Source organism: Podarcis tiliguerta (assembly GCF_965153285.1).
Source record: "Podarcis tiliguerta genome assembly, chromosome: 14".
NCBI classification, from domain to species: domain Eukaryota; kingdom Metazoa; phylum Chordata; class Lepidosauria; order Squamata; family Lacertidae; genus Podarcis; species Podarcis tiliguerta.
Window position 1 is genome coordinate 20218745 of NC_139547.1, and position 525362 is coordinate 20744106.

At 44.7% G+C, this 525362-nt stretch overlaps 2 protein-coding genes across 4 annotated transcripts; one reads left to right on the plus strand and one right to left on the minus strand.

The window, feature by feature from the left end:
* Window positions 1–14973: 14973 nt before the first annotated feature.
* AGBL1 (AGBL carboxypeptidase 1) lies at window positions 14974–403328 on the minus strand. 2 transcript variants are annotated; one of them, XM_083411906.1, is made up of 23 exons: window positions 402904–403328; window positions 379893–379956; window positions 379068–379214; window positions 378084–378215; window positions 373222–373315; window positions 346712–346749; window positions 336203–336411; window positions 327392–327551; window positions 326094–326167; window positions 325371–325487; window positions 324677–325272; window positions 323735–323818; window positions 321561–321647; window positions 317992–318140; window positions 310072–310159; window positions 294294–294444; window positions 290916–291069; window positions 258155–258335; window positions 213285–213414; window positions 200650–200781; window positions 191411–191587; window positions 136860–137023; window positions 14974–16345 (listed from the first exon to the last, which is right to left on the minus strand). In XM_083411906.1, exons 1-23 carry the CDS (start codon window positions 402952–402954, stop codon window positions 16219–16221), a joined length of 3306 nt encoding a protein of 1101 aa, XP_083268032.1. In that variant the 5' UTR covers window positions 402955–403328; the 3' UTR covers window positions 14974–16218. The 2 variants fall into 2 exon arrangements, with proteins under 2 accessions (XP_083268032.1, XP_083268033.1); XM_083411907.1 differs by having other exon boundaries at window positions 14974–16342; window positions 402904–403289.
* Window positions 403329–490723: 87395 nt separating this feature from the next.
* Window positions 490724–521841, plus strand: KLHL25 (kelch like family member 25). Of its 2 annotated transcripts, none has more exons than XR_014504572.1 (3): window positions 490724–490910; window positions 512407–514351; window positions 521316–521841. XR_014504572.1 is itself a non-coding variant. In XM_083412043.1 (3 exons), the coding sequence occupies exon 2, from the start codon at window positions 512424–512426 to the stop codon at window positions 514191–514193; it is 1770 nt and encodes a 589-aa protein (XP_083268169.1). In that variant the 5' UTR covers window positions 490724–490910; window positions 512407–512423; the 3' UTR covers window positions 514194–514233; window positions 521316–521841. The 2 variants fall into 2 exon arrangements, 1 of the variants encoding a protein (XP_083268169.1); XM_083412043.1 differs by having other exon boundaries at window positions 512407–514233.
* Window positions 521842–525362: the final 3521 nt, after the last annotated feature.

Consider the following 525362-nt stretch of genomic DNA (forward strand, 5'->3'; position numbering starts at 1 on the left):
GGAACAACTTGCTCTCACAAAGATTGAAAGCAGACTGATATTGCATCTGCACTATCCATTTATAGCAGTATCGCATCACTTAAAACATTCATGGCTTCCCCCAAAGAATCCTGGTAAGTGCAGTTTGTTAAGGGTTTTAGAAGACCTCCTACTCCCCTTAAAGGTCAAGGTAAAGGGGACCCCTGACCATTAGGTCCAGTCGTGGCCAACTCTGGGGGCGCTTTATTGGCCAAGGGAGCTGGCATACAGCTTCCGGGTCATGTGGCCAGCATGACTAAGCCGCTTCTGGCGAACCAGAGCAGTGCACAGAAACACCATTTACCTTCCCGCCAGAGTGGCACCTATTTATCTACTTGTACTGACATGCTTTTGAACTGCTAGGTTGGCAGGAGCAGGGACTGAGCAATGGGAGCTCACCCCGTCGTGGGGATTCGAACCACCGACCTTCTGATCAGCAAGTCCTAGGCTCTGTGGTTTAACCCACAGCGCCACCTGCGTCCCTCCTACTCCCCTTACAGAGCTACAATCTATAATTTCCAGAGGATATTCACAATCAATCCCTCTTCCCAGGGAACTCGGGAATTGTTGCTTTGGATGGGGAATAATGGTCTCTTAAAAGCTCTCAGCATTCTTAAGGAAATAGACGTCCCAGGATTCTTTGCGGGTAGTCGTGTGTCTTTAATACACCATAATAAAGCAATAAATGGATAGCACAGAAGGGGTCTAAGTTCCTGCTCTCAGACTACCTCATGTAGGCTCCACCCCTTTGTCACCAACACTGGATTCTTAAAGGATGAGCCCTCCTGACCTGAAGGTGTCCTCTGTTGTCCTCTGTTCTCTAGTCTCCTGCCTGGTGAAATCCTTCTACTGATGGATTGGTGAGCTCTTGGTGGGGCATTTGGTTACCCATGGGAAGGTGCCCATGAGGACTAAGTCTCTGGTCTTACAGATACAAGTGGTTCTTCTGGGGCTCATGTTCCCCAACTCAGTTGTTTCCTATTCTCCAGCATGAGGGGCGGGAAAAGTGTGGGTGCAGAAATATGCAGATTCCCAAGCAGGCACCCAGACAACATCTATTGGCGTTCCACACTGGGATTTGTCTTCTCCATATTCCCAACCTGTCTCTAGCTTCAATCACATTCTGTTTGGCATTTGGTTGTTTTCACAACCCTATTGACGACTGCCTCAACTGCCACTCCAAGTCACTGAACACTGATCCATCATTCCAGCCATAATCGCGTCCTCCTTAGAGACAAGACGCAAGATAGTCAAACATCAGGAGCCTTGATGTGTTCTCCAAAGTCCTGGAGATGTAAAAGAGGAAGCCCAGCTCCCTTAAAGTTTTTCTACTTTTTTATTTATTTTAGCACAGAGGAGTTCATTGCTCAGAACTGAAGGGAACTGTAACCAGGACAAGGGCAGCCTTACTGCTGAGAGAGGTGATGCCTTTTATCTTTCCTCCTTTCTGAGATGTGCTGCCTATTTTCAGCTCTTTGTACAATGGTGTGAGGTTGCTAAGCAACAGTTCTAGTGGTCCTCCAGTGGGTGGCCAGTTAACTGCTTCACAACAGTGGGGAGGATGGAGACAAGTGTTGACTGAGAGGCAGCAAAACAATGTGGTTTGGGTATCCTGTTTCCTCAAACAAGGAAAGTCTTTAAAACAACAGCACATCATATTAAATCCCAATCACTAGTTACTCATAGCAGAAGAACAGACTGTTCTTCTCATAGCAATGACCACAAAATTTCCCTAAATATGGTATGTTGTCTTTTCTGTTCCTTGGGATGGAAGTATGTGATTAATTAGGCTTCCACTAGAGACTGACTGGAATTTGACTCTGGAAGAGTCCTCTTTTGTGCAATGCTCCACAGGTTGGGAAGCTCTTTATCCAACCCTTGAAACTCTCCATGGACCATGCCCTCCTTCCCAGGCCACACCGATCATGAGCACGCAGATACGATTGGCTGGTGGGGATGTGTACTTGATCATGACAATGCCACTTGCTGAGATGGATGGAGGACAGAAAGATGTATGGAGGAGTAGAAATCTTTGTGTGGCTGGGATGTAGCTTAGTGTACAAAGGTAAGAGTCTCATATATGACTCCACCCACTTTTTGACACTGGTCCCACCCACCCCTAGGATTCACACCACAGAAGGTTGCCCATGAGGTAATAATGCAGCCCTGAGGCTGAAAGGGGTTCCCTGTCTCTGCTATACTCCATTTCTCTCTTCTCTTGATGCCCACCACATAGTTCAATGGTAGAGCATGTGAAAGACTGGCTTCTACCACATGCACACCATCAGCACTCCACAACTCTCCATCCCAGAAAATATGACGTAGGATCGCAAGTCCAGAATGTATTCCCACCAGGCAAAAACACTAGGAGAAAGTGCAGAAAGGGGTCGATGAGGGACATGGCCTGGGCCAGATAGAAAACCCATTTGGCTGCATTTGACCCACAGGCTGGAGGTTCTCCACCTCTGCATTAGAAGATGCAACCAGAGATCTCTGAAACATGACGCAAGGCAGGAGGCAATTAAAGGAATCCAACCAACCACAGAACATGAATACATGTGGCGCCATTATGCCTCTGTTATATGATTCATTCAGCTTTATGAAGAAGGAACCCTTTTTTCTCCCTTGTTGAGCCAAGAGACTTACCATTTAAATTGGTTGGGGCTCTGCCATTCCTTGGCGACTTATGGCTCAGATCTGCAGCATGCCACTGCCCATGGTCCAGCCAGGCTAGAAGGCTCCAATAGTTCAAAATGTTCTCTTCATGTCAGCGGAAGTAGAAAGTACAAAGCTGCTCTCGCGACAAAAGGCCGGGCAAGGGAGCCAGCTGGCACCAAGTGCAGCGGTTTCCTCGTATCTCCTGGAGACTGTGGGCTCTGTCTCTTGGCTCCAGCCCTATTTCTCAACCTTTACGCTCTTAAGTGAAGGTCAAAAACCTTCCACGAGAGGGCAAAAAGCCTGGGATAAAATGGAATTATACACAGAAGGAGCCAAGGAAAATAATGCCTGAGGATCTCAATTATATTTCTTTGTCTTCTTTTTATAAAACGAGTTCATTTTCTAGCTCCCAACCAAAATGATCAAGGGGATAGAGTAACTCCCCTTTGAGGAAAGGTTGTTTTGGATTTTTTAGTTTAGAGAAAAGGCAAAAAAGAGGTGACATAATACAAGTGCATAAAATTATGTCTGGGATGGTGAGAGTGGACAGAGAAATGCTTTTCTCCCTCTCTTGTAATACTGGAAATCGTGGATCTCAAATGAAGCTGAATGTTGGAAGATCCAGGACATATATAAGAAAGTACTTCTTCATGCAATGCATCGTCATATTTCATTGTTTATATGCCACACATCAGACAGGGTTGCCCCAGCCAGTCTGGGAGGCCCACATCAAAAAATTAAAAACACGATAAAACATCAACCATTAAAAACTTCCCTGAAGAGGGCTGCCTTCAGATGTCTTCTAAAAGTCAAATAGTTGTTTATCTGTTTGACATCTAAAAGCCAAATACAGTGGTACCGCAAGTTACAGACGCTTCAGGTTACAGCCTCCGCTAACCCAGAAATAGTACCTCGGGTTAAGAACTTTGCTTCAGGATGAGAACAGAAATCGTGCTCTGGCAGTGTGGTGGCAGCAGGAGGCCCCATTAGCTAAAGCGGTACCTCAGGTGCCACACCTGCCTTATTATAAGAAGATTCCATTGGTTCATCAGAGTCAGTATTGTCTACAGCGAAGTGGGGGTACAATCCCAGCCCCACCTGTAGACAGTCATGGTTCAGTTGCATTTTAATACTAACCTACCTCTTTTGCACTTTCTGACCCAATAAGCAAACGGAAACGCAACTACCCTATGAAATGTGTACAAAATTGCATACATTAGGAGAAAGTGTGCATAAAAATGCATATATTCTGGAAACTGGCATACAAAAAAATGTATCATGTTAGATAGCTGAATCACATGATTTGGAGAAGCTTGGATTTTGAATTGTGTACCTGCTTTCTGCTTCACATATTATTTTAGAAAGAGTGAATTGGGTTAGGTTCACCCACCCAGTTTCTCCATCAGCTTTCTTGAAGGTAGGGTGGTTTATTTAAAAATAAATGCTTCAAAAGATGCTTTGTCAACCACAATTAGCAGCTGAGACTCCCTGGCTGCTGATCCTGGTTGGTGAAGTTGCAAAAAAGAAAAGAAAAAAGAGTCTTCAAGGGAATGACCACCTGAAAATGGAGAGGGGGATTTATCTACTACTAGGGGACATTCAAGGCTTATCAGTGAGCACATGCAACACATCAGGCCTCTGTGCTGCCTTTCCATTGCATTCTGGCCCCCACCCCCATCTTCCTTTTCTGATTTTGCAAAGCTACAATAAGAAAAGGGCAGGGCAGGGGGAAGGGAAGGGGAATCAGCAGCATCCATAGAAATAATCGATGGATCTTTCAGATTTTATCTGGGAATGTGAGCCAAGGGTAACCTTAAGCCCTCAGATGATCATTGATATAGACTTAATAGCACAAGAGGTATTGAAATTTGCACTAATAATAACACAAAAGCAGAGTGTGAAGGGGTGGGAGGAATCCAGCTCTATTTCTCTAGATTTGAGAAATAAGCAAATTTTGCTTATTTAAAATATGTCTATGCCCTTATTAATTGAAGATCCATAGATGTTCAAAACATGTAGCAGTGAGTGTAAAATGCAGCACTACAACGCTCAAAATGGAACAGGGCAGAGCAGAGGTGAATTCCCAAATGTCTGCTGAAACAGAGAAGTTTTTTTCTTGTCTGTAGAAAGCAGAGAGGAGGCTGTTAGAATTTCCCAAAGGAGGAAGTTCCATTCATATTAGGGCTCCCATAGAAAAGGTTGTGTTCCTGACAGAAACTAAGAGCACCCCTACTTCTTTCTTTCGTTCTTTCATTTGTTCTTTCACCCTGTCTGTCTGTCTGTCTGTCTGTCTGTCTGGTTTATATCCCAGCTTTTCCCCAAGGAGTTCAATATGCTGTACAGTGATACCTCGGGTTAAGTACTTAATTAGTTCCGGAAGTCCGTTCTTAACCTGAAACTGTTCTTAACCTGAAGCACCACTTTAGCTAATGGGGCCTCCTGCTGCTGCCACGCCACCAGAGCACGATTTCTGTTCTCGTCCTGAAGCAAAGTTCTTAAGAGGTAATATTTCTGGGTTAGCAGAGTCTGTAACCTGAAGCGTATGTAACCTGAAGCGTATGTAACCTGAGGTACCACTGTACATGGTTCTCCCCCCACCCACAACAACCCTGTGGGTAGGTTAGGCTGAGAGGCAGTGACCATTCCCAGGTCATGCATTGAGCTTCATGGCCAAGTGGAGATTTGAACCCTAGTCTTCCAGATTCTAGTCCGGCACTCTAATCACTACAACACACCAGATGGCTGGACTCTGGAACCTGATCAGTAAACCCTCAGCGTCACACTGAGTATGGAGGTACGAATGGTTGTCTCAGCCTCAACTGCTGCACTATGGATTATATCTAAGTTCTACTCAACGTATTGAAATTAATGGACCTAAGTTAGTCACGTCCAATAATTTCAATGGGTATGCTCTAACTAACATTGTTTTCTAGCTTTGTGAAAGTCCTTGTGATAGTTCCCACAATGGGATTGGGAGGGCATGTCAATCAGCTTCCTGTTTGATTTCTCCTCCCTCCTCCTCCTCCCATATCTCTCTTAAGGAAGCCAAATGCCTTGGCATCTAATTAGTGACATGCATAAATGGATGAATGAGATTCTAGATGACCCTTGGGATCCCTTCAAATTCTAGAAATCTTTGAGTCTATTATTCTATACTTTCGTTATTTTATGTCCATTAAACAACAATTGGAAGGCAGGGGGACTTTTCAAGAGCTGAAGTGTTGCATCAAAGAAGAGCACATTACAGGACCTCTTCCCGCACCCCCAACAGATTAAACAGGGTTGCCATATTCTGGGGATCAAAAACCCAGACACCTTCCCACCATCGCAGCACCCCCCATCCTGCATCTCCTTCACTTGCCCCCTCCCTGCCAATAATCCCTTCCTTGCCTGCCTGTTCCCCCCTTCTTCCCTCCCCTCTCTTACCTTGGCTTTCTTCAGCCTTCTGCTCATGATGGGAGGCTGAGTGGCTCCAGGAAGGTCACACAAAGCCAGGGTGACCACCAGGACCGACGCGGGGCCTAGCACAGCCCCATGAAGGCCACACAAGGCCTGGCACCAACCAGGAACAACACTAGCCCTAGTGCAACCTTCAGCAGGCTGCCGCAGGCCACCCAATGTCTGCTTCCTGTTCCGGGGCACAGTGCCTTCTGAGCACTGTGGCCCAAAAACGCAAAACCTAAAAATAAAAAACCCAAACCTAGACATTTAATCAAAAATCCTCCCTGATAGGGTGCTGCCCCCTAAACTGGATGTGTCCAGGAAATCCCAGACTTATGGCAACCCTAGATTAAATCCCCATAAACTCAGGGTGAGCACATATGGCTCAGTTTATGCTTTGCATGTGAAATGACCCAAGTTCAGGAGCACTGAATCAGGTTGGTCTACTAAAAAAAGCATACTGAACCAATTCCTCTTCCATTCCTAACTCCTACCAAACTGCGAGCAACCCCATTGCTTCACATCAAACACCCTGGGAGAGAGAGAGTTCTGTTTACCCAGGAGGAATCTTCTAACTCTCAGTCTCATCATGCCCATCATGGTTTATTCAAACATGGTTGGGGAACCAGTTTTTGCTGGGAAGGCAAAGTATGGCAGGTAATCAGCCCTACCCATGATTCCATCTTCTGATATCACAAGGACTCCATGTGACCCATTTTTGCCCATCAGCTGATCAGCAGTGCCTGCAAACTCGTTCTGGTCCAACCACATCTTTACCTGTAAGGAAGATGTGAGTGGCTTGTTGGAAACTGCATCATGGCGCAAAATGGAGACTTCTGGCAGGCCTAATTAGACTTGCTGCCTGGAGGTTCCCCACCTGCCTTAATCCTCTGTTTCTTCACATGCACACTGCAGCATCACTGAGGTGGTTGGAGGAGATGATGTCAGCTTCCCCAAGCTCTGATAGGTTTCCCATTCCAAACTGTGTCAAGAAGCTCTCTTCCAGTAATTAGCTATCACAAAGAGACATTCTTCTATCTAATAATTTATATCATCAGACATTTAAAGTTCAGAGGTTTCTACACAGGCACACTTTCATCTCCCAGTCTGGCAAACAAAGGCATTATCACACTTCAGTGGCACATTCTAGCTAGCCAAAGGCACTTGGCAGGACTAATGAGTTTTGTGGTCTGGGGGGAGCCTTGGGGACCAGATAGTAAGTCGAGGGGGGGCTGGAGCTGAGTTTTCTCCACACATGGATACCCACACACCAGGTCGCTTATGCCACCCATGAAGGGTGGTGGTCCACTGGTCAACAACTTCCATTTCCCCTTCGCTTTCACTACATTGCCTGCCAAAGTAGAGACCTTTCCCCGTGTATTTATTATTTTTTTAAAAAAAAACTCAGCTTGATAAGAGATTGGCAAGGGGAAGCTGACTTTAAAAAAATTATACTTCGCTATTAAGCCAAAGCACAAAAACCATCTTATGGACAGTTAACATAGTCAATATACACCGTTAAATTGATGAGCGACCTATATATATTTTAAAAATGGAACGGCTCGGCAGCCCTTTTGCACATCAGAGTAATTTACCCCTTCTCCTGCCCCTTTCATCTGAAATGCTGAAAGCATCAATTTGCACCCGTGAAATGAGGAATAGCCTTGTGCGCCAGGTGGGGAGAACTGAGCAGCGAAGGAAAGAGAGGAGCCTGGCTTGGGGACACATATACTTCCCGAACAACTCTTGTGTCGGCAGTTTTTGGCAGCCAGGTGCTGGGAAGAGGTGATGGCAGCAGTTCCTTCATTGTCATTTCTAATTAGTCTATGGCTTGTGTGCTCTCTCTCGCTCTCTCTCTTGCACATGCACACACACACACCCCTAAGCACATGTACTAGGAAAATATATTCCACTAAAATGAATGGGATCTACAGCCAAAATGATATTTTAATATTGGAGCATCAAATGTCTGTTTTCAATTCATGTGGGGTAGCACCTGTTACAGACAGCTGTCAGCATTGCTGGGACAGCAGTGACAGGAAGAGACTGGAGCCCAGGTGCAAAGGACTCAGGATCTGACCCTTACTCCCAGATATTAGGCAGGTCAAAGGTTTACAATGGGGAAGAAAGTCTTCAAAAGTTCGGCTTTTTCATTTGGAAACTATGAATGTAGGAGGCTGCCTTATACAGAGTCAGCCCATTGATTCATCTAGCTCGGTACTGTCTACATCTATTTAAACTTGTGTTCCCAGATGTTGCATGACTACAACCCCCATCCTCAGCCAGCTTAGCTAATAGTCAGGGGTGATGGATGTTTTCATCCAGCAACATCTGGGAAGAAAAGGTTAAGTAACACCAATGTAGACAGTACTAAGTTAGAAGGATCAATGGCACTGTCTACAACTGTGTTATTTAGCCTTGTGTTCCCAGATGTTGTTGGACTAAAATGTCCATCATTGCTGACTATTGGCTAAGTTGGCTGGGGACAATGGGAGTTATAAATCCAGCAACATCTGGGGACCTAAAGTTGAAGATCATTGGTCTACACTGACTGGTAGTGGCTGTCAAGATTTTCAGGCAGGTGCCCTACTTGAAGATGCTGGTTGGAGGCAGTAATGCTTTTGAATAACAGTTGCAGGAAACCACAGGAAGGGAGAGTGCTCTAGTGCTTGGGTTCTCCTTGGGGGTTTCCTGCAGTCATCTAGATGGTCATAGGATGGTGAACTAGATGGGCCAATGGGCTGAAGAGGGCTTCAGCAGGCTCTTCTTATGTCTGTTCTTTGCCTGGCAAGTCTGTGCCATGGTCCCAGGACACTGTTTTCAAATCCTCTCCGTCTCTGTCTCTCTGTCTCTCTCTCTTAGGGAGGGCTGTTGCTTTCATACCCCATTTCTGGACATCCAGGAAGCATCTGATTGGCTACTGTGAGAAACAGGATGTTGGACTAGATTAGGGTGTTAGTCTGATCTAGCATGGCTCTCCTTATACTATCTGAATTGGGCTAATTTATCAAGCTGCCTCCTGGAACTAAATGAAGCTGATTTCTTTTTTCATCAAGACCCAATAGGGCCAGACCTCCACATAACTGATTTCAATGTCTTTTAATCTTATTCTCTCCCTCTCTCTTTCTTATTGTTAATTATTTGTTTTGAGCTCCAACCTCAGAGAGCTTTTTCTAAAGACAATTTCACCCAAAGCTTAGGAGGGCATCAAAGGAAACGGCTTCAAGCTGTGGAAAGGTCACTGGCTGGCACCTAATTAGACTGCCGCAATTTTGCTAATATCTGCAAGAAGGGCGAGGAGAAAATTCAGGATGAAGCAGATTGGAGAGGATGCTGTACATCTTGGGTTTTTGCTGTGGCATATGGGCATGATAGAATCAGGCTGACACAGGACCACTTTCAGTAACTGGGAAGGCAGGCAAGAAAGCATCGCCTTGAGCAGAGGGTGTTGTAGTGAGAATCACCTTAGATGTTATCTGACATAGTTAGGAGTATCTCACTGTAGGTTAGGAAGGGCTATAGCTCAGTTGCAGAGCATCTGGCTTTCAGGCAGAAGTCCCTGGTTCAATTCCAGACTCCAGGTAGGATTAAAAGAGGCTGCTGCCTGAAATTCTGGAGAGCTGCTGCCAGCAGACAATACTGAGCTAGATACTTGCTGAAGAGGCTTGCTGACCTCCAGGAAAAACACAAATTCCATCTTCTCCTTTTAGGTAAAGATCATAAGACGACCCGGACGGCCGCCAGATTCTGTCTACGGATCTGTAGGTGCAGACCATCCCCCAATACAAATTAGTCCGTCAAGAAAATCCCCATACTCAGATCCACGGGTGACTCTGGGCCAATTTTCTATGGTAGTTTTCCCCAAAGATTTTATGTGTTTATGTATTTAGCACATTTTTTAACATGTAAACCATTGCTGTACATTGTTTTAAATGTCTGCTTTGCTTTTGGGAGCACACTCCCATTATGTGTTTTACAAGCTGGTCTCCGACCGTAATAATAAATTATTATTACAGTGGTACCTCGCAAGACGAATGCCTCGCAAGATGAAAAACTCGCAAGACGAAAGAGTTTTTTGTTTTTTGAGTTGCTTCGCAAGACGAATTTCCCCATGGGCTTGCTTTGCAAGACAAAAACGTCTTTCGCCTTTTTCTTAAAACTGTCAATTCATTCCTATGGGAATCCGTCAATGCATTTCCTATGGGAAACCGTGCTTCGCAAGACGAAAAAACTCGCAGAACGAAAAAACTCGCAGAACGAATTTATTTCGTCTTGCGAGGCACCACTGTATACTGAGCTAGATGGGCCAATGGTCTGACTCAATATAAGGCAGATTCCTATCTATTGAAGGTGACACTTCTTCTGAGGATGAGAGTGGGGGAGAATGAAATACAGCCAGTCTCAAGAATGAGGACTCTGCCTCTAATACCCTTCTCACTAAGAGTGAATGGATGGTAGCTGTCCTACTGCCAACTCTCCTATTGGGGAGAACAAGGAGCCTGCCTTACATGGCAGGTGCTTGCAGGTGGGTAATGTAGCATCAAGGTGTTGTAGGACAAAGCTGTGTGTGCCACACACTCCATTTTCCACCTTCTAATCTAGCCTGCCCCCTTGGGTATGATGGAAGATGCTGGCCCTTCTGGGAAGGGGGTATTCCATCAGCAACATGACTTGTGGGTGGGTGTGCTGATCGGCCAGTCCTGTACACAGCAGGGCTACTAGTGGAGATAATGCAGACAATTAAAAGGTCCATGCAGGATGCATGCAGCACAATGTGGACTGCCATGACTCCAGAAGGATGGCATCTCATGGTCAGTGTTCCAGGCTGAGGACTTAGGGTGCTCTCTGCGTAACTTGATGAGAACTTTTGCTCCTTATACTACTCCCTTGTCCACCCATGAACTACCAAGTAGGGATAGACCACAGCCCATGTCTATTTTGCATATGGGTTCATTGTAAGCAGATGGGTTTACTGGATCCTGAGTGGAATGGGACCAATTTGGGTTCACCCAGGATTCAGTTCGATTGGGTTGAAGCTGCCCCAAATCACCCTGAGTTGAAACCAGGGTGTCCCAAGGTACCAGATTGGACCCCAATTTAGAGGAGATGGGCTATTCACAGCCCCATTCATAGGTCCATTCCATTCTGTTTCTGCATCAATCTTAAAAAAAAATTTAAAAAAATATGTGCATGAAAATTTGTATTCTTTTTCTCTCACACACAAAAAGAATCATATACTAGGTTCCTGCAGCTACTGCCACCTTACCTATCACATCAGGGGTGAGATCCAGAGGTACTGATGGCTGTTGTTGCCTCACTTAGTGTTTCAGTTCAGTCTGGGGTGGTATTGGACCAGTAGAGGAGGAGGAGGGAACTTTTTTTCCAGCCTGAGGGCCACATTTCCTTATAGGCAATCTCCCAGGGGCCATATGCCAGAGGTGAATGTGGCCAGAAGCAAAAGTAGGTGGAACCACTGCTATTCCCCCCCCCAAAAAAAAAGAGGTGCCAGAACTCACCATGAACGCCTCCCTCATTCTCTTCAGATTGCAATGGTGTCCACCTGAGAGGTGCTGGAACTCACTTGAGAGGTGCCAGAACTGAGTTCCACTGAGTTCCAGCTGGAAAAAGCCCTGGGTGGAGCAATCAATGTTCCTTTGAACCGTCATACATCCTTCTACAGTCATACCTCATGTTACGTCCGCTTCATGTTACGTTCTTTCAGGTTATGTCCCGTGGTGACCCGGAAGTACCGGAAAGGGTTACTTCAGGGTTTCGCCACTCGCGCATGCGCAGAAGCACAAAATGATGTCACATGCATGAGCAGAAGCAGCAAATCGCAACCCGCGCATGCGCAGATGTGCCGCTGCAGGTTGCACTCTTTTCATGTTGCAAATGGGCCTCCTGAACGGATCCTGTTCGCAATCAGAGGTACCACTGGGCTGTATTCCCTCCAGCCCAGCAAACTGCCTTATTGACATTCAAGGGCACATTCCAGCCATGCAAAAGCATACAAGGGGGGTGCAGAGCAGGACCATCAAAGGGTTTGGCCTGGGGAGAGTTCCAAGGGCTGAGAAAGGTAGGGAACAACTGTGCCTTGTGCAGAGAGGAGACCATCCTAAGATGCTGCTGCTGCTGCCAGCACTGTGGGAATGAAGCTGTTTCTGCCAGAATTCCCACCTTCCTCAGATGATGGGAGGAACCAAAGCTCTCTGTCCTGCAGGAAGGGTGGCACCCTGGTTGCTGTGGTGAAAGCTCCTATTCTGGGGGCCAGGAGGGGTGTAGACACCCTCTCAGAATCACAAATGCGAATGGATAAACAAGCTGGGAGTTAATCTCAAATTGTTTTACACTCTGTCTCATTTCAGTCAATGCATTTCCGTTCCTCCGCGCAGAGCCTAGTTCTGCTTAATTACCATGACTCAGGGAGAATGCTAATTGCCGGAGAACCCTGGCAGGAGCCACAACAGAGGTCCTCTCCTGACCTCTAGGGGCCAGATGGGTGATGGAGACGCAGATTACATTCCAAACCAAAGGATGGTGCTTGTATGCCAGTGAGAGAGAGATCCGCTTTTTCTAAGATCCTTTTGGGATGTCATCTCCTGTTAATTCCTCACTTTTAGAGTTACCAGATGCAACAGAAGACCCCTCGACCTGGGCCAGCAGCTTGATATGGATGACAGTGTTCCATGGCAGGGCAGGAGCAGGAGCAATAATTCTTTCCTCAGCTGATCTGCATGGATCAGTTTAGAAAAGGGGTTTGTGTGTCCTTACATGTGTGAGTAAGTGGGTAAAGTAATGAAAGCGTAGACTGGCCACATCCACTGTTGGTCAGACACACACCATTGGTACTTGGCCCCTGGAGGGCTGGCAAAGGGGAATGTGGCTCTCAGGTCAAATGAATTTGCCCATCAGCTGTTTCAAAAAAGCCTTTGACTGGGCTGTGATAAATGTGAGGCCGGTGTAAATGAAACAGGAAAATATGGTTTTCAGACAGTACTGAAAAAATGCCCTCCCCACAAAAAATGAATGGCCAGACAAAGGGTAGATGGTTTCAGCTCAATTCTGCTTTTCATACAGGCTGCATTCACACAGCACTTTATTCAATTTCCTCAACCTTCCCCTAACAGTTACTTTCTGCATTATTATTGAGCTTTCACATAACACAAAGGCCAACTCAGGGCATTCTTTAGCATATGCAGTGCCGGGGTGCAAAAAACTGCCCAGTGCCCCTTTTTTGGGGGAGGGCAGGCCAAAGTTCTTGAGCTTTTTGGGGGGGAGCACGCAACTCTCTCCCATGCCACTGCAGGTGGAAGTAGGAGAGCAATCCCCATAGAGGCTTGGGAGGGAAGTCTCATGTGAGCAGCTTCCCAGCTGGCAGCCTCTGCACCCGCAGCAGAAAAACTTGCGTCGTTCCGACGGACTCTGGTCTGCTTAGCAGCACCTGTTGGCTAGCCTGGCTCTTCAATCCCCGGACTCCAAATCTCAGCCCCCGACTCTCAGCCTGGCATCCTGAGAGCCTGGTGCCCAGATGCCCCACACTCCTAGCACCTATGGGTAAGATGGCCCTGGGCCAACTTCAGAAAACTATTTAGTGCTCATTTCCATGTCATTTGATTCCAGCAAGGGTGTGTGTGTGTGTGTTACAATTTCGGCCCCCTTTGTCCAGAAAATTGTGGGAGAAAAGTGACTAAGTTTGGGGCAGTGTACTGGCATATTGTTCTTTCTTGGAAATCATGGGGGGGGGGGAGTGTGCGGGTGCAGAAAGGGCGGGGTAAGTATTGATGTTGCCCAATGATCTTTGTTGTTGTATCATAGCACACCCACAGGTGTGAATGGAATTTAGTGTGGCATGCAGGTATATTGGTCAAAAAGCCACAGTTCCATAACACAAAATGTACTGCGGTGTGAAAGGAACATTAGAAAACAGGGCAGAAGCACTAGCATTATAATCAGGAAAACTAACACAACACTCTCCGCATCTGAATGTACCCGTAGCCTTGCTAAGCGTTATCCTTTAGTCCACCACAATTTTGAGTGCCTCAGCCTAAATGTAGCCAGGGGAAGAGCTGCATAGAAATGCACAGCACCCTCCACTGCTTAGCATCTGCCCCACTTCCTTGCTGCTCAAGGAAGCTGTCTGACAGTAAAGATAATATAATAAATGACATTTTTACATCCCATTCTATACACCGAGCAGGGCTCGGAGCACTGACTTTGACCCGGGAAACATTAGAAAGGCCAAGAACAGCACAGCCATTGCCTGTGGTACTCTTGTACTGCCACACAATCCCCCCCTCTCTTTATTATTATTTTATTACATTTTAAACATTTTCATGACACAGAGGGGGGAATAAGTCAATCCCATTTACAGCTAACCCCGGAGGAAAAGGAGGAACCGTCCTCCATGAATTCTAATGTACCAGTGAGCAGGCTGAGAGGCGCTAAGCAACTGATGTTCTCGGGTTGATGTTTTCCTTAGTGCCTTCCTAGTAGGAGGAAGGCTCTCAAATGGTGGAGGTTCAGAACAAGGACTGATGGAACCAGGAGGAGCTGGCACATGCAGAGATAAGGACGTCACCAGGTGGTTCGCTCCTCAAATGGCATTTCCTAGGAATTTTGGGAAGTTGTCTGTCTGGTTTTTGTGCGCTCAGGCACCTCTTGAGAAATCATCGCCAAATTTGGCATGTTCTGGAGCCCCGGTGGAGTGGGGGTGTGCCAAAGCAAATGAGTAATGATGAATAAACAAGTAATGATAAATACCGCAGCTTAGCTCCAGCTTCCAGCTCTGCTGGCCCTTTGCCTGACCTCACAGCACCTCTTACATATATCGTCAAAAAAGAGGATGAAACGGACAACTGAATTGCAAACACTCTTTTATACATATAGCTGCAAATCTATAAATAACTGCTATAATTTAAATAGAGCAAAAAAATACATCTCATCCTAGTGGGGAAGATTGTGACTCCAGGTGGTCCATGTACCTGCCTGATCAGTCTCAACGTCGAGGGCAATTTTAATGGTCTTCCTGATCTCCAGTCTTGATATTTAAACTGAACTTGGATGAGTCAGTCCTTCAAACAATTAACATCTTCCAGTGGAGGGCTGTCTCCTGAAAGCGTTTAAAAGAGAGGACTGCTCTCTGTTTAGATGGACTTATGATCACCCTAGCCTGAGAAATAAATGCCAAAGCTAACTTAAACAGAAATGTATCTCACCATAGTGGGGGAGAGGATGGACAGGTGAACTGCCTGCTCAGTCTGTTTTCCGGATGCTCCTAAATGTTGATGGGCAATGTCAAGGCCCCTGTTGCTCTCCCTTCTCAGGGTTATTTATGTTTAAGCCAAATGTGGACTAGGCAGCCCTTCAAGAAGAGGACTCCTTCCAAAAGGGGACTCTGCTCTGTAAAGGTAGGACATGTAGCTCCCTTATACTTAGCTCTGGTCCACCTGGCTGGACTCCCAGTGGAATTAGAACTGGGTCTGATACTGTTGCCTTTGTGCACTGGGATAAGAAAAGGTCAGTTGAAAATCTTTACCCTTATGCTCAAGAAGAGTTCCTCCACCAGCTCAGTCAATAAAACTGTATGAGTGTGTGTGAGAGAGAGAAGACAGAAAAACAAACTATTGAGCAGAAAACACTGCAAAAGAAAAGCGCCATCCGTCATGCATCCTCCACTTTTGGCTAACTGGTGCTCACACATTGCTATAGAGATATATCAGTACATTACAAGGAATCTCTCCCTCTTTCTATGGAATCTAGATAATAGTTTCAATAGCAAAATGAAGAACAGAGAGGTCTATTTTGGAAGTGCAAACAGGGCAAGACATCTGGGATTGGAACTGTCACCACATAAGAAGCAGATGCAAGCTGTGAGCTGCCGGCTCATTGCTTGAGGACTGATGGCTTGGGCCTGCTCTCCAGTCCGCTGAAGACCCCAAGCATTGTTGACAGCAATGGGAGAAGCTGGCTGCTTGGGCTGACTCAAGATGTAGAAAGTCCTCCATATGAAGTGTGTGTGTGTGTGTGTGTGTCAGTGTCATACATCTTTCCTCTATTGGCTTCTGATTCTTCTTTGACTCCTTCAGCCCTGGAGCAATACTCCTAGATCTCTTTGTCCAGTTCCGAAAAGTCTCCTTCCTGGTCAGAGCAGCTGTCTGTGTTATAATCCACTTCATCCCCAAAGGGAAGTTCATCGTCTGTCTCCAGGTTGCCATTGCTGCTGCTGCTTCTGCCACAGAATTGCAAAGAGAGAGATAAAGAGAATTGAATGCAGGCAGCAAGACACTTGATAAGGCATCACAGCACATGTTTGTATGTGGGAGGGGACTGATAGAATGTCCAGAAATTGACACATCTGTCAGTTTTGAATTCTCATTTTTCTAATCAGTTCTCCACATTTCTGCATGATTCAATTCTATGATTCTATGATCTTGTTTTAGAAGAAATCTGGTAGCTGCTTTGGCCAAGCATCAGTGTGTTACTGTGGCCTGAACTTCTGGAGAAAGCCCCAATACAGTAGTTCAAGCTGAACATCCTCTCTGTTTTGGATTCAGGTTTCCAATACAAAATTGGGAAAGCTGAGATTGCTCTGTGTGTGTGTGTGTGTGTGTGTGTGTGTGTGTAGCTAGGGAGCCCTTGCTCAGCAGGAAAATGAAATAAAACCACATTCAAGCAATGCACACAGATACATAGGAATTTATTGCCCCGCTGCACATTTAACGCCTACTGTCCCATAACCCCCATCTAGTGAGGTCTATGGGAGCCTCAGCAGCAATTTGCAACTTTATGATGTGATAAATAGAAATCCTTTGTTTTGATTTTTAATTTGCATATTTATTGAGAGATGACTTGATCTTAATTAGTTCTGCTTTGTATGTATGTGTGTGCGCATATTTGTTTGTTTGCTTGTGTTCTTGAAAGGCTGCTTTGTATGAGTAGGAGCCCCGCGTTCCTGCTGACATAACCAAAAACAAGAGAAAAGACAGACCCATTGGGGCTGTTATTTATTCCTAAGTCAAACACCCCCTCCCCCATCTCTCTCACTCTTCTAGAAAAGGCTCTTTTATGTTAAATGCTGGCATAAACATTCAGTTCATGCTATGTACGCTAAGCTCTCAAGCTTCGATGCTCTTCTGAATTTGTGCATCAGAATATCTTGCTCAGCATTGTCTACACGGACCGGTAGTGGCTCTCCATAGTTTTCCTTCCTGCACTACCTAGAGACTCCAGGGATTGAACCTGTGCAAGGCCGATGCTCTACCATTGAGCTACAGATAGCACTCCCTCTTCTTCTTCTGATGAAGAACTACGTACTTCAGGATGAGCTGCAGTCCCCAGAAACTCAGGAACAGCCCAGAACAACAGCCATGGAGGAGTCTCGATAAGGTTTCCCTCAGCCAAATCAACGTTTCAATTCCCTCACAATCTGCATTGTTTCCTAGTGATATATTATATTGCTGGCAGCTTTCTACAAGTAAGTTGTAATGTTTGTGAACATTCTTTTTTATTCTTTCTTTTTTATTTCAGACAAAACATTAAAATAAGCAAACCAATATAAAACAAGCCAAACATTTCAATGATCACACTGAGAGAAAGAAATACATAAATGAACCTTGTGTGTCCTCATTACACACTTTGTAAAGAATATATCTATAAATGCCAAACGTACAGCAGACTTACAAAGTTAACAACAATGTCCTTTAAATCTTCGCAATAGTCAGTGACATGATGTCTAATTAAAGAAAATGTGGAATATTGAGAAAAGTTCAGGATAGCATATGCCCCCCAAAAGGGGGGTATTCTCGGTTCTTCTGGTGAGAAATTAATGAAAGGAAGGAAAGGTAACTGGTTATCATAAAATTTATCTTGTTGAATATCACCTCTGTCTACTCTGCAATGTTGTTTTAGTTTGTCTACAAGTGCCATCTTGCAAACCCTATAGTAGTAAAGGTAAAGGACCCCTGGATGATTAAGTCCAATGAAAGGCGACTATGGTGTGTGGCGATCGTCTTGCTTTTCAGGCTAAGGGAACCGGTGTTTGTCCACAGACAGCTTTCTGGGTCATGTGACCAACATGACTAAACCACTTCTGACATGACAGGACACCATGACACGTACCAGAGCACACGGAAATGCCGTTTACCTTCACGCCACAGCAGTACCTACTTACACTGCTAGGCTGGCAGAAGCTGGGACAGAGCAACAGGAGCTCAGCCCGTCACATGGATTTGAACCGCTGACCTTCCAATCAGCAAGCACAAAAGGCTCAGTAGTTTAGACCACAGTGCTACCCGCATCCCAAAAACCCTACTGTACCAGCTCTGTGTAGTTAACAAATGTTCTCTTCTCCATAAGAATGCAATCTCCAACCAGACAGGAAATGGATTATTAATGGCTTGAAAATACGTATCTTTACTTGCTCCTCAGAATAATGATAGCAAGACCAAACTGTGGCCTTTAACCACTGTAATATTCAGAATTTTAATAACTCAGTATAAAACATCATCCCAAAATTTGCTTATGGCTTGAAACTCCCATCAAAAGTGAATATAAGGTCCATTAGTAGAACACCTCCACCAACCAAGAGAAGAAACCAATCAACAAATATGACATAAATGCACTGGAGTCTGATTAATTTAAGTGATTGCTTCTTAACAAGTGTAGAGATCAATTTAAAAGAGGGTGGCCACCATGCAGGCTTTCAGTCCCTTTCAGATATTTCCCCTGTATCTGCTTCCTATATCCAACACAAGTCCCCCTTATCAATGAATAAGTTTATGAACATCCCATGACATCATAGCACCTCATCCAATGATTGCTCCTCTCTGCAAAGCATTCATCATCATCAGCCCATGTGTATAGATTCCTGGTTCAGAGCTGTGGCAAACAACCTATAAATAAACACCGTTTATTACAGTGAAACCATTAATAGTTGTCTCCAAGATTCTGTTTGTGATGACTATTTCCCTGATAAGCTTCCTTTTTCTGAGTTCACATTTCCTTCTCTTTCTCCATAAAAGTCTAAAGGAAAGGTATAACTTGTTAGGACTTGTACTAATTAGTTTTTCAGGAGTTCCCAAGGTAATTGCAGCTTGCAAGGTTTGTAATTGATTTCGCCAGATTAAAAAAAAAAAAGATGCCTGATCGAGGCCTGTAGAAATTTATCATGTCAAAGCAAGGGGAAAACAGCTTGTCAGGCTAAATGGAAGGTTCATAAGACTAGAGAACCAAAGGGGCTGACTTCTGGACCACAATATATCAATTTCTTTAAAGTATGTTTGACCCACCTCACCTTTTGACTATAAGATCCTTTCATCAGTGGAGGCTGGTGCTCATTGGGACTGGTAGAGCAGAAAGCAGGGAGGCCAACAGCAGATGGCGCTACAGCCAATGACTGGTAGGGCCAGAACTGATGATACACAGAGCCAACTAATTCTGGTTTTGCTCCCATTCTCTTTCCAGCTAAGTTCTATGAAGGGAACATAAAGACTAAGGAGGAGAAGGCTGAGAACTAGTGGCATCTGCCCCCAAGACTACTTATAAGTAAAGAGTTGGGGTTTGGCTAAGGGCACACTGAGCTTGGTGGGACAATGCCCCATTCACACAAATTGACCCACCTCCACTGCCTGTCACTGCTTCAATAAATAAAGAAGAAAATAAGAAAAAAATATAAGTGAATGATATATTGTACATGCAGTAAATTTGTTAAAAGCTTTGAAAAATCTAATAAAAATTAAGATTATAAAAATAAAACCAGCAGGCTTTGGGGAACTGACTGATTTTAATGAAAGAGCTGGTTGTGTGTTGTTTTTATTGTAGTTATTTGCATGGCTTTATTAGATTTTATATATGCATAAAGGTAACTTGCAACTTGGCCACATTTAACTTGTGTGTGGTCAGCTTTATGTGATTGGCAAATTTCCCCAAATATTTTTTTTAAAGAGAGCAGGTGCCCAGGAAAAAGGACTTTGGCAATCCCACCGACCATTGAACCCAATGTGTTTTGGCTACAGGCAATTTGGATTTACACGCAGTCCCTGGAATGTAACCCTACTGTAAGTTGAGATTTGCCTGTATAGTTGAAATTCTGTCAATGCTTTTTTAAAAAATGGAATAATAATAAAAAAAAATTCCTTTCTCTGTTGTTAGCAGTTCTTGTTTTTATCTGTAAGCCGCTTTGAATCCCAACAGTGAAAAAGGCAGGGAATGAATGAATGAATGAGCCTGTAGATTACAAATCTTATTCAAAAATAATGTTAGCATAAAATGATAAAACCATAAAAAAGAACACAGTTGAACACAGCAAATAGTAAATAATAATATTAATGCCAATACTACTATTAGTAATAATAAATAGGAGGAGAAGCAACAGCCACATAACACAAAGCAAGTTGACCAGATGCAATAGTCTGGGATCATGTTATTCGCAGCAGTATGATGCCACTTTAAACAGTCATGGCTTCTCTCAAAGTATTCTGGGAAGTGTAGTGCTGAGACTTGTTAGCAGAATCCTATTCCGCCTCACAGAACTACAATTCTCAGAGTCAGGGGCGCCAACTCCTGGGGGTCCAATCCTTTTTGGCACTGAGCATTGAGCCAAGCGCAGTGTGGCTTCAATGGCCAGCTCCTTCTTCTCCTCTTCCTCCTGTTGAACCCATAAGTTCCTTAGAATCAGCATCAGAGGCATTGCTCATTGGCCCACCTTTAAGATCAGTTAGATCAATTTCCCCTCCCTTAGTGGAGACATTCCATGGCAGAACCATGGAAAAGAACAGCTGGATCGAGCTGTTATGGGGTTCAGTGACAGAAGATATCACTTTGTGTAGACTAAAGAAGGAAAGGGCAGAGCAACCTTTGGGGTGGAGAAATAGGAGGGGGCAGCTGAGAGATTAAGGTGCATCTGTTCACTGGGGGTACAGAGTAGATTTGTTATCCCAGTGTGTGTGTGTGTGTGTGTGTGTGTGTGTGTTAGTTAAAACATAATGCAGAGCTAAAAATTGCAACCAAAAAAGGTTGCTTTCCCCCTGGTAACCATAGCAATGCCACCCTCCTGCATTAATAAAAATGAAAAAGTGGCCCTTGGAGTAATTTAAGTTGTGAACCCCTTTGTAGCAGAGCTACAATCTGGGAGAAGCACATCACTGCATCAGTAAACTAAATAATACTTTCCCTCTAGATGCTTTCATGCATTTGAGCCGAAATTTAATTGAAGCATTTTTTTTTCTAAGGGGAAGAACGAGCAGAAATAAAAAAAAACAAAAACAAAGAAGCTTTGGGGATCAGTACAGAGACTTGCCTCCCCCTGTTTTGTGACTGCCTTGCATCTGTTCAAGTCAGTTTGTTTTATTAATGCTCGCTTGGCCTAAAGCGATCGGAGGGATGTTAAAAGATGCAGTGTTAGCACAGTACTGACACAGGGATTTCCACCCCCCGCACCCCCCATAAGAAAGAAAATTAACGATTGCACATAAGATTGAACCCGGCCTTTTTCCAGCTCTCCAATCTTCCACATTTTGGGGGTTAACCCCCCCCCCCAAACAAACCTAGCACAGCGAAAGGAGAATAAAGTACATAGATGTATCGCTCCATTATATTAGGATGCCTGCAAGAGGGTTCAGAGCGCCAATATTGAAGGAGAGCAAATGATCTGCAGAGACCTTCAAGTTCAGGTCTAAGAAATGTATAAGATTGCCACTCTCCCCCCCCCCCCAGCCCCTGCTCTTCTGAATTTTTCGGTAGCAAACATTAGAAAACAAGAATTCTGATCTCCTTGCCAAGACAATAACTTGGGGGTAGAGCAGCTGTTTTGTACGCCACGGGTTGCTGGTTCAATTCCCAGTCTCCCCTGTCAAAAAGAATTCAACTAGCAGGTGATTGGGAAGATCTTCTGCTTGATATCTGGGAGAGTTGCTGCTGGTCAGTGCGGACAATGCTGGCTAAACCTTAGATGACTAAACCTGAAAGATCAGGATTCAATAAACCACACAGGCCAATTGCCGTCTCCCAGTTCAACCCACCTCACAAGCTTGTTGTGATAACGAAATCTCGAGGAGAGGACCATGGATGGTACCTTGAACTCCTTGGAGGAACGGTGGCATGCAAATGCAATCAGTAAATGAAATATCTGGTGCTATTTATTAGTGGCAAAAATAGACACTTTGAAGCCACAATCCTACGCACATTTATCTGAGAGCAAGTCCTCAGCAAGTCCTGAGCTCTGTGGGAGTTAAAAAGGAAAAGGGACCCCTGACCATTAGGTCCAGTCGTGGCCGACTCTGGGGTTGCGTCGCTCATCTCGCTTTATTGGCCAAGGGAGCTGGCATACAGCTTCCGGGTCATGTGGCCTGCATGACTAAGCCGCTTCTGGTGAACCAGAGCAGCGCACAGAAACACCGTTTACTTTCCCGCCAGAGCGGTACCTATTTATCTACTTGCAGTTTGACGTGCTTTCAAACTGCTAGGTTGGCAGGAGCAGGGACTGAGCAACGGGAGCTCACCCCGTCGTGGGGATTCGAACCGCCGACCTTCTGATCAGCAAGTCCTAGGCTCTGTGGTTTAACCCACAGCACCACCCATGTCCCTTCTGTGGGAGTTACTTTTGAGTAAACATTTATATGATTGTGCTTAGGCACGTGAGCAACCTCCATCCCATCCTGTGTTCATCCCAATCACTGCTGCTTCCGTTCTGCTACAGTTCGGCTTCTGCTAAAATCTATGTTTTCCATCTCACTATCCACTAAGACTGAAACGAACATCATTAATCATGTGATTGATTTCAATGCTTTTTGGTGGAAGGGAAGCATTGAAAACACCAAAAATAACATAGTTGTTCGTATGCTATTTGCAGACTAAAAGAACAAGGGCGGTGAATATCGTTCATATTCCCTTGTGTGATTTCCATCCCTGACCTCAGATGAATATGCCAATTCTGTCAATTTTGGTTCCCATTTCTGTTTCCAACTCTCCAGCCTCCCTAATTGTGCTGCAAGCATTACACCTTTATGAGTACACCATCCCAGTGTAAATAATCTAGGTTCTGGCCATTTTTATATAGGGTAGCTGGAAAACTGATGGGAGAGATCTTCATCTTACACAGCACCAAAAAATAGGAAGCGCATCACATACACACCCCACACACAAAAGACAACTAAAGTAGATACAGATTTGCATGAAAGTTCTGTATGCTAATTTATATGTATTGGTGCACACTTAGACATGATTAATTGCTAAAATTCAGTCAAAAATGCCTCTTGCTGGACAGAAGGAAGACTGGCCAATGGAACGTGTGCCTGTTTAATCTGCAGATCAGATACTGATGGGCAAGAAGAAGTTCTCTGTGTCTCCTGTTCTCCCTTCTTATGATTTCTCTCTTTGAAGCAGACATTCACACTATGCATTTAAAGCACTATGGCCCTACTTTAAATGGTCTTGGCTTCCCCCAAAGAATTCTGGGAGCTGTAGTTTGTTAAGGATATGGAGAGTTGTTAGGAGACCCCTATTCCTCTCACAGAACTACAATTCTCAGAGTGCTTTAACAATCAATCTGTCTTCACATGTTCAAACAGTTTGTATCATTTGGATGCCTGAGAAAGGCAGTGTCAGCTCCCAAGAAAATCAGTCAGCCAGTGAGCATGATCTAGACCCCATCCTCTCCATACATTCATTCATGTGTATCGGGGAGTATTGTGATTTTTATTATTATTATTATTATTATTATTTGTTACCATGTTATGTATTATTGTGTTTTTATATTGTAAACCATCCTGTGATCCTTGGATGAGTAGTAGTAGTAGTAGTAGTAGTAGTAGTAGTAGTAGTAGTATCTTTCCCTGAACTTGGTGTGTTGTGTGAAATATGGCTAAAATCTGAACTCATAGAAACAACAACTCTTGAGTACTGTGGAAGCTGTATTACTATTAGAGTAAACATATACAGTCTTCAGAGACGAAACAATTTAACATATGTATGAATAGTTCGAATTCAACATGGACATGCTCCTTAGATCTGCAACTTGACAATGGAAGTTTACAGAGAAAATTGATTTAATTGCTTTGCAAATCTATAACTCTCTGTAGGTTATTCATGTATTCATCTTCCATTATGTTTGAGTTTGAGATTATGTAAATGTGTTTACATAAACCATGGTTGGCAGGTTCATCTGTGTCCCCTGATGCACAGCTTCAGCTATGTGGGGGGAAGGGTTTGGGGCTTGGATCTGGGTCCAACTCCTTGAAGGTTTGAAGAAACAATATTAGTTTGGCAGGGGTGAGGGGTTTGTGTGTGTGTTACTGACAGCTTAAAAACCAGAAATTTAAATGGGAGCGGCAACAATTTGCTGCTTGTAACTGTGATATTTTGAGCTAACGTCTTGTTAATGAACCTGTGTTTGAAAGCTTTGATCACACACCTTATGTCATTTTTTTGTTTCTACCATAATGGGAAGGGGGAATAATGTTTCGTTCCCACAGAAATGTGCTGGGTAATTAGTTGCCATTTACTTCATCATATGCTGCTCAGACCCGGCTCTGATCTGCAGTTAGTGTCATGAGTCCCGTGGAGATCCCTTGGAGTGGGGATCTTGGCAGATGGAAGAAGAGATTGTGGAGTTGGAGCTAGACAGCGCAGAGGAGGGCCCGAGCAGGATGGGGTTGACAAGACTGGTGCCTCAAAAAATGTCTGAGTTAGAAGACGTGGCGAGTGATCAGACTCAGGAGCTGGATCCTGGGGAAGGTTCAAGCAGGTTGTCAGAGAGGTATCCTGCCCCTATGATACCTCTAGCCAGGTACCTCTAAAGGGTCACAGTTGGCAGCCCCTCCTGTTACTCCTTTTACTAAGCAGCCTCCTCCAGGAGAGGTTCAGGAGAGTGAGTTGGATACAGAGCTGGCACCTCCAGCACCAAGGACACAGAGATGCCAGTGTTGCCATGTACAAACCTCACAAGCCCAGCCCACTTGCAGAAGCACCCATTTGCTAGCCTGGAGTAGAGGTGGCTGCTGTTTGCCACGCTAATGCTTCTGCCCGCCGCCCCCCCCCCTTTAAAAGGAAGAGGCAGAGGGTGTGAAGCTTGTTGGGTCAACTCAGGTCTCAACTCAGGTCACTATTTTAAATCAAACTGTAGGCTAAACATATGACAATGGGCTGTAGCCAACTAAGTCAACGTAAAGGTAAAGGGACCCCTGACCATTAGGTCCAGTCATGGCCGACTTTGGGGTTGCAGTGCTGATCTCACTTTATTGGCCGAGGGAGCCGGCGTACAGCTTCCGGGTCATGTGGCCAGCATGACTAAGCTGCTTCTGGCGAACCAGAGCAGAGCATGGAAACAGAGTTTACCTTCCCGCCAGAGTGGTACCTATTTATCTACTTGCACTTTGACGTGCTTTCGAACTGCTAGGTTGGCAGGAGCAGGGACCGATCAACAGGAGCTCACCCTGTCGCAGGGATTCGAACCGCCAACCTTCTGATCAGCAAGTCCTAGGCTCTGTGGTTTAACCCACAGATCTATTTAAATCATTGGCCTTAAGTTAATACTTTGATTGTGGTGGGTCTACTCTGAGTATGGCATAAGTTGGCTTCCACACAATACCTCATGGAGGGAATGTTTAAACTGGCCATTATTTAGGGGGAAAGCCAGACATAACCGTGAAGCTTGCAGTTCCGAGGTTCATATTATGGGCAATGGAAACTCATCATGATCCCCTCAAGTATGAGGGCAGCATTATATCTCCCTGATTCCTTTAATCCAAGCCAAAGAATAGCTTTCCTCTTCCTTCCTCTCAACCTGATCAGCAAACATCTCTTCCTTCCTCAGCTCTCTCTTCACAAGTGCTCTTCTCTTTCTTTCCATGGCGTTCCTTCCAAGGTAAGTGGCCTGATGGGTTTGGGGAATCACAGGTCTGAAGGAACGGGACTGAGGGACTCATGGGACAGTGGAAGGATCAGAGTCCATTATACCTCTGACTGGGTGTATAATAGATTCACATTCTTTGAGGAACTGGTTTGTATTATTTTAAGCCAGGGGTTACCAACATGTGACTGCCAATGTGTTTGGCAATACCTCTTACAGTGCCCATGAAAAGTCTCATTAAACATCCCCTCAGCCCATGGAAGGTCTCATTAAACATCCCCTCACAATAGACTGTTGGCTGTCCCTGCTCAGTTCCTGTTTGCATAAGTGCTCAGCTTCCCTTACATTGCTCCCTTAAACATGCCCCCCTTGGATGCCAGAATTGGACGCCTATCCTCCTAACCATTCCGAGCAGAAGAGGGCTTCATTTTGTAAGGGGGGTGGTGATTGGTGTACATGCTTTTAATCCCCGCTGATGGTGTGGCCAATGGGGACAGGGAGGTTGCCCACACCATTTTGTGGTCCTTCCTCTTTTGGATGTGGCAGCCATTTTGTTATGCCACACAGAGCTTTCTCATAATTCCAAAGGTGTCCTCTGCCCCTTAAAGCTCAGCAACTGCTTTTAATTAGGTGAACTGGGGAGGCGGGTGGGAGTAAGTTGCGCTTCACTAGAATCTTATGGCATCTGATTTGCAAAACAGAACTTCGTTGGTTAAAAACTGGAGAGCTCAGCCAGAAAAAGACCCTACAAATCCAGTTGGCAATTATTAAAAGGGGGGGAGCACACCCATGTGTGTTTTCTGAAATTAATTTCCACCAGCTTTGCTCATAGGTCATGCTTTTCTTTGCTTCTGTTGTCTGCCTCACAAGGGATCTGTGAGTTCTGATTAGTGCAGAAGACAAATGTGGAAAAGTTGTGTGCGTGTGTGTGCTTTTGTGTTACCAAAGGGGTTTTTTTCCATTTGCTACTTCCGTGTGTGCCTTAGTGAATGGGTTTAAAAGAGGATTGGACAAATGCATGGAGGAGAATAAGGCTTCTAAGTGGCTGCTAGCCACAATGGCTATCCTCCAACTCCACAGTTGGAGATAGTGATGGTTCTGAATACCAGTTTCTGGAAATCACAGGAGGGGATCATGTTCTTATGCTCTGGTCCTGCTGGTAGGTTTCCAAGGGGCATTTGATTGACAATTGTGAGAGCAGGATGCTGAACTGGTCCAGCAACCTATTTTCATGCTCTTACTGCAGAAGTAGGGAACCATATGCTTAGAGGCCAAGTGTGGCCAATGGACTTTTCTATATGGCCCTCAGTCCTCTTCCCAGACCACATCCTTCATTGGCTCTACTTCACACCCTCCTTGAGTATTTCAAACCCTCCAACATTTCTCCGATGAAAATAGGGACGTCCTATTCCATAATAATAAAGATAATTTTATTATCTATACCCTAACCGTCTGACTGGGTTGCTCCAGGCACTCTGGGTGGTTTCCAACATACATAAACCATAAAAAACTATACAGAGCTGCCTTCAGATGTCTTCAAAAGGTTGTATAGTTAGCTATCGCCTTGGCTTGGGGGTCACATAACTCCATACCCTCTGATGAAAATAGGGACGTCCTACCATACCCACCAACATTTCTCCAATGAAAATAGGGGCATCCCAAGGAAAAGTGGGATATTCTGGGATCAAATCAGAAACCGAGACAGCTTCTGTAAATCTGGGACTGTCCCTGGAAAATAGGGATACTTGGAAGGTCTTGTATATCTGCCTAGCTGGAATGCTTGTTGTTTGTGTGGATAGAGGTGTGTGTGTGTGGAAACTAGGCTGCTGTAGTAAAGTAACTATTTGCATCTATTCAGTGCTATTTTTCTAGAAAAAGAGGTACCAGAACTCACCATGAATACCTCCCTTGTTCTCTTAGAATGCCCATGGCGGCCACCTGAGAGGTGCCAGAACTGAGTTCCATTGAGTTCCAGCTGGAAAAGCATCTATTGTTCTGCAGTCTTTTGTCTATGGCCCCACCCACCACTCATAAGTGGGCTTAAAAAGGTGGCCCACTAAGGAAGGCGGCCTTCAAGCTAAAAAAAAAAGTCACATCCCTGTCGTAGCATAATTCAGACACATGCAATAGCTGGCCTAATGTAGCTCACCTTCCATATATTGTGGCTGTCCAGATGTTAGACATCTCCCCTGTTTTTGGAGCCATAAGCAGGCAGTAAGAGCTGAGTTTGTTAATCCCCAGGTGGGTCATAAGAATAATATTTAGCATTAATACAGTGCTTTCGAGTACTCAAATCAAGATTACTTATCTCAGTAATCTCAGCCTTCTGCATAGCATTACACAGGAGACATCTTGTCTCTTGTCCCTATTCATGAACGTTTTTCACTTGAAAGCCGGTCCCATTAATGTCACTAGAATTGACTTCCTGAATGGCAGTGCTTAGAATTGGCAATATCAGCAACGTTCCTTAATTATCTGGTTCAGAATATGAATTTGTCCAGCTCTTCATGCTCTGCTGCATTAGGAATTAAGCTTCATTGCCTCCCAAATGTACCTCTCTGGCTAGGAAAGTAAAATAAAATTAAGAAGAGAAGAAGGACCCTGCTGGATCAGGCCAGATGTTCATCTAGTCCAGCAGCCTATTCTTACAGGGGCCAACCAGATGCCTATAGCAGGGGTGGGAAACTTCTAGCCCACAGGCCAATCATGGCCTGTCAGAGATCTTAATTAGGCTCCCAAGGCCATTTCCCCGATACCACACCCACCCCACACCTGGCATCAAATATGACTATATTTAAGGGCTGTATCCAACTGTTTCTGTCCACTAGTGAAAGGGTTCTTTCACTAGTGAGCTTTAATTTGCAAAAGAGAGGAATGCAGTGCAACAGTTGTGCTAGTGGAAAATAGTTGTGCAACCAAGCTACCAGCAACTTGCTTATTCATTCTTTTGCGCAACAATGTTCTGCTGGCACGAAAGCCTTTCACTCGTGGAGCAAGGCTAAGTGACTTTAACTGTGAGCTACATTGGATATAACACAAAGTTGGCGGGAGGGATGGAGAAAAAGAGAAACCAAAATTGACAGAGTCATCCATCCCTTATCTAGATCTGGGCTTCATAGATTGGAGGAATAGAGAAAGTCCAAAGTTCTTCAGTCAGGTAGCAGCCTTTTTTCTTTCTTTCCCTGCCTGGTCACTCCACAGATTCACTGTGTCAGATTTAATGGTGCTCAGCTACAGTTGGTTCAGTTATCAAGGAGCAGAAAACATCTCTCAGGCAAGATGGGTTATCAGCTTATCTCGCAAAGCAGCCTATCAAGCAACACTGGCGGGGTGATTTGAGAAATCTATATTTTAGATGTTACCTTAAGCCTGAAACTTTGTTTGAAAACTTCATACATCTCTCCAAGCAGGAGGTAGCAAAACCCACTAAGATCAGATATCTGTCCAGATGAAAAAGTAATACACTGGAAGTATATGAACTGCTGCTTTCAGACGGCAGGGGGGTTGGGGTGGGATGGAGATGACACCGAGAGAATGAATGCTATAACCACCCTGCCTTCTCCAATACTGCCAGGTAACTTTTCTTAGGCCTTCAACATTCAATTACCTTCTCGCCAGCAGAATCTCACTTTTGGATTCACAGAACAATTTGTGTGGGGCTTGAACTGACAGCTAGAAAGATTGCAGGCAGATATTCAGTCTGCACATGACCACCCATCTCTAGGCATAAGATAAAACTGCAGGGAGACAGGACACATTAGCTAAAGAAACTTCCCTTGCCCAGATAGGCCAGAGCAGATCATGTGATAGCTTTTCATCCCTCAAAGGTTTTTGGGTCTGAGCATCTAGGATGGGTGGGGAGAACCTCAAGCTCATGGTCATTTTGGTCCACCAACCTTCTCTATTATTTAGCCCTCAGGGCTCTCCTCGGGTCATGACACATCCTGCACCAGCCTTGTCACATGCCCTCCTTAAGTGCTTCTGCCTGGGTGGAACGTGTCCTTGAACCATGGTGATGCTTCTTTCTTGTCTGGCTGGAGGATGGAAAGATCTGCACATGTGTAGGAAACTCTGGTTTACATGTGGCTAGAATGTAGACTACTGTACAAAGGTAAAGGTTATAACCATTGCTCCACCTACTTTTGCCTTATACTGAGTCGGACCATTGGATTGAATTCAAGTTGCTGGAATCACAGGTGGGCAGAGTGCTCCTGTGCTCCTGTCCTGCTTTGGGGCTTCCCATAGGCATCTGGTTGTCTGTTGTGAGAAGAGGATGCTGGAATAGATGGGTCATTAACCCAATCAATCAGGCTTTTTCATTTTCTTATGTCCATCTAGGTTAATGTTGTCTATACTCACTGTCAGTGGCTCTCCAAAGTTTCTAGCAAGGGACATTGTGAGCTCTACCAGGATATCTTGAGGATTGAACCTGGGACCTTCTACTTGCAAAGCGGCTGCTCTACCGTGCTTTAAAAGAGGGTTAGACAAATTCATGGAGGATAATGCTAACAGTGGCTGCCAGCCATAATGGCTATGTACTTCCTCCTATCTCCAGCAGTATGCCCAGCCTAAGGACAGCTCAGTTAGTTAGAGCATGGTGCTGATAGCACCAAGGCTGCAGGTTCGATCCCCACATGGGACAGCTGCATATTCAGGTTTGACCTGATGATTCTCAGGGTCCCTTCCAACTCTTTGATTCTATGACCCTCTAGGACCAGTGGCTGAGAAGCAGTAGAAGCAATGTTATGAGTAGAAGCAGTGTTGTTGCACTGAAGTCCTGCAAGTGGTCTTCGCATAGGCATATGGTTGGCCACTGTGAAAACAGGATGCTGCAGAAGATGGACCTTTGGTCTGACTGAGTAGGGTTCTTCTTATGTTCTTCACCATCCATCAGTGGAATAGAAACAGCTCGATACAACCCAATATGCTTGAACCTTCTTGATAAAACATCAGATGGTTTTAAAACAACAATACTATTTGAAGATGGGTTTTCATTAAAATTGGAGTTCATTTAATCACTTTCTTGGCAGGTGGTCCTTAGATATGCCTTAGAGGCTAGCTTCCAGCCTTCTTCAGTGTCATCAGTTGGCACTGACTAGGACACCTTCACTTTAATAGTGCAGTGGAGCAAATGGAAAAAAGTTTGATGCTGGTTTTGTATTTAATTTGGTTTGGGAAGCAATTAAATAGATGCCTGCATATTTCCTTCTGAACTGTTCCGAATCGGGGCACCCTGGAGACGGCTGGACAGGGGGCTAGGATATCAGGGTGTGCAAAGCTGTTAACATTTTGTCCAGATGGAATGATTTATTAAACATATACTTTAAGATAATGCCTCTCTAAGGAAGGAGGGAAATGGAAGGCCTCATGACTCCAGACTCCTTTGAAAGTTAAATTATGCTAAGAGTGGTTGCCATAGGAGAAGCACCAAGGTTAATGTGTCATTCCTTTCATCTTCTGAAATTCCATTATGCATGTGATGTGCAGGTCATAAATGGAATGAACTGGAGAGGCCCAGCCCTTAGTCTGCCAATTGGTCTTTGATGCTCCTCTCAGATTTTCTTTCTTTCTGTGGAGTGGTTCCTCACTCCAGGAAAGACACAGCTCTGCACCATTACAACTGTTGGAGTGTTTATTGCATTCACGTAGGATTAAGGTATGCAGCTAACCATAGACCTATTTCATTCTAAATAGGGCTTAACTCAACACCATGAGGAGGGAATGGTGTGCATGAGTGTGCTACTCCCCACCCCTGTTGCTGACACCTTTCACATGTTCAAGGGCAGCTGTCTGCAGCTTGGAAACGTCCTCCATTATGGTGTTCTATGGCTGCTAGCCATTATGGCTATGCACTACCTCCATGGCCAGAGGCAGTATGTGAATGAATACCAGTTGCTGGGAGTCACATGTGGGGAGAGTGATCTTGTGCTCAGGTTCTGCTTGTGGGCTTCTCATAGGGCCACTGTGAAAACAGGGTGCTGAACTAGATGGGCCATTGGCCTGATCCAGCAGGCTCTTCTTATTGTCTTATGAAAAGGGAAGACTCCAGGGTTTCAGTTGCTCTTGAACACAGAAGGGGATGGTGATTGGAGGCAGAGCTTAGCATGCTCATGGACGCTCTTCCCTCCTTGCATGTTTAGTTAAACACCCTATACAGAACACATCAATAAGGTTATTAGGATGGTTTCTGAGATATCTCTCTCCTGTTAAGTGGACCCAAACCAGGTAGATGCATACTGGACAATGAAATGATCACTAAAGGATAGGCATAGAGAAATCTGTCAATTTCAGTTTCTCTCTTTCTTATTTTTCTAGTCTTAAATTCAGCTCTCCACAATAGCCATCTTCAAATAACTCAGCACTCATTGGGATGTTTTAGATCTCCAAGCCCAAGCCAGCAACATCTCAATTGTACAGATGGATAGCACTGTTTTGGCTGCTTAAGTAATACTGTTCTCCTCTGAATGTTGGAAAGAGAAGAAGTTAGGTTTATTACTGGGGGAAAGAGGGAATATATGAGGCAGGATGTTAAGCAAACATATTGGGTGGTTTCCAACAGTCTCTGCATTGGTGGATGGCAGAGTTTAAAGCTTGCATGATAAGGGAATTCCATGCAAAGGATGTGCCGTTGGAAGCATGTTATGCAACCACTGATCCTTGTTGCGCAATCCATTGCACAACCATCTTTGGTAATGTACTTGTGTTTTTCCTTGCACAACTGTTGGTTCTTGTTGTGTGACATCTGGTCCTCATTGCACAATCTGCCTCACAACAAACTTTCGTAAGGTACTTCTGTTTTCACTTGTGCAACAATGTTCCACTGGCACCTTCCACTAGCACTATAACATTAACTGAGTTTAACATAGTGCTGCACTGGGTACACCCCACTGCATGCCCTGATAAGTCCACGCTAATGCCACTTCCCTGTTGCCACTCCTGTCACCCTCCAGCTCCTTGAAGGCAAACATCTGGGCTTGTGGATTTCCTCTATTCTTGGAGGCCCCCAATGCATTTCAGAATCTTGATTCCCCACCTTTTTAATGCCTGGGGAACAGTTCTGTTGCAAGTCCAGTTATGCTTCTATTTGAGCAACTTGCTACAGACTCTCTCTCTTCCTTGAGAAGTAATGTATGTCATTTCTTGCTGTGCCATCAGTGAGGCATCCATCAGGCCTGGAGAGCTTGGAACCCGCTGATAAATGGTTGTTTTCCCTGCTCCAGCTAACATCTCTTAAATGTTTAACAGCACGATTAAACACATGCCTATTGGCTGCTTGGTTACTTTTTATTTTGGATGAGGCGCTGTGCTGTTCATTGGAAACGAGTGTGTGTGTGTGTGTGTGTGTGCAAGCGTGTGTCAAATATTCATAAATGGCAGAAGAATCTGAAGAATCTATCTTCAGTATTTATTTGTAGCATTTATCTATCAAGAGTATCTATCTTTGCATTGCTAGCTGCTGTGTAAGCTGGTGCCTTATCCATTTTCTCTGAGCATCTATCTGTCTAGCAAGACCCTTCTCCTCAGAGCATCCATTTGTAGCATTTGCCTGTCTACGGAATCATTTTAGGTTTCCTCGCCATATCCATCTCTTTAATGCCATCTATATATCCCCACTATCTAACTCGTACATCTATCCAAAAGTGTTTACTGTATCTTTCGATGGTAACTCTTTATCTTGCCTCACCATCTCTCAGTCACATTCCAGCTCAGCTTGTATTGCTGGGGATTCTAAGACTCCGAGGTCTTCTGTTTGGTCCTCAAGCTGTGATGGCTGCCTCCGCAAAAGTACCAATTAATTTATCTACTTTGCAAGAAAGGTTAGGCGTGAGGAAATGAACTCTGAAAGGGCACAAATACCACTGGGTTCACGTCTGTTTTCCAGACTTGAATGCTTTCTCTCACTATCACATTGGAGGCGGACGTAACTAATAGGAAGAAGAGTGGGTAACAACACACTAATTGATGGAGCAAATGACCCCAAAAGGTGATGAAAGGGCAAAGGGCAAAGAAATATAAGTTATTGCAGCCAGCTGGGAGTTTTACAGATTGGGAGGGAGGCTACCGGTTATGGAGAGATCTGATATCCCTGTACTGATCACCCGGCATTAAAAATTAGCAGATTTTTCAAATTCTTAAAAGAAGATATGCTGTATCCCGAAATATCTTTCAGGGAAGCGGCAAATCCAAACAGAACCTCCTTGGATTAGAGGTGGGGAAGCAGTGCCCCTCCATGTGTTATTGGACTCCAACTCCCATCAGGCCTGTCTGCTGACCATGTTGGCTGGGGCTGATGGGAGCTGGAGTCCAACAACATCTGGATGCCCACTTATTCCCCAGCCTTGCAGTGGGTGGTGTGTTTATTTTGCCTATGGAGGTGTAAATGGGTAAAGGCACAGCTTAGGTTTTAAGTTGCTTTTCTGTTAAAGTGGGGGTCGGTTATGTCTGACAGAGCCTCTCCTCCTCCCGGAGGGGAGGGATTGTGATCGGGAGCCTTTCCTGCACTTTGCAGGAGGCGTGCCAGCCCCCCGCCTGCTCCCCGGTCAGTCTTCCAATCGGTAGGAAGCTCGGGGGCGAGGTTTAGCCACCTAAATGCGGCCGCGGCAGCTCTTCCCCTCATTGTGCAGCCGTTTCCATCAGGTCACCCACCCACCCTCCCTTTAGTTCATCCTTTCTGAATGACCTTGCTATGGACCTTCGGTTGGCCGCCTTGGTTGTCCAAGGGGCCTGGTAGGAGTTTTTTCCCAAATGGCAAATTGACACCGGCCTCTTGGTTTTTTTGCCTACCTCGTGGCAACTCATCACAACTTTCTGGTATTGGCGGTTAGGCATTGGAATCTGTGGTTGGTGTATGGAAGGGCAGGGTGTGGCCATCGCCTACCCCTTCCTTATGGGTATTCCGTTAAAGGAATCCAGCGGTCGTGGATCCTGTCCGATGCCCTGCTGTGGCTGGGGGCCATGGCACGACCCCAGTGACATCAGGGGAGAGCTTACAGTTGTATTTGCATCAACAGGCTCCCCCTACTGGTGGTTAACCCCTTTTAGACTCGCCCCTCCCTGAGGGGCGGAGTCAAACTTTGAGGTTTCTCCAATGCCTAAGCCAATACCTCTCACATGCTGTAATCAATAAAGTTGTGGCCTTTTCTAGCCCATTAACCCTAAATACTGTGTCCGTGAGTCTTTCTTATCCCCAAGCGTGGGGGGAGGGTCCTCGAATCACAATTTCATGTCTGAAGTTCCATGTACCATTCAAAACAAGTCCTGCAACCCTCAGGAGCAAATATTAAGGGCTGAAAGGAGACTGCAAAGGAGGAGAGAGGAAAGCCCCATTCTTTGAAGAAGGACTGTAAGCTTGGTGGTAGTAATCAGGACTTTTTTTCCAGCCCAAACTCGCCAGAACTCAGTTCCAGCACCTCTCAGGTGGACACCATTGTCATTAAAAGACAACAAGAGACGTGTTTATGATGAATTCTGACACCTCTTTTTCAAGAAATATAGCACTGGTAGTAACTGTTTTGCATGCAACATTGGGGATGTAAGAATCAGTATATTATTGGTTCATGCTAATTGGGCATGTGCTTATTCTTAAGCACCTTTCTGATCAGGGTCACAAAATAGCGCAGGCATGACTACCTGCTCCTCACTGAGAAAATAGCAACTAAATCAACCTCTTCCACACCCAGAGAGTGAAGCTTTTTGCACCTCTCCTCTCTTCAGAACAGAAATAGGGGCTGAGTGTCCAATCCTAACATCTAGTGAAGTGTGGGCATATTGACAGGGCCATGGTCAGTGTAGGAAAATCTGATCCAGTGCAAGCGGGAATTGAGAAGGGAGAGCAAACAGCCTGCCATGCATTCTAGATTTTTAAGGGATATATTGCATAATGATAGCTTTTGTGGATGCCAGATGATGTACTGCCAGGAACACTGGCATCTGTAGGCATTACATTGGCAACCTTTGTTTTAGAGACTGCAACAAAGAGAAAGGTTAGAGAATAAGTTTGGTTTGGTTTCTGTTTTCAAGGAAAAGATTTGAGCGGTGAAGCAAGAGCTTCAGGAAACTCAAGTGCTTTTTAACATGGAGTGGCTTCCCCCCCTCCTTTTTTGCATCATTTCTAAACGTAGATGGATAAAGAGGATAAATTTGCATGGGGAGGAAAGGGCGATGGCAGAGGAAACTGAGAGAATCAGTGGTAACCATGTTTGATAAGGCTGTGATTAAATCAAGGTCTCACTCTAATTACGCTGCATTTAAAAAAAACTTAGTCTAGTAAGTAATTGTAATTAAACTACAATTAAACATGTATTTATATCACTCTTTCCTCCTCCTTGCAGCTGTTTGGATGCACCTCCTGTTGTTGCTGTTTACCTTCCAAAACCTCTCCAGTCTGGCACAGGGGAGCCCATTAGATGGGAAGAGGATCTTCCCCAAGCCCCAGGAGGTGGGGGAGATAACACAGCAGAAGTTTCCTAGGGTCTGAACTAGAGGCACATATTTGCAGACCTGCCTCTAGGAGAAGGAGGGTTGATTTTTAATATATAAAATATTTTTGGAGCTCCAAGCAATGGTCCTGAAACTAGTAGGAAAGAAGGAGAAGCTTGATGAAATATGCATTTAAAGCTGAATCAATTTTGCACTTGCCAAAACAATCTGCAAACCAAAGTACAGCTTTGCAGTTCTCCAAACCATCTTTGGTGGGGGGGTGGAAATAGGGGTAAATGTTATTGGGAATAAAGTGTGTGAGCTTCCCTTGGGTGCCTAGTTGGCCACTGCAAAAGCAGAATTGTTTACTAAATGGACCGTTGGCCTGATCCAGCAGGACTTTTCTTATGTTCTTAGAAGACATATCAGCAACCACTTCCTGCCAGGAGCTGCTGGATCTAGAACGGAGAACCAGTGGTGTTGCATCCTTTGCTGGCACCTGGGGCATGCATGTGTGCACCAAGTAGGACTAGGGACTGGATGCAGAGGGTAAACAAAACCCACCATGCTAACTTAACCCTTGCCAGGCAGGTGCCAGGCATGGATGGTTCATGGGGCACGCTGTGCCACCTGCCTGCCTGCCTGCCCATGCAAGGGGAGTCTGGCTGGCTGACATTACCCATGATGGGCGCAGAATTGTATAATAAATGGGATGCCTGGCTTATGTCCCATCAAAATCATGTGCCTAGGCTATGGCCTCCTTGGCCCTCCCCACGCTATGCCCCTGCTGAGAACCTACAATGGGTCATAGCTCAGTAGTAGAGCATCAGTTTTGCATATAGAAGGTCCTGGGTTCAAATCCCAGCATCTCCAGACTGGGCTGGTAAGGAGTGCTGCTCGAAACCCCATAAAGCCAGTTCTAGTCAATGTTAGCAACACTGAGCTAGATGGACTAATGACTTGAGTTGATATAATGTGATATAATGAAATGGGGCGAAAGTACTCTGTTCTGTTCATTGCTTGCTTCCACTGTTCAGGGAAGTTTTTAATATTTAACGCTGTACTGTTTTTAACACTTGATTGGGAGCTGCCCAGAGTGGCTGGGGAAACTCAGCCACATGGGCGGGGTATAAATAATAAATTATTATTATTATTATTATTATTATTATTATTATTATTATTATTATTTTAATACTCATGCAGGTTTGCTATATCAGTGGTCTTCGTCAACCTTCAGTCCCTGATGTTGTTAGACCACGATTCCCAGCATCACTCACCAATGGCTAAGCTGTCTAGGGAATGATGGGAGTTCTAGTCCAACAACATCTGGAGTCTCAATGCTGAAGAACATTGTGCTATTTTATGCTGTTTAGTACATATATTTTAAAATTGGATTTTATTGCATGTTGTTTTGAGTGCTCTATAAGGGGACTGCAGTCCATGAGAATTCATGCCTTTATAAACTGGTTAGCATTTAAGGTGCCACGAGGCTCTTTGTTGTTATATACACATAAGCATTGTATAAATCATCTTGATGTTTACGAGGATGTCAGAATTTTGCTTGGGTGGAAATGTGGTAGCACCTCTTCTTGACTGAATCTTCTACATGCGCTTAACTATGCTAAATTTAGTAGCAAGGCAGCCTTGTCTTGTGCAGAGGAGTTTGCTAGCAAAATACAACCTTCCAAACAGCCTCAGGCTTCCAGGGCTCTATCTGAGCACGAGGGCAGGTTTGTTTTCTGACCTGTCACAAATGCTAGTCTCTCCTGGCTGCACCTCTGCAGGTGGGGGACATCAAAGTGAACTTGTCACGGCTTCTGCTCTCTGGTGCTCTGCGAGCAGTCTGTTGCCCTCAGGCTGCAATTTGGCTGTGCTGTAAGGAAGCATGTGTTATTTCCCTGAGTCCCAAGTAAAAGGAGAAATATTGCTGTGCAGAATTTTGGTTCACCCCAGAACCCTTGGCAGCTTTGCCTGCAAGTCATATGGGTTACCCAGGGTCAACCACTTTTGATTTCATGCCTTAAGGCAAGAGATGGGGGACCTTTTCCAGCCCATGGGCCTAATTCTCTTCTGGACAATATTCAAGCAGTGGGCACCCCCAGGGGCAAAAGTGGATGGAGCAAAGAAAATGTCCCCCCCCCCCTTTGTACAGCAGATTAGTTTCTATACGCACACTTGTCTATACTCCAGCCAAGCAAGCAAGAATTGCTATTAGAGTTCAGGGATCAGGGCCGGATTTAGGTTTATGGGGTCCTAAGCTATTGAAGGGACGCGGGTGGCGCTGTGGGTTAAAGCCTCAGCGCCTAGGACTTGCCGATCGAAAGGTCGGCGGTTCGAATCCCCGCGGCGGGGTGCGCTCCCGTTGTTCGGTCCCAGCGCCTGCCAACCTAGCAGTTCAAAAGCACCCCTGGGTGCAAGTAGATAAATAGGGACCGCTTACTAGCGGGAAGGTAAACAGCGTTTCCGTGTGCGTCTCTGGCTCGCCAGAGCAGCGATGTCACACTGGCCACGTGACCCGGAAGTGTCTTCGGACAGCGCTGGCCCCCGGCCTCTTTGAGTGAGATGGGCGCACAACCCTAGAGTCTGTCAAGACTGGCCCGTACGGGCAGGGGTACCTTTACCTTTACCTTTAAGCTATTGAAGGTAATGGGGCCCTTTATATGTTCAGCTGTCCTTTGTCAACAACAAATTGTCGCTGTTTTGTGTGTTGAATATATGCTATATGGTAATTTATGGACCTAATAGGTATCTAAAGCCATTTTCACACAACAAAATATGTATTTTATCAAAGTAATTGTTGAACTGATAAATTGGGGGAGGGGGAGAGAGAGAGTGGGGCCCTAAGCTATAGCTTGTTTAGCTTATACATAAATCTGGCACTGTCAGGGAGACATTCCACCCAAGCAACAACACTGAAAGCAAGGCAGATGAGGACATAGGGTTTGGGAGAGAGGGTGTGACTCAGGAGGAGGTGTGGTCTGCGGAAAGTCTCAAGGGCCAGATACAGATACTTGGAGGGCTGCATTTCATAGAATCATAGAATTGTAGAATTGGAAGAGTCATCTACTCCAACTCCCTGCAATTCAGGAATCCTGCACATAACCATTCCTGGGTAGGCTTGAACCACCAACCTTTTGGTTAACAGAGATATTGATTGTGCCACTGGAGGCCCTTGGCACTTTGGTTTGAGGTTATCCACCCCTGGTGTAGGATAATAATTTTCAACTACAACAAAACAGGATCCCAAAGAGCTGCAAGAAATCCACTCCTATGTTTATATATTATCTTCTCTCCAGCGATGGAGGGATCGGTCCCTCTCAATTTCACTTCAGTTGGCCCGTAAGTTGCCGCTTTCCTCTTAGCAGGATGGTGGGAAACTTTGTGACCATAAGCCAGGACATAAGGCCATATTAAATGAATTTACATAACCAGATCTATAGAGGTGGCAATCTATGTAGGAAGTGAAAGCCCCATGCCACTGCTGTTCAGAGAGGGGTACAGCAGTGTGATGCCATGTTGCTAAACCTTTGGAGGTGCTAGATAAGGCTGGTGGGAGTTGTAGTTCAACAGCATGCAGAGGACAGAGCTATCCATACTCTACCACTTCCTTTAAGCCCCACCGTGCCTGCCCAAATGTGGACAGATTGATCTGACTATCACCACTAGGTAATTCCAGCCCAGAACCAGCACAGGGTAGACACAGTGCAGACTCAGTGTCATTGGTTGGAAAACACTGGGTGAGAATTATCATCATCATCATCACCATCGCTTGTTGCTTAAAAGGACACCAGGTAACTTACATTAAAAAATATACATAAATAAATTAGCTCATGGGGGGTATGTAAAACATTAACATTCCCTACAACATATAAAATGCCCACTCACACAAGACCAGCTATAGGAAGATTTGGCAGCACGCTAGCAATAAAACAAATTCAACTCAGTGTATCAAAACGAAGAGGCGTAGCACTGTTTGCCAGTGCCCGGGGTGTGTGTGTGCATACGCGCACCAGGTGGGTGCAGAGCGCATTTGCCCAACCCTTACCGCTGACGCCACAGAGCGGGTGCTCATACACTGGTGAGGGTGGGGCGTGGAGGGTGTTCTTCATCCTCCACTTGCCCAGCCCTCACCCCTGACTTGTGTGTGCTCATGTGCCACCAAGGGGAGGGCACAGAGGATGCTTTTGACCCTCTACACTCACTCAGCGCTCACTGCCATGCAATAGGGATTTCTGCAGTGGGTGCCTGGTTCCTGCTCCCCATTGTGTACCTGGGGCAATGGGCCCTCTGCCACCCCCCATGCAATGCCACTGTCAAATTGCGAGTCTTTACTGAAAAGATGCCCACAAAGGCTATCCTCGCTGGGGAGTTCCTTCCACAGGTGGGGAGCCACAACTAAAAAGACCTTGTCATTACTCTCTGAGCTTCCCTCAGAGAAGTGGTCAAGAGAAGAGGCTTGGATGGTGATGGAAAGGAATTCTTCTCTGGCTCAGATTAAAATCCAAGGTGGAAAATAATCCAAAGAGTCTTTATTCTTGGGGGTGGGTTGGGAAGGGGAGCAGCATCATGAGATCTCAGGCTCCAGACTTATACATTCAGAAATAGGAGATCTGCAGCACAGCTGTGTGGGGCCTGGCACAATGTGGAGCTTACTGGCCTCTCCAGTACGAATCCCAGCTCCCTGACAGAACATCAGCACAGTGAAATACTGGCTAGGATTTCATCAAATGTTGACTTCTATTACTCCGCTCCTCCACATGCAGCTGCTGGGTGACCTTGGGCCAGTCACACTTCTTTGAAGTCTCTCAGCCCCACTCACCTCACAGAGTGTTTGTTGTGGGGGAGGAAGGGAAAGGAGAATGTTAGCCGCTTTGAGACTCCTTAAAGGGAGTGAAAGGCGGGATATCAAATCCAAACTCTTCTTCTTCTTCTTCTTCTTCTTCTTCTTCTTCTTCTTCTTCTTCTTCTTCTTCTTCTTCTCTACTCAGTATCCATGTGTTTTGAGGGCCTGATAGGCTGCAGGGAAATGAATGCTGGAATATTTGTCCCCAACAAATACCCACAAATAATTCTTGGTCGGCCATTTCATGTTTCTTGATGCAGAAGGTAACACTTGCAAGTTTAAGAAAAGGCTGGAAGAAATTGAGAGCCTCAAGCTCAAGATCTATATTCACTGACAAGACTGATTGGGCCAGTTCAGGTTGATGGCTATCATATCACAAGAATGAGATTAATGGGGCCACTGTGTTATCTTGAGCTAATACCTGGCAGCGGCCAGGCTTGAGACAAGCTATTTGTGAGGAAAAGAGCAAGAGGAGGTGAAGGGGCAAGAAAATTAATGGGCATTTCACACAGCCCTGATGCTATCACTGGACCTTAGGAAGGGATTTCTGACGACTTGGCTTCAGACAAAGCAGGCTAGACTTTGCAGCAAAATAATAAATAAATAAATAAATAAATAAATAAATAAATAAATAAATAAAAATAATAATATCTACACATTACGCAGCAGAATGCATGACAATTAGTACATTCTCAAAACTCCAGATGTGCCAACTGGCCCAAAAAGGTTGGCAACTGTGGGTCAACACTGACAGGATTTCAAGCAGGGGACATTCCCAGTTCTTCCCAGAAATACTGGAAATTTAATCTCTGACTATCTGCATGCTCTACCACTGAGCTATGACCCATCCTCACCCCCACTACTCACTTATCATGGGTGTCTAGGAAACAGAGGCACTGGCTGTGGTGATCACACAGGGTCCCTGGACGTTTCACCATCTATTGATCCCTGTGCCACCACTTTATTTCTCACTGCCATCACCCAGGCCCTACCTGGTACAATACTGAGTCCAGTCAGGGTTAAATTGGAACATAAACTTCTGTTTATTTGTTGCAGTTTAACAAGCGTGTGGTTTCATAAACAGTATTGGTCCATTACAATCATCGGCTGCCTTTCCAGACGTATAACTTCCGCTATCTGCTCTCACTCACTAAACCACCTCTCAGATATTTACTTGTCTTCCTAGTTCCTAACTGTTCCTGACTCAACTTATTTCGCTACACTAATTCAACCTACCCACAGACTCTATCCCAATTCACTCCCACTCCAACCAACCAACCACCCAACTCCCAACGAATTCCTCCTTCGCCCCTCCCAGAGCTGGTTTTATAGTCCCTCTGACTCCACCCCCTGGGTTCTGATTGGGTAACCTGTTTAACTATTTCACCTCCAGCACTCTCATATGTTAACGTCACACCGGCCTGCGAGGGTGATGGGGGGGACAACAATGTTGTGTGCACGATGCCTTGACATCCCAATGTAGCACACATGATGTCCTGAAGTCAGAAGGAGCAGGGGCTGGAGCCGAATGCAGCAGCTGTGTTTGCAATGGCTGGCGGCTTCTCCTCTGCCTCCTCTTGGCAGCAGCACTGGCAAGAGGCTGCTTTGACTCTTCTTACCCTCCAGGGCAGGAGAAGGGGAAAAAGGAGTCGGCCACTGGAGCCACATTGCAGTCAGCTCCATGCTTCGCCTCCACACTTTTTGTTGGGGCCAAAGGGCTCAGCCCCCAGGAACTGCCACTCCCGGTAGTGAATAGACAAATATGGTTTGTGCGGCACAATTGCATGTGTATGCTCTTGATAGAAGCATGTGGGTCACTTGATAGTTAACCCAGGAGAGGGGCCTCCAGATGTTGCCTAGACTACAATTCCCATCATCCCTTTGGCCATGCTGGGTGGCATTGACAAACGTTGGAGTCCAGCAACATCTGGAAGATACCACATTGCCTAACCTGGCTTAAAATCTGAACAGCACCAGCGGGCTGTGTGGGATAGACTGTCGCAGTGGTACCTTGGGTTACATACGCTTCAGGTTACATACGCTTCAGGTTACAGACTCCGCTAACCCAGAAATAGTACCTCAGGTAAAGAACTTTGCTTCAGGATGAGAACAGAAATCGTGCTCCGGCGGCGCGGCAGCAGCAGGAGGCCCCATTAGCTAAAGTGGTGCTTCAGGTTAAGAACAGTTTCAGGTTAAGAACGGACCTCCGGAATGAATTAAGTACTTAACCCGAGGTACCACTGTATTACGAAAATATAATCTTAACCCTTCCTCCCCCAAAGGGGAAAAATAGGGATGATGTTTTACAAGGAGCAAGTACCAGCAGATCATTGGAGGGTTTTAAAAATGAAATGAAATAAAATAAAATAAAAACAAAGTGCTTGTAGTGAGAGCTACACTGTTCATATGTGCCTATAATGACTTGCTGTCAGGGAGATGCATGCTCACTCTTTCAGCAATGGAACACAAAGAGGTTGACTCTGGAATTTTCCCAATCCCTTAATTAGGGCTTTGCTAGGAGAAGAAGGCAGGTGTAGAAGCTTTTCATCTTTGTTGACAGCAAGAGGAAAGTTCACCTGAATTCAACCATACAGCTCAGGGATCTGTCCTCACCTCCTTTGTTATATTTCCTTTTCAGGTGATGCACTTCTGCCTCTTTGCTGTATTGCCTCATTTGCCCTAATTCAAACCGGAAGAAAACATAGGAAAATTAAAGCTGCCTTATACTGAGTCAGAGCCTTAGTCCATCTAGTTCAGTATTGTCTGAAGCAGGCGTGAGGAATCTTTTTGGCCCAGCGAGGCAGATCTTCATCTCTTCCCAACTGCATGGGTCCACTTTGGCAGGTGGGTGAGACCACCCTGCGGTGAATCATGGGGTGCTTTCAAGTGGTTGACAAGTGAATGGTCCAGCCCAACTGTCAGTTGGTCCATGGGGTGGGGGAAAATAGTGACCAAGGCTATCAGCTGAGGAGTGAGGAGTTCAACTCTCCTGGTTGTGCAAGCTAGTTTTCCGCAGGGAACTATCTCATGTACCCAAATGAAGCAGCCACATCGGTGGAGTATATAATAATAATAATAATTCATGATCTAATAATAATAATAGTTATTATCATTACCTGGCGCCTAAAGAAATATAATGAAGGCACCAGGTGAGTCTTCCAGGGGAGAGCATTCCACAAGCAGGGAGCCACAGCAGAAAAGGCCTGTTCTTGTGTTGCTGCCCTCCAGGCCTCTCATAGAGGGAGCACATGAAGAAGGGCCTCACGTGGTGATTCCAGGGTCTGGGTCAGTTCATATGGGGAGAGGCGGTCCATTTTGATGTCAAAAATGAATTATCAATCAATCAATTTCCTTTATTCGACCGATAGTCAGAAATAAAACATTACACAATAAATATAATCTATAACATCATGGGGGTACATAAATAAAGTAGGGCCACAATACTAGACCTCTCACAGATAACCCACATCAAGGCATTCAATTATACGCTTCCGACACTTGAGTGCCAGGAAAAGGAATTTAGCCACTGACAAAGTTGTTTTCCCAGAAGACTTATTTAGCAGGAAAAGTGAATTATTGATGTATCCTATCAGTTTTGTGCTGCAACTTTTTTAATGTGAACTGATTATAGCTAGGGCTTTTTTCTTGGCTGGAGCTCCCTGGAACTCAGTTCTGACACCTGTCAGGTGGGCACCATCACCATTCTAAGAGAGGGAGAGAGGTGTTCATGGTGAGTTCCAGCACCTATTTTCATAGAAAAATAGCACTGATTAGAGCATGGGTAGGCAGGGGCTGGATCCGGCCCAATCGCCTTTTAAATCCAGCTCACGGACGGTCCGGGAATCAGTGTGTTTTTACATGAGTAGAATGTGTCCTTTTATTTAAAATGCATCTCTGGGTTATTTGTGAGGCATAGGAATTCGCTCTTCTTTTTTTCAAAATATACTCCAGCCCCCCACAAGGTCTGAGGGACAGTGGACCAGCCCCCTGGTGAAAAAGTTTGCTGACCCCTGGATTAGAGCACTGGTATTTGTGGAAGTGGTGGGATAGAAACAGGCACTATTCCAATTGGGATTCAGTTGCCTAGCTTCAAAAGCCAGGTTGCACAATTATCATTGATTGGGAGGCCTTGTGAAACAAAAAAGATTGGATTTTTTTGTGATAAGAAAAATGATGGGGAAATGCCCTGGAAAATGTTGGCCGACATGTCCTTGATGCAGCAGCATCTAAGCTCCCTGCAAACAAATCAGGATGAATGCTTCATAAGCAGGTCACCATACCCTGAAAGCACTATGATACCACTTTAAACACCCATGGCTTCCCCCAAAGGATTCTGGGAGGTATAGTATGTTAAGTGTGTTGAGAGTTAAACCAGAGTGGTTTAAGAGCTCTTCATAGAGACCTCTGGGAATTAGAGCTTGGCAAGGGGAACAGGGGGTCTCCTAACCATTCTCAGCACCCTTAACAAACTACACTTCCCAAAATCCTTTGGGGAAGCCATGATTGTTTAAAGTAGTATCCTAGTGCTTTAAATGTGTGATGTGATTGTGGTCTATGGAAGGCAAACAGAGGTTTCAGGGTTGGGTTTATCAGCTATCATTGGGTAGTTCATAGTTTCGAAGTGTTTTCATCCCCAGGCTTTCAAAATTCCCCTTGTTCCTCCCCTCCCCTGCCTATAGTGTTGGCTTTGCAGCCTGACCCCTCTGTGCTTGCAAATCATGCTAAGTGGGAGAGAGCAGAGCTTTAGGTGGTTGCGTTTGATGCATTTTGTTTAAGTTGCTCATGCTGTTCCAACATCTGTCATTCCCTCTGCAGCCGTGCAATCAAACTGTCAGGGCTGAGTGAAGTTTTGCTGATCCAATCTGCTCCTGCTGCAGTTCCTTGTCAAAAACATCAGGATGTGGTGGATACAGTTGCATGCTCTTTAAACAACACAGCTTTATTTTCCCCCATTAGGGGTACTGTGGATGTTTTGGTCGGCTCTTTCGCAAGCCCCAGAGAACTCTCCTTCATTTGCAAAACATGTGTGGCTTGGGTTGCGATCACAGTAACACACAACAACACCCTCATTCCAGCAGTGTCAGAAAGTATCTCATTCTTCCCTCTTCCTGTGCTTGTGCTACCCAGACAGAAGACAACTACAGTGGTGCCTCGCAAGACGAAAAGAATTCGTTCCGCGAGTCTCTTCGTCTTGCGTTTTTTTTCGTCTTGCGAAGCAAGCCCATTAGCGGATTAGCGGATTAGCGCTATTAGCGGCTTAGCGGGCTTAGCGGATCAGCTGATAAGCGGCTTAGCGGATCAGCTGTTAAGCGGCTTAGCAGCTTGGGAAAAAGGGGGGGGAGGGGGAAAAAACCCCGCAGGAACTCGCAAGACATTTTCGTCTTGTGAAGCAAGCCCATAGCAAATTCGTTTTGCGAAGCACCTCCAAAACGGAAAGCCCTTTCGTCTAGCGGGTTTTCCGTCTTGCGAGGCATTCGTCTTGCAGGGCACCACTGTATATCTCTCCATCTTGATTGTGAAAACACATCCTAGGAACGGATTTCTTGGCCCCCCATTTGTTTCAGAACAATTCCAAGTGTTGAGTTTGACTGTTAGATCACAGGTAGAGAACTTGGGCCCTGAAGAAGTATTTCCCTCCACATTTGTCTGTTGATACACCATGATGCAGCAGCCAAGATGGCGGCCTCCAAATTTGGTTGGATTAACAGCTCCCATCTTCCTTCACCACGGACAGAGGTTGATGGAAGTTGCAGCCCAACAACTGCTAGAGGGCACCGCTAGGCAGGGGCGCCAACTTGGCCCCCACAATATGGGTGCCCAGAGAGCACAGTGGATGTGTGGAAGGAACCTACTGCAGTTCGCCTTGTCAAGCACACCTGGGGTGCACATGACACAGCCTCTCTGTCTCCAGGTCAAGCCTGACTCGGGGATGGAACTGCTGCACCCGGGTGGTGGGATGGGTGTGGAAGGTACATTCTGCTGCATGTTGTCCCGACTTGATAAATAATCAGGTTACTGTGCTAAAGCCCAGGAGGCTACACACACAACACACAGCAGGCTAAAGGCATGGATCTGGCATCTTGAACTACACAGACCTCCTCTTATGCTCTCTAACTTGCTTGGCATCTTTATTTAAAATAATAATAATAATAATAATAATAATAATAATAATAATAATAATAACTTGCTTGCCATCTTTCCCTCCTTCTGCTTTTTAAACAAATAACTGAGCACCACGCAGGCGACCAGATTGGAGCACCTTGGGTACATTCCCGCCCAACTCTGTACACTTTTTATTACACATTGGCCAAGAGGTCAAAAGTCCTCCAGAAAATTCACAAGAATTTCAGTGCAAATTTCTCGTAATATCCATATTTCTGCATGCACTTTTGTCTAACAGACACATGATGTAAAGCATTTTTATATGCTATTTTCATTAATATATGCAATTTTATGCACACTTTATCCTGATATATGGGGTTTGGGACATATCCATTGGCTTGAGAACTGCATTGCAAAATTCGGAGACCCTCAAATTTGGAGCACGGCTGTTTTGGTTCACACATTCATTCAGACTGCCCAAATTAGCAGTGTTGACCTTTACAAAGAAATGGACTAAAAGTCCCCGCTCCCACCACTGCATTCATTCCTATGCACCTTGTTAGCTACCCTTGCACTAAGATCTTCAGCAGAAGCACTTCTTAGGGTTCCCCCACAATCTGATGTGTGTCCGATGACTTCCAGGGAAGAGCATTCTTAAGAGTGCCTCCCCAAGTGGAAAGTGCTCTCCCTGTAGGGACTTGAATGGTTCCTACTGTGATATCATTTTGTAAATAGGGGAACTAAATTTTATTTCCCCCAGGCTCTTAAGCCCAACCTTTATTATCTCTGCATGATTGCTTTTATGCTGTGATGATGTTGTTTTTAATCTACAGGTGGTTTTTATGCTGCTCTTTAAAACTGTGCTGCCTTTAATGCTTTTGTTTCAAATTGGTTCCGTTGTAATATTAACTCTTTGCAAAGCACCCTAGGAACTCTGATGAAGGGCTGTAGCAGGGGAAGGGTCATAGCTCAGTGGTACAGCATCTTCTTTGCATGCAAAAGTCCCATGGTTCAACCCCTGGGATCTCCAGGTAGGGCTGAGAGCAGAGGCAGAGCTAGACTTCCTGATCTATGATTGCTGTCATAGGATTGTTGTCTTTCACATAACGGTATAGGTTTTGACTCCACAGAGTGGGAAGTGACGGAGACAGGATGTTTGTGTTACTGTGTTCCGTGAAGTGGGACTATTGTCCTTTGTCCTTTTTCTCTTTGCTGTCTGATGCTAGAGAGAGAGGGAACCATGTTGCAGTGCTCTCTGTGTGTTCATATGTAAATAAAATAGATTAGCCAAAATGCTGAGTTGCTGAGGTCTGTTACGCAACTGCGCAAACTCTGCGGATCCCTAAGTGTGCCAGTGTCAGTTGGCATCGGTCGCTGTGATGTTCGGGCTGAAGAAAGCTTATGAAGCTCCTGAACGATCAACCAGGAGGGAGGGAACATGCCAGTCGGCATGTGTCTCTGCCAGAGTCCTACTCGAGTGTAGGCTGAACTCCTGACAAGCCAGATGCTCTGGCACCCAGAGCTGTGCACCCCCGGGATGCTGCCTGCGAGCATCCTGGGGGGAGCAGGGGGCGATGTCATCCCCCTCAGGGATAGCACCTGGAGCGGACCGCACCCACCACCCACCCCTTCCTCCACCAGTGGCTGAGAGCAGCTGCCAATCAGTGTACACAATACTGAGAGAGATAGAGCAATAGCCTGCCTCAATATAAAGTAGCTTCTTATGTTATCAATAGAAGGAAGGTATGGATCTCTAATATTGTATGGTATAATATTTATTCATTCATAGGCAATGCTGGCTAGTTGCCATTGAGACAGAGCCAATGGGACAAAAGTTAGCAAGACAAAATCCTCTTCCGTCCCCGGAGGCTTAGCCTGTTTCCTGCAGAGCCTTATCAACGGCCGCACCCTGAGCCTTTTTTGTATGTCTCACACACCTCAATAAGGAAGTCACTTTTCAGAATTCTCTCTGAATATTCTCCACCAATTGTGCATCCCAGGGTCTAAGGGAGCGGCCAGTTTCTCCCTCAGAATGCCACCATGTTCAGGGACACTACAGGGTGTATGTGCAAAATGCAGCTATCTGCTAAGACCATTGTTGCTATTGCCACTTTCAGCAATAACCACAGCAACCAAAAAGAAATCCCCCAAACCTGCTGGTGGGGAAATTTGGTGATGTAGTCATCAAATAGTGTGCAGAATTTTGAATTTGCACACACCTCTACTGCAGGGTGCTGAATGGCCAGGTTGTGACCTGCACACACCGCTTCCCTTTTTTGAAGTGCCACAAACCAAATGAAAAAACACCCTTACCATTTGTCAGGGGCGACTTAAACCACATTTAATTGAAAGCCTTGCTGGATGCATGCTGGTTTTTTTTTAATAAAAAAAAAGAGCAACGTCCTTTAAAGACATTAGTAAAAAAGAAAGAAAAAGCCACATCGGAACAAAATCAAAGTCAGACACTGATAAAGAAGACCTAAACTGGAGCAACTGATTATGAGAACATGCTCATCATTAGTGATAAAAAGAAATTGGCTATGATTTTTAAAAAGGGGAAAAGTGGGAGGGGGGTTAAGAGAACCCACTAACTACCACCAGGACTAAATGGAGGTGAACAGCAGTTACTTTTTAAAGGCGCAATCTCTCCAACATTGCCTACATCTTAATAGTTGAAAGTATTAAGAGAGGAAACGGTTCTGATTATGCTCTGTTAACAGCCACATGCATTTTTAATCCGTTTTGCTGGCGTGTCGCACCTTATTCCTCCTCCTCATCCCCACTGGTGCTGTTATGTACATGGTCCTTAATAGAATCTTTATATGCCTTTCTTTTAATAGGACTCTGAACTTGGAGTTGGGGGGAGCTGCCTGTGGGTGCCCTCACTCCTACAGCAACTGCACGGCTTCTGCATCTCACCCTCATCAAGGGGAAATTGCCTTCCAAATTGTGCTCCAGCCTATATTGAACCTGGACCCCAAATGTGCCTGTGCCCTTTTCCTCAGCCAAAGAGAAATTCCTGCAGAGATTTCAAAACAAAACCAAGCTTACAAATGCTGCCATACGTTCAAAAGGGTGGAAATGGCAGGAGGAAAACCAGTAAGAAGCTCTGCTACATTTTCTTTCTTTCTTTCTTTCTTTCTTTCTTTCTTTCTTTCTTTCTTTCTTTCTTTCTTGAAAGATATGGATATTATCCATATCTATAGCTTAGCCCCGGGAGAACCTTATGCACCCAAACCAAAGTTTAGTAATCTGACACCGTCTTTTTCTCCACCAAGTGCCCCAACTGACCTCTGGGATGACACATTCAAGGAGCAAAGCAAATCCCAGTTATAATATGAACCCTAAAGTTCATCATCTTCTCTCTCTTTTTCCCCCTTTGTGTGTGTGTTTCATCTAGACAAACCCAAGAATCACTGAATCCCGGTTAAAGAATTCATTTTCCCATGCAGAGAAAGAAGGTGGAAAATGTCAACTGCCACTCTCCCATTTATACTGCTGATGAAATAAAAGTTCAGGCAAAGAGGTAGAATGGTTCTGCAGAAAACTAGAAATTTTGATGATAGAGAGACGGGGGGCTTTCCTGCCTGATTTTATTGCTTGTGCTTTAGCTTTTCCAAGTGATATATAAAAACATGCATCTGTTACCCGCAGCCAAATACAATGGATACCTAAAGAAGAAGGGGGAAGCTATTGGTACAGTATTGAGGAGTTGATTTCTCCTGTTCTGCTTCATTATTATTCCACAATTCTGATGCCATTTGTATTCCACTTAGGTTGTCTTCCAGCAAAAGAGAGGAGAGGTGGTGTGGTTAGAGTGCTAGACTAGAATCCAAACAAATTGATGGGTCCAGATAGCATCTACCCAAGGGTCCTCCAAGAAATCAAATGTGAAATTGCTGACCTTCCAACAAAAAATATGCAACTTGCTCCGTAGGCCAGTATGAAGGCCTGTAAAGTGGGCAATGTAACCAGTGGCGTAGCGTGGGTTGTCAGCACCCGGGGCAAGGCAAGTAATTTGTGCCCCCTAACCCGTGGATTTGCGCCCCCTAACCCGTGGATTTGCGCCCCCTAACCTGTGGATTTGCGCCCCCTAACCCTAACCCCCAGATGTTGCGCCCGGTGCGGCCGGCCCCCCCTGCACCCCCCACGCTACGCCACTGAATGTAACACCAATTTTTAGGGAAGGATCCATGGCAGGCCAGTTGCATAATGTCTGTCGCAGGAAAACTGGTGGAAAGCCAGTTGTTAAATAACCCAGCGTATAGAAGAACAAGCCTTGTTGCAGTAGAACCAGCATTGCTTCCGCTAGGGGATGTCCTGTCTCCTGAACCTATTAGAGTTTTTGATAGTGTCAGCAAGGGTAAAGATAGAGATGATCCGGCTGACATAGCGCACTTGACATTTCAAAGTTTCTAACAAAGTACTTCACCAAATAGTAAGCTTAGCAGTTATGAAATAAAAAGTGAGACCCTTTCTGGATCAAGAACTGGTTAAGTTTTTGAGATGCTCTTTAAAACCGGCCAAGTTAGCCAAAATCTACAAGAGTAGATCGGAGTTGTCTTGGAGATGCAAAAAGGGGATTAGAACATACTTGCATATGTGGTGGGAGTGCAAAAAGATTAAAGAATTCTGGGACATCATTTATAATGAGTTAAAAAAGATGTTCAAGCTCCCATTCACTAAAAGACCAGAGGCTTTCTTATTAGGAATCATGACAACAGAAATCAAGAAGAAGGTTATACCACTATCCATGTATGCCACAACTGCTGCCAGGATTCTAATTGCAAAAAAATGGAAAAGTGAAACCTTCCCCTCAAAAATTGAATGGCAGACCAAATTGGTAGAATACCTACAGTTAGTAAGGATAACCGGGTTAATGAGAGGAAACTCGATACAAGATGTTAATAAAGAATGGATAGTAATCAAATAATATTTCAAAGGTTACTGTGATAACAAAAGCTTTATGGCAGTTATTGAATGAGTCTTGTAACATAAGGTAATATCGGCGGAAACTATAATCAAAAAGGAAAAAAATATTTTCAGGAAACTGTAAAAAACAATCTAAAATAGTACAAGTATAGTTGGAAAGTTCTTTTTTATTGTAAATAAAATCATATTCTATCTCTTTTTCTATTTCTTTTTTCTTTTTCTTCTTTTATATTCTTCTGTATATTTATAATTTGTAATGTCTGAAATGTAATGTTTTATATTGTATGTATTTTAATATTTATGTATAATAAAGGTTGATTTAAATAAAAATGTTTGTGTGTGTATATAAAATAGTTTGTGGGATGCTCTTCCCAGGAGGCTCACCTGGTGTCTTGTATATCTTTAGATGCCAGGAGAAAATCTGATTAAACAATCTATGGCCTTTAAAACTGAGGGGAGCTATTGTTTTGTTTTATTTTATTTTATTAACATATAAAACACATACATTTACATTTACACAATACATATGCACAACACACTACCTTATTTTCATAGCATAAAACATACCTACATTACTCTATATAATACCTACCTATACTATACATATCAACATACCTACACCACACGGACACCCACCAAGTGACTTTACTTCCTGCTGTTCTTGTTACGCTACTTTACTCTCCTTTCACTCTAATCATTTTCTGGATTCACTCAATATCTGCCAAAAATTCTACTTTTTCCACATAGATTTTGCTGTATTCCTTAAAGATAGCCCACTCCTTATTGAACTTCTTGTACCATATCTCCTCTTATATAAGAGGAGATAAGAGGGGGGCTATTGTTTTCTTTGTAAATTGTGTTATGTGTTTTTCTGTTTTTATACGATAAACCGTTCTGTGATTCTTGCAGGGAGGGTGGTAATTATATATATATATATATATATATAAAATTATAACAGGAAGCAGAGAGGCTATGCAGAACGTAAAGTCCCTCCCTTCGAGGATATCCATTTAGAACTCGAAAAGATGTTAAGAATCTCCTTTAATTTCAAACCAGAGGCATACTTATTAGGTATTATTGATGCCGATTTTCCTATTAAATTTAAGGATATTTTTCTCAGTTCAACGGTGGCAGCAAGGGTTGTTATAGCCACAATGTGGAAAAGTGGAAAAAGCTCCCTCAAGACAAGAGTGGGTCCAAAAAATGATTGACTATGCTGAATTAGACACCCTATCTGAAAAATTAAAGAACAAACCAAGGAAATAATTTATTTCAAAATGGGAAGCATTTAAAATATATTTGAAAATTAATAATACTGACTTAAAATCCGTTGCGGCATTTGAACAATACCAGCAATATCGTACATTAGGTATATGATATAATACATTTTGAACTGATGTGAGATGATAGCAATAACAGGTATTGGCAGCAAAGAATGGTAATTAGATTTATGGAGTAGATGGGAAGTCGGATTTAAAAGGAAGAGACCATTACAGTTTATGGATTATGGAATTTATATTAATTCTTTATGTAATGAGCGACTGATGATATTCTTATTATGGTGTAATATGTCTTTTTGTTGTTATGTGTTGAGCAAATAATATATATATATATTTTTAAAAGTCCCTCCCTTCAGGGATCAATATTGGGACCTGTGCTTTTAAATGTGATCCTAAAGTACGCAGTGTTAATGGTAAGCAGTGAGGTGGCCAAGTTAGCTGAAGATGCTGAATTGTTTGGGGTTGTGAAGACGAAAAGGATTGCAAGGAGCTCCAAAAGGCCCTCTCCAAATTGAGTGAATGTGCAGTAAAACGGCAAATGCCATTCAATGTTAAGTTCAATATAAGGACAAACAAACAAACAAATTCAAGAATATGCTCAAGAGGTCTGAACTGGCAGTGAATAACTAGGAATGCAACCTTGGGATTGTAGTGTGTGGCAGCTGTGGAAAAGGCAGGTTCCACGCTAGAGATCTTTAGAAAAGGAATTGAAAATGAAACTGCTTACACCACAATCCATTATACAAATGTATGGTGGGACGGCATTTGGAATACTGTTCACAGTTCCGGTCACTTCATCTCAGGAAGAATATTGTGGAGTTGGAAAAGGGGGGAAGAAAAGATCAAGGGGATGGGATGACTCCTCTAGGAGGAAAGGCTACAACAATTGGGGCTTTTTAGTTTAGAGGAGAAGATAGTTAGAGGTGATAGAAGCATATATGGGGTTTGACTGGATGATCCTTGAGTCCCGTGCATGGTATGGAGAAAATGGACATAACCTCTTTCATAACACCTGTGGACATTCAATGAAGCTTAATTTTGGAAGATTCAGGACTGGAGAAAGTACTTCTTCACACATAGCAAACAGTTAAACTATGGAACTCACTCCCACAGGAGGCACTGAAAGCCATCAACCTGGATGGATCTTAAAGGTAAAGGGACCCCTGACCATCAGGTCCAGTCATAACCGACACTGGGGTTGCGGCGCTCATCTCATTTATTGGCCAAGGGAGCCTATTGGCTGAGGGAGCCGTCGTACAGCTTCCAGGTCATGTGGCTAGCAGGACTAAGCTGCTTCTGGAGAACCAGAGCAGCACACGGAAACGCCGTTTACCTTCCCGCCGGAGCGGTACCTATTTATCTACTTGCACTTCACTTTTATGTGCTTTCGAACTGCTAGGTTGGCAGGAGCAGGGTCCGAGCAATGGGAGCTCATCCCGTCGTGGGGATTCGAACCGCCGACCTTCTGGTCGGCAAGTCCTAGGCTCTGTGGTTTAACCCACAGCGCCACCAGGCAAATTAGGGAAGGATGATTAGTAGCTACGAGCCATGACAGCTATGCTCTCACAGTTGGAGGTAGTGATGCTTCTGTATACCAGTTGCTGAAACCTGCAGGAAGGAAGAGCGTTTGTGGGTACTGCTTGTGGGTTTCCCAAAGGCATCTGGTTCACCACTGTGAGAACAGGATGCTGGGATAGATGGGCCACTGTCTCCGTTCAGGAGGGCTGCTATTGTGTTCTTATACTTCCCTTGCTATGTTTGAGTAGACATGGTTAGAACTACACCATGGATAGGCAAACTAAGGCCCGGGGGCCGGATGAGGCCCAATCGCCTTCTAAATCCAGCCCGCAGATGGTCCAGGAATCAGCGTGTTTTTACATGAGCAGAATGTGTCCTTTTATTTAAAATGCATCTCTGGGTTATTTGTGGGGCCTGCCTGGTGTTTTTACATGAGTAGAATGTCTGCTTTTATTTAAAATGCATCTCTGGGTTATTTGTGGGGCATAGCAATTCGTTCATTATTATTTCTTTCCAAAATATACTCCTGCCCCCCCACAAGGTCTGAGGGACAGTGGACCGGCCCCCTGCTGAAAAACTTTGCTGACCCCTGAACTACAGCGTAACTAAGGATGGGGGAACCTGTCCATGTTGGTTCCTCTCAGGTCCTCATTTTTCCAATGTTCTCCACATTTCCATGTCGGTTTGTGATATTGTTTATTTATTTATTTAAAATCCCCCTGAAAATTTATCAGCACTGGGGGTGGGGTGGGGCAGTACATAAATACTGCTAGGAATGAATGTTCAAAGGACTGCCTGATCTAGAAACCACACGAAGGGAGAGTGGTCTTGTGTTCGAATCCTGATTGCAAGTTTCCCACAGGCATCTGGTTGGCCACTGTGATAACAGGATGTTGGACAAGATGGGCCATTGGCCTCATCTGGCAGGCTTTTCTTATGTTCCTATGAAGAGAGATTGATGGTTAAACCACTCTGGAAAATGTAGCTCTGCGAGCTGTTGCTCATTGCAGGGAATAGGGGTACCCTAACAATTCACAGCACTCTTAACAAGCTCCAGCTCCCAGAGTTCTTTGCGGGAAGCCACGACTGTTTAAAGTGTTACCATGGTGCTTTAAAAATGTATAGTGTGAAAGTGGTCATGGTGTTAGGACGCCTCATGGGCTTAATTGTAACTTCATCTTCTGAACTTGCCTCATAGCTGAAAATTAAAGGGAAAACAATCCTGTTTCTGAATGTCTTGGTTCCATAGGTGGCCCCATCATTGCTGGACCCCCATCGTTCCTGAATGGAAATACATTTTTTCATATATCCAGACTGCTTTTCTTTATTATCTTCGATCAATATGTATATAAAGAGTAGCTCCCCATGGGCTCATTTCCATCTGCTGGTGATAGAATTGGAGTGGGGAAGAGAAATTTGAAGCTGGAAATATCCATTAGGGTCCCTAATTAGACTCCCTTCCAAGCCATTGCTGTTCAGCTCGTGCTTGCAGACTCCCCCATTCTCTATCAAAACCAATGGGGCTTTTATGTCAGGGAAAATACGTTTAGGATGGGAATATTAATATGAAAGTTATGGCTCTTTCAAAAATCAAGCACATGAAATGAAATTCCCTCACACCAAATGCACATTGACATCATGTGCCTTCACTTTGCGCACAACTGATATTTCTTTCTGATGCCATCTCAGCTTGGCCTGACTGAGTACTGAGATGTTGCACAGAGCAACTAGCACCTTTTCAGAGAAAATATGGGTTCCTCATGAAAGTAGCTGAGTGCTTCCTTACGCCTGGCAAAAGAACAGCAGCTACGGCAGAAGTGCAGAAACCTTATGCCCATGGCCCCATTGCAGGCCCCAAAGTCTCTCTAAATGGCCCTCATGACCTCCCCAGCCACACATCCTCTTGCCAGTACAAGTCCTTCACTATCCCTGCTTCACACCTTCCTGGGTTGTTTTTATTTATTCCATTAAATTCTAAAAATATCATATAGTACCTAGTCCACCCTCACCCAGAAGATGGTGTTTAGGCAATGCATGCAAAATAGGTAAAAGGTAAAGGATCCCTGGAAAGCTAAGTGCAGTCAAAGGCAACTATGGGGTTGAGGCACTCATCTCACTTTCAGGCCGAGGGAGCCTGCATTTGTTCACAGACAGCTTTCTGGGTCATGTGGCCAGGATGACTAAACCGCTTCTGGTGCAAAGGAACACAATGACAGAAACCAGAGCGCATGGAAATTCCGTTTACCTTCCTGCCACAGCAGTACCTATTTATCTACTTGCACTGGGGTGCATTTGAACTGCTAGGTTGGCAGGAGCTGGGACAGAGCAATGGAAGCTCACTCCGTTGCTGGGATTTGAACCACCAACCTTCTGATCAGCAGACCCAAGAGGCTCAGTGGTTTAGACCACAGCACCTTTAGACCACAGCACCACCCATGTCTAAATAACACAGCAAGTTCTTATCTCAAGCTACCATTTGTATAAAAGGTGATAAACTGTTTATGTCAGGGCTCAGCTAGCTTTTTCAGCAGTGGTCCGGTCCACTGTCCCTCAGACCTTGTGGGGGGGCAGACTATATTTTTTGGGGGGATGATGCAAGAGCAGCACGAGCCCTGGTGGCTGCTTACCTGTGTCTTGTGATCGGCAGGGGCTGGCGGCGGCAGGGTGGCGGAGGGACAATGAGCAGTGTGCAAAAGGGCTCCAGAGAGGGGCTGCTTAAAATGGCAGCCACTCGAGTGCTGCTGCTGCAGGCACCAACAAAGCCCAGCCTCCTTCCTCCTCTAGGCAGGGTGGGGAAAAGCCAGGAGGAGGGAAGGAGAAGGCACCACCACCGCCATGTGAGAGGGAAAGAACGAATGTGCTGGCGATCCATGCAGCGATTCCTGGACTGTCCACGGGCCAGATCCAGGAGCCAATTGGGCCTGATCCGGCTCACAGACCTTAGTTTACCGACCCATAGTTCATGTCAACTGAAAGGTTTTATAATATGAGGGGGATCCTCTTTGTTTTCAGCCACGTTCATAATAAAGCTGTGCCAATCAGTTGCAAAAATTTGTGCTTCCAGCCTTGTGCCAATTTTGTTCTATAATGCCAGGCTCACATGCTTCTGTGTCTGATCTTTGGGATTCTGTTCAGGGCACACCCCTCCCTAGTCTTGCTTTGCACCCTTCTTGAGGGGTTGTGCCTGTCTGGAATGTGTCCATGAACTCTGTTAATGCTTCTTGATTGACTGGATGAAGAGGAGCAAGAAAGCAAACAATGGATGCAGGTGAAATGGTGGGGCTCTGCAGACAGAATCAGAACCGGTTCGAAAGTTCTTTCAATAAGCAGGGTGAAGTCTGGAACATCGTCAGTGGTGACGACTTCCTGTGAAAACAGGGATCACCAGGGACAGGCTTTTTACCTCCCCACCTGACATCTCAGTTGCATCCCCTAGAACACCTTTTGCAACCTTTTATTTCAATTCATGGCTGCCTGTCACTTCAATTAAGGGAAAATCAAGCACCACGTCTTGTGACAACTTTGTGAACATTTCCCCTGGCAGGGGAGATACCATGATCACTGACTCTACAGCTTTCAGAGACAGGGACTTTAGGGATGCGTCCATTGTGATTTCCAGCCCCTCCTCCATGTGCATGTGAACGTCATGATGATGCATATAGTTACTAGTTAACAATAATATCCCTAATGCTAAAAGTGAGTATGTATGGACAAATGTCAGAATGACAGGCTAAGACTGCAATTCCCACTGGACACAGTGGGATGCAGTTTCTGAGTAAACATGCACAGATTTGTGCTGCCAATGCATAACTAAGTCAATGGGGTGCATAGGAAGAAGATTCAGAGCCAATGTGACGTGTAAGTCCCAGTTTCCTTGGTTTGCCAACTAACAAATTTGCTGGGAAATATGTTTGAAGAAGAGGATGGGAAACAGGAGCTTTGGGGGTGAGGAGCTGGGCAAAGAGAATATGTACATTGCTTCCTTTCTCCAGGGTGATGGAAAAAGAATACTGGAGGCAAGGCAATTAGATCTGAGTTGGCCAATTGCCCCCTCCCCCCAAATCCACAATGACTGGACGAGATCCTTTAAAAACAAAAAATAGGAATGCCTTGAGGTGAAGCCAATTCAATTAGTTTCCACGGTATAACTGTCAAGAGCCAAATACTAGGTGGAATAATGAACTGATTAAATCCTGTAATTGCAATTCAATGGAGGAAACCATTCATCACGGAGATGGCAACAGTCCCCATTTTCCAGACTGCACTGGGCTGCCAGTGGAAAGATGGCATGAACACGAATCCTTAATGGAAACTTAGTTTCACTAAGCAATTATGCATGGATGAATTTGGGCTGCAATGGGCGGGGTGGGGGGAAGGCTCTAACTACACAGCTTAAAGGGCGAGGGAAATAGGTTTCTTTACTGAACCTCCCTCTCTCACGCACACGGTTGTTAGCTGCTCAGAAGCAAACGCATGAAGACCTGGCTAGATCATTCCCAGCCAAAGTCAGATCTCCTAGCTCTTCTAAATCTTATATGTGATACATGAACTGAGATTGGCTGTATTAAAGAAAGTTGGATCATTAGGAAAGGGAATGAAAATAAAACTGGCACTCATCACAATGCAGTTACACAAATCTGTGTTGTGACTAGTCTTGGAATACTCTGTCCCGTTCCAGTTGCCTCATCTCAAAAAGAATATTGCATAGCTGAAAAGGGTTCAGAGAAGGGAAGGCAAAAAGATGAAGATTTGGAGCAACTCTTCTACAAGGAATGGGTACAATACGACATTTTAGTTTAGAGAAAACGTGAAGAAGCAATGATGCGCTAGAATGATGCATAGTCTGAAGAAAGTGGATAGAGAGTTGTTTTTCCCCCTCTCTCATAATACTACAACCTGAGGCTACCTAATGAAGCTGAATGTTGGAAGATTTAGGACAGACAAATGAAAGTGCTTTTTCACTCAGCACATAATTAAACAATTCATTCTCATGAGAAATAGTGATGGCCTCCAATTTGGGCGGCTTTAAAAGAGGATCAGACATATATGCATATTGTGCCCCAATATATGCATTTTCATGCACTTTCTGGGTGGGAAAACTGTGTTACAAAATATGGAGAACCATAAAATTTTGATGGGTGGGTGCATTTCAATCCAGGTATTGTTTCAGGAAGTGCAAATTAGGTAGGTTTGCATCAGAATGTGAACCATACCCAATTTATCCTCCTTCCCAAAGTTGATCCCGTTCCAAAGTTGTTGACTTGTCGATGGTAGTTGAGGGTGTGGTTGGACTCAAGTTAAATGACCCCTAATTGTTTGAGATGTGCTCTGCTCCCTAATTGTTTGAGATTTGCTCAAGTGTCATTTCAGTTTGGGTGCCGTTTTGAACAACTGTTCTCTTCCCAAAAGAACTGTAAGTCACTTACAATGCAGCTTAATGCCAACACTGCAGAGCTCCTTATCCGTTTTGAGTGGAAATCTTTTTGGCCTTCACCTATTACCAGCTGTGATTGATTCAGGGTCAAGCCAAGCAATTCAGGTTCAGTTCAAACACAGATGATTTACAGGTGCTAATGAGATACCAACTTTTGCAACATGGAGTCAATTCACACATTCCTTCAAGTCCAATTATGTGGCATATATCAATGTGTAAACCAGTCCCAGTTTTCTAAGTATTGATTTTTATTTTATTTTTTGCAAAGGTCTGCCTGTAACTGTGCAAAGGAAGGAGGTTGTGTTGTGAAGAGAAAAGGGGAGGGTAGCAATAATTCTTCTCAACAAATGAACAGCCATTTTGTAAATTTTACATCTGGGGCTCCTGAAGGGAACAAAAGCTTTAGGAGACAAATATGATTTCCTTTTTGCCACTGGCTGACTTCACTTTTGTTGATGCTTCAGTAACAAGGGGAAATGGTTCTACTTCTGGAGGTGGGGGAAATTAATGGGGGGATTGTCTCCACAACACATGGTTTTTAGATGTGCAGGAACTGTGAACCATTGCTACAGGTGGCTAGCAGTTTGTACACTCAGCCTACCAAAATTGAATACAAACTTATTACAGGGGTTAGAGCTTCTGGTTTATTCCCCTCCCCCTTAAACACATAAGAACTTGCTAGATTAGGTCAGTGGCCCATCTAGTCTAGCATCTTGCTCTCACAGAGGGCAACTAGATGTCTGTGACTTCCAGCAACTGGTATTCAGACGCACTACTGTCTCCAACTGTGGAGGCAGAGCATAGTCATGACAAGTAGCTACTGATAGAGTTATCTTCCATGGAAGCCTTATCCTTCTACAGAACTAGAGTTCTGAACTCTTATGGATCCAAATTGAGCTCTACTCCAAAACTCTATTCTAAAATGGATCAAGTCCAAAACTTATTGTGATTCTTCAAAGCGTTTCCTTGCCTTCCCATTCCTCCTTTTCTTTCCCTTTCCTATTTCTGCAGTCCATTTCTGGTTTCAAATCTCGGTTGAAGCACAATGCTCTGCCAACATCAGAGCTCCAACATTGGTAGGATTGTCAGGGGGTGGTTTATGGTTTGTGTCAATGCAAACCAGGAGAAGGCATGCCCCCAAATAGGGAGAGAGTCATGCTAGCTGTGGATGTCAGAGAATTGTGATAAAAACACAAATGGGGGCAGAAACGGCTCATATCCACTAATTTGTCCAATGTCTGGAATGGAAATCAATCTAGCAGCTAATAATAATAATAATAATAATAATAATAATAATAATAATAATAATTTATTTCTACCCCACCCTTCCTGGTTCAAGAACCGGGCTCAGGGCAGCTAACAACAAATTATAAAAGCAGCATAAAATACAGTATAAAAACATGAATAACAATAAATTCAAAAATCAATTAGATAATTCCCAGGGCAAGCTGGCTGAAGTGGCCCTACTTGCACCAGCAAGGAGGTCAGGGGAGAATTAGCTGTGGGGTCTCAGAGTGGGTGATCTTCATAAAAGGGGAGGGGGAGGGAAGAGAAGAGAAGGGAAGGGAAATAAAAGATCAGGCTGAATTCAAATTAAAGGCCAGGTGGAATAGCTCTGTTTTACAGGCCCAACGGAAGGCGGTTAAATCCTGAAGGGCCCTAGTCTCATGGGACTGAGCATTCCACCAGGTCGGAGCCATCACTGAAAAGACCCTGGCCCTGGTGGAGGATAGTCTGACTTCCTTAGGGCCCAGGACCTCTAAACTATGGATATTCATGGACCTTAAGGTCCTCTGTGGGGCATACCAGTAGAGGTGGTCCTGTAGATTATGTAACTATCTCCCCTCCCACATTTGAGTTATGTTTCCTTTGCACTGAATTGAACATGGTGGAATAACATAATGACAATGCAACTTAGGTAATTTACAAAATTACTTATGAAAGTTATGTCATTTTTGCCAAAGTGGGCAGCAAGACTAATAATGTAGTTTGTTAGCAGAAGGTGAATTGCAGTGGAATGGAAACAGTCCTGCAGCCAACAAATACAGGGCAGAAGTGAAAGCGAAGCCTTCTGACACCCCTAATGCCAACTCAGGAACTGCTATTAAGATATGCTGTTAAATTTCCACCCCATTGTTTTCTGCTTGCTTGTCTTCTGCTCAAGAACTGTAGCACAAACATAAGGCTGGGTGAATCTGTCGATTTTGGTTAAGCATAGTTCTTCCTTTTCCCAGTCCTACATTGAGTTTGTTCACTTCTGCAGCAGTTTGCAAATTTATTTATAAAAATTCTTTACATTTCTCCTAATGTACACACTTTTGTATGCACTTTTGCCTAATGTATGCATGACTGCAAGCAGCTTTCTCCAATACAGAGTTTTTTTCTATGCTAGTTTCACTAGCATTTGTTCGCATCCTTTTCCTCTCATATATGTGTTTTTGCATGAATCTTTTGCCAGGAGACCTGCCTTGAAAAAATGTGGAGAGGTGCATATTTTGAAGAATAACTGGGTTTCAGTTAATGTGTACGTGGATAGCTTATGGAACTACAACTCCCATCATCCCTGAATATTCACCTTGCTGGCTGCAGTCCAAGACACTATTTTGGCTACCCCTGTTGCACTGATTCAGTGTAATAGCTCACATCAAAATGAAAACTGAACAAATTCCCCCACCTCAACTCTAAGTATGACCCAAAAGAGCTTTGGAAAGAATTTCACACACACACACATCTCTGTGGGTCACTAAAAGCTCTGCCTCTAAGGAAGCAATTGTATACACAAGAATCCAAACCTCTGCTCAGGAGTGGGGCTACTTCTGGGTGAGCCAACCTAAGCCTGGCAGAGAGAAAAAGAAAATGTGCTTGGGTAATCACACCCCTTTTAATGGCTGGTGTTAGGTTACCAAGTCATGTGATGAAGCTGAACAGGTTTAGGAACCAGCCTAAGTACCCCCCACCCCAGCCCCACCCCCACCATTTCCCTTTCCAGGGCTTATGCCAACTTAAGATCCACCAGGCTTGACTCAGCCAGCTTCCTGGGCTAGGATGGGGAAATACACCAGCATATATCTGGTTAAGCCAAAGATGTAAAGTTATGCATAGCCCAGCTGTGCTGGCAACCTCCAAGCTCAGCCAGAAATCCACTGGATCTTAACCCTGCTCATCCTGACAGATCTTGCTATAGGATTGCTTCCTTAGGAAACTTTCTCCCCCAAATTACTTTCCCTTGACTTTTTCATTCTCTGCTTCAAGCTACTACTCTTTGTCTTACCTAATTCTGAGGCCATAAACAACTCTATTCTTTATTTATACCGCTCCCTTGAAGATGTTTATAGACATTGATCACATTGCACTGAGTCTTCTCTTTCCTTTCAGTACATAAATTTTGGTCCCTTGGTTTGTTGCTAGTCATATCATTGCTGTTGTCTTCCCTTATCCCCCAGGGGCACCACTTCGTTTATTTGTTTCTGCATCTCATCGAACTGGCGAGGACCAGAACATAAAAATATGTGTTATTAATAAATACGATAGAGTGTTGTGACATCAACAAAGTTTTGGCAATTGACATGGGCTTCAGATCTGTCCCAAATTATGTGATCCCATTGTGCCAATAATCTAGAAGGATATATAATATAAATCTCATATTTTTGTTCATTTGGTTTGGGCGGGGGGGGCTATCAAACCGACTAAATTTATCCTCCCAACTAAAATATATGTATGGCAAGAGACAAAGACCTAGGAGGAATGACTGAATGAAATAGGTATATAGCAGTTTTGGTAGTAACCCAAATTATTATCATATATGTTGGAATGGTTTTGCTTGTTGTTTTTAAAAGTTGCAATTGTTTCATTAATGTTTATGTTTTATAGATAGATGATAGATAGATAGATAGATAGATAGATAGATAGATAGATGATAGATAGATAGATAGATGATAGATAGATAGATAGATAGATAGATAGATAGATAGATAGATAGATATAGATAGATTTTACAACAATTTTTAGCATAATCAAAAATTTAAATTACATTTTACATTTTCAGTTAACCCCCCGACTTCCCCCAATTTCCCTTTCTGGTTTATAGCATACTTATTTCTTCTGCATATAATTTTATATGCCTTATGTACTAAAATTAAAGTTGTACCTTGTCAGTCTGTTCTTAACATTTTAACCTCATTTTTCTATTTATATTTGTCCGTTGTAAGTGCATTACTCGAATCCGGGACTAGTAATATGTTCTATTATTTTAACCCACCCTGGGAGTTTATGGTGAAGGGTGGGTAAGAAATCTTTTGTATCTTATATATCAATACATATAATGTATGGAAGATGCAAAATCAGGGCCAGCCCAAGCCATTTTGCCACCTGGGGTGGGGCAGGATCCACAACCGTCCTGCCATGGTGATTACCCCAGGCACAAAATTTTTAAGGGGCACAAAAATTCAACACTTGGTGCTGCCTCAAATACAGCTGCGTGCTTCCGTCCAGTGGCGTAGCGTGGGTTGTTAGCACCTGGGGCAAGGCAAGTAATTTGCGCCCCCTAACCCGGGGCAAGGCAAGTAATTTGCGCCCCCCCCCACTGCACTGTCCCTCCCCCAGATCGTCCCTCTCTCTCTCTCCGCACCGCACCGCACGCCTGGCACCCTCCCCTCCACAGTGGGCGGCGACCCGGCGGCTCGGATTGGATTCGCACAGCCAGCACTGCAGTGAGAGAGAGTGAGTGAGCCAGGTAGGGGCAGAGAGCTGCGAGTGCAAGCGCCCCCCCCCCAGATGTTGCGCCTGGTGCGGCCGGCCCCCCCTGCACCCCCCACGCTATGCCACTGCTTCCGTCGCTGGGCTCTGTTGAAAATGGCTTCTCCAAGCGAAGCAGGAAGTGATCTCTCCAGACAACGGAAAGACTCTTCTTTTCTTATCTGTGCAGCTGTGATCTCTGGGTAACACAGACACCATTAGGCAGTTGAATGTGCATGCGTACTCAATCCATTTCCCTCCCTCGCATGCCCCTCTGTGTGGCTCCAGGCTCTGGCAACCCACGTTATGCCACTGCTTCCCCCAAAAGACAAAGGGAGGAACTCTCCAGTTTTTCAGTGGTTTGTAAAGTTGGGTGGGCTAAAATTAAAAACAGCTTGCCCCCTCCCCCCCCCCCACTTTTTAAAAACCTAGCTTTAATGTGTCCTTGAAATCTGATCATGCTTCCTGCTTGCCTGGAAGGAGAATGGAGCGGGGGAAAGAAATGAGTGTGTGTAGATCCTAGCCTACTGTACTGTGGTACCTCGGGTTAAGTACTTAATTCATTCCGGAGGTCCGTTCTTAACCTGAAACTGTTCTTAACCTGAAGCACCACTTTAGCTAATGGGGCCTCCTGCTGCTGCTGCTGCGCCACGGAGCCCGATTTCTGTTCTTATCCTGAAGCAAACTTCTTAACCTGAAGCACTATTTCTGGGTCAGGGGAGTGTGTAACCTGAAGCGTATGTAACCTGAAACGTATGTAACCCGAGGTACCACTGTACAAGGCAAATTTTTCATTCATTGCTCCAGCCACATTAAGCTCTGACCCCACCCACTGCTTGCATGTGGACCTCAGAATGTAGTCCAGAAAGGAATGTGGCCCCTGCGCTTAAGAAGAGTCTCTGCCCCTTTTGAGAGTGACTGGCCCAGTTCCAGCAGACTGTACACAGTAGCTTTGCTCTTAGGTGCATTTAGTTTCTTCTCTCATAAAAGGCATTCAGAGAAGTTAAATCCCTCACTATCATTTGAAATGTTTACAGGATTTATTTCTACAGGCTAGAGAACTATTTAATCTCCAAAGAAGATAAAGTTTAATTCTTCCTCAAGTTTAATAATATCCACAAGCTGTTGACAGGCAGTGTGAGTACCCCCCCCCCCTTTTTTTTTTCAATTTTCTTTTTGAGTTATACATCTTCAGCATAAACCAAGATTCAAGCTCTCCTCTCAACAACGCTGTTTCGTACATTATCCAAGCTGGTTTGTAGTCTCATTAAGGATGTCCTCAGTTCCTGTGGCTTTGGCACAGGAGATAAGCCGAGCTACTCCCGCCAACGAATCAGAAGTGGCTTGACTTATTCTCTGAGCCAATTAGGCTTCAGAAGTCATCCATGCCCCAACCCTCCTCTCTTGCACCCCATCTTCCTTACTTCCCTCCAACCTTCTCCATTTTAGGCAGTACTAAGGACCCGTGTGCACTATACATTGAAAGCTATATTATGTCACTTTAAACAGCCATGGTTTCTCAAAAAATAAATAAATCATGGGAATTGTAATTTGTTAAAGGTCCTGAGAGTTGTTAGGGGACTTCTGCTTGCCCTGCAGAGCTAGAATTCCCAGAATACGCTAACAATCAATCCCTCTTACCATTGATGTATGATCAATTTAGGATCAATATACAGTGGTGCACCGCAAGACGAATGCCTCACAAGATGGAAAACCCGCTAGACGAAAGGGTTTTCGTTTTGGAGGTGCTTCGCAGGACGAATTTGCTATGGGCTTGATTCGCAAGACGAAAATGTCTTGCGATTCCTGGGGGGGGGGTTCGCTCCCCACCCCCTTTTTCTAAGGCACTAAGCTGCTAATAGCCTTTTAGCAGCTAATCTGCTAATCCCTTAAGCCTTTAATAGCAGCTAATAGCCGCTAAACCGCTAATAGCGCTAATCCGCTAATAGGGTTGCTTCGCAAGACGAAAAAACCGCTAGACGAAGAGACTCACGGAACGGATTCTTTTTGTCTTGCGAGGCACCACTGTACCACCCTGTCACACTGAATTTAGTTCATACCAGTGGGTATAGAATGACCAAACAGTGGGCATCATTGGACATGTCACTACCCTTTATGTACATGTTTCCTCCTGATAAACCCGGGGGGGGGGGGAATGGTATGTAAGAATACTGCCCCAAATTTCATCACTTGACCCTGATCCAGGGTAACTACAGAAAATGATAGCACAAAACTCTCACGATTTTCTGGGTAAAGAGTTTTTCTGTTGTTTTTTCCTGAAAGCAATTAACATGGAAACGAGCACAAAACTTCTGCTAGATTTCAAGAAGTGGCTTTTACATTGTGTGAAAGATCACTTAAAATTCAGAAATTATCACCTAAAGAAATGTTGGGGGAATGGGATAAAGTACTGTTTGAATGCAGCCTATGTATCATCATCATCATCATCATCATCAAAACCATGCCTTCCCTGTCTGTTTGGTACAAATATGTTTATAGGTTGCAATATTATATTTTTGCTTTTTATCTTCATGGCCTTTTCATATATATTTAACTTGCAGGTTACTTTAGCAGCCAGACTGAAAATAACTAGAGTAATGAAAAAGTCCACCCCATGCCTTTAATGTAGTTCCATTGCTTAGTTCTAAAGCTTTTCTCCTTGTTCTAGTGCAATCTTGATCCAGAAAGAAACTTAAAAGTTCTGCCATGACCTTTCCTGGAAGAAAAAGTGAGCTTTGAAGCAGGGAAATGGTGGGTTCATGGGTCATTTTGAGAAGATGCAAAGACTTGTCAAACCCAAAAATATATTTCCTTCTCTAGTGATACAGAGAATGGAGCCTCTTGTGACCAGGGGCAGAGTAATCTGTCTATTTTGGTTCCGTTTCTCATTTTCAATTCACCCCATTACCACATGCGTTTGCAGACTTTTTTATTAGACTACACAAAAATTGTGACACATTCTCATATGCACTTCTCCTGATAGATGCATTTTGGATAAACATTTCCTAATATAAGCATTTTTGCAAATGGTTTTTCCCCAACTGCACCTCAGATTTCAGCAAAGTTTTGACTTTGAAAGACAGTATATTTGTTCAGAAATTGTGAATGATTTTATTTATGGGTGTATAAACAACTTCCGACAAGTATTTCCAATATATACGTTGGTGAAACACACACACACAGTGTTGCAAAATGTTTCGACTTCCACCTTCCTTATCTGCTCTGATAAAAATTAAATGATGCTGTTTCAAAGATGGCAGTTGTAGAGCTTTGACGAGGGATGCTCAAAAGGGCTTCATTCACTGAAGCTAAGCAACATTGGTACTGTCCTACAGGTTGAGGCCATGTGATATTAATGTGCCCATCATGTACATCCAGAAATTCTCCATTTTTCCTACCATAGGTGGACGTGTGGTATCTCTATTGCAACTGCTGGTAAGTCTGGCAGGCAGTGGTTCTCAGAATTAAAATGTTTAGCAACAGATTCGTTTGCTTTATTTTGTCAAAATTGCCAATTTGTGGTTTCTAAAATGTGTGCATACATTACTTGTAGTTTTAACTGCATACTGGATATGACATCCTGTTTTTTTGTTTTGCAAGGACCTGTAGGTGATGTTTGTTTGATGTAATATGGTCTACCTGTCCTGTTGCTTTTGAAGAGATCTTTCTCCACAAGATACACACAGGTGATACAGTGTTTGGAATTACAAGGATGAGATCAAGGATTGCTCAGAGATGGGTTATAAATGCATCTTTCACTAATTTGAGTCAGGGCCAGATTAGAACCTTTAAAGGCCCCAAGCACTTAAAAGATTTTGGTGCCCCTGTATATATCGAATCCAAAATATAAACAATAATAAACCATAAAATAAATTACTGCTTTTGAAATGGAACAAAACCTACAGTAAGATGGAAAACAATGTTTATTCTTTTCTATATTTGTATAAACAATGTTTATTTTTGTTCAGCTACACCATATGGTCCATGGTAAATCCAGCAATGGTCAATTTCTCTGGTGCCTCCCCTTCCCTTGATGTTTTAAGCATGTGCTTCTTTTGCTTAATGGTTAATCCAGCCCTGATTTGAGTAGACTTGGAGATCAGCAAAATGCTGCAACAGGGGACTTGTTGAGAGCTATAGCAAGATATTTTGAGTTTGCTAACAATAGGTAGCCTTCTCTGATTGCCAGGTGATAGTTAGAAGATGCAGGATCGAAATCTACCACAAATGGGATACATGGTTCTTTGTTAGTTGACACCTCACTATGAGGAAGAAGGTTTTTCTCTCCACAGGATGGAAGCCTAGTGCCCGTTGCAATCAATTTCATGTGGAGAATATCATCTTTGCAGAAGGTGCTCTTTAGGTTCACTGATCTTTCTTTAGTATTTTTCTTCATTGTTGCAAATGCACTTGATCCTGAAAGCCAAGATGTAGACAGTGTTTTTCTTTATGTTTTGGATGGCAGAATTTCCAGCATAGGGAGATGTGGGCATCAGTGGGTTCCTTGTAGAGATCATTGCTATTTTGTTCTCAGTGGTGAGGAGTATATCAAGGGAAAGGGATTTGTGGGTTATCTGTGGTGTTGCTGAATTAAAACTTGATAAACCCTTGGATGGATAGGGATGGTGGAATTTATAGATTGTTCAAAGTTCTCCTCGTCATTTGTCCAAAGAAAGGGTGGTTGTTGTTTAGTCGTTTAGTCGTGTCCGACTCTTCGTGACCCCATGGACTAGAGCACGCCAGGCACTCCTGTCTTCCACTGCCTCCGACAGTTTGGTCAAACTCATGCTGGTAGCTTCGAGGACACTGTCCAACCATCTCATCCTCCGTCGTCCCCTTCTCCTTGTGCCCTCCATCTTCCCCAACATCAGGGTCTTTTCCAGGGAGTCTTCTCTTCTCACGAGGTGGCCAAAGTATTAACCAGGGGGTGAATTTTGTCTATTCCCACAACTGCCACCTTCCCTTCCCCAAGTTAAATTCTGCTGCTTGCCCTGATCCTGTTTGTAACCAACACTCAGGAGTCACCTAACAAGAAGCAGGGAAAAAACGACAGCTCTTGGTGGGTTCTGAAAAGGCCAGATCCTGCTCACAGCAACAGGTGCACATCCTGGACTCTACTTGCCCCCAAATGGTTGCATGGCAAAGTCCAAATGCTCCATCAGTTCCCAGCATTGCTGCCAATACCAGCGAGTGATCCAATTTACTTTTTGGCCCAAAGAATAATCAGATTAGTGGTGGGGGATTACATTTCGGCGGCGGCAGGGGGGAGCCTTAATCTGGTACTTGAACAAGGCATTAATTTGCATATAGGGCCAGTCAGCCAGCATATCAGAAGAGGATAATAACTTGGGTAGCTTCTTCTTCTTTATCTTCTTTTATACCAAAGCTTTATCATTCTTCATATCTCAGACAGCAGACGTATTTTCCATAGTGCTGCACATCCAAATATATCAAAGTACTTTTCAGATATTAATTATAATTAATTACTGGCTGTGGTATGTTAATAATTCACAAGCTGCAAAAAGCTGAGAAGTTTTTCCTGTCTTCCTGTCTCCCTTCTCAGTTCCTCTCATGCACCTCCTTGTGTTCTCCTCTTGCTATGCCATCCTTTCATGACCTTTTGACTAGGAGTAGGAGATCAGTCCAGTTTTGTTTGCATTTTATTTATTTAGGAAAATACTTTTAAGAATGTAAGAAGTGCCTTGCTAAATCAGGCCAATGGCGCATCCATCATCTTGTTTTCACTGCGGCTATCCAAAACATTTCTGGATTTTTCCTGTCTTTCCTCATATGTTTGACCTGATGTCTGACACACACACATACACCTAAATTCACTTTGAAATTTGTTGCGGGTAATATGTTTGCTATAACTTATCTCCCGATTGCCACCTGCCATCTAGGATTGATTCTTCAGCTTTCCTTAATAGGCATTTTCTCAATGAAGATCTGAAATTCAGAGTGAATCATCCTTGACAAACTTTTGGCACTTGCCCGTTATTTGGGTGTGGGGGGGGAGGAGTTGGCTGGAAATCTGATCACAGCGACCTCTGGGAATATTTTTACAGAGCTTTTTCTTCCTCTATCCAGTTTCTGCCCTGATCAGATGGAAGCATCAGCTTGCAATCAGAGACGCAACGGCCAAATGGAAAGATCAATTGGGAGCTATCAGCAATTAGTACCGTTGTTATTGGCTGCTGCATTTGTAAGTGGAGGGGGGAGAGAGAAACGAAGTGGGCAAGTCAACATGTGCCTGAGGAACAAGAGGCCCTTGTCACACAGAGACCTAGGAATGGCAGGAGACGAGAGAGTGGTGGCGGCGTTGATTTTTCAAAATTGCCTTTCATTTCCCATTCCGTCGTCACAGCTTGTAGCCATCTGGCCCTGTGTGCATTCTGTCTCCCAAGACCATTATCGAACCATCTGGTTCACAGAAAGAGCCAGGTGGCATCCGTACCCTTTTGCCTACAGAATTGCGAAGCAAGCATGTGAGATGGAGAAACCTGGTGGGAGTAACAGAATCCCAAGTGCAGGGGGTGAGGGAGTCTTGATTGGCCTAAGGCAACATGCACAGAGGCAGTAGCTTGAATCTTGCTCTTTCCAGACCTTGAGGAAAGCCACCAACATCAATCTGCCCATGGTAATCTTTTATTATATGTGTCATATATGGGCAACCTGTGGCCCATGGAATGGATGTGGTCCCCAACCACATTTTATCAAGCCCCCCAACACCTGCTGGAACTCTCTTGCATCTCTGCACCATCAAAACTCTTTCCTTCCTGCTTCCTTCCTTTTTATTTTCCCTGTTCTTTAAAAGGTGAAGAACCATAGGTCAATGATAGAGAAGCTGCCTTGCATGTAGCAAGTTCCTGGTTCAATCTCTGGCACCTCCAGGTCAGGCTGGAAACTCTCCTGCCTGAAATTCTGGATGGCCACTGTCACTCAGAACAGACAACGCTGAGTCAGGTGGGTCAATGGTCTGAATCCATAACAAGTTTGTTTTGGGAACTGCCCATCACTGACTCTGGCCACCACCAACATGAATTCTCTAACAGATTACCAATGAAAGAATGCAGACCTCACCAAATAAAAGGTTGTCCCCAGCTACCTCTCCTTCTATATCCAAGGACAACTAGAGCCAATCTGGGCCAACTGGAAGAAGTGGCACTCAACATCGCGTTTTCTCTTGCTGATTCAGAATGATTAGGCAAATGGGAAGCCGCTAGGATGAATTCATTCCTTAAAATATTTTTATCCCACCGCTCCATCTAAAGACTTCCAAGGCATCTAAGAACATCACATTAACACCATGGAATCATTAAGAACACAATTAGAGATGAGTGGGCTTCTGATGGCTCATGTCAGATCAACTTGGAAATAAACTAAGATACATCAACAACTGGGAAATAGCTCCGCTTATTTCTGAGCCAATTCAATATTGGCAACCTAAGAACTCACCCAACCACCCTCGCAGTTGTCATTTGCAGCTGATGCTTGTGGAACATGCAGTAGTCAATGTGGTGCCCTGTATATATCGTTGGGCTACAGCTCTCACCATTCCTGGCCACTGGCCATGCCTGGCTGGGTCTGATGAGAGTTGGAGTCCAACAACATCTGGAGGATCAAAGATTCCCCTCCCTGTATTAGATTTCCCTCTTGCCAGCAAGGCCAGGGACCTGGACTGTATCAGGCTGGCAAAAGTCGTTCTGAAATACGAGTGCCTGGGGCTCTGAAGGACTTGTATCTCATTAAAAACACAAACATATGGAAGCAGCAATCAGGAAAGGATTATGTTGTTGTTTCTTTTCAAGGAGACATGCCTTTATTTTTCCTATTGGCATGGCCTTTTACACTAGATGAGATGCGCATGTACTTTGCACCTGTGTATGTGTAAATTTATTCAGGGTGTGGGGAAAGTGGACAGAGATAACTTTTCCTCCCTATCATCCAATACTAGAATTTGGGGACATGCAGTTAAACTGAATGTCTGAAGATTCAGGACAGAAGAGAGGGGAAAACACAGCACATAGTTAAAACTATAAAATCTACTCCCACAAGAAGCAGTGGTGGTCATCAACTGAGATGGCTTTACAAGAAGATTAGACAAAGCCATAGAGCCATAGAGGATAAGGCTATCAATGATTATTAGCCATGATGGCTATGTTCTACATCCACTGTCAGAGAGGCATTATGCCTCTGAATACAAATGATTGGGAATTGCAATTGGGAAGAGTGTCCTGTTGCACAAGCATCTGTTTGGCGACTGTGGGAGAAGGATGCTCAACCAGATAGGCTTTAAGCCTGATCCAGCAGTACTCATAAGATTATGGACCACAAATCCTTCCATGGGGATGGCTGATTTAGGACATAGGAAACTGCCTTTTGTTGAGTCAGACCATTGGTCTGTATAACTCGGAATTGCCCCTGAGCGGGTGGCGCTGTGGGTTAAACCACAGAGCCTAGGACTTGCCGATCGGAAGGTTGGCAGTTCGAATCCCCACAACGGAGTGAGCTCCCATTGCTCGGTCCCTGCTCCTGCCAACCTAGCAGTTCGAAAGCACGTCAAAGTGCAAATAGATAAATAAGTACCGCTCCGGCGGGAAGGTAAACGGCGTTTCCGTGTGCTGCTCTGGTTCTCCAGAAGCAGCTTAATCATGCTGGCCACATGACCCGGAAGCTGTACGCCGGCTCCCTCGGCCAATAAAGCGAGATGAGCACCGCAACCCCAGAGTCGGCCACAACTGGACCTAATGGTCAGGGGTCCCTTTACCTTTACCTTTTTACCAGTTGCTAGGCATCATGAGCAGGGAGGTTGTAATCATGATTGGTGAGGGAGGGGAGTTGTGATTGTGCCTTCTATGTGCATTTCCCACGGGCACTTTGATTGGCCACGGTGAGAAAAGGATCCTGCGCTAGATGGGCTTTTGGCCTGATCCAGCAGGCTCACCTTATATTATGTTAATATCCAGATTCCAAAAATCATGAAATTAAAAGCAGGGCTCTGTGAAGGAGCCAACTGTTCAAATAGCTGAAAGTAGAAGCGGTCAAAACAAAGGTGAAAATTGTGTTCTTTTTTTCTTTTTTTGTGTGTGTGTATTGCAAGTTCCCACTACCACCATCCCCGGGCTGGTGATATGTTATTCTCCTTTCACCTTCAAAAGCAACATAATTTGAACATCAAAATAAAATAAAAACCACTTGATACACCTAAACATTTCATTTTTTCCCCCTTCGGAAAAGAAAGAAAGAAAAAACCCCAAGAGTCTTGTAATAAGAACTGACTTTTAAAATATGGCTTTAGCTGTAAGCTCTATCCCAGATGCTTTGGCGCTGTTGGTATTATCTGTTACCTTGAGGCAAGATTGCTTTGAGTTTTGGAATGCATTAGAGTTCATTTGAGACTTTGGGATCATCCTCCAGGAGAGAGGGAAGATGAATCCTAAAAAGGAGAAGAAAAACTACTTTATGCCAAAGACTACTTTCCTTAGGCCACAATCCTATACACTTATCAAAGAGTAAGCCCAGTAAACTCAGCCAGGCTTCCTTCCGGGAAGATGTCTAGGATTGCATTGAGGCACATAGTAACACTGGGAGTTGCCTTATTCCAAGCCAGGCCCTCAGTCCATGTAGGTCAGTATTGGGAACCCTGACTGGCAAAGGTTTCTCCAGGGTTGTCAGGCTGGAACATTTTCCAGCCCTACCTGGAGATACCAGGGATTGAACCTCGGACTGTCAACATGAAAGACAGATGCTCTTCTACTGAGCTATGATCTCTCCCCCGCCCCCTCCACACTTATGTACAAATCCCCACTTTTCAAGTCACATCACCCACATGGGTTATTGCCTGTGAATACATGTATGTCATTTTCATGACTGAAGAAAGGAGATAGATAGATGATAGATGATAGATGATAGATAGATAGATAGATGATAGATAGATAGATGGTAGATGATAGATAGATAGATGGATAGATGATAGATAGATAGATGATAGATAGATGAGAGAGAGAGAGAGAGATGATTGATCAGTAAGCAGTGCTCTTTTTCTAGAAAATGAATTCACCATGAACACCACCTTTGTTCACTTAAAATGGCAATGGTGCTCACCTAAGAGGTGCCAGAACTGAGTTCTTGTGAGTTCTGGCTGAAAAGAAGCCCTGGTAGTAAGTAAATAAATTCCCCCCTTGTAGCTGCTAGAAGAGAATTTCTCTGTTCTTCCCTGGCACCTATAACAGCTTCAGGCTCCCCTTTCTTCCCTGTTTTCCCCTTAGCGCCAACTGCACCTGGGGCTCAGGTCTCCAAGAAAGCATCACAAACAGAGATTTGTATTCTGCTGTCAGGGGAAAAATGGCTTCCCCTTTCAAAGTGTTGCTCTGAGGCCTTGAGTCTAGATGCCTAGGGTGACCTAGGGAAGTTGAAATGCAGAGGAACAGAGAGAGAGGCAGCCTGCATGTCTCTGCTTAACTCAGCTGGAGATATTTGGCTTTGCAGCCCATGGATGATTTAACCTAAGTTCAGAGAAGTTCAGCTGGAGGCCTCCCTGTCCAGATAATGGCACCAGAGGGGACCATTTAGAATAGCTTCATTAGTGAAGCTGCATAACCTCCGAGTCCTTTGGCCAATTTCAGCTTGGTGTCCTTTTTCCAGCAGAACGTTTATTGCAAGCCTGCCTTACAGGAACAGCTTCAGGCCACCTTGGCCAAATCAGCTCACTCTGTTCCCTGCCCCCTTTCCCCCTCCACCTTGATTACATCTAGAGATTGAGCAGTGCAAGTCAATGATAATTGACACTTTGGCATGAAGTTTTACAGCCCTAGCGAGCCTCAGCTTGGCTGAACTTGACAATGCTAGGCATTGTCAGAGGGTTTGCACAGAAGTTAAGCCTTCCACGTGGCAGTGCATTTCCAGTAATCACAGGGAGAAGAGCCAGGACTGAAGGGAGCAGAGGAAATGAGTCAGGGATTCCTTTATAAGGCTGATCCACCTTATCCCTTGAAACCACTTCCACCTCCTTGAGTGGTTTGTGGCAGTTCTCTCCTCTCCCCCCCCCCCACCTCGTCCCATGAGGAAGGGAATACTAGGAACTGCCTTGCATTAATTCTTGCGGATGATGTCTCCACTTCTTCCTTCTAATGCCAAACTTGAGTGCCAGGGTACCAATCAGTTTGACAGGTCAAGGGGCCACTCGAAATTAAGGTAAAGGGTTTGTGTATTCTCAGATTCTCCAACTTTGTGGAAGTATATTAATAGGTTAACAGAAAGAAAGAAAGAAAGAAAGAAAGAAAGAAAGAAAGAAAGAAAGAAAGAAAGAATAACAGCCAGCCTCACAACGATCCACACTCTGAAATGGTGTCAATTATAGAGGGTGGAGAAATAAAAAATGGGAGAGGGTGAAATTGGTACCCCTTCCTGCATTGTACAGAACGGTGTCAGGATGGGAAAAGGACACATTTACCTCCTAGAATCATAGAAATATAGAGCTGAAAGGGACCCTGAGAGTCATCTACCTCTTCCAGTTTGGTGACATCTGTAACTTAGATGAGCATCCCCTCAATTCGTTCATCCAAGTCATTTATAAAGACGTTGAACAATAACAGGCCCAGGACAGAACCCTGAAGCACCCCACTTGTCATTTTTTCCCAGGATGACAAAGAACAATTAGTGAGCGGTCTTTGGATTTGGTCAGTCAACCAGCTACAAATCTGCCTAACAGCTACCTTACCCAGCCCAAATTTTACCAGCTTCTCTACAAGGATATAATGGGGAACCTTTTTCAAAAGCCTTATTGAAATCAAGATACACTATGTCCACAGCATTCCCCTGATCCGCCAAGCTTGTAAGAATACCAGCAAAATAAATAAGATTTGTCTAGCATGACTTGTTTTTTGAGAAATCCATGGTGGTTCTCAGCAATCATAGCATCCTTTTCTAAGTGCTCACAGACTGACTGTTTAATTATCTGTTCGAGGACCTCTCCTGGTATTGATGTCAAGCTCACTGGTTCGTAGTTACCAGTGTCTTCTTTCCCACCCTTTTTGAAAATGGGGGCAACATTTGTCCACCTCCAGTCTACAAGGACCTCACCTGTTCCCCAAGAATTTTCAAAGATTAAAGGAAGAGGAGATTACATCTACAAGTTCCTTTGTTACCCTTGGGTGCAGCTCATCAGGTCCTGGAGATCTGAATTCATTTAAAGTAGCTAGGTGTTCTCTTACTACCTATTTTCCTATCTTGGGCTGCAGCTCTATCCTTGCATTGTTTATTCTGTTATCACCAGCTTGGGCACTGCTTTCCTTTTGGGTGAAGACAGAGGCAAAGCAGGTATTGAGCAGTTCCATCTTCTCTCTGTCACCCAATAGCATTTCTCCATCTTATCCATGCAGAGGACCTACTACTTGCTTATTCTTCTTCTTGCTTCAAACATAGCCAAAGAAACCTTTTAAAGTTATTTTTAACCTCTCTTGCAAGCCTGAACTTATTCTGAACCCTCCTTCACATTCTCCAGAAACCTCCCATTCCTTTGGACCTTGTCAGGTTGACTGGATCCCTGGATAAGATCAGGTCAGGGTTAGGTACCTGTGGCCCTCTAGATATTGTCAGACTACTACTCCATGCTGTCCGAGGCTGATTGAAGTTGGAAGTCCAATAATATCTGGATGGCCATAAGTTCCCAACCCCTGTGCTAAGAGTTGGGGATATACTGCTGTCTAGAAATATCAGGGATGTATTATTATTATTATTATTATTATTCACCACCTTATGACTGGGTTGCCCCAGCCACTCTGGAATCAGTTAACAGCTGAATGCAAGATCGTTTGGTCCAAAATTCACTGTTCGTTTTGCAAATTTCTTATCACCACGACTCTGCCTGTTCCCAGTATTCAATGCCTCCATGGTTGAGCTTTTAAATTCCTGCAAGCCCCAGAAGGTTTGCAACCCTCTCCCATAAGGTGTTTTGAAGTGCAAATGAATGGAATCTAGGTAGAAGCTGCAGATTCAAAGGCAATGAATGATCAGCTATCAAGAACAATTATGAACAGGTACATATTTTAGTGGGGCAGAGAAGGGGAAATGCTGAATGATAGAAAATTCTGCAACACCTGGCTGCAAACTCCCTAGCATGCATATATCAAAATATATATTCTGTGCAGCTGCTGACAATAATAAACATGCTTAAGATTCCTTCTGAATCCCAGGCCTTCCGTCTATTCAGTGCAACAACCACCTGGTTATTACGCTGTAAAATCTTAATCCTCCTACACTTGTAAACAGCACTTTATTAATCAGATATTAGGGTCAATCAAAGCCTAATTTAGTTATGATTAAAAATGAGATTTATTTGACAATGACTACAATTCCATGCAAAAAATAATGATGATGGCATTTAGAACATTGATTACAGTACAGGAGTACTTTAACTCCAGTTGTTAAATATGTTTTCTGGAGCCTGAATTGTCTCCTTCTTGTCCAGCTTGGATGTATACCAGATTGTGAAATTTAGGTCTGAGAAACAAATATGACCCCATGTTCTCTGGCCTAATGATTTGTCTCCTCTCAGGAAGCGCCATCTTTCTAATTCTGAGAATGCCTCATTGGCTCATACGATGCGAGCTGGTCCATGGATATATTCTGAAGTTGTTATCTGCATCAATTTTGCATTGGCAAAATCCTTGATCTTTTCAGATGTTCACATGCTTTAAAATTATAATTCTGCCGTATGGGGTTTAATGAAAGGACAAAAAAAGTAGACTTCGTGAGCCCTTATGGTTGCTATGAGACTTCTACTATGAGACTGGAAGGATAAATACCTACCATCTTTTACACAATATCTGCAGCCTTGGCACCATGCTCTAACCAACTGAACTATCCAGCTTAAGGATACCTATTTGGACATCTGGAGGGCTTATATTATACACTTCAGATGCATGATCTGATGGTTACCATATCTTTAATGTGAAATGATGGTGATTTTTTGTTAGTATTATTACTATATTATTTTCTTTTTAAAATAATATTTTTGTTAGTATTATTACTTTGCAGAAAAATACATTATTATTATTATTATTATTATTATTATTATTATTATTATTATTATTTTATTATTTTAAGGAAATGCCCCCTCCCTCCCATGCCACACACCCTTATCACCCTAATCAATGTGCCCTTGAACTGTGCCAAAACCTCTTGTTCAGGATAAACCAGAGGAAGTACTTCTTCACACATGCACTATGGAAGTTGTTCCCACAAGAGGCAATGGAGGCCAGCAAATTGGATGACTTTAAAAGAAGACTGGGCAAATTCATGAAGGATTAGGCCATCGGTGGCTACTAGCCACTAGCTCTACCTCCATGGTCAGAGGCAGTAATGCTTCTGAATAGCAATTGCTGAAAGCCACAGAAGGAGAGAGTGCTCTTGTGATCAGGTCCTGTTTGCAGGTTTCCAAAAAGCATCTGGTAGGTCCAGGATGCTGGAATAGATGGGCCATTGGCTTGTTCTATCAGGCTCTTCTTGTGTTCTTGTTTGCTTGGGTGGAGGTTGATTGTGCTTTGATGCCTGTCTAGAAACCTCTGGCTTTTGTGTGTACCCTACTGTACAAAATTATGAGTTTTGACTGTTCTTCCATCCACTTATGCCAAACGGCAGAGGAAGCTGCTCGGGCACCTGGGGCAGTGCACCCAGGGGTGGGGTGGGGCAAAGGCAGGGGGAGCTGCCATAGGGGTGGGGCACACCCAGGGGCCTCTGGAGTCTGCCTACCTCCTCTCACTCAGCTGCCCTACAGCTGGGGAGGAGGCAGAGGGTGGACCGTTTGGGCAGCATGGAGCCTGCATGCACCCAAGCCACCATGCCTCTCCCAGGAGGGACACGTGGCTTGGGCGAGCTGTGGGCCCCGCAGTAAGTGCTGCCTGGCATTTTGTCACCCCCCTCAGTGGTGACAGCTGGGGTGGCCCGCATCCACCGCACCCCCTGTTGAGGTTGTGAGAAACTGCAGCTTTGAAGTGGACAATTAGTGAGTTGTCAAGAAGCCAAGTTAAGAAAGAGTACGTGAGAAAGTCTGCTGGGAGGTAGGGAAGCCTAGCAACAGGTGATGATTGGCTAAACGTTTTCCCTTATAAGCAGCATTACACAGTAGTCTGGTATTGGAGTTCAGAGGTTGGTGTGTAGAGTGTGAATCGAGTCTGTGTATATAGTAACTTGTACAAAGCTGTGCTATACTCTGTATATAATATAAGCAATTACAAATCAAGTTACTGTTCAGCAAGTTATGTTCCTGAGTTGTCATCCTGGACTACATGGACTAAGCAGCCGGTAGCAGAGAGTTTTGGTTGAGATCCATCAACACCCCCTTCCTCCGCCCCTGCTTATGCCTCTGGTCCCACTATGGAGGGTGTGTGTGTGTGGAGTCAATTCACATTTGAAAGTGAACCTGCCGAATTCGCAGTTTCCAATACAATATGTGAAATGAAACACAGCCACCCTTTGAACGTCATACATTTCTGAATTTTGCAGCACAGTTCGCCAGCTAAGTAACGTGTCCCAAAATGCACGTGTTGTGGTAAAGTACAGTATGCATAAAAATCTGGTGGGGGGGGTGAATGCAGGGGGAGTCACTATATGCGGGGAAATGGTTTTGCAAGAAATGTTTATGTTAGGCAAAATGGCATGCAACAAATGTGTGCTTTAGGAGAAATCTGCACTGAAATGCTGATGAATTTTCATGAGGACTTAAAAAATAAAGAAAAAAAATGTAACCCAAAACCAGTTTCAAAAAAGAGAAAGAAAATAAAACTGGCGGATTTACCCATCTTTAGGCCACACCTAACACTGGCCTGCAACCCTCAGAAAGCTGTTTCTGAGAGATCTCTGTTGTTGGGTGGCGAAGGTTCCCCACCCCTGTGCTAGAAAAGGATTTCAATCCAGCACCATTGCACTAGCATATACTGGAACAATAATTAACTTGTCATACAAGAGAGTGCTTCTGTTAAGAAAGGATACAGGGGCTGTGTGTGTGTGGAGAGAGAGAGAGAGAGAGATGGATGGATTTATATTAGCCAGAAAATATTTTTGTTTACCTGGCTCTTTCTTTTTCTTTTCTTTTCTTTTCTTTTCTTTATGGATTGTGGGAAATCACAAAAACAGGCACAGCAGCCATTAAGGTTGACTATGGTCTGATTGCAGGGTTCTCTCTCTCTCTCTCTTTGCTTTCTGGGTTTTTCTTTTTTAATTGCATAGAATAGGGGTATTTTGGAAGATGTGTAATTTAAAGGCTCGTTGATTGCCTCCAACTTGGAATTACACTTTCGGGAGTGGGCGGGTGGAAGGGGATGCTAGAGTCCCTTCCATTGGCAATTGGCTGCTTGCATTCCACACTACCAAACAGCTGAGAAAATCTCATATATATATATATATATATATTCCCCAGCAATGAAACGCTCATTGTCCTCAGAGAATTGCAATTAAAGCAGCCAGGGCCAGAGGCTGGTCATATTCAAGGTGGGATCGATGGGAGGTGTGCAAGGAAAGGACTCTGTGTAACTGACAATCCACCTGCCCCACCAACTTCCCACCCTTGCAGAAATCAACAGGTTGTTGTTGTTGTTTTACTCTTGCATTTCTGGGGAGAACTTCTCTAACTTCTAAATGTGTGCTTCACTCATTTGCCTCCTGCAGCGATTCCAGTGGCATTGTGAATATGTTCGAAAGCAGGATCTCAATATAAATCAAGGTCTGGTTAGAGGTAGAAGTGTGGAGCAGAAACAGTTTGCATTTCCCCCGGAAAGCCTCTTTGTCTCTGGTCCTATGCTATTACTTAGCAACCCACTCAGCTGCTGCTGCCCCCACTAGAGTACAGGGGTCTCTCCCCCCACCACCACCTTAAGCTAGCCATTGGTTTTATTTAGACACAGTTGGGGAGTCTGGATGCTGATTTTGGCTTTATGAGTCTTCACATGCCTAGGCCAGTAGGAAGGCAGATCTTTATTTTAGCAAATTGTTTGGAGGCAGAGATGGGGGAGAAACTATGATGGTTCCCCACTAGGAACTCTGTTGGTGGGCATATATTCTGCTCCACTTTGATACAGAGCTATATAATACTGCTGTGGATTCATGGCTGTTCTTCCATGACACAGTCAGAAAGAAAGCATTATGGACCTAGATTAAACTAGCTATGTAGCTATCCCCTACCCCAGGTGACCAATGTGTTGATTGTTTGCCTGCCTCACTGGGATTCAAACATTTCCAGGGCCAGTCCTACCATTAGACAGAGTCGGGCAATTTCCTAAGGCGGCAGATGCTGTGAGCATAGAATGAATGCATGAAGATGCAGGCAGGGTGGTTAGGGATAATTTATATCAGCCCAAATCCCAACCTTCACATTTTCATTCAACCTTTTGTTCTGGAACTTGAATGCAGCTTGAATGCACATAGGAGCTGCAAATCAAGGGACCACACCCTATGCACAGATAACTTATCCAGAAGATCAGATGAGCATGTAGAGCAGTGTTTCCCAAACTTGGGTCTCCAGCTGTTTTGGCTCCTTCATCACTAGCTAGCAAGACCAGTGGTTACGGATGATAGGAACTGTGGTTCAAAAATAGCTGGAGACCCAAGTTTGGGAAACTTATAGAGGATGGTATGAGGCCAGAGGGTGTCATTCAAAGGCTTCCCACCTCAATGCCTTCACCCTGAATGCCATCTGCGCCTGGCTAGTGAATTTATACAATGAAAAGCTCTTGGTGCTAAGGGCCTGTTGGCTCAGAATTTGGCAGCCCCAGCTGGACCAGGGGGAGGAGGGAGAAAATGGGCAGCTGGACTATTTTTTGCCTGTCAGGTAAAGGGACCCCTGACCGTTAGGTCCAGTCGCAGACGACTCTGGGGTTGCAGCGCTCATCTTGCTTTATTGGCCAAGGGAGCCGGTGTACAGCTTCCGGGTCATGTGGCCAGCATGACTAAGCCGCTTCTGGCGAACCAAAGCAGCACACAGAAACGTCGTTTACCTTCCCGCCGGAGCGGTACCTATTTATCTACTGGCATGCTTTCGACCTATTTATCTACCTATTTCGACCTATTTATCTACCTATTTATCTACTGGCATGCTTTCAAACTGCTAGGTTGGCAGGAACAGGGACTGAGCAACGGGAGCTCACCCCACTGCGGGGATTCGAACCGCCGACCTTCTGATCGGCAAGCCCTAGGCTCTGTGGTTTAGACCACAGCGCCACCTGCGTCCTGGCTGGAAAGTGTCCTAAAACTCCTAAAACTCTGAGAATGCATCTTGCTTGCCTAGACGGAGAATAGAGGTGTGTGAAAACATGTGTAGAAATTAGCCCACTGTACAAAGGTAAAATTTGCATTCACTGCTTCCCTCACCACCGGCATGTGTCCCTTAGAGGCTTGCCCAGAGAAGAATGAGGCCCTCGGGCTGGAAATGTTTCATCCTCTCCTGAATTACACACTGGAGTTTTGACAGCCCAGGAAGGTGCAATACACTAGAATAGGGTCAGTTAGGAAAAAAATGCCACTCACAGTGCACATATTTCAAATGAATATATTGACACTTGTAGTTTTCAAAGCTGTCAATCAACCCCCTTGCACAAAAGTTGAACTCACCAACAGGAGGGGGTTGGAGAGAAGAGGAGAGAAAGGGGGGGATCTTTCTCCACATCCTCCTCCCTCCTCTTCTGTAACCCAATTTGATATCTTTTTTGTTGTTGGAGTCTTGGAGCTCTTGAATTTTTTTAATTTTTTTTGGTAACATGTGACTGGCTTCAACACTGCAGAGGATGTCTAGGATGTATTTTTTTAAAAAAAGATATATATCTAAAAATGTACATGGAAACTTGGATCACAGGAGTCCTGTGGAGGTGGAACTGAGGAGAGATCTAAAGAGATTACTTAAAGGGATGGACACCTCACAAGGGGTAGGGGAATAAAAGCAATTTCAGATGGAGGGCATGGAAGTGGGGAGGGGGAAATGAATGGGGGAAACTTTCTCCTTCTGAAACAATCTGCAAAACTAGGAGCTGCAGGAGAACCAGGCGATGTCATAGCAATTCCTGTGGGAGATGGGAGATTGCTGTTTTCCCCGAGCCTCCCAATTAATTATGCATGACATTGAAGAGATGTAACCCAGTTTCAAAAAATAAAACAATGATTTAAAACACACACACATACGAATGAAGAAGAAAGGAGTGAAAAGACAAAACAGTTTTGTTAATCCATGTTAGAGCTAATTTTGCTTTCATCCTAACCTGACAGGGAAATGGTATGCCACAGCTCCTGTCATGTGAAGCAAAGATATCTCCACTGCCTGTAATGGGCAAAAACATTTTGCCATTGACCTTCAGAGGGAGGAGAATGTTCCTGGGCATGGTTTCAAGAGAGGCTAATATTTTCTGCCATCAGCTCTATAGTTCGCTGGTCATTGAACTCGCAGCTTGAGTAAATGAGATGTGTATCGGAGGGTTAGCATCTTCAAAACATCTGCTTAAGGATGGTGTCGGAATGGCCACACTCTGTGCATGCCAAACACCTTATTGAGAAAGCTTTTTAGTTCTCTTGGAACACCTTGGGTTCCTTTGATGTCCAGCCCACACAGGAATCACTGAATCACACACACACAAAAAAACCCCCCCAGAAGTAGTGGTGTCAAGTTAGAGTGCAACTCTGTCGTGTGAGATACTGAAACTGAGTTGGGCCTTGCAAGTGGTGTTATTCTCCACCTACAGAGAAAAGGCTGTGTTGGTGAAATGAGATGCTGGATCCAAGAACACCCCACCACCTCCATAGAAGCAAAGTTGGCAAAATAGGTTTAGCTGCCAGAGGCAAAGGACAAAATTCTCCCCCTTCCCCAAAGTATAGAACTGTCCAGACTGGTAGGTGAAAACAGTATCCTCCACCACAACAAGTGAGTTTAGGGTGGAGACCAGACTGTATGGCGGTCCTCCAGCAGAGGGGAATGGGTGGGGTGTGTGTGTGTGTGTGTGTGTGTGTGTGTTCAGGACAGTGGAGGCTGGTCCATTAGGATGAATGGGGCACTTTTCAATCTACCCTCAGTTATTGCCTACCTGCCTGCCTGCCTGCCTTTTTCTTACTGCCAGTCATAGCTGTCAGCTTCTTCCTCCTTAGTCCTAGTTTTGCTCTTGTACTACTCAGAATGGAGAAGGAAAGGGAGAAAATTAAAATTAGCTGGTTCTGCCTATCATTGGCTCTGGTTCCACCTACTGTTGGCTTCTCAGCTTCTGCCCTACCAGTTCCAATGGGCATCAGGCACCAATGGCCTGAATTATGTCATCCTGAATTATGTCCATGGGTCCCTTCCAGACCTGTAATCCTGTATCAGTGAGGTTAGAATATATCCGAGCAATCCTGTCAAACCAGTTCCTTTATTAAGGTAATGGGCTTAGCTGCTCAGCTAAATGCCCATCATCAGAAGCTTAAAAAGCAAGCTCTGTTGTCATAGAGACAAATGACTGGTTCTTTCCCCACCTCACCTGGCTGGATACCAGGTCATCCTAGAAAGGATAAAAGTTGGCCAAGGCTGTATCTTGGTGAGTTTAGGCTGATACTAGAAGCTGAAGATGCAAGAGACTTGTCTTGTTCTGTGCTGGACCCAAAGCTACAGCGTGGTGATCTCTATGAGAACCTAATGGGGAGGCAAGGTCCATGGAAAGTTAATGCTGTGAGCCCCTTCACCCTATGCTATGGTGTGTGTGTGTGTGTATGCAAATATGTAGCCGGTTGATTTTTGTGTGGCTCCTACAGGCCCCCCAACATTTCACAAACAAAACTAGGGGCATGACTACAAAACCCAAGTTCTCTTACAAAAGGTGTAAGTCCTTCTCCTTCCTTGTCACCCCACAGATGCTGCTAAAGTCTCCAAAGTGTCTTCTGTATGCTGTTATTGTTTTCATCTGCAATTGCCAGTCTTCCTCGGATCTAAAAGCCAGGAGGGTGCTTGTTCTTTTGGTGAGAGACACTCTAGAAAAACCTATTTGTCCTACAATGGGTTATCAACAGTTTGTACTCTGCAGCTGCATTGTTCAAAATGGCAGGCTGTGCTGTGCATTTAGTGTCGTGTAGGCTGTGTGTTGCCATAACACTCATGCCTATGTGTTGATGCTTGACATGTTGCATGGTCCACCCTCCACGTCTTGGGACCCAGAGGAGGGAGCTGAACCCTGAAGAATCACAACTCAAGTGACTCACCGTGACAAACCATGAACAAAGTCTCACAAATAGATATGCTTGTGACTCAGGGACTATGCAGTGGATGTCTCAGAGGCAGGGACATGCTGGCTCCAGGATTGCCAAGACCCTTCTTCAGAGGAGGAGTCCCCATGACTCCCTAGCCCCGCAGGAACCAAACACAGAAAAAATGAGGCAACACACCTTTAATAGACAGACAACTCCCCCGGGAAAGTGGGTCTTACTATGTTAGATCCAGTTAACATATATAGGGGTTGAATTATATCTAGGTTCTTGCTGGTATAATAACTTGCACAGTTGCTGCAGCAGAATTTTGGGAGCTCTCCAAGGTTCTGCAGGTGCTTTGGATTCCTGCCTTAAGACTATTGACTTGGCCTCTTGATGGAACACTGCTGGACTTCTGCAGCAAGCCTCAAGCACTCACAGAACAGGACAGTGATGTAGCACAAACTGATTTAGTAGGGATGGATGCGAGAAAATCTGTGAGCAGTCCATGATAAATAGGGGCAGCCATGCTCCCACTTATTTTCAACCACTGCCCTCTTTATTTAAGGGGTTACACCAGGAATAGAAACTTTTTTTCAGAATGAGAGCTGCATTCCCTTGTGGACAAACTGCTGGGTGCCACAATCCATTGATGAGTAAGGAAAGGGAGAGTAGGGGGACGGAGCAATGGATACAACTCTTACCTTTACACATTAGGTTCCATTTCAAATAGGGGTTGCTGGGTTCTACATGCACTAACATATCTCCTTCAATGTCCACCAACCAGGCAAGCAAGAGGCATGATCAAAGTTCAAGGATACAATGCAATGAAGCAGAAGCACCCAAGGAAAGTGTGGAGAAGGACTGGGGGCATGGACTGGGGTAGTCTTGAAGGCCAGATAGAAAGGTCTAGAGGGCCACATTCATTTCACAAGCCTAAGGTTCCCCACCCCTGGGTTACACAGCTTAAACCTCCTCCATATTCAAGTGGTGGTAATATCTCACCCATCTTCCTAGTCCACAGAAGCTATTGAGGCTAGCGTAACCTTCTCCCATGGTATCCTGGCACCGATCACAAGACCAAAACAAGGGAGATCCCTTGTCCCATGTGAACCAGACATGCTGTAGATCAGAGAACCATTTAGCTCTGCTTGATAAAAGCATGGTCTGCAAGCTCGAAACATCCCTTTTGCTTTGTGGACCTTCTCAGTTCACTGAAGCACAAAAGCATCAGGGACACAGCCTGCAGACACAATCCCTCCATCATTCTCTCACTGTCTTGACAAGTGAGACACAGCATCTTAAAGTGGATTTTCCATTTGTTGGCCCTGTAACATGCTGCATGGCAGCTCTTGTTTTACAAACACAGCCCACTCTGCAAGCAGTGGCGAATGGTGGGAGGCAAGGGAAATCCTCAGCAAGAAAACAAGGGTGGGGAGAGGTGACATTTCCTAGAAGCATGTCAGGTTTCCTCCTCTTTAAAAAATACTGTTGTTTTCTGTACAGGAGCAACCATAATTCATTCATTCAACCAATTAAAAAAAAATGCACTCCTGCCTCCAGCTGTTACAGATGGAAAAAAATCTAGCTTTCTTAAGTATATAGATGCTAGAGGCATAAATGGAATTTAGGAAGCTGCCTTATAATGAATCAGATCAATGGTTCATCCATCTAGTTCAGTGTTGTCTACACAGCGGTGGAGCATATGCCTGTGCTGCCCAGGGCGGGTGAGCTCCCGAGGTGGGCGTGGCATGGAGGGTGCCCTCCCAGACATGGGCTAGATGCTTGGGTGCCCGGAGCAGCGTGCACGCCCTGCAGCCGGGGGCGGAGGAAGCCACCCATGGTGAACATTCAGTGCACCACCTGTCCGTGACTCCCAAACCTTCCCCAAGCTGTCAAAACGAAGGAGGAAGGGGGGGATTGCCACTGGTAAAGCGGTGCAGCTCCCCCCTTACCCCAATGGCTTGGGGTAGGCTTGGGAGCTGAGGGCTGGTGGAGCACCAAATGTCACCCCCTCAGTGAGGGCACCCAGGGTGGTCTGTCCCCACCGCCCCCTTCCTATGCCCCTGTGTCTACAGTGGCACTCAGCAGCTCTGCAGGGTTCAGACACTGGATATTCCAACTTCCCTTGGAGATGTTGGGGCATAGCTATCAACTTTTCCCTTTTCTTGCGAGGAATCCTATTCAGAATAAGGGAATTTCTCTTTTAAAAAAGGAAACGTTGACAGCTATGTGTTGGGGACTGAACCTGGAACCTCTTGCATGCAAAGCATGCTCTCTACCACTATGCTATGATGCTTAATATTTGGAAAGAGTTCTTTCTGTAGCCATGGCTGGATTATGGAAGTTCCTAGTGGAAGGTGCAGCTGGCCCCATCTCCTCTAGGAAACTGAGTTAAGAAGACCTTTTTATCTGAGCTGTCAGACTGAAGGACTTTATTGGACCAGTCATTTGTTTTTAAGCTGCTTGATCTGCTGTTTATTTTTGTTTTACCATTTTAATGTGTGGCCTGTAGGATGCCTGGAGCATTGTGTTGGATCCAGTGCTGGATAGAATAGACCTATTGAAGTTAATGTACATGGCTACCTTAGGTTCATTAACTTCAATAGGTCTATTCTATCCAGCACTGGATCCAACACAATGCTCCAGGCATCAATTTCATTGAGTCTACTCTGAATAGAACTATCATTGGAAGGGTCAGATATTCAATCAAAAAAGGACCTGTGGAAAACATAGTTGAATACCATGCATTTATTTATATATTTGCTACATCTTATCTACTTTCTGTGGCCTCCTGCCTGAAGTGTTCCCTGTGCTGTGGGGCAGGGGCAGTAGGATGGGAGGTATTTGCTAGAACTACTCTATTCTGTAGTGATGTATGGAAGTGAGAGCTGGACCATAAAGAAGGCTGATCGCTGAAGAATTGATGCTTTTGAATGATGGTGCTGGAGGAGACTCTTGAGAGTCCCATGGACTGCAAGAAGATCAAACCTCTCCATTCTTAAGAAAATCAGCCCTGAGTGCTCACTAGAAGGACAAGTCCTGAAGCTAAGACTCCAAAAATTTGGCCACCTCATGAGAAGAGAAGACTCCCTGGAAAAGACCCTGATGTTGGGAAAGATTGAGGGCACAAGGAGAAGGGGATGACATAGGATGAGATGGCTGGATAGTGTTCTCGAAGCTACCAGCATGAGTTTGACCAAACTGTGGGAGGCAGTGGAAGACAGAAGTGCCTGGCGTGCTCTGGTCCATGGGGTCACAAAGAGTTGGACACGGCTAAATGACTAAAAAACAACAACAACAACTCTATTCTGAACTTAAAAATGGAAAGCGTAATGCTGGTGATCAACAAAATAGAGTTAAAGACTCTCTAAAGGCAAATCTAAGAAAATAGAGTATAAATATCAACAACTGGGAAACACTGGCCTGCAAGTGCTCCAATTGGAGAAGAGCCTTTACCAAAGGTGTCATGGGCTTTGAAGATGCTCGAACTCAGGACACAAGGGAGAAACATGCTAAGAGGAAGGCACGTTTGGCAAACCCTTACCATGATCAACTCCCACCCGGAAAGCTATGCCCCCACTGTGGAAGGACATGTGGATCCAGAATTGGCCTCCACAGTCACTTACGGACTCACTGTTAAAACCATGTTTATGGAAGACAATCTTACTCAGCTACGAGTGATCGCCAAGGAAGAAGAAGAAGATTTGCTAGGCTTAGGAGAAGAACTGTGTTAGGGTCCTAGCTTGAGAGTCCCCCAGGAAGAGGGGGCTGATTCTTAAACTACTCTGGAAATAGCAGCTCTGTGAGGCAATAGGGGACTCGTGGCACCCTTAACAAACTACAGTTTCCATACTTTTGTGGAGGAAGCCATGACTGTTAAAGTAGAATCAGAGCACTTTAAATGCATGGTGCAGATGTGGTACTGGACTAGGACAGCTCATCCTCCTTTGATGCTGAGCCCAAGACTAGGGCCATGGCATCAGGTGACAAGAAAAAAGAGGGCTTTCTTGTCTGTGATGCCCTCATTTTGGAATTCTTCTCCCTCCATGGAGGCCAGCCTGACCTCCACTTTATTTTGGGTGTCAGGTGAATAGAATTTATTATTTTCTCTTGGGCATTTAATGCTTCGGAATTTAAATATCAGAGGGATGCTGCTATTTTCAACATGAACAATTTACTCTGCTCTTTTAATTGAGATTTAATTGTGCTGCTTGATTTGAATTCAGCTGCTTTATATTTGATTGTTGCTGTTTTGTTTTTAACTGCATCATAAACCGTCTTGAAGTAGATATTAGGGTGGTATATAAAAGTCTCAAATACATACTTAAATAAGCAAACATTAAATAGACAAAATAAATGTTGCTCCTCATTACCACCTGATAACATGGGAAGTAATGATAGTGCCAAGTGTTTCTGGTAGTAAGGAACCAGGGACTTAAAGGGAGAAGTTTTGTGACAGTTGGAAAATAAGCCCACAAAAATTCCACAAAATCTATCAAAATGAATTCCTCCCAGCACACCCAAAAATGACACGTATGACACTATACTGGATTCCATTTGCAAAAATTTGTCAACATCCCCAATATGTCAAAAGATCTCTGCAATAATTATACGTGTGTGTGTGACTACATTTGCGGGGCTGAATAACCTCTAGAGCCTCAATCTGAGAAATTTTTTATGGTACGGTTCCAATTACCTGAATGCAGAAAATCCAAATTGCCTGAACTTTTGTTGTCAGGAAACCTTAAACTTGCAATGCATCCCTGGGTCAGCTATGCCCACTATGTAAACAGAACTCATTTTGATCAAAATAACCCGTTTAAATGAAAATATAAACACTCTCTGCCAATCACAGATTGGACTCCCCAACACACACACCGTTGGTGGAGACTGCAATATAGTTTTGTAGGTAAAGATTAACAGTTTCACACATATTGGTCCTGAAAATAGCCTTGAGTAACTAGATTAACTTCCTGAACATCCTCCAGATATGCCAGGCATCAGGCACTGCAGGCATCAAAGAGCCCAGCCTGGATTTATTTTGGATTTGAACCAGGGTCCCCAGTGCCTTGGAATCCACCCTAATATAGAGCCATCAAAAATGGAATCCCCAAATGCAGGTTGCAGAGCTAAGCCTTGCCATGCAAATCTCCCAGAGCTGCAGCTGGCAGAGTGGAATAACAATCAATCCCTCTTCCCAGGAGACTCTGGGAATTGTAGCTCTGTGAGGGATGTAGGGTCTGCCAGCAACTCTTATCACCCTTAACAAACTACAGCTCCCAGAATGCTTTGGGGAAAGCCATAACTGTTCAAAGTGGCATCATAGCACTTCAAATGTATGGTGTGAATGTGGCCATATTGATGCAGAAATAAGATGAACTGAATTTACAAGTGAAGACATGAAAAAGTGGCCTGGGTTGGTGACAGACCGATCCCACTCTTTCATTAAAAGGAAACTAATAACTCCTTCGCAAACCTGTATATGCCAAGATTAGGTTATGGTGGATAAAATCTAAAGGAAGGGGTGGCAGTTTATAAAACAGTCTGACTGAGGAGGAACTGCAGAGGAGGTTATATCAGGCATAGGCAAACTCGGCCCTCCAGATGTTTTGGGACTACAACTCCCATCATCCCTAGCTAACAGGACCAGTGGTCAGGGATGATGGGAGTTGTAGTCCTAAAACATCTGGAGGGCCGAGTTTGCCTATGTCTGCCTTACATTGATTCCTATGCATCCTTTCTGCGGTCCACTTTGGAATTTTAAGTACATTTCCACCACAGACGTGAAAAACCTTTCCTATTTACCAACCCTCTGTGCTGAAATTCAGTGACAACAGCAGATTGCACTCAGAGGGTGGTATGGGATTTATGGAGCAATCTCTGAAGTCTTTGGGCTATTAATTTTGAAATAATAGCAATAATATATGAGTATTTGGCTCTGAGGGGTAATGACTTTCTGGATTGTTGGTCAAATTTCTACCCTCTAACCTAAATCGGTTTTTGTTGCAGAAAGAAAGTAAGAACAGTACAGAGTCTGTATGTTTTCCACATTATGCAGTAGAGTTTCAACAATTCTAGCTCATCATTCCCCAATCTGGTGCCCTCCATATGTTTTGGGTCACAACTCCCACCGGCCCAAGCCAGCACAACCCAATGTATATGTGTGATTCCCAAGTGGTCACCCATCCAAACACTGACCACACCTAGTCCTGCTTAGCTTCAGCAAGGCAGTGGCCTCCTGTCCCTTTGGGCCATACCTATTCTTTCTTTCTTTTTAAATTGTACTTTATTGCTTTTCTTCTCTTACGGAAGTTGTTCTAACACAATGAAGAGAAATTTTTTAAAAATGTAAAGCAGTAAACAAAATAAATCTCCCCACCTCCTTTCTTGCTGCAGTATAATGTTGGTAAAAGTAAAGGAGAAAGCTTTAGTCCATGATGCTGCTGAGGCTCCAATACTTTGGCCACCTCATGAAAAGAGAAGACTCCCTGGAAAAGACCCTGATGTCGGGAAAGACGGAGGGCACAAGGAGAAGGGGATGACGGAGGACGAGGTGGTTGGACAGCACTCTCGAAGCTACAAACATGAGTCTGACCAAACTGCGGGAGGCAGTGGAAGACAGGAGTGTCTGGCATGCTCTGGTCCATGGGGTCATGAAGAGTCAGACACGACTAAACAACAAAAACTGCTCTAAAGGCATGCCCGTGTCGAAGGGAGGCAATATCCATGCTCCTTTTTCCTTAAGAAATAAAATGTCCAAATAGCATGGAACTTGTCTGTTGTCTGGTTTTTTCTTCTTAGCTCATAACTCTAAAGGTAGTTTGTCCATTCGTGGACAAAGTTCAGGTGTCCACTCCAAAAAGAAACCGTAACTTATGGATGCCTATTCTATAATAAGAACCCCCAGTTGGCTATGTTCTCATTGTTGGAGGTAGTATGCCTCTGAACACCAGTTGCTGGGAATCAGAAATGAGCTGAGTGCTGTTGCACTAACATCTTGCTTTCAGGCTTCTCACATGCATCTGTCCCCCCCCTCCCCCCCAGTGTGCATAGCAGAAAGGCAAGTTAAAAAAAATACATAAGATACAAAACCAAAGTCACTATTCATTCCGATTATTATGTCTCTCTTCAAAGGTCCCATAAAAGGTAAAGGGACCCCTGACCATTAGGTCTAGTCATGGCCGACTCTGGGGTTGTGGCACTCATCTCGCTTTATTGGCCGAGGGAGCCGGCATACAGCTTCCAGGTCATGTGGCCAGCATGACAAAGCCACTTCTGGTGAACCAGAGCAGCGCACGGAAACACCGTTTACCTTCCTGCCGAAGCGGTACCTATTTATCTACTTGCACTTTTGACGTGCTTTCGAACTGCTAGGTTGGCAGGAGGAGGGACTGAGGAACGGGGGCTCGCCCCATCGAGGGGATTTGAATTGCCAACCTTCTGGTCGGCAAGTCCTAGGCTCTGTGGTTTATCCCACAGTGCCACCCGTGTCTCAAAGGTCCCATAGTGTACGGCAAAGAGTTCCAAAGAGACTCATCACTGATCTCTGATCTCATCTTTTTGCCCTTATGAGTTCTGTAAACTCACATACGCTTTTCAAAGCATGCAAGGGGAAACATCGATACAGCCCTCAAACCACTTTTTAAGTGTCTTTTTAATGTAAAAAACTAAACAAAACCCCAAAATACTACACCTTAAAAAAAGAGAAGGTGATCTGCATGAATTTGTCCAAAAAATCAGCATACCACCAGAACAGGAAAGACTTTACTGCAGTCTTTTGTGAAACTGGGACGAGCTGGAATTTAATCCTGAGATGATCCCTAGGGAAAGGATACTGGCTTTTAAATAAACAATTTGAAAAAATAAAAAAAGGATCTGATCTAAACTAAGTTTGTTTCATTTAGTTCTCCAAGTGCAGTTAACTTAGTCTGAATACGGCTTGTTGGGTGCACAGTCCCGGTTTGAGTTGCAATCACACACACACACCCGTCCCCTGCAAACTATGATTGCTGGATGCCCAGCTTGCTCCAGCAGCATCCATCGTCGTCCTTGTTTTTACTGCAATCACAAGGTGAGAAAGAAAAGGGGGGAAACAGAGAGTGACTGTTTGCATGCCCCACCAGTGTCATGACCATTTATATCACACACACACACACACACACACACACACACACACACACACTGCCCCCTTCCACCTTTCTTCCTACATTTAGAAGTCACTGAAAAAATGTTAATGGTCTGCTGGCGAAACCTGCGATTGGGAATGACGAATGAGCTGGCTGCTGAATGAGGGTGTGTAGCTAATGATTTTCTACAAGTGCTGATTAAAACATCTTCTTTCCATCTCCTGCCATCTAATTCTCCCCACTGCTGATTTATGGGGGAGGGGAACCCCAGTACACCATGGCTGCAGATTTATTAGCTGACAACAGTTTAGCAGACCGACAGATTTTTCTCCCTTTGTCTCATTTTCTTCTAATGAAGGGGGAAAGAAGAGGAAAGGAAATATTTAATAGTCTTTTCTTCCCCATGCCTCCTAAAATAATTGTTGCTGTTTTAGGATTTTAAAAATGGGGTTACGTTTTGAACATCTAGGAGAGGGAACAAAAAGCTATCGGTTGGTATCCTGCATATCAGCTGGGATCTTGAATGATGATGTGCTCATTACGACATCAAAAGAGATTATAATTTTGCAAGCTATTCCATTCTTCTCCTGCTCACGAAGGCTGTCTGGTGATATTTCTCTGGGCTTCAACATAGCTCTGTGCAATGTAGTATCCCTTTGATCAGACATACAGTGGTACCTCTGGTTATGTACTTAATCCATTTCCCTCCCTCGCACACCCCTCTGTGTGGCTCCGGGCTCTGGCAACCCACGTTATGCCACTGCTTCCCCCAAAAGACAAAGGGAGGAACTCTCCAGTTTTTCAGTGGTTTGTAATGTTGGGTGGGCTAAAATTAAAAGCAGCTTGTCCCCTCCCCCCACACTTTAAAAAAATCTAGCTTTAATGTGTCCTTGAAGTCTGATCATGCTTCCTGCTTGCGGAGTGGGGGGCAGAAGTGAGTGTGTGTAGATCCTAGCCTACTGTACTGTGGTACCTCGGGTTAAGTACTTAATTCGTTCCGGAGGTCCGTTCTTAACCTGAAACTGTTCTTAACCTGAAGCACCACTTTAGCTAATGGGGCCTCCTGCTGCTGCCATGCCACCAGTGCATGATTTCTGTTCTCATCCTGAAGCAAAGTTCTTAACCCGAGGTACTATTTCTGGGTTAGTGGAGTCTGTAAGCTGAAGCATATGTAACCCGAGGTACCACTGTACTTGCTTCTGCCCTCTCCAAGAAAAATCCAAACATGGTTCCAAGGTTGAACAAGGACAGCAGAGGCAGCTCAGGGAGGGTCCACCTGCCGTTCCTACAACTCCGACCATCCTTTGACATTGGTGATGTTGGCTTGGACTGATGGGAGTTGTGCTCCAGGAATATCTGGAGGGCACCATCAATGGTGGCTCGGGCCCATTGGAAGAGGTTGGATGCAGGGAACCCCAACAGTAGGTGGAGCCAGAGCCTATGAAAGTTCTGTCTTTCTCCCCCTCCTCCTTGCTGCTGAGTCATACAAGGGCAACACTGTGACTGAGTAGGAGGAAATGGACAGGAATTGCCACCCGCTGGACTGGAGGCAGGTAGGTAGGGGCCAGCTGGGGGCAGACTGAGATTGGTGGAGCAGTGCCCCATTCACCCAAACAGACTAGTCTCCATTTGGGCACCATGTTGGCTATGCGTGAAGTACAGCATCCCTTGTCACTGCCAGGAGGCTGTACTAACAGGCCCTGCCAAAAGACCTTTTCTAGAAAGAAGAGTTTCTGATAACCTTGTGTTCCAAGCAAAAAAATATATATTTATGTTTACATAATATCCTATTCAAGTTGTAAATCACATTTGATGGGAAGTTGTTGCTATATGAACAGTCACAGCTATTGACCCTGAAGGAGGAACTCAGATAAAATAAAATAAAAATCTTATTTGTACAGCTTATTGAGGCTGCAGTCCTTTATCGGGATCCTGCAATTGTGCGTGAGTGTGAGTGTGTGCAGGTGTAGGTTGGTGGAAGTACACGTGTTAGCAGATGTGGGTCTGAGTGAGTAGAAGTGTAATGAACGAGTGGAATTCCATGTTATGGAGCTTGACATTTTATATATTGTATTATTTATAGATTTTGATTTTTGCACACAGTATTTGATTTTGGTTTTGCATGTTTTGCCTTTTCTTTCTAAACTGTTTGCAGTCTTTTTCAGATGAAGAGAAGTATAAATATTTGAAATTAATTCTTTAAGATGTATTTTATTTTACAGAATCAAATGCAATTTCCTCTGAGTTTTAAAATCAGAATGACTGGAATTTATCTTTTTTCAGAAGAAAATTTACTGAGCCCATCTCTGTAGGAACAACACCCTTCCATCAGCACATCACCTGCCTCCATCGCCTTCATTTCCCCCTGTTCAATTCACCTCACTGTCCACTCATCCCTTCAACCCAGCAGATGCCAAGAAGAGCGACTTCAATTGCTTTTGGAGTAACAATTTACTTGCCTGTCCTCAGAAAGGCAAATATACCAATGATGCAATTCCCCTGCTGTAACTTGTGACACGGAGCACTTTCAAAACAACTCGCAAAGCCTGGCCTTTCCCCCCCAATTCTCTCCAGCTCCGAGTGAAAAGAAGTCTCAGAGAAATGGAAGAAAGGTGAGGAGTTATTTGAACAATAACCCCCTTCCTTAGGTAGTGCACAATTCGCACCCACTCCACCCCTGCACTAGGGCCTGCACAGATATACTAAACCCATTAGCAGCTCTGATACTAGAAGGTCATCTTGAAATAAATGACCGTAAAGTATTCTTCCAATTATAATGTTGTCTCTGGAAAGTGTAGGAGACCTTGGCTGCTCAGATGTGCTAATGGTGTGTTAATTGGAGAATGCTCAGGTAGCTCTTTGTCTACCTCTTGAGAGGTCTCCAATTCACATCACAGGGAGTCACTAGCGGACAGATGTGGACATGGATTCTTCCCCAACAGTTGTACCTGCCTGAGCCTTTAGTATTGCTCTCCCAGAAAGGAAGCTTACCTTATAGGAGGAAAAGTAAATTGTTATTGTTATTGTTATTGTTACCCCACCCATCTTTCTGGGTTCCCCCAGCCACTCTGGACGACTCCCAACAGAATCATAGCTGTCAACTTTCAGATTTGAAAATAAGGGATCAGCAGCCTCACCTGTCCCAGGGACAGTCTACAGGATATCTAACAATCTGGGATAGCAGCAGGAAGCAGTGGGAAACGGCGCTGGAATAAGGGAATTTCTCGCAAAGAAGGGAAGGTTGACAGCTATGAACAGAATATTAAAAACACAATGAACCATCAAACATTAAAAACTTCCCTAAACAGGGCTGCCTTCAGATGTCTTCTAAAAGTCAGATCGTTGTTTATTTCCTTGACTACCAAGAAGGCCCTCTGCCTTGTTCCCTATAAAGACACTCCCACCCTGTTGAATGCAGTGGCGTAGCGTGGGGGGGGTGCAGGGGGGCCCGGCCGCACCGGGCGCAACATCTGGGGGTTAGGGTTAGGGGGGGCAAATCCACGGGTTAGGGGGCGCAAATTACTTGCCTTGCCCCGGGTGCTGACAACCCACGCTACGCCACTGGTTGAATGTCAGTCAATTGACAAAGAGTTTTTGAATTTATGTCAGCAGTCATTTTAAGTAAGGTGCCTTATGCCTATTTCTCAAACTTGAGAAACTTGTTAGTTTTAAACATTGTTTTAAGAAGTAAAACAATAAAGAAATAAATATAGGCCTGGCATTAGTACTGGGCAGTCTTTGGCTCCAGTTCTGGTTTTCTGTGGACCCAACATGCAGATAACTGAGCTACCCTTGCCAGTGTTCCTCAAATGGCTTTGTGCCCCCCTCCCTGCCTGCCTAGAGAGGAATTTGAGGAATTCTGGGTGGTCCAGCAGGGTTGCTGAGCAGAATATTGGGGCCTTGTGCAAAGGTTCACTGGCTCCACAATTTCTAATTATGATGGACCCGAATATATGGGGGGAGGGAGCAAGGACCCAGTGAAACAGTGATGGCAGTGCTGGGGGCATTGTTTTGCTTAGTGTCATCACCACAGGTGGGTCAGGATCCTGCCTACCAACTGGTGTGCCACCACCAGCTGCCTCGTAAATGCAGGACGCACAGGAGGTGAGCACCAAGATAAACTTGCTCAGGTGTTCCCAGAACATGGAGGTGAGGGTTGTTTGAAGAAATGCTAAGCCTATATAAAACACAATGAATAAAAAACCAAATCCACAGAGGAAAATACAGACTGGGTAAAATAAATAATGAAAGCCTCATAGAATCAGGGCATCACCATGACAATTTGTAGAGACATGATTGAGGCATCAAATGGAAAGCACAAAATGTTCAATTTCACAGGGGGGGCAGAGAAGAGTGGTTCTGACAATTTGCCACTTGAGTAAGAGAAGCTGAAGAGAAGAAAAGGAAACAGTGGTTCACTCCATGGAGGAAAGCCAGTATGGTGTAGTGGTTAGGGTGTCGGACTAGGATCTGGGAGACCAGGGTTCAAATCCCTACTTGGCCATGAAGCTCCCTGAGTGACCTTGGGCAAGTCACTGCCTCTCAGCCTTTTGTGGACATTACTGAGGTGTGGGGAGAATCATGTACACCACCTTGAGGTCCTTGAAGAAAAAAGTGGGATATAAATGCAGTAAAGGGGATTAAGAGTAAATAATAATAAAAAGTAAACTAAATAAATAACTAGGAGATGCTCCAGGGAGGGATGCTGGAGAATTCTTGCAAAACCATTGCTGGAAAGGAATCCAGTGGTTGCAATTGGTATTCACTGTTGTTGCTTTCGGACCATAAATGATATGCAGTTGATTACATTTCCCACATTGTGTGGCTTTTCCTTTGGTTTCGGCATTGTGTATGTGTGTGTGTGTGTGCTTAAACCTAAGTTGCTTTGAGTCTTTTAATAATAAATAATATATAATAATTATAATTGTGGTAAATTTTTGAGAGGACAACTATGGGTGCATTCAAATGTGGGTTTTCCCGGTTAGTTTTCCTGATTACAATGCTAGTGCTTCTCTCCTGTTTTCTGCAGCATCTGTTACGCTATGTTACATTTTGGAACTATGGCTTTTTGACTGATATACCAGCATGCTGTGCTAAATTTCATTCACACTAGTGGGCGTGGAGTGGCACAAAAACAAACTTCATTGTACATCACTACTACGCCACCCTTTCTGCACATGCATGCTTCTGTTCCCTCTTGAAAGTGGCAAGAAGAACTATATGCTTGTATACCACCCCAAAATTCCATCACCTTTTTCCTGTGATTTTCTGGATTAACAGGGATGCAAGCAGGGATTTTGTTTAATGGCATCTTAATACAGAAAGGGCAAAACTGTCCTAATGAAGGCAACAGGGAAAGATTCAGACATCCCTACTCTGAGCCAGTACAAGTATGCGCCTAAGACTAAAAAATCCACATTTTTCCTTCTCCAAGGGAGCATTTCTAAAATGCTTTAACTTGAGCTCTTGAGCCAAAACCCAGCTGTATAAACAAGTGCTCAAAGCTCTCTCCTTTATCAGTCCATGACACCTAAAGAATGGCCTTGTCCATTCCAAAGTGGAGCAGGGATGACGCATCTGGGTCTTATCTTACACTGAGGCACAGACCTTGTCAGCCACCTGGGAACGGAGCCAGGAGTTGGTTACCTCTTGCTCCAAGATAAGAGTATAGGTACAGGAACAGGAACACCCTTTTATGGTCAAGAGTACAGGAAGAGGAATACCCTTTTATGGTTAAGAGTACCAGAGCAGGAACATCTGTGATGTCAGCCTGCGTGTATGAGCTGACGTGGTTGGATACCTGGGGAAGGGGGGAGAGGGTGCCTAGAGGATATATATACTGCATGAAATCTCTCATTTCTTTGGACTTGCTGTGAAATAACCACGCAAGTGCCTTCTGCTATCCGGAGAGCAGAATAAACTCTTTCTCTGAATCAACCTCGGTGTCATTTGACTTCCTTCCTCCCTCCCGGGAGCAACGCAGACCCCACCAGTCAGTAGAGTCTAATAAGGCTACAATTCCAGATGCTGGAATCCCTGGAATGAGGCAGAGGCTGGTGTATCTTTATGATATATGGTTTATTTGCACATATATATAACCCGAGCCTGCAATGGAGGGGTTCCCAGCGCTAACATCCCCAAAGAGTTTTGTTTCCCCCCATAGCCGCAGCCTTGGATTCAAACGGACACCAAACATGGCTCTGTCTGTCTGCCTTCTCCTAGCTTGCTGCTTTACTCTTGGCCTACATCCCTGCCAACACTCAGCTCTTGCCTTAGTCTAACTACCAGACAACCCCTCCCATTTTCCATCTCACATAAATCCATTTCTTTTGTTCCCTTAATGGCCCATCACCCAGGCTATCACCTCAACAGGAAGCTAGCCTGTCTTATATTTTAACACTTGCTGGATTTAGGGGTTAGAAGGGTCTCTGCAAACAGCCTTCTTCCCCCCACCCCAGACTCATTATGATATTTATAGATGTTTCAATTATGTTCCTGCATGCTACTTTGTGGTTGCAGAAGGACTTCAAGGTTGGGATGCTGCCAGGAGACGGGGGCATTTGGCAGGCTGCCCAGCTGGCGCCAGCCACCTGCTGGCAGCCAGGCGATCTCCACTCCTCAGAACAGCATCAAACAGCAACACTAGCCTCAAAGACCTTTATAGACATGGCACGCTCTAATCAGCAGAGTGAATAACTTCTCACAACGGAAGTGGCGGACAGAGACATGTGTAAGCATTATTTACAGGCGTTTATTCAGCATAGTTCAGGAACAAAGGAAAAAACATGTCTGCTTCCCTTCGTGTCCAAGCACACAGCAGTATAGCAAAAGCAATATACAAACGGAAGTTTCCGGCAGACTGTGCTGGAAGTAAATAGGCATGTGACACACAACAGTCATGCCTGTTCCTTTTAAGGTGGAACAGAACTATATCCTAACAGGATAAACGCCTACCATCCATTACTCAAAGGTCTGGAGACCTTACTGCCCTTCGCCACATTTGAATGTCTATCTTACAGTCATCAGTGTTGTTTGGATATCTATTTAAGCTTAGGTACAGCTTAAATTAACGTACATTTAAATTAGGATAGGATGAATGAATTATAATTATTATTATTAATGTCAGCTGACAGTCCTTTTTTCTTTTAGTAATGTTTTTATCTCATAAAATGTGTATACTGTTCGATTGTTTTTTAAAAAATGAAACAAAACCTCAAAGTTATTTCCAAAAAAGAAAACAATAAAATTATCAATAAGAAGCACAAAATCGTAGAATCATAGAGGTGGAAGGAACATCAGGAGTGATCTTGTCCAACCCCCTGCAATGAAGGAATCTCAACTAAAGCATCCATAACAGAACAAGAATCTAAAACTTTCCCCCCAAGATAAAATCAACCTTAGACTAAAAATATATTAAAACATGCATCAATTTTCTAAATATCCGAGTGGGCTAGTCTAAACAAACATGTTTTTAGCAGGCACCAAAAAGAGAACAGGGAAGGTGCCTGCCTTATATCAATCGGAAGGGAGTTCCAAAGTGCAGGTGCTACCACACTAAAAGATTGATGTAGAATGGCATTTTGTGGCATCTGTAACAGTGCTAGTTCCAGCAACTGAAGCAGTCGAGTGGGTGCAAATGAGGTATACATAAGTAAACTGGCCCCAAGTTGTGAAGGACTTAATATACTCATAGTAACACCTTGGACTGGTCCCAGTAGCAAATCTGCAACTATTGCAGATCTCAGGTGAGCACAGGGGTTATATGCTGCGAGGCCACACTCCTTAGTTCTGGGAGGATGACACTCCAGCAAATATGAGCCAAGAATTTGCTTCATCCTGGAACCGTGCAGGGAGTCAGGTGTCTGAGTTCCTGGTGTGATTCCCTCAGAACCTGCCATCCCTACAACCTTAAATACACGTCTGTGTTATCGTGCCCAGTGGAGGAGAGGAGCTGAGCCTGAAAAAGAGAGTTTTTCAAGGCCAGAAGAGGCAAATTCTGGACCATGGGTCCTGCTGCTGCTCTGCAGCTCCATCTTTCAGCTGCTGTGCTATGCTGTCTCTCCCACCCCCAAAAGCTCAGCACGCACAGTTCCTCTGGCTGAAAAATGACACTGATCTTACATTTCAAACAAGTGTCTTATTAGGACTCATTTCAAAGGCACGCAGGCCTTGCTCTGTCAGTCCTTTATGCAGCACACGGACTGTCAACGCCAGTCCTAGTGCGACTGTCGGAATGTAAAAGAGACAACCCAGAGAGGCAGAGATTACAAACATTGATTGAAATGAAATCAAATACCATAGGCCCTGTGTAAACCACGGACTAGATTTATCGTTACAGTAACTGCATCATTACACCTAAGCATCGAGGACACCACGTGCGCGGCTGTTGGCTCAATAAGAAATATTGATCGACAACTTTGCCAACACCTGTGATCTCAATAAATACCAGACAGCGCCGTATTTCAGATCTAGCATCTGCCCATGTTTGCAATCTGCCGTGCTTGTGCGTTGGAAGGAAATTCATACGATGAAGACGTGGACTGTAGGCTCGTGTCTTCACCTCACCTTTGAGCTAGGATGGCAGGGCTGTTTCTTGCATGGCTAGCATCGCTGCCAGGAAAAGCAGCTGTAGCTCAGTGGTCAATCACCTGCTTTGCATGCAGAAGGTGCCAGGTTCAAGCCTTGGCATTTCCAAGCAGGACAGGGAGACCCTCCTGTCTGGAGCCATGGACAGCTCCTGCCATTCAGTGTAGACCAAGGGTCGGCAACCTAAGGCTCATGGGCCACAAGCGGCCCACAGGGGTCATTTATCCAGCCCACGACCCACCCCCAAACCGAGCCACTCACTCGGCGAGTGAAAATTGGCGAGTGAAAATTGGCATGGGTAGGGTGCTTCAGTTCAGGGGGGCTGCATGAGGAGAGAAATGGTGGGACACAGCTGTCTTTCGAGTTCTCCCTGGGTTTCCCCAAGTCTTTCCCCTCCAAACAGGAAAAAATTTGAAGGTCATCAAGGGGAGGGTCTCTCTGTGAGAGGAGCAGCGGATTAAGATATGAGCTCAGATACCAAAGTTAGGGAGGCAACATTTTGGAACCATTGGTCCTTCTAGCTAGGAATGATGGGAGTTGTAGTCCAATAACAGCTGGAGATCCAATAATGGGAAACCCTGGTGTAGAGAATACTGCTCTAGGTGGATCAATGGTTTGATTCAGTACAAGGCAGCCTCCTGTGTTTGTATTACTGTATTCATGGCCTGATTTTGAACTACCTAGAAACATGGGGTAAGATTTTCTTTTTGTTTTGACACAGAATGCTGGACTTCATGGACCTTTGGTCAGATCAGGCAAGGACCTTCTGATCCAGCAAGATTCTAATGTTCCTTGTATCTTGTTTTTATTCCCCATATCTTGTTTATTTGTGCTGATAAATCACAACTGTGTCACTGAAGAGATTTCTCATTTCTTTCAAAGAGGAACAGAAAAGATGCAGCCTTGACCCTTCTTTTTCTACTTTATTCACATTAAGCCAGAGAGTCTTTGATCATGAAGCTTTTGCAAAACTTACTGCTTAAAGTTTCAGGTCAGATTTGGAGAGGTGGGGAAATGGCTGCTCAGAAAGTAGCTCAGATGGAGACTGCCCTCAGCTGGCTACTTATAGGAAGGAGAGAAGAATGCCTGTGATTGAAAACACCAATGGTGGTAGGGTGATACAATGAGCAACAAACCTAGAGGGGTGTATGTCAGTTTTACTCTTGCCTTTGCTACTGTGTTTTCTATTTAGAACCTGGGATAGAGCTGTGGGTAAAATGGCTATCTCAGAATTAGCACAGCATGCCAATATAATGCAGGTATTACACTGGTGGTTATGATCCCCATATATTTTCTACTGATGCAAGGACTGGAGCATTTAAGGATCAGAATTCTTTCTTTCTTTTCTTTTTTTTTTTTCTTTCTTTCGGGTGGAAACCTTTCCAAATCCATGAGTCAGAGCCTTATTAGGATTTACATCATGGACCAATTTGACAGGTGAGTGAGGCCACCTACCTGTCAATCACCTAATGTCACAAATGACATAAGAAGGGGATTTGTTGCTTTGAAGTCCCACGGTTGGGGTTTCAAAGCACTAGCAGGCACCAAGGCAGTGCTGAAAGTATGCATTTTCCCATCTTCATTTCAGCAGTTTCTTCACTGAAAGACACTTTGAAGTGAAACATCTGTTGAAATGAAAGCGGGGAGATACCTGGACCAAGCAGGACCACCTTCCCTTCATGTCAGCTGATGGAGGGGTGATCCTGCTTAACACTGGTTTGGGGTGAGTGAGAGAGCTCCTTGCAGAGCTCTTGCACACACTTGGACTGACAAGGATCTGCCTTCTCTAGCTTCATTCAATGAAGAGAAGAGAAATCAAGCACTGAGATCCTGATTTCTGCAGAATTTCAAAGGCTCCCAACAACCAGCTCCTTGTTGAGTGCTTTGGAAGCTGCTGAAACACTGGCCATGTTGGCTGGGGTTGACAGGATCTGTAGTTTAGCAACATCCAGTGAGCCAAAGCTTCCCCCCATCTGATGCAATGCCTCAGGAGTGGGGAGACTTTGTCTTTTCAAGAGCCGCTTTGTATTCTGGGCAACTTTTCAAGGGAAACATGCTGGTGCTAGGTGGGCCAGAGGTTAAGCAGATAAATCAGTGGAACTTTTTTCTGTGAACCACCCTGAGACCCCCGGGTGTAGGGTGGTATATAAATTCAATAAAATTAAAATAAAATAACTTACTCCCAGGTAATAAGGTTAGGATTTCAGCCTTCACTGACCACAACTAAGACCCACACAATCAGTTGGCTGGTGTGTCTTTAGTGAAACAGCATTTGTAAAGCCAAATACAGTTGCCACTCAGTTGTTCTGGAAATTTTTTTTATGTGAATTTAGAATTTCAAGGAAGGCAAAAAAGTGTTTTGATAAGGCTAGCAACATTTATCAGGCTGAAGGGATTCCGATAATCTTGGCTGCTGCCAAATCCATCATAAGGCCATAACTCTAAAAGAAAAGGGGGTGGGGGTCTATTCATCTGCTTCTTGAGAGTATCTAGCAAACCCAATCCAAAATGAAATCTGAAGTGGATCCCCTCCCCCCAGCTTTAGGTTGCTTTTCAGGTGAAATGCCTGATAAATTTCTAGTGAAGTTAAAAAGCTTGCAACATGTCTCCAAAAGGTTTGCACATCCTTCATTTTAAGTCAACCCCCGCCCTCGTGAAACCTGTTGGCTCTCACCTTGATCTAATCTTACCTCGATCTATAGGCTGAACAAGAGCTGCCTCTGTCTTTGAAGATTGATGCCCTTGTACTCCACAATTACTTTATGACCTAGACTCCCTAACAAAAGTCCCTTGATTTATCTATGCTGCGGTGATGATCCTCACCCTGTGCCATAACCACGAAGGTCATAAGAAGGGAGATATTTCTGCCAGCTCATACAGCGCATCAGCTGCCAACACCTCTTAATTTGCTGCACTGTCAGAATACAAGGAGTGGGGTCAGGAGAGTCCATGGTATGATATATATGGACCCTCCTGGAACTTCTGGAAAGAAGTAAGCTCTTGACAGGAGGCAAAGATTAACAGGAGAAGGCCCCAGTGGCAAAAATCACCAATACAACTACCCAGGGAGTAGGAATGGGAACCCCCTGGCCTCCAGACATTGTTAGACTCCTATCATCTCCAGCCAGCATGGCCCAATGATCTGGGGTGGTGGGAGTTGGAGTCCAACAACATCTGGAAGGCCACTGTTTTCCTTGCCTGGGGGGAGGGGGGTTATGTTTTGTATAGAAAATAAGCCCACCTAACATCCAAAATATTGAGGTTGCTCCAAAGGCGGGTTGGGATTTTGGAGAGCCACCACACGATTTGAAGTAGATGCTAAGTTGGGACCAGCCCTAGCTGGAAAAATGCAGTAGTCAGGCTGCTCACAGGAGCAGATTACTATATGCATGTTACTCCACTGCTGAGAGAGCTACACCGGTTGCCAATTTGTTTCTGGGCCAGGTTCAAGGTTCTTGTGCTAATTCTCAAAGCCCAAAACAATTTGGGCCCAAAGTAATTTTAAGGATTGCCTGATTCGTTGTGCTCCACCATAATCACTAAGATCCTCCGATGGAGCACTTCTGGTGGTTCCCTATGCCCCTGAGGTTGGCCTTCACGAGGGACCAACCTTAGTGTGACAGGCCCTGCTCTATGGAACTCCTTACCTATAGAGTTTCAGCAGGAAATGTCCCTGCCGTTTTCCAGATCTCTCTTGACATGCATGTGTTCCTTCTGTGCCAGGAAGAATGGCCTGAGGCCCAAGGCCACCCCTTTCTCAAGTAGTCCCTGGTCTTTATATCAGCTTTTGGTTATAACACTGAGGTCCAAATTTATTAAGGGGAGATAAATTCTGACTATGGTATAAAAAGGCTCTATAGCTACAACCCAGTGTATTTTATTCTTCTCTTTTTCTGATTAAAAGAAGGGGGGCATTGTCTTTCTGACTAACATGACACAGCTGATACGTCCCTCCCCAGAAGCACTGCATTCCAGCAGCAAGCAAGCCACCTCTTTGTGCCGCCGTGAATGAAGCCCTCGGGACCCGTTGGGATGAAAGGAGCTATATAAATCTCAGTTATGGCTATTATTACTTTCTCCCACATTTATCCACAGAGTAAATGGCTAGGTAAGTTGATTTTTTTTTTCTAGGCGGCTTTTCATTATTTGTCGAACAAAGCTACCTGCGAGCACCTGGCTATTACTTACCCCAAAATTTAATTTGGCGGCTAATGCATCCTGGCATCCTGTGAAGTTGAGACAGTATAATCAACCCAAGGAGACACATATTTACTAAGTAGGAGCCAAGGGGCATATTCACATCCTCATGGGAGTTGTGAAAGTTTTAAGCTCAGGGGATGTTTCAAGATCATTGCAGCTCATCCATATCACTGCTCTCCAGCTGATGGGTTGGGGCCCAGTATTGGACTTCAGCCTAACCTAAGGTGGCGTGCAGCAGCAGTAATGTCACCATACAAATGCATCTTTGGTCTGAAGATAGGTCCCAGATGTTGGAAGCATAGGTGCAACTCAGTTTGCATAAAAGGGTTTGCATGAGGTTAAAACAGACAGAGAAAGGACCTCCAGATTCCCAGACTATCCCTGCACCATTGACCTCTATGCTGAACTGTCTATCCTTTGAAGTTTAGACTGATAGGTTGCATCCCCTCTACAACTTCCATCTCCTTCTCAAACGTCTCTCTTCGACCTCAAGATGATTGGAGCTATCGTTTGAGAACAAAGGAACAAGTGTGATTACCTTTGCCTTCTCTAGACTGTTCAACAGTGGAATAGAAGGTGGTGGACTCTCCTTCATTGGAGGTTTTTAAGCAGAGGTTGGATGGCCATATGTCGTGGATGCTTTAGTAGAGATTACTGCATTGCAGGCTGTTGGATTAAATGACCTTCTGAGGGGGTCCAGTCCACTGTCAAACAGCTCTTACCATCCAAAAGTTCTTCCTGATGTTTAGATGGAATTTCCTTTCTTGTCACTTGAATCCACTGCTTTCTGGTCTGACCCTCCAGAGCACGGCTGCCAACTTGAATAAAATATGGGGGGCAGGTAAGCTCTGACCCTCATAATTGATCACAAGATGTAGCACACATACACCATTTGAATTGCAATGCCCATCAACTTGGGAGGGCGGCTCCCTCAAATATTTTATGGGGGGGAAGGGAACCCTAGGTGTTGGCTTCTATGCTTGAGAGCAGGAGAACACAAGCTTGCTCCATCTTCCATGTGACAGCCCTTTAGATATTTGAAGGTGTCTACCATATCTCCTCTCACTCTCCTATTATCCAGGCTAAACATACCCAGTTCCCTCAACCGTTCTTCATAGAGCTTGGTTTGCAGAACCTTTGTCATCTTTAGCTCTCCCAGAAATGAATTTCGCAATCTGCTTATGTATCCATTGTATGAAAATGTCCTTCCCTTTGTCTTTTCCAGACCCTCTGCTGGACCCCACCTGTGGAGGGATGCTAGTGCCACTCCACCAGCACAGAGCTTCCCCTTCCACCTGCTGAACAGATGAATGGAAGTGCAACTGGTGGATTCCCAACAAGAGACAGTCAATGGTAAAATCCCAAAGCAAGGTGTTTCTTTAGGGGTGAGGAGGAATGCAAGAGGCTGTGCCAGGCTGGGATCCACTTCTGTCCTGCCAAATCACTTCACCAGTTCCAGTCTAAACCTTCCACCCAGCTGGTGTGCTTAGTAGGGCTGTAGATGCAGTAGTAGCTTCACCGCTCTAATAAATCTTGCCAAGAAGCTACGAGAGTCAGGATTGCACCCTACATTATCAGCTGCACATTAGCCCAGTAGGTGCAAATCAACTTCGATTCAGTGCTCCTTTAAAGTCAAAAGTCACGCTTTCTAAAACAATACACAAACCGAAACACAGCTAAGCTTTGTAATTTGCACATATCTGAATTTTGTGATGCAGTTCTCCAGCAATGCTTACAAACGTATTATGTATTTGTCTTACATGCACATATTAGGAGAAACTGCTTGCAAAACTGTGTACATTAGTCAAAATGGTGTATAAAAACTGTGTGTGCTTGGAGAAATTCACATTAAAATTCTGGCGAATTTTCATAAGGATTCTTCTTAAAGTCACAGATTGCTGCAAAATGTGGATAAGTGAATTTAATATTGGAAAAAATGGGAAACTGAGAGAACAGAAATTGATGGATCTTTCCATCCCTTACCTAATTGGAACAGATCAGATTCCCCAGGCACCCTTATGTCAGGCACAGCTTTTAAATCCTCACAGATGTGACTGTCCAAACATCAACCTTGGACACTGTTAAGAAAAAGACATGTGAAAAGAAATAGCAGTGTGTGTGCAGGGGAGGCGGAGATGTGGCTTTTCCTTAGCCAAGTTCCAATCAAGAACTGGTGGAATTCCCTAATGGGATCAGATTACCAGGTAGTCAACAGCTGACTTCTGCCAGACCGTGGTTAGTCATCCTTTCCCAATAGTCATGTATGTGATTACAAAAAACATGTGTACCTTGCACCAACTGAGAACCAAGCATGTCTGTTTAAACTGCTGCTCTTAAATTTCCAAAAGCTGTTTGTTCCGCAGCATGAAGGCCTATTGTTTGAGCATCATCAGATCAGGCCTGTGCAGAATCAATCACTTTGGTTGTCTAGATCATGGCCTGCATTTTCTGTCCAGGTCCCAATGTTCTTTCCTTCATTTTATAATAAAATTGGTTCTAAGTACATGAATGGTGAACGGTTGCTCTGGTTCTTAGGTATAAAAATTACTCACATCGTTTTACAGGTTTCACAGGTCTTTTCTATGAAATGGCCAAGGTTGATGATGCAAAGGTGTTTTGGAAAAATGCCTGCCCTTTCTGAACTTTTTTTTTTTACACCTTTGAAAAAGTACTTATTCATTTAAATTGATTTCAGTCACACTTAGTGATATTGCCATGCAGTCATATCTGTTTGACTACATAGTGTTTTCTGCTGTGCTGAGAAGCACAGTGTCTGTATAGGTCATCTCATTCCCTACAGGATCCCTGATTGGTTGGGATCACCCATGCAAGAGATCCAGGAAGGAGGAAGCAGAAGCAAACAGGGGAAAGGGGATTGAAAATAAAATTGAAAATTAGCACAGTATATGCATCCTTCAGGGGGGAGAAATAGCAACCCTGCTGAAATAGCTAGTTTCAAGCTGAAAATGTAAAGTGAAGAATTGGTCACAGTCCTAAATTTAAAGCTAAAAATACCTCCAAGATGTATATAGCCCCGATTGAGGTTATATACAACCATTTCCTGAATGTTGGTACAGTTATTTTTCATGGCTCCCTTGCTAGGGTCATCAACCTTCCCAAACTGTCCTGTGTGCTCTCCAGAAATTAAAGATTAATCACCCGGATACTACTGCTGGTGGCAACTTGGGAGAATAATTGTAGGAAGTTCTCTGAATGAATTCTGAATGCTAAAGCAGATTTATCTTGTTATTAGTCTCTCATTAGTTTCATGCATTCCTAGAGACCCCATAAGCCTGTAATTATAGTTTATAATCTCAAGTGCACACTGGTGCTTTCCCCCCCCTTTTCACTTGGGGCACTGTCTGGGAAATTGCTCATTCCACAGAAAGCACCAAGTAAGGTTCACAGTCTTGGAAAGTACTGCTGAACCAGTATTTTCACTTCTTCTTTTTTAGTTGGGGGGGGGAGGCATTCTCAGAGGAGAGGCAAAGAGAAACCATGCCTGGAAACTGGCAAGAAGGGAAATGTTTGTGAAATTGTGGGGGCTGAAATGAGTAGCACACCTAGTTTAATAACTGGAGGGGGTGCCTGACAGTTGTCACTATTTCCTTCCTTTCAAGAGACTAAAAAAGGGGGGGGGGTTAAATAAATTTAGCACCACTCTTAGGCATCTTCTCCAGCTTCCTGGCTGCCTAAAAAGTAAAGGTAAAGCGACCCATGACCATTAGGTCCAGTCGTGGCCGACTCTGGGGTTGCGGCGCTCATCTTGCTTTATTGGCCGAGGGAGCCGGCATACAACTTCCTGGTCATGTGGCCAGCATGACTAAGCTGCTTCTGGCAAACCAGAGCAGCACATGGAAAGGCTGTTCACCTTCCCGCCGGAGCGGTACCTATATATTTATCTACTTGCACTTTGACGTGCTTTCGAACTGCTAGGTTGACAGGAGCAGGGACTGAGCAACGGGAGCTCACCCCTTTGAGGGGATTCAAACTGCCAACCTTCTGATCGGCAAGTCCTAGGCTCTGTGGTTTAACCCACAGTGCCACCCATGTCCTCCTGACTGGCTGCACACCCTCAAATGCCAGGGTGGGGAAAGTTTTATTTTATTTTTTCAGCCCAGGGGCCACATTCCCTTTGAGGCCACCATTTGGGGGCCACGTGCCAGTGGTTGGCAGGACAAGAGGTAAAACTGGGTACAGCAATGAATGTACGTAAAGTTTGCCATTGTACAGTAGGCTGGTTTCTCTACACACACACACACACACACACACACACACACACACACCTCTTCCATCCAGGCAAGCAGGAAGCATGACAAGAGTTTAATGGCACATTCCATCCAGGCATAAACAGTCAAGGAGAGTGCAGAGCAGGGCTAGTTGTTGGTGTGGCTGAGGAGGGGTACGTGGCCTGTGGAGAATCTTAAGGGCCAGATAGGGAACACATTCAGGCACCCGCTCTGCATGCAGAAGATCCCAAGCTCAATCTCTGGCATCTCCAAGGAGGGCTGGAAATGTCCCTCATCTGCAACCTTGGAGACCTGCTGTGGTCAGCAACTGACCCTAGGTCACCCATTGAGCATTTATAGACCACATGGGGATTTGAACCATGGTCTCCTAGGTCCTCTTCTGACCAGGGCCATCTTACCCATAGGTGCTAGGGGTGCAGGACACCCGGGCGCCAGGCTCTCAGAGGCGCCAGGCCAAGAGTCCGGGGCCTGAGAGTTGAGTCTGGGGAAGAGCCCGCCCATCAGTCGGAGTGCTGCGGCGGGCACTTCTGCTGCGGGCAGCTCTGTGCCGTGGGTTTAGGGGCAACTGAGCCAGCGAGACACTGAGGCGGCCAGCTGGCTCCGCCCTCCTGCACACCTGGGACTGGGTAACCTGGGGGGGGCAGGGGGATCTTTGCACCCCAGCACCACATATGCTTTAGACAGCCCTGGTTCTGACACTCTAACCACAACAGCATGCTGGTTTTCAATTGCATTCCCAAATTGATCAGGGATCTAAGATATTGTTCCATCCTGAGACAATCTGGGCTTGGGGATCTTCCCCACCAGCACTGTATAAAGTGTGTCTATTTCAGTTTCTGTATGTTCATTTAGCCAATGAATTTGATAATTATCCCCTACCTCTTTTAAAACATTCACTTTCCCCTCTCTGCAATAGATCTCTCCACCAAGTCAGCAGGAGCTCGGCTCTATCAAGCATCCCAGGGAGAAGGGGTTGTTTAAGAGCCTTATCTGGGCCAACCAGCTGGGGGAACATGGATGGTATCACAAGCCAGTAAACCATCCCTTTAACTGCAGCACTAAATTCTGTGCGCCTCCAACCCCTCTTTGTCATAGAGGTGACTGGAAACCTTTGAGCAACAAAATGTCAAAGAGATATATATCATTCCACTTTATGGGGCCGGATCGGAGAGGCTCTGGGAAACTTGTTTGAACTTTTCCTCCCTGCACATACCTGCCACATTGGGAAAGCCAAAAGAGTTCAATTTACACCAGATGCATGTAAAAACTAATCAGTACTTCTTTTTCCGGCTATGCTCGGAAATGCCTTCTTCTTTGCGATGTCGTTAGTGTTGTTGCTGCTATTTTGCACTCTAGCGGAAAATATTCACTTATCAATTTACATTGCTCACACTTGTTCATAATCTCAGGGCCAAAACTGGCGTGACGTTATATGCCTCTTTGTATTTATGTGCAGGGTTTTGTCTTTTTCCTTTTAAAAGCAAACTGCACCAGCTTTGGGATGGGGACTAAGCTAATGGGAAATTTTTCCCCAGTTCAAATATCTGCTTCACATAAAAGATGTTACTCTGGACCACTGCAGGGGAGAAAAGGTGAGCTTTCTACCTGCTTCAGTTCTGACAGTTATCATCCCCTCCCCTTGCTTTTTTAAAAAATTGCATTTTTAGAAGCCTACACATTAAATCAGGGTTGGGGGACCCTTTTCAGCCTGTCAACCCCATTCCCCTGTGATAAACCTTCTGGGGGACAATATGTCAGTGGTGGATGAGGCCAGAGGCAAAAGTGGATGGAGCAGTGAATGTAAATTTTACCTCTGTACCATTGGCTGCCTTCCAGCCGTGTGTATGTCAGGGGTTTCTACACACCCATCTCTCGGTCCTCTACCCAGCCAAGCAAGAGGCATTATCCCCATTCAAGGACACATTCCAGTCAGGAATGTGGAGGGGATGAAATGGTTGAGGGATGTGGCCTGAGGAGAGGCCTGAGGAACAGAGAGGCCTAGAGGGCTGCATTCAATCATTGGGCCTGACGTTCTTGACTTCTGTGTTAAATGCAAAGACACGATTAACTCCAGGTCTGGCTTGGTCCTTTCCTGCCCTCAGTGATGTCATCACTAAGCAGAATCTGATTGTCTACCATTCTGATGTCATCCTGTTCATAGTTGGATGCCAGATTGGGTGGGATCACATATGTGACGAACCCAGAAGAAAGAAGAAGAAGAAGCAAATGGCAAACACAACAGAACCAATCAGAATCACAGTGATGAACATTTGTGCAACCTACATGCACACTTTTCCTTCCCCAGAATAAATTTCCACCCCACCAAGATCACTAGTTTCTACCCAAAAACTGAAACCGGGGAATATTCAGTACAAGTCTTATTTACTCTCCTTCCACTGATTTAGTGTTCCCAACCCAACAGTCACTTATGATTCCTTAAATTGTGCTGAAAATGAAGCCAATAAAACAAGGTGAGGTGTATTTGCCGTTAGTTAGAGCTATGGTGACCAGATGCGATAAATGACAGGAATCCTATACCTGTAATAGCTACAAGGCAGGCAGGCAGAGCATACCATTTTACAGCACTACTGTGGAGAGATAAACTATAGCTGCCAAAAATCACAGTTCTCCACAATTATTAAAATATTTGAGGTTTTCATCTTTTGCTCTTGATACCCCTAATTAGGCCACTTTCTTTAATTAAAAAAACAATGAAAGCAAACCATTCCGGTTCTTCATCTAAGGCCCTCTCTGTACTATCCATTTAAAGCTGTTTCATGCCACTTTAAACAGTCATGTCTTTCCCCCAAAGAATCCTGGGAACAGTAGCTTAAGGGCGCCAAGAGTCATTAGGAGACCCCTATTCCCCCCACAGAGCTTTATTTTCCAGAGTGATTTAACTTTCAATCCCTTTTCCCAGGGTTCTCCCAACAACTCTCAGCAATCTGTAAAAATTGCAGTCCCCACTGTTCTTTGGGGGAAGCCATGACTGTTTAAAGTGGCAAGAAACTGGAGACAACCATGTACTGTGGTACCTCGGGTTAAGTACTTAATTTGTTCCGGAGGTCCGTTCTTAACCTGAAACTGTTCTTAACCTGAAGCACCACTTTAGCTAATGGGGCCTCCCACTGCTGCTGCACCACCAGAGCACAATTTCTGTTCTCATACTGAAGCAAAGTTCTTAACCCAAGGTAAAATTTCTGGGTTAGCGGAGTCTGTAACCTGAAGCGTATGTAACCTGAAGCATATGTAACCCGAGGTACCACTGTATATCTGATTAGGCTCCTTGGGGGGAGGGGGGCTGGAAATAAATAAAAGACTGACATACTGACAAGAAGCACTAAATGTTAACAATATCCAGCTGAGTTTCCTCAACTGTCTGGAGGGGGAAAATATGTGCTTTATTGTCATTCCTAAGACAATGGACAGGGGGCAGATCTTTGTGGTTTTCAGAGAGGGATTCCAGCTAGGGAAGCAGAAATGTGCCTCTAACAGATGAAAAAGATTTGTATGATAAGGCTTCTTCTATCGCTTCATTGTCATGCAAAGTATTAAAAAGCCTGTCTACAAATTAGCATGCACTGCAAAAGTTCTTCACTTTATCACGTGCCTCTTTCCTTTAATGAGCGGCATATCTTCACAAGAACTCAGGTGGCTGCCTTGACTGAGAGAGTGCATTACACCGCAATGCCCCTCAGAGCAGCAGTCAGTTCCTGTTTGCACTGGTGCTCAGCCTCTCCTACATCAAATACAAACACCCCTCAAACATTGACAAAAGCAAATGTAGGGTTGCCGTATTTCCAAAAGTGAAAATCCGGACACAAATGTTGTTGAGTTGCTTTGGAGGGGCAGGGGCAAAGTTGTTGAGGGTTTTTTTTTTTTTTTTTTGCACAATCTCCAAAAAAAATGAAGTTTTTTACCTATTTCTTTAGTAAAAATTGCCAAAAAAAATCAACACTTTCGATATGGGTTGCCATACACCCGGGTTTTCCAGGACATTTTGGCTGCTTTTTGAAAATTCCACCTAGACACCATTTTTGACGGATGAATCCCAGCTATGTCTAGGAAATTCCAGGCATATGGCAGCCCTAATGTAGGTGCCTTTTCCCATTGGGTGGGGCATGTCTGCACCATTCTGCATTCTGGTTTCTTGTGGACCACCTTTTTGTGACCCTTGCGGCCGACATTTTGTGCTATGACATGCCCCACAGCACCCATTTTGTGTTATGCTCTGCCCGCATTGCATTTTCTCAAAATTCCAAATGGCCCCACTGGCTCTAAAGGGCTAGCAAACCCTGGCTTAGGGAGTGCTCTGTGTGGAAGGTCAGTGACTATAGCAGGCTTCCTCATCCTCGGCCCTCCAGATGTTTTTTGGCCTACAACTCCCATGATCCCTAGCTAGCAGGACCAGTGGTCAGGGATGATGGGGATTGTAGTCTCAGAACATCTGGAGGGCCGAGGTTGAGGAAGCCTGGACTGTAGAGCGGCCACCATCTATGGAGGCACAGAAAGGAATCTAAGTATGTGTTAATTCATCACTCTCTTTGTTTTGCTGCCTGCAACACTGCCACATAAACCACACTAACCAAAGAAGATTCTGGTACCTATTGCAAGCTCATAGCCACAGATAAAAGATGCAAGCTACCTCCCATTGAAGTAAATGACAAAATTCCCATTGATTTAAATGCATCATTGCATTTCCCCCCACCTCACTTTTATAAGGCTGCAAAACCACAGGACTGAAATTTTCCACCTCCACTGACCTCCCTTACATACAACTTTCTATTTGTAAAATATGTCTCTTTCAGAAGGAGAACAGAAAATGAATGATTCCCTCTCGCTTTTCCTGTTTATGAGTTGCTCACCAGCCAACTATGGCTTTCTGAAATATGTTCTGGGGCCAGGGAAATTTAATTATGTTGCTTTATGAAGAAAAAAAGAGGAAAGTTGAACAACATAATTGAGATTTCTGCATCAGTGCTACAAAACCCTGTTGCTCATTTCCATCATTTCCAAAAGCCAAACTTTCAGCTTTCATTTGTTTGTTCCTGATGGTTCTTTCTGATCATAAAACCATAGAATCATAGTGTTGGAAGGGACCCAGAAGGTCATCTACTCCAACCCCCTGCTTCACAGGAATCTCAACTAAAGCGAGACAATATTGAACTAGATGGACAATCTGACTTGCCATGAAGCTGTTCCTTATGTTTTGAAAGAGATTAGTTGGCTAGAATAACAAGCCTGTTGATTGTTTTAAACAAAGAAGCTGAATATGGGACTCGGCTGATACCCAGCTACAAAACTGTTTACTATCTCCTTCTGATGTTAGCTATTGCTTTAGCAGATCTGCTCAAAGTCAAGCAGAACTCCGTGTAATAACCAGGAGCTTATGAAGTTCAGCACTCCTTGAGCTTGCCTTTATCAGAGGATGTCTGGCACTATCACTTATATTATTGTCTGTCCTAATCTTACTTCCTTTGTGTGCATTATTTGAGGAGAAAGGGGGAAATCCTTAGCGTTCTTGGATTTAAACAGAGCAGAGACAGGGAAAGCCAATCAGTTACCACTTTCCTATTGTAACAAGTCCAGAAGGGACCATGAAAAGTAACCCATGCAGGAAGATATTCTGGAGAGTTAAGGAGCAGTTTCTTTAAAATTTGCTACCACATGAAATGTTAAGCTATATTTGGAGAACAGAGGAGCCTGCAGCATCGGGCCAAAGCTCTGTCTAGTCCACTCGCAGTGGCCAAACAGATGCTCATGGAAAGCTTGCACAAAGAACCTGAGCACAACAGTGCTTTCTCAATTTGCAATTTCTAGCAACTGGTATTCAGAGGCATGCTGACTAGTTGCTGTTTATCCTCCATAAATTCAGGTTCCGGGTGAGAATTTCAAAAGCTAATAAGGTTCATTGGGGGCGGGGATTACATCCATTATAGCATTAACAATTGGTGCCTTTGTGCACAATGAGTGCATAATCTATGTACAGATAGCACTGAGCTCCACACACTGGTACAGTTATTCACATGTACAGTCATATCTCGGGTTGAATGTGCTTCGGGATGAGCGCGTTCGAGTTGCGCTCCGCGGCAACCCAGAAGTAGTAACGGAGAGTGTTACTTCCAGGTTACGCCGCATGCACATGCATGATTCCAGGTTATCTGTGCATGCACAGACACTCAAAATGATGTCATGCATATGTGCAGAAGTGCCGAAACGTGACCCGCGCAGGCACAGATGAGCGGACATGTGTTACGTTTGCTTCTAGATGCGAACAGGGCTCCGGAACGGATCCCGTTTGCATCTATAGGTACCACTGTAATAGTCAGTGAGTGTACAGTCTGTGTACCTTTGTACACAGAAAAAAAGTGTATACTCTTTTGTGCAAATAGTTGCACGTGTGTAGGGGTAGCTTGTACCTGGGTTTAGTGCATAGAAATGCAGTTCATTTTGGATCTCAATATGCACCTACTTAATTTGCACCTTCCAAAACAATGTATGAACTGAAACACAGCTATCCTTTGAAAGACTAACTCCCATGAATTGTGTGGTGCAATTCTCCAGCTAGTTAATGTGTACAGAAGTGTGCATATCAGAAGGCATATACCAGTTAAAATGGCATGTAAAAGATATCATGTTGTTTTGCAAGATGCTTGCAAAGATGTGTACATTAGGAGAAAATTGTTCAAAAATGCTCATGAATTTTCACAAGGACTTTTTTTTAAAAAAAACCACAAATAATTGTGAACTGATAAGAAATGCAGTGAATTGACTTTAAGATTGGGGAAATGAGAAACTGAGGGAAACTGCAACTGCAACTAAGAGATGTGTCCCTCCTTAGTTTGGTGTAAAAAAGTAAAGGGACCCCTGCCCATTAGATCCAGTCGTGACCGACTCTGGGGTTGTGGCACACATCTTGCTTTATTGGCCGAGGGAGCCGGCATGATTAAGCCGCTTCTGGCGAACCAGAGCAGTGCACGGAAACGCCGTTTACCTTCCCTTTGAGGTGCTTTCAAACTGCTAGGTTGGCAGGAGCTGGGACCGAGCAAGAGGAGCTCACCCCGTTGCATGGATTCAAACTGCCGACCTTTTGATCAGCAAGTCCTAGCCTCTGTGTAGTGGGTAATAAAAACTACTGAAGTCCACCCAAAGTGAAAATCAAGGTGGAGCTAGACGTTCTTGCTCAGTTAAAACCCCAAAAGGGTTTCACCTACCGGTAATTAATTACAGCATGAAATAGGAGCTCTGGGAGATGTATGCCATTCTCCCTCTTCCTGTTTTATCCACGCAACAACCCTGTGAAGTAGTCTAGACTGAGATCTATAGCGACTGGCCTACAGTCACAGTGAGCTTCATGGTTGAGCAACGATCTGAACCCGGGTTTTCCCAACTAACCATTGCACCACACTGACTCTCACTTCCCACCTGGACGTAAGCTAAAAGATTTATAGGGCCCACCTCAGCCAAAATACCTCAGGGATTTGGAGAAAACAAAAGTAATATTTCCCCATCCCCTGTCACCTCCAGGGTAGGTTTGAACATTGCTAAAGTGCTTTGCAAGATCACTTTCAAGGCCAGTGGGGAACTGACAAAGAGAAATCAACACTCAAACTTTTAATTTTAAATCAAATTCCTGCATCCCAGATACAAATACAACCCCCCCCCCAAAAAAATGTCTGACTTCCAACTATGTTCTCTTTCTTGGAGTTATTTGTGTTCGCAATGCAATGAGCTTAAAATTATGCTGGCAACTTCCCCGAAGGTCTGTGGAACGAGATCCCAGGGAAATTATTTGTCTTTTCTTCCCACTTATCTCCTCCTCCCCCTTGGCGTACAAGCTAAAAAGGCTGCGGTGCATCGCCAACATTATTATTCTCTAAATTGCAGCCAGGACTTCAGAGCTTGCTTCACCCCAAGAAAGATACAAAACATGATTAGATACAAAAGTGTGATGAGGAGGAGTAGAGAACACCTTGAAATATGAAGGGGAGATGAAGAAAAAGGATTGAAATCTGCTTTCAGGATAACCATCTTTTCATCTGTCGCATTGCCTGGGCTCTGATGCAGAGCCCCATTGAAGTAAATGAAAATCTTCCCATTGGTTTCAACAGGCTAATAAATAATTCTTCCTAATGTTTGCACACAGGCCTGTGTTTCAACCTCCAGTACCTCGTCATTTTTGAATAGCATTTTGGTGCTTAGCACCCCTTAGAGGTGGAATATTTGCACTCTTCCAGACTAGTAAATGAGAGAAAATTTAGCAGCCAAATGAAAGCTTGTATTCATGGAGGATAAGGCTATTATTGGCTACTAGTCATGATGGCTATGCTTCTGAGGACCAGTTACTGGAAGCCACAAAGGGGAAAGTTGGTTCTGTTTGCGGGTTTGCCACAGGCATCTAGTTAACCTCAAGATGCTGGACCAGGTGGGCCACTGGCCTGATCCAAAAAGATGTTCTTATATTTCAGTCCCACCAACTTTATAACATTTTTATATCAGTAATTTATGGATTAATAATTTTTTAAAGTTTTTTTATGTAAGCCCAACAGGGTTCACCCACTTAGGAAAGGACCCTCCAAAATAGGGGTGGACTATCATACATCATTTATAGAGGATATCCCTCAAATCTGGAGCTGGTCCTGTTAACAGCAGGTACAATATTTGGGTCGCATCCACACTATCCACTTAAATCACCCTTATACCACTTTAAAAGTCATAGGCTCCCCCAATGAATCTGGTGAACTACAGCTCATTATGTGGGCTGAGAGTTATTTTTATTTAATTTTTTATTAGATTTTCATAACTTTAACTTCAATTAAATTCAAGCTTCAACTTTGTTATATTTTTCTCTTAGAATTTGACTTCCCACATTCCCTTCCACGCTGTTTTTACATTCATCTCTTTTAGATCCTGCAAAATATCACACTTTTCACCTAATACATTTTTCTCTGTTACATCACATATTTCATCTAAAATATGTATTCCCCTGTTTCATATATTATCATTTCTTCCTGTTGCTCAGGATGCTGCCCATGATTTCATTTGGTTGTTATATATATATTTTCAAATAATCCCAAAAAGGCTGCCAATGGCTGAGAGTTATTAGGAGACCCCTCACAGAGCTACAGTTCCAGCACCCAAACAAGCTATAGTTCCCAAGATTCAATATGGGGAAAGCCATGCACTTTAAAGGTGCATTAAATATGCTCTAAATGTATGATGCACATGCAACCTTTCTCAGTCCTTTCTGCTTCAGATTCTGCCTTTGTGATTCCAGTTCAGGTCACCTTCCGGGCTTCAAATGAGATTAGCCTTTGCTTTTTGTGCCACAGAAAATTGCACACAGTGGTTTCCACCCAACGGGATACTTTTCCTGCAGACTATAAAGCAAAATGAGCTGGACATTGTTGTGAGTAGGGTTGCTGAACAGCCTGGAAAGCAAGTCTTAAATTGAGTCTTCAAGTAATAAATATTGTGGGTAATAATAAATAATAAGAAAAACCTTGATAAAACTTACAGAGTAGATTATGCCCTACACTAGCTATGAAGTTAGGGTTGCAGTCCAAGGAAAGTGCTTGACAAATCATTGCAGCAGGAACTCCGCTGTATTGAACTCTGTTTGGCTTTAGAATTCAAGGTCTCCTGTCTTTGGGCTCCAGAGGCTTGCTAAAGATAGGGATGGAAGAACATGTCATTTTCATTTTCTCCCCCTTTCTCATTTTTTTCAATCTTAGGTCACATTCACACCCTACAGGTTGTTGTTGTTGTTTAGTCGTTTAGTCGTGACCCCATGGACCAGAGCACGCCAGGCACTCCTGTCTTGTGTCTCCCACAGTTTGGTCAAACTCATGCTGGTAGCTTCACGAACACTATCCAACCATCTCGTCCTCTGTCGTCCCCTTCTCCTTGTGCCCTCCATCTTTCCCAACATCAGGGTCTTTTCCAGGGAGTCTTCTCTTCTCATGAGGTGGCCAAAGTATTGGAGCCTCAGCTTCACAATCTGTCCTTCCAGTGACCACTCAGGGCTGATTTCCTTAAGAATGGAGAGGTTTGATCTTCTTGCAGTCCATGGGACTCTCAAGAGTCTCCTCCAGCACCATAATTCAAAAGCATCAATTCTTCGGTGATCAGCTTTCTTTATGGTCCAGCTTTCACTTCCATACATCACTACTGGGAAAACCATAGCTTTTAACCATACGGACCTTTGTTGGCAAAGTGATGTCTCTACTTTTTAAGATGCTGTCTAGGTTTGTCATTGCTTTTCTCCCAAGAAGCAGGTGTCTTTTAATTTTGTGGCTGCTGTCACCATCGGCAGTGATCATGGAGCCCAAGAAAGTACAATCTCCCACTGCCTCCATTTCTTCCCCTTCTATTTGCCAGGAGGTGATGGGACCAGTGGCCATGATCTTCTTTTTTTGATGTTGAGCTTCAGACCATACATATAAACTACTATTCCCCCTCACAGAGCTACAGTTCCCAGAGTGGTTTAACAAACAATCCCTATTCCTAGAGAACTCTGGGAATTTAAGCTCTGAGAGGGGGATATAGGGGTCTCTCAGCACCCTTAACACAAACTACACTTCCCAGGATTCTTTGGGATAAGCCATGACTGTTAAAAGTGGTATAATAGTGCTTTATTGGATGTGACCTTAGTATTCCCCCCCCCCAAACACACTGCATTGGGACATTTGGGAAATGGGAAAGCTGGGAATAGCTCTGTTCCAATCTGCACAATAGCCAGGGAGGTGCAGTTCAGGTCAGCCTGTACTAAAATTTGCAAAGATCGAATTCATCAGGCAGCCTGACCCATTAGTGACCTTCCCCCTGGAGGAATCCTTGTTGTTCCTTTGAAAACCACCAGCTTAGATCCTTAAACACAAGCAGAACAGAAAAGACCTTGTCAACAGGTTTGGTTTCCGATACGCTGAAAGATTTCTTTGAACCTTTGTTTCTTTCTAGTCTACAAAAGACGCTCTCTCTCCCTCTTTCCATGCATTAGCCTTTGTATCCACAAGGATAGGCATAGTGAGGATAGATGGGACCCCAAGGCTTTGGAAACTTCAGAAGGTTAATCAGCCTGAAGACTGTGGAGGTCAGTAGGTTCTGAAGGATGAGGGGAAGCAGCCTAGCAAGCACTTGACTTTGTGCCAGCAACCCAGGAAATCCAATACCACACATTGTCCTAAGTGGCTGAGGGCACAGCTCAAAACATTTTCGGCACGGAGCTTGATTGCCTTCATGCTGGGATCTATTGAAAAGCAAGGGGAGGGGGCCTCACTCTCATCCATATGATCTCGTTTCCAGGAGCATTCATCAAGGGTCCTGCTCATTCATTAACAAGACATCACTTCTACTTTTTTAAAAAAGCCTATGCAACAAGAAGCAATCCAGCATGCCTTTTGGGTCTCTCCATGAGCAGCTTGATAGAGTTCATAATCTGCTACACTTCAGCGGTTTGCATGGGGATGGAGGAGCAATTTCCTCCATTCACATTTTAATGTCAGCCAAATTCACACTTGGACCTGAAACATGGACCGAAACACAGTTGTCCTTCAAAACCCATCCTTTTCTGCTTTGAGAGTAAATGGGTGGATGACACTATGTACACTGTCCTGAAGGAATGGCAGGAGCAGTCTATCAGATCATCTGGAATTTCAGCAAATGCCCTTAAAATCGCCCTCACCTATTGATACCTCTTCTATCAGGGAGATGTCATCCTTTACTCACTAGGGCCTACCCCAACTCTTGTTCCCAGACCCACCTAGAGGTAGTGGTTATTCTTGAAATTACAAGGTGCCAACCTGGTAGTTGCTGCTTTGGGGGGAAAAAACCTTCTGAACTTTGGTACTGGCCTAATTTACGAGTTAAAAACACTGTCTCCTTTTCTATACTTTTGAGTCCATTTCATGATTAATTTAGTTCCACTGAATTTCCTTTACTAACTGCGGAGCAGAAAAACGCATTTCCTAGCCTATTAATCTCCACTCTGGACCCATTTACAGAGGGCTAAATGAGGGAGAATCCATTTGCGCACTTTGTTCTCAAACCAGGACACTTCGGGAATAGTAAAGCATTCTGTGCCCTGGAAAGGGCAATACAAAATCATTAAGTAGAAAGCAGGAAGGATGGCTATCCACAGATAGTTCCAAGTTTCTTTCTAGCACCAGAGGCCAACAGCAACAAGTGGACAGCTCAGTGAATTAGAGCATGGTGCTGATGATGCCAAGGTTGCAGGTTTGATCCATATGGGACAGCTGCATATTCTTGCATTCCAGGAACTTGGACTAGATGATCCTCAGGGTCTCTTCCAACTCAACAATTGTATGATTTTATAATTATACGAATGAAACAACAACATCAAGCATTTCCAATGCATTATACAAAAGCAATGGGAGAATCTAGGCTCGTCACTAGGTCCTATCTGGAGATGCCAGGGATTGAACCTATGGCCGTCTGCATGCAAGTCAGATACTCTTTGCTATGGAGCTTGCTGCCAGATCACAACATTCAAATTCCCCCGTCTTTAGTTAAATGGTCAGGGGACATGTAATGGGAAATATTTCTACTAGAAAAGCACTGCAAGGCAGTGCTGACGATACCAGGCTAGATGGATCCAGGAAAAGACAGCCTCATCTATGACACTGGGTTTCAGTTCTAACACCTACACTGCTGATACTCAGTGTACATACCCCCACCCCAATTAAAACAGGAAGGACAGTTTACTCTTAGACTAGGAATGATATTTGCTCTTGATCAGCTCCTAGCACAATGGGAAGGTATCCATCTCAGTGCTATTTTTCTAGAAAGAGAGGTGCTGGAACTCACCATGAATGTCTCCCTTGTTTTCTTTATAATGGCAGTGGCATCCACCTGAGAGGTACAGTGGTCCAGCTGAAAAAATGCCCTTCTCCTTCTAACATTCCAGTTCTACAGCCCAATTGACAGTATCCCATTCACCAGGGCTCAGGGAGGCAGCAATTCTCCATTCCATTCTTTTGTTGTTCCACCCTTCACTGTCTTGACCCCAGACCCGGAATCAGCAAAGTCCTCAGGCACCAGCCCTGAGAAGAAGATAGATCCACTCCCTGGCCCACCGCATGTGGAACCAGAGGTACAACAGCACACATCTCTTCGCCAAACTCCTCAGGTGACACCTCCGCCACCAGGCTCCAATGACCAGCCCATACTTTCCTCAGGAGATCAGGAGAGCCAGAAGGAGATATCTCAAGGCCTAGAATAAGTCATGCAGTGGTGGGGAGAGAGACTTGGCAAAGTGCCCTCCTGGGGGGGGGGGGACACCGTCACATAAATTAAAAGCTGTCCAGGGTCCAAAGTGCTTGAGACTGCATATGACATAAAATTAAAATGACAAAGAAGCAAACACAGCAGCTCAGGAATGACAGGTACTCTATGCAGGTGTCTGGATTTTTTTTACAGTTTACAGTTGCTATCTTCTTCTTTTTGAAATAATAAAAAAGTAATTGTTTTGATTTGGACTATGGAACCCTACATAAATATAGCCCACAAATCTTTTCCCTCTTGGTATGTTTCATTATCGATGCAGTAAATTGCATAGCTGTATCTTATATTTCCTTATTGGCAATTGTGACAACACAGAGAGATATAGTTCATTTCTTTTTTCTGCAACCTGTGTGTTATAAAATTCATTACAAATAATTAGGGGGGAAATGAATGTGGGCGGAGGATACACATGCAAGAACATGAAGGCCCTGGAAAAAAGCTACAGAAAATTGGCCAGGTGTGCAGTATCAAATTTGGGGACGGGAAAGAAACCAGGCAGGGGGCAAATAGACAGAAATGGAACAATGCAGTTCTCCTAACATTTCAGTTCCCCCTTTCAGCAACAGGAGCAGGACATTCAAAACTCCAAAATATGGGGGAAATTTCAGATGGGCAAAAAAAAATCTGCATGAAAATTTGTACCCATTTTCATGAGCATTTCTCCTAATAGGACACATTTTTGTACACAATTTTGACTAGCACGTGAGTCTTTGCATACAACATCCCCCTGATAGGATGCATCCTTGTATATTATTTTCATCAACACACACATTTTTGTTATGCACTGGTTCAATAGGTGTGAATTCAGGAGGTCTGGTGAATGAGTTTCTCCCCTCATCCCTGTCAAGCTGCAAATGGTGACCAACCTCACATACTCTCTTATTCACAACCTTCTCCTCTAAGCTATGTATTTGACAGTATTCGGCTCCACTAAACCTGGCAATTTGTTTTCCTGCCCGCAGTTTCCAATATGTACATCTCTTGGGACCAAGGTAGACAGGACAACTTACATCTCCTTGTTTGCTTCAGGCATTGGTCTCCACCTACTCTGGGGAGAGCAAGCGTAATAATACATAAATAAAAACTCCCGCCGCCGCCACCCCCATCCTGCGAATTACAAGCTCTTTTGATGTAATGGTGACCATAGAAGGCAGTTGCTCGAGATCAGCATCTCAAAACCTGATGCTGATGGTACCGCCAAGGACATTTTTAATGATGGATCAAGGACATTGGCTGGCTGTTTATGAGAAGAGTTGTTTAAACAGGCTGAGGGACAGTCTTAGCATGCAAAAGCAGCTTCTCACACACAAAAGAATCTAGGAATGCGAGCATGAGAGTCTAAGGAAGAAACTATGTCTTAGTTTTCCATCTTTTCTGATCCACAAGCCATCTTTAACTTTAGTCTTTTCATTTTATGAATGTACATATTCCTGCTTTTCTCTATACAATAAGGGTGCGGATCCTGTGACCTTTCAGACGTGGTTGAATTCCAGCTCTCAACAGCCTCAGCCAGCATGGCCAATGGGTAGGGATGATGGGAGTTGCAGTCCAACAATATTTCAAGGGCCAAAGGTTCTCCATCCCTGGTCTAGGATGATCAGATGCCATTGTGTTGAAGAGGGTGCCTTTGTTGATGCAGCTTTTCATGCAGAGATGAGAAAAGCTACACAGAGGGATGGGAAAATCTGTCAATTTTGAGTTCCCTCGGTTTCTCATTTTTCCCGAACCTTTCAATTTCTGAATTATTATTATTTTGTTAAAAAAAAAATCATGGTAAAAATTCATCAACATTTTAGTGCAAACTTCTTCTAATAGACACAAGTTTGTATACCACTTTAACCAGTGCTTTTCTTCTAGACAAAAAGGTGCCCGTACTGCGTAGCCTTAAGTACCGCCGGGGGGGGGGGGGTGAGCACTGTTTCCCTTACGATAATGCATTTTTCTATGTTTAATGAATTTTATGGACACTTTACCTGAGTATATGCAATTTGGTTTACATTATTTGGCTGGAGAACTGAAGAGCAAAATTTGCAGAAGTGCAATATTTGAAGGATGGCTGCGTTCTGGTGCTTGTATTGTTTTGGAAATTGAGAAATAGGCAGGGTCACTTTTAAATGCTAACTGAATCAATTTTCTGCCCCTTCCCAAGCTACATGTGCCAGAATCTCTTCGTCTCCTATCTGATAAAAATATAGAAGGCCTCCTGCCTCCACAACTAGTGAGTCTTTCACCTGTTTTTGCTTTCCCATAAAGCAAGAAAGGAGATTCCTACTAAACATCAGGAAGAACTTTCTTACGGTAAGAGCTTTTTGACAGTGGAACAGACCCCCACGAGATGTGGTGGACTCACCTTCCTTGGACATTTTTAAGCAGAGGTTGGTTGGCCACCTGTCATGTATGATCAAGTTCATAGACTCATAGAATCATAGAGTTGGAAAAGACCACAAGGGCCATCGAGTCCAACCCCCTGCCAAGCAGGAAACACCATCAGAGCACTCCTGACATATGGTTGTCAAGCCTCTGCTTAAAGACCTCCAAAGAAGGAGACTCCACCACACTCCTTGGCAGCAAATTCCACTGTCGAACAGCTCTTACTGTCAGGAAGTTCTTCCTAATGTTTAGGTGGAATCTTCTTTCTTGTAGTTTGGATCCATTGCTCCGTGTCCGCTTCTCTGGAGCAGCAGAAAACAACCTTTCTCCCTCCTCTGTGTGACATCCTTTTATATATGTGACATCCTTTTATATAGTTGAGATTCGTGTGATGCAAAGGGGTTGGACTAGATGACCCACAGGGTCCCTTCCAACTCAACAATTCTATGATCCTATGAAAAGAGAATGGTGGTGATTGGAGATGTACTGCAATGGGGGTGGAGGGAACAGGGCTGTTCCATCTGTTCTGCTGAGAAACCAACTGCCTCTGGTTCTCCTTCATCACCTGGTGGCAGCTGAGAGACCAGCAGAGACCATCTGTCTTTGCCATGGGTAGGCAAACTAAGGCCCAGGGGACGGATCCGGCCCATCGCCTTCTAAATCTGGCCCGCGGACAGCCCAGGAGTCAGCGTGTTTTTACATGAGTAGAATGTGTGCTTTTATTTAAAATGCATCTCTGCGTTATTTGTGGGGCATAGGAATTCATTCATTCCCCCCCCCCAAAAAAAAGTATAGTCCGGCCCCCCACAAGGTCTGAGGAACAGTGAAATGGCCCCCAGCTGAAAAAGTTTGCTGACCCCTGGTCTTTGCCTTCCTTTCCCCCTCTTGTGTGACCTAACAGTGGCCACTCCATCAGTCTACCTGCACTGCTTCTATCCTAGCTGGTTGCTATGAAAGCCATGCTGTGTAAATGTTGCACTCCAGCTCCCATCATCCCTGATTTTTGACCATGCTGGCTTAGGCTGATGGGAGCTGTAGTGCAATGAAATCTGGAAGAGACCATGCTGCTTAGCTCTGGACTAGATTTTCCACCTTCTCTATATTAGACAGTGTCAAAGCTTGAAGGGGAACTGACAAGTCTTTGTTTGGTATTTGATAATGATTTCAGAGCAGAGCCAGGTTTAGGTTTGATGAGGCCCTAAGCTGCTGAAGGTAATGGGGCCCTTTATATGTCCAGCTGTCCTTTGTCAACAACAAATTGCCACTGTTTTTTGTGTTGAATATATGCTATATGGTAATTTATGAACCTAATAGGTATCTAAAGCCATTTGCACATAAAAAAATATGTATTACTTTCTATGGGAAGGTGTGGTTTTGGAATGCCTTGGTTTTGGAACAGACTTCTGGAATAGATTAAGTTTGAGAACCAAGGTGCTACTGTATATAGAAATGAGCAAACCAGTGATATTTTAGGGAGCAGGCTAGCAGGCGGGGCCCATTACTTACATCATAAGAGCCTATACAACACAAAACACTTGCTTTATGTAGGTTTTATTTTATTTGTTTTTTATCTTATATTTTGGAAATTTACACCCAGTTTTTTTTCCTTTAAATTTTCTGGGAGCCCCCAAGAGAGTGCGGCTCTAAGCTAAAGCTTGTTTAGCTTATACGTAAATCTGGCACTGTCTCACAGGACATACAGCCCCTGGGCTATTTCATGATAGGGAGGAAAAGGAGAAGTAACAGTTGTTGATTGGATAATATGCATCTGATGGAGACATGGGGCCTGGTTATTTGCAGCCCTGTGCTCTTGGGTAATTTGAATAACCTCCATGAATCGCATTAACAAGCATCACAATTGTAGGAGTTTGAAGTTTCCAGCTTTGATGTCTTCAGTTTCAGTTTCCAAACCAGCACCCCACGCCCGCCCTGTCCTCAGATTTAGTAGATGCTATTTGATAAATTAATTACCTTGGCAGTGGTGTGCACAATTTGAGCCCCGCCTGGCACTCAAGTCTTGGTCGGGTGTTTGATAACAATCTCAGGGGCCGTGCAGCTCCTAGGCTATTTCATAATCAAAAAATGTCAATCGGATAATACGAAAATGAGCAAACAGAGGAAGGCACAGACAGCTCGGGAAAAAGCATTAATGAAAAGTCGCTGAATTAGAATGGCCCACCTGTGGATGCCTACGTGGAGTCCATCTGAATACCAAACATATTCATTACCGCCAGCTCTGCATGACTGAGTCTCTGAAGAAGGCATTGGGACTGAGCTGGCATAATAGGAAGAAAGGGATGGAACAGTTTGCAAGGATAACAAAGCACTCTTCAGGTCAAAGCCCCTGAGTGGTTGTTGCACTCAGGTCCTGCTCATGAACATCCCACAGGCACCCTGTTGGCTACTGTTGAAAGCAAGACAGGGGTGTAGCGGAACAGGGCGATGGCTGCAGGCACATTTTTCTGGGAGGTGCTGTGCATTTGGCTCCACACTCTGCCCTGCCAGCCCTGAGCCTCTTTGTGATGCTGGGATCATTCCAGCCTTGTAAAGTTGTAGAGGGCTGGCAGAGCAGCATGAGGAGGATGCAACAACCACACGCCCTCCAATCCCAGGATCACCCTTGCTTTGTGAGGCTGGGTTTGAAAGGTGCATGGCTGTTGCATCCTTTTCACCCTGCCATACATGAGCCACTTTGCAAGGCTGGGATGATCCAAGGGCTGTGTTGGCCGACCGGGCTCCCTCCCCCATGAACAGGCAGGCAGGCAGCGCAGCATGGCCCCAGGATCGCTCTGGCAGCGTCAGTGGTGAGGCTTGGGCTGGGCTGCCACAGTCGGCTCCATTCACTCTCTGTGCCCCACCAACCCTGGTACCTGCAAACCATGCTACACCACTGGAACAAGATGCTGGACTAGATGGGCCTTTGTCCTGATCCAGGAAGGTTCTTCTTATGTTTATAAGGCTTCTCCATGTGAGTAGAAGAATAGGGAAGATCCAGGACATACCCCCTATCCTCACCCCCTTTGTATAGCAGAAAACTCTTTCTATTTGTGTAGGCTGCTCACATGATTTAGAACTCTAAGGGTCAAATTACAAATTCTCTTCAAAAACTGCTTTGAAGGAGGTTATCCCCCCCAAAATCAGGCAATGTCTAAAGTTTATGAAATAATTAAAACCAGCCCAATCTGTCAATGCTTCTCTTAGTTTTCCAATCTTAAGATCAGTTCTACACATTTCCGCATCACTGTGATTCTATACACAAACACACACATATGAATAAAAAGGTCCTCGTGGAAATCTACTGGCCTTTCAGTGTGAAGTTTTTCCTAACATACACATTTTTGTATGTCATTTTTCATTAATACAATGCATTTTTGTATGTTATTTTCACCAACGTGTACATTTTAGTGCACATTTGATGCCTTTAGGTACATATCTGCCCATGTTACTTGACATTGTGAAATTTGGAAAAGCACAGTTCCAAAGGATGGCTGCTTCTCAGTTCATATGTTGCTTCGGAATGTGAAAATTGATTAAATGTGAACTGAATTTAATTTATTCCCCACCCCTACCCCAAAGCTGTCACTGAGTTGGAGCAAGAAAGGAGGCCTACTACATCTACTGGAACTGCTTCCAAGTCCACTTGGGTCCAGGATTATTTGCTACTGAATATGCCACTAATATGCCACCTCAAATGACTATTGGGGGCAACCCTCATTCAGCACAGAAGCATTCTCTTGGAAACAAATGGGCTTTATAATTCCTGAAATGCACACAAGAGATTTCCAAGCCTAAGTTCATGGGAGGAATAATAGAAAAAGCAGGAGGGAGTAAAAAGCCGGGCTAGGAAAGGGAGCTGGATGCCTATCCTAATAGAGCTTTTGTTTCTCTCCAGAAGAGGAAGCAATCACAATTGCCGTCTCCTCATTGGCCATGACAAATGCGAAGGAACTCAGAGAGTGTTGACTAGAACCTAATCGCTTTTCTGGCAAATGAGCCATGAAAGCTATTGTCAAAAAACATGATGTCCAAAGTGTTTGCCAGCACTTCATCTTCCTAGCTGAGAGAACTCCTGGAGGTTTGAGGTGATAGGGAGAGGTTCTGTGAATGCAACAGCCGTGACACTTTCAGGTATGTTCCTAGAGCATTCTGAGGAAGCCATCATATAGCTGAAATACCTTCTTCCAATTTTGCCACCCGTTTGAAAGCAAAAAAACAACCTCTAGGCACGCACACAATTAAAAAAAAAAGATTTTTCTTTTCTCTTTTATTCTTTATGGTTTTGTTTCTCTGCAAACACCTATGAAGTATCTAGCCTTCCTATTGGTGGCAACAACCATGCACCTACTGGCTGCCCCTGTTATAGGTGCAAAATATAAGACTCAAGGCAGGAACCATTGCCCTCACTCTAATCTGGCTTGAGTTGGCACCATGTAGCTCTGTGTATAGCCAATTAAGAACGAGGGCGTGGAATATTGCCCTTCCTCTTATTTGGCTTCAAAATGATTTCAAATAAATCATGAGATTTGGCTATATGATGACAGCTATATAAATTCCAGAGTGAGGATAATGCTTTCTGCCTTCATTTTAACATCACATTGGTGAAAAAGAAAGAAAATGTTGACCAGCAGGAGTGATATGCACAGTTTCTTCCATTGCCTGAACCATGGCTATATGGCACAAAAAGGGAACAATTGGGTGGCCTTTGACGCTTACTATGAATGCTTTGTATTATTTTTTTAACATGCACACATTATACATAAATTGCCTTGCATATCCATTGACATATGATTGTTGCAGTCCAAACAGGAGCTTTATTGCTTTACTTTTTTCCTAAAGCTTTGTTTGTTGACTTCATTAAAGTTGTTCATTGTTAGAGGGATGAAGGCTGCAATTCTAACCATGTCTACTCAGAAGCAAGTTCCACTGATTTCAATATTAGGAGAAATTAATAAAATTCTTTAAAAAAAATCATGAGCATCTGGGTGCAAATTTCTCCTAATCAACACAATTTTGTATGCAGTTTTGACTAATGTATACATTTTGGCAAGCAATTATCCACATTATAACACATTGCTTCATGTTATTTTCACTATTATTTTTTATGCAGACTTTCCGCTAATAAATGCATTTTTGTCAACAATGGTTGTTGGAGAACAGCATCGCAAAATTATGGATAATTGCTAATTTTTGCTGATGGGTGTATTTCCATTCTCACATTGTTTTGGAATGTGTGAATTTGATAAATTCACCTTTCTATGCAGACTAAATTGAATTTCTCTCCCAATCCCTAGTCTTACCCACACATCTTGTTATAGAGTCAACCCTATCACAAAGCTAGGGGATATGTTGGCAACAGTAGCACTGCTCTCATCATGCTACCAACGGGAAATGCTTCCAGCTCCACTTTTGTTCTAAAAGATCACTTAATGTCAGCTACAGAAGTGGTCATATTGTACCGTTTCTGAGCCAACATGACAAATAACACAAAGCCTAACTTTCCAACCAAGTGTTCCACACTGGCAATGCCCTTTGCAAATGTCTCTGATCAGGTGAGTTCAGAAAGGAGGAAGGTGTGCTGTCAGTTCCATTCTGGAAAAGACGTGGAGCTGAAACAGCTGAGAAAGGTGCATTAAAGGGCATCTATACAGATAAGACCTGACAGGTAGAATCAGTTGCTGTCGCAAGACAATGCTCACCTGGAGAGTGACACTGCCAGCTATATCAGGTGCTGGAGCAAAGGGAAACTTGTATAGGAGACAAAGAATAGAGATTTGTAAGAGAAGGGGGATCAGTAAAGATGAAGAGACAATTGATCGGCAGCAGAGTGTATGCTTTGCATACAGAAGGTCCCGGGTTTGATATCTGGCATCTGTAGTTAATTTATATGACTCTCTTGGTCTTCTCTAGGTAACAGGCTATGGACAAGGCCTCTGGGTTGTGTTTGTCTTGTTGGGCCAAAGGTTGTGCAAAGTTGTAGTGTAAATGAACCTCTCATTTCACATTCAGGGAGAGGTCAAGGATTAGAGGTCAACTGCAATACCTTGGCATGCAGAAGGTAGCAGGCTTGATCCTAAAACTCTCTCCATGCAAGAGTGGGAACCCTTTTTCACCTGTCAAGTGCCATGATCATTTGGGGATAATCTGTCGGGGGCTGCATGGCCAAAAGTGAATGGGCACCCTTTCTTGCCCTGAACTCACTTTCTTCTATGCTCTTCCGTTCCCCCTTTTTTCCCCTGCCACACACATGAGAACAGGCCGAGGGCTGCATTAAATTGGGCCAAGGCTTTCATGCTACCATTAGGCTGTATGTTGCCCACCTCTGTCTTAAGGGATCTCAGGTAGCAAGGAAAGTCCTCAATCTACCCGGGACCTCCAAGAATTGCAGTCAGTGAAGACTAGATTATACTGTGTTAAGCAGACCAGGTAGACCAGGATAAGGCGGATACATAGGGTAATATTTGGTAGTGTGTTCTTTCAGGATCCTTTTGTAGCGATCAATGTAGTGATCAGTTTTCTTTATGTATATCCGTATGCAAACTTTGCTCATATTTATTCTGAGTCTAAAGCGGTAGGCTTACAATGATTTTAAAGCCATAACACAGTTTAAAGCCACCAAGGAAGCTGTCATTAAGTTAACAGCAATTCAATTAAATGCTGTCGCAAAGGATCGCAATACCAAACACAGCCATAAAACGTTTCAACCAGCCCCAAAACGTGAGTCTTGCATTGCTTCTGAAAAGTTAGAGAAGAGATACAATTCACAACCATGTATCCACCACATACTTTCACTGTTCCTTTATGGCTTTATAAGCCACCCATCATTTTGCAGTGTATAATAGGATAAAACCATTACAAAACATAGTCACAATTCTGAAAGCAGCAGAATAATAAAAACAGATGTTGGCAGTAGAAACAGCAACACACACACACCAAAGGATCAACTTAAGCCCGCTAGAATGATTATTGATCTTCAGCTGGTGGGTTGGGATCCACTACTGACTTGTATCCTGAGCTAAGGTGGGTCACAAGAACAGCAGCACCTCCAGACAAATGCATGGTTAAAATAAGCCAAGAAATTGGTTTGGTGGACTTTCCTTCAGCCGCCAGGGAGCAAAACTCCACCCAGCACCCTCAAATTTAGTTGAGCTGCCCCAAGTTGTTGAGCTTTTTTGTGGGGGGGGGGAGATAACTCACCTGTAACAACACAGCAGAAATAATTGCTTTTGTTTCCTGACTCTTTGGGACTATTTGACGCTGCAGAGTAACAGAGCGATGGAGGAGGTTAGAGGGGACTTTTGCTCCATTGCTTTTCACTGCCGCCGATCGAGAGGGACTGGTATACAGTAGGTAAAGACGGCCCTGCTCTCCTTCATTGGAGGCTTTTAAAGAGAGATTGGATGGCCATCTCCCAAGGGATTCTTTAGCTGTGATTCCTGCATTGCTGAAGGTTGGACTAGATGACCCTCATGGTCCCTTTCCAACTCTACAATTCTATGAGTCTATGATCTTCAAATGCATGTTTGAGTTAAAGTTGAGTCCTGTATCTGAAACGGTGGAAGACTACTGAGCTAGATGACATGTCAGAAAACCTGGCAATGAATTAAAAGTCTTCCCCTGGTCTCATGAAGACATCAGGCTTGGTGCATATCAAGAAAAGCAACGGGTCACATTAAGAAAGAGATACAGAGCTTTGGACCAAGGCTTCACTTCCACCGAAGGGGACTGCCGATAAATCCTGCTCATCCCAGCAACCTCACCCTCCGTGCTGCTTTGGCTACTGGATGCCTCAGGATACACCTATCATAGACGCTGGCTTAGTCTCAGAATAATATGGAAACACGGCTGCGCAATGTCACTTTTTTGAGCACCACCACCATTTCCCATCTGGTCAAAAGAACCTGCACTCAAATGAATTTTCTCACGGTTATTTCAGCACATCTTGTTCTCAGGATCTCTCACTCTCTACCCCACAAGGCTGGGATACAAGAGAGGGATGAAATAAAGTCAAATCACCAAAAGGGAGAAGAAGAGAACAAAAAGCATGCTTTGCGTCCAGGTCAAGATGAAAGCCAGTGATGCTGATGGACTTCGTTCTGCCCTCAATTTTTGCTGGTGCCCTTCTGCCTCTGAGCTGACTTGACCCTCAACACCACCACCTGCCTTCCTGCAACAACTATCTGCCTTTTAAAGAAATTTCTTGGCTTTGCCAGGTGTTTGGAATGTTCCTTCCCTATCTCCAAGTTATTTTAACTCAAAAGGCTTCCGCAGCTCTCCTGCTCTGAAGTCAGGTTTGATTTATGCCTGGAATCCATCCGTCTGGCCAGGCTTGAATAGCTCCCTTTAATGACACGCGGATTGCTTGTCAGGCGGCTGTCCGTGGCACGGCTGGTGTTTGGAACACACAGTAATTGCTTCATTTATACGCTCACATGTACAAGCGAGCATGACTAATCTAAAGAAATGTCTCTATTTTTAAGGCTATTTGCCCCCTTCTCTCTCTCTCTCTTTTTCTCTCTCTCCTTCCATAAACATTAAAAATGATGAACAAGACTGTAAATATGGTCTCCAGCAACACGAACAGGTGGTGCTAATGGCTGTTAAAGCATCCCTGAAGGGAGAGGATGGGAACCCACCATAAATTACGGGGTATATCTGCAACAATGAGAGGGGGGATACCATTGCTTTCTGGGGGAAATGGAAGGCGGGATCAGTTCAATGGGAGACCCATTATGTGAGCTGCAACTCTCTGCAAATTGTGCTTTCTTTCTATGCTGTTCTTGGAAAGGTGTTAGGTTGGCATGTAGCCATGTGTCCAGGAAGTAATCATATATTGGATCTGGCCAATTTACTTGGATCCACAAACTCTGTAAGGCCAGTTGCATGAGACAATCATTCTCTTTGTAGTCTTGTTGTTGCACACACTTTTAAGGAAATATTATTGCCCCAACTTGGACGTACAATCTATCCCCATCTCCAGCAAACCTCCATTACAGCTCTCAGAAATAGACTTGGGAAACACAGAGAGGCTTAGGCAATAGTAAAAGCACCTACTCTTCAAGTAGCATTAAGACTTTAAATACGAAAAACCTACCTGGGGGAGGGGGGGAATCAGCCCATGCACTTAAAAGAATTTATTTTGCTGGTTCCTTTCTGTGCCTCAGATCACAATATTGAATTTACTAGCAAACTTGCTATCTGGCTGGCAACATAGCATCAGATAAGTATCACACCACACAATAAAAAAAAATCCCATTGCCTGATGCCATGAGGATCAAGAACAGTCACTAATCTGAATTGGGTGGCCATGTGTCCTATTTTACAGTGGATAGTCCTCTATTTGAAAGAATCCTCTATTTGGAGGGCTCTCTGATCCATGTCCAGTTTGGCAAATCATAAGACAAGAGAACTGTAAGGGCCTTGAAGCTGCTAACACCTAGATGCTGTTCACATGTACTACTGACAAGCCAGGTGTCTCCCATCTTATATTTGTGCAGCTAGTTATGAAAATTTATGCAAATGTGTGTGTTGTTTAGGTAGCCACCCTAGTGCTTCCATTGAGGCTAGATACAGATATTGGGAACAAAATCAGGTGCAAATTGTGCTTCTATTCTGACCTTTGGGCTCGGAGGTCTGTGATTTCCTCTTCCACGTCCAGCAGAGCTGTTGCTTGTGCCATCACCTTCTTGCTGCAAGGCAGGGATTTCAGCTGCAGGATGAGGAGCCCAAGGCAAAACTTGGCTCCCATCTCCTCCAGTTCCCAAGTCCCTATTTGTAGACCCTGGGGACACATAAATGGAAACCATCAGAGCTCCAAACGAAGTCACCAAATTAGCACTGAGAGTGTGTTGGAGTTTGGCAAATATATTGCAGTGGTATACAGAAAGAAACAGGCTGACAAGATTACTGCATGAAAGAGATAAAGACAATTTAAAGTTTATTAGTCACAGAAAACAAAGCAAATTCTGGGTTCAGGTTTTAGCAGAGGCCGAAACAGAGGCACTAGTACATGCTAACTCATACTGAGTGGCTTGAAAGGACTAACTTGGAGAAGAAGCAAGAAGGGCGTAAAAACTGGAAAGGAAGTAACCAACTTTATGAACAAGCAGAAGGCAGGATCAGGACAGGTGAAAGAGAAGGAACAGGTGAGGCGGAAGAACAGATAGGCAGAAAGACAATCACCCCTACTGGTTCATGTAACTAATTGCAAGCATTGTTGCTTTACACCCAACAGTGAGATCACCATTTTGGTACATGTTCCTGCTGAGGAAGAGGGCAGAAGTAAATGACAATCCCAACCAATGTAGGGCCAATAGGATGGTCCATTGGCAGATAGATAGTAATGCTGAGCCTTCATGAGAGCTGCCCATTTGAGCTGTATGATTCCTTTGATTGCACCAGTGAACCATTCAGATCCCTTCTTTTTGGGGGGAAAGAGTTGCATCCTCCTTGGGAGAACCAAGAAGGCAAACCCACTCAGGTCACATACACACTATTTAAAGCACATGACCTCCCCCAAAGAATCATGGGGAACTGTAGTTTGTTAAGGGTACTGGGAAATGTAGTTCCATGGGGAGTAACCTAAAGTTCCCATGATTCTTTGAGGGAAGCCATGGCTGTTAAAGTGTTATGAATATGCTTTCCATAAATGGTGTGGATGTGACTGCCATCATTAACAGGGGCAGAAATAAAAAGGAAGAAGGGTAAAGGGAACATAAGCAAAGGATCATCTGTTGAAGAACAAGCAAACAACAGGAAGCCAATTACAAGAAACACACCTAAGAATCACAGATGTAGGGTTGGAAGGGAAGCCAAAAGTCATCTAATCCAACCCCCTGCAATGCAGTGAGAAGGCTTAATATCACATCTACTGGGAAAGGCTTAAGGACTCCAATCTGTGTGAAGCCGGTTTGGGAAACAACACATTGAACAGTAATATTTTATAACAATGTCAAGGTTACATGTGCATTTTTGGATGAAAAACCCAGCACTGGAAACTCAGCAAGTACACAGTAAAGGGGAGTGTGAACACAGGCTAGTTTTAATTCCAATCATATTGTAAGGAAAGTTCCTCAGCCCACGCCGAATCCACCCACCTCCTTTCCATTAAAATTTTTTTTATTATTATTTTTTATTTTAAAAAAACAGCATGTGAAACTGTATCCAGCTCCTTCAAACCGCCACAACTCAGCTTCAGCAAGCAAAGCAATGCTAACTCCAGCCCGGACAACTGCAAAACCTTTTATGTCTCCCCATCCTGCTGAATGCTGACTGCTGAAAAAGCGCCGAGGATGAAATGAAATAGTCACAGGGTCCTCATTTGCTCCCTGCGGGACACAAAGCCATTCTCAATTATTTCCAATGGGAGCCTCTCTATCCTGGGGCGGTGGGAATTGGACCCTGGTGCATGCAGGGAAGTGAGAAAGTGCCTGTGAACTCCCCTCTGCTTTGGCCCTCCTTGACCCTTACTAAATGCATACATCGAAGCTCTCGCACAGAGGGCAGGCTCAATTGCCGCGCTGCCCAGCTCCTTTGCGATCAAGCCAGCCTGACCCTGCCGCACCAACCCCTCCCTGCCAAAGCTCATTGACATGGGCTCCCATTGCCATTACTACCAAAGAAGGTTTCCTTAGTAACAGCAACGAGCTGCTTCCCAAGGTGTGAGCTACGTTCCAGCATGGCTGTGTTTCCTTTCTATGCTTGTGACTCAGATTAGGGGCTATTATTAACTAGCAAAAAAATGTGCATTGTGATTGCTGGCTGGGGCAGAGGAAAGGTGTGTACGCAAGTTGCAGAGAGGCATTCGGGAGCCAGGCTCCCTGTTTCGTTTGCCTCCCCCTTGCCACAGGGCCATGGATTGCAGCCAGATTGCTTTGTGCCCAGGGCTTTGAAGCAAAACGACTGCCACTTCTCAGTCAGGGGATTCCTCATCAGAGGAAGGCATGGAGGCCCCAGCATTACACCAAGTCCTGGATCAGGCTCAACCTGGACGCAAGGAGCCAGAATCCTTGGAGGAGGTGAAGGCTTGGTGAGTATGGCCTCTGATGTCAAGACCAAGCAAGTCCTAGGTCTGAGGGAGAGATGGTGGCTCAAACAGAAACTTGTCATATCAGGAGGACCATCCAACTCCTAAGGATTTGGACATGATCCTCAAGGAGACCTCTAGATCAGTGGTTCCCAGTTAGCTAACTCCTATGGACCCCCAATAAATGGGACGCGGGTGGCGCTGTGGGTTAAAGCCTCAGCGCCTAGGGCTTGCCGATTGAAAGGTCGGCAGTTCGAATCCCCGCAGCGGGGTGCGCTCCCGCTGTTCGGTCCCAGTGCCTGCCAACCTAGCAGTTCAAAAGCACTCTCGGGTGCAAGTAGATAAATAGGTACCGCTTACTAGCGGGAAGGTAAACGGCGTTTCCGTGTGCGGCTCTGGCTCACCAGAGCAGCAATGTCACGCTGGCCACGTGACCCGGAAGTGTCTTCGGACAGCGCTGGCCCCCAGCCTCTTTGAGTGAGATGGACGCACAACCCTAGAGTCTGTCAAGACTGGCCCGTACGGGCAGGGGTACCTTTACCTTTACCTTTTATGGACCCCCAATGGCCAAGCCATTGTTATAAGGATTCTAAGGTTTCAAATATAAATTAAACGTTCATAAATGCACAAGGCAAAAACATACATAAGTATATAAACCACGTGTCTGAAATAGTACAGGAGAGCAATCCCGAAGCCATTTTAACTCTCCCAGTGAACTCAAATATTCCTCTGCAGTAAGAGAGGGAAATGGGGAAAGCCTCCCCATTGTCATTTTGCTTGCATATCCTGTCTTAAGGGCATATTTGTGTATGACTAGGGTGAGCCTGTGACCTGGATTCAGGAACTAAACGATTAACCATCACAAAAGAATGGCCAGGCTGCCCAGGTAAAGCAATCAAGTGACCATTATCAGGTATCCTGGCAAAGAGGATTTCTCCTTTAGACTGCCTCCTGTGATGTATTTCTGCTGTAGACCGCCTCCTTCTGTGATGTATGCATGATTTTTCAGAGGGGGGGCCTTGGGCTACACGGTGGTCAACTTCTATATAAGGGCTTGCACACCATTGTTCTGGGTTCTCTCCTCCCTCCTGCGTGTGGTGAGTGAGGACCCTGTTGCAGCAGTTAATAAAGATCAGGCTTACTAGCTACTTTGCTTCTCAATATACTCTTGTTGGTGTCTGTTACTGTATTTTCTCCTACCAATAGGGAACCCACTTAAGGACTCTATACAGGCTCTTGGATACCCCATAAGACAGGCATGTCCAAAGTCCATTTCGGGGGCCTGTGGCAGTTTACTTCCTGGGGTAAAATCCTTTAAAAAACCATCAGCAAATTCAGTCCAAAAAGAAGCTCAATAACTCGAACCCCAACTTCAATCCTAAAAAAAGGCCAACAACTTTGGTCTCCCTTTGGACGGCCCCCATGGCCCTTCACTTCATCAAATCTGGCCCTCTTTGAAAAAAGTTTGGATAACACTGCATAAGGGGAAAGGAGCAGGGTTTTTTTTCCCTTATAACACCATGGAACCCCTAATTTTGGGGGGGGGAATGATATCTCTACAGTGGTACCTCTGGTTGCGAATGGGATCCATTCCGGAGGCCCAGTCACAACATGAGCAGAATGCAACCCTCATCTGCGAGTGCGTGGGTCGCGATTCACCACTTCTGCGCATGCGTGTGACGTCATTTTGCGTGTCTGCGCATGCGCGAATGGCGAAACCCAGAAGTAACCCTTTCCAGTACTTCCGGGTCGCCGCAGAACGCAACCTGAAAATGTTCAACCCGAAGCAAAAGTAACATGAGGAATGACTGTATGGTAGTTTTCATTATGTGAAAGGTGACGCAGATCCCCTGGGTGTGTTATGTGGAACCCCTGGTGCCCAAGGACCCCCAGTTGGGAACCACTGCTCTAGACGGAGGCAATGGATAGGAGGGTACATTTGCAGTGAAGGCATGATAGCAGGGAGGCCTGGCTGGGCAAACGGAAAGACTGCAGACATCCAGAGGACTCTGAATGTTCAAGTTTGCTTCCATGTTTGCTCTCCAGCATGCTAAGGATGGCTCCTATTAGTATGCTGCCCGAGAGCTCGCTGATGGAATTAGCGAGGAAGAAGACTGTCAATTTATTTATACCCAGCCTCAGGGTATTACAACTGTGTGTGTAAAGCTATTGTGATGCAGAGAGCATTCAGCGTGGTGCATACATGTATAGCCTGGCTAGGAACAAGGCGGATAATGCAAAGCCGCTGTCCCCAGAGAGAACACCTGGATTATTCTGCTGCCAACCAGAGGTCAATTTTTCAAACTTGGAAGGATTTCGTCTCTAAAAGAAGAAGAAAATCCTCAGTTCATCAATGTGTTTTTGGACTCTGCTTTCCTGATCCTTTGCATGGATCTCTAACACACTTGCCCTCCCTATTTTTAGATGAACTTTGCTCGATAATGCTTCTGCCGGCCACAGCAATATCCAAAGGTCTAATAATTAATGTATTTCTGTCTAGTTTTGTGGCTCCTCCAGAGGGCAGTTTGCTGAATAATGGAAAGGGATTGTTTGTGAGCACGTTGAAACTAAATATTAGACCTTTCTTTGTAATTATTTGTGTAGTTCTGATAGCCTGTTTAAGTAATGACTTTCTGCTTGCTCTGAATTTCTTGCCAGAGTTTCTCCTGCATATGTTCCAAGATTATTTTTTCATCTTCCACCTTTAATTCTTTTTTCCCCTTAGAGGACACATTTTTTCACTGCAAAAATATTTATTTCTCGTACGTTATATTTGGTTTTGTGGCGTGAGCTGCTGCTGCTGCTGCTGCTGCTGCTGCTGCTGCTAATAATAATAATAATAATAATAATAATAATAATAATAATAATAATAATTTATTATTTATACCCCGCCCATCTGGCTGGCTGGGTTTCAATGCTTACAAGCTTCTGGACATAAAGTGGGTTTCAGGCAGTGCTCTGGGGAAGATGCTCCAGCAAGAAAAAGATGGCGGGAAAGCCCTTATTTGGTATCAGTAGCAGGTGCTGCCTCATTGTTAGTCCCACTTGTACTGCAAGGTCTTGCTTCACTCAAAGGGGCCTAACTTTCTCCAGTAATCTCCTGCAGTGATGCAGTAGGGGAGCCCCAGCTCTTCCTGGGCCTTTTGCAGTAGATTTCTCTGTGTTAGAGGCCAGCAGCAGAGCCAGCTCACCCATGAGGTAGGGTGAAGCAGCTGCCTCAGGTGGCAGAAGCCCTTGAAGTGGTGCCCCCAGCAGGTGCCCCACCTGCCTAGCCACCTCTACCGCTGCTGTAGCAGTGCCCCTACCCAGTGCCGATTTCCGGTGAGATCTCATGAGATCGTGCCAAAATCTTGAGACATCTCATGAGAACTTGATGAGATCTCATGGGATTTTGCCAGAAATTGGAGCCACTCACAGTGCTGCTTCTCCACCAGTGGCAGTGGCAATATAGCGGGTGATGTAGCAGCAGCCCTGGCAGTGGAGGTGGTGGGGTGGGTAGAGGAGATGAGCAGGTGGTCAGTGTGGGGTGGCATTCCTGTTTTGCTTCATGTGGTATAAATGGGATGTGCTACCCCTGGACGGGATGCTGGTGGCGCTGTGGGTAAAAGCCTCAGTGCCTAGGGCTTGCCGATCGAAAGGTCGGCGGTTCGAATCCCCACGGCGGGGTGCGTTCCCGTCATTCGGTCCCAGCGCCTGCCAACCTAGCAGTTCGAAAGCACTCCGGGGTGCAAGTAGATAAATAGGGACCGCTTACTAGCGGGAAGGTAAACGGCGTTCCGTGTGCTGCGCTGGCTCGCCAGATGCAGCTTGTCACGCTGGCCACGTGACCCAGAAGCGTCTCCGGACAGCGCTGGCCCCCGGCCTCTTAAGTGAGATGGGCGCACAACCCTAGAGTCTGTCAAGACTGGCCCATACGGGCAGGGGTACCTTTACCTTTACCTTTACCCCTGGACAGCAAGGTCATATCTTTGGGCTGGGGGAGCGGCAGCAACACCACTCAACAAAGAGGCATCTGGCTCCTGGTTCCTGACACCCACTTCCTCACAGAGTGGACTTTAGTGATAAGGTAAATACTGTGGAGATGCACTGGAAAGTATGGAGTAATGTTTCCTTTGGCATAGCATCATCTGATCACCACCAAAACAAATGCATGGTCCCTTCCAACTGTACAATTCTCTGATTCTGTGAAATCAGAAATGAATGCTTATCAAATAATCAATGTCATGAAATTTCCCTGCAATCTTAGCAAGGTGCATGTTCAATGAACAGGCTATCTAGAGGTGCCCTAACATGCTCTCCTTCCTCTCTCACCAGCCTGAAATTCAAAATGTAAGGTCCTTGGGGCACATACAGTATGTCACCCTTTGCCAGTGTGCACTGATTCTGCCAAATAACACCTGTTGTTTTTCAACAACTCAGGGAAGAGCAAGGATGGGTAAATCTGTGGATTCTGGTTTCTCTTGTCTCATTTTCCCAGTCTGAATTTCTGGAATAGACGAGGGGGGAACCATGTTCTCAGGAGAGCTGGAGGAAATGTCCTCCCTTTGCCCCTCTACAAGGAACAAAAAAAAGGAGCTCAGCCTGTCAACTCTGATTAAACCTCAGCACCTCAGCGTCTAGAGAGAGAAATCTGGCACTCAGGGATCAGGAGGATCCCTGTTTCCACACTAAGACACAACAATACTTTACCCGAGTACAGTGGTACCTTCGGTTACAAACCTAATTTGCTCCAGAGGTCCCTTCTCAACACGAACCCGCTGGTAACATGAGGTGCACTTTCGCTAATGGCACCTCCCACTGCCGCCGCGTGACTTCAAAGGTTGCAACTGGGAGCATCTACTTCCCGGTTAGCAGAGCTCATAACCCACAGCGTTCACAAGGGGACGGTACGTAACACGAGGTTCCACTGTATGTGCACTGGCTGGAGAAATGTACTGCAAAATTTGGAGAGGTGCAAATTTCAAAGAGAATGGCTGTGTTTTGGTCCATGTATCGTTTTGGAAAGCACAAATTACAGTAGGTGGGTTCACATTTAAATGCAAACTAAATTGAATTCCTCCACACACAAACAACCTGCGCACCGGGAAGAGGTAGCAAATCACAAAGTAGGAGCACGCTGATGATCTCACTGAGTTGAAAAGTAAAACTCAGTCTCTGTTTGAAGTGAACAGTGTGTGTTAACAGGTAATCCTCCCTCCAAGGGTCTCCAGCTGTTACACTTGAGCTATCAGGTTTATCAAAGCAATGTGGGGCCCCAATAGAATCGCTAACCAGAGCAAGGACAATTACAATTTGGTGCTTCCCAGGTATATTATGGTTTTTATTATTATTACGTTTCTGCTCAGAGGTTGTGGGTATTTTTTAAAAGTTTCTTCATATCACCAAATAATGCCCCCGGGAATCATAAAACCACAGGAAACATTTCAGCACTGTGGCTGCCTTGAGTTTTACAGACTGATTAGTATTTTGAAGGGAGAGGTTGCCATGGTATAACGGATCCAGAAGTCCCTCCCCCCCCCTTTCTGTGCTGTTGTAGAGGGCACAGATATTGTTTCCTGCTCATAAGAACAAAATAGGGGCATAGTAAGCTTCCCTATATGTAATTTGTCTACCGACTTGGGAAGGGATGAAGAAATCCAGACCAGCCCCCATGGAACATATGGTTCTCAATACAGGTTTCCTAAGAAGGATGAAAGACACTTTGAGAAGAACATGCCATACTGAGCCAAGACTGCACATTCCATGAGACACAGACACAGAAAAGTGCCATACATGAAGTCATATCCATCTAGTTCCAACATTGACAGTAGATATCCAGGGTTTCAGGCAGGGCCCATTTCCACCCCTACTCTGGGATGTCCATGATTGAACCTGGCACTTTCTGAATGCAAAGCATATGCTCTACCACTAGGGATGTTGGAGAATTCCAATGGAAATGGGAGCAAAAATTGGCCACGTTCAGTTATTTGTCCCATGTCCAGAACAGAAATCAGTCCAGCAAATATTATTGATATTCACTGTTGTTGCTTTCCAACTGCAAATGATACATAATTGATTACATGCTCCTGATTTGCGTTGCATTTCATTTGCACTGAAATGAATAGGGTGGGAAAATGTTAACGAGGGTGATATTATGTAACTTACATGGATGGCAAAATGAATAACAGTTTTTGGAGAAAGACAAACGGCAGCAGAATGGAAACAGTGTTGCATGCAACCAATGCAGGGCGACACAGAAAGCTATGCCTTCGTACATCCCTACTCACAACTGAGCAACTTCCCTTTCCCATTCTCTCCCTGCTGAATAATTCCCAGTTTAGCACTGCTGTACCATTGATCTAGTGGTGTGGCAGAGTCTATTCTCCAGTTGCTTAAATGTTTTCTTCCCCTCTGCAAAAGCAGCTTCCATTTTTTGGCCATTCTTGGGGCACTTCAGGATTTCTTTGGGATTTCAGTGGCTGTGGGGATTTGCCTTTCCCTTATTGTTGTGAAGTAGCCGAGGGTGGTACATTGGTCTTCTTCCTTTCCATTAAACATTTCTCCAGCACTTTGCAGCCTCCCTGGCTGTCCACACTTCCTGATCTGAAAAAGTCCCAGTTATCCTGTGACACCTTACTCTGGGCTTTGATAGAAGCATTGGCATTCAGGAAGGCTGAAGAGTGTAGACCACTGGGGAGATTATTTGTGTGGAATGAAAGGGCAGGCATAGCCCCCCCCCCTAAAAAGTAAGTGCATCAAAAACCCTGCACTCCACCCATGAGAATGTCACTGAAGTTTTCTCTCCCCTTAGATAGGTCCCAAATTAAATTTATCTTCTCATTCACTGATGGGAAATTATTGGAAAAAATGCAGATGAATTGTGAAGAGGCGAGGCGCACCACTATTCTGACACAGTACAGGCATCCTCCCACTTCCATGGGGTTATGTTCTGCCTCCCTGCATGCATAAGTGAAAATCATGTAAGTGGTGAACACACTCTAAAGAGCCTCTAAACGCCCCCCCCCCCCTGCTGTCTAACTTTCTCTCCTGCTCTCTCTCCACACAACTCTCTCTTCAGCTTGAAACTCTGGAGCTGAGTGGAGGTTGGAGGACATGTGGAAAAGTGGCTGCTGCTGCTGCTGCTGCTGTACGACCACACATGTCAGCTGCTAGGCAAGGAGGCTGGGCAGCCTAAATAAAGTCCTACTGTGCCTCCGGTCTGTTTGGGCTCAGTGAAGTCCTCTTTGGACTCTGGGGAAGGTCTCCTTGTGAGCCACAAGGACTCTCCAGCTCTCTCCTGCTATTTCCTGATTTAAATGTATTTATTTATTTCCTGGTGCTGCATGTATACACAGTCGCATGCAAGCCGATTGCACAGGGGAGACACCTGTAGAGCACAGCACAGCTCAATTTAGAGGCAGGCGTCTAACTAGGAACAGGTGAATCCATTTATTCCCTGTCTGTGTCACTTCTGTATGTGTTGACTCATAAAGCCATCTGTTTGGTCTTTAGTAGTAATCCTATAATTGCTTGTCACACAATGATGTTAAAGCATCATTTTATATTGCCGAGGTCATAATTATTGTGTTTTAGACACTTCAGTCATATGTATGTCGGGGGGTGTTATACTGTCTTCTCCTTCACCTGAGGCAGCAAAATGTCTTGAGACAGCCTTATCTACCATTGAGCTATGTACCCTGCACCATAGACTCCATCGTCCTCACTCAGAACATGGGACTAAGCCAAACTACTCCAATGTAGTCTACATCGTAGGAGTGAAAAATAAGGAGCTTTATGGCCTCCACAATCTAAAGCCGCCTAAAGGAGGCAGAGATCCAATTTTTGTACTTAATGCAAATCTCTAATCCTTTCAATGAATCCTGACTGTGTTACTTCCTTTAATAATATCCACAGGTTAATTATGGGCCACGTTTGAGTAGGGTTTATGATTCCTCCCCTTTCATTTCTACAAGGGGTCCTCTTGAGCTCAGAGCACTAGGACAGCCTTCTATATGCCATGCAATATCCAAGGTAACAATTTCACGGCTTGAGCTTGAGCAGAGATGGATTCACCTTGGCCTAGTGACATGGCTGTTATATTATGAACTGACAGAGCCAACATGCCGTGTGGATGAAGGCCCCACCCAGGAGCCAAACTGCACATGGTGCTGCAAGAGGTATCCTGCATTTTGCTTTCTTAATATGTAAAAGAACCAGAAGTGTGGTGAAGTGGTTAGAGTATTAAGCTAGGATCTAGGAGGCCAGGGCTCAAATCCTCACTCTGTCACGAAGCTTGTTGGATGACCTTGGGCCAGTTGCTGACTCTCAGCCTAACCTACTTCACAGAGCTATTATTGTAAAGATAAAATGGAGAATGGGAGAAGAACAATGTCCACCACTATGAGTTCCTTGGCGAACAGGTGTGATATAATGTAATAATAATGATCCCCAGCATCTCCAGGTAGGAGTGGGGGAGACTCTTGGCTGAAACCCAGTCTGTGTGGATAATACTGAGCTAGATGGACCAATGATCTGCCTCAATATAAAGCAGCTTCCTGTGTTCCCAATTTCCTTATGTGTTTCATTTGCTAGATGATTCCCTCCACCTCTGCCACAAAGCTCTTTCATAGGATGGAAAACATTACCCTGAAATCAGCCCTGAATTTCAAGCTCAGTATCTTATGCAACATTAAGCTACAAAGACAAAAGGCTTTGGAATGACAGACCACTAACATCTTGTTCACATAGGACTGGTTGGCCGCACCTAATAAACTGGAGAAACCAACCGGCAGATGAGATGGTTGACCGATTCTCTTTGGCACCTTCCTGGTTCTGATACCCTGTGAGTTTCCCACCAAAAACCTTGGCAACTGCATTGTTTGGGGTTCCCTGTGAACAGAGATGTTTTCCAACACCAGGGGCTGAGCCAAGAGGGTGCCACAAGGGGCACCCCAACAATGACTTAGAATGGAAGGCGAGAGGCAGGAGGTGTCAAATTCTGCTGCTGCTCAGGGTGCCACTGAAATCTGAAAGCCCAAAGTCTACCATCCAGACAAGCAAGAGTCATTTTCCGTATTCAAAGACACATTCCAAACAGGCAAAAAAATTTGGGATACATAATAGGGACGGTGAGATGTCCGGCCTGGGAAGCAATGGTGAGAACTGAGGAGTGTTCTGAGGACCAGACAGGGAATCCTGGAGGGCCGCATTTAGCCCCTGGGTCTGGTGTTCCTCATCTCCAGAATAATGGCCGGAACCAGGCTGGGTTTCTCCTTGCTGGGGGGACGATACAACCCTCCCTCTCTCATTACTGTGTCGTTGCCCAATTGATCCTTGCTTCTGTGGTGCAAAGGCAACTGGGATGGGCACAATTTATTTCAAGCAGGGGACCCAAATGGATTTAGGAGGATCCTTTATTAATGCACATAAATGGAGCAGGAGAGAAACACGGAGCATCAATGCTGCCTGCGACATGCAGCGGTTTTCCTCTCTGCTGCATTAAGAAGCGTCAGCTGCTCTTTGAGTTGAGCACAACCCCCGTTTCCCACAGAGATTTGTACAGAACTGTCTGCAAAACCATCAGCAGGCACATTTTGTCCCCTACTGCCTTTCTTCTCTTTCTCTTATTGTTAAAATAGTGACAGTTTCAAATGAAATATCACAGGCATATGCAACGCCACTCGCATGTAGAGTCTTCTTTTAAGGGACCAATCCACTGAGGGTGAGCAGAAGCCAGAAGTGTCGTGTGCCGTTTTTGAATGTCAAATGTTTTAAACCATCGCCTCTGGCACCTGCTCTGAATTCCACAGAACAAACAGTTGTGGCGGGAGGAGGGGGGACCTTCTTCTTGCTTGTTTTTGCATCCTCCCCTTTTTCTCTCTCTTTCTTGATCTTTTCCTTTCTTTCTTTCTTTTGCACAATAAATGTAATGCAGCCCAGCTCCCCCCGAAGAGCAATTTGCGTGGGATTACCCACAAGGTCTTGCGCCGGGGTAAGACGCTCCAACTCCTGGTGCAGATTAGACTTGACGGTGCGAAAGAATGTGTCAAAGGAAGGGAGGGGAAATAAATGATAACGGCAAAAAGATAGTTACGATTTACATCACCCACTTCTGTAATCTGCCAAAATACACTCTGAAATAGGCGAGGGGGGGGGGAACCCTGTTCTCAGGAGAGCTGGAGGAAATGTTCTCAACCCGGGCAGAAAACAAAAGAGAAAAAGGAAAGGAAAGGAAATAGATCCCTGAAAATTGCTACAGAGTAGAACTATAGCTGGTGAGAAAATGCAAGGTACATCTCGCTCACCCCTGCCCACGCATATAAGCCTGCTCTTAGATTTGCACTCATGCAGTGACCTAAAAAGGAATCTGGCTGAACCACAGCAATGGGGTTCTTCTCCCCCTTTCCTCTCCCTCCCACACATCCTTGTATTCCAGCCCTGGCAGATTTACACAGAACATTGTGGAGCAGAGACTCCGGTTCGGAAAATGAGTTTGGGAGTCCTCCAAAGCAGCGAGCCACTGGGGAAAGAAAACAGCGCACATCAATTCTCCACTAGGCAGGTGTCAAAAAACACAGCTGAGACAAGATTTTTGAGGACCAACTGTGGGGTGAGACATATGCATTCTCGTTCCTTTATGCACATACATATTAGGTTTCCTAAGTGAGACTTATGGAGGTCCACCAAAGTCTGAAACCATTCCTAGTCAGAGCCGGCAATGCTTGGCCATTCGATAGCCCCTGGTACTGGATTATTCAAAGGGGGCAAACTGGGGGAACTCTTGTAATTTGGGAAGACTTATTGGGAAGGAAGCCACTTTTTATTTTTCCCAAAGGGAGTTTTGTCACTGGTCAGCAACCTGGCAGCCACAATTCCACACACCTGCTTACATGTACACACACACACACACACAGAGAGAGAGAGAGAGAGAGAGAGAGAGAGAGAGAGCTTCCTCTGAAATTACATTATAATGAAGTGCCATTGCGGAGGTATTGTTGAGGAAGAGAGAGTGGCTCCTGTAGTCTTCTGCAGGGCCGGCCCATCCATGAGACAGACTGAGGAAGCCAAATCCAAGCAGCACCTCTGTGGACACCACCTCTGTCACCGGAGAAGCAAGAAGGGCCTGCCGTGGCTTCCAGGTTCCAGTGAGATCTCACAAGAGGCCTGTGTCAGCCTTCGGGGACTCAACTTCCTCCCCCACTTTGGCCATAGATAAGCAGGACAAAGCGAAAAGAGTTGCTTACCATTTAAAGAGTCTTTAATGATCACAGCAAAAGAACAAAGCAGCCATTCGAGATACTGGGCTAGATGAGTTTGTGGCCTGTTCCAACGAGGCTCTTCAGATGTTCATGCTTCTAGTCATAGCTCAGAGCCCATCCATGCATTCTTTGAGTGCTGTCATTCTGCTCATTTAAAATAAAATAAAAAAAAGCTTCCTGCCCGCCTGCTACAGGACTGACAGGTTCCTGGAAAGCTTTAAGCCCTGCTCCTGCTGTGATGGACAGAATGAAAGCCATTACAGTTTCACGGACTCTGATAAGCTGGAGAAGGAATTGCAAAGATGTTGGTGGCAAAGTGTGGATGGAAGGCAGAAGAAAAGAAATAGAATTCAATCAAGTGCCATGATTCTTCTTGATACAAGAGCAAGCAATGTGTTGATGCATTTGCTAGGACGGAACGGCCCACCTGCCATGGAGAGTAACATGACAAGCTAAGGGCTCCTGCAGACATTTTCAAAGGAAGCAGCAGAGAGAAAGCATGGCCAATGCTAGTGCTGCTGCTGCTGCTGCTTCCCAAATGTCTGGATCAGAGGATGTATGCCATGTTCCCCAAATGAGGAAACATGGATTCATCCACAGAGGAAATGCTCAGAATCCCATACATCCAGTGGTGAAGACCAGCCCTACCATTAGACAAAGTGAGGAAGATTATTTTGTATGTCCAATAAGATTACATTGTTGTTGTTGTTAGGACTGTGTGCTTTTTATCTCAGTCTCTTCATGCTGGTCTTTAGCAATCATAATAAATATTTGATTTGAATTGATATTATTATTACTCCAGGGAGGAGAAGCACTTGAAATGTTGTGCCAGACCCTTTAAACCAAGCTGTTCAGTTCCAGTGATACTTATTCCTGGGGAGATAATTCTCAGGCATACAATGGTCAAGAGAGGATAATCAGAGCAAAGCTTATAAAGACCACTGATTTCACATAAACATTGGGTCAAGTGTTAGTAAACCTAATGAGGCAACTTAAATCCCCAAGCCAATCAAAAGACAAGTGGCTTTCTGCAAAGTTCCCAAGACAATGGTGTTTATCATGAACACAGATCACCTTCAGCATGATTTTAAATCCTATGATTTTAAAGCACTCTTACACCACTGTAAGAATCATTTCTTCCCTCAAAGGCTCCTGGGAAGTGTACTAGGTTAAGGGTGCTGAGAATTATTAGTAAAGGTAAAGGTACCCTTGCCCATACGGGCCAGTCTTGCCAGACTCTAGGGTTGTGCGCTCATCTCACTCTATAGGCCGGGAGCCAGCGCTGTCTGCAGACACTTCCGGGTCACGTGGCCAGCGTGACAAGCTGCATCTGGTGAGCCAGCGCAGCACACGGAATGCCGTTTACCTTCCCGCTGGTAAGCGGTCCCTATTTATCTACTTGCACCCGGAGGTGCTTTCAAACTGCTAGGTTGGCAGGCGCTGGGACCGAATGACGGGAGCGCACCCCGCTGCAGGGATTCGAACTGCCGACCATGCGATCGGCAAGTCCTAAGCGCTGAGGTTTTACCCACAGCGCCACCCGCGTCCCGCTGAGAATTATTAGGAGACCCCTAAACCACAGAGCCCAGGGCTTGCTCATCAGAAGGTCAACGGTGTTTCCATGAGCTGCTCCGGTTCGTCAGAAGCGGCTTAGTCATGCTGGCCACATGACCCGGAAGCTGTATGCTGGCTCCCTCGGCCAGGAAAGCGAGATGAGCGCCACAACCCCAGAGTCGTCCGCAACTGGACCGAACGGTCAGGGGTACCTTTACCTTTATTCCCCTTAGAGAAGTACAATTCCCAGAGTGGTTTAACAATCAATCCCTCTTCTCAAGGGACTCTGGGAATTGTAGTGCTGTGTGGGGAATGTGTGTGTGCAGGTGTCTCCTAACAATTCACAGAAGCCTTAACAAGCTATGTTCCCCTGGATTCTTTGAGGAGAGCCATAACTTAAAGTGGTATAATAGAGCTTTAAATCATAAGGTAAAATCAAAACCTCAAAAATCCTGGGAACTGTAGTTTGCTAAGAGTGCTAAATGTTATAAGCTCACAGAGTTACAATTTTCAGAGCGGTTTACAAATCAATCTCTCTTCTTGGGGAACCTTGGGAGTTGCAGCTCTGTGAACTCACCACCCTTAACAAGCTACAGTTCCCAGAATGGTTGAGGTTTTGAGAATACCTATCATTACAGTGGGTGAAGTTGGTGCATGTATTTTCCTTGCCAGTAGAATGTTTCTCCAATGCTCTACAGTCTCCCTGGCTGCCCAAGGTTCCTGTTAGGGAAAAGACTTCTTCTGGGTTTGGATTGAAGCGTGAGAACCTGGAGAGGCTGCAGAGTGCAGACCACTGGGGAAATGATTTGCATATAATGAATGAAAGGGCACAAACAAACACCCTTCGGCAACCTCAAAAGTAAGGCAAGTGCCTCAAAAACCCTGCGCTCCATCCATTAAAATGTAACTGTAATTTTCTCTTCCCTTTGATAAATTTTGCCCGCAATTCCTTTTCTCATTAATTGATGGGGAACGGGGAAACACTGGCAACATTTTCAACGCAGCCGTAGTTTTGACACTGCCAAAAACGTTCACACAAAAAACAGCCACCACACGCATTTCGGTTCATCCCTAATTAGAAGGATTCTGAAATGAAATTGTACGTTAAAAAGACAAAGAGGTTCTAGGACACAAAATGGTGCAAATGTGGGAGTGTTAACATAGCCTAAATAGATGACAAATGGAGACACAGCTAGACTGCCCATGTTTGGATGCAAAATTCCTGACTGTGCTTAGCGCACTTGCATTTATTAGCCCAACACAAATTACGGCTGCTAATTAGAGATACAACAGAAGGGGAAGATATTCCTGCCTAATGCTAATCTCTCCCCTTTTGGAAGTGAATTTGATTATGCCCAGTCACAAGCAAACGTCATGTTTGCCAACCCCTAATAAATCCTAAAGTGATGGCACAACAAGATGCTGATGTCCCCCCAATTCCTAGCATTTGCTTCAGTGTTAACATGGATTTATTCAGCAAAGCATAGGGAAATCAGAGCAATAAAAAACCAAGACTTAAGCAGAGAGAGAAATCAAGCTCTTGGACACACAATTGGATTGGAACCTCTCTTGCCCAGCCTTTCCCAGAACAAAAGGAAAACACTGCTTTCCCCACCCCATCCCTCCTCTTTGTGACTGTGTTTATTTGGCAGGAGTAGGGAACTTTGGGATTTGGGGTGGAGCTGTGGGTTAAACCACAGAGCCTAGGACTTGCCGACCAGAAGGTCAGCGGTTCGAATCCCTGCGACGGGGTGAGCTCTCGTTGCTCGGTCCCTGCTCCTGCCAACCTAGCAGTTTGAAAGCACATCAAAGTGCAAGTAGATGAATAGGTGGGAAGGTAAACGGCGTTTCCGTGCGCTGCTCTGGTTTGCCAGAAGCGGCTTAGTCATGCTGGCCATATGACCCGGAAGCTGTACGCTGGCTCACTTGGCCAATAAACCAAGATGAGTGCCGCAACCCCAGAGTCGGTCATAACTGGACCTAATCGTCAGGGGTCCCTTTACCTTTTAAGGAGGAATAGAATTCTCCTAAAAGGTCCTGGCCCAACAACAGGTGCAGATCCTCTAAGTCCCCACCCGCTGGCCTGGTCAAGAGGTTTTCTGGTAAAGGAGATGGTGCTTTCATGGACAATAGCAAAACAAAACAAAACATAAGCCAGCACTCAACCCCCAGTCTAGCCTGGTGCTGTACCAAGTGTCCAGGCAGGCACAACTGAGTAAAGTCAGGCCCACCCAGCTCATTCGCCCAAGTCACCCAATGCAACCACGATCAAGTTGTGGGTGGTCTAATAATAATAATAATAATAAATAATTTTATTATTTATACCCACCCATCTTGCTGGATTATGGAGGGCATAACAAGGCATATGGGGGTCGCATAACTCCATACCCTCCAACACTTCTCTAATGAAAATAGGGATGTCCAAAGGAAAAGTAAGACATTCCAGAATCAAATCAGAAACCGGGATGGCTTTTGGAGATCCAGGATTTTTCCTGGAAAATAGGGACACTTGGAAGGTCTGCACCCACACTTTGGAACTCATTGCCTATTGACATCAGGCAGGATCCTACATGGCATTCCTTTAGGTAATCTGGTTTGTAGCTTATTTTTTATTGTTTAGTGTGTGTGTGTGTGCGCGCGCACACACACACACACACACACATGAATGATTTGTTTTGAACTGTTTCCTTCTGATAATTTCAATGTTTTCTTCTTTTTGTAAACCACTTTGAGGGGTTTTATTTAACTACCAAGCAGTAAATGATTGTTAATAAACAGAATAGATAAAACCAACTCCCAGCACGCTTAATGAACTACAGTTCTTAGAATTCCTAGTATGATACCACTTGAAATGTACAGTGCAGATGAGATCTAAGCACTGGCGGAGGAAGAGGGGTGCGGGGGGAAGACACCGCCCCCAGCAGTGTATTCCTGGTGGGGTGTCATCGCACCCGACCCCCAATCTGTGCTGGTGCCACGCCCCCGCAGGCGGTGCGCCATGCCCCCAGAACATGCACCACACCCCCCGGAAGCACGCCAGAATGAAGCTCCACCACAGGGCCTAAGGTATGGTCCCTCTTTAGCAGAAAGCAACAGAGAATCCTGACTCTGTGATTGTTGCACTTTGTTGATGCATGTGTTTGCAGAAAACGCATCTGCCGTGTGCACTTTATTACATTTTTAGGCACATACTGTGTTGCTGTTGGGTTTTCTTTAAAGAAATCTGTCTAAGAAAATGTTGTTTATTTATTTTAGTAAAATATTGATATCCTGCCGTTCCATCCTTAATGGAACCCTCTCGATGCAGCTCCCGGCCATTATTTAAAACATTAGCAACCAAATAAAACAGCATAAGGAAAGAATAAAAGCACACATACCAGAAGACAGCAGCAATATTTCATCAGCAACTAACAAATATGCACGACAGAACCATCTCAGATTACTGCCCATCTAAAAAAGGACTGCTAAAAAACTTGTTGCCTAAAGACAGAATGAGGATGTCAGCTGAGAGTCCTGGGATAGAAAATATATTAAGTGGCCCTAAGATAAGATGTGGGGAAACTCAAGCCTAGGGTGCAAATGCAGAGTCTTTATCTGGGACTCAGGACTCCCCCTGGCCCAAACACTCTCTTCAGCCAAATACCTCACTGGTCCAAGTTCACACCCTCCTGGGGTGTTTTTGGCTGGTTGGAATGTACCGTATTTTTTGCTCTATAGGACGCACCGGAACCATAAGACACACCTAGTTTTAGAGGGGGAGAACAAGAAAAAAAAAATCTCTCCCTCTCTGCGCAGCGCCCCTTCAGCAAAGAGGCAGGAGAAACAGAGCCCCTTCCATTTCTCCTCCCGCTTCGCTGAAGGGGCGCTGCGCAGAGAGGCAAAGCTGTGCAGTGCCTCTGCAGCGAAGCAAAGCCAGGAGAGCAAGAGGGATCGGTGTGCACTGATCCCTCTTGCTCTCCTGGCTTTGCGTTGCTTTCGCTGAAGCCATGGAGCCTGCATTTCCTCCATAAGACGCACACACATTTCCCCTCAATTTTTGGAGGGGGAAAGTGCGTCTTATGGGGTGAAAAATATGGTATTCTTGAACTCTAGAAATGTCTCTTGCTTGTCTGAATGGAGAATAGAGAGTCCTGTGTGTAGAAAGCAACCACCAGCACAAAGCTAAAATTGACTTCATCCACTTTTTGCATATGACCCCCAGAAAGTTCCCCAGGATGGAATGGGGCCCTCAAGCTGAGGGAGATTTATCAGCAAAAGATTAGCCTTATGATCATCATACTACTGCACTCTCTTGAAGAATCACACATGGCAACAGTTCCATGACGCACCTTCAGCCCTCTTAAATGCCATCGCCCGTCTCCAGCCCTACATGGAAAATAAGGCCAGGTGCAAGACCGGTGTGGCATTTCCTCCATTTATTTTTGCATGCAAGCACACAGGCACCTCAAAGCACATGTGATCAAGGTGAGGCACATGAGGACGCCTGTACCCATTTTGTGGAAGTCTTGTGTTGCGCTACAGCAAAGATCGGGACAGTAGAGTCAGTAGCTCATCTCTAATTACTTGCAAATGAAAAAGCACCAAAAAGGACAGATTTCCCCGCTAGCTCTGTATTTACTAAAAGGTCACGGTGGATGTGTGATTTTTCTCTCTCTCCCCCTACTGAAAAGCGATATCAGGGACTAATCAGATCTGAACTTCATCATTAACTGCATCACCTTCCTACGCTATTTTCACTTAAGCGTTCTCTCTCTCTCTCTATCTCCCTCTCTCATCCTTCCACACTCAGAAGCAAAGACTTCCTGAACACACACAGCTCCCCCAAAACACTGCAGATATCAGCTCTTGAGTTTCTTAGCCTCCTTCCCAGGGCCTGGAGGGCAATATTGATCCTCAGGTTGAGGACTTCACAGCCAAGTGGGAAAGCCATTTTCCATATCGCTTTTCCTCCTTTCTGACAGCGACCCATCTCCCTTTGCCATCATTGATCTTCTCACTTTTACACTTGAGATGCAATTCTATACTCTCTTTACCTGGAAGGAAGCTCAACTGAACTTCTGAGTGGACATGTATTGGACTGCACAATCACTGGAGAATTGCACAGCTAGTCAGGTAGCTATTTGTCCTACTTTACAGAGGACAACCCTCTATTTAAATGGAGTCCTTTATCTGAAGGCCTGGCCCAAGACTGGTTTAAAGAGAGAGAATCATAAGAAGGAAAAAGAGGCATCTTGATATTGCCCGCCAGCAGTTAATAGCTGGCATAGGAGTCAACTTCTAGGGGCCGAGGCCTCTTCACCCCCCCAATCAAATATTTGAAGCGGCCACCCGCCCCAAGTTGATGAGCATTGCCACTCAAATGGTGTGTATGTGCTGTGTCATGTGATCAATTTTGTGGGATGGGGCTTACTTGGCGCCCCAATATTTTATTCAAGTTGGCACCCCTGATAGCTGGAGAGAAGACTGAGCAGGGACAAAGCTCACCTGGTGTCAGGGACTGGGCAGAGAAGGAGTGGAGGAGACTGCTTCCCCAGCCCAGCCCTTCCAGAGAAGAGGAAGACAGTTCAGAATTACAACAGGGGCTTGAGGGAGGTCACAGCTCAGAGGAAGATGAGGGGGATAGTTGGGAAATAATGGGAGAGGAGGAGGAGGAGGAGGAGGAGGCACTAGGGGAGCGACAGCTAATGGACTCAGTGTCTTCAGAAAGCATTCCAGACCCCACCCCCTCTCCCAGAACCCGGCAAGCCTTGAAAGTAGGAGAGCAAAGAGCTCAAAAGCAGAAGGCACTGACTCTTGAGGAAGTGGGAGAGACAGAGGGGGTAGAGATTCATTCGGGGCAATGCCATTATTCTGAGAGGCTGCACTCCCAAGCCTCTCTCTGTGAATATTGAGTAAAAGAGTTGGTAAGGACTTTTCCTTGTCTTGTCTGCCCTTTGCAGCCTGCTGTGGGGTTTGGTTCCTCTGCCATCTGGCACCCGGCCACAGTTTTCCCCATGGTGGTGAAATGCATTATATTTCTATTTCCAGTACAGTCATACCTCAGGTTAAAGTTGCTTCAGGTTGAGCGTTTTTGGGTTGTGCTCCGCGGCGACCCAGAAGTAATGGAATGCGTTACTTCTGGGTTTCACCGCTCACACATGCGCAGACACTCAAAATGATGTCACACACATGTGCAGAAGCGGCGGATCGCGACCTGCACACATGCGGGTTGTGTTCGCTTCAGGATGCGAACAGGGCTCCGGAACAGATCCCGTTCGCATCCAGAGGTACCACTGTATAGCTTTAAATTTGATGGCTGTAAAAGGGGTGAAGACAAATTCATGGAGGTTAGAGCTATCAGTGGGCACTAGTCCCAGCAGCTGTGCTTTACCTCCACTGCTGGAGAACAGTGTGTGTCTGAATACCAGTTGCTTTTACACTCAGGTCCTGCTGGTGGGCTTCCCAGAGGCATCCGGTTTACAAGGATGGTGGAATAGATGAGCTAGCAGCTTTCTTCTCACGTTCTTACAACCATTATATCTAATTATAAATCAGTGCAGTGCTGACCCAGCACGATTTGTCAGCTCCCAAAATGCCTGCCCACTCCCTGCCAGGGAAGAAGAACAAAGGAATAAAGGGAGAAGAAAGATTGACATTGGGATCTGCTGCCCTGGTGAATCCTACAACCTGAGGCACTTGCCTCCTCTTGCCTCATGGGTGGGCTGGCTCTAAATCTGTGTCCTCTTCATTGGTGAACATCTTCCACCCAAACGGCAGTTGAGCAGAGAATGGGACCGGAGAATGAAGGCTCTGTGTTAGTCTTTTCGCTCTCCTCCTTTATGTCTACAAACAGCACTCCTCTCAACTGCAGGATTGGTTCGTGCTGCCCCCTGCTGGCATATATATATAAAATTCTGGGTCAAAACCTCAGCTTTGACTGGCAGCTAACATTGTTTGGATATAAACTAATTAATTAATTAAAAAATTGTCCAGTGGCACCTTAGAGACGAACTAAGTCTGTTCTGGGTATAAGCTTTAGTGTGCATGCACACTTCTTCAGATACACTGAAACAGAAGTCACGAGACTGTTATATAATTTATAGTGGGAGGGTGGGGTGGGGTATTTCTCAGAAGGGTAGTAGGAGATGGGTGATTGACTCAATGGTTGTGGTAAACCTGCTGACGACTGTTAACGACTGCTTGGGTATGACTTATTAGTCTTTCTTTGCTGCATTTATCCTCCCTTCCCTTCGTCTATTTTTTGTCCCATCTTTGCTAACTTCCTCCCTCGGTCTTAAAATTCTGGCTTTAGTAAAGCAAATGAAACTTTAACACATGGCACGACGAAAGTCTGTATATTTTTTTCAGGACAAGTTATTTGTCATAACAATTGTTTTCTCACAAGTTATCTTCTGTACCATTGAAAATAAATAAAACCTTATTAAAAAAAAAACACAACCCCTGGCTTTGACCTTGATCAAAAGGTACACGGGCTTGTTGAATTCATAAAACCTCTCATTGGAGAGCTGCTAGATTTCATGCTTTCAGGATGCAGGGAGATTGGGTATGGATTCTGATGTGCATTTTGGGGAAGTATTACCAAGTGAGAAGATCATAACCACTGAGCACTGGCACTTTTGAGTAAGCCTTCACCTGCCCCCCCCCCTTTGCAACCCACTGCTCCCACTCCAGGAATGCGAGGCATTTTAGATCAATAGCCCCCTAAGAGCCTTTCAATCCAACTCTGTCAACGCCATCCTCTTGCATTTGCAATGACCAGCATGCTGACTACAGAAGCGAAAGCATCAGTATTCAGGGGAGGTTAGGTAGACACCAGAGTAGTTTAGCATATAAGCCAGGTAGCTGCTGCAGAACCTTGAAAAAACATCCCGAGTTTTTAGGTCATGTATATTTTTTGTGAGTTGCACACAACCCAGGATTTTCACTGAGTGTGATTCTTTTACTGTCACAGACAAACTATGACTGGTGCATTCGTCTTCACAATTATATTTGCATGCAATTTCTGCAACAAGAATCATGCTCAAACCACCTTTCAAGAAAGCAGGACTTCATCTCAAAATTAAGCATTGCGAGAGCAATTTCATAATGATATAATAATGCAGCAGCATAATAGCAGATCTAACAATGTACACAAAAGTACAACATTTCAGTATTGTGAAAATAGCAAGATTGCATCGAGAACATTACACCTCCTGGCAACAGCACAAATCACAAGGGGGCTTGACAGGTTCACCTTGGTACCTAGAAACCCATCTCAGGGTCCCTCTCCTGCAGCAACTTGCAAAGCTTCCAGAGGCATTAGCAAAGGTAGAGTAGCTGTAAACACTCCTCCCATGATGTTTCTCTCCTTTGCACACCACTTTAAGGCAGAGGACACCTCTCAAAGTCTGGATCTGATAAATCCTATGCACAATTAGGGATGGGTGGGGGTTATTTGTTTCATGTTTTAATTCAAGCTTTGGCACTTCCCAAAACAATCTGCAAAGCAAAACAGAGCTTTCAGTTGGAATTTTCACTTCTCGGAATTTGTTGATGCTGTTTTCCAACCAATGAATATGCACCAGAATGCCTATATTAGTGCAGGGGTGGGCAGCCTGTCGAACCTTCGTAAGCTTTGAACTCCAACTCCTATGAGACCTGGCCAGCATGGCCAAAAATCAGGGATTATGGGAGCTGCAGTCCTGCAACATCTGGCGGGCCACAGCTCTTGTATTGAAGGAAAGCGCACTGCAAATATATATATATATAGAGAGAGAGAGAGAGAAACAATACACAAAAAAATGCATCCTATGATGTGAAAGCTGCTTGCAAAAATGTATATACAGCGGTACCTCAGTTTAAGAACAGATTAGTTTATGAACAACTTGGATTAAGAACACTGCAAACCTGGAAGTAGGTGTTTTGGTTTGTGAACTTTGCCTTGAAAGCAGAACATGTTCCGCTTCCTGTTGAGTGTGTTCTATTTGTAAATCGAGTCCCCTGCTGCTATGGGAAGGCATGCCTTGGTTTAAGAACGCTTTGGTTTAAGAACAGACTTCTGGAACAGATTAAGTTCATAAACCAAGGTACCACTGTACTAGGCAAAATTGTGCACACCAATCTCTATAGAAGAATGCACATGAAAAGGTATACATATTGTCATGCCACAGCTGCCTATATCAAGATGCCGATCTTCCATGGAACTACATATACTCATATTCATTTCCTCTTCTGGAGCAGTATTGAGGGTCTCAATACTCCTTTTAAATGGAAACAGCAATGTAAATTTGAGACTTCTCCACTGCTGCTAATGCATATCAATCCTTCCCTGAAGCACATTTGGCTTTTCTATTATTGACACTGATGCTCAGCTCCGAAGCTACACTTCAGTGCCCCCCGGGCTCATAAGGCCACAAGCCTCCCCACTTCTGAGTACCTTTTCAACACGCTCCATGCCAGTCCGCTTGTGTTGGGTTCTATCTTCAGTCCATTATCCAAGGCCCCATCTGTACTATACATTTAATGCAGCATCATATCCCTTTCAACAGTCATGACCCCCCCCCCCCCACTAGACTGAGAGAGGATGATTGGGCCCAAGGTGGATATCAGCCTTTGCCAACCTGGTACCCTCCAAATGCTTTTGACTACAACTCTCATCAGGCCTGGTCCACATGACAAAAGCTGGCCTACAAAGCTCCTTTGCCATGTTCCCTAAATGTCTTCACAATCTCCATCCATCATGGCTTGGTCGAAGAAGCGACCTTTCTGTTTAGCTCTTGAAGCCATCCCATGTCCTGATGTTAAGTTCTGTGCATTTTATTTCTGCCCCTTGGGGCCAGAGAAAATGACCATTTTTAAAAGGTCATTGGGAAATCAGTGTCCAGCTGTCAGCTCAGGAGACATCCATATGGCTGTCAAGCTGCAGGGAACATCAGCTGCGGAATTCAACCACCGGGAGCAATTTAGCTGCCCGTGCCAGAGAGGGACACTGAAGGTACTGCACAGAACCATGTTATCAGTGCAAGAATGCTTATTTCAGAATGCAAAGAGCACTGCTGGATTGCACCAAATATTTTGCTAACCTAGCATTCTGTTTCCAAGGGTGGCAGGAGCCTCTTGGAACCACACAAGCCGGGCATGGAGACCACAGTCCACTTCTGTCTCCAGCCTCTTCGGTTGTAGCCAATGTTGCGCTAATTAAATCAATTTGCAATATATACCAGCAAAATGTTGTTCCACAAGACCACACATATCCAGGGATGCTGGAGATTTTGTTGCACAAAATCCTTCACTAGTGCAACTGTTGCATTGGATTCCTCCATTGTGCACAATTAAACTCAACCATGCTTGCTCTAGCAGATAGAGAACTATGGATAAGGCCCCTTGAGTTCAGAGGTATACTGTGTCCAAATTTAAGGTTTCAAATTTCAGTGGCACCTTGTGCAACAACAAAATTTGGCAACCTCTCATCTTCCATTCTGCATCATAGTTATGGTGCCACCTGCAACATCTCTGAGGCTTCACGTCCAGTGCAGCTGAACTGGTTGCACTCCCTAAATATGCCTTTGCTGCATCTGAACATGCAGGGACCATTTACATTCAGCTACTAAGAACAATGGGACGCGGGTGGCGCTGTGGGTTAAAGCCTCAGCACCTAGGGCTTGCCGATCGAAAGGTCGGCGGTTCGAATCCCCGCGGCGGGGTGCGCTCCCGTTGTTCGGTCCCAGCGCCTGCCAACCTAGCAGTTCGAAAGCACTCTCGGGTGCAAGTAGATAAATAGGGGCCGCTTACTAGCGGGAAGGTAAACAGCGTTTCCGTGTGCGGCTCTGGCTCGCCAGAGCAGCAATGTCACGCTGGCCACGTGACCCGGAAGTGTCTTCGGACAGCGCTGGCCCCCGGCCTCTTTGAGTGAGATGGGCGCACAACCCTAGAGTCTGTCAAGACTGGCCCGTACGGGCAGGGGTACCTTTACCTTTACCTTACTAAGAACAATGGAAGAGCCCAGATAAATCAGGTCAAGGGTCCATCTAGTCTAGCTTCCCATTCTCACAGTGGGCAGCCAGATGCCTATGAGAAGTCTCCAGGCCTTTAAATAAGGTTAAAGAGACCTCCTTGTCTCAGCTGGCAGATTGGGAGGGTAATGGATCAGTACCCTGTTTGGCCTATCCACCACTGCCTCTAACATTGCCCACCTATAGAACTGTCCACCACCGCTTTTCTGCCTGCCTGGCTGCTGCCAGACACTCAGTCAAGCGTCGACTGGATGGCTACTTTCTGGCTCATCTCATAGCCTCAATGTGAAGAAGGGCCCTTCCTCAGAGTGAGGCATTGTGGTCATTAGTGGCCCAGGATAGAACCTATTTCAAATTTCACTGTTGACTACTTTGAAATGTCAAAAGAGTATATGCAGCCACAAAATGGCAGCAGCATAGATACCTTCCAGCGCTACCTCACCCACAATGCTTCACTCTGCAACAATACCCTATGTTCCTCCATTATGGGTTTTGTAGTTGTATAGCTGCATAAACTGTGGGTGTTCCTCCCCCCCCCCCTCAAACTCACAGTGCATCATTGGTTTTCTTTTTAGTCTTACAGGTACATGGACAACAGAGCTGTTTTGGAATGAATACTTAGGACAGGCATAGGCAAACTTGGCCCTCCTGATGTTTTGGGACTACAATTCCTACACCATCCCTGACCACTGGTCCTGTTAGCTAGGGATGATGGGAGTTGTATTCCCAAAACATCTGGAGGGCTGAGTTTCCCTATGCCTGACTTAGAAGATCTTGTGAAAGCACTCGCACGCACACACACCACATTTCTAAGCACAATTTTGATTTGGTGGAACCCTAAAACGGCACCCAAATTTCATTTTGGGCCACGTTCAGTGGCAATACTGTATGATTCTCAGGGGCTAAAATTAAACCAAGGTCTGATACAGGAATGAATGCACAATTAGACCATGTTGTTCAAGCAGAGAATGTGATTAAATGTGAAACAACAGCAATTAAGAGGAAATGAGTAATCACAGGAACAACACACAGTGTGGCTTATTGTACAAACAGAGTTCCAGATGCCCCCTTTCCCCTTTCTTCTCTCTCTGCCTTTAAAAAAAAACAACAAAAACCCACTTATTTTCTTTCTGCTGTTGCCTTTGCATGGGACTAGCATTTCAAAACAAGCACTCATCTTTTCTCAGGTCTCAATTATTGTGGAAGATGAAATCATTTTATAATGTGCTTGCTTCCCCGTCCAAATGAGTTGAAGCCTTGTTGGCTAAAGAAGAAAGAAAGAAAGAAAGAAAGAAAGAAAGAAAGAAAGAAAGAAAGAAAGAAAGAAAGAAAAGGGAGAGAGAAGTACACTTTCTACTGAAATGTAAATTGGCTTTCTGATTAGATTGGTTAAAAAAAGATTATAGAGGCCAGGCAGAAAATGTTCCCTCCAATCAGACTGAGTTCCGTAGGAAATGCACCCCCTGCAGTGCATGAGAGGATCAGTCTCTGAGTCACCGGCAGTGTGTCTGTCACCTCCAAAACCCCTCTCCCCCGCCCTCAGCTTTCTTTCTTTTTTCTACAATTCCATATTTCCGCTTTCATTCTATGAGAGGCAGCATGGATTATGGCAAGACTGCTGGACGGAGACTCTGAAGAAGAGCTGGCTTTCCGTTTGTGACTCTGTCGCTGCATATTTTTAGCAGCTCTCTGAAAACTCCACGGTCGCTCTCTGCCCCAGTTTCCACACTTCTCAAACTGGGACAATGTTCATGAAATTCCTCATCCCGGGGGAAACGGGGGGGGGGGGGGAATTCTACAGTAGGAAAGTGGGCAGTAGATTTCTGCCCTTAATCAACTGCCCTTCAATCAAAGGCGGTAATCCAATGTCCACTTTCCCACTGCAGATTTTTTCCCAGAGCCAGAAAGTTGGCACAAGAATGACCAAAATGGCTTCCTGAAGTCTCTACACTCACCTGTGTACCTGATAAAATCATATTCAGAGACTTTGGGAGCAATTCAAACTCCCCTTCCCAGCCTGGCAGGGCTTTAGAGAGAGGAGGGGAATGTGCCACATCCACACCCCCACAGCCAGAGGGGAAGAAAGGATCAACACAGTTGTTGTTGCTGCTATGAGCTGCGGCAGAAAGAAAAGACTCTCTTAAGAGAAAAGACAGAAGCTATGTCTCGCTGCTGAGAGACTCTTGGGGGTATTTCTCAACCCCCCACCCCATCCCACCCCGCTTGGAGTAATCAGATGAATTTTTCCCTAAAATTTATCTGTTCACAAATAGGGTGGAGAGTTTAAAGGACTTTGTGTGTGAGCAGCTTTAAAACGGACCCAATGAACTTCTTGTTGAAGTGCACGGTGTTGCAACCACTGAATTAAAGTTTAGAAAGTGTGTTCTCCTTCATGGAGAGCACGTGTTGCGGTGGGGTCTGCTGAGCCACCCCTCTGTTACCAGGCAGGGTCTCTAAAGATGGCCTGGGGCAGTGATTGGTTCACTGGGTTGCTGGGGTAAAAGTTATGTTGCAATTTTGGTGGGAGGGGTAAAATGTTTAAATACTCTGCACACAGCCTGGAGCTTTCTCTTTGCTGCGTGCAACGGATCACCCGCCCACCCGCCCTTGAGTAAGGGGTTGTTGCATTGACCTTGCTATGCCTGCCATGGGGTCGTCTGCCGTTGGGGCAGGGGCCTGGTAGGAATTTTGTCCATCTGGCTGATTGGCTGGGCCATTTGGTTTTCGCCTACTGCGTAGCAAATCGTCACAACTTGTAAGGTTGCAGTTAGGCATTGGTTATAAATTGGTGGAGGAGGGGTTAGGATAGGCTGTGCCTGCCCCTCCATGGTTGCTGCGGAAAGGGAATTCCGTTAAAGGAATCCTGGGGCTTGCCATCTTTTCGTCCAATCCCTGGAATGGGACTAGGGCCGGCAAGCCTTCGGGGAGCATGCGGGTGAGAATTGAGGGTCTGTGACTCAGCTGCATTTCTCCCCGACTTGCTTTCCCCCGCACTGTCTTTCGGTGGTGCCCGGAAGTCAGTTCTGTCCCCAGGCGGGGGGACAGATAGTCTTAACCAATGCCTAAAGAACCACTCACGGTTTTGTATTTAAATAAAGTTGTGGCCAAAATTATGCCAAAAACCTTAAACAAAAATTAAGTGTGGGTTGTGAGTTATTTGGGGGGTGGCTTGGGGACCTCGACACGCAAAGTCTCCTACTTAAGACTGGCATTCAGGAGAAGAAACTGAGGGTGGGATGAGCCTATAGAACAGCCTTCCCCAAGCTGGTGCCCTCCAGCTGAGGCTGATGGGAGTGGTGGTTCAAAACATCTGGAGAGCACTGGGCAGTGGAAGCCAGATCATTAATCCAAAAGGGCACAGCCATATCAATCTTAGTCAGCCACCATCTGTCTAACTTTTGACTTACACCCAGTCCAGGGGATGCCACTGACTGTCACCTTCCTCCTCTTTGGTCTCAGTATCACCCCTGTGGCACTCAAGAAGGTAGAGGATAGGGACAAAACCAGAATCAACTAACTCTGGCTCCACCTACTGTTGGTCTCCCTGCCTTCTGCCCTACCAGTCTTAACTGGGAACCGCCAGCACCAGGTTGGGGGATGCTGTCGTAGAACAGAGTGAGGAAGGGGGATCCACTTATGACTAAGTCTTAGTAGTCTATAACAGTGACAAATCAGACTGGATATATAGATTTCCAGTCTGATACACACACATACCTCTAAGGCTCCCTCCTTTCTTTTCCTGAGATCCATTTTGGCAATAGACAATCAAACGTTTCACAGAGAAACCACAGGACAGAACACCTGGCTTTTGGCACTAGTGGGGTGGGAGGGTCAATGATCCAAACTAAACTGAGGTTTGTTGGTTTGTTTTCCTATTGAGCATAGCTTTGTGAGTCCGTCCATAAACATATAAAGCAACTTAGATGCATAACTGGGAAGATGCAAGTAGACCTGCTCCAATACATGTTTCTGCTCCTAATAATGCAGCGGAAGTACCCCTAGGGGTACCTAAAACGGTTCTCGGAAAGTGTTACGGTCCAAGGGCCTGTGAAATCCCCACATTTCTGCCCTGTATGGGTTTGCAATCTGGTTTCAACTTCATATCACTTTAATCTGTTGCTTGCTATGCATTATCGTTTTGACCTGTGGCTGCAAGAAATAAAACTAAGCGGAGCTAAAAGAGTTGAATGATCATATGATAAGGATGTGGGTTGTTGCTTTTCTTTTCTTTTTCCTGGAAGGGACCATGGAAAGGATAATTGATGACATTTCCCAAGGTTTCGTTTGCCAGATCACACCTCAGGCATGAGATTTCTTAACCCCAAGAAAAGAAGCCTTCAGATGTTCCTCCAGGATTTTGTACGGGCTCCATCCACCAGGGCAACTTGATCTGGTTCGGGGAAATGGTTCCCAGCACTGCAGTGGGATTAATTTCCTAGATAGCCAGACATTAGCATCACAGGAATACCCCATAGTCAGATACCATGGTCAGCATCCAATGCGAGAAAGCCTAGAGCTGCAATCCTGATGCTTCCTTGGAGATGAGGCCCACTGTACTTAATCCTAAGCAAGCGTATATAGGCACAAGCTATGTGTGCACTTCAGTATGCCAGAGAGGACTTTTTTCAATGTTGCCTCCCTGCACCAGCCCTTCAAGGTTGCTGTTTCTTTATTGTTTAAACAAGTTATATACCACTTAACTACAGTGGTACCTAGGGTTACAGATGCTTCAGGTTACAGACTCCTCTAACCCAGAAATAGTACCTTGGGTTAAGAACTTTGCTTCAGGAGAACAGAAATTGTGCTCTGGCAGCGCGGCAGCAGCGGGAGGCCCCATTAACTAAAGAGGTGCTTCAGGTTAAGAACAGTTTCAGGTTAAGAACAGACCTCCAGAACAAATTAAGTTCTCAGCCCGAGGTACCACTGTACAATAGTCTCTGAGTGGTATACAAAAGTGCAACACAAAGACTAAAAATCTATTAAAATTGCAAAATTGGACTTCAATTAAAATTACTGCTGGAATAATAGTAGTAGTAGTAGTAATAATAATAATAATAATGATGATGATGATGATGATGATGATGAAGTCTTTGGTACGTGCTGGAAGTTCAGGGGGCGGGGCTTGCCTGACCTCAATGGGAAAGCAGGTGCTTTGAAATGGTTCAGGTGCACCTCAAACATGCCTCCTGAACAGAAGCACAAGCTGCTGTTCTTTTAGCCCCAATGTTCACTGCCTCCCCATCCTTATTTCCTATGCCTGAGGATTCATGATTAGACTATGAGCTTCATCAAAGGGCAATTTTCAGCTGCCAAATAGATTTGTACAATAAATCCACACGGGGCCAGATTAACGAGCGAGAGAGACATCCGAAATCAAAAAAGCGAGCTGCTGTAATTCCACAGTAAACTTGAAAGGATGATGTAGGAATGATGTTTAGGCGGTTTAAAGAGACGCCATCAACATAACGCTCTTCGTATCATCCTCTCTCTCCTCCTCCCCCCTTCTCTCTCTCTCCCCCGGCATCGCTCCCACTCTGGTGCTCTCTTTTTCCAGTTACCATTGTAGTTTTTTAGCTGGATCCCAGCTGCATAAAGCTGGCAACCAAATATTCAAAGCTATTTAGAAATTAAACAAGATATATTATCCTCTGTATCGACTCCCACAGCCTTGGGTCCCCAGGTGATTTTGCACTCCAAACCCCATCATATCTACCCACTGGGGGAGTATGGAAGCTATAATACATCTGGGGTCCCAAATTGGGATGGGCTGAACAGCTAATCCCCCCCCCCCGGCTCATTCTTGCCAGCATTCAGTCTGTTCCATCTCATTTCATGTCATTACATCCTATTGTATACATTTTCCCATACTTTTTCCATAAAACGCACACCTTTCCCATAAAATGCATGCTTGTGAGTTAATGTGTCCATAAAGTATACATTTTGTATGCACCTAGGCTCCCCATGTGAATTGCCTGGAAGCCTCCGCAATGTGTCAGGGACTGGACTAAGGAGGAATGGTGGAGAGTATAGATTTACGACAGTGGTTTGCAGAAGGCCACAGCTCTGAGAGAGAAGAGGGGCAAAGCTGGGAGATAATGGGAGAAGAGGTGGGGGGAGAAGAAGAGCCGGAGCAGCTGGCTGACACGTTATCATTAGAGAGCATTCCAGATCCCCCTTCTCCCAGAACCCGGCGGGCAGTGAAAGTAGGAGAGCAGAGAGCTAAGAGGCAAATGGCCTTAAGCAGCCACCGTAAGGGGGTGGGGCTGTTGACGATTGAGAAGGAAAGGGGGTGGAGCTTACTCGAAGCAACACCATTACTCCTAGAGGCAGCATTTCTAAGCCTTTCTCTGTGAATATTGAATAAAAGACTTGGTAAGAGCTTCTTGTCTATTACTGGCAGCCTGCTATGGGGGGAGGATTGGATTCCCTGAAGCCTGACACAATGGGAGTTGCAGCTCACTGGGACAGCTTGTGGGCATCTGGCAGGCTCTCCATCCCCTTCAGATGTCCCCTCCATACAATCTGTGGACAGGATCAGGAGAGGCTGGTGAGGAGGAGTGTGATGGAGGGGCAAGTACACACAGCCATGCCATCTATCTCCATGCAGTCTCAGCTGAGTGGAGAGAAATGCCTGAACAGAATGAGTGCTCCCCAAGTAAGAGACACAGCAGAATCAGAGATAGCTGCCTGTCACACCTCTGCATGCTCCATGGGCCTTCCTCCTTGTGTTCCAAGACTAGTGCACAAAAAGCAGGGAGGAGGGTTATTCTGAGGGTGGGTAAGAGTAAGATTTATACCTGTACAGTGGTACCTCGGGTTAAGAACTTAATTCGTTCCCAAGGTCCATTCTTAACCTGCAACTGTTCTTAACCTGAAGCACCACTTTAGCTAATGGGGCCTCCCACTGCTGCCGCGCTGCCGAAGCATGATTTCGGTTCTCATCCTGAAGCAAAGTTCTTAACCCGGGGTACTATTTCTGGGTTAGCGGAGTCTGTAACCTGAAGCGTATGTAACCTGAAGCGTATGTAACCCTGAGGTACCACTGTACACAGTAGGTGGGTGGGTGAGGGAACATCTCAGAAGTAAATCTCAGCTATCAGAGATTTTGTAGAATAGTACAGAGTACAGAGAATAGCACAGCACTTTTCAAAGCACTTCATTCCCATTCTCTAGTCGTAATCCTTACATATCGTCTTCTCTTTGTAGCAACTAACCCAATCTGATACTCCTGAACTTCCTTGCGATTGGAATGCAAATCCCAGATAGAATTCGCACTTCTCTGGATTTTGCAATGCACTTTGGATGCACAGAAAGTGCACGTAAACATACATATTACATAACGTTTAATTCAAAATGCATATTTCGCTGGACAATGAATTGGAAACTGTGTGTTTTGAGGGTGTGTTTCACATTGAAAATGAGCTCAAAAATAACACAGTGGGATTCAACAGGATGGAAAGACTTTTAACTGAATGCCAGCAAGACTGAAAGCAGATGCAATCAGCTGCTTAGCCTATCCCTACCCTTGCAAAGTAATCCAATGTTATTTATTCCCCATGTTGCGGAGAAGGGAGACAAGGATACCTAGTGAGTTCAGGGCAGAGGTGAGAGTTGAACCAGGAACTTCCTGATCTTGTAGCCCACTATGCTACACCATCCTCAACATTTTTCCACAGCATTGCCATTGGTGGCCCCATCTGAGGTCATTCAAAACTCTCCGCAAACCAAAAGTCTTATGCATCTCAGTGAAAAGCCTGACCTCAAACTCACCCCAGCAGTATAACCCAAGAGCTCAGATTCCCCAGTAGCCTTCATGTCAGATCTGTTTTCTCATCTGCTCCTACCAGATTGGATGCTGCGAATGAAGAGCCTCCCCCCTCATATACACATGAGCATGCAAAGTTCCCTTGCCAGCAGTCACGATAGCATGGCAACGGACTAATGTGCTGTCAGATAGTGTTGTGTCAAAATCTGGGTGATGAGTACATTTATACCAGCACCACGGTAGTAGCACCTAGAGGTGCAGGAATGTTGATAGAGAGCCAGTCTTTGCCACTGATGGCAGATGAGCCTGGTCTAGCCCAGATTCCTTTTCATCCCAAAGCAGAATTGCTGGCTATTTCTGTGCACACAAATTTCAGTTCCTTTTTTGCTCTCCTCATTTGGACAAGGCATCCATTTTCTGAAGGAATCCACCTTGATTCTAAGAGCTTCCTTGAGCTCTGAATGCTAACCATGTTAGGCTCCTCTTGGATTTGGTGGTAACTTTTGTGATCTGCAATGTACACTCTCTTGGTTTTCAATAACTTCCAAGCTTTCTGGAAGGATATTACTTCCTTAACCACTGTTGAGAAGCCTGTGGTACTCCGGATATTGCTAGACTACCAGTTCTTAATGTCCCTGACCATTAGCTTTTCTGCCTGGGGCCGGTGGGAGCTGGAGTTCAGCAATTTATGGAAGGCCACAAATCACAGATTCCTCCTCTTCACTTTCCTCTTCCATTTTACAGGCCTACTCATTTTTTTGTCATTTGGGGTATCTATAACTTTTGTGTGGGAAGCGGGTGGCACTGTGGGTTAAACCACAGAGCCTAGGACTTGCCAATCAGAAGGTCGGCGGTTCGAATCAAAGTTCTTAACCTGAAGCACTATCTCTGGGTTAGGGGAGTCTGAAACCTGAAACGTATGTAACCTGAAGCGTATGTAACCTGCAGCGTATGTAACCCGAGGTACCACTGTATTTTTGTCCCATTTTTGTTGTGCTATAGCGCCTTCAGATAGCAATAATGTGGCTGAATTAGGGAAGCATCACAGAACAACTAATAAAGCCAAATAAAACCACCACCAAAGGATTATTATTCTGTCACAAACATGTTGCAGAACACACCCACAATAACACACCAGTCTGTGGGGGACCATCTTCTAATCCCTTCCCTCCCACTGTGGAGACCACCTTCCAGACCAACTCCAACCTGATTTTTCTGAAACTTACAGATTTTTTTGAAATCCACGGGGAGAAAAGCAAGACAGTGATCACATTAGGGTGAAAAAGGATCCTGAAGGAACAAGCCCTGAGATCACTGGAAGGTCACTGGTGCTTTTTCAGAAACACTCTGTATTCCTGGAGGAAACGGATAGAAAACCTTTCCAATCCCAAGGAGACCCTTGTGCTTCAATGCATTTTATTTTTATTTTTTTGTGGTCTGCTTTGTTTGCAAAATAGAACATCATTATTCCTTAATGAGTAAATGGGAGTAAGTGTTTGTAGGAGGCACACCAGAAATAAGGTATTTAGATGCTGTTCCCCAGTACACATACAAAAAACTAATAGCAGATCTGTGAAAATTGTTTCAACATAGCAGACAGCAGGGTAGTTTCAATTTGCTCAACCCCAGCCAAGAATGATGGACCTGAAAAGCACTGGATGACTCCCACCTCCACAGATTCAGATCTATTCTATTCTGATCTCATCCTTGTCATTGTAGGGCTTGTATGCTGTAATTTAACCATATGGTGTAGGGCTTATTCTCCAGTTACAGGCTGGGTAATGCCCAAAAACCTGTCAGCAGTGAAGAGGAAATAACTGATTTAAGATGTGCCATTCCTACTAAAGGGGGAGCCAGGCCTTTTGCTAATGGAGCAAGAGAAACAGAGGTCCTAAGATTCCACATGGAGAGGACTTTGATGTTGCTTCCAAAACCCAAGCTGTCTTTACAATCTGTGGTCCAAAGCCATTTCTCCCCTTGTTGTAACATTTGTATGTTACATAAGACAGGCCGAGATGATGCATCATCCACTTGTCTTCTAGGCTCCGATTCAAAATTCAATTTGCAAGCCTAGTCGTTCAGAAAGGGCAAGGAAAGGTCAAGTGTTGACGCAAGATGGAAAATGAAAAGAACAGTTTGTCTCGGATTCCATAGCTCTCTATGGCCTTACCCCATCCAATTTCTCAGTCCTAATATTCTCCGTGACCTTTGGTCTCCCAACTGTACCATCCTCAGATGCCCAAAGACCTTGAAAGCTTTTAAACAATATGCTTTATCCTTGGATGCTCCTCATGCTTTTAGGACAGCAATAAGATGCCTCTCTGTCTCATCCATTCTCCAAACTCACCTCTTCCTAAAGCCTTTTGTTTTTATTCTTATTCTTAATTAAATTTGTATACTGCCCTATACCTGTAGGTCTTTGGCTTCTATGGTAACATAGGAAGCTGCCACATAACGTCAGATCATTGGTCCATCTAGCTCAGTATCAAAAATATTGATTGGCTCATCAGAGTTTCAGGCAGGCGTCTCCCCCAGTCCTACCTGGAAAGGCCAGGGATTTAATTTGGTACTTTCTGCAGGTGCTGTACCACTGAGCTACGGCATAACACTGTCACCCTCCTCCTCAGTTGAAATGAATCCTAAGTAGCTGAAAGCGTCTTTGCTCATCTTCGTACCTTGTTTCTCTGGCCAGTGGCGGAGGAAGAGGAGTGTAGGGGGAGCGGACCGTCCCCAGCAGTGCAATCCTGGTGGGGTGCCATCGTGGCTGCTCCCCCACCTGTGCTGGGTACCACGCCCCCGCAGGCGGCATGCCACGCCCCCAGGGCACATGCCAGCCCCGCCCCCACCTGCTCTCCGCCCCCCAGAGCATGAAGCTCCACCACTGTCTCTGGCCATACCCCCTCCCTCTCTTCTTGGTTGTCCTTGCATAGACTTCTTTTCACGGTGAGGAAACCTGGAGGCCCAAGCACTATTTCGGACAGACCTTGTTCAACCTTCTTGCCCATGCAGAGATCATTGTAAGATGGAAAGCTTCCTGTAATTTTCTCCCAAGTCACAGCTCTAAATTCACTCCTAATGCAATTTTGAATAAAACTAGATATTAAATTTTAGTCCCAGGATCCCAGAGGAAATAAACAAAGCAAGGCAAAATAAACCAAGGTGGGTTCTCTCCTGTAACAACAGTAGTTTCAAATAAATCTCTCCAACCTTGATTAAATCGGCCCCAGCAGTTTCTCTTTGTTTACATATATTCTAGAAATTTTAAGCATGCTATTTTGTTACTGAGACTGATATAAAAGGCCTTCTGCCTCATATTCAAAGCCATTATAAAATGGACATGCCTGATTCTAAACTTATTTTCATGGAAGTAAGCGCCTTCGCTTTGGATGAAATCCATTAAAAGTTGTGATCCTTTACACACCTCCTCCATAATATGTTCAATTGGGACTTACATCTGAGTAAGCATCCATAAGATTCATTATAAGCATGCTTACAGTTTCAAGATAAAAAAATTGCTCACATATTTGAAAAGGTTGGATTATAAAGCTCTATGCAGCAGGGACTTCTCCGCTCCCCATTCCCCCTTCTCTTTTTGATTATGAAATTTGTAAAAAAGAAAGAAAGAAATTTTAGTGATGATGGCAGAGTAGACCCAGTTAAACAAATAGAATTGAGTTACTGAGGTAATTTAATTCCAATGGGTATGCTCTGAATAGGATTAATGCTGGATAATGCCAATTATCACCACCTTAAAAAGTAAATAAATTTTGCATTGGAAAATGTTCAAATTATACCTTTTGAAGTTACATTTTGACATACTTTTTGAAAACAAACATCTAGTCCCTTGATTACACAGGCTGACTTGCTAAATCCAGTGGTCACAATCCGGCTAAAGTTGGTTGTGAATCATGACCTGCTGGAAACGTAAGAGGCTGCTCCCATTGATTTTGATAGGCTTTGGTCATGATGGTGTTCACTAGATGGAGACAAATAATTCCACACCTGATGTTGTCTTTAAAAACCCAACCAAATCCAACTACAAAATTAGCTAAAAGATTCTTATCCCTTGCCATTGTGCTTCAGTTCTATGTAGGATTACAGCCTATGGCCATTTTTGTTCGAAGGGATGAAGGAAGTATCTATTTTAAATAGATTTATACATGGAATTTGGCCATTTCAACTGAACTGATCTTTACCAGACTTCTGCATCTAGCACTGAGTTGTCATAACACTGCAGCCTCGCCTCTCAGATGTCATTGATCAGATTTGCTGTTTACTGTTGTTGCTGGTAAGGAGTCCCAGGGCAAGGGATGGCCTATCATGTTCCCAGTTGTCCTGCCAGCCAGGATGCCATTGCTGATTCCAGAGCAAGAGAAGAGTGGAGACTACTGCAGCTAACTCTCTTGTCTTCTTGTCCACAGATTAGATAATAGGGATGCTGCTTGTGGGCAACCCTGATGGCGTGACCCCAAAGGGAGTTGTCTCTGGGTTTTCTAAAAGCATGAGGATTTGTGATTCAGCAGAAGACAGTGAGTAATGTATTATTGGATGGGAATTGAAACTGTGTGTTTGCTGCCCAGAGTGAGAGTCTCAATTGCAATGCTTTTTAGCACGTTGCAAAGTTGCAGATACCACTCAATGCGAAAGACTGAACCAGTACAGAGTAAGGCCCTACCTGAGTGAAAGGCAGGCAAGGAGGGTTTATCTTGCTGTTAGTACGATGCTGTATTGCCCTAGATGGAGGTGAGTAAATCAGCTACTTGTAAGGTATGCTTAATGCTGCCAAGAATTATTATTTTTTAACTAGGCATTCATTTTGTGACAAATTTGGGAGATGTTACTGTGGAGGGGAAATAGTAATAATAATTATTATTATTTTCAAATATAAAGTGGTATGGGGAACAGTTTATGCACAAACATACACACACATATATAATTAATCATCTGCAAAATAATATGCAATCAGATGTATAAAAGCTGTATATTTTTATAGTTATATGGATTGTTGCATTATCTGTTTATGTGTTTTTCATGTTAGGAAACCTGGAGTGTAGAAGTGTTCAATAAGTATACACTATTATAACATAATAAGGTGTATATAATACAGAAAACAATGAACCAAAATATGTTGATGATGTATTTTTAGCAGAACAACTAAAAAAAAAGTGAGATCAAGGAGCAAGATGGGAATTAGAAGAAAGAAAACCTGTGGCAATAAGCTCAATGTCAAGATTTTCAGAAAATCCCAATTCCATTTGTTCCTAAGTGCATTGAGGCTACATCAAGCTTGGCATGGTGGTAGAAGGACTAAATGGGCCATTTTATTCCTTTAAAGTCTCTACTACACCACTTCCACTAGCATTATAAGTCTGAGCACAACAGTGTATTCCTCCAGCGCCTAATGCCAGAATCCATCAACATGGGAGCTGGGAGCAGATGGGATGAGTGACAGCTGAAATCCACCTGAGTATGTGCCAGGGGAATCCTTTCTCCAAAGACGGCACCATGGGGTACCTTAGCAGATGGACCACCACTTGGCAGTTGACAAGCAGCCAGCTCCTGTGCTTACCTCCTGAAAAGAGACAAGAAGCCTGTCCTGTTTAAGGAATGTGGCCTTCCATTCCAAACTAGCCCTATTCTATTAAGCTCTTTGCTGCCGCCTTCTGGGTTTCTTGGTGTGAAATAATAATGACGAAGAAGAAGATGAAGAAGAAGAAGAAGAAGGAAAGAAGGAAAGAAGAAGGCATTGCTTATAGAGACAGGGGGACTCTGTGACTGTCACTCCATTAACCTGCATAAAATTATACCTACATTGATGGACTTTTAGGCTCTCAAGAGAAATGCTTCACATGGGAAAAACCAGTCAACGTGGATGAACTATGTGGGGAAACCTTTTCAGCTGTTTCCAGAATATGCAATTGGTAGTCAGATCTTTGCTTGGGTGCAAGCTTAAGGACCATGCTACTGGTTTTTCCCATGAAATAAAACAAAGCATGAGCCTCTAATTATTCCAGGGCCTTTAATTATTTCAGGGCTCTTTTGCTTTCAACTCAACACTGCCACAACTTGTTTTGTGTATTCAAGTCAGAAATGACTGACAATTAAGGAGCAGTTGTCTAAAGGCAGCTGGTGGTGTCCTTGAGTCCTGAGAGAGCACCTGTTCAAGCCTAACCTTCTCTTTGCTTCACTCACTTGTGAGGAGTGAACTGTCTAACTAACACTATTCATATGGAAAGCCTTTGTGATAGAAATGTCAGCTGCTTGGAATGTCACTACCAGATGCTTTCAAGTTGTCCTTAAAATTTCAGAGGACTACCAGTGATGTCTCAGATGAAACCTGATAGCTATCATGCTCCCCCTATGTTGCCATCACTGGCACCAATTGTTTCTAAGATCTATCTATCTCCATGTCTCAATCCAAGCTGAAGAGAAAATCAGATCTGTTTAGCTTCCCCCAGTTAGAAAAAATTACAGTGGGCAAAGGAAACTCTCTCCTTTCCATTCTCCCAAAGGCTCTCTTTAAAGAGAAATCCATATCACAAGTAAAATCCACTTCAAAAGAGGCCAGAGTAGTATCTGTAATCATTTTTAAACTCATTTTTGTTGTTCCCTGTTGCTGGGAGTAAGCCGTTCATAGCTTGATCTGAAACGTGCTTTGTTGTCAATCACTTTCTTCAAGGCCTGGAGACTCTGGGCAAAATTCCATCCCAACATCCTAAAAGGTTGCTTAATACAAGGGTACACTCAATGATCCACAGGGCAATTTGACAGTGGAAGGGGACATTGGACAATGGAATGGTCTGGAATTGGCTGGCAATATGGATATGAGTATTGGGTACTTGAGAAGCGAGGGAAGAATGTACTCTAGAAACTCTCCCCTTGGTTGGAAATGATATATGATGAAGGTACAATTCATCTCCTCTGCAGAATCTGACCAAAGACCCATATTTCTTAGCTCAGTGGCAGAGAACATGTTTTGCATGCAAAAGGTCCCAAGTTCAATCGGGACCAGCTAAACAAATGCTGCTAAGTGGATGATTTGATTAACATCTCCGTGATCAAAGAGCAGGTGACTTAATGGATCTCTATCTGAGACCTTCGAAAGTGGATGCCAAAGAGCTAGATGGGGAGAAATTGAGCTGGTGTAAGGCAGTCTTGGGATGGTGACAGATCTGGATAACAGCTGGATTTTATATTTTCGAAAACATGGGAAAAACCATTGTGCATTTCTTCTCCCCAGAAACAAGCCTTCTGCACAAAGCCTTCTGCATATTTTCAAATATTGCTCCATTTGCTTTTGCCTCTGGCCACCTCTGCCACTTCAGAGAGAGAGCCAGCCTGGTGTAGTGGTTCAGAGCAGTGGACTCGTAATCTGGTGAACCGGGTTTGATTCCTCCACATGCAGCTCCTGGGTGACCTTGGGCCAGTCACGCTTCTCTGAAGTCTCTCAGCCCCACTCACCTCACAGAGTGTTTGTTGTGGGGGAGGAAGGGAAAGGAGAATGTTAGCCGCTTTGAGACTCCTTAGGGTAGTGATAAAGTGGGATATCAAATCCAAACTCTTCTTCTTCTTCACACTCCAGGAAGAACTTCTGCCCTTATGGGCCATGAACCAAGACAGAGGTGGCTTATAAAAATACCAAAAACCGATCACAAGAGGCTGTGGTTCTGACATCACAACCCAAGTGTCTCCTGCTGCAAACAGTTCCAGGTAGCAAAAGTGAAGACAGAAGACAAGAGACTTCAGAGATTTGTTGCCCTAATAATTCAGTAAGGAAGACCAGGTGTTGCCTTGGGTAACAACCTCATCATGCCGTCAGCCTTTGGGCAGATTGGGACAGGGGGACCATTTCCCTGCCCTTGCAAACAGGTTCCTTTCTGATTGTTTTTGCCACTTTCAAGCCGAGGGAGTAAGGGCATTCTAGCCTCTGCCCTCAGCACCTCTTTCAGCAGAGAAACACTTGGCTGTATGACTCAATCAGAGGTGAACAGCAAACAGAGTGTGTGGGGGAGAGAGTTTTCTTCCTTTTCCTTCAGTAGAATAAAACCTTGCATGAGATCAATAGTTTCTTTGGTTTTCTGTTCCTGCTCCTTAAGGGCAGCTGGCTTATTGCATTTCCATTGATCAGATACACAGGCAGGGCAGCTCGGCAGAGATCAACCGAGTGTTGCGATTTAATTTTCAGCAATTTGGAGCAAAATGACTTTAAAATGAGCCAGGGAGGGGCGTGGGGGGGGTCACTCTTTGTTCTTATTAGAATATCACCAACATCAAACTGTGTCGTTTTCACACTTTTGACATAATCTTTATCCTCCCCACCCACCCCCCAAAAAAATTTAAAAAATGGGATTCTAATTTTTGAATTCTAAATTGACAACTTTCCCTTCACTTGGAACCGAAAGTCAAACTATACACAAGCGACAGGAGTCACCACATGATGAATTTGGTCTAGGAAGGGGAAATGAAAGGTTCAGGTGCATTTTTAAGAGGGAAGGAGAAGAAAGTGAAGGGGGAACATCTGGTATGAATGCAAATAACTAGGTATGGCGGAATAGACTATCAAGGACAACCAGGGGCTAGGCTATTGGAGAGAAAGTAGGCTAGAACCTATGAAGCACAATCCTTATAAGTTCAAGGGGGCATATTTCCTTTGTGTATAAGAGTGCACAGGATTTGTAAACCCACAGCTTGACCCTATGCTTGGTCATTCAGAAATACGCCCTGCTTATCGCAACGGGACTTGCACAGAGCAATCCTATCCACAACTGCTAAAAAGTACATCACATTGAATTGAGTGTGGCTTACTCCCGGGTAAGTGGGGCTCAGATTGCAGAATTTACTCCCTCACAGGGATGACTGATCACCTTCTCGTTCTCTCTAAAGCTGGTCACAGCTTTTTGGATATTCCATGCAAGCACTTGAAAAGCCTTGAGGGGTTTCGTCCCCCCCCCCCCCCGGTGCTGGCTTTGAACACCTGAAATATTCCCTTCAGGTATCCACTGCTGCCATCTCCTGCTCCTTCCCCAAAGGCAAAAAAAAAGGCATATTGTGGAGGGAAATGACAGCAAAGGCAGCAGCAGTCACTCCCACATGTTTTTCCTCCTGGGGATATAGGCTGAGAATGCAAATCCCAATATCCTTGGTGAGGAAGAAGTCACTTTTGTGTTATTTCCCACTGCAGAGGAAGCTATTGGGAGAAGCTGTTTTGAACTGCATAAGAAGTGCTCTTCAGGCTGAAGTGTTCTCAGGATTGCTCGGTCCATTACTCTCTAGTAAGTCCCACTGTCTTACTCCTTACTGCTTAGGATTACCATCTAGGATTCACTGACACCCAAAGACGATCACAAATGATGCAAAAATACAACAACAGTCCTTTCCTTGGGGGCAAAACATAGCTAGAGTTGTCTGCCTTGCTCCAACAAAGATGCCACATTACCTCTTGGTGGTTCTTATTTCCTGGGATGAACATAAAAACCATTGTCTACACAAGTGATGGAGAACCCGTGGCCTTCCAGATGTTGAACTTCCTTCATCCCTGACTATTGGCCCTTCTGTCTGCAGCTGCAGGGAGTTGAAATCCAGCAACATCTGGAGGTCCACAGGTTCTCCAGTCATACATGGCACTGTTTGCTTGTCTATTGGCTTGCTGCCTGGCAGGTGAGCAGCTGGAAGGATTCTTATATTTGCCTGTAGGGAGATACCCAAACCTATGTCACACCAAAGCCATATTTCGGTCTGCCATCTTGATTCAAAATGGTGGCCAACATGCAAACACTGCCAAAGAGCACTGCCCCCAATTTGGGAACTCTTCTGCCAAGTTTGGCGACAATAGCTCGACTTGTCAGAACTTATAGAGAACAAACAAACAAATCACTTTCCAAAATATATAGTAGATTTGTTTAATTTAATATACTTATATCCCACCTTTCTCCCAAGTTGGGATTCATTATTCTTACTAGTAGTAACACATTTGCTTTCCAAATACTGTATTTTTCCGTGTATAAAATGATACTTTTTGCTAAAAAGAGAGAGAGGCAAAAATTGGATGTTGTCTTATACACAGATAGTGAATGCAGAGGGGGGGATGTGCGATTAATGGCAGCAGCAAACAGGAGATTGGCAGCAGCAATTGGGCGGGTGATTGGCAAGTGGGCAGGTGGGCTGTTGGTGGTGGTGAGTGGGCAGACAATTGGTGGCTGCGGCGAGGTGTTCGATCTGCAGTTGCTGTGGCAAGCAATCGGCAGTGGCAGGCAGGCGGTTGAGCGATTGGCGGAAGTGACCTCCCCCACCCCCAAAAAGGCTAAACAACTTAATTTCTTAATTTTGGGTAAAAAAAAAATAGGGGTCGTCTTATAATTGGGGGTGTCTTATACACAGAAAATTATGGTAATCCTTTCTGGAAGTGCATGGGTAGCAGCCCTTTGCCTTTCCAGGACAGGCATGAAAAGCAACCCAGGAACATATGTATTTCACATATGTTCCCATGTTGCTTTTTACACATCACTTCCCTGAGTAGCAATCAGGACAAAGCGCACACACACACACATTTTGCTCTCAAGTATTTACAGTCAGGGGTCCCTTTATCTTTATATACATACAATTTCCTACCACTGTAACCTGGTGCCAGGTCTCTGCAGTGTTTTCAACTTTCTTTTTTCTTTTTAACTGCAAAGCTCTGCTGGATCAAGCCCACCATCAATAAATAGATTGAAGCTTTCAGGGTCAATGCTGGTCCCATAGTGGTTTATTTTCAGCAGATGCAGCAATATTTGCAAGCTGGTCAATTTCTTCGTAAAGCCAGTGTTTGGGTTTTGAGAATTAAAGCTGGCATTTTGCCGTTTTACCAAGGTGAAATGGCATTACAAACAAACTGAGTAACGAAGCAGGGGAGGATTAATATCCTCATGCACATTCACCAGATGCTAACTATTGGATAACCAACCTCATAAAACCAACATGCTTATGTCTGATTAATGCTTGAAGGGGTTAACACCATAGAGTGAGCTGTCCTGCCAGGGTTAGTGAGGTGACTCCTCCTCACCTATATCAGTCATATAGTTGTACCTTAGTCTACCAGAAAAGCTCAATATGTGAGTAGGTCTGTTCCAGTTGTTCCAGTTCTGACCACATGGCTCTAACAAGCCTCCCTTGAGTTCCTATACCAATACTTTAGGAACTTTTACCACTGTAAGTAAGCCAAGTTTTACTGCCTGTGCAACTTTTTCTGAATGCTGTATGGGAAAGCACATGAACTAGACCTTGAAGTGTTTGTAAGTAAACCAATTTTAACATACCAAACATCTGGTCTTTTTCTATGCTAGGAGAAGAGGGAAATTTTGGAACTCACAAGGGCATATTTTAAAAGCCTAACAGCCTATATTTCCACACTCGGCTTTGCTGCATATTTTGTGGTTTTAAATCTCTGCTGGGGTTCTCTGGGGTATTTGCCCCAAACCTGGATCTTGGCATCCAGGGAATTCTCCTTTCTATATACCTATTTTATTTTTTCCTTGAACTAACAACAGAGAAGTTTTATACAACAATGTCCCACACCTCTGAGCAAGAAGAACATAAATAGTAGGGCTGTGCATCAGACTGAGCTGAACCAGAAACTGAATTGGTCCAAATGCAAAGTGGAAAGTGTCTCTTCCACCTGCATCCACCTCAAAGCTATATGTTTAATTGGGGCTTTTAAAAAACTAGGGAAAGGATTTGCTGAATAAATAAATTGAATTGGAATACAAAGAGGGGAGGTGTGGGGAGGTCCGGGAAACAAGCAAATGCAAGATATGTTATGAAAAATTGAATTGTTTTTAATTGTTTTTCTTTATTATTTTTGTATTTTTCTTTTTTCTTTCTGTAACGTTATGGAAAATCTTAATAAAATATTTTTTAAAAAAACTTAATTAAGCATGTAGTTAGGAGGCAGGGTGGGGAGGAGAAACAGCATCTCCTTCCCCAACAGAATGCAAACTGCTTTGAGGTTTCGTTTTTAACAATCAAGCAGCATACAAATTGTATTAAATAAATTAATTAATAAATAAATGCTCTTGTGTGAATGTCCTGCTTCCAGACTTCCCAAAGGCATCTGGATGGCGACTGTGGGAACAGACTGTGGATTAGATGAATCTCAGCTCTGGTCCAGCCTGGTTCTTCTGTTTGAAGGACCTGGTCTCCAAGCTTTAGAGTCTGACCACTGTCTGCTCCTGAACTGCATAGTCAGTGCTGGTGTTGAGAAGGAATTGTCAGAGAGATGGATGAGAGGAGATAATATATTATGTTTTGGAGAACCAGCAGCCTTTCATTTCTGGAGGGGATCCAGAGCCTCTTGACTGTCCCTTCTCCTGAGAAAAGCATAGGCGAATTGCACTAATTTCTAGTATTTATAACAGCTAGTGCTCCAATCCCCATTCTCACATCTGGTTGCATAGCTAGCTAACTTCTTTGAAATAAGCAAAGGAACAATACCCATCATACCAAGCAGCACCAGGAGCAAAAGGATGAATGTGGGCATTCAGCACAGAGCAACAACCAGCACAGCACTGGGGGGAAATATTTGAGTTAAATGACGGGATTCAGTCTACAACAGGCAGTGGTGACCACCAACTTGGATGACTCTAAAAGAGTATTAGACAAATTCATGGAGGAGAAGGCTCTCAGTAGCTACTTATCCTACTAATATTCAGGGCTGTCTTGACCCAGGGGTGCAAGGGGTGTGGGGCACCCAGGTGCCAAATTCTGGGGGGCGCCAGGTGCCCACCGCTGAAGCTGCCTAAGCTCTTAACTATCTACCGGTTATGAAATAATAAATAATTTTGATCAAGCTAGAAAAAACAAAATGCATACAGTGGTACCTCGGGTTAAGAACTTAATTTGTTCTGGAGGTTCTTAACCTGAAACTATTCTTAACCTGAAGCACCACTTTAGCTAATGGGGCCTCCTGCTGCCGCTGCGCCGCTCCTGCACCATTTCTGTTCTCATCATGAAGCAAAGTTCTTAACCCAAGGTAATATTTCTGGGTTAGCGGAGTCTGTAACCTGAAGCATCTGTAACCCGAGGAACCACTGTATATACCTAGGTATTACCGAAATATATACCTACTGTTTCACTAAAGGACTTTCGACTTTGTGCGCTTGTCATTCACAACGGCAGCACTTGTCAGACTCAATGGCGCCGTGTACGTGAAATTAATTCTTACATCATAATAAAAGTTAATTTGGGGGCTAAACTAAATTTGAGGGCACTGGGCAGATCTTTGCACCCCAGCGGTGCATATGCTAAAGACCACACCGGATATGTTCTGTCTCCACTGTTGGAGGGCACATGCCTCTAAATACCAGTCGCTGGGAGGGAAGAGGTGCTGCTGCACTCAGGTCCTGCTTGTGGACTTCTCACAGGCATCTGGTTGGCCTGATCCAGCAGTCTCCTCTTGTGTCCTTTTTCTTCTTATGAATTCTTAGGAGAAAATGGAGGACATGGAGTAGCAGATGCAGAAGTGGGGGTTCCAAGGGATTGAGAGTGGGGAGAACAGGATCCCAGGGAAAGGGTTCTGGGAAATAGAGGTTTGGACAAGCATATCTCCCGGCTCCTTTGTTACAACCCATCTTTACAGTGACACTTCCATACATATTTCCACCATTTGGAGGGCATTTTACTAGTAAGTTATAAGGCATTAAAATATCAATTATTGGAAGGTAATAGCTTTATGTTCTCTTATGTAGCTCCAACATAAATGTCAGCGTTAAGAAATGATATTTCATTCTGGGACTAACAAATCAGGGACTTAGTGTACGGGGGAGAAATGATTGGAACTACTTGAAAGCTGCCTGAACCAGAGAAACTGCAAACATATTTATATTCTTACGACGGAAGAGGGGAAAATACACCCCTGGGCATGTTTTAAGTGTCCTCCGTCTTTTGGATAAATGGTGATGCTAAACAAAAAAAAGGAAAAGGGAGAAAATGAAAAGATGACCTTACAATAATAACCTCATGATCCAACTGCGACTGAGCTTCCCAACATACCGAAATCATTTGCAATATGTTCTGAGTGGAAATTTTTATGCTGCTTTATAATTCATCTGCTTCCTTATGGACCTGAACAAAAAAGGGCAGGATTTCCTTCCCTCTCTTTCCAAATGGTGTCTCGCGTGTAGAATTGCCGGGGCACCCTCTGGGGTTCATGCAACCTTGCCTTGCTTTCACTCTCAAGAGGCAGTATGCCTCTGAATATCAGCTGCTGGAAAACACAAGTGGGCAAGTATTGCTGCTTGTGGACTTCCCAGAAGCATGATAGCCATGATAGCCATGTTCAAATATATAAAAGGATGTCACATAGAGGAGGGAGAAAGGTTGTTTTCTGCTGCTCCAGAGAAGCGGACACGGAGCAATGGATCCAAACTACAAGAAAGAAGATTCCACGTAAACATTAGGAAGAACTTCCTGACAGTAAGAGCTGTTCGACAGTGGAATTTGCTGCCAAGGAGTGTGGTGGAGTCTCCTTCTTTGGAGGTCTTTAAGCAGAGGCTTGACAACCATATGTCAGGAGTGCTCTGATGGTGTTTCCTGCTTGGCAGGAGGTTGGACTCGATGGCCCTTGTGGTCTCTTCCAACTCTATGATTCTATCTGGTTGGTCAACATGGGAACAGGGTGCTGGGCTACAAGGGCCATTGACTGCGAGGCTCTTCTGATGTGGTGTAGTGGTTAAGAGCAGTGGACTCATAATCTGGTGAACCGGGTTTGATTCCCTGCTCCTCCACATGCAGCTGCTGGGTGACCTTGGGCTAGTCACACTTCTTTGAAGTCTCTCAGCCTCACTCACCTCACAGAGTGTTTGTTGTGGGGGAGGAGGGGAAAGGAGGTTGTTAGCCGCTTTGAGACTCCTTAGGGTAGTGATAAAGTGGGATATCAAATCCAAGCACTTCTCTTCTAATGGAACCAGGAGTACTGCAACCTACTGTGAAAAGTCCTAGACCTATGGAGTGCCTGGTTTGTTCCCCGAGTACCCAGTGTCTGACACCAGGTCAGGGCTAGGCATGAAACCTTTCGACAGAATTTGAAGCTCAGGACTGAACCAGATGTTATGCACACCATAGGGATGCAAGTAAAAATCGTATTGCTAGGACAGGGTTTCTGATCCATCCTGCATCTGGAAACAGTTATGCCATGAACTGGCCCTCCACATTGTTGGAGTGTACGGCTATCAGTGGCTACTAGCCATTATGACTAGGTTCTGCTTTCACTGTTGGAGGCAGTATGCCCCTGAATACCAGTTCCTGGGAATCACATCCTGCACTCATATCCTGCTTGTAGGCTTCTCATGGATATCCTGTTGGCCAGGGTAGGAACACAGCGCTGGACTAGATGGGCCATTAGGTTCTGGGGTTCTTGGAAGAATGAAAATAAGTGTTGATATATTCCTGATATTCTACAGAACAGCAAAGGCTATCCGTTGAGTAATGGCCCATTCTAGCCCATGCCAGTGAAAATACAGACAGTGCTACAGAAATGCAAAAGGGGGCTGAGCCTTTTGAAATTCATATCCTTTGAATGTGAAGCTTTTTTCAGAGAGCCAGTCATGATGATAGTGACTCAAACATGAGGTCAAATGAGGATTTTCTACACTTCTGTATTCCATCTTTCTTATACAGAGCTCAGAGTGGTGGCATAAATGGTTCCCCCCAACCAGCCACCCAATCCATTTTACCACCATAGCAGTCCGGTGAGGTATGCTGGGCTGAAGGAGGCGACCAGCCCACAGTCACCCAGTGAGCTTTGTGCTTGAAAAGAGGCTTGAATCTCCTTGCTGTGGACTAGAAGGGATAGGGAACCTCTGGTCCTCTATATGTTGATGGACTCCCAACTCTCATCAGCCGCAGCCAGCAATGGTCACGGATGATAGCAGTTGTAGCCGAACAACATGTGGAGGTCCACAAGTCCACTACAGTGGTACCTCGGGTTAAGAACTTAATTTGTTCTGGGGGTCCGTTCTTAGCCTGAAACTGTTCTTAACCTGAGGTACCAGTTTAGCTAATGGGGCCTCCCGCTGCCGCCACCCCATGATTTCTGTTCTCATCCTGAAGCAAAGTTCTTAACCCGAGGTACTATTTCTGGGTTAGTGGAGTCTGTAACCTGAAGCATCTGTAACCTGAAGCGTCTGTAACCCGAGGTACCACTGTATTCCTGTCCTGGGATAGACAATACTAAGCCACATGGACCAATGCTTTGACCTGGCAGCTTCCCATGTTCCTTAGCTAATAAACAGCCACTTTGAACTGGAGGAACAGCAAGGTCTCCTCATGTTACTCATGCATCTCTCAACTGAATAGTTGGCCATGGTGCAAGCTTTATTACATTGCGGAGTCCAGCTTAGTGCAAGCTTCATTACCCGGCTTAGTGCACTGCTTACTGCAAGCAAACTTGCCTCTCTCGCATCACTTAGTGCAAGCTTTCCGATATGGCTGTGTCCGACTTTAGCAGGAGCTATGTCTCTGGAGGTTTTCCTCCTGAAGGGTCATAGTTCCATCGCAGGACTGACAAAAGGATCAGAGTGGCACAGAATGCATAAACATTTGATGTAACCTATGGGTCACAATAAACATAGGACTCTAGCATAAGGCATGGAAAAGCAGCAGCCTCAGATTACAGATTCCAAGTGCCTTGAAGGGTAGCAGAGTTGGGAGAAAAAGCACAGCATACTTTTGGGCAAGAGAATCCATTGTTCTTCTCTTTTGTTCTTTGACACCCTGGTTTCCTTTGAGAGGAACTGGGGAGACAGAAATTTAAAGTATGAATAGATAAGCAAACAAACAAACTCACTAGAGAGTCCTCAGCCATAAGCCTCATGGAATTTAATAGGCTTTCTTCCCATTTCAGTGATGTTATAGCTAGAGAATTGCCTTCTGATCAAGTGTGTGTGTGTGTGTGTGTGTGTGTGTGTGGTGCAGGAATGTCAGAGAAGTCTGGTGAAAATGGAGCAGAAATTGCCAGTGTTCATTTATTTGTCCCACGTCCAGAATGGAAATTGACCCAGCAAAAATTATCAGTATTTGCTGTTATTGTTTCTTTCAGTCCACAAAACGGTACATTACTTCCCCTCCCCCATTTGCACTGAAATGAATGGGGTGGAATCATGTAATGACAACCTAATTTAGTTAATTAATTGTGTACATTACATAAGTCACATACTTTTGTCACAATGGACAGCAAGACAAATAACATAGATTTTGACTGAAGACGAACTGTGGAACGGAAACAGAGCTGCAAGCTGCATGCAGGACAGAATGCAAAGCAGAACGCAGGACAGAATGCAAAGCAAGGCCTTTTCACATCCCTTATATGGTGGGGGCACCAACCAGATTTCCTGCATCAAAATGTTTGGGGCCTGCCCTTGGCTTAGGAAGGAGATTGGAGGTTGGGCATAAAGGTCAGAGCTACTCATGTTCTCACAATTTGCAATAATAAGCTCTTTTGGCCCACAATGTTGGAGCAACATAAAAAGAGAGAATTAGCTTCCTTAAACCCACTTTTATTTCTGGCCCTTCATGTTTTTTGTTCTTGGTCATTGAGAAACAGCTTTTTGCAACATCCACCCATGTACTCCAGGTGTAGGTTTGGAAATGGCTGTCCCTTTTCTCACAAGTGGGATGTGTTTAGTATGCTCCAGCCAAGCAGAGGAAATCCATTTCCCTCCCTAATATTCCCTTCATATATACTCCTGTGTTTTCTGTCCCGCACGGTTGTCCTGGAATTCTGTGTGCGCATAGAACAGCTGCTTGGTTCCTCCTTGCTACGCTTCACTGATGCGTGGAGTGACAACTCTATGGAGTTTGTAATGAGCTTCATGGTCCCTTGACTCTGATCATAAATTTGATTGCTAAATAATCATCCATCTATTTACTTGCTGCATCCAATGAACATGCCTTGTAGAGATAAATAATGGAGTTGCATCGCTGTGTTTCTTCCTCCAAGGAACTCAGAGCAATCTCTTGGGTTCCCAAGCAATTCCTCACCCAAACACTGATGAGGCTCAGATCTGCTGATCTACAGGGGATGGAATTGCATCAGAGTGCCTTCAAATTGTTCATTGTGGAGGGCCAGTAGGAGTACTTAAAGCAGGGGTGGGCAACCCAGAGGCTACTTCCAGCCTCCCAAGCCAGCGGAAGTTGCCTGTCAGGGACCCCCTCTGTCCTACTCCTGATCCAGTTAGGAAATGAAGCCCTCTTCTATTTCGAGAAAATCTTCAAAGAGCAAGAAGACAGTAGGATCTTTTCTTCCACCTTAGTGATAAGTACCACAGCGCTAAGATCAGTGACCTGCCTGCTCTGTAAGACTAAAAAGCAGTATTTACACACACACACACACCAGCAGTAAGATAGGAAGAAATGCTTCCTCTTGATTCTTAAAAAGCAGGCAGACAACACTTGAAGGGCACCAGGTTGGTGATGCCTGTCTGAAACTCATACCCCAACCTGTGTTTTTAGTACCTCCATTATTACACTGTGTAACCCATAATGGGGGCACTTCCATGATTCAGGCTGGCAGCCTGGCTGAACCTGTTGAATTCCCAAAGAACTTGCTGAACTCACAACAGAACAGCAAATGAACTGAAGGCCTCTGACAGGGCTGAGGAAACTTTTTTAGCCTGAGGGCTCCACTTCTTTGTGGACAACCTTCCAGAAGCCACATGCCAGCTTTGGACACATCTAAAAGCAAACATGGTAAGAGCAATGGATGTGACTCTTGCTCATGTTCTATCCATGTAAAAGTCACACACATACACACACACACAAACAAACAAACGAAAAACCTCCAGGGCTGACCCAAGACATTTGGCACCTGAGGCAAACCACAAATTGTGCTCCCCTACCACCCAGCCAGGGAAGAAGGGGCAAGTGAAGATATACATCAGGAGATATGATCGCTCTGCCAGCGACTGAGGCCTTTGTGAAAAGAGCCCCACCCTTAAGGATGTTAGAAAATTCCAATGAAAACAGAAACAGGATCTGAAAGTACCAATGCTCACTAATTCATCCCACCTTCAGAACAAAAATCAATCCAGTAAATACAATCAGTATCCTCTGTTGTTGTTGTTGCTTTCAGTTTGCAAATGATACTACAGTTTTCCCCTGTTTGCACCGTGTTTCCTTTGCAATGAAATGAACATAGTGGAAAAATATGACAACATAGCTTACATAATTTGTGCAATTAATTACATAAGTTGTGCAATTTTGCCACAGCAGATAGTCAGACAAAGAACATAGCTTTTGGCAGATGAACTGCAGTGAATGGAAACAGCGCTGCTGAATACAGGAGAGAATGGAAAATGTTTCCCTCTCACATCCATACTCATGCCACCACATACACTCAATGTGGTAATCACAACCCACGCACCACCAAATCCCTCCATCAAAGGTTCACCAAAATTCTTCCCCCCGCTCAGCTTTTTCACAGGCCACTTTACCTTACATTCCCCTTGAAGCACCAATAAACAGCTTATAATTATAAGCTGCCTAGATGGAATGGCCACAAAATGTTAGCTGCTCAAAGTTCTTTGGAAGAAGAGCAGGATATAAGTGGAATGAATCAAGCCAAAGAAACACACAGCTGTTTGGCCTAAGAATTTTTCTGGCAGGCGGGTGAGATCAGATGTGGCAATCCTAACCCCACAGCCCATTGTGCACTATGAAAACTTCTGTCCAATATATCCTAGCAGAACGAGCCTCCATGTAATTTAATCAGAAGAATGAGCTGGAAATGTTTGCAAGAGCTAATGTTTGCCCTTCTGAAGGTTGGAGATTTGGTTTTAATTAAATTACAAGTGCTCCTTGTTAATATAACCAACGAAACATTTATTCTTTGGCCCCAATTCTTTTTCTCCTGCACGCAAGATCTATGCCCAGTTCCTCAAGCAAACAACCAAGTCTTTTTCAGGGCTCAGCCCTACCATCTCAGGCAAAAAACACAGAAGTAGTTTTAAAGAGTAACAATCACTCCATAATTTAGTTCATGCTTGTATTTTTCATCATGGGTTGGAAGCACCATTTGGAATTTCTCCTTCAGCAATCAAAATGTTTTAGGTCATTCCTCACCTTCTCTTTTTAGCTGCTGATCTGAGATACACATATACAGCCGAACCCATCTGCAGTGTCATAACACTTTAATCAGTCATGGCTTCCCAAAGTTCAAAGTCCTGGGAACTGTAGTTCCTTAAGGGTGTTTTGAGTTGTTAGAAGACCTTTATTCCCCTCACAAAGTTACAATTCCCAGAGTCGCCTGTGAAGAGGAATTGTAGTTCTGTGAAGGGAACAGAGATCTCCTAAAAACTCTGCTAAGAAACTATACTTCCCAGGATGTGAGGAAGCCTTAGCTGTTGAAAGCTATATGGTCTTGATGACATCATCACGTTGGCTACAAGTAGTCGGGATTGGATTGTGATTTTGTGTGGGTCTTTTTGAAAGAAAGAAAGGAAGGAAGGAAGGAAGGAAGGAAGGAAGGAAGGAAGGAAGGAAAAGAAAGGCGCCTGCATGGATAGTATATAAAGAAGGATGAAAGAGGTGCACACAAAATTTGTTTTCCAAGCAAGCATCACAGTACCTTGTAGAGGCCATGGCTGCATCCGCAGTAAGTGCTTTCCATGGTGTAGCTCCTCTGCACTCCTATTTCCCGCCAAACCACCACGCGGGCTGTCGAGTCACGTGACTTCTCTACCAGGAAGCTGCAGCTGCTCATGAGAAATACAGGAGCTACTTTGTCCAAGATCTTTGGCAGGGTCTGCAACACATACACACACACAATAAATCTATAATCCTTTAAATGTGTTCATCGTTGGATAAACCTACCACATTTTATCTACCTTTACAGCCACTTTTTCCCCCTCCAAGCAGCTCAAAATAGCACCCGTGGGTTCTTCCCCTCTCCTCCAGTTTATCCTCACAACAACCCTGTAAGGTAGGTAAAGCTAAGAGACAGTGACTGGTCCAAGGTCACATCATGGCTGAGTGGGGATTTGAACCCTGCTCTCCTAGGTTCTAGTTAACCAAACACCACACTGTCTACGACAGTGCATATATGAAACCTGTGATGTAGTGGTCAAGGGATTGTGGTGTGATCTGGGATGCCCCCCAAGTTTAAATCTGGGAACTGGTCATAGCTCAGTGGTAGAACATCTTCTTGGCTTGTAGTGGTCCTAGGTTTAATCCCCAGCTTCTTCAGGTAGAGCTGGGAATGTCCCCTGTCTTAAAACCTGCAGGGTGACTTCCTGCCAGTGTAGGCAATACTGAACGTGGTGGACTAATGATCTGACTTGATATAAGGCAGCTTCCAATATTCTTCTCTCATCTCAGTGATGAACCCATTGGATGTCCTTATGCAAACAAGTATCTCTTGACCTCAGTCTTTGTCCATCTGTATTGGTTGTTGCAGGATTGTTGCAACCCTCTGTTTAGCAACTGGTTTCCCTGGATGACGGTATCTCGTTCCTGCCCCCGCTTTCCACATACAGCTAGCCGAGTAGCCTGCCAGTAAATACTTCTTCCCAGGTACTCCATTCTACATATCTCTTTTCAGTTTCAGACTGACAACTAAAGAAACAGACAGCAGCATTCAAGAAACCAGTTTTGGTCCAGAGACTTCATGTTGCTGATTGATCCCCCTGCTGTAAGAATTGCTAAAAGTTTGCAATCGTTTTAAAAACGAATGAAATACAAAAACAAAGGAGCTCCATTGGCTTCAGTCATTTTATTTATAGGAATGAATGGGAATTCAAATGAAGGAGTCCCAAATGTGTTTCAATAGCGCTGCTGGAACAGCCTGTACAGGCCACAAGAAAGGTTATAGAGAGGAGAAGGAAAAGAGCAATTAGGCTGTGATGGGGGGACCTTTTTAATTGCTTCTAAATAGGGAGCTTTTGTCCTATCTATCTGAAATTTGGTAGATCTGGACGAGGAGCATAATGCTTTAAAAATTCATGCCAGCAGGATGAAAATAAATCACAAGCAACAGAAGACAGGCTAGATCTCCCACTGAAATCGTTGGAAAATAACACTGAATGGAAGTTACATAAACCAATTATCTGGTTCTGAATTAGTAGGAACAGAATAAAAGAGTAATGGGATGTACTAAACATTTAATAATGAAAATGTACAGCATAACTAACCAGGAAAAAGCCATTTTCTTACACATCTCTGAGAGTTGAAGAGATAATGTACAGGAAACACTTCAAGCATATAGGGAAAATACCATAAATGATATGATTGATGTGATTGGATTTATTGGACTTGTATATAGCTTTATATTCTGTACACACACACACCAACATACATATACACATATATGCACAATTTATTATATATATGATGCAATAAAACAAATTTAAACAATACACAATATCATTAGAATAACCATTGTAAGCACATGTGTATGTGTGTGTGTGTGCACGCACACGCGCACACACACACACACACACTAAAGCCCAGATTAAGAAACTGCAACAGCACTATCATTAAAGCTGTCCATATGCCAAATGCCCTGAATTCATTCATTCATTCAAGGATTTATATCACTCCCTTCTAATGCAATGCATTACTCAGGTCAGCTTTCAGCAATTAAAATATCACAATTCTTCATAAAACAACAGTACCGATCATGTAATGCAGTATAAAATAGAGGAAGGTTCAGGAAAGGGGGTGGGGGGGACAGAATTCATCTGCTTGTAAAAGCAAAACCCTCCAGGAAGAATTTTGAAAAGTCTTAACCCAAACATCAGAAGTAGAGGCCTAGATGCACTGCATGGGGTAAGGTGTTCCACAACGCCGTTACCAAACAGGTCACAAACCTTCATGGAGGGCCTATGCACCAAAGCCACATTAACAGCAAACCTTTAAAACACAATGCTGCCACTTTACACAGCCACATAACCTCCAAGTGTCCTGATTTTCCAGGGATGGTCCCAGAATTGTGAAAGCCTTTATGTATTTGGTTTTAAATGCATTGCAAAGGCCTTCGTATCTTACGTAGTTTTGTATCTGTAAGTCATTTCAAGGCTTTTTGTGTGTGGAAGAGGTTAATGCATATTCAAGTATTTATAATGTGCACTTCATAAGAGTAGAGGCACACGACACACAAGATTACAATATCAGTAAAAACATCGGCGCTCTAAATCATTGCGTCACACTGACTCTCAACATTCCGGTACACAGCAAAGCAATTTTAGAAGGCTTCTAAGTTGGGCTTGCTTGCTGGTCTGAGAAACTAGGAGACTCTGCTTTGCCTTGGTCCACCTCTGCCACGCACAAACCAACTTGACAGGTGTCCGGTCCGAGCCCCTACTGGATGAAAAGCAAACACAGGAACCATTCCCCAAGGAATCCAAATGCCTGCCAGTATCACTCAGAATGCTCCTAGACCAGCCTGAGCCAACCTGGTAGCCACTGGCTGAGGTTGATGGGAATGGTCTGGTTGGAAGAGAGCCAGTGTGGTATAGTGGTTAAGAGTGGTGGACTCATAATCTGGTGAACTGGGTTCGATTCCCCACTCCTCCACATGCAGCTGCTGGGTGACCTTGGGCTAGTCACACTTCTCTGAAGTCTCTCAGCCCCACTCACCTCACAGAGTGTTTGTTATGGGGGAGGAAGGAAAAGGAGAATGTGAGCCGCTTTGGGACTCCTTAAAGGTAAAGGTAAAGGTACCCCTGCCCGTACGGGCCAGTCTTGACAGACTCTAGGGTTGTGCGCCCATCTCACTCAAAGAGGCCGAGGGCCAGCGCTGTCCGGAGACACTTCTGGGTCACGTGGCCAGCGTGACATTGCTGCTTTGGCGAGCCAGAGCCGCACACGGAAACGCCGTTTACCTTCCCGCTAGTAAGCGGTCCCTATTTATCTACTTGCACCCGGGAGTGCTTTCGAACTGCTAGGTTGGCAGGCGCTGGGACCGAACAACGGGAGCGCACCCCGCCGCGGGGATTCGAACCGCTGACCTCTTGATCGGCAAGCCCTAGGCACTGAGGCTTTAACCCACAGCGCCACTCGCGTCCCTTGAGACTCCTTAGGGTAGTGATAAATCGGGATATCAAATCCAAACTCTTCTTCTTGCCATTTCCATGCTGGACTAGATGGGCTGTGGGTCTGAGCCAATAGGGATTTTCTTAAATTATTAGTAGGGTGGAAAGTACCTAATATGGATTCCTGATATGGAGCTATTCTGATTTTCTTGTGAATCGCAACTGGAGATTGGCTGCGTCCTCCCCAAATCTCTGTGTATCTGCCTCTAATTTAATAGATACACACACAAATAAATACTCTGTGCAAAACTGCTGGACTTTATACACTAAATGTTCTTCTGGAGAAAACGGTTGCAATATCTATTAGGGGGCGACTTCAGCTCTGATATACACCTTCTTTCTTTACCTGAGCAAATATCGCCACCTATGGTTCCAAGAGGGAACGGGATTCTTTTCACAGATGAATTGTGCTTGTTTGCTTTCACATTTCATTATCATTGGTCGGTAGATTACCTGATGCTCTATTATTATTATTATTATTATTATTATTATTAGCCTAGAGCTAATATTGTTGGCTGACGGTAAAAGACTTTAACTCACTGCTTGGAAGAAACACACACACCTTCTCACCCTAGTGGAGAAGGCTGTGACCAGGCAATGGCCCATGTGCCTTTTCAGTCTTCTGTCCAAATGCTGTTAACTGTGGTTGGGCAACTTCAAGGCCCCTACCCCTTATTCATTTTAGGATTATTTTAACTGGACTTGTACCAGACAGCCCTTCAAATAAGAGGAATATCCTGTGTGAAGTTGGACACAGGACCAGCCTAATGATAAGCCTTTGATTCTCTCATCCAGGCAGGTCAAAGCTGGGCAAATCTCCTGTTTCATCCCCAGACATAGTTTTCTTAAGAAAACATTCACCAGCAGCTTAAGCTGATCCTGGAGCCTAACAGGTAAGGCCAGCCCAATCACAATGCAAACGGCAGAAATGACCAGTATCATAATGTGCATATGTCAATCATCCCCAGTCACCAAGCGTTCAATAACCCAGTGTAGAGGAGGAGTGAAATGATAGCCATAAATGCACGAGCCAATTATCTGCATTGTACAAGCTGGGCTGCCTGAATTGTCTATATCGTGTGTGTTTTTCTCTTGCAGTTCTGGCTGGACAGCCATCTGATCACAGAAAAAGGGCTTCCCTTTCTCCTGTATCAGCTTGATCCAAAAAATCTGCAAGGGAAGCTTTTTGGGCAGCAGGGAAAAAATAAGCATGGACACCTGCTCATACCTGCAGATAACATAATGGGGACTTGGGAGAGGGTGGAATCTGGCAATGCTAAATTCCCACCTTAGCTCTTTAGATGCCTCGAGTTCCTTAAACAACATGCTTCAAAGACTGTTAGGAAGCTCTTGGGGGTTTCAAACCATGTGCCACTCCCAGCCCTACCTGGGAATACTGAGGATTGAACCAGCGACCTTCTGTATGTGAAGCCGATGCTCTGCCACTAAGCTACCATGGTCTTGTTTAGTATAAAGGAATTGTTGGAGACTTTTAGTTTGTGGAAACTTGCCTTGGGCTTGGTGCAATGATCACTGTGGTCCATGGCTTGGGCAGAGTGGGATGTTCTAAAGACACCCACCAACTTCCTCTCCCCTAGTTGCCATTCAGACAACATACACACAAATGCCCCCAAAACATCAGACACCCCCCCCCAAGCATCATCTGTGAAGGTCTGAGAATTTTCTTCTTGTCCTTGCCCAGCTGAGCCCAACCCAAGGAAGAGATGATGAAAAATATATATGCAGATTCCCCAGCTCAATTCACCTCCTTAAGACAATGGAAATTGTCTTTATAATCAACCTTTTTTATTTTAATTAAATAAAAAGGCTGGTAGGTAAGTGGAACATAAGTGTGTGGAGTGCTCATTTGTAAACATTAGCAAATACGAATTTAATATTCTGTTTGTTGTAACCGTGTTTCTCAGGTCTCAAGCTAATGGTTCTTTCCTCTCTGTTTATTTTCTCATTAATTATCTTTTAATTGTACATTTCCAGCAAAAAAACAAAAAACCAATTCCAACCAACCCCATACCAATAAACAAACAGATCTATTTGTACCAATGTGCCAAAATGACTGTTAAGGACAACTTTTCCTTTCTGGTTTCCTCAGATATCTCCAAGGAGGTCATTTAAAGCTAACAAAGACTCACCTACAAAACCAACATTCCAGGAGCTCAAGGCAAGTTACACAGAATTTGCAAGTCCATGCGCTAAACCCTGTCCCCCCCCAGAAATGAGACATGACAACAATGTATGGGTTTAAATTAGGCCACAACTTTGTTGAATTTCAGGTTTAGGAACCTTGGCTTAGGCCTTGGCAGGTATCCCTCTCAACCCAACAGGGGCTGAGGATGTGCAGGGCAGCCAGGTGCAATGGGAGGGGACTGTAAAGCATGAACTTACACAGCATGCCCTCCCACTTCACCAAAGCCGGGCGTTTGACCTATATGCTGCTGCTCTAGGGCCAGTGACTCCCGCAATCAACCCTTTAATGGGCCCTGCAAATGCCGCAGCGTGGGGGTGCATGAAGATATTACCCCCATCTCGAAGATAGACTATAGGATACTGACCAAGACCTAAAAACCGCCCAAGTTGTGATGAATTGCTACGGGGAAGGCAAAACCTGCCAATGCAGGGAAATTCCTTCCCGGTTCTGAATACAGCAACCATCTCACGACCATAGCAGCGCCCGCTGACCTAGGAAGCAAGAGGTTAGCCTGCAAAAGGAGACCATGTTATATTTTTAAGGAGGGTTGGGTGGGTGAATCTAGCAGGAAAACAAAGTGCCCAGCCGGCAGCCCATTGTCCTGCCAAGATGGGGGCGGGACGACGGCCACCCTGCAGCAAGGTGGGTGGCACCTGGCCAGGTAAGCCCACTTGGTGTCGCAACCCCCCCCCCACACACACACCTCTTGCAGAGGGTGAGCAGAATTTTTGGCAGTACAAAAGCAGGGACTATCCAGCTAGTAAAGGTAAAAGGACCCCTGACCATTAGGTCCAGTCGCGGACGACTCTGAGGTTGCGGCGCTCATCTCGCTTTACTGGCCGAGGGAGCCAGTGTACAGCTTCCAGGTAATATGGCCAGCGTGACTAAGCTACTTCTGGCGAACCAAAGCAGCGCACGGAAACACAGTTTACCTTCCCGCCGGAGCGGTACCTATTTATCTACTTGCACTTTGATGTTCTTTCGAACTGCTAGGTCGGCAGGAGCAGGGACCGAGCAACGGGAGCTCACCCTGTCACGCGGGGATTTGAACCGCCAACCTTCTGATCGGCTCTATGATTTAACCCACAGCGCCACCCGTGTCCCTAGTCAGTTAGTAAGCTGAGGGTTAATGCTGTTTACAGTTAGCCAACCAAAAGGGGTGTGTGGAGGTGTTGCCTATAAGTCAGGAGCCATGGTAGCCTCAGTCCACTTATGTGTGGAGTCAAGGGCAGAGCTCTGGCACTGTGTAGAAAATCTGTCTGTGGAGCTCTCAAGAAGGAAAGAGGTTACTAGGTAAAGACTGCATGATGCATTTTATGGGCTGGTGGGTCACACCTGTTGGGAAACAGGTTTCATAACATGTGGGTGTCAATGTTTAATGCCTCCACTGTCAGACTGCAGCAGAAGTTTGCTCATGGCTCATCCATTGCGGATTCAAGGCACACACCTCGATTGCTGGAAGGCAGCTCTTTGATGCTCTCTATATGCTTGCCAGCAATCCCCGGTTTCCTAAAGTTTGGCGGCAACAAAGCTCCAGAAGATATGCTGACGACGAGCTTTTCCCCCACCTTGCCGTCCCTCACCCCACCAACGCTATCTCGCTCAGGCTAAGGAACGCCGTGTGAAATATTTCCTCTGGTCAATGTTTCAGGCTCACAGTGTGCTCTATTAAGATCACTTCGGGAAATGCTTTCACTTTCAATTACAGCAGGTGCAGCTAACCCTTAGCACTGCAAAGTGGGAAAGCAACGCACACAGCCAAAGGTATTTACAATAATTTATTCACCACACACACAAAAGGTGGCTCCAAAAAAAGAAAGAAAGAAAATCATTTCATCTTCCACCACCACCTTGGTTTCCCATATTCATTTTCCAACAGATGCTCCATTTGCACTATACATTTTAAAGCAGTATCATGCCACTTTAAATAGTCATGGCTTCCCCCCTGGGAGGCGTAGTTTGTTAAGGGTGCTGAGAGTTGCTAGGAGATGCCCTATTCTTCTCCTAGACCACTTGCCAGAGTGGTTTAACTGTCAATCCCTCTTCTCAGAGAACTCTGGTCACTGTAGCGCTGGGAGGGGAATAGGGATCTCCTAACAACTCTCAGCCACCCTTAACACACTACACTTCCCATGATTCTTTGGGACAAGCCATGACTACTTAAAGTGGTAGGATATTGCTTTAAAGGTATAGCACACATGGGGTCAAATAAACAATATTCCATGCTGCTGAGCAGGCTTTGTTCTCTTTTGGAAGTGTTTTTTTGGAAAGTGGGTGGGGAGGCAACTTGTCTTCTTAGGTTTTAGGGGTTTGGGGACTTGTAAAAACTTCAGGGTTCTGAACATGCTGGCACCTCTTATCTGCTTCTCAGTTGCTCTGTGTGGTTTCCTCTCTGTTGAAATTCTTACCACCTGAGTTTATTCTATAACTGTTATGTACTGAGTTGAATAGGATCCAAAAGGCAGCAGTCTGATTGATCCTAGAACAATAGGGTCCAGAATGCAGCAGTTTGATTGGTCCACAGGAGTCACCCAATCCAGCTCCAGGTGGAAGTGAATCCGCAACCAGATTGGCCTACAGGTGAATCCCGGAATTAGCCAATCACGTGGGGCCCGTTGTGTAAATAATGTATATAAAGCACACATTCTGGGGGAACTTCCATTCCTCCTCACCACTATGAGTTGAATAAAGAGCATGAAATCCACTCTCAACTCAGAGTATACTTCAATAACATAATAAAAAAATAAAAAAAGGAAAGTCCAGGGCTGTCTCCAGACTAGAGATGTTGGAGAATTCAGAAGAAAACAGAAGATGGAAGTAAAATTTCTGTAGTTCATGTGTTTGTCTATGGTCAGGAACAGAAATCAGGCAAGCGAATACGATCAATATTTGCTCACCTCTTTGTTGTTTAATTGTGTCTGCAAATGAGATGTAATTAATGACTTTTTTTTACATTGCTTTGATGTTTCTTTTACATTGAAATTAGTGTGAGCTGATTAAGTTATGTAAACAGTTACAAAAGCCATGTTAAGTAGCACACAGGGGCACAAATTATATTAATAGTTGGTGGAAATCAAATTGCAGCAGAATGCAAACAGTGCTGATTATGATGAATACAGATCAGAACAGAAAGCGCTTCTTAAATCCCTACTCAAGACTGTCAGTATTTTCCAGAAGTTTGTCAAGCACATATCAGGAAATGTAGGTTTGCCCTATTAAAGTAGGTTAAAGTGTTCTGTCATGCGACCACAAAAGTTCCACTTTAAAAAAGAAATAGACTTTTTCCAATGGAGGGTTGAATCAACTATTGTGGAATGAATGAACAATTAACAGGAAGGTGTATGAATTCCCTGCAAGCAAATCAGGATGGATGCAGGATGAATACTCATTGTCAAATAACCTCCCTGCAAACAAATCAGAATGAATTCTGAATAAAGATCAAATACCATTTTACCTCTGTGTAAGCAAATCAGGACAAATGATCAATAAACAGGCCACTCAGAGGAGCAGCAGAGCAGTTTCACCTGGAATTTCTGTGCAAAAGTCTGTACTATAAGAAGAACGTCTTACCCGGTATCCAACATCCTCGGTGACAACAGTCGTATCAACAGTACGTCCCGCCTGCCACAAGGTCTCCTTTATACTGCATCCGTATAGAAATGCATTCTTCTTCTGGGAATGGCCGTGGTAGTCGCAAAACACCTGAGGATAAGAGAAAAAGAAAGCTCCTAAATCTTGCTGTCTTTCAGGAGAGAGCTGAGTAGTTGCTAAGAAACCACTACTGGGCCAAAGAGAAAGCTGTTCAAAAATGAAGCCTGGCCTGGTCACCTGTGCTGAATACAGCATTGCCGCTGGGTGACCATGCATGACAGTAAAGGACATTGTTTCTGTTGGGGGAGGCTGATAGGCTAGAAATGCCTAACAAAGGCACAAGAGAGGTTAGCAACAATGGATCCATTCCTACCTGGATGACCGATTCCAGAGGTTTTGTTTATTGCTATGCTGAAGTTTCTCTATTTTTTCCCAGCCATTCTTCGGGTGATTTGTGGCGAATCAAAGCCCCTCCAAAAATGTCATAGAGAAAAAGAATTTTCTCCAAAATCTGTACATTAGGATTTAAGGATTGAATGGATGAGGTGTTTGGTGGTTTGGGGCTCTGTCATATTCCCAGTGTGATGGGACCCTTTCTCCCTGTCTCCTCTACCAGCACTTAACTAGAATGGCTTTAGAACGGTGGAATGCAGTGTGGTGTTTTGTCACTTCCAAGTCACTCCAGGAAGCAGGGGAAGTAAAAAGCGAACCACACTTCCTGAAGTGGTTTGGGAGCAATGCAATGGCACATTGTATCATTCTGAAACCATTCTAGTAAGTGTGGGAGTGGGGAGAGCAATGTTGCCCTCAGGACTTCCTTGTGTGTTTGCCATGAGCATCTGGTTAGCAACTGTGAGAACAGGATGTTGGATTGGATGGGAGTGGCCCATTTTAAAACATTGAAACTGAACCCGAACTCCTTAACTTTGTAGAATTAAGGTAAGCAGCAGCCCACACCTGTCTATCACCCTAAAAATCAAGAGAATAGTGCACCCCAGTTTTTGTGTGGGTGCAATGTATTTTGGAAACTGAAAGTAGGATTTTTGGACCGTCTCTACCTTGGTTTATTTTCATTCCTCTTTTCCACAGTGGATTGTGCTCAAAGCTGCACATAAGAAACATCAACTTATAATCAACATTGCCCTTGTGGGTGGGGGGGGGGGAGGAACCAAATTTCTTACAAAGCACTTTGAAAACTCAAATAAGCAAAGGCAAACACTTCATAAGCAAAGAATAAACTAAATATTATAATGAAATAATTTAGTCTTAATGCATACCAAGAACAATGTAAAAGATAAATTAAGAGGATAAAACAAAATGAAAATCTAGTCCCGCAAGCACTAATTTTGCTGTTTCAGATACTATTCAGAGATGTTGGGAAGGGGATCATCTCACAAGGCTTGATGGTTTGCAAGGTGCTGTTGGGCACTACTGCTCAATCTCTTTGCATTCAGGAGTGGGGTACCTCAGGCCCAAGGGCCAAATGAGACTCCCAAGCCCCTCTATCTGGCCCTCTGCTCAAGCCACACCCCTCACCAGCCCACCTTTGTACCCTTGGACCCTGATAATGCCTCCTGCTTGTCCAGACAGAGGGCGGAGAGGGGTGTGTGAGTGTGTTTAGAAACTACCTACTGTACAAAGGTAAAATTTAAGGCTGTACAAAGGTAACCTTTACATTTGTTGCTCCACCTACTTTTGTGTCAGGCCCCACCTACCATTGGCATGTGGTCCCTGGAAGGTTGCCTAGGTGGCCCCTGGGGTGAAAGAGCTCCCCTACGCCTGCACTATGAGGTCCTGCAGGAGTCTATCTTGTATCTCACACTGTTTAACATCCACAGGCAACAACTGAGAGAGGTCATTCAAAGATTTAGGACAGAGCTGTTCAAAATGTAATTGTGGACGTTGCTGGCCCATAGCTACTCTTGGGACCTCTCTGCACTTCAGATTTGTATTGATTTCATAGCTGCCATTGCTTCCCCCAAAGAATGATGAGGTTGCTAAGAACTTAGCAACATAAGACATTGTCTTTCAGTATGTTGAGTCAGACTGTTGATTCATCTAGCTCAGTACTGTCAATATTGACTTGCAGTTCTTCAACGTTTCAGGCAGGAGTCCTTCCCAGCCCTACCTAGAGATGACAAGAGATTGAAACCTGGGACCCTCTGCATGTAAATCATGTGCTCTACTACTGAGCTACACCTCTTCCCAGATTCTTTGTTAAAGACCCTACAGCTCCTAGGTTCCTCAAGAAGAAATGACTCTTAAGACAGTTTAATTCTAGAGTGCAGATGCAACCACGGAAGATAAGTTCACAAGATCCTACTCTGCAATAGCAGGACAATTTATCAGCTTCCTTTTTGGTTTCCCAACCTTTCCTGTTATCATTGAGAGAACTGAAGCCTGCACATTCTGAAACAATTAAGCACCACTTGGCTGCCTTTAAATCCACAGCTTATACCACGCCGTTTGCAGGAATGGATAAGCATGCAATTATGTGAGCTGCTCCTGTACACTGTTATTACATTATGTACATCCAGGTGAATTGAGGAACAGTACATGACCTTCCTTTGTGGCAAAATACTTGTGTTTCCCCCCCATCTAATATGACTGTCTAATCCATCCGCCTAGCTTCTGCTGTTGCACACAAAGCTGATGCTTGTTTTATCAAGGCCACATTCAGGTTGCCTTTATATGCAGCTATCGACTGATCAGAGTGAAAAATCAGGATTTATTGACGCAAGAGGCTAATATTGACCGGGGCTTTTGAAGAACAATCAATTTGTCCCGTTTGCCGAGATGGGAAGCCAATACCCATTGGCGCTACAAAACTTCTCCGCATCTTCACTACAGTATTGGGAAATCTCTAACTTACAAGCATAGGTTTTTAAGGAGTCAGTTGCTTCTTTAAGGTAATGTCTCCAACAGAGAACGAGAAGGCTGCAGGGAGAAATCAGCAGTGCAATTTATCTCTGACTCCCCAGTGCTGCTTCCTGTTGTGTGAGAGAACTGATAGTGATGGGCAGATGAATAGAGGTGGGGAACTTCAGGCTTAGGGCCAAATGTGGCTAGTGGGAAAGTGGGGAAAGGAACAGTCGGTTTTTCAGGGGTGGATTTGGGTTGGGAGTGGTGACTCCTGAGGCAGAAGAGGGCAAAATGCCATTATCAGGGAGCTGCAAATCGGGGGTGTCCATACGCACACACACACACACACACACACACACACACAAATACATAAGTGTGTTGGAGAGTGTGTGAATGAATGCCCAAAATTTGGTGATTGTCAACTTTCAGTTATTAATTCAAAGATAATTTTTGGTGAATTCCTGAAAAAAAGCTCTTTCCTCACTTTTGGGAAATGGAACAAGTTAATATTTCCAATCTCACTACATCTCCCATTTGTCTGTTCATAAGAATGGAGGTCATCAAGATCGCCATGTGAAAGTCAGTTGTCACTGCATTTCGACAATCAATGTAACGTTGTAAATAGAGTGTCTCTTTGGTCAACCCTGGTTAACCACAACCCAAACCGACAAATCGACTGAGGGAAAGTCATGAAGATCAGAAAAGATGACTATGCAGGTTGGTTTGAACTCCAAGATCTCCTCCTTTCGAAAACAAAACATTGTCAGGCTATCAATAGCTATTAGGCTGAGCAGGGAAACAGGGCTATTCCATCCGCTCTGCTGAGCAACCAGTTGCCTTTGGCCCTCCTTCCAATCTCATATGGCCATTTCATTCTGCTTCCCAAACTGCTTGCATCCCAGGTGGGCATTTTAACAACAGTTAGTTTAAGAAATGGGCACCTGATCTTCCTTTTCCCTCTCCTTCTTCCCCATTCCATCTTCCCCTTTCCTTTTCTGCCCTGTCTTTCAGATGTTAATCCTGAGAGAGTAAAGACTGCCTTGACTACTTATCTTGTAAGTTACTCTTGGAGTCTTCTTTGGTGAGAGATTGGGGGTGGGGATTAAAAAAAAACCAGAAAATAAAAATGTTCAGAAGCAATATACCTCAGGATACCCAACAGGAGACAACCATTGTCTTCATGCTCTGCTGGAAGGCTTCCCACAAGACTCTGATTGCCCCCTGCTAAGAAACTGAATGCTGACCCAGATTGCTTTTTCAGGCAACCCAGGAAGCTGTGCTTCTGTTCGTCTGATGGAACTCCATACCCCAATTAGAAAGCCAAGAACAGGCAACATTTCCAGAGCCTGAGTCTTTGAGTGTCTTTCTCTCTACACCGGTCCTTTGCTACTCTTTGAGTCATGCACATATTTTCTGGCTCAGTCTCCAGTTCATGCATTTTGGAAGTAAGCCTCTGTATTGTGTTCAATTACCTGGTATTGGCCCCATCTGTCATTAATGATCTGTCATCATTAAATGATATAGATATATCATTATTGATATGGATAGATATAATTTGGCTCTAGTATTACTTCCAAGCTCACACAGCTACTTGCACTCATAGCTTTGTTTAACCATAAGTGGGACATTGCATTTATTTATTTATTATTTATTTCACCTCCTCCTTGAATATTGAACAGGGATTTCATGGCCTCGGTCCCATTCTGAGATAGAACGCCCAGTTCCGCTGGTTACCAATTACCTGCCAATTTAGTGCACTCCTAACAACTAAAAAGGATCAGACATTATCCACCTAAAATACAACTTTCCACGTTAAAGAAGTACCCAGGAAACCTCAGTGTCCCAGACAGCTGGACCACTTAAGCTTCCCCAGTTTACCATTTTGCATCCGAGAGATTAGTGCAGGCAGATCTGTAATGATAGGGCCATTATTGGCGTGCTGAGAGACAGGGAGTCCCACTTGCCAGTGCAGGATTATACCAGATCATCAGATGGAAAGTGTTTTGGGAGCTTCAGCAGAATTTAACCTGTTTCAGCTGAAAGCAGCAAGGCTATTGGCAATGGGAGAATGATAGCTGTCTTATGGACTGTTGCAGTTTGTTGTTTTGTTTAATGACATAGGCCATGGGAAGCTGCCTTAAACCAAGTCAGACCTATTGGTCCATCCAGCTCAGTATTGTCTACAATGACTGGCAATGGCTCTCTGGGATTTCATACAGGGGATCTTTCCTAACCCTACCTCCAGGAATTAAGCACAGGACCTTCTGGACTTAACCAAGACTCATTCTGATAGAACATTGCCACACAGGTTTGCCTAACATTTTACACATGCGACTTTACATCTACTGCTGCAAGGTCAGAAATAATTGTCATAACTGAAATCACTGAAGCAAAAATACAATGTCTTATAAGACTGCGACTAGGCATCCTTTGTGCCTGCTCAGTCTGCTGTCGTTGGTGCTAACAACTGATGAGCAACTTCAAGGTCCTTGATGTCCTTTCTGAAGGCTCATTATCTTTCAGCTGGACTCAGACCAGGGAGCCATTAAATGAAGGATGCCTTCAAAGATGCCTCTCCTCTGTAAAGTAAGACTCATGGCCACCTTAAGGGATAGCATCTTAATTCTAGTTCAAATGCATGTACATCCACATGCAGCAGGAGCAGACATTGTGGTGGGGCAGTGCTGCTGTGACATCAGATTTATCTGCAGAAGGTCCTAGCTTCAATCCCCAGGATCTCTAGGCAGGTGGGGAGACACTCCCTGCATATGAAACCCTGAAGTAGCTCTGCCGGTCAGTGTTGACAATACTGAGCTATAATTATTTTTTATTATTATTATTAATTTGTACCCCACCCATCTGGCAGGGTTTCCCCAGCCACTCTGGGCAGCTTCCCAAAATATTAAAAATACATTAAAATGTCACACATTAAAAACTTCCCTAAACAGGGCTGCCTTCAGGTGTCTTCTAAATGTCAGGTAGTTGTTTATCTCTTTGACATCTGATGGGAGGGCGTTCTACAGGGCGGGCACCACTACTGAGAAGGCCCTCTGTCTGGTTCCCTGTAACTTGGCTTCTTGCAGTGAGGGAACTGCCAGAAGGCCCTCGGCACTGGACCTCAGCGTCTGGGCAGAATGATGGGGGTGGAGACACTCCTTCAGGTATACTGAGCCAAGACCATTTAGGGCTTTAAAGATCAACACCAACACTTTGAATTGTGCTCAGAAATGTCCTGGGAGCCAATGTAGGTCTTTCGGGACTTGTGTTATGTGGTCTGGGCAGTCTAGCTGCCGCATTCTGGATTAGTTGTAGTTTCCAGGTCACCTTCAAAGGTAGCCCCACGTAGAGTGCTTTGCAGTAGTCCAAGCGGGAGATAGCTAGAGCATGCACCACTCTGGGGAGACGGTCCGCGGGCAGGTAGGGTCTCAGCCTGTGTACCAGATGGAGCTAGGTGGATAAGTGGTCTGGTTGGATATAAAGCAGCTCCCTGCATTGCTGCAACACCTTCCAGAGAACACTGTCCTTGCTGCTTACTGGGGCAGGATGGAGCAGGGCAATGCTGAGGTTGGGCTGCACAGGTACACTGGTGGGAACCTGCACAAGGCTGACTTCACTACTGCTCTCCCCCTGCATCATCTGGGTAAGCAGCAGCAATGCCGCTGTCACCACCTAATTGCACCGGCCATGCAGAGGGGCACTATATGTGAATGTTTGCTTCCCTTCCCTGCAGTCTGCCCGCCTTCGTAACTGCCTATCCACATAAGGAATGGGCTGCTAAATCTGTCGCATTACAACCAGCCACCTTGAGGATGCAAGACACAAAAGCTTTCATTTTAAATCAAATGAAACCGGACTCTTGTATAATAAGCACAAATAGATCGACTATGAGATTAACCATCTTATGGTCAGTTTAATCTCCACTGTACAGGAGTTGAGGGGGGCGGGAATCATTCAGCCATGTGTAATGGAGGAAGGCTGAGGCTGTGATCCTTTGTGTGAGAATTGAGGTGTTTGTCATGCACTCCACAGCACTGTTGGGATGGTTGGAAGCAATTGGGTTGGCAGGCTCTGGAGGAGGAGGAGGAGGAGGAGGAGGAGGAGGATTGTGGGAAACTGGGTTGGAGGAGAGGGATCTCCCCTTCCTCTTTTTGAAAAAGGGAACAGAGATGCTGGATCTCCCCGCTGACCTTCCTGCAGAGCAGAGAGCCTCAAAGGGCTTTCCTCAGCCATGGGAGGGGGGGACAGAACAGGAGATGGCAGAAACTGAACAGGAACCTGAACAGGAGGGGGCAGACTTGTTGCCTAGAACTAGACACCACCTTCACAGATGGGAGCAGACCCACCCTCCCTGAAGAAGTGCACACTTGCAATCTCAACATTCCTACGAGGCAAGAGAGCCTCACAACTGAGCTCGCCACACCTGATTTTAAAAAGCTCGGCGAGAGGGTATCGGAAACTTGTTTGGACATCTTTGTTGCTTCCGTCCAGTTCTAATCTTTTTGCCCTGCTCCTGAACTCCCATATTGTGACTCCCGAGCACTGTGTCTGTGGCTGAGCCTGTACTGTTACTTGCCTGAAGAAAAGTCTCTTTCTTTCTTACAAGTGGGAGCCTCTGTCTGTGTGTGTTGGGCAGGAGCCAGCAGAGTGTTATAAGTATTACACAAGACACACGCAAACTATCCCCACAAGCCTGTTTGCTCCCTCAGCTTTTAATCACATCTTATTAAGCACAGATTAAATTCATGGTCCCCTAATAATTGCATTTGCCAAAGCTTTGCTCCCCCAAGCCATTTGCTTCTGTTGTCACGCCTGATTATGGCACCTTAAAGACTAACAGATTTATTGTGGCATAAATTCTGTAGCCTAAAACCCACTTGATCAGAAGTCCAGATGTTCTAGACCACAAAAACTTATGCCGTAATAAATCTGCTACTCTTTAAAGCTCCACAACTCCCTATATTTGTTTATTTATGTAACAGACTAAACATGGCTTCCCCTCTGGAAGTACACAAGAGTGCCCCTATCTTCACCTGTCAAATGCTGGCATATATGACTTGGTACCTGTATCAGAGCTATGGTGCAAGCAAAGCATTCTGATTTAATCCAGTAGGAGGCAGTGATAAGCCATGTGGACTTCTGTCCACAAATTATTAAAGGGGCATATGAACAGCAAAAAGTTAAGATGAGCAGCAATAAGAAGGCTACACCATTAAATATCTCAAAATTCTATAGCTCATAAAAATGACACTTGGAGCAACTTGGTGTATATAATCTATTAGCAGAAAGTGCCCAGTGCTGCTTGGGTATTCTAAGAAACAAACAAAAAAGTTATTTTAAAATGGATAGTGTAATTTGGGCTGTGTGTATTGGTCTACCATCTTGATTCAAAGTGGTGCATCTAGACATCTAGACATTGACAAAGACCACTGCCTGCCCCTTGGGAAACCTTGTGCTGAGTTTGGCAATTATATCTCAAGGTGTGGATGAACCCACACAGAACAGACAAATGGACAGACAGACAACCCACTTTCCAAAATGATGTGGTCTACAAATGTACCAAACTGAGAACTGATTGTGGGGGGCGGCGTCCCTTCAGAATTTGTACTAATAAAGTTAGGTGGTTTAGGAAACTACAAAAGCTTACTCATAATTTTGAACAGGTTTATCATGTATTTCTTTCACATTTTGGTGATAACTGTTGTGTATTTTATCCAGACTCATTAAGGAAGGTGATCCTCTGCTGGTTTGGTAACTTTCTGAGCAGTGGTTCAAAAATTATTAAGGTTTCCATGTTCCATTAAAGCCCAAGGCAGCAACTACTGGTAAATTAATGTGGTATGTGCACATTTCATTTTTAATTAAACAAAAAAAATCCCAGTGTCTGCAGTCAGCCACATAGTGGGCACTATGTGCAATATCTACGGTATTCATTTAGCTATGGAATATGGTAGTAAAGTGCAGTAGTCAGATGAGGAGTGGCCAACCTTTTGGGGCCTATGAGAAGGTGCTGTGAGTCCTGAACAAATATATCATACTTTTCCGTGTATAACACCCCCCCCCCCATGTATAACACAACCCCTATTTTGGGGCACTCTTATTAAAAACCCTGCTGGCTGAAGGCTAGAGTTAAGGCTATATTATTGGCTCAAGCGCCACAAAGCTTAGAAACTGGAAGTTAATGCTGATGCCTTAACAGATATAACCCTGGGATCAGCAAAGATGTTGCGCAATCTTGCTGTTCCTTGCATGAGTATCTGGCAGGATGGTTCAAACAGTGGGAGATGAGGGCCTCTTCTGATGCAATAGGAGTGAGAGTGGTGGTACTCCTCATGACCAGGGGTGTGGTATATGAAGCTCTGTTTCCAAGCAGTTTCATGATGGGTGATTGTGCCAGTAATGAAAAATATCAAAGCAAGTTTTGAAAAACAATTCGTCCACTTAAACAGACAACACAAAAAGTGAATTTTGGCAGTGTACAGGCAGTCAATATTCTGATTTTTAACAGGAATGAATTGCTTAATGATTCTGATTTCAGGTCATTTTTAGGCCAGTGCCTCTCCGCTCCCCGCCACCCAAAAAGTGCTCACAGGAGCTCACGTCAATTCCAAGTTAGTCAACTGAGCTCACAAGGCAACCACAGAAGTTTTGCAGCATGCCTGCTGGCAAAAATCTCAACGTGATAGCAAATGGACATTTTGTTCTTGTTCATCATGCGGCAGTTCCCAAACCAGAATCAGAAAGCTGAACTGTCAAGTCATTCAGTTTTGCTCTGGGACTTACAGTCCTGACTGCAGGACTTCAAAGCAACCAATCACTTGGCATCAGTCTGGCATCAAGCAACTGGCAGGCAGGCAGGCCCTCCCACTGGTCAAATTTGAATTGCTAGGTCAGGGCTCAGTAAGGTGCTGAACCACAGAGTCAAAACGGTTCCCCATCCTGGTCTTAACCCACCCTGCCAGCTACTGATGTAAGCAGTAAACAGGCTTGTGGCATTTCTCAGGAAGACTCATCTGCAAATATAGCAAGACATGGGACCATGGCTCCGTGGCACAGCAACTGCCTTGAAAGCAGAAGGTTGTGGGTTCAATCCCCGACATCTCCAGGTATGGCTGGGAGAGACTTTCTGCCTAAAACTCTGGATAGCAGCTGCCAGGCAGTGTGGACAATACTGAGCTACATGAACCGACATCCTGACTCAGTATAAGGCAAGGTGGGACATTTTTGGTTCAAAGCACTCCATCCTCCCTCTCTGAACTTGGGCCTGAAAGACCAATAAAAGGTTTGGCCTGGTGGAGAGGGTTGTAAGCAAGAACAATTTGTGACATTGCACAACAGAATTACTGATCACCGGGCACACCTGGTAGTTAGCTTCCTGGCTTTGGGGAGCTTGAGACAACATGAGATAACCTTAACTTGAGTCTTCAATTGGCAGGTTTGTGTGTGTGTTTTCACTATTGGATATTTTTCTCTTCTGGGTACAGTGTCCTGGGAATCCTACCATGGCAGAACTTAACAGAAAAGTCTGCCAGGCCTGCAGTTCCTTTCGTTCCCAGGAAAAAGTGATCAACAGTTCAGCTGCTTGCCCTATCGAAAAGCTGTTAGTTTCCCTCTTTCTTTTCCTTTGCTCCTTTAAGCTGCCATTCCCGCTTTGAAGAAATGGGAGATGGGGGGGGGGGTGCTGTCCACATGTCACCAGGACAAATGAGACCAAAGTACTTCACTGAAATCGTTTGGCTATTGGTGAACTTGGTTCTGTAAGCTCCCTTGGAAAATAAGAGGTTTACTTCCAAAGTAAGGAGGAAAGGTGTGTGAGAGAGAGCATGTATAAACTAAAATCAATGAACCCTTCAAAGGCAGGGAAAATTCAGTTCTCCAACAGCCTGTCATGTTCTAAAGGCCAAGAAAGAGTGAGACAAAGGAATCAATAGCCAAGTCTAAAGCTAAGGTTTGCTGAGAGCTTGCAATGGCCTTTGCGCAAAGAGACGCAGCTCCAGGCCCTTCTGGACTCCAAGGAGTGAAGGCAGATGGAGGCCCAAAGGTAGAGATGGAAGGATCTGTCAGTTTCAGATCTATCTTTTGCTCATTTCCCCAATCTTAAATTCCGTTCTCCACATTTCAGCCACAATTTGCAAAGTTTTGTTTTTAAACCCTCATGAAAATTCACCAGAATTTTTAGTGCAAATTTATCCTTAATAAACACATTCTGGGTATGTACTTTCGACTAATTGAAACATTTTTGCAGGCAGCTTCTTCAAACAGAATGCAATTTTTTGTATGTTATTTTTACAAATTGCTGTTTTTTATGCACACTTGATCCTACATATATGCATCTTTCGTAAACATTGTTTGTGAATTCTAAAGGCTGGCTGTGCTTGAGTTCTCATATTGTTTCAGAAAGTGCAAATTTCATAGATTCACATTTAAATGTGTCAGGGGCTGGACTGAGGAGGAACGGTGGGGGCCACCACCCTTTCCCCTGAACCTTCCCAAGAACAGGAGTACTGTATAGATTTAGATCAGTGGTCTGCAGAAGGGCATGGTTCAGAGGCTGCAGAGAGCAGAGCTGGGAAATATTGGAAGAGGAATAGCAGGAAGAAGAAGCAGCACCAGGGGAGAGACAGCTGACAGATTCAGTGTCCTTCGAAAGCATTCATAACCCCCCTTCTCCCAGGACCAACGCATTGAGAGTAGTACAGCAGAGAGCTCAGTGGCGGAAGGCTCAGATTAGCCGACGCAGGACTGATGTAGAGTAGGGGAGATGAAGGAGGGGGATTACAGTTGGAGCAATGGCATTTCTAGAGAGAGACCACATTCTTTTGTCTCTCACTGTGATTATTGAATAAACTAATTGGTAAGAACTCTTCTCTTTTTATCTGTTTCTTTGCTGCCACCAGAGGAGGGTTCTGATTCCCCAAAGCCTGACAAAATGTGAACATAAGCAAACTTCCTGTCATCTCTACCCATGGGTATTTACACTTGTGGGGCTCTTTCTATCTTTCAATCCCATATTTGCATAGATGGGCTTAGTCAAGGGCACTTTGGCCTGGTTTTCACAGAGGCTATACCATAGATGGAAAGCCTGTAATTTAGTGGAAGAGCACATGCATTGCATGCAGAGGGACCCAGGTTCAGTTCCCTACATTCCCTTGTTGGTTTATCTATATATCTGTTTATTCATATTCTTTGATGCATTTTAATCTGCTCTTACATAAGGCTGACTACAATATATAAGGACAAAATCAACAAAAGATCCATAAAACATCATTAAAACCACAAATAAAACCAATAACAATCAATACTGACTAGTTAAAAGAGGGGGGAATCTGATTTTTCTTTTTAAAAATATTCATGAAAGTTCACTGGCATTATACTGTGAATTTCTGCTAACGAAACAATTTTTGCAAAACGATCTCCCCTAATAAAATGCTTTTTTTTTTTTTTTTTGTAAACTCATTGCTTAACTCACTTGAGCTCAGTATATGCATTTTTTGTACACATTTATAGGCTGGAGAACTGTACTGTGGAATTTGAAGAAGTGCAAATTTCAAAGGAGGACTGTCTTTTGGTACATGTATTGTTCTGGAAAATGCACAGTGGGTTGGTTTGCCTTTAAATGTGAACTAAATCCAATGTATCTTTCCACTCGGACCCCATGTTGTGGTGGAGGGCCACAGGTCCCCCACCTCTGCAGCAGAGGCAGATAATAGTCTAAGGATAGTTGGGCAAAGCAAATACGAACGACAAAGACTCACCACTGGAGTTCGGCCTTGAGTACTGAGATAGTAAAGGAGGCCCTTTGTGTGGTAAATGGTGGGCTGGCATGCTGGACTGGGATTCAGCCATCGCCTATTCAAGTCATCCGCGCTTAAGGAGCATCGTTGGCTAGAATCAAAGAAGAAGAAGAAATCTAAGAATGAAAAAAGAAAAAGATTGAAAACCGCAACTCGGTAATCCTCACAAAAGGTGTTGAGAGCCAGGGCAGGCTTGGCTACTCACACTGTTCTTTATTCCTGCACACTTTCAATTTTGATGGAATTGAATGAAGTCAAATCTCCAGAGTTGTTTATTTTAGAAGCTTCATTTCTGTGCTGTATTCATTATCACTTTCTTTGCCTGCTGAGGCATGTACTGTTGGACTTAACAATATTAGGGGCAGTCTTATTTTTACAGCGAGAGCAATATATGTAATTCAAAAAAAGACTCTTTATTGTAAAATACTTTGCAAACATCCGTACCTAAGAGATGCTACACAGGAGTGTTGCTTTAAATAGCTCCCTGTTGGCTGTATAATGCGAGCGGGGCTCTATGGTGACGCATTTCTCCCCAGGTACAACTTGACCAGGGCTGAAAATTGGCCTCAGATATCCTGAAATATATACTAAACTTGCAGATATCCAATGAAGCTGAATACTGGAAGCTTCAAGACAGATAAAAGAAAGTACTTCTTGACATAGCGAAACTATGAAACTAGCACCCACAGGAACCAGTGGTGGCCACCAACTTTACAAGAGGATTGGACCAATTCATGACGGTTAAGTCTAAGCATAATCTTCAGCCTGGGGGCCACGTTCCCTGGTAGAGAGGTCCAGAGGTCATGTACCAGTGCGATGCAGAAGGTGCGATGCAAAAGTGGGGAGAGCATTGGAGGTGGTTCTTACCTTTGATCAGTAGCTTGTACATTCCAGTTGTGCAAAACCCAGGTTTTCAGACACACACGCACCACACATCCCTCCATACTCCTTGCACACAAGCAATTGGCTCTATCATAGTTCAATGACACATTTCAACCAAGCAAAAGCACTCAAGGGAGGGTGTGGCCTGTGAGAGGGGGTGTGGCCTGTGAGAGGGGGTGTGGCCTGGGGAGCATTATGGCCTGAGTTCCAAAGGCCAACTAGGGAGGCTAGAGAGTAGCTTTTGGTCCTTGGCCTGCAGCTCCCCAGCCCTGCTTTAACTGCAGCATCCAGAGTGTTTGAAATGGGAGTCATTTGCATAGCAGCTTATGTAAACCACTGCTGGATTATATAGCCTTTCTGTTGTGTACAGCCAGAAGGGGCTCTCCAGTTACTTTATCCAAATCATTATCTAGTTTTGTAAAATATTAATGGTCTGTACTGAGCACAAAGTTACAGGCTTTTATAGATTGCCAGAAGTATTGAGGGTTTTATTTCTCATTCTGCATAAAGCAATTTATTACATACTTTGCCGTTTGCTTTGTTTTTATAATAATGCCTTAATTTAACACCCTTTTTTAAAGGAAAGGCAAATGTGCTTGAGGCTTTCTTCATTATTATTTTTTTACAGCATCACAAGCTCCACTAGAGCATTATCCCTTTCTCTCGACTCTCCTTTTTGACCCTGCAATTTTAGTCATCTGCCCCCTTACAATGCATGCTGTAGATAGTAAAGCACTTGCAGTTTCTCATTCTCAGTGAACTGGAATCTGCTAATAATGAAAAACGGTACATTCTGTACAGCTGGTGTCCATCTCATTCATACTGGCTGGGGCTGGTGGGAGGTGTAGTCCAAAACATCTGGAGGATTTGGGGAGATGCTCGAGGGCAGCGGAAGCTAACGTCATGCCCTGCAGATGTGGCTAGATTCCAGCTCCAACCAGCCAAAGCCAACATAGACAATGATCAGGATTCAGGAACCCATGAACCGGTCTGATAACTGAGTCAGACCATTGGTCCATCTAGATCAGGATCATCTACAGTGATTGGCAGCAGCTTTCCAGGGTTCCAGACAGGGATTATTCCTAGCCCTACTTGCATACCCACCAAGTGTCCCAGAAAAAAGGTGCATCCAGTATTTACGTGTGAGATCGGGGTGGCCATTTTAGGCGGCCTACTCTCACCCAAAAAAAAGTGCTTTTCATAGAATAGAGTCATAGAATTTTAGAGTTGGAAGGGACTCTCAGGGTCTTCTAGTCCAACCCCCTGCAATGCAAGAATCTCAACTAAAGCATCCATGCTTTGGGGGGTGAGAGGGCGGAACGGGTCTCATTACTCGCCTGGGAGCATGTCCTGGAAGATGCACATCCTGAGGTTTTTTTATCTGAAAAAGTTGGACAGTATGTACTTGGAGATGCCAAGGATTGGAACTGTGAACTTTTCCATGAAAGCAGATTCTCTACCAAGAAGCTAGAACTTCTTACTTCTTCCTCCTCTTCCAGTGTGTGCCAACAACCAAGCTGAGAAAAAAGGAAGCTTCCTATGTTCCTATGAATTTGATCCTGTTATTGTTGTTGATGATGGTGGTGGTAAAGGTAAAGGTAAAGGTACCCCTGACCATTAGGTCCAGTCGTGGCCGACTCTGGGGTTGTGGCGCTCATCTCGCTTTATTGGCCAAGGGAGCTGGTGTACAGCTTCCGGGTCATGTGGCCAGCATGACTAAGCCGCTTCTGGCAAACCAGAGCAGCACACAGAAACACTGTTTAGCTTCCCGCCGGAGCTGTACCTATTTATCTACTTGCACTTTGACGTGCTTTCAAACTGCTAGGTTGGCAGGAGCTGGGACCGAGCAACGAGAGCTCACCCTGTTGTGGGGATTCGAACCGCCGACCTTCTGTTCAGCAAGTCCTAGGCTCTGTAGTTTAACCCACAGCACCACCCACGTCCCCAATGGTGGTGGTATTTCCCCACAAATAAACAGCTATATTTTTGTGGGCTTATTGTCAAGGTTCAATTACCAGAGCCACATTGAGCTGAGGAAGATGTTGTCAATATGCATTCACAAGCTGCTGTACAAGACAATGGAAAACAGGAAGTTGCCTTATATTGAGTCTAACCATTGATCCACCTAGCTCAGTATTGTCTACAATGGCTGGCAGTGGTTCTCTGGGGTTTTAGTCAGCAGTTTTCCCCAATCCTATCTGGAGATGGTGGAGTTTGAACCTGGGACCTTTTGCATGCAGAGGAGATACTCTGCCACTGGGTAAAGGACCCCTGGATGGTTAAGTCTAGTCAAACTGGACTATGGGGTGTGGTACTCATCTCGCTTCAGGCCAAGGGAGCTGGTGTTTGCCCACAGACAGCTTTCCAGGTCCTGTGGCCAGCATGACTAAACTGCTTTTGGCACAATGGAACACCGTGACGGAAGCCAGAGTGCATGGAAATGCTGTTTACCTTCCCGCCACAGTGATACCTATTTATCTACTTGCACAGGTATGCTTTTGAACTTCTAGGTTGGCAGGAGCAAAGGGAGCTCACCCCGTCATGCAAACTCAAACTGCCGACCTTCTGACTGGCAAGTCGAAGAGGCTCAGTGTACCTCATCCTCTCATGACCAAGGGGGCAGTGGCTTCATGGGCACCAGGTGACAACCTTTACGAGGCCCATTGGGCTCAGGGGAAGCACACTGGTGATCTTGAGTTAGAGTGTTGAACCTGGGCTCAAATCCCCAGTCAACCAAGAACCTCACTAGGTGCCTGGGCCAGTCACTGTCTCTTAGCCTACCCTAACTCCCAGGGTTTTTGTGGGGATTAAATTGGGAGGGGGAGAACTATAGATGCTCCCTTGAGCTCAGGAGGGATATAAATGCCACAAATAAATAAATGAACCACTGCCTTGTGGTGATGGTGAGGGTTAAGTTCTCCTTGGGAATGTGATGTGCTTCTTTTCAGGTGGGGAGGACGAGCGATGGCTTCCTGCTCCTTTGTGCTTCTGCTGAGAACACGGCCCAGAGATTCCATAATGTGCCGACACAAAGCTCTCCTTCCCCTTGTTCCTTGGCAGGAGCCATTTAGCCGCACATTGCATTGATGCTGCCCCATGCTGCTCCAAAGGCATCCTGGTGTGTACTTGCATCTCTTTCCCTTCTATAGATATTCCTGCCCACTGCCGACACTGCTTTCCTCACTCTTATTAGGATGCGCAGTGAATTGCAAAGCGGCTCTCCAGCTATCAAACACAATATGTCCCTTTAGATTTTTATAGCTGGCTGTGCCCCAGGTGCTATTATTATCAGTCCTAACATCACTCACTCCATATGATGGGCCCTGTCTTTCTAGTTATCTGTAATGGGCAGAAGATTTTGGAATCAGTTTTATCTCCCTGCTGCAGCGGCATTTTCTCCCTAAGAAGTGACTCGTGACTCCCTCCTGCTCTCTTTGTCTCTCTCATTCTCTAGTGTTTCATTCTCTTCCCTTTTGTATTATGCCTACTGTGGTTTTCTGTCTCCTTATCAGTGTCTGCATCTGAATTTGTCTTTGTTTCCCTCCCTCCCTCCCTCTCTCTATTTGTCTTTCCCTTTCTCACTTAGTGTTTCTTTTGCTGAATCCTTCTCTCTCTTTTCTTTTTTATTTTTAAAAAACACAAATCTTTTCCTTTTCCTGTAGCCAGTTCAAATGCCAATCCTATATACCAGTCCTCACCAACCTGGTGCCCTCTAAATGAGCCACTTTCACACCTTACATTTAAAGCACTGTGATACCACTTTAAACACAGCCACGGCTTCCCCCAGAGAATCCTGGGAAGTGTAGTTTGTTAAGGGTGCTGAGTAGTTAGGAGACCTCAACTCCCCTCACAAAGCTACAATTCCCAGAGCATTTAATAATCTATCCCTCTGCATGGGAAACTCTGGGACTTTAGCACGGGAGTAGGGGGTCTCCTAATAACTTTCAGCTTCCTTAACAAACTACAACTCCTGGAATTCTTTTGAGGAAGCCATAACTGTTGAAAGTGGTACCACAGGCCACATTCACACCATACATTTAAAGCACTGGATAGCTTCTGATATTCATATGCTCTCAGGACAGTTCACACCAGGGGTAGCCATAATTGCACTCTCCAGATGTCTGATGGCAGTTGTCATCCAATAAGATCTGGAGTGTACTGCATCAGCAACCCCTAGCAAAGACCATTGTTCAGTGGCAGAGGGTGGGAGCAGGTGGCGCTGTAGCCTAAACCACCGAGCCTCTTGGGCTTGCCGATTGGAAGGTCAGTGGTTTGAATCCCTGCGATGGGGTGAGTTCCCATTGCTCTGTCCCAGCTCCTGCTAACCTAGCAGTTCAAAAGCACGCCAGTGCAAGTAGATAAATAGGTACCACTGTGGTGGGAAGCTAAATGGCGTTTCCATGTGCTTTAGTTTCCCTCACGGTGTTCCGTTGTGCCAGAAGCGGTTTAGTCATGCTGGCCACATGACCCAGAAAGCTGTCTGTGGACAAACGCTGGCTCCCTTGGCCTGAACCAAGATGGTTTCTATTAATTGCTCTACCCATTTTGAAAACACTTAAACAGTTTAAACAATGAGATCACAAGTAGAGTTCAGGGGGAGGCTTGTCTGAACAGGTGTCTCTTCAGGAGCTGGTGTGATGTCACAACAGGGATGGGCCCTCTCATATTTCAGCAGGGAGGGCATTCCACAACCCATAAGAAAGCCAATAACCATCAGGCCATGACAAAACCAGGTCCCATCAGCTAATCACAGTGCCCTTCATGGGAAGTGAAGTAGAATACTTATTTTCAGGTAACCTGGTGTGGAGATTTAGGGTTTTGTATGTATGTAGCAGGCAGTGCAGATCCCTCAGCACTAGCGTGATATGTGTCTGATGAAAATATGAACAGAGTGCACCCCCCACACCTTTAAAAGGGCTATATTTAACTTGCTAAGGGGCCTATAATCAGGGTATAAACTTGGAAGTTAATGTGGTGAGCTCCCTCCATATTTGAAGGAGAATGGGAAGTTTATTGGGTTACCCCCATGACAGTAATTGTCACAGGGAAGCTGATCAATTGTGCCATTCCCTTTGAATAGATCTTTGTGCCTTCCACACATAAAAATCCAGGGAGGATACATAAATGTGAATTATTTTATGCTTAACATGATTTAATGCAGAAATATTTTTTCAATCTGCGAACAGCAGAGAATACTGTGATTAGGCAGTTGGGCATGTTCTGGGAGGCTAAAGAGCAGGCTGGGAAATGAATCAACATTTTTTAAAGCATGGAGAAAAAGAGGAGAGGTACAGATGGAAGGGATCCCTTTTTCCATTCTCTCCCTGAAAATGTGGTTACATGGGACATGATGTAAGATATAGCAACTCCCGAGCTTGTTTTGTAAATTAAACAGATTAAATTGGTGAAGGATTACTGGTGAGAGCATGTTTAACTGCTGATACTGAAAGTTACTATCTATTTTAGCTCTTGTTTGAAAAAGGTGTGTGTGTGTGTGTGTGTGATATTTAAAAAGCATATCCAAAGTAGTATATGTACAAAAATACCGTTTAAAATACATAAAGCATTGGTACGAAACAACTGCAGCAAAATTAATAAATCAACTCCAGGTGTGTGTGGGAAAGGTATCTTGAACTGCCTCTAAAAAGACATGCAGACCTCACAAAGGATCTTCCAAAACACTAGGGCCACAGCAGAAAAGACCCTGCTTCTCATGAAAGTTTATCTAGGATTCATATGAGATGGAATTTGAAGCAGGACCTCACTAGCAGATCTTAACTGCAGGGAGGGATGGACAGATCAGTCTTCCAGTTTTGCACCTGTTCATTCATTAGTCAGTTCCATCCTGTTTTCACAGGATTCTGCTTTAAAAAAAACAACACTTTTGGAAATCCACATTTTAATGCATTGTACCACAAAATACACATTCTTGGTATGCGTTTTACCATAAAATGCATTTTCACTTGCAATTTCATATGCTTTCCAAGGTGAGCCGAGAACTCCAGAATAACAAAGGTTAACTGCGGTCTGATCCAGGATGTGTGAATTCCATTCAAAATGCAAACTGGAAGAAATCTTCCAGCATCTTTTATACACAAGATGTTCCCTTAGATGGCCTGGCTGTAAGCCTTTGGGAGGGGGACTACTATGGTGTGTGTGTGTTTTCCTCTTCTTTTTAAGCTGTTTTGGTTCTAATGTGATATTTTGACTGGGCACTCCAAAGAAATATATAAAGTTGCCCTTTCTCCTGATAATAAGCTGCAGCTTTCATTTATCAAAGAGCAAGTTCTCCCCTCTCAGCAGGAATGCCATTTAGGAAGGGCTGTGTCTCTTGTCCTTTGGATTCCCGCCCCCACCGCCCCTTAAGAGCTTATTTCTGGCTCACTCATGGGTTCTTCATACAGACTGACTGGTCTTATACATAATTCAACAGGCCTATGGATTACAAATGTCAAATGTACAGATGCTTTTTTAAAAAAAGTGATTGTCTCATCTTCTCTGTAGTGATTGTGTAGAGTGCTTCAAAGAAAAAAGGAGCAGCATTAAAAATGCACTTAAAACATACTGGTTTGGGGCAATTTAACCACAAAGTATCACTAGACCTCTTCAGAAGAGCCTGTTGGATCAAGCCAATGGTCCATCCATTCCTGCATCCTGGACTCAAAGTGGCCAATCAGATGCCTGTGAGAAGGCATCAAGCAGGACCTGAGCACAAGAGCACTCTCCCAACCTGTGGTTTCCAGCAACTGGCATTCTGAAGCTCTACATCCTGCCATCATGAACGCAGAGCATGTTCCCACATGTGGGTCCTCCTGCCTACGCTCTTGTTCTCTTCAGATCTCCTCCCACAGCCAGACCTGAAACTGCATCCTTTTCTCCTTCACCTTGACTGAAAGCCATAAAACAAACCTTTAAATGTTTTGCGAGTTGTTTTTCGACCTTAAGCCAAATTCCATTGTATCTTGGGGTAGTAAAATGTCCCCTAAACACACCAAGGTTGTGACCTTAGAAGGAATCTGCTATCCTATATTAGTTTACATTTTTTTTAAAGAGAGAGAGAGAAACAGCTCATAAGGTGTGTTGCATCCCAATAAGTGGGCAAGGACTGAGCCAAAAGCAGGGAGGATACTGGAGTAGAAATAAATAAATAGCTTGGTAGGGACATTCTTTTGCTGTTTCCATGAACAAAACTCTGAATGGAAACTTAAATGTTCATCCCCAATTCAGTTTTTTCTCAGAATTTCTCCCCTGGTGCTTTATATATACAGAAAAAGGAAATGGTAAGTGGTAAGTGGCTGAAATTTGAGGACACTGTTTTAACTGTTGAACAGGTGACAACATCCTAAGATAGGGTTGAGAAACTGGTGGCCTTCCAAATCTTGTTGAATTCCAGCTCCCATCATCAATGACCATCATCAACCATCCTGGTTGTGGCTTATGGGAACAGGAGTCCAGCAATTTCTGGAGGGCCACAAGTTCCTCACCCCAAGTCCTAGAAGGACTATCTGCTTCTGTGCACATTCTGCAGTAAAAATTGCACTAGGTTGTAATTGCAAACCCAAGGCCTGAAAAAGTCATTTACACTGAAGTTAGCTGGGGAAACCCAGCCAGATGGGCAGGGTATAAATTATTATTATTTTATTTTTATTATTATTATTATTATTATTATTATTATTATTATTATTATTATTTATTGGTAAGAACATAAGAGCTGGACTAGATCGGACCAAGGGTCCACCTCATCCTGTTCTCCGCAGTGGCCAATAAGAAGTCCAAAAGTGTAGTGGAAATGCAATAGCCCTCCTTGATTGCTTCTCCCAACAGCCAACAATATGCAAATGTATTTAAATACAACCAACTGATAGGTTAAAAGATAGACCAAAAGACAATATGTTATTCAGCCAACAGCCCTGGAAAAATGCACTACAGCTTTTTAGCAACTATAACAAGAGATCACCATATATATATCTCTACAGTATTATTAGCGGTATTCGCTGGGTCAGCCTAGTGTAAAGCTGCAGAACATCTCCCGAGCCTTTTGTCATTTCCTCCTGGAAGTCATCAGTTCTGCACCTGGGGCAGCCAAAGGGCTTTCATCAGCATGACACTCAGAGGACTCTTCACCCTGATCGACTCGAGGAGACAGAGATAGGTGATGCTGTTGCTTTGCCAAGGGATTACAACACTTCAGACCATTGCAAGCACACATAACTAAACACAGCTGGAAAGCCACAGGGCATGAGCAGGTGTTTTTCATGAAGGAATCCCTTCTGCTCTGCTTAGTTGCACACCTCCTTTGTCTATGCAATCCCACCACCCCAGCACTAGAAGAAGCTAACAAGACTTGGGGGCTGGGGCGGACCTGTCGACTCCACACATAATCATGGCAATAACAAAATAAGGCACCAGCTGGCTGGTCATCGCAGCATCTCTAATAGAGCAAAAAGGCACATTTCCGCACACAGTCAAGATGCAAGAGGAAGAGGCCAGGCCGGGTCAAAAGGATTCTGCCAAGATGACTCACACAGCTCTACTCCCATTCAAGATTAATGGTCTGCTTGCAATCCGGAGCCTAGTCAAATGTTCCGAAGGCACAGTCCTCAGAATCCCCAGGGAGGACCAAATATTTCCATTCTTTCCCCTGTCAGCTGTAAAGCTAGGAGGGAGGATTCAAGTCTAGCCTCCCCACTTGCAACACTTCACAAATGAAAATAAGGTGCCGCTTTTACTTCTTATTGTTAGGTCAAGGTCACCATCGCATACATCCCCCATAACACACGGCCAAATACTCCTCCATTTGCTGTATGCTGGGTGATGTCCAACTGTGGGAGTCTGCTTGGGCACCAGCTATTCTGCTACCAGGGATTCCATTCTCAACATAGAATCTAATGGGCATCTTGCAATTCCAAAAGGGGTTGTCCTATCCCTGGCACAACTGCAACTTCTATACCTGGTAAGAGTTAATCATTGTGCGCTACCTCTAACACCACTGCTTGTGCAACCACTTGTGCAACAATGTAATCTCCTCTTGCACTAACATTGCACTGGATCTTGTTCCCTCTGTTTACTCAAAGGGTGGGCTGAAATTTCTCAGAACAGAATTTCCTTGACTAACATTTTGACAGTCTTCTTTTTTTCTTGCTCCACCCAAATGCCCTTCTCGTAAATTTTGGGCGCAACTCTGCATCCAGTTTTAATATTGCTTAATATTATTTTAATATTGTTGAAGTCAGCTGAACCCTCCCCCTCCCAGTTCTCTCTTAGCTCATGCCTTCCTTCGTCTGCTAATATGAACTAACAACTGAATTTCAGTCAACGTTAAATGAGCCAGAATATTGCTGAAGAGAATTTTCTGGGGGGAAACAGCTGGATAATTTCATGTATCTCCACCACACCATACTACCCCAGCAAGAATATTTAGCAAAATGTCCCTTTCACCCCTCACAAATAGCCATTTTCGTTCAACCCTAATTTTCTTATTGTACAGTCATCTAAACTCATCAGGTTTCTGAAATGGGGTTTGCTTGTACAGGGCATGTTCCACTTTTTTCAAAACTTGTGCTATGTCCCTACTCTGAGGTCTGCTGACAAAGGGTGGAATACACCTTATTTAATTATATCAATAACATTTCCTCTTTAAGAAACAATTCAGTGTAATATTAGTTTTTGTCCGATGAGGGAAACGATGTTTGACTGGACGACATATTTTCTAGGATTAGAGATTGGTTGCAGGTTTGAGAGTATTGGCGGTGAGCTTTGCTCAAGTGGCGGTTAGGTACGGGTATTGTTATGTAGATATGGTGGGGGAGCGCCATCACCTCCTCCAAATATTGAAGGGTAGTCCGTTAAAGGATTCTGGGGGGTGTGGCCTCGTCCGAAGCCTGTGGAGGCCAGGGCCTAAAGCGTGCCCACGAGCAGTGACCCCGGGGGAGTCCCTAGTTGATGTGCATCAGCAGGGCTCCCCCTGCTGGTGTTAACCCTTCCCAGTCTTCAAGCAAACAGGCTGAAGCCGGATAGTCGGATAGGACCAATGCCTAAGCCAATGCCGCTCTTTACCTGTAACCAATAAAGTTGTGGCCAATTTTAGCCCATTAACCTAAAATAACGGTGTCACGTGTCTTTATTTCTACTGGTGGGAGGCAGGAACTCGCCACGCAACATTTCCTCTTTAAGAAACAATTCAGTGTAATATTAGTTTTTGTTTTTATTTAACCCACCTTTCCTCCAAGGAGCTCAAAATGACATATACACCTGTCCCCACCCTCACCTTTATTTTAATCCCTCAACAACCCCACAAGGTAGGTTAGGCCGAGAGAAAATGACAGGCCCAAGGTCACCCAGTGAGCTTCATGGCTGAGCGGGAATTTGAACCATGATCTTCCATGTCCAACGCTCTAACCACTACCCCCACTGCATCTTATTTCACTCTTGATTCCTTGGGGTTGTTTCAAATGCACTTGCAAAAAATAAATGCACTAAAGTAATAAAAAAATCCACCTCCTCCTGCACATACAAAAATCAGAGTTTTAATTTATAGGGCTCCAGAATTGGGGCTGAGGCACTGCTTGGCAGGACTGACTTTCTTGCCCCTGTCAGCCTCCTTCCCAAGTCTCGTGGGGCTAGCAATTTTACACAGTGCTGACCATCGGACAAAGAGGCCTCTGCCTCTTGCAGACAGAGCTTTCCCCCCCTTCTCCCTCCTCATCTATATTTCAACCAGCACACAAACGCATCAGAACTCATCTTGCCAAGTGACATTTGGCTGCCAACCAGCTTAATGATGCCGCTGAAGGTCTCCTTCCTGCTTATGGAGGGGAGACATTGCACCAGTGGGGAGGGGGGGCAGCGCCTTCCCCATTCCAGCTCCCACTAATGAAGGCTCGGTGCATAATGCTTCCTCTCGGGCAAACGCTCTTCTGAAGCATTACTTTGTCAGCTCCCCCTTGCCTCTCGATAGCTTGAACACACTGCCACTAATTAGCGTAATGAGGTTTCGGTGTTTCACCTTCTACGTCTGACTGAGTTTTGTCATGCAGGATGATCCTTTCTTCTCAAGATAAATGATGCAGAGTCCAGGCCCCCTTTTACTCAGCGCATGTCTCGCTGCAGCTTCTCAGCGGTATTTACCAGAGCAGGTCTGGTCCTGAAACCGAATGGTGGATTTGCACGTGAGCCTGCAAAGGTTTGTGGAGGGGAAGGGATTGTGGATCAGCGTGGAGCCACTTCACATCTTTCCAGCTGAATTATGCCCAAAGATGGAAAGAAGGAGAGGCGCCAACGAAGGGAGAACGGCTTCTGAAAATGATGGCATATGCGGAACTGGCAAGATTAGCAGCAAAGACTGGAGACCAAAATGACGAAAAATTCCTTGAGGACTGGAAGACTTTTATTGCGTATTTAAAGAACTACTGGAGTGAGATGAAAACGTGAGCGGGACTTGAAATATAAGCAACAGTGTTAATTATTAAGATAAATGGGCTAAAATGGATGTGTTGAATAGTATATGTGAAATATGCAGCATTCAAGGTAAATATGGAAACCATGGAAGGGGAGGACGGGAAGTCAATGGATAAAGTAATTTATGGTCTTTTTCTTTTTAAAGGAAAAAATCAATAGATAAGTGGGGTTTTTTAATAAAAAAGGAATTACTTGATCATAAGGACATAAGAAGAGCCTGTTGGGTCAGGCCAATGGCCCATCTAGTCCAGCATATTTTCTCATGGTGGCCGACCAGATGGGAACCAGATGTGGCCAACCAGATGTGGGAAGTCTGAAGGCAGGACCTGAGCACAAGAGCACTCAGCCTACCTGCAATTCCCGGCAAGTGGCATTCAGAACCATTGCTGCCTCCAGCTGTGAAGACAGAGCATACCCTTCAGGGATAGGAGCCCAACTGATAGCTTAGTGAGAGATGCAAACATGGGACATCACTTGGGAGATTTCAAACCAGCAGAGGAAGAAAACCTCCAGGGACAACAGTATTTTGAGTTCAGTGTGGGTATCCTACCATCTGCTGAAAAACTGGAACTCGGAGGGTTCCTCTTTGTTCTTTCCATATTGGCACCATACCTCCTTCTCTTCCTAACTGCAAGAAACCCAACACCCTTTGGCCAAACCAAGGGCTCTTGGCTCACAACATTTTGTGCGAAGATAAGTGGCAGGAGTGTGCAACACATTTCGAGAAGTGCACACTGAGGAGTGGAAGGTGAGCGGCCAATGCTTGCACACGCACACACACACACACTGAGCACCTTCCATGGAAAATGCCTGAATAAACAATGGAGCTATTAAGTTATCCAGCTTGATACCAGAGAACTGAAAGTTGACTTGGTTCTTCCCAACAAGGCATTCACAGGGTTTGGACATGATTTACAGCAGAGATGGCCACCAGCTGCCATGCAAGAGGAGACACTGCACTTTCCCTGTAAGTAAATTATTGCTCTGTCAAGGCAGCATTAGCTGAAATATGCTGAGTGAACAAGGAAGGGTGCTGTTTGCTAGCTCAGCTTCCTTCACCGGGCAAGCAAAGTGTAAGCAAAAGAGAACCAGCAAATCTGTGATCTTCTGCAGCCATAAGGGCTGTATCTCATCGGTTGAGCTTTTGCTGTGCATGCAGAAGGTCCCAGGTTCAATCCCTGGCATCTCCAGGTAGGGCTGGAAGAGACTGCTTGAAAGCCCAGAGAGCTGCTGCCAATCAGTGTAGACAACACTGAGCTCGATGGACCAATGATTTGACTTGGCAAAAGGCACCTTCCTTTGTTGGGCCTAGGTCCGCGGGAGTTCAATCCAACACATTACAATGATGCCATTCTAGCATGCACAGTTATCTGTGTATAGCACTTTATGACTTACACTGCAATCCTATGTAAGTCTCCCCAGAACTAAATCCCACTCCCAAATAAGTATAGGATTGCAGCTGGAATTCTAGATGACAGGGATGGGGAACTGGATCCAGCCAGTGGGCCAGGTCCTTATCTCTGCCACCACCTACAGGGCCACCCACCTGTCCATCACCTAACATCACAGTGACAGATAAGTGAGTCATTTTGCTCACATGGTTTTAGATCAAAGGTGCAATCTGCATTTTGTAAGCAGAGCCCCATGCACAGCACTTTGCCAGCACCGATGACCAGCTGACTGTTGGCGCTTGCAAATACTAGTGCACAGGGCTTTGTGAGGTCCATGAATCAGCTGGCCAGCAGGGCTTGCAAACTGACTTTTGACCCAGCCATGGTTTTACCTGCCCCACCACTGATGTGAAGTATAGGGCAGGTGGATATGGCTGGGCTGAAACTGTCTCACAGGACAAATGCAGAGGCCTGCCAAGATTGATTTGGCCCATGGTCTGAAGCTTTGCCACTACTGCTATCTATACACATGTACTGGAAGGAAGCCACATTGAACATAGTGGGGTTTACATGTGAGAAGACAGGTGTCAGATTGTAGTTTTACTTTAATATACAAAGCCAGAAAACAACGAGCTTCGCATGACCAGAAAAAGGCAGGCAGAATACAACTGTCCGCAAGCGGTATCTTAAAATTATCTGTGATGCTGATCTTATACATGCTAGGCCTGAGGTCTAGCCTGAGGTCACATTCCACCTTGCACTTTCCTCTGGACTGTCCTCAAATGCTGGTTTAAGTGTTTTTTAAACCTTGCTTTCTGGGGTTAACCTGTGGCCTGAGGCTGTGGCCCTGAGGCTGACCAACTGCACGAAAGGCACCACCGAGGAAACATTTGCTGTTCCAAATTTTCAGTCACCAGAGAACATAAGTTCCATTTAGTAAAATGGTAACTAAGCCTTGTATGCATACCCTCCAAGTGCCTTGATTTTCCAGAAACAGTCCTGGAATTACAAAAGCCATCCTGGCTTCTGATTTAACCCCAGAATGTCTCTATTTCCCTTTGCCAGTGCTGCCACCACTGATGAGGATTTGTTGGCGCTTGACCCAAGTGGCAGAGGGAGCGAGGGAGCATCCTGTTGCCTCTCCATGGCTGCTGCTGCTGGCCTCCTCCCTTAGGTAGCTTGTAGCAGCTGTTGGAGAGCAGGTGAGGAAGAGGAGGGGCTACCACCACCAAGGCCCAGTCCAGCATAACGCACTGGTTCTGAGGCGGAGGCAGAGGGCAGGGCTGCCCTGGGCAGGAAGGAATGGGAAGCAGAAGAGAGCACTAGAATCTTGATTTAGATAATTATATTTATGCCTCCACACCTAGTCTTTCCCCTTCCTAAAACTGATTTATTATTGTGTGTTTTTCTTTTTGTAAATGTACCAAAGAATAAAATAAAATTGAGATTAAGGGATTTTCTCAGGACCATGGAGGCTGTGTGTGCTGTGTTGCATTGGTCAAGTGATGGAGGCACTTGCCCTTCTTCTGAAAGGAAATGCTTGTCAGCAGCGGCAGTGGCGGCAGAGCCCACAGTCCAGCAGGGTCATTTGGTGAAAGTGGAAAATGGCTCTATTTTCATCTGAGGAATGTTGGAGGGTATGCTTATGCACACTGTCATCTAAAAAAGTAACACAATACAACACACAAAACCCTTCCCTACAAAACAACTAAAAAGGGGATGAGCCCATTTCCTTGTCACACCCCAAAGGTCAACCCAAAGAGATAATCCCTTTGGTATCTCCCCTTTGGAGTCACTGCTGGCAGAGTCACCCACCACCCTAGCAGTCTTTGCTTATGTCTTCCTCAGCGCCAATAAATGCAAGGTATGTTGTTTTGTGGAGTGTGCAGGGCAGCTACTACCACTCAGGCAAATGGCATATAGCCTCAATGAGTCCTAGACCTGATGTCTCCCCAAAACAGCAGCTTCTTGGAGATGGCTGCTTCCAAAAGGGGGCTGATATTAAACTATTTATGTTTCCCCACTCTCCCTATCTCAGCTAGCTGCCTGCTTCCCATTCACCTCCTTCAGCTGCTGCTATTTAGACCACCTTGAGCTCCTTCGATGAAAGATGGGATATACAGTGGTACCTTGGGTTAAGAACTTAATTTGTTCTGGAGGTCCGGTCTTAACCTGAAATTGTTCTTAACCTGAGCAACCACTTTAGTTAATGGGGCCTCCCGCTGCTGCTGCCGCTGCCCCGCTGCCGCGCGATTTCTGTTCTCATCCTGAAACAAAGTTCTTAACCCGAGGTAATATTTCTGGGTTAGCGGCATCTGTAACCTGAAGCGTCTGTACCACTGAAGCGTCTGTAACCCGAGGTACCATTGTAAATATAAATTAAAGCACCAGGACTACAAATATCCAACCCAGAGCTCCATCAATGGATTTAAGCATCCTGTGTGGGGTTGTAGCTTGTTTGTCTCCGTTGCCATTTCCTTACCAGGAATACAATCCTGGAAATACTGTCCCTAAGCATCTGGCCACACAGGGAAGCATGGAGCATGAAGCACCAGGTGATTTATACAGACAAGGTAAGAAGAGGTAACTTGGGAGAAGAGAAACTCAAGAGGCAGAACAGGCAGCAACTGGCAGATTCCCTAAGCTATTTATTTCTTTGTTCCCTTCCTCATCATATGCACCAACATGCACCATACACTCCTTGAATGCTAATTTCCCGTTTTGGAGGGGGAAGTGGGCAGGGAAGGGAGGAAGTAAGAAAACAAAAGAAATAAGAGTACAAATTGCACATACATAACTGTTGCTCATCCAAGCAGGTTTTTTCTGGGCGCTTCACAGTAGTAAAGTTAAACGAAGCATTCAATGCACATTTATTAAACTAAAGTATCCATGGGAGAAACCTCAATGGGGCATGCAGCATTCTCCGCAGAACATTTGTAAAATAAATAAATAAGCAGACAGGAAAGTTGTTTTAACCCGGAATCTAAAAATTGCTGACTTTAGATTTAAAAATAAATAAATCACAACGACTGCCTGTGTTGCTCCCTATGGTAGGGCTAGAGAAGGCAGACCCACAGGGGATCCGTTTAGTCAGGGGTGGAGTCAGAACAGGAAATGCCTGATAAGGGGTGGAGCCTTAAAAGAATGGATATTGTGACAATCTTGAGCTGTTTTTGTGAGACGACAGCACTGGCTACCTAAGGGTTGGAGATAAATTAGCTTCCACTTTCCAGGGACATTGGTCAATCTAGCTCATATTGTCTACACCAGGGATGGGGAACTGTTGGCTCTCCAAATGATGCTCCCATTGTTCTTGATCTTTGGCCATGTTTGCTTGGGCTGATGGGGAATGGAATCTAACAACATCTGGAGGGCTGCATGTTCCCCAACCCTGGTCTCCGCTGACATCTCTCCAGGGTTCCAGACAGGAGTCTTTCTCAATCTTATCTTCATATAGAGCACTGTTTCCCAAACTTGGGTCTTCAGCTGTTTTTTTTTGGACTACAACTCCCATCATCCCTAGCTAGCAGGAGAAGTGGTCAGGGATGATGGGAATTGTAGTCCAAAAAACAGCTGAAGACCAGAGTTTGGAAAACACCGATATAGACCCTGGGCCCAAAGTGGTAGAGCAAAACTCATGCTCTACTACTGAACTATGTCCCTTCTTTTACTAAGCCAACTCAGGTAAGGGACCATCCACTTCACAGATCACACAACAGCTATCCTGAGTATGCCTACAAAATCTCCAGTGAGCAAGGCTGGCAGCCAATCCTAGGTCTTCACCAGTAAACCTGTTGGATGCATGCATTTTCAAGCACACATTTGCCACATATCGCATTTTACACCCAGAGAACCTTTGGCCAATTTCCTCTCCCCAGTGGAGTTGCCAACATTATTAACCAACCCCAGATCCTGTGTCTTTAACAGTAACATGATTAGCAGACAATAGAAGGTAATGATAGTATTATGGACATAGGCAATGCGGAGGGAGGGGGATCAGTCAAGGATAGGCAACTACTTGACCCAGACAAGTATCTCGCCATCCACCTCATGATTATTTGAAATAAAGACACTTTTTCTCATGCAAATTATAACTGGATCATAAACTGGAAATTAATATAAGGCTGTAATCTTCAGCATGCTAACTTGAAAGCTAACACCATCAAAATTAATAGGATACACTCTAGGAAAAAATATATCTTTAGGATGGGAATGTTAATTTGAAATATGCCATTATTTCTCTGTTAAAAACTTGCCATGTGGAACAAAGCTCATTCGCAACCCCTCCCCAATATATTCTTTTCTGGTGACACAACTTATGCTGAAGTATTTCACCTGCTGGTTTTTGCAGATCAAATGGCTGCTATTGATACAACGGGGAGGTCTATGCCTCAATAAAGGAACATCTGCTTTGTTTGAAGAAGGTCCCATGGTCAGTCCCCAGCATCTCCAGGTAAGGATGGGAATATTTCCTGTTCAAAACCCTGGAAAGCTGCTGCTGTGTGGACAATACTATGCTAGATGCTCTGAATGCAGGGAGTGCAAGGTTCAATCCGTAAACATCTCTCCCCAGGTTACTGAACTCACCTCAACTCTTGCCCTGCATTTTATGCAGGCAACTCACAACTTAGGCACATTTAACTTGTGAGCATTCAGCTTTACACGCTTGGCAAATAAAAGGGGTGTGTGGAAAGAGGGAGGGCATAGAGGGGGGAAAAGACTTTGGCAGTCCTATCTGCAATTGAACCCGAAGTGTTTTTACTAGATGCAATTTTGGCTTTATGCTCTACCCCCGTAGCATAGCCCCTGCATAAGTTGAAAGCTGCATGTATATAGGTCTCTTTCAGGTTGAGATCCAGCCCTTTTTTGCTGTCAGATGGAATGGCCTTCCAGATTCCTCCAGCCTCACCATCAGATGATTTAATTGGCCTCTGATATGCCTCCTCGGGGGGGGGGGGTGTTGAGGGTTTTTTTTGGAACTCTGCCAATTGAGATTGGCAGTGTGGTGGTCTTCATAAGGTTCTCTCTCTAACCATTGATTGATATGCACATGAAAAGTCTCTCTTTTCCTCATCTTGCTGGTGCTTCTGAGAAATAACAGACTGTCAATTTCCACTTCCCCTCACTTAAGGCGATGCAAAGAATGTCTCTTCTCTAATCAGCTATTTAAGCCAGATGTTGCACTGGCAGGCAGCTCTGGATTGGCCAATACAGTGGCTCCCAAATGTTCCTTCTTGTTGCACAAGATTTAAAGCCGGTAAACGCTCACATCAGTGGTCATATGCTGCTTTCAGCCTGGAAATCTGGAGTGATTTCACACACTGTAAATTGAAGTCAAGGCTCTTGCAGCCAAGAGTGAGGCATGTTCTGAAGGCCACAGCCTGAGCTTTTCTTTCTTTTATCAAGACTTGGACACTTGAACCTGTCAGTCATCTGACATCATGATGATGAGGTGTCTGCTTTGAAGCAGCCCCAGCAGGATTGTACCCCTGACTCAGACCTGATCATACCTTCAAGACTAGTCCAAGAAAATTCCGCAGCCTGAGGCAAAAGACGAGATGCTGACCCATCCATTCCTTGTGCTTAAGCCACATGTACTGGCAAGTGAATCCTATTTCAACACTGGCAAAGACACAGCATCCTCCAGTGTACCTGAAGGCAACAGGTTAGTTTAGGAGGTGTATAATAGGGCTGGGGGAATGCAGACCTCTGGGGAATGGCTTGGAGGCTACCATTGCTGCCTCCCAGTATCTGCCGCCTGAGGCTTGCCTCACTCCACCTACTGGTAGGGTTGGTCTTGCTGAAAATACCACATTGAGGCAGACAATATGGACACCTCCAGCAACGTTTTCTTTTTGCTGTGAAGTTATTGTCCAAATTAATTTTGTGATTGGGTTTTTTGTGAGCCTTTACGGTCACCCAAAAATTTACAACATGACCCTGGAACATCACCCAACATCTACATTGTGCAGTGGTCTGAGGACCTCACTGTCCTTGCTACATCGGAATGCATTTTTGATAAACATTCATTTCATTGCGATATCTTTCAGGACTTTTGGGTGGTATATATAACATTTTATGCTTAAACTGAGATGGCTATATTGATGGTTATTATGTTACTAATGTGAACAGATTCTCCCCCTTTTCTGTCTCATCTTTCTTTCTTTCTTTCTTTTGTCTGCATGTTAAATTTGTTATAAATAAACCTTGGTTACAATTTGGTAAGGCTACTTACCAAATAGATGGTTCTGGTCCACAGGTTGTTAGTTGGCCATCCCCAGTGCTCTTTTTCTAGAAAAAGACATGCTGGAACTCACCACAGATGCCTCCCTTGCTCTCTTATAATGGCAATGGTGCCCACTTGAGAAGTGCCAGAACTGGGGGGGGGGGAGGGGAGTCCTGGCTATCCCTGATATAAATAACATGCAAAATACATAATTACTTCCCCCCTTTCTTTAATGGTTTCTTTGTTGCACTCCTCCACCTTTTAGTATGTTGGAATGCACAGTCATAAATGAGCAGTCATAAATGAAAGCATGCCGTGTAGAAATGGCGGGGATGTTTACGGGAAGTGATGGAACATGAGAATCTATCCTGAGCCTTCTTTCTTCAGACAAGCGAGGCATGAGTTGCATGATTCCAGCAACGATTAGGAAGCACCCGATCTGTCTTTACCCGCACATCACTTTATCAAATGAGTTTTGGAGGGGGGAGGAAGCAATGAAATCTACCCCCTTCCTGTTTGAAAGATTGATCAATCTTCTGCCCTTCTAATCCATGTCCCCCCCCCCCGCACACCCTTCTCTGTTCACCACGAAGTGCTCTTAATACCATAATTACTGAATTATTAGCTCAAAAAGGAATTTACAAAAAAACGGCTCATTATTTCTCAGTGATGAAGGGAGCGTGCCATGGAAATGAAAGCTACTGCTTGGAAGATATAAACCTGGGGACCTTATTAATGGGCTTTAGGCTTGTTTTAGATCTGAGCAGAGTCTGAGCAGCAGCAGCACCAACAACAAAAGGGTACTCTGAGTGCCATTAATGAGAACATTTAGCATTCTATTACTCGATATAAAAACAGCAAGCTGCAAATAACCAGCCGGGAGAAAAAGAGAAAGACGTGTGTGTGTGTGTGTGAGAGAGAGAGAGAGAGAGAGAGAGAGAGGTGTTAGTAATGAATGCAAGGAAGAATAATGACAGGGCCAGCCCTACCATTAGGCAAAATGAGACAGACACATCAGGTGGGAGATGCTGAGGGGCAGGGAGCAGACAGAGCTGTCTGTCTCCCATAGGGATGTAAGAAAGTAGTGTTTTCTATCCTGTCCTGTATTAGTTACATGCAGCACTGCTTCTGTTCCACTGCACTTCATCTCCCACCCAAAACTACCCATTGTCTGCTGCAACAAACTTACATAATGTAATGTATGTATTTATTATGTAAACTGGTTGTCATTACGTTATTCCACCCTATTCATTTCAGTACGTGGCAGGTGGGTCACAATCTATTATGCATCGTTTGCAAACTGAAAGCAACGAAAACAGAATGGACACATTCCCTATATAGCAGATAGATTTCTACAATGGCCAGAAGTCTTGATGCTACTGGTGGACCTACAGGGTGGGAAACTGGAGAAATTCATTTCATCACTCTCACTTAATTGAATGAGAAAGGCCGCAGGTGAAAAATCCTTTTCCTGCATTTCCAAAGTGCATCCCCATTGCCTCTCTCCCTCTGCAGCAAAAGGTCAGGAACTCTGATAAGAACAGTATCCTTCATATATATATATTGCACCTTTCATTCCCCAGGATCCCAGAAATGTTTTATAAATTTATGCTTCTATATAATGTCCCAGGCAGAGAAAGAAGATTGCAGGCTGACTGCTGTGTAGTTGAGAATTTTCTGTATCCATGTGAACGAGGAACCCAGGACCGTCTTTGTATCAGATGCTTCCAGAATGGCTAATGCTGCAAAGGATTGATTTCAGATCATTGGTAAGGTAAGGCGAGGAAGCTTCCCCAAGGTATTATAAACATTTGATTTTAAAGAAATTGTGAGCTCCTTGGAAAAAGCCACGGGGTGGAGGTAAGGCAGGTGTAGGCAGGGATGAATCGGGAAGGTTGGAGCAATGCATTGAAGAATGCAGCAGGTTGTAGAGCAAATGTGGGGCAGAACTCAAGGAGAACAGAACTAGATATCAATGGAATCTAACAGCACCTGAAGCTTTTCAGACCTCCAGACTTCAGCATAAGTGGTGTCACCCAGCAAAGGGGACAAGTGCTACCCACAACAAAATGTTGTTGTGTATCCTTACCTCCTAATAATCTTAAGTTGTTTTAAACTTTTTTAATATTGTGTTTTCATGTTGTAACCTGCCCTGGAACCCTAGAGTGAAGGGGGGTTAACAACAACAACAACAACAACAACAACAACAACAACAACAACAGGAGTTTTCCTGTTCAGAGTTGCAGCCAGACAGTTATGAGAGCCAGTGTGGTGTAGTGGTTAAGAGCGGTAGTCTCGTAATCTGGGGAACCGGGTTCGCGTCTCCGCTCCTCCACATGCAGCTGCTGGGTGACCTTGGGCCAGTCACACTTCTTTGAAGTCTCTCAGCCCCACTCACCTCACAGAGTGTTTGTTGTGGGGGAGGAAGGGAAAGGAGAATGTTAGCCGCTTTGAGACTCCTTAAAGGGAGTGAAAGGCAGGATATCAAATCCAAACTCTTCTTCTTCTTCTTCATATCCTCCTGCGGGATACGCCATTCCATTCGCCCCTCATTTCCCATTTTTTCTTTTCCAATGGATGTTAAGTACTCCATGGCTACTACTGTAGGTGGGTTTTGTTCTCATGCACAAGCCTCCTTGAAAGAGAACCGAATGAGAGCAAAAGGACTGGAAAACCTGATTTCCTACTCGTGTCTTACACAGGTTTTTCTTTTTTGGAAATCACATTATATATCCCATCCTATTTCCAAGGAACTCAGACAACAAGCTACCTTTGTATTTCTGTAACATAAGTGTGTGTGTGTGTGTGTGAGAGAGAGAGAGAGAGAGAGAGAGAGAGAGAGAGAGAGAGATTTGCGAAAAGCCATTCATGGAGCTTTATGTTTCAGCAGGAATTTGAATCTAGATCTTCCCATTCCAAGATCAACACTTCAGCCATTATTCGACACTGATTGTCCTCAGTGTGTATATGGAACTAGAGAGAATTGTGTTGAAAAATTATCAAAGGAGAGATAATTTTTAAGTGACATTCTCATGAGCATGCTGCAAGGTTTCTTCAGTGCTTTCAAAGAGACTGAGGGATATGTTGGTGTCTGTCCTTTCTCTCATTCTACTTATCAGCTCGCCAGGAGTCTGCATTCTGCAGCCATTCTGGAGGCCTGTGACTCATTTAATGCCCAAGGGAGACATCAAGCGAGAACTCCTCCCATGGGGAATTTGCTGAACAGGAAGCATGGGTACTACCCCTGGCCACCTCACAATGATATGGAAAGCTTCAAAACTTGCACCCTCTGAAATTCTAAAGTGCCCTGAGAATGTGGAAGAATAAATGGAATCCTGTCTCACAGAGGGAGAAAACCATAGTGCATGGCCTTGACATGTCTGCTTGCCTATACTCCCCTGACATAGGCCAAAACATTTCCCCACCACCACCTCTCCCCATTTCCCATTACTGAGCAATTTTGCTTTCCTGAGCACCATCCTTTCCCCTGCTATTCATCCATGGCTTCTTATCCACAACTAAGGTGAGTGGGTGTGAGTCAAATTGGATGCTTTGATTACAACTGGGCAAACTGGAAGGCAGATAATAGTCTAGTCTTCCCACACCTGATCTCCTCATGAGAGGTCAGTGATGGGGGTCAACAGCTGAAATAAGAGTCACTACATGCGAAGGAATGGCGGGTGGGGGAGAGAGAACCTGTATCATCTAATAAAGTGCAACAGAACAGGATGGGGATAAGGACAGGGTGTTGAGAGGGTTTGTATCGTTTTGTGCTTAGATGTCACATTGGAAGAAGGGAAAGGATTGACAGCCTGAAAGCTGGTCATTCTCTTGTGTTTATCCTGTAAATTGATGTCAGCAGGCGGCTCCTTCACCCAAGAATTGCTATGCCGTGTTAGGAACAAAGTGCATTGGGCACACATTTTGTCTTCAACAGTGGCCAGACACATGCACCAGAGAAGGTTACATGCATGCCACAATGGCAACCACCATCCTCTACAGACTTGGCACCAGCTCCCAGCATGGTCAGGAAAATGCTAGTGTCCCATAGGACCCACCACAACTGATGCCAATACCCATTTCTTTTAGGATCTGGCTCTTAAAGTGTGGGTCTGCACCATAGAAGCCAACTCCTAGGGGCCAAAGTCCCTTACCCCGATAGAATATTTGAGGCCACCCCCCAAAAAATAAAATGTTGATGGGCATTGCCATTCAAATATTGTGTGCACCATGTCGAAGAAGAAGAAGAGGAGGAGGAGGAGGAGTTTGGATTTGATATTCCGCCTTTCACTCCCTTTAAGGAGTCTCAAAGTGGCTAACATTCTGCTTTCCCTTCCTCCCCCACAACAAACACTCTGTGAGGTGAGTGGGGCTGAGAGACTTCAAAGAAGTGTGACTGGCCCAAGGTCACCCAGCAGCAGCATGTGGAGGAGCGGAGACGCAAACCCGGTTCCCCGGATTACGAGACTATCGCTCTTAACCACTACACCACACTGGTGTATGATCTTATGATCAATCATGTGGAGTTGGGCTTTCCTAGGTCCCCCCAAGTTGGCAGCTGTGGTATGGACAGCTGCAGCTGCAGAGTCTTCACTCCCTCCAGTGCTTCTGAACATTGTCTCCAATGTGGCGACTTTCTGCCAAGCTACACTGGAATCCAGAGGCATTCTGGAACAGGGATGGGGAAGAAACTGGCTTGATGCATATTTTAATCCAACTCTCCCTAGCCTACACTTCCCAGAACCAATATGCAAATGAAGGCATGGCTTTCTTTTGAAATTCTTGCTTCTCTGAATTTTGAAATGTGGTGTTCCAACCACAAAATGGAATCAAAACTCATATATCAGGGGAAATGACCCGCAGAAAGAGCACATAGCACTAAAACTAATATTCAAAAATATCAAGGGAAACTTTGCATTTTCAACAGGTCTTTTGAGTGAGAAATTTATACACCCTGTAAAGGTAAAGGTAAAGTGACCCCTGACCATTAGGTCCAGTCGTGACCGACTCTGGGGTTGCGACGCTCATCTCGAGTTACCGGCCAAGGGAGCTGGAGTTTGTCCGCAGACAGCTTCTATGACTAAGCCACTTCTGGCGAACCAGAGCAGGGCACAGAAATGTCGTTTACCTTCCCGCCGGAGCGGTACCTATTTATCTACTTGCACTTTGACATGCTTTCAAACTGCTAGGTTGGCAGGAGCAGGGACCGAAAAATGGAAGCTCACCCCATCACGGGGGCGGGGTCTCAAATTGTTTTTGCTTCTGACAATGTTTATAACATATGAAATTGTTCAGAACATTTTTAATCGTTTTCTTTTTACACGCGAAAGTGTTCTCTGAGTTACTTTTTTAACTGTTATAACTGTTTTCATATATATGAAATTGTGTCATTTGTGTAATGGTTTTTATTGCATATGCGTTTCTACTGCAAAATTGCTTTGAGATCTTTTATGGCAAACAGACCATAAATGGGGGTAGGGGTGTGTCTTTCCTTAAAGCAATGTATATGTTTGGCAAAAGCTCCATACAAAAAATTATGTATTTCTTTAGTTTCATTCATGTACATTGCAAACTGATAAGGAAATAGGGTGAAGTAAAGTTGGGGGGGAGGATGAAAAACTAAGATTGAAATGAAGATGGTGGCTGCAGCAGCCACACCTCGGCGCCAAATTTCTCCCCTCAGCACTGGGCACCTGGCAGTGCTGAGAGAGGAACCAGGTATTGAATATTTGATTTTTCTCAAGTCTTCCACACCTCACCATTCTCCCTCACCACTGCCTGTCCTTTTCACATCCCATACCCACCACCCACTGAGATAACTGGGGGAGGGGGTCAAAGAGTGATGCCTCAGGGTGGCAAAGAAATTCAATTCAGTTCATAGCTAAAGCAAACTTAACAAATTTGCGCTTTCTGAAATAATAGGAGGACCGAGCCGCAGGCACCCTTCAAAATTGACACTTCTCCAAATTTTGCAATGCAGTTCTCTGGCCAAGTAGCAGGTACAAAATCCTTGAAAATAAGAACATTGGGGGGGGGGGAGCCTTGTAGTCAACCAGTGTGTGAGGGAGCTACCAGGAGAGGAATGCGGAGAAGTGAAAATAAAGGGAGTCAAAAGGGATGGAAAGAATGAATGAGTGATTAGTTCTGACCTATGGTGATGAAATGGGGAGGAAACTGAAGCAGATTGAAAGATGACAGAAAGAGAACATTGTTTAGGAAAGCTTTTAATGTTTGATGTATTATAGTATTTTAATATTTTTTGGAAGCCGCCCAGAGTGGCTGGGGAAACCCAGCCAGATGGGCGGGGTATAAATAATAAATTATTATTATTATTATTATTATTGGTTGGTTGGTAGGTGGGTAGGTGGGTAGGTGGGTAGGTGGGTAGATGGGTAGGTGTGGAAGGGAGGAAGAGGGAGGGAGGAAGAGAGGAGGAAGAGGAGGAGGAGGAGGAGGGAGGAAGAGGAGGAGACAGTCTTGCAAATTCTGCCCATGTTTGGCTCTGGCTCCACCCAAAGAAAGGTCCCCAACTCCTGCTCTAACAGAAGGGATTCCCTGTGCATCAATGTGCATCAGTTACTGGACGTGGGGTAGCTGTAATTTTAGGATGTGATTATATCATGATTTTAAGCTGCTTTTCTTTTCCAATTTTCCCTATTGTGAACTGCACAAATGTTGTTTTCCATTATCTATGTTGTGCATGCCATCATGCTCTAAATATTTTTTTTTTAAAGGGCACAAAATGCAAACAAATAAATAAACGTGGCCACCACGTTGTGCCTACAATGTGAGCTTCGGTTTTCGCAGGCTCTCCGCGGCTTGTCTGGGTGGGTGGTCCCTTCCTTCGTCACCCTCTCCTCCACTCACCACTCATCATGGCAGGAAAGAGGAAGCCGGCATGATGGATCACAGAAGCCCCTTGACATATTGTGTCATTTATCACACAACAGCTTCCCGTCCTGCTAAGGGGGCCTCGCCCATATGTCAACGTCGGCTTCTGCGCCACCCCAATGCATCAGAGGGAAATGTTTGAATACGGAGCAGAGCAATTCCTCAAGCTTGTCTCAGCATAGATCCCCACATACGTCTAGTCCCTTCCTGAGTTTGTCTTTGGTGCTTATTTATTTAATTTGCACACAAACGCATACACACAGTTCTTGGGCTTGTATTGAACAAAGCGATCAAGTGAAGACAGCAGATGGATGAAATCAGCTAAAAGTCATGAGGTCCTGGGAGAGAGGCAAATATAGCTGGGTTTAGGGATGATGCACATATTTGGGATAGATTGTCTGTTTGTTTGGGATATTACACACCCAAGGCAAAATTTGCTGTTCCATGTAAGTGTGCCAGACGGGATAAGTGTGCCAAACAGGCAGCAGGTTTTCTACATTGTTGTTCAGGCTGAAAAAATAAAAGTAGTAGCATAATTGTGCAGCTGCTGTATTCAGAACTTAACCTGTGATTTAGATCAACATTAATTTAATCTGCATGCTTGTGAAAGGGTGATACAGTGGTACCTTGGGTTAAGTACTTAATTCGTTCCAGAGGTCCGTTGTTCTTAACTTGAAGCACCACTTTAGCGAATGGGGCCTCCTGCTGCTGCCGTGCCACCGGAGCACGATTTCTGTTCTCATTATGAATCAAAGGTCTTAACCCGAGGTACTATTTATGGGTTAGCGGAGTCTGTAACCTGAAACGTATGTAACCTGAAGCGTATGTAACCCGAGGTATCACTGTATAATGCAAAATGGCACATAAAAATACACATATGATGTGCAACACTGATCTGCTTTGGGTGGAGGGTGGTTCATTTCTGCTTTGCAGGATAAGCATCCCAAACATGTGATGGTACCAGCTTCCAAAATGGAAGAAAACTGAGAAATGCTCTCCCCTGCTTCTTTCCAGTAAAGTTTTTCCCAACACTGTGCTGTTGGCTGCTGAGGCTTCATGATCTATGGTGGGGAGGCTTATGGGAGGAGGAACCTCATAAAGTTTTCTTCTGGGCTTTGGTTAAAGTGCTGGCACCCAGGAAGGCTGCAGAGTGCAGACCACTGATGTTAAGGTTTGTAGAATGAATGAAAGGATCCTAACAAATACCCACTTGGCCATCTCAAAGGTAAGGAAAACATTCCAAAAAAAAAAAAAAAACCCAACATACAACCTAGTAGGATGTCACCCCAAAAAATTCTCTTTCCTTTGGTAATTTTTGAATGCAATTTCTTTTCTCATTGATCGATGGAGAATGGTCGAAAAAATGCTGGAGAAAGATTCAGCACAGTGCTCATGCAAACCTGTACTTATTCCTGACAAAAAATGCATTGCATTAAAAAAAAACATTATTTTTTAAAAAATAAATAAAATGGTTTTCCAATTACAAAATTGATATTAGAAATATGAAGCAACAACCAGCCAAAATGAAGCATTTTAAAACCCCATTAAATTTCATGGCAGGGACTGAAGCTCTTTTTTGTTACCATTTCCCACCAGCAGAATCAGCAGAATTTTACAGTGTTTCGGCCTGACTGGATCCCACACTGCCCTTGGTTACTTTTACTGTGCAGCTCTACTCCCGCCTAAATAAGCAAAATTTCTGTTTCATAAACATGTAATGTGTCTGCAAAAGGAATCATGGGCAATTTATGCCTGGAAAATTGGCCAATAAAGTTTTATGGCACCAGGTTCCTACTGCTTCTTTTAATATGAGGAGATCTGAAATTAATTCCTTCCTAGGCAAAGAGTTATAACCCCAGCTCTTCAGGTCCAGACCCAACCGTATGAAAACCCCCATGCTGACTTATTTTGAAGATGATAATTTTTCTGTTTGCACAGTATGCCCTCTATAGGCGAAATCTTTCAAAGGGATGAAATGAAGCAAAAGAAAGTGAAATCCCAACAATATTCAAAACCTGATGGAATCTTGATACTTTTCTCTTATTCTGACATTTCCCTGGCAGTCTGTGTTCTATAGAACATGCAATGAAATCCATATACAGTCGTACCCTGGAAGTCGAACGGAATCCGTTCCAGAAGTCCGTTCAACTTCCAAAACAATCAAAAACCAAAGTGTGGCTTCTGATTGGCTGCAGGAAGCTCCTGCAGCCAATTGGAAGACACGGAAGCCCTGATGGACGTTTGACTTACAAAAATAGTTCGCAAACCAGAACAGTCACTTCTGGATTTGCAGCATTCGGGAGCCAAAATGTTTGGGAACTAAGCTGTTTGACTTCCAAGGTACGACTGTATAAGTACATTTTCCTTTTTATTCAAGTAGAGCAATCCATATTAGAGTCATTGAACAAGTTGCTTTTTGGTGCCAAATGAATTGTTTTACATTTTCAAGCTCAAATAATTGCTGTGCCGGGCCTGTGAGGAAAATTGTATCAGGGGTGCTATATTGTAAGGATTATGTGCCCCCAATAATTTGCACCACTGGAGAGAAAAAGGAATTTTAAACCAAGTTACTTTATGTATTTACATACTAGTAAAATTGGCTTGCATTTAGCATAGTTGACTCCTTTATGAGATAAACTGTTGTATGGTGCTAACTCATAAACAGTTACGAGATTTGACTTTTCAGAGGCAGAAAACACCTTAAACATTGTGGGTAATGATTTAGGACGGATGTGTTTCCAGTTTTGTTCAGCTTTCAGGCTGTGTGCCAAATTTCCAGCTCATGGGGAAAGACCTTAACAATTTTGATTAGTGATGAGCAAATTTCCCTCATCCCAAAATGTAATCACTTTGCCAATTACGAACACAGTCTGAGAATGCTGGAGAGGGAGAATTGGGGGGAGGTTGCCCCTCCCTTCTTGGAATTCCAAAGTGTCTTTTATTTTTTTTGCACATGTGTATGCTAAAAGTTTATCATGCTTGAGAATTATAGGATGGGATGGAGAAGGAATTGAATTGACTGAGATAACCATGTTGCATGTTACAGTGCCTTGCCCTATTTTTAGTTTTTAAAAGCAATTTGTTCAGTTAAAAGGTGTTTTGTTGATCATGACGTGTCAAGATTGAGTCTGTGTTACCCATGGTGTGCAGGCCAGACCCGTGCCATGTGGACCAGAGGTGGGAACAGAGGAGAGATTTGATTCAGTTTGCATTTAAAGGCAAACCTACCAAATTTGTACTTTCCAAAATAATATGCAGCCCAAAACACAGCCACCCTTCACAGTTTGCACTCCTCTGAATTTTGCAATTATCTTCTCCAGCCAAATAATGTGTACAAAAATGAATACACAGGGTTAAGTGTGCATAGAAATCCATATATTGGTGAAAACAGCACATACAAAATGCATTACATAAGAGGAAAATGTTCCACAAAAATGTGTATATTTAGCAAAATTGCATACTAACGTGTATATTAGGAGAAATTTGCACTAAAATACTGGCGAATGCAGAGAACTGAAGAATGGGAAAATGAGAGAACCCAAAATTGATAGATATGTCCATCTCCAGTCAGAGATGCTGCCATGGACAAGCCAAAGGGTCAGATACTGGGTTGGGTAGATGAAATGAGGTGAAGCCCTGCAAGATAGGTATCAATCAAAGTAAAGCGAAGATGCATCTGCTACCCACTTGCTCAGACTGCCAGACCTACTACTATTACTACTACTACTACTACTAGTGTTTAATAGCATTGCAATGCCAAGGAAAGACCCTAGTAACACCCTCTATCGTCCATTGTATTACAGTGGTACCTCGGGTTAAGAACTTAATTCGTTCTGGAGGTCCGTTCTTAACCTGAAACTGTTCTTAACCTAAAGCACCACTTTAGCTAATGGGGCCTGCCGCTGCTGCCACAACTACTGCACAATTTCTGTTCTCATCCTGAAGCAAAGTTCTTAACCCGAGGTACTATTTCTGGGTTAGCAGAGTCTGTAACTTGAAGCGTCTGTAACCTGAAGCGTTTGTAACCCGAGGTAACACTATATTACACTTCACCCAGAGCCTTTCACAAAGTCTAGCATCTCTCACAAGCCTGCACAATAACTCCAATACTGAGCTCCAGAAATTCCTAACCCAAATGGTAGCCTCCACATGCAAATTTTTAATGCCCAAATCACTAAACCTATGAAGGCTGTGTTTTGGATTCTGTATTATTCCAGAAAGTGTGGATGAGGTACATCCGCCTTTAAATGTGAACTGAATCAAATTTCTCCCAGCCACCTATCCCTAAATCCAGACTCATGTTTTACCTTTTTTTAAAAAAAAAAAACAAAAAAGGTCACATTTACATGATTCATGCCTGGCCCTCGATGCGCAGGTTTGTTGTTGTTGTTTTTCTAATCTGGAAATCCCAGCTAAATTGATTGCTTAAGTCAGGAATCATTAGCCCTTTTAAAAAGTTCAAGGCAATTTCAGCAATCAGCCAATGTGCACCAGTTGCTGCAGCTGCCTCTGCTTTGCCCAAGGAATGCAGATGGCACAGTGCAAAAATAGGTGCATAATTTTGTGTTGTTCTCAGTTCAGATCAGAAGCATCCCGCAAGCTTGGTGCGTTCGGCTTGTCATTTAGACGGCAAGCCTGCCATTTTTCAATTTCAGCGGCATCAGGGTTACTTTAGGCTCAAATATTTTTAATGTGGAAGGGGAAGCCAGTCACCACTGAACAACTAAAAACAGATGTGGGTGACCTGAATTTGTCCTGGTTGCGGAAGCACCAGCTCGCCCATATTACGAAGGATGCTATTGCAAAAAAAAAGCTATTTGGGCATTGGCAAGTTTCAAACGAACCGTATTTGGGACCGGGCAGGAATTTTCCACCTGACAAAATGGCTCTTGTGGTTTTGCGTACCTCATAGCAATAGCCGCAACTCTGGTGGTTCAGGCATTGGGTAAGCCTTAGTCTTGGTGTCAGTTTCTCAGATCATGTGGTTGACTGTGCATATAAGGGATAAGGTGATCCTACAGGTAAAGTGGTCCTGAGCTGTTAAAGGCTTTATCTACTCATATTAGCACATTGAACTTGGGCCAGTAACAAAACATCAAGTAGGGTGCCCCTCCCCTGCATACCTCCCTCTGAAACAACCAAACATTCCCCTATAGGGAAGTTGAAATCAGCCCTACTGGCAATACCACATCATGTGGACTTGCTAATGTTCTCCAAAATCATACATTACCTGCTATCGACCATCTTTCCCCAAAACACACCCAAAACTAGGAACATGGGGTACCTTGGCAATGTTTTTCATTAGGCAGAAGCATCTGTCACTAGGAGGTTTAAACGTAAGGTTTTAGCAAAATCGGCCTTCCCCGCAATGCAAATTGCTTACTTCTCCAATCTGCTTTTTGGTAGCCATGGAAAATGATTGCTCCAAATCCTTCATATAACAACACCATTATATACCTGAAAACAGTCATCATCTCCTTCCCCAATCTTCTCAAAATTTAAAAACCTATCCAATCTCTTCCTGCTTCCCCTTGTGTTGTTGCTGGTGAAAACCTTCCATTATTTTCATTATCTACCTCTGAACCCACTCCAATTTATCATCATTTTTTATGTGAGAAGAGTCTCCAAATTGAACACCAGAGTCTTTTTTTTTCCCCTCCCCTGATGTTCTTTCATGTTCTTTTGGGGTTGTTTCACATCAAAGCAAAACATTGGCTCAGCATCCGTAACAAGCATTTGCTGCCTTCAAGATAAACTGATAATACTGCTTGCCCTATGGTGAGGAGACCAAAGGCAGCATCAAAATCTGTCTTGAAGAAACGGGCCCTTTTTTGAAGTGTGCTAACTGCTGCCAGAAAAGGTAGATCATACTGGGCTGGCCCTACCATTAGGCCAGGGATAAAGAGCATTAGGCCTATAGGTCAAATGCACCCCTCCAGGCTTCTCCATTTGGTCCTCAGAACTCTCCCCAGGCCACACCTCACCGGCCATATCCTCCTCAAGTGCCGTGGAGTCAAAGGTCTGTGAACTCAGTTTAGATCTGGTATCAAAAACTTTTTTTTTCCCAGTTCAGAATTAAGCCTTTTGCACTTGGCTCTGATTCTTGGGGTTCTAGCAGAAGCACGAAGTAGATCTTGCAGACCCTCCAAGTGTCCCTATTTCCCAAGGATGTCCCTGATTTAGAGAAGCCATCCCAATTTCTTATTTGATCCTGGAATGTCCCACTTTTTCTTAGGATGTCCCTATTTTCATTGGAGAAATGTTGGAGTATATGGAGTTCTCCAACCTCTGAGCTGTCTGAAGGCAATCCTGTATAGGGAAGGGTGTTTTTTTAATGTTTAATGTTTTGTTATGTTTTTATATTATGTTGGAAGCTGTCAAGAGTGGCTGGAGCAACCCAGTAACATGTGTGGGGTATAAATAGTAAAATTATCATTATGGAATGGGACATCCCTATTTTCATCAGAGAAATGTTGGAGGGTATGGATCTTGCAAACCTGAAGCCTGCCCACCTCTGGTGTCCAGCACCTTCCAATCCCCATTTACAAACACCACCATCCAAAATAACCAGAAAGCAACTCAGCTTATCCTCAACTTTCTTCCTCAGGACTTCCTTCTCCAGCCCAAGGAGTCAAAATTTATACAGTGGTACCTCGGGTTACATATGCTTCAGGTTACACACTCTGCTAACCCAGAAATAGTGCTTCAGGTTAAGAACTTTGCTTCAGGATAAGAACAGAAATCGGGCTCTGGCGGCACGGCGGCAGCAGGAGACCCCATTAGCTAAACCTTCCATTATTTTCATTATCTACCTCTGAACCCACTCCAATTTATTCTTCCTACATTTCAGGTGAAGAACAATTTCAGGTTAAGAACAGACCTCCGGAACGAATTAAGTACTTAACTTGAGGTACCACTGTACAAGACATTTTGGAACCTGAGGCTAACCACAAAATGGTGCCTGCTTCCGAACCAGAGAAGAAGGGTGAATGAAGATCTACTGCCCCTATGGGTCTTCCCACCTGGGGCAGTTGACTCACTTTGCCTTATGGGTGGGCCAACCCTGCAATCTCTTACAGCCTTCCCAATAGGGGTCTTCACTCTGTGTTTATATTTTAAGAGATAGAATAACAAATGAACAAGCTGCATATGTTCATTCATTTTTATGGGAGTCAGCAAATGTGAATTTGGATGAATCTCGTGAACTGGATGGAAATATATTAGTCCATTCATTTTTAATTGCTTTGCAATGGAGGTTTTGTTTTGCATTGAAGAAATGGGCTAGGATGTGTACAGCTCCCAGGGATGAAATTGACCAGAGTGAAAAGCTCTGTTTAATTTAGATAGCAGTTAGGCTGCAACCCTAGCATTGGAATGTAGGAAGTTGCCTTATATAGAATTGCATGAAAACCAATTTAATTGCAGACACAGAGCCTTCAGTCCAGATTGGGGGGGGGGGATTGAAAGCTGTACTGGGAATTGGTGGTGGGGGCTACTCTCAAAGGCTGGACTACTCAATTAAAGTCCTGTGAAATTTGTCCTTAGAAAGCTGCATAATCACGGTTGCAAATTGCATGGGAAAACTGCATTTCAGGCTCCCCAGTGTAGCCCTTTGCACTCCAATGCATGGAGGGAGGTGGGGGGGGGGGTCAGGTGACAGAAGGGGTGGGATAATTGAGAATGTTCCTGCTCTCCTGTCATCACAAGAGGCTTTTAACACCTGAATTAATTTTGGATCTGTGCAACTTTTAAAATGGTTGATACAATGAATATCATTTGTGTTATCCACCTGACATTTGGTGGGTTAGCAATGTGTGGGTGATGGAATTGGCTATAGAATGCCTCTACTGGCTCCCAGGCACAGTTTCTGGGCACAATTCAAAGTGTTGGTGCTGACCTTTAAAGCCCTAAATGGCCTCGGTCCAGTATACCTGAAGGAGCGTCTCCACCCCCATCGTCCAGCCCGGACACTGAGGTCCAGCGCCGAGGGCCTTCTGGCAGTTCCCTCACTGCAAGAAGAGAAGTTACAGGGAACCAGGCAGAGGGCCTTCTCAGTAGTGGTGCCCGCCCTGTGGAATGCCCTCCCACCAGATGTCAAAGAAATAATTTTAGAAGAAATCTGAAGGCAGCCCTGTTTAGGGAAGCTTTTAATATTTTATGCTTTATCTTGTTTTTAATATTTGGCTGGGAAGAGCCGGCCAGATGGGCGGGGTATAAGCGATAAATTATTATTATCATTATCAATCATTATCATCATCATCTAAATTTCATGTCATTAAGATTGCAAACATAGAACTTTCAGGCAGCAGAACACTGGCTGGATATTCCATTGAAATCAATGGAGAAATGGGTGAAGTTCCAAAGAATGGGAAATGAAGCAAATATGTAAGAATTCCTCAAGCAGGACCGGAGCAAGGCAACAGCACTCTCCCCACCTGTAATTCCCAGAAACTGGTATTCGGTAGCATACAGTCTCCAACAGAGCTGCTGAGGGATCTCCTCATTCTCCAAAGAAACTGTGTACAGACAGAGTTTCCTAGTGGGTATCTGGCTGGCTGCTGTTCATGCTATATTATAAGGATCTTGGGGGACATGAGTGGTGCTTTGGTCAAAACAACTGAGCCTCTTGGGCTTGCTGATTGGTAGCTCAGTGGTCCGAATCCCCGCAACAGGGTGAGCTCCTGTTGCTCTGTCCCAGCTCCTGCCAACCTAGCAGTTCGAAAGCATGCCAGCACAAGTAGATAAATAGGTACCACTGTGGTGGGAAGGTAAATGGTGATTCTGTGAGCTCTGGCACTCGTCACGGTCCTCCATGTGCCAGTAGCGGTTTAGTCCTGCTGGCCACATGATCCAGAAAACTGTCTGTGCACAAACGCCGGCTCCCTCGGCCTGAAAGTGAGATGAGTGCCGCAACCCCATAGTCATCTTTGACTGGACTTCACTGGCCCACCTTTTACCTTACAAGGATCTTGGGTATGAACCTTGAGTTCTGAGCTATTCCAGCCAGGAATAGATTATGTGCAATGAGTGGCACTGGGGGAACGCAAGAAATAAGTGCTTGTTTCCCTGCCACAGTCATGAAAGTGCACAAAGCATAGTGGAAAAGCAGAAGGGAAGGGGGTGAATGGGACATGCTGAAGTCTTGGAATGTCTCAGGGAGGCAGCTCAACGTGCAGAGAGGCTCAGCGCAATAAGAGCAGCTGGTGCTGAGTGATGGGGCAGCAATGTGGCCTCTTCCAAAGGCCCAGGGATACATGGAGATGAGAGATCGGCATGTTGCCACCACTGTGACACCTGGCCGCTAATTAGCCATCATCCCTCTCCCCTTCCTCACCAGCGTGGCACGCTGTACACCCTGTGCAAATTACATTTTTTTTAAAAAAAAGAAAGAAAGGAAACTAAAACACAACAAAGCAAAACCCTACTGCAATCTCTCCCCGGCGACCCCTTTCTTCAGCTCTTCTCTCGCCCTTTTATTTATTGTAATTACTTTAGTAATAAGATTTGTTTTCCTTGTTATTATATATATTACCGCGCAGGGCAACAACGAAAACAACAGCAGTGGAAAATAACAATGACTGGGAAGAATTATGCATTTTATTTATCTCTGTGGCCATTATGGGGCCACTGAGCAAGGGAAAGCGGGGAGGGAAGCTGGAGCAAATGCGGATGGGAGGGAGCAGTTGGGGGAAGCTGTAAATAGAGAAGCAAACACATTCCTGGGGAGCAAAGATGTATGGGAGTGCATTTGCCAAGGAGGAAACAGTGGTGCTAAATGAAGCCAGCTCATAATTCATGCAGCAAGGCAGCTCTGGCAGATAAAGGATGGAATAAATAACACTCTGGAAGAGTGAAGGCGAGTGGAAGAGTTCTTGTGGCCCACGAGAAGAGAGGATGGCAATTTGCAAGGCCTGGATTTCAAAACCAGTGCTGGGATTCTGGTACCTCGGGGTGTGTTTTTTCCCTTCTCTCTGCAACGGCGGCTGTTTTTCGCACATTAAATGTGCATTTGTTACTTTTACACTGCACAAGGCCGTGATGTTATATTATATGAAGTTTTATTTAGATACCACTTTTTTGGCCCAGAGGCCCCAAAGCGGCAAACAATATATTGCTGCATACAATGAAAGTGCAATGCATCAAAACGATAGCAAACAGCAAAATGGGCAGATATCTGCCAATCACATTTGGGAGCTGCCTTCATGCTCTCACTGCAGTTGCAGCTATCTAGCATTCCTACTTCCTATCTTCCAGTCTCCCTGCTTTCCTGTAGTGTCAACATATCCACAAGTGTTTGGGTTGGGAAAGGGAACAGAAATGGGGGCAGCTGGGAAAGACAAAGAGGATCTGCAAGAATCTTTCACTTTGATTCCATGTATTCCTCTGTCAACTCCAAGTCTGATCAATGATTCTGCAGCTCTGAATCATTTTTAATTTAATACTTCTGGGAAGAGGGTTAAAAAAAAATTCAATCAAACATGGGCACAGTTGGCGAGCAGTGGGAATTAGCATTTGGCAGCGTTCATTATTGCTGTTTATGATGAAATAAATTAGGAGGGTTGTTGTTTTTTTACTGATGCAATTAATAACCCTAAATTTAGGTATCATAAATAACAATATTTATCTGGACCTGCAGTGTCTGGGAAAGACTAGCCAAGAGCTCAGAATGCCAGCAGTTTAGGATTGGATCTTGCACAAGTGATGTGGCCCAGGCATTTCTTGGCGTGACATTAAGAGAGTGTGCCAGTAAAAAAAAGTGAGCAGCTGAGAATAGGGATGTTGGAGAATTCCAATGAAAACAGAAACGGGAGCGGAAATTGCTGATGTTCACTTATTCATCCCATGTCTGGAAAGGAAATCAATCCGGAGAATAGGATTGATATTCGCTGCTGCTGTTGCCTTCAGTCTGCAAACGATACGTACTTGAATACTCCTCCCCACCACACCCCATTTGCATTGTGTTTCCTTTGCACTGAAATGAACGAGGTGGAATAATATAAGGACAACATAAGGTAAAGGTAAAGGGACCCCTGACCATTAGGTCCAGTCGTGACCAACTGGGGTTGTGGCACTCATCTCGCTTTATTGGCCAAGGGAGCCGCCGTACAGCTTCCGGGTCATGTGGCCAGCATGACTAAGCCGCTTCTGGCGAACCAGAGCAGTGCACAGAAACGCTGTTTACCTTCCCGCCAGAGCGGTACCTATTTATCTACTTGCATTTTGACGTGATTTCGAACTGGTAGGTTGGCAGGAGCAGGGACCGAGCAATGGGAGCTCACCCCATTGCAGGGATTAGAACCCCCAACCTTCTGATCGGCAAGACCTAGGCTTACATAATTAATTGGGTAAATTCTATAAATTACACGATTTCACCACAGCAAACAGCGAGACAAATAACACGGTTTTCTGTGGAAGCTGAACTGCAGGGGAACGGGAACGGCACTACAGTGGTACCTTGGATCCCAAACGCCTTGCGAGTCAAACGTTTTGGCTCCCGAATGCCATAAACCTGGACGGATGTGAGGGTTCCAATTTGCGAATATTCGTTGGAAGCCGAACATTCAACAGGGCCTCCATGGTTTCCAGCTGGCCGCAGGAGCTTCCTGCAGTCAATCGGAAGCTGCAGCCTTGGTTTCTGGACATTTTGTAAGTCAAACGGACTTCTGGAATGGATTCCGTTCGACTACCAAGGTACAACTGGACATGCAATGAATACAGTGGAGGATGGAAAATAGTGCCTCCTTGCATCCCTAGCTGAGAAGGTGCTGCAACTCTATTTCTGCTGACCATGGGTACATGTATCAGCTGAATTGAATGTGCGAGAGGACTGAAGCAGCCCCCTGCTGATGGCGGCTGTGGGAGGAGACCATGCTGCCACCATCTGCTCCCCCCTGGCTCCTCCCAACATCCGGATGTTGCGCATGCGATGTCAGGATGTCGCACGCATATGACATCATAGGAGACATTCCCCCTTCCCCATCGCCCTCGCAAGCTGCACCTCTGCCATCACAACTCCGTAACTTAACTCTACATTGTGTGAATAAGTACTTTCTTGTTCTTGAATCATTTTTCAGCTTCAATGGGTGTCCCAGATTTCTAAGTGTTCTAGTTGTAGGGCTATGGGAAATAGAGAAAAGCTTTCCGCTATCCACTATCTCCACACTATGCTTCAAAGAGGAGCAATGCGCTACCCCTCCATTTTATTTTTCAAGAAGGCTCTCTTATCCTTGAGTCAAACCATTGTTTCATATAGCTCCAGACTGCAGATGGGGAAGAAATGTGTTCGGTTCCCATTTTAATAAGAACCTCCCTAATTTGCACTTCCCAAAGAGAACGCAGCCATCCTTTGAAATGTGCACTTCTCTGAATGTTTGTGATGCTGTTGCAATACAAAGAAGCATATATTTGGGGAAAGTGCACAGGCAGATTGATATAGTGGCGAAAGTAATGTACAAAAATGCACTGTATCAGAGGAAGTGCCTTGCAAAATAATATCAGTATTAGGCAAAATTGCAAGCAAGCTGGGATTTCATTCTTACCATGTGGTGAAGAAGTCCTTATTGCAAGCCAATAGAAAGATTGCTTCATTAGCAAGGGGTTACAGTATAGCCCTAGCTCAGTATACTGGTGTACAACAGGTACAAACTAGGTAACACCCTTCCTGGAGACAACAGCCTAGAGGTGTCAAACTTTGTCACTTCCCCCACCTCCTTGCACATTGGCATCGCACATGACTAAGAAACTTATCTTCAAGAAACATAGTTCAGTTTTTTGCCCGGCAGATGCAATCATCCCTGTGTATTGTACACTTATTGCTACCTTCCCTTGGCCTAATTGCACCTTTCTTTTTCAGCCAGTGCAATGCAGATTCAAATCCCTGTTATACAGAGCATATTCAACAGACTTAAGTGCAGAACAGCTTGTCCTTGGGACTCAGCTATACAGCTGCAAATAAAACGTGTTAAGTGTGTTTTAAGTGCAATATACAACGTGACACTAGATGGCGATGGTGAGTCTTATGCAAAATTAGATGTACAGTCATACCTTGGAAGTCAAATGGAATCCGTTCTGGAAGTCCGTTCGAATTCCAAAATGTTTGGAAACCAAAGCGCAGCTTCTGGTTGCCTGCAGGAAGTCCTCCGTGGAAGCTCCGTTGGATGTTTGGGTTCCAAAGAACGTTTGCAAACCAGAACACATGCTTCCGGGTTTGCAGCGTTCGGAAGCCAAAATGTCCAAGTACCAAGGCATTCGGGATCCAAGGTACGACTGTACAGTGGTACCTCAGGTTACATACTCTTCAGGTTACACACGCTTCAGCTTACAGGCTCCACTAACCCAGAAATAGTACCTCAGGTTAAGAAATTTGCTTTAGGATTAGAACAGAAGTGGTGCTTCAGGTTAAGACCAGACCTCCAGAACGAATTAAGTACTTAACCTGAGGTACCACTGTATTTTTAAAAAATGCTTTTATAAAAAAGCATTTTCAGAGTGGTTTTTATATGTGTCCAGATTCCGCAGAGACATCACCTTGCCAACAAAGGTCCGTATAGTTAAAGCTATGGTTTTCCCAGTAGTGATGTATGGAAGTGAGAGCTGGACCATAAAGAAGGCTGATCGCCAAAGAATTGATGCTTTTGAATTATGGTGCTGCAGGAGACTCTTGAGAGTCCCATGGACTGCAAGAAGATCAAACCTAGCCATTCTGAAGGAAATCAGCCCGGAGTGCTCACTGGAAGGACAGATCCTGAAGCTGAGGCTCCAATACTTTGGCCACCTCATGAGAAGAGAAGACTCCCTAGAAAAGACCCTGATGCTGGGAAAGATGGAGGGCACAAGGAGAAGGGGACGACAGAGGACGAGATGGTTGGACAGTATTCTCGAAGCTACCAGCATGAGTTTGACCAAACTGCGGGAGGCAGTGGAAGACAGGAGTGCCTGGCATGCTCTGGTCCATGGGGTCACGAAGAGTCGGAAACGACTAAATGACTAAACAACAACAACAACAAAGATTCCGTCCAAGTCACGTACCACTTTGTTTGTGAGAGTAGGTATGTAACATTCTCAAACCTGCTGCCTATCTGGGACACTTAACCACAACAGAAAACATGAAGCTGTTCTAATCAGAAGTGGGACACAGCATGGATATATTTGTTTCATTGCTTCCAGGGAGAATAAGCAGGGTAGGGGGATGTTCCCCACTTGAGCTATGTGCTGCACTAGTGTAATTACATCACCGCCATCATGTTTGCCGTAGAAGTACATTTTCTTATAGCTTTCAGATCACATTAGCAAAAGCAGGCACCCGGGCCTGGTTTGTCTCGGGACTTCTTAAGCCTCCTGGAGCATGATCAGGGAAGGTCCTGTTGGGATGAGAGTTCTCCTCAACTGGGCAGGGTGTACACTGATGTGGCAGCTCATGTCTAGGCTGCTGGCAGGAACCCTTTCTAAATGCCACATATTGGTGCCTTATCTCTCTGACTGAGCAGGAAGGCTTTGGCACTTGCAGAACGAGCCACTTCAAAGCAATGCGGGGAGGGGGGAATCCCTCTCTAAATCAAGAAAGATGCTGAGATAAGTAGACGGAAGCAGCATCAATAGCACAACTAAAGGGAAGGGGGGAAAGAGATTTATAGGGGCATCTGCGTGCGAGATGCAAAATCACTCTGCTCGTTAAAAAGTCAGATCCGAATGGGGATACTCAGAATAATCATCTTGTTCAGAATTGTCCTGGCTGGCTTCTTTATGAGCTTTCAAAGGAAAGGAGAAGATATTAATTTATACCAGCACTTTAAAGACAGTGAGAAAGTAGGCAGCATGATTGGAAGGGCTCTGGAACACAGGGAGGAAAGGTGAACTGAAACTGCTTGGCTTGTCACTGATGTTTTCAGGAGGTGCGGTGGGGAAAAAGCTTCCCTCTCTCTTCAGAGGTTTTTCAGCACCTCTTTCAAAAGGTTGACTTATTGATTTATGCTGCCTTCATATCACACCGTTTTCAGTAATGCCACTGCATAGCCAAACCTGATTGGCTGTGTGGCATTGTAACATCATCTTTTCATCATTTGACTCCTGGTCCTGGTGCGGTCCCTTCTCAGCTCATCCAGAAAGCAGCAGCAGCAACCAGAGGGAACATTCTGGTAATATTCAGAGCAGATGTCTTTGGCATGAAATCATCAACTAACCACAACACCTCACCTAGAAGGGGTGATGCAATATTCCTCAAAGTTTTTCAAGGATAAGCCATCTGCCTTATTCTGATGCACTGCCCACATCATCTCCCTCTGCCCCTGCTCCTCATTGCCCAGCTGCGGGATAAGCAGCCTGATGCTTATGTCTAATTAATGCATGAAGGGGTTAATACCACAGAGGAAGCTGTCCTGCCAGGCTTAGCTTCAGAGGGGCTAGGTCAGTGATGGCCAAACTTGGCCCCCCAGCTTTTTTGGGGACTACAATTTCCATCATCCCTGACTACTGGTCCTGTTAGCTAGGGAAGATGGGAGTTGTAGTCCCAAAACAGCTGGAGGGCCAAGTTTGGCCATCACTGGACTAGGTAAACAAGACTTTGTTCCCTTCAATCTACCAGTGTGTGAGGAAATCTGTGCTAATTGCAGCAGCTAAGACCACATGGCTTTCACAAGCCAATCTTGAGTTCCTGTACCAATAATTTAGAAACTTTACCACCGTAATTAAGTCAAGCTTTACTGCCTGTGCAAATTTTCTGAATGCTGTATGGAAAAGCACATGAAACAGACATTTGCAGAGTTTGTAAGTAAACCATTTTTATCTTACCAAGCGTGTGGTCTTTTTTCTACGCTGGAGGAAGACGGAAACCTTAGAAGGAACTCACAATGGCATATTTCAAAGGTCTAACAGCTTAGATTTCCCTGCTTTACTTTGCTACATGTTTTGTGATTTTAAATCTCTCTCACCAAAGAGTACTTGCTTCAAACCTGGATCTTGGCATCCAGGAATTCTCCTTTTATACCTATTTTTCCTTGCCACCAACACCAACCACATGTTCTATGAGTGTTTAACACACTCAAATCATCCTGGACAAATCCCAGATCAGCTTAATTCAGTTTGGGATCCAGACTGAATATACACAGCTAAGGAGACAAAAACGAGAACACAGCAGCCTAATGGGGACTGAGTATGCCCAGTGCATATAGAATACAAAATGACTGGCGGGCGGGAGGGAGGGGGGAGGCTGGGAGACCAGAGGAGGAAATGGAATAGAGCATCCTGGAAAAGGGCATGGCTGGCTGACAGGAACCTGAAACAGGAGGATTCCATATTGCCACATTTTGCTGCAACTCTCACTTGTGATATACAGTCATAGAAATGCAGGGAACGCTTTTGCTCCTCCAGGAACGCCCTTCTTTCCAAGAGTCAACTGGAAATTGCAAGAAAGGTCAGGTGTTCCCCCAGGCCTGTGTCTAGTGGAGATTTTAATTATGTGCAGTGATAATGGAAAGCTGGGAAAGCAAAAGGCGTTAGTCTGGCCCTCGACTTCTCAGGGGCTGTGAGGTGTGTGTGTGTGAGAGAGAGAGAGAGAGAGAGAAAGATATGAAAACCAGCTCAGGGCAATATCCCATTATTTCATTCAATAGGATCCTGAGCTGCTTTCCCTTTCAGCTGTTGTATCAGTGCCACAGCGTGAAAGGTGTGAAGGAGAAGTGAAGCATTCTGAAAAATATGGAGAGACCCGAAAAATCAAAGCTTCCAATAAGCCCCTCTAAGGTAAACCTTTGCCCCTCCTTTCTATTTCAAAGGGAACTCACTTTAAAAACTCGATAAAGTACAGCTAAAAAAATTATTCTCTCTCTCTTTTTCCTTTACGTTTTGTTTTTTCTTAAGCTGCCAATTTGGTCCCAGCAAGAGTCAGACCACCACGACACAAAAATAAACCACTGAGTTTCTCAGGCACGGTTCCTGGGCACAAGGATTGGGGCCCTACAAACAATTCTATACTTCCATCTGTGAAGTACTGGAGGCCATGCAACTCAGAGCAGACCCATTGAAATTAATGGACTTTGTCAATTCATTCCTATGGTTCTACTCAGAGCAAAACTTAGCTGGTTCCAAACTTATTCATCCTTACTAAGCAGTAGACACTCACTGTGTTTAATGAGGATTTTTCTCTGAAGTAATTGTCCATAGAATTGTGGCCTTAAGTCAACTTAACATTCAGTCTGATTGAATAACTCATTAACAGCTGGTGGGGTGGTGGTATTTTATTGTTTTTTAAAAGTGGATTTTTTAAAGAAAAAAACCTGATGATCAATCAAGTTTCCTTCCCATGAAAGGTTTTCCAGCACTGATGTCATTGATGTAAATGATCAGCCTCTCATGACTCTAGCAATGTGTTTTAAGATAATTTCCCAAGCAACAAATGAGTTCCCCCCCCCGTGTTAATCAGTCAAGAGAAACTGTTGTCTTCATTAAATACACTCACTATGTCACTTCCACTGAACTACTGTAAAATTTATGTTAATTGGCTAAATAACTGATTAATTGGTTAAAAGGTAGACAGTTAATTTACCCAGAAAATGCATTATTTGGTGAACAGCCTAATCAAATACAAACTTGGGAGAACCATCACATTGAGAAATGCATTCTATATTTAGGGAAGAGCAAGAGGCGTCACCAGCTCCAAGTCGCAACTGGACAAGGGCCCAAAGTTGTGTACCATTGACGGTGGTTTGAATAATGTTGAAATATGTAATATTTTAAATAAATAAAAAAATATGTTAAAATAGGAATCATATAGGGTTTGAATATGGGAGCTGAAAAGCTAAGAGGCTTAGCAAGGGCAGCCGGCCAGGCAGCACCATATACCACTACAACTCCTCATTAACGTATCTCATACTAATAAGAAATGTCCCTTATTGCTGAATGCAGTAGCTGGAACTCACAAGTCCATAGGCCTTTTAATTTGGCCAGCTTAATTGCTTGCTAGTAACTGCAACCCAAGCGATGTAACTCACTTGCCATTGATGACTCCATCTGGATTCAGCATGGGGATGACCTTGAAGATGAAGCATTGCCTCAGGAGAGCTGCAATGGGGTCACTGCTGAGCAGGAATTCAAGTGTCCCCTTCATTACCCAGCTGGCATTGCTCTCACCTGGGTGGACCCTTGCCATGAGCACCACATAAGGACGGTCACCTAGAAAACACAGTGGGAGGGGTATTCTTTAAAAAAATGCTTTTTCCTGTCCTTCTCCCCCTCAAATATCATCATCATCATCATCATCATCACTACTGCTACTACTAACATACAGTGGTACCTTGGGTTAAGTACTTAATTCGTTCTGGAGGTCCATTCTTAACCTGAAGCACCACTTTAGCTAATGGGGCCTCCTGCTGCTGCCGCACCGCCGGAGCATGATTTCTGTTCTCATCCTGAAGCAAAGTTCTTAACCCGAGGTACTATTTCTGGGTTATCGGAGTCTGTAACCTGAAGCGTATGTAACCTGAAGTGTATGTAACCCGAAGTGTATGTAACCCGAGGTACCACTGTACAGTAATACCTTGGCTCCTGAACAAATCGGTTCCCGAACAATCAAAACCCAGAAGTGAGTGTTCTGGTTTGTGAATGTTCTTTGGAACTCAAACATCCAGTCGGGCTTCCATGGCTTCCAATTGGCCACGGGAGCTTTCTGCAGCCAATCAGAAGCCACGCTTTGATTTCCAAACGTTTTGGAAGTCAAATGGACTTCCAGAATATGGATTCTGTTCGACTTCCAAGGTACGACTGTATATCTGTCCCAATAACCTCATGGGAGCTTTATATTCTAAAATGGCACTAAATGCACTGTGAGACTTTCCCATGAGACCTTTCTTCTGGGTAGAAAAAGAACAGTGCTTTCTGTTTTGGAGCACCAGTGGTCCACTGGCTTCGTTCATGTGGTCCACAGCATGTCTATGGAATTCAAATTGAAATGCCATAGAATAAAATACAAGAGATAAAAGAAGCGATACAAATACAACTAAAAACCATACAGCATCTAGCACAGAACACAGGCAGAAAAATTGTTAACTGGTCTGCCAAAACACTCAGCAATTTTCAAGTGGTTGGAGGGAGGAAATGGAGGAACCACTGGCTTTGACACCCACAGCTGCTTTCTCCATTACTCTGTCAGGTTAAACAAGCATGTAGCAAAAACACATATGCCTGTAGTGGCCATCATTTCTGACAGCCACTACAGACAGATGTTGGCAGAGAATCAAGGCCTTCCAACCCATTTTGGCTTTGCATCACATTTGACAACATACCAGCTGTATTCTTTAGTCTCTCTCTATTCTAGCCTGCAGCTGAGAAAGGGGGAAAAGTACCACCCACCAGAAGAAGCAAGGGAGAAAAATGATTTGGGTCTAGTATGTATTAGTACATATGCAGCAGAATGATGAGCTCATGTTCTGGGATTGTAGAATGGATTGTACCAGTTGGAGACTATACAGGGGGGGAGTAGCATTTTCAATGTTCCCCCATATTTTAAAAAGCCCACAAAAAAAAACTGCAAGGAAAGAAAACTGCACATGCATGTGCTGCTGTGGGGATCTTTGGCTCTCCAGATGTTGTTGGATTCCAACTCCCACCATCCCTGACCAGGCTGGTTGGGGCTGGTGGGAGTTGTAGTCCAATAACATCTGGTGGGTCATAGATCCCTCACCCCTGAACTAGGGCAGCCAGGGGAAATGTACCATGTGTGTGTGTATGTGTGTTAGTTCATAAAATTTATACACCAGATCATTATAGTATACCAAAAAAAAATCAAGAAAATCAGGGAAAATTTACAACCCTGCTTTAAAACATACAAAGGTTAAAATATTTTAAAAGATTAAAGTCAGCTTAACTTTCTAAGCATTTTAAATTATATGTCCACCTTTCAATAAAAGCAATACTTTTCAAAGCAGATTAAATTGTAATACAAATAATTGAAAGAAATCGCAGGTTTAAAAATTTATAATATGTTCTTTTAAAGAAACTTGATGAACAGAAGTGAAAACAGTAAAATCAGCAGCAATCAAACCAAACAACCCCTGCAATTCCAGTTTTCTGCGTACGGTGAGGTCAGCTGGCTTCTTTGACCTAGGCGAGCATGCAAAAATGTTGCTACTCTAACTCAAGTTTGAAGTGGTACACTGCCATTTAGATTTTAGAGTGCTGTATTACTTTTACTGTTGTTAGCCGCTCTGAGCCCCGCTTCAGCTGGGGAGGGTGGGATATAAATAATAATAAAAAAATATTATTACTATTATTACCTTATTCCTTTCACTGCTTACTTAGATCCAGCCTTCTCTATTATCTCTAACAAGGAAAAGCTGCTAGGGAATAGGGGCTTTCAGCTTGATGAGAGTGGGAGCAAAGCACAGCCTAGAAGAGGGCTCTCCAAGTACAGCCCCTTGTACTGGCTATCAGAGTCAGAGACCACTACAGGAGCAGTGAGACTTCAGCACATGTGGCCCCTTAAAAGGAAATTAATGTGTGTGCTGGCCTATATCCTCTGTCTCAATTTAAACACCATTACTCACAGCTGCAAACACAATTCCAGGCACTCGTTTGTTCGAGTAATGAACAGCCACTTCTGATTCCGAGCCCCTTTCAAAGTTTGCCAGTAAAAGTGGAAGGAGAATGAAATATCTTCCTTCTGAGAATGATGAGCGTTGACAATCTTGATCCCTAGCTGGCAACCCATCTGACAATTATATGATTTGGTGTGACACTCAATGAGAGATTGTTCCCCCCCCCCCTTTTTTTTTATTTTTGCGTGGGGAAACAACAATTGATGGCACCACGCTGGTTCTGAGACTGTTTTGTCATGCTCAACCAGATCACTTCAGAAAAATGTAAAGCTACATTCAGTTGCTTCGTGGGGTTTGGATTCGGAAGAGGCCCCAAGGGAAGGACGAAGTAAGAACGACACTTCTCTCTTTTAAGAAGAGTCGAAAGCAAGAGCGCTGTTGCAAAAGCTGCCTTTATGTCACGCCGTGGTGCTACTGTGTATCTCACTGTCATCCATGGATTGTGGAATCATCTCACGCAAGGGTGGAGAATCAGTTTTCAGCTCAAGGGTCACATTCCCTTCCTAGGACCACATGGCAGGGCCAGAGGCAAAATAGTTTATAACGGTGCAGGACAATTGCAGAACAAATGAATCCAGCATAAAGGAGATGGAAGCATGCCCAAGGGGTCTTGATATGAACCATGCACCTCTCTTCATCTGTCAAAGCCTGGAGAGTTTGCACTCACTGGGTGTTTCTGCATGAGTTGCTAGTTGTTGCTTAGTCGTTTAGTCATGTCCGCTCTTTGTGACCCCATGGACCAGAGCACGCCAGGCACTCCTGTCTTCCACTGCCTCCCGCAGCTCAGTCAAACTCATGTTAGTAGCTTCAAGAACACTGTCCAACCATCTCATCCTCTGCCGTCCCCTTCTCCTTGTGCCTTTCCCAACATCAGGGTCTTTTCCAGGGAGTCTTCTCTTCTCGTGAGGTGGCCAAAGTATTGGAGCCTCAGCTTCAGGATCTGTCCTTCCAGTGAGCACTCAGAGCTGATTTCCTTCAGAATGGATAGGTTTGATCTTCTTGCAGTCCATGGGACTCTCAAGAGTCTCCTCCAGCGCCATAATTCAAAAGCATCAATTCTTCGGCAATCAGCCTTCTTTATGGTCCAGCTCTCACTTCCATACATCACTACTGGGAAAACCATAGCTTTAACTATACGGACCTTTGTTGGCAAGGTGATGTCTCTGCTTTTTAAGGTGCTGTCTAGGTTTGTCATTGCTTTGTTATTGAGTTGCTGGATTCGCCCCCTATTTGAAAGGCCTTTCCCAATGGGGTTGCTCAGCAGCATTTAACAACATATGATTGATCAGCTACCTTTGGCTAGATGTTCCACAGGCCTGACCTGTCTATTCCAGATGCCAATTTGCCATGCTGGTTGGTGATAATGGGAGCTGCAGTTCAACAGCTGGAGGACATTGTGTTACATCTATCCTCCTCCCTGACTACTGACCTTTCTGGCCAGGGCTGATGGGAGTTGTAGTTCAACAAAATCTGGAGGGCACCATACTGGCTAACCCCAGTCTCCTATATAGTCTGTGTTATGCTTGAAGCAACAGACAGTACAAATGCCTGCTCCTGAATCATATGCATCGTATTTCTTATTTCCCAGCTATTTCATTGGCTGCCCCCTCCCTCTCTCATCTTCTCCCCCTCACCATGATTTAGAACTGCTCTCTGGTCTCATTGCTGAATGAAACTTATGGGATTCTGCATTTGTGGCTTGGAATTGGACTCCTGAGGGCCCCTAATGGACAACAGCTGTAAATAGCACTGAGCCAAATACAACATGCTGCCTTAAAAAATAAAATAAAATTGATGACTGAAGCCTTAACAATCCTTATCTGTTCTCAGAGGGGTGGGGAGGGAGGGGAGCAAAGCATGTTAATTGAGATGCCTTATTTCTGCTTGTAGATGCCTTCTTGTTTTTGATCAGAGGTAGGAATTGAAGGGTCTGTCAATTTCAGTGCTCTTTGTTTCTCATTTTTCCTACCTTAAATTCAGTTCCCCACAATCCTGCAGCAATCTGTGATTTCTTTTTTGTTAAAAAAAAAACCCTCATGAAAATTATCCAGCATTTTAGCATGAATTTCTCCTAATAAACCCATTTTTTTGTATGCAAGCAATTTTCCCCAATATAAATAATTTCTATGTACATGTATGTTTATGCACACTTTTAACTATTGTATGCATTTTTGTAAACATTTGTTAGAGATCTGCATCGCAAAATTCAGATAAATGCAAATTTCTAAGGATGGCTGGGTTTTATTTCACGTGTTGTTTCAGAAGGTGAACAGAGTAAGTTTGCATTAAAATGCAAACTGAAATGAATGTCTCTCCTATCACTGCCACCCCATTTCATTCTCACTAGCACATTAGTCTGTTCCATCCTGTTCCACCCCCTTGCATGCCATTCCATCCTGTTATATGCTTTTCACGTGCACTTTTTAATGTAACAAACATGCTTCTCAACGTGTTAATCAGCAAGACACACATGCTGTTGCAAACATATTTTAAATAAAATATGCATTTTTTTCAAGTGAATTTTTGTACACTAAAACTGTATTGCACAATCCAGAGAGGTGTGTTGTCAGATTAAGGAGTTGCAAGCAAGTCTGGAAGAGTCAGATTGGGTTAGTGGTCCACTGCACATAGCATACAAAACAAATTTCTCTCCTATCCCTAAGTAATTCTTTGGTGAGCATGCTGGTGAGCTCCCCCTGGGATGGGGGAAAGGATCAGAATGGTGAAAACACACTCATCTCTTCTGTATTGTAATCAAAGAATTGTAGAGTTGGAAGAGACTACCAGGGTCATCTAGTCCAACCCTCTGCAATGCAAGAATCTTTTGCCCAATGTGGGGCTCAAATCCACAACCCAGAGTTTAAGAGTCTCATGCTCTCCTGACTGAGCTATCCCCGCAAACATATGATGCTCAGATACATGCCTGAACTAGCCATTCAAATGGTATTACTGATTCATCATGACCTCAAATAATGAGACAACCCAAGTCAGAATTGCTTCTGCAGTACCCTAATTCATAGCTGCCTAAACAATGCAAATGTCTTCCCAAGGCATATTGCATGGAACTCGTACAAGGTCTCTTAATGGGCCGAGGTCCTTCAAGGCTGTGTTCGAAGGCCAGCTCTTTCAAAGCATTAGGTGACCATTTTGAGAAGAGTCCTTATTGGATTCTGGGGAAGCTGCCAGCCAGCTCAGGTTAGCTATTTATCTCTGCAGAAACCTCATGTGGCACATAACCTTCTCTGGGAATGTAAATAATAAAAAGGGGGAAAGCGCAGGAACCTTTTTCCGCTACATAAAGTCTCATCCAACATATCACATCTTGTTACACTGCATTACGTTCTGACATGCCCAGAATATAATGCCGAACTGCTGGCAGACGTCAGCCAGGAAGAGGTGAATGAGGGTTGGTGTCATGGTTTGTATGTGTTTACTGCAAACTGGAGTAGAAACAGAAAAGAAAAGAAACGTTCACAGTTTTAAGAGACAAAAAGTATCAACAGGTGCAGAATTTTTAACACTGCAAACAAGCTGCAGGCTGCTATTTGCCTGGAAAAGTGGAGGTTTGGAGGAAATGCCTCGAAAATCGCAAGGGAGGGTGTTCTGGCAAATCTCCTAATGTCTATCCTAGCTGATTGAGAGAGACAGTGCAGATTAGTAGGGATGGATGAATCTGTCGTTTTTGTTTTTCTTGGTTTCTCATTTTTCCAGCAGTAAGTTCCATTCCCCCTATTTCCGCATCAGTGTGCAATGCTTTCTTTTCAGGAAGGCACATTCCATGTGCATTTCCCCAAAATTATGCATTTTCATATGACAATGCTGCCCAATGTAAGCATTTCTGCAACCAATCTTTCCTAATATGATATAGCTTTGCATATTATTTTTCACAAATATATGCCGTTTTGTGCAATCTCTTCGGTTGGCAATCTGCATAACAAAATTTAGAGCTTCGCGATTTTGAAAGGTAGCTGCGTTTTGGTTCACTTGCTAGTTTAGCAAATGCAAAATTGGTAAGTCTACAGGAAAATGTGAACGGAACAAATTTGTTCCCCTTCGTTACCTGGGAATGGGTATTCTATGAGCCAATTCTTACAGACGTAGGCAGGTATCTTTATACTTACATATTTCTCAGACTACAACTTCCATCATCCCCGAACGCCAGCCACACCAGCTGGTGATGATGGGACTTGCAGTCTTCAAGTCATGTGGCCTGTGGTTTTCCAGGGTTTCAGACAGGCGGTCTCTCCCATCACCACCTACCCAATTTTATTTTATTTTTGCGTGTGATGGAGATTGAAGCTGGGACCTTCTTAATGGAAGGAAAAGCATGCACTCTACCACTGAGCTGTGCTCCATCTCCTGATATTCTACACCAGGAGTAGAGAACCTCAGGTCCACGCGCATATGTATCCCTCCTTGCCTCCTTATGTGGTCCTTTGAATTCTCTCAAGGCCACAACCCTCCCAGCCAACCCTCACTGGCTCTACTTTGCACCCTCCTTTTCAACCACCTTTTCTTCCTTCCTTCCTTTGTCCCTCCTTCCTAACTGCTTCCAAATGCTCTGTGCACAGAAACAGTTTCTGGATAAAGGCAACGAGGGTCCTGACAGTCTGCAATGATTCTTTTGGATTTTGCAACTATATATTATACATGCAGGCATTGTTATTGTTGCACACGGCAAAAGGGAACATTACGAACGTTAAATTGCTTTGCCCATGAACTGCCTTGCTCAGTACTTTCATATCCTGGTGGGGTTGTTTCATGAGCCGCGTTGCCTGGCAACCTCTTTTGTGTGCCTGTGTGTGTGGCAGTGTTATTGGAATCCACTCACCTTTTAAATGAGAGATTCTTGGAAGGGATTGGGCCATAAAGAGAAAAGACCCAGACACAGACATGTGATGCCCAGGCCACAGTCCATTTCATGTCTTAGAGAGGTTTGCTGGATGTGCTTTGAGAACTAAGTGTGGCATGATGAACAGGAACACAGAAAGCTGCCTTATACCATGTCAGACTGCTGGTCCAGCTAGCTCAGATATCCCCAAACTCAGCCCTCCAGATGTTTTGGGACTACATTTCCCATCATCCCTGACCACTGGTCCTGTTAGCTAGGGGTGATGGGAGTTGTAGTCCCAAAACATCTGGAGGGCTGAGTTTGGGGCTGTCTGATCTAGTTGAAGGGCAGGGAACCTGCACCCTGAGGGGCAATCTTGGTCCACTAGAGGGCGCAGTTTGTTCCAGGAGCCAAACCGCACCTACCTGTGAAGCAGCTGATGGCACTGGGTGATATCAGCTGATGGGCAAGGGGTGGGATTCAATTCTGCATTCACAGTGCACACAGAACTAGTGTACACAGCTAAAGCAGTATATTTAATCTCCCATTCATTTTGGCTGGAGAACCACATTGCAAAATGCAGAGAAGTGAGAATTTCAAATGATGGCTGTGCTTTGGTTCATGCATAGTTTCGGGATATGTGAATCAAGTACTGGATTATGGAAACTGGTTCAAAATTCTGATGATGGGATAACAATCATTGGGGCATGTTTCAGTTGTCATTCTGTTTGCCTGTTTTGTGTGTTTCTTTCTGGACTTTTCTTACCTGTACCAAACCCTTAGGAAGGGATGGGTTCAGGAAGGTAAGCAGAATTGTGTTTGGTAAGCCCAGGAATAGCTGGCCCACCTGGTGGACAATAGCCACAGCAATAGCCTCCTGGCAGCAGCAGAGAAGGACTCGTGTATGAGAACACCATATTGGCTCTGGCAGTGCATCTGTGCAGTCCTAAACTTCCCACTGCCCCATCATCCCCTTCCTGAAAAAAAGTGGGGGGTTCCAACTGACCCATCCCTCATGAAGGAGGCTATGAATAGCCACTATCCACAAAGGCTATACTCTACTACTGGAGGCAGAATGCCCCTGTATACCAGTTGCTGGGAATCACATGTTGGGAGAGTGCCGTTGCCCTCAAATACTTCATGTGAGCTTCCCAGAGTCATCTAGTTGGCCATTGGGAGAAGAGGATGCTGGAATACATGAGCCTTCAGTCTATCCAGCAGGGCTTTTCTTATGAACCAGCACAGCAAAGGCTGATTTAACACATAGGAAACTATGGACTTCACTTCTGCAATATTTAACAATTCGTGGAGAATGTCTATCAATGGCCGCTGGCCATGAAGGCTATGTTCCACCTCCACTGCCGAAAGCAGTATGCACTCAGGTCTGGCTCAAGGGCTTCCCATTGGGGCATCTGGTTGACCATAATAATATCATAGTACTTTATTATTTATACCCCACCCATCTGGCTGGGTTTCCCCAGTCCACTGTGAGAACAGGATGCTGGACTAGATGGGCAAAGGAAACAGCCTCAGGCTAAATCAGTCCAGCTACAGTGGTACCTCAGCTTACGAACTTAATCCGTTCCGGAAGTCCGTTCTTAAACCAAAACCGTTCTTAAACTGAGGCGTGCTTTCCCTAATGTGGCCTCCCACCACGTGTGCCCTTCCACTGTTTGGATTCCATTGTTAGACCAAGGTAAAGTTCTCAAACTAAGACACTATTTCTGGTTTTGTGGAGTTTGTAAACCGAATCGTTCTTAAACAGGACTGTTCTTAAACTGGGGTAGCAATGTAGAAGAGAAGAAGAAGAGTTTGGATTTGATATCCCACTTTATCACTACCCGAAGGAGTCTCAAAGCGACTAACATTCTCCTTTCCCTTTGTCCCCCACAGCAAACACTCGGTGAGGTGAGTGGGGCCGAGAGACTTCAGAGAAGTGTGACTAGCCCAAGATCACCCAGCAACTGCATGTGGATGAGCGGGGAAGCGAACCCGGTTCACCAGATTACGAGTCCACCGCTCTTAACCATTACACCACACTGGCTCTGTAGTTCAGGATTGCTTCCGATTACCAGTTGCTGGGGATCATAAACAGGAGAGCAGGCTGTTGAGCTTTTACCCTTCTTCTGGGGTTTCCAGAAGCACCTAGTTAACATCTGGGAGAACAGAATGCTGGTCTAGATGGGCCTTTGGTCTGATTTAGCAGGGCTCTTCCTACGCTCTTAAATTGATCAACTATTGCAAGCAACCATCTTTCTGGAGTATCTCAGCCTGGATCTTGGTATGGGAAAGCACCAGTAATTCAACTTCCAACATTGTTATGACTGAGAGCAGAGGGTTGCCCGCAGTATCATTCCCTCATCCTCTCCTCCTTCCTTTCTTCCCTCCCTCCCTGTTTGCAACGCTGTTGTCATTTCCTAACGCTGATGTCACCCCAGTAAATGCAGGCGGTGTTAGATTGGAGTCGCGAGGGCAGGGATATCCATCATGAGCCGTTGCCATGATATCTACTTCAAAGCCTGAATTTGTTCTGAGGCAGGAGGCAATTTGGGATCCTCTTAAGTATTTTACGCTGATCACTGACCTCCCTGTGGCATGTTTTGAAAATGGAGCCTAGCATGGGTGAATGGGAGAAATTGCTTTTGCAGAATTGAGGCAGGATGCCTAGGATATGAAAGGCAGGCGGAGAGGGGGATGGAGGAGCCCATTTCTTCAACTGAGCGTTACATGAGAGAGAACACAACTACCTGCTTTTGCATGGTCTGAGTGGCGTGCTGCATGATGGGAAGGTGGCTCAATCCAGGTTCCCAACTGTTCTCCTTCATTAGAGTAAGAGTCAAAAGACTCTTAAAGGGCAAAGATAGCTGAGGGCGTGAATCTTTTCAGAAGGCCAGCTGCTCAGTAGAATGGAGAGGGTCAGGATAGTACCTTCTGCTGGGCCCCATCCTGTGTCCCTAAGTTCCTCTGGTGGACTTACCCAGTCATAGGCAGCAGCATCTCTCTGCTGAGTGCCAGGCAGGTGGGTCAGGTTACCACTACCAATTTAATTTCCTACAATGCCACCAATATGGCATCAACTCCGGAGTAAAAAGGTAAAGGGACCCCTGACCATTAGGTCCAGTCGTGGCCAACTCTGGGGTTGCAGCCGGCGTACAGCTTCCAGGTCATGTGGCCAGCATGTCGAAGCTGCTTCTGGTGAACCAGAACAGCGCATGGAAACGCCGTTTACCTTCCTGCTGGAGCGGTACCTATTTATCTACTTGCACTGATGTGCTTTCGAACTGCTAGGTTGGCAGGAGCAGGGACCAAGCAATGGGAGCTCACCCTGTGGCAGGAATTTGAACCTCCGACCTTCTGGCACCTGCAGGCACCACAATGGATGTTTCAGTGTCTGAGCAGTGGTATCACAATATACATATATGCATGGGGCACAGAAGGGTCAAACTGCATTTCTAGAGGGAGGGTAAGCTTTGCCAAACATTACATTTTTGAAAGAGAATTAATGGTATATTTCCCATGAATGCTCCATCCCTAAGCATTTTTCCTCTGACTCACAGGAACATAGGAAGCTGCCTGAAACCATCTAGCTCAATACTGTCTACAGTGCCTAGCAGCAACTCTCCAGGATTCTAGGCAGGGACATTACCAGCCCTACCTGAAGATGGCCACGGGTTCAACCTAGAACCTTCTGCATGCAAAGAAGATACTCTATTGCTGGGCTATGACCCTTTCCTTCTCAAATAAGCTCTATTGATTTGGATGGGATTATAAATTCCCACCACCACCCTACCTGGCTTCTGATACCAGCAGGTGGAACTGACCCATGGGGAACTGGTCTCCATATATTTTGATTGATTACAATGGAGAAAGGGACTTGTGCAACCCTGCTTGTGTTTACTGAGAAGTATATCCCACTGAGTTGAATGGAACTTACCCCTAGGTACTACCTACCTAAGTAAGTACATGAACAAATGCTTTTCGTTGAAGTAAACAACAAAAAAAGTTACATAAATGATGGAAACTGCTCCCACAAGAGACAGTGATGGTTGCCAAGTTGGATGGCTTTAAAAGAGGATAAGACATTCATCGAGGATAAGGCTACAAATGGCCACTATTTCTGATGGCCTGTGTTCTACCTCCACTGCTAGAGGCATCATGCCTCTGAATACCAGTCGCTGTAAAACCAAAGGACGATAAATCGCTGTTGCACTCAGGTCCTGCTTGTGGAAATCCCCCGAACATCTGGTTGACCACTGTTGAGAACAGGATTCTGGATTAGACGGGCTACTGGTCTGATCCAGCATGCTCTTCTTATGTACTTAACAGGGGGGCTGTTTTGTAATAATTTCAGACTCCCAACAGTGACTTGGGTTCCTTTTTGGTTCATTCCTAAGAGGCATTCTAATTATATGAGGATTGTTGCATGCTGACAACAGTTACATTTTCTCTTTATAAAGCAGAGGTGGGCAGCTCTCAGGAACCACACTCCCTTGGGGGTAGTGTTCTGAGAGCTGCGTGGTAGCAGTGGGAAGACCCAATGATGGATGGAACCAAACTTGTTCTAGATTAACTGATCCAGAATAAAGACCACCCTCTTTTCATGGTTGCATCAGATTAGAATTCCCAGTCCTATGCTGATATTTTCTTAACCAGAGGAGTCCACCAATGGAAGCCACACTGCTCCTGTGTCTTGTGCTAAATGCTGTATTAGGAGACAGCACCAAAGTATTTTTCCTATGCCCAGGAGCTCTAATATCCCAAAGACTTGGAATTCTACAGCATCCCTAGCACAGATGGTAGCAGAATGAATGGCAAGATATCTGTGGTAAACATGGAGTGAATGGCCTCTGTCCCCACCTAGCGAGCCAATATTGAAGATGCAATCATATTCAATTTGCAAACATATGTCTAATCAGCATAAAGCAATCTAATTTTAAAATGGTAAAAGTGCAGGATTCCAGACTTCTTGCTGCGAAACGGGACAGCCGGTGCGTCCCCCAAATCCCTTTGGATGGGCTGGCATTTACTTCTTGAGAATTAATCATGTTGTTTTGGACGACATGTGTTTTCTTTTCAGTGTTAATGTCTATGCTTTTGATATTTAAGAGAGTAGGGGAGTTAGAACTTGCCTTAAACACTCTAAGGACCAAGAGTGACAGTAATTCAAAGTAATAAAATTAATAACCTCAGCAAACAGAGGCACTATTATAGAAAAGTATGTGAGCTGTGCCCCTCCTCCTCCTCCCTGTCTGTCTGTCTCCCCTCCCTCCCTCCCTCCCTCTCCCTCTCTGTCTCTCTCACACACACACACAAACAAACAAACAAACAAACACACCATTTGCAGTCCACATCCGATTATTGGTTTGGAGCAACCCTGCTTTCATTTCAGACATACAGCGGCTCTCAGCAGACAAGTTGGCACAGATGGAATCCCATCAGGTATGGAGAAATTCTTTGAGAATGTCTAGAATTTTTCAGTGAGTTTGATTCTATGAGCTTAGAACTCTGAAGTTTACTTTCTCACTCTCCATCATGTCATAGGAAAGCCAGGAAAATTGTGATAGCTTGCCCCCCACCGCAACCGCCATTGCCAATGTTTTGAATTACTGCTAAGTATATCTGGCACACATTTGAGTTTTGTACATGAATGTCATAGACCGTATTGCTTACAATTCATGACCTTTTTGACCCCACACTGCTTACTGATTTTGCCCTCTACATACCTATGGATAGATAGAGTGATAGATCAGGGTTGGCTGAAGGCATTTTGCTGCCAGAAATGGAAAAGGTTCACTGACACCCCAATGACACTGGCTGTTGAATCCTATTTCAATACTGGCAATGGAATAGTGTCACCCACACGTGAAGGCAGAAAGTTAGTTATGGGGTGGCAGAACATTCTGTGTGGCACATAAACCTCTGTCTCCTAGAAGGCCACAGCCAGGGGGCTCAAGAGAAATAGTGCGGTGATATCATGTCAGGAATGAGCCAGCTCCAAGTGAAGGTTTGCAGCCAACTGCAGAAAGCAGCCAGGAACAGAGAGGCTTAGATGCTGTCACGGAGGGGAGAGCAGACAGCTGCAGACTGCTGAGAGCAGGCTAGAACACAGCCAAAGATCATAGGAAGCACAAATAGGCACGAACAAACTCAGAGATAGCCTCTCAGAAAAGGAAGAGTTTGGAGCTGATCCACTCAGTCCGAAAAGCTGGAGAATGGGAGGGCTGCTAGATAGGAAGCAAAACAAGAGACGTAAAGTTCGTAAGTTCAATATCTTCTGTCAACATCAGAAGGAATCTTCAGAAGGGGCATCTTGAGTAATGGTGCCAAAGGCTTTATTAGGGCCATCCGGAGCTATCTGTTTGTTTTTGCAGTAAATCCTCCTATGCTGTGCTATCAAGCGGGGAACCTGAACTCCTGACATATCACTACTGCCCCTGGCCCAGCATCTGCCACCTGAAGCACTTGCCTTACTCTGCCTCAAAGGAGGGTAAAAAAAATCAATTTCAGTATATTTCAGTTTCTCATTTTTGCAGTCTTAAATTCGGTTCTCTATATTTCCACATCAGTTTGGAAATGGCAATTTCCAGGAATCTGCAAGGAAGCTGCTTATTAATTTGAAATTGTCAGCAAGATAGGTTTTATTTCTCCACTCCGTTCTTCCAATTGTTTACATAATAGTAGCTTATTTATTTGTAGCAATCCTTGATCTTGTTTTATGCTTTGTAAATCGTTTTGTACTGATTGAAAAGTTTCACTTTCATGTTCTATGTTTTTCTTTAAAATTATTTTTTTATAAAAAAAACAAAAACAAGTTGCCACAAAAATTCGTCAGCATTTTGGTACTAATTTCTCCTAATATACGCACTTTTGTATGCATATTTGCCTAATATACACATTTTTGCAAAGCAATTTCCCCCTAATATAATGCATTTTATGCAGCATTTACACAAACACATGTGCTTTATGCATATATTATGCAAAATTTGGAGAAATGTGAATTTCAAAGAATGGCTGTCTTTTGGTTTGCACATTGTTTCAGAAAATATGAATTAGATAAGTTTGCCTTTGACTGCAAACTGAATCGAATTTCTCCCTCACATGCAACTGAGGATAGACAGACTTTGAGCATGTGATAAAATGGCTCTAGTCCACAAAGTCTGATGCATGAAGTTTTCAGTCTTTATGGTGCCCTGTACCACTTGTTTTATTTTCTTTTTATTCATGAGGGGGAAGCAGAGCACTCCTAGGTCCCAGCCTAGAGATTCTGCCTCTCTGAATTTTTCTGCTAAAAATTGCGCTGAAGCATCTGCTTCGATTAGGCAGCTTGGCACGGCATAAGGAAACAGGCAAACACTAAATCCTACCTCCTGCTGGTTGGAACGCAGTTTGTATCCACGCCATGCTATTTCTGTAATCTCTTTTTTCATATTTGTGTCAGGGAATATCAAAAATGCTTTTAAAAGTAGCGTCACTTATTTAAATAAAAGTGTATCCTTGTAAATCATATTGTCATAACAAAATGGATGGCTCACGTACTCCGTGGAGCTCATTTATTTTTCTCCTTTCGCCTTTCAGAAAGCTTTTTTTATGCCCGCACTCTACTCGTGAGGTATCTGACGTGCATCCCACCACAGATCTTTAATTGCCTAAAAAGGGTGCGCATTTGTGTGCAGTGGGAGAGATACACAAATAGAAGAGAAAAAGTTATTGCCAGGTCTAAAACCCATCAGAAAACCCAACCCAGTTTTTATTGTGCTGTGCTTATCTGAAGTGCCTACACTTGCAGATCGGGGCAGATGCACTGATTCTGCGGTACATAAGAAGCATGAAAGAGGGCAGGGAGTGGAATGGAGATATGGCGATCAGATCAGGCTCCTTGGCCTTGCAGTTAATAGGCATGGCTGTGTGGCTAGGCAGCTGGAGGAGGAGAAGTTGGGAAGATGCCAGCGAAAGAACTGGGACTGGAGGGAGTGGCCTATTTGTCATCCTTAGGACCTCCAGGGAAACTTGCCATGCCTGATACACCTGGAACTGGGTGCAGAGAGTACACTTAACTGCTAAAGGGAGCAAAGCTGCGGGCAGCCTGAGGCCTCTCCAGCCCCCTTGATGCCTATCCATGAGCAACAAGTGAGTGTCTAGGCAGGTGCGAACAGGTTCCAGGAACTCTGTTCTTTGTGAGCTTTTGTGGGTGAGCTGTGAGTTTGTTTAGGCCCTGGGTGAGAGACAAGGTGGATGGGGAAAGTCCTGAGAAATAGCCAGGAGTCTGAAGGCTTAGCCACACTTACCTTTCCTCCACTCTTTCCAGGCACAGAGCACAATTCCAAACTCTGTGTCCAAATGGCCAGAGTTTCCCCTCGCAAAAACCCACTCTTTAAAGCTCAATCGGAGCAAACGTCAATCCACGGAAAACCAGAATTGTTTTATACTCCAATTCAGCTTAAAGAGCAGGTATTCATGGGGGAAATTGGGGCATGGGGACACTCAGACATGGACCTCTGCCTGGAAAGAGTAGAGCAAAGGGTAAGCGTAGATAATTGGAAGGAGTTGGTCTATATCTTACTAATAAATTCAACATTTGAAATGGTAACTGTGTATTTTTTTTGGTAACATTTGTTGTTTAAGCTGTCTGTTGGTGCTTTCATTTTCTGTACACAGCTTATTTATTTTTATTTCATAAAATTTAAATACTGCTTGATTGTAACAACAACAACAACCCCCAAAGAGATCTATTTTTATATACCAAATGGTATAGCAGTATAGAAATAGCCTAAATAAGTAAGGTACTTCCATGGGAGTGTGGGAAAACCTCAGAATGTGACACTGGGGTGAAAATTCAGCTTCCTTAGAACCTCTGTTTTCATTTCCCCAAGGTACTAGTCCCTATGGCTGAGCAGATATGTTCAAATGTGTACAAGGGATGTCTGCTGAAGTCTCAGGAGACAATGAGGTTCCTCAGTAAGATACTTGGGGACATGGCTTCAAAACTCTGATTATCTCTGTCCTTTCCTGTAAGGAGCAAAAATAAGAAATCATGCAAACATTCTCCACTTGCATAATTTTAGAGGATGCACAGTTCAGTTTTCCTTGGCACAAAATTTGGATAAAGCCTAAATGTCATGGGGCAGTGATGTATCACATCCTAAAGTAAATAAGTGGAATAGCATAAACCATGACATCGTTGTTATTTATTCATACCCCACCTTTTCCCCAGAACTGGGACTCAAGGTAGCTCACAAAAAATTAAAGTAAATTCAAATAAAGCACACATGGATAAAGCATATAAATAGTTATGATTAAAAAGTAATTTAACTATATATGGAATTAAAATAATGTGTGTATATATATATATATATATATATATATATATATATATAAAATTGCAGATAGGGTGGGGGACAATACAGCACACTATCAAGAACTCTTTCCTTGAAAGCAATCAGTTAGGCTTCTTTGAGATCCAATATGTAAAAGGGTCTCTTTGCCATTGGTTGACATTTTAGGAGAAAGGCAATAACTGTTTGGGAAGAGAACACAGCTCAGTGACAGAACACATGCGCTGCATGTAAGAACATCCAGTTTCAAAGACCCTGGCAGGTGGCAGGTGGTTGGACAAGCCTCTGGCTAGGACCTTGGAGAGCAGCTGATAGAAGAGCTGCACACAGTCCTCCTGACCTAACCTGGATCCATTCCCAAATCGGTTAAACATATGGGCAGGAGAGGGTGGGAGAAGGAGATACTGTGTCTCCTCGCCCACCCCAAAGAGAACAGGAGAATCAATCCTGCCGAGTGGTGTTTCACAAGCATGTTCCCTGCAGGGTACACAATGGCAAAGCAATGTTCCCTGCAACTGGCAAGACTGCACCCTGAGCAAAGGATTGAGCTACATCAGTTTGACTCCACATAAGTGTTCCACTGATGGGACGTGCAAGCTAAAGCTCCTTCTTGCCCAATGTCTCACTCCTTAACAGTCCTGGGCTCACTTCAGGAGGCCCAATGTGACCCATCCAGAGCTTTCTCCACCATACTCTGCTGGAACCCAGTTCTGCCCAGTTAGGTTTGATCATCAAGTCCAGTGGCGTAGCGTGGGGGGTGCAGGGGGGGCCGGCCGCACCGGGCGCAACATCTGGGGGGGGCGCTCGCACTCGCAGCTCTCTGCCCCTACCTGGCTCACTCTCTCTCTCTCACTGCAGTGCTGGCTGTGCGAATCCGATCCGAGCCGCTGGGTCACCGCCCACTGTGGGGGGGGGGTGCCAGGCGTGCGGTGCGGTGCGGTGTGGTGCAGTGCGGAGAGAGAGCGAGGGACTATCTGGGGCAGGGACAGTGCAGCGGGGGGGGGGCGCAAATTACTTGCCTTGCCCCGGGTGCTGACAACCCACGCTACGCCACTGATCAAGTCTTTGGCTGAATTGGGTGCATTGTCCTAGCTAACAGTTAGAATAGATAATTGGTCTAATTTGATTTAAGACAGTTTTCTGTGATACAGATGGTCCCACATTTATTAAGGGATAACATCTTTCATTCATCACAAAAGAGAGGAACCCATGATGGGTCAACGTGAGGATCAGTCATAATGATATAAGATCTTATTGATATATCAGACCAACATACATCTAGCAGTCCATAATTCCGTCCCAACGGTGGCCAGAAGAGCACAAGTAAAGCCATTCACTTGCCATCTGTCTCCAGTGTCTGTTATTTAAGGGTATACTGCTTCTGTGTATGGCCCTTCCATTAAGTTACCCCGGCTTGTAGTCCATCAAATGAAAAATGAAGGCTTTAACACCATGTTGAAAGGCCTGCTGCCTCCCTAGGAGTTGGTGTCATTGTTGATGCTTTTTGCTCTTTTCTTGTTTGACAAACCAGTGTACAAAAAAAGGACCCTGGCATCAAAGAGCCCTAGCAAGCAAGACATGACCTGATGTGTGAAATACAGCTAAATAGCTCATGCTGCCAAAGAACAGGATTTAAACACAGGCATTTAAGAGAGTAGTCATCAGCTCCAGTTTGACAAAATGTACTTCTCACAACTCAGGTTCGGAACACATTCCTGAGCCATACAGCTTGACCTTACAGCAGTGCTTGCTTATTGGCAGGCTAATCAAATATTTGACATTTGGTCAGGCTAAGTCAGGCTTTGCTGTTGTTAGAACAAAGTCTGCCCCTTCAGAGCTGTCCCAGGTCCTGAAGACACTGACAGACCCAGTGGCCTTGTTCTTGTGGAAGATGGTAAGCTGCCATGCAGGCTGTATTCGTTTGGTCTTCGAGTAGACAGCTTATGTGACTGAGCACTCCCCCACAAGAGAAAAATCCTATAGAAGAGCAGCATGTCATAGGGAAAGCTATGCTAAAACTTTCCCCCTATATATACCAATTTTCTGCATGCAAAAATTTATTCTTTTTGTTGGGAGGAGTATGGAGTTATATGACTCCCCACCTGCAGTCAGAACTGGTGCAGTCCCAACACAACTACCATTTCCATGAGATCTAGGCCTCTGATTCTCTGGTTCCGGATCAACCTATTGTATTTTGCCTGCTACATACTGTCTTGTCATATGAATTCATCAGTCCTCTAGTCAAGACTGAACTGTAGGAAGATGTTAAGTCAGGCAGAAACCGGAAACCATGGCAAGGGTCAAGATGGGAGATCAAGACAAATGTCAGTGCTGAGAAGACATCTATTTCCTAGAAAAACTCCAAGGGCCTGATAGAGGGACTCTGAGGTTCCCCATCTCTGACAAACAGATGTGAGTGTGTGAGAGTGTGTACATGTACATCAGCAGCTGTGCTTTGGTAGGGAAACAAACAGTGCTTTCTGTTAGTCCATTCTTTCTTCTCTTCCCTTGAAGCCACATTCTACTTTTTAGAGCAGAAGCATTGGAAATATATTATCTCTTCCTCCACAGCCTTCATATCACAGAGAGAAGAGGCATTTGCACCCTCCATGAGGGTCTCTATTGCTGAAGGTTAAGCCACCCACTCTCAGGTTGCGAGTATATTTTGCCCTTAATGCAATATTGCCATACATAATTTTCACCATGGAAATTAATCTATACAGTCAAAAATAAGGAAGTGCACCTGAGGCCACCATTACAGCAGTGCTAAATCTGTCCCCTACCCTATTGACTCTGGCAATTGTGAATTTGGACATGCTCCTATCAGTCTAGTCCTATTTTGAAGTCTCGCTCTTGGTCACACTAAAATGTGACGAGTTGTTGGTAATAGATATGTATGTGTGCTTCAAAAGGGGGAGATCAAGACCCTTACAGCTCTCCTTCCCTTTCTCCAACAGTTGCTTAAACAGATTCAGTGAAGAAAACCGGGGGCGGGGGGACAAAGGCTTGTAAAAGAATTATGAAGTATCAGGGAAATTACATTTCCCTCCCCTCCAAAACTAAGTAGCATGACAATTGCAACTGATAGAGCAAATTAAATTCTAAATGCACTGGTGATTTGATATATATCATTTTGCAAAGTGTTACTGAGAAAGTGCTGTTGCTGGAAAAAAGAGTTCAGTTCCAGAATGAGTCTTGTCGGTTCTGAGACCTGATCCAATTATGTAGAGTTCATTAACATAAATGTAAGGATAGGGAAGGACACAATGGAACAAAAAGAAAAGCAAAGAATATATTTCAGTACACTCTGTTTGGGGAACTAAAACTCTTTTGACCTCGAAAAGAGGATTAGTCAGATCCATGGAGAAGTTCAACAACTACTAACTTCTGTTAGAGGCAGTAGGCCTGTGAATATCAGTTTCTGGGAATCATACATGGGGAGAGTTTTGTTGCACTCAAGTCCTGCTTGTGAGCTTCCCATACCAAGGGCATCTGATTGGCCACTGTAAGAAGAGGATGCTTTGCTAGGTGAGCATTTCACGATCCTGGAGGGCTTTTCTGATGTTCTCAAAATCCTGACCAGCATGACATGGCTGACCAGCATGACAATGCTCCATCTTTGCTGTCCCAAGCAATGTCACCTGAGAAAGTTCTCTATGCATCATTCTGCCTCAAAATGGAGCAACTAGACTGTTGCCTGATATACACATTGTGGATGATTTAACACCAGTCCTCTGCTAACTGCACTGGCTTCTAGTTTGTGCCAGATTTGGGGCCAAGTTCTCTGAAAGACTGCATTCACAAGCCACCCCAAAATTAAGAATCTGCAAGAGAGGCCTTGTAGTCATTGTATGTGGAACCATTTCAAATATGCGCAGTTTGTTTTCCGCAAAAAAAAAAACCACACCAAACCCCCCCCCAACCCTATGTTATTTGTTTCACTGTCTGCTGTAGTGAAATTACGTAACTTACATAATTAATTACATAAATTACATTGTCCTATAATATTCCTCACCATTCATTTCAATGTGAAGGAAATGCAATGCAAATGGACAGAGGCATAATCAATCGCATATCTTGAGTGGACCGAAAGCAACAACGTATACACTGGATTGATTTCCATTCCAGACATATGATTTTTTTTTAAAAAAACCACATTAGCAATTTCCTCCCCCGTTTCCATTTTTGTTAGAATTCCCTGACATCCTTACTCATGCCAAAGAGGATACTTGGGGCAATTTCTTTTCTGCTGCAGTGCCCCAAATTGGTGGCTTTGATGCTATCAGTGGTTAGAGTGTTAGCCTTGGATCTGAGAGGCCAAGGTTCAAATTTCCACTCAGTTATGAAGCTCAGCATTGTGGGGTTAACAAGAACAATAATAAGAACCCTGTTGGATTAGGCTAAAGGCCCATCCCATTCAGTATCCTGTTCTCACAATAGCCAACCAAATTCCTGCAGGAAGATCGCAAGCAGGGTACAAGTACAACAGCAGACTGAGGCAGCAGATAACAGTAATAATTTAATAATTAAAAATATTTTTATACCCACCCATCTGGCTGGGTTTCCCCAGTTTACAGCATATAAAAAACATAACAAAACACCAAAGATTAAAAACTTCCCGATACAGATGTCTTCTAAAAATTATGTAATTCTTAATCTCCTTGCCATCTGATGGGAGGGCATTCCATAGGGAGGGTGCCACTGCTGAGAAGACCTTCTGCCTGGTTCCCTGTAACTTCGCTTCTCACAATGAGGGAACCACCAGAAGACCCTCTGTGGAGAGCCTCAGGGTCCAGGCTGAATGATAGGGGTGGAGATGCTCCTTCAGGTAAACGGAAGGGGAAGAATTCCACCACCACCTTTCTCCCTGAGTTCCCTAAATTAGCTTTTAAGCCAGTCTGCTGTTCTCGGGTGCAATGGAGGAGGGTGCCCATTTGGAAATAAGAGCTGATTGTCAACCCAGGCAGGTTCTGTACACGGTGGGGCAGGGTGCCAAACACATTGGGCCGATTCTGTTCATTTTCCCAGGATAATTTACACCATTAGCATCCATGCTCCTCTAAGATCTGAGCCCAGGTTCCCCCGCCCCCCACCATAGCCATTTTAACGTTCACATGACACATGCACATTTTGTTTCAGGGAAGATTAGGTGGGAGGACAAAGGGATGCTCTTATAATAGCTATTAGGAACAGAGGTGGGGGAGAGAAGCAAGCTCTTGTTCAGTTATTAGAAAACAATGGCTGAGCCATTATACCTCTCCACCCCCACTTCTGTCTTTGCGCTGTGTGTGTGTGCCTGTTCCAGGACTACAATAATAGGAATATAATCGCGGTGTGGCAGATAATGAATATCCAGAGCTCTTTTCCAGGTGAGAAGTGCTGTATTGTGACTAGAATGAAAACAGACATAAAGCACTCCTTCTGGGGTAGAGGCTTTTGAGGCTGCTCCTGGGATACATAGCATGAAGATTGCTGCAAGGGGAAAGAGAAACTCCAGAGAAAGAAGCTGGCAGTAACTGCCCATTTAGAGCATTATTTTATAGAGTTCTTGCCTCTGGATTTTGACTAAAATGATACTCAGAGTGAATTCTGAGGGTGCCTCTTGGGCAAAACAGACCAGGGCAAGAGGCAAGAGGCCACCTTTATAACAACCCCTGTATCCTCACATGGGAAATGAGCATGCAAGACTAGGGATGGGTGAATCTGACAATTTCAGGTTTCTCACTTTCTCATTTTTCTTCCAGTCTCAACTTCAGTCTTCTGCATTTCCACACCAGTTTGCAGAAAAACAGGAGAATTCTTTAGGAAAATTCAGCAGTATTTTAGTTGTAATTTCTCCTAATATACCCATTTGGGTATGAAATTTTGCCCAATATGCACTTTCCCCCCCAAAGAAATTTCCCCTAATGTGACTGTGTTTTTTGCATGCTATTCTCAGAAACACACCTCGTTTTATGGACACATTACCACCTGCATATGCATCTTTCCACACACTATTTGGTTGGAGAACTGCGCTGCGAAATTCAGAGAGCTGCGGATTTTGAAAGATGGCTGCACTTCAGTTCACGTATTGTTTTGGAAAATGTGAATTGGGTAGGTTCACCTCTAAATGTGAACTGAACAGAATTCCTCCCACATCTCTACATGCTGTGGGGTTAAAGGCCAAAACTTTATTAAATCAAGGACCTGCAAGGGAAAGAACCATTCCCTCCTTGAGCACTTTTGCAAGGCAGGAAATTGTGCTTGAAGTGTGATGGGTGCCTCTTGCTTGCCTGAACAGAGTGTGTGTCCACACACACACCCCCCATAGGCAGCTGTAGAAAGGTAAGAGTAACATAGATTTAGCTAGTTTGATGAAGGCTGCAAGGGGAGTCTTCAGTTCCTTCACTTGGGCTCAAGGTCTCTGATCAGGCAGTTAACTGATCAGTGCGCCTCATAGTTTACTTGACCTTTGACCTTCCTGATGCTGCTGAACTACCACTCCCATCATCCCTAGTCATTGACCATACTTGCTGGGGCTGGTTCAGTCACATCTGGAGGGCCAACATTTCCTCACACCTGTTCTATGCCTTGATATGCACCCAGCGGCTGAACGAGAGCTCAACTTTAGGGTCTCGTTTCCATCCACATCCTGCCATTGGATGAGCATTTTGCTTGCAAGTCATCAAAATGTCCAAAACTGGGCAAGCCCTGAGCTCCATGTGCATTTTGTTTTGCTTCCTGATGCCATCCCACATCTGCGATCGTCCAAAAACGATGCCCTCCTTTAATAGAGCTGCCTCTTGGCACAGGAAGAGTCAGTTTAGAGAAGCTCAAATGCCTGCCTGGCTCTTTTTAAACACTACAACAACATTTGACCTTTTCAAGCATGCCTCTCCAGCAGCGGGAGAGTGACTGGAATTTACTACCAAATCTGGGGAAATGCAGGACTCGGTGAAATATGCCCTCTCTCTCCCCCCTCCCCCTATGTCACAGTTTGAGCTGGATATCAGAGGCCCAGTAACAGCTCAAGGCTCTCTTTTACCATTTAGAAGAGGAGGAGGAGGAGATCGTTGCCTCCCGAGGACCATATTTCATTGCTCTACCAGACAAACATGGGTGATTGGAAGCACAGCATGCAGAGGGTATTCGAAGGCCATTCCAGCTGGGAAATTAGATGGATTCCCACCCACTCGGAGAATCCTGAAAGTGAGTCCTAGCACAATAGCAACCAGCTTCACTGCACTGCATCCCAAATATTTATTTCAAGAGCTGGTCTAGCTTTGTAACAGTTCGCAGCTAACCCACTCCTATTTTGGGGGGAAGTTGTATAGTAAGGCTGCAATCCTATATGCACATAAAGGTAAAGGGATCCCTGACCATTAGGTCCAGTCGTGACCGACTCTGGAGTTGCGGCGCTCATCTCGCTTTATTGGCCGAGGGAGCCGGCGTACAGCTTCCGGCTCATGTGGCCAGCATGACTAAGCTGCTTCTGGCGAACCAGAGCAGCACATGGAAACGCCGTTTACCTTCCCGCCAGAGCGGTACCTATTTATCTACTTGCACTTTGACATGCTTTCGAACTGCTAGGTTGGCAAGAGCAGGAACCAAGCAATGGGAGCTCACCCCGTCTCGGGGATTCGAACCGCCGACCTTCTGATCGGCAAGTCCTGGGCTCTGTGGTTTAACCCACAGCGCCACCAGTGTCCCCATATGCACATACCTAGGAGCAAACCCCATTGAAACAAGTGGGACTTGCTTTAAAGTAAAGGTTGTGGCTGTGTTTTTGAGCAGCATTAAAGACTGGTAACACAAGTGCCCCATTCCTGGCCTATGGGTTGTATCCAGCATTAGCCATACTCAGAGGAGTCCCATTGATATTAATACATAGCCATTAATTTCAAAGCATCTCCTATGGGTAAAACTTAGTTGGAGACAACCTCATAGCTCCCCAGCTCCTGAGCCCAAACTGACAAGATCATGTGCCTTCAGGGGAGCGCAACTGCGACAAGGCCGTAATCTAATTAAGTTCCTGTTTTGCTATCAGATACGTCATCTCTTTCCTCCGAAAAAGTTATTGAAAAGAGAGGGGGAGGACAGAGCGTGAGCTCTTTGTAATTAACATGCAGCCGTGCCTGTCATGCAGGGAGCAGGCACAGTTATAATAACTCGGGAGTCAATAATTCATAAACCATAATGCATTATTAATCAATTATCGAGGCCCGAATTACATTTAATGAGATTAAGCTGATTGGAGCGCTAAGCTGTTTGAATCGTATTGATTTAATCAATGTGCTTAATTAAACTGTGTACATTTTCCCCACACACAATCGTCAGTTCACAACACCCTGAAAAAGTGGCCATCTCAGCCCTTCCTTGCTGTTCTTAATTAGGAGGGACGTAGGGAAATTGTATTTCATTTTTTAAAGTGGGGGGGATAGACCCCTGTTTTTTTAAAAAAAAAAATGGCAGATCAACCAACAGCTTATTATGTGGCTGTCAGTGGAGAGGTAACAGATTTTGCAGAGCTAGCAGCTCCTATGCCTTCACCAACGTGACATGACGTCCTTCAGTGAGGGCCTCACAGCTCATATCCCACACAGTGGAACTGACAGGTGGATGAGGCTAACCTTCCAGATAAGTGCTTAAAGCATGGATGAGGAATGTTTCTCAGCCCAAGGGCCACATCCCCTCATGGGAAACCTTCCAGGGGCCACCCATCAATGAGGGTGGGGCCAGCGGCAAAAAAATGGGTAGACCCTGAAGCAAAAGTCTGTGCTATGTATGATCTGGTTGAGATTCCTGCATTGGAAGGGTTTGGATTCGATGACCCTCAGGGTCCTTTCCAGAATTCAAAGCTCCCATTGTTCTGGGTGTGTTTTGCAACAGGGAATTTCATTAATGCGAGCAGTTTCTGATCTCTGGGCGCAGTACCACGCCTAAGATTTCAGATTAAAACTGCCACTGCTGGAAGGAAAGGAGGACCTCCCCACTTCCATTTTCTGCCTCCCCATTTCCAGCTACTCTCTGATGACTGGAGAAGGAACCCTCATAAGAATATTAGGGTGGGGCGAGCAGGAGAAGTATGGCTTTGTTTTTTGCGCTCTTCAGATGAGGACTAGACCACGTGAAAAATGAACATAAGATTTTAGCTGCGGTTCATTTTCAGCTTTGTATTCTTGTGATATAAAAAGCACGCCTAGACACTCTGTTGTGGCACCCATTACCTAGGTTTAAGGTGCCATTTAGCTCCTAGTTTTTATATCTCAGTTTCTAACACCGGTCCCTTCCAACTCTACAATTCTATGATTCTATGGTTTTAAGTGACTCTTACCTTTCTACAGTAGGGTACATGCATTCCAGTCACCAAAGGACAAAGATTTCTACACACACACACACCACTACAGCTCTGCATCCTTCATCCAGGCCAGCAAGAGGCATGACCACAGTTCAAGGATACATTCAAGCCAGGCAAAAGTGCTCAAAGAGAACATGGAGCAAAGCTGGGGAGATGCATGTCCTGGTGAGAGTCACATTCAGCCCCAAGGCCTCCTCTACCTGGCCTAGAGCTATGCACAGATGGGCCTCTCTACACTATTTATAGGCAGAGAAATTGAAGTGGGTAGACCATTTCACCAAATTTATCCAGGGAGAGGGGAAGTTCCCCAACACTTTCTCAGGGATGGAACTCATCATAGCAGAAAGTACAGATACTCCCTTCCTTCCCTGAGGTTTTATTTGCTTTTGGTGCTGCTACAACCACAGTCTGTCCATCATTTTGCACACTCCACAATGCCCCAGAACCAGTGTTATTGTTGATGCCACACACAGACAAAAAGTGGTGGAGAATATTCAGACGGGGAGGATCTGTGAAATTGCCTTCTTTTGAGGAGAAGATGTAGGACTGAAAAAGAAAAAATTGTTCTCGCAGGGGGGTGGGGGGAATGTCATCTGAGAAATTTTCGCTCAGCTCTAGTGCTGCTTCACAACACTCCCCTGTCAACCAGGCAAGGTAACAATGGCCTCATCAATGACACATTACAAAAGGCAATGATTTTGCTTACATGGAGGCTGTATACCTTAAGCACCATTCCTTTGAAATTGACTTTGTTGCAATCAACAGGGCTCCCTTCCAAATACACAAAGCCTGGATTTAAGTTTGCCATCCGTTTCTTTCTGGCAGGGCTCTTGGGACTTCAACAGCTGCCTGATAGGGCTGATAATCAACAGGCAAAGCTCTTCCCATCACTGTGAGTTAATGGAATAAATGGTAGTCATTTACTTTTATGGGAGACGATAAAGGGGCTTAGGGGGAGCCCACTGGGACAGGAAGTTAAATCAGGCACCTGCCTCTGGTGACTCCAGTTTCTTCAGGGAGGTAGGTTTATAACAGTCTGAGTAACAATGTCATGCCACTCCATCTGACTACACAGTGGCATGCTGTAAGACAGAAGTGAAAGTCCTTTTTTCAGCTCTAAGGCTACATTCCCTTTAGGGTAAGCTTCTAGGGGTTCCATGCTACTGGTGGTTGGAGCCAATAAGCACACACACACACACCCGGGCTTCTCCCCAGACTGCACCTCTAGGGCAGAGAACTCACAATACACACAGAGCAGAGCACTCAGAAAAGCCAACGACTTGGGGACCAAGTCATATCCTGTGGCGCTTGATAATGGAATTATACTGATATAGAAAAGTTTACCAATTTCACAGCAGGTAAAATAGACACAGAGACACACACATCTATACACTTTCATACAAAATATTGCATGAAATTGCTCAATAAGGACATTACGATCAACAATGGAACCCAGTTAATTTTGGTGCTGCCTGATGATTATCAAATTGCCATGACACAGACTTCAGAATGCAGTCCGCTCTGAAATATGGGAGGCCTCATCTTTATCGGCACTCTGCTGGCTTTGGAAGATGCACCTGTTCACACAGGCATTCCCTTGATCTCTCAACCTGAGCCTCCTGCTTCAATGTCTCTCCTGCATTGGTCTCTACAGCCACAGCAGGTGCTGTAACTCTGTCTCTCTCCCCCAAAGGCACACTCCTCCATTGCCTCCTGAGACAGACGGATGCCAACCATAGATGTTTTCCTGGGATTGATTTGTTGTGTATTTTAGTTGGGGGTGTTAACATTTGTGTAACTGGCTCCCATAAACAGTAAACCACTTAGAAGTCTATTTTAGCATTAAATTGTTTCTAAATGTAATACAAATAGAGTGGTACCTCTGTTTGTGAACTTAATTCATTCCGGACGTCCATTCATTAGCTGAAACTGTTCTCAAGCAAAGGCACGCTTTCCCTAATGGGGCTTCCCACCACAGGCGCTCTTCCCCCAGTTGGATTCTGTTTGCTTTCTGGGGGAAAGTTCGCTGGCGAGAACGCCTACTTCCGGTTTTGTGGCGGTCGTTCCCCGAAGCATTCGTTGACTGGACTGTTCACAGACTGAGGTACCACTGTAATATGATATGCACAACTGTTCCAGTGTACACGTAGGCAGGTAAGAATCCTAAGGCATGTATACACACACAAACACATACACAAAACCATGGGATACTCTCTGCACAGAGGGATCCCACCATGGCCATTGCTTTCCTTTTCTCCAGCAACCTTCCAGGGGAATGCCAGCAGGAGTAGGAAGACAATGAGGCATGTGATGGCAAATAAGGGCAAGCAAAGGCATTGTAAACGAATGTGAGGTTTTGCAATGTGCTTTTAAAAGGTTACCAAAAGGGAGGAGGCTATTTGGCACTGCCAAAAATGCTCCCCCCCCCCAAAAAAAAAAGAAGAAATGTGAGTCAGTTCAGCTTTAGTTTCAAACCCCATCAGCTACCACAGTGAGCACTTCAATGTCCTTACTTAACATGGGCGTTAAGTGTCCAATGCTGTGACAGTTTAATTTCTCCCCTTGGTGCAGTTTCTAAGCTGTATGATGCAGCCTGAACATAATACATAATAAAACCTTACACTTGTCATAGCACAGTTTGTCCTGGGCGGAATCTTTAATTCCATTGACAATGCAAGAGCCAATCACAGACTCTCGCTTAGCATCCACATATTCCAAAATGAATATGCAGTGTTGGCGGGGGGCGGGGGACATATGAGTGTTTGGGGTATCACGGGAGGGGGGTGATGAGTGGGATGAAACCAGCCACAAATCAGCTTCCTTGGGCATTCTGCATATTTAGAACAGGAGCATTTGAGAAGCAATGAGAGACTCTGTGAATCCTATGATGACTCCCTCTTTCTTGTAACCCTCTTCCGAAGAGAAGCGACATTTTAATAAGCAGGTTCGTGCAGCTTGAATAGCCGATCTGTTATCTCTAGAATTAGAAAAGGACGAGGGTGCTGGAATGTATAAAACATGCAGGTCTCAATAGATTTGTGCATGGAAGATGAATACTAGGGTGGCTCCTTATGCCGCTCCTTCCCGTGTTCTATTACTGATAAGTAATAAGCAATTACTGGAAGGGACAAGAAGGAATGCCAGCAATCTCAAGCAGCCCTGTGACAGCAATTGTAAATCATGGGACATCTGTAAAGCAGAGGTGGGGAACCTTTTGCAGCCTGAGGGTCACAGTCCCTTGTGAGCAACCTTCTGGGGGCGCATGCCAGTGGTAGGAGGGGCCAGAGGCCAAAATGAAAGGAGCAACAAATGCAACGCTTACCCTTGTACAGTAGGCCACATACCAGCCACGCAAAAGTCAATGGTTTCTGTGCACACACGTTTTCTCTATCCAGGCCAGCAAAATCTATTCCATTACAGCCAGAAATAGAACTTGAGCAGGACCAGGGAAGGGAGAGTCTGGAGGGCCATGGTTGCCCTCCCCTGGTCTGAAGTTCCCCGTCTGAAGCTGGCTCAGTATGGGAGAAGGAGACAGTTGTCTCACTCTCTGTAGCACCAGGGCAGCTCATAGGAAAGTGATGGCCCAATTCTTGCTGCTCCATGGCACACATCCTGATCACATCTATAAGTCTGAGTTGGGGAGCTTGTGGTCTTCTAGATGTTGCTGGTCTACAACTCCCATCATCCCTCTGGGACCTTGCAATCCAGCAGCATCTGGAGGGCCACAGCTTCCCCAACCCTGACATAGCCTTACATAACTGGTGCCTCAGGCTTGAGGAAGTCATCAGCCAGAGTTCTCTAAGACTTCTGAAGCCTGGCTTGGTCTAGCCTAAGACCTGCTCCTGCTTATTTATCCTTTTAGAAACTGACCTTTGCTGGATCAGACCAAAGATCCGTGAGAGACCAACATCCAACATCCAGTAGCTAACTAAATGGCTATGGGAAGCCCGCAAGCAGGACCTGAATGCAACAGACCTCTCCCCACTTGTGATTCCCAACAACTAGTTCTGCACTGAGTTATCTTCCTGTGGCCTCCTTTGGAACCCAACCTCTTGCCTATCTTGGCCTACTTTCCCTTTCATGTGACCCTGGGGCCATACTCTCCATCTTCAGGGCATAAGGTCAGGGATGTGGTCTGGGGAAGAGAATTGCCCTCAAGGTCAGCACCAGATGCTTCTACTGACACGGACAAACTTGTGCAAGAGGGGCCCACTGTGCCAATCCCACTCTGGACAAAGGCACTGGAGTTACCTTGCTCCACACCCACCCTAGTGGAAAAAGAGTCTCTCTTGCAGCATCAAACCTTTTTAATATTTTAATGTTCCATTATTTTAATGTTGTATTTTACTTTTGTTTTTAAGTTGTAATCATTCATCTTGTTTTTATTATCGCTTGTAAGCCGCTCTGAGCCCGGCCTTGGCTGGGGAGGGCGGGGTATAAATAAAAAATTATTATTATTATTATTATTATTATTATTATTATTATTATTATTATAACTGCTAAAGCATGTTGAGGTTTGTTAAATGAGGAGGTTCCACTCACTGAATGTGCAGCTAACTACTCGGACTTGCAGCTCCTTTTTAAAGCTCAGTCTCAGGTTGACTGGTGCTGAAACTTGGGTTTTGCGCTTATGGAGGCTCTCTGGGATGGAGCTGTCCGGGGTGCTTAAGTTTGCCTCAGCCCTTCCCTACATAACCTCATCTTGCTCAATTTGCCCAAACCTAAACAGGATGTCAGGTTATATGGACCTCTGGCCCGATCCATCAGAGCTTTTCTTATGTTCTCATTGCTCACACCTGGTGCCTCGGATTCACAACCAGTACCCACCTTTTCTTGAAATATTAACCCATATAAAAATGTTTGAAATAAATAAAGTAAGTCAATTTAGTCTTGAGAAACCACATTGTATATGTCTGCTTTGGGAGGTGCAGGGGGCAGCTCTCTGGGAAAGCAAAATTACTGTAGATGTTGCCATTATGGAAGATTTGTATACTATTTAATCAACATAAACCTCTAAGTAGTTTACATTAAACAGTATAAATATTCATAAGAAAAAATACTGGGGGGGGGATTCAAATTCATGAAAATATGAATAAAATTGGTGATTTAAAAAGCAAATATGCATTAAAAAAAATTACATTGGGACCCAGGACTTGCTGGTGAAGAGTGGATAATAAAGACATTTATTAATGGTGGTGGTGGTGTCTAGGTACACTTTCCTAAACAAAAAAGTTTTAGCAGGAACTGAAAATTACACTGAAAAGGCAAGTGCCTTACTGCAATGGATTTTGAAAGGAAGTAACAGCAGGGGAAGTGGCAGAGTTCCTTGTGGACCTAAAGAACAAAAAGCCCACCTGAGGGCAATGAAAGAAGAGCTGTCTTCAGCTCTGCTCCACTGCCTCTGCTGACTGGGTCTCCAAAGTTCTAGATGACACCCTTGCTGAAAGCCACATCTTCCATCCATGTGGCTTATCCACAAGTGATGAAGGGAACTCCCATTTGTACCGGTGACAAAAAGGCTTTTAAACAATTACTGTGTTTTTCCAAAGCTTGGCCATTTATGAAATTGCAACAATGGACCTCCTTATCCCTTCCTCCCTGACCCATAGATTAGAGGGCTTGTCAAAACAAAGCCAGGGGAGTGAGGCATGTGGGTTGATCAAAGCTAGGAGGCAGGGAAATGAAATTTGGTGTATCTCCCAAAAGCTATAATTAACCAAGCTGCTCAGATGAAATAAGTAAATACATGATTATTCAGCCTTGCCCGGAGGCAAGCTTGTAGCACACCACATGGTACAGTCTCTTTCTGACAATTCATCCGGCAAATCAAGTGGATTGCATACTTAGAACATTGCTGTTGTTATCATTCCTGGAGCATGCCCCAGGTCTGAGTGGCACCTTAACTAGCAAGCAGGCTACACTTAATATACATTGGTCCCTGAAGCAACTGGCCAAGCTGCTGAAGCAAGTGACATTATTTGGTGTTACAACCAGTTCAACTAGTTCTTCCCTTTAGGTAAAGGGTAAAGGGGACCCCTGACCACATTAGGTCCAGTTGTGGCCGACTCTGGGGTTGCAGCGATCATCTCGCTTTATTGGCCGAGGGAGCCGGCGTACAGCTTCCGGGTCATGTGGCCAGCATGACTAAGCCGCTTCTGGTGAACCAGAGCAGTGCACGAAATGCCGTTTACCTTCCCACCGGAGCGGTACCCATTTATCTACTTGCACTTTTGACTTGCTTTCGAACTGCTAGGTTGGCAGAAGCAGGGACCGAGCAATGGGAGCTCACCCCATCGCGGGGATTCGAACCGCCGACCTTCTGATCAGCAAGTCCTAGGCTCTGTGGTTTAACCCACAGCGCCACCCGCATCCCGTTCTTCCTTTAGAAAGAACAATATCCCTATTCAGGTTTTCACCACAGTCCTTGTAAGCAGCACTTCCAAAAACAAACATTAGAAAACACAGCCCAATCTGGGAGTGTTTCTCGACAGCAGTGAAAATTGGGCAGATAATCTCAGTTCAGCCCAGGGTTCCATCTGCTGCATTTTAACTCATTGCATATGACTGCTAAATGCACACTGTCACTCACATTGAGTTTCCAAATGGAGGAAGGCTACAAACCAAATGAAATGGACTAACTCAGAGGCATCCATGACTTACGGAACTGCTCCAGATCATCGCTGCTTTCTGACTCAGGCATGGCTGTGATTGTCAGCAGGGGACAGGGGTTTCCTCCCAGAGTGTGGCACAGAATCTGCCTCCTGAAGAAGACTTTCTTTGCATTCCTGGCTTGCTCCAAGATGTCAAGGTGAGACTGGAGAGAGGGGGACAAAAGCAGGAGGACGTGTGAAAAGTCCATCCAAATAAAATCAAGGATCCTTATCATCCAGCACCCTCTTTGCAAAAATGAGCAGTCAGATGCTCCTGGACACTCACAAATCAGGGTTGTTGTTCTTTTAATGTGCAATGGACCACAAAATGTGCAGTTAGGGGAAAACTGTGCAGCTGGAAAAATGGGCTGGGGCGGGGGAAGACTAGACATGTCAGTGTTTATGTGTTTTTAAAGCACTTAAATGATAGGAAATATGCAGGATGGTATGGACACAAATTATATAAAGGGTCTCATTTCCATACTTTCAAACTTCCCAGAATATATTAAAATACCTTCTTTTGGGGGATCTTGCCCTCCTTTTCATCACCTTCATCTTTGGGCAGTCTACATTTCATCACATCCTTGTAAATACAGTGGTACCTCGGGTTAAGAACTTAATTCATTCTGGAGGTCCGTTCTTAACCTGAAACTGTTCTTAACCTGAAGCACCACTTTAGCTAATGGGGCCTCCCACTGCTGCCGCGCTGCCGCCGCATGATTTCTGTTCTCATTCTGAAGCAAAGTTATTAACCCGAGGTACTATTTCTGGGTTAGGGAAGTCTGTAACCTGAAGCGTATGTAACCCGAGGTACCACTGTACCTGTTTTTGCATCTTAGCTCTGTCTCACACCTTGTGCTCCTTCTGCTGCAGCCAGTGCAAAACAGCTGGTCTGGGGGTCCACTCTGCCTGTTGTGACACATACTATAAAAGATGCAAATATCTACCTGCCCAACAATGCAATCTGTCTCTGTGCACCGAGGAATTAGGCAGCTGAGCCAAACCGGACACAGCCTACCAATTCAAGTGCTGCTGAGTGAAAGGTTGCAATGTCTGCATCCCCTTCACAGCAGCTTTTCAAAGGTTGAGTGGTGGGGGGGTAAAAGAAGTGGCAACAGAGCAATGCAGCAAGCTGGCATTAACAGATTGTCTTGTCCCTTACAGACTCACCCCATACCTGAGCTCCGCAAGAGAAAGCCTCCTGCAGATACTATCTTATCAGGAAGTCTGTTCCTCATTGTGTCAGAATTGGACCTTTAGTGTGGCAGCACCTGCCCTCTCACTGAACACCAGACAGACGCCATCTCTGTTTCCTCTTCAGCACCTGCTGAAGACCTTCAATAAGCCTTTAAAGTGCAGATATTTATACCAGTCGGTATCTATTTTTAATGTATATACTTTTAAACTGTACATATGCAGACATGCATATGTTTGCAGTTGTTTTAACTGTTTTAAGTATGCAGTTCTTTTATATATGTTTTTAATGTGTTATTACGAGATGCTTTGAGATGCTGCATAGGAAGCAATTCATAAATCAACTAAAGAACAACAACACTGGAGATTGGTTTCACACCCAATTCCCTTCACTTCACCTCCTTCACCCTGCATTAAAACAAGCACAGGATGACTCCAGTGTACCTGCTGGTACCAAAACATTTTATTATTGGTCCTGCTTCTGCCCGGTTATCATTGCTTTTGAAATCAAAGTTGGCCCTCTAGGTTCCACTTGTATGTGCTTGTGTGCAGCAAGACTCTATTAATAACTATTTTCATCTATCACCCTGGAGTAAAATACATTCATTTATTACTCAGAGTAACAGTGGCATTGAATACTGTCCCTTTGCACAGTACGCAGAGATGTGCTATAAATATGCTTTCAGTTATTAAATGCACATTATATTATGATCAGTGTTTCCAAGTCACTGTTTCCATATGGGATTTTATCATCTTTTCATCTGCATTGTGCAGGTAATTGAGCCCCTGAGTTGCTAAATCACTATGAATTCATTACTGATCTGAAGGGACACACACGGACACACACACACACACACACACACAATTTTGCATGGACATATGCTGGAAAATAAAACCTAATGATGCACATTCCTGAAATGGGTTTTTGTTCATCATCCAGTCTGCAAAAATGGAATTGTTTTCCCATGACAAAAAGTTAGAAGCTCCAGGAGAAAGTTGTGAGTTATTTTAGCTGACCTGGTCAAAGCCATCACTGGGCAGGAGGTGGGGGGAATGTCTCTAGCAATCATAATTTGGCCAGATTCAGGAAATGAGTGTTTCTCCATATCTTAATACACACAGGAGATACACCTTCAATTTATATTAATTGTAGTGTAGAGTAGTGTAGTGCTGAAACTATTCCCCATATTTCATGGACATTTGTAGCATTGTCAAAAAAAGCCCTACTTTTAAATTATTGTTTGGTAGTACTTGGAGAAATGTTAATTTGCATTCAGACTCTCTTATTTGTGCTCTCTCTCTCTCTCTCTCTCTCTCTCTCCTAAGACCCAATTAAATTGTTATTTCCCCCCAAGAAATACCATCATATAGCCAGATCTGATTGAAGACTCAGATGAACAACATCATCTCATTCACTACATGATTTCCACAGACCAATGACAAATCCAAGAAGCACTGCCCTCACTCATAATTGACTTGTTCCCCCATGGCATCATTCATTACATAGCCCAAACTAATTTGCAACAGTACACATACACATTGTTTTCTTCCCTATATGGTCCTATGGCAAAGGACCAGCTGGTCAGGACCCTGGAAAGCTGCCTATAGCTACAGTAGCACTTCCTAGAACAATGTCTGGGAACTATTGCCTCAACAGCAGGCTGAAGCCTTCTTTTATGAAGGCTGGAAAAATACCTCTAATCAGCCCACCTCCTCTGAGGAGCTGTCTAGTCATTTTAAGGCCCCCTGCATTTTGCAGTGCATTAAAGGACAATTGCATTTTGTAGAATTTTAATATTATGTACAGACTTTTGGCTTGTGATTTTGCTTGCAATTGCCACGAACAGCTTAGAGACTTTGTTATACTAAACAGTATATAAATTATTAAATTGAATTTAAACTATTTTATTATATAATCTCTGGCTCCTACAGAGTAGAGGCAGTGAGGGTTGCATGGAGACATGTCCTCTGATCTATACAAGCCACGCAAAACCACGTCCTCTGTCCTGAATGCTCCAGGAGTGAGGGGAAGTGTGGCTCTGCAAACAACACTTCCACTCTGCCTCTGAGCCTGAGTGAAGCTCATGGCCAAATGTAGTGAAGCACTGAGCCTTTCCACATACCAGAATGCAAACTGAAACAAATTTCTTCCCCATTCCCCAATCTGGAAAGTCATCAGAGGAAAGACTTTTACCATCATAGCAGAGTAGGTGTAGGGATAATGGTATGCCAGATAGCAGACATCTTCCTTATGAGGGAAAACAATGCTGAAAGTAAGTGTGTAGCAGGATTTCCCATGGGTTTTTCCTGAAGCTGTAGCCACTGTGCAATTTTGGTAGTGGTTTCTGGTAGAAGGAGGGAAGGAAGGAGGGAGGGAGAGAGGGGGGGGAGAGAGAGAGAATAACCTGTTATTCTCATTGTTGCTGCTGTTGTTTATATACCACTTAGTGCCCAGAAGGCTTCTAAGCATTTTACAAAATAGAAAACAAACAATTGCACAACACTGTTACAATACAGGGTAACTAAAAATACAGTGGTGCCCCGCAAGACGAATGCCTCGCAAGACGGAAAACCCGCTAGACGAAAGGGTTTTCCGTTTTGGAGGTGCTTCGCAGGACGAATTTGCTATAGGCTTGCTTCGCAGGACGAAAATGTCTTGCGATTCCTGGGGGTTTTTTTCCGCTCCCCACCCCCTTTTTCTAAGGCACTAAGCTGCTAATAGCCTTTTAGCAGCTAATCCGCTAATCCCTTAAGCGTTTAATAGCCGCTAATAGCCGCTAAACCGCTAATAGCACTAATCCGCTAATCCGCTAATGGGCTTGCTTCGCAAGACGAAAAAACCGCTAGACGAAGAGACTCACGGAACGGATTCTTTTCGTCTTGCGAGGCACCACTGTACACTGTAATTAAAATATGCAGTGAAATAAATCCCATTAAAATATAAAGGGCCATGGCTGAAATGAGCAATAAAACAATCCCATTAACATAACACAGCAAGTAAAACAGCAATCAAAACAGGAGACTCTGGTCAAGAGATCAAGGGAATGCCTCTGTAAACAAGTGAGTCTTCTAGGGCCGGCAGGATGCCACTGCAGATGAGGCCTCTCATATTTCAGCAGGGAATGCCTGACTCAACAGGGTAGCAAAGGAGAATCATATACATACAAGTCCCGCTACCCAAACAATGCATTCCCAGGAAATTGTTCATTAGGCAAGCATTCACATAATGAGCTGATTATGTCTATTATTTCCTATGGGAACATTTCTAAGCTGTGATTTGTCTGTTCTTCTTCTCTCCCTCCACACTTTCTGCCTGAAACTGGTGTGGCCAATCAGCAAAACTCAAAAAAAGAAAAATGGGTTTGTCTGATTTCTCCTGCTCCTTGATTTGTCTGATCTTTCTCCCTCCCTCCATGTTTTCTCCCTGAAATGACAGCTTGCGGCCAGCCAATCACAAACAAGTAAGGAAGTGGGGGAACTCCAACTGTTGGGATATCTGAATCAGCTGTTCATGTGGTGAGGTTTGGGTATAATTCTTTATGTTTGGATAACAGGGATTTCAGATAATGAGTTTTCTGATGGCAGGACCTGCATGTATGCCAATAGGAATTTCAATTCTCCAAGTGCAAGTCCTGTGCTAATAAAAATGGCACCAGCCATACACAAGCGGAAGGAATCCACATGCCCAGAGGACAGAGGCAGAAACACCCCAATGATGATTTAGCATGCTCAAAGGGTGTGGAACAGTGACTATCTGTTAGACAATGCAGAGGTTAAGAGTGATCACAAGGAACAAGGATAGAAGGATAGAATGGAGTGGCTGAAATTCTGAAGAGGGATCACTCCATGCTGCAATATTTTGTTGCAGGTCTCATTTTGCTGCTGGCTAATTTCTTAGATTCAAGGAATTTCAACACTGAGCTTTTGAAACTGACTGACAACCACTACAACCTGACTAGTGACTAACATTTCAGAGTCTCAATTTTTCCAGTTGTAAGGTCAGATTTACCCCATTTCTGCACCAGTTTGTGATTTAAAACAAAAAACAAAAACATTTTTTCAGGAAAAAAAATATGCGTTTTCTCACACATTTCTCCTTATATGCGTATTTTTGTATGTAATTTTGCCTAATATATGAATTTCTGCAAGCAGTTCCCCAATATAATGCAACCTTGGTATGTTTTTTTAATCTAATATATTAATTTTTATATGCACTCTTAGGTTGGTGCACTGCACTGGAAGATACACAGAAGTGCAAGATTCAAAAGTTAGCTTCAGTTCATGTGTTTGTTTGGGGAATTCAATTTAGTGAGTTCATATTAAACATAAGAATGTAAGAAGAGACCTGTTGTATCAGACCAGTGGCCCATCTAGTCCACCATCCTGTTTTCTTATTGGTCAACTAGATGCCTATGAGTATCCTGCAAGCAGAACCTGAGTGTAACAACAACTTTCCTCATTTGCGACTCCCAGCAACTAATATTCAGAGGCAATCCTAAGCTAGATGTGCCAACAGTCTGACTTAGCATAAGGCAGTTTCCTGAACTGGCCTTCCTATGTGGAGTTGTGGTAGTCCTTAGGAACGTAAGGAGAGCCCCGTTGAATCAGATGGAAGTCACACCTAATCCATCATCCTATTCTCACAGTTGCCAACCAGATGCCGGCGAGAGGGCCAAAAGCAGGATTTGAGCTCAACAACACCCTACCCACTTGTGATTCCTACTTGCAAGCCAAATGATTTCTCTTCCATTCCTACTCCTATCTGAGAACACAAAAAAACAGGAGCGTCATTCCCAAAGGTTTGGTGTATGGGAGAGGCAAAGTTTGCAGCAAGCTTCAAAGGCATTCTCTTGTTGCATATATTCAAAATGAAACGGGGGGGGGGGGAGAGAGAGAGAGAAGCAGGGTAGGCGGAAAGCATTTGTTCTTGTTAACTTTTCTATTAGGGTGACCAGATGGAAAGGCAATGGAATTACTTTTAATAGCGCTGGAGAAGGGATTTCAGCAGGTTCAGCTTCTCACACCACTGCATGACAAGCTGCACTAATAGAAATCACAATAATCAAAGGTACAGGAGTCCTGGTTTCTTTTGCTGATCCTAGTTTTGACTCTTTGTAATGGCTGAAGATGTAGCTGTTTCTGGTAGTAATACTCACCTGTGACAACATCTCCTAGGATCGCCTCCTGTTTCGCATCATAGAAAGCTAGCTGCCTTCCACTGAGTTCAGACCATGGGTCCCTCTAGCTCAGTGCTTCCTATACTGACTGGCAGTGGCTCTACAGGATTTCAGAGAGGGGTTATATCTAGCCCTACTTTGGAGATGCTAGTGAACCTGGGACCTTCTGCATGCAAACCTGATGCTCTACCACTGAGCTATACCCTAATTTTGAAAGTAAGATGTGGGTGGCACTGTGGTCTAAACCACAGAGCCTAGGTCTTGCTGATCAGAAGGTCAGCAGTTTGAATCCCCACGATGGGGTATGCTCCCGTTGCTCAGTCCCTGCTCCTGCCAACCTAGCAGTTCGAAAGCACGTCTAAGTGCAAGTAGATAAATAGGTACCACTCCAGCAGGAAGGTAGACGGTGTTTCCATGCGCTGCTCTGGTTCGCCAGAAGCGGCTTAGTCATGCTGGCCATATGACCCGGAAGCTGAACGCCGGCTCCCTCAGCCAATAAAGCGAGATGAGCCCCGCAACCCCAGAGTCGGTCACGATTGGACCTAACGGTCAGGGGTCCCTTTACCTTTTTAAGCAGCATTGTAGGAAATTTACCATGGCAGATGGCTTCTTAGGCCTGCTGCCATCAGGTAAGTTTGCAGCTGGTGGAGGCACTGATGACCTTGCGCATTTCTGCACCCCACCCTGACCTGGAGCCAACCCAGGCAGAAAGCAGGAATGCAAATGTTTCAAATGTTTAAACAATGAAGGGTTGTTCCTGCAGATTGACCACGGCTGGGTGCTTATGCTTCTGCCACTTTCTGTCTGTGACAACTTTAGCCCTGCCTTGATTCTGATTAAACATATGCATGCACACGCACACACACACACATATCACACTCCCCAGGAAAATACAAATCTTAAGAACAGATGTTCCTTCTCTGTCCTCACCTGGTCTTTTGCAATGTATCATTTTTTTTTTAAGAGCCAGCTTCAAGGGTGATGGTGAAAGAATTCCCATTGGCTGAGATGAAGAGCCAATTCACGCATTTCAAAGCAACCGCATCGCACCAAATTGCATCCGCAAGTACATCTCAGACAATAATTTCCCCTGCCTAGCACCAATTATGCTGTTGCTAAACCTTCCCATTCTGAAGGACTCTGTGATACCCCCCCCCCTTATTGTTTTAAAAAAGATATCTTATCAGCATTGTATTAAAATGCAAAATATAAGGAAGAGACTGAAAGATGCAATTTCAGCTGCTGAAATTTACACAAACTGTTTATTTCCCTTGTGTTGGTGTTGTTTTTATTCAGTGGGGCAAAGTCTCAAGATAATCATTCTCCTGAAATCCCATGGCCTAATCATAGCTTCTTTTGTATGAGACATAAAATAATTTGTTGACTTACAAGAATGAAATGGGTGGAAATGTAGCAATAACAACAACATAAAGCTGATAGTTCAGTTGGTCAGAGCAGTTGGTTAGAGCTGATAATGCCAAGGTTGCAGGTTCAGTCCCCATAAGGGACAGCTGCCTATCCCTGCATTGCAGCGGGTTGGACTAGATGATCCTCAGGGTCCCTTCCAACTCTACAATTCTTTCATTCTATGATTCCTTTCAGAGCAGCCTTCCTCAACCTGCTGCATGCCAGATGTTTTGAACTACAATGCCCATCAGCCCCAATCAGTGTGGCCAATGGACAGGGATGATGGGAGCTGTAGTCCAAAATACCTGGAGGGCACCAGATTGGGGAAAGCTGTTCTAGACATTGCCTTTCTTAACTCAGAAGCTGCCTTCCAGCTTCCAGAAATGTGAGTTCTGATTTTGCTACCGTAGTATTACTTTGCACATGCACAGAAGCATTCCCCGCCATCTGTCTCAGGAGGTAGGTCAGAGAAGAAGAAAAATACATTCTCACACTGACTCCAATTTAGCTAAAGTTAGTGATGACTTACAGTATGATTTTATGCATGTCTACTCTGAAGCAATAATAAATAACAAGATGAAAGACTTACTCTGAAGTAAGTCTCATTGGGTTAGTTCAGGCATAGGCAAACTCAGCCCTCCAGATGTTTTGGGACTACAACTCCCATCATCCCTAGCTAACAGGACCAGTGGTCAGGGATGATGGGAGTTGTAGTCCCAAAACATCTGGAGGGCTGAGTTTGCCTGTGCCTGAGTTAGTTGAATGGGTCTTAACTCTTTTCGCTGCAAACCTGCATCCTCTCACCTAGGATTAAGCCTCTTTGAACTTAATATGATTTATGTCTGTGTAGATAGCATAGCATGGAGCTGTTAGTCCCATTGAAATGGAAGAAACACTTTAGAACCAAATTACATGTTACATTAAACCTACTGAAAAACAATTACATATGCAGAGGCTGTAGTTCAATGACGAAACATCTGTTCTGCATGCAGAAGGTGTCATTCTTGATCCCTAAAATCTCCATTGAGAAAGACCAGGGATGCAAAAGACCAGGCACCCTGGAGGACTACTACCAGTCTCAGAAAAGATTACAGGTAGAGAACCTTATGACTATAGAGACAACGCCTCTCTGTCTGGCCCTCAGAACTTTCACCAGACCACACCTCCCCAGAAGCCCTGCTTCACATCCTCCTTGAGTGATTTTGCCTGGCTGGAATGTGTCCTTAAGCTCTGTTCCTGCTTCTTGCTTACCTGGAAGAGGACAGAAGGTGTGTGGGATGGGGGGGGTTGTGTGTGGGTGTGTAAAAACTAGCCTGTTGTACAAAGGCACCATTTGCATTCATTATTCTGGCAGCTTTTGCCTCTGCACACTCAGTTCAGTGACTGCAAAGTGGTTCCTACAAGGGTCCATATGATCAAGAGCCTTGTGTGATTGGGGATACTGCTTACATGCAACTGTTCACACACATATATTTTTACTGTAATTTTACTGGTGTTAGCCTCCCTGAGCCAGGGAGGGTGGGGTATAAATATTTTTTTTAAAAAATATTATTATTATTATTATTATTATTATTATTATTATTATTATTATCTCCCCCCACAGCAAATGTTGTGGTGAAGAGACGGGGTGAAGCATGCCCTGTTGCAGGTGGAGTCAGAGGTACTCTGACGTTACTCTGTTGCAGGTGGAGTCAGAGGTACTCTGATGTTACTCTGACGTTACTCCCTCACATGCTAATGCACAGAGGAGGCCATTTGGGAAAAGGCTTTAGCCTCCCCTGGATTACAGTTATATGCATAGGAAAGCATAGATGGAACGAACTATTTTCTCCCCTTCCTCACATTAACTGTGCGTGATCCACATTAAGTCTGAGAGCAAGCAACTTTGCCAAAGTCACCCACTGCAGTTGATGACCAAACTAGAATCTGACTCCCTGTCCTAGTCAGACACCCAAACCATAACACTGGATCACACATTCTTAAGCAATTAGCCTGAGCTTGTGATTGCAAGCAAGTCCCATTGAGTTCTTCAGAACTTACTTCCAGCCCTAATAAGTTCCCTAAACTCAACAGCCTTTGCAAAGCCAAAAAAAAAGAAAGAGCACCAGCATTAAGAAAGAGGATATTCATCCAAATCACAATGCTATTAGCATGCAGACTCAATTCGCTGTGCTTTTGAGTCACTTTATAATAGTCAAACCCTAAAGCAAGCTATTTCTCCTTCAAACACTTTGCATTGTTTCCAGCACAGCTGGCACCACCAGTTAATTAATAATCATCATAATTATTATTGTTGCTATCATCATCACTTACTGCGCACATTGTTTTTCATGTTCAAAGTGCTTTACAAATGTTATTGAATTATCCCCCACATCTCCCTTCTTCAGCCAAATTAGCAAGACCAGAAGGCAGAAACTATTGCTGTCATTATCCAGATTTTGTAGCATGGGAATGGAAAGAAAGGCAACAAATGCAAAACACACACACACACACACACACACACATCCTGGCTTGTATTTGATGTCAGAGATCAACATCACAAAGCTCAGTCTTATTTGTGATGTGAGAACTGCCACACTGTGGCTAGTGCTGAACCAGAAGCTCTCATCTGTGAACTTTCAACTCGGATTTTCGCCTGTGGAAGGAGCAATGAAAAGGGTCCCTCAAACCCCTGACAATTGTTTTTCTTTTTGTGGGGAGAGGGGTGGGTGGAATTGAGGGCATTACACCAGCAGCATTCCTCCCCCAGCATCCATCAGCTGATAGCTGCCATTTGTTCCCCCCAAAGGAACATTACCCTATAACAGGGTCCAATGAATGGTCCATAGAATCACAGAATCATAGAGTTGGAAGAGACCACAAGGGCCATTGAGTCCAACCCCCTGCCAAGCAGGAACACCATCAGAGCACTCCTGACATATGGTTGTCAAGCCTCTGTTTAAAGACCTCCAAAGAAGGAGACTCCACCACACTCCTTGGCAGCAAATTCCATTGTCGAACAGCTCTTACTGTCCATCTGAGTTCACCAAAGATCCCTGTTGGGTCAGACCAAACATCTATCCCATTTCCCACAGTGGTCAGCCAGATGCCTCTGGGAAGCCCACATGCTGAAGAAGGGCATCTGCTCTCCATGGTTTCAGAAGCAGGAGCCTTTCCCAGCCCTACCTGGAGAGGGCAGCAGTTGATTCTGGAACCTTTTCCCTGCAAAGCATGTGGTGTACTACTGAGCGATGACACTTCTCTTCATCTGAAGCCCTCATTTGATCAACTCTACATCATCCTAGATATATATGATCAACTGGAAGTCAGGTATTTAATGTCACCAATCCCATGCTGTGGAATACTCTTCCAGAGAGTATTCTAGAGATTTGGCAGGCATCCTTGCTAACTGACCTTCAAAGAGGATGGAGGGGAGAAGTAGAGGCACATATTCTTCTCTGCCCCACTTCTGACCACATGCCTGTGCAAGGTCACTGAACTGGTTCAGGGTAGATCATCCTGGGTCAGACTGGGGCCACTCCAAAGCAGCAGCAGAAGAAGAAGAGTTTGGATTTGATATCCCGCTTTATCACTACCCGAAGGACTCTCAAAGCGGCTAACATTCTCCTTTCCCTTCCTCCCTCACAACAAACACTCTGTGAGGTGAGTGGGGCTGAGAGACTTCAGAGAAGTGTGACTAGCCCAAGGTCACCCAGCAGCTGCATGTGGAGGAGCGAAGACGCGAACCTGGTTCCCCAGATTACGAGACTACCGCTCTTAACCACTACACCACACTGGTTCTCCAGACTGGGCCTTGAATTGGATGCCCATATACAGCCCTAGTTTACAAAGTCAACAAAGTAAAGTAGAGAAGCAGGAAAACACGAGTGCTATTTGCAGGTTAAATGAAAGAGGCAAGGAGGACAGTATGGACTTGCACAGTAACTCCTCCCTCCTTTGCTATAATTTTGGGCATTCTCCAACTTGTGGAAGGCAGCAGTCTACAGTAGTGCACTTCTGATCTAGAAGGACTATCCAGATCAAGAGAATCTAAGAGCCCCAGACAAGCCTGCTAGTTCAAGCCATGGGACCACCTTGTCCAGCATTCTGTTCTCACAGTGGCTGACCAGGTGTCTGTAGGAAGCCTACAAGCTGCCCACCTGTGATCTCAAACAATTGGTATACAGAGGCATAATCAGAGTAAACCCATTGAAATCAATGGACAGGACTACCTTGGGTCCAGTAATTTAAATGGGTCTACTGTGCGTAGAAATTAGTTGGATACAACCCACTGCAATGTAGCACCAACTTGAAGTGGAATATTGTTGCACAAGGAAAAACACAAGTGCATTACCAAAGAGTGTTGACAACAGGTTGCACAACAAGAATCAGCTGTTGTACAGGGGGGAACACAGGTACATTACCAAAGAGTGCTGTGCAATGGTATCAGGTGTTGCACACCAAAAATTAGCTGTTTTACACACATACAAAGTTTCCACTGGTTCAACAGCTGCATTGGAATCATTTGTTGTGCTGCCTTTAAACTCTGCTATCTACTAGGGCTAGGCCCTCGTGTCTCCAGAGAAACTAAGGAAATCAGATAAAGTTCTGGTTGCTTGTGACCTTCTGCATTAGGAACCAGCACCCACACACACGCACACACATGCGCACACACATCAATGCTTTTCTCTTCCTATTTTTCACTTTCCCATGTCACAAAGGACACCAAACAGCCAGCAGGCAAAAAAGAAAGGAAAGGAAAGGAAGTGTATGTGGAGAGAGGGGAGTAAGAAACTACATTTGTACTGATCTGGGCAGAATTTTAACTACTGACCTAGAAATAAAAGTTCAGCATCCAATTACCAAGCCCTTGAGCCATCCAGCTTTGCGACAGCTCAGGTGGGGTTAGACAATGAACTGGAAATGAACTGTGGAACGCAATGCCCAGATGTGCCATTGGGAGCCTCGCAAGCTGCCGCTGATGCTCCTTAAATAATCAGCTGGAAAGGAACATTATTGCTCTGTGTGTAATAATTGTAAACAGTTGCCAAGACAGCAAACAGTGAATTAGATCATTTTATAGGGGCTCCCGCAACATCCCCCCCCCCTCGCTTTCCCACACAGGCACTAGTGTATAACTGTCACTTTGCGGGCAGGCAATAAACCAGAGCAATGACATTGGCAAAACCCTTTTTGACAGAAGGTTTTCTAATAATCTCCATAACATGTTTGGGGTTGTTTTTTTAACTCTCTCTCATGGGAAGGGGAAGGGAAATGATGCCAGAGCAGAGACGTGGGCTGCCACATTTGTCTTCTTTGGGAGAGAGTTGTCCCTGCTCCCTGACCGCACACACATACCTCCAGAGGAAGACAAATGTGAGTGGAGTTCGGACAGCGTGTGATCTGCAGACTCGTACATCTCACTTCCCTCTGTCCTCCAGCTCAGAGCAGTCATTCCTGAACTGTGACTAGTTAACAGGAAGAGTGATGCTGCTGTGGCATATGTTAATTAAACACTCTGTGGCTGCGGCAGTGCTTGGAATGAGCACGTTCAGTTTAATGGAGTCAGTTGAATTAGTTCAAAAATCTCTGAACTGCACCTGGAAGAAGCTCCCACAATTGCCAGGTTAAGCAAACTTGAATAAAGTTCATTTTGGAGTAGAACTTTGCACAATTTCTAATTCATCTCCAAGTTCATTCTCTCTCTCTTTTCCTATCTAGACCCTTTGGGCCTTTAAGCTTAAAAATTGTAATTGTTAGAGACACAAGAACTACCCACTTTGGAAGAATGGCAGATGAAGGTGATGGACTATATGGAACTGGCAAAAATGACTGGCAGAATCAGAGACCAGGGAGAAGAGACGGTGGAGGAAGATTGGAAGAAATTTAAAGACTATTTACAGAAATATTATAAAATTAATGAATGTTAGAATGACGTCGGATGGTTATTAGCAATAATGTGGTGAAGGAGTACGGAAAATTTGAAGGTTAAAAATGAAGAATTAAAAAATATAATATATTAAGATAAAGATAAGACAGAGGGAAGGGATTTGCTGAATAAATATTTGATTTGGAATACAGAGAGGGGAGGGGAGGCGAAGTCTGGGAAACAAGCAAATGTAAGAAATATTATGAAAATGGAACTGTTTTTACTTGTTTTTCTTTTTATTTTTGTATTTTAGTTTTTCTTTTTCTATGTGAAACTCTTAATAAAATATTATATATATATATATATAAAAAATGTAATTGTTAGGGGGGAAAACAAATGTTTAAAATTCACATTCTGCTGTGTGTGGGCGTTGATATTCCCTTAGTCTTCTTGTTGTTGTTGTTGTTTAGTCGTTCAGTCGTGTCCGACTCTTCGTGACCCCATGGACCAGAGCACGCCAGGTCTCTGGTATATTTTAGTATATTTAGTCTTCTTAGGTATATTTTATACACCAGCACAACTTGTAGCATTTTGAAGGCTGAAAAATATATTGCCAGGGTCTATTTGGATGACCTCAATTTGAATTGGACATTAATGAAGCTGGTTGGTTTTGTAAAGGCCCTGACGTGAACTGGAATCAATCCACACAGCGATGGTGCTTGGGTTTCAGGGAGAGATGCATGAAAATCATTTGGCAACTGTATACCACAGTCTTGAGATTCCAGGTTTCCCAGTCTTGAATCTCTTGAGCCACATGTCAAAAGAATTCCAAGAAGCAGGTCACATCCACTAACGTCAATTGATTAATTCTCAGTAGGACTAGCACTGGGGACCATTGAGTGGACTCAGGCATATAATTCTCCCTTCCCTCTCTCTGTTGCAAATTGAAATTGTAAACTCTTCAGCACTGAGACCTGTCTTCTTATATTTGATAGGGGGTTGTACATAATGGCTGGGTGTGTGATGAATAGACAGGTTTGCATCCAATGTAGCACTAAGCTAAAGTCACTTAGTGGTATTTTTTTTCCTTTGGTGAAATGTTGTACAAGAGAATCCATAAGCAGGTGGCTACTAACTTAGTCACACAAGAGATTTGCAATCTGTTGTGTAATGAGTTTCTGCTAGTGCAGCAATTGCATAGGATCCCTCTGTTGTGCAACATTAGCGTTCTCACACCCACTAGCACAAGAGTGGACAGAGAATGCTGTGAACAATCCATAGTTACTGTAGCTACTAAAGTTAACTTGTATGTCTATGGGTGTGCCTGTATGTTTGCAAGCACTGTTATCATTCTACTTCCATAAAGTTATTCATTTGCTGCTTTGGAAGTGCATTTCTAAAGCACAGTAGGGTCCTGATCTCTCTCCCTGCACCAGAGAACATGGAACATGTTGTGGGCAACTTTGTTACACAACGGATTGTGCAAACCTGTTTCACAACAAGTTCCACCAGCACAACTGTTGCACTGGGCTTCCTCTATTGCGTGACATTAAAACACACCTGTCCACTAGCACAAGAGAGCTTTGGATGCAGCCCAATGCATCCAATAATGAACAAAGGAGGTTTTCCACCTTGGACAGTACCTAACATTTGCGCTCAAATTGTATGTGAGTATTGGGCAGGGGCAGAGGGAGTGGGGTTCAGGAACTATGCCAAATCTTGTTTTAAATGCACTCTCTGTATTGCAAAAACCCACATTCCCCAGGCCTATTTGCATTCCTGGATGAGTTTCAAAGTAGTTTCTTGTCCTTCAGCTGTTCATAATAATAATAATAACAACAACATATATAGAGAGTGTTAGAGTATTCGAAGTGCTTTGCATTCATTAGAACAGTAATCTTCAGAACAGTCCTGTCATATCAGTTGGTCAGTATTACTTTTCCTGCTTGTTACAGATGTGTAGAGAGGGAGGAAAAGCTGATAGATGGTGATTCTCCCAAGGCCATCACTGGCAGAGGGATTCCCCAGGTCACATCTAACATAGGAAGTTGCCTTGAACTGAGTCAAACCACTGGCTCCATCTTGCTCAGTATTGCCAATACTGACATGCAGAGGCTCTCTGGGGTTTCCAGGCAAGGGTCTATCACAGCCCTACAGGGGTTGAACCTGGGAGCTCCTGCATGCAAAGCAGATGCTGTACCATTGAGCCACAGGCCTTTCCTGCATTGCCTGAATTTAATTTGCCAAGGCTGAGCTAAACATTCATTCTCAATTTTGGGACTAGGGCTGGAGCAGGAGCTACCAGAAGCTTTGAACCCATCCACTGCCTCAAATTGCCCTTCTTCACTGCCAGTTGTTTTGCAGTGTGTTCCTTTCAGCTGCTGCCATTGTTGGTTTTTGTCCTACAATTCCTTTCTGAATGATGCTGAAAGGTGTTCTGAATGATGCATAGTTCAAAGCAGAATTGATGGGAAAAGAGAAATGGTGGAGACCAACCAGCAGAAAGGGCACCACCATTGATAAGTTCACCTCTAGGCTCATTTTTATTTTCATTGCTGCCCATCAGTATTAAAATTATATCAAACAATGCCAAAACTGGTGCCATATTTGTACCCGAATTTCACAGACGGGAAAACAGGATCCCATCCCACTGTGTATTCTCCCAGGTCGGACTGGTGAGGCTTGAAAAATAGAACACCTTTAGGAATTTTATCAGAAAAAGTCATTTCTGAGAAATTCCAGCCTACCAATTATCTAAAGAAAATTGATGATGTGTGAACTGGGAAATCAGATTAGATTAGAGGAATCCAGGCAGACGTTGGGGGCAACAGTGATCCTAGACAGATATATGGGTGGATAGGAATCAGATGACAGAGATGAAGAATGAAACCTTTCCAGAGCACATCAACATAAAATTCAGCACATTTCATATTCTGGGGGAACAAGCGGGGGGGGGGGAGACAGAGAAAGAACAAGCCAGTCCTATCCCATCATCTGTAGCCTATCCCTTTCCAGATTATGATTAAGAACTTAATTGCACTTTCACAGTTTAATCGTACCAGTCAGCTGCTATTTAATCACTGCACAATAACGGCCTTGTTAATGACATTAGGGCCCATTATGACTGTAATCAGCCTATAAGCCTTGCATCCCCTACATCTGCTTGCGCCCAAGTCTGCCAGCACTCGGGAAAGTCGTTCATGCCAGGAGAAAGCAGGAGGGGGGGAGGACATGCAAGGAGGGGAAAGGGGGCCATTGATCTGGCTGGAAAGTGGAGCGAGGTTGCTAGATCAGGATGGAAAGGGAAGAGGAAGAGAATAGGAAACAGAGTGTCATGCAGTGAGAATCTCCTGTTAAAAGCTAGCTTGCAACAAGGGCCTAAGAGGTGCTGTAAAAATCATAAGGAGTAAAGAAGTGGGTGCCCACTACCTAAAATCAACTAACTGAAATTGCTTCAGAATATCAACAGCAGAAGGAAGAGAGAACATTGTTTCCCAAGGCAGCTAAGGGATCAAGGTTTTTCTTTTCTTTTCTTTTCTTACATTATGGAGTACTGCCACCTCTCTTTTTTGCTGCTCATGGCAGCCATTTTGTGTGGGCACCTGCGACCTTGGGGGGGATTTCTTTCAGAGAGGCAAAATAGTACATTATTTTCAGGGTGGGGAGCTATTCATTATAGCAGGGATAGAGACCATCAGGCCCCAGGAGCTAAAGTCAACCATCAAGCCCTATCTGTCTGGCCCTCAGAACTCTCCTCAGAACACACCCCTCATTGGCCCTACTTGACACACTCCTTAGGAGTCTCGGCCTGGCTGGAATTTGTCCTTGAACACCATTCACTGGCTGGTTGAGAGGGGTGTGTGAGCGTATGTAGAAACTATCCTACTGTGCAAAGGGGAAATTCGCATTTGTTGCTCCACCCACTTTTGCCTTTGGCCCTGCCCACCAATGGCATGTGCCACCCACCCAAAAAGGTTGCACAGGAAGGAATGCAGCCCTTGATCTGAAAAAGGTTCCCCAAACTTGCATTACAACAACAATGGTTTTCCCCTCCTTTTCTTCGTTTTGATTAAAACCCTTGTTTACTCCTGCCATAAACAATAGCAGTAGAGTCACTACCAGTGGTCACCCATTCCAACACCATGACCAACCCTCAATGCTGGGGCACACATGTGTGTGTATTTGTGTGTGTAGGGAGTGGCAGCATCCATTGGGGTTCCATCCTACTGATAGCAAATCTACCACTTTCATTCCTTTGTCTGGGAAAAAAACAACAAGTCTATCCCACCCATCATTGTTGCCAAGGCAACATTGTACGGGAAGTAAAACAAGCTTTCAAAAAGCATCGGGTGGAGGGAGAGAAGTTGCTCCTGATACTAAAAACACGTAGAATTTTCACACCCATACAACTGAAAATTGCAAGGGGTTTTGAAGGAGGAGGGCTGTTCTCAACCCCAACATGTAGGTCAAATGTTCCTATTGGAGAAAATGTCACTCAGCATTCATGCTTAAACGTAAAAGGACGCCTCACCATTAGGTCCAGTCGTGGCCGACTCTGGGGTTGCGGCGCTCATCTCACTTTATTGGCCAAGGGAGCTGGCGTACAGCTTCTGGGTCATGTGGCCAGCATGACTAAGCTGCTTCTGGCAAACCAGAGCAGCGCACGGAAACGCCATTTACCTTTCTGCCGGAGCGGAACCTTTTTATCTACTTGCACTTTGACGTGCTTTCAAACTGCTAGGTTGGCAGGAGCTGGGACAGAGCAATGGGAGCTCACCCCGTCACAGGGATTCGAACCACCAACATTCTGATCGGCAAGTCCTAGGCTCTGTGGTTTAACCCACAGTGCCACCCACATCCCGCATCATGCTTACGGAATTAAAATTGGAAACATGGACAAAGCCCTCATGAAAATTCACCTGCATTTTAGTGCACATTTCTCCTAATATTTTGCCTAACATGCACATCTTTGCAAAGCACTTCCCCTAATATAATGCATTTTTGTATGCTATTTACACAAATATATACATCCCACCCACTTTCTGCACACTTTACCCCAGCATACGCATTCTTGCATGCAGCAAGAGAACTGCTCTGCAAAATTTGGAGAAGTGTGAATTTTAAATAATGGCTGGTTTGGGTTCGAGTATTATGTATTACATACATTCAACATTAAATGAGAACTGAATTGATTTTCTCCCCCATTCCTATCTGTATGCATGTATTTAAAACTGATAACTATTTTTAAAAAACAAAACACTAACATGTGTGGCTAGCAGGTAAGTGACTGTAGTTGCATCCATTGCAAATGGTTGCCCACAAAGAGAAAGAAACCTTCAGACTGAAAAATGTTCTCCCCACCACTGCCCTAGAAAAAACAACAATGATGTTTTTGTTCTCCATCATTTTGCAGCCCCTGTGATCTGCATTTGCAGGGTGAAGTAGAATTGGTAGTGCAAAGTTAATGGGGTAATAATGACTAGCAGGAGAGGAAGGAAAGCCCAAGCAACATTCTGGAAGAGGAGGTGGAGTACACTTACTTGTAATAACAGATATCATAGCCCACCCGAATCCAGTGAGGTCTGCCCTGGAGAGCTTCCTTCACTGAATACATGACCGGTTGCATGCCTACACAAAACAAAGGCAGTTTTTTTAAAAAAGCGATATGATGTCCTCTGCAACTGCAAAACAGCTGTTTTACCCAGGACATTTCTTAGGTGAAGACAGACACTTTTCAGGTGAAGACAGACATAATATGTTCAGTGCAGTGAGGTTGCTCTGAAAGCAGTTCTGCACATACTTTTCTCTCCAGAATTGAGCACTGAAGGGCAGGGGAACTCATTGGTTCTGCAAGTTTGAGGCAGAAACAAGCTGTGCATGGCAGTAATCAGTTTCTTGCTGTGCGCAGCATAACGTCACCAAGAAACTTTCCCTGACCCAAAACAATGATGCAGATTTGCACATCCCTGTCCTGTTCTTCTTTAATAGAAGGGGTATCCTCATGTTGCATTCGACTGTACAGGCTTTGTGCCCAAACAGTTGACTTGCACAAATGAACATGTTGCACTATTTCACACCAGCACCTGATAATGTTTAAAGACAGCTTGTGGCAAATCAATGGGGATATGCAAAAGTTCATGCAGTGGCTTTAAAAAAATGTGGCTCTTTTAAACCAGACTTTCCAACTGAAACTTTGGGCAAGGGGCAAAATGGATGGCAGCAGTGGACTAGATGACCCTTATGATCCCTTCCAACTCTACAATTCTAAGATCTGATACTGTCGTCATTTCAACCATGAAGGCAGGAGGAAGTTGGAATTGTCTCATGGATGAGGGACATGTGTTGTGAATTCCCATTATATATTTAGTCTGTCTTCACCATATTCCCCACCCCATCCCACACTCATCCCACAACAAAAAGATAAAGGTAAAGTTAAGTCCAGTCGCAAACGACTCTGGGGTTGCAGTGCTCATCTCGCTTTACCGGCCGAGGGAACTGGCGTTTGTCCGCAGACAGTTTTTCTGGGTCATGTGGCCAGCATGACTAAGCCACTTCTGGTGCAATGGAACACTAAAACTAGAGCAGCGCATGGAAATGCCATTTACCTTCCCACTGGAGCGGTACCTATTTATCTACTTGCACTTTTTGGTGTGCTTTCGAACTGCAAGGTTGGCAGGAGCTGGGACCAAGCAACAGGAGCTCATCCTGTCTCAGGGATTCAAACTGCTGACCTTCTGATTGGCAAGCCCTAGGCTCTGTGGTTTAACCCACAGTGCCACCCGTGACCCCACAGGGCTTAGATCCGTGGCCCCACATGGCTATTTGAAAGCCCTTATTCACTCATATATCTGGGTTCTGAGATCTTCTGGGGAGGCCCTTCTCTTGGTCCTACTACAAGCATTCTTGGTGGGGAGGCAGGAAAGGGCCTTCTTAGTGGTTGCTCCCAGACTCTGGAACTTCCTCCCTGGAGAAACTAGACTAGTTCCCTCTTTGTTCTCCTTCCTCCAACAGATGAAAACTCCCGTCACGGGGATTCGAACTGCCAACCTTCTGATCAGCAAGCCCCAAAGGCTCAGTGGTTTAGCCACTGCCAATTCTCTGCTTAGTTTTCATTAAGGCAAATACATGTCAAGAAGCCCTTAACTTCTTTGCTTTTAAGAGAATGCCTTTTAATCAAGATCATCAGGTGACAGATCTGGAGAACATAGCAAACATTTCTCCAGGGCAATAGATGGAACGTATCCAAACTACAGACACAAATCTCATTTAACAGTCACTCTTTGGTAAATGGGAGAGATGGGGGTGGGCAAGGTTGAGATCTCTAGAAGAGAATTCTCAATGCTCTCACCATTACAATTCCTGGAATTCTTTGGAGGAGACCATGGGAATTAAACATTTTTTAAATGGGAGGGCGTGCCTTGTCATGGAGGCCTAACTCTGCATCTCTGCCTGGAATCAAAACTAATCAAACGACATAGAAAAACATTTTTGAAGGAATAATATTATAAATTAGAGGGGTATAACATCAAGACCATTGTGGAATGCAGCAAAATTGGCGGAAATGCAGGACGTGTCTGAAAGTCAGCCAAATGAATCAGCCCTGTCGGATTCCGACAGTGATCTTAACATGGCACTTAATGACAGTAAGGCCTGCAAGGGAGGGAAAATAGTGAAACAAAAACATAGCCAGAATCAGATGATTGTACATGAAGGTCTCGCTCTCCAAATGCAATGTGTTCTCAGGAAATTGTTTATTAGGAAAACATTTACATAATGAGTTGACAATTTCTATTTATTCCTATGGGAAAATTTCTGGTATGTAGGGTATGCATTTTTGTGTTTTTATATTGTAAACCACCCTAGGATCCTTGGATGAAGCACAATACAGGAAAAATTAATAATAATAATAATAATAATAATAATAATAATAATGTAATAATAACAGCAGCAACAACAACAACAATTCCTATTCTTATTCCTAGGACTTCTCACAGGACTATCAATGAAACAATTTAAAAAATGGCAAGAACTTTTGGAATTCTTTAGTATACGCAATTGGAACAGAATTAGCAATAAAGTGATTTGTCAGCATAAACTGAGACGAGAACTGAGCTTCCCTCCTTTTTTGTCATTTGAAACAACTTAGTGCTTTTTTCTGGGGGTATTCAAGGGTACGCAGTTCAAGGGAACTGTTTTTTCTAGAAAAAGAGTACTGGTTAAAAGTGTGGCACTTACTATAACAACTTCATGGTGAGTACCAGCACCCTTTTGTCTAGAAGAAAAGCACTGACAACTTTTATGCATAATCTGTGTGGATATCTCAATCGCTTGGAAAGGTACTGAACTGTCTATGGATTCGTCTTGGCTGATGGCATTTCAAAGTTCAAGAGCAGGCATAGGCCAACTTGGCCCTCCAGATGTTTGGGGACTACAACTCCTATCATCCCTGACCACTGGTCCTGTTAGCTAGGGATGATGGGAGTTGTAGTCCCAAAACCTCTGGAGGGCCGAGTTGGCCTATGCCCGTTCAAGAGTTTTGACTCTTGTTAACCCATTTTTTAAGGCTACGATTCAGGTTTGCAGGTGTTGGGCTAAAAACCTAACACCATATAATTCCCCCTTAATGCTCATTTTGGAACATGCAGACTTTAGGTGTGTGGATAAATATTGCCAATTGCATCCTGGGAATCAAAAGGAGTTTATAGAGTATGTGACCTTTTTAAGAATGGTAAGCCCCTTGCAGAGACAGAACTGTTCCAAATATTAGATGACATTCACCCAGCCTGGTTTCTAGTATTGCAAGTAAGATCATTTGCATGCCACCAACTAAGAATTAGGAAAGACGGATGTCCTTTGACTTGAAAATTTAATTTTACAGGGTAGATCAGGTTCCAAAGGTATGATATATTATATTTACAAAGCTCTTCTTACTGAATGGACAGGTAGCTTTTTTTTAGTCCTAAAAGTGTGTGGGAAACAGATCTAGGGAAAGAATTACCAGATGAAGCTTAGAATGATATAAGGGGCAAAACACCACTCAAATTTATGTCGGCTAAAATACAGGCCCCATTTAAGGTTGTCCATAGGTGACACTGGATCCCTGTAAAACTTAACAGAGTCAACCCAAGCATCTCACAGGATTGTTGGTGAGGCTGTAGGAGGAATGGGGATTTATTCCATCTTTGGCAGGAATGTCATTTTGTGATATTTTGCAGAAAAAAATCAATTACATATCTTTCCTCCTGATCCAGCATGAGAATCATTTATTAATGAGTCAAACTTCTGATGGCTTTCAAATAATTCACTGATAATTAGTAGCCTTGCTGTTTACTGCAGCAAGAATGGAAAGATCATGTCATTGGAAGATGACTGGAGTCCACTATGCAAGACAGAATATAGGGCATAGTGTTATCGGAGCAATTGGTCTATCACAATTGAGTGGTTACAGGTATTGCCCAAAAAGATTAATTTGACATAATACAGAGGCTCTTTATCTGATATGTCAACAAAGATGGACACTTGATGCAACCTCCATCAAGCCAAATATGAATGTGGTGGAGTTATATTCAAAGGACTGATACAGCTTATGGATATCGGTGTGTAACTTTGGTCCACACCAAGGTGTACTTTGTGATACTTTCCCCATTGTACCTTTTGCTGTTACAAGAACTGTGTCCTTGTACTTTGTCACTTGCGAAAAAATTCAATAGAAATGCATATATTTTTTAAAAATAAACCAATATCGTTCTATAATGTAGATAAGCTCTATAAAACAATGGGCACTGCAATACCAGAATGCCCCTTATCACTCAAGTTTCCAAGAACATTAAAAAAAATCTCAGGCAGATTTTTTAAAAGGAATTTCAAACTGATATACTGTATAGTCCAGCTCTACTGACAAAATATTACAAGTGAGAGTTCTTTTGATGATTAAGAAAAGAGGGAGAGGTGAACAGTCAAGCATACAGATCTGTACACCAGAAACATGAAAGCTTCTCTTATTTCCTTGCAGACCCAGTCCTTCTGGACCCAGGAGGATGGACTAGGAGTCAATAACCTTTTCAGCATTAAGCTTTACTGTGTATTTTGCCTTTACCGTCACCTCCAACTTCCGCTCATCTACCCTTTTTGAAAACATAGACTGTAAGCAGTAGCAGAGCTTCATGCTCCGGCACTGGGGGGCGAGGAGCAGGCATGGGTGTGGTTGGCCCTCGTCCCAGGGGCATGGCAGGCTGCCCGCAGGAGGCCCCTTTAAGGGCCAGAAGGCAAGATATAAATAATTTTATAAATAACTAACAATAATACATTTTTCAAAAAGAGCCTTCAAAACACGCAGAAATGTGGCAGATTCGGTGTGTCAAGTTCTCTTTTTGTAAGAGAAGCTCAAATTAGCTCCATGCAGGATTGGTGCTGGGCATCGTAGAAATATCACTGATGACGTTAAGAGGCTGATTGCAGCAGATGCTGTTGACTGAAAGAACTGACCCACACACATAAACACACACGCATACAGTGGTACCTCGGGTTACATACGCTTCAGGTTACAGACTCCGCTAACCCAGAAATAGTATCTTGGGTTAAGAACTTTGCTTCAGGATGAGAACAGAAATCGTGTTCCGGCGGCGCGGCAGCAGCAGGAGGCCCCATTAGCTAAAGTGGTGCTTCAGGTTAAGAACAGTTTCAGGTTAAGAACGGACCTCCGGAATGAATTAAGTACTTAATCCGAGGTACCACTGTATCTCAATGCATCACTAAAGCTTTGTGGCTTGTTGCTACACATCCATGAGCTCCTACCATCAAAAAGCCCTTTGCAGATTGAACACTAAAACAGAAAGATCTAGCTTCCTGTTCCTCCTCTGGCAGAGGCACAAGGAAGGGATCAGAAGTATCCACTTTCATTTGTTGCTTTGCCTGAAGTGGGAAATGCAGTTAGCATTGACCATGGTTTATCCAAACAATTTAGGATAAGAAACCACGGTTTTATCCTGGCCTGTTAGGACAAACCATAATGAAAACAAAGCACATTTAACCAGTCCTGTTTAGCTGAACAGGAAGGTGGATGCCCCCGATATCCTTGTGGCTGTGATGGAGGATGAAAGGGCAGAAAGGAGTGCCCAAGCCTAAGGGCTTGCTCTTGTCACTAAAGAATGGTTTAGTGCTAAATTCAACCTGCCCAAGGCATTTGATCTGGGGTAGCTGTTTTATGGGAGCAATGTTTAATGGGAGCGACGGGGTGAGCTCCCATTGTTCGGTCCCTGCTCCTGCCAACCTAGCAGTTCGAAAGCACGTCAAAGTACAAGTAGATAAATAGGTACCACTCCAGCGGGAAGGTAAACAGCGTTTATACATGTACATCGATGCTTGAATCCTGTTCAAGCATGGAGGGCTCTGTCCACTTGACCAGGAGCCCAATTCCCAAACATGTGTTTGGACCCTGCTGTGATTACACAGTTGTGCATTAAGTTGCTCCATCTAAATGTTCAACTGGGGTATAGCTTGAGGCATGGAGAAGAGCATGTGTAGAAACTATGCTTTTTTCCTAGAAAAGTAGGTGCCATGAAGTTGCTACAGTAAGTGTCACACTTTTTAACAACAAAAAAGAGGTGCTGGTACTACATACCTTTGAGTACCCCCTGAAAAAAGCACTGGTAGAAACTGAGTTTTCCCATGGGTGGAATGTAGCCTATTGTACGAAGACAAGAGGCATACTCATTGCTGTAGGTCACATTGATATTCTACATTAAAAACACATTTACAGTGCATGGTTTGCCCCCAATATTAATGGGAAGTTTGGTTTGTTAAGGGGGCTGGGAACTGTGGCTCCATGTGGGTGGAAACTACAGTTATCGTTATACTTTTTTGAGGGGGGGGTATGCTTTAAATGTATGGTGTGAGGATGTGTTCTGAAGTAATGGATGTGTCTCTTTTACCTGCTGACTAGAAGTTCCCCATGAAATAATGCAACCCTCAGGCTGAAGAGGGTTCCACACCCCTTACCTTAAGTAATCACCCCCTCACTGCCAACATACACTCCCACTTTTCCCTTCCTTGTTACCTATTTTCAAAAGCAAGAGTGGCGGGAACTGTGATGAGAGACAAAAGCAAGAGTTCCCCCCAAGCCTCAATCTCTCCCTCTCCTCCACCATTACCCAGCATTAGAAATGCTGCTATTGATGGATTCTAGGGTGGTAATTCCTGAAAGGAACTACAAAACCCGTAAGCCCAAACCATGCCACATGATCCTCTTACTCTAGGCCAGGCATAGGCCAACTCGGCCCTCCAGATGTTTTGGGACTACAACTCCCATCATCCCTGACCACTGGTCCTGTTAGCTAGGGATGATGGGAGTTGTAGTCCCAAAACATCTGGAGGGCCAAGTTGGCCTGTGCCTGCTCTAGGCCAAGTAGAAGCTAACAAGAAGTTATGCAGCCCTCCTTTTGATGCTTCCCCGCCACTATTGAAATCTCAATTGTAGCCTCATCTGGGCAGGGATTTATCTGTTTTGCTGATGTTTCTTTGCAAAGCACCAAGCGTAAAGAGGACAATTCATAAATGATAAATAACCAATTATTCCTACACTAGTCAAATAACATCCTCCATAACTCATCTGCCTGCATCTTTCATCTTCAGTTACAAATAGTTGTTTAGTTGCAAATCTCCACATTAGCAGATTTATGTTCTCACTTTCTTCCCCAGTGCTTTGCTGGTGAGAGAAGAGAGTGAGAGATCATTCTTTTGATAGGCTGTGACATTGTCCACCTTGGCTGATTTCAAGGCAATGGCCAGTCACCCAAAAAGGAGCTGGGCAGCTCATTTGAAAAACAAATCATGTGGCCAAGAAGTGAAAGTCAAATGGAGCAAAAACTGGTATGGAACTGGTGAGAGGTGTGAAAATAATTTGGTATGCAAGAGGGTAAGTAAGGAAGAGAGATTCAAGCACTTTTGAAGACATCAAGGTTTACATAGTTTGGGCACTTGTGAGAGAAACCCACTGCCTTTTCTCAGATCAAGAGTTGGCCTTGTACATCAGGACTGGAGAACCTTTTTCAGCCTGGAGGCTGCATTCCTTTACAACTCTCCAAGAACCACATGCCAGTGGTGGGCGTGGCCAGAGCCAAGAGTGGGTGGAGCCATGAATACAAATTTAAGTCATATCAAACCCTTGGTAGGAACAAGCTGCACTAAGCTTCAGGTCTCTGTGCTCCTCTTGGAATAGATTCTGACATTAATCTTAACTATGGCTTGTTTGAAACAAGCCAAATTCAAACCATGGGTTTTGAAGTTGGCTTGTTTCAATGGACAGTAGTTAAGATTAACCACAGTTTAGGGTTTCAGTCATGCATCACTGTACCTGGAGAAAGAGGGTGACATGGGGAGAGTTCCGAGGGCCAAATATATAAGTTTCCCCACCCCTGGTGTACATGGATGTACTTTCCCTCCGTTGTCACAAGCACTCTTACCAAAATTAAACTGGCTGTTAGGCTTCTCACAGTTGATGATGTTGAAGCGATAGGGTGTAGCTGACTTCATGGCACTGACCTCAAAGTAGAACCACTGGTGATGCTGGCAGCTGTTGACATCAGGGTTGAGGATCAAGTCGTACTCAAACCTGGATCACAAGCCACAAAAAGCGCAGCATTAAGAACCAAACAGCCAAGTGATGCATTCAGCATTATGGGGCTCTAAGAAGCAGAACACATTAAGTGTTCACAAGCAAACCCAGCCAAGTCAATAGTTGAGGTATGCAATGTATCAAGGTGAGCCACTGAACTTGGACTGCAGTAAAGGAAGGGACAACCTTGGCTTGGAATCCTGGAAGATCTGCCCCACACCTTGCTTGGGAGGGTGGGACTCTGAGTGCCTTGCTCTTTGCTGGACCCCAAGCTATGACTTGTGGATTTCTTTCGGAACCTAATGGGGAGGAAAGATCTGTGAAGTGCTAATGCTGTCAGTGCCTCTGTCCTATGCTCAGGTTGTACATAAAACCTTATGTCCTGAAGACACCATAGTCTTCACTGATCTTCATTGCAAGGAAACTAAACTCTGGATAAGCTCAGGCATCTTTCTCATCATTTGGAGATTCGGCTGCCAGCAAGAATATTTTGCTTTTCTACTCCTATATTTTCTCCTGTGCTGCCAATTCTGGTGAACACACATAGCAGTGTGCCAGTTAGCCGGTGCACATTTTCATTTTCCCTGTCTTCTCAAAATATTGTTTGTTGATGGCAGCTTAATTGATGTAAACATAATAGGTCTTGTTCATTTCCTTTCATATGCTTTAAAGTTAATTTTACAGATGAATAATATGCATGCATACATGAGTAATGTCTCTCTCTCTTTTCTTTTTTTGGTAATGTCTGTTCCTTTAAGCACAACTTACTTTTTTAAAAAAATAATCTTTATTTGTAATGTCAGTTTGCCACATGGAATGTAGAGTTATGTGATCAGTGCTCACCCAAGCTAATAACTTAATTTTCAACAAGTGAAAATAAAACACATGGCCTCCCCCCACCCCAACTCCTTAACAACAGGCATGGGTGCCAGTCTGCTTATTGCATGTGAAACAGAGAATGTTCTTCATACCATATTTCTTTCACATTTCTCAGGGCAGTAGTGGATGGTCCCAATTTGGATTGGTGCAATCGAAGGTAGGGAGGTCAACACTAGGTGGCGCCAAGTAAGGGCTCGTCAACATTTATTCCCGTTGTCCTGCAATTCCTTCCGTTCGGTCCATGACTTCTAGGCACAGGTCTGAGACATTGTTTTGTTTTGTCCCACAGCTTGCCCTGGGAAAATCCACTGTTTACCACTGAATCAGAACGAATGTCAATTCACAGAAAACCTGGTTGGCATTTGCTCCGATTCAGCAGTATACAGCAGATTTTCCCAGGAAAAGCAGTGCAACGAAAGAATAAACCTCCCTGACCTGGACCTAGAAGTCACAAAGCAAATGGAAATGTGGAGGAGTCCTAATTGTAGTTCTGCTCCCATCTTCCTCGCTACAAGTGCAATGCTGAGAATAAGAAGGGGGAATCCTGGAGAATAAGACTGATTTTAAAAGAGAATTGGACTTGATACCCCACCTTTCACTCCTCTTAAGGAGTCTCGAAGCGGCTAACATTCTCCTTTCCCTTCCTCCCCCACAACAAACACTCTGTGAAGTGAGTGAGGCTGAGAGACTTCAAAGAAATGTGACTAGCCCAAGGTCACCCAGCAGCTGCATGTGGAGGAGCAGGGAATCGAACCCAGTTCACCAGATGACGAGTCCACTGCTCTTAACCACTACACCACACTGGCTCTCATCCTTCATGAATTGCACAAATTCAAGAAGGATAAGGCTATTGGTGGCTACCAGCCATGATGGCTATGTTCTGCATCCACAGTCAGGGGCAGTGGGCTTCTAAATACCATTTGCTTGAAACCACTGTAGCGGAGAGTGCTCTTGTGCTTGGGTGCTGCTTTGGGGTTTCTACAGGCGTCTGGAATGGGATGCTGGAATCGATGCACCTGACCCAGCAGCCTCTTCTTACATTTTTAAGCTGGTAACCAGTAGGACCTTATGGGCTGGTTGTAAGAAGGCAGGCAAGTGCAGTCTGGTTCAGGGCAGATTCAGATTGGTGGGGCAGTGCCCCATGCACTCAAATAGACCAACTTCCATTGGGACTTAGGTAGCCAATGTGGTGACTGTCAGTTTTTTCTAAACTACCACTCATATCATCCCTTCCCATTGTCCAAGTTAGCCAGGGCTGGTGAGTATTAGAACAACATATAAAGGGTTTGTTGTTGTTGTTGCTGCTGCTGCTGCTGGCATCCATCTGTCTCGGGAGACAATGGAAAATGGCACCATTGGGGGTAAAGTCAAACCATCAGAGAGTTACAGTGCCTGCTGTGGCTGTAGAGACCTATACGGAGGAGACATGTTTTGTTGCAGCTAGGGCAGGTGAAGGCACCCGATTGTGCTGCTGAAGATACTGTGTTGCATATCCCTATGTTATAGTAGCACCTGTGTGGCAAACTCCTATCAGTTTCATAGTACAGTGGTACCTTGATTTGCGAACTTAATGTGTTCCGGAAGTCTGTTCTTAAACAAAAGTGTTCTTAAACTTCCCATAGCAGTGTTGGGATACTGCCAGGGAGACAAAGTCCATCTTGACGCCAAGTCGTCTCCGGACATCCATTGATCTCCCGTAGACACGCAGTATCAGCAATTAGCGACACGAGCTCCAGAAATAGAAACAGAAACATTCCAGAGCCGTGCACGCTCTATCAGTAGATAATGCACACAGCGAAAGATGCACCCAGGAGAGCATTATTTACAAGTTTATTTCTGCGTTGATCAGAACAAAGAAAAACATGACTGCCTGCTTCAATGTCTCCGGCAGAGAGAGAGAAACGAAAGCAAAGACACAACAGAAACATCCTGTGAAACAGGAAATGCGCAGGCTGTGACACAAACATCCTGCTCCCTTTTAAGGTGGAATGGAAATATCCTAACAAGCAGTGGGGGACTCAATTTACAAATGGAACACACTCAACAGGAAGCGAAACATGTTCTTATTCCAAGGCAAAGTTCATAAACCAAAACACCTACTTCCGGGTTTGCAGCATTCTTAATCCAAGTTGTTCATAAACTAAGTTGTTCTTAAACCAAGGTACCACTGTACTTAACTGTTGCAGCTTCAGCATTGTCTATAGTAACTTGCAATGGCTCTCCTGGATTTCAAACAAGGGACTCTCCCAGTCCTACCTGGAGATGAATTTGGGACCTTCCATTCGTAATGCAGGTGCTCTACTACTGAGCCATGGCCCTTCCTCAGATGGTGGTGATAACACCAGCCAGCAAGCTTGGTCCTCCTACCATACCTCCTACCTTCCAGCTCTACCTGGAGATGCTGAGAATTGAACCTGGGACCTTCTGCATGCAAAGCAGATGCTATACCATTGAGCTACAGCCCTTCCCCATGCAGAAGCATTGCAAGCACATACTGCTATCCCCATCCTTGCTTGTGGGGTTATTTCAGCTACTTACTCTCGTATTTGGATAGCCTTGCGTAGGTTTCCAGATTCAAATTTGGAGAAGAACTTCAGGCATTCTGGAGCATCCGAGCTCAAGGAGCTGAAACAAGATTTTCAACAGGATTATGGAAAGGCTTGATGGCTGAGGAGCAGCAGCTGCTACTCCAGTTCCCTATTAGGGAAATTAAAAGAGGGCAGCTGGGAGCAACAGAAATGCAGCTAGCTGATCATTGTTTGGATCCCCTGTAGGTAGATTAGCTTTTCATCCTCTTGCTTCTGTTTCAACACTGATGGAAGGAGGAGAGGCTCCATGAAACCACTGTAAAGCAAGTACATGATTGTCTGGGAAGTTTCAGCACTGATTGCTCTCCAAACTTCACAAGAAGCTGGCCTGTACCATATAAGACTATTTGACTATTTTAACCAGTAGCGGCTCTTCACAGTCTCAAACAAGGCTCATTCACATCGATGGCAGCTGCCCCCTGGAGAGATATTTTACACTTGGCTCTTGGCTGTAGGGATTATTTTACCCTTCTTTCAGTGATTAGATGACTTTGTCAGACACTGGTCTTTTTCTCTGTCACAACTTGAGTGAAAATGGTATTGGCAGGATACGCAAACAACCTGAGGTGGCACACAAGCTCCCAGCCATTGCTTGGGTGAGGTCGTGCCTTACATCACTCACCTCAGGTTGTCAGCGGGACCCCAGTCACATGGCCTGCAGCACTTTAGGCTCTCTCCGTTGGTCAACTCTCATGGACATACCTCAGCAAGTATTTTTCAAACAAAACATCGAAGTTCGAAATGGAAAACTAATCTGTGCCACAGTGCCATGCGAACCCCACTTAAAGGTAAAGGTAAAGGGACCCCTGACCATTAGGTCCAGTCGTGACCGACTCTGGGGTTGTGGCACTCATCTCACTTTATTGGCCGAGGGAGCCGGCGTACAGCTTCCGGGTCATGTGGCCAGCATGACTAAGCCACTTCTGGCAAACCAGAGCAGCACACAGAAACACTGTTTATCTTCCCGCCAGAGTGGTACCTATTTATCTACTTGCACTTTAATGTGTTTTCGAACTGCTAGGTTGGCAGGAGCAGGGACCGAGCAACGGGAGCTCACCCCATCGTGGGGATTTGAACTGCCGACCGATCGGCACGTTCTATGCTCTGTGGTTTAATCCACAGTGCCACCCCACTTACCTTGCTGTAATCAAGTGATGGCCAAACTTGGCCCTCCAGCTGTTTTGAGACTACAATTTCCATCATCCTGACCACTGGTCCTGTTAGCTAGGGGTGATGGGAGTTGTAGTCCAAAAACAGCTGGAGGGCCAGGTTTGGCCATCACTGCTGTAATCAATAAAGTTATGGCCTGTTTTCACTCCTACACATCTTTTGGGCCACCTGCACACCATACATTTAAAACACAGTGATGCCACTTTGGGAGCTGTAGTTTGTTAAAGGTGCTGAGAGTTGTGAGGAGACCCCTATTCTTCTCTCAACTATACAGTTCCCAGGGAATTAACTGTAAATTCCTCTTCACAGGGAAGCCTTGAAATTGATCTACCACTGAGCTATGGCTCTTCCCCTTGTAACCAGTGGTTTTACCTACTGATGAATCCTGCTCCCCTGGGAAGCCTGCCTGGCGCCCACTTTGCAATAGCAAACAAATACTTTTTATCCCTTTTAAGCGGCTTTAACTTTTTGTACTGGCTGTTAGTCCTTTCTACCCTGTGATCTATTGTTTTACATAGGGGCTGTATTTGTATTTTGCTGCTGCAAGCTGCTCCGGGAATACTGATTAGTACTGAAAGGCAAGATATACATTTCAGAAGTTTCATTTCGGAGAGCAGCTACATCACTGTGAAGCTCATTCCCATGGAGATATGCCAAAGCTCAAGTCTGATTATAGTACAGACATTTGTGTATCTCCTAACTTCTCAGGTTCTTTTCATTGGGCTGCTTTTTCAGCATGTGGGGGTCATAGTTTGTGGGGGAATGAATGTCAGTCCTGACCTCCTTTCACATTCCATCTGACTTCCATTAGACATTTCATTCTACATTGGATGTCTTATGCCTAAAAGCATTAGTAGAAAAGAGTCTGGAAATTTAAATAAATGCAATAGTTAGTTGCTTGCCCTTGCTCTAGTTCCCAATGACATCACCCTGATCTAGAAGACAGACACTTACCTGGAGCTATCCAAGTCAAAGACAACTCGATTAATTATATCAGCTGGCTGGATGACACGACGGATGTCATCAAATATTTTGGCCCTGTGATGAGAAGAACAAGGCCTAAACCGCTGAGGAAATTATGCACACAGAAGGAAATCTCTCCCCATTTTTAAAAAAGTCATTGTCTCGCTGCAGCTTCCACCCTCAATTCTTTAAAACAAGCAGAACTTCCACTAAAACATGTAAGTGATCCAATTCAGGACTTCAGCCAGCCAGCCAGCCATGTCCTCTTCCAGGAAACTCCATTACATTTCTTCTCCACCCCAGATTTCCATTCCTCCTCATCCCTTCAACAGACACTCAGCATTATCGGGCTACTGAGCATGCTCAGTTGTAATTGGAGAGACAGGTGGCTCCTTATAATATGGTTTTCTAAACAGGTTTTGTTGTTGCTCTTCAGCTAATATTGAGGTCAGTGGAGGCTGGTCAATTAGGGCACTGCCCCATCAACCTTAGCCTGCCCTTGACCAGCCATCACCTCCCTGCCTTCTTACTTACAGGCAGTCCAGGGGGGTGGGCAGCTTCCTTTTCCTTAATCTCAACGTTGCCCTTGAAGAACTCAGCAGGAAAGAGGATGGGGGCAAAACTAGAGGAAGTTGGCTCTACCTATCATTGGCTCTGGCTCCACCTAATGATTGAGTTCCCTGCATTCTGCCCCATCAGCATCAATGGGCACCAGCCACCAATGCTTAAGGTACCCCAAGGCACGCTGATAGGAGCCTCTTGTTTCTCCATGGTCACATTTTGACCATGTAACTGTTGGCACTCATTCCCCAAGTTGGCCGTTAGAGGGAGTGATACCTGACATTGCTCCATCTTATCACGCATGACACTGTGCTTGTCTGTGTGCATGTCTTTTTACTGCCCTATCTTTATAACAGAAAGGGTGAGACTTACTTTTGGATGCCATATCTCCTCTGCTGAACAGACTGGCTATAAGGACATGGTTGGTGACCCCAGAAATCTGGGAATGCCAACACTCTGTAGTCTGGAATGGACTGTGTGGAGCCAGCCCTTGCCATGTAGAGGCGGGGGTTGTGAAAAGGGATATTCCCTGGATGTCTCTCCAAAAGCTTTCTCACAACCTCAGAAGCCTCCACTGTCTTTTGGCAACTGGGCCTACAGGAGTTCATATGCTGAGGCTGAGAAGTTGTTCTGTTCCTCAATATGTCCTTGGGAAGAGTGTGCAGAGTGGTTGCACAGCCTTTGTCTGGGATGTCACCATCTCTGAAGAAACCCTCCAAAGGCTTTGACTCATCACAAGCCACTTTCTCAAGTTCTTGAGATGGATTCTCTTTTTTCACCCAGCTCTGTACTGGAACTCCAGAAGCCCTTTGGGGCAGTTTTCCATCTTCAGTGATTTGGTCCTTTTCTCTGCATTCAGGCTGGTGCTTTGAGGGAGCAGCATTTGGAATGACGTGGAGGCAGGAGCCCGTCAGGATCCCAGGAACATCCTCAGAGTTTAGCTCATCTTCAGACTCTGATTCCAACTCCTTTACAAGATGAAAAAAAAGATAAAAGGCACTGACATGGCCTCTACCATACAGCAACCTCTCGGATTTATTCAAAGATTGTAAATCCATCATCTCACCAGAAAGTTGCAGCAAAGTTCTGGACACATGGCCTCATATTGTTTGAGTTCTGATTCAGGCCGGTCAAGATCTGGTTTTGACATGAGCTTTTCAACATCTGTCTCTAAGTCATCATCCTGCAGAATAAGAGCCAGAAAGGTAATTGTGAAAGGCACCATTTATTTGCACCAGGGTTAGGGAACCTGTGCCTCTCCGAATTACATTGGACTTTAGCTCCCATTATCCCAGGACATTATCTCTGTCCCTCCCTCCCACTCCCACTCCACCCATCTCCGTGGTGGTGCCTCATGTCAGGAATGGTTAATTCTTGGTTGAAGGATTGCCTGGACTCCCTAAACAATGTTCTCTCTCTCTCTCTCTCTCTCTCTCTCACACACACACACACACACACACAAACCTCTCCATTTTTGTCAATAGGGAGGTGGGTTTCAAGGCAGTGTACTTGGTGTTCCCCACCTTCACAACAACCTTGTATATGGGTTAAGCAGGGATGAATAGGAGCTGACCCAAAGTCACCTGGTGAGCTTTATTTGTGGCTGGGTGGGAATTTGAACTCTGGTCTCCCATGTCCTAGTTGAACATTCCAACCACAACACTGGCTGCACCTGTTAAAGTTTCCTCTTCCCACATCTATTAAAGATGTAGGAGTCCTGGCCTTTTTTGTTGTTTATTATTCAACGCATGGGTGGTTGGCCTTAAACAGTGTCCAAAAGCATACATACTTCCTCCTTATTCTCCACATCCTCATTCTCTATGTCCTTCTCGATTTCTTCTTCAACATCATATTCACAATCATCTGCAAGAAGATAAAAGAGAGTATGGGTCATTGACGAGACTAAGAGTCCCACTGATGACCAAACTACCCAAGAGGTTGAGCTCTTTCACATCCAAGGATAAACAACAGGAAGAATTTCACAGCACATCAACGCCTCAGCTGTTTCCTAACATGTAGGAGTTATCTTTTTTAAATGACCCTTTTAAGCAGGAAAAAGGAACCAGTAGCCCTCCAGATAGCTAGCTTTTAAAGAGGATTAGACTAATTCATGGATGATATGCCCATCAATGGTGACTAGCTATGATGGTTTATGTTCTGCCTCCGTAGTTGGAAGCAGTAATGCTTCTGAAAACTAGTTGCAAGCAACCACAGGAAGGAAGAATGTTCCTGTGCTTGCTGGAGGGTTTCCCACTGATGCAGCTGGCCAAGCACTGTGAGAACAGGATGCTCGACTAGATGGTCCATTGGCCTGATCCACCATGCTCTTCTTATGTTCTTAGATGTTCCTGGACCTCAGCTCCTATCACCTCTGGCCATTGGCCTTGCTGGCTGGGGCTGATTGTAACTGGAGTCCAACAACATCTGGAGGGCTGCAGGTGTCATAGGAAGCTTATTTATATGAAGTTGGACCATTGGTCCATCAACCTCAGTACTGACTACACTGATTGGCAGTAGCTTTCCAGGACTTTTAGGAAGGAGTTTTCCCCAACCCTACCTGGAGATGCCAGAGATGGAACCTGGGACCTTCTGCATGTGAAGGAGATGCTCTACCACTAAATGACAGCAATTCCCCAAAATGAAGCTCCTCCTCATTTTAGTAAGGCTTGCACAACAGAACATCTGGGAGATTTTGCTTTAGCTCACTCCTTCTCTCTTTTTCATCTTACCCTTGCCAGCATCTCCTCCTTTTCCACTGTTACTCAACCCTAGCACATATGATGATAACTTCAGTTCAGTGGCAGCTGGGGCCCCTTGGGACTGATGGAGCAGAGAGCAAGGAGCCCAGCAGTAGGTGGAGCCAGAGCCAATGAGATGCAGAACCAACCCATTCTAGTTTTGTCCCCATCCTCCTTCCTGCTAAGTTCTACAAGTGGCACCCCCTGGGCTGGTTGTAAGTTTAAAAAAAGCAGGCCAGTGGAAACTGACTGGGAACCAACAGAGGTTGGCGGAGCAGTCCCCCATTCATTCAGTCTTGATTCATTCCTTTCCCCTTCCCACTTACCACATTGCAGTAATTTACAGTACCTTCAGACTTTGGATGTGAAGGTCCAGGTGCCCCAGGGATGGGAAAGGAATAGGAGCTGCTGAGAGTAGCTGAAGGAAGTGGCGTCTTGGGGTAGGTTTTCCTCAGGATCTGAATCACCGTATTGACTATTGGATCCAGACTCTTGCTGCCCAAGTAGTCCTAGATACCAATGAAGAAACTTTGACAGTTCTTTCCCTGCTGCAATTATTCCTCAAGACGGGGATGAGGGCTCTCAAGCCAATGAATCAAATACCTTCAGACCTTTACAAGTGAGCCTCAGAACTCCTCTGAGTTCACACAACTTTCCATTTTACACCCCTTATCCCCATGCAACATCCCTCAATGGCCATGCTTTGTGTCCTCCTTTGGCGCTTTTGCCTGACTGGAATGTTTCCTTCAACTGTGATTATGCCTCTCGCTGGTCTGGAATGAGGGTGGAAAGCTCTGACTTTTACCATGCAGAGGTAAGAGTCACATTTTTTGCTCTGCCCACTTCTGCTTCTGGCCCCTCCCACCACTAGCATGCAACCCCACCCCTGGAGGAAGAAGAAGAAGAAGAAGAGTTTGGATTTGATATCCCGCCTTTCACTCCCTTTAAGGAGTCTCAAAGCGGCTAACATTCTCCTTTCCCTTCCTCCCCCACAACAAACACTCTGTGAGGTGAGTGGGGCTGAGAAACTTCAAAGAAGTGTGACTGGCCCAAGGTCACCCAGCAGCTGCATGTGGAGGAGCGGAGACGCGAACCCGGTTCCCCAGATTACGAGACTACCGCTCCTAACCACTACACCACACTGGCTCTCACTGGAAGGATGCCGAAGAGCAAGTGCCGCCCTCAGGCTGAAAAGAACTCCTCATTCTCTGCTCAAGATTTTTATCCACAAGGATCTCAGCTACTCCTGGAGATTTTGCTGCACCATCCTAACAATGTTTATTCAAAAGGATAAGAAATGACAAAGACAGCTCTCTGTGGAAACATATGAGTGGCAGGCGCAGCCCTGACTTCCTGTGTAGGGTTGTTCAAGAATTCTGATGGAAATGGAAACAGGAATTGCCGATTGTAGCTAATTCATCGCGTGCCCAGAACAGAAATCAATCCAGCGAATACATTTGATATTTGCTCTCAGTCCAGAAATAATACTTAATTTATTAAGTTTCTTCCCCATTTGCATTGTGTTTCCTTTGTGTTGGAATGAGTAGGGTGGAATAACATAAAATGGCAAGGTAATTTACAAAATTAATTATGCAATTTATGTAATTTCCCCCACAGTGGACAGTGAGATGAATAACGTAATTTTTGACAGAAGACAAACTGCAGCAGCATGCAGACAGTGCTCCATACAACTAATACAAGCCAAAACAGAAGGCCTTTGTACATTTTTATTCCTGACCTAAACACTGATTCATGTACTGCTGCCAAATCTGGTGGGGAGGCAGGTGCTCGCATGAACCTATGAAACGTCCTTCTGGATCCAGCATCCTATTCTCATAGTGGCCCTTTTCTGCACTTTTTCCAGATCTACAATTTCCTTTTGCAGGGGGTGGAGGTGGCAGCCAGAACAGTGCAATGTATTCTAAATATACACACCCTATGGATGTGCATCAAGTCATTACACTCAACGCAGGTGGAAGCAGTACATGTTCAAGGGTTTGCATTAAAGAGTGTACACTTGTCGATTTGTACAGCTTCACCATTGAATAGACATGTACATGAATATACACTCAGTATGCAGATTGTACACTCGTTGCATGTAACATGTGAACACGCTTACTGACAAAACACCACCATCCGTAAACACCAGATACAGGGTTAGAGTCTACAGGAGGGTTTTTTGATTGTTAGATAGATTTTTTTATTCCATTTCCATTAGTAAAAACTGGCTCTGTTGTTGTTGAAACTGCATTGCTGTCATTATTATTGAACAACTGGATTGGTCAACTTGCTAAATTCAGTGATTACCTCTTTTAACTTCTAAAGCTGTTCAAATCCAGTAGACTGGTCATTAGCTGGCTTTGATCCCTAGAAACTGCATCTGGCTTTTCTTTTCAAAATAAATTTTATGTTATTAGTAAACAAAAATAAAATAAAGGTAAAGAGCATAAACAAATACTGTTACAGCAGGTTTAAAGCAGCATAAGGTTGCATATTATCATTGAACTTGTTCCAAAACACTGCCTAAAATACCAATTTTTCCATAAACCTTATAAACTGCTGCTAATATTATAATATCTAAAAAAATTGTGGGGGGGAACATATCTCTGACTGTATCTGAATGGACTGAGAAAATTTGGCCCATAGTAACTATGATTCAGCTAATTTATTATAAAAGAATTCAAACTGCAACCGGCTTTTCAGGCATTACCTAAGACTATTTTTCATAGAATCTGCCAGATTTGGTTCTGTGGATGTTTTTCTCTGAACTCAGCTGGAGAGGAGATTCTCTTACACAAATGAGTCAACACAAGTTGCTTCTGCCCTCTGGGATGGAAGCAGAGCAAGTCCTCAGCATCAGGTAATGCAGTCAGGATGCAAGGATGTCTCTGATTCCACCCCATTATTCTCTTTTTTGATTTGCCCTGCACCCCATGATTCCTGAGTGCTAGGTGAATGTTGAGAATTAATTCTGGAATTGGAGCACGGGCAGTCTGCATCTAGACATTACAGATGCACTTGTCTTCTTCATCGTCGTCTTCTTCTTTGGCGATCACTCGTAGCCGAGTAAGATTGTCTTCCATAAACACGGTTTTAAAAGTGAGTCCATAAGTGACTGTGAAAGCCAATTCTGGATCCACATGTCCTTCCACAATGGGAGCATAGGTTTCAGTGCAGGAGTTGATCAAAGTGAGGGTTTGCCAAGCATGCCTTCCTCTTAGCGCATTTCTCCCTTTCATCACACTGATCAACACACAGTCTTTGCAGTAAGGCTCTATTCCGATGGCATGAGTAATCACGATGACCGGTAGATTCTTATCTGCTGCAGCCTTCATCCACCTTCACAGCTATTGTAACATACTGCTTGTTATCTTCCGCCTGTTCTGCTGTTGAGGACTTTTTGGATCATGCTTTGTCTAGCTCCTCCCCTTTGACCTTACCGTCTTGGGTGACCCTGCTGGGAGTACGAGACTCCTGACAGCTTCGCTCACAAGGGTCATAGGAACATGTCTGTACACTAATGCACAAAGCATGGGAAATAAACAAGATGAGCTTGAGCTCTTGGTACAGCAAACTAAATATGACATAATAGGCATCACTGAAACCTGGTGGGATAAGTCCCACGATTGGAATGTAAAAATGGAGGGATACAATCTATTTCAGAGAAACAGACCAGACAAGAAAGGAGGAGGAGTGGCGTTATATGTCAGGGATGTGTATACCTGTGAAGAGATCCAAGATTTAGAACCTCAAAGCCAAAGTGAGAGCATTTGGGTCAAAATTAAGGGAGAGAAGAATAACAGAGACCTCATTGTGGGAGTTTACTATAGATCCCCAAGCCAAACGGAGGACATAGATGATGCCTTCCTGGAACAGATGGCCAAGCATGCAAAAGGAAGGGAGATAGTAGTAATGGGGGACTTCAATTACCCAGATATTTGTTGGATGTCAAACTCAGCCAAGAGCATAAGGTCAAACAGATTCCTCACTGGCCTTGCAGACAACTTCATTGTCCAGAAAGTGGGAGAAGCAACAAGAGGAACAGCCATTTTAGATCTGATCCTAACCAATGTCGATGACCTGGTTAATGGGGTAGAAGTGGAAGGATCATTAGGCGCAAGTGATCATGCTCTTCTGAAGTTTACTATACAACGGAAAGGAGCAGCCAAGCATACTAGGACACAATTTCTTGACTTTAAGAAAGCCGACTTCATAAAACTTAGGGAAGTGCTGGGTGAGATCCCATGGACAGTAATACTAAAAGGAAAGGGAGTTCATGATGGCTGGGAGTTTGTTAAGAGGGAGATAGTAAAAGCACAACTTCAGGCAATACCAATGAGACGGAAACATGGAAGGTGCCTAAAGAAGCCAGGGTGGCTATCTAAAGAACTTTTAACTGAGTTAAGATTAAAAAAGGATGTGTACAAAAAATGGAAAAGGGGGGAAACCACCAAAGAGGAATTCAAACAAATAGCCAGCACGTGTAGACACAAAGTCAGAAAAGCTAAAGCACAGAATGAACTCAGGCTTGCTAGAGAGGTTAAAAGCAACAAAAAAGGCTTCTATGGGTATGTTCGTAGCAAAAGGAAGAACAAAGAAACAGTGGGGTCACTCAGAGGAGAAGATGGTGAAATGCAAACAGGGGACACAGAAAGGGCTGAACTCCTCAATGCCTTCTTTGCCTCAGTCTTCTCCGATAAAGAAAACAATGCCCGACCTGAAGAATTTGGAGGAAATGATTCAGCAGAGGAAACACAGCCCAGAATAACTAAGGAGATAGTACAAGAATACTTGGCTAGTTTAGATGTATTCAAGTCTCCAGGGCCAGATGAACTGCATCCAAGAGTATTAAAAGAACTGGCAGATGTGATCTCAGAACCACTGGCAGTCATCTTTGAGAATTCCTGGAGAACAGGCGAAGTCCCGGCAGACTGGAGGAGGGCAAATGTTGTCCCTATTTTCAAAAAGGGGAAAAGAGAGGACCCAAATAATTACCGCCCAGTCAGTCTAACATCAATACCAGGGAAGATTCTGGAGCAGATCATTAAGCAAACAATCTGTGAGCACCTAGAAAGGAATGCTGTGATCACCAATAGTCAGCATGGATTTCTGAAAAATAAGTCATGTCAGACTAACCTGATCTCATTTTTTGACAGAATTACAAGCCGGGTAGATGAAGGGAACGCAGTGGATGTAGTCTACCTTGATTTCAGCAAGGCATTTGACAAGGTGCCCCATGATATTCTTGTAAAGAAGCTGGTAAAATGCGGTCTTGACTATGCTACCACTCAGTGGATTTGTAACTGGCTGACTGACCGGACCCAAAGGGTGCTCATCAATGGTTCCTCTTCATCCTGGAGAAGAGTGACTAGTGGGGTGCCACAGGGTTCTGTCTTGGGCCCGGTCTTATTCAACATCTTTATCAACGACTTGGATGATGGACTCAAGGGCATCCTGATCAAATTTGCAGATGACACCAAACTGGGAGGGGTGGCTAACACCCCAGAAGACAGGATCACACTTCAAAACGACCTTGACAGATTAGAGAACTGGGCCAAAACAAACAAGATGAATTTTAACAGGGAGAAATGTAAAGTATTGCACTTGGGCAAAAAAAATGAGAGGCACAAATACAAGATGGGTGACACCTGGCTTGAGAGCAGTACATGTGAAAAGGATCTAGGAGTCTTGGTTGACCACAAACTTAACATGAGCCAACAGTGTGACGCGGCAGCTAAAAAAGCCAATGCAATTCTGGGCTGCATCAATAGGAGTATAGCATCTAGATCAAGGGAAGTTATAGTGCCACTGTATTCTGCTCTGGTCAGACCTCACCTGGAGTACTGTGTCCAGTTCTGGGCACCACAGTTCAAGAAGGACACTGACAAACTAGAACGTGTACAGAGGAGGGCAACCAAAATGGTCAAAGGCCTGGAAACAATGCCTTATGAGGATCGGCTAAGGGAGCTGGGCATGTTTAGCCTGGAGAAGAGGAGGTTAAGGGGTGATATGATAGCCATGTTCAAATATATAAAAGGATGTCACATAGAGGAGGGAGAAAGGTTGTTTTCTGCTGCTCCAGAGAAGCGGACACGGAGCAATGGATACAAACTACAAGAAAGAAGATTCCACCTAAACATTAGGAAGAACTTCCTGACAGTAAGAGCTGTTCGACAGTGGAATTTGCTGCCAAGGAGTGTGGTGGAGTCTCCTTCTTTGGAGGTCTTTAAGCAGAGGCTTGACAACCATATGTCAGGAGTGCTCTGATGGTGTTTCCTGCTTGGCAGGGGGTTGGACTCGATGACCCTTGTGGTCTCTTCCAACTCTATGATTCTATGATTCTATGATTCTATGATTCTAACATGCAAGCCCACTCAGCACTAGGTGATGATCCAGCGAGTGAGAGATACACTTGTGCCCATTGACAAAACACATGCACAATATATGTACAATTGTCTTGAATAAGTTTTTCAAGCACCACATCTCAATGGTAGAGTATCTGCTTTGCATGCAGGAGGCTCCAGGTTCAATTCCCAGTACCTCCAGGTAGGGCTGGAAGAGACTCCCTGACTGACCGGTGCAAGTTAGTGTACTGAGTTAGATGGACCAATGGTCTGAACTCAGTATAAGGGCAGAGTCCTATGTCCTATGGCCATCCAATTGCTATTGAATTGTGTCATTGCATAGGCAGCTTCCTGCGTCCCTTCAGTGTTTTGCACATCCGCTCCTGCACATTGATATAAGCATCACAGACCAAAAAGAATCTTGATGCAACCCAAGCACCCTGGTTTTTAGTTTTGGCAGTGTTTTGTCAATGTTTGCAGATGCATGAGTAACAAAGAGCGAAGGGAGATGTGAAAGAGCTGAAAGCTGCCTGTAAAGTGCTCTGAACAAAATCCGGAAATTGAAAGGCGGAGAAATCCAGTGGAACTGGCAACTAATTGTTGCAGCATGGAATGGTGCTGTTCAGGATTTCAGCGACTCCATTCCATTGCCCACTCCACATTTTCCATTTTGTCCGCAACAGGTTGTTGGCATTCCATGTCTATTGAGGCTGTTCGGTCCTCATCCAGCTGTTTTGAAGGAGGTGTATGGTTTATTGGAGGAGGAGGGCTGCCCTAATCCCCCTAACACTTCCCTCTTGCGTGTGTGGTTGGTGCCTATTTAGCAACATTAAATAATAATAAAAATGAAACTCTTAGCTTGAACCTCAGAAGTAGAGGGACTGAGAGAACAATGGAGATTCCCCAGCTTGTTGGCTTCATTTCAGGAACAAGACTGGTTAATTCAGAAACCACAAAAGGTTGGGAGGAAATTCACAGGAAGAGAACCTTGGATGACTCCTTACTGCTTTGGTTGTCAGCTAAGCACAAGCCTCTGCAATTCTCTCCTTACAAAGTAAAAAAAAACACAACACCAACCTTTCCCTGCCTGCTAAATGACCGCTGTCTTGGTGGCGAGGACAGAATTCTTAACCATTTCAGATGTGTAGTGTTCCATAATCTTGGAGGCATTGCTGGTACAGCTCACATACCCAAAAGAAAAAAGAAAAACCCGCCTCCAGAGAGGGAGAAGCAGAATGGCAACTCGATCTTTGCTGCTAAGCTGCATGATGCCCATCTACATAAGAATGTGATTGGTTTTTCATCCCTGATGATTTGAGGGAAAGCCTTCCAATTCCCCCATAACAGAAGCAAAGCACAAAGTTCAGTATTGCTGTGCAGAATAGGTGTGTGTGTTTATTAAGACACGCAGCCTGCAACAAAATGTTGCAGTGTGTGCTCACCATCCTAGCAGGAATTGTCCCATACTCCAAGATACTATTGGTTCTGAAGAGCTTTAGAGAGGGCTGTGGCTCAATGGTAGAGCATCTGCTTCGCATGCAGAAAAAGGTCTCAGGTTCAATCATCAGCATTTCAAAGTAGGACTGGGAGAGACTCTGAAACCCTGGAAAGTCACTGCCAGTCAGTGCAGACAATACTGAGTGAAATGGATTGTTGGTCTGATCCACTGTAAGGCAGCTTTCTATTATTATGTATGTTTCTACTGTTGTAGATCTAGAGTTAGCAAATGTTAGAAATTAGTAAAATGGTAGAATTTGGATAATATTTAGAGTATTGATGGGAAGATTCTGGGCCAGTGGAAAAAATAAAGGCAAAGCTTCATTTCCAGGTCAGGGTCTCACCTAGGATGGAGACCGTTGTTTTTTATTTTGATGATGATTATTAATTATTATTATTATTATTATTATTATTATTATTATTATTATTAATGTTCACAGAACAAAATCAAAATATAAAACCACATAATCAAAATAAAAACAACAACCCAATAACCCCCCCCCAAAAAAAGAACCTAAACGAACTACCTGTTTCTGGTACCCAAAAACCAGTTCACTCCTTTTGTTCCACCCTGCCAGTCTTGGGAAGAAACTAAGCACAAAGCTTGACTCAGTACAGTCAAACTTCAGTTGTTGAATGTAATCCATTCTGGAAGACTGTTTGACTTCCGAAATATTCGACAACCGAGGCACAGCTTCCAATTGTTTGCAAGAGCTTCCTGCACTCAAGCAGAAGCTGTGTCGGACGTTCAGGTTCCGAAAAACGTTTAAAAACCAGAGCATTTAATTCCAGGTTTTTGTCATTCGGAAGCCAAAACATTTGAAAACTCTTGCTCTTTTGGTGGCGGGTAGAGATCACTCAGGGTCCAAAGACTGAGCAGAATCGACCACAAACACCCCCGTGATTGACCAGCTGGGGATGCCTGTTCTACAACATCAGAGGTGGGGGGGGCGGTATTTCAGCCTGAGGGCCACATTTCTCTCAAGGCAACCTCCTGAGGATCACATGTTAGTGTTGGGTGGAGCCAGAATCAAAAGTGGGCAGAGCAACTTAAAATTTGCCGTAGACAAGTTTTTACATTCACACCCACACACCCCTCTCCGTCTTCCATTCAGGCATGCAAGACACATCAACAGAATTCAAGGACAAGCACTTGGGGGGCAATGCTGGGCAAATGAGAGGTGTGGTCTGGGGAGAGTTCAAAAAGCCTCCTTTCATCCCCTGGGGCCTGAGGTTCTCCCACTCCCACTTTAGAGGAAAGCAACCTTCAAATGCAATCCCAACGGATGCCAGGGCTTCTGCAACAAATGTTTGATCACCTGGGTTGTTTGAAAGAGAGTCTCCATGCCACGTGCGAGGAGGAATGCTTCTCTGCCAGACCGAACATTGGTGATGTGCTTGAGGCAAAGCAGGAGACCCCTCCGGATGTGGACATAACTGTTGGAAGTATCGTGGTGATGCCAGTCCTGGTACAGCCGGAGCAGTTTATGAATATAGCCTCTGTTCAGAGCTCGCCGGCTATTCGACTCTGAAAGCAGAGGACAACAGGTGACTTAGCAGCTGCTGGGAAAGTGCGCAAATGAGGACACAGCTATCATTTACACAAATGCATGCATTTTGTTCCATCCGACATGCTGTTTCTCAGGGCTATTAATATTTGCAGGTGTAAAAGCGATTCTACCAGGAGATTTCTATTTTCCACTGACAATGCATGACCCAAATCAAAATCTGTCTGGTTCCATGCAGACTTCCCTCCCTCATTGTCTTTGTAGTTGTACACTCTAAGCTGAGCTATAACTATAAGCACGCGTCTTTTCCCCCTTGGGAAAATGCATCATAGATTTTGTAGCTGTAAAGATGCATAAATTTCGTTAGGTGCCATGTATTTTTTTAACTCCAGTGCTTAAATGTCCACTGTATCTTTGCAAAGAAGGAGGACGTGGAGCAAAGCAGAACTGGCCACACCTTTGTCGCCTTATTGTTCACACCCCCATGATTTCCTGGTCCAGTAGGCACCATTCATCACTGCTGATACAGTAGATGAAAGTTAAACTTATGATTCAAGACTATGCAATGCTTGGCGATAACTTCTGGATGAGAGAGCAATGGCTCTGACAGATGCAAGGCTGATTTTGCTTAAACCCACCCTAATGAAATTATCCATTTCATAAATCTCAAGCAAAGCCCTAACCGACAGCATATCACACAGCCCATGTGGGCCCATATCATTCAGTGAGATTGTGTCTGGCTTTGAGAATATGTGCTCCCATTGTAAGTGTCTTTTTTTTAATAAAAAAAAGGTCAGACTCATCAAAAGCTGTCAGAAGCATGGTAATCAAAGAGACCATTGAGCACACCTTCTTGAATCACAATCATAGGGGCTACAATCATTCAGACTGTCTGGTTTGTGGCTTAAGTGTTTTCAAGTCTACTAAGGCACCAATTCTTTGTGACATTATCAAATTGGCCCACAGATACCAATGAAGCCATAAACAAGTGAAAGGACAAGGTTAACACCAGCTCCATTTGTCAGACCAGTTCCAGCTTCAGAGATAACCATCAGCGTGTGTGACATGAATATCTGTGCTAGAAGCAGAGCCATTCCAACCATCACCCCAAAGCTGTGGAATGAGAAATTGTTCCTCCTTGCTTTTGTTGAAAGAAGAGATCATGGACCTTCCTTTTTTTCCACCTGGTTCTCTCAGTAGGTTGTTGCAGGGACCAGTAAAGGCCTCTTATATACCTGCTCAGGTTGTCCTTTTATATACCTGCTGGGATTGACAAGGCATCTTACCCTTACCTGAATCTCATAACTCTCTGGACAGGTGATTTGGTCTGCAGCCACAGTGTGGAAATAAAGGAAGAGATTGCCCACCAGATACCAGGCACTCTACTATTTAAAATAGGCCCCAGTGTTTTTGTTACATTCCCCTTCTCAATAAAGTAATCAATTTTAATCTAGAATTTAAATTCTCAAAACTTTCTTATTTGTTAATTTGAGCAAGTAAACTATTGCTCTCACTTCATTACAAACAGTATTTCTACCTGCAGCACACTTGAGCAAACCCGCTTCTCTTCCTTTCACAGATATTTTGTTGCCATTTGCAACTGTATCTGCCTCTAATTAGTTATCATTTAACTCTTTGGGGAAATAATTAGCATTACACATCATGTGCATGGAAGTTGCCGAACCAATTAACCAACAAGAAGGATTACTGTTACTAGCACCAGTTTCCCCCTAACTTAATATTGCTGGATAGTTTTGATGAACTGCAAAAGCATTTTTAGTTTGCTTTCTGTTGCCACCCTGGAACTTTTCTTTATTAGTGCCACTTTGTTTTGTATGATTCCTTGCAAATGAAGGAAAACAACTTTTCTGTTTGTACATGTTGATAATATAATTTTGGTTACTGAGAACAAACAAGATTGTACAAAAACAAGATTGGGCGCAGGCCTGGCCAGGACATAGGTGTCTTGACAGTGACAAAGGTGACCTGTGTGCTTGCTTGATTAACAGCTGTTGGGAACTTCAAGGTCCTTGCTCTCCCTTCATATGGCCTTTGTACTGGACCTGGAGACTCCAATAGAGAGCATTCCATGTCAAGAAGTAGGGCAAGTGGGCACCCTATCAAGTGACAGAGCAGGAGCTACACAGAGCAGGGCCTTTTCTCTGGTGGTGCCCATTGTATGCCTCGCTCTTCCCAGACCTTCTCTCTTTTGACCTGTATTTTGGAGCTTTATAATTTAGGAAGACTTTGGAAGAACTGGTTGACAAGTCTTATTAGTTGCTGAAGTATGACCGGATTTTATTTGCTGCTATTCTGTGCTTCTGGTGCACCAGGGTTTACACCAGCGTAATAGAGTTGGCCAGGATGCCAGAAGGGATACCATTTATGAGCTTTCTCCATTATCTGCAAAGCAGGGGGTGTTCAGTCAACAGTGCAAAGGCTGGGCTGAAGCGCTCCCTGCTGGTTACCTGCTTTCAGCAATAGGGGTCACTGTTTGGTAGTACCCAATTGGTTAGCTGTCAGATTCTAGAGCTCCCTATTGGTGGCTCTTAGGTAATTCACAAAATACAGAGTCCATTCATAAAACACAGTGTTCATTCATAAAGCAGTAACATAAATCTCCATTGCTACATATTGGGTGTATATTTCAGTGGTTGAATGTACAGGTTTATGGCCATGCTGTAGTGTAGTGCTTAAGTGACTGTGAATAAAAGGTGGCTGGGCTCATTGTCTCAGGGTTTGGGGTGGGGGAGCGGTGACAAAACTGATTTCCAATAAATGCGCCCCTTTATTTCCATAATAAGTCCTTGGGTCCGTATTCTAAATAGTGACACTAGGGACTTAGAAGGTGCAGGGCTTGTCAGTCCAAGCCCTGCACAGTTCCATCAGGGCTGACCTTAAGGTAATTGGAGCAACTGGGCGATATTGGGCCCCGCGTGCCACTCCTAAGGGGGCCCTGCACTAGGGCAATCTTGATGGATTTTATTTGTATTTATAAGATTTTGCAGACTTTGGCTGTGAACTGGGGCCCTGGGGGGGGGATTCAAGTTGCGCCCCACTGCTTCAAATTGGGCCCCACTGGCTAGCCCTGAGTCTCGTAGTTGCTGGGCCTGAGTTGCCCTGCCCTTGCATGAAGTCTTGGGTTTGCAATTTTGGGAGAGGGGAGACTGTGGCACTGGGGAGAGGGCAGGCTGGTGAGGCCCCCTAGACTTAGAGGCCCTAGACTTCAGCCTACGTAGCCTATACATAAATCCAGCACTGTGGGAAGGACCCCATAATCCCTGGAGAGGCAGTGCTAGTCAGTGTAGACCATGGGTAGGCAAACTAAGGCCCGGGGGCAGGATCCAGCCCAATCACCTTCTAAATCCGGCCCGTGGATGGTCCGGGAACCAGCGTGTTTTTACATGAGTTGAATGTGTGCTTTTATTTAAAATGCATCTCTGGGTTATTTGTGGGGCATAGGAAATGGTTCATTTTTTATTTATTTTTTCAAAATATAGTCCGGTTCCCCACAAGGTCTGAGGGACAATGGACCAGCCCCCTGTTGAAAAAGTTTGCTGACCCCTGGTGTGGACAATAGTATAAGGCAACTTCCTATCTTTTCTATAAATTCCACAATGTTTTGACTTGTTTTTCTTGCAAATAAAGAGTTATCTGACTCAAAACACACTGGATGATTTGTGGATGACTTTTCTTTAAGATCTTTCTTCTGCCACCTTAGGAACAGTCATTTTCTGCTTTGGAGAACATTTTGAGACTATAATTGCCGGTCTCTTTAAATTGCTCATTGTCACTGTTGTTGTTTTTTCTCAGAAAGAAGCAGAGCAATCTGCTTTCTGGGGGCCCCTCCTCTTTTTTCATATTTTTTTTTTCCTTCTTCCCATAACCACCAAGCAAATGCCTCCAAGATCCGCTTCAGCTCGCTAATTTCCTTTAAAAGCTGCACAAGTTTCTAATGCTGGTGAATGCTGATAGTCGGCAGTGACAAATATGACCAACATTAGATTAAAATAACTGGTTGATAAACAAATTACTCACTAAAAATAAATATTGGATTAAGGGCTTTGGAGGGTAGCATAGTTATGGTAAGAGTGCCACCATGTGGAGCCAGGAGACTATCGTTTGGAAGGAAAGAGAAGGTGGTGGGGGAGGGGAGGCAAGCAGTGACAGCTCAAACTGAATCCTACAGTCTTTGAATTAATGCACCAGTTATTTAAATTACAGCGTTCAGAGCGTGTGTGTGAATTTGTGTTTATTTATTTTTAGAGTGACATTTGGCATGTATGTGTCTGTGCACACGTGATCCTATGCACATTAACTTGGAAGTGAGCCCACTGAGTTCAATGGCACTTACTCCCTAGCAAGTGTGCGTAGGATTGCAGCCCTGTTTATTTCATGCATTCCCTATTTCCCTAGTGGGTTAAAGCTCCCAAGGCAAACTGCAATATACAAAGGGAGGCATCCAAGTAACACGTCTTGTCAGTGCAAGGATTGACGGTTGCACGGCAGAACTTCCCCTCCTCTCCTCCCACCATGTGCCCCTTGAATCTGTTCTAGAGGCAGATTTGTGGAAGGTATGGGGCACAAAGGGAGGATAGAGGGGAGGTCCATTGTGCAAGCTTAAATCCATGCACAGATGGGACTCTTTGGTTGGATTATACTGCCCACACAGTGCAAAACCTCTAACTTTTATAACAGAAGTAATAGCTCCCAGTTAAGTGTTGGAGGGTTCTTAGGTTGCTCTGTTGTTTTCATAACACACGGGGTCACTCCTGTCATTAGGCAGAGTGAGGCAGCTGCCTCAGGTGTAAGAAGCTACGGGGTGGGCAGCAGCAGTGAGGTGCTGGAGAGGTGCATGCCATGTGACCTGCCTTGCTGAAACATGTCCTAGAGTCATTTTCAGACTTTTGCTTGCCAGGTTGCATGATTGGGAGTGGGTGCGATGGGTGGCTTTGAAATTTACATTCATTGCTTCATCCACATCCAGCTTTGCACACCACTAGCATGTCTTCCCAGAAGGAAAGGTGGCCCTCTAGCTGAAAAGTGTTCCTCGCCCCTTCTGTCGGGCAAATGTGTCTGAAGAAAGATGAGAAATTCCCACATGCACCACTCCGGGCTCTGTTTCAAAACCAAGCATTTGTGACTTCAGTGACTCCTAATGATTAGTCCAAATTGTATTAGCATTTTATACCTTGGGCTGACATGGTACCCTGTATATGTTGTGGACTACAACTCATCCCTGTCGTCCCCGACCATTGGCTGATAGTAACTTGACTCCAACAACATCTGGAGGGCATCATATCTGATCAGATATCATCTACTCTGACTGGCTCTACCTCTCTAAGGTCTCAGACAGATGTATCCCATCTCAGCTGTCCAAGATCCTTAAGATGCTAGAGATTGAGCTTTCTGCATGCTAATGTGTTTGCTCTTTTGCTGAGCTGGGACCCACACAACCTAGCAAGATGCTGTTCATTAAGTCACACCAGAAGTCTATCTAAGCTACTACTATCTGCTCTGATGAACAGGACTTCTCCAAGCAGAGATTTTAGCCAGGCTTCCTATTAGTGGTGCTCTCAGGGAAGGACTTTTGGGCAAATCCAAACAAAGCAGGGGGGATAGCCAAATTTTGAAGTATGTTTCCATCTCAAGACAGAAGTGGGACCATGCTTTACCTAGTTCCACCTTTGCCAACCTGGTGCCCTCCAAATGTTTTGGATTGCAACTCCCATCAGTCCCAGCCAGCATTGCCTGAAATTAAACAGTGAGTGGAGCCTATTTGATCTCAGCTGAGAGGCAGTTCCACAGAACTGAGCCCAGCGTTACTGAATGTACAACTCATGGTGAATATAACCTATGAATCTACATCTCACTAACAGAGAGTCCTGCAAATCAGGCAAGGATATAAGAAATCATTAGGTATCCCGGACCTAAGTTGTTACAGGCCTTGTAAATTAATAGTAGCATATGGGCAGCTAGTAAAAGATTTTAAGGACTGGAGTTATGTGCTGGAGGCAGAGGCGGTTTTAGTGTACCACAACCCGTTCGGCCGCACTGGGCACCACACAACCGGGGGCACCACAGCAATGCCATGGAATAGAGCGAGAAAGGCAAGATGCACTGAATTTTAGCATCACATGGAACACTGCTGAAATTTGAGTGTCTGCCACTTCTGGTGGTGCTCTGTCCTCTCCCCCCCCCCCCCCGCCCAACAGTCTAGCCACAGCATTTTGCACTAGCTGAATTTCTCGGCCAGGCCCAGGGGTAGAATAGTAAAGGGTGACCTAACTGTAAAACTGCATCCCACCCGAGAACCTGAAATTCAATTGGAAATGCCAGAAATTGAACTTAGGACCTTCTACTCGCAAAGCATGCACTCTGCCACTGGTCCGCACCAACTCCACATTGTTGCCTCGGTATTTATGCTCAACAAAGGTACCCTCCTAGCCTTGTGATCTGTTCTCTGCCTCCTTTTGCCCTTTCCTTATTTTATTTGCCAAGACTCCAAACTCAAACACTAATATTGACTAGCCTTCTGGGTCAAAAACAGTAATGTCAGGTCTTGCTACTGACAATCAAGCTGCAACGCATGCACGCTCGCAAATACCAGAGGGGGAACAAAACCTGACTTGTGGAATTTTCTCCCACGTACAGTGACTCCTGTAGCATATGTCTGACCAGGTGTTGTTGTGTTAATGCTGCATCTCTACTGCCGGTGTTACTACAATACACACCACACAGTGCTATGCCAACATAATAGATACCACTTCTTCCACTCTGTGCCAGGTGTAGCTGTAGTCATGCCAATATCAGCAGGGACACCACAGAGATTTCAGGCTCAGCTGAGGTCATCAGGAAGAATCAGCTGTTCTGTATGTTTGGAGGTCTTCTGGAAGCCCCTCCAAATATATAGAACAGCTGATTCTTCCTGATGACCTCAGTTGTATGTTTGGAGGCCCTACCATTTAAGGAGAGTGAGCCACCTGAAGCAGAGGTTCAGGGCCAGCCCTATCAATAGGCAGAGGAAGCAAGTTTGGAACTAGGACATAAAGCTAAACTGTGCATAATCAAAAAAGAAAGCAAAAGCTTTTGATCTCTTCCTTGTGGCCACATCAGAGGAGGAGAGAGGAGGAAGTGGCTAGGTGTGATGTTTGAATGCAGCCAATACTGCTACTCAAATCTGTTATCTTTGTTTACACACACACATACACACACCCTCTATAAACAGATAACAGGTTTCAGGATTGCTCCCTTCCCCAATCTCCAGTGTCCTCCAGAAAGCATCTTCTAACAATGTCCTCCCATCAAGACCCATTCCTTCACCATCTTTGGCCATTACAAAACACTGACCAAACACTGGTGTACTGTGCTCAGGCTTTGCTTTTCAGGGGAGCCCATAATCTCACAACCCTTTTAGAGGACAATTTAAGTGCATCTTTAACCAGAACACCCTTCCTGCTTTTAAATGAGTATAAGACAAGCAGAATATACACTGCAGAGTAAATGAGAACATTATACAGCAGGTTTATTGAAGAAAAACAATCCTCCAACAATGTATAACAGTGGGAAATAGGGAGTGGCTCAGATACTGACCCTTGGTGCATGAGACTAAAGGGCTACAAGCACAGGGACATCTTCATTTTAACCGTTGAAATACTGGAGGATGTGGAATAGCACCCACAGTGGCCAAAGTGAAAGATAAATTGAGAACCTACATCTAAGTCTAACTGACTCCCTCATCAAACCAACCCATGCAGAGGGTGGCTTGGCTTGCTTACATGAATAAACTGGAGTTAACCAATGCCTGCCTTCTGCTTCCTCATCCTTGCTAGATTAACCACACAAGTGATCCCAAACAGTCAGGAATCACACCATGAATGGTCCCTTGCTTGGATGGGCCACTGCGGTGTGGCTTCATGTTGATAACACTGAGGGGGAGGGCAACGTAAAAGAATAGGGGAACTCCCCCCCCAAAAAAAGTTACAAAAATATGACTGGGGAAAAGTGATAATTCTCAGCAACACCATTGGGGGGAAAACCTTTGTACTGTTGTCTCAGCTCTAACTAAGCTTCAGTGATATGAAGGTCCTGGAGATGCCCAGGAAAAACGGATAGGAAAGGGAAACTCTTCCCTTCCCTTACATTCGTTTCCGCTCTGGAGCGGCCTGATCATTTCCCTTATTAAGATTTAATGTCTGAGCCAGAAGGTGTTTCCTCGTTGCAATAATTTGACCTTTAAGTGCCCAGGTTAATGCTAGAGTGTTATTTGCAAATGGAGAACATGAACTGCCTCATTTAAGTACAGCTTTCTCTGGATCTAATTTTTCACCAATGCATTCATTCCTAATGCTCATAAAAAACAAGGAGAGAGGGAGAGAGAAGGAGACAGGGGCGACGAGGAAGAGAACGAGATCATGGGTGAGAGAGAGAGAAAGGACAATACTTGCATTGTGATTTATAGTCGGGAAGATTGTCTGCAATGGTAGAGCACTCTTTCTTAATCAAAGCTTTATTAAATTCTGGTAATAAAAGGCTAAGTGTTTTTAGATGGGGAAGAGGCATAATAGGGTATAGCATTCTCTTCACGAACATTCACCCTGAGTGTGCGTGGGCTCATATAAAAGGCCTTTCCGTCTGACAGATACTCTAAAGGGGAGATACAAACTGTCGCATATCAGTTCGGTCATGATGTTCAAGTTCCCCTACCCCTCGCACCCCCTTGGCCATTTCAGATTGGATCAGAAATGAACAGAAGTATCCCCCCCCAAAAAAAAATATAATCAGGAAATGCACCGATCCAGATTAACACACCCAAGTCCCATTGGAACTGGTGGGACAAAAGGCAAGGAACCCATGTACAGTGGTACCTCGGGTTACATACGCTTCAGGTTACATACGCTTCAGGTTACAGACTCCACTAACCCAGAAATAGTACCTCGGGTTAAGAACTTTGCTTCAGGATAAGAACAGAAATCGTACTCTGGTGGCACAGCAGCAGCAGGAGGCCGCATTAGCTAAAGTGATGTTTCAGGTTAAGAACGGTTTCAGGTTAAGAACAGACCTCCGGAACAAATTAAGTGCTTAACCCGAGGTACCACTGTAGTAGATGGAGCAAGATCCAATTGCAGTTAGAGCCAACGAATTCTAGTTTTGTTCCCAACCTCCTCCCTGCTGAGTTCTACAAAGGCAACACACAGACTAAGCTGGAGGAAGCTTGCAACCAGAGACATCCTGTGGACTAGCTGTAAGCAAGAAAGCAGGGCGGGGCGGGCAGGGAGGCTGACTGAGGTTGGCTGGGCAGTGCAACGCTTCTCCTAATGGACAGTGCCAGGTCCTTAAATCCCTCCAACTTCCTCTTATCCGCTGCAATGCGTCCTTGAACTCTCTTAAGGTGCTGCCCCCCCACCCAGCCCACGTCTGATAGTTAAGTCTTTATTGACAAAGAAGCACTCACAGCAGCTCTCGCAGTGCTCCAAGATACACAGACACAGACACTTCTAGACTCCAGACAGCTGTCCTGCCCTGAAAAGCAGTTGCAGCAACAGGGGCACCACACACCTACACCCAGCTTGTGTATCTGACAGGGGGCACACACATGTAACCTGAGGCTCTGCCTACATGGAAGCAATCACTGCACTTCCCTCTTCAAGCCCTTCCAGGAGACAGGGGGTGGGGGTGGCAGGCAGCCTACTGGCCCATACCTTCCCTGAACGCTCTTCCTCCTCTGCTACATCTGGCATCCCTCCCTCCCTCTCGGACAGCTCTGTCCCTTCCTCCTGCTGCTTCCCTGGCTCCTGCCACGCAGCAGCTCACCAGGGTCTTTCAGGGAAGGGTCTTCCCCAGCCCTGCCTGGAGATGCCAGAAATCGAATCTGGGACCCTCTGCATGCAAGGCTCTAACCCCAAGCCAAGGGCCCTCCCCTATTGTCACTGCCAGTCAGAGTAGACATCGCTGGGATAACAATGGCATGTCTCAGGAGAAGGCAGCTTCACAAACATCAGAGCAGTTAAGATATTAATCTTGCCATTTTAGAAACGGCACCCCGGGGGGCATTTTTCCCTCTTACTGCTTTTGTAAGTTATGCTTTTTGAGGCATAGTAAATAAGGTAGGACATGACCTAAATATCACATGCAGCCTCCTCTCTTTTCACTGTATTAGTCCTCTGTGCCCTGTTTGCAGTTTCAGACAAGCAGTACTGATTAGGATGAAGGAGGAAAGAGGATATATCTTTGGGGAAACAGGAACATTTCTACCTACATAGACAGTGCAGGAAAGGGGAGGGGTGGGGTGGAATTCAGCGAGGAGGTGGAAAAGCTTACTTGATTTCAACAAAGCTGCCAGAGCTTCAACTGCTGCCCTAGGGAAAGAAAAGAAAAAGAAGGGAAATATCATTTTCTTCCATAATTTCTGTAACCTTTGGCTTCATAATCTCTCCTGCGGTTCCCCCAGCTACTGCAAACTGAGCAGAAGAGCTCTGTGTAAAAACCATCACACTTCCATCATCTTGCACCAGCTTGCAAGGCCTTATCCTTTGCGTTTGGCTCAGTTCTACAATTAGCCTTCTAGCCTTGCATTAGCGTTACACTGATCTGTAGTGACCAGTCAGTACAAACAGCTACCCAGTGCGTCGTGAGGAATTAGGCGGCATGCTTTTCTTGACACGACTCCTCCAGATCTCGCTCTCTTTTGCTGTCTAGGAAGCTCCCTGAGACCAAGTCAGACCATTGGGTCCATCTGGCTCAGTGCCAGATACATAGGCCAGCCATTGCTCTCCAGGATTCTGAGCAGGAATCTCTCCCAGCCCTACAACGAAATGCCAGGGGTTCAACCTAAGACCTTCTGCATGCAAAACAGAGGCTCTGCCACTGAGCCGTGCCCCTTCCCCCAATCTCTCAGTGCTGGGAGAAACTGGCTCTGGATTTCAGTGAACTTCCTGGTGCCTAAGCCATGACCGACCACAAAATATTTCCAGGAAGTACATTCTGGGATTCTAGCTGGGAACTTGTCACTGGTTTTCTAAACCAGTTGCATATCTACACCACAAACGTAAATATAGAACTAGATATATGTGTCAGGGACTGGGCAGAGGAGGAGTGGTGGAGACCACCTCCCCAGCCCGACCCTTCCAGAGAAGAAGAAGACAGTTCAGAATTACAACAGGGGTTTGAGGAAGATAACAGCTCAGAGGCAGATGGGGGGGGGAAAGCTGGGAAATAATGGGAGAGGAGGAAGAATAAGCACCAGATGGACACAGTATCTTTAAAAAGCATTCCCCCTCTCCCAAGCACTGAAAGTAGGAGAGCAAAGAACTCAGAGGCAGAGGGAGCTTCTCAGCACCCGTAGTGATGACGCATGAAGGGAGAGAGGGAGGGGCTGGAGACTCACTCGGGGCAACGCCATTATTTCAAGAGGATGCATTTCCAAGCCTCTCTCTGTGAATATTGAATAAAAAGCAGTTGGTAAGGACTTTTCCTTCTCTTCTCCATTCCTGGCAACCTACCATAGGAGGCTGGATCCTCTGCCACTTGACAATATGTATCTTGTATATCTTGATTTTTACTTTTTTGTTCTATTACTGTTCTTATATTTGGGTTTTAATATTTCTTTTTATTTTATTTCTGTTATCTTTGGGATAAAAATGTCTCAAGTAAATGTAATAAACACATTAGCATAATAACTATTATTAATATTGTAAAATGTCATTAATGGTACTGAAAGCTGCTGGGTGGCCCATCAGGATCAAGGCAGCCAAACTTCCCCTGCAAAGCACATCTCACAGAAAAAGTGTTCACACAGTTACAAGTTATGGCAGCTCCTGTGCGCTCCTGTCACTGTGCTTTTTAAGCTGGGTTCACATAGCATTAGCCACAATCCATCTGCATCCTGTAAGTAAGTCAGTAAGTAAGTTCCTAGCCTCACATGCTAACCATTTAACCACACAGCTCCACCGTATAAATAACATCTATTCCCCCATTGAACTTCAAAGATGGAGGACTGGTACTTCCAGGTCAGACGTCATGCGGAAAAGTGCCGAAATGGCATTGTTGGGGCAGCTAGCAAAGCAGCTGAAAAGACAACGAGTTTCTGGAGCATAATGTTGCTGCTCTGTTTCCCTGCTTCTAGGATGTTCTATGTGTCCACAGCATGCCACATACTGGCATCTTCAAAGCCCCACATGCCCGCTGCGTTGTTTCACCGAAATCACTATATAAACAAAGCCTCCGATAAATCGCATTAGCTTTCTCACCAAGCCAATTATCAAGCTGCAGTTGGAAATAAATATTTTATTGCCATTCAGCTGCCATTTATCGCGTATTCAGCTCGGCAGCCAAGCAGAGGCGAGATTGCGGGGCAGAGAAGCCCACTAGCACCCGCTGTTCCAAGGCTGGCCTTCTTCCTTGTTTACAATGCGATCCCACCCCCCTCCCCACAAAATGAATCAATTGGAGTCCAGAAAAGGCTTTGCAAACAAGCAACAAATCACCATGTAAAAGCCAGCTGGGCTGATGCTTCAGTGCACTGATTGAAAACTAGGGCAGTGATCAGAGCCGCAGAACAGGAAGAAGAAGGAGAAAAAAATTATAATGGCCAGGTGGTTACCGAGTGGTGGCCAGTGAGACACCAGCCAGTTTTGTGTATCAGAATGCCACCTGATGGAATGGGAATGAGCAGGCTGTGCCAGGAACACGGCAGTATTTCTTTGCTACGTCTCCTTCTGTGTGCACCTGTATATCTGTGCACAAATCAGAAGTGATGCATAAATGACAACGGGGTTTTAACAAGGAAGATGGGGAACATCTGCCCTGTGCCGTATCAGACCCACGGTCCATCTAGCTCGGCATTGTCTACACAGACTGGAAGTGTCTCCCTCTGGTGAAAACCATTGTTGTTGTTGTTTAGTCGTTCAGTCGTGTCCGGCTCTTCGTGACCCCATGGACCAGAGCATGCCAGGCACTCCTGTCTTTCACTGCCTCCCGCAGTTTCGTCAGGTTCATGTTTGTAGCTTCGAGAACACTGTCTAACCATCTCATCCTCTGTCGTCCCCTTCTCCTTGTGCCCTCCATCTTTCCCAACATCAGGGTCTTTTCCAGTGAGTCTTCTCTTCTCATGAGGTGGCCAAAGTATTGGAGCCTCAGCTTCACGATCTGTTCCTTCCAGTGAGCACTCAGGGCTGATTTCCTTAAGAATGGATGCGTTTGATCTTCTTGCAGTCCATGGGACTCTCAAGAGTCTCCTCCAGCACCATAATTCAAAAGCATCAATTCTTCGGCGATCAGCCTTCTTTATGGTCCAGCTCTCACTTCCATACATCCTGCCTTTCACCCTCTGGCCAGTGACCCCACGTAACAGTACTGTCTACTCTGCCTGACAGTGGCCCTCCAGGGTTTCACAGGAGTCTTTCCGAGGCCTCCTTAGACATCTCGAGGATGGCAGCTGGGACCTTCTGCGTGCAAAGCAGATGCTTTGCCACAGAGCTTCAATCCTTCACTCTAAGAAGCTACCAGGAAGTTAGACCCTTGGTCCATGTAGCTGATGACACTTACTGGAGGTGGCTCTCCAGGGTTCCAGGCAAGGGTTTCTCCCTGATGAGAGGTTGAACCTGGGATCTTCTGCTTGGAAAGTAGATGCTCTGCCACTGAGCTATGCCACTTCCCAGGATGTAAGGAGGGATGACTCTTCCCATTCTCCCTTCTCTCCCCCACCACACCCACACAAGGATTATGACTGTGATAATCATAGGTATGGCCAGTGAAATTCTCAAAGGGATGGTAGATGCAAGCATGCTCACAGGTCTCATCCAACAGCCAGAATCTTCTTATGTTCTCTGCCACCAAAATGGAGACCGCAGAGGGGCTGTGGACCTCTAGTGCCTGAGATGCAAGGTCAGTCTCAGAAGAGCAGGTGAATCCAACCCATTAAAAAAAAATCCCATCAATGGGTTGAGGTTGAGTTCATCCTAGGAACATGTGAGCACAGGAAGCTCACATGAGACCATTGGTCCATCTAGCTCAGTTTTGTCTACACTGACTGGCAGTGAAAAAATTCTGCACCCCTGCTTGGGTTCCAAGGCTCCACTCCTTGGTCTCTAGGCTCTGGATCTGACCCTCTAGCAACACTAACACGGGAAAGACCAGTCCTTACTTAGCCCCTGCATTTCATGTATGTTACAGCCTTGTTGGGTTGCCAGACTTCCATGGCTAACCTGAAGTCTCCAGGTTTGCCTGTCTCCCTTCAGATGGCAGGTGGTGGGTTTGAATCTCCAGCTGAGAGATGATGAAGACAATGATATGATTTTAAAAAAATATTAAGCATGCAGCTTGCAAGCTATAGCCCAGCGGGAACACTTAAACCTATCTGGCCAGAAGCAAGTAGGCTAGATTAAATGTTCCCTGCCCAGACTCCTGAATCAGATGAGAAGAAATGGTCCCCTCACTTTGGCTGGACCTGAGAACATCCTCTGTAACTAAGCTTTCTATCTTACTTTGCAGTAAGTGATGTGAGGTCTGGGATGCTCCTGACCGTGCAACAGGAGTGATGCAGTAGAGCAGTAAAGCGAGAGGGGGACACTGTGTCATAGATATGGCAAGTTGACAAATTCACTGCTACATACTGAGAAAGTGAGAGCAGGAGATGGGTGGTTTTTGTGCACATGGTCACCTGGTGTCATCATAAGGCAAAGCAATGTTCTTTCCTCCAGCATCAGAGGGAGATAATGAGATGAAGAAGGAGAGAGAAGTGAGGATCTGGATAGAGGTGGGGGGCAATAACCAACAGTAAAACTGCATGGCACAGAGAGAGAGAGAGAGAGCTACAGAGAAAGTGAAAAGGCCCCGAAGCTGTGAGCATATGCTGCAGCAGAACTCTTGACATTGTGCCCAGTGGAAAACCTGATAATTGTCTCAAGAAAAGATGGGAAATACACAGACAAAGCTCCATTCCAAAAACCCAGACCTTCGCCAAGGAGATTCTGATGAATCCCTGTAACAAAGAGCCAAGTTTCACTCCACCAAACTCTTTTAAATCTGCCTCAAAGAGAGGGATGGAGGGAAAGAAGATAGATGATAGATGATAGATTAGATCAGACTTCCTCAACTTCAGCCCTCCAGATGTTTTGAGACTACAATTCCCATCATCCCTGACTACTGGTCCTGCTAGCCAGGGATCATGGGAATTGTAGGCCAAAAACATCTGGAGGGCCGAGGTTGGGAAAGCCTGGATTAGATAGATAGATGATAGATGATAGATGATAGATAGATAGATAGATAGATAGATGATAGATAAATAGATATAGATAGATAGATAGATGATAGATAGATAGATAGATGATAGATAGATGATAGATAGATGATAGATAGATATAGATAGATGATAGATAGATGATAGATAGATAGATAGATAGATAGAGATAGATAGAGATAGATGATGATAGATTAGATAGATAGATAGATAGATAGATAGATAGATAGATAGATGATGATAGATAGATAGATAGATAGATAGATGATAGATGATAGATAGATAGACAGATAGATGATAGATAGATAGATAGATAGATAGATAGATAGATGATAGATAGATGATAGATAGATAGATAGATAGATAGATAGATAGATAGATAGATGATAGATAGATAGATGATAGATAGATAGATAGATAGATAGATAGATGATAGATAGATAGATAGATAGATAGATGATAGATAGATAGATGATAGATAGATAGATAGATAGATAGATAGATAGATAGATAGATGATAGATAGATAGATGATAGATAGATAGATAGATAGATAGAGAGAGAGAGATAGATAGATAGATGATTGATAGATAGATAGATAGATGATAGATACCATCTTCCAGGGGAAACTATGTAAAAATAACGTTGTTAGGATGGATCAGTCTATTTCTGGACCATAATTCCATTCATAAATCCTTTCTACCCTGTGTCTGCATTAATCTGTGGGTTGTTGTTGCTTTTTTAAAAAAACAACTATGTATGAAGTTTTATTCTTATATACATATTTTATCAGAAAATTCCATTTCGTGCATATCTTATCTCAATGTGCATAATGTGCATATTTCTAAGCATATTTTACTCTGAAATATGCCACTTTGTTTTCCATATCTTGGTATGCTTTTGAGCTGAGGATTGCAAAATCCGGAGAATTCATGCTCTGGTCCTTTTACAGTATTAGTCGAAGAGGTAGAGATCTGGTCAGTTCACCGAAAGATGCAGACCAAACAAAATTCTCCTCCATCTCTAGAACTTCAGTGTAAAAAAAAGGAGGCTTGCAGAGCTTCTAAGAGGTAAATTAGTCAAGTAGAACTTTAACTGATAGAACTTTAACTGGTTTAATCACTGAGCGCATTCGTTTTATTGATGGGGATGCAAAGCAAAGGCACATTTGCTTATTAGGGGGAGGAGTTGCCAGTTCTCTGGTGTGCTGCTATAATACTGAATGCAAAAGGAAATCTTAACCATCGCTGTTAGCTTTTTCAATTTCTTATGAGATAAGTTGCTATTTAACTTGCACATTATGGAGAATGGGCTCCTAGATGGCTGCGGCAGAAGGCAGTTCAGACTGCAGGCACAAAGGACCATATTTTTCAGAGCTTCTCCACTTAAATGCCTTCCTGTGTGTACTTAAACAGCACATCTGAGTGAAAAGTTTGCAGTAATTTTCACCAGGATGCGCCACTTCGGCATATACAAATGACATTTTAATGTGGGTTCTTCCCCCCGCCCACCGCATTCCTCTTATGAATTCCTTCCCCTGAAACATCCCAAAGCGATTGAGAACTAAAGGCAATTTCAGATCCAGTGCCGATATAGATTGAGATAAGATTCACCACTGTAAAGGCTTGTGGGGAAGGGGAGGGTTTCAATAGACATTGCAAAGAGAATAGAGGTGGCGTCAGTCTGATATGTAAGGGAGAGCATTTTAAAGGGTAAGTTCCAAGTCACATGGTATGGAATGGGCCTCCTGATGAGATGGTATGCAGCTGCAGGAGGCTCCATTCTGCAGAACTCAAGTGATAGGTTGGGTCTATGAGACAATCTCCTGCAGTTACAGCACCTCCGACTAGACATACGCCCTCAGGGGGAGTACAACCCTGACCAAAGAACACAATTGACCAATTATCTGCACTCAAGGTCGAGGAACACCTAGTTGGACATGTCACTGCTAGCACCTTGTTCACGTCATCAAGCCACATCATTGAAACTGATCATGTGACTCACAGGAAATGAAGGAATGAAAACCTATAAAGTGGTACCTTGGGAGCCGAATGGTATGACACTCCTGCAGCCAATCAGAAGCTGTGCTTTGGTTTTCGAACAGTTCCGGGAGTCAAAAACACTCCCAGAATGCATCCCAGAATACAGGTACAACTGTATTGTATATTAAATATATATATATAACCCACACTCCAGGTTATGCATGCACACATCAGCAGCAGAAATATGAAGTTACACAGCTCAGAAAATTCCGCCACTCATTCTGCATAAATAAGCTCAGACTAATAAACCCAAGGAACCTACATGTGAATATGGGAAACTGCATTATACCAAGTCAGACCATTAATCCAATATTGTCTATTATAATATTTGACAGTGGCTCTACAGCAAAACTTTCCCATCTCCACCTGCAGATGCTGCAGATTCAACCTGAGGCTTTCTGCATGTAAAGGAGATGCTCTACCACTGAGCTATGGCTCCTCCCATGTGTCCACATGGTCTCTCTTCGCTTTTCAATCCTGCTTTTCAATCCTCATTTATAAGTAGCAGTTAAACCACAGTTTCCCAATTTGGATGTCATAATAAACTGTTGTTTTATAAGCCAGGACAGAAGGACCAAATCTAGGCATGTGGAAAGGGGGATGAGTGGAAGAGGAGGGAGCATAGAGACACCCAGCTCATTCATGGGCTTGTGGCTGGACCATCCCAATACCTCAGAGAAAGCTTGGGTGCTATGCAGATGTGAGTTTTTTAAAAAACCAGGTCTGTGACTGCATAATGAAATTTGTATTTGCTGCATTTGTATTTCAAATTATTTGTTGCATTTGTTTTTCAAATTGTTTGGTTAGGAGCCAGATGACTACTCTGCTGCAAATTATTTAGCAGCTTGACAGTGCTGTTTAAAATGCATAATCATATGAGATGCTTTATAATCAAAAAGCCTTAGAGCTAGAGAAAGGGACAAAACCTATAGCGATCTGGCTGCCGAGCCAACTGCTCCGAACAACAAAGGCCTCTGAAGCACCTCCAAAACCAGCAGGTTGGACAGGGAACAAGCAAACAGATTGAAAAATGCTTCTTGCACATTCAATGTGTGCAAACTACGGACATAAGCAAGGAGGAAGCTCTTCATTGTTCTCTGTGCCAAATGAAAATGAGATTATCTAACAAGACTGGACAAGCACAAAGATGTGGTAATAAAGGAAAACAATCTTTTATCTTGATATGGCCAAACCCAGGGGCCCATCAAACTTCACAAAATCCCTCTGCAGAAACACACTTTTGTTTAGAAATTAAGCAGGTATGAGGCCGCATATTGATGGTTTCATGCAGGCAGGATTCGCCATAGCTAGCTACAAGGGAAAACATAGGTGTACACAAACACTGCGTGATTTTCATGCTGAGTTCAGCATGAAACTGTGTCCCATGTGGAATTTTGCAAGATTTCTAACAGCCCCTTAGATTTGGGATGCAGCACAATACAAAGGAACAACGGATGAGATTGTGACTCCACCACCCTGGGGTCCTCCAGCTGGCTGGGGCCAATGGGAGTTGTAGTCCAAAAAATAAAATTGCTTTCCCCACCCCAATTAATTCTCCTTTTGCTTGCAGTGGAAGAAAGTGACTTACCTTGGGGGGGGGGGGTGATTGAGAGTAGCCAGGCAATCTGCCCATGCATCTACTAGTGTGAGTGAACAGTGGAAGGCAGAAGAGCCATAGCACCATGATGGAAGAATTGTTTTGCATGCAAAAAGTCCCAGGTTCAACCCCTAGCATCTCCAGGTGGGTCTGGGAAATACTCCTGCAAATAATACCAATGGGATCCCCAACCCTTAAGCACTGGGCCATCACAGTTAAGTGTGGGTGAAGGCAAAGCTATTGTGTTAGGTGAGCATTTGGTGCTAATGGACCATGAGGAAGCACACCACAAAACTGTGAGTGGTTCTGGCTCTTCCCTGGGAATCATCATCCCTCCCTTTGTTCCTGTGCATTGTGCTGCATCCCAGCTGTGGCTCAAGCCCAGGGTTTCCCAAACTTGGGTCTCCAGCTGTTTTTGAACTACAGTTCCCATCTTCCTTGACCATTGGTCCTGCTCGCTAGGGGTGATGGGAGTTGTAGTCCAAAAAGAGCTGGAGGCCCAAGTTTGTGAAACCCTGCTCTAGCCTGATTGGGCAGTCAAGAAAATCAACAGTTTAAAATATACACTATAACAGGGCTGTCCAACAGGTCGATCGTGATCTACCAGTTGATCGTGGGATCTCCCCCCCCCCCCCCGCACCAAAAAAAAAAGTTGGACAGCCCTGCACTATGATAAAATTGCAGATTAGAATACATGTCAGCTTTATATGTCAAGGTAAAGGTAAAGGTAAAGGTACCCCTGACCATTAGGACCAGTCATGACCAACTCTGGGGTTGTGGTGTTCATCTCACTTTATTGGCCGAGGGAGCTGGCGTACAGCTTCCGGGTCATGTGGCCAGCATGACTAAGCCGCTTCTGGCGAACCAGAGCAGCGCACGGAAACACCTCTTACCTTCCTGTTGGAGCGGTACCTATTCATCTACTTGCACTTTGACGTGCTTTTGAACTGCTAGGTTGGCAGGAGCAGGGACCGAGCAATGGGAGCTTACCCCATTGCGGGGATTCGAACGGCCGACCTTCTGATCGGCAAGTCCTAGGCTCAGTGGCTTAATCCACAGCGCCACCTGCTTCAAGGAAAGCTTATCTAAACAGAAAGGTTTTTAGAAGGTTCTGAAAAGAATACAATGGGCAGGGAGTTCCAGAGTTTAGGAGCTGCCACACTATAAGATTGATTTGTTACAAATGCAGAAGAATAGCTACACATTATGGTCTGCACATTCATCCTAGAGGTGCAGATTGAGTCAATCCAGACTGGAATTTGCAACGATCGAACTCCTCATGTCTCCCTCCCCACTCCCCGCCCTAAACTACTATATGCAGGTCACTGAACCCTTCGCCTCCTACAAGTCTCTGCCTCTCCCAACTGCTGCATGTTATAAGGCACTCTGGAGATAAAAGATGCTACCATCAAAAGAGAACCCAATACAGAGTGTTCTCAGACTGTAACGATGTATGGGAGATAAGAAGAGTGCTCATTTTTAGACTTATCTGCAAGGAGATAAAATGCAGCAAAACTAATTTGAAAACGCCGAATGATTGGGGAGGGCTGGGGTGGAACAAACTAGAAAAATGTAAAGACCAACTTATAGCAAGATAAGGGGGAAATTGCAGGATGTGTTCACCCCAACCCTGGCCATGGGGATGAAATGCATGTCAGTGGAGAGGATCTGCTAGAAGAGAGCAATGGGAAACATAATATCATACAATGAGCCCACTGGTTCAGGCCAAAGGTACATCTTGTCAAGCATCCTATTTTCACAGTGACCAAGCAGGTGCCAATTGGACTGGACCAACACACCCATGAGGCAAGGTGAGGCAACCGCCTCAGGTGGCAAGGTCCTCCAGGGGCAGCAGATCATGATGTCAACCTTTCATCCTTCCTTCCCTTGTTCCTGGTGTAGATTTCCCCTGATGTCCTTCTTACCTGGTGGGGAGGGGGAATGCCATTTTGGTGGGTCATTTGAGTGGAGGGCAAATATAGGGTGGCTCTCCAGATGTGGCTAGACTCCAACTCCAATCATCCATGGGCCGAGTTGATGGGAGCGGGGGTCCAGAAACTACATCTGCAGGGCTGTAGGGACCCACCCCTCACTTAACAATTTTATAAATAAATAAATGAATAAATACTTCCACCCATTTGGGGGGGGGGTTACATGCTGTACCAAAAAGTCTTACAGTTGCTTCCATTCCAGGCGGCATCTTTAAGTGCTGCTTTTCCACAGTGCTGCACAGAAACTGACCCACTGATTTACTGAAAGGTTTTTTTTTTCTCCTGTGAAAAAGGCTTACATTTTTCCCACCTCAATCTTGGGACACCTGAGAATTTCTTTAGAATTTCAGCGGGTGCGGGGTTCAGCTCATCATTACAATGTGGATGAGTGGCGTGTGCATGCATTTGTGTTTCTTTTCACTGAATGTTTCTCAAGCTCTCTGCAGCCTCCCTAGCTGCCTGCACTTCCTGATCTGAAAAAGGCCCATGGAAGGAGCTGCCTCGTGATGTCTTCCCCTGGGCTATCACTGAAGGCACCCAGGAAGGCTGCAGAGTGCAGAACCCTGATGAGATGGTCTATAGAATGAAAGAACAGACACTCACAAATATCCCCCGGCTGCTTGAAAAGTAAGGTAAGAAGGATGAAGCCCCTGTACGGTACTCCATCCATGAGAATTTCACCCAATATTTTTCTCCCCTTTGATTTCTTTTTGAAGTGCCATTTTCTGTTCTCCTAAGTGATGAAGAATGGTCAGGAGAAATGGCAGGAGAAATTTTTGGCACGGCACTAAGCAAGATTTCAGCTCCTCCTTGGATTAAGTCCAGGGGCAACTCAACCCCAGGCTTTGTTTATAGATTTCTGTCTTGGTGCTGTCACTGTTGATAACAGCCAGGGAGGTATGAGTGAGGTGAAGAGTACTGACAAGTTTATCATGGCAGGAGCCTGTGTATTGTCTCCATCGCCAGTCCGCCATGCTGTACCAAACTCATCATACTTGGCCTTGCGCAGAAATTTAGGGTAAATTTAGGAAGGACATTTCCTTGGGGCTGCAGAACCAGGCAAGAATCTGGCAATTCACAATAAATGCCTAGCATATTTTTTTACTGGATTTTCAGACTCTCAATACTGCTCAAGCAAGGCTTTTGGGGAAGGGTTGCCCAGTGTAATTTACAGTTTAATCCTAAAACGGGAGAGTGGCTTGTCAATTGTTGACACCTACAGTAAGAAGCATTCCTGCCTCTGTGGAGGCAGAGCATAGCCATCATAGCTAGTGGCCCTTGGTTGCCTTATCCATGAATTTTCCCAGTCCACCTGAAGCCATCTAAATTGGTGACCATTCTTGTCTCCTATGGGAGTGAATGCCATTGCTGAAGTATCTGCTGAGTTTATCTATGTTCCTGGGTAGCAGACTGAGCAGGCAGATGGGTTACCTGTTCACAATCTCCTCCATTAGGGTGAGATGTATTTCTATTTAAAATGTAGACATTATTTCTAAATTGGCATCTATAATAATAATAATAATAATTTGTTATTTATATCCTGCCCTCCCCAGCCAAAGCCGGGCTCAGAGCGGCTAACAACAAGTAAAAATAGCAGAGTGTACATAAAATCACACAGTCAATTAATTAAAATACATTCTAAAATCAATTCAGAATCAAATTAATGGCAAGCATTGGGCTAGAGTTCTGTGAGGATTACAGAAAGAGAGAAGGGGTCAGACTGTGCCTTGGCCAAAGGCCTGGTGGAACAGCTCCATCTTGCAGGCCCTGTGGAAAGATGTCAAGGCCCACAGGGCCCTAGTTTCTTGTGACAGAACATTCCACCAGATCGGTGCCACAGCTGAAAAAGCCCTGGCTCTGATCAAGGCCAGCCTAACCTCCCTGTGGCCTGGGATCTCCAAGATGTTTTTATTTGAAGACAGTAAGGTCCTCTGTGGGACATATCAGGAGAGGCAGTCCTGTAGGTACGAATTAGCGCCTTCAAATCTATGTCCTCCTTGTTACTGATAAGGTGTTTTCTCTGCTTTTGGCGATGAATCGCCCAAGCCGACAGAAGCTGCAACGGCAGCAGCTACGCAAAACCTTTCAGGATATAGAATAGACCCAGGTGATTAAAATTATAATGTGTGTGTGTGTAATCATCTATGGTGAATACAATCAGAAGAGGGGGAATCAAATGTGCACAGAGCTGCTAACAGCTGAATGAAAAACATCCTCTTCTGACACTTCTCAGGAACTGTTTATCATCATGCAGTTCAAGAGCCCTCGTGGGATTCTTTCCCTTTTTGTCTCAGGGACACATGAGGAAACAGCCAGGCAGGAGGGTGAACTGAAACATCTGCTGCCGTTGTCTCTGCAGTGATGGTAATTCCAGAGAGCTTGCAGACAGATTCCCCTCTGTGCAATCAGAATGTCTGAACAGCGCCGAAATCCATTTTATGACCTGGGCCAGGGGTTGCCAGTGCGGCACCCCTGGGTGCAAAGGCACACTTGAGGTGCACAAAAAGCCCATCTTAGATACCTTGCCTCCACACACAGGGGGAGGGGGAGGTGGTTTTCTCCCATGAAAAGTACATGGAACTGAAGGAAGAAGTGGAAAGAGTCAGGATCGACAAAAGGAAGTATGTCTTCACAAAGCACAGAGTTAAATGTAGTTAAACCATTTGCTTCCAAATACCAACATCTTCCTTCAGATGGCGCCAGAGCTGTTGTCACACCATCACCTTCGCACCTGCCATCTGGAGCAAAGTCCTTTTGCAACTGCCTCTCCCCACCTCACTGGCTCATCGTCTATTTTCAAAACCTCATCCGAAAGCATCTATTTCCCTCCCGTGACTTTGCCTTTTAATTTTCCAATCTCTCTCCGCTTCTGCCGTTTCGCTCTTCCAGTGCCAATAACATATAATTCGGCACTGTAACTATATTTACCCCGAGAAGCATTTCTGACATAGCGTTGCTATGAAATCAGACTTTATTGCTTATTACAGCTCAGGCAGGTTGTTCTGGGAAGGAAATGATATAGACCGTAAAAACAGATATGCAGGGAGAAGTGTGTAAATGAAGATGCCTTGACTTCAGAGCTCATTTGTTCTATTAAAATGGCCCATTGCATAGAACTCAAATGCAGTGTTTTATTTACTTATCCTACTGATGTCACCTCCCTCTGTGCCATGCAATCTGAAATATGAAGTGAGCTTAATAACTACCTAGTGTAGCAGCGAAGACAAGTTCCCTTCTTCTACAGCACTATAGAAGCAGCACTACCATCTTCCATGCCAGCATGTGTGCTAAGTACTGGACAAAACACAGAAACAAAACAAAAAAAAATCCCCTGCCTAGTCATAGTGAAAGCTATGGTTTTCCCAGTAGTGATGTATGGAAGTGAGAGCGGGACCATAAAGAAGGCTGATCGCCGAAGAATTGATGCTTTTGAATTATGGTGCTGGAGGAGACTCTTGAGAGTCCCATGGACTGCAAGGAGATCAAACCTATCCATTCTTAAGGAAATCAGCCCTGAGTGCTCACTGGAAGGACAGATCCTGAAGCTGAGGCTCCAATACTTTGGCCACCTCATGAGAAGAGAAGACTCCCTGGGAAAGACCCTAATGTTGGGAAAGATGGAGGGCACAAGGAGAAGAGGACGACAGAGGACGAGATGGTGGGACAGTGTTCTGGAAGCTACCAGCATGAGTTTGACCAAACTGCGGGAGGCAGTGGAAGACAGGAGTGCCTGGCATGCTCTGGTCCATGGGGTCATGAAGAGTCGGACACGACTAAACGACTAAACAACAACAACAACAATTATGTGCAAAGTTAAAAAGTCCTTCCTTTTGTCTGTCCTAAATCTTCTGCCATTCAGCTTCACTAGTTGAACCTGGGTTTTAGACTAATGAGAGAGAGGGAGGAAAAACTTCTCTCTGTCCACACCTTCATTCATGTCCCTCCTCGCTCCCCTTGTCTCTCACAGCTTAAAAGCTGCAAATGTTTTAACCAGTACTATTTTTCTAGAAAAAGAGGTGCCGGAACTCATTATGAACGTCTCCCTTGTTGTCTTATAATGGCAGTGGTGCCCACCTAAGAGATGCTGGAACTGAGCTGTGGCTGAAAAAAAGCCCTGGTTGTAACCTTTCCTTATATGCCTAGTAGATGGGAAGCTGCTGTTTCGCTCTTGCCTCCATGTATACAAAGCAACATGCAATTCTACTGTGACATGCATTCAGCTACAAGCTGTTGTGCCCCAATTAGTGGGGAGGTTCTGCCTTGTACACACACCATCCTTCTCAAGAAAGTGCTTTCCTTTTCCTTTCCTCTTTTTCTTTCTTTCTTTCTTTGCTTAGCAGGATGTTCTATTCTAAATCCCATGTGCAGATCTGAAAGGAAAACTCACAAATCTGCCTGTGACCTAGCCAAAAGTACGTATATTTGGAGTTCTCCTCTGGGAACTCCAAGAGGGGATCAAGTGAACTGTACAGTAACTTCCAAATAAGTGGGCATTAACTAACAGCGAATTCTTGACTGCATTCCAATAGAATTGTATGTTCCTGTCCAAGTAAACACCCAAGCAGCTCAGCACAATTAATGAGAAATCAGCAACTAACAAGGGGAATTAGGGCTGATTTGCTTCCCACTTCACCTCCAAAACTGCCGCCAGATAAACATATGTATAAAGCTGTCCGAAGACTATTCCTCAAAATGTACCGATCCTTGGCAGCCACACTTGTACGTTGCCAAGGAACTAATCAGTGTGTCGGTGCACTGAGTTCATTTCTCAAGCTCAAAATATTGGCTGGCAGAGACTGAGGGAAGAAGGGGCACTCTTGGGCTTCCAACTTCTGCTCAAACATTGGGAGGCAGAGGCTAGTTCAACCATAGCAGAATTTCACAGCTTGAGCAAACAGTGTGGTTTTCCGGAAGCAACCAGTAGGGTGGTGGTGTCAACCAGATCTCTTGTCACCAGCTTCTCTGCACTTTCTGAGGCGGGAGGGACAACACAGGCATGGTGAAAATGCATTGGGTTGACTCCACCAGTGTGTTTGTCCCATGCTGCCCCCATCACTGTCTTGACCCTGTCCCTTTTGGGAAGCTGCAGTGCCACCAATGGTGGGTGGTCAAGTAAGCACCCCCATGCCGACCACTAGTGATGACTTCAAAACCTGCCATTAGTTTACTCCTCCCTGTCTTTGGCCTTGTTTGAGAACTTGAGAAGCATGCTGGATCAGGCTAGTGGCCCTTCTAGTCCAGCTTCCTGTTGTCACAGTGGCTGACCAGATGCTTGTTGGAAACCGATAAGGAAGACCTGAGCACAAGAGCACTTTGCCCGCCTAGCAATTGGTGTTCAGTGGCATACCGCCTCTGACAGTGGAGGTGGAACATGGCTGTTGTGGCTAATAGTCAAGGTTGGCCTTCTCCTCCATGCATCTTTCTAACCCTCTTCTAAAGCCATCCAAGTTTATGGCCACCACAGCCTCCTTTTTTCTTTGCCTGTTACCTTTGGTCCTCCAGCTTCAGCTATCTGAAGGTCTCCTGTTCTCTTCTGTAATGCCTCTAATCTTTCTATTTTGCCTCTGGGGATGCTTAAGGAATTTGATCTTCATGACTTCATATACAAAATTAGCAGATCCACATCTCTCAGTCTAATGTGTACATGAGAGCTTAAGCTATCCATTGGATTTTATGCTTCTCTGCCACGGGTATCTCCTTTCAGTGTTTTCCAGTTCATTTGCTATTATTTTCTGAGCTGTTTTCCTGTTTTCCTAAGCTCTTTTTATTACATTGTGTGCATCGCCTTGAGACATATGTGTGGAAGATGACTAATAAAAAATAATTTAAACATGTCCAATATGCCTTTTAAATGCATACTTTGGAGAAAATGTGCATTTCAAAGCACATGTTGAGAGAGAGAGAAATACAGTATACAGTTAAATAGATCTTAAACGTTATTTTGTGAGGAATCTTCTTTTTTCAAATTGCAGATTAATGTAGAAACAGAATGGAATACTGGGTTTAAAATGTGGAAGAATCATAGAGCTATATCCATTCCTAATTGGCTCCCTCTCAGGACAAAAATCTTTCCCAGAACATCTATGTGATCTTCTATGATATGTGATGCCACCTAGCTCTGTTCCTTTAGACCTCGGCTCAAAAACATGAATTTTCATTTGGCTTAAGCTCTTAATCTTTATTCCCAAGTGAAATGAACATTAAATGCTCATATAGCTGCCTCTGATCACGTTCATTTCTAGTTACCCTCCTTCCTTTCCCACCCTTAGTCAATCAGAAGTTCCCACCGCCCATGTCAAAATTAGATGGAAAACTTCTTGATGCAAGGATTGGTTGTTGGCTTTGAAAAACACCATATACAGAGGGTGGTGAACCTCTAGTTCAGGGACTGAATAAGTCTGGTTCTGGAGACTCTATTCACTAGCCCTGCTTTGAGTGTTTTGGCCTGCCTGGAACATCTGTTGAACCCTGATAATGCTTCTTGCTCGCCTGGATGGAGGGTAGAGAGGGATGCTTGAGTGTGAGAGGAACTAGTGTATTGCACAAGGTAAAATTTGCATTCAAAGCTCCGCCCACCATTGCCTCTGTCCCCGCCCACCACTGGCATGTCCAGCCTGGAAGGTTGTCCAGAAGAGAAAGTGGTTCTCTGTCTGGAAAAGATTCTCCACTTCCAATATCCAGTGGTGGTGCATCCTTCACCATGGTTATAATAATATAATAATAATTTATTATTTATACCCTGCCCATCTGGCTGGGCTTCCCCAGCCACTTTGGGCGGCTTCAAAAAAAATATATTAAAATACTGTAATACATCTAACATTAAAAGCTTCCCTAAACAGGGCTGCCTTCAGATGTCTTCTAAAAGTCTGGTAGTTATTGTTCTCTTTGACATCTGGTGGGAGGGTGTTCCACAGGGAGGGCGCCACTACCAAGAAGGCCCTCTTGCCTGGTTCCCTGTAACTTGGCTTCTCACAGTGAGGGAGGTTGAAAAAATTCAGTCATAGCAAATAGTCACATAACCATTCTGGTCACTTTGTTTCTGCCCACCCTCCACAACCACAAAATACAGCTGCAAATCCCAAGTTCACTTTATAGATTGAGTTGTATGGTGCTATCTATGCGCACGGCATTTTATGAAGTACAAGAGGACAGATCCCGAGGTACCTACAAATGTTATTTTCATATCCTGGGTTCACTTTCCTCTCTGTCACAACTTGCCCTTAATCAAGATGCCCCCTTAGCTCTGGGCAATATCCACTCAACCTTTCAGTAAAGAGAGGGCAGTGCACTTTGAGCTTATGCCTGTCTTTTCCAAGACAGCCTCTGTTGTTTCGCTTCACAGAGGAACAGGAACTGCTGAAGCACCAATAAACAGCGCTTGAGGATAAGCAGGAGTGCTGATCGCTTATTCCTGCCATAAATTACCTTGTAACCCCAACGCTAAGTATTGCTTGCATCTGAAGGCCCACCAATGCCTCGCTGCTCACAATATTAGAAGGCCATCAAGCAAGATTTGACACTTCTTTGAAAGATTGCCACCAGCGAGTTTATTCACTGACGACTGTGAATCGCATAATGTTAGAAATGGCTGAAAAATCCGCCCCAACTGATCCAAGGTGGGGGAGTACATTTCTGACGGGGAATAATGAGCCATTTGGCATGCATCCCAAAAAAGGTCAATTGGGGCATGGGTGAACCTCCATCTAAATAGCCCAGGGGCTGATGCCAGTGAAATAAATAGCACCATGTATCTTGTTACTACATGCTAGCAGGCTTAGTAAATAGCTCTTGTCTCGGTGATTGACAGGGCTGGCTCTCGCAGTGACCTTGGCTTAACCGGGAGATGGCTGGCCACCTTCATGGGATGGGATCTATAGACATCTCTCAGGAGGGGTGAGCAGTGCATTCCATATTCTTGGAACCTAACCAAATAGCAAGGACCATACATGCCTTTTTGAGGGAAAGCTGTCTGCTCCTTCCTTCCAGCCAGAGGAGAGATTTCTGAGTGAGTGCAAGAACTAAAGGGTGGCTGCATTTGTCCGGAGTAAGGGGTAAATGGGTATATGAGGATTGGGGATGGGTGCATACGTCAATTTCAGTTTCTCATGTTTCCGGTCTTAAAGTTCAGCAACCCACATCAGTTTGCAATTAAACTACAAAGTCCTCGTGAAAATTCAACAGTGTTTTAGAGCTAATTATCCAAGAAGAAGAAGAAGAAGAAGAAGAAGAAGAAGAAGAAGAAGAAGTTGTTTCCCTTAATAATCCTGAGCTGGTAAATAGCACTAGTCAGGAGTTTTAAGATTTTTTTTCAAAGAAAAAATACACCGAGGTCGCTTGGTCTATTTTATGGGATGTGAGTAAGGCATGTACACGTAGGTCCCATAGAACCATAGAGCTGGAAGGGACCACAAGGGGCATCTAGTCCAACCCCCCTGCAATGCAGGAATTACAGCCGAAGTCCCTGACATACAGCGCTCCAGCCTGTTTTAAAACCTCCAAGGAAGGCAAGTCTACCACCACTATCCTCACGCTTACTATCCGAAAATTCACTTATCTGCATGTAAAAGACAATGCCCAAACCTCACAGATTCAGATATCTAATCAACTGCCTTCTTTATTTCCTTGTTTGTTTACTGGTTGGTGGCAGCCATTTTTAGGCAGAAACCATGGAGAGTGTGATTAGACGAATCAGAGAGCAGGAGAGGTTGGATAAACCGTTTTTCCCCTTTTGTTTCTCTTTTTCTGATTGGCTGCAGCCATTTCAGGAGGAAACCATGGAGAGAGGGAGGAAAGAGATTGGACAAATTCCACATTAGAAACATTTGCATAGGAAATAATGAAACTGTGGACTCGTTATGCGAATGCTCACCTAACAAATGATTTCCAGGGAAAGCATCGTAATTGTTAAGTGGGACCTTCATGTAAAAAAGGTATAATTATTTTAAAAGTGTCAGAAATACAGAAAAAGAATATTCAGCAAGAAACTCAGCTGAAAACTAAAATTAGCACTTAGATTTTTCCATTGAAATATGTGGAATTTTACGACCACAATCCGAAGCACCCTAAACACATTTACTTGAAAGTAAACCTCATTGAACACAGTGGGACTTGGATCTGAGTAAGCATGCAGAGGGTTGCACTGCACAGTGTCTACATTTGACTGAATATTTTTAATGGAATTTACTTCCAAGTAAGTGGGTTTGGGATTAAGGTACTTGTCTGTGAAGTTATCACGCAAAGGTTGCTCTGAGCATTCCCAGGATAATGGCTGCAAACTTTTGCATTAATGAAGCTCTCAACGGAATGAATTTTCCAGCAGCGTCAAACCTGCTGTTTGGAAGGCCCCAAACCAGCCAGCCATGCTCTGTAATCTCCTAGCCACACTGGTGCATGTCAGATTCCCATTATATATCTGCTTCTCTGGAGCCATAAAGTGCCTCTATGGCTAAACGCTATTCTAATCACAGGCAGCAATCCAGCAGGAAGGACAGAGGGAGGGCAAACAGGATTTGCTTACTCAGTTAAGTGTAGCAGGGACCCATCAATCATGTCTTCAGTAGCTGCAACTGTCTGAGGCCATGCACTTCAAGAGCCAATGAATTTCCAGGCCCACCGCTTTGCAAAAGCACGCGCATGCACGTACGCCGTGACCCCAGCTCTTAAGAGGCACAGCACATAAATCAAAGAGGAATTTTCCTTAGGATGCTTTGAATGTCTAGGACACACGTGGGTATCATTCATTGAACTGCTCGTTGCCTTCAGCTTTGAATACTAAATGTCTACATCCCCGAGTCTTGTTCGCTGAAAAATACATGGCCAGATATTTAAAAGGAAGGAAGTTGTATGATCAGATGGTTGTTCAGCTCTCAAATAAAGCAGGGTGGATTGTGGCCCAAAACTGTAACTTTATAGATTTGGAATAACCAGAGAGAGCAAAATGTTACCAGAAGGATGACAGTGTTACATGTGTTGTGGCAAAAACCAGGAAGGAGTTTCGTGGAATTCAACTAAGGGTAGAATTCAACATCACACATTTCCAATTGCTCCATCTGCAGATGCATTCCAGTCTGCCAGACAGAATGATCCCCTGCACTGTTTGGGGGGTTCTCCTGACGCTCCCCAGAGCGAATTTGGGGTTGGGGGCAGGGAGGGGGAGGGGGAAAGCCGAAATGAGCAAGCAGAAAAGTCCTCGTGCTTTTCCTTACACTGACAGGGCTGGCTAGGTTTAATCCCACCCTAGCACATTTATTATGGGATAAGCTTTCACAGACCAGAGTGCACTCCATCAGGTGCATGAAACATAATCCTAAATTGGCAGGAATAGATACGTTAGAGGTGATGTGAGTTGAGCAGCTAATTTGCAAAGCAACTAGTCATTGTGCACATTCACCATGCATTTAATCAGTTCATATCATAAAGAGGGAATTGGGCGTATTTCCTGCTCAATAAGCAATGGGTTGTACTCTGTGCTAGTCCTGCTCAGAATTGACCCTTTGAAATTAACGGACATGAATAACTTGGGTCCCTTCATGTCAATTGACCTCAAAGAATCCTTGAAGCTGACATTTTTATAAGGATCTTGAGCATTGTTAGGAGACCCCTATTCTGATCACAGACCTACAATTTCCAGAGTTTCTTGTAGAGAGGGACTGACTGTTCAACAACTTTGGGAATTGTAACTCAGGGGTGGGGGATAGGGGTCTCCTAACAGCTCTCAGTGCCCTTAATAAAGTACACTTCCCAATATTCTTTTAAAGTGTTTAAAGTGGCATCATAGTGCTTTAAATGTGTCATGTGAATGTGGCCTTAATTGGATATAGCACTCCATATCACTCTATACCGGGGTAGTCAACCTTTTTACACCTACCGCCCACTAATGCATCTTTCTTGATGGTAAAATTTCCTTACCGCCCACCAGTGCTCGATGGAAGGAGGATTCAGCTTGTGCCGTAGAACCCCCTACCGCCCACCTAGAATCCTGAAATGCCCACTAGTAGGCGGTAGGGACCAGGTTGACAACCCCCGCTCTATACAGTGGTACCTCAGTTTAAGAATAGCCTTGTTTACGAAATACATATTTGGTATACGAACTCCTCAAAACTGGAAGTAGTGTTCCAGTTAGTGAACTTTACCTCGGTCTACAAATGGAAGCCGAATGGTGGAAGGACACTGGCAGTGGGAGGCCTCATTAGGGAAAGCACGCCTCAGTTTAAGAACAGCTTTGGTTTAAGAACGGACTTCCGGAACGGATTAAGTTTGTAAACTGAGGTACCACTGTACAGTGGTACTTCTGGTTGTGAATGGGATCCGTTCTGGAGGCCCGTTCACAACATGAACAGAACACAACCCGCGTTTGCGCATGCGCGGGTCGCAATTTGCCGCTTCTGTGCATGCACGTGACATCATTTTGTGCATCTGCGCATGCGCAAGCGGTGAAACCCGGAAGTAACCCTTTCTGGCACTTCCAGGTCGCTGCAGGACGCAACCTGAAAACATGCAACCTGAAGAAAATGTAACATGAGGTATGACTGTACAGTGGTACCTCGGGTTAAGTACTTAATTCGTTCTGGGGGTCCGTACTTAACCTGAAACTGTTCTTAACCTGAAGCACCACTTTAGTCGCCAGAGCACAATTTCTGTTCTCATCCTGAAGCAAAGTTCTTAACCTGAAGCACTATTTCTGGGTTAGCGGAGTGTGTAACTTGAAGCGTATGTAACCTGAAGTGTATGTAACCCGAGGTACCACTGTATGTGTATGTAGGAATGTAATGTTCCCTAAAGGATGAGCATGCAAGGCTTAGCTGCATGGTAGATGGTCCCAGCTACTGCAATCTGCACACATTCAAAAGCCACATGAATGAGGTTTGTGTTACACACCATCGGTGGGGTGTGTATGGAAGTAATCTTTGGTGGAGAAAATTTGATCAAACGTTTTGAGAAACAAATCACTACATTTGAAGGAAACAGAGAATTGACAGGAATCTGATCTTTTTACATTAAGCTCATGAATCTGCAGATAAGATACATTGATCTACATGCAATGAGAATAAATACTGAACACCTTGTGTGCCAAATATGTTGGCTCAGTGGAAGAAAAGTGACCTAAGGGGTGTTTGTGGGGTTTTGTGGGGTTGGAGGGGGATTATGATGATTCAGAGAGAAAATAATACTGAGGAAAAGGCAACTCTGTAAAACTCTGGCAGCCTTTCTCTACACTTCTGGAACAATGAGGAAAAGGAGAAGATAGATGTGGAAATGATGTGCTCATTAATGCAAGTTATAATGTGAAGAACGGTCTTACGACCGGAGATAAGTAATGGGAGTATCTTGAATTCTTACAAAGGTAATACATGAATTGAAAGCAGATACGATGACATTAATATGTGGCATTAAAATCTTTCATTATGATAAATGCTGTCTTGCGGAAGAAACTTTGAAAAATAAAGGTGAAGAACCAAACTCTATCTTATGTGAATGTTTGGCTCCAGGTGCTTCTCGGGCTCTTTCTATTCCCCCCCCCCCTTTTAATCTGTTCTTTGATAGGTTAATGTCCTTTGATGTTTCGTTATATGTATTTGCTGTGCTGTTGAGTGAATTGCAAGTTTTATTTTGATGATGTGGCTGCTGAGGATTGCAACTCAGTCTTGTCACTTTTATTATTTGTTTGTTAAAACATTGATAGCCCATCCCTCCCCCACCTTAAAAATATGTTTTTGAAACAACAGAAACAAGTAGAACGCAATCAACAGGAACACAACAACTGGAGCACAACAAAGACTTCAAAATCAGCAGAGATAACCACTAAATACAGCAGTAGTGGGAGACCCCAAATTGGGGCTCAAATGCAGCACTCCAAGTCTCTCTATCAAGCCCTCTAAACTCTAACCAGACACACCTATAGAGTTCAAGGTTCTGAGCATGCCTCTTGCTTGCCTGGATGGAGAGTAGAGAGGAGTGTTATCAGTTGGTAGAGCATGAGACTCTTGGGACTCAGCTACATTAGCAAAGAAACAACAATTTGAATGTGCTATAAACATGCAACACCAGATGGCACCAGAGAGCAGGACATTTTTATACACAATTTTACATAGGGGTTTTTTGTTAAAAAAATTCTTATGACAATCTAATTTCTGACTTATTAATACTGTTTTTTCCTATGTGTAGATCCACCCTTAATTTCAGGGTTGTGGGTTTGAGCCCCATGTTGGGTGAGATTCTTGCATTGCAAGGCATTGAACTAGATGATCCTTATGGTACCTTCCACTGACACCAAGCAGGCACTTTCATTGCACTCTTTTCAGAAGTGGCTAAAAACATATTTCTTTAGGAAAGTCTACTCAGATATGTAGAATGTTGACATGCATTTTAGCCTGGGTTTCCTTCCTCTTTCTTTCTTTCTTTCTCTCTCTCTCTCTCTCTCTCTCTTTCTTTCTTTCTATCTTTTTGGCTTATTATTGATTTCTAGTTATTCTTTTAATGTTTTATATGACTGTTTTAAACTGTTTTTGTTCCTAATTTTATTATCCTATTCTTTTCTAAAGCACTCTGAGGTTTGCTTGTTTGTTTGTTTGTTTGTTTGTTTACAATCAAACAGTATATATATTTAATTAATAAATAAATTTAAATTAATAAAAAATGCTCCACCCACTTTTGCCTCTGATCCTGTCCACCTGTGGCACATGGCCCTCGGGAGGTTGTTCAGAAGGGAATGTGGCCCTTGTGCTGGAAAACGCAATGCAGAATTGCCATGAAACGAATGTTCCATTGAAGAGCCATCTCTTTTCTATGTGGCTGAACAGGCATTGTTGAGAAAAAGAAAATGCATGGTGGGGAAGACTGTTCACTCAGTTTGCTGCCCAGGTCCTGCTAACTGTTGGTGTCCCTCCTCTCCTGTCTTACGATGCTTCATCTTTAAACTGGGCTTGGGCCAGAGACCCCTTCAAAGAGAGGGCTCCTTCAAACTGGAGACTGACCTCTGTAAACTAGGACTCATGGCAAACCTAGAAGGCAGCAGGGTGCCCTGACAGCTGCCTGAGTATGCTAGGTGCAGGTGAAACATTCATTTCATGGCGATTCTGCATTGCCTTTTCCAGCACCAGGCGAAAGAAAAAGAGGACACAGCGTTGCATAAAATGCACATGTGCACTCTCCAGATTTCTCCCATCAACCCCAGCCAGTGTGGCTGTTTTGCCTACTTCAGCACAGCCCTATGATACTGATGGGACTTGTAGTCCAAAACATCTGGAGTGCACCGGGTAGAGTAACACCTTTATTGGAACCAATGACTACAGTATTGTTTTTATTATTGCTATACAAATTATTAGGGACGCGGGTGGCACTGTGGGTTAAACCACAGAGCCTAGGACTTGCTGATCAGAAGGTCGGCAGTTCGAATCCCCACAATGGGGTGAGCTCCCATTGCTCGGTCCCTGCTCCTGCCAACCTAGCAGTTCAAAAGCACGTCAAAGTGCAAGTAGATCTATAGGTACCGCTTCAGCAGGAAGGTAAACGGCGTTTCCGTGCGCTGCTCTGGTTCACCAGAAGCGACTTAGTCATGCTGGCCACATGACCCGGAAGCTGTACGCCGGCTCCCTTGGCCAGTAAAGCGAGATGAGCGCCGTATCCCCAGAGTTGGTCATGACTGGACCTAATGGTCAGGGGTCCCTTTACCTTTATACAAATTATTATTGCTGTAGCTATTACTATCATCATCATTATACAGCAATGCTATGTTCTTCTTGCATCCAGCCATCTTAGGGGCATCTTTGTTATTGGCATATTATCATCATCATTATCACAATTGTAATTTTGCAGTGCAATGTTCTTCTTGTGTTGTTGTTATTATTGCTGTTATTATTGTTGTGATGATTCAGCATCGCTGGTATTATTCTTCAGGGGCGCTATGTTCTTCTTGCATCTGTCCATCTTCAGCACATCTTTCCCACAGTCGCCCATGTCCTGAGCTTTGATATTTCTCGGCGCGCCTCTCCTCTTGCTTCCTGCCACATCAAAGCAGCAGGAGAAGCAGAAGCAGGCGCAGCTCTGGGTCACGTGCACCTTCTCTTTTATAAGGCGTGCACGCCTTATAAATCTCGCTCTGGGAACTGGCTGGGGACAGGACCAGAGCAAGACAGCTGTGTGGCTAATTTTAACTTCACATTGGAGAGTCACAGCAGCTTTCAGACTTGGCAAGGGAGTAAAAGGCACTAAAAATAAATAAATAACAGCGTCTCTCTGGCCCTTGAGGTTTTTAGTGGGAGATGCATCTGCAAGGCAGCTTACTGTGTTATCCATTCATTATCCAATTCCTGCTCCTGTTTCCATGACATTTAGGGGACGAGCTGCAACGCAGCGGTAGAGTTCATGGCTTTGCATGCAAAAATTCCCAGTTACAATGCACTGTATCTCCAGACAGGGCTGGGAAATGCTCCTGTCTGGAGCCCTAGAGAGCAATGACCAGCCTATGTAGACAAAGCATAGGCAACATGATGTTTGCCAGATGTAGGCCAGATGTAGCTCCTTTCATCTGTTAAACGGTCTCCCTCAGGAGGTTGTGGACTGCCCTTCCTTGGAAGTTTATCGGCAGAGGTTGGATGGCCACCTGTCATGGATGCTTTAGCTGAGTTTCCTGCGTTGCAGGGGGTTGGACTGGATTAGCCTTGCAACTCTACACTTCTATGATTCTACCTCTGATGTTGGCTGCAGCTTATGGGAGTTGGAGCATCTACCCCTGACGTAGAGACATATCTGAGCTCGGTGAGCTAATAGTCTGATTTCCTTTATGCATGTGGACATCAACGCCTTGGCTTAATTTGGGCTGGCACCTTAGCATAAGGGGAACATTTACCTCTGTTCACTCCCCAGCCTGTCACTTTGGTCTTAATACATTTGCCACACACACACACACACACACACACACACACACACGTCCAGAGAAGGTATCCCAGAAAGTCCCCCCACTACCTTGTCGTTCTGGTGTGTTTCTTGGTGTAAGGTGTAATGACTTTGAAGAGCAGCTCCATGGCTCCATTCACTCCCAACATCGTTCCCACGGTAACTGTGCAAAGGAAGGAAATAGGCAGTCAGGCTAAAACTGGAGGGGAGGGGAATAGCATGGTTTTGGAATCACAGCCTAAGAAAGTGGGCTTCTGGGGTTGTTAACAAATTTCTGGCTCTCTCAGCAATCTTATTATTATTTTTTATTTGTTTATCCAATTTCTATCCTGCCCTCCCTCTCAAGGGAGCCCAGGGCGGCAAACTACATAGCAGTAAACAGTTTAAAACAAATAAAAACATCCAAACATATTTCAAAAATAAAAACCTCTTTTCAGACCGAGAGAAATCTGTAAGGGAATGAGAGCAGTCTTAAAGGGTTGAAGCATTTATCCATCTGGCCCCACTATCCTGCCCCTTGACTTGCTAGTTTTCAAACTGTGGGTTCATGAACAGGCCCAGAGTCCGCAGGTGGTACTCTCAGGTGGATGCTAGGGCCCTAGCAGAGCTTAGAACTGATGCCTGTCCTTGGGGCCCCATTATAATAATCCTTTTTCTTGTACACTGATGAGCACCAGGCACTGGGCCTGGAAAGCCGTGGCCATTTTTATTTCCCACAATGCATTGCTCTGGGCAATGGAGGACACTAATGCGGTGGCTCCCAGTCTTCATTAGAGGACACTTTGCCCAAGGCTTCTTCAAATCTGGAATCAGCCCTTTTGGTGAAACCTGGGGAATTACTCAGTCAGGTGTTCTGTAACTTCCCTGAAAGAGTTTGCCCACTACAGGAAGATATTTCCCTGCTATGCTCAGCAACATGATAAAGTTGGGTGTATTGGGGTTTAGTCATATCTCAAAATGGCAGACTTGTGGCCAGCACTCTGTGTGAACTCTGTGTTCAGTCAGTGTAGAAAAAGGAATACCAACCTTTGGAAGCCAGTGGATTGGACACATTAGGAATTTTGAGGAAATGCTGTGCGAGCCAGTCCCAAAACAGCTCTTATGGAGGTGTTTAAGAGAGGTCAAGCCAGTACAAACAGGAACCAAGCAGGAAGAACAAACACTTTTTAATCTGGTGATCCAATCAACATCAGGGCACACTATGCAATGGACTATCAATCGATTCTAATCACGATTCGTTTTTGCTCAGTAGCAACCCAGTGGAATAAGGACTAAAGCCTGCCCATAAGAACCAGACTCCAAGTGAAACAAATCACTCAGTTTATTAATATACAAAGCTTAAGTGAAATGAAAATGAAATTATGAATCTTATAGAACTTATAGAGAAAATTGAATTTATAGGAATACAAAACAACATAAAATATGATTACATTTAGAGCGACTTAAATCAATTGGATATAATTTGCATATGAGCTATGAAGTAGCATTGACAAAGCAATCAAACTAAACGGAATATGCACTATTATGGATTAGATCACCAGATTAACAACAGTCTCCCACCCATTGTGGATTTTTGAGTGGAGAATTCTGCACAATATGAGGTACTGGTAGGCACACTTGCACTCAAGGTACCACCCTGACAAGCCCTGGTAGAACATAAACCAGAGTCCTCTGCAACGCATACTCTCATAGGTGGCCCATTTCTCAGCTTTGATAAACCATTTGCCCTCATGATTTCTCCCTTGCCATCTAAGATGATAAATTTGCAGGAATGTACCCAGTCACAAAACTTCACGTTCACACCATTTGTTGAAAGGGCCCTGGTGTCGTAAATATTCCCACGATTGCAGAACAACACCGCAGCCATTAACACAACACTGCAAACCCTACAAGTGCCCCTATTTTCCAGAGACAGTCCCAGATCTAGAGAAGCTGTCCCAGTTTCTGATTTGATCCCAGAATGCCCCTATTTCCATTGGAGAAAAGTTGGAGGCTATAAAGTTATGCAGCCCCCGAGCCGAAGAGCTAAGTAACTATAAAACCTTAGAAGACATCTGAAGGCAGCCCTGTACAGTGGTACTTCGGGTTACATACGCTTCAGGTTACAGACTCCGCTAACCGAGAACAGAAATCGTGCTCCGGAGATATGGCAGCAGCAGGAGGCCCTATTAGCTAAAGTGGTGCTTCAGGTTAAGAACAGTTTCAGGTTAAGAACAGACCTCCGGAACGAATTAAGTACTTAACCAGAGGTACCACTGTATAGGGATTTTTAAAAATGTTTACTGTTTTAATATATTTTTATTATATATTTTGGAAGCCACCCAGAGTGGCTGGGGCAACCCAGTTCTATGGGTGGGGTATAAATAAAATTGTCATTGTTGTTGTTGTTGAATAGCAAGTCCCTATTTTCATCGGAGAAATACTGGAGGTTATGACACTGGCCACACAGAGAGATCAGTGTTGCCAGCTTCTCAAGTGCTTGTACCATATTTTTTCTGCCATGACAGCAGCAGGACCCACAACTAAGCTTGGCACACACTTTCGAGTTAGGCATCCCAAGTGGCTGCTGGCTCCTAAATCTGGCCTTGCACCTCAGCATTCCAGCTCCTCGTTCTGCTGCATGTGGCAACCAGGCAAAGTGTGAGCAAGGACCCTGACACTGCAAGGCACATGGAGGGGGGCTGTGGATAAAGCACCCTGCAATCTAAATCCAGATGCATTTCAAGTGCCATCTCTGTTACATTCACCTTTCAAATAATGCTTATCTCAGAAGGGCTGGAAGAACATGCTTGGCAGCCTTCCCAGGAAGGTCCATAGTGAGAAGCCAGTGGGGCTCCTGTAAACACATAGGAAACCCACGAGGCCAGCAGCCAGTAGCATTAAATCTTCAGGGGGAAGATCTGAAATGCTAAGCTTGTCGAGCCATGCCAAAGGCTGGTGGCCCAATTAGGATTCTCCAAAGGGGAAACAACCACTAGGTTAGAGGAGGTCAAGAAGGAGCAGCGAGAGCAGTTGGCAAAGACTGATGACGCCGGAAATTTGGGACAGAATCACCAGTCGTTCTGCCGGAAAGAATCATGTGCAGACCTACCACTAAGCAGGGTGAAATCTTTCATAACAGTGAGATCTTGTGGACACCCAGAAAAGCTGAATGTTGGAAGAGTCAAGGCATATAAAAGAAAGTCCTTCATCATGCAGGTCATAGTTAAACTATGGGACTTGGTCCCACAAGTGGCAGGCATGGACACCAACTTGGATGCCTTTAAAAAAGGAGTGGGCAAATTCATGGAGGGGAAGGTTATCAATGGCTACTGGCCAAACTTCCACCTACATGGTTAGAGGCAAAAATGCTTCTGAATACCACTTGCTGGAAACTACAGGAGGGAGAAGGCTTGGGTCCTGCTTGTGGGGGTTCCACGGGCATCTGGTGAAAACAGGATGCTGGACCAGATAGGCAATTGGTTCCTCTTTTGTTCTTACATTCATAACCTCCTTCAAGTGGTGTCCATAGGGGAAGGTGGAATAGATAACAGCAGGAAGATGCAGCAAGACCTTTGGGTCTTGGGCTGGCATTGTCTGGATGATTCATTGGCACGTCCTTTTGAGAACCCACTGATGAAGAGCCTGGGGATGGAAGGATTTGCTAACCTATGACCCACTAAGGTTGCTAAACTCCAACTCCCATCAGCCTCGGCCAGCATAGTTGATGACCAGGGGTGATGGGAACAGTAGTCCACCAATATCTGGAGGGCCACAGCTTAGCCATCTCTCTTTTAAAAGATGCCACATTCTACCAACCCTGGTCATAATTGTAGGTGATCACAATGGCACCACTAATTTGCCTGCCTATGATGGTCCAGAAGCTGAGAAGTGCCGGTGTGAGTAAGTTTGGGTTCTGAATTTTTAATACAGTGCTATTTAATACAGTGGTACTTTGGTTTTCAAACAGCTTAGTTCATGAACAACTTGGAACCCGAACACTGCAAAACCGGAAGTAGGTGTTCCAGTTTCTGAATGTTTTTTCAGAAGCTGAACGTGCTCTGTGTTGAGTCCCCCTGTGTTTCCTGTTGCGCTGCTAATTTGCACGCACACACCCCCCATTGTAATTCAAGCCTTCCATTTCTGATTGCAGTGTTCTAAGGTGATATTTGGAGCTTATATTTGGTGCTTTTGTTTTTGCTATTTATTTTGCATTTTTTGTTTTGAGGCTTTTTCAGTTAATTTGTTTTTGTGACTGTGTGGATCCCAGTTCAGCTACTGATTGTTTGTTTGATTGTGTGACTGTGGAAATGGATAAAAGCCCCCCATCCAAACAATGACTATCATCAGTGCAGGGAAGAAAAGCAATTTATCATCTACAATGCTGTTTTATTTATTTTATAGTACAGCACATTGATTATTGCTTTCATTTTATGGATCAATGGTCTCGTTAGATAGTAAAATTCATGTTAAAATGCTGTTTTACGGGTTGTATTTAAAAGTCTGGAACGGATTAATCTGTTTTGCATTACTTTCTATGGGAAAGTGCGCCTTGGTTTTGGAACGCTTTGGTTTTGTAACAGACTTCCGGGACGGATTAAGTTTGAGAACCAAGGTACCACTGTATTGTCACAATGTTCTGGATTGTGACTCCCATCATCCCAGATGGAAGGGAAATCTTCAGTGGGGACCCAGAATTTGCTAGAAGAAGCCCCCCCCCCCCAGCCATCTCCTAAATGAAAGTTGCTTCTCAAAATTCTCCACTCTATTTGCAGGCAGTATAACTGGGCTGGGGGACCACTTTGACAGATAAAGGGAGAAAAGAGAAATTATCCAGTGATTTGGGGGGGGGGGTAGGAGTAGGACTGTGGATCAGCATCATTCCATGGAATTATGGGAGGAAAGGGCTGTTAACGCACACAAGGAAGAAGGGGAAGTGATTGCATACTCACCACTAGAGGCATAAACATGCAGTGCCCAAAGGCAGTGGGTGAGATTCTGGTGGTGATTTAGATTTTTCCTTGCCAAGCTGAGTGTCATATCAATCACCTCCAGTCTTTGTGCCTTCAGCCCAAATTTCTTATCTGAGAGACAGCAGGAGGAGGAGGAGGAAATGATTTTGATTATTTTTTAACAAAAAAATTGAATGCCGCAGTCAAACCTCCTAGCAATTTTCAAGAAATATCAAAATTATCTAGAAAAACATTTTTCAGACTTATTTTTAAAAAATTGAAACTAACAGGAAAAGAGATTAAAACACATCAACATCCAAGTGTCCAGATAGACTTGCCTTAAAAAAAAAGTCTGACTCAAAGTAAGGTAGCTTCCTGGGTTCCTAGGTGCCCCAACCCCACACCCTGGTCTAAGCCTCAGTGAGGGAAACACAACTGAATACTACCTCTGTGGCTTTGACAGTTCAAAGTGCTTCTACTAGGGACCTCATATTTTTTGGGGTGACAGAAATATCTCACTCTGAGATGTGGAGTACAAGGTAAAAGCTAAAAGGTAAAGGACCTCTGGATGGTTAAGTGCAGTCAAAGGTGACTATGGGTTGTGGCGCTCATCTCACTTTCAGGCTGAGGGAGCCGGCGTTTGTCCACAGACATCTTCCCAGGTAATGTGGCCAGCATGACTAAGCCGCTTCTGGCGAACCAGAGCAGCACACGGAAACGCACACTTCCCGCCACAGCAGTACCTATTTATCTACTTGCCCTAATGTGCTTTCGAACTGCTAGGTTGGCAGAAGCTGGGACAGAGCAATGGGAGCTCACTCCGTCATGGGGATTCGAACCGCCATCCTTCTGATCTGCAAGCCCAAGAGGCTCAGTGGTTTAGACCACACCGCCACCCACATCCCTATGTGGGACGCAATGACACAGCTAGCAACACAGCATCGCAATACTGATGGACATGCACCCATGGTTCAGCAGCTGTACCTTTTTGGCCAACTTTGGCCAGCAGGCGAAACAAGGGCAAGAGGATGTCATAGTCTGGTGTGGGAGTTTGTGTCGCATTCACCAGAGCCTGCAGAAGTGCTTCGCTGCCACCTTTGCTAATTGTATAGTGAAGCCTCCTGTTCGTCCCTAAGTGGAAGCAAGAAAATGGAATAGTTGCGAAGTCTTTTCCCCACCACACATAAACATACAAGCAAATATTCAAGTCCAACAGGACCCCTTTAAACTCAGAGTGGCTTTCACATTAGTTTTTATTTACTTACTTATCTCAACAATCTGTATGCCACATAATCACAGTCACCTCTCAGCGGTGTAAAGGAGACTTGATGCAATAGGGCTGAGAGTAAGTTAAAACTTATTATGTTTTTATATTTTATTATATAATAATAATAATAATAATAATAATAATAATAATAATAATAATAATAATATCAGAATTCAGCCTGTTGGACTAATAATAATAACAATAATAATATAGATTTTCAGTTTGAGTCCATCTGACCTCAATCCCCCATTCACTCTAATGGACCAGCATTCACTAGAGGACACCCAGAAAGACTGCACAAGAGTGAAAACAGTGTCATGATTTGTAGAATGAATGAATAAAAGAGCACTCACAAAACTCATCAGCCACCCAAGAAAAAAGGATAAAGTGAAACAAACAAAAACAAAAGCCAACCCATAAGTTTTACTGAAAAAGTTCCCTCCCTTTTTCTAATATTCAAATGCAATATTTCTTTTCTCATTAATTGATGGGGAAGGGATTTTTGGCAATGCACTACATGAAATGTTCACTTTTCCACTTACCAACAGAAAGGAGGCAGGTGAGAACACCCAGGATATTCAGAATCACATCCTTATCATAGGAACTCTGCAATATGTAAACACATTGTTGTAAATGCTATGGTGCATGCCAAAAAGGAATACACAAAGCGCGCTCTCTCTCTCCCTCTCCCCTGCTTTATGAACCCTTTGGGTAAAATGGAATATGGAGAGAAGTTCCACAGAGAAGAGACAAATGATGGGTATTCAACAGTGGAACAGATTCCCATGAGAGGTGGCGGACTCTCCTTCCTTGGCGGCTTTTAAGCAGGGGTTGGATGGCCATTTGTCATGCATGATCTAGTTGAGATTCCTGCATTGCAGGGGGTTGGACTGGATGACCTCGGGGTCCCTTCCAACTCTAGAATTCTAGGATTCATGTGTCACATGCCGCCTGGCATGTGATCACTCGTCACTGTCTTGGAGCTTTTGCTGGTATCCACATTTAAGAGCTGCTGGGATGGTAAGAGAAATCAAGAGTACAAAAACAGCCGAGTGTCTTCTGGCACCTGAAAACTAAACAAGTTTATTATAGCAAATATCTTCATAAACTGTAGCAACACAGGAAAGTTCTTTATACTGGCTCAGATCATTTGATCCACCCAAAGATTTTTTTAAAAAAAGGTAAAGGGATCCACCTAGCTCAGCATTGTCTATGCCAGCGTTTCCCAAACTTGAGTCTCCAGCTGTTTTTGGACTACAACTCCCATCATCCCTAGCTAGCAGGACCAGTGTCAGGGATGTTGGGAACTGTGGTCCAAAAACAGTTGGAGACTCAAGTTTGGGAAACCCTGGTCTATGCTGACTGGAAGCAGCTGTCCAGGGTTACAGACCAGAAGCCTTTCCCAGCCCAGCTTGGAGAGGTCATGCAAAGCAGATGTTCTACCACTGAGCAATGTCCCTTCCCCAACCACAGCAGGGGGTGAGGAACCTCAAGCCTGAGGGCCAAATGTAGTCATCTAGGCCTCTCTGTCTTGCTGGTAGCATTCTTAACAGACTACATCCCTTTCGACAGCCTGTTCTGCACCTTCTTCATGTAATCGTGGGCAACTTGTCCATTCATAAATAAGCAGAAATTGCAGCTTTGAGTAACACACAAATACTTCTGAAATGAAGCTGCCTGCCATTGCTGATGCTTAATGCTACATGAAGCACTCAGACACATTTTTCCCCTTCAGATCCTGGAGGGGGCTGGTTTAAAATGTGTTGTTTTTGTTTCCACTGGGTAACATGTTTGAATCCCAGATCAACTGCTCAGCAAGTCGCCAAAAAAAACCACCTTATGTCATCACCGCTTGTGTTAATGGCTTAGGCAACAGGCAATCCAATCAGCTAAAATAAACAACTCAGTGCAATAGGAGCATAAATCAACACAGTCTTTATTGCTGAAATCTAACCATGAAATCCATCCACCTGGTGAAGGAAATGATACAGTACCCGCCCCCTCAGGTTTGCAAAGTGACTGGTCAACTTGATCAGGGATGAGCACCATAGGTCCAAGGCTCAAATGCAGACCTCTCTACCTGTCCCTTGAGGCTCCTCAAAAGCCACACATCTTATTAGGTGCCCTGCTCTGCTGTTCAGCAACATAAGGCACAGCCCAACCCAAGTGGAACAAGGCAAGCTCTAGGGTAGACAAAGCTCTGGAACCATACTAGCAAGGAACAAGCCGAAACTGAGCCCTTATATAGTAGATGCAACCTGATTGTTAGCACCGCCTGTGCTGCATGTTGCTGCTTGACTTAAAGTGGCCCACTCTTCTCCAGTAATCTCCTACTGTGATGGATTTCAGGGAGGGGGGCTTCAGGATCTCCTGGATCTTCAAAAGTAGAGTCTTCTGAATCAGAAGAAGGCAGCGCCACATCATCAGGCTGGGGGTGTTCATCTGATAGCAGAGCTTCTGGGGCTGGCCTTGCTCAGCCTTCCCCACAAGTCCTTGCCTCCATTACTTAGTAAAAAGGAATCTGACTCCTGGTCCCTGACACCAGGGAGTATATTTCTATAAGGGGATGCAAATAAAAACTTCTGTGTGTGTGTGTGTGTATTAGTTTTATGGCATTTCTGTGGGTGGGTCTACATGTTACAAGGTTATATGGTCAGAAACCCTGTGTGAATGTCATAATATTAATGCAATGGGACATTTCCGGGAGAGAATCACTAAGTAGAAGGGGATGTACTGATTCTCCCTTACAAAGACCCTCACCACATCCTGGCTATGACACTGAAAGTAAACCTAAATGGAAGGAATTTGCGCGGTAGTAGAGAGTGGCTAGGGGAAATCCAATAGGTGTGTAAGTGGTTGTGTATGGGACAGGTTTAAGAACCTCCCATTCTTCCATACCCTGATACTTTTGCAAAAGTGTTTTTGAGAACTTGTGTACTGTCACCTTGAGACACCCAGAAAGTGTGTGCTGCTGATCCAACCCAACTTATGGGGAAGGAAAGAAGCAAAACACATAAGAAATTTAGCTCAGGAAAGGAATGCATGACTTCATCTTCCAGACAAGGGGTGGAATATCTGGGGTTGGCAAATCCCAAAATACATGGCTACAAGGCTTCAGGCAGCACTTGAAGTTGCTCCTTCCTTCACCTCTTTCTACATAATTCCCTTTGTCGGAGTTGCTGTTCTGACACTGCTGGCTCCATTGAGTGTTTGTGCTAAATTCAAATGCGAGAAGCAGATCAAAGCCATGCAGAAGTCAAGGTAGCTCTGTTTGTGCCTGATTTAAAGTCACAGAAGAGAAAAGGAAATCTTAGGCAGGGCTGGGTATTCAGCACCAAGGACAGCCAACTCTTGCCACTAAATAAAGTAGGGATGGCAGGGGGGGGGGAATTCAGGTTGGATCCCGCTTTAATGTGAACCTACCTAAATTCACACACCCTGAAACAATACACAAACTGAAGCACAGCTATCCTGAGAAATCTGCAATTCAAAAACTGGTGCCTTGTTGAAGTCAACCCGTTGGTATTTGTGGCTCAGTGGTAGGAATGTGGTTCAATTTGCATTTCCATACAAACCTACCTAATTCACAGTTCTGGAAATGATGCACAAACCAAAATACGGCTACCCTTCAAAATTCACACTTCCCTGAATTTTCCAATGTAGTTCTCCAAGCCAAAAAAAAAAAGATGTGTACAGAAAAAGTATACACATTAGAGGTCTGCATAAAAATACAGATATGCTTAAAATAATGTACAAAAAGGCATTAAACTAAAACAAAGTGCGTACAAAAACGTGTTTTAGGAGAAATGTCCACTATAATGGTGATGAATTTCCAGGAGAACATTTCAAGAAGAAAAAAATGCAAGCTGATGCAGAAATGAACTCAAGAGTGGGAAATTAAAAAATGTGGAGAAACTGAAAGTTCACCCATCTTTAACACAAGGCATCATAATTGTTGGGGCTGGGCTATTGGCAGCAGTCTGGAGTTGAGCTAGGAGCCCAATGCTTGGAACTGTGGGATTATCCAGTAGTCAGAACCAAATGGAAACCAAAGCGTACAGAGTAAATCATGGGGCAGGGTCAAGAAGCAAGTCACAAGTTAGGACTGAAGAGCACATCAGGATGGAAGGACAAATGAAGGGGCAGCAGTTGTCAGAGGTATTTCTGGGAGAAGGTCAATGCTGAGGTTGGGGATTATGGGCATGACCCTCCTTTCCCTTCAGTATATATCTGGGGAACACTCCTGTGTCAGTCCCAAGGCATTAAATGTATCCGGACTGCATTAATCACACAAAATCAGTCCACATGTTTCCAAGTGTGATCACATCTTGGAGTAAAGGGAAGACCAAGAAGAGAAATAGAGCCAAATCCTCCTATTTTATTCAGTGGGATATTTATCAAGAAATATTTTATTTGATGTGAAGGAGGAGAAGAAAATCGCTTTATCTTCCTCAGGGTCATATCAAATGAGCAATTAAAAAATAAAATGCTCTTCCAAGACTGAAGCTGGGCGATGGGTGGGAGAAAATAGGGGGGTTTTGTATTCTCTTTGTATATTAATAATGGGTTATAATCACTCAAGTGACTTTTGATTTTTTTAACATTGCAACAAAATCATTGCAAACATCAGCACCACAAAATGGTTTGCCACATATTAAATAGCTGTATGTGAGCCAAACATGAAATGTCCTTTGTTACGTGAGAAATATTTTCCCATAGTTCTACAAATCAACTCCTCTTTTTCCCCTAACACTATTAGAGAGCAATTCTAACCAGCACCAAAGGATAGGTTGGAAGTTGTCTTCCCCCAGTGGAAAGGAGTTCCACCAGAAAGACAGAAGCACTGTGCAACATGCCCTTGGCATATGCAGGGAAAGCTCCAATCTAGTGTTCCCACTGAGGTGCCCACAGAGGGAGAAACTCTCCACTGCCAGGAGGCTAGGTACATAGTTGCACCGCTCCTCAACATCCATCTCTGCTTTAAAGCGAGATTTGGTTCATCGGAACATGATGCTTGGGAATGGCTGTGGAAACTCCACAAGCATCAATTCTCCTGGACCCACCTCTAATGCATTTCTCAAAGCATCCAGTGTTCAAAACAAAGTTTAGCTGGGTCTTTCTCCAGCTTTTTAAACTACCCCTTCCAATTCTAGTTTCCAGGTCTTTGAGGGCTGTAGTTTTTTTTCTGACGTTTGCAATGCCATGGGTTTTTATCGTATTCAGAGTGAATACACATTTCATTCAAAGTCCCACTGCATCCTAGAATTTGCAGAATCAGTGCAAACTAAGACCTTTCCAGTCAAAGAATGTCAATTTATTCAACTGACCCACTGAGCCCTGACCTGGCACCAGCTATGAACCTCTCAGAGGACAAATCAGACAGACTGAACACTTTGAGAAACAGGCAGGTCCCCTTGAATCCAAAGCTAAGCATCTTGGGGCTCTCTTGGTTGATACCGTGAAGAACCTCTGAAACTCTAAGAGGAGGAGGTAGAGAAGCCCCCACTCCAATTTCCAACAGCCTTGGTGCCAAAAGCTTTGAGTCCAGCCTGAGGAACAATGGCACAGTATGCATCTATGGGCCCAGAGTTATCTGTCTACACAAAGCTCTACTTTGCCTTTTCGTCTGCAGGTGTGTCAGTGCTGGACCATAGTCTTGCCTCGGTAATGGACTGGATGAGAGTCAATAAACTGAAACTCAATCCAGATAAGAGTAAGGCACTGTTAGTGGGTTGTTTCCTAGACCGGATGGATGGGAGGCTGCCTGCCCTTGAAGGGGCTACAGTCCCTCTGAAGGAGCAGATATGCTGTTTGGGAGTACTCCTGGACCCATTGCTTTGCTTAAGGCTCAGGGAGCTTAGTGGCGCAGAGTGCCTTCCATCAGCTTAATTCTGCCATCTATGTGCTCTGGTAACCTCTAGGTCAGATTAATGTGACCTGTTACTATGAAGATGGTTCAGAAACTTCAGCTAGTTCAGGATCAGTGACGTAGCATGGGCGGGCTGGGGGGGGGGCATGGCGCTTTTCTTGAGGGGGTGCAAACAGAGACAGCTTCCTCACACAAAGGCCCAACACTGCCAATTGCAGCTCCATCCATGGGTCAAACCTAAGCCAAGGGCAGAGAGAGGAGAGTGCGCAGCAACACTGCCACCCGCTAAGGCAGCTTTCTCACACCCAGCCGCAACTCCACTTCCAGGTCAAGCTCGACCCAGGGAAAGAGAGAGGTTCTTTATCACGAGTGTCTACTTCTTAGGGGTTTAATCCTGTTTTAAATGTAGTTGTTGTTTTGTGTGTTTAACTGTTTTTAAACATCTTGTGTACAAATTGCCTTGAGACAGTGCTTTAGGAGGTGATTAATAAATTAATTAAGGGATGCGGGTGGCACTGTGGTCTAAACCACAGAGCCCAGGGCTTGCCGATCAGAAGGTCGGCAGTTCGAATCCCCGCGATGGGGTGAGTTCCCGCTGCTCGGTCCCTGCTCCTCCCAACCTAGCAGTTCAAAGTGCAAGTAGATAAATAGGTACCACTCCGGCGGGAAGGTAAATGGCATTTCCGTGCACTGCTCTGGTTTGCCAGAAGTGGCTTAGTCATGCTGGCCAAATGACCCGGAAGTTGTTGTCCGCAACTGGACCTAACATTCAGGGGTCCCTTTACCTTTAAATAAATTAATTGCATTAATATCATTATTATTAATTGTCTGGGCTTTTCTGCATGGATCAGGCAGAACCTGCTAAATGGCTTGGCATGTGCAAATGGAGAATAGTGTAGGCTCCTCTGTCCTTTTGCCAAACCAAAGTGGCCCTCAACCCAGCATTTCTATTTTGGCCTCAGCAAAAGTAGGCCAAATAAATGCAATGGAGCCTATTTAAAGGTGATGAAAGGGGGCTCTTGAGGCTCAATACAGACATATTAAGTAACAACTTTAATCCTCCAAGAAAAGTGCCCACAGCTGAAGAGGATCGTGTATCCTTCAAACTGTACATTGTGCATCTATGGAGGTTTTTCCAGAACAGGACATGCAGTTGACAAGTTCTCATTCTCTGGTCCTCAAAATTGCTATATGAAAAGTGGCTTCGCGCATTACCAAATGTTGACGCAGGACAGAGTCCCTGTTTGCATCTCCTCGTGCACATAAAGGGATGCACAGCATGTATACAAGGTTGAGTAGACACCATACCCTTGTGCTGTAATTTTTACACAGGTTTCTGACCTCCACACATAAGGACCAAGGTGTGGGTTTTGCATTCTTTTCCAACATGGGCACAACTTTCGCAAACCATCACAAATGCCTCCAGCTCCTCAAAATTAGAAGTTTGCAGGTGTGTGCAAAGAAAGAAGAGGGGATTGCCACATTACATGTGTGGCTGGTTGCCATGCCCATGCTTCATTGGTAATGTTTAAAATGCCCCCATGCCCCTCCTGGAGATAAACTTGAAACTGAGCCAAAGCATCTGCTATTGAGACTATTGTATAGGAGTCTTTTGCTGTTTACTCCTGATTTCAGGTCTCTTCCTCTGTTGTTTTTCTCCTCTGGCCTTTTCTGCACTATACATTTAAAGTAGTATTATACTGCTCTAAACAGGCAAGGCTTTGTTTGTTAAGGGTCCTGAGAGTAACTGGGAGACCCCTATTCCCTTCACAAACCTACAGTTTCCAGAGTGGTTTAACAGTCAATCCATCTTCCCAGTAGTGGGGTGGGAGAATGGGGGGGGGCACATCTGACAACCAATGTGCCTCTTTGGTTCCAGATAGCACATGGGTAAAGGTAAAGGTAAAGGTACCCCTGCCCGTACGGGCCAGTCTTGACAGACGCTAGGGTTGTGCGCCCATCTCACTCAAGAGGCAAGCCCTAGGCACTGAGGCTTTTACCCACAGCGCCACCCGCGTCCCCTATAGCACATGGGTAGACAAGTCTTAAAAGCCCAGGACACAAATTTTAATGGTCTTCTAGCAGCTATGGTATGGGACGCGGGTGGCGCTGTGGGTTAAAGCCTCAGCGCCTAGGGCTTGCCGATCGAAAGGTCGGCGGTTCGAATCCCCGCGGCGGGGTGTGCTCCCGCTGTTCGGTCCCAGCGCCTGCCAACCTAGCAGTTCGAAAGCACTCTCGGGGGCAAGTAGATAAATAGGGACCGCTTACTAGCGGGAAGGTAAACGGCGTTTCCGTGTGCGGCTCTGGCTCGCCAGAGCAGCGATGTCACGCTGGCCACGTGACCCAGAAGTGTCTCCAGACAGCGCTGGCCCCCGGCCTCTTTGAGTGAGATGGGCGCACAACCCTAGAGTCTGTCAAGACTGGCCCGTATGGGCAGGGGTACCTTTACCTTTACCTAGCAGCTATGGTGGCTCACTTACAGAAGTAATGTATTTAGAAGTAATGTATTTAGTATTCTCTGGAAGTGTATACTCGATTCTGACCAAACTAGGCCTCCTAGAGCAAAATATACACCAGGAGGCTTAGTTTGGTCAGAATTGAGTCTATACTTCCAGAGTTAATGCTAAACACATTACTTCTGGTAAATGAGCTGCTAGAGGGCTGTGAAAATTTGGGTCCCAGGCTTTTTAGACTCATCTACCCATATACTTTCTGAAACCAAAGGAGAGCATTCAGCTCTCCTAACCCACAACAGGGTTCTCTGAGAATTGTAGCTGTGTGAGCAGAAGAGAGGTCTCCTCCTAATAACTCCCAGAAACCTTAACAAACGACAGTTCCCATGTTCTTTGGGGGAAGTCATGACTATTTAAAGTGGTAAGATGCTCCTTTGAAGGGACCTCTGTCAATTTTTAGATTGTAACCACCTCGGGGGGCAGAAACCTGGCCTCTTGTACTCAGTAAAGTGCCATGCCACCTGGTGGCATTTTGTGAAAAATAATTTATGCATTTTCTACATCATATGCTACATCTCCTTGGTTGCTAATCCATAACTGATACAGTGCATAGCTATCTCATATCATCTCCTCATTTGAATTTTTGCTGAGGTGGCATTAGATCTAGCAATTTAATAAAAGATAGGGAAGTGTCGGATTAAATGACTCTTTGCTCCAATCTCTCTTTAGAAACTGAAAAGCATTTTGAAGTTCAAAATATCCTGGGGTAGCCAAGGGCCTGATTGGAAGTTTCTAGGAGCCAGATGGGAGCCATAGGCTACCATAAGCAGATTCCTAGTGCCCAGACATGGGGCAATTCCACCCTTCAGGACTGGAATTAGGAAGGAACTTGCAACTGAAAGTAATCTCGCTGCAACACTCTTTAGTCCATGACGGATAACTGCAAAAACTAGACTCGGTAGCATCAAATCTTGTGAGTCCCTTTTTGTAAACTTAATTGCTTTTCTCCTTTGTTCTCACTCTGGGGTGTGAAGGTTTTTAAAAGATGATTTTTTAAAAACAAAACAGTGCCTCTATGCAAGCTCCCCAGACACCCCTTGAATTGCTTTATGCTGTTTCCCTCCCTTCCGTTACTAATGCATTTTTAATCACACAATTATTTTATTATGCAGTACTTGTCATAAAACACACTATTGTCTAACCTTAAAAGGAGTCTCATCAAATTAGACTATTGAGAGAATCAAAGAAATCTGAAAGAAAATCAAAACACCTGATACTTTGCAAGCAGTGTTTTCAACTTTTTTCCCTCCCATTAATGTTTCTCATGTTCTTTCAAAAACAAGAAACCCAATTTTCTCTCGGGGGTAACCTTTTATTTCATAATAGGCTCTGGCTTATAATATACTTCACTTTAACATTTGTTCTCATCATTCGTTTCTTTTTAGTTAATGCATTTTTGTGTCTTTATGTGAACTCTCATTTGTTGAGGGCTGCTGTTTTTCTCCCAGCAGAAACTCCTTCATATGCTGTTAACCAGGTTCTTTAAAATGTGATTTGGGGGACTTTTTAATGACAATAATCTATGTGCAGGTCAGTCCGAAGCAAAATCTTTATTAGGGTGGCTTTGAGCCAACAATTTTAAAGCTATGACTCCCTTAAACCCTGCATGCAAATCATTTAAACTGTGTTCTACTTGAGAATCAAATCTGGGCTGACTTCGAAGGAGAAAGGAAAGCTCCTAGGTGGGAGGTGGGAGAGTCCGCCATTTTCTGTGTGAGACAAGGGTTAAGGGCTACCTTTGCGAGACGACTCTGGGTTTTCTTTTCTCTATTCTCCCTCTGTTTTTGTTTTTATTTAGATTAGTTTCTTTTGTCTTAATGTATTATGAAAAAGCTTTCATAAAGTCATATGGGGGGGATGAAATCTTGGCAATGGGAGATGTCAGAAGGGGTTACAAAAAGGCTACAAGATGCCCCTCACACTTTACTTCCATTACAAACCATCTGTTTTTGAAAAAATGAATGCCAAACCATGGTGCTCATTGAGCTCTTATATGCTCTGTCTTGCTTGGGAAGCAATGCTCTTTTTGCATACCAGGTCGTACACCAGGTCCCATGAGATCTCATGGAACTGTCCAAGTTCCCGCAAGATCTTGTGGGGCATCCCAGGTATTCTGAAGCCGACATGCAGAGAGGGCTTTGCTTTCCTAGCAAAGCAGAGAGCTTTTAAGCCTTGCTTGCATTTAACCTGAAGGACTTCAGCCCGTGGCCTTCAACCGCATCAGCTCTGCTGCAACAGACCAGGTCCATCAGGCCTCTTTTCTCTCAGCTGTCATCTGGAGGCAGCCATTTTACCTGGGATTGGAAACCGAGTGTTCATTGTATCACCTTTGCTAGATGCCTCGCTCCATCACTTCCTGCCTCTGAACTATGCCAGCTGGTCTATACAGGAACAACTATCTAGAAACTGGTGTCTGAGTTTTTAGTTTTATTTTCCTCTTCCCTCCTTGCCCCCCCTTTTTCCTTGTGTGTTGTTCATTTTACTGACTGGTTGATAGGAATGTAAGCCTGCAGGTACTTGCAGGTGTCTTGTTTTGATTTAATATAAGCCACTCTGGAAGCCTTTTCTGGCTGAACAGCGGGGTACAAATGCTCTAAATAAATAAACAATATCGTTAAAGTGGCACATACGTCAATTACACATAAGTTGCAATAGTACCAAATGTTAGTTCAGTTTTAGACCTTGGGCTTGCAGGGGGGACACACACGCTCCTGGGAGCCAAACTGTTTTGGGCCCCCTCAGTATCTTTTGGGAGGGGGATGGGCACCCCCAATGTTGAGGGGCTGGAGGAGGCTGAGCACTGAGCCAAGTGCAGAGCCAAGCATGGCTCCAGTGGCCAGCTCCTTCTCCTCCTCCAGCTGCTGCAGAGGTGAAGGAGGGTGGAAACATCCTCTTGCGTCCTGAGAGTGGCGGCTCCAGGAGGAGGTGGAGGAGGAGCTGCCGGCCATTGAAGCTGCGCAGCCGCCGCATTTGGTTCCATCCCCCAATGTCCTGACATCATGCACACGACGTCCCCCCACCCATCACCCTCACAAGCTGGCACCTCTGCTTGGAAGACTGACATCACTGCTGCCAGAACTTCAAAAGCCAGTTTAGCCAGTCAGAAGCACTTGGGGGTGGGGCATGGATTGTTAGTTTCTGTGTTTTACCACTGTGCAGTGCTTTTGGAGTCACAGGACTCTGTTTACATTCCAGAGACATTCCAGACTGTTGGAAGTCTCACGGAAGACAGGAGACGGATGTGATGTTACTGGTTTCCTGTTCCTTTGTTTTCCAGTTGTTCTCTGCTTTCACAGAGAGAGGATGTATTTTTCTTTGCTGTCTGCGTAGATAGTAATAAAGCATAGCCATGTAGCCATAAATCTCATCACTTCCGTGTGCTGCTTTGATTCTCTGCTGAATGGGGTATGCCTGGAGCCTTATCAGTGGCTCAGGTCGTCAATCACATTGGAGGGCAATTCCGGAGGACGATGAGCTTTATCAGCTCGGTTGAATGCAGATTCTGACATGGAGCAGGGCTTGTGAGGGGTATGACCAAGGGCCACATAGGGAGGCCAGGAGGGCTGCTCCCCCCCCCTCAATCTGATCTTCCCCACCGCTGCTTGAGCAGCAAGAAGTTATATTCCAAAATTTCTGGAAGGTACCAAATTGGAGGATGCTGCTGTTGCCTCTCTGCTCATTTTCTAAAGTGCTACGGGCCAGAAATGCCTCCTTTGTAGATCTCAATACCAACAGGGAATTGGGGGGGGGGGGACTGAAAATATGATGAGAGCTTTTATGATGGGGCCATGAATTTTTCTTTTGGGATAACAAGAGAGAGGGCACTGCAATTTAAGATACCTCTCTCTTTTTCTCATTACGCTCCTTTTCCTGCTTATGCGTAAACTTAGAGAGCCTTACCCAGCAAAGTGGTGCTCCAGACACAATTCTGATAAGATGAGGGATCTATCTGACTTCAGCCGTCCCCTCTGAAACATCCTTTCTTTCTTTCTTTTTTACCCAGGCATAGAGTCACCGCGGCGGATGTGAAGTGGAAGCGCATTTAGGAAATAGATTAGGAGCGAAGGGCGAGCGGAGCTTGTGCTGTACGAGATTGGGCCTGGCTGCATGCATCTCTTATTAACTCACTTGAACTTTGCCTCTCCCCTCTTAACTCTCCTGCTGCTTACCCATGTGGAATGCAGAGTGAACTACAATATCTAATTTATTTCTCTGTCTCCTGTAGGGCCAGTCTATAGCATCACCAGACTGATGTCGCTGTTAAAGCTTGTGCGCGCACGTGTGAATGCAGGTGTCTGGGGGAGAGGCGATCTGGGCTTTTTTTCAGGGGGAACTCGACATAACTCAGCTCTTGCACCTCTCAGGTGGGTGCCATTGCCATTCCAAGAGAAAAAAGGGGGCATACATGGTGAGTTCCAGCACCTCTTTTTTCCAGAGTGTAACCTGCAATCTGGAATGCCCAGGAAAATCTTTTCTACTGGAATCAACCCTTTGATTGTATAAACTGGTCCTGATGTTCATGTACACATATACATAATTGGCCCATTTGTTTCCAGAATAGCAATTTATTCCTGGAAGGATGAAGCACACAGAAAAGCAGCTCCGCTCGCTCAGCTTCCAATGACTTCAGCCATTCAGCATTTTAATCGCAGGAGAAGGTCAGCTGTACCAAACTTCCCTTCCCTGCTGGTGTCCTTCTGCCCATCTGTGCTGCAGACAGGTGGGTAGCTCAGATGCCAACGCAGAAGCATCTGTTCTTCCCACTATTTCCCTACTGCCACCACTCATGCTTCTAGGTAGATCAGTGCAAAGCAGAACAATTGCAACTTTATCTTTTGCAAGAGGCCATGGCTACCTGATGCTTCCAGTTGCAAAGACTGTCTAAGGTGGCATTAAATATTCCTTCTTTTCAGCTTTGACTCTGAATTCATTCATTTTAGCAGGGCTGAAGTATTTCCAAACAGTCACTTAAATTATATAAATATGCACTTTTTTCCAGTCATGTTTGGCATGTTCCTGCTTCTCTGCCCTTTCACTCCATGGCCACTAATTTTTCTTTTTCTTTCTCTACAATTAGTTACAGGGATAATCCCAGCCAATCAGCAATTGTGTGGTGGATGGAATGATGTCACAATGCCAGTGGGTTTTTTCTGGGGGGACACATACCCCTAAACATTTTGTGAATCTAAGTTTGGCCTCATTGAGGAGCAGTATTTAAATATGAATAGGAAAATGAGAGTACCCCTAAACATTTTTTTTAGGGGGGAGCACTGCACAATGCTACATAGAATTGCAAAACAAAAACCGCAGACAGCATCTAAAATGAAACATCCAACACAAAACAAACAAACGAAAACACTGACAGCATCCAAAAACAAAGAAAACATTTCTCAAGATCCGGGGGGGGGGGGTATTTTCAGAACAGCCCAACATGTTTCGGCCAAGTGAAATTGAAAAAATGGCCTACAGAGATTTCTGCAAAATATATCTTCCATACAGTTACAAATCAATGTGTAAAGGACATTGAATAACTTTTATTGCACAGGTTCTTAGACCACAACAGCAGAAAGCAAAATAATAAAAGGGAAACCAGGAAACAGAATTTGCATAAATGCACATAGAAATCACTACTCGATGTTTGAGATTTGTAATTAGTAAAATTAGCAATCAGGATAAAATAAAAACATATTAATGTTAAAGCATAAATTTTTTTTATAAAATAACACACATTAGTGATTTAGTACAAACCATGATGAGCAATGCAAAAGTAAACAAGGAAGACAGCCTGATATATTGAATGATAATAAACTATCAATAAGGGAGTGGCTATTTTTGTGATAATGAAGGATACTGAACATGTGCAGCAGCAATATAGCTAGCAGATCTCTGCAAGCTGTTTTTCAATTTAACCACATAAGGCCTTTCAACAATTACCACTCACCCCTTCTGAGAGGGGTTTGCGACCCAGCATGAGGTTTCCCAGGACCAGGGTGCCACCCACCTTGGCTACAGGGTGGCCTTCACCCCGCCCCCATCCCAGCAGACCAATGGGCTGGGGGCGAGGGCCTGAAAAGGGGCCCCCACCCACTCCCAGCATCTTGAAACAGTGCCACATAGTGAATCAGATCTGGCAATGCTTACTGATGGGGGGGGAAACCTGTAGGAGTTGAAAGTCTTGGCATTCATCAAAGCGAAGTGACGTGCTTCAGGTAGGGAAATGGGGTAGATGAAGGCAGGAAATGGAAATAGTTAAACTATGCAATTCGGTCCCATGGGAGGCAGAGATGGCCACCAACTTAGATGGCTTTGAAAGAGTAGGAAAGAGTCCTTGGCCTATAAGGCTACTAGCAATATTAGCTATGCCCTGCGTCCACAGCTGAAGGCAACAGTGCTTCCAAATGTCAGTTGCTGGAAACCATGAAGTGGGTCTTGGATCTTGTGTTCAGATCCTGCCCACTGGATAGGACTAGCTGGGCCCATTGTCCTGATTTAGGCAGCTGTTCTTATGCTCTTGTGGGAAGCACCATTTGTGTTCCACTTGAGGTCACACAATGATCTTGGGCCAGCACCGCAACTGAGAGCAAAGGCCATGCTTCCTGTATTAGTCACATGGGGACTGCCACTCAATCAGGGATCATACAGTAGGTGTGATGATGTCACAATCCTATTGGGCTGTGTGATGTCATCTTAGAGCAAACTCAATAGAAGGGGAGCACAAGGGAGGTTAAAATATATGAGCAAACGTGTGTGTTCCAAAAGTATCTGAAAGGGAGCTATTTTACAACAGTGTCAGAAAGGTCTTTTGAAAACCCACCCTATGAATCTATTTCAGCCCCGCTAAGTATCATTGCATGCCAACTTCCAAGCTAAAAAACTGCTGCATGTCAGCTACCAAATACAGACAATATTTGGAAATCAAATACCATGAGATGTCTAATACATGCATCAGCTACTGGCAAGTATTTAGGTAGTGAGGTCGGTGTCCCCTGAAAAGGGGGTGGGGTTAAAAATTGTAAGAGATAAATAAAATATTTGGCATCAAAATTCACACAGCATAATTTTCCAAGAGCAACTGCGTGACCCAACTATGCCTGGAAGCACACAGACTCCCCATTCCCTTCTCTAGCAAATACACCCTTCTCTGGCATGCAGGATGGTGCTTTTGGTCCCGTTAGCCCATTCCGCAGCCCACCAGAAAGCCTCACTGTGGACAGGTGCGCATAGCCTCTCCATGAGGCAAGCTCTTCCGATGAGGGAAGCGGAGAATTCTTTTGTCTCCTAGCTGAACATGATGAGAATGCAGCCTGGGGGCGTGGAACCTGGCAAGCACCCTGGCCCTCAGACGGGGCTTTGAGCAGGGCCAAGCTCAAATTAGTTTGCTTGCACCCAAGTGGGAAACTACTTATTTGGTTTCTATCCCACCCTTCATCCTGTAGGAGAAAATGTATGTATGTGCAGGGAGAGAGGGGAGATGGTGGGGAAGGACCATAACTCATGGGCTTTGCATGCAGAAGGTCTCAGGCTTAATCCCTGGGTAGTCCTGAGAGAATATGCAACTTGCATGCAAATCTGTCTCCCCTTTCTTGGTGATACCTAAGTGGCCACCTTAATTGTCTGGCTGCTTATTGGGTTGAGCTTTGTTCTTTGTTACAGAGAACATAAATACCTTATTGGCCTCATATGGGCCACACTTTCCTCCCAGATCTGGCTTGTATAAAACCTGAGTGCAGCCTGTCATCATGCTGCTATTGGTAGAGCTGCGACTTAAGCTAAGACCTTGGGAACCCCACAGAACTTCGGTAAACTTCAGTAGTTTTTGTAAACGGATATTTTACGCCCTTCTCGACAGGTGATGCTGGTTGCCCAGTGAATTGTTCACTATGAGACAAGGCAAGAGGTAGCATGTATTTTTTTTAGATTGTAAAAAACACTGGGTGGTGCCAGAGATTTACAGTATTTTCCCCCCTTTCAAAGAGATCTTGTTTTAGGGGTGGCTTATATTTGGTCCAATGCAGTATATTCCACTGCCACCAAGCACTCTGTGCTATCTACTGGGTTGAGAGAGCCCTTGCCTCTCTAGACCAATTTGTTCAGCTGTGACTGAGCTGGGAGCCCAGGCCTCTTTGACTCCTTTCAGAATCCCCACTTTGATGTGGAGCCCTTTGAAGTCTTCTAGGTTGCCAAATTCCACACGAGAAGCTTGAAGATTAAAGTCACTGTGTTTAGCTTGTGACGAAGCAGTGTTGAATTATCATTTGGTTTTCCGGCAGTGGCACCCTCTGAATTCATGGGAAGCTGATTCATGTTGCTGCTCTTTTAAGGAGCACAGGTGAACAACAGAATCAAGTGGTAAAGCTTTTCCAGGACTACCATTTTCAGTGGCCATCAGGGTGGAGGGAGCACCACACTGCATGTTCGACTGATGTATAAACACCTCCTCTCCGTACCTTCCAATATTTTAATATATGAATAGGGTATGTCTGCAACCTGGATTCAAGAACAAGGGTATTTACCATCTCTAAAGAATGGTTCGTATAGTTGAAGCTATGGTTTTCCCAGTAGTGATGTATGGAAGTGAGAGCTAGACCATAAAGAAGGTTGATCATCGAAGAATTGATGCTTTTGAATTATGGTGCTGGAGGAGACTCTTGAGAGTCCCATGGACTGCAAGAAGATCAAACAGATCCATTCTGAAGGAAATCAGCCCTGAGTGCTCACTGGAAGGACAGATCCTGAAGCTGAGGCTCCAATACTTTGGCCACCTCATGAGAAGAGAAGACTCCCTGGAAAAGACCCTGATGTTGGGAAAGATGGAGGGCACAAGGACAAGGGGACGACAGAGGACGAGATGGTTGGACATTGTTCTCGAAGCTACCAGCATGAGTTTGACCAAACTGCGGGAGGCAGTGGAAGACAGCAGTACTTGGTGTGCTCTGGTCCATGGGGTCACGAAGAGTCGGACACGACTAAATGGCTAAGCAACAACAACAACAACTCTATTCTGAACTTAAAAATGGAAAGCGTAATGCTGGTGGTCAACAAAATAGATTTAAAGACTCTCTCAAGGCAAATCTAAAAAAATATAGTATAAACACCAACAACTGGGAAACACTGGCCTGCAAGTGCTCCAATTGGACACGACTAAACGACTAAACGACAACAACAAAGAATGGTCACATTGGCCAGGTAATGCAATCAGTGACCAGTATCAGCAGGGCCAAATTTAGATGAAGAGAGGCCCTAGGCTACTCCACTTGTGAGGCCCCTCCCCATCCCCCACCCTCACAACTAGAAGAAAATGGAAGAGTGTTATAAACAAAATTGAGTGAACGCAAGGATGGTGACAGATATTTAAAATTCTACAATTCACAATTTCTCCTCTAAAGGACATAAGATATTATTGTTAAATACCATGGTGATTTTTAAAAATGCATAAAATTAAAATTTGGGTACCCCTGACTCTCTGAAGTGATATGGTACTGCTTTAGATGTATAGACCAGATGGGGCCATATAAACATGTGTGATTTAAAAAACAAAACAGTAAAAATAAAATAAATTAAGCTCCTCGAGGCAACAGCCCAATGGACACTAAACTCCATGCTGCACCAGAAAATTCCCCTTCAGTTCCCAGAATTGTTTTCCTTCTGGAAAACCTGCAAACAAGGTGTGAAGTTAAAAATTCCCTCACATTGTTGCTCCCCAGTGACTGGCATTCAAAGGCCTGCTGCTGCTCTTCCTGCCATCATGACTCATAGCCATTTTCAAAAATAGGTCCCACTGTGCTCAGTGGGGCTTATGCCCAGGTAGAGACAGGGTAGAAATGTGGTTCACATCTCAATGCAAGACTACCTAACCTGCAGTTCCCATAACAATACAGAAACAGAAAAGCAGATATCCTTCAGAATTCACACTTCTCCAAATTATTTGATGCAGATCTGGGGGGGGGGGAGTGTATAAAAATGTATATATGGGTCAGTGAGTGAAGATGCATATATTTGTGCAAATGACAAAACAAAAATACATTATATCTGCTTTCAGAAATGTGCATTTTAGGAGAAACGTACACTAGGATACTCACAAATTTTCATGAGGACCTTTAAAACTTTTTTTTTGCAAAAATGCTGTAGAAATGTAGCAAACAGAATTTAAGATTGGAAAGACGGAGGGGGGACAGAATTGACATTTGCCCATCCCTACTCCCAGGTAAGTATGTGTAGGATTGCAGCCTCAGTCAACACCAAACATCATTGCATAGGGTATCAAGTCGGAGGATTTCCCCCTTGACCTCAGCATAAAGCAATATCTCAGTCTGTCATCTGCAAAGCAAGTGCTGGGAAAGAGGAGGAGGGCAATTCATGATGTCTAAGGGAGGCTCTTGTGTGTGTTCCCTGCTAGGCTCCTGTCTTGTGCAGAGAGGAATCCACACATCCTCCATCAACACATGATTTTCACCTCTTTCATTTTGAATTGTAGCCTGCTGTCAAGCTGGCTGTCCAGCACACTGGGATGCAGGTCACGCAGGTACCTGCCAGCCGTCCCAGAGAGTGCCAGCTCTAAATGAGCACAATCCAAAACCCAGAGGTTGTGGCCTCAGCAAACATGTGTGCCATTCTGAGTGCTGGAACTAAATCCAGGATGCCTCATATAGTGTCTGCATCCACTGCCAATGAATAACAAGGGCATCCTGTCATCTTGGGCTTTGGAAAGATATTGGCGGCTCATCAGATGTTATATCTGTTTTAACACATTGGGGTTTTATTTTTTTACCTTTTGACATGCTGTGGAATTACAAGTTATTGAAAAAACAACAACCCCAAAAACCCCAAAAATCTAGCCTCAATGTTTCTTGTATTTTATTTAAAACTTAGTGGGCTGAATTCAAAGTTCTGTGTCCGCAAACACAGGGGCTCTTGCACTAGCTGCTGCATTCGTTTTCATGTAGCATAGCAGAAAGGCCCCTCTGAGTAAAAGGGTGTAAATGACTAGTTTAGGGTCACACACTTTTGAATACTCCCTGATTTTGAACTCTGGGAAACAAAACTTTTTTAAACAAAAAAACTAAGTTGAACTATTTCCCTTGAACTGTTTGTTTTCCACATGCAAGGAGTATTGGGGATGAAGGACACTCAAGCATGCAAAGAATAAAAGCCCACACAGCAAGAAGCAGTATATTCTAGGTTAAGGTGGCACTGCTTTATTTCGCTGATTCGATCAACTGAGTGGTGGGTCTGAATGCTGAACTTCAGAGGATGCATGAAAGTAAGGGCTCATTTCAGGACAGATGGAAAAAAAACTAGACTGAATGAGGCCCATTCAGTTCAATTTGCACTTATCTGGAATAAACACAGAGAGGACAGAATGGGCATGAATGGGACTCCTCCTGTTTCCATTCAGACTAAGGTGGGGGTCACATACCTATGTCAGGTAGTGGCCGAGAAGATATTACCATCATTTATTTTCCTTGGTCCATGAACATCCTAGTGCAGACTTACTCTCGGACATTTTGTGGGGGAATTGTAGCTGCCCCCCCCCCCAGAGAGAGAGAGAGAGAATGGAATATTTTTCTCCTAGCCACCACCCAACATCACAAATGGTCTGCACTGGGATGTTTGGGGGGGCAATTGGAAAGGGGGTACAGAATGCCATCCAAAAGCAGCTGCTGATGTTCTCTACACTACCTCCACAGGGGAGGACCCAAAATTATTATTTAAAAATAGCAATGTGATCGTGAGTACCAACATGAAAAATTAGCCAAGACAGAAAGCATGAAAAAGAATGGAATTTCAGTGAAGGAAACATGGGATGAACAGATTTTTAGAAATAATAATAATAATAATAATAATAATAATAATCCTTTTTGCACACTCTTACATGAATACAAGGTGTGAGTCTTCAATTTGATCTGCATTTTGCAGGGGGAAACGAATTCTGCAAATCGACGGAGCTCATGAATTTTACACAAGGAACAATCTGAAGACAAACGTCTGCCACACCAAGGCATCTGTAGTCTATGTAGTTCTACTTTGAAGCCACTAAGTCTTTTTTTACTTGTCATATGCACTTCCACAACACATGGCACAACACACCACCATTTAATTGCTTCTGCCTGTCTTTGAATAGAGACATTTTTTTAATTGCACCAAGGAATGAAATTTTCCGTGAAAAAGTTCCAGAAATTAAATGGCTTTGCATCCCGACTCCAATTTTCTTTCTAATTATGTAGCGGGTTTTAATTAATGGGGGAAAGCCAGTGAAGTAGCAATCGTAGTTTTTCATTTTCTTTATCACATTTTCATTCTGACCTTTTTCTGTTTGGCTCAGGGCAGTGGGCAAGGTTTGCCCACTCCTGTTCCACTATGAAAAACAGCCCTGTCAGATAGGACATCCCTGTAAAGGAATGACTGGCACAAAATTATCAAATATCCAACAGGCTGAGTGAGAATTCGAACTAAGGCCTCCCTGCTCCTAGTATAAAACTAACTACAGTGGTAAGGTAAAGGTAAAGGGGCCCCTGACCATTAGGCCCAGTCGTGACCGACTCTGGGGTTGCGGCGCTCATCTCGCTTTATTGGCCAAGGGAGCCGGCGTTTGTCCGCAGACAGCTTCCGGGTCATGTGGCCAGCATGACTAAGCCGCTTCTGGAGAACCAGAGCAACACACGGAAACACCGTTTACCTTCCCACCGGAGCGGTACCTATTTATCTACTTGCACTTTGGCGTGCTTTCAAACTGCTAGGTGGGCAGGAGCAGGGACTGAGCAACAGGAGCTCACTCCATAGCGGGGATTCGAACCGCCGACCTTCTGATTGGCAAGTCCTAGGCTCTGTGGTTTAACCCCCAGCGCCATCCGCGTCCCTTAACTACAGTGGTACCTCGGATTAAGTACTTAATTTGTTCCGGAGGTCCGTACTTAACCTGAAACTGTTCTTAACCTGAAGCACCACTTTAGCTAATGGGGCCTTCCTGCTGCTGCTGCTGCTGCTGCTGCTGCTGCGCCGCCGGAGCACGTCAGGGGCAATTTCACTCCTCCATTTGTTCTTTCTCTCATAATAATAATAATAATAATAATAATAATAATAATAATGTTATTATTACCCATCTGGCTGGGTTTCCCCATCCCCACTCAGCCATGAACCTCATTGGGTGACCTTGAGCCAGTCACTTCCTCTGCCTAATTTACCTCACAGGATTGTTGTGGGAATTAAATGAGGCAGGATGAGAACCATTGTATGGATGAGAACCATTGTATGCCACATTAAGTTGTGGAGAAAAAGGTGGGCTGATATTAACAACACATTTTAAAAAATCCTTATAACCTCTTCCCTGCCTCCACACACACAAAAAAAACCCACCCACAAAAAACGGACAAAATCTGAACTTTGATTTAGTAGGGAAATTTCGGGACCTGTTAAATAGGGACAGAGGAATGTAAATTATTATTATTATATAGCTATCTACCAAGAGCGGGGAACCATTTTTCTCAGCTTGATGCCCACATTCCTTCATGGACTGCCTTCTAGGGGCCACATGCCAATGGTTTGTAGGGCCACAAGCAAAAGTTGGTGGGGCAATTCATGTGATTCCTCCCTTTGTACAGAAGGCTAGCTCCCAAACTCAGAGACTTCTGTCCAAAATTCAGACAAGCAAGAGGCATAATCCCAGTCCAATGATACATTCCAGCTAAGCACCTCATAAAGGTGCAGAGCGGGATCGGTGGTGGCCCCAGAGATGAGCTGTGGCCTGGGAAGGGTCCAGAGGGCCTGGTAGAAATTCCTGGGGTGTGCCTTTGTCCCCTGGGACCTGAGATTCCCAACCTTAGAGAGAGAGAGAGAGAGAGAGAGAGAGAGAGAGAGAGAGAGAGAGACCCACTAGGGACCCTGCCATTTCCACCACCCTTCTATTTACTGCCTTCATAAAGGTAAAGGGTAAAGGGACCCCTGTCCATTAGGTCCAGTCGTGACCGACTCTGGGGTTGCGGCGCTCATCTCGCTTTATTGGCCGAGGGAGCCGGCGTACAGCTTCCAGGTCATGTGGCCAGCATGACTAAGCCACTTCTGGCGAACCAGAGCAGCGCATGGAAACGCTGTTTACCTTCCCGCCGGAGCGGTACCTATTTATCTACTTGCACTTTGATGTGCTTTCAAACTGCTAGGTTGGCAGGAGCAGGGACCGAGCAACGGGAGCTCACCCCATTGCGGGGATTCGAACCGCCGACCTTCTGATCGGCAAGTCCTAGGCTCTGTGGTTTAACCCACAGCGCCACCCGCATCCCTACTGCCTTCATGCTGCTGCCTTAATGACAGACATGCTACAGCTCCATTAGTGCAAACTAGGATGCTCCTCTCCCTCCATAGCAGCTGCTGGAAGGTGTCACATCCAAGATGTCAAAGATGCTAGCATAATCAGCACGATCCTTAATTCCCAAACTGCAAAAATCCACTTTCTGTTTGCAGGTTGGAAGGTTCAATCTCTCTTTGGGCTTTCACCAACATAGGAGAGATTGTTTTTAAGAAAATTCTGTTGAAAGGTTCTTACATATACAGAAATCATTCTTAGGCTTCAGGTGTCTGGAGTAAATAGCAACAATAGCATCCATTCTACGCAGCTACAAACTCAAGCCTGATTTCTAGCACTTGCTTTTTAAAACAAAAACAAAACAAAAAAGGGATGCTAGACCTGAATGCATAAACCGAGGGTAAAAATCATTTGTTTTTCTGTTCTGAAACCCAAAACAAATCCCAAACATGCAGCAGACTTAAAACAGCTAGGACTGCTGCAAGAAAAGATTTCAGTGCAAACAATCTATTGCCTAATATTTACACAGCATCTGAATGTACAAAAAGCACTCTATGTACATTGCAAAGTTGGTCAATACTGTATTATTCTTTCTGTGTTGCAGACAGAGGGCTGAGAAACAGACGCTTGCCTAAGCTGGCCACCTGATAAGTTCATGGCATGGGTGAGACTTCCTGGTTCAGTGCTCACAGTCTCATTCCATGCGCCCAATCTGATTTTGGACAGCAGGGAGGTGTTAAATATCAAAGCAGGTACATCCATTCAATTCTTATGGCTGACCTTGAGACAGGAGGGAGGCAGGCAGGAGGGAGGGGAGAGAGTAAGACAGAACCAACAGGGGTCTCCCCATTCCAGCTACTTTGAAGTCCTCTTACCTGAAGCGTAGAGAGAAGAACTTGCAAGCCACTAACTTCTTGCTCAGCCATGCTGCTCTATGCTCACTCTCTAAGTACTAGCGGTGCATGCAATTCCAACAGTTGCTTTGCTAACAGTCCTCGGCCTGATTCAGAGAGAGCAGCTAAACTCCAGAGCAGGAGAAAGTAAAAAACCAGAGCAATGCAACTCTAGATCTCCACACAAGAGATAAATGTACACACAGGCACTCACACTCTCCCTTCACATACACACAGCCCGCCCCCTGGTCTCCTGTCCCTGTAGTGGTCTCCCACTGTGACGGAGAGATTAATTCCTATATAAAGAATCTGAGGGATTAAGCAAAGTGCTCTGCGAAAGGTCCGGGTGTTGGGTGCACAGCCGGAGGCGTGCAGGGTGGGTGGTGATGGCAGCAGGAGGAAAAGGCAAAGAGAGGAGAACCTCAGATCCTCTGGGCAAAGCCTGCAAAGAAGGAGGGGAGGGCGATCGAGGCTGCCTGCCTGTCAGACATTCTCAGCTGACCTGCTGATCAGTTCCAGAGAGCCCTCAGAGGCCAGTCTGCTCTGACTGCTTCTAGTGAAATTGGAGACACATGGAGATTGACAGGGCCCTAGACATTGGCAAGCAGAGGAGTCCTGCAGGCTTAGTAAACCAGAGCTCTTCACATGCTTTGTTTTTAAAAAAGCTGTTTGTAAGCTGCAGCCTATCTTGTATGCAGTACATGAACTGGCCTAGGTGTGTAGAGGGATTTTTAATCAATAATCAAGGCAAGTCAGTAGGCTGGTCAGCAGCTGAGAAGAGAGAGCTTGGGGGGCTCCCAGCAATCATTCAAACCTGAGCTGTCAGGTCCAAATGGTGGATCTATTTTAGTACAGCTTTGAACTTTATTATATTATGAATCTTTCCTGTGCATGCAAAAATCTCCAGGATCTCCAGGTAAGGATGGGAAAGACTCCAGTCTGAAACCACCAGAGAGCTGCTGTCAGTCAGTGTTGGCAAGACTGAGTTAGATGGTCTGACTTAGGAAGCTGCCTTATTCCAGTGGTCCATCAAACTCAGTTTTGTCAACACTGACTGGCAATGGCTCTATAGGAATCCTCTAAGGGAGAAGTGGATAAAAATTGGGTGAGGAAGGATTAATTAAGGCGTGATCCTGATTGATTGCCCCCCCCCAAAAAAAAACTCAACAAGTTTGGGCCTCCCACCCCAAAAAAAGCTCAACAATTTTGGTCAATCCAATGGATAGATCACTGCCAGTTTTTTTATAGTGGGAGTTGATCGCAGTCTCTTGGGAGTTGGACATGCCTGTTTTAGAGCAAGTTGCTCACTAGGAGCTCTCCGTGGTGCTGCAAAAACTTGTCCACCTTACTGCCTTCACAGGATCAGAACACAATGGCTATGTAGCAGGCAAAGTTCTATCCCCCAGCCACAGAACACTTTAGACAGCCACAATTCTGGTTTTCCAAGATTTCAGCACAATCTGTGATCCAGCAACCATGCTGAAGATAAGCAGGACTGGCAATGGCCAGTGCTTGGATGGAGAAGATCTCCTATGTTGCTCTGGTAAGGTAAATTGTAAAAGAACTCTGGATGGTTAAGTCCAGTCAAAGGCGACTGTGGGGTGCAGCATTCATCTCACTTTAGGCTGAGGGAGCCAGCGTTTTTCTGCCTACAACTTTCCAGGTCATGTGGCCAGCATGACTAAACCACTTCTGGTGCAGCAGAACACTGTGATGGAAGCCAGAGTGCACGGAAACGCCATTTACCTTCCCATGGCAGCAGTACCTACTTATCTACTTGCACTGGTGTGCTTTCGAACTGCTAGGTTGGCAGAAGCTGGGACAGAGCAACAGGAGCTCACCACCATCGAGCAGATTCGAACCGCTGACCTTCCGATCGGCAAGCCCAAGAGGCTCAGTGGTTTAGACCACAGCGCCACCTACGTCCCTCGTTGCTCTGGTATGCAGAAGCAGGTGGGTGGATTCTCTGCCCTCCACAGCCAAGACCAAACACCAACACACACACAGAGGTGATGGGAGTTGGTGTCCAACAAACCTCTGGAGATCATTATATGGGCTGCTCTTGGGCCAGAGAATGAGCAGCTGCAGGGACCTTAATGTTAGTATTTCACGCCTCCAATGCTGCAGATAAGATTGGTGTAAATCACATGCCTGTCTGGGAGAGTGTGGGAATGGAAGACAGTCTTATTTCTTCCGCTGTATGTACTATTGTACTGTACTTTTGCTTTTACTTGTTTCCTGTTCCTCTCTCAGAGCTGGAGAGAGAAAACGTCATGATTCCTTTGTCTGTACATAGTGTGCATATAAATACGTAGATTAGCTCTACAATGTCTCATGCTTCTTGCTGTGTTTATGCTAGAAGATTAGTGTGCGTATATCATTTGGTATATGTCGCTGAAGCGCACTGGAGAAGAAAGGCGCACTGCCTTTTCCAAAGGTGAGCATATCGGAGGACACTTGGAGTTCAGGGGCTGCGGGGGCACCCCAGAGTGTTTTCCAACACGTAAGTCCTCACTCCCTGTCCTGTAAAACTCCATGCCAACTGTCAGTTTACTCAGGATTGCAAAGGTAAAAAGAAGCATGCTCAGGCCTCTGGTTGGCCACCATGAGAACTGGGTGCTGGTCTGATCCAGCAAGCACTTCCACTTTCATTAAAAGCTGAGATTTTTTTGGAAGGTGGACATTGTGCCCTGTTCCACATTGTGTGCTTTCCCTGCACTCCTGCAGAATCACAGCTCAAACTCAGTCTTTTGCATAGTCAGATATAGAAACAGGGCAATCAGAAGATATTTCCTTAATAAACCACCGTCGGACGCTTCATCACTTCCCACCACTTCTATCATGCCATAACACGATTGATAACAGACTTTACATCCTGAGGAGTATTTCCATCCACCTTTGTTCTCAGCTTTGTTCTCGAAGCCTTTGTTCTGAGAGAACCCAAGTGACTTACATCCAAGCCTGGCTATGTAAGAACCCTGATCAATGCTTTTTTTCCTCCCTTTTTCTTTTAGCCTTCCTCTAGACAATTATGCTTGATGAATAAGCTTTGAGTGATTACAAGTCAGTTAGAAAAATAACAACTAAGGCTGAGGGCAATCCCCAGGTCTCTTACAAGGTGCCTCCAAGTGCCCAGGTTACTGAGCCACCTGGCCTACCTAGCAACAGTGGCTAAGTCCCAAAAGATGCCCACCATTTTGAATTCCCACAGTGTCCAGAAGTGACATGACATCAGATTCCCCCAGAACTCAGTGGGAAACTTAACAAAGCAAGGTGGCTCCCAGATCTAGCAGGCAGAATTCACAGTGCTGGTTATGACCTATAAAGCATGATCTGGCTTGGGCCCAGACTACCTGAAAGATCGTATCTCCCTGTGTAAGATCCTCAGGTGAGCACCTACACTCAGTCCCTTCAGCAAGAGAAACACGATTAATGGTGACACAAGAGAGTGCTTTTTCTGTGGCTGCTACCATCTTGCAAAATTCCCTCCCAAGAGAGGTTAGATTGGCTCCCTGTTTGCTATCATTCCACCAGCAAGCTAAGACCTTCCTATTCAGACACACCTTACAAAACTAAGGTACAGATGATGCTGATCACTGGGATGCTATTGGGGCAAACTGTATTTTAACTGCTGGTTTGAAATGTCTTTTGATGTATTTTAACTATTGTTTTTTAATTAGTTTGGTTTTATTACTTTGCTTTTTATAATGATGTTTTAAATGTTGCAAGCCTCCTTGAGTCCCTTTTTGGGAGAAAGGTGGTATATAAACATATTTAATTTAAATTAAATTAAATTAGCAGCTGCCGTTTGATAAATACATAATCAGGAGTAATGTACTGATACACACACACACACAGAGAGAGAGAGAGAGAGAGAGAGAGAGAGAGAGAGAGAGAGATTGTAAGCTCTTGGGAACAAGGACATGTATTTTGTTCATATTATTCTGTAAAGCCCCATTGATGGCATGAGCTAAATGCCTTGATAATGATGTTAAGAACATTAGAGAGATGTATGGAGAGAGATGAGTGTAAGTGTAGAAATCTCTGACTTTTGCATGGCTACGTTGCCAACAGTGCAAAGACGGGAGTTGCATTCATTGCACCCACTTTTAGCTTTGACTCCACCCACTAATGGCATGTGCTCCCTAGAAGGTTGCCCACAATGGAATACAGCCCTCAAGATGAAAAAGCTTCCACACGACCAGGTGTATATCTAGAAAGACAGCGAACCAGAGCACCTTAGTCGGACTACTTGCTGGGCATACTATTCAGATAGCCAGTTTTGCAGATGTGCGCTGAACATGCAATGTCAGATTACAAGGAAAGCATAATATCTGCTGCCACCACCCCAAAAAAATGGGGATCAAGTCTTCCTTTCCCAGGATGATTGCCCCTTTATCTGCCTCCCGTGTCTCCCATGTTTCCGTTGCTTTGATCTGCCCTACCAACCTGACATATTAAAAACAAGTTCTCCTAAAAATACTGCACTCTGCGCATCCTGCAAGAATCTCGACTTGGAGAAATTAACACAGCTGACAACTGTGCTTCCAGGGTCAATCTCGGAGGCTTTGTCTCACCCTGGCAGGGCCCAGCATGTCTAATAAAAGAATTTTATGTAATAACCAAGGGAGAAGAAGTGTAGAGGAACAATGCTGCGAGATGAGCAGAGGAAGAAAGGAAAGGAAGGGAGAGGGGGGGAAAGCCCTTTGAAAACGTATTTTATAAGCCCGGCTAGCACTCAGCATGCTGCAGTGATTAATCCATTGACGAAAAATGACTTTGCAGCTAATTAAAGCCAGCTTAAAGAAGCTGTTTTGCTGGCACCCCTCTCTGGTGCTAGTGGTAATTGCACCTGTCAGCAAAACTGGGTGAAACTATAAATTTCCACAGTGTTATATATTTTTGCACATATACATATATATTTTAAAGGAAAGTGGCATGCGGTGCAGGCCCATAACCCAGTTCAACTACATCATGGGCTTTTCTTCTGACAGCCTCAAAGTAATAGCATTTACTTATGCCATTAATTCTAGTTCCATTGTGGGAATGCCAGCTGTCTGAATCTACTGGAATTGGAATCTATTCTACCTCCAAAAATACCCACTAAGTCTTCCATTTCCTGAAAGTTTAATGGTTCCCTGGATCATTGATTCTCAACTGGAGAGACCTGGCCCCCTACTGGGCTGCAGCCTAACCCAAGGCAAGTTGCAACAGGAGTACTGCCACATATGGTAAGAAATTATAAAGTGTCTCCCAACACTAAATGCAGGTCCCAGATCTGAAGTGGTTGAAGCCTAGTGTTCTAGATCAAGGCTAATTCACAAATGCAGTGTGGTCTATCAGTTGATGGATGATCAGGGCTGAATCTGTTTATATTGTTTGCTCCCCTATCTGCGGAAAGAGTAAGAACACACTGTGCCCTCTCCATTAACCCAACATGCCTCCCCCACCTCCAATGTCAGTAGGTGTTCATGAGGAACATAATGTTCTAACAGGAAATATGCACAAGGAATTCAAAGCATGTAGGCACAGAAATCAACAGTGCAGATATATGGTGACATCATGCGGCAGCTAGACTGGTGGCTGGGGGCGGCCGCCGAGACCATATAACACCAGTCCTGAAAGACCTACATTGGCTCCCAGTACGTTTCTGAACACAATTCAAAGTGTTGGTGTTGACCTTTAAAGCCCGAAACAGCCTCAGCCCAGTATACCCGAAGGAGCATCACCACCCCCATTGTTCTGCCCGGACACTGAGGTCCAGTGCTGAGGGCCATCTGGTGGTTCCCTCACTGCAAGAAGCAAAGCTACAGGGAACCAGGCAGAGGGCCTTCTCAGTAGTGGCACCTGCCCATCAGATGTCAAAGAGATAAACAACGACCTGACATTTAGAAGACATCTGAAGGCAGCCCTGTTTAGGGAAGTTTTTAATGTGTTACATTTTAATGTATTTTTAATCTTTGTTGGAAGCCACCCAGAGTGGTTGGGGAAACCCAGCCAGATGGGCGGGATACAAATAATTTATTATTGTTGTTGTTGTTGTTGCATCAGAGGGAGTGCAAGGAGGAGAACCATGCATTTATTTCCCACTACAGGTAGGGGAGCAAACAGAAGCAGCTCACTGGGTAGGGCAGGACTGCCAGGCTAGCAACAGGTGAGCTGCTGTTGCTTACCAGAGGTAAGAGACCTGAGGCAATGGGGAGGTTGGCATGGTTCAAACACACCAGCAGAACCAATCCAGTGCCTCTGCCAGTGCATTTGCACTGCAATGACCTCCTTGCTGCCTCGACGCTCTCCGTTGCAGTAAGCAACAGCAACCAGCATGCCAGGTACTTCTGGTAGCAAGAGGGGAAAGTATTATATGAGCTGTTTTTTAGTGACATGCAACAGAATATATGAAATTGTGCTCACTGAAAAGACCCTGTCAACTGGTACTTGCCAATCTGAACTTAACTAACAGGAGTCCAGAGAGAGGAACACCTGAAGCTGATGCAGGTAGGGTCGTAGGGTGATAAGTGGTCCTTCAGATAACCTGGCCATAAGCCATTTGGGGCTTTAAAGGGTGGCCAACAGCACTTTCAGTTCTTGCACTGGTGTCTGCATTTGCATGTAAGGTGATGTCAAGCCAGAATGTCCTTCTTTAATTATTTTCCAGTTAATAACCAGGGTTGAAAGGTTGAGTCTCTATTGAGTATCATTTCTACATTGGACAACAATGTCTGGATTTCTCATTAGAAGTGGAATTCAGAAATAAACCAGAGATATATAGACAGCTGTTGCTGAAGCTTTGATCTCCCACTGAAAAGATGAAATACTTTTCACCTTCAATCCCTACAATAACTGGGGCCAGAGGGGTTTGATGGTTTCAGATAAGCATTTTAAACAAAGTTCAATTTATTCTCCTTCAACCCTGACAGATTGATTGTCAGATGACTTCTGAAATAGTTTCAGTTAGATGACCTATTTATGATAAGCTAATCTTATTTTGGTCGGGAGAGGGTGTGTGGGTCATGGGCACACAATCTTGGAAGTGAATTCTATTTATTTAACTGCTTGGCTGGTCCCTGCCAACCCCATTACCCCCGTGTTCTGGCACCCAATGAACATTCTTACAATGCTAATGAATAGGCTCTGTGCCTACAGATAGGATCCAGTCCATGAGCTATGCCTAATTTGTCAGCTGTATAGTTTGGGGAACACTTGCTGTGAGACAGAACACTTCACCACTTTTTTTCACATACACAAGCCCCTGGTGTGCTAACCATATGCAATTCCACCAGAGAAGAAATAGCTGCACAATGTGTGAGTTCTTCTCATCACAGAGGAGTTCTCACATCAGCTCAACAGAATAATGGGTCTGGCTAATTCTGAATATCTCTTTCTAGCATGGAACCATTTTCCAGCTGATGCAGCATCCCCCAAAAAAGTCATTAAGCACCAGTCTTTAAATACTGCATTTATTTGTGTATAAAGGTAAAGGGACCCCTGACCATTAGGTCCAGTCGTGGCCAACTCTGGGGTTGTGGCGCTCATCTCGCTTTATTGGCCGAAGGAGCTGGTGTACAGCTTCCAGGTCATGTGGCCAGCATGACTAAGCCGCTTCTGGCAAACCAGAGCAGCATACGGAAACGTCATTTACCTTCCCGCCGGAGTGGTACCTATTTATCTACTTGCACTTTGACGTGCTTTCAAACTGCTAGGTTGGCAGGAGCAGAGACCAAGCAACGAGAGCTCACCCTGTCGCGGGCATTCGAACCACCGACCTTCTGATCGGCAAGTCCTAGGCTCTGTGGTTTAACCCACAGCACTACCCATGTCCCATATCATTTGTGTATACATAAATACATAAAGCTCCCAGGAGAGAGCTAGGAGGGTCTGTCATTATGGCCCCATCCGCATTATATACGTAAAGCAGTATGATAGTCATGGCTTCCCACAAAGGATCCTAGGGATTGTAGTTTGTCAAGGGAGCTGAGAATTGCTAGGAGGCCCTATTTTCACACACCAACAATTCTCAGTTACCTGGGAAGAGGGCTGTTTATTCTGAGAACTATAGCAGCTTAGGGTTGCCATATTTCAAAAAGTGAAAATCCGGACACAAAAGTTGTTGCTATTTTTTTGCAAAATCTCCTATCATAGCTCTATGTAGGGAATAGAGGCCTCCCACCAACCCAAGACAAAAAGCATTTTAATATACATTTGATTGATATGAATGCCAATTTATTTGAAGGAGGGGAGGGTTGTTTGGTTCATACAACAGCCTTGTGCACTATCTCTCAACGTACTTCGCAGGGTAGTTATATGGGCAAAATATACCAACCCATGTACAGTGTCGCAAGCTACTCAGAGAAAAGGCAAGATTAAGTGAAATTAGGCTCCCATTCCTAAGGCTACACAAGATAGCTTCTTGGTAAGTTTCATCCTTGATGATGATGATGATGATGATGATGATGATGATGATGATGATTACCAAGGCCTCAGATCTGATCAAAGAAGCATAAGGTAAACAGAGGAGTCCATAGACTCGGTTACACTGGGCAATTATAATGTTAAAAATGTGTTATAAAAATATGACACCAGAGAATGCTGTAGAGCAGTGATCCGTCACCAATGGTAAATTGCATTGGGAGCTTTTTTATAGCGTTTTTTTTTTTATAGCGTTTTCCTTGTTCGTGTAGATCAAGCCCCCTTTACTTGATGGTAATAGAAATATTATCCAGGCTGTTGCTTAAGAAAACAAAAATGCCTTACAAAAACAGACTTCTTTCCAATCTTACATTTCCGTATCTTGTGTTCCATTACTCAACAAAACAATTCCATATTTCGGGGGGGGGGGGATCAACTGTTCTACAACCTTACTTTTTTCCTTTGGAAGCAGCTCGGTTAATTTATCAGTTTCCGCAAATCCCATGCATTAGATCAACTACTCTCTTTCTCTTAGAGCTTGTTGACACTTCCATTTTCTGGCCCATGCTACCTTAGCAGCTACCAACAGAATGCATACTAATGATTTGGTACGAAGTAGAACTGATTAAAAGCTTGAAGGTGAACAGAAGGGAATATGGAATTTCTTGTCAATTCTTGCAAATCACAAATTAAGAGTTCTGACACTTATTTCCACATAATATTTTTCTCCTTTTTTTCTTTACCTTGCCAATTGCTAAATGCTCACTCCTCCATCCTGTGACTAGCAGAAGTGGAAGAACCTTCATGGGCTGCACAGTTGTGACCCAACAGTCATGAATGGTGGCCTGCAAGGGGGATTGGAAACCATTCTGGCTTTGTGCCTAGGGCTGCAAAATTGGTGCAGCAGGGACAGAGTTTAAGCAATTGGCTGGCCACAATACATGGCCTGGTGTGCTGCGTTTGACTTGGTGAACCAAACAGTTTGTGGGCCGGCTATCAACTATGAAAAGTATTTTTATTATTATCTTTAAAATAAAAACCCGATCTACTAGTACCAGTCTGATGCTTTGACTTTGAATATCTACAGCCCTATTAAATGTTTCTTGCAAACAAATTGCTCCTTGGCCCAAATCCAGGTGAAAATGTACCAATGCCCTAAGGAACAGTAAAGTCGTAACAATATGGACAAGTGTAAAGACTTTAAAGAGCTCTCCAGGTATACACAATAAGCGCTTGTGCAAATCAAGGAGTAAAGATAAAGGGGGGGGTAAGAGAGAATGGAGCTCATAATCATTTTACGACTACATTCATTTTTATGAACATCCTTTTGTGTGTGTGTGTGTCAGAGCTCTCCTAGACGGATTCAGGTATTGATCTTTCCAGTATTGTTAACTCATAACCAGACCATATTTGAAAACATAAAAGTTTAAGAGGGATCATAAAGAAAAGACAGACGGCTTCGGCAGATCACCTCTCACCACGGGGAATTGGGAAGCATAAATCTCACCAGGTTTGGGGAGGCGGGTGGGAATTATGCACGTCGAAATTAATTCCTGGCCATGTCTATTTCTTAGGGCATCTATAAGCTTTAAGTCATCATATGAAGATGGAATGACAGATAGCATAAAGTTAGGATGAGGGGAGCTAAGGGAGCCGTAAGTAACTAGGAAAGAGGGACTGGAGGAATTATATCTTCCCCACACTTCCTGCATGCAGAGCTGAGCAAGCCTAGATGCATTTGCTGAAATTCACTCCTTGTTCTGGAGAAGGAGAACAACTCAATGGAAGAACACCAGCTTTGACTACAGAGGGTTGGTGGGGATGAATAGGAGCAACAGACCTGGGGTCTGCACCATGGTGGGGGGCACACGTGGTACTGGCAGCAACAGCAGTCACTGCCTGGCTGGCGTCCTCCTAGGGATGGAGGAGGAAATTGATTTTGTTCCCATTTTAACGAGAAAATGCCTAATTTGGAATGACTGAACCAATAAACAGAACACAACTATCTTTCGAAATTTGCACTTCTCTGAGTTTGGAGATGTGCTTCTCCAATCAAAAAATATGTGCCAAAATGTATATATTATTGGGGGGGGGTTAAAGCCCATATGTTAATGAAAATAATATAGATAAATGTATTATATCACAGCAAAGGGCTTGCCAAAATGTGTCCCTTAGTCAAAACTGCATACAAAAATGTGTTCGTTGGGAGAATTTTGCACTAAAATGCTGGCGATTTGGTGGGCGGATTTTTGAATAAAAAATCACAAATTGCGGCAGAAGTGAATTTGAAAAATTTGAGAAAGTTAGATAACTGGAATCAGTGGGTTCACATCTGGCTGCCTTCAGCCTCTGGGCGAGGCTCTCCACCTTCTCCCCTCCTAGAGCAAGGCAGGGAGAGAGCAAGGAAGTAGAATCAAAGGCTAAGGAGAAGTGTTAGAAACTGAGATATGAAAGCCAGAAGCTAAGTGGCACCTTAAACCTAGGTTATGGGCGCAATAATGAGATGTCTAGGCACACTTTTTTAATAAGAATACATACAGAAAATACTGGTCTAGATGGACCAATGGTCTGGCTTGGTATAGGATAGCAGCTGCCTTTGTTCAGTTGCCATTTTCAGACACTGACTTTGAGAAGAAGAAGAAGAAGAGGAGTTTGGATTTGATATCCCGCCTTTCACTCCCTTTAAGGAGTCTCAAAGCGGCTAACATTCTCCTTTCCCTTCCTCCCCCACAACAAACACTCTGTGAGGTGAGTGGGGCTGAGAGACTTCAGAGAAGTGTGACTGGCCCAAGGTCACCCAGCAGCTGCATGTGGAGGAGCAGAGACGCGAACCTGGTTCACCAGATTACGAGACTACCGCTCTTAACCACTACACCACACTGGCTCCCTTTGGTGGGTCTGTAGAGAGAACGGTGTCCATGACCAAGCAGCAGACTATGTTGACTAAATCTGATGCACTGATGGTACCATTAAAAGAGTTCCATTGGTGGAACGCAGAGAATGGAATGGTAGGAACTGGACTCAAAAGTATGTTGGGCCGAAGCCAACTAGGGCTTTGTAGTTTATAATCAGTACGTTTAATCCTGCCAGGAAGAGAACAGGGAGAAATTCAACTCTCAAAGTGCAAAGCTTCCCCCACCCCCCACAAAAAAAGAAAACAAAACTAGTCCTATAAATTAGGAAGCCTTGAAATGAATGCACTCACGAAATGTTTCTAGCCTGTAGTCACTTTTACTTACATTAGACAGTGTGCTCATTGTTTATTTTATGTGTTTGGTTGTTTGGTTCTAATTTATGTTCTCTACCCCACCCTGGTATCTGCAGAGACGAAGGCCAGGTTTCAAATATTTGTCATAAATAGATAATAGTAAAATCCACAACAGTAGAACATAACCTTGCCTCTGCCTTCTCTTTTTTCCTGATGTAACTCTCTCTGATGTCCCTTAGATTAAAGCTCCTTTCAACATGAACAGGTGTGGGAAAATGCAACTTGAGTAGTTAAACTGAAAAGCAACCAGCCATTATGCATATTCACCAAAACTTGTGGAGAATGTGCACATAATCTGCCCATGAAGAGTGAATTGTGCACATTTCCCAGTCACTATACATAATCTCCAACAGGCCTCCCTATCTAGTCCTCAGGACTTTCTCCATACCACACCCCCTCTCCCCAAGTCACTTTCAATATTTCTCGAGTGATTTTCCCTGGCTGGGCTGTGTCCTTGAACTCTGGCAATGCTTCTTGCTAGCCTAAATGGAGGATAGACAGTGGCGTAGCGTGGGGAGTGCGGGGGGGGCGGCCACACCGGGCGCAACATCTGGGGGTTAGGGTTAGGGGGCGCAAATCCACGGGTTAGGGGGCGCAAATCCACGGGTTAGGGGGCGCAAATCCACGGGTTAGGGGGCGCAAATCCACGGGTTAGGGGGCGCAAATTGCTTGCCTTGCCCCGGGTGCTGACAACCCACGCTACGCCACTGAGGATAGAGAGGAGGAAGTGTGTCTGTGCAGAAACTAGCCGACCGTACAAAGGTCATTGTTCTGCCAACTTTTGCCTCTGTCCCTGCCCACCCCTGGCATGTGGCCCTTGGATGTTTTCCCAGAAGGGAAACTGGACCTCAGGCTGAAAAAAGGCTCCCCACCAGAGATTTAGAGGATGGAAAACACGCCAAAGAAAGATTGTCGCTCAGCTGACCTTGTTAACATGCTCAGGGATGGCTGAGGTGGATGATTGTTATCATGAATCTGCAGCCGTTATCTATTAGCCAGAGGGTTTATATCGTGTTTACATTGTGTTTGACACAGTGCAGCCAAATCTGTGTCGCAAGCCTCAACGTGCTCCTGCACAGGGGACGCAAGATAGACCAAGCCAAGGGAGAGGAAGACAAAAACACTTGTCCCATGCAGCCACTTTGCAGTGGGGAAAATGCTGCAGTCATTAAAATTAGCAACATGTATATGTGCTTGTTTGAAAGAAAGACCCTCTCTGTTTTTTTGCCCAAAAACAGCAATGTACCATGAATGAAGTTCCGGGTTATTTACTACTGCCCTCTTCTGGACAAAACCAGAACCACTTCTTTTTACATCTGGGAGTCTGTTGCAAATGGTCAAGGATTATGGGAGTTGTAGTCTAGCAGCACCTGGAAGACCACTCAGTCCTAGGGTTGCCATATTTCAAATGGTGGGATATGGCAAAGTTGTTGAGCTTTTTTGGCAGATTTGCAAAAAAAGAAAAATTAAGTAGTTTTTGAGCTATTTTTAAGGAAAATTGCCAAAAACGACACTCCAAACGTGTGTTGCGTGTAAATAAGATGGTCTGCCACTGAGCTACAGCCTTTACCCAAACAGCAGGAATAATCTTCCACTGACCAGACACGCAGATTACCAGGTCACACTCCGCCCTACTCAGGTGGAAATGCATTGCATGTCTATTTAAATTATAGTAATTGCTTCTATACATGCTCATTTTATGCAAATCAAGGAGGGTGTGGTGCATTTCTTCTTTTCAGACAGTGTGTAAGTGGCTACCCCGGGGCAGGAGCCGAAAAAGAAAGCAGTTTCCCTGACTGGGTAGGGGTTGACCTCAACGTAAGTTGTTTCGTCTTTCAGCCTTACAAGAATTGCCGTAGAAATTTTAATTAGAACCACCGAGTCACAGCCAATCCCTTCACGCTCACTGTGTCTGGGAGCAGATTCTGAGCTTGGAAGGAGGCCTCCCTTCAGGATTTCACCGGCTTTTATTTGCACTGCAACTGTATTAATTTTATTCCCTCTGACAGCTGTTTTAGACCATTTCACTCTCGGCTGGAAGCATGATCAAGCCTGAAATGCAGGCTGTAAATAGAAGCCTGAGTCGCACAGTAAACTGATTTAATGTGTAGCATGTTTTATTAATGTTGCAACATTTATTGTGTATTTTAAGTCGTCATTGATTTTTATTAAAATAGACACTTTTATTACGGGCGCTAAATAAAATACTGTGTTTCCTTTCTCCCCCTCTTCTTGCTGTGAATTCTAGTTAATTTGGAAGTGCTTGTGGAAGCTGGAGCTGAATCTTTCCAGCTTTAGTCAACTTTACCACTTGGCAGCATAGACACCAAAGAACAGGATCAGAACTATTGGCTCCTTAGCCACTGAAACTGAAAACCCCCAGTTCCATTAAGGATAACTGCTGAATTCTAGCTAAAGTGGAATTGAGGGCCTGTATTGGGACATATTCAGAATACCATTGTATTATGAAGAGTTAGGTGTAATGCTCTGCAAATTTCCTCTTGGGATGTCTTCAAAGGTGCCCAGGCACAGACCTGGACATAGATAGCACTTCCTGGTGGTTAAAATAGAGTAGAGCTTTGCAAGAGTTAATCATAACTTGCTAGAGTTAGCATTTCTTATAGAAAGGCCAAGTGATTTAAGGAGTGGGAGACATGAGGCCATAAATCCTTTAGAGACAGTGCCACCTGGGTCCCCACATGACTTTAAGCAGTGGCGTGGCATGGGGGAGACCACAGGGGCAGTTGCCAACCCTTCTGGCAAACCAGAGCAGTGCACGGAAACGCCATTTACCTTCCCGCCGGAGCGGTACCTATTTATCTACTTGCACTTTGATGTGCTTTCGAACTGCTAGGTTGGCAGGAGCAGGGACCAAGCAACGGGAGCTCACCCCGTCGCGGGGATTCAAACCACCAACCTTCTGATCGGCAGGTCCTAGGCTCTGTGGTTTAACCCACAGTGCCACCCGCATCCTAAGGGATGATGGTGGTTTTAGTCAAAAACATCTGGAGGGCACCATGTTGACTACTCTTACTCTTACATTCTTCTGCATGGTTAGCTTGGTTGTCCGATTCCCCCCATAACCAATACATGCGGCACAACAGCTGTAGAAAATGAGAGCTACTTTATACTAAGAGAGAATGCGCAAGCTTACCAGCATGAGCCACATTAAGCCTGGCAGGTGGGTGAGCCACCTACTTGCACCATCCATTAATTCCTAAATGCTCCCCGCAGAAGTTACTTCTTCTCTGAAACCAACCTGCTTTTGAGAGCACCAGAGGACCCTTAAATGTCTGGCTAGCCAAGGTGATTGTGTTCTGAGTGGGACCCATTTATCCCATCACTGGCAAGCATTCCCCACAAACGGCACACTGCTCTTCTCTTCAGGCTTCTGCCTCGCCATTTAGCTCTTGCAATCAGGTCCTGAGAGTGGACAATCAGCTCTCCACATTTGAGCCACATTATTAGCAGGAAGCGCTTGCAAACTCCAAATGTAACAAGAATCCGATCTCTTACTTATTCTGCATACAGACACATCCGTTTCTTACTGGCACAGTCTCCTGTGCTTCTAATAGCAGGACCGTGCAGAGCTTGTTGGAGGCCCCGGGTAGATGTCTTTTTAGAATAAAGTTATAAACTCGAACAAAAAAGCAGTCTATCCCTCCAAGACCTGGAGCAAGACCTCCAAGACCTGGGGCAAGTGTACCCAGCTGCAACACTCTCTTCTACACTGGCCTATCTAACACCAAGTGGGCACACAGGATTTTAGGAGGTGAAGCTCCTACTACTTAGCTCTGTTCAAGGAGGAGGTTTTCCCTGCTAAATGTCAGCATGATGGACTGCAAAGGCACAGGAGTGGTACTCAACATACGATTTTAATGCTATTGTTTTACTGTATATTTTTATGGGTGGTATTTTAATTTTGATGTTTATGCTGTTGGCTTTTATACTTGTAAACATCTTAGAATTATGTAAAAAAATATTATTGTTGTTGTTGTTGTTGTTGTTGTTGTTGTTGTTGTTATTGTTGTTGTTATTGTTATTACTACTACTCCCTCATCAGCTCTAATTGCTTGCTGTCTAACTTTCAGCAGAAGTAAAACATGGGATAAACTTTTAAAGTTGGACTTTTAAAAGAATTTTTTACATGGAACAATGCTTCTTTGTTATTTTGACTGAAGAGTAGAGATGGCAAGTCTGTCGAAAACTGATAAGAGAGAGAAATAGAAATTGACAGACTTGCCCAACTCTTTAGTTCTCCCCATATCCACATCACTTTGCAATTTTATTTTATTTTTAAAAGCCTTGTGAAAATTATTAGCATTTTAGTGTGAATTTCTCCCAGTATACTTAATTAGCACGCATCTTTGCCTAATGTAAATATTTTAGCAAAGCATATTTCCCCTAATATTTCCATACCATAATGCATGTTTATGCACTCTTTACCATGGTGTATGCATTTTTACATACTTTCTTTTGCTAGAGTACTGCATTACAAAATTCAGAAAAGTTCAAAGTTCAAAGGGTGGCTGTGTTTCAGTTCACCTATCGTTTCAGAATGTGCAGATTGGGTAGCCTCACTTCTGAATGGGAACTGAATTGAATTTCTCCCCCACCCCTACAGAAGAACTAGTGCAACTATCATTGCTAACTTTTCAGTCTGCCACTGTTAACTGTGTCCTTTTTTAGAATGGCTTGATCTACAGACATTAGCAGGTAAAAAAAAAACATTGATTCCAAAACTGTTTCATTTCCAGCTGATTTCTGCTGTTCAAACCATTGTCAAGAACACATGAGGAGGCATTTTTTCTTCCTGGGAGAGTTGGTTATACAGTGGTACCTCAGGTTAAGTACTTAATTCATTCTGGAGGTCCGTTCTTAACCTGAAACTGTTCTTAACCTGAAGCACCACTTTAGCTAATGGGGCCTCCTGCTGACGCCGCACCGCCGGGGCACGATTTCTGTTCTTATCCTGAAGCAAAGTTCTTAACCTGAAGCACTATTTCTGGGTTAGCAGAGTCTGTAACCTGAAGCGTATGTAACATGAAGCGTATGTAACCCGAGGTACCACTGTACTATATTCAATGCAGCTTTGTTTGGAAATGAGAAGAACTGGTGCCTGTTCTATTGTCACTGACATTATGGAAGTATATCTGTGAGGCTCATCTACATACTTGTTTACAGCAATCGCTGCTACTCCTGCTTCCCGATTCCTTGAGGTGAAGAGTCTCCCATTTGTCACCGAAGTCAGCCACAGAGACCTTAAGCCGCTTTCTGTTCAGACAAGTTAATCAGGTGCTCCTTGTCATCAGAGTCGTCTTGGGAAGATTCATGAGACCCTCGTACGAGCCGGGTAAGAAAATATACTGGTGTCCATGTTCCACACCATTTTGAAGTTATTTCTGGAAAGCCAATTTCAGCACTCCTCGAGATTAGATGGGCAAGTCAGAGATGGAGAGAGAAAAAGAATCCAGGCCTGTGCTTTGTGAGTGGCTCGCTGAGTGAAAAGTTTCCCTGCTGCAAAATTCCTGAGCTTTTTTTCCGCACTTGCAAGTGGTCTGTGCTTTTAGCAGGTACTTCACAGGCAGAAACCCAGAAGGTGAAGCCTTTATCATCATCACTCTCTGCCCTCCAGCATGATCCACCTGAGGTCAGCCTGACCCTTTCCATAACAGAGGCAGGATTTCAGTCGAGTTCATAATGAACTATTACGGACCTCTGGGTAAAGGGGGAAGAGTATTAAAGGCTAACTATTTGTTAGCAGAAGCTTTAGCCATCTGAGCGCCATTTTGTAGACCATCTGCTTAACACCCTCAGCCTCACCTTCCTGATCAAATGCCTGAGAGAGGCCACTTTTGATTGGGGGGGGGGTATTGTTCTGGTGTTGTCATCTCTTTTATGCTATAAACTGGGAGACCTGAAGCAAAACTTCAATTGCGCCAGTACCTAAGTAAGACCTGCTCAGGAATGTGGGGGGGGGGGGGGGGAGAGAATCCTGAGGTGGTAGAATAGAATGGTAGAATTTTAAAAAAAAAATCCCACTTGTTGTTGGTGTTTTAAAAACATCTTTCCGCAAAGTAAAAAAACATGTACACGCAGCTCCTGCTATCCAAACACTCATTATACAAAAATTCACTTATCCAAACACAAGGAATGAGCACACAAACCTCGCTATACACACTGTAGATTCAGTTATCCAAACATCTGGAGCTGCATGTGGTACTGTAAACAAATAAGCAGCCTTAAACAAGCCTTACTTTTTGTGTTGGAGATGAAAATGCTTGCTGGTTGGCAATCTTTTGGGGCTTTGAAAAAAGGGGGCGTCAAGGTGGGTGCCATGAGTAGTGCGCTGAGGCACTGGCAAATGTCCAGATATGTGGACAGTGGACCTGCAACTTCCAGCTTCTTAGGTTTTCCCTTTATGAAACAGCACCTTTATTTATTTGAGAAATTTCTATACTACCCTCCTGCCATACTACCAAGGTAGTTTACATAAGAACGGAACAAAATAAAGAGTGCAAATTACAAAGCCCGGAATCATAACAATATAATTCGCATAGATTGAGAAGAGGTTTCAAATTGTTGAGAGACCGCATTTAGCTCATAGTGGTCCACCTCTGGAGAATAAGAAATGGATATTTTACAGGCCTTTGACACAGAGTTCTACATCTTTAGAATTACACGCCAATCTCTCAAGTTACACAGCTCTTGAGATCAGAAGCAATAAAAAACCTCTTCACCTGAGGCAAGTTTAACAGCAGCTTTTCTTATTTCTTTAAAAAACAAAACAACCAGTGCTTTTAGCATTTCTTGCTACCTCAAGCAAGTTATCACTGATTTGGCATCAGTTGCAGATTGTGTGTCATGTCACTGCCAAATAATGTAAGAAATATATCCATATATTCTTATTTATTATCAGTGTTATTTATTAGATTATATATTGTTGACATGCCAAAATGGCTTCTAATAGGAACCAAGAGGAAAACAACTTTATAAAAGACTGGGGGAAATTGCAGATTATCTTAAATGTTATTGTAGACAGGATTAACTTAAACCAAACAGTTAAGGTTAAACGATAACTAGGGAAGAATTGTTAATTGGAGTAATGAAGGAGATGCAGTGTTATAGATTAAAAAGTATAAGAAACCGGAAAGGGAATGAGGGGAAGTGAAAATACATATATTTTTTTTGCAAAATATTGCATTGTATTTATGTAAAAAAAATCTTAAAAATTGAAAAATAAAATGTATATATATAAAATTATCCCCCCCCCAAAAAAAAGGCTTCTAAAAATCTTTTTGCAAATAAAACAGGAATTAGAGCTAAACTTGTGTTATATCCCACAAGAATTTTGGCAGTTGTTGTGTGAAAGCTCAGATATAATGCAAATATTAACCGTTAGGGAAACATAGGGCAAATGGAATAAACTGCTGTGTGGATGCAGCCTTGTGTTATATTTTGGTGTATTTCTGGAAGTGGCTTTTACTTTGTGTTAAAGCTCAAATATAATATGGAAATAAACAAGAAAACATTGGGGAAACAGAATAAACAGCTGTGTGAATGCAGCCACACTCAGCTACCCGTAATCTAATGCAGAAAGTCAAAAGATGCAGTGTGTGTGTGTGTGTGAGAGAGAGAGAGAGAGAGAGGACTCATCTACACAGCTGCAAATAAAACATTTTTAATATGTTGTAAAGTGCAGTATACAAATGTGACACTAGATGGCAAAAGTGAGCAATGCAAAATGCCATGTATTTTTCAAAATGTTTTTTTTATCAGTTTCACAGCGTTTTTATGTGTGTAGATTTTATGTGTAGATTCCACCAGAGTCTTATGCATTCTTATGAAATGGAAATGCTACAACTCAGAACACCATCTCTTAATCTGTATCATTTATCTCTAGTCACCTGGCAATGACATTTTTCAAATACAGAGGTAATATATACAACTGAGGGAAATGAAACACTTTCTCACTCAATTTCTTTGGTACGTAAAATGAAAGAAAAAGATTTGTTTCTCTGTGTTAAATGCCTTGCCAGCTCTGTTTATATTGACCCATTCGTTATCTGTTGGTGTAGTTTAACTGTGACATCACTAAGGATTATTTTCCTCCCTGCACAGCATGATTTTCTCATGAGGTCCAGATAGCCCTGTCGTCCAGCCCCACAATGAGAATAGCACTGTAACAAGGTTATAATGTAAAGCACTAAGCAATTAGCTGGCAGATTTACCTCTCTGTCTTAAAAGGATTTTTATTGCTTAATCAATTTCAAGCAATTTATAAACAAGACTGGGGTTTTACGGTGGAACATAAATCTGCCGTATTTGCTTCCCGGATAGAATGGGAGGGTATGTGCGCAAAGATCTAAATTTCAAGGCGACATTTTATCAATTAAAAACTTTTTAAAAAAAACTCTGTAAGGGGTAAAATTCAAAAATAGCAGCTATCCCTGGGAGAGAAAATAGAGAATTGACTTATTAGGCCACACCTGGGTATTTGCAATGACTTCCAGGTACACAGTTTCTTGAGAGAGCTGAAACATTGATTTACAGTGCAATTCTATACATGTCTACTCAGAGGCAAGTACATTTGAGTTCAATAGTGTTTACTCCCAGGAAAATGTGTATAGGATTGCTTGCCTTTGTCCTGGATATCCCCCATGTAGTGATCCTCCTCATTTAATGGGGTGAGTAATGCTTGTCCTTATTAACATATTATTGGCTAAGTATTTTAGAATCAAAGAAATGTCGAGTTGTAAGGGACCCTAGTGGTCCACCCTGTAGAACGCCCTCCCGTCAGATGTCAAGGCGATAAAGAAATGCACAACTTTTAGAAGACATCTGTAGGCAGCCCTGATTTGGGAAGTTTTTAAGGTGTGGTGTTTTATTATTTTTCTATATATGTTGGAAGCTGCCCAGAGTGGCTGGGGCAACCCAGCCAGATGGGCGGGGTGTTGTTTTTGCTGCTGCTGCTGCTGCTGCTGCTGCTATCGCTATCTAAATTAGGGGCCATCACTGTCTTTTGTGCAAGCAAATTCCATAGCATAACTACTGTATGCCCTGTGCAAAGAAGTACTTCATTCTGTTTGTCCTGCATCTTCCAACACCAGCAGAGTCTTTTCATGATTCTTATGTGGTTCCATTTATGAGCTTCCCATAGGAAAAGGTAAAAAGGTAAAGGGCCCCTGGACAGTTAAGTCCAGTCAAAGGTGACTATGGGGTTGCAGCGCTTATCTCGCTTTCAGGCCAAGGGAGCCAGCATTTGTCCACAGACAGCTTTCTGGGTCATGTGGCCAGCATCTCTAAACCTCTTCTGGTGCAATGAAACACTGTGACAGAAGCCAGAACGCACGGAAACACCATTTACCTTCCCACAGCAGTGGTACCTATTTATCTACTTGCACTGGCATGCTTTCGAACTGCTAGGTTGGAAGAAGCTGGGGCAAAGCAACGGGAGCTTAGCCCATCGTGTGGATTCGAACTGCCAACCTTCTGATCAGCAAGCCCAAGAGCTTGCCATAGGACTCTGGTTTACAACATAACACCGGTCTTGAAAGACCTACATTGGCTCCCAGTACGTTTCCGAGCACAATTCAAAGTGCTGGTGTTGACCTTTAAAGCCCTAAACGGCCTCGGCCCAGTATACCTGAAGGAGCGTCTCCACCCCCATCATTCTGCCCGGACACTGAGGTCCAGCTCCGAGGGCCTTCTGGCGGTTCCCTCATTGCGAGAAGCAAAGCTACAGGGAACCAGGCAGAGGGCCTTCTCGGTAGTGGCGCCCGCCCTGTGGAACGCCCTCCCATCAGATGTCAAAGCGATAAATAACTACCTGACATTTAGAAGTCATCTTAAGGCAGCCCTGTTCAGGGAAGTTTTTAATCTGTGATATTTTACTGTATTTTTTGTTTCTATGGAAGCCGCCCAGAGTGGCTGGGGAAACCCAGCCAGATGGGCAGGGTACAAATAATAAATTATTATTATATTATTATTATAAGAGCAGGATAGTGGGTTACATGGGCCACAGACCTGATCCAGCAGGCTCTTCTTATATGGTTGGGTTTCAGCTCCCATCACTCCCAACCTCTATGACCAATGTTGACGGTTGATGGGAATTGTAGCCCGCAATATCTGGAAGACCATGGGCTCCTCATCCATGCCACAGACACTTAGCGGTGACAGAGCACAAGACAACAACAAATACCTCTGTGATGCCTGAAAAAGCAAAGAATCTGGTCAGAAAAGCGGCATCTGTTGCTCAGGAAACCCTAAACCTTTAAGAACATAAGAGTGTTGGTCAGAAAAGCCTGAACCTTTAAGAAGATTGAATGGTGCCACACTTGCAATACAGTGTTCAGTTCTTGATGCCACATCACCAAAAGGACTTTGCAATCCTGGAAAAGGTGCTGGAATGGACCGCTAATATGGGGGCAACTCCCCATTGAGGAAAGGTGCAATGTTGGGCCTGTTTAGTTTGGACATGAAAGCAGACAAAACAGAGGTTCATAAATGTATGCATTGTGTGGAGAAAGAAGACAAAGATGCTTTCCTGCCTTTAATAAATTCAGAACCTGGGGTCAACCAATGAAGACGAATGGTAGAAGATTCAGGAGAGGGAAAAGAAAGTATGCCAACAAACAGTGCAGAGTTCAAATCCTGTTAAATCTCTTTGGGGTGTTTTATAGTACATGATTCATAAATGAAATAAATGAACAGGCTAAGGAATTGACTCCAACATGACCGCCAACTTTAGACTATTTTTAAACAGGATACGAGAAATTCATGGAGGAAAAGACTACCAAGGGCTACTAGATCATGGGTACCCACAGAATTTTTTCTTAGGTGGGGGGCAAAGTAAGATATTGAGCAGGCTCATAACTCACCAAAAAATATGAGCAACACCTATACTTTTTGTCTTATGACTCAGGTTTTGCAAATGGTGGAAACTCTCTCTTTTTTTAATGGAAGCTGGAGATTGTGGTTTGTCTGGTGGAGGCTATTCCCCACTTGGGACGTGGGTGGCGCTGTGGGTTAAACCACAGAGCTTAGGACTTGCCGATCAGAAGGTTGGCGGTTCGAATCCCCACGATGGGGTGAGCTCCCGTTGCTCGGTCCCTGCTCCTGCCAACCTAGCAGTACGAAAGCACATCAGAGTGCAAGTAAATAAATAGGTAACGCTCCGGCGGGAAGGTAAACGGCGTTTCCATGCACTGCTCTGGTTCGGCAGAAGCGGCTTAATCATGCTGGCCACATGACCCGGAAGCTGTACGTTGGCTCCCTCGGCCAATAAAGCGAGATGAGCGCCGTAACCTCAGAGTCGGCCACGACTGGACCTAATGGTCAGGAGTCCCTTTACCTTTACCTATTCCCCACTTACTCACCACTATGAATGCCCATGTTCAGGGTACCAGTGACTACGGAACCACAGTGGGGAAAGGGCTACTGACCTCATGTGTTGGTTGTGAACTTTCCATAGGCATTTGGCTGATCCCTGTGGAAACAGGATGTTGGGCCAGAAAAAAGCTTTGGTGTATTCCAGCAGAGCTCTGCTGATGTTCTTCTGCCCTTTCAGCCAGGAACTCTCTCATGAAGCATCTGCAGCATCACCTCTCTCTATTTCCACACACACACCTTCAATCCCCCCCCCCCCCCCAAATCTTCCTATTCATCCTTTGGCTTAATCCCACCTTGCACAGCAGAAATGAGGGACTCCTGGCCCCTGGGCCGAATTAGGCCCTGCAGTTTCCCTTCAGACCAAGGCTACCTGCCCTACACCTGGCATTTTATGTGAGCTAGGTGGAGATGGCAGCTGGAGCACCTGTGCAACTGAGTTTTCCTGTAGGGAACTCAAGCATGCAGCTGAGCTCTGCCTATGCTGGGTGTTGTGCTGAGCCACAGGACTGGCAAAGCCCTTTGTGCTACAGTTCCCAAGCGCCCCACAGCCAGCTGGATGCCAGGTACTTCGGAAGCCCTGTGCAGGGGACTTTGGCAGATGGCTGGGATAACCTGCCTGTCAATCATCTGGTGTCATGTGATTGACAGGTATGTTGTCCCACCCACCTGTCAAAATTAGTCCGCAGAGATCTCTGTCCCACCAGGCCAAAAAGGTCCCATAGCTCAACAATGTACCACGTGCCGGAAATGTAAAAATATTTTTTTAAAAAAAAAACTTTGGGGAAATTATTTATAATGAGCTAAAGAAAATGTTCAAATTAACTTTCATCAAAAAACCAGAAGCCTTCCTTTTAGGTATCATGGCTGCAGACATTCCAAAGGAACCAAGGAAGGAATTCATGTATGCAACCACTTGCCGTGAGAATGCTGATAGCCAAAGGGTGGAAGGGAGATAAAATACCAACTAAAATGAGTGGCAGGTGAAATTATTTGAATATGCAGAATTGGCAAATCTGACTGAAAAAATTAGGAACCAGACAAACCAAAAGTTTAACAAAGAATGTGATATATATAGATTATGTTTAAAAGAACATTGTTCACATACGAAATCTTTGACATGCTTTGATTAACTTCTGCAGTGTTATATGCTACAAAGATTATAGATAATTTATGATATGGTAAGTTAAAAGTCATACAATATGCAGTCAACAAGGAAACGAAGGACACATACTGAGGAAGACGGACGACTCAACGTACTGAAGAACTTTATTTTATATATAACATTTTATTTGTATTTGATGTGATTTGTTTCTTCTTTTGTTCATTTTGTGGTGAATGGATTCAATATTTAAAATCAATAAAGATTAAATTTCCAAAAAAAGAAGGTTCCATAGCTGTGCTGGATAGAAGCTGAATCTATGTACAACTGAATTTGTGTGCATTATTCCTCAAAGTACCATTGCCTTGCCCTCCTTTCCTTCTGCTTTTCTTGATCTTGTCAAAATTTAGATTGTAAGCTGTTCTAGGCAGAGACCTAGCTTTTTCTTGTGTTTTCTAAAGGTCTGCATATGCCAAAGGCATGCCGTAACTGTTGTTAACAGTTCAGAAGTCTCCTGTTTTTAAAAGTCCAAAGCAATTAAACGGCCATAAAAGCATCTGTTCCAGCTGTCAAAAGAGAATACGACAACTTCATTATATTGCATTGCATAAGTAATTTCTCTTCTCCAAAGGATTCCCAGGACAAATGCATTTAGTCCTTCACTGGGGCACCTTTTCAATTAATCACCTGTCAGCCAAAAGTTGTCCATCAACTGCCAGGCAGCAAATCGAGCGCATGCTTATGAGGGCTAAGGAAATCCCAGGTGACTGCTCACATAGATGTCTAGGAACACGACCTCATTTCTTATTGCAAGAATGGGAGGCAGACCATCTCTGCATGATTTAAAGGGCCTAGTTCTGGAGATAGACTAAATTGAGGGGATTATGCCCACAACAGCACATTCTAACAGTGCTTTTGTGGTTGCATAATTCTAACTCATTATAGCAGTGGTACCAGCTTGCATAAAAGTGTCTCCCCATCTCTCTCTCTCTCTCACACACACACACACACCACTTTTAAATAAAGTGATTTGAGCCTACAGTCTGCACACTTGAGACACAGAGCAATGTAACAGCTTAGAATAGCCATTCCGCATTTAGATCTAGTGCCGAGCCAACAATTCACCAAACAGAACTTTTGATTGCATTGGGGAGCTGGGGTTCCGAGTAATACGGGAGTGTTCTCTGTAGCCTTTGGGGGATTGGGTACACTCTTTTTGGGGGGACAACATTCACCAGCATTCCTGCAGCCTCCCTTTCATTCCCAATGTCAGGGAGCCAGCCAGCAACAAATCACATGGAGTACATGAGGTTAACTCTTTATTAGCAGAAACCAGGCCAGCTCAGGGAAGCCAGCAATTTTCATATACATATTTCAGATACAAAATCTTATTTCATACACATTTTTCACCTAATATACTCTCTCTTTTTTGGCAAAACAATTTCGCCCGATGTAATGGATTTTGATATGTTATTTTCACTGATATGTGAATTTTTGTATACCTTACTTGCACAACTCAGAGAAACACAAATTGTGGAGGAAACCTGTGTTTCAGTTCACATATCACTTCAAAAAGTGAATTAGGTAGATATGCCTTTAAATGCAAAATGAATCAAATTTCTCTTTACCTCCTCCACACACGCCCAAGTAAATGGGGTCAGAATTGTAGCCTAAGTCATCTGTATTCCCTCCTCACAAAGAAACTGAACCCTGCATTGGCGGTTACATGGGAAAGTGCATAATGGAACAATCTGCTTATTCTCTGCAACCTCAACTACAGAGATCAAGGCCAGACATTCAGAACCCAAGTTCCCTGCTTTTCAGCAAATCATCTACTTCAATTATATTTTTTTTAAACACACATCCTTTGAGATAGCCTAGGGGAGTTTTCAGATAGATACAAGTGCAAATTAAGATAAAGCTGTATGTATAGATAGAGGTGTAGATAAGCAGATACAGATTCCAATATAGAGATCTGCAAGTGTGTCGCAGAGCCTGTGGGTCATTATGTATTGAATGAGCTATGTTCCGTGCAGTGACTGTACGCAAGGCTCTCGCTTTTCAACACCTAATAGGAACAAATGTATATTCACACAGTTCACTGATTTAACAGCTCTTAGCGTTTTTGATGAATAGCCCATTATATTTTCAATTCCTAGACTTTTATGGCAAAAGGTTGGTGGGGGAAGGGGAGTCAAGAGCCAGCAACTCACTGGCTTATACCTTCCAAACTTGGCAGATAAACTCTGCTTTGCCCCCCGATTCAACAGCAGGGGGGGGGGATCTAAGGCAGGAACATATCCCCAAAATAAAAGGATGGGAGAATAAAATATTTGCCTGCGCAATGATGTCTAAATTAATACAAGATATAGGATTAAAGCAAGGAATACAGAAAACTAATATACATACATAACTGATTACTTTGTATTAACTATTGGAAAAAACATAGGACAAATCAATATATATTTTATGTATGTTTTCTTTATTACGATTAAGCTATTAACATCAAGAACAGTAAATAACTTTTATGAATCTGATCACAAAATAGCCTCATCCCTCTTTACTCCTTTATCATTGTATGCGTACTGTAGAATTTTTTAAAATGCAATTAATAGCCTGGTGTTTGCACAAACATTCTTATTAACACAATGCAGTAGTTTTCATAAGAACATAAGAACCACCTGTTGGATCAGACCAGTGGCTCATCTAGTCCAACCAACCAGTGGCCAACCAGATCCCTATGAGAAAACACAAAATAAGACCCAAGACCATTCTGCCCTCTTTTGGTTTCCAGCAACTGGTATTCAGAAGCATTGCTGCATCCAACTGTAGAGGCAGAGCATAGCCATCATGGCTGGTAGTCATGGGCAGCCTTTTCCTCCCTGAATTTGTCCAATCCTCTTTTAAAGCCATCCTAATTGGTGGCCACCACTGCTTCTTGTGGGAGTGAGTTCCACAGTTCCACTATGCACAGCTTGGAGAAGTACTTTCCTTTGTCTTCCAATGATCAGCTTCATTGGATGCCCACAAATTCCAGTGTTGTGAGAGAAAGAGAACATCTTTTCTCTATCCACTTATTCTGAGTTGCGCCCATGGAAATAATGAGACTCCTTGGAATTCCCTAATCAGAAGCAGTGGATGTATGGTCCTTAAAGGTCCCATAGCTCGGTGGCAGAGCACATGTGTTGCATGATAAAGGTCTCAGGTTTGATCCCTGGCGTCTCCAGTAACAGGTTGATCTCTGCCTAAGGTTCTGGAAGGGATGCAGGTGGTGCTGTGGGTTAAACCACAGAGCCTAGGACTTGCCGATCAGAAGGTTGGTGGTTCAAATCCCCGCAATGGGGTGAGCTCCCATTGTTCGGTCCCAGCTCCTGCCAACCTAGCAGTTCAAAAGCACGTCAAAGTGCAAGTAGATAAACAGGTACCGCTCCGGCGGGAAAATAAACTGCGTTTCCGTGCGCTGCTCTGGTTTGCCAGAAGCAGCTTGGTCATGCTGGCCACATGACCCCGAAGCTGTATGCCTGCTCCCTCGGCCAGTAAAGCGAGATGAGCGCCGCAACCCCAGAGTCGGCCACGACTGGACCTAATGGTCAGAAGGTCCCTTTACCTTTACCTAAGGTTCTAGAGAGACACTGCCAGTCCGGGTGCCTGATATGATTTGTCTGATCTGGTTTACAGCAACTTCCCATTTCTTTAGGGCAGTTTGCCCATCACTGCCAGGGCAGCTATCCTGGAGACAGCAGCTGGTTCCACAGGTGAGTCAAACAGATGGATTTGTAGCTTGGTCTGAGTTTCCCAACCAAAGTCAGGCCAAAGTCAGCACAGGCCAAAATCAGACCACTGGTGCCAGATGACGGTGCACAGGTGAGTGGCAACAGCTCTGACCCCTGCAGCAGAATGTCTCACACCAGATCACTCCCTTGAAGCAAGGAGAACCCCAATGGAGACAGGGAATAAAGACTTTGATCCTCCTCTTAAGCCACTAACACTTGTTTGCTACAAACCCACATACCCTGTAGGCCATTTTGAACATGTTTAGGGCCCATTTCATGTGATGTGCTGCCCAGGTCTTTGGGGCCTCCAGCTGGCATGCATAAGATGAGTTGAAACATTCTCACTGCAGAGAAAGCCCAGTAAGTGCCATGCCTGGCCCTGACCTGGTACCAGAGTCCTTGAATGACAAAGTAGGCACCTCATCCCTCATCCCCACACACACCCTCCTCACCATTTCCACTTCCAGTCAGGGAAGGTGGAACAGGGAGGCATCAAGCAAGCTTGACTCTGTCAACACCTCTGGCTGCAGAAGGTTTGAAATGCACTGGCTTAATGGGTGGGGCCCAATTTTCCACAGCCTTTCCCCCCACTGGTATATTCATCCTCTCCTAAGTGCTTTGGGGCAGATGTGAAGGGCTGCCTAAGCCTTCTGCTGCCTTCTTGTTGTCTGTGCTGAAGGATGAGGATCTAGCCTCCAGGAAAATATGTGTCCACCAGGTGACAATGAGAAGCCTGACACCCAAGTCAAATCCACATGGGGCAGTTTCACTAAAGCTTGCTGAAGATGCAGTGGGTAGTCTCTCCCCCCCCCCCCCAGCTCTGCTCCTTCATCTCCCATATCAGAAATTTAAAAATAGAGGAGTAAAGCCTGAGAATGTGGCCATGTCAGGACCAGCATCATCAGACATCTGCTAAGGCTCACAACCCAGCAGGGGGCCACCCAGAGGTCTAACACACACACACACACACACACACACACACACACACACACACACACTGCCTCTTCAAACATGAGTAGTGACAAGCTACAGGCACTGGCCTGAAGTCACCTGAGGCCACCACCTTGCTGAAACTACCATAAGTAGGTCTGGATCAGGTCTAGATATGGTCAGTACCCACCAGGGAACCACAAATATGTCAACTTGGGTTCTGTCATGGAAGAAAGGTGGGGCATGTATATCTTCATATATACATAGAAATGTAAGGCTGGCATCACACAGCTCCCATTGGAGGATTTACATTCAGTCAGGACAAGGGATGGAAGCAAAAGAGCAAGCAGGTTTTGAAAAGCACAAATTCAAACAACAGCAGACATTTGAATAAAGCAGGGAAGCAAGGACTCAGAGGAGTTGTGAGGTTATGCCGGGGGGCCTTGAAGCAGCTGTGGGGGTGGGGAGTCAATGAAAAATATAGGGGTTGAGGTTGGTAGGGGGTAGGCAGGGTTGGCGAGCAATGCGATAAGGGGGGGTGGCCCCTAGTAATAAAATAAATAAGCAGGGTACATCCTTGCTGCAGCATTATCTTCAACTTCAGGAAGTGGTAACCATTCACTTGGTTCTGTCTTTGGGAGGAGAGTTAAACCTGCCCAACTCCTCTGAAATCCCAGCTATTTAAATAAAAAAATTTAAAAGCTGCTCCTAGATACACAGCTCCATTGCAATTTCTGTTTCTTTGTTACACAGCAGCCAGGGTGGTGAACCTCAGGCCCAGAGCCAAATCTAGCCCTCAAGGTAGGAATGGAGAAGAAATTTGATTTTGCTTGCATTTTCTGTCCTCTAGGGGCACAAGGGTAGTCTGGTACACGAAGGATAAGGAGTAAACATCCATCCAGTTCAGTTTTCTAGCACCCTTCGGTTCCATCTAAAACACCTCCCTTGACATTTTGGCCATGAAAGCTAACAACTGTGACCCACACACTAAACATAGACCAAAACTAATTGTCACATGCTGCTGGGTGTAAGTCCTGTGGTACAGCCTGTCAGGAGGGGGTGGTAATTTTTTCCTACTCCTGGTTTATGAGAAGCAAATGCATTAGGTCTTTGCAGACATCAAGGTATTGCCAAGTTTCCTTTTCCCATTAGAGGTCAAACTCTCATTATGTCTCCATTGGTGTTTTATTTTCCCATTCACACTTCACCAAAATTCAGTTTCCTCAGCATGCTGTTTTCAGCCTAGATTGAATCTAAGTCTTGCCATCCACAAGGGTGAGTGCAGTTACCGTATTTTTCGCTCTATAGGACGCACTTTTTCCCCTCCAAAAATTAAGAGGAAATGTTTGTGCGTCCTATGGAGCGAATGCAGGCTCCTTGGCTTCAGCGAAAGCAACGCAAAGCCTCCAAAGCGCAGAGGGAGCGCTCCCTCCGCGTTCCGGAGGCTACGCATTGCTTTCGCTGAAGCCTGGAGAGCGAGAGGGGTCAGTGCACACCAACCCCTCTCGCTCTCCAGGCCCCCAAAGGCTTCGGGTTCCTTTTGCTAAAGCCGGGAGAGCAAGACTCTCCTGGCTTCAGCGAAAGGAACCTGAAGGCTTTGGAGCGCCGCGCGAGGTCCCGCTGCCCTCCGGAGGCTTTGTGGGCTGCGCAGTGCTCCCTCTAGCTATTCTGGCTTTTGGATAGCCCCATGAAGCCTCCGCAGGGCACGGAGATGAAGGCTCCCTGTGCCCTGCGGAGGCTTCGTGCAAAGCTAGACCAGCTATCCCAGCGGCTATCCCAGAAGCCAGAACAGCAAGAGGCTATCCCAGAAGCCATATCCCTCTTGCTGTTCTGGCTTCTGGGATTCAGATTTTTTTTTTCTTGTTTCTTCCCCCCCAAACTAGGTCATCCTATCATCTGGTGCGTCCTATAGAGCGAAAAATACGGTACTTGATATTTGTTTGAAAGCCCTTCCCTTGCTTAGGTGAGTCTCATCTTTTTCTGCCCCAGGTGAATGAAGTGGTGCTTTCGATCTTGGTATATACCCACCCACAACATCACTGGGCAGGTGTGGATGCACACAAATGAAACATACGTGGCTACACACATATCTGAACCAACTGGATCAACTGGACACACAAGTGAGGGAAATGCAGAATCCATCTGCACTGAGCTTTTCTTTTCAGAATGAAACTGCTTTGTGAAAAAGCACTTTTCAGGGGGCATGAAATCTACAATAGATCCAGATGGTGTGTGGACTATGTAGAAAAAAAGAAGATATCAGTGTGCACTGTATGCAGAATATAATGTCTTGTTTGTGAAGCTGGTGCCAACTTTATTGGGAAACAACCACCTCCAATCCCCAGACCACTTGTTTGGTCATTGTCATCCCCTCCCCAGCAACACTATGGAAGTTTACAGTCCCTGCTCAAAGCAAAGGAGAAATTAGTCTTCACTTTTAATGTCACACCTTTCTTTGTGGTTGCATAAGCTGTGGTAAGCAGGCTGCTTACAATTCAGGATTCATATCTCTAAATGTCTCCTCCTTCTTCAATCTCCCGCTCATTAAGTGACAGGATCTAATCACAGCTCTAGTCCCCACATCCAACACGCAAACACAAATCTTCCCAGAGATGATCAAAATAGCTATTTTATTTATCTTTATTCTTTCGCAACCCTTTGCTTTATTTGCATATTCAAGTGGTTATTAGGGGGAGAAAAAGTCATGCATGCAAATTTGACATTCAGATGTCAGATCCCTCCATAAATAAGGTCAACTATGATGAGGACACATGTTACGTCTCCAATTATAGGTCTCTTAATGTCTAAATAATGCTAATGTGAAGCATCTGCCATCAGCCCATAGCTCACAAAAAGAAAGTGGGGGGGAGGAATGCTTGTCAGTTCATCAGTTTGATTCAGTCTTTGCCATGCCTAACCTGTGAACTCACTAGAGATCTTATATCTAAAACAGGCTAAAAACTGGGCGTTGATTGTTTACGCCCTCCATTTCCCAATTATTGAATAAGCAGCTGTGAAGTCTCAGAATGTTCGCCAACATTTTTCCCTCTGGGGTAAATGTGTCAGCAACAGAACACTGGCTAACAGCACAGTTTCTTCATGTTCAGGAAGCTTTGCATTTGCACACAAAGCAAGAAAAGTGGGAAAAGTTGGAGGTAGGTGCTAAGGAGACTGAATTTGACTTAAATTAACCAACCCAATGCATAGTTGCTGGTTTCTAGCCAATATCAAGTTGGTTTTAGAGCAAGAGTAGGGAAAAGAGTAGGGACACGGGTGGCGCTGTGGGTTAAACCACAGAGCCTAGGACTTGCTGATCAGAAGGTCGGCGGTTAGAATCCCCTTGGTGGGGTGAGCTCCCGTTGCTCGGTCCCTGCTCCTGCCAACCTAGCAGTTCAAAAGCACGTCAAAGTGCAAGTAGATAAACAGGTACCACTCCGGCGGGAAGGTAAACGGAGTTTTGGTGCGCTGCTCTGGTTCGCCAGAAGCGGCTTAGTCATGCTAGCCACATGACCCGGAAGCTGTACACCGGCTCCCTCGGCCTATAAAGCAAGATGAGCTCCACAATCCCAGAGTCGGTCATGACTGGACCTAATGGTCAGGGGTCCCTTTTACCTTTACCTTTTAGATAAAAGCTGACAAGTTTGAGGACATCTCCTCTACCTGGCTGAGATTTGGATCCATAGATCCACCTCCATCACCTTCTTCAGCTGACTGTTCAGCATTAAGAGTGGTCAGCCTAGGGTTATGATCTAGGAATTACCAGTTCGCTCACTGCACATAAGCACCCCAAATGCAAGCAACCCCCCCAAAAAAAGTTAAGTGCTTTCTCTGTTTCCAAACAAGACACCAGCTGCAAATCTCAGCAATACTCATTCTCTGTCCACCCACTGCCAAGAACATAAATGACAGATGACATTGTATCTCACAAGGCTTTACTGTGCCACAGATGTCTGAGATGGTCATCTGCCAGAGCTCTGGTGACAGTTTCACCATCTGATCTCCTGCTGTATATTTATAGTCAAATAGTGTTTCGTGTAGCTGTATGCTTCCTGTTACATAACCACGGGAGAAGGAGCTAATTGATGTCAATGTCTTAAGGTCTCTCCGGTATCAGATGGCTCAAGCGCTTGTATCATTGCGCAGTGCAAAGAAAAGGTGACGGAATATAGAGTGACCAGGGTTGATGGCAAGATTTAAGAGCTTGCCGCCAAATGCCTTTAAGGTTTCTGGGGGCATGTGGGGGACCTGGTTGCTTAGAATCATAGAATTGTAGCGTTGAAAGGTATCCCAAGTGTCATCCCTGGCAAGGCCGAAATCTCAACTAAAACATCCATGACCCAATCACCATCCAATCTCTGCTTTAAAACCTCCAATGAAGGAAAGTCCATTGCCTTCCAAGGGAGTCGCTGCCATCTGCCTGCCCCGTCATGTGAGAATGGGCCTTGCCAGTGGCAGCCTCTCCTTCTCACCCCTTTTCCAGCAGCCACTACAAGCTGCCCAAGGGAAAAGGCCGGCAGTGGCAGCCAAGGGATCCTCCTTCGCCGCTGCTACCGCTACCACCCCTTGAGCGCCAACTCATCCTCCTCCCGGAGCTTCATGGTGCCAGCCCTGGCAGGGGAAATAGGGACATTCCGGGATTAAATCAGAAGCTGCGATGGCTTTTGTAATTCTGGGTCTGTCCCTGGAAAATTGGGAGACTTGGAATGTGTGACTGTAGCTCCCATAATTCTTTGGGAACTCTGGCTGTTTGGAGTGGTATAGTACTTTAAATGTATGGTATGAATGTAGCCATACGAGATTACTTTTAAACAAGCTGAACCCTGCCCTCCCGCCCCCCGTCCCCCAAAAAAACCCACCCCTCTAATGGCTGCAGCCTGAGCAGCGGGAGATAATACGAGAGGCAGTGTATGAGATTAAAATCTCTCTCCCGCCTCTCACTTTGATTCCAGTAACTTTCCTTTTACGAAGAATCTCGCCGGCACAAAAAAGAGCCATTAACAATATTTCCATCTCTGCCTCTTCTTCCCTTTCTTTTTATTACATTTATCACGAGTAATAGAGGAAGCCAGCCACTCATACAGTACAAAATGTGCTCATTCAACCCGGTTCCCCCGCACACAATGCGCGGAGCCTATTGCTTCGGCGGCCGCCTTATTTTTCTCTGCCAGGTGCTGAGCGCCACCCACCTCCCTGACAATTGCCTCGGCACAATTACTGTATTGATTTGATGCAGCATTAGCCCCGCGCTGGAGATGGTTTATGTTTTTTAATTTGCAATTAGATTTTTTTTTAAAAAAGCCGATGTCTCTTCCTTAAAAGACAGCTGAGAGTTGTTTAGACTCCAGCAGAGGGTTGATGGAGTGAACTTTTTACTTGACTTCGTGAAAGCCATTTCCTTCGCTAACTCTGGAATAAGCCACTGCTTCTCTTTCTCTGAGAGGCCTCTTCATCCCCTAGAAAGACAAAGTCTCTGCCCCACTTGGTTCAAAAGCTGCTTAGGCAAGAAGAGCCGAATAGCAAAGCAACTACAGTGGTACCTCGGGTTAAGTACTTAATTCGTTCCGGAGGTCCGTACTTAACCTGAAACTGTTCTTAACCTGAAGCACCACTTTAGCTAATGGGGCCTCCCACTGCCGCCGCACCGCCGGAGCACAATTTCTGTTCTCATCCTGAAGCAAAGTTCTTAACCTGAACCACTATTTCAGGGTTAGCGGAGTCTGTAACCTGAAGCGTATGTAACCTGAGGTACCACTGTACCAGGAGAGACCAATGTTATGCTATTCATAAGAGGGGTGGTGATAGCATCTTACATTTTTATCCCCTTGTTCATCCTGGAGGATTCAAAAGTGCTCCACTGATTTGAGGGATCCTCTCATCTGATCCTTTCCACTTGCCACCAGCCCACCTCTGGGCTTGGGAAGGCAGAAGAAGCTGAATACAACATGCAGCTAAGCTTTCTTGGGTGCCTCTCAAAGGCCTGGCAGTGAATTCAGTCAAATAATGGTTTCCATCGTAGTGCATTGTTGAGAGAGACAGAGATGTCAGTGCAAGTTAGGCACAAAGGAAGCGCCTGGGTAATTTAAGTGTGTATGGAGAGAGGACAGGGAAAATAAGAACTCTTTTGTCCCCTGAGATGTGCATTATGTTCCCATCATATTCTCAAGTGAGTTGAAGTCGTTGATTTATAGAGCTGCATGAGATGGGCATCCGTTTTGATTTTCAAGCCAAATTCAGTGGTGAGGAAGACAGTTCCCCTGGAAAATATTTGGTGCACATATTCACCGTTTTCAGTCATGTTCAGTGCTGTTGTTGCTCATCCAGCATCTCTCCCCCACCCACCCACCCTGGTCCTTGTTGCAGCTTAATTAGTCATTTCTGGATGATTTATTCCTATAAACAACACTTTTGTAAAAACAACATGGTTACACCATGCCAAGGTTACAACAATTTAATGTTAAAATAAAGTTACACCAATGATTGAAACATAAGTAACAATGGCATGAAGGCATCCATAAATACCAGTTGGTTAAAATAAAATTGCTTTTTCAAAGGCCTGTCTCAATAGCACTGGGTTCGGGTGACATCTAAAAGGCGGCAGGAATGGTTCCTGCTGAACCTCTGGTGGCAGGGAGTTCCACAGAACAAGGCCTGACGCAGTAAAGACTTGGTCCCTAGTGAAGACTGGCAGAACCTCAACAGCGAGGTGTTCCATCATAGGATCTGAGTGATCAAGTTGGAGCATAAGTGCTCAGACAGTCCTTAATCACATGGGAGTACGTATTGAATAGCAGGGGTCTGCAAACTTTTTCAGCAGGTGGCCGGTCCACTGTCCCTCAGACCTTGTGGGGGGTGGACTATATTTGGGGGGGGGGATAAACAAATTCTTATGCCCCACAAATAACCCAGAGATGCATTTTAAATAAAAGGACACATTCTACTCATGTAAAAACATGCTGATTCCCAGACCTTCCACTGGTCAGATTTAGGAGATTGGGCCAGATCCAGGGCAATGTCCCGACATATTGTAGCAAATAAGTTGTAGTCATATGATGGCCCCTGAGGGTGCTAGGGAGTGAAAGCAGTGCTCCCAGGATTGTGACATGGGTGATCTCACCAATTGGGAATCACAGGACTCAGCTACATTCCTAAAGATAAGACGCTTTATATCCATTATAACACTGTGACACCAGAGGGCGCTGTGGAGTCCCGTCTTTTGCCAACGGGATTTCCCTCTGTATGAAGTTTACGACGCGTTTAACTGAATCACTTTTTTGATGTGCCTAGGTCCAGCCCCACAGTAAACACAACGCTGTTGTTGCAACACTAGAAAGGATCAGATCTGACTCCACTGAAGGCAACTAAAGGCATCTGAGAGCAGGTGAGGGCACTGTAAATGAACGAAGGAACATTTTCACAAGGAACTTGTTGGGAGAGTGCTCCGGGCTATCAGCAGCCCCACCCCCAATCTCCAAGCCTCCTCCAGTGAGCATAGCTCTGGAAAAGGCATCCCCTTCTTCTCCAGGGCGCTCCAGCGACATAAACCAACTTGATTTATGCACACTAGCCTTCTCTCTTGACACAGTACAGTGGTACCTCTGGTTGCGAACGGGATCCGTTCCAGAGGCCCGTTCGCAATCTGAAAGGAATACATCCCGTGTCTGCACGTGCGCGGGTCACGATTTGCCGCTTCTGCGCATGCGCGTGACGTCATTTTACGTGTCTGCGCATGCGCGAGCGATGAAACCTGGAAGTAACCCGTTCCGTTCAACCTGAAGCAAAGATAACATGAGGTATGACTGTAAAAGAAAGAGGCATCGTAGTTCTAAACTACTATTTATTTACAGAATATTTACAGACAACAGCATCATGGCATCTTTTCTCTCTAGCTCCAAGAACAAACAGAACAGTGTGAAAGTACAGTTTCACAGAAACATACCGGAAGAGAGATAAGACAGTCTTCCTTTCTCAGGCTCCACTCAGACAGGCGTGTGAAATATACCAATCATAAAATCAGCATCGGGGAGCATGTCCCCCCAGTGGGAGGTAGGGAATAATCCCAAAGAGGAGGTCCCCCCCCCCCCATCTTGATATTTATTAAGGATTTTCTTGTTTTACAGAAGTAAGTGTAATGCCTCGTTTTTTTTTTTTTCCATGTAACATTTTTACAAATCCATTTCATTTGTTGAGGCATTAGGGGAAGAAGAAAAAAAAAAGAAAAAAAGAAAGGGGGGTGGAGAGAGGGAAGATGGATGGGGGTGGGGTCGGGTGGCGGTGTTTCTATTGTGTTTAATGTATGTAGAGTTTGGTGTCAGCGTTGCTTGTGTTGTTCACTTGTGTTCCTTTGGTGGTGAGAGAGGTTGGGGTTGGCCTATGGTGTGATTGTTTGCTTGTGATTGGCTGTGGTGATCTTTGTTTTCGTGTGTGAGTGAGGTGGGTGGGTGTTTTGGATCAGGTTAGCCATATTGATTTGTATGCTGTTGGTGGATTATTGTCATTGTCCTGTTGGGCTGTGTATGTGATAAAGGGGAGCCATACCGGGGTGAAGGCGTCTTCTTCTGTTTGTCCCCGTGTCAGTTTCAGTTTATTAGTTAATTTTTCTAGTAGGGCTGTTTCCCATACTGGACAACAGCCATACAAGAAATATGTAAAATAACTAAGCAAGTAAGAGGAGTTGTTTTTAGCTCCTGCCAAAAAATGTTCGTGAAATAATTTCATCTTGCCCTCCAAGTTGCTACTCTTGACCGAGGAGGAGCTGAGCTGGCTGGTCTCTAGCTGGCCTGGCCCCAGTGGCGTAGCGTGGGTTGTCAGCACCCGGGGCAAGGCAAGTAATTTGCGCCCCCTAACCCGGGGCAAGGCAAGTAATTTGCGCCCCCCGCTGCACTGTCCCTCCCCCAGATAGTCCCTCGCTTTCTCTCCGCACCGCACCGCATGCCTGGCACCCCCCCCCCACAGTGGGCGACGACCTGGCAGCTCGGATCAGATTTGCACAGCCAGCACTGCAGTGAGAGAGAGTGAGTGAGCCAGGTAGGGGCAGAGAGCTGCGAGTGCGAGTGCGCCCCCCCAGATGTTGCACCCAGTGCGGCCGGCCCCCCCTGCACCCCCCACGCTACGCCACTGCCTGGCCCCAGACCCAAAATGTAGCAAAGGAAGCACTTTCAACGCCTCTCCATTCCAGAGATTCTTTCCCTTCTCAGAATGGAATGCATGCACTAGGAGCAAGATGGCATCTCCAAAACAGATTTCATTCTAAACTTGGGGCGTTCTGAGTGAGCACCAAACGTTCCATAGATGCCATGTTTTCCAATACATCATCCTCACGGGGGTTTATGCATCTTGTTTATAGTTCCCAATGTGAACTTTCCTCATTTCTAGAGGGCATGCCATAATGTTTGTCAAGTGTCAGATAGTTCGTGTGTCACTCATCCCTATGTGGTCTGAAGCAGTGGCGTAGCGTGGGGGTGCAGGGGGGGCCAGCCGCACCGGGCGCAACATCTGGGGGGGCGCGCTCGCACTCGCAGTGCTAAAATCAGTGCTAAAATCCACGGGTTGGGGGCGCAAATTACTTGCCTTGCCCCGGGTGCTGACAACCCACGCTACGCCACTGGTCTGAAGGAACCTCTCTAACTAGCTGTAATAAGAAAAAACGGGAACGGGAGATTTGGGGATGAGACGTGTAAAATACAGGGCTGGATAAGGATGAATTCTATTCGGTTCCCATTTAAAGCCAAATCCATCAAATTTGCATGTTTGTAGAAGCGTGCATTATATTAGGGTAAATTGCTTCCAAAAATGTGTACATTAGTCAAAACGACATATAAAAATGTGTTTATAGGGGGAAATTCACAGTAAAATGCTGATGAATATCCACTTTCCACTCCGCTGCCGTAATGCAACCTACGTAGTTACTTATGCAAGTTACGAATTTAATGTAAATAATGACTTAAATAGTTCCAAACCATTCATTTCAATGTAAAGGAAAAGTCAATACATTTTTAAAAAAAATATATCATTAATTGCAAATTGCTTGTAGGCTTAAAAAATAATAATGTGTGTGTGTGTATGTGTGTATGGATACTGACTGTATTCAATGAATTGATTTCCACTCCAGACAAAAAAGTAAAAGCACAAACAGCAGCAATTTCTATTTCTGCCGCCAGCAGAATTCTGTGACATTCCTCATTACAACCAAGTGTCAGAAGACAGACAAGCTACAGAAAAATAGACTTGCAAGTACAATTTAACCTCAAATTCTGTTTCTTCCTGGGTCAGGTTCCTCCAATTTTCATAATCCTTGGGGATTAGTGTCCTCCACTCTCCTGGAGTGACACTGCAATTCGCAAATCTCTCCATTTTATACTATTTAAACACTTGAAATGTGAAGAGGTGATCCCCCGGGGACATTTAACAAGAGGCTTAACAAAGCTTGAGAAAAGAAAATTGTTTCACATCGGGGGCAGTCTGAAGAAGAGTTTTGTTTGCTTTTTTTAAAAAAGGCACATACCATAAGTGCAACCATTCAAGGTTAAAACATACATTTATCTATTTGTTATTGGAAAGTGTTGTCACCTAGATATAACTTTAAATTCCCTTTTGTGAAGATCAGGTAGTGGTTTAGACTATACTTTGAGGAATCTCTAGGTATTAACTATTCAGTGGCACAGAGTGCCCTCCATCACCTTCAGAAGGTGGTCCAGCTGAGCCACTATTTATAGCCTTCTCCCCAATGAATTGTCCAATCCTCTTTTACAGCCATCCAAGTTGGTGGCCATCGCTCCCTCTTGTGGTAGTCAGTTCCAAAGTTTAACTCCACGCTGCACGAAGAAGTCTTTTTCTTTGATCTGCCCTGAACCTTCCAACAGTCAGCTTTGTTGTTGAGGCCATCTGTGAAGTGGTTTGTGGATTTTTAAAAGTTAAATGGAAAAGAACTTTTTTTTTTAACCCCACAAAACAGTCTGAGAGGGACTGGTGAGCCTTCAGAATGTTGTAATCATGAGGGGGCAGCAGGGGCGTATGAAGGGGGGGTGGAGGGGGCGGTCCACCCCGGGTACCACTTGGGGGGGTGACAAGATACAAGCCAGTGTTAAGTTGCGGGTGAACATATCAGACGACACAGTGATTTCTCCAGAGCAGCTCTTTATTGTAAGCTGGACAGACTGAACGGAATTACAGCCAGCTCGACAAGGAGGCACTGGCACTTGTGGCTGGAGTGAAGAGGTTCCATGAATACCTCTGTGGCAAGGACCAGTGGCCTGGATTCACTGTACTGTACCAGCACACTGTCCGATGAAAGGAGAGCCTTGACAGCGTTGAAGGCCGCCATCTCCCGATGACCCCAGGACCAAGGCGTCTTTGTGCTGAGGAGTCGGTGAAGAGGCTCAGCCACCGTGGCTTTGTGGGGCAGGAACATGTTATAAAAGTTCAGCAGCCCCAGGAATGCCTGCAACTCCGTCTTGTTCTTTGGGATGGGGGCCTGCTGGATAGCGCGGATCTTGGATGTGGTTGGGTGAAGGCCGGAGGCGTCGATAAGATAGCCCAGGAACTCTACCTGTGGAACGGCGATCTGGCACTTCTCCCTCTTTACCTTGAGCCCGGCCTCTTGGAACCTGGTCAGCACGGCACGGAGGCGCTCGAACAGCTGCTGGTGTGAGTCTGCGGACACCAAGACGTCATCTACATCATCTTCCCCCCAGCTGTAGAGAGGCCGAGGGCACGCACACAGTCAGTATGGGTGCCACTCGTGCAGCGTCCGTACGCGCTGCGGAGAGTGCGCAGTCCATATGAGATGCCAACCGTGCACAGTCCATACGGACGTTACGCATGCGCCACATTGCAGTTTGCCCTGCCCTTTGGCATCCCGTCCCAGGTGCCAGAGAGGGTTCCTCCGCCACTGGGTGGCAGTTAAGATGGGTTGAGGAAAAGAAAACTGGTGCGGCCAGGAGTAGCCAGCAGGGAGCAGTGCCGCCATAGACCTCCCCTCCTCGCAGCGATGTTGCTACCGTTTCTCCCTCACACCTACTGGGACCAAGCTCCTCTCTCTTTGACAGTCCTATCTCTCTCCTACTTCCCCCCACCCCCAACTAGCTTGCAGGTTTTTGGAATTAGCCTGGGGGCTGCAGGTTGCCCACTGCTGTCTTACAGGTAGGGGCAGCACTGCAAAATTCTGTTTTGCATCCCATTTCTAACATCTCATTCCCTGTGGAAGATTGCTTCATGTCCGTGTGGCGTAGTGGTTAAGAGCAATGGACTCGTAATCTGGGGAACCGGGTTCGCTTCCCCGCTCCTCCACATGCAGCTGCTGGGTGACCTTGGGCCAGTCACTCTTCTCTGAAGTCTCTCAGCCCCACTCACCTCACAGAGTGTTTGTTGTGGGGGAGGAAGGGGAAGGAGAATGTTAGCCGCTTTGAGACTCCTTCGGGTAGTGATAAAGCGGGATATCAAATCCAAACTCTTCTTCTTCTTCTTCTTCATGTGTTTCCTGCACCCCTCCTGGTATCCAGTCACAACTATCCTCTGCTATTGCAAAGCATTACGCCCAAGTGTGCTTCCCTTTCTTGAGTTTGTGTATGCGCTCGTGTGATAAACAGCCCTGAATTTCAAGGCGAACCTTGCCTTGGACTTTTAATACACGTTGGCCAACAAAATACCTGCTTGATGCTCGATAGGCAGACCTACCGTAGCGGAGATATCAACGCGCTCCGAGTCCCAGGTGATGCAATTACCCACATAGCTTATACCGAAGCCTCGTGGCTCTGGAGCACATTATCAAACTCATCCAGCACTTATCGCTGGGTACCAAACAGCTTGCACCCATCTTCTCAGATCAGGTTAATCAACCCTCTGGTATGCCACCCGCATCCAAACCACCCAGACTATTTACTTGCTTGCTATAGGGGGTGCCGTTGAATAGCTTTATCAGGCTGCTCCACAAAGAGAGGGGGAGCCAGATTGAGAAGAAATACCCACATTTCTCCTCCTAGAGAAACTCAAGTTGATCTGGGGACTCGAGATGTGAGGTCCTGACATAGCGTCTGAAAAACACAGATAAAGCAGACAGAACAGCATTATCTTTGGGGCTGAGAGCGTCTTGTTCTACGGAGAATACCTCTTTTGTTGACACCAACCAGGAAGGCATTCCTCAGATTATATGAATATATTGCCATGCCCAGAGGCAGAGAATGTGCCATGCAGAAGGTCTCGTGTTCAATCCTCAGCATTTCAAGGTAGGGCTAGGAGAGATCCCAGACTGAAATCTTGGACAGGTGCTGCCAGGCAAAACTGAGCTAGATGGGCCAGTGGTCTGACTCAGTAGAAAACAGCATCACAAGTTCTCCCAAAGAACCCTGGGGACTAGTTTCTTGTGGGTTCTGAGACTTGTTTGGAACCCCCTGTTCACACAGCTCCAGTTCCCATAGTTCCCAAGAAAGAGGGATTGACTTTTAAATCACTCTGAGAATTGAACCTCTGTGAGATGGATAAAGGTAAAGGTAAGGGGACCCCTGACCATTAGGTCCAGTTGTGACCGACTCTGGGGTTGCGGTGCTCATCTCGCTTTGCTGGCTGAGGGAGCCGGCATACAGCTTCCAGGTCATGTGGCCAGCATGACTAAGCCGCTTCTGGCGAACCAGAGCAGCGCACGGAAACGCCGTTTACCTTTCCGCCAGAGTGGTACCTATTTATCTACTTGCACTTTGACATGCTTTAGAACTGCTAGGCTGGCAGGAGCAGGGACCAAGCAACGGGAGCTCACCCCATTGCAGGGGTTTGAACCACCGACCTTCTGATCGGCAAGTCCTAGGCTCTGTGATTTAACCCACAGCGCCACCTGCGTCCCACAGGCATCTCCTATCTCTCAGCACCCTTAACAAGCTACACTTCGAAAGATTCTTTGAGGGAAGTCATGACTGTTAAGTGGGATAATAGTGCTTTAAATATATAGCACAGATGGGGCCAGAGCCACATACTGTACATGGCTACCCACATCCCAAGAGCTTCTTTTTCTTACAAAACAAATCTTTTGACTTATTTTGATGGTGATGATAAAATTTACTTCTTTGTACACATTAGATGAGATGGGGAGGGAAACACCCCAGTTTTCCTGTTAAGCCATATTTCTTCCTCTGTTTATGGCTTCTCCTCTTCCTTCGTTCATTAGGCTCCGAAATATATATGCAATGCTACAAAAGCATTTAGTTAAAGTAAAAGGGTAGTTAGTGTTAAAACACACTGTAAAATGCACTATAAGCCTCCCATTTGGTTAAGAATGCATAAACATGCAGGTTGCCAACTGAGGGTGGGGGAGAAATCTAGATTTGTTTGCATTTTAATAAGAACCTAACTAATTCATACTTTTTGAAACAATATGCAAACTGAAACACAGTCATCCCATGAAATTGTCACTGCTCTGAATTTTTGTGATGCCGTTTTCCAGCCAATCATTATGTACAAAAATGCACACACACACACACACACACACACACACGAGGGGGAAGTGGGTTGCAGTAATGTTTATGTTACTGCATGATGGATGCAGAAATGTGTTTATTGGGAGGAATCTTCACTAAAAATTTCACTGACAGTTTTTTCACAAGGGGTGTGTATGTGTGTGTGTGTGAGAGAGAGAGAGAGAGAGAGATTGCAAATTGCAAACTGAACTTAAGACTGGGAAAATGAGACAATGAAATCGACAGATTCATTCACCCCTAGCTGCATGTCTCATTTGCATAGATTGATAGATAGATAGACTGGTTGCCATTCTGCTCTGCCATTTGGACCTTTGGGGCTTAGGCTGAAAAAGCTGATGCCATCAGAATCCAGCTGTATGCAAGGCACCACTTTTGCCTAGCTTTCTCTTTCCTGATCCCCTCCAAGGGATAGTTGAGGATTCAGCCCATGTAACTAAGCCAGTGCCCATTTCAGCCAGGCAGTCTATGCATAGTGGAGACCTCCTCCTCCATCTACATTCACCTAATGTCGCCTTTACACCCTCTATCAGGACCTAAATTCTTATCAGTCTCACTTACTGACACTCTCCACTCCTCAAGTTGCGCTAACAAGATTTGAAAGATGCTATTAAGCACATTATTCCAACCTCACGTTGGTGCCCGTAAGGTTGTGAGTTGCTGCTGCTGTTTTAATTTAATAAATATATTCTAGCACGATAGCAGAAGCTGTTCTTGGATTAAGGAAAGCAAGGTCATATCAGGGGCAATCCTGCTTATTTTCAGCCTGCAGCTAAATGGGATGGTTGCCACCTTTTTTCTGTGATTCGGTTCCTGCGCCTTTTTAAATCTGCCAAAGTTTTCTTTTTCAAGATGGAGGCTTTTAAGTGGTTGTGCCTAGACTCTGGAAATCTTTCTCTATCCCTCTCTCTGTCGGCCTTTTGCAAGCATGTGAAGATCTTATTTAAACGGGCCTTTGACCTGTCGAGACAATGACTTTCGATTGCTGCTTTTTATTGGGGTTTTTTTTAAAAAAAACTGCTGGCTCCTTTAGGCAGCTGATGTAGCGCAGTTAAAGACTCGGTTACAAACTCGGGAAGTCCTTGGTTCAAATCCTGCCTCCATCATGAATTCACCAAGTGGCCTTAGGCAAGTGTTAAGTGTAAAACAGTTATCGAAAAGCACAGATAAAATGCAAGCATCCATCACAATATTATTTTAAAAACACAGATTTTAAAAAACACAGAATTTCAAACCAAGTGTACAGAACAAAGAACTGCAAATGCAAAATTAAAAGGCGCCTGAGCTTTCCCTCCCCTCATCCCTCCCCATCTCTTTTTCCTTGTGTGCTTGCCTTAACGCCAGGCATAGGCAAACTCCAGCCCTCCAGATGTTTGGGACTACAATTCCCATCATCCCTGACCACTGGTCCTGTTAGCTAGGGATGATGGGAATTGTAGTCCCAAATATCTGGAGGGCCGGCGTTTGCCTATGCCTGCTTTAGACTGTTATCTCTGAGGGCAGGAATTGTCTTACTTGTCAATCACTTTCTATTATTCCATTCTGGCCATGTAAGATTCAGTCGAGATTCCTGCACCGCAAAGGGGTTGGACTAGAAGGGTCCCTTCCAACTCTGCAATTCCAGGCCCCTCTGGGGGCCTTACAGCCAAGGAACAGGGTAAAAATGATTTTTAAAAACAACTGAAGGCAGAGGAGCAAGGTTAGCTGTAGTTAATAATGATAACTGAAAAAGCAGCACTAGCAATAATGTGCAGGTGCCCAATGTGATAGTAGGGTAAGACTTTGTATTAGCAGATTTTAGAAATCACAGAATTTCAAACCAAGTGTACAGAACAAAGAACTGCAAATGCAAAATTAAAAGGTGCCTGAGCTTTCCCTCCCCTCATCCCTCCCCATCTCTTTTTCCTTGTGTGCTGTGCCTTGGTCAGCAGAAGCGCCTTGGTCAGCAGAAGGAGCAGAGGGCACCCAAAAAGCAACTATGCTTCCTTACCATGATAGAATTGGATGGAGTCATGCAGGGCATGGAGAAAGGGGGTAGAGAGAAGCTTTTCTGCCCCTCTTATAACACCAGAACTCGGGACATTCAATGAAGCTGAATGCTGCAATATTCAGAACAGATAAAAGAAAGCCCTTCTTCATGCAGCACTAACTACGGAACTCACTGCCACAAGAGGCAATGGCGGCCACCCATATGGATGGCTTTCAAAGAGGACTGGACAAAACCATGGGAAAAGAAGGCTAACCGCGACTACTAGCTTTGATTACTATGTTCTGCCTCCACAATCGGAGGCAGTAATGTTTCTCAATACCAGTTGATGGGAAACCACAGAAGGAGATAATGCCAGACCCTCCAAGTGTCCCTATTTTCCAGGGATGGTCCCGGATTTACCTACAGAAGCTGCCTCGGTTTCTGATTTGATCCCACTTTCCCTTAGGATGTCCCTATTTTCACTGGGGAAATGTTGGAGGGTATGGTAGGATGTCCCTATTTTCATCGGAGGGGATGGAGTTATGTGACACACACACAAACACCCCAAGCCAAGGAGACAACTAACTATACAGCCTTTAGAAGACATCTGAAGGCAGCCCTGTATAGCTTTATTATGTTTTTGATGTATGTTAGAAGCCACCCAGAGTGGCTGGAGCTACCCATTCAGATGGGTGGGGTATAAATATTATTATTATTATTATTATTATTATTATTATTATTATTATTATTAAATAGGACATTTTCCTCAGAGAAATGTTGGAGGGTATGTAATGCTATTGTACCCAGGTCCTGCCTGCAGGCTTCCCAAAGAGATCTGGGCATCTACTGTGAGAACAATAGGGAAGCCATTGGCCTGATCCCGCTGGCTCTTCCTATGTTCTTACCATATATTTATTGATCTATCACATTTACAGTGGTACCTCGGGTTACATACGCTTCAGGTTACACACGCTTCAGGTTACAGACTCTGCTAACCCAGAAATAGTGCTTCAGGTTAAGAACTTTGCTTCAGGATGAGAACAGAAATCGTGCTCTGGTGGCACGGTGGCAGCTGGAGGCCCCATTAGCTAAAGTGGTGCTTCAGGTTAAGAACTGTTTCAGGTTAAGAACGGGCCTCCGGAACGAATTAAGGTACCACTGTATATGTCATATCTAAGGAGCTCCTCTTCCTCCCCACCTTATCCTCACAACAACCCTGTGAGGTAGGTTAGGCTAGGAGACAGGGAGGCAAGGTTCACTCAGTGAGCTTCCATGGTGGAATGGGAATTTGAACCCAAGCCTACAAGGTTCTAGTCTGACACTCCCAACAACCTAACCTCTACACCACACTGGCTTTGGGAGTGTTGTAATACATATTGCTATCTAAAGAGTAAATAATATTGAGCTGGCTCCAGTCCCGGCCCCCTTCCTAGGAAAAAGGGCACAGCTCATTGACTGAGCCTCTAGTTTGCATGCAGATGGTCTCAGGTTCCATCACCAACATTTCCAGTTGAGACTGTCTGCTACCCTGGAAAGCTGCTGCCAGCCAGTGTAGACAAAACTGAGCTAGATGGACCGGTGGTCTAATCCAGTATGAGGCAGCTTCCTATGTTCATCTGCTATAGGCTCATGGTAGACCCATTCAAACTGATGGATTTAAGCTAATCATCTTCATTAACTTCCGAGTAGGCCTAATGTTAGGGGACGCGGGTGGCGCTGTGGGTAAAACCTCAGCGCCTAGGGCTTGCCGATCGCATGGTCGGCGGTTCGAATCCCCGTGGTGGGGTGAGCTCCCGTCTTTCGGTCCCAGCTCCTGCCCACCTAGCAGTTTGAAAGCACCCCTAAGTGCAACTAGATAAATAGGTACCGCTTTATAGCGGGAAGGTAAAAGGCTGCGCTGTGCTGCGCTGGTGCTGGCTCACCAGAGCAGCTTCATCACGCTGGCCACGTGACCTGGAAGTGTCTTAGCACAGCGCTGGCCCCCGGCCTCTTAAGTGAGATGGGCGCACAACCCTAGAGTCGGACACGACTGGCCCGTACGGGCAGGGGTACCTTTACCTTTACCTTAGGCCTAATGTTGCATATAACTCACTAAGTCCAGAGTTTAAAATGGTCAAACTACGCTATTGCTCCCTGGCTGTGAATGTTTAAACATATAGTCTGCGAAGTCTCTTTAAGTTCCGCGCTGGAATAATTCACATTTTTGGGGAAAGCGAAAGGGGGGGGCGCTTGTTATCAGAAAAACAAGCCAAGGAAACCCTCTGGAGTTCCTCTGGCACTCGTCTTCGCTGTAGTCATTCTTTCCTTGACACCTACTTCCCGCTGGTTCCAATTATGTAGGTTATGTTCCTGCCAGTTTAGCTGTGATGACGGCTTTAATAATTGATATTAACATGCTTAATATGCTCACTTGCTATTGCGTGCGCACGCTTGTGGAAGTGTGCGCTTCTTCTTTCGTGGTTCAGACTGAACCGAAGTCAAAACAGCGTTCTGTATGGTTCTTTGGTAGAGCAATGAAGTCCTCTTCGGAAACAGAATAGACAACCTGATGTTTGAAGTCTGGGCCACTAAGAATCTGCGTGGGGTGGTGGTTAGAATATGAGGAGATTTGAATGCTCCCAAATCTTTTCCCACTTTCTGAAGAAGAAGAAGAAGAAGAGTTTGGATTTGATATCCCGCTTTATCACTACCTGAAGAAGTCTCAAAGCGGCTAACATTCTCCTTTCCCTTCCTCCCCCACAACAAACACTCTGTGAGGTGAGTGGGGCTGAGAGACTTCAGAGAAGTGTGACTAGCCCAAGGTCACCCAGCAGCTGCATGTGGAGGAGCGGAGACGCAAACCCGGTTCCCCAGATTACAAATCTATTGCTCTTAACCACTACACCACACGGGTTCTCTACTTCCTGTGGAACAGAACCTAGGGACAGAGAACACAAGGAGCTGTCATATACTGAGTCAGACCATTGGTCCATCTAGCTCAGTGTTGTCTGCACTGACTGGCAGAAGCTCTCCGGGGTTTCAGACAGGGGTCCCACCCAGCCCTACTTCTGTTAGAAGAGTTTGGACTTGATATCCCACCTTTCACACCTCTTAAGGAGTCTCAGAGCAGCTAACAATCTCCTTTCCCTTCCTGCCCCACAACAAACACTCTGTGAGGTGAGTGAGGCTGAGAGACTTCAGAGAAGTGTGACTGGCCCAAGGTCACCCAGCAGCTGCATGTGGAGGAGCGGGGAAGCGAACCCAGTTCACCAGATTACGAGTCCATCGCTCTTAACCACTACACCACGCTGGCTGTTAGTACCGACACCTTGAACACGACCCTGTAACACATTGGCAGCCACTGCAAGCACCGTGATAAGTGCTGGCGGTAGTTTGCCCCCCAAAAAAACATCGTAGCCACTACATTCTGCCCTAGCTGTGACCTCCCATAGAGTGCATTGCAGTAATCCAACCACGAGGTTACAAATCAGGACCAATGTATTTTGGCACCTGAGGCGAACCCCGAAATGGCACCGCCTCCCCTCCAGGGAAGCAGTAGTGTGAGAAGATCTACATCCGGAATAGAGGGGGTGGAAGAGAGATGGACATTAGGATCTGCTGCCCCAGCGGATCCCACTCCCTGAAGCAGTCGCTTTACCTTGCCTCATAGGCAGGAAGGCCCTGTTACCAACGCATGAGCAATTGTGGTCAATCCATCCCACTCCCAGAACAGACATAGCTGCTTTAACAACCCATTCTTAAACCATGTGAGACTAGGTTCTAAAATCACCCAGTTCCACAACTGCCCATTGACTCTTTCAATTTTCTCCTCTGAGCAGTGTTCAATTACAGAAAGTTCTGCTTTAAACTACAAAATATGGGGCAGTTATGCAGTGACCCAGCCAGCCCGTGTTCATATTTTTGGTTACTGGCTGCAGTGTGATTTCATGTGTTGTTGCTCAGGCAAAATTCATCATATCCTACCCACCACCACCAGATACTGGGTAGACAGTGACGTGAATAAGTTCCAAATTCCTCAACCTTTTCTTTTGCCAACTGCACTGCAAAATGGGTCTGCTACCAGCAGTTCTTTGTAAACTCTCAGTACTTAATCTTCAGATGCTGGCAGGGACATCTGCCAGTGACCAGTGGCAAAGCTGCATGCTCCACTACCGGGGGCAAAGAGCAGGCGTGGGCGTGGCTGGTACCCCCGGGACGTGGCGTGCATCCTGGGGGCGTGGCGCACATCCCAGGGGTGTGGCACGCATCTAGGGGCATGGTACGCCATCCGCGAGGGTGTGACGTGCGTTCTGGGGGCATGATGTGCCACCTGTGGGGTGTGATGCCCGGCTCACAGGGAGTGCACGGCGCACGTCTGGGTGTGCTGCCGCAATGGCACCCTACCATAATAGTGGTACCGGGGGCGGTCCACTCCCTCTGCACCCCCGTTCCTCCTCCAGTGCCAGTGACACACCTTCTTTAGCAATAGATTTCCAAGGTTCGCAGTCAACGTCAGCTAACAGATGACTGATCTGACCTGTCTAGGAAGCACTGCCCTCGCTCCAAACTGATTTGTCCAGCAAGCATTGCCCTCACTCTGCACAGGCTTCACTTGCCCTCTCTGAAATCAACACAGCTGTAGCAGCAACAAAATAGCACAAAAGCAGAAGCAGAATGGGTGAAAACAACGGCTATGAACCCAGTTTTAGAAACTGAACAGTTTCATTGAATTAGGGGTCGACGAAGAAAAATAGTTCCACTCCACAAAGCACAGTCCTAACATATACCTTTAATTAAAATGCTAAATTTCCTCTGTCTTTTGGTTTCTGTTTCTGGAACTGGTGTCAAGACGTTCGTTGTTTTGTTTTTTTTTTTTAAATATTTTTTATTGCTTTGTTTTCCGGAGTCAAGATACATCGTCAATAATCCAACAAAGACTGTTTTACAATAAAAAAGAAGAAAAGAAAACAGAAAAGAAATAAGAGAAAATTTCATTTTCCAGATCTTTTTTCATTATCCTCTGGACTTCCCCATATCCTCCATCCCTGTATTTTTTACAATAAAAATTAAATAGCAAATTGTTACCTTGTTTCATATGTTCTTATAGTTTCATCTAATTATTCACTTTAAAAATTTAGACTTTTCTCAATCATAACCCGGTCACAGTCATATCCAAATTTCAATATTGAGGCATATTTTTCTCAAAACTTAGCAAATTCTCAACATTCAAATAACTTATAATGTTTTTGTAGATAGTCCTTAAACTTTCTCCAATCCTCTTCTATCGCGTCTTCTCCCAGGTCTCGAATTCTGCCAGTCATCTCTGCTAGTTCCATATAGTCCATCAGTTGTGTATGCCACTCTTCCAGTGTGGGTAACTCCTGTGCCTTCCAATATTTGGCTAAAAGGATTCTTGCTGCTGTGGTTGCATATAGAAAAAAAGTTCTATCTTTCTTTAGCACTCTCTGGCCCACAATGCCCAGGAGGAAGGCCTCTGGTTTCTTCTGAAAGGTATATCTGAATACCTTTTTCAACTCATTATAAATCATTTCCCAAAAGGCTTTCACCCTCGGGCATGTCCACCAGAGGTGAAAGAACGTTCCTTCAGCCTCTTTGCATTTCCAACATTTATTATCAGACAGATGGTATATCTTTGCAAGTTTGACTGGGGTCATGTACCACCTGTACACCATTTTCATAATATTTTCTTTTAAGGCACTACATGCCGTAAATTTCATGCCGGTGGTCCATAACCTTTCCCAGTCTTCAAACATAATGTTGTATCCAATATCTTGTGCCCATTTTATCATGGCTGATTTAACTAATTCGTCTTGGGTGTTCCATTTAAGCAACAAGTTGTACATTCTTGAAAGCACTTTCGTCTTAGGTTCAAGTAGTTCTGACTCTAGTTTTGATTTTTCCACCTGGAAGCCAATTTTTTTATCTTTTTTAAAGATCTCTAAAATTTGGGCATAATGGAACCAGTCTCGCACACTTCCTTTCAGTTTTTCAAAACTCTGCAACCTCCAAGTATCACCCACTCTTTCTATTAATTCACAATATTTTGCCCAGCCACCCCCCATATTAAGTATTTTTATGGCCTTAGCCTCCATCGGTGATAGCCACCTCGGAGTCTTATTTTCGAATAAGTCCTTATATTTAGTCCAGACATTAAACAACGATTTCCTTACAATGTGGTTTTTAAATAGTTTATGAACCTTTACCTTGTCGTACCACAAATATGCATGCCACCCAAAAGCGTTGTTAAACCCTTCCAAATCAAGGACATCCGTGTTTTCTAACAAAAACCAATCTTTCATCCAGCAGAAGGATGCGGCTTCATAGTACAGCCTTAAGTCCGGCAGGGCAAATCCCCCTCTTTCCTTTGCATCCGTTAATATTTTAAATTTTATTCGGGGCTTTTTGCCCTGCCAGACAAACTTGGTAATGTCCCTCTGCCACTTTCCAAAACACTCCACTCTGTCCACGATTTGGAGGGCCTGAAACAGAAACAGCATTCTTGGCAATACATTCATCTTAACTGCTGCAATTCTTCCCAACAAGGAAAGTTTCAATCTTGACCAAGTATCTAAATCTTTTTTAATTTCAGACCAACACTTTTCATAGTTGTCTTTGAACAAGTTCAAATTTTTCCCAGTCAGATTAACCCCCAGGTATCTCACTTTTTTTGTCACGTTCAATTCAGTTTCCTTCTGAAACCCATCTATTTCTGAAGGTGTCAAGTTTTTTACCAATACCTTAGTTTTTTGTTTATTTAACTTGAATCCCGCCACCCGACCAAACTCAGAAATTAATTCCAAAGCTCTTTTTGTACTAGGCACTGGCTCCTGTAATGTCAATACCAAATCATCCGCAAAGGCCTTCAATTTATATTGTTTTTCTCCGACCTGTATTCCTTCTACCTGCTGGTCCTTTCTAATCAAGTTCAGCAGGACCTCCAGGACCGAAATAAATAGCAAGGGTGATAGGGGGCACCCCTGTCGTGTTCCTTTTTCAATCTTAAACTCTTCTGTCACCACATTGTTTACTATCAATTTAGCTTTTTGGTCTGAATAAATTGCTTCAATACCATTTTGAAACACCCTTCCCACTCCCATCCCTTCTAAATTTTTCTTCATAAATTTCCAAGATATGTTATCAAAGGCCTTCTCCGCGTCGATAAATATTAAAGCTGCTTTTGTATTTAAATTTGTCTGTAATAGTTCCAAAACATCCACGATGTTTCTAGTGTTGTCTGACAAATGCCTGCCAGGGAGAAAGCCTGCTTGATCCTTGTGAATTACTTCGTTTAAAACTTTTTTCAATCTATTTGCCAAAATATCAGCAAAAATTTTATAATCCACATTTAGGAGTGAGATAGGGCGATAATTCTTAAGTTGAGTCTTTTCAGATTCTGATTTTGGTATCAACATGATGAATGCCTCTTTCCACGATTCTGGTGCTCCCTTCCCTTCCATAATTTGGTTGCATACCTCCAACAATGGATGGATCAGATATTCCTTCAATGTCTTATAGTATTTGGAGGTAAGACCATCTGGGCCCGGAGATTTACCTACTTGCATGTTCTGAATGGCGCTTTCGATTTCTTGTTCTGTTATTTTATAGTTCAGGGTTATTTGTTTATCTTGAGTCAATTTTTGCAGGCCATAGCTTTTTAAGAATTCATTTATCTCGTTCTCTTCTTGATGACCTTGTGTAAACAGTTTTTTGAAATATCTCTGGAAACACTTTCTGATTTCTTCAGGTTTCTGAATACATTCACCATCAACCTCTAGGTTGGTAACAAAGTTCAATTTCTGTCTCTTTTTCAGCTGCCATGACAATAGTTTCCCACATTTGTTTGCCGATTCGAATGATCTTTGTTTCATCTGTTTAACCTTCCATTCTACTTCTTGATTTATCAATTTCGCATATTGTGCTTGATGGAATTTTATTGCTCTTAAGACTTCTTTGGATTTTGGGTTCAATCTCAACCTTTTCTCTCCTTCTTTTATCTTCTCCAAAATCTTGTCCTTTTTACCATTCCAGAGTTTTTTCCTTATAGTATTCTGCTGTATCAGAAACCCTCTCATAACAGCTTTACTTGCGTCCCAGATTGTTTTTTTCTCCACCGAAGTATTCAAATTAATTTCAAAATAATCCTTCATCATTTTTTGGGCCTTCTTTACAATCTCCTGATCTCTAAACAAAGAGTCATTCATTCTCCATCTAAAGGATCCAGTTGGTGTGAGTCTCAAGTCCATTTTCAGAGCGTTATGGTCGGAGCAAGTTTTGGGACAGATCTCTATTTTTTTGGTCTTAGGTGCCAGTCCTCTAGATACCCAGATTTGGTCGATTCGTGTCCAAGATAGGTGGGCCTCAGAAAAGAATGTTCCCTCTTTACCTAGAGGGTTCTTTATTCTCCAGATGTCAATCAAATCCATATTGTCTGTAAGTTCAAAGAAAGTCTTTGGTAGTCTGCCATCTTTAGTCAAGTTTTGGTTTTGTGACTTATCCATATGTGTGGAGACAACTCCATTCATATCTCCCATCAAAATGATGTTGTTGTAATCAATATAATCCAGCATTATCTCATGCAGCTTCTTGTAGAATTCTGATTTCCCATCATTTGGTGCGTAGATTCCTACTATCAGGAATTTTTCTCCTTGAGATTGTATTTCAATCGCCAAAATTCTTCCTTGTTCATCTTTAAAAACAAATTTTGGTGCTAGGCTCTCCTTTGCATATATCACTATTCCTCTTTTCTTTACTTTATCTGATGAAATAAATTCTTGGCCTAGTCTCTTGTTAATTAGTACTCTTCTGTGGAGCCTAGTTACATGGGTTTCCTGTAGACATATAACGTCTAATTGTTCCTTCTTCAATATATGAAAGATTCCTTTCCTTTTTTCAGGGGAATTTGCACCGTGAATATTCCAACTGAAAAGCTGCAGAGACATCCTGGATCAATTTGTCAGCCAATGGGTTTGTCTCCCTTGTCGTCTGTGTCTGGAGGTGGGTCTTTTACGTCGGGCTTGGGGAGTGCCCAGACACCTGCGGTTCCTTTTCGAAGGTCTTCCCCGTAGTCACTTAGAAACTTATCTTGCTCCTCTGCCGTTCTGATTCTAACCTTCTTCCCTTTCAAGTTAAAAGATAGTCCTTGCGGGAATTCCCACCTGTAACGGATTGAGTTGTTTCTCAGTAGTCTTGCTAGGTCTTTATATGTAGTTCTTAAATCCAACAGCTGTTTTGGTATGTCTCTGAAGATTTCTGCTATTTTTCCCTGTACCACCAATGGATTTTTAAAGTGTAGGCCGAGTATATTATCTTTTTCTTGCTTGTATCTCAAAATGATCAAGCAATCTCTTGGTTTATCCTTCCTGGCCGCACTTCCCAATCTAAAGGCGGTAACAATTTTAAAGTCCTTCTCTTCTGCCAAACCCCAGAATTTGGATATTTCTGCTGTCAAAAAACCAGCCAAATCTTCCTTTTCTTGTTCTGGGATATTTCTAATCCTAAGGTTGCTCTCCCGATTTTTCAGTTCTGCCATAGACAGATAGGCCTGTTGTTCAGTAATCTGTCTACTCAGTGGTCTTACTTCCCCTCTTAATTCCTCTATCCTTTTTTTATTTTGGTCTGCTTTTGTATTCACTTCTTCGACTAGTCTTCGATTTTCCGTCGCAGTCTTTTCAATGTTACCTATCGCCTGTGTGTTTTGGGCAACTTGGTCTGTCAATTTATTAATTGTAGCTGTCACTTGATCTAATTTAACCGCTTGATCATCGGCCTTCTTGTTTAATGCAGCCAATTGCTCCAGTATTTCTTTAGAGACAGGGTCAAGCCCTCCTGCAGCCATGTCCTCTAGAGCTGGCTGTTTAGATTGTTCTTCCTGCAGACCTGTCACAATTGGGACAGATGATCTACGTGCCTGCACAGGCAAAGTTGATTGCAATAGTTCAGTCTGTTTAGCTTTCTTACCAGCCCTTGTTTTTGCTGCACCACTCATTCCACAGCTGTCTAGGCTTCAAGGTCAAATTGTAAATCCCATGGGAAAAGCAATCCAAAAGGAAGGTAAACATCCAAGCATAAAAGTTCCAAAACAACCAGCAGTTCTCAGAGGCTGATATTTCCACAATCCAGCAGGGGGAGCTCCCCAAAAGTTAAGGAAAGATGGAATTTTCCACCAATAAGTTCCCAAATGAAGTAAAATCCAAAACAAAGGGGGGACCCTCTAAGTTCACTTTAAACTGCAGAGAGTATGAGTTCTTTGTCAGAATATGTGCAACGGTTCCTTTTTTATAACTTGCAGAGTAGCCCAGTAAAACTTTGTATCTCTATGCACAGTCACCACAATCTGATGCTACTTTATGTCCAGGCAGCTCGAGAGCTGGGTCTTGCAACTTTGTAATCCACACAGAATGAAGGGGAATAACACAGTCTCTGTCCACTTATAACACAGTTCTAACTTTTCCTTAACTTTCAATTTATCAATTCCGAATTTGCAGAGTAAATTCCATCTTCTTTTAAACTCCTTTCAGCGCTTCAACTTTAAAAAAGCTTTGCTCAGTACTTTAAACAGGGACGGAAGACTGACTTCCTTTTTAGCGTCTCCCGTTTTCAGCCAAATTGCAGAAATTTGTTGTTCAAATAGAGTCTCAGATTTTCTTACTCACGAGTATGTAGTCTCAAATCGATTGATCATAGAAGAAAGGTCAGCGCTCATCAGCAGCAGCCGCGCGGCTTCACTTCCGCGGAAAGAGCGATGGATTCACAGCACCGCTACCCCCTCCACGTTCCGGAGCCCCTTACGGGGTCCCTTCCACGTTTCCGGGGTCGCTCTTGGTACCCGCCGAATCCCACGGCCACGGGCTCACTCTACCCGTGGTTTGTCTTGCTGGGTCGTCGCTGTGCCGCAGCGCACGACCCTTTTCCGCGGAGCCCCTCTTCAGCGACTGAAGAGGACCGCCATTGCTGTTTCGCGCCGCCTCCGGAAGTCCAAGACGTTCGTTGTTTTGGTCTGGATGATTAACTAATAATGATACTACAAGAATTCTCTGTCGGTCTATTCTAACCAGTTTCTGGTAATTTCATAAATGACAGAGCGGGGAAGAGACTGTCCTAGAATATCTACTTGATATGAGGAGAGTGTTGCTGCAAAGAAGAGATGGGAAGGGATGAAGGTCTACCACTTACTGGCCACCAAGTTAGATGTCTTTAAAAGAGGATTAGACAAATTCATGGAGGTTGAGGCTATCACACTTTCTCCTAAGATAAGCATTTTCCTACATATCCAGTTGGAGAACCACATCACAAAATTCAGAGAAGCGCAAATTTCAAAAGATAGCTGAATCTATGTACTGGTCCAGGAAGTACAAATTAGGTCCGAACCAAATTTCTCCCCCGTCATTAACAATGAATGATTTAGCCTTTCCCCCTTTCCTACTGTTATTTAATTCTCATGTGCCCACTCAGGCACAGCTGCAACTTCCATGCCTTTCTTCTGCAGATTAAATCTCAATATGGTTTCCAAACATCCTCCCTTTGCTGGAAAAACATTTGACAGCTGATGAAGTTTTCTTTGGGTGCTTCCTTCATCTTCCCCCCTCCCACCCCAGCCCTACCCCCAGCCGCCCACAATCTCAGATGAAATCCTAGTTGGATGAGCAGTTGCTGCGGCCGAGTCAGTTTTTGATCGAGTTGTATTAACTTTGAAAAGCTGACTGACTCATGCTTAAAATGGAGCCACTTAAAGGCAGATGAAAGACCTTTTTTATCCGCGTTGAAGGAAGTTGTTCAAAAGCAGCAACAGGGTGGTGTTTTTTTTATTCCTGAAGACAAAAGAATCCCTTTTCTTACTTTGCTACTCTCTTGAAAAAGATCCTTTACAGCACTAACTTTGTTCGCCAGAGACGAATAATGGGAGGCACAGAAGGAGGTGGAGTGAAAATTTAATAGGGAGTTTCCTGCAGATTGTATAAAAGGTGGCGTGTAGTTTTTAAACTGATGGTGATAGTGTTTAGGTTGACAAGCAAGCTCCAGAACAAAGCAGGTCATCTCATAATCAGCCTAAGGAAGATGCGCACCACTGTATCCTTTTGTGATTCTGGAATTCCTCAAGGCAGCATTTCTCAAACTGTGGACTGGGGAGAGGGATGGGCAAATTGTCAATTTTTGTTTCTCTCTGATTCCCTCTCTGCCCCCCTGCCATCTTACATTTAGTTCCCCACATTCCTTTTTTCCCCCCTAAGAATAATTTTTTATTAACCGACCAATTGTGGGATGTAAACACAGGAGCAGTCAATGACAACATTCCTAGAGTGTACATGTTAGAACATGGGGAGGGATTTCAGTCCAGCAAGCAGGTAAACTTCCTGGGGACGGACTTCCTCCGCATGTGACCAGAGGTGGGTGTGGCCTCACCTGTGCAGGTAAATGATAAAAGCACAGGGCAGCCAGCCATTCTCTCTTTCTGCCATCTTCCTTCGATGAGGAAACATCTAAGCATGCCCTCTTGGCTCTCAGCCAAGAGAGGAGATAAGGACTATCTTGCTACAAGATAGATTCTAAGTGTATGTAACCTTTTTTAAGCTGTCTGCCTTCTGGGATCATACTGAGAACAAAACGTGAATAAACTCTTTTATACTTTTATGAAGACTGTGTCGTGTCTTGTATTTTAAGAGGGAACAAAAGGGGAAATTACCAGAGTAATTATTATTGAGGTTCTAGCGAACCCGTGCAAGCGTTACCGTTGTGAAATTAAAGGGGAATGTCTATAAACTCTGCTGATATTTTGGGAACTTGTTAGCACAAGTTGGATTAGGATATAATCTCACAATATATCCTCTCCTGCACCCCTGAGCATTCCCACACCAATCACATCAAATCAAACCAAATTACATAAATTCCAAATTACACTGCCGAATTTTAAATTTTTGTTGGGGGTACCCATATTTCAAGTTCCAAAGGGGATCCAATCAACTTCTTGCTTCTTACTGCTGTTTTAATGTCCACAAATCTAACCTTATGATGTTCACTGTACTATCCAGTCCTTTCTTATTGTTTTTCCACATCTCTTGTTGTTATTTTCATATATTTTTCCTTTCTCTTTGTGACCTCTGATAGTCTCCACAAACTGGTTAGAACAGTTTGTAATCCTGCGTGGATATTATTTTTTTTATCCAGTAGCCATATCCAGACGTTTTCCATATAACATCACTTCCATACATCAAAACAGTCTTAGTGTCATTAATCTTCACCAATCTGCCTCCTTTCTCAAAACCTCTGAGGAGATTCACCAGGAATGCAGTCTGAAAACAAGTCTGTTCCTCCTCCTGGCTATAAATCCTTTGGCAAGATGGCAACTCCGAATTAATTGCTGCGCCATTCCAAAAGCTCTTATTGCTTCTCGATATCCATAAAGCATACTTTTGGTTAAAGTTTATCTCCACACAGACCTTAATCATCCTGCTTGGGTCAGTTCAACCGATGATTCTAATGAGGAGGGGTTCTGCCGGCCATCTTCCAATGCGTCCCTAGTGGCCCCCCTAGTTCCCCACATTTCACTGTCAGTTTTCATTTTTTTCCCTAGTGCAAATTTCTCCTAATATACACGTGTTTCCATGCAATTTTGCCTAACATACTAATCTATGCAAAATTGTTTATCCTAATAGGATGCAATTTTTGGTGTTATTTTCACTTATATATGAATTTTTTTAGAAACATTAAACATTTCCCAAGTTTATCACTTGGCTGGAGAGGTACATCTTTTGTGCTGACCTGCATCTGACTTCAGCCTTAACAGAAGCTGCCTTATACTGAGTCAAACCATCAGTCCATCTATCTCAGTACTTACAACACGGACTGGCAGTGGCTGTCCAGGATTTCAGGCAGGAGTCTCTCCCAGCCCTACCTGGAGCTGCCAGGAATTGAACCTGGAACCTTCTGCTTGCAAGGCAGATGTTCTACCACTGAGCTATGGCACTTCCTCACACACACACACACACGACTTCAGGTTTCTTAAATGAACTAACACCTAAACATTGGAAGCCAAATGCCTTGGCATTCATATGTTTTGGCTCCCGAACGCTGCAAACCGAGAAGTGAGTGTTCTGGTTTGCAAACATTTTTTGGAAGCCAAACAGACTTCCAGAACGGATTCCGCTCGGCTTCCAAAATACAACTGTACATGTAACAATGCATATACAGTGGTACCTCGGGTTAAGTACTTAATTCGTTCCGGAGGTCCATTCTTAACCTGAAACTGTTCTTAACCTGAAGCACCACTTTAGCTAATGGGGCCTCCTGCTGCCGCCGTGCTGCCGGAGCCTGATTTTTGTTCTTATCCTGAAGCAAAGTTCTTAACCTGAAGCACTATTTCTGGGTTAGCGGAGTCTGTAACCTGAAGCGTATGTAACCCAAGGTACCACTGTAACCGTATAAAAATATAGTCATAGAACCATAGCTGTCAACTTTTCCCTTTTCTTGCGAGGAATCCTATTCAGAATAAGGGAATTTCCCTTTAAAAAAGGGAAACATTGACAGCTATGCATAGAACTGTAGAGTTGGGACCCTAAGGTTCATCTACTCCAACCCCTTGCAATCCAGTCCAACCCCTGCAATTGTGTATTAATACTTCAAACCCATATATAAATGTGTTTCAGGCCTATTCCTCCTGCATTGCTGAACAGAAAACCTTACCAGCCTTATGCCTTCTGGGGGAAAAAATGGATTAATGCACATCCTTTATCACATTAAGGCTATAATCCTATGCACACTTGCCTGGTAGCAAGATCCATTAAACAGCTTGGCACTTACATCTAAGTAAACATAGATAGACTTGTGCTAAAAGTCAAGACTAGCGCTCAGCAAGGAAATGATACTTATATCTGATGTAGAAAACGGAGTCAGGCTCTGCGAGTGTCTTCATTTCTCTCCTGAGCCAGTTTGTTTCTTTGGTCAATGAAATATTTGAGGAGGTGACTCTTACTTGGACATAAGGTCTGAATTCTCAAGGAAGCTCAACCTTTGAAGCGTTCTGGCTTTTTTCTTGCAAAACGTGCCACATTCTAGGTTTGAATGTGTCAGGCACAATCAGCAAAACAACGCAGCGTGGCCAATGCTTTAATCGCTACTGCCATCTTGTGGTCGATTTAAAACAATGTCTAGCTGGAAGTTGTTCAACTGCTCTAGAAAAGGGGCAGGTATATATCAGGGGTGTGGAGTGTCAGGCCCTGAGGGCCTCTCCAACTGAGACACCCTCCTCCATGTCAAACCTGCCTCTGGCCTTTTTCTGAGCACTCCTTAATTGCTTTTGTCTTGCTGGAATGTGGGCTTGAATTCTGATCCCATCTGCACTATACATTTAAATTGGCATCATACCACTTGGAACCAATCATGGCTTCCCCAAATGAATTCTGGGAAGTGTTGTTTGTTAAGGGTGCTGAGAATTTCAGAGACCCTGATTTCCCAAACAGAACTACAATTCCCAGAGCTGCACGCCCTCCAAGATTTCTCTGATGAAAATAGGGACATCCCATTCCATAATGATGATTTTACTATTTATACCCCACACTTCTTAGCGGGTTGCCTCAGCCACTTTTGGCAGCCTTCAGTGTTAAGTTGTGGGTGAACATATCAGACGACACAGCAATTCTTCAAGCAGCTCTTGTTTATTCACAGGCCAGAACAGAACTGAAGGGTTCAGTCAGCCTGCTTATATAGAGCTCAAGTACAACGTAACTGTAACAATTTTCTAAAACTATCCAATCACTGAACGTCACTTTCGATCCCTTATTTGCATAACTATCTACGGTATCCCCCTGCTGGCCCAGGGTGAGAACTTCAGTACATAACATTCAGCATATATTAAAACATAATAAAACATTAAACATTTTTAAAAAAAACTTTTCTATACAGGATTGCCTTCAGACGGCTCGGGTCGGATAACTGCATAACCTTCAACATTTCTCCAATGAAAATAGAGACGTCCTAAGGAAAAGCGGGACATTCGGGAATCAATTCAGAAACCGATTTGTAAATCAGGAACATCCCTGGAAAATAGAGACACTTGGAGGGTCTGGAGTCATTTAACTATCATTTTCTCTTCCCATGGAACTCTGGGAATTGCAACTCAAGCAGGGGAAGAGGGGTCTCCTAAGAACTCTCAGCACCATTAACAAACTACATTTCCCAGGATTCATTGGGTGAAGACATGGCTGTTGAAAGTGGTTTGATACTGCATGAAATGTATAGTTCGGGTGGAGTCTGTGATAATGCTCATTGCTTTCCTGGGTGAACAATGGAGCGTGCACTGACTTTTGCATGGCTGGAACACAGCCTGCTGCAAAAAGGTAAGCGCCGCATACATTGTTCCACCTTCTTTTACATCTGGCCCTGCCAGGCATGTGGTCCCTTCCAGGCATGTGGCCCCTGGAAGGCTGCCCATGAGGGAATGTGGCCCTTGGGGTTAAAAGGGCTCCCTGCCCTGGGGTAGACTCTTAAGTCTTCTGTTGCCATGTTGCATGAGAGCAGTGGCCCATTTGCCCAAGTGGACCAGCCTCCACTGCAGCTAATTTATCTTTTTTAAAAATCCAACATTAGGTCTTAGAATCATAGAGTTGGAAGGGACATGTGGATCATCTAGTCCAACCCCCTGCAAAGCAGGCATATGCAGCTGTCCCTTATGGGGATCAAACCTTCAGCCTTGGCGTTACCATCACCACACTCTAGACAACTGAGCTATCCAGCATCTTGAGATACTGACTGCTCCTATCCCACCAGGATCCACCTCCAAACCTGACTGTCCCTTGAGCTCCCCGGCTCCACCTCCTGCCACTGTGTGTGTTTGAGACTCAGAACACCAGGCAACCACCATACAGCCCATTTCTGCACGCGGCCTCTGCAAAGCTCCCCAGATTCCACTGCGACATACCTGGGTTCCTGTTCTTATAAGATGATGTGGGGGAAGATTCTCTGTAACAAGGCAGGACAACACAGAACCTTGAAAAGCATTGCATAAGATGTTCAAATAGAGTCAATGATGCCGTTCCGTCTTCCCATGGCGAATTCATGCTCTAAGACAGTCCTCTCAAACTTGCCACTCTCTAGGGCTTTTGGACTACGATTCCTATCAGCCAGCATGGCCGGTCATGGTTTGATTTAAAAGTATTGGTGCTCTAATTAGTCCTTGGTTTGTAGCCATTGTTTCTGTGCTGTTGTGTGCTTTTAAATCTTTGTGTATCTTGCAATAAAAACTGAGAAACCAGCAACCAAACAACAAAAGCCATCTAAATTATATACCACAAGAATCTGAATTCTGTGTCCTGCGTAGATTGTGTGAATTGAGCAAATTTGTATAATATCTCTAATTTTGCTTAATTTAGTCATGCAGCCTTAAGGAGATGATAGATGATAGATGATAGATAGATAGATAGATAGATAGATAGATAGATAGATAGATATAGATAGATGATAGATGATAGATGATAGATGATAGATGATAGATAGATAGATAGATAGATAGATAGATAGATAGATAGATAGATATAGATAGATGATAGACAGATAGATGATAGATAGATCCAAAATAATGAAAGGGCAGCTGTGGTACCCAAGAATTATGGCTCTTGCCATAACAATTTGTTGAAACTCTGCCCCATGCTCTTATTAATGAACCGGACTGGATTCTGCCACTCATTATTCTCAGGCACTACTACTTAAAGGCGAAAAGGTTGCAGCAAGTCCAAGTAGCTCTCTGCAGAAATTGCACATCTCTCTTTTATGGGTTGTTTAGCTGCAATTACTCTTCAGTACAGAGCCAAATGTACATCCCATAAAAAGCACTCTTCTTAGTAACATGCGCAAATGGCCGCCTCACATAAAATACCCATCATTCAACCATCGGTCTCAATATGCATCTTGCCCCTGAAGCCTCTTTTCCTCAGGGGAAGCCTCCAATTAACTGAATTCCTCCTCTGCCGAACTCTCTTAAAGCATCGGTAAGTAAAGCCAGCCAGTAAAAGATGCGAGGCTGCATGAGTCGCAGGCTCTGCAGCAAATCTGGCAGAAGTACCCAAGGCCCTTGCTATCTTCATCCCAGGGCAGTTGGCAGGGGCAGGGGAAGCCACAGGAATGCCCATTGCTGCTCTGCAGTGCCACCCTGATAATGGCCGGAAACTGTGCTGCTGCAGCTTGTGAGCCCAACTCGATCAGGAGACTTTGGTGGGATAAAAGACATCCTGCTGGCTTGATAGACCTCCTTCAAACTCCTGCCAGTGGCCATGCAATGAGGAGGAGGAGGAGCCACCAGCCATTGAAGCTGTGTGGCTGCCATGTTTGGCTCTACCGTGGCTCCTCCCAACATCCTGATATCACGTACCTCTGCTAGCTATAAATCGTGACCTACAGGTTCTTGAAATCCAGGCCAGACTCTGCTTCCTTCAGCACTGTACAACTTCCTTGTGTAACCTGACCAACCATCTGCCTGCCTGCATTACCTGTGTCTTCTGCCTTTGAGATGACCCCTTGCCTACCTTCAACCACACCAATCACTGACAGCTAGCATCCCATGGACCCTGAAACATGACTGGTTGGGGGATCTCTGACTTTGCTGAGCTGTGATAGTATATCTGGTAAAATGGAAAGCAGTGGGGGAAGATTTGCAAAGTGGGGGGAGGGTTTGCACAAGAAAACCAGTGGGGTGGGGAAAGGGCTAAGCAGACCCTCTCACCTGCCACTACTCGCCTGCAAATGCAAAACCTTGTTCTCCAGTCAATGGCCAGTCAGATGCCTGAGGACATGGGTAGGCAAACTAAGGCTCATGGGCTGGATCAGCCCCAATTGACTTCTTGATCTGGCCTGTGGACAGTCCGGGAATCACTGCGTGGATCACCAGCACACGCATTCTTTCCCTCTCCCTCACACGGCGGTGACGGCTCCTCCTCCCTCCCTCCTCCTGGCTTCTCCCCACCCTGCCTAGAGGAGGAAGGGGGCTGGGCTTTGTTGGTGCCAGCAGCAACAGCGCTTGAGCGGCCACCATTTTAAGCAGCCCCTCTCTGGAGCCCTTTCGTGCACCACTCATCGTCCTGCTGCCGCCTCCGCCGCCAGCCCCTGCCACTCGCAAGACACAGGTAAGCAGCCACTGGGGCTCGTGGGGCTCTTGCATCATTATTATTTTTCAAAATATAGTCTGACACCCCACAAGGTCTGAGGGACAGTGGACCGGCCCCCTGCTGAAAAAGTTTGCTGAGCCCTGCCTGAGGACCATAGAAGTCAACTCCTAAGGGTTCGAGGTCCCTTCGGGGGCCCCAAATAAAATATTTGAGAGGGCGGGCCTCCCCAAAGTTGATGGGCACTGCTATTCAAATGGTGTGTGTGCACCGCATCATGCGATCGGTTATGCGAGGCGGGGCTTACCTGGCTCCCCCCACCAAAAAAAACCATATTTTATTCAAGTTGGCACCCATGCTGCAGACCCAAATGCAACAATCCACTAGTGATTCCCAGCAACTGCAAAGAGTTGTTTACAATCTGCTGCCTGCACCAGCCACAGGTCAATGCCAAGCAGGGGGTGTTGCAAATCTTTTGTGTCTGGTCTTCCCGTTCCATTCCTCCCTGCCCAGCCAGGAAATTTAGCCTGGAAGCCTGCAGGCTGTGCCGAAGAAACAGAGAGGTGCCTTCTGTTGCATGACTGGAATACAAACGGATGGCATGCAGTTATCTCGGTGTCACACTCTGATCACTTGGAGAGAGACATCATCATGCTTCGCTTAGCCTCCCTACACTCTGCACGCAACAAATGTGAAGCTTTGTGTAAGGCGGGGGGGAGGGGGAGAGGGAAGGGAGGCAGCTACGTTGCGTTGGCACAGAGGGCACCGCCAGCCTTCTTATCACCTGAAAGGAGGAAGCGGGTGCCAACGGAGAGACAGACGACTGCTGCCCACACGCCCCATATAACTTGGATTAATTAACTGCCTTTCATTTGTGACACCTCAGCATGAATTTTGCATTAGGCTTGATTCAGTAAAGTTCACAACTGACACAGTCCCCTTTTTATGACAATCTTCTCAATTGTTCCTTTCATGGAAGAAAGGGGGGGGGACACCCAACCTGGCTTTTATTTAAAAAAAAAAAACCTTTGCACATTTGAGGATGTCATAAAGATGTTTGAGCTGTCTCTGGCGTACAGTTGCCTTTAATCTCGAGAAAGCGATTTTATAACCCACTCATGCCTACAGCATTGTTGAATGAATACTGGGGAATGAGCGCCCCCCCCATCCGTTTACTCTATTAACGCAACAGGCTTTTTTATTTTATTAATGTCAATGAGAGGCAACCAAGGCTCTCGCCTCGGTGCAAGGCTTGTCACGGCAAAAACATTTCAATGGGAGGAAGCTTAATGAAGGTGATGGATGTGATAGGATCGCATCAGTGCGCAACCTCTGGAGTTTTTAATACACAGAGAGTGGATCACCTTGGCCAATTAGGGCTGGCGGTGTTTATCAAAAACAGAATCTACTCTCTCCTTTCTCAGTCTGGATACACTGACATCCCCAGAGATTTGTCCCCCACAAAAAAAGAGAGATGATGAATGTGTTTTTTGAGACTTCGGAGGGAAATAGATGTTCATGCTCTTTCAGAGAGGAAGACAGGCAAAGATTGATGAAAGGAGGTACCTAGGAATCTGTGTATCCAACACGTTTACATGTCTGCCATGAAAGCAGAGTCTCTCCAGCTCGTTCTGGTCTGAAAATATCCATTACCCACCCACCCCATCTTTTGAAAGGGAAATTTGAGCCTTAAAAATCCTAACCCAAAATCAGTCATTGAACTATCCCAGTGTCTTTCCCCTCCCTCCACTTCCAAAAGATTAATTTGTTGACTGATTTTAAAAACTAGTCTGAAAGTCCATTACAAACCATTAAGGAAGCAAATTACCAGACCCAGCTCTACCATTAGGCAGAGTGTGGCAGCTACCTCAGGTGGTGGCTTGCTGGGGATGTGGAGGCCGGTGGCAGAGTGTGCTGGGCCTGGGGGTTAACCCAAGCAACCTGGTCCAGGTCCGGTCCCAAATCCAAGGATTCTGCGAGGAGTCAGTCTGACAGGACCCAGGCAGGACACAAGGCAGGAAACCAGGCTAGGTCGGGCGCAGGGTCTCAGGCAGCTTCCAGCAAACAGCAATGTTGCTCCCGCCAATACCAACTATGTGAAGGTTGCGTCTATGTGCTTGGTTCTCCAGGACTGTTATTCTGTTGTCCAGAACATTATAATTGGCTTCTGCCAAGGCTTCATGGACACTCATGTGTTTATTTCTGTTACATCTTGTTGAATCTGAGCCATTTCAGATTTCAGGCTGGATGTCTCCTCCTTAAGATCAGTAATGTTTTGATCTAAGGCTGAAACTTTGACATCCACCTGAGTTAATTTATCTTGCATTGGTTTCAGGCATTTAGTCTGTGACACAATTTCCTTAAGAGTGTCGGCAATGAAACTCTCCAGTGCCATCTTTCTCTCTTTCCTAGCCTCTTCCATTTTCTGTTTTGCTATTTTGCTGTATGTAGTGGGAGTGGGAGCAGAGTCCCTGCTCCTGCAAACCTAGCAGTTCTGAAGCACCTCAAACTGCAAGTAGATAAATAGGTACTGCTCCGGCGGGAAGGTAAACGGCATTTCCATGCGCTGCTCTGGTTCGCCAGAAGCGGCTTAGTCATGCTGGCCACATGACCCAGAAGCTGTACGTCGGTTCCCTTGGCCAATAAAGCAAGATGAGCGCCGCAACCCCATAGTTGGCCACGACTGGACCTTATGGTCAGGGGTCCCTTTACCTTAGTGGGAGCAGAGGATAGGATAGTTGGGACTTGTCCTTTTTTACTTGCCTATGGTCTGAAACTCAACATCAAAAAAACGAAGATCATGGCCACTGGTCCCATCACCTCCTGGCAAATAGAAGGGGAGGAAATGGAGGCAGTGAGAGATTTTACTTTCTTGGGCTCCATGATCACTGCAGATGGTGACAGCAGCCACGAAATTAAGAGATGCCTGCTTCTTGGGAGGAAAGCAATGGCAAACCTAGACAGCATTTTAAAAAGTAGAGACATCACCTTGCCAACAAAGGTCCGTATAGTAAAAGCTATGGTTTTCCCAGTAGTGATGTATGGAAGTGAGAGCTGGACCATAAAGAAGGCTGATCGCCGAAGAATTGATGCTTTTGAATTATGGTGCTGGAGGAACTCTTGAGAGTCCCATGGACTGCAAGAAGATCAAACGCATCCATTCTTAAGGAAATCAGCCCTGAGTGCTCACTGGAAGGACAGATCGTGAAGCTGAGGCTCCAATACTTTGGCCACCTCATGAGAAGAGAAGACTCACTGGAAAAGACCCTGATGTTGGGAAAGATGAAGGGCACAAGGAGAAGGGGACGACAGAGGACGAGATGGTTAGACAGTGTTCTCGAAGCTACAAACATGAATCTGACCAAACTGCGGGTGGCAGTGGAAGACAGAAGTGCCTGGCCTGCTCTGGTCCATGGGGTCACGAAGAGTCGGACACGACTGAACAACTAAACAACAACAACAACACTTGCCTTGGCTAACATCAATCACTTTGCCAGTGACAAGTGGGAGATAAGGAACTTCTAGGAGCCTTTGAAGTTGAAACAGGCCAATGATAAGAACGTTACTTGCCCAAAAATGGAAAGAGGAAGGAGTCCCAGAGAAAGAAGAATGGATACAAAAACAATATGCAGAAATGGTGAAACTTACCAGAATAATAAGAAATCAAGATAACAAACTTTTTATAAAAGAGTGGAAATGGTTTATTGAATATTTACAAATAAACTGTAAACAGATAAGGAACATTGGCAAGATTATTGTAATAACCTGCAGTTTTAGAAGAGTATATATTTAAAGAAGATGAAAAAATGAGCAAATTAAGTGAATTTGGATATGCAGAAAATATGAAAAATAAATTTAAGAAACCACAGAAAGAGGGGGAAGGAAGTCGAGTTTTGAAATTATGGTAAAATGATTGTAAAATTATTGAAATGTATAAAATTGAAAATAATAAAAAAGAGACTTCTGGCCCATCAATCTCAGTTCAGTGCACACCCCATCCCTCCTTGGTGCTGCTTGTTTGGAAGAGCAAAAACTGGAATGGGGGTTGCTAAACTATCTATTAACAATACACAAGTTCAATATGCCAACTGTAAGAGATGATTAGAATAAAGAATTGGGACTTTCATTATTACCCAGACAGTGGGGAAATGTATTAGCTTCAATTCCTAAGGTGTTATTAGATTTAAAATTAAGACTAATACAACAAAAATTTGTTTGTTTGTTTGTTTGTTTATATTCCACCCATCTGCCTGTGTTTCCCCAGCCCTTTGGACAGCTCCCAACAGAATATTAAAAGCACGATAAAACATTAAACTTCCCTAAACAGGGCTGCCTTCAGATGTCTTCTAAAAATCAGATAGTTGTTTATTTCCTTGACATCTGATGAGAGGGTGCCACTACCGAGAAGGCCCTCTGCCTGGTTCCCTTTGGCTTCACTTATCGCAGTGAGGAAACCGCCAGAAGGCCCTCGGTGCTGGACCTCAGTGTCTGGCAGAACGATGGGGGTAGAGACACTCCTTCAGGTATACTGGGCTGAAGCCGTTTAGGGCTTTAAATGTCAGCACCAACACTTTGAATTCTGCTCGGCAACGTACTTTTTATTGGACTCTTTATGATTGCATAAGAAAGGATTAGCTAAGATAGCTCAGTGTTGGAGATGTGGTATCACTATGACTGTGGAGAAAAAGTTAAATTTTTCAGCAGAGCATATTTTATTGAACTATATACCTGCAGTATGGAAATTATCAACGGGACAATGGAAATGGATTTTCCGTGCCCTAATGGTGGCCAAGAGATTGATACTAAGGAATTGGAAAAATAAAGATATGATACCCTTCAGTCAATGATGACAATATGATATCACTGGCAATTTATGAACACACTGCTTACAGGCACAGATGCTGTATTGATAAATACAATAACATTTGGAATGAGTTTATGCAAAATGCAATAGGCTATTAACATTTACATAAGCATTAGTACAATAACACTATGCCAACTTATACAAGAATGTATGGAAATATCGTACATTGTTGTGTGTGTTTTTGCATATTTTTGCTTTTATATGTAGCTTTGTTGTCGTTTTTCTCCCTCTCACTTTTCCTTCTTTTTTTTGTATTACTTTATTACTTTTAAATGAAATCACCTTAATAAAACATATACCACATATATATACATATATTTTTAAATGATGGGCCGTACTTATTGTGGCCAGTCAAAGGTTGTGTCGTTTCGCTAGGAAAAAAAGGGGGGTAGCCATGTCATTCAGCCCAAGAGAATATCATGGCCCATAAAAGAATACGTAAAAAAGAACACACAATCTCCTTTCTGATGCTGTTAGAATAAAAGCCTAGTTTTATGAACTGAAATGTAATTATGCCTTTGTTTATCGCAAGGATGGGTCCACCAAGCCACTTTTGAGGAGCGCAACGTGTTCTGATAAGCGAGACTCTCGCCTGCCCCATGATCCGCCACCTCCCAGCTAAGCCTGCTGCCTTCAAAAACAGCTTCTAATTAATTTAACCCCAAGCACAGCGCAGGCAAAATTTCCTGCTGGCAATTAACAAGAAAATAAAAGCCGGCATTCAGGCAGGAGCAGGGGCTCCCTTCAGAGCCTGATGAGCCTGAAGCATGGGAACTAAACAGGAGTATCAAAGGGGGAACGGATGCCTCTGCTTTTAATTAAGCAACGGAGCACAACTGCTGATAATAAAACGAAACAGAGACCCAAGGAGACCAAACTGTTGACTGTCTCAGCAGCCAGACATTGAAAGTGTGAGAGAACAAGAGCTGGGGCGGCGTCAACAAAAGAGGAAAGGAAGCGCAATGTCAAAAATAAGGTCAGGAGAGGACTCAGGTGTGCATAAAATTTGCACATGCTAATTTTTCTGGGCCGATGAAAACTCTGGGTCCCTCCGGGCTGACCTTTCCTTGCGGGTGTATTCTGTAACATGTCACTGATGCAGCCATCGTGGTGGATTTATACTGGACCGCCCACACATAATTTCATTTCGTTTGTTGTTCTGTGGTGTTTCCCCAGGCCACATTCACAACATACCGTATTTTTCCATGTATAAGACTATATTTCCCCCCCCCCCCAAATTTTCTAAGTTTAAAATTGGGGGTCGTCTTACACACGGAATGTTGCAATTATTTATTTCTTAGTTTTGTGGTCAAAAAAATAGGGGTCGTCTTATACATGGAGGCGTCATATACACAGAACAATACGGTTCATTTGAAGCACTATGATACTACTTCAAACAGTCATGCCTTCCCCCGGCTAAGAATTCTGAGATTCTGTAGTCTGTTAAGGCCTGAGAGTTCTTAGGAGACCCTTATTCCCTTCGCAGAGCTACACCCTTGTGCAAATTAATTGAAACCAACAATGAATTTAGCAGTTTATTGTACAAAACTCACATATACATGTACAAAACTCACATATATGTACATTAGTAACGGGTATGATCTCTGCTATTTTTAAGCAGCATTTGAACACGGTTTGGCATGGAGCCTACTAGTTTTGAACAGTCACTGTTGGTTTTCGGATCCCTGTACCACACTTGAATCAATGCCTGAATGAGCTTCTCCATAGTCATACGTCTACAGCACGGTGGTGACTTTTGCATATAGCCCACAAATTCTCAATGGGATTTATGTCCGGGGAATTCCCTGGCCAATCAAGTACCTGTATTTGCTTCTCTGTCATGAATTTCTTCACCACTTTCGATGTGCAACAGGGGGGTAGGTCCTACTGCAATACCCCAGTGCAGTTAGGATATCTCTTTTCCAGCTCTGGAATAACTCTCTTTCGTAGAACCTCAGCATATTGTGGCAAGCGCAGCATTCCTTCTATTGGCTGCAGGCTTCCAACACCATAATAACTGAAGCATCCCCAAAACATCTTCTTTTGTGGGTGCTGGACAGACTGATCGATGTGGCAATCACGAAGCTTCTCTCCCTGTGACCTTCAACATGCTGACTTTGTTTCAGTTAATTTGTGCAAGGATGTACAATTCTCAGAGATGTTTAACAGTCAGTCTAGTCTTCTCATGGAACTTTGGGAATTGTAGCTCTGTGAAGAACTTTTGAAAAAATGTTTCTATGCGGCACATAAAAGTTAGCAGGAGTTGGCGCCAAACAGATAACTCTGAGGATGGAATTCCTTAGTGGAGGTGCTACCACCGAGAAGACTCTGTGTCCAATCATCTCAGAAGGGTAACTATAAGGAAGCAGAGCCACCTCATCTTTACTCAGCCTAATACACAAACCGAAACAGAGCCATCCTGCAAATCTCACGCTTCTCAGAGCTTTGCAATGCTGTTCTCTAGCCAAGTAATGTGTACCAAAATGCATATAACAAGAGGAAGTGTGCATAGAAAATACCGTATTTTTTGCACCATAACACTCACTTTTTTCCTCCTAGAAAGTAAGGGGAAATGTCTGTGCATGTTATGGAGCGAATGCCTGCGGGTGGCGGGGGGGATCTGCTGCAGTCGTGAGCAGAGGATCCATGGTTCCCCTTCCTTCCCTCCTCCGTGGTTACAATGCATGGATCCACATGGATCCTCAGGATTTTTGCATTGGGCTACTCCAAACTCACTGTCAGATCACATGTCTGTGGCCACAGCATGAACCACAAAAATCATATATCCAAAATTTCGTTTAGAATATTTTTTTTCTTGTTTTCCTCTAAAAACTATGTGCGTGTTATGGTCTGGTGCATGTTATAGAGCGAAAAATACGGTACATATATTAGTGAAAATAACATTCAAAAATGCACCATACTTGGAGAAACTGCTTTGCAAAGATGTGTATATTAGGGGAATCACACATAAAAATCCAGGCACTCCTGGAGGAAACTGATTTTCTAGATCCATTTCAATCAGGGTTTAGGCTCGGTTTTGCCACAGAGATTGCTTTTGTTATCCTGTATGGTGTCCCTATTAATGCTCCTTGACCTCTCAGCAACCATGGTATCCTTCTGGACTGGTTATCCAAGTTGGGGTGAGTGGCACCGCTTTGTGGTGGTTCTGTTCCTACTTGGATGGTCCTTTCCAGAGAGTGATGCTTGGAGAGTGTTCTTTGGCCCCATGGAGCACTGTGGGGTTCCTTGGAGTCCAATTTTCTCCCCTGTGCTGTTTGACATCTACATGAAACCACTGAGTGGGGTCATACCGAGTCTTGGAGTATGTTGTCAGCAATATGCTGATGACACACAGCTCTCGTTCTCCTTTTCATCTGCAGGTGTGGCGGTGGAAGTGCTGGACCATTGTCTTGCCTCAGTAATGGACTAGATGAGAGCCAACAAATTGAAGCTCAATCCAGATAAGACTGGGGCACTGTTAGTAGGTACAGTAGTGCCCCGCAAGACAAATGCTTGGCAAGACGGAAAACCCGCTAGATGAAAGGGTTTTCCGTTTTGGAGGTGCTTCGCAAAACGAATTTGCTATGGGCTTGCTTCGCAAGACGAAAATGTCTTGCAATTCCTGGGGTTTTTTTCCCCCTCCCAGCCTTTTTCCCAAGCCCCTAAGCCGCTTAACAGCTGTTCGCTAAGCCGCTTAACAGCTGATCTAAGACACTTATCAGCTGATCTAAGCCGCTAATCCTTTAAGCCTTTAATAGCCGCTAATAGCCTTTTAGCAGCTAATCCGCTAATCCCTTAAGCCTTTAATAGCCGCTAATAGCCGCTAAACCACTAATAGCGCTAATAGCGCTAATCCGCTAATGGGCTTGCTTCGCAAGACGAAAAAAACCGCAAGACGAAGAGACTCGCGGAACGGATTCTTTTCGTCTTGCAAGGCACCACTGTAATTCCCCAGACCAGATGGATGAGAGATTGCCTACTCTTGATGGGAGTACACTCCCTCTGAAGGAGTGGGTACATAGCTTGGGAGTACTCCTAGATCCTTTGCTGTCGCTTGACGCTCTGTTGGCCTCAATGGCATGGAGTGCCTTCCATCAGCTTGGGCTGATGGCCCAGCTATGCCCCTATCTGGACAGGGATAGCCTAACCTCTGCCATCTATGCTCTGGTAACCTCTAAACTAGATTACTGCAATGCATTGTATGTGGAGTTGCCTCTGAAAATGGTTTAGAAACTTCAGCTGGTGCAGAATTCAGCGACCAGCTTACTCACTGGGGCACAATTATTTGAGCACATAACACCAATCCTGGCCAAAACTGCACTGGTTGTCGATCAGTTTCTGGGCCCAATTCTAAGAATTGATTTGGACCAAGAAAGCTTCAAACAGTTCCTAGGCCTTTGGCTAAGTAAGCAATCTATGGCCTTTTAAACTGGGGCGGGGGGGGGGCAGAATGGCTGAATCTACACATATATAAAAAAACACTGTGAAAATGCTTTTAAAATAATGTTTTAAAATATATATTGAATTTGCCATTAGCTCACTTTCGTCATCTAGTGCCACATTAGTATAATTCACCTAAAACAGTACATGTGCAGCTGTATAGCTGAGTCCAATGTTGTTTTTGTTTGTTATCATGATATGCATTTTTGTGTTTTTATATTGCAAACTGCCCTGCGATCCTTGGTGGTATAGGTGGTATAGAGGGTGGTATAGAAAATAAATAAATAAAATAACGGTGTGTATAATAGGAGAAATTTGCATTAAAATGCTGATGGATTTTCACGAGGACTTTGAAAAAATGCATATGGATATGAAAATGTTAATGAACTGAATGGAGCATTAGAAAAATGGGAAACTGATATAGAAATTGACAAATTTGCTTGCCCCTGCTCAACCCACTCTGCTTGCCAATACTTTGGGATGGCATTTTGCGAAAAGCACTTCCAAAACACACACTCAAGGAAAATCTTGCCAAGTAACACCCTCCATTTTCTGTCCTTATCGGCACCAGTCATCACTGAGTAATAGCTTGGAGTCAGGGCAGCCTGCTCTCATGATTGTATGTGTGGCACTTCTTTGGATAAGTGGTTTTTACATGCGGCAAGGTGTGACATCGATCTAACTCTAATTGCCCCGGCAAGAAACCAGTTGTATTTTTGAAAATGCAGCCATGGCTAAGAGGCAAAGTTATGACTCAGGCAGGACCCGGTTTGAAATCTCACTTGTGCCATGAACTTGCTCGATAGCCTTAGAGCAAGCTACACACACTCTCTCTCAGCCTCAGTTTCCCATCTGCAATATGGGGATATTAATAAGGACTTACCTTACAAGGTTGTCATTAGTTATAAAAACAAGGGAATGGACGTGAAGCACTTTGAAGACTGAGAGCTAACTAGGTGCTTAGATTATCATTCTATCAGGATAACACATAACATGTTGTTTTCTTACACGAATGAGAGAATCAAACATGTGCACCTATGTGTATCATTATATATGAATGCCAGCAATGTGCTCAATTTGTCATGTGTGCATACATGCATCATATAGCCGGCAAGACATCCATCTACAATCAAAACGTGGTAAATCAGTAAGGTCTTTAGAGACTGCTTAAAACTCTAAAGCAATAGACACAAAATTCTTGGGCAAAGATGAGGGGCTATCACTGAAAAGGCCCTGCCTTTGTCAAACCGTAACCTGTGGGCAAACCATACAACAGAGCCTCTGAGGCCAATCTCAGGTTATATAAAGGACCACCAGGCACCTGCTTTTAAATGATATGAAAGGGCAGCAAATTGTTAGTGATTTCATTGATAAGTATTGTATTGTATTTGTACTGTCGGGCAGAGAAGCCCTGGTGGGGTTTTCTGCCTCAGGTGGCAATGTAACTTGGCCAGCCTTAGATGCAGCTTAATTTGGGGAAGGGGTGGACACAGATCACTATCCTACCCAAGGAAGCAAAATGGTGCCATCTTAGAAGCAAGCCATGCCCAAGACATTTTGCTGCCTGAGGCAACATTCCATGTGGAGAAGCTGACTGGAGAGGCAGCTGAACCTTACTTCTCCAGCATACCTGAGGCCAGCAGTCTAGTTTAGAGGCTGGATAGCAGGCCTGGGAAATACATCGCTCTGGGAAATAGCTGGGGGGACAACTATTTCTGCCTTTCAGATCTGCCACCAAAAGCGCAGTGGAGTCTGGTCCATTAGGACAAATGGAGCACTGCCCCCAGAACCTCATCCTTCCCTCAGTCAGCCCCCACCCACCTGCCCTCTTTCTTACAACCAGTCCAGGAGGTGGCATTGCATGTCAGCTTCCTTCCCCTTGGTCTCTGTGTTGTGCCTTGTAGAACTCATCAGAGAGGAGGATGGGGAGAGAATCAGAATTAGTTGGCTCCATCTGCCATTGGCTCTGGCACCACCTACTGTTGAGCTCCTTGCTTTCCACCCTACCAGTCCTTGTGGGAACCAGCCACCACTGCTGAGGAAATTGCCTCACTCGGCCTACTGATAGTCCGAATCTTCTTGGGAGTGGTGCTCTCAAGATGGCATTAGCCGCCTCCCTGGCATGATGTTCACACACTATTTCATCCGCCTTGAACTGTTTGTTGTCAAACGCACATTTAATTCATCCATTAAAATGCGTATGGTGGATTTACTGCTTTAATTGGGTTGTTAGCCCTAGAGAGCATTATCTCCTTCCAGTTGCACTCCTGAGGGAAGACAGGCTGTGTGCTGGACGCTGAGGGATTTGGGAGAGAAAAACAGCAACATCGTAGATTCCCAGCTATCAAGTTCAGAGACCAAAGTGCCACATCTCACAACCCTTCATCCAGGCACCATTGTTACCTTGCCCTGACCAAATCTGAAGCATGAGGGGGACAATTTGTCACATAAAGAGGCTGCCCTCTTGCTGTGTTCGGAGAGACAGTTTTCACCTTATGAAGTCTCCTGACACGCACCCCATTTGGGACAGTGTCTGGCCCATTTTCTCCCTGTCTGACAGTCGCACATCAGCGACAGTTCCCATTCGAGGAAGCAGACACCCTAATTGACTCATGAAAAAAGAGAATGGAGGGGGGAAGGACGGAGGGAAGTGGAGGTCCTCAACCAAAATAAAGCACCCTGAAGCCTTCCATCAGTAAACGTGTTGCCATAGGAACGGCTGGGCATTCTTGCTCATCCACAAGCACAGAGCTACAACGACACCTACAGATCAGTCACAATACAGCAAAAGCTTCACAGGGCTTTGTTTTTTTCATGGTTAAATGACTTGGAAGCAGAATTGAAGACCTACATGGAGATGTGATAACTTAGCATTCCCCCGAGGAGGGATGGAGAACGTCCAGCCCAAATGTGGCCTCCCAGACCTCTCTATCTGGCCCTGTGGACTCTGCCCCTAGGCTGCATCTCCTCAGCCACGCCCCTCACCGGTACCTTCCTGAAGTGCTTTTGCCTGGCTGGAATGTGTCCTTGACCTCCAGCCTTGCCTTTTGGTTGCCTGGATGGAAAACACAAATGGACGCATGTAGAAATTAGCTTACTGCACAAAGGTAAAACAACATCCAGGGCTCCATCCCATTTTTGCCTCTGGCCCCACCCATGTGGACCTCAGAAGATTGCCCAGAAGGGAATGTGGCCCTCAGGCTCAAAAAGGTCCCCACCCTTGCCCTATAGTATGTATGCCAGAGCTTACCAGGGGTTAGTGCCAGAATCTGTTTTTAGGGTGCAGGACCACCACTTTTTGCTCTCTTATTCTCCTGCTCTGCTGACTGCTGAGGTGGGATGGAGAGAACAGCTGGCCCACCTCCTTCCATCTACCTTCCTTCTCTCCACACTCACCTGCATGAAATTAGGTCAAGGACCATGGGTTATCCAGCCCTGTGGATATTGTGGTGTAGGGGCCTGCTGCTTGATTTTCATTACCAATGCAACATGGACAATTATGCTATAATAAGGAATGAGACTCTTGAGAGTCCCATGGACTGCAAGAAGATCAAACCTATCCATTCTTAAGGAAATCAGCCCTGAGTGCTCACTGGAAGGACAGATCGTGAAGCTGAGGCTCCAATACTTTGGCCACCTCATGAGAAGAGAAGACTCCCTCGAAGAGACCCTGATGTTGGGAAAGATTGAGGGCACCAGGAGAAGGAGACGGCAGAGGACAAGATGGTTGGACAGTGCGCAAACCCCAGACTTGTTTGCCACAGTGCACTGAAGTGCCACAAGAAGAGATGAAGGATGCCTTGGGAAAAATTGATCACCGTGTTTGGAGTTATATTCACTCTATGCTTTTCAGAGTGAGGAGCTCCAAGGCAGCATTGACCCCTGCTGCCATCCTCTTGAAGGAAGAAGTAAAGATCCAGTGGGATTGCCCAGGGTAGTCCAGTGTCACAGCTAAGGGTGAAGAAGGAATTTGAGTCAGTTCCTGTTTAGAGGCAAATTTACCCAATTTCTACTTTCTGAAACATTACATGGATCAGAACACAACCATCCTTCTAAACTTGCACTTTCCTGAATTTTGCAATGCAGTTCTCCAGCCAAGTAATTTGTACAAAAGTGCACATGCTAAAGAATGCATTAGAAATGCATATATTAGTGAAAATAACATACCAGATGCATTATATTATGGGAAATTGCTTTGCAAAAGATTCACACTAAAATCCCGATGAATTTTCATTATGTTTTTAATGCAGACTGATATGGAAATGTGGAGATCTGAATTTAAGCTTGGGAAAATGAGAACCTGAGAGAAACAAATCTTGACATATTTATCCGTCCCTAGTTGCAGCTGAGATGTGCTACTGGGAGAATTTTAGAGGCATCACCATTGCCCAGAAAGCACAGCTCCATCCCTGAGCCCTGGCTAACTCAGCAACAAACAGATTATGGCTGTAAGAGCGTAGATATTTTTCTGTCACAATGTCCAGTCTTTGAAACTCTTGGCCTTCAAGAAATTGACAAAAAAAGCATTCAGCTATTCATGCAGGCCCATAAAGAACTGAATCTCACTCCTCTACCACCTCTCTCTCTCTCTCTCTCTCTCTCTTAATTCTCTAGGGTGCCCTGATGCAACCTAAGCTGGAGCTGACAGGAAGAACCCACAACTATAACAATGGCTTGTGGGTTCATAGCTCATGGTGCCCTTCTCATCTTTAAAATGGGTGCAATAAATTTTGTGAAACTTTTTTAAAGGACTGTCGCACATTTGATGTCATGGCAGGCATGCTAAAAAAACTAGATTTTCAATTTGATCAGCACTTAAGTGGAACAGATCCGGATGAGATGATGTCCCATAAATAAGTGCTGAATGAACAACAACTCTGCTTCCATCCATGCAGAACATGTTCACTGCCCACCCGATTGCCCATACCCTCCTTTGATACCTCTCAGGGGCCCTTCCCTGCTCTCCATTGCAGCACCGTTAATGGATGTGTTCCTTTTGTGTTCAATAACCATTCCTTAAGAAATCAGCGGCTGGGAAGGCTAACAAAGCAGCCAATGTGCAAAGCGTGAGAAGTGGGGCCCATTATCCTCCTGCTCTTGCTGGCTCCCACGCCATGGGCAGCAGAGTGGAAGAACCAGCACCTTGTAATTAAGTGCAAACCAAGGAGATCAATTAAAGATGTGGGAGAGGGAAAGAAAGGGAAGCATTGTCATAACAATATAAGACCTCTGAACATGAGCATAGCTGAAGCTGAGCAAGGGGAGGAAATGATAGGGTGGCCTGCAAAATTGGTTCTGGGCATAGCAACGCCCTGAATTAGTGGTCTTTGAATTTTCCATGACCTCGCGGCTAGATATAGGGGAGAAGTTTTATTCAGTTTGCATTTAAAGGAAAACCTGCCATATTTGCACTTTCCAAACCAAATTAGAAAAGTTGGGATGGAGTGAAGGAATACATTAAAAAATGTGGTTCCGGAACTGGAATATTAATAGATAATGTGTTTAACGTGCATGGAATAATAAAGGAAACAATAAAAGAATCAATTGAATAATTGACAACAACACAAGATGGAAGAATTGAGATCACACATGGGTGGAGGGGAGTGGGGGGGGTATAAGGGAATTTATAAAAAAATCTAATATAATATTTCTAATTGCAATGCATTTATATATAGGAAAGGGAAGTCTATAGCAATTAAGTATATTTTAATCTAGTCAACTTTGTAATAGGCTTATGTTATAAAATTAATATGGATATTGAATTTGATGTTTGTAATTCTTTTTTGGTTTTGGAATAAAGTTTTTTAAAAAAACAAATTAGAAAAGTTGTGCTTTCTTCCTAGGGAACCCTGGGGATTGTAGCTCAGGGGTCAGGGCAGAAATAGAGGTCTCTAGTGAGATTTTTTAGCAGGTGTTGTAGTCAGGCACAGTGAATTAAATGAGCACTATCCCACCACGCTGTCCTGAGAAAAAGCCCAGTCTCCAGGCTTCTCACTCCGTTCCTTTATACTAGATAAATCCTGCTGCAGGCCTGTGCTTAGAGCCCTGCCACAAACTGTATGTAATCCCCTTAATAAAAAAAATATATTGTACATTACAAACACCTATGTGTGACCTGAATCAGTAGTTGAGATTCAGACATCACAGCAGCCATACCAAGCTACCGTTCTCCTTGCCTGTCTTCCTTTGAACTAGATAAACCCTGATGCAGGCCTGTGCTTAGATCTTTGCCAGGGACTGTATAGAACCCTGTTTGTGTTTAAAAAAACACAAACATCTTTGTGTAACCTAAATCAGCAGTTGTGAGTCAGATATGACAGCAACCACACCAGACTACCAGTCCTTGTATTTGTGGCGGAAATAATGACAGCTGAAAATTGTATTAGTTCTATATAACTTTTTATCCACCCCGCCTTTCTACTTCTCCCTGTCTTTTCTATTTCTCCCTTGTGATGAGAGGGGAAGTCACATGTTGTGGTGTTATTGGTGTAACCCACCTTACATCAGCTGATAACCAGCTGTGGGTTCTGATCCACCAACTGAAGACCAGTGTCATAGGAACACAAGAAGATGCCTTATAGCATGTCAAACCATGGGTCTATCTTGCACCATATTGTCTGCACTTACTGGCAGCAGCTATCCAGGCTTTCAGACAAGCGTCTCTTCCAATCCTACCAGGAAATGTCAAGGATTGAACCATATACAGTGGTTCCTCTGGATACGCACACCTCTGGTTGCGTATCCTTCAGGATGCGAACACGGCAAACCCGGAAGTATTTTTCCAGGTTTTGCCGCACACGCATGCGCAGAAGTGCTCTAGGCGCCACGTGCATGTGCAGAAGCGGCCCCTCCAGTTGCAAATTCCTTGGGATCTGACTGGAGTTCTGAAATGGATCCCTTATGCAACAGGAGGTACCACTGTATCCAGAATTTCCCAGACATATCCGGAATACCGCATTTGGAAGCAGTGTCTAGGCAGAAATCATCCAGGAAAATCCGGATGTATGGCAAACCATGTCGGTAGTGTTGGTTTTGCTGATTTTCTTTAAAAATAGCTCCGAAACTTCATTTTGGGGGCAAATAACCTTGGGCAAAACTTTAAAAAGCTCCACAATTTAGGCCTCTAAAAAACCCAACTTTTCTGTCCTGATTTTCACAGTTTGAAATATGACAACCCAATCTTTCCATTGGAAGATGCCCTGCTCTACTTACCTGGGAGTAAGCCCCATTGAACTCTGGCTTACTTATGGCACATATGGAATTGCTCTGCAAGGCTGAGTAACATTGGAGCAACTTACATTACGATGTTCTGCCCCAAAGATTGGTGAGGTTTTGTTTTATTAACGTTCCAGAGTGTTTGTTTGTGCATTTGCATTCATAAAGCTGGGTTTTGTTTCAGCCTACGCCTTTGAAGAAACAGAAAGCTCTTACATCTTAATCTGAAACAAAGTTTTCCTCTCAGTGTCTATTGCTTCCCTCTAAGTGTGCTTCAAATCATAGCCACAGTGGAAGCAGCAAAGTAATGACAAAGTAATTGCATCAGGCACCAGTTACCCAGAAAAAAAGTTGTGTTTTCAAGAATACATTCAGCTTAGACAATCCAGTGTGAAATAGCCTCTAAATTGTGTGTTTCAGACTAGGATTTTTCCCTTCACTAGAGGGCTCTCTCCAGTAAATAAGAGTTCCTTCATCATGTAGCAAAAGGGAAATCCCCCTAAAGGTATGAGCTGCAGAAGTACACAAATAAATTCATCAAAGTAAGAGTTGCCAGCAGTCCACCCTGACTGGTTCTTTTGATTTAGGGCCAGCTGACAGAAAAGCAAGATGCAATAAATATATTTTTCCTCCACAGCCTTTAAAAAAACCAGCAACATAAAATCTGATCACATAAGATCAAGGTGGCAACTATCCTCTGGCTCTCCAGATATTGTCGGGCAGCACTTTTCATCTTCCCTGATGATTAGCCATGCCGGCTGGAGTTGGGGTCTTAACAACACCTGGAAGGCCACAAGTTAGCTACCCCTGGTCTAAGAACGTCACTACTTCCACTACCTTACCGCACATGCCTACTTCTCATAGAATCATAGAATCATAGAGTTGGAAGAGACCACAAGGGCCATCGAGTCCAACCCCCTGCCAAGCAGGAAACACCATCAGAGCACTCCTGACATATGGTTGTCAAGCCTCTGCTTAAAGACCTCCAAAGAAGGAGACTCCACCACACTCCTTGGCAGCAAATTCCACTGTCGAACAGCTCTTACTGTCAGGAAGTTCTTCCTAATGTTTAGGTGGAATCTTCTTTCTTGTAGTTTGGATCCATTGCTCCGTGTCCGCTTCTCTGGAGCAGCAGAAAACAACCTTTCTCCCTCCTCTATGTGACATCCTTTTATATATTTGAACATGGCTATCATATCACCCCTTAACCTCCTCTTCTGTTGCCCCATGATTTACCCATGAAAATGGCAGGAAATAACTGTATGTTGGCATACTGCCCCTCTCATCACTGAAGTCCCATGATGTTGTGGGTTAAGGGGGCTGCAAACAGATTTAATTTTTTCCCTGGAAGCTAGCAACACAGAAATAAGCGCTAAACTTCCACTGTATTCCACTAGATTTCCAAAAGTGGCTCTTATACCATGCCAAAGCTCAAATATAATGTTGAAATTAACAGAGAAACATCGGGGAAATGGAATAAACTGCTGTGTGGATGAAGCCTTAATTTAAGTACTGATATCAGAAAGGGATACGTGTCTGTAAAAGAATGGAGGCTGTTTTCCACAGCAGAGGGAATGATTGTCCTAAAATATTTCCCTTGGAAGTGGGCTACCCTTTTGCTGCCCCCACCCCAAAGAATAAATAAACCTCATTTGTGTTGCATGGGAAGACTGGATGCATTTCAAAGCAATGCAGTTGCTAGTCTTAAGCTATCAGTGTGATTTGGCCCAAACACAATGTCAATCTTTGATTACTTTCAACATCCTCCTTAGAGGCTCTCCCCCATCATATAAACATGGCCATTGTCCCAAAGTCAAGGGGGAACACTCCTTGTGAATGCCTAATTAGTTCCCCATTAGCAGCTCTTACAGAGAGCAGATGCAGATTTCCATCTCCAGTGCCATCTGTTGTGCCTTCTCAGTCATTTTGCATGTGAAAGTGTGCTCCTGGTTCTATATTTAATGGCAATGTGCTTGCAGCCATGGAGGCAGAGGAGAAATGCCATTTAAAGTTGGCAACACAGTGCTTTGTTGTGTCCGCCTTTGTCCTGAGGTGGTGAGGCAGTGGGGTGGAGCTGTCCACTAACCTGGACAGTGCAGGGGCAAAGCAGCAAAGTCAAGGCTGGGGAGGCCCATTGTTCCAGTACAGTGGTAAGGTACCCCTGCCCGTACGGGCCAGTCTTGACAGACTCTAGGGTTGTGCGCTCATCTCACTCTAGAGGCTGGGAGCCAGCGCTGTCCGCAGACACTTCCGGGTCACGTGGCCAGTGTGACGAAGCTGCTCTGGCGAACCGGCACCACAGCAGCACACGGAAACGGCATTTACATTCCCGCTATAAAGTGGTACCTATTTATCTACTTGCACTTAAGGGTGCTTTCGAACTGCTAGGTAGGCAGGAGCTGGGACTGAACGACGGGAGCTCACCCCGCCGCGGGGATTCGAACCGCCGACCATGCAATCGGCAAGTCCTAGGCGCTGAGGTTTTACCCACAGCGCCACCCGCGTCCCTTCCAGTACAGTGGTACCTCGGGTTAAGTACTTAATTCGTTCCAGAGGTCTGCTCTTAACCCGAAACTGTTCTTAACCTGAAGCACCACTTTAGCTAATGGGGCCTCCTGCTGCCGCCGCACCATTGGAGCACGATTTCTGTTCTCATCCTGAAGCAAAGTTCTTAACCCGAGGTAGTATTTCTGGGTTAGTGGAGTCTGTAACCTGAAGTGTATGTAACCTGAAGCATATGTAACCCAAGGTACCACTGTATTTGTATGCTTACAGGATGATGTTATGAGTTGAAGGGAGGGCAGATCCCCTTAAGCTGTTGAATTTAGTAAATGTTAGAATTTAGCTAATATCTGGAGTATTAAGAGAAGATGCCGGGCGCAGTGTAAAAATACAGGCTACATCGGTTTCCCTGGTCAGGAGATCACGTGATAGAGGTGCCATTAAGAAACAAAGAGAGCAGAGTAATGGGCCATTAAGAATGACTGACAAAGCAAATATTGTTGTTCCCCGGCCCTGAGTAGTGGACAAAGACAAAAGGGTTGGGAGGGGCAGGTTGCCAAGGGTACAAGGGGCATGATGTCACCACAGGGGGAAAGTGCCCTTCTGCATATGGTTTTTGGAAAGAGTGAGAAGGGAGTGCGGGGCAGAACTCTATGCGGGCTGCCTGGGAGAGGCTGTACCCAGAGATTGGGGACCTGGCTTCTGCTCCGGACCCGAACTTGCTGAAGCTATGGGAGAAGCAAGAAGAGACAAACTTGGGGTGTACTGTTCTGCATTCCCTCCACCAAGGCTAAGATGCATATATGTGTAAATAAAACCATGTATCTTAAAGACACTACGGTCTCCGCTGTGCCTCATTTTTCTAAAGGAAGATCCCTGGACTCTCTCACCATTCGGCAGAGATTGGAGTGACCCGTAACAATATGCAAGTCAAGGTCCTGGATGCCTTTTTGATATCTACTCTCTTTGACGACATCCTGAACAGATTTCATGACAACCCCATCTTGGTGTTCTGTTTCCTGGAATGGGCAGAAACAGAAACGCATCTGGGCTACTTCGAAACACAGCCACCGCAGTTTGACATTCTTTAGCAATATCATGGGAGAGAATTTCACATTGTGAAAGACATCACCATGACCATGTGACAACATCTGGAGGGTACCAGGTTAAGGAAGGTCAACTTACCTCAATGGAGGACTCAACCAGGACTGGCAAGGTTACAAAAGCAGTCAGGCTGATGCTCCTTCCAAAGTGCTCGAATACAGAAGTGGAGAAGTCAGGGCCCTCCAGATAAAAGAAAGTACTTATTTATGTAGTGCATAGTTAACTTATGGAACCCACTCCCACAGGACAAAGTGATGGCCACCAACTTGGATGGGTTTAAACAAGGTTTAGACAAATTCATGGAGAAGGCTATAAATGGCTACTCAACCTAATGGCTATGTGATTTCTCTAGTGATGGAGGCAGTATGCCTCTGAATACCCATTGCTGGAGGCCACAGGAGGGGAGAATGCTCTTGGGCTCAGGTCCTGCTTGAAGGCTTCTCACAGTCATCTGGTTGGCCACTATGAGATTAGGATGTTGGATTAGATGAGCCACTGGCTTGATTCAACAGGATCTTTTTAAATTGCTGTGGTTTCCAGCTGCCACCAGTCCCAGCCAGCCTAGCCAATGGTCTGGGATGATTGGAGATGGAGCCCAGCAATATCTAGAGGTCTCCCCCACCTTCTGTAACATATATGGCCACATCATCAGGTGCTCTTGTTGCTGCTCACGATGAGAAGGGATAATTGACAATTCATTTCGCCTAGAAGGAAAACTGACTGGCCCCTAATGTGAGGCAGCTTTTCAAACTCACAAAGCTGCTCCCTTGAGAATTATGCACTCCAAACGCAGTCCTGGGAACAGTTGCAAATAGGCACTCAGGGCAAAATGTCTCATCAGCATCTCCATGCTTCTTAAAATTGCTGTTGGGCAATCTTTTGTCCTAACAGTGCCGCCTGGGGAAGCCTTTCGGAGATGGCAAAGAGCAAACAGCTCACTGTTAAGTGAATCTGATGGGCTTTATTATCCTGTGCTCTGTCTTACTGCTGCAAAAAAGGGGCGGCGATGCTGAAGTCCAAGAGTATCTACTCATCATGGGGCAAGAAAGCCCCTTCAGAGACAAGGCTCTTTTCCGAAAGGTTTGCAGCTATTTCCTTAGTAGGCTTTCTCTGCAGACAGCCGCTATAAATTTTCCCTTATCCATGGATGTGGATGGCAGGCTGGGTTAGCTAGAGTTTGCTGAGGCAAGGGTTTTGTTTGAGGGGCAGCCCATTGAATCTGCTCTCAGAATTAACAACCGCTGCATTTATGTTCCTTGATGGATCTTTCCTAGACTGGAGCAGTTGGCCAGAAATTATCTGAAAAGGGGAGGGGAGACAGCCAATTAACAGCATCGTATTTGATATTGCTTTTAGCCATATTTATTACCATTATTATTTCATATTTTGCCACGAGCCACCTTGGAAGGATTTGCAACCTGAAAAGAGAGGTATAAAAAGAAACTCTGTCTAATGCTGAAATTGCCGCTGGCTCAGAGTTTGAACTTCTGGAGATGCTGGCTCAGAGTTTGAACTTCTGGCGATGCTAGTAACAGCCCCGAGACCTCCGGGTATAGGGCGGTGTATGAGTTGAATAAATAATAATAATAATAAGAGAAGGAGAGAAACCTAACAATGACATGTCTAGCAACTTACTCTGACAAAATTGTAGTAAGGCACCCACAGAATAAGGGGACGCGGGTGGCCCTGTGGGTTAAACCACAGAGCCTAGGGCTTGCTGATCAGAAAGTCGGTGGTTCAAATCCCCGTGAAGGGGTGAGCTCCCGTTGCTCGGTCCCTGCTCCTGCCAACCTAGCAGTTCGAAAGCACATCAAAGTGCAAGTAGATAAATAGGTACCGTTCCGGTGGGAAGGTAAACGGCGTTTCTGTGCGCTGCTCTGGTTCGCCAGAAGCGGCTTAGTCATGCTGGCCACATGACCCGGAAGCTGTACGCTGGCTCCCTCAGCCAATAAAGCGAGATGAGCGCCGCAACCCCAGAGTTGGTCACGACTGGACCAAATGGTCAGGGGTCCCTTTGCCTTTTTTACCCACAGAAATAGAGTGGAAATAAAAGCACTGCAATCTGCCAGGGACAAGTGCCAGAAAAATAGGGACTTTTGCCAAGGGCAAAAGAAGAACTGTCAGCATATGTGACAGTCTGTCAGAGAGACAGTGTGGTATAGTGGCTAGAGCACTTGACTAGGACCTGCGAGACCAGGGTTCAAATCCTCACTCAGCCATGAAGCACACATTGAATGACATTGGACTGGGGCTGTCTCTCAGCCTAGCCTATATAGTCTAGCCAACTATTTATATTGATTTGTGTTTTAATCTGTTTTTAGTTTATGGTTGATTTTAATTTTTAAATTTTTTGTTCGTAATATTTTTATTGATAACTTTATTAACTTGTGTGTGTGTGTTTTTAAAAAAACAATCAAGCAGCATATGAATTTTATGACATAAATAATAAAATAACCTACCGCACAGAGTTGTTTTGAGGATGAATTGAGGAGTGTGGAGGGAGCCTTGCATGCCACATAGTAGTTTGGATTTGATATCCCGCTTTATCACTACCCAACAATATCCTTTCCCTTCCTCCCCCACAACAAACACTCTGTGAGGTGAATGAGGCTGACAGACTTCAGAGAAGGGGTGACTAGCCCAAGGTCACCCAGCGGCTGCATGTGGAGGAGCAGAGACACGAACCCGGTTCACCAGATTACGAGACTACTGCTCTTAACCACTATACCACACTGGCTCTTCCGAAGCAAGACAGGATGTAAATGTGATAAATAAACAAATAAATAAATAAAAAGTGAGGGGTGGGAAACAGAAGGAAGGGATGGAAAGAGAAAAAAGTGTAATAAGAGACTGATGCAAGTCGATGCTTATGGGTTGCTTTGATTGCAAATGTGCACAAATTGACTAAAACTGTTGAATTATGCAATAAAAAATATGCAATTAAAACCTGCTTTTTAAAGGGGATGTTGCCATTTAAATCCCCCGTCTCAAGAAAGAAGCCCTATTTATGTTACCCTGTAATCAGCATTGATAATATTTTATTCTAATTTAGAGGCGCCTGTACCTTTAATGAAAACAACAACAACCAGCCTGTACTGTACTGTACTCCTTGCTTTCCCCCCGCCCCTTTGGAGACTTCCAGACCAATCCTACAGCTCCACCCAAGAATCTTTCCCCCGCCATCTGATTGGTGAATCAAAGCGCTGAGCCACTCGCCTTTTCTCTCCCAGGAGACGCATCGATTGGTGCGGCCGGGTCACTCGTCACAATGCTTCTTCTTCTGATTGGCTGCCTTGCACCGTAGGCTGCAACCTCCACCTCCTGTTTGGGGAAACTAGTTACTTTGATCACCCCCCCTCCCCATTACATTGTATCATGTGAATGAGTTACTTTTAAGTGGCGGGGGAGAGGGAATGAGTGCTAATCATCGGGGGGATCTACTGTGATCTGCAAAGTGAGCCGTCATCCTGGAGAGATCTTGAAGGTGAGTACTGGACTTTTGATAGGCGCTCTTTCCTGAAGCATCCTTCTTGGGGGCGAAGAGGCGTCACACCGGAGGGAAGAGTCGGTACTGGAGAAGTTAACATACAGAGCGATGATCTGGATGCAAACGAGATCCAAGTGGGGGCACTGCTGTTACCTCTGAGCAGGTTGCTTTTGAGCCCAGCCTGGACAATCCAGCTCCGACGAGCCCGCGCGAGGGGTCAAGGTTTTGGAGAGAGGGCTCTGCTAGTTGCTGCCTGCCAGGGTTTTGCGAGCAGGGTTTAAGCAATTTGCAAATAATGCTGGAAATAACCAGAAAGGCAGGGAGGGCGAGAAAGAGCGAGAGCGCGCGTTCAGGAGGTGCAAAAACCCTGACTTTGAATAAACAACCCGCAACGCGTCCAAAATCAGTATTGCTGTCTGAGTTTCAAACCTAGATTTGGGTTCTATTCTCACCCCCATCCCGGTTATTTTATCTTTTGATGCAAAACCTTTTGGCCTGCAAACATATTTTTTTTAAATTCATGCTATCTTAAAAACATTGACATCTTTTTTAATATATAGTCATGGTGTTGGAAGGGAAACGCTTTCTTGCGGATTCTGGTTAAAAACATGAACTCCTTTGTTTACTACATAGTTATATGATGGCATATGAGGTTAGGATAATACCAGGACAAGCCTACGGTTTGCAGTATGGGATCTGAGCTTTTTTTTGGTTGTTGAATTGAATTAACACCCATCTTTTTTCTTGAGCTGGTTGTTTTAAAATATACTCCGAAAGTCAATGTGGGGTTATTGTGGACGGATGCGTGCTCTATATGAGTGTCTTTTAATGTGTGTCTGTGGTTTTGAGAGGAGGGAGACTTTACAGAACAGCTTTTAGAAGGTGATGTGCACTGCAATATAATTATTTCCAGAACCCTTTCCTGCTCTCTAGAGTGCATTCGAACGCCCAGGGAGACCTTAATTAGGGTCACGGATTGCTGCTTCCCTACATTAAATACCTAGCTTTCCTGCTGATGCTGGTATATGACACTCTGGAATGATGAGGTCTTTGTCTGCTGAGCTAAGACACAGCTTTAAAATCCACGATCACCGTTATTTTTTGTTGTCCAAATTCTTCTGAGATAATTGATATATCAAAACACACACACACATGCATGGAGGTGGGGGAGAAAAGATATATTGTGTGACCTATATCAGACTATTATGTGTGTGTGAGACTAAGACTGCAGGAAGCTTAGCTAACTGGATGTGTTTGTTCATTAATTTCATATAGCTAGAAATACACTGAAATTGATATTTGGGTCACAGGGTGCTGTTTACTGCAAAAAGCCCCCATTTCCTGCAGTACTTAGCCAAGCCGTTTATAATCTTATTCAGCAGCAAACAATGGAGGGCATGCATGCTAGTAAAAAAAGAATGATTGTCTGGAAAGTGACACCCAGAGAACCTTTGTGTGTGTGTGTTGTGTGCCATTGTATGCAGAAGCACCTGATTCAGGCTAATTTAGTTTGAATTTCTTGCTATTTAGGCTATGGTTGTTGTTTTTTTACATACTTCTTCCCTCACATCAGGAATTTTCCTTTATCCCTGCTATCTTGATTTATTTTTCAACAGTACATTTTCCAATATAGTTTTTTTTATGTTAATGAACATGACTAACTTAGGTCTGAAATTTCACTGGTGAATGCCGGCCCCTCCATGAGGCAGATGGAGGCAGCTGCCTCAGGCAGCGGAATCCTAGGGGCCCTTGGGCAGGCAGGCACCCCTTGATGCCTCTGCAAGAGAAGGGAGGAGAAGAGGCTGTGGTGGCTTTGGGGTCCACTGAGATCTCACAAGAGCAAAATCATGCACAGGGCTCTTACATTTTTCACTAGTGGATGTTTCCAAACATTTATTTTTTTTTAAGGATAGCCTTGTGCACAATGCATTGCAGTAATCCCCTCCTGTCTCCAGCACAGTGCTGCAGCTTGTGTTGGGATGGGCCCAGGTTCAGTTTCTGACACACCCCCAGTTTATAAGAAAGCACCTCTTGCAGAAGAAGTGGTAAAGAAAACAAAACAAAAACCACATTTGAAACCTTGGAGAATCATTGCCAGTTAATAACCTACAAGTCTTGCTGGATCTGACCAAAGGCCTATCCTGTTTACAGTAGTGTGCCCAACACTGGGGCTTGCTGCTTGTAATCCTGGAGGCAGCCTATAAGCAGTGAGGGCTAGTCCTTTAGCTACCAACCTCAGTCTGCCTCCCTTCCCACTTATCACCAGACTAGGAGATTGCATGAGATGTCAGCTTCTTCCTCCTATTTCTTGCTGTTGTTTAGTCGTGTCCAACTTTTCGTGACCCCATGGACCAGAGCATGCCAGGCACTCCTGTCTTCCACTGCCTCCCGCAGTTTGGTCAAACTCATGTTGGTAGCTTCGAGAACACTGTCCAACCATTTCGTCCTATGTCGTCCCCTTCTCCTTGTGCCCTCAATCTTTCCCAACATCAGGGTCTTTTCCAGGGAGTCTTCTCTTCTCATGAGGTGGCCAAAGTATTGGAGCCTCCGCTTCAGGATCTGTCCTTCCAGTGAGCACTCAGGGCTGATTTCCTTAAGAATGGATAGGTTTGATCTTCTTGGAGTCCATGGGACTCTCATGAGTCTCCTCCAGCACCAGAATTCAAAAGCATCAATTCTTCGGCGATCAGCCTTCTTTATGGTCCAGCTCTCACTTTCATACATCACTGCTGGGAAAATCATAGCTTTAACTATATGGACCTTTGTTGGCAAGGTGATGTCTCTGCTTTTTAAGATGCTGTCTAGGTATATCATATTAATAGACCACCTTTTCTCCAAGTAGCACAAGGTGGCATACATGAATCTCTTCCTCCTCATTTTCTCCTCATAACATCCCTGTGAGGTAGGGTTAGGTTGAAAGACTGTGACTGACCCAAGGTCACACTGTTAATTTCTTGGCTGAGCAGGAATGGTCCCAGGGTGGTTTACACAATATAGTGGCACCTCTGGATACAAACGAGATCCCATGATGACTTTCTGTGATTTATATTTTATTAGAAGATTTTCATTTATAAAAACATAGTGACCAAAAAGAGGGGGGAAAGTGTGAGAATGAAGAAGGGGGGAAGTCAGTTACATTACCATACATTAGTATAAAGGTGTTTATAACTTATTATCTTAATACATTTAATACATATAAATAAACCTCACCTAATATATTCTGTATAAACTCATTCCAAATATCATTATATTTATTTAGTGAAAGTCTGCGTCCATAAGCAGTTTGTCCACATGTTGCTAACATTGTCATGTTGTCAAGCCATTGATCATATCTCTATTCGTCCGGTTCATCGGTATCAATCTCCACCATTAGAGCATGTAGAATCCAAAAACTGGGATACTGTGGTCAACAGTATCAAAATCCACCAAGAGATCACAGAGGGTGAGCAGGTTCACACTTCTCCCTCCTCTCTCCTGATAAATGTCATCAACCAGGGTGACCAAGGTAGTTTCGGTGCCATGACCAGACCTGAAGCCAGCCTGGAATGGTTTCACAAACAACACTAATCTGGATAAACGGAACCCATATAGAGAGGGAGACGGGATCATAGTGGCAAATGCCAGCCCCAAACTATACACACTTAGTTGGTCGTGGGAACAAACCTTGTGTGTATGGGCTCGGAACATCCAGCCGTAAACTCTGTACATAAGCGCATGTACATTTCATTGTCTCCACACTAAGAGCCAGTGTGTTGTAATGGTGAGGGTGAGGGTCGCCACTTGGTCATGAATCTCACTGGCTGAACCTGGGGCAGTCCTTTCCTATCTACCTAACGTACCTCAGAGAATTAACGTGAGGATAAAAGGCAGGCACTTTGTGGGGCTTCCCTTGGGAATGGTTTGGAAGGTGCAGCTTGGGTAGGATGTTGTGGCCAGGTTGTCAAGTGGAACACCTGGATGTGCATATTACACCTGCGCTGAAGGAACTGCAGTGGCTGATGATCAGCTAGCAGGCCATGCTTAAGGTACCTGTTATTAACCTATAAAGCCCTCAACAATTCAGGACCAGGTTGCCTGAAAGACTCTTTGCCCCTGTATAGACCTGTAAGATCACTTAGCTCAGTGTTTCCCAAACTTGGATCGTCAATTGTGGGTTTTTTGGACTTCAACTCCCATTATCCCTGGCCACTGGTCCTGCTAGCTAGGGATGATGGGAGTTGTAGTCCAACAACAGCTGGAGACCCAAGTTTGGGAAGCACTGACTTGGATCATGTGGGCAAATTCTACTTGTGGCACAGCACTCTACAGAATATCATAGGGCAGTGACACAGAAATGGGCATTTCCAGCTGTTACCCCTGGTCTGTGGCGTGCCCTTCCCTCTACCATACATGAGGCAACAGCTATTAGCTGTCTTGTGGATGCTTATCTCTTTGTCTAGGCTTTCCATGAAACATAAGATGCTGCTGCTTTGTTGGAGTTTTTTTTGGTTGTTGTTCCATTTCTGTTTTAATGACAGTCTTTGCTTTTCTATTGTATACTGCTTAGAGATCTTTAAAAATATTATTAATGGCTTTCAATAAATCAAATAAAATGGGTGTGTTGGCTGGAGGATGGAGAGATACGTATACTAATGAGCTCATGAGCTGAAAGATGGGATACAAAGGTTGTTGTTGTTCAAAAAAGAAATTGTGATTAGCATGTATTACTGAAACTGCTGCGTTTTTAACACTTGGCTATAGTTTTTCAGTTATCCCTACAATGACCCTGTAAGGTAGCAAGCATTATGACTCTGAAATTGCGGGTGGGTGGGGGGGAAGTTTGAGCATGAGAGCTGCTATCAATTTCTGGAGGCAGTCCATGGATTCGTGCCTGAGATGAGGTCTGAACCAGGGCCACCCTGGCTAAAAAGCTCCCTTCTCTCCACCAGTGTGCTTCCTTTGATCTAGTTAAAGCACAAACTGTGAGCCTCATCTCCATAATTCCAAAGCAATTTGCTGGTTCATCAACTTCTTAAGCAACAATCAGAGTCGGGAGCAAGTGGAACAAGATAGACAGGACCAGGTTAAATGTGTGGACAGGCTACAATTAAGGACGTGCCGCAGAACGGTATATACTCTGTGCTTGAAAATCTAGCCTCTGTGCCAAGTTGAGCAAGATTTTGGGCCTAAAACATTTAGTTCTGCAGCCTGAGTACAATGTAGACATGTGTCTCTGTTTTATCCATATCTGTTGTTTTATCTACTACGGTAACTTAAAAGAGGCGACTCTTTCCCGTCAGTATTCCTGAAGAAGGCAGCTTGCAGAGAATGTCTGTCGTGTCCTTTTTTCCTAATGGAACAATAAAACTGACTTGTGAAAACTGCAAAAGCTGTAAAACGGTGTAAGAGCAGCAGAATAAAACCGTATTTCAAAAGGCCTGAGAAAAGTAAGGGCAAAAATACACACTACAGAATAGAGAAGGGTACCAAAGCAGCAGCTCCCTGGGAGATTGGGGCACAGATGGGGTGCCACAGCTGAAAAGGCCCAGATCTAAGCATCTGACTAAGATCTGGATGTGCAGGCAAATATACGTGAGAAAGCAACAGTCCCTGTGTCTTTTCCTTCCAGGGGAAATGACTTGTTGGAACTATGTACACCTTCAGAGTTCTTAGATGACTGGCAGCCCTTGTGATTTCATGCATCCCCTCAATCCTGAGGACTAGCGCCTTGCATTTTATTAAAAACTGAAAATCTTATGGTTCGGAAGGTGCAGCATTGCACATCACACACCAGATTGCCTGAGGGTCGAATACAGAATACTTTTCCATCATTAGAGACCAGGAGCAGCGAAGAATTTAAGCCTACAAGGAAAAATCCAGCAGCAAGCAACAGGAGATCTGAGTCGTTGAGGACAATCCCAAGCCAAATAGATGAGGCTTTCATTTATTTAGGTTGCATCTCTCCAGCTGTTGCCAGAGATGCTTGGCAGATCTGCTGGCCAGATGTACTTCAGGAAAAGGGCAGGTGAATTGGAAGTGCAAATGTTGAAGCTTGTTTATGGAGAGTTGCATTTCTTCCTTTCCCTTGCCGACAGTAAATTAAATTGCTCTGATGCTGCTTAGCAGGACCCCGTTCTGCCGGAATGCCTGCTAGGAAGCATTTGGCATCAACTTGTTGCATCAGCCCACAACCACCGACTTGACTTTTAACCACAATCACATCAATGTGTCTTTCCTCATCAAGTTTACATCCTCACAGTGACAATTAGCAGTGCTTCAGCTGGTCAAGGAGCCCTTTCTGCCAATGCTGGCCAAAGGACTCTTTGGCCTCATTGCACGATGCTGAGCCTTTGCAACTTGTCTGCTTTGCAAACCTGCAGAGGCTTTAAATTCTGATTTGTCGGCCAAAGGCCAGCCTGCCTTTGCCCTTGATTCCAGAGGTGGAGATGGGTGCCTTTGATTTATTAGGCAGGGTGTTCATAAAGGCCAGAGTGAAATAGGGGGAGGGGATGGTGTTGTGGCTTCCTAACCTATGGACTACTAGAGTCATATTGTGGCACAAACTCTTTTCCATTCCAGTGTTAGAAACTCAGATATATAAGCTAGGCACCAAATGGCTCTTAAAACCAAGGTTACAGTCGCCAAAATAGAATGTCCTCTTGTCGTTTTGGAGCATGATGTCTCTAAAGTCTTATTTTTCAGATGATGGACCGATTGATTCCCAATTAAAGTTCAGATGACCTTGAGCTAGATTAAGAGCTTTTAGAACTTAAAGAAGAAAAGTCACTTGATCCAGCGAGAGTCCACATATATATTGGCCTATTCTGACCTCTTTTTCTTAACGGTAGCTACTCCTGCTAGACGCGGGTGGCGCTGTGGGTAAAACCTCAGTGCCTAGGACTTGCCGATCGGATGGTCGGCGGTTCGAATCCCCACGGCGGGGTGAGCTCCCATCTTTCGGTCCCAGCTGCTGGCCACCTAGCAGTTCGAAAGCACCCCTAAGTGCAAGTAGATAAATAGGTACCGCTTTATAGTGGGAAGGTAAACGGCGTTCCGTGTGCTGCGCTGGTGCTGGCTCGCCAGAGCAGCTTCATCACGCTGGCCACGTCTCCGGACAGCGCTGGCCCCCGGCCTCTTAAGTGAGATGGGCGCACAACCCTAGAGTCGGACACGACTGGCCCGTACGGGCAGGGGTACCTTTACCTTTTACTCCTGCTCAGGCTGCACAGAAAAAGCAATTTGTTTTCAGAATTGATTCTGATTGTGCAGATAAAATATAACCGATAGAATTCTACAGGACGGGGTATTAAGTTTGTGAAAACAGTCCAGATCCAATGATCCCCAGATGGTGGGGACGTCAGGCCCCATCCTGGCACCCAGGCATGGTAAAGGTAAAGGACCTCTGACAGTTATGTCCAGTTGCAGATGACTCTGTGGTTGCGGACTCATCTCACTTTACTGGCCGAGGGAGCCAACGTTTGTCTGCAGACAGTTTTTCCCGGTCATGTGGCTAGCATGACTAAGCCGCTTCTGGCAAAACCAGAGCAGCGCCGTTTACCTTCCCGCCGGAGTGGTACCTATTTATCTACTTGCACTTTGACGTGCTTTCGAACTGCTTGGTTGGCAGGAGCAGGGACCGAACAACAGGATTTGAACCACTGACCTTCTGCTTGGCAAGCCCTAGGCTCTGTGGTTTAGACCTGGGGCCTGGCTAATTTCGAACACTGCCTTTGGCATAGCCTAAGTGCTGTGTGCCGCTCCGATCAAGAGTATCTGTCAACTTCATGCTTTACCAAGATCTTGTTTGCAGCCTCTTGAAACACACAAAAGCAAAGGTACCTATGTACCACTGCCCCCTGAGAAATTCCATAGTAAGGTAGTGTCTTTAGTTAGACCACTGCAAATATCAGAGAACAGAGAGCAAGGCCTCCATTGCTCAGTGGCTGAGCATCTCAAAAGGTCTCAGGTGCAATCCCCAGAATCTCTAGGAAGAGCAGGAAAAGACTCCTGTTTGAAAACTGCTGACAGTCAGTTTGAAGAGCCGCTGACTGTGGAATATACAGGTTTGAGGTGGATCAATGATGTGAATTGGTATAAGGCTGCTTCCTGTGTTTCTAAGCTTTTAGATCCGGAACTCTTCATCAGCAGGGGGGTTAAGGGAAGCAGATGGTGGGAAGACACTCATTGGTGTTAAAGCAATTGGCCTTAAGGCAGAGTGTGGGAAGAAGTAGCAGGCTTACTAGAATAGGCCAGCCTTTCCCGGGCTGGGGACTTCCAACTGTTTTAGACTGTTTTCCCATCAGCCTCAGCAAGCACAGCTTCATGTTAGCATTGTAGCTCAGTGTCAAAACATCTGCTCTGCATGAAGATGGTCCCAGGTCCAATTCCTAGACCTGGACCTATTAAAATCTCCTTGTCTAAAACCCTGGAAAGCCACTACCTGTCATTGGGAATAGGACTGAGTGAGATGGACCAATAGCCAGGCTTTGTGCTGGATGAAGAAATAAACAACATCTGATGCCCTAGTTTTGAAAACAAAATCCAGCAGTTATCTTAGATCTGTCTCCAGTCTTAAACACGAAACAAAAAGGTTCCTTGTGCTAGAGAACAGCAGTTTAAAGAAACCTGGTGATTGTTATATTAGCAAAACTAGAGTTTAAATACATACTTTCGAAATAGATATTCCTGGCTATTTCAGTACATTGGCCAGACAGGACTTGGGCATTGTTAATGCCTCGAAAAAACAATGGCAATTTGCAACGGTCAGTAAGCTGAAGGCATCAAAGTGTTGGAGCTGCATTGCAGCAAGACTTCAGCGCAATGTTCCTGACTTTGAATCAACAATAGAGCAAACTTTGAAAAGAAAGTCCCTAGAGGTACAAATACATGCCTCATTTGCACACACATGAAAAAGCATTTCTGCTTACAGAATTGAGGTTTCCCCTCTTTGCTTCCACTGTCTCCCAGCTTTAATGATAATAGTAGTGTGGTTGTACTTGATAAATGAAGTCAAATCTAATGGGTAATGATGTGTTATCTTTGGGGGCAAGCTTGCTTCTGAGAGTCGACACACAAGCTTGTCGGGCTAGAAGCTTGCATGGTTCAATGTATGTTGGAAAAGCAAGAGAGATAATTTTGGGCTTAACTAATGTACAAGATACCTTCAAAAAGATTTCCCCTCCCTGAGAATCCCCAGCAGCTCAGCTCAGGAGTGCCGATCTCTACTAAAGAGTTTTGAATGTGCTCACCCAACTATGGTTTCCATTTCCAAAGGGGTATTATTACTTGTGTTTTGGTGCAACAGGGAAAGGGTCTTTTGGCACTTTTGAAAGGGGGACATTTATTATGGTGCAAGGTTTTAGTGGACTGTACTTCATCAAATCCACTTGCATCTAGTGAATTGGACTCTAGTCCATAACCCATGGAAGCTTAAGGTGCCAGAAAATGCTTTGTTATAGTTTCCATGACTCTCAGGCCGGGGATGGTTGTCCAAATGTGGCCCCCTGGTGTCTCTCTGACTATTGGGACTCTCCCAATGTCACACCCCTTTCTTTCCAGGCCCCCTCTTTCAGCAGCTTTGCTTCCTTGAGTGCTTTTCCTGTCTGGAAGTATTCTGAGATTATGATAGCACTTCTTTCTTTCTTTCTTGCCTGGATAGAGAGAGACTTGCACAGCAACCTCTGATTTTTGCATGGTTTGAATGTAACCTAGTACACAAAGGCAAGAGTTCTATCCATTGCTTCATGTGCTTTTACCTCTGTGCCTGCCCAGCAGTGGCCCCTGGAAGGTTGCCCATGAGGCAGTGTGGCCCTCTTGCTGAAACAGCTTTCTCACCCCTGAACTAAAATGCACCATCTATTTCGTATCCCTGGGGCTCCTGCAGCAACTGCAGTCTGTAAAATGTTTCTAAGACTACCTAAATCTTTTTTAAAATAAATTTTATTTTTAAAAGATTTTTACATTATTCTTTGCATTACACCACAAACAATCCTAGTATCTTTATGGGGGTTCTTCTAACCCCTGGACTCCCCCCCCCCCACTCCTGTCCCTGGTTTCCAATATTTGTCTCTTCTCATTTCTGCGTCTAAACACCTTTATCCAAACTATTAATTTTCCTTGTTGATGTCCTTTATCAAATTATATTACAAGTGCTAATCCAATCCTGCTAACGTTTTTAGGTTCATGTATTCTACAAAAATAATCCATTCTTTTTTAGATTTCTTGTCCTCTTGGTATCTGCTCTTCCCAGTCAGCCTGGCCATTTCAGCATAGTCCATCAATTTCAATAGCTATTCTTCTTTCGATGGGGTTCTTTCTTCTTTCTGTAAAGGTAAAGGGACCCCTGACCATTAGGTCCAGTCGTGGACGACTTTGGGGTTGTGGCGCTCATCTCGCTTTATTGGCCAAGGGAGCCGGCGTACGGCTCCTGGGTCATATGGCCAGCATGACTAAGCTGCTTCTGGCGAACCAGAGCAGCGTACGGAAATGCCGTTTACCTTCCCACCGGAGCGATACCTATTTATCTACTTGAACTTTGACATGCTTTTGAACTGCTAGGTTGGCAGGAGCAGGGACCGAGCAACGGGAGCTCACCCTGTCACGGGGATTCGAACCGCCGACCTTCTGATCGGCAAGCCCTAGACTCTGTGGTTTAGACCACAGCACCACCTGCATCCCTTAATCTTTTTTCCGTAAGACTACCTAAATCATTGCTTTGGCTGCAGTCCTTAAAGAGCTTAACAAAGTGCATTCATTTGAGCCCAAGGAAGCTGCTCAGACTGAAGGCGAGGTTGGCTACACCCAAACTTGTGCTGCTTAAAATAAAAATGGGGGAACACCCTTTGCTGCTAAGGGTAAGCCAGGACGGCCTTTTCGTAAGGCATTGGCCAAGGGAGCACCACCCTCTCTTCTCCGGTTGTCTTGCATTAGCCTTGTGGAACTGAGGACATTGCCTACCTAAAATTAATTGGCAGCCCCCGCCTATAAAGGTACAATATCTTTTCTTGTAAATGGGATGGGATGCTTCTTTCAAAACCATTTTTGGCAGCTTCTGGGAGTTTTGCCACCATCAGTTCCCTGTTTTCGTGCTAAGTATAAGTTGCTATTTTTACTCCTCCCTTTCTAAATGTTTACTGGGAGGGTGTAATTAGCAACAAACATCTGTTTAGGCCCAACCAGCTGCAGTGGCCCGTGGGGAAATGTGTTGCTGCAAGAAAGGCCTGGAGGAAGATGATTTGGTTTCTGACTTCAGGAAGATTCCCTCCTTAAAGGCTCTGGTCCTCTGTGGAATGGAGCAAGTGGGAATGTCCAGCTGAAGGCTGGGTGTATCCAGTGGCGTAGCGTGGGTTGTCGGCACCCGGGGCAAGGCAAGTAATTTGCGCCCCCTAACCCGGGGCAAGGCAAGTAATTTGCCCCCCCCCCGCTGCACTGTCCCTCCCCCAGATAGTCCCTCGATCTCTCTCCGCACCGCACCGCACGCCTGGCACCCTCCCCTCCACAGTGGGCGGTGACCCGGCGGCTCGGATCGGATTCGCACAGCCAGCACTGCAGTGAGAGAGAGTGAGTGAGCCAGGTAGGGGCAGAGAGCTGCGAGTGCGAGCGCCCCCCCAGATGTTGCACCCGGTGCGGCCGGCCCCCCCTGCACCCCCCACGCTACGCCTCTGGGTGTATCAATGACCTTTGGGTGTCCCAGAGGTGCCGATTGTTCTTATGCTGATTATAAAGACAGAGGTTTATATTATACATAGAGAGATTTACTCCTACTCCTCAAAATGATCACGGCACTTCCACAGCATGGATGGGGGAGAAATTCCATTCACGTTTCAAGGAAAATTTGACCTAATCCACACTTTCTGAAACATATGTGAACTGAAACACGGCTTTCTTTTGAAATTTGCAGGTCTCTGACCTTTTCAGTGCCAATCTCCAGCCAAGTAAAGTGTACAAAAATATACACTAGTGTATAAAAGTGCAGTATATTAGAGGAAATGTGCATATTAGGAGAAATTAAAATGATTATGAATTTTTGGAAGTTCTTTTTAAAAAAAATCTCATATGCATATGGAGAACTGAATTTACGATTCGGAAAAATGAGAAACTGAAATCGACATCTTTGCCTAACCCTATTTCACCCTACCCACAAAACTGAACTTGGGCACATACGAAGCTCAGAATGCCCTGATTTCCAGGAAAGTCTAGCAGGGTTGATATTTGTATAACACCAGCACCCTTAAAAATGAAGAACATGTGGCACACCAGAGAGCTGGTGTAGCACGATGGCCAAAAGACTGAGCTGTAGATCGGGAAGACCCTACTTTGTATTCTGCCTCTGCCATGAGCTCACTAGGAATCCTTAGGCAAGCCTGTTCCTCTCAGCCTCTGGCCTCCCATCTGCTAACTAGGGATGCTGAGAGTTGTCCAAAACATCTGTAAGGCCCTTGGTTATTGTAAGGCAAGGTTGGGGAGCCTCTTCCAGCTCAAGGGTCACATTACCTTCTGCGGCAGCCTTCCAGGGGCCACATGAGTGGTGAGAGGGGCCAGAGGCAAAAGAGGATGGAGTTATTGATACAAAAATTATCTTTGCCCAATAGCTCTGATGGCGAACCTTTTAGAGACCGAGTGCCCAAACTGCAACCCCAAACCCACTTATTTATCACAAAATGCCAACAAGGCAATTTAACCTGAATTGGTGCATAATCTGCATTAGCTGACACTACTCTGACTCCTACTTCGCCCTTAAGAAAGAAGTACCTGGTTACCATATTGCATTGCATTGTATCTGGGGAATTTGTGTGAAGTCTAGGTATTCTCTCTCAGTGTTTGCATTGAAAGAGAAGATGCATATAGATCTCTTTGCCGTTCATTAACCCAACAATTACCCATTCTCAGCACCCTTGTTTGACTTCATGAAGGTAAGTGTAGTTAATATGTTTTGACATCACCGCCACGAGACTGGGTTTGTCTTCTCTATGAGATACTCATCTTCAGTGTTAGGATAAAATATTTGTTTCTGCAGCAGCCGGAGCAGCTTGTAGAGAAAATAAATTCCAACAGTGTTTTCCCTGCTCCCTCGCCCAGCCCCGACTGGCCCCTACGCAGGGTGTCCGGCGTGTCCCAGGGCACACCCTCACCCGCTGCACTTGGCTGTGGTTGAGCTCGGTGAAGAAGCATGCCAGTAAGTGGGAGGCGATCATGGCGTGGCAAGGCTGCTGGGGCCCAGAGCACCCTGCCCAGCGCCTCCCTTTGGCCCCGGCCAGAGGGTGTGTAAAGCCTCAACCTCATAGCAGCAGGAGGAGGAAGGTGGCTGCTTGGCTGCCCAAGTTGAGCTGAGGACTCAACACACCGCCCTTGCCTTCTGCCGGCGCTCTGCTGTGGTGATGGCGCATGTGCACACAGAGAGGGCTCTGAGTTCTCCCTCTGGCATGTGTGCCATAGGTTTGCCACCACTGGCCTATAGGCTAGTTTGCCACCACTGGCCTATAGGCTATATCCAAGCAAGGAAGAGGCATTGTCAGAGTTCAAGGACACATTCCCACCACTTAAAAGGTAAAGGGGACCCCTGACCATTAGGTCCCGTCGTGACCGACTCTGGGGTTGCGGCGCTCATCTCGCTTTATTGGCTGAGGGAGCCGGCATACAGCTTCCGGGTCATGTGGCCAGCATGACTAAGATGCTTCTGGCGAACCAGAGCAGCACACGGAAACGCTGTTTACCTTCTCGCTGGAGCGGTACCTATTTATCTACTTGTAGTGCTTTCGAACTGCTAGGTTGGCAGGAGCAGGGACCGAGCAACCCACCACTTAAGGAGAGTATAAAACAGGGATGTAGGGGGTGTTACCAGAAGAAAATCCTGAGGGTCATATTTGGCTTCCTGAGCCTGAGATTCCCCAAACCTGTAATAAGGGTTGCAACTAGAAAAGCATGTGAAGTTCTTTGAACACTTGAAAGTAGCATAGAAATGTTTGAGGGTGATTATTCCTCCCATGTGTTTATTCAATGAAACAGGAATTCCGTGCACAAGTCACCCACGATGGAGCAGGGGTGGGGTGGGGTGGGGATTCCCACTGGAAGGCAAGCAGGTAAATCTGTGCCTGCAACATGTTAGCTGAATGCGCTAGCGTGCATCCCGTACAACATGTAAGTTGTACGATGCAAGCTGGCATTGAAATGGCAATTAAAGGCGGTGCTGACAGAAGGATTTATTCCCTTATCTTATTTGTATTTGTCATCTTGCTTCTAGCTGTCCTCAGCAAAATTCCCCCTCTGCGTCTTGCTTGCTGTTGATCCCTGCCCAAAAGTTTGAACCAGGTGCCTTCAAACTCCGGCATATTCATCTTTGGCAGATTAGGTGAATAATTAGCTCTCGTGTTTACAGAACACTTTGCCCCTTGAGTCACTCTCCAGAGGAGAAGCTGCTAAATGCCACACAGGATGACGAGGGCAGACATTAAGGGAACTCCACCTCATGCAAACTAAACTCAATGGGTGGAATATCATCAAGTGGTTAAGGATTGATCAAAGTCAACACCTGGCTAGGAATCCGCTGTGGAACCAGGCCTCAGGAGGGTTGTTTTTTTCCAGACACAGCACTTGGATCGCATCAATGAGGCTGTTGCCTGATTAACAGACTGAGATTTTATATAATTATTTAACTTTGCATGATGGGGGGGGGGGGGGACAAGGTTCTGCAGCCAAAAATGATGATGCAGGGACCTTCTCTTAAAACTGGGGTCGGCAACCTTATTCCTGTCTACTTACAGAGAGTAGTATTGGGTAACTGCCTTGGCCCACAGAAAATTGATCTGCAGGTGACACCATGGATGATTTTGTTGTTTAATATTGATATGAACCTGCTAGGTATGAGACAAGGTGGCACCCATATACTGATGATACCAAGCTCTGTTTCCTGTGTAACATCCGAACCAGGAGAGGCTGCTCATGTCCTGAACCCTAAGAACACAAGAGGAGCCTGCTAGATCAGGCCAAGGACACATCTACTCCCTCATCCTGTTCTCACATTGACCCAAGCAGGACAGCAGAAGAGCACTTTCCCTCTGTGTTTTCCAGCATTCTGGTGTTCAGAAGCATTACTGCCTCCAGCCATGGAGGTAGAGCATAGACATCATGGCTATCAGCCATTGATAACCACCTTCTCCATCAATTTGTCCAACCATCTTTTAAAGCCATCCACGTTGGTGGCCATCGCTTTCTTCTGGGGGAACGGGTTCCATAGTTTAACTATGCAATGTGTGAAGAAGAACTTTCTTTTATCTGTCCTGAATTCCAACATCCACCGGATGTCCACAAGTTCTAATATTACAAGAGTGGAAGAAAAGTTTTTCTCCATTTGTTTTCGCCTTACCATGCAGCTTCATAAACTTCTATTATGTCATGCCATATTCACTTTTTTTCCTAAACTAAAAAGTTCCGAACACTGCAGCCCATGCCTAGAATGCGAACTACTAAATAGCAACAGAATCCTGACAAGACAGAGGCTGCATCCATACACCACATTTAACACATTCTTATTCCTCTTTAACAGTCATGGCTTTCCCAACACAATTATGAACATGGGCCCTTTCCGTGCCATATGGAGGCATTTGAGTGGTCACTGTGGGTGTCAGGATGCTTGACAAGATGACTTCCTGGCTGGGTGGCGCTGTGGTCTAAACCACTGAGCCTCTTGGGCTTGCCGATCAGAAGGTCGGCGGTTCAAATCCCTGTGATGGAGTGAGCTTCCGTTGCTCTGTCCCTGCTCCTGCCAACCCAGCAGTTTGAAAGCACGCCAGTGCAAGTAGATAAATAGGTACTGCTGCGGCGGGAAGGTAAACGGCATTTCCATGCGCTCTGGTTTCCATCACAGCGTCCCGTTGCACCAGAAGCGGTTTAGTTATGTTGGCCACATGACCTGGAAAGCAGTCTGTAGACAAACCACTTGGCTCCCTTGGCCTGAAAACGAGTTGAGCACCGCAACCCCATAGTCACCTTTGACTGGACTTAACCGTTCAGGGATCCTTTACCTTCTTATCTATTAATTTCAGGTATTACTAAGCACTGGTGTGCTGTGGTAAAAATCGTTTGCGTCCCATCAGCTGAATGCCTTTGCACCCAGAGCGGCTTCAGTGCCACATCTGCAAATCCGTCATGATTCAGACTAGCTTAAAGGGAAGAGGCAATAAAAGTATGCAGTGCGTACTCCACTCTGCAAAGTTTAACAGTGTGTTTTCTTTTAAATTGTTTCAAATCCTCCGAGCCTTCAGGGAGCAGCACAGGAAAGTGAAAGCTTTAAGTGGGTGCTTTTGCATGCTGGGGAAAATGAAAGTGTTGGTTAACTCACTTCTCTGCACAAGCCTAGGTATTTACTGGGTTGTGTGGGTGCCTCAGGAGGCAGATGCCTAAATTGATGCCTTTGAGTAGATTCATACATATTTCATTTGTTGCTGCTTTGGTGATGCTAAAACCTCTCGCATCTGCGCACATCCATCAAATCTTGGGCTAAGCCCCAAACTTTTAATTCAGAGTTTATGTTTTCGTGATGATTCTTGGTTACCCCCAGAACCAGCCCTTCAGTAGCAGAAGCAAGAGCTCTGGTGGGCTTGATTATCTCTGTATCAACGGTAACCTCAATCTTGCCAGAAGAGTCCTTCTAGAAGCGCTTTGCAATAATGTACATTGCACATAGAGCCAGGCTTGTTCAAATAGCACTCAGCTGGTCACCTTTAAAGGAGTAAAAGTTACCCCTAGGTGAGCAGGAAAGGAAGACTTACACAATGCTTCTTTTTTCCTTGTGTATCTGGAAAACTCCCCCGATAGCTAGAGAAGTAGTTGAATTGAAATACAGTGGTGCCCCGCAAGACGAATGCCTCGCAAGACGGAAAACCCGCAAGACAAAAGGGTTTTCTGTTTGCAGAGGCGCTTCGCAAGACGAATTTCCCTATGGGGTTGCTTCGCAAGACCCTTCGCAAAACCCCTTTTTCTGAAGCGCTAAGCTGCTAAAAGCATTTTAGCAGCAAAACCGCTAATCCCTTAAGCCTTTTATAGCCGTTTTTAGCCCTTAAATTGTCAATAGCGCTAATCCGTCAATGGGCTTGCTTCGCAAGACGAAAAAACCGCAAGACGAAAAGACTCGCGGAACGGATTCTTTTCGTCTTGCGAGGCACCACTGTATTTGATTGGTGGTGGGAAATTCAGTAAAGCATGATGCATGCAGTTTAAATTTTATAAGCAAACAAATTCAAAGCTTTACTTGTAAATATTTTAAGGTATTTTACCTCTATAGCAAACACTTCCCTTACATTATTTATATTTGCTGTGGGGGAGTGAAGGCACTGCAAACATAGTAATTTTAGCAAGCCTGAAAAACTGCATGTTTCCTAGGAATACTGTATTGACCTAAAATAAAAGCAAGTTAGATTTGATGGGCATTATATTCCTTCCAGTTGTCCTTTTTTTATCTTGCCTTTGTTCATTACGCTGCCAGTTTTACTGAAACAATGCATTTCTGTCAAATGTTGTGCTGGGGAAATGTCCAGAAATCTCCCCATTTATGCCCCACACCAGTGACCCGCGCCCCCCCCCCTCAAGTTTCTTCCCCAGGGATTTGAGTCTCTTTCCATTCCCAGAAACATTATAATTGAAACCACCAGTTTCTTTACCTATCATCTGGGAATGTGTACCAGGAAGGCGAGGGAGAAAAAGGGAGGGGAAACCACCCCTCAATTATTATTCTGGGATTTTAGCTTTGTAATTTTCCTCTTTATTTCTTGCATGTGTGGCCAAAAATAAAATAAAATAGGCTGTTCCCTCGAGCTAGATCCTAGTCAGCGGGAGTGAGCAATGTGGGCAATTTGCAGCAAAACAAACCCAAATTGGGGATGAATTCTTTGTGTGGGTAAATAACTCTTGGCAAGGCCTTGTTGTAGCAAGTGGAAGGATGTCTGGAATCCAGATGAGTCACCTCAGAACAGCAGGTGAGAGGCCTGGCTTGCCAGGAGCCAATGACCACCAGGTGGGCCTGCACAATTCGTGACCCACCAACCGAGCACAGCCCGCTGGCAATGTGTTGTGGCTGGAAAACACTCCTCAGCGCTGCTGCCTTTAAAGAAAAAAATAATATTATTTCTGCAGGCTGAGTTCAAAAGGGTTTGTCAAGCCCTGGAGGGTGGGGAGCCTGGTCAGCTGACTGCAGTTGCTATTTGTCGTATCTTCATAGAGGAGATGGGAGCACTGTTGACCTGGGCTTTATTCATACCATACATTTAAGCGCTGCCAGGGCCAGATTTAAGTTTGATGAGGCCCTAAGCTACTGAAGGTAATGGGGCCCTTTATATGTCCAGCTGTCCTTTGTCAAAAACAGATTGTCGCTTTTTTGTGTTGAATATATGCTATATGGTAATTTATGGACCTAATAGGTATCTAAAGCCATTTGCACATAACAAAATATGTATTTTATCAAAGTAATTGTTGAACTGAAACCAGTGATATTTTAGGGAGCAGGCTAGCAGGCGGGGCCCATTACTTACAGTACATCATAGGAGCCTACACAACACAAAACACTGTTGCTGTATGTAGGTTTTATATTATTTGTTTTTAATCTTATATTTTGGAAATGTACATCCAGTTTTTTCCCCTTTAATATTTTGGGGGGCCCCAAGAGAGTGGGGCCCTAAGCTATAGCTTGTTTAGCTTATACGTAAATCTGGCACTGAGCGCTACTATACTACTTTAGAGAGCCAGTTAAAAAAAGGTAAAGGACCCCCGACCGTTAAGTCCAGTCGCGAACAACTCTGGGGTTGCGACGCTCATCTCGCTTTACTGGCCGAGAGAGCCAACGTTTGTCTGCAGACAGTTTTTCCGGCTAATGTGGCCAGCATGACTAAGCCGCCTCTGGCGAAACCAGAGCAGCGCACGGAAACGCTGTTTACCTTCCCGCCGGAGCGGTACCTATTTATCTACTTGCACTTGATGTGCTTTTGAACTGCTAGGTTGGTGGGAGCTGGGACCAAGCAACGGGAGCTCACCCCGTCGCGGGGATTCAAACCACCGACCTTCCGATCGGCAAGCCCAAGGCTCCGTGGTTTACACCACAGCACCACCCATGTCCCTGCTTAGAAAGTCATGGCTTTCCCCAAAGAATTATTTGTACCCTGGTTTTCTACACATAGGTCACCAAAGCATACTAAAATAGAAAATAAAAGATGCATACTAAAAAACATCTCTCCCAGCCTTGCTGTCTGAAATATTTTAGATGGCGTTTTCAGAGGCTGAACCTGTGTTACGTAGTGACTGGGAGTATTGAAGAAACCCAGCTTCAAATCCCTCATCTCTCCTAGTTCATAAGTTTATTGTTCTGACCAAAGACCATGACACACAAACCCCTCGTCAACCCTAGAACCTAACCTGGTGACCTTGGGACAAACAGTATTTCCGAGTCTGCCCTACCTCACAAGGTTGTTGCAAGGATTATGGGGTATATGTGAGGGGACTTTCTTTTGGGGAAGGGATATAGCTCTGTGGTAGTGTCTCCAGCATCTCCAAGTAGGTCTGGGAAAGTCTCCCTGCCTGAATTTCTGGAGAGCAGCTGTAGGTCAGTGTAGGCTCTACTGAGCTAGCTGGACTCATGGTCTAATACAGCTTCCTATATTTCCATGTGTGCACCACCTTCAGTTTCTTGGAGACAGAGTGAGGTGAAAATGCAATAACCTTGCAACCTTCCTATGGTTATTTTCTAGATGGAGGACAATTTCAGTGGAGTAGCTTCAAGAGATGTAGCTGTCGATTTGCCAGCTGTTCATGGGGTTCCATTAACTCATGTTGTGTTAGCCTGAAGATTGTTATGCTATGGGTGTAGCTTGCCAAGAGATGCGAGACTGTCATACCCATACAAAAACACTCTAAATAACCATCTAGCTGGGCGGGCGGCTTTGGGAGTTATTTGTTTTGTTTTAAACCAGTTGGTAGACAGGTAGGCTTACCCAATTCCCTGATGGGAGCTTAAACCTGTTTTTTTGCAAAGCAAATGAGTCTGGAGGAATTGGGAGCATGAGGCTGTGCAGACACACAGGCTTGAATCTCTGCACCCTGCTAATAGCCACCTATTTTATTTAGAAGCCGAACAGCCTGCCTGGAAATTGCAGTAATTTCTTCTGCAGTTAAAGCCAGCATGACCCAGGCTAAGCCAAGAACAGTTCAGCGCCCTTTCCTCTGAAAATACTGTTCCCTTGACCAGGCTTACGAGCGCCTGTCTGCATGCATAGATTTATTTTTCTTCAATGTCCTTTGGGAGAATGGTGTGAAATTTTCATTTATTTTCATATTTATTTATTTTTTAAAGAATGATTGCTTGCGAAATGAATCCCTCCTGACACCCCACGGTCCATGTACAGTTAGAATTGAGAAAATTATGTTAACAGGATTTTTCAGTGTTTGGATTGCAAAACTGAGCAGAGCACATGTCAAAAGGGTGCAGTCTCTGATTTATTAACTGCTGGAAATCAGTGTGGAATTAAAATCAAGAATATAATACAGTGAAAATAATAACAATAAATTTAATAGCAAGGATGATGAATAATAAACCTTTATTTGAAACACTCTCGAGTATTCCAGTCGTTTCCTAGTTGGAATCTTTGCAGCTACCCTGTTCATTTAAGTCAGTATTGTGATCCCCCATATTGCAGATGAGGGGATTGAGGTTTAGAGAGTAAATAACTAGCCGAACAGGGCGATCCTATGACGAGATCTACTGAGATAAGCAGTTTAGGCTGCACTGGATCTCCAGCTCACAAGCTTATTCCTAGTTCAGCTGGACTTAAGGCCCCAACCAGGGCTGGCTTACCCATGAGGCAACCGCCTCAGGTGGCAGGATTCACAGGACAGCAAACCCCGATGCAGATTTTTATTCGGCTCTTGTTCATGGTGTAGACAGCTGCTTTTCATTGATGTCACTGTTGGATCTGAAGAAGTGTGCATGCACACGAAAAACGTATCCCCAGAACAAACTTAGTTGGTCTCCAAGGTGCTGCTGGACAAGTTTTTAATTTTTTTATTTATTTTGACTGTTGGAGATGGATTTAGTCATTTTCCTAGGTGCTCACCCTCAGCACCTCATAACTGGAGGCATACTTCCACGGAAACAAAATGTTGCGTTTAACTGTTCTGGGCAATATGCAATACATGTTTCTAGCTCATTTTCTTGAATGGCTCTTGGTAGTGTACAAAATGTGTGTCCCCCACCCCCTTTATCCTCACAACAACTTTGTGAGGCAGACTAGACACTGACTAGTACAACGTTGTCTGCTGAATTTTCCAGCTGAGGATGGGCTTGAAACTGGGTCTCCCTACTGTTAGTTGAACTTCCTAACCACTATGGCACATTGGGTCTTGATAGCCCATGCTCCATGATTCTTGGTTTTTGTAGAGGTGGGCCTGCATTGCTGATCTCAGGTGAGAAAAAGCAATAGGTGCCAATCTGTTCATTCCTCTGAAACTCAGAATGTCTATGTTCGTTTTCCTACAGATAGGAGTCCAGTAGTCATGTCAGTCAGCGTCCATGAAAACCGTAAATCCCGAACGAGCACTGGTTCAATGAACATCTTGCTGTTCCACAAAGCCTCCCACCCAGACTGTGTCCTGTCTCACCTCAACACCATGAGGAAGCACTGCAAGTTCACTGATGTCACCCTCTGGGCCGGGAATAAGTCCTTTCCATGCCACCGGGCTGTGCTTGCTGCTGCCAGCAGGTACTTCGAAGCCATGTTTAGCAACGGCCTTCGTGAGAGCTTGGGCGACAAGGTGAATTTCGACGATAGCCTGCACCCAGAGGTGTTGGAGCTGCTGTTGGACTATGCTTACTCCTCCAAGATCATAATCAACGAGGAGAATGCAGAGTCCCTCCTGGAAGCCGGTGACATGTTGCAGTTCCAGGACATCAGGGATGCAGCTGCCGAGTTCCTTGAGAAGAACCTGCACCCTTCCAACTGCCTGGGCATGATGGTCCTTTCAGATGCTCACCAGTGCAAGAGGCTCTATGAGCTTTCTTGGAGGATGTGCTTGGTCAACTTTGAGACGGTCCACAGAAACGAAGATTTCAATAACCTCTCCAAGGACACCCTGCTGGACTTGATTTCCAGTGACGAGCTGGAAATTGAGGATGAGGAGAAGGTCTTCAAGGCAGTCATGCAGTGGGTGAAGCATGACTTGGACAAGAGGAAGTCTTTCCTCCCAGAGATGTTGAAGCACGTGCGACTGGCCTTGCTGCCTTCCGAGTGCCTGAAGGAAGCCATGACCTACGAGGAGCTGATCACGGCGGAAGACCAGAACAAGCAAATCATGGATGAAGCTCTTTGGTGCAAAAAGAAGATCTTGCAGAACGATGGGGTGGTCACCAGCCCCTGTGCCAGGCCTCGGAAGGCTGGGCACACTTTGCTCATCTTAGGTGGCCAGACATTTATGTGTGACAAGGTTTACCAAGTAGACCACAAGGCGAAAGAGATCATCCCCAAAGCCGACCTCCCCAGCCCTCGAAAAGAGTTCAGTGCCTGCGCCATTGGCTGCAAAGTCTACATCACTGGAGGCAGGGGCTCCGAAAACGGGGTCTCCAAGGATGTCTGGGTCTACGACACAGTGAACGAGGAGTGGTCCAAAGCTGCCCCAATGCTTATCGCTCGGTTTGGACATGGGTCAGCCGAACTGGAAAACTGCCTCTACGTCGTCGGTGGACACACCGCGGTGGCCGGGGTTTTCCCAGCTTCTCCTTCCGTTTCACTGAAGCAGGTGGAGAAGTACGACCCTCTCGCCAACAAATGGACCATGGTGGCCCCTCTGAGGGACGGCGTCAGCAACGCGGCCGTCGTCAGCGCGAGGCTGAAGCTCTATGTCTTTGGAGGGACCAGCATCCACCGCGACATGGTGTCCAAAGTCCAGTGCTACGACCCGCTGGAGAACCGGTGGACCATCAAAGCCCAGTGCCCCCAGCCCTGGCGCTACACGGCGGGCGCCGTCCTGGGTAGCCAGATCTTTATCATGGGTGGAGACACGGAGTACACGGCGGCCTCCGCCTACCGCTTTGACTGCGAAACGGACCAGTGGACGCGGATTGGGGACATGACGGCCAAGAGGATGTCCTGCCACGCTTTGGCCTCTGGGAACAAGCTTTATGTGGTGGGTGGCTACTTTGGGACCCAGAGGTGCAAGACGCTGGATTGTTACGACCCGACCTCAGACACCTGGAACTGCATTACCACTGTGCCTTACTCTCTCATCCCAACAGCATTTGTTAGCACTTGGAAACACTTACCGGCTTGAGGCACACAGTCTGCAGGAGAGAACTGAGGAGCTTGAGGAGGTAAGGTATCTTAACGGAAGTTTCTGCCGATGCCTGCAGATTCCTCTTTTGCATGGACTTCTAGACAGGAACCCCAGAAGCTTAACAAATATAAAAGATGTGTGACAACCCTGCAAAGGTGTGTATTTTGATGGCGTCTTTGCTCTGGTACCATGACAAACATTTATTTATTTGTTTGAGTTTTGTTGTTTTAAGAAAAATTATACAGGCCTTCAACTTTTCTAGGGCGAGTTTATAAAAGCAACAACTAGAGACTTTTTGTGGGATGGATGGGAACTGTGCTGAAAGCATTCCAAGCAGAAATAAAAATGCCCTAGTGATTGCCAGCTCTTGAGGGGGTTACGCTTCTTTGCTGTGGCTTGAGGCTCAGTTGGCTTGTTGCCACAGAGCACTTTCCATCAGCTTCGGCTGGTAGCCCAGCTGCACACCTACCTATCTGGAAAGGGATAGCCTAACTTCTGTCGTCTGGTAACATCTAGGGCTGAGTCTACACACGGGAAAACCCCGCTATAAATAAGTCTGAAAAGATAAGAAAAACGCTATGGAAAATTGTGTAATTTTTTTTTTTTTTTACCCTCCAGTACCATCTAGTGTTGCATGTTTATAACGGATTCAAAACATGGTTTCTTTCCCAGTGTAGCTGAGCCCCAAGTTGGATTAATGCAACACATTGCATGTTAGGCTGCCACTGAAGATGGTTCATAAACTTCAGCCGGTTCAGAATTCAGCAGCCGGGTTACTCACCGAGGCAAGATGTTTTGAGCATAGGACGCCACTCCTGGCCCAGCTGCACTGGCTGCCAAGTGGTACCTGGGCCCAATTCAAAGTGCTCGTTTTGACTTACAAAGCCTTAAATAATCAGAACTGCCTTCCATCAAGGACTGTCATATGAATCAACCACATCAACGAGCTTGAGAAGGCCTAGTTAAGCTTGCTGTCCTCTTTGGGGTTCTAACACAGAAAGAAGAGGTCTGCTCTGCCATGAAGCAGCTGCTTGCTGCTGCTATGGGACTGACCTGTGTTTCCCCCCAGTTCCAGCCTCCAGTCCTTTCACACCCCGTTGCTGCCCCTTCCCACTCCCTCCCCTCCATGCAGCACTGCCTGACAACTGACACAGCCACTTCAGCATCTAATTAACTGCCTCTTAGCTATTAAATACTGCTGCAGAATGCATTGAGGAGTCCATCTTTTCTCCAGCTCGGGTTACAGGGCTTCCCCTTAAGAGCTGCTTTCACACCGGAGATTAATTTTATGGACCTGCCATGCAGCTGCGTCCCACGTAGTGAAGGGCCAGGGTGCTTGTATCAGCAGCAGCTGAGGATAATGGCTGGTGGTTTTCTTCCCCATAAGAAAAAGACCCAAGCTTTCGCCATTCTTAACAGAAAGAGGTTTCCACCAGGATAGCTGTTTCAGCTGGGTATAGGTTGTCACAAAATGCTCTCACATACCAATACATATTAGTTTGTAATTATCCTTTCCTTCTGCCCCTGCACTGTCCCGCAATAACAATAACATCAGGTCCCAGAATGGGAAGTCACCTGAACAGCAAACTACCAATGTTTTCAAGCCACCTTCAAGGGAATAAAGGTAAAGGGACCCCTGACCATTAGGTCCAGTCGTGACCTACTCTGGGGTTGCGGCGCTCATCTCGCTTTATTGGCCAAGGGAGCCGGCATACAGCTTCCGGGTCATGTGGCCAGCATGACTAAGCCACTTCTGGCAAACCAGAGCAGCTCATGGAATTGTCGTTTACCTTCCCACCGGAGCGGTACCTATTTATCTACTTGCACTTTGACGTGCTTTCAAACTGCTAGGTAGGCAAGAGCAGGGACCGAGCAATGGGAGCTCACCCCATCACGGGGATTCGAACCACCAACCTTCTGATCGGCAAGTCCTAGGCTCTGTGGTTTAAACCACAGCACCAGGGGATACTCTGCCCTAAAAGGGTTGAGAATGACATAGTTTTACACCTTAAATGTTTGGGCCAGATTTTACTGGGGATTTCAGGCTACCTCTGCTGACAAACAGGTTCTTGGGCTTTTTATAAGCAAAACTGTTGTGTCCCCAATGTGCTCTGTAGTTTAGCAGCAAAACCTGTGCCAAAGAGCAGTGAAAAATCAAAGTTGAAACAGATGGAAAAACAGTGATGAAGTGTTTGCTGAAATATACACTTCTGTTTCTTTACCGTTTACATGTATATACACGCACACACATACCTTTAACGTCAGTGATGGGGAAACCTCTGGCCCTTTAGATGTTGCTTGACACCAACTCCCATCAGCCCCAGCGAGTGCAGTCAGCGTTCATCCATGATGGAGTTGCAGTCTAGCAGGACAGGAAGGGCCCAGATTCTCTTCCTTCCCCAGTATCTTTTCACAAACAGAGCTTGTCCCCTGCAATTAGTACTGGGGCAGGAATGATATTGGCAGAGTCAGATAGGATGCCTCTGCCTTTTTTTTGCAAAGGACAGGGCCTCCATTTCAAAGCAAAATGTTGTTGTGAAAAGATATGCAACTCTTAAATCACACTTTCTCAATAAAGGGACCTCCACCGGTTTTCAGACTACGACGCTCATCAGACCTGGCCAGGAGCTGATGGGAGACATAGTTGAAAACATTTGGACGTCACCAGGCTGGGAAGGTTGTCCTAACCTTTCAAGATCTTACTTGGAGGCTTGTAAATCTGAGCCACAGATGAGCAGCAAGCTCCCTGCTGGAGGTTCTTGCTGAACTCTGCAGAAAACTGTGGTGGGGACAGATTGGACTTTTCAAACTTCTGCCTTAATTGGCATTCTCCCAGAGAAATTGGCTTCCTAAGGGCTTGGGTTCCTTGAAGTACCAGCAAGCATTCATCCGCTCAACTTCTCCCTACCTTCTGTCCTCAAAGAGCTGCTGCATGAATTGGATCAGCACTTGCCAGTACCCCCAGAAGCCTGTCCTTCCTCTTCTTTAGAAGTGATTTAAAACAAAACAAAGAGAGACTGGAATAATCTATGATGATATTGACAAATTGAACCATTGCCGCTGTAATGTATATACATAATAATGTTGGCTATAAAGGAGGAATGTGACCTGGATTGCCTTTCCCCGGTGTTAATCGCATTAGATCATATTTCAGAATGAATTCTCGTTTGCTGACCAGAACGTCGTGTGACACTAATTTATTGCGCAGGCAATAATTCTGCGGATTAAACTCTGATTAACATTGTGAAAGTAAAGCCCAGATATGCTTTCCAAACACAGCATGATGTCCTAGATTTCTGTGCTGGGCTGCTAGTGCTCCATAGAAATGGATTTCAGGTTATATTGGCTCACCATCCCACTGCTGTCCTCAATGCTCACATGATTACCTCCAACCACCTCTTCCATTTACATATATTTAATGCTGTATTGTTTTTAACACTCAATTGGGAGCTGCGCAGAGTAGCTGGGGAAACTCAGCCAGATGGGTGGGGTATAAATAATAAATTATTATTATTATTATTACAATAAAACTCTCCTTTCCGCTTGTTGTTTTACTATGTAAAAACCACAGCCTAAACGAGCGTCCCCCAACCTGGTGCCCTCCACATGTTTTGCAGGTGACCTCAATTCCAATCGGTGGGAGCAGATGGGAGTTGCAGGTTAAAATATCTGGAAGGCACCAGGTTAGCAAAGGTTGGCCTTGAATACCAGTTGCCAAACTAGTACGATTTTGTTGGCCTAGCTTGGAAGAAGAGTGAGGCTGTGGTGCTGAACTTCTGGCTCCTTTGCCAATCAACCCATTTACAGTTAAGCAACCCATGGGCCTCAGGGAGTTCAAACACCACGAGTAATTAATTATAGACGGCTCCCCGTGACTCATCTGCTATGAAAAGCTGCCAGCCGTGAAACTCTGCAAGAAGCTGACTGCTTGGCAAGTGAGGTACTCTGGCATTTCCAGTTCATTTGGCACATTTCTGCATTTGGATCTGCCCAAGATCCAACCACACAACTCACCTGCTTCCTCCCTCCCTCCCTCCATTTGTAGAAATCTTGTTTTTCTCCTCTGGGGCTGTAAAAGCAAGCAACCTGCTTAATGTACCAACTTGTGTTCCATCTGATTCCATTCCCTGCATGAGAAGCCCAGCTGGATCAAACCAAAGGTTCATCCAGCCCAATATCCTGTTCTCACAGTGGCCAGTGCTTATGGGAAGCATGCAAACAGGACCTCTAACCACTTGGGGTTTCCAGCAATTATAATAATAAAATAATGATGGCGTTGATGATGATAATTTATACCCCACCCATCTGGCTGGGTTTCCCCAGCCACTCTGGGTGGCTTCCAGCAAAATATTAAAATACAATAATTCATCAAACATTAAAAACTTCCCTAAACAGGGCTGCCTTTAGATGTATTCTAAAAGTCAGGCAGTTGTTTATTTTCTTGTCATCTGAAGGGAGGGCATTCCACAGGGTGGGTGCCACTACCAAGAAGGCCCTCTGCCTGGTTCCCTGTAACTTTGCTTCTCACAGGGAGGGAGCCGCCAGAAGGCCCTTGGTGCTGGACCTCAGTGTCTGGGCTGAACGATGGAGGTGGAGATGCTGGTATACTGGTTTGCCAAAGCATACTGCATCTGACAGAGGAAACTCTCCAGGGTTTCAGGCCGGGAACATTCCCAGTCTTACCTGGAGATGCTGGGGATTGAACCTGGGACCCTGTGCATGCAAATCAGAAGCTCTACCACTGAGCTCCAGCCCTTCCCCATCTAGTATCCATTGAGAGCCTCCAGCAGTCCTCACCTAGATGGAGGGGGATCTTGTGTTACTCAGTTCTTTGGCTCTCAGGGACTTCAACATGTGTGACTGACAGCTCTCGGCATCCCAGATTTCCTTTCCCTTTCCATCCATTTTAGGCTCCCTTTGTCTTGCATCCTCTTCCTTTTCTAGACTCCTCCTTTTCTACCCTTCCTCACCTGCTCTACTCCTTGGTAGCTTCCACACAAGCTCATCCAGCAAAGAGCCAAAGGGCCTTTAGTTTTAGAGCAGTTCCGCTAACAAAATCTAGAGCCCCGTCCTCCTCTGACATCAGAGCAGTTCAGCCAATCGTCACCTCAACATTCCTCAGCTGCTGCGAATCCACGTCGTTGGGCTTGAGCTGCATTGCCTCGCAAGGAGGAATTAACTGGATTGTCCTCTGTAACCTGGGTGGGAGAAGACTGGCTACAGAAAACGGGCTGGTTCTGCCGAGCAGATGGTTGTCTCCAGAGCCTGTTTATCAAGCCAAGCTGGGTGGGAGTGGCTGACTTTTGGAAACAAGGTGTTGTGCAAACCAAGCTCTAGCCAAGCCTGGATTGAAATCATAGGTATGACACAAGCACCAGCACAGAGCACTCTTACGCAGCAATAAGAAAAAAAGGGCAACCCCACTCGTTCCTAACATGACGGTCCTGTGCCCAGCATCTTGGGTAGGGGTTTCTGAATACTCCAGGGAACTCTCCAGGTATGCAGAAGATATATTCGTTTGCATTAAATAAACCCAAATAAACTCCCAATGGTCTGATGAGGACTAGGAGCATATAATCCCCCGCAGAAGCCACAGAATATACAGCATTCAACCCCATCTGCACGGTGCACTTAAAGCAGTATCCTTCCACTTTAAATAGTCATGGCTTTCCTCAAAGAATCCTGGGAACTGTAGTTTGCCATGGGTGCTGCGAGTGCTTAGGAGGCAAACCCACCCCCCCATTCGCCCCACACTTAACAATTCCCAGGGTTCCCCAGGAAGAGGAATTGGTTGTTAAACCACACTCTGAAGTGTACTTCTTTGAAGGGAATAGGGGTCTTCTCACAACTCTCAGTACCCTTCGCAAACTTACTAAGTCACTCAAACAGTTCATATCAACGGCATGTTGCCAGCTTTTTGATTTGAAAGATTCTGGCCCCCTCAGCCCAGTGACTCTGAGCATGTGCAAAATGAAGTTACGCTGACTGGAACAAGAGAAGTTTTAGTTTGTTAGAACTAAACAAACTAAATGGATGGGGGGGGGGCGTTGTTAGCAAAAACAAAATTTACTGAACTTGCATTCAGCTCTTCTGCCTGTGCTTAAGGCGGCAAACAACCCAGACACAACACACACAAGTAAAATGACAAGACGTATAATTAAAAACATGAAAAAGAGTAGCACTTGACAGGTCCTGAAGCAACATAGTCCTGAAAATCTAAATGCTGTGACGAAGAGTTAGGCCTCACAGTAACTTCTGAAACAGTGATGGGAAATTTGTGGTCTTCCAGATGTTTTTACCCTGCTGGCTGGGGATGATGGGAGCTGGAGTCCATCAACATCTGGAGGGCCACAGGTCACCCATTCCTGAGATATAACAACAACAAAACAACAACAATAATAATATTTATAAACCCCCCCAATCCGGCTGGGTTTCCCCAGCTACTCTGAGTGGCTCCCAACAGAAAAAACAGAATAAAACATCAAGTTAACCCCTAAGAAGGGAAGGGAGCAGGGGCCTTTAAGTTGCACACCCATAGTTTTCACCTGAAAAGCAGACTGAGCTGGCCAACAGGGCACCTGGTCAGAGTCCTCCTTAAATGGGCATTTCCATTATAGTAATTATTTCCAAAGGTTTGTCCATGGCTAAAAAATGAGCACATTTAATGCAAATCCCCGTGGTCTTCTGACAATTTCTTTTGGATATACATAAGGGGCCACCCTAGCGACGGGACTCAGTTGCTATGCAGTTCTAATCTCTGGACACAAGATGGAGGGCTAGCTCTGGACCGGTGCCATTTTGCTTCGCAGAGGGCAGCTCAGTTTGCTGGTGCTCAAATTGCCAGCTGCTGCGCTGACACATGAGATCAGATAGCTGGGAGAAGGAAAGCAAATAGTCCCACTGTTGGTAGGTGACTGGGAGGCGGACTGAGAGAACGAGGATTGGGCAGTCCATTTCTCTGAGGTGGTTCCTGCAAGCTTTAGTTTATTGTCCAAAAAGCCTTTCTGGAAACAAGAGGCCTCCCTGATCCGGGTGTCTTCCAGATACTTTGGACTCAAGGGAGCACATAAGTGGTTGTGGGGTCAGGTTATTAATGTGTTATTCCCTCTCTCCCCACAGATAGCGACACTGAATTTGTATGTCAGTAGTGATACTGGAATCTGCACAAGTGGCTACTGGCTTTGCTGTCTACTGCCTCCCACAGGGCTCATTCCTCTCGCTGCCTCAGTATGGGGAGGGATGTCAGGCTGCTCCAAGAAGTATGGATGAATGGATTGATGGGGAGCCTGAGCAAATCATTGGTTCACTCAAAGGTAAAGGGAGCTACACACTGTGGACATCCTTCGATGGCGGCAGCTTTGCCAGCGTCACACGGGTGCCATGTTGGCATCGGCTGGGTTTGGAAGAGAGCCCAGTAAGGGAAGGGACTGAAAAGCCTCAGCATCTTTCTTCAGACAAAGGAAGCCTTTCGAGGACTTCAGAAACTCGTCTCTCGGCTGCACCACATGAATGAAGCACAGGCACCTCTGCAAGGGCTAGATTTGCGTTGAGTCGTTTTGGAAAAAAGAAACACGTCTTCCTTTGTACTACTTTGATGGTTCCCCAGGAGTTCTGACAATTTTAATAAATGTTCTTTGGGAAGCTGTCTGCTTTGGACGGGGCCACTTCTTTTTGAAGTACACCTGATGTAGGGATAATGACAGGGCTAGTGAAACGGTAATTACAAACACACTGTTCCCTGGTATGGTACAGCCTGCAAAACACCGCCGCAGAAACCGAACGAAGCAATGCAACACTGGCAAAAGCGAGGTTGGGTGGGAAGAGGGACAAATACTGAGGCCCTGCTGCAGAACCTTGGGAGGGTTAGAGTTAAGCCCTTGTACATAGGCAACCTCTGTGGGCACAGGGGCACCCTTGAGCTCTTCCCCTGGTGCCCACAAGGCCTCATTGTCCCTGTCAGGACCTCCTTCAGCACCCATGAAATATGCCCTCAAAAATACACAGCTCACGATTTGGCTCTCCCTACTCTGTTCCTGTTTGCACCGGCACTCAGCCTTATCATGCATTAAATGTGCCCACATTTAACCAGATGCCAGGATTGGGCACCCGCCCTTTCTTCAGTAGAGGTCAAATAGCTTCTCTGTGAGTGAGCTTGGTGGTAGCTCCTTTTTCCTATTGATGGGACGACTGCACCCTTTCGTCCTCTGGTCTGCTCCTTTAGGTGTGGCTTCCATTTTATATTATGCCACACACTCTACAACAGGGGTCAGCAAACTTTTTCAGCCATGGGCCAGTCCACCGTGTGGTGGGCCAGACTGTATTTTGAAAAAACAATAATGAACAAATTCCTATGCCCCACAAATAACCCAGAGATGCATTTTAAATAAAAGCACACATTCTGCTCGTGTAAAAACATGCTAGTTCCCGGTCCGTCTGCAGGCCGGATTGAGAAGGCGATTGGGCCGCAACCGGCCCCCAGGCCTTAGGTTGTCTACCCCTGCTCTACAATAGCCATTTTGTCATTGGTACCCCCCTACAAATGTCACTCAAGTGTCCCACTCCTGTGCTGCAAAGATAGGAGCCTGTGTCATGTAGCTAGCTGGGCTAGGATGGAGTAGGAAAGTTCAAATCTCTACTCGGCTCTGAAGTTTACTGGGAAAACCTGGACCGTCTCTCAGCTTCACCTACCTTCCAAAGTTGTGAGGACAACATGGGGATGGGAGTGGGGGAAAACCATTTAGATCACCTAAGATTCCTGGATCTCTTTTCTCTGTTCCTCTTCTATGGAGCTACTTCTGCACTCCTCTCTTTGTAATTATTTATTTTATACAAACACATTATTTATCTTTTAAAAGAAACACCCTAAATCTGAAGAGGCAGTTTAAATTATGCAAAGGAATTCAAACACATGCAAACATATTTAATTTCCAAGATTCTGCATGCAAAGATTAACATTCCTCTGCAAAGAATTTAAGCAAGCACCTATGTGTTTGGGGTTTGGTTTTGTTTTTATGATCGTACAAAACACAAATAAATACATTTATTTATATGTCACTGAATGCTCAAATAGGCTCCTAAGCAGTTTACAAATATCCATAATTAAAATGCACAATCAGATAATTGCACAGGTAAAATAATTCAAAAAGGAGACTTGGGTGCATTGCAAAAGACAAACAACAGATTCACGTTTTGGGTCTTTTAAAGCTAGTTTTTCTCTTCTCCCTTGAAAGCCCCTGGCAGGGAGAAGGTTGGGGGAAGGGGGGTGTTACTGGATCACTTTAGAGGACAAAAGAATGAGAAGTTATTTGTTCCTCTTTAATCTTTAGACTGGTGTTGGCCCAAAAATCCAATTCAGAGGCGATTGGCAAAAGCAAGAGTAGCCCCCCACAGTCTGTTGCTAAGGGATTAAGTAGGAGGGGGGCACAAAAGAGCCTTTGCGATAGCTGAATAATAAGGTTCAGCCTGAGGGACATTTTGGTTAATGCTTTGGGGAGGGGGAAAGAAACGCTGCATGCTAATACCCAGCCCCAGATTTATTCTCCAGGCTGAAAACAAAGAGCATTTTGTAAACAATGATGGGTTGTCTGCCTTTCGGGGTCAACTGCTTACCCCTTTCTCATGCCCCAAGTCCCGTCTGTTAAGACGTTGCATCCAAGTTGACTGAAAAGAGGGATCAATCTCTGGCATCGTTCCTGGGACATGAGTGTAGCAGAGTATGGCCATCTCGTCCTGTCCGATCAGCCTGCTCAAATTTATCTCCCATGATGCACAGAAGCGTGAGATGGCCATTGCTGTACTAGGCTCCATTTGCAACATACAGTGGTACCTCGGGTTACATACGCTTCAGGTTACATACGCTTCAGGTTACAGACTCCGCTAACCCAGAAATAGTGCTTCAGGTTAAGAACTTTGCTTCAGGATAAGAACAGAAATCAGGCTCCGGCGGCGTGGCAGCAGGAGGAGGCCCCATTAGCTAAAGTGGTGCTTCAGGTTAAGAACAGCTTCAGGTTAAGACCAGACCTCCGGAACGAATTAAGTACTTAACCCGAGGTACCATTGTACACTGAAAACACAATGAGACTACTTCAATAGACATTGCCACCACCTCACCAGCTGGCAAATAATCCTGGAAACTAGTTAGTTAAGAGTACTGGCATGTTATGCAACACCAAGAATACTGACCGTGGAGGCCCCAAATCAGGACATTAAATGTATCTCATTAGTTACAGAGTGAAAGTGAGATTCGTAATAAAAAGATGAATATTACCAGCAGTGAAAATTCATAGCCCAAGCCTATTAGTCTCCAACTTTGCCAGCTCATTACCAGGCAGCAGTGAGGAGAAGGGCTGCAAATTCATCGATTTCAAGGTTTGCTCTGTGCGCTGGGTTTCTAAAGTGTGAACGTCCTACGCTGTGTAAGAATTACACGGAAAAGCAGAGGACAAAATGGCGTTGTCCACGCTCATCTTTCCCCTTTCATCAGGGTCCATTAGAAGAAGCAAAGCTAAGGACTGACTGCCTCGCAAAACAACCACGTGAATCCCAAGTTGAGCAACTTGTGGCACCGTCACAACCAAAGCAGCTGTCGTTTCCAGCAAACCCAACAGCCGCCTGCTTGAACTAATCCTGTCTTCAAGCTGCCAGCATTCTTCGTGTCCTTGGCTCTCCCAGGCAAAGGTGATGCGCTCCACCACTGGCTCCCTTCCATCGACAAAAAGAGGCCTCTAAAACCCAGCTCAAGGGGTTAACCCAGGTTACACACACAAACACACATGCACACACAGTACAAGGGAAAGGAGTGAAGCATTAGAGGGGAACTGAGCCAAGAGCTCAGCATAAGGAAAGCCCTGCTGGTTTAGATCAAAGGCCCAGCAGCCTATTCTCACAGCAGCCACCCTCTGGGAAACCCAACAAGAAGAGCAAAAACCCCACATTTGTGATCCCCAGGGACTGGTATTCAGACGCAGTCCAGAGCCAGATGCACTGCTGAACCTAAGGCAGTTTCCTATGGCCTAAAGCACTCTTCCCATGGGGAGTTGTTGTGGTCCATAAGGACTTGCAAAGAGCCCTACTACATCGCTCCCAAGGCCCATCTCATCTAGCATCCTGTCCCCACAGCAGCCAAGCAGAGGCCCGTAGGCAATGCTTTTATTTTTGGTTGAAGAA

What these genes read in the sequence shown, in the direction of transcription:
- AGBL1 (XM_083411906.1), bottom strand. Translation starts at nt 402,954, where the DNA reads ATGGCTGAGCAAGAAGTTAGTGGCTTGCAAGTTCTTCTCTCTACGCTT. An exon ending in TTCACATCCAAAGTCTGAAG is followed by an intron (nt 326,168 to 327,391) that starts GTACTGTAAATT and finishes ATCTTCTTGCAG; the next exon opens with ATGATTGTGAATATGATGTT. An exon ending in CCGAGGATGTTGGATACCGG is followed by an intron (nt 191,588 to 200,649) that starts GTAAGACGTTCT and finishes TATGTGTTGCAG; the next exon opens with ACCCTGCCAAAGATCTTGGA.
- KLHL25 (XM_083412043.1), top strand. Translation starts at nt 512,424, where the DNA reads ATGTCAGTCAGCGTCCATGAAAACCGTAAATCCCGAACGAGCACTGGT.